This window comes from Passer montanus, unplaced genomic scaffold (assembly GCF_014805655.1).
Source record: "Passer montanus isolate IOZ18808 unplaced genomic scaffold, ASM1480565v1 scaffold1, whole genome shotgun sequence".
Lineage (NCBI taxonomy): Eukaryota > Metazoa > Chordata > Aves > Passeriformes > Passeridae > Passer > Passer montanus.
Window position 1 is genome coordinate 5,666,955 of NW_024356504.1, and position 554,841 is coordinate 6,221,795.

Below are 554,841 nucleotides of genomic sequence, written 5' to 3' on the forward strand. Positions count from 1 at the left end.
AAATAGCAAGAGAAGACAGGAGCTAGCATGGACATTGCCCAGTCGATATCACCTCTTGGACTCTGATGATAATGTTACACTGGGCCCATCTTCTTATAACTAAAAGGCATTTCCTTTAAGAAAGGCTTTTTCATTTAAAATAAGTTGCCTTGTTTTGCTACCTTGCAATCTGATCTTGAGCTATGAATTTTATGGTGAGAATGTTTTGCAAAAGATTTTGTCACATTTCTCTGGGGGGAAAAAAAAGAGCATGGTGCTTTTAAACTCAGCAGGAAGTGTTCCCCTTTCTTTATGGATCTGGCAATAACCCAGTGAGCTTTACTTGTATATCTTTTGAACATGTCACCTTGAATAAGTGAGGTACTTCACTATTTATTCATGCCTGGTTGGACATTAAATCTCCACAGCCATCATCTGCTCACAGTGGTCACAATAATTTTTCTTACTGTGGCTTCTATATTTTTTAAACTATTTTTTGCTTAATGCTCTTGTTTCAAGTGACACCTGAAACATCCTCAAGTATTTCTTGGAGTGACCATCATTTCAGGTAAAACTAAATTTTTTTGGAGTGTCTGGAATTCTTCTATATTACAGTGTTATTATTAAACTAACACTGTTTTAGAAATGTTTATATTTGGTTTTGTGTCATATTCATATTTATTTGTATCAATAGGGTGCTGTGCTGGATGCCAAGAGCCAGGTCCTGCTGAGTACCTGAAGTGGAGGAGGCCAATCTGAGACTGCTGCCTTTGAAAGGCTGCAGCTGAGGGAGGTCTCCTGGGACTGTGGAAAGGACAACTTTATGCCTGTCTTCAAAAACGCCAAGAGTGAGGATCTGGGCACATGGAAGCAAGTAGGTGGGTGGGACTTGCCAGCGTGGGTTGACAAAAAACCACATCCAAAAGGCCTGAGTGCTGCCTGTCTGCACAGCCAAGGGGAAACAAGTGCTCTGAGGCTGCCTTTGGTGAGGCTCCAACACTGGCTCTCCCAGAATGCCAGCAGGCAAATGTGGGCACCAAAGGTAGGGGGAATGGCTGCAGTGAGCTGTAGGACAGCCTGGGCCACCAAGCTCCAGGGGTTGGACAGCTGCTGGCAGCCTGTGACAGCTCTGTCCCTCGGGCCAGGAACACCAAACACACTCTGCAGGGACCTGAGCGGGACAGGGAGCCCCTGGGAATCTGTGCAGTGGGGTGGGGAGTCCTTGGGAAGGACACCCAGAGCAGGAGCCTGCTTTTGCAGTGGAGTGCTGGAGAGCAAGGCTGCCCTCCAGAGGGACCTAGGCAAGCTGGAGACCTGGCTTGATGGCAGCTTGGGGGGGACACAGGGAGATGCCAGGGAAAGGAGCTGGGGAAGGAGCCTGCTGTGCAGTATGGCTGGCTGGCCAGCAGCAGCAGGAGCCCTGTGGGAAAGGGCCTGGGCAGGCAGGGGACAGCCAGGTCTGTGGTGGGCAGAGGGAACTCGGGTCTGCAGTGAGCCCTGGAGGCAGCAGAACCAGGCTGAATACAGTGCTGTGGTACCAGAGCCACAGGCAGCAGCTTAAGGGATGTACAGAGCTCCTCTGCACGGCTGCACCCAGAGGAACGTGTCCAGCCTGGGGCTTCTGGTGTGAGAGAGACCAACAAATGGGAACAAGTCTGGGAGAAGGTCAAAAGGTGGTCAAAAACCGAGCACATCTTGCTTAGGAAAGTGAGGTGGGTCTGTTGAGCCCAGAGAAGGCTTCAGGAATTCTGGGCGGTGTCCTCAAGTGTCTGACCTGGGGTCACAGGGAAGAGATATTGATGTTTCTCAGAGAAGCACCCTGAGAGGATGAGAGAAGGCAGCCAGAAGCTGCAGGAAAGAATATTCATATGAAAAGAATGTATATATGAAAAAAGGTTTTGAAGTAATAGTGGGTAATGCCTGGAGCAGGTTGCACAGGAAGGTTATTGCAATATCCACCCTGGAGTAGGTGACCTCTAGAAGACCTGTCATCCTAAATGAATCAATAATTCTAAAAGATAATAAGGTCTGCTGAAAAACCAAAAGTAATCATTGTATTACAGGGCAATTAACAGCTGACGGAAACTTTACAGCAGTAAATACTGACTGATAATTCACAACACAGTGGGCATCTGCTATGCTTGAAAAAATGAGGACAAACATCCTGCCTGTAACAGGCTGAAGAAGGAAAACTGGAAGGAGGCTATACCTGGAAAGGTGAGGCAGTCAAAGTGGCAGCAAGGGGAAATTATTTGTACTGCAATATTGTTACTGGATTTTGGAAGGGCTGAGGTTGTGTTTTTCAGAACAGAAAAAGGACCTTGCAGTAATTGCAGTGTGATGTGTTTCAGGCCTTTGTGAGTTTTGCTGAAACAAATACATCCATCTTACATGAAAGTATTTGACTGTAGTAGTGCTGAAAAACATATTTGTAACAAGATGTTGGCTACTGTGAACTATTTTGCTAGGCTAGAAGCAGCCACAGCACAAAGGCTTCTTTTTCAAAAACTACAGTTTGCATTTTAGATATGGAGTATATTTTCAGCAGATTTAAATGCCCAACATGTTCAGTAGCCAGTTGGTGCTGTCAGACTATTGAATCTGAGCTACAGCTTTCAGGATACTTCAGGCAATGAGCACCCTCTCTAGGGCTCCAGATCCAGACACAGCTCTCGTCCAGCAAGGGACATTTCCATTTTGTTTCCCCAGGGTTTTTTACTTTCTTCAGGAGGTATCTTGCTCATAAAAGATGTCATTTTTGGTTAAGGTTTCTCCCCAGAGCCATCCACTCAAGTTACTTCTCGATTAAAACACTTTTCTCTCCTCCAGTTGTGAGAGGGGGAACACATATTCTCACTGTTCAAGGACTGATTTCTGCCATCCAATCTCTTGTCATCCCATGTCTGAACCTATTGCTGTATTGTCCTGCCTCACCCTTTGATTATATCAGCTGACTCTCTCTAGCTCCTTCCTTGACCACATCAAACCACACCTTTGTTTTTCCAGCCCTCTATCAGGCTCTTAGGTATGAGTTCTCATAGCTTGTCAAGATGTCAGCTCCCTTCTACATCCCCTGAGTGAACTCTGTTTTCATTAACCAGTAGGTGCTGATAAGATTTTTCCATTCTGCCCTTGAATTTAAAAGTTCAACTCCCTAAACTATAAAGTCACCAAAAGTCCACCTTCAATTTCCTAAAGCTCAGTTGTGGCAGCAAAAATCCAAATCCACCTTCTACCCCTCCCCTAAAATGAACCACCACCACTTCAGGGAGAGTAAACTGTCATGAGATTTTGTGATGTCAGATTTTAGCAAATAAGAAAGCCTAAGAATAGGGGACAGCATAACAGTGACTCTTCTTATTTTATCTGTCTAAACTCTGTCAACCTTGACTACACTGAGCACATTTCCTGGCAGATACGATGCTTGCCTTAGAGGGTCAGTGATGCCTGCAAACTCTTGCTTTTCAGGATATATTATCTCCTCAGAAAGGGAGGTGGTAGCTTGATTCAAAACTAATTTTCACATTGAACTGTGCCAAATCAGGTTTTCGTATGCAATTTGAATTTTAAAATGTTCTCCAATGTTTTCTGCAAAGGCTGAATGAAAAAAGGATCTTCATTGCTTGACTTCACTGGACATGCTCAGGGGCTCTCACAGTTGAACAGAGTGAGTCTACCCCTTAACCACCAGGGCAAATGAAATAGTGGGGGTTTGTTTTATGTGAGAATAAATGCTCTGGCTCACCCCTGCTCTTTCTTGCTGATATAATTCCAGTGGGAGTTATGCTCCTGTTGGGAACACAGTCCAGCCACCCTGGAGAACAGCACCGTTTGCAGCATAGCCATGCTATGGAAAAGTTAATTCTCCAGTGTCTCAAGTCTATGCCCCCTCCTTTCCAGAGGTTTTTCCTGCATCTTGCCTTTCTCATCTGATTGCAGAGGCAATCAGAGTTCATGTAGAAAACCCCATCCAGTATAAGGTTTATCTGTGACTTTCCCAGGTGTGTGTTTGCTGCTGAATTATTCATTCCCCACGGAAAGGGAGATGGGAAGAGGAATGCAATGTCTGACCCCAGCCTGAACTTCATTAGCAAATGCTTTTTACCTCTGATGGAAAAAAACAAAAATCCCAGACTCCAGTTCCTTGCTGATGCTAACTAGACTTTATGTTCTCCCCCTTCTCCAGTATCTGCCTTTGACAACTACATGAGAGCAGGAGACCATGCAAACACAGATACTTTTTACCATGTGTGCCCTTTGTGGTGCCAGACAAGGAACCTGGCTTGTAAATCAGCTTCAGGGGTTGCTTTCTGTAAATTGTTTAGTGTGGGAGATCCTGATTAGTGGTAGCAAAGGCACCAGAATTTTTCAAATGTAGAGGGTCATAAGAATTACATCCTTATTTTCAAATGAAAAAGTTAATTTTAAAATGATGACTTGTTCTCTCCCTGGGACTGAATGCTGAGAATGTTCTGGTGTCTTCTAAATCATCAGAGCTGGCCTGCTCTGCAGTCCTCTGTCATGGGAAAAAAAGCATTAAATAGTTTTAGTCTCCTTCTGAAAATACTCACCTCCTTATATATGTTGCCTGCCATTGCTCTTATCTATTTTTCAAAGGAATTCAAAGGAAATTTGAGGCCCTTTAAATCTGCATTGCAACAGCTTGCTGTGTGCTAGGATGATGCTCCAGCAGTTCAGGGAGGAGGCAGCAAGATGAGAGTGGGCAAGGTAGGCTGCAAGAGAAGAGGGAGCTCTCCCTGCACTGCAGTGATGTGTGAGAGGTGCAGTGCATTCACAGGCATTTAAGGAGGAGAACACATTTACAAACATGACTGTCAGTTTTTGTTTACACTGTGAGTGAGCAAGAATTAAGTTGGGATTTGGAATGCACTTAAAAGTTGTCTTTAAGTGACAACTAAAGTGAAGACTTACACTAAAGAGCAGTTTTACAGATGCTTGATGGATGTTATGAGTGGACCAATCCTCAGTGCCAGGAACTTCACTACTCCAACCCACTCTACTGGCATCTCTTTTTCTGTGTCTTACAAAATATATTGGCATGCTAAAACAGTCAATTTCTTTTCTCATTTTCTTTTGCTAGGGCTACAATTTTAACTGCCAAATCTTACCCTGTGACTTGAAAATGCTCTGATGTGCAGTAAGCTCAGAAACCCTATTCATTTTCCACAAGGCACATTTACATTTACTATCAACACCTCCAGTGCTGGAAAATGTTCCAAGTCAAGGAATTACCAGAAAGCAATGAAGAAACTGGGATAGTGATGGTTATTTCTTTCTATTCATGTGCATGTGTTTACTTTGAAGTAGACATTCTACTCCCTACTTCTATAATACAGAACACTGATATTGAAGATAGAATTTTAATAGAACTTGAACTTTGTATTGACATGGCCGACATCCTTTAAAACATGCCATGTGGAACATTTATTCCTAATTCAACCACATCTTAAAATATCTGATTCCTCCAAAATATACTTGGATGTTTCCAGAGAGTAAGGTGAATGGAAATAGACTCCAGAGAGCAAATAAAGTTTCTTTTAAGAAGGTAGGTACAAAAAACTTACAATCATTCTCTTTCATTTTAGGAATATATTTCACCACATTGTCAAAAGAATTATCATGACAGATAGAGAACATGAAAATCATCAAACTTCTTTTGGTTGGTATTTGGAAGGTTGATAGTGGTGATTGTTCTCACCTTCTCTCAACTCTTGGCTGCATCCTTCCTACAAGCAGTTCACACAATGGTGTGTTCCAACACATCAGCTACTTGCTTTCTAGTTTGATTTAAAATAAGAAAATTTTGGTTCTCTGTGTCTCTTTAAAATGCAGTGGAGACAAAGGGAGTTTTTTATATTGCGTGCTCATGAAAAGAAACACCGGGACTTTAAAACCAGCTAGTGATTTTTGGAAAAAAAGGAAGACACGGGCAGTTCTAGCAGGACTGAATCAAAGCAGACTGTGAAACAGACTGCCAGGGCCCTGTGCTGATGGGAAGTGAGCCTCTTGTCCATCATCTGTTATTAAAGGGAATAGCTGAGAAAGTAAATTGGAGATCACATCACAGTTCTCTTCTTTGTCTTATAACAGCAAAGATGAACAGTGATGCCATTCTCCTTAAATAACTGAGTGTCCTTGCCACAGCTTTTGGAAATCTTGAATGCTTGGCTTCTCTGATCTTTGGCACTTATCCTGCAGCTCATGACTGTGATGCAGTCAGCCCACATGCAGGGCTGCCTTGGTGTGGTACACAGCCTGGAGCCATACATTAGCTGATCTCTATAAAGTATGGACAGGGATTATAAAGAGAAAAAAATCAAACTGTAACAGCAGAACAGTTTGACTGATTTTCTTATTTCTCCGTACTGCTAAGAAGGCATGATGCTTGGTCTGCATATACTGCTGATAGAGGGATTTCCCCCCTATTTCCTGGGATGGATCTTCTTATTTCTAGCAGCATTGAAACAAGTAAGAAAACAAAATGTTTCTGCTGTGTTGAAATTCAATTTTCAGAGTTAAATCTTGGAATAACAAGACTGACTAGACTCCCTTTAGAGGATAAAGAAGCCAAAAAATTAACACCACCACTTCCCAGGAGAAATGCATTTCTTCTTGGCACTGATTGAAAGTGTAGAGGGTAAATGTGAAGCTCCAAAGAAATCTCTCTGTAGGCACTGAGAATTCTCTGTAAGGAATTGAGAGCTGCTGCCAAGCATTTCTGCAGTTCCCACCGAGACTTCATACCAGGAGGACAACAACAGACCAAAGAAAAGCTCAGTAGAGCTTGTCACACCTGGAACAGCTAAATGTAGGTTTATAATAGAAATATTCAGTCTGCTAAGAAACTTTCAGATTGATTTAAAAAAATAAACAAAAGGAAGACCAAATATGATTTACTGTTGCGTGCAAACTTCGCACTGCACTGAGCACCCTTCTTTGGTTTCCTTTTTTTAGATGTATTTTTATGTACGGAAAATAATTTTTAATATTCTCAAGATATGGCTAAGTTGGAAGAACTCTTTGAGCTTTTTAATTAGGTAGAATCTAATTTTGTAGTTAATTGTATTTTAAAAGAGTCCTCCCATACTCTCATTGATCTGCCCAACGCCTTCTCCTGGAGATCCAGCCTTGGCTGTGCCTTGAGACTGAAGTACACAGCTCAGCCCCATGTTCTGACATGGCCTTTGCTTGAGCTCCTGATGAAGGGAAAATACAGTAGACAAAAATGTCATAGAACTTCTGCATAAAGGGATTTCATCTAAGGAATTTCCTTTCCTTCACTAACCCAGGAATGAAGGAAACCAGAAAGAGGGGGACTGGAAAGAATTTCACCCCTAAAATCTGTAAGTCTCTGGTGAGCAGAATCCTTGCAACCTCACTGCAGCTGTCTCACCAGCTGTGCTCCTCCCGTGGTCATGCCTGTTGAAAAGAAAATCAAGAATCTCTATTTTAGAAATTCTGACTTGATGTGAAGATAAAGACTAACAATCTGTGATTCCTTCTAAAGTTCCATGCTACCTTGAAATGCAAAACTAGGAATAAAAGTGTAACTCTGTTGAGTTGCACTAGGGATATTTGATTTATTCTGCATCTCATAGTAAAAGAAGTAATGCAGATAGATGGATTTTCTTGTGGCCAGCTGATGTTATTTTAAGATGAGTGCAGTTAAACTTGCATATAGCTTTTTTTTCCCCTTTAGCACTACAGCTTTAAGTTGTAGTTCTGAATGTCTGCAAAACTGAGTCTACTAAGGCTGTGTTTTAAATATACTGCATGTGCAAGAATTATTTAATTAGGAGAACCAACATTGTTTCACTTAGACTAATGAGAAATATGTCATTAAAAGCAAAAGATACTTTTCTTAAGCACTTTGCTGATTACTATCCTAAAGTAATTAATTACTTCAGAGTTTATTGTTATAAGTCAATAAAATTGTTTTCCACAGAACCTAATGAGATATTTTAAAATTAGTATATGATAAAATCTTACTTGTGAAAAGACATATTAAAAACTTAACCTGAACTGATATTTATCATGATGTAACAAAAATACTAGTGATTCTTTTATATAGGCAAATACTTTTATACTTAATTACAACCCATAAGCTAAATTGGAAAGAAAAAGCCCAAAAGCCAAATGCAAAGTCTTAAATCTGGAATTATTTACTTAATCTGGAACCAAGTTACACTTGGCTAAGATCTGTGAACAATGGAGATGAATATACCATGATGCAGTTAGAAAATATTTATGCCTCATAGTACTACAAAATTCTGTTGAAAGTGTTCTGCTGAATGAAATTATTGCAGTTTGAAAAAATAGGTGGAAATCCAAAGCACCTTAAGCTGGAGAACCAATTAGGTGTAAGATCCAAGAACCTCTCAAACTGGATTATGATTGATTTTCTACAGAAATTCCAAACATAACTCAGAGTTGACAATGGAAAACTAAAGTCCAAAGCAAGTTGAACACGTTGGATTTCACCCTGGACTGGGACTAGGACTTCCCTAGAGCCCTAGAAAGGTGCAGAATGGTGGAAATGGTACCATGTGGATTGCAAAGGACAGTCACCTACAGCAGATGACATCTGGCACAGCAGTTCCTGGATATCAGCAGAAATACCCTTGGGAAGCCACCTGTGATCCCCCTGCTCATGCAGGAACCAAGTCAGTACTTGTCTGCCTCAGCTGTGGCATCCAAAGCCCCTGGTGGCAATTCCTGCCCCTTGTCTTCTTGTCCAACTAATAAGTGAGTCAGAGGGTGTAAATGGATATACACCTCTCAATATGTATGCTGTGTGCCAGTTTAGGCTCATTAGCCAGTATGTAATTATGCCTGATTTCACATCACTCCTGAACTTGATCCATTAAGAAAACTTTTATTCTCTGAGACAGCAATAACTTGACCTTAAATGAACTGAATGTAAAATTGCCTAGTGATTGATTTTTCAATTCAATTATTTTTCCTTCAGAAGTTAAATTTAAATGTGGCACTTTACAGTCGACAGAATCTAGGTCAAATAGATGGGATATTAATAATAACTCATCCTGTGTGAAATCTAGGGTTATACTTAGCAGTAAATTCAGCTTATGGAATTCTCTGAAGACTGGATTTTATGTAAGCAGCCATCTCATGCAAGACAAAGGCAGAGGCCAGAATTTCCCAAACTTTTCAATACTGGCCTGGGACCCTTTCCTGCCTGGTATGCTTCCTTCCTCTCTACCAATACTGGGCACCAAGGGTGTGGGAAGCAGAGGGTTTCTACATCAAGACTCTTCTTTGCCTTGTTTAATCAGCTTTTTTTCTATCCTCATAGAGATTGACTGAAGAAGACACTGCTATTCACCTTGCATAAGAATAACTGCAAATGAAGACATGTTCACCAAATGTTGTCCCCCTCAAATCCCAGAGGGAAGCAGGATCATGTGCTGGCCCAGCCAGAAGCCAGCTGAGTTAAAAGGTGTTGGACAGCATCCAACCCAGCTAAAGCACCTCAAAAGGGAAAAATCCAAAACCTAGACCTATCAGGAATGAGAAATCAATTAAAATGTTGTATGAGCTGAAACAAAATAACAAAAATTTGTTATGTTATTTAATATGTTAAAAATATGTAATTTATTTGTGCATTGGCGCTTGTCTGAAAGATACTAAAGACTTTAGTGGTGCTGGTCTTTCCTTACTGCAATGTACTTTCTGCAGATTGCTAGTAGATGATATCTAAGAATGCAGTGGCCATGCCACCTTGGCACCCTGCTGGCTGGGCTAGTTTTGCCCCCATGCAGACAACAAGGGGGATAGCAAGGTCCCACAGTGCCTGGCTGCCTGGGAAAAGTGAGGGCAAGCTTATTCCTTTGTATCAGGTGTCTAATTAACAGCCCTGGGGAACACTAATTCATCCAAGCTTCTGGTTCAGATAAAAAGAAGGAAATGCCCTATGCAGTAAATTAATGTAGAAATGGAGAACTGGCCAAGTGATGGCCTACAGAAGTGGGCAGGTTGACTGTGACAGGTAGAAACAGCATTGAATATTTTTTGTTGGAAAAAACCCTGAAAATTTGGAGAGGGGGAGATAGAGAACAAAGATGAAGAGCTACATTTGCTTGGGGGAAAATTACTTCACAATCTACCAGGAAGAGAGGAAGGAAGTAAGAACTTTTAAAATGAAACCCTGCAATGAATGAGTGTGTTCTATCTGATGCTTTTCCAATTTGTTTTTTATCCTGTAGATCTCGTGGGAGTTCTAATGGCCAGTTGAAAAGCCTTTAAGGCCAGACACAAGAAGAATGACTTTTTCCAAGCTTGCTAATGAGGACTGTAAATCCAGGCAGACTTTGGAATAACTCCTAGAGAAACCAAAGGTAGGCTGGTGTCACCCACCACGGTGCAAACATCTGGAGCGTGTGGTTTGTATTCTGTTGCTGTAATGCAAAGTCTAGCTCAACAAAGAAAGCCATGAGGAAATCAGAATTGTGGCCCCCTTACTACTGTGTCAGTTTGTTGGCAGCTAATGACAACCCCCATACGCCTCCCCACGCACACCCCCGAGTTCCCAAACCCTTCAGGAAGCGCGAGCCATGGTGCTGGTGAGCCTTCTGATGACACCTGGTGGCAAAATTGGAATAACACACCAGAAATGAAATCGTATATGGGTGTTAGCCCTGTTACTGAAACTAAAGGGAAATTAAATCCATGGGGAACTAATGTGAACGAGAGGCTGGTAGTTAAAAGTGGAAAATAATATGCTAGGAATTAAATGGAGACGATTAATAACATTACTTTAAGAGGCAAACCCAGCTCTGATAAATGTATTACCTATCTGTACAGAGCAGTCCTTAAGGAGGAGCCATAACCGGCTCTACGGGATCAGTTACTGCCTGCTTAAAAAGAACTGTAAACAGCAACAAGAGAAGATTAATTAGTTTAGTTCAGTGAAGTTGTCTCCTTGGATACCAAGTCATTCAAGTGACTTTCACCATTGTTCATGTGAAGTAACCAGGAACATGAGCATCAGGGTAATAAATACCTGCGTTCCAGATAAGCATTTTTCATGTGAATTTGATGTGGAATAATCTCTTTTCATTTTGGGTTTGCCTTGTAGCAGGCAGGGAGAAGGGGGAAAGAAGGGGCCTGTACAGGGCAACCTTCCCCAGCATTGTCTAGAATGTCAAAGTGGCCAGGGAAGAAGCCACAGGCACCTTCCATGAGCTGGGGGCAGGCTGTTTGAGGATGTTACATTTATGTCTTTTATTGCCATGCTGGATCTGTGAGGCTATTAAAGTGAAACACCAGGTACAAGCCTCAAGAAAGCCTTTTCACTGATGAAAGGGTTTAGTGCTTTTACTTTTGTTTTATTTCTCAAACATGCTCCTTCTGCACCTTGCTGATGATTTACTGAGAGCAGACTGTCATTGCTGTCACAGTTCTTCAAAATACTCCAGATGTCTACCCTGTCCAACACAACTATTCCACTCACCCTAAAGGTTTCCATTATGTGGCTTTTAGCTGTTCTGTGTTGTGTATTTATGTGCTATCCTCCCTTGGCTTTATGGAAACAGCCCTGAAATCACCAGAGGAGCTTCAGTTTAGCTTTTAGTTGCCGTGTGATGTCTGCTGATGTATGGTGTGGATTGGGAGATGTGTGCATAGCACAGGAGGCTGTGACAACCCTGCTGTTCATATTTTCCTGCTCCTCTCCTGCTGTCTGACACGCAGTGAAACCACTGGGCTGCATTCAGCCTGCCATAGCTACTGCTGAGGGCTCAACCAAATTGCCAGTTTGGGATTGCTCAGCCAATTGAACACTCATTTTAAAAATGTAGTAACATAGACTTCACAGAGAAGCAGTGAAATTAAATAGTTGGGTTTCTCTCTGTTTTAATTCTCTGAAAATTTCCCGGCTAGTCAATTATCTGGGGGCACCAGCCTTAATGATTTGTACACGATGACACACATAGCTCCATTCTCCTATCAGAATGTCCTCATTTTCACTCTGTAATATCAGTTAAAGGTCAGCAACTATTTCAGTATCAGGACTATAAACTAGAAAAGAAAGCAAGCAGGGAACTTCCAAAAGTTTCCATCCTCCCACAACCTCTCAAAAATTTCTTTATGTTGGGACAACATCCTCAACTTTAAAATCTTGTTTTGCGACTCTTTATCTCATTTTAATATTTTCCCATGGATGAGTAACATATCAGTCCTGCTTATGTGGAGTTTTTAATAATTATATTATTTAAATAGGTCAAACAAAAAAATTGTGAAGAAGAAATAAAATATTAATATCTTCACAATATGCAAGTGAGGTCTGTGTCCAAGCTCTAGCTATAAGCAAGAGTTAGTTATTTTTGCTAACAAGTAAGGAGAGGTAAATGAGAGCCCTTGTCTTGGCTTAGATAGCAGAGGTGGATATGCAGAGATCTGTTTGCCCTTAGGGCTGAACTGGTTCTTTACACCCCCTGAGGTGCTGCAGCCCCCCATTCATCCCTGCTGCTGCTGGGACAGGAGCTGCAAGAGCAGAGATTTGCACAGGATGGGTAAGGAAAGGGTGCAGCACTCATCAGCCCCCATGCAACATCTGCTCTATGCCAAGTCTCCAGCAGAGAATAATGAAATAACCTGTGCTAACTGAGGTTAGCACAAGAGGCAATGAGCTTAAATTCCAGGAAGATTTAAATGAGATGTTAGGGAAAAATTCTCATGGTTTGGGTGACTAAGCATAGGCATAGACTGTCAAGGCTTTGTTCTTAAAACCTACAACAGAGGAGATTTCACAATCCCTCAGCAAACTTTTGCCAAAAAATGACTCACTGCAGTGGAATGTGTTGACTGATACCTTGAGATCCCTCACCACTCTCGATTTTAATAATCTGCATAAACACAGTTCATTGATTTGCTGCTTTGTTCAATCATTTGACATCTAAGCCCCAGTAATTACATCAAACATCCTGTATCAGCTGCTCGATGGCTGCATTGCACAGTACTCGGATGCATTTTTACTAATTGGCTGCTTCTCTTTTATTATTTAATGTGTACTAAGTTTTAGTCTGACTCATAGAGAACACTTCAAGTACGAGAGCCAAGCAATAATTAAAGCTGTTAAAAATACATTACAGCAAAAAGTGGAAACCAAGAATGATGACTGGTGCATTTGCTGTTTTTTTCCCAGAAGCCCCCGGTGTGAAAGATTATATGGTATCAACAGCTCAAATAACAATGGGGGCTTGTGGCCTTCCTGTTAAATAAATGTATTTCCATCAAGAATTCACTATTTTTTTCTGGAAAATATTAGTAATTCAAGAGTTAATAGTAACTGTGAAGACCTTTCCCCAGACTAGCAGTCTGGCAGGACCACCAGCTTCTTACAGCCTTTCTGCTCCTTTTCCTGCCAGATACCTGGCAGCACAGAAATGATATCTACAGACAGTGACCATCAAGGACAGCTCTTGACTTAGAGGGACAGCTTGTTAACTGAAAATTCATATAAAACTGAAGTTGCACTGGTATGAAAAGTCATCTTTATTTTGTCTACAGGAAAGATGAAAACAGTTATCTGGCTCTTGTTGTGAAATGTGTCAGGAAAGCTGCTGGGGCTCAGTTTTAAGGAACTCTGTCTCACTTTCCTGCTACCTCTAAATTAATAAAGACCCCAAGGTGTCCCCATTGCTCATTCTGCAGCTGCTGGAAAATACATTTTTCAGCATCAGTCCCAGGTCTGTCTGATGGATAGGGAAACATAATTTGGGAAATAAATATTTATGATGCATAGTCACTTGGAATTTTTTATTTATACATTGCTCAGTAGAGATGCCCATTAAACAGTAAAACCAAAACTGTGCTAGGTTTCAGCATTTATGATTCATCCACTATGGAAGACTTAAATCATAAGCCCATTAAATGGAATGATTCTGAACTAAATCATGAAGTCTTTTTAATTGTCAGTTGTTCAGAGAAAAGAAGTTTGTTACATTTTTTTGCATTGAGCAAAAAGGTTGTCTTGAACACAGGACTTAGTGTCCTTCAAATACCAACAGCAAAGCTTAGAATACCTGACACTGGAGGAGTAGCTACTGCAGTTGACATGTTTGTAAGTGAACCATGGGTTTCAGCAGTGATTTCTACCCAGCTGTAAGCCAAAGGGTTTCCAAAAGTCACAAGCTCTTTGCAAAAAGCAGTGTCTGTCACACATACTGTGAAAATTGTGCTGGGCATGAGGAGTTGATCGAAAAACATCTTCTGCCTGGCACTTTACTTTTTTGAAACCCCAGGTGCATATTTTTAATGCAATTTAACCTTTAAGAGAAATAGTCATATCTGGCCACCAGAAACTAACGTTATTAATCTCTAGCTTTGCATCTCTCCTCTGAATGGGAAATGATTGCAGGTAAAATAGCTTCAGGTAGGAAGATGACTCTGTGTGACTGCAGCAAAGCATTTCTTCCTCTCCTCCAAGGTCAAAAATCTACTTCAAATCTACTGACAGGAACCAACTTAATAGACAATAAACTGGTCTTAAATACAAAGAATATAAGAAAACGATAGTGAATCGTTTAGACAACTAATCATGCTTTCTTTCTTTTAATGTACAATGTTGGGAAAGCAAACTTTCTGTGTGAGGCTGAAGCATCAGCTTTTCTGGGATAGGCTGAATTACTCCTCGATGTCCCCCACAGCATTTCTTACCAGTACTTTTATTTCAAGTGGTCTGACTCAGCAATCAGGCCTTCACTGTCCTCATTATTGCTTGCACACAGAAAAGATGATCTTGTCCCAGAAAACCTACAGCTGAGGCAAATGACAAATAAATTGATTTAAGGAACTACTTTGGGGGCTCTGGAGGGAAATGAACTGGACAGAAGAATAGAGGATAATAGATAATAATAGAAATGGCACTTCATGTAACTATGCTATCACAATCTCATCTTTCTTCCAGAAAGACCTGCCTGGTTTTGCCTATCCAGCTTTTGGGATTATCATCCTAAACTAGGAAAGTTTAACAGTCTATTGTATCCTTCTCTGAAGTGAAGGTTTGGAATGAGGCATGGAGACATGAAGAAGAGGTAATGAACTCTCTTTAAAGAGCAAGAGGAAATCGAGCTGCAGGTAGTCTTGGCTTTAAACATGACTGGCAGAAAACCAACCCAGAACTCAAACCATTCTCTGTGCTTCAGTAGTCCAGGGAAAGTACCTGTTTCCCACTAGGATACTCATACTTTATTTACCTGCTTATATGGAGGTCTATTTCTGTTTTCTTGGAATTAAATACAGCTGAATTTCAGGTCTTTCAGAATTAATCTAGCTGCAAGTAACAAAAGGGTAATTCAAAATTCTGATTAAAAATGTCACATGACTGTGTTGGAAAGGTAGCAAATGCATTATTTAAACAAAGATGCAGTCATAAGAAAGATCTCTCTCTCAAGTGGCTAGAAGTTTGTGGGACTGACATGACCTCTGAAAGTCAATCTGTCAGCTGCTGGTGCCTCTTGTGAAGGACTCGACCCACCCTGTTCAGTCTGACAGCAAGACTTTCATGTTTGCCATTGCTGTAGACAATACCCAAGTCAGCCTTTCACACCTGTACTACCTCAGTGACAATTCTGGCAGTGTTCAAAGACTGAATGACGAGGTGGTTATACATTGATATTCCTCATCTGAACCTCTTAAAATGCTCATGTTTCCATCTAAGCTTTTGCAGTCCTGTTCCACTCCTTTGCTTATTGTAAGCCACAAGTTTGCACCTCGATGAAACTTTCTATGGCATTCCTTGCTCTCCAGGAGAATCTGGGGAGGAAACTGCCACTTGTGAAGTCCAAAGGTAATGAGAGCTGCTTCTGGCAGGAACAGGCTGGGCTAAGAGCAGCAGGCAGAAATCGATGCTGGGTGCTTGTTAGCTCCAGCAACTTAGGAGAGGTGCCTATTCTTGTTCTGCCAAGTGCAAATGAACACACACTTCCCTTTAAAATGCTTAAATGCTGAAATTTAAGACCAAGAGCAGCCCAGATCACAATCCTTTTTACCTCATTTTTCTCTCTCTTTGATACTTGAAAAAGACCCTTTAATTTCTCTCTTGCATTTGACAAGAAAAAACTTGTTTTATGGAAATGTAGAATATGATAGTGGCAGACCTGCACCACATTAAACACTGTGGATTTTTGTTTCAAAGTTTTTTAAAAAATTAAGTTCATGGAGAGTTTTGAGGGATGTTTTACCCTGAACTGGTTTTACCTGCAAACAAATTTGAAAGCAAAGCCCAGGAAGTATGTGGAGTTTATTGGCAAAAAAGTATTTCAGTGGAAAACATGAAATGAAATACTATTTTTTTCATTTTGATGCATTTGATTCCACAGAAAACTATTAATGAGTTGTAAATGCCAGCACTTTTGCTAAAATGTAACATAGGAAATAATGTAATAATTAATTACAGAAACTAATTTTGGTCTCTGATATTTTATACTTAAGACTCTTCTGGCAGTTGAAGGTGATATATGTATAATATGGCTCCTGATGAAACACTGCTCACTTATAAAGTAAACTGCAGTGCTACATTTTTCAAATTACCATAAACATAATTACCTCCTGCTGAAAATCCAAGTGATAATTCATAACATCATTATTTTCAGTAAAGACTGTAATTTCTTTCAAAATGTGATTAGTTCCTTCCTAAATTATAAAAGTCAAGCCAAAAATGTATGTTAGATTGGCAAACATATAGAAATGTTATTATGTGTGCTCCATGCCAGAATGTACACGAAACCTTCACCTTTTAAAGTAAATCAAAGAAAACTTTAAATCCTGCCTGGGCTGGTAGGGAGCTGTGAAGAAGGAGAGGGATCCAGTCAAGCGAGAAGGGGATGATGTGTTTGTCCATATGAGCAGATTTTAACAGTGTGCATAAAACTCATTGGCCAGCAGAGGTGTCTCTGCTGCCTTCTGCAGCAGCCAAGTTTCCAGTTCTCCAGAAAGCCCATGAATGTTTGTGGTTGTTCTTTCCCAACAGAGGGAGCAGAATTTCACTCCTTGTAAATTAGTCCTGTTGAGGTGCTTTCTCTTCTCCATGACAGGGATGGTACTTACCTCCAAAAGCATTTGGTCAACATACCATTCTTCATTTTCTTGTGTCTTTCTGCCCCAAATATGAAACAGAGAAGAGGATATAGTAATCAGATTATAGATAACACATCGTCAAATCTAAGTTAGACTGAGCTTTGATTTTAAATAGTAGAAGCTGATTTAACGATGTTCAACAGTTGGTGGTGCATGCAGCAAAGACAGCCCTATGTATTTATGCACATTGAATGTCAATACGGTATTTGCCTTTTTTTTATTCAGCTCAATTTGCTTCTAATTTTTCTCTTCCTTTACATAATTTCTTTTTTTAATCCTCACTGGTTGCTAAGTAACTGTAGCAGTATTGCTGCAGATGTGCAATAGGCATATCTGATTACTGTGGTGGTCTTTCTTTTTAGGGAAAAGAAGTCTTTCAGTAAAATAAGAACAATAATGAAAGTAATGATAGCCTGATAAAAGATAAAAGTTTTTTCTTATCCCAAATTTTTACAGCTATTCATACATTGTGTCAGTCAATGGTAGAAAGTATTTGGGAGGAAAGCATTTTTCTTAAAGGGATCAATCACCACAGAACTATCTCTCCTAGACATTTATACTGCATTGAATATGACATAAGGCAGTCTTGTCATAGGCTGCACCTGTGGTGGGACTTTCTTCATAGCACACTCATGCTAAAACAGGGTAGGCCAGAAGCTGCAAGATCATAGGCCCGCATTTTTGGCAGCTTCTGTAAATATTTCTGTGTAGATCATGAGTCTTATCGCTGACCAAGTTCCAATACTTCTGCCCATGGAGGCTGGCAGTTTCTCTTTGCTTTTGTCAGTACAGCACTCCACTTTACCCAAAGTTTTATGGGGATGTAATACAGGTGACTCTCATGACAAAGTGAAATCTCTCAGCTCATTTTCATGGCTCTTCACAGTTACTATTCATGTGTCACAGGTGTCCTTTCTGAATTCATCTCCCTGAGCACTGCAGCCCCCCTTGGGCTCTTGGTATTCAGGAATCTGCACAGCAAGCAAGGCCCTGCCTCTTCCCTGTCACAGGCAGACAGGGGGCCATGATGTTGTTTACTGTCTCTGTCATCTGTTGCTCCTCTGTGTAAGAGAACTGTGTGTGAAGTGCAAGAGTTAAAATCCTAATTGAACACTAGCTTGGGAGGAAAATAGCAGAATGTCTATGTGACAGTGAATGATCGCTCTACTGATAGATTTCATTTTAGCATTTACTAATTTGGGTGTGTTTGACGTTGTATCTGCAGCAGGATGTTAGTGTAGATTTTTAGCAGCAATTATACATGGATATATTGTCCTCTTACTGTAGGAAGAACAGAAGAATTTTAATTGTTGACATTATTCAAAACTAATAAATGGCATTTTGAAGATGCGGATAGCATAGTAATTCTTAACTTTTTGTAGCTGGGTTAGGATGGTTCCATTTCTTGTCTTTTTGTATTCAGTTTAATCAAATGTGTCCATTAAGTGTAGGATGCGGCATTTGAATTCTTTTAGGCAGTGCTTGCAGGAGATTGATTTTTGCCTGTGTTTGCAGAGAGTGAAGGAGTTTGCCCGTGTAATCTCCAAAAAGGTCAAATCTTGACTTAATAAATGTATAATTCAGGAACATAAACCTCATTCTTTAGGACATCACATTAATATTTATTGGGGTCTGAATACTACAAAGACCTGCTAATTAGCTACAGAATCTTTTGTGTGTTGGTTAAACTGGCTCAAGAGGGATTAAAATTGCTTCCATTATGATAAATCTGCTAAGCAGTGGACGCATATTCCCATTAATTCCTATGGTTCAGACTAGTGTGTAGGTACATCTTTCTCATCTTTCTGCCATGACTAATAGTGGTTATGACATTTTTAATAAATTCAGTGAAGAATATTCACTGGAAGAACTAAGAGGAATAATTTGCTATTGCTGATAGTAGAGTAAGAAGCAGGCAGCAGCCAGGAAGCCCAGCAGGAGATACACAGCTGCATCTGGAAGAGACACTGACTGTCCCAATCCATGCAGAGCAGGAAAGGAGCAAAGACCAGAAACCAGGGCTAGGACTTGCTTAAGGGAAATGACCCAGATATGCCAGCAGAGCACTAACAGGCTGAGTTTTAAAAGTATGGAAAAATAAAGATGGCCACTGTATTGAGAGAGTGAGACAAAAGCAACTCTGAAAGTGAAGCAGGGAGAAGAGGGTACTGTCCAAGCAAAGGGCTGCTGTGCACAGCTATAGTTGCAGTACTGCCTAGGTGAGGGAGAATATGTCTGTATTTTGGGTACAAACATCACCAGGCTGAGCTGAGCCTGTAACTCCACAAGACTCAGTCTGGATCTGGCCCAGAATAAGTACAGCTATATTTGTATAGTGCCAGCCCTAATCAAATATGTCTTGCTTCTGGTCTTTGTTCAGCTGTTTTTCAAATACCTTTGATTACAAAGTTGTGGGTTGGAAAAGATAAGATTAGATAAAGCAACTAGTGATTTCAGTATTTTTCTAAAGTGGGAAAGAGAATGTATGCAGTGTAACAGTTGAAAAAATCTTGGTGCCCTGCTAAAAAATTCCTGGAATGAGTAGGCTTAAGAAACACTTGCAACTAAAGGCTCATGCCTTATGTTAAGGGAAGAAGCCACAGAGTCAAAACTGAACTGAAAAAATAAGTGGGCAGGAAGACCTAAAAAAGAATCATATTGCTCAGAGGACACTAAGCAGAATCACAAAAATCACTTTTTTCCCCCTAAGAAATGTGGCAGCTGCTGTTCACAGGCATGTAGAGCCATGCGGGGATAAGACTATGTTCTGTCAGCCCAGGATCCTACAGCTGAAACTGTATCTTAACATTACAAGTGGTGATGCAGACCAAGGTGGGAGGATACTGAGGAGGCAGGCTTATGTCTCATGGGGAGGCTGAAGTGGAGAAAGGGAAGTAAGCACTATATATGTTTGAGGAAATTTAAGAGAATGCACACAAATGTACCTGTAGTTGACCAGTTTAAACCTTGGAGGCCCTTTCTGGATGAGCCAGTAAGAGATAAATATTGATGGAACTTGTCTGACCTTGAATCAACAAAAACTTTGTCTTCACAGAGCACATGGCATCTGGAAACAGAGTGATTCAGCTGAAGAACTTTGCACCTCTGTGCAGCATCATCAACATTGTGTTAACTCTGGAGAGATGATGACATTTAAAAAGATACTTGGATGCAGCTGTGGAAATTTCAACTCCTGTAATTTTTTTGTGGTTTTTTTTTTCCTTCTGACAGGTTTTATTCTAAAGCAGAAAAATATAATTTCATAAAAATACTTGGGAATTTCAACTCCTGTAATTTTGTTTGTTGTTTTTTTGGGTTTTTTTTTTCCTTCTGACAGGTTTTATTCTAAAGCAGAAAAATATAATTTCATAAAACTTCATTTAAGTCCCATGCTCCAAACCTTCATGAATCTCATTTTTCACAGGCAGGGAGAATAATGGGAAGGGAGCTAGCCCATCTGCATAAAGTATTTACCCAGAATCCTGATGGGGTAAAACCACAGAGAAGTGCTCTCTGCTCTTTGTTATTGGCACACAGAGAAAGTCAGCCCTCAGAAAGCTTCAGCTGCATCAACTTTAAGCTCAGCACTTCCCTACTGATGCTTTTGAGCCATCATAACAGGAAGAATCAGAAGGACTCCAAAGTGAAGGTTCTTCCAGAAGCTGAAGAGCATGAGAGAAATTTTGGATTAGCTCCAAGAGAGCTCTTTTGTCACAGAACTAAACAGAGCTGAAAGAGTCATCGCTGGCTGAAGTGAAGGACAGGGTTGGGCAGTGTTCCCAAGAGGCTGAAGCCTCTCTGCAAGCCCTCTTGGATGGTGCTACACAATGAAAACCATGCACCAAGCAGAGAGGTGGTAGCTAAAAGCATACATGCCTCCTGCAGGCTCTTTTTGGTGAGTGAGGAGTCAAAATAATGGATGATTTCTAACACTAGCTTAAGGGAATGTGTTATGTATCATCATAAGCACATTGCTGGGAGCATGGTTGGGTTGAAGCTGTGTTTGAATATTAATGGTAATCTTTCTTCCCAGCCCCAAGAGTACAGTGCTTGGAAGTGGGGAACAATTTAAGAAGGCTCTCAGGGTTTAGTGGTTCCACAAATCCTGGGAGGGGGCATTAACTGATGGTGTATGAGGACACTGAAATGCATTGAACTGGGGGTTTTTTTCTGATTATTTGAATCAACTAGGAGAGAGCCTATAAGATTTGAAACTTTTATTTCTTGCTAACACATGTTCACACACACGATGTCATTCTGTTGAATTGTTTCCAGAAGATTAATTATTCTTTAGAAAGATTTTGGCTTTCTCTGAGGACAGTTGCTACTTTTCTACATTAGAGAAATCTTTTGTCTTTGTTTAGCAAATAGGTGCAGTGGGGAAATACTTGCCTGGGAAATTACTGGAGGGAATAAGATGTACAAAGATCTCGATGCTGCAGTCCAAGATAAACAGGACATTGTAATACACTTAGCAAATGAAAATGCAAATCACAGGAAAGTAAAGCAGGAAAAAATACATTCCCTTGCCTGAACATTCAGAGAAAGGGAGGGGGGAAGGTGTTTGACAAGCACATTATTTTCAGTCTCCTGCTAATTTAGTGTTATCAGAATTGCTTGTGGCTGTCATTCCATGAGCAAATATATTTGTAGAAATGCCAGTAGTTTCAGACAGATGATGCTCTTATCAGAACAAAATGTGAGTACTGTGAGGAGACTTCAAGCAAAAGATAACTGGTAGAAGAGGTGTCCAGGAAGACTTCTTGTGCTTATCAGGAGTCTGTTCTTAAAACCTAATCAGTGTGGTGTTAAATTATTAGCTACAGCTCAAGAATCTAATTGGAGTTTCTTTGTTTGTATGTGTGAGTTTGACTTATGAGTATGCTTGGCTTCTCTACAAGCTAACGATGAATTAACTTCTAAGCAATGAGATATAGTCAAGGCCAATGCAGAGACAGAGCTGGCAAAGGAGGAATTATTTTTAAATTGTAATGGCTCAAGAAGTAGCCATTCAACACTTTGAGACTTAAGAAGCACAAAAAAAGGCAGTGGAAAAAAAGAATAAAACCCACAAGTTAAGGGAAGAAGAAATGTGGAAACTATGAAGGAAGAAATTTGAGAGAATATGTAGAAAGAAAGAGGAATAGAAGTGAAGGAAAGAAAGATTGTGGGGAAGTCTGGAACATAGATGGAGAGAAACAGCTTTGCAGAGGACAGAGAATGGTATCAGTAAAGAGAATAAAGTAAGAGAAAATGGAAAATGAAAAAATAAAAACAAGCACTAGAATTATGGAATGCATAAGCCCCATTCCTAGCACTGCAGTCACTGAGTGTCACACTAAGGATTGTCCAAGGATTTCTGCTGTAACCTGTAACTATGCTAACAAAATCCATGAAGCCTTGATGTGCCATTGATGCACAGTGATGTGTATCTTTGTAGGATGAGGCTGCACGTAACCAGACTGAGAAGTGCCTTGCCTACAAGCAGATATGTTTCCATGGTATGATCCCAAATGCAGCTCAAGGGTTCAAAGCAGGCTTTAGGTCCTCACCAAAGAAAATCCCTCTTCCATCTGTTTTGGGCTACTAAATTACAGATTTATGACAAATATATGAGTCTGAAGGATTCTTACAAAATAACTACATCTCTGGAATTCATATTTTTGCTTACCAGATACAGTTTAACAAGTCTTCTGGTACATATGATTTTACTCCTGTAGGAGTAAAAGGCTGTGTGAAAATCTTATATTTATTTTTAATTCTTTTAATGACATCAAAATTTATATTCATGTTAATTTTCAAGTAGAATTTTTCTTCCAGTTTTACAGAGACAGAGCAATCCAAATTAATGCACCAAACAAGTTCTCCTTCAAATTTCTACTGTGTGGATACCAAATACGTGCTTTGAAAAACAAACCTCCAAATATTCCAAATTTCCAGAGCTGGATTTGCATTAAGGGATCCCTCTGCTAACAATACCACTGTCAGCCCTATGGTATGTTCTATAGATTGTGATGCTTTTGCCATGGATTATTGATTGGGCACTGCAGTCAGCAGAGCTTTAGTGATTCTGCTCCTGCCTTTGCTTACAGCTGTCTGCAGACACGTGGGTATTTGCTCCAGCCATCCCAGGGCAACTGTGCTTTCCAAAGCATTAATCACTGCAGAAGAGCAAGGAGAATAACTGAAGTCCTGTGGGCATTTGAAATAGTTCAGCCCCACTCTATACTGTGAAGGCAGTCAAGCTTTATGTGTTATGAGACAAATAGAAAATGTTTGAATAGAGTGTGTGGGGAGACAAAAGTAGATTAAAAGCACTCACAGCTCATAGCATTTTTTTTCCAGGCACTTTGTGTTTAGACAGTAGTTTGAGGGTGAGAGTATACTTTAGATAGGCTCCAACCCAGCTCTGAGGATTGTGGGGAGGAGGATTTCCTTACTGACTGCATTGATGGCTCTCCTGCTTTCCAGCAGTGCTAATTTCATAGGCTCAGGGACCTTCAGAGACACATGGATACCAAGCTTAAGATAACAGAGGTCTGGGCTTATTTTTCCTTGAAATACAAGTTCATTATTTTCCATGCTCCTACAAATGAGGGTCAGTTTAGGTCTGTTGCCTGACCCTTGAAGCCTCTCAGCAGACACTGATAGTTTGTTGTTTGCAAAATGCCTTCTAACACAGGTTTACACAAACAAATTAAAGAATGTAAAAATCTCACCTGAAACTGCTACTGCACCTGTATGTGCTTTAGATGACCCCAGAACAACAGTGCTACTTACAAGTCACTAATGTCTAACATCTCCCAGCTGCTGCAACCTGCGAGACTGAGGTGTTCCCACAGGATGAGAATAACAGCCACAGTCCCAGTACAAGGGATGAAAGAGGACTGTACATTATATAGTGGTTATGTCTTGAATACCTCCCTTCTGCCTCACTGCTTCTTCCTCCCTGCTTCAGTAAAATATTTTTCTAATATTTAAGTTCATCTGCCATTTGCAAATGGGAATAATTAGTTCACTTAGTTTTCTATTTTCAAGTTCCAGTGTATAAATTTAAGCTGGTGTTTATTAGAGACTTCTGAACTTAGAACTCATATTTTTGCTGTCAGTAAAAACCTGACAGAACGGTTATACTTCCCCATCTTCATAAACATGGTATTTCCTAAAATATGTTGCAGCTAACTTTTGATTCTAAGCTTTAATAAATACTCAGTAATGTTTGAGAAATTCCATACGCTGCCATATCCTTCCTGCAAGGCATCATTGAATCTTCATATTTGTTCTTAGACTATATGTGCTGATACCTCTTCTCTTACTACAGCCTGAACACATGCTCTAGCTGTTTCTAACACATACAAGTTCATCAAGTGCCTCACTCTTGTTTACAGCATGCAGAATTATGTTAAATGCCTCTGCCATACTCAAAAGAGTGGCTTATTTTTCAGTGGAGATTTTATGTCTAAAATGAGGCACCAGAAGTGATTGGCAATTTGAGATCAATTTGTGCGAGCAGGTTACATTCCTCCCCTCTACTTTCCTCTGAGGTCAGGGATGCAATTGGTAAAGGTGCTTATAATGCACCTTCCTCATTCTAAGTGTGGGTGCTTGGCAGGATATTCTTCACAGGGATCTCTGATGGCTTTGAGATGCTTTCTTGCTCTTACTCTGAGATGTTCTGGAGTTATTAATTTTGAGCCATAAGGCTTGGCTCATTTGTTCTGACTTTTCTTTAAAGAGGAGAAGGAATAATGAACTGTAGTCTTTTCTGTGTACCCTGGTTACTAGCTATTGTTTGTGGGAGAAATTAAATAGATTTAATTTTCATTTTTGCAATCTGAAATGGCTGATAGGATGTGGTAGTTAGCATCCCTAAACTATGCTAAATTTCACAAAATAGGAGAAAGAAATCTGCAATTTAACAGAACTAGCTGGTAGTTCAGGCATGGTTTTTAAAAGATACGACACCTACTATTGAATAACTTAATTTTATTTTTAATTTAAATATGCATGACTTGCTGCATTAGTAATGCATGAAAATATACCTTGTTCTTTCTTATAAAGTTTTTCTTAACACTCCTATCTGTAGTCTCTGCCTACTTTATGTTTGAGGCCCAACATATAAACCTCATTGTGGATGGATGGAATGTAGGAGAACAGAGATAGTGATGAAGGTAATCTCACCCCTAAGGAGTTACAGCTGTGCTAATTATCAAGAATTAGGAACAGGCCTGCCCTTAATAGGCCACAGCCATATCCAGTTAGGATGGGTATTGTAAAAGAGTGAGTTGGCTGGTGGAGAAGTGAGATGGAGCCTGTTGGCTGTGCTATGAGGAAGGAGGAGTCAGTGCTGCGAGGAGCTGCCCATGAGAAATCACCAAGAAGGTATGGAGCTTTTGCAATAAGATGACAACACTTCATGTTGTGGTTTTTCAGGGATTATCAAGATATTAATTTGCAAACTGTATTTCTGTAGGCCTCTGCCATGTGTTAATCTCTCAGTGGAAATGTTTGTCTGTTATTTAGATTACCATACTTTTCTAGATCACTTTCCAACGCTGAAGTTTCTAAGTGATCAACTGTTACTTCCAGTAATACAAAAATAGCGTGTCATTACCATTTAGCACCAACTGCAAGGATTTAATTTTAAACCATTTCTCCTTTCCCTGACTGAAGAAATGCCTCTGCAATAATTTTTAACCTTTCATCAGCATAATTGCTAAATAATTAACAATGGTTAAATCATGAGAACCTGAGAGATTTGAAATTTATTACTGAAGTATATATTTCACCAAAGCAATGACCTATAAGCATCTGCTTCAAAATAAAAGCAAACTATAATTACTAGCAGCAGCACTAAATCTTTTTATGTGCTTATTCCTAAGTCAGCTGCCTTCGGTCCTATGTTAGGGCATAAAGCTCTATCTCACTGCAAAGAGCTACTTGAGTGCTGAGGCTGAGCTTTCCTTCTCCAAGGTTATCTCATAATGCTTTGCAATGCCTTAATTTTCATTAATACAAATTAGTTATTCCACAGAATAAGCCATGGAAAACAATGTAAAGGCTCTGCAATACCTTTCTATTTTTATAGCAGATATTAGTTCCTTTTTTATGTTAGCTGAGCTGATTTGAATTTGCATGCTGAGCTTTTCTTCAGTTTCTCCAGTCTTCTCAATGAGCTCCATGTGCTGATTTTGGATCTGCCTTTTATATACCATTTATGAGCTGACAGTCCTCAGTCTCTCCATCCTCTCTGTGTCCCAGCTCTGTGAGTCATCGGGATTTATTCACTCTCCTTTGTCTCCTAACTTGGGTTAAAAACTGCACAGTCTGCTGGCATCCTGATGACCCATTAATCTGGCTTCCAGCAACGTGTGGGCCCTTATGTCCTCTCCTGCCCTTTGTTCCAGGCACTCCCATTCATTCTCTACTCACCACAATCCTAACATTTCTACTGCAGCTCTGTGTAACAAGGGGAGGAACTGGAGCTATTTGCTGGTGGGGGTAGGGGAAACCATGGGAGCATGAATGTACAGCATAAATCTGTCAGAAGCCTGGCTGATCCCTAAATGATTTATTTTTTCAAGTTCCTCCTTTGGGTAAATGTTTGTCTTCCAAGCAGTTTTTGGTAAAATCATGGAAAGTTCACAGTGACTTTCACTCACCATTTTGAGAGTGTGGATATATCTTATATCTATTCACATACCTGCATCTCCCCTGTCCACAACATTCTTTCCACCTTGGTAATGTTTCTGGTGGTGAATGTGACTCGACAGCTATAACTACCCTTTTGAGTTGCAATTCCCAATTTCAGTTTCATCCAAGCATCTCGATAGCCACTTCTTTCTTTCTGCATTCTTTCATATATTATAGTGCCATTCATATTCAGTCAATTTCTTTTATTCCTGAAGTTTTAGGGGAACTAGTGGCAGAGAGCTTGTTTTGTTCTGTTTTTTTTTTTTTTTTTTGTTAGAGGTTCCAAGTACACAGTCTGCTGAACTATCAGTAGTGTCTTTACAATTCTGATGACCCTTCAATCCTGTCACTTTATTTATGCCTTTGAGCTGTTTAAATCAGAGGCACCTGGATGGAAACAAAGTGAAGTGGCCACCTGAGCGTTTTTACAAATAAAAGTAATGTGTCTGGTGCTTCAACTAAATCCCCACCACTTCCTCCCAGAGTATTTAGCACAAGGGTGTTCAGCAGGCTTTGGCTTTGTTGAACACCTGCTCAGAAAATTTGCTGACTGCCAGAGGCCCCAGGAGCACAGCAGCCCCTTCATGCTTGCTTTTGAAAATGTTGGTCTAACAGCAGCACAGCACTGTGATCCTCTCCGACAAAGTCCTCTAAATGCAAATTTTAATCAATGCCATTTCCTCATAAATCAGTCCCTCTAGCTTTGTAATTATCAGCACCAGCTCTGAATTGTCATTACACTTCTCATATTGATGTCCAGATTGAAAGTGATATCTTCCTGTGCTGCACAGGAAAGGATTATCACTTAGCTGCTCTATCAGGGATCTGAGAATAGGATATGAAGCTGATTAGCACACCTTCCTCTCTCCTGTGCACAAGGTTCCACCACTGCAGTTTTCCTGCTATAAAGCTATTTAATTTTTATTCCTCATTTGAAACAACCCAAAGAAATAAAATCTTCATTATGCTTGTGCAGTGCTTTCATTTATAGCTATTTTTAAGGAATGCTAGAATGAAAGTTGAACCAACATCAGCCTTATTTTATTGTGCAGTTCACAAATAATGTGGCCATAACTGCTGTTTCCCTTTCCTCCTGTGCTAACATTTTTGCAGCCTCCTACTTTTTCTGAGCAACTGAAGACCTCTAGATCAATAAAAAGAAAGTGATTTTTTGCTGGAATGACATACAGATGCCTAAGCTTTCAAAACCACTACGAAATAATTCCCCTCTAGAGCAAAAAATATGTGAAATTTGTTGGCAAGAAAGTGCATGTAGGCAAGAAAGTTTCATGTATAGCTAGAATTTTTTTTAAAAGTATGTTTTTTACATTATAATTATATGGAAGATAATTGCGTGCATCCTGTTTTCATTACCAATAAACAGAGCTGCTTTATTGATTTAATTATGTCCAAGTAAAATGCTTCTATTAGGTTGTTTAGTTTCCTTATGATTGGATGTAACTTGGTTATAACTATTATATATATTATTGGTGGTGTTTATTGTTAATATAATAATGAAAATGATAATCTTATTGAAAAGTACAATCCTTTTACTGCAACAAATGGTAAATGCTTTGCATCTTTCATAAAATTTATTTCCAGTTCTTTTGATGGAGAGTCTTAGATTTTTGTCAAGTGGTGAGAAAAATCTATCGTTTTGCATTTAAACCTCAACTTAGACATGGAGATTACATTTTTAAAAGATTGTATAGTGACTCAGTACTCAGGATACTGTAGTTATTATCAATTTTGGGAGCTATGCTCTGCCAGGGAAGCCTAAAATGTAATTGAAAAAATGCATAGTGGCCACTGATAAAAATAAAGATATTAGTTAATATGCAGAAGAAAAATACTTTATATTTATTCAAGGGGGAAAATTTTAAGGCATAATCTGTATTAACCTTAAGTATGTTTCACTTAACAAGTGTGACACAAAAATACTTAGGGTTTTATTTGTTTTCTGTTTTGCTTTGCTGCAGATTAACTGCTGTGAATGTTCCAAACTGCATATCCATGTCCTGCTCCATGTGAGAAGCAGAGAAATGCCACACATTTTCAGTTCTCATCTGAGAGGGGTCCTGCACACTGGCTCTGGGAAGTAAAGTGCCTTTGGTTAGAGGAACTTGGGTCTGGACTCAAATGGACACTTTACAGAACAGAGGGGTCCAAAGACAGGTTTGTTGGTTTGACTCATCTTTCACTCAGCTCATTGTGCTGTTCCAAAAGATTGCTGGTAAATGGAAATCTGCTTTTAAGTCTTTTATATTATGTGCATACTTATATGGTTTAAAGGTGGTCTAAAGTTCAAAACTGCCAGTGGAGCTACAGAGATATTTGAGATGAACAAGGCTCCTTGTCACCAGAGGCAATCTATACAAGATTTGCACTCTGATGCAAAAAAAGTATATCTATTTCTGCAGATATTTTACTGAAACAAGCAACTTCATATACATGAGTAGTCAACTTCGAACAAGAGCACTAATTGTACTGGTGAGGCTCAGCAGGACTGAAACAAGAATTATGAAAAGACTTTTCTTCCTGTTCTATCAAAAATGGTTTAATTTCTTACAATGGGTTTAAAATTAAAAAGAACGAAGGAAGGAGTTATGTATAACTTGCAGGGTAATGTTGTGCAACTGAAAAATTCTGGTTGATGTCAAAACATTTTTTTGTTACTAAATATCACAGCATAGGTGTAACCTGCTGCATTCCAACAGTTTGACACGTTCAAAACCTGGAATATTGAAGGGCCCTTGAACTTTGCTGTCACATCAGGGTGAAGCCATTTGAAAAATGGCACAGAAGGAGCTTAGAAAACCTCGGCTAATCAAATTTGCTTGTCAGCAGGAAAATGTTTGACGAGAAGGACTGATACCAGGAAAGGCACAATGGACCGATTGAGTATTGTGAGGGAAGGGCATTTATGACTTAACAGGAAGGATTTACTTTTTAACTCAGGCTAGAGTTTGATGAATATTTCCTTTGATGAAAGTGCTGGATAAATCAACTTTGTAGGGAGGGAAAGAAGCTGGTTTTGATCATAGTTATTTCTCCAGCCTAGCTCACTGTGTGACAGCACAAATTAAAATGCATGACAAAAGGTAGTTGCAAGAAGGGCAGGTGAAAGTGAAGTTAGGGCTTATCAAAGTCTGTCTGAGTTGGCCTCCCATGGAGGAGAGCCTGTTTGGAGAGACATGTACTGACAGAGGCATGGGTAGGCAGAATGGGTGCATTGAGAGCGCTTTGAGTAAACCCAGAGCGTGCTTGGTAGGAGGGAGAAGCAGGGAGGAAACCTAAGCAGAGAAATGCGTAATGAAGTCTAATGTTAGCAGATGGCAAAGATGAGCAGGCTGCTTGCTTCCCTCGTGGCACAACACTGAAGTGTAGACTCCAGGCACCAAGCAGGTCAGCAAGCCTGAGTTCAGAAAAGGGCTCCACTTCAGCAAGAGAGGGTGCTGAGAAGTTTTATAGAAGAGTGGGCACTAGCACTGGTGACAACAACCAGCAGGCGAAAGGACCTCCTCCTGTGAGGGCTCCCAGGTGGCCAGCCAGTGAAAACATCTGGGGCCTGCTTATCCTGACTGAAGAAGGTTTAAAAACATACTGGTTTTGACTGCATGCACTTAGCATGCTCATGAATTTTAAGAAGGAAGTTCATCAGGACAATTTGCTGCTATGTCAGGATAAAGAAAACTGAGAGTTTAATTCATACTACATTGTGTTTTCAATCTGCTCACTGGTACATGGGAAGAATATGAGGGATTTTAATTATCTTTTCTTTAGAAAGGATCATTTGCTGATATAAAATTTGCTATAAGTCTCTAAGGGAGGAGGTTTTATCTTTTTTTACTTATAGAAATGTAAATTTCCACATTTTGCAAAATTTTATGTAGAGTAACTTAGTATATGATAATATTCTTTAACAATATTTGTTTTTATCAAAGGTTTTCAGTATTACCTTATTAAGTAAAAGTTGTTGCATGATTTTACTAATCTCTGCCCTATTTTCTTCTCTCTCAGTATGAGCTGTTCTGAAATTATGTTCATGTACTAGAAGATGAAGTGCCAAGTACCTAATTTAGTACTCAGCAGTTACATCCAAATTTCAGTTATTGTATAACACCAAATACTCTAAAGATGACATGTTCAAGAAATACTTGCCTCAGACTGGAAAATTATCAGCACTTTGGATTAGACAGTATTACTCAAATTCCATTTAAATTGCACTTTATTCTCAAGGTGGCCTGAATGACTTTAACAACCTGTTTGTAATGTGTGTGACCTCTGTGACTGAGATAAATATTGTAGCCTGACTGCCCACAATTGTGCAGGAAAAAAATTACATATATATATATATATACATACAGGAAGACTTTTACAAACTACTTGTGAACTATGCAAAAAAGCCCAACAAAACAAGGATGATTCGGTGGGATTTTAAAACACTTATGTAGATTAGAAACATGTACTGTGATTAGGCTCCCAGGGCTTTTAGATGCATTTGAAAATCCTTGCCATTCTGACAAAGATTTCAGAAATCATTTATGTTAAGGATAAACATACTTCATTATATTTGAAATTACCCTTTTAAAATGCATTAAAGCTTGTACACAAAGGTTGTGATAAAGCAGTAAGAAATATACTCCATGCATTCTGACATGCTTTATTTTTTAATTACAGCTACAGGCATAATTACTTTCTTTGGAAAAATAGTTGGATTTTTAGCCATGATATTCTCTCTGTCTTGAAGAGAACTTCTGACTCTGCATGAACATTGATTATTGAGTAATTGAGCATCAAATAACACTGAATCACTATAAAATAAGCTCCTTTTGACTCAAAGTGTTACAATTTAAAGCTTATACATGAACATAATAAACTATGAAGTCAGGTTGCTCTAAGGATATCTATGCAGATACAGAGAAGAATTATAACCAGCTCAGCCATTCACTCCTAAAAATTACTTTTCTCTGGAGGTGAAGAGCCCTATCTCTTATTGCCTCTAAAAAATAGCTCATATTATTTATCCTCTTTCAATTCACTTTTGCTAACAATGATTGTGATTAGTATTAGTGTATAACCTAACCTTGAAGGATGCTGTTGTTTGTAATGTAAGAAATTCAAGCCATATGAAGAGGAACCTATGCAGAACCTTTACTTATTCATATAAATGAACAGTTTTTGTCAATGTAGAAAGATTAAATTAGACTTTGAGGAAAGGCTATTATTGGGAAACTCAGTTTATCCTCTTTCCAAATACTCCCCTTATGGCCCTCTAAAGAAACTTATAGAAGAGGTTTTTTTCTCAAGAAGGTGCTTGGTGACATCACCATGTTAGAACTGTGCTAAAATGTAGAAATGCACAATAATGCACACAAAAATTGTAAAGCTGTTTTTTTTCTAAGACTACACAAAGTAACAGTTACAGTACAGGACACCCAATTCTCAATCCCTGACCAACATTGCCATATAACCTCTTTTATGCTGTGAACATTTTGCTAATAGTTAATTTTGAAGCTGGAAGTGAAATGTAAATCTAATGTAAGCAAAAATGGTGGTGGTACTGAGTGTGGCTGCCTCTGCAGTGCTGATACACTCCATGGCTGAAGAGCAAGGCAGCTGCAGGGAGATGGCAATCAAATCTCATTAGAAAAATCCCAATTCTTTCATTTTTTTGTGGTGTAAGCAGAAGAAAGCATCATGGAGCTGCAAATATGGTTCCAGCAGAACATCAGGTGCTTTGTAGAGGAGTCATTCAAAGTGTCATTGGCTATAATCTCTCTCTCTCTCTGTGTTACTTCCACAGTTAGCACTTCGGAGTCATGTCTTCTCACAGCTGCTATGCCTTATGTGATAACTAGTGTGGTAAGTACAGTTCCTCTTCCTCAGCAAACACCAGCGGTAACCCCTGATCAGATTGAGCCATTGGGAGACAGAGTATGCTGCAGACATCCCACCAAACCTGCTCAGTGGTATGGCACAAGCACCTAACAGAACAAGAAAGCTGGTCCTTGTGTCCCTCCCCTGTGGCCACAAACATGATCTGAGACGTGCCCATCTCCATTCTGCTGCTGTGTACCTTCTGACTGAAGCTACAGGATCAAGATCCCTGCCCTTGTATCAGGTCATGTTTGTGGCCACAGGGCAAGGACATGAGAAGCAATTTTCTTGTTATGTTAGGTGCTGTGCAGAAAGGAAGTTGTTCCCCCTTGTATCAAAAATGCTCAGGGTCTACTGCCAGCCATAAACCATTTTCCCTTCACAAGATGAAATAAATTTCTAAGGAATCCATCTTCATATTGAAGAAATCTGAGCAGCAAAATGCTAAGCACAGATAGCTTCCTTTTAAATATTTAGAAATAAAACCTTTAGGCTCCTATTTTTTTTTTTTATACAAGAAAGACCAAGTTATGAAAACTGTATTTCACAGAAAATAAAAAGTAATTAAAGAAAGTAACAAAAGTCACTGCCGAGTTTGCTGCAGGAAGCACAATCCAACAGCCTCTAGTACTTGGAAGGACATGATGAGATATGGGGATACTTTATTGTTTCTACCTGAGCATTAAGAAGCACACAAAAAAAATCCACAAAACACTCTAGATTCTTCAGAGTCTTGCAAAGTTTCATACTGCTCTATCTCATTACAGGCATGTCGTTTATACCTTTAAAAAATGAAGGGTTTATCTTTTTTACATATAATTGAACTGAAGAACTTCAAAATTATGACAAAGCTTTTAAAATATTGTTTTACACACCCTCTGATAAGTACAATAAAACATAGATCCCTCAAAACCTGCTAGTGCTGCCTACATAGAGTGCCAGGCTTTCAGCCTGTGCTAGTCAGTAAACAAAATCTCATGGGTTTGGGCTATCTGGGACTCGAGTTTCAAATTCTATTAAGAACACAATTTAGGGCTTTGTTGTAATTGTTTCAGAAGAAACAATCGCTCTTCAGTTCAGGATTAAAACCTAGTATTTGTGTTTAAAGGGGCATTTCAAATCTCAGTGCTAATAGGTGAATGTGATTTACCTTCAGAAGCCAATGAATGGTAGCTCATGAACTGAATTCTGCAGATCTTTTGTTTGTTTCTGTGATGTTTTGAGTGTGCACTGAATGCTTGTATTTTTCTGTCACTTTCACTTCCCAAACCTCCTGCTACTGTTTATCCTCATGGAAGGGGCTTTTTTCACTGTTTTTCCAACAAGAATCTGGCTCTATGACAAATACATAAGGTTTTAAAGTAGTAGATGTCTCTGCTTCTTACCTGTGAGTATGACGATACCATCTTGTCATGATCAGAAAGCTCCATATGGAAAACATTCCACAGCTTTTATTTACAATTCATTGCTGCCAGCCTATACTTACCCCACTGCATTTAGTTATTTGCTTATTTTCAGTATATACCTTTTATGAACTGGACTGCTCTGTAAGTTACATCTCTTGCCAATACACTGGATGCTGCTGGCTTACATTAACCTAACTGCTCACATCCATTTTTGTGCTACAAGTGAAATCAATTGCTTATCTCTTGCAGGGAGATGTGGAAGCAAATAACAAGCGAGGCAGCAAGGTAAATCATTCCAGGTAGAGAATTTGCAGCCCACCAGGTGCAAGGCTGTGCCTAGCAGAACTTCCCTTGCCCAGGGAAGGTGTATCACAGGCCTGTAGGGTGCTGCACAGGATGGCCAGTGTCACATTTGTGTGACCAGTGCCACCATGAGTTGGTGTCCAGTAGAAGTGTATGGGGGTTTTGTTTGTTTTTCTTTGAAGGCTGATTTTTCCAAAAGTGCAACGATTGAAGCTGGAAGCAGTGACTGTTGTGAGAGCACTGCCCTGCCCTGTAACAAAGGCTCTGTTGTGCTGGCACACAGCACAGTGCCCAAAGCTCAGGATGTTTTCAGCCTATTTGCTTTCATTTGTATTGCAGTTAATCTGGCACAGCTGCTGGAGAATAACACCATATATTAAGGGTCATTTTAATCAAATGGGTCCTTGATACTCTGATTTCTTCCTACTGGCAGTTTGCATGGAAAAGGCAATTAACTACAACTCTAAACTGATGACATGACCTTAAAAAAAAAAATTATGTCAGATTCTGTCCTGGCAACTCATTCAGAAGAGTATGCATGGAAAACAGAAGTCACAAAACCTGTTGCATTATCTTTACATTTAAACTAGCATATCTCCAACCAGAGGACAAATGAGTGGCTTTTGGGTAATTCTCTCTTAGGGAAGGCACTGCAAGAATTCTGTCCCTCCTCTGCAGGAGAAGCCTTTTTCTGTCCTTGAGAAAATACTCCAATTGGGAACAGAAAAATGGAGAAATATGGTCTATGTCCTTTTGGCCTTTCCCATTCCTCCCCCCTCCCAAAAGTAACCATAAGAAAATGTATTAGGATTAATGAGTTAATGTGTACTGAAAATTTGAGATTTACAAGGCAAAGCAAAACCACTCAATTTATAGTGTAGGCTATTTGATAGGAATGGTACACAGAGTGTAATAACTGCACTGTGGAGGATCTTAGAAAAATTCATGGATGACATTCTTATTTCATCTATCAGCTGTAGTTTGTTGATTTTTGTCTTGTTCCTTTTAAAGATACATTTGTCAGTGAGTCCCACTGAGCTTTCCCATGTGCTGGGCATCAGATCATTTACCTAGTGGTGTGAATTACTATTTGTCCTTCAGTCAGAGCTTACAAAGATACAGCCTGAGGGATCTCAAGTAAATATTGATGAATAGTGAAAGCTTCTATTATCTTTTGCCCACAAGTATGCAATAACATAAATGTAGAAAAGTTCTATCTGGCACATTCTTAAATTATTAGTGAAAATGCTTAAAATATTCCTCTTTTAATAAAGTAAAAAATAATGTATTTGGTTCTGTACAGCAATTACTTTTGTTGGGAAGCTGATGAAGATAATTTATCTCTGTTTATCTCTACAGGTTGTGAAGGAAGTAATTTTGCCCTTCCTCTTTGCTGCTGCTGTTTTAAGTATTCTTCCAGGAAAGAAAGGTCCAATAGAGAAGGTATGTTCTCAAGGCTGGCAGGCCTTGGCTGAAAGGCCTCATCTGCAAATCTGAATGACAGCATCTGTAGCTCGTGCATGTCCAGAGGGTGGTGATGCTGAGAGAGGGACAACTTTCTGACTTAGCAGAGTACCACAGGCGTGCCGATGGTGACGGTGAGGGCGATGGCTGCAGCAGATGTTGGCTGGACAGCAACTAGGAAGGGTGGTGAACAGAGGAGGTTCTGCAAACTCCTGTTTTGAGGGAAGAAACAAAGCAGTAGCTGCCTCTGTGAGCAAGTTTTCATACTCAGAATGAGATTTGGTACATTATATTCAACTGCTTTGGAAAAAAAAAGGAGTAAAATTATGGTTAAGATAGAGTTTGCAGAAGACAAGTTTTAAAGAGCCTTTAGGTCACCTAATGATGTATTCAGCTAGGAGATTTAAGATTCCAATCTGTCCTAGAGTGGTTAGGCTGAATGCAAGTCAAGTGTCCCAGCCAGCTTTCTTCACATTTCTTTGTGCATTTTTGCCCCTATTATTTTAATATCGGCATGACAAGAGTTTTAGGGTGTTTGTCCAGGAGCTAAGACAGACAAAGAGTTATTATTTGCCATCGGAGGGGGAACAAAATACATGTCAGTGCTGAATTGGAGTAAACGATCCTCGTGGATCCCTTTTAACTCAGGGTATTCTGTGATACAGTCAGGGTATTCTGCGGTACTGTGAGTGCTGAAAGGTTGGTGTCGAACGGCCCTGGGGGCAGCGACACCTGCCTGAGGCACTCCCGGCGTTCACCTGGGAGTCGCTGTGCTCGCATTCAGTACGCACAGCGCGTCTCTCCAAAGCGCAGAGCCACAGCTCTGTTATCTTAACGCGGCTGCCGCGCTGCAAACTCCGCAGTCGGACAGCCTGCCGCTTGTCCCAGCTGGCTGTTTATCCCGCCGGTCCGTAGCTGCGGGGCCCGGGCCGGGCGGTGCCGCGGCCTGCGGGCGCAGCGCTCGGCACGGCCGCATTGTCTCCGGGCGGGGCGGGGCGGCTCGGGGCGAGCGCGGTGCGGCCCAGGGCAACCCGTGCAACAGGTTCGGGCATTGTTCGTGCCGCCGCGACGGACGTGGCGGCGGGGGGGCTTCTCAGGGGGGCTCCCGAGTGGCCGCCGCCACGGAATTGTTGCCTTTGTGCGGGCGCCGCCGCGGGAGTCGCGGCAGGCCCGGCAGGGAAGGAGCGGGCTGCGGGCGAGGGGAGGCAGGCGGGGGCGGGAGTTGGCTCCCGGCGGGGATTTTGGCGGTGCGTGGCCGCCGGTCCGGCCGGCGGGCTGGGGACGAGTCACGGCCGTGTCACCGCCGCGGCGTCGGGCGCTCCTGGGTTTCTGGAAGCGCTGCCTGGCCGGGAAGCTGATTCACTGCTGAAGACGTGGTTGCTCATGGCTGTGGTTACCCTTTCTTTGATTTTTGACAGGTCTATTGTCCAGCAGTTTTGTCTTCTCCCCCAGAATTGTGGTGTCCCTTGCTACCCCCTCACAGAGCTTTTTAGCCAGGCAATTGTATGAAGGCGATGCGCTAAAGCAACTGTTTTTGTTAAAGAATTTAAACGAGTGTATGGAAGCAAGAGTGGAAACAATTAGGAGAGAGTGGTTCTTTATTTTTTTTTACTTTTTGTAAGTTTTATAATGAGCAAAACTGATGAGGTTTATGTGGATATGTATTAATATATGCTTTTGTCTGTTGCTCTCTCATCTTTCTGCATCCCAAATGAAATACTGTTCCTCTCCATTTTTAGTATTGCAGTGTCTGCAGTAGCTTCACAGCTGGATCCTGACTTTGTTCATGCATTAAAATACACTGTGATGAGGAAGTACTGGGTTTTCCCCCCTTTTCTCCCTTCCATGGCATCACCTGCTAAGATTCAGTGTATAGTAGATAATGAATATTGTTACTACGTTATGGGATTACTAATAGTTATTACTTACTGTGCTAATAAGGGTTCCCCTTTATCTGAATGTGAGCATTTATAGTCCTAATGCCATTCTCTGTACCAAACAGAAATTAAAGAGAGAAAAGGGGGAAGGTGGACTGCAAAATAGAACTGAAGCTTGCTCAGAGAGGCCTACGGCTTCGTGAGGTGCTGGTCACGCCTTGCTCTTTCAGGAGAAAAGCAGCAAGGCAGAGCACTGTAACAGGCTGCTCAAGAGAGATTGTGGAGTCTGGAGCCATCAAACCCCCTGCCTAGGCTGGGTCGCCACCAGCAGTTGCACAGCAATGCGTCCAAATGGGGTTCCATTAGAACCATTCAAATAGATGATCTCCAGAGTCCCTTCCAATCTTGATAATCCTGTGATTCTGTGGAAATCTTCCACCAAAACTAAGAGTAATTACAGTGTGGTTTTAGGGGTGGATTTTCAGATTTTTCACAATTCTTTATGTCATTGATAGCTGCTTGAGGAGTGCTGTAAAATCATCTCAGCTGACTGTTTTTCCTGGAGTAGTTTGCTAATAGATGATATTTTGTTTGAAGCTTAATTGATCGCTGACATCAGTTTTCCTAGAAGTACAGTTTAAATAATGAAATAGATGTGTTTTTAAATTTGTGGGCTGTAATTCTGAATTGGCTATGGATTCAGATTTCTCAGTTAAGCTTATGTAAACAGAGGAAATTCACATGGTTCTGTCATTTTCTGTCAACAAGATAAAGCAGTCAGGTGAATTTCAGCTCAGTTTCAGTTGGCTGTTGCTTGAGAGTGGTAGTAGGAAGGGAAACCAGAGGAATTCTGTAAGACCTTTAATGCAGTGCTACCTAACTGTCAGGAATCTGTAGGAATAGATTACAAAGATGAACACCTTCATTCCCCACTGAAGATGGGTGGGGAAATACAGAACACCTTCAACAGGCAGCTTCTGATAAAGTAGGCAGAGCACACCCTGGAAATGATGTTGTAGAATTTCCAGTGTGTCTATACTTAAGCTGTCTCAAGGACTTGCTGCTTGTATTTTTTTCCCAATCTATAGATGTGTCCTCTTGCCTTCTTTCCCATCTTTTTGAGGCTGACTAGAAAACTTCCATTAATAGAAGGGTGTTTTTAATTTAAAATTTACTGTTAGATTACTGTAATAACTGATCTATCAAAATTAATGTAAAACCAGTGAAGTGTGTTTGTCATCTTGACTTTGGCTTTCACAGAATATATACTAATTTGAACTTTTGGGGTTTTGTTGTTGGGTTTCATTTCATGAGTGGAATTTGATCAGGTTACAAGTCATCATGCAAGTTTTACAACATTTGCTGAGGTTTAACATTTGATGCTTATATGTTAATTCTACATCTAATACAAAGAGGGACTATTTATATTTTCTTACTCAAGTTATACATTTCCTTGTAAAATTTTGTAGTAGTGAGTACTTTTGTAGGAATACCTCCTTCCTCTCCACATAAAAATCTACTAACAATGTTGTATTTTCAATTAAGCTTAGAACTTCATGTAGGTTACCTCTGATTGAAAGCATACTACCGGGATTCTGGTTCTTGTTACTTTCCCACTGCTTCCGGTGCTGCCTCAGGAGCATTCCCTGCTAACTATAAACAATGTTGATGTCTACCATATGTTTTGGTAGAAAGTGCAGGATTCCTGCTGTCCCACTAAACTCAAATGCTTAGCTTACTAGCATTTGTGAATATACAACAGAAATGTTGACTCCCCTATCATATAGCTCTGTAAGAAACTCTTGTTTTCAATCTCCAAGGAAATAAAGTTTTAGATTGAGTAGCAAAATCAAAAAATATGGTCAAATACTTTTTCATTTAAATTTACAGAACCTGGGATCTGGAGCTCAAACTTGTAACCCTAGCAGACAGTTTTGCATTCCAGTACCAATGGTAAGTAAGATAGGTCTCTTCCAAAAAAATCTTTGTAATTTTCATGCATTGTATTTGGTTCTTATGAAGCTCTGATACTGATGAATATACTGCCTAGAACAATATCTTTGCAGCTGGTTTTGTAGAAACTTACTTCGGCTTTCACTCATGCCTTCTTTAACTTCTCTGCTTTACTTTGTTTCCATTTTGTGACTTCTAAAAAGTCTTTAAAAGGCTCTATAACATAAACAAAACTGATATTAAAGTTAAATTAGGTTGTTTGGCCGTGCAGCTCACAGTGCAGCTTGTGTTCCTGTGTCTCACGTAGTGGTAGCGTCTCACAAGGAGAGGAGTGGCTGCAGATGTGTTAGAGGGTGTTTAAGACTGGAGATAAGTGAATTCTACTTCTAAGAGGGTTCTGTCATAGTGGGTGAGAGTAAGGAAAGAAGTTTTAATAGCATCAAGGTAATTGTTGCTGCTCTGATGGTGTTGATAAGCTTCTGCTGGAAGATAAGTGAGAGACATGGGAAGCTTGATTGAGCAAGTAGAAAAATGTGTTGGCAAAGCTTTTTGCTCTTCAGACTAAATAAAAGAGAGATTTTTGAAGTGAGGATAACCTTACAGCAGATGCTAAACTTAACAAGGAAGCAAGTGGAAATCAATCTGGAGTGTTGTTTTCCTGTTTCCAGGTGAGAAGATGAACTGCTGCATTTTGGACAAGCTGAAGTTTGGAATGCTGGGATGTAAAGAACCCATTAAGAAGGAAATTACAGTAGTTAAGAGGAAATGAAGGTATGACTTAGGGCTTTGCAGAAACAATAATTCAAAGGAGATAGATGTAGTGGGTACGTGAGAGTTCAGAGCCAAGATCACTTCCTATGATGTTGGCAGAGTTGTATTTGAGATGTGTTCTGAGTGAGGTATCGTGGAGGATAAGCGTTGACCAGACCAAGTAAGGCCAAAGCAAAAATGTGTTCCAAGAATAAGATAAATGGGTTTGATATTAGCTTGATGTTTTGGTCACTAAATTATATCTATGGCTAAACTTGAGACCTCAGTGCAGGTTGTCTGTTTTCTTTCTGCTGGTGTTATGTTTGCTAATTCTTTCATTTTGTATTCTCACTTATAATAGAATCATTGGAAAATGTATGAGTGTTCATCTATGCATGATGTTCCAGGCAGCAGCTTAGAGAGCTTGATTTTATTTTCTCTGAAGCATGTGACCATTTACGTATTGGTTTATTGATTTATTTGTTGGTAGTGGAAGGCTGCATGTTTTATTTTGAGGGGGTAGGAGAGAGGGAGAGATGTTGTGATTACTGCAGGTGGTTGCTGTGGCTGATTAAATTTGTGATTTGCAGTTGACATGTTCAAAATTTTTAATCTGAGTGCAGAATTTTTAATCTGAGTACAAAAACTGAAGACATCAATGAAAGTTAAGATTCATTTCTCCTGTACCCACTAATTTAAGGACAGCTTAGATAATTATTTTTGCTCTGTACAGCAGTGAATTAATGGATTTCTGAAATATGTGAATAAGGTATTTATTTACCAGATCTGGGATATTTCAGTGTCTTGTACTTTCATGTTTGGTTAACATCAGCAGAGTTTTCAAGTTATTTATTTCTTATTGATGGGATTTTTATTATTACCCTTATCATGGATACTTTGTGTATTGTGCAGTGAGGACACAATGTTAAATTTTTTAATTTTTTTTAAGGTGGTGGAAATTGTTCAGGGTGTTTCAAGGTCTACACAAAATTATACTCTTGAGCTGGTAACTTTTTGATCAGGTAGCAAACCCAGAGCTTTAGGGGTTTGTAAACAGACTTTTTATTAGCCCCTTCTTCTTTGTCATCTTGTTTTGGTCAGTTTCCTCCACTCCAAAGAATGACTGCTTTTGTGTCTGCTGCACAAGATGTCTTTCAGTGTAGGGGGGGCATTTCTTTTTGCTCCACTCAGTGGAGTGTCGCTATGCTGAGCTGGGAATTGAATCCTGGGGCCCTGAGCCACATGCAATTGTAACCAATGCCAAATATGTGTATTGTTATGAAGTGGTAGATTGTTTTCTTATATAAGTGTTGCAAAAAGAACAAGAAGTTCTAATCTTGCACCCCAGAGGAAAGTGTTTTTCATTTGTTCCAGACTGCCAGCAGTTGCACTCATCAGTACAGCTGTTTGTCTTTTGACTTCCCTGCCCATGGCCTGGATTGTCCAACCTCATTCCACCCGCTGTCCTAGTTCACTTTATGAAGTACCGAAGGCATAGGAGCTTTCTGGTCTTTCATCACAAACTGGTTTTGGACAGTTCCTTAAAGAGCTGGTGATAAGGTATTTATTTTTCCATGCACTTGTGACTTGTATGCTAGTCTGGTTTTGTTTGTTGGGGGGTTTTGTGTTTGTTTGGGGTTTTTTTAAGAAGAGAGAGTTAGGAGAAGACTATGTAATTTTATTTTACTATCTGTAGGTTATTTTTCGTCCCCCTAACCTCATGAAGTATTTCTGTGGTAGAAGTTGCAATCCATGTGATTCTGTGCTATTCCCTTGTGACTTCTGACTAAGGAAAATTTTAGGACCTAAAAATTAGAATTTTCTTTTAATGAGTTTTAGGGCAGTGTGATGAGGAAGAGAAAATGTCTTGACTATGCTTTGAACATAGCATTTAATTGACCTATTGCTGTGCAGAAAGTGGTGGAAGAAGCAGCCTCTCAACTTGGATAATTTTCTGTATTCTCTGGTTACTTGATAGTGTTAAGTAGGGTGGGACTGTACCAGATGATTGCAACTTCTGCTGGTTTGGCTGCCTGTTGTAAGGGAAGGAGTGTATGAGGTAGATTGGTATTCTGATGCTGGTGGGCAAGCTGTAGGGTTCTTCAGGGGGATAAATGGTGTCTCACTGGATGAGAGAGAATGGCAAAATGTGGCAGGAATGTTGCACAAAAGGGAGTATGGAGATGCATGCAAAACCTGTGGCTTATTCTTTCTAGCATTCTAGATTAAAGAGGCCTGAACACTGCTATAACTTAGGATAAACCATGTGTGTGGCTCAGACTGGGGCTGGAAAGGGTTGAAAAGTAGCAAGCTGTCAACTTTGATGTCTCGTGTTGCAGCATCGTTATGAATGTGTGCATGTGTTCCTTTGGGTTGGGCAAATTTGCTCTCTGAACATGGCCAGTGAGTCTGAGTCTGTTCGTGGAGAGAAGAGGTGCTCACTGCTGCACAGCACCCATGGCTGGCCCTGTTCTGTGGAAAGACTGAGGTGTTGGTATTGTCTCACAGCTGTACCTGCAGGTGTTATTGTGCATCCTGAGTTACATTGTTTCTGTGCTTGGTACTCTTCCTTTTTTCCCCTCTGGCACTTGCTTGAAGTCTGAGGAAAAGCTCTGGCTTTGTGTGAAATGAATAGTTGACTGTGATCAAAGTTAGAACTCAGACACACAATGACTTTTTCTTCTCAGATGGCATGACCTCTTACTCACCTGTTCTCCATTTGCTGGTTTGCTATTCATTATATTGCTCATCACTTCCTTTTGTTGCTTTTTATTTCACTTTTCACAGAACGTTGAGGGATTGAAAAAGGGTGGGAAATGAATATGGAAGATGGGTTAAATAGAGGAAGTAGTGAACAGACAGTTCTTCTGAATTCTATTATTAACTTTAGTTAGAAGACAAGTTAAGCTTTGAACCTTCAGATGAAAACGGAGTGGAATTGGAATTTTTCCAAGCTTAAATTTGTTGTGGCTGTGACAATGTGCTTTTGAATGATGGTGTAGCATCCTGTTTACCTCAGCTTTAACCCAAGTCAGAGCACATTTTCAGTGTGTTCTTTGAACTGCCATGGCAAGTTGCTGAGCTAGGGTACTAACAGTGCCCGTGTAATGGAAATGGCATTGAGTGATTTCATCTTGCTTTAGAGTTAAAGCAGCTTACATACTCATGAAATTAGTCTGTGTTTTTTATTTTCTGACTTCTTTAGTGTGAATTAACAGGTTAAAGAAGATCAGGAATATTTTTTTTTGCATACAACTTCAGACATAGTATAAAACTTCTGTGGGTTTTTCTGGATAGTTTTTACTGATAGCAAAAAAATAAAAAATGCAGAAGTGGTTGAAAAAAGCAAAAAATTTGATATTTCTTAAATATCTGAGGTTACCTTTTCTCTCCTGTGGGCTCTAATGTTACATATTTATTAGTGCTGCTCATAATATCTGAAAGAATAAAAACCAAACACTGCATTTGCATATGTAAGCCTATGTTCCTCCATCAGGTTTTATTGTTATTTTGAAACTGTCCAGCTGAGTAGCCAAGTTCCAGGTGCTTTTTAATTGAAGACAGCATTAACTAATAAATATTTACAGCCTTTTTCTATTTTTGGGGCAGGTTTATGCTTCTCAAATTACCCTGGGGCATCAGCCTTGGAGACACCTTCGTTTGTGTTCTCTTTGTGCAGCTTTGCTGTGGGAAAGATGACATCCTTTAATGTAGCTTTAAAGGAAGGTGAAATAATAATTTACATCGATAATTGTGATACTCAGCTTTCGTCCTGTCTTTTACATGTGGATTTTATTTCTGTGTGGAACAGATGAACTAGTTTTAGGCTGATTCAGGGAAAAAGAGGGTAATGGTTTGTGGGTTGAAGTTAGCGTCTGAAAAAGCCTGTGTGCTGGCTTCAGAGAATTAAGATGTTAATTTTGAAGGTCTGCAATTCAAAAGTTGATCTAAAAGAAAAAGTGTTTTCATTCTACATGATTTGAGGCTTTTTTTCCTTTGGTACTTCAGAATGTCTATTGTTATTTCTGCTATTGTTTGTGCCTGGACTTGCAAGCTGCTACAGTTTTGAACCTAGCTGCCCATCTGCTCCTTGGTTATTTATAGGCAGATTTGTGGAGCTCCTTCTAATCCCTCAAGTCTTCAAAAACATTAATGAATTAAACATCACAATACTCTTGTAAAAAGAGAATTAAATGGAGAAACTGAATGGAGACTAAAAGAGGATAAATGACTTGCTGAAAGCCATATGTATATTTCATAGCTGAACAGAGAATAGAAACCAGATTCTTTTTTTCTTACTTGTAGTCCTGTGCTTGACAGACCAGCTACATGCTCTTGTGAGATACATGTTCAAAGAATGAAGAAATAACTTGCTCTTTGAATCTTGCAACAGATGCTCATGTGCAGACTCAAGACCTTGCACCACGTATTGAGAGTATTAAAGGTTTCAGGTCTAACAGACATGAATAAACATGTTAATATTAATTCTCATTAAGCCTGAATTTGTTTTGATTGTTAATGTTTTGGAGCAGTGGTTTCTGCTGGGTTGCTTAGAAGGAAAACACCTGTTATTTGCAGGAGAGCTTCTCTCTGGCATCTTAGTTCTACTTGTCCAGTCAACCTGTCCCTCTTCCCCTGTCCCTAATAGACTTTTACAATGGCTTAAAACAGGGTCTGGACATTGGTTCCTATTTAGTTTTCTTAATTCAGTGGCAGTGAAGATGGATAGCACAAAACTCAGGCTAAAGTTTGCATTCATCAGAAATTTTGCGCTTTAGTGAATTACACATAGTATTTATTGTGTGTGAGTTTTTCTGATTTTTGGCTGGGGTTTTTTGTTGTTGTTGTTTGGGGGTTTTTTTGTATTTTTGTTTGTTGTGGAGCATTGTTTGTTTTTGTTTCATTTTTGTTGTTGGAAGAACTTCCAAAATTTTAGGTGTGTGGAGTAACACATTGTAATTTGCAGTTGTTCCAAAGTCTAGAAATGGTGGAGGATGCAGCCTACTAAATTGTGATTTGATTTCACATTGGAGTGTAGCTTGAAATATTGTTTTGCAACTTCTACCTGTTCTGTAATTTTTTTGAACTATTTATTTACTCTTTCCCATTCTCTCCTTAATGTATACATGTTTCATGTTTGTGTGTAAGAGAATTTTCTCCACAAATCATAATAGTTTCTGCTTGTCAAGGGGATTGGAAGAGTTTTCTATTTCACTGAAATGCCTTTCAAAATTTAGGTTTTAAATATAAATATTATGCAAATTTAGTGTTGCCACCTTCTTGTGGAAATCTTCAAAAGAATGAATACACTGTTGGAGACTGACATTGCTCTGTTGATTTAATGACCTGGAAGCCTATGTCATTCTAAACAAGTTCAATGAGGTTCTTGAAAGTGTATTGAATGTGTTCAGGAAACATGTTAAGTAAAAGAACTACAAGTTCTACAGTTTGCTATATGCTATTTGAAGGTATTATGGTAAAGTAGATTCTAGGTGGGCACACAGCACTCATTGTTTCTGAAATTCAGCAAACAAATGTAATCTTTTTGTTTCATATCTGTAACATTTCATCATATAAAAGTTATGTTCTTTTGGTTTGGAAGTGATAAAATGCAGCTTCCTGAAGTATTTCACTTCCTCTCATGAAATCTGCTCTCTTCAGTGCTTTTGCTTTTCTTCAGTAGCTTTCCTGTGTTTAATGAAACCAAATGGGTTTTTTATTGATGAATAGACACTGAATCTGTTTCATTCAGCTAAATAGTGGTTAGATATTGAGCAACAAGTCACTCTTTCCTCATGCTAAATTTAGAGCTTGATGGAAAATTTGAAGAGCGTGTCGTTTTATCTTTCTCCAACAAATTGAAGACTTTGCATATATTTTGTAGGTCTAAATACATTGCAAAGGTACAAAGCAGTGTACCTTTTCAAAACATCTTTAGTAGCTCCTGTTGGAAAGTAGATGCCAGCTTTCTTGAAATGGTTTCAGTTTCCAATATTAAAAAAATACCTTTTTTAAAATTCATCCTGAGACTCTTTGGATGTCAGAAATAGAAAAGGATGCTAAGCCTGTTTTTTAAACGGAGTATTTTCTTTTTTTCTGGTATGTTCTGATAACTCTCACCAGAGCAGGTTTTCTTCTGGACGAAAACCTATCAAAGCTCTCACAGAAGAGAGGTAATTGTACACTTCAGGAGCTTGTGGAACAAAGGCTAGGTGTTTGGAACTACCAGCAGTTGTTCTAACTGGTCTGACTCACCTCCCTCCACTCTGAACAGAATGCTTCCTTTGGTTCCAGGAAGTACTGAATAAAAGAACTATTTTGGTGCATGGACAGTGCCACTACTGTGGCAGAAAGCCAAGCGATGCTTTCATATTAAATAAATAGGTCTTTTCAGAGCAGAAGTGAAACATGTTCCCTAGAGTCAGTAAGCTGATGCAGACTTTTGTTCCTGTGTGAAAGTATGAAGATAATGAAGTGTGTGTAGGTTTGAACTTCCTTCATTGATTATAATAAAGAGGCATTTGTAATAATTTGGAAACGTAACCAGGGGAGGAGGGGGAAAAATAATTCAGGTACGTGTCCCACATCTTGAAAAAAGGAAAATTAAGAGAAGTGCTGAAGTTAAAAAGCTTACACAGGGTGGTTTGAGAGACAAAAATGACTGTCTGAGTAATTGAATATTGTGTTTTATACAATAAATAACTACAAATCTTTGTCTAAAGTATACAGGAAGCTTTAATAGGATGCTTTTTTTGAGTAGTTGTTCAAAGTGCAGGCTGTCATGGGACTCAGTTTCTTGAGAGAACTGAAAGTTGTTTGTTTCCTTCTGTAATATGTGAAGTGTGAAATCTATAAAATTGGCAAAAATTGCATTTCAATATGGAGATAAGAGGTAGGAATGAACATTGTGACACATTACACATTGGAATAGGAAGAGACAGTAAAAAGCTGTTGAAATGTTTTTTCTTTTTTGTAATAATATGATCATTCTTTTTTGTTTGTTATGAAGCTCATTGTTTTAACATGAAAAGGAGTAACTATTTTACTTCAAGTTATTTGGATTTCTCTGGATTTTTTTTTTTTTCCTAAATAATTTATAGTTTTTATTCAATTAACTTCCCCCATGCTAGGAAAAAAAGTTCTGTTTGTGTGCACTCTGAAATATCCAGAGGGAGAATTCCAGGTTGCAGTCTGAAGCCCCGGGTCTGGAATGAAAAAATAAAACAAACAAAAAATCTATTTTGATCTGTTTTTATTTTGACTGATATTGGCAAATGTCTTGAATTGAGTATTTCTGAGCAGAATTAGATTTTCTAATTATAAGGATTGATCTGTGGAAGTAGCACCTCAGAAAGTTAGAAGCAGATGCCAGTTCCTACTTTGTGTTGGCAGGAAGAGGAGGTTGCAGTTCAGGCATCCTGTGCATTTGTCAGCGAGGCAAAAAAGCATCATGGTGAATTGCAGTTCATTCACAGTGCAATAAAAATTGTATGAGGGTAAGGAGGAAGCAAAAGAAGCAGGAGCATTTCTGGGTTTAGATTATAGGTAGGGTGTAGTTATTCAGGCTGTTGGATGTTTTTCTTCACCTGAAGCCCTGCTAATGGCAGGGTAATGGCAGTGTCCTGACAGAAATGTAGCATATCATATTTAGATAATTATTATATTCTTGGTAAGAGCAGACAGACTGTACAAAAGCACAATCTTATTTGCACTTATTTTACATCTGAATGAGCAAACAGATAACCTACCTGAAAATTAATTGTAGTTTATTAGGGTTGGGAAATGGGATTTTATAAGTTATCTTGTCCTTGGTTGAGATGTTGCTTTGGTTTTTGCGATTGGACTGTTTGTCCCCCGCAATGAGGGAAAAGAAATCTTTAATTAACTGTAATGGTGTTTTTTCTTAAGTTTTTACAGTACTTTAGATTTTTGTTACAGTGTTCTGTTCTTCCTTCAGAAGAATACAAAAGTGTAACACTGTGAAACACTGTATCTGATTTCCCATGCTTGACAACTTCAACTTCTTGTGTTTCAGAGCTGTGGAAAGTATCTGAAGTAGAATGGAAGCCTCAGTAATATTACCCATTCTGAAGAAAAAATTGGCATTTCTTTCAGGTACAATTTCAGCTTTCCTCAACTGATTCCACCCTGCATAGTTTGGATGGGATATTTAAGTTGGTTATTTGTATTTGCTGGATGTATTTAACAAAAATGTGTTATTGGTTAGTGCTTTGTCATATTCCAAAAGAATCTCTGGAACCTTTTATCTAGTAGCCAAGGTGACGGTGTTTAGGACTTGCTTTTGCTGTAGCTTGTAGCTCAACCCTCAAAGTTTTAAAGAAGTTTCAGTCTGTATAAAAGACTGATGATTTAATAGACATCCAGAAATAATCCTTGCTGGTTTACCTTTTTAGTTTTTTGGTTTTTCTAAAACAGAGTGAATGTTTTCAGGATTTTCTATAGAAAATTTTTCTTTCCTTTTCACCTGTCTTTTCTCCAGCATAGGAATACATGGGAGCAGAATTAGCCATGCATTGCAACAGTTTGATTATTGCCAAGAAATTAATTCAGGGAAGGTTGTAATTATCACTGTATTTATTAAAACTTCCTGAATCTTATATTGAAGATTCTCCTCCCTCTGCCAGAAAAAAAAAAAAAAAGGAAATGCTACAAATGGTGAATGACAATCCCTTGCTGGTTTCACTGCTGTTGTAGGTAGCTGTGCTAGTTCTCGGTGTTTGATTGTCTGATCTAGTGTCGGTAGGTAACTTACAGAACACTTGTCAACTTCAAAAACTGACAACTGTTGCCATAAATGTTCTTCTGGTTTAGTTTATTTTTGTTTGTTTTTAGCCAGTCTAGTTTAGCCTGCTCCAATCACCTGAGAAGTGAAACCTGCTCTTTTTGTTAATAGAATTTATTTTGCTTTGAATTTGCGCACTGTCTCCAGCAATTGCAAATTTAACAATTCCTTTTTTAAAAACAATCAAACCCCTAAAACTAAGCTCGCATGAAATCCTGGGACAGTTCTTCCACAGTAACAGCAGATGTGTAGTGAGTTGGTTGTTCAGCATTATATTGCAAGGGGATATTCTCATTAACTAGAGTGCATTTTCAAATTGCTATTAAAGCTGCCTGATCCGTTTCAAAATACTGAGATTCTTAGTGGAAAGTAATTTGAGTGGCATTTTAAATACTAGGAACCATTTTGGACCTATGTATTTCTGAGTAGGTTTGATAATTTTGGAATTGGTTAGTATTAATGGGTGCTTTAATTTAATGAATGGCAAAGCTTGATGCAGCAGGATTTTTTAGCATTCTTCAGTGTAAGTAAAATGGCTTGACAGACATAAATCAGTTCATCATGTCTCTTCACATCAATTTTACTGTATAGTTTCATTAATGATTAAAAACATATACTCAGAAAAACAGTATTTTAGGAAAGCCCTGCAGTGTTTATGTGCTGAAGTCTGTTAGAATTTTTGAGTTACATTGGTACCAATAATGTTGATTCTGCCTTTTTCTGGAAGTAAAACGGTGGTTTCTAATGGAAATCCATGGCTGCTGTAGTTTTCATGCTGATAAGTCATTACACATAATACAGAAGAAAAGGCAAGCTCCTAAGTCAACAAAAAGCCTTGAAAAACCACTGATGCAAAATGATCTAAAAAATTTTTCTTTTTTTTTTTTCAATTTTTCTTTTGTAATGCTCTCAGTTGCTTTCCTTAGCAGTGTTTACAAGCTGGGGGAAGAACCTGTCAGTTGTTACACAAGATGACCTGTCATGAAATAATAATTTAGATAATTATTCTGGTCTTTTTGTGAAATGTCAAGAGATTATATTTCTGGGATTTAGGTTGTGCTTTGTTTAGTCAGTTCAGCAAATGCTGTTTAAATCCAAGCATTTTCCCTTTTTCTCTGCTTCCTCACTCCAATTTTTAGGCTTTTTGCCATTTGGAAAACAGAAGGGTGGACAGTCTGTAAATAACTGTTGCTTTAGATTGTTTCTGCTGGAAGCATCTGTCCATTTGTCCTTTCTCATACGGCACCACTCTTCAATTCTTCAGTTTAGAAATACAGTTATTAAAAAGTGTGTTGCTGTTTTCCTGCAACAATTCTCTAACAAAAGAGGAAAGAAAGGGAGCACAACTACTGCAATGGACCACTGAATATAGTAGGTCCTTTACAAAAATGTGGAAAATATCTATGTATCAGTGGATCTTTGAAGCTCCAGAGTCAGAGTGTTTGCACAGCTTTGGAAACAAGGAAAAAAGGCCTGTTGCAATTAAGATTCTAACATATGTTGTGTAACAATATGTTGCATGCACCTCATGGATGGGGAGAATTCTTATCAAATTGTCAGCATATGTGTATGAGTCTGCAAGCATTGCTGTGCTTGTGCCTTTTCTTGTTTCTGCATGGCTGTTGCTATTCTGTAAAGTTGTTCTTACTGATCAGATGGAACTTCAGTTCTACTGAAGAACTTTATGAAGCAAAAGCATAACTTGCCTTAGCCATGTGAAAAACAGTTGGAGAATAAAGATGTTCTTTTTTAGATTATGGGAATTCACTTAGCTTGATTTTTACCCAAATAAACCTGTGATTATTGATGTCTTTGTGCAGTTTTTTTTAAAATATAGAGAAGATTGTTTAGTAATTGACTCCTACGTGTGCTTAAGTATGTTGTGCTTGTGGGGTTTTTTTCCTTAATAAAATAGATAATATATCAAAATTTACTGTTTCTAATATTGTTTGTATAAGTTTTATCAGAAAGGTTTGAAAATGCAGATGAAGATTATGGCAAGCAGTTGGAAACACATATCTAAATTGTAAGGAAAGTTCTAGGAGCTCCAGTTGGAGCTTCTGTGTCATGCTCAGCTTGGGAGTGGACTAGGTTTCTGATGGGCTGGTAGTGTAGAACGTCTAGGAGATGCTTCTTAATAATATAATGTAAAAATGCAAAAAAACCCCAAAATGTTTCTGGAACACTTGATTTGTGTTGTTTATATTGAAAGTATTAGATCAAAAATTGTGGCAGCTGTGGATGTGGGCTATGCTCTGATGTCCTGGTGATGTCTTAAATATCCGTGTGGTGAATGAACCTTCGCAACTGAGAGGTGAAATACCAGTTGAGCTTTTCACAGCAAGTTTAAAGATTCCTTTTGTGATGAAGTTGGGAGACCACTTAACTGCAAACTATTTGTTCTGCTTAAACCTCATCACATTAACTTTGTAATTACTTTTTCTCTCTGAAACAGGAGGGAAGGACAGAAGGAGTGGCCTCATTTTGACGATTCCATTATGCCTTGAACAGACGAGCATGGATGAGCTGAGTGTCACACTAGACTATCTTCTAAGTATACCAAGGTGATTTGGAAGGCATTCAGAGCTGGTTTTTTCCCTCCAGTTTTTTCCCTAGAAGGAATCTTTCTATTGTTGTTACTTTTATTTGCTCTTCTTTAACAAATTAATTTTATGTAAATGTTTGTTTAGAATGTGATACTGTCTGAGCTAGAAACACACATCCCAATAAGCTAAGGGATATGTACTAAGGCTTGTCTGTGTCCTTTTGTGTCCTTATGTTCTCCTTTCTTTTTTCATAATTTCTTTTTAATGACAATGCACTTAAATTGCTAAGTAAATTAATGAGCCATTCCAATCAAGCTCCCAAGCTTGCAAGGGCAGCATTGCCCATTGTCCTTTCTGTGCTACGTGCTTTGTAGCTTTTAGGGCTTTAGTTTAAAAGTGCACTAAGTTAAAAATATAGCTTTTCTGAAGTGAGCAGCTTGTGGTACTGCTTGAATGTGCTGCCTAACAACTGGAGTATGCTGTCATCCATAGCTTGCTGTAAAATCATTGTTGTTCAAGTTCTGTGCATGTGCCACTGACAGCTTATAGTGACAGTTTTTGATCCTGGCTTAGTTACCTGTATTTCTGTTTTCTTAAGATCTAGGGATTGATCTTTATAATAATTTTTTTTTCTGTCATGTGCCACTGCTTTATAAAGAAAAGGAGCCTCTCAGATGAATGTTTGTTTTTTGTATCTTCAAATCTCTCTTCTGGAAACAGAGCAACAGTGACATACTAAAGATATCCAGTGTACTTTGCATGTTTTAATCTATAAATGTTTATAAAACACATTTAAAGGATTCAGTGTTGGGGTTTTTTTGGTAGATTAGAATTTTAAAAATCCTGATTGGTGAGACAGAAGCAAAGAATAAATTCAGGTTATTTAAAAGTAAAACTTCAGGAGGTATATGAATATACTGCACAACGTTTTAGTTGTCTAAGCTTTAGGGTTTTTTAAACAGCTTGTTCTCTTTTGTGAAGTGGTGAAACACCAAATGGTCATCCACACAAGTCATGTCATTGACTTAAGGACTTGGCCATATTTGTGGAACAGATGCAGGCATTCTTGTTCTAGTAAGCATTAATTATTCCACAGTCTCATCCTGATCTATGTCTTTACATACATTAGTGTAACAATAACTGTCTAAAAGCTGAACTAAAGTGCTCTTTGTACTCAGTAGAAACTGGGAAATCTATTTGAAAGTGAAGTCAGTGTTCCCACATGTAATGCTCTGGGTCAGTTGTGGAAAAAATTACCTCCCTTCTATGGTGGCAGTATGGAAAAATCATTGTCATTTTGGTTCACATGTTGTTTTTCAGTGGGAAGTGCAAACTTTGGCCTAAACACGTCTCTTTTTTTGTTCTGGAAAGACTTGCTGAGCAGTGTTTGGGGAAAATAGGGCTGAGGTGAGGGGTATTGTCCCGAACCCAGATAGCTGTCCAGATGCATAGTACTTTTTTCCCCAAGTTCTGTGTGTAAGGTAACATAATATGTTTGACTTTTAATTCAGTTGTGTGTGGTATATGATGTAACTACAACTGAGATCTGCAGTCTAGTGTGGATTGCTGGCTGTGTCCAAAATTTGAGGCATAGCTGCTTCCAGTGTCTTGAGTAGAATTTCTTTAGAATATGTGTGTAAAGCCATTCTAAAATTTCAGACAACTTATTCCTAGTATTGAAGTATACAGTTATGCCTTTCTTTGATGGTATTTAAAATTCTCAGATTCTGAAGAGGTTTGTTCAGAACTGAAGAAGGATAAAAGTGGCAACATTATGATGTTGTCTGTTCATACCTAAGTTTGCTTCCTTTGTTGTATTCTCTCTATTGTGGCTCAAATCACCAAGTTTTTTGCTTTTTATTTTAACTTGCATACAAACACTTGCATTGGCTAACCTTTCTAGAAGTAGTAGGTCACTTCTAGAAAGTAGGTCAACCAATTTGATTGGTTGTCTATTTTGTTGGGTTTGGGGGTTTAAATAGGGTTAATAGTAGAGGAGCAGATGCTCATACTGCTCCATTCCAGTGAGCCTAAGGAAGTTATGTCTCAAGATGCTGTAATGACACTCTTCACCTTATTCTTCAAAGCAATAGCATCTTTTGAGTTGGTTTTGATTGCAAATTGCACTAGTGAAGCCTCAATGTTCAGACTGCTTCCAGAAAAATCATATGTGTGATCTTAGAGGTCCCTTAAAACCAAAAGCTTTCACAGACTGTTTAAACAGCCAAGTTGAATTATTTTTTTCCTAAATAGTAAAGTGCCCTTTTTTCCCTCCTTTTTTTTTTAAACTTCAAAGTGAATTTGTCTTCCACCCATACCTGATGAAGCTCAGCTTAAAAATGAAATAAATAACAGTTAATTTCTTGTTGTGAAACATAATGCTTACTGTTGCATGCCTTGTTTTTTGTCAGCTGAGAAGATCACAGAAGTAGCTTTGTTTTATAATTGCAGATTTGGGAAAGATTACATAATGCTTTCCTACCTCTCGTAAATGTCATGGATTTCATTTGCTTATAACTTTGCCAACACAAGAATTTCAATCTGGCACATGATATCTAGTGTGGTAACTAACTTTAGACCATGGGCTCACTTGCAAATCCTGGATGCTCCTTGTAAAAACTGGCATCCCTTTGTTGTCCTTATGGCACTGCAAATTGATCTCTTTTCTGAGGATTTTGTCAAGTTAACAGTTATGAGGCCTTTTCAAAGTTGCTACAGTTTAAAGAAATTATGAGGTATACTTCAGTGCTACTTAAAAATTGTAATTGTCCTCTTCTGGATGCTCCTTGTAAAAACTGGCATCCCTTTGTTGTCCTTATGGCACTGCAAATTGATCTCTTTTCTGAGGATTTTGTCAAGTTAACAGTTATGAGGCCTTTTCAAAGTTGCTACAGTTTAAAGAAATTATGAGGTATACTTCAGTGCTACTTAAAAATTGTAATTTGTAATATCTAATAACATGCTGGAGCATTAAAATTGGAACGTTTTTTATAAATGAGTAAACTTAAGGTTTATAAGACAGGGTTTCTATAAGGAAAAAAAAGCTATGCAGTTTTTTTTACAGGAGGCTTGAAATCCAAAGTTGTCATGACATGACACTTGTTAGAGTGAATTTTATGTTTTTCTAAGTGTTTTTTTTTTCTTTTAGTGAGAAGTGTAAAGCTCGAGGATTCACTGTGATAGTGGATGGCAGAAAATCTCAGTGGAACGTGGTAAAAACAGTTGTGTTAATGCTCCAGGTAAATAAATATTTCTATATTTATAGTTGACTGATCAGTTTTATGGTTGTGAGGCCAGTGGCTGTGTTATTGTAGAGACACTAATTTCCTTAAAATGTGGTTCTGTGCAGCAGGAAGAAATTCTGAAAAGGAGAATGCTACAGCTACATCTGCTTTCTGAAAAGCAGATGCTACAGCTCACTTAAGAGACAAATTCTTTACATGCTGAGAATACACAATTGTAGACCTTTTTCTGAAATGGAGGTTTAGTTAAAAAAGTACACAAATATACTCCTGGCATCACCAACTCTGAGCAGTAGGAATGTGTGCAGGGCTACAGTTCACACAGATATTGCAGCTGAGCAGGTTTTGATGCAGTATATGCTGTACTGCCTGGTTTCCTTTGCAATAGGGTATAGTTGACTTGGTTGTGGATCATAATTCCAATCACAAATTATGTTCTGCATGCTTCAAAAAGTAGGAGAAGAAGAAAAGTGACAATTTCCAATTAAAAAAATCTAAAAAAAAATATTATTTTAACTCTTCAGATCTGTGGGCTTACAAGTAGTCTTATTTCTGGTGGACAGTATAGATTATTTTCTGGTCTCAGTGATCAAAGAAAATGTAAGATACGGCATTTCTAACACATTAGAACACTTGGACTACTACCTTTCTTACTGCACAGATGGTTCCTCTTTATCAGAGCAGTTTTCCTCTCAGGTTTAGGTGAAGCCTCAGAAAGTGTGTCACATACAAGTAATTTCTTTTTTTTTTTTGGTCCTGCTGGGTCATTGTTGCTTCTGGGTTTTGAAGTCTGTGTCAAGGTGTCTTTCACCTATTCTTGACTAAGATGGTTTTCCTATTAATAGAGTGTTTGAATCCCTTGTGTTCAGATTATGATCTTGACTGGGTTTTGCTTCAGCCACTGAGTGGTTGTGAGGTTCAGTGGGAGCTGCAGCTAGTGGGGAAGGTCAGCTCTTTGCCCAGGCTCTTATTTCCCTGCCTTCCTGGCAGCACTCATCCTGCCTCTGCAAAGCTTAGAGAAACATGGGTTGCACATCTGTCTTGAGTTTGAGAAGGAAGCAATAAAGATTTTCCTATGTGAGTTGATTACTCATCCTGCCTCTGCAAAGCTTACAGAAACATAGGTTGCACATCTTTGTCTTGAGTTTGAGAAGGAAGCAATAAAGATTTTCCTATGTGAGTTGATCACTTGTGCAGATCACATGAGATTTCTGTCTGCTTCATCATTTGTAGTTCTCAAAAACACTTGTGTGTTCAGAATATCGTCTACTTGTAAATAGGTTTTGCATAGTCATTAAAATGGTTACAAAAATGAATTGGGGGTTTTTGTTGCTTATTTCTTTAACTTCTTTTGAATTAATTTTTTATTAATAAAATTAGGTATTTAAAGAGAAATCCCATGGGTTGTGTCACCTTTATATCACTACTCTTAGATCAACTTTTACTTATTGCTATAGCTGATGAGTTTAGAGTAATCAAGAGTCTTTGTTCCTTGATCTACATTCAGTGTGACATCATAAAATCAATATAGTAGATGAAATTATTGGTTTAGTCTGAGAAATGTTTTGCTGATAGTATTTTAATGAATTAATATGTGGAAATATGTATATTCAACCTTTTTATTTTAGTCTAAGTAATATGTACTGAAGAAGTGAAGGATATAATCTTGACATGCAATCTGATAACAAATACACAATTTTTGCCTAACTTTATGATTATTGTTTCATTCTTCATAGAAGAGAACATTGGTGGAAAACTTTGTTTTTGACATTTCTTTTTAATGAAATACCATAAATGAAATAAAGTCTAGCCAATAGTTCATTTTTCTGTATTAACACAACAAAGACTAATGGTTTGTCCTTAGGACTGGGAATAAAGAGTTTATATTTTTTCAGTTTTGACACTGTTTGCTATGAAATCTTGTGGAATGTTACGAAGCAGTATGGAGCAAATATGTGATGTAGATGAAGCAGACTTCAATTTCTGTCTGCAATTTTTACGTTCTTGTATAAATGATGAAATATAAGTGGAATTCAGTTCTATGGTAAATGCAGGTTTAATCTTGAATGTTTTATTTATTTTTCATTTGTTTTACAGAATGTTGTTCCAGCTGAGGTGTCACTTGTTTGTGTAGTAAAGCCAGATGAATTTTGGGATAAGAAGGTTACACATTTCTGCTTTTGGAAAGAGAAAGATAGACTTGGCTTTGAGGTATGTTGAGCTTTTGTCTACTTCAGTCAAAAATACTGTTTCTGAAATACTGATGTAATTGGATGACAACTAGAGTGTCTTTAAAATAGCTGTATTCCTGATGATTTGTGGATAACCTTAACAAACCACTGTGGCTTTTTAGATTTTTCCTTTTATAATGAGACTTTCTTCATTGAATATTCTTACTTATAAATGTGTGGCATTTTATTCTTTGCTTAGCAAGACAATAAATCTCTGTGATAAGTATTGTTTTGAGTCAGAAACAGTTGTACAGGATTTAGTGTGAAATTTTTCATGACTTCTCTAGTAGGCTGTAGAGATCTATGGTGTATGATGTCACTCTGTCAGTTGTAACCATTCTGACAAATATCTTGTTGGTATTGCATGCATCTTCTCTCATTTTGTGAGTTCTTTGACATCAGGAACAGGTTATAGATCCCTTGCCAAATCAAGCTGACACTGTTCTGAGTTGTGAGGCAAAGTGTGTACGAGAGACTATGAGTTAATGTTAGCACTTCCCTTGTTATCTCTGTCTGGGAGGTTAATGGAAACCTCAGTTTTCCCTGTCTTTTTAGAAAATATCTGTGTCATCAAACTTTCCACTCTTTTTTTTTTTTTTTTAAGCCAATCTTGTTTGAATTACAACTGGCATGTAGCATGCAGCTCAGTCACGGTGTCTTTAATCAAAAACATGAGTGTGGTGGTGCCCACTTTTATAAACTAGCATATTGTTTGGAGCCACATCCAAGATGAGAATTTAAAAAGAGTCTGAACTAACCATCTGTACTCAAAAATATTATATAAGAGCTTCTGGTTAGAAGTGACTTAAGTTTGTAGTATTCAGTTTTTTAATTTCAGTTTTGTAGCATTTCAGTTTTATTCAGATCTTTCACAACATAAGGTAAATGTCAGAGTCCAGAGAGCAGCAGTAATAAAGGCAAAGCCCCTCATTAGAAGTCCCTACTGTGTGATATAGGCTCTCTTTTCCCAGCTACACTCCTATAAATAAACTTCTTGGGTAAGTTCAGGAAGCCTTTGAAGTTATGATATGAAAGTATGTGACATAGCAGCAGTTAGTGTATATATGATGGTGTTGCTAGCTTGGAAGTTAGTCTTTCTAGAAGATTCTTTCTGGGTTTTTCTTTAACATGACTCAGCTAGAAAGCAGTTTTAGACAAATAAGCAGAAAGCTTACAGAAAATACATCAGCAAAGCAGGGGTGGTTTTACATGACTAGAGAAGGATTAATAAAAGGATTTTTTGTTTCACTTTAAGGTTTGGCTGTCATTAAATGATAATCCTTTAATTTAGTGATCTTAGTAATTTTGTAAAGCCTGTTCTGTGCTAATAATCACGTTGGCATTGTTGGTGTTGACCACTGAAATTATGTACCCAAACCTTTTGGTTTCTGTTACTTGGTTACAATCAGGAAAGCTATTTCAGTAAAAATGACCCACCTTCTCTGGGCTCCAAATATTTGTGTCACAGACATATATCTTTCCTCTCTTCCAAATATGAGTGCAGAGCACTGATAAGGCTATGGAAGGCTCCAAGTCATGCACAAAGCTACAGCTGCATAATTTTGCATTACTGGCAGTAAAAACAACACCCAACTCATGTTTTGGATCGTGGGTTAGATTTGTGTAACTACTAGGAAAATTCAGGATTGGTTTTGTGCCAGTGAAATAATTATGAACTAAGCATTGTAATTAAAATATGAAATCTTTTTAGTCACTTTGGTGTTAATTTCATTTTATTTGAAGTAAATGCTGTGTAACTGATTTCTAATGGGACATCACATCTACCTCCTGTTTCCTACTACCTGATCCGTTCTTAATACCTTGCTTATTATTCCTATATGAAGCCATTAATCACAGTGTCTTCCTTTCTGTTCAAAGGCAGAGATCCTCTGCTTCAGAGTGAGATGTGGTGATGATGAGTTGCAAAGCACTGAAAGTAAATGTGGGAACTGAGATCAAACAGTACTGGGTGGATAAGTACAAAGAGGTGGGCTGATTCAGCTGAGTAAAAGTTCATATCTTTATTTCTGGTTAGTATTAATGTTGGTTTTGGACCTGCCTCAGGACAATTCCCATTTGTCCTCAAGCAGAACTTTGTTCTGCAGCTTCATTCCTCCCTTAGTAGCAATCAGTTCATGTGTTAATTGAAGCAGTTTTATCTGGTCCTGTGCCATGCTTCATAAGAGGAGAGTTGTCTTAGTTGTTATAAAGCTGTCTTTCAGCTGAATGTTGCATATATGACACTGAAATACTTAATACTGTTAATGCTTTAAGAGATTAAAAGAACAGGATTTGGGTATAAAAATTGCTGAGTTTTAGAGAGTAGGGAGGTGGTGCTTTTTGGTTTTTTGTTAATATATTGTACATAGTAATGTGACACAAATCACTCTTTTAGTAGATGTAGTGTGTTGTATTTGTTGTATTTTCTTATTAGAGCAATGAGTGTAACTGAAAGAAAAAATTTACCATAAAAATAGAAGAAGTGTACAAATTTGTACACAATGCCAAATTTGCTATCGATTGGTGGGGTTATTTTGCACATATCAGTGATTTAAGGAACTTAGTAGAAAAATAATCTCTGAGCCTGATTTAGATACTAGATCAGTACTTTGAAAATCAGTTCATCGGGAGCAGGAAAGAAGAGGATGTGCTTGCAGTTCTTATTCTTGTGGAAATCAGGGAGCAAAATTTTAAAAGTTCACTGAGGATTTGGAGAATCAAAATTAAGTTCATGAAAAAAAACAGATAAGAGAATGGAAAAATCGGGTGGTAAACTGCTATGAATTACTTGAAAAAATTGGAGTGTGTAGCATAAGGATATTGATAATCCTGAAGTCCAAAAAATCGGAGTAGTTGTAAATGCTTCACACTTCTACTGTAGCAGCTGACAGCTCTAACTCTCTAGTAAAGAGTGTCAGAAATTTCTCATGATGATTTATCTGCAGCATCTGCTCTGAAAAATCTCAAGTCTGTAATTTACCTTTTAAGAATTATGCTAATGAGCAGAGTATTGCTCCACAGAATAAAGAATGAATAACACTTTGTAGGAAGTATCTAATTTTTGTCCATTTTCAGTTCAGTGTTTTAAGACCAGAATTTATAGCTTTTGTGGACTTTCCTAAAAAGACATATATGAGTTCCAGTCATTTAATTGCATCTCTTTTCATCTGTATGCGAGTTCCAGTCAAAATTGTTTATTTAATTGCATCTCTTTTCATCTGTATGCATCTCTGTTGCTATTTTAATATGGGAGGCAGTGGGTTCTTGGGTAAATTAGGGAATTGGCTATGTGGAGTTGGGGCATGTAAGCCTTCATTTATGTCACATCCTGAATTCTGTCCAAAGAAAGTGTGTTGAAAAATGCCAGAATCTTTGCCTATTTTCTCTTCTCTGGGATGTAAAAATAAGTGTGCTAATTACTGTGAGCTCAGGAGGGTAAGGTGAGTGGGTGGGTAAACCACAAGTGAAGGAAGCAGTTCCTGGGAGTGGAGTTCATCTTGTGTTTATCTAGGTTCTGCCAACTGCTCTTGGGTTTCTAGTATGACAGATTTCTATGGCACTGGCCAGATAAATATTTACCTAGCATTTCTTGGTGTAATGTGAAATAAAATGATCTTTGTTTAGATTAGTGCTTCATATTAAACAAATAATACCCTATGCTACTCAGCGTTTAATCAAATAGTGTTTCAAAAAATGGATTGAGATAGTATTTGGCATCAAAAAATAGGATTATTCTCCTCAGGAAGAGGTAGTCTTTGCTTTAGTATTCTGTGCCAATGAAGATCATATTTAGATTACTCTTGTTTTAATTTTCTATTCTCAAGGGGCATGTGTATTGTTCGCTTTTGGAAAGTAACTTTTCAGATTCAATAGTGTGGCTGCTCTCACATTACACACTTCAGAAAAAAGCTCCTTGTTACAGAAATTTTACAGCCTTCTGTTCTGTACCTCCTGGGTTTGACTCTGTGACATTTGTATTAAAGAGCTTTTTTATTTCTTAAGAGAGAAATTAAGTTCAGATGGATGTATTTAACATTTTGGGAGCACTTCTACATGTCCTCTTGAATATCTAGAATTTCTCTCTCTCGTCTTGACTTCTGCCTCTGTCTCCTTGTAGATGATCAGTGAAAATTGCAGAAAACAGCAAATGACATTGAGAGGTCAGCTTACTGCAAACAGTATTTCAAGCTTTTTTATTACAAAAGATACATGTTGCATGAGTCAAAATAATCTATTTTCACTGCTGAGAAATAGAATTTTGCACTTAAGGCACGAGACTTTGCAGTCCATGTTTTTAGCTTTGTCTTTCTTTTTTTGCTTGACAATTTTTACAAAGGTTGTTTTGATTTTATTAAAATATACAGCACTTGTACTTTTCCCAAAGCCCTGTTCTGAGCTATATCTTTAAAGGCTTTCACAGGGATTTAGCAGGCCAATATTGTACAGATCAAGTTTGCTGACTAGAGTAGAGCAAGGATGAGAGCTGCTAGCACTCCTCTGGGTTTTAAAAAGAGCTGAGTGCAGATGATGATTCCATGACTGTGGTCAGTAGCAAACAGGACACGTTTGAAACCTACTGCCACTGTGAGCTTATTAGCTGTCCCTGTTGTCAGAAGTGGGTGGATCAAGTGGGAAGGGAAGCAAAGATTAAAGGATTCAATAATTTATACTTTTTTTTCCCTGTTTTACCATCTGTCCAGATCTACTTGTTTCTCCCTTGGGAAATTTAAGCTCTTCATATTAACATCCAGCTATAATCTGCTGTCCAAAGGCTTTTACTTTGGATTATGAAAGCTGCTTTTTTTCCCCCCTCTTTTCTGGAGTCAACATAGTTTGACTTGGGAAATAAAGGAAAACAAAAAATCATTTCATTTGCAGGCAAACAGGGTTGTTTCTGTTTTTATGGCTGTAAATTACCTTATCTCTACCTGTGGTAATACTTTGAAGGGTGACATTCAAAAGCAAGAGTGAAAGACTAACTCATAAGGGACACCGTTTTCTAGGATGTGGTATTTTGACATCTATTTTCACAAAAGGTCAAATATAATTACTCTCTTTGGATTTTGAAACATTCTGGAAACCTGACAGCAGAAGTTTGCTGAGCTTGAAGTAGAATTCTGATCTGTAAAAGTGAAGTGTCTTCTCACTGTCCACATTGCATTTTTCAACATTTTTTTTCTTCTTTGGCTCTTGGTCCATGTACTTATGGGCTATTAATCTATAGTAGCTGATTTATTAATTTAAAGCATATAGAGGATGTTAGGTTAGCATTGCTACTACTTCAGGTTTAGAGCAAGAGCTAAGTTCTGTTCAGGAGCCGTCATTTCTGCCACAACCTAGTCAAAAATTCAAATGTTCGTTTATATTGTGAAAAGTTCACACAGGATTTTAGCAGCTAGCCCAGTGAACAGTCAATAAACAGTTTAAGAAAGAAGTGTTTCTTAAATGAGAAACCTAGAGAATGAATGGGTTTGGGAATAATGCTTTAAGTTACAACAAGGTTTATTAATAAGGTGGAAGTTTTATTTTTCAGAGTTTTTCTAATAAGATGTACAAAATTTGGGGTTCAATCAAATCTCTTTTCTGGGTGTTTATTTTTTGTCAGAAGATTATTTTTCACATGGCTAACTTTTTTTTTTGTGCAGGCTTTGCTCTTTCAGAATTTTTTTATTTTAAACAAACACCTTCCTAGTGGAAGTTTATGAGAGCTATCCCTTGCCCTCTCTCCTTCCTGAAACATCTCAGTTAAAAAAATCTCAAATAAGTGGTCTCAATGCAGTCCATCTATTTTGTCATGCTATTTGGGTCTTTTCAGAACTTTTATTACAGTAATGAGAAGCAGCTGCCCTGTTTGCTTTAGTTCCTATACCAGAATGTCCATACCAAAATTAGTTTTCTTTATTTTAATGAACTCAGAGATGAATGTTAAAAATTACCTAAACTATTACATGTGCCAAAAGAAGGAAGAACAAAGGCTTATTTTTTTCTTCTTTCTTGGATGTAGAATCCTCTGGGGTTTGGGCTGGTTACTGGCATTACCTAAAGAAACTACTAGCCAATTCCATTTACAGCAGCTATGTACCATTAAGAATACAGGACAATAGTTTATATTTGGATGTTGCTGAAAGGTTTTCTTCTGCAATAATAGACCATTTGTTTGGAGCTACTCTGAATTCTGTAGTTTCAGTATCTGCAGGGAAATGGAACTGGAATAGAAGTCTCTTTCTAGTTAGCTCTTTCCACATATTCTTGTGCCCTGCAAGAATATGTGGATGATTTGATGGGTTATGGAAATTTTATTTTCTTTTTTCTTTTATTTCTGGTTATATATTCCCAATATGCCTGCTTCAATAGAGGGGTTGTTTTTGGTTTTTTTCCACAGGAGCTATTCCAGGCTTAGATATCATTCATCAAAGCAAGCTGTGCTGCCAACTTTTGGTTTAGGCTTACATGAATAAGGCTCATTCAGGAGCCTCTAGAATGCAGAAATGAAGGCAAGAATTTAGTTTTCCACCTAGCAGTGGACCTGTGTTTTCCTGTATGCCCTGATGTAGCTGATGAACTAGATTTGTTTCCTGGGTGAACAACTCAGGCTTTTAAGTATACTAAGATTTGAATTTTTGACTACTCATGGAAAGAGTATGATTGATCCAACTTTTGCTGAGCATATTTGCACAGTAAATGCAGGCACTTAACTTTTATGGTACAAACTCACCTCTGGGACTGAAAGTATTGTCAGAGAGAGGTAAAAATACTGAGTGCTTTGCAGTATGATAGCCTTCTACTATATTCACTAGAAATAGATGGTGTGATATATGACTTAATCACAAAGTATCAGCTCCCAGCAGGAAAAGGGATATCCAGGGAGCACATTGGTTTTTCCCACTGTAAATAGACAAGATGTTAGAGATGATGCATTTATAGGATTATGCATGAGGCATCCACTGCATGTCAGAATTGCCTGTCTGGTTGAGACCCACATTAATTGCAAACAGCCAGATTTCATTTAAACATTTAGCACTAAAATATGACTCACAGAAAGATCTGCTCAAGGCACATTTCTCAGATACTTAAGGAAAGTATGAGAATTACCTACAAGTGACCTCTTTTATTGTTGCAGGTTATTTTAGTATCAGCTAACAAGCTGACACGATATATAGAACCGTGCCAACTAACAGAAGATTTTGGAGGAACTCTCACCTATGATCACATGGATTGGTTGAATAAGAGGCTGGTTAGTTATCTGTGTTTTGGGGTTTGGGGGTTTTTAATGTCTCTTTCTTGAGCTCTGAAATTCTTATTTGTGTAGGAACTGCAAAGCACGTAAGAAATGGTCACATGTGTAGTTGAGCAGTTCATTTACATGAATAGTCTTGTGATAAGTAATACTGCCTTTACTCAAGGGATGATGAAGCTAATGCCATCAATTTGTTGAGCAACCATTTCCTTAATGAAGCTCTTTTAGTAACACTAACTCTAGAAGAGCCTGAGTCTATGGTATGGTTGCTATAAAGGGAAATTGGCTGCTGTAGGAGAAGATCAAAACAAGGAGAACACCTGGACTCTGCAGATCCTCCTGGGTTATCTCTTAGTTCTTGGTTCCTGTGGTTTTAACCTGTCCTATACCAAAACCTCTGTCAATGCAGTTCCCCCAGCAGACCAAGAAGCAGTAAATGTCCAGGAGCAACTACACCCTTTAATTATTAATCAGCACAAATGTAATCAGCACAAATTTTTTAAGCAACTGTTGGTGTACATAGCTCTCCAGAACATTCTTAATCTTTTCTTCATCAATACTTGCTTTTCAGTTATTTAAATAGAATTTTCAAAACAATATTAAATCTTCATTGACACAGCATGTTCCCTTCCTGTGTAATCTGTTCTGAAAATGTGTGTCTCCATCTAGGATCTCAGGTTGGGATCTCCAGGTGTGTTGCAACTGCACCTGCTTTCCTCTGAAATTTTAAGTCGTCCTAGATAAGTTAAGGAAAGTTCATTGGCAAGCTATTGATTAATAATTTAATAACAGCAAAAATACCTGAAAGTTACTGTGCATGTCATGTAAGGCACCCAGTCGTTCTCAGCTCTGTTGAAGCAAAACCAACCCTCAGAAGTCATTACAGAGGAATTGTCTGAACACTGCACAGTGTCTTGACTGTACAGGTGTTATCTGAGATCAGAAGCCCCTGAGTTCAATGAAACTGATGAGGGTATTTTATTCTATGTAATCTTTCTATATGATATAATACAATACATTTTTCTTTTATTCATTACAATATGGTCCATTTGAATAGTGAGTAGAATCTGGAATCTTTACAAAATTATTTTAATCATTCAAAGTAAGCTGGCCAGTAGTTGTGCAACATGCCTTGATTCTCTGGCATTATTAAAGGCTTAAATTAAGATGCAGATAAATATGTCCCAAAGATCTTATAGGTTTTGCAAATATCTTGATTTTTTTTTCAGTATTCATTATAGTCAGTGTAATATTTACTGTCTCCCTAAAGAATCTTAATGCTCTTAAGGGTTTTATGAACAAAACTGTTTTCTGTTGTTTCCTCCCTACCATTGCAAGGCTGGGAAATAATTACACCATATAGAGACTGAAGTATACTAATGGAACTACTGAATAAATTTGCAGTGATGCCTTCAGCTAGCTAAAATTATTCCTTAAATTAAAACCCTCCTCTTATTTAGGTATTTGAAAAGTTCACTAAAGAATCAACATCTTTGTTGGATGAGCTTGCTCTAATTAACAATGGAAGTGATAAAGGAACTCAACAAGAGAGAGAGAGGTATGTTATTCACTTTTTGAAATCAGTGCTTTTGGACTATAAAATTTCATTTGAATTTCAGAAAAATACTGGAAAAATGATACTCCTTAAATACCTTGAAATGTGTAAAGAAATTCTAAACCTTTATAATGTAGACTGAAAAGTATGCGAGTGTGTGTATAGATGGATGCTCATTCGACTGATTACATGCACCTCCACTGGTGTTTCAATTTAATGAGTTGAAAAAGTGAGGACTTCACTAACTGAGAAAAAACTCTAGTCTTTTAAGACTCTTAGGTAGTTCCAGCTTTAGCTGAAGTTTTTAGTGCTACTGTAATACAAATTTTAATTTTTTCTTTTTTTTTTCCAAGATCAATAGATTTGAACTTCCTTCCATCAGTTGATCCTGAGACGGTATTGCAGACAGGTATAGTAAGTTTAAAAATTTGAATGTTGATCAGTAAAGTGACATAGTTCATTTTAGGACCCAAGTGGAAGGACAGAGGGCACAGTTGTTATCTTACCTATCTTCACAATGTAACAAGCTTCTTGACTGCTGTAATCTTTGGGTTAAAAAAAGTGATGTTAAGAAATGGAAGAACTCCAAACATGTCTTTCTAAATACTTTTTCTATAATCCCACTAACGTCTTTACAATATTACCATAACTTTGGGAATGCTTTGTTTCTTGCTGATGTCAATATATTTGCCTTATAGAAAGGATTCATCTCAGTAGCCACTAAATGGTTACCATACAGAAAGCATTTTGCTGCACAATTCTGACAATTTGCATCAGTGTAGTTCAGAGATGATCATCTGTCAGAAAAGTGAAGCTTCTTGGACTCTCCATTCAGCATTAAATGATTTGGAATTCTTGAACTTGTTTGGTTTAGGGTTAATTTCCTATTTGCAATAAAGTATAATGGTCTATTGATTTGGACTGGATTTTTTTTTGTGTCTTTATGGAACAAGTAATGCATAGTGTTAGGTGGTGATCAGAGTCTGAGTGCTTAGAATTTTTACCTTGTAGCCTCCTATAAACTAATGTGTGAATCACATGAAATACTTATCACAGTGGCTTTATGTGCCCTTTATGTAAAAATTCAGCTTATCTAGATGTGGGATAATACTGGTTTGAGTAAAAATGTGAAACAATTCTTTCTTACTCTGGTCTTTGAAGTGTCTGTAGACAGTGTCACTAGATTTTAGCCTAATTGTGTATCCTTGTCTAATAGTAAAGATATTTGGACAAAACAACACTTCAATTTTGTGTAAGCAGATGGCTCCTTAGCCCATTAGCTTTATATGCATTCTCTGTATTCTTAATTCTGGTAATGAATTTTTTTTTGGTGGTATGAAGTCTCATAGCTTCCATGGGACTGGATGGTCCTTATGGCTCCTTTCCAATTCAGCATATTCTGTGGCTAAATCATGGGTGTTTTAGGAGTCAGCCTTTCTCTGTTAGAGTCACTGTACTGAAAGGCTGAGAAAAAGCACGAATAAACTCTCCCCAATTAAATTCTTATCTCCTAAGGACAGTTGTGAACAGCGGGTTTAGATAAGACTTCTGTCTTCCATAACTGCAGGTACTGTTCTTTTCACAAGCTCCAAATCCATATATATGGATCTGTGGTTCATAGAATTTGATTAGAACTTAGTTCAAAAAGGTGGTTTTACCTGGAAAAATTATGATCCTTTGCTGCTGAAACAATACAATAACATTTCAAAATTACCCCAATAGAACAAACTTGTAAAAGCCTAAGTCTGTTTGCTCTGCAGCTATCTGTGCCTATCTCTGGAGTGTTATCAAAGATGAAATTCAAGATGTTTGTGCTATAGTACAGCAAAATGTGTTTGAGTTCTTGAGACATTTCCATTTCATAGTAATATATGCCGAGTAATTTAAAGTTGTTTGCTGCAATCTTCAAAGCGCCCTTGGCATTTTGAATGTCTCAATAATAGCAGTTGAATTTAGTCTTTTGTTTCTGCCTTTTCCTTGAAGTATTACTATTACTCAAGTAGTAGGTTTTTTATTCCAGTGAACTATTGTGTTTAAGACCTGCAGAACTAATGATTTCCAACTGCTAGTTTCCCTTTCACACTAACATCTCTTCAGTGACCCAACACTGTGTTATTTTAACTGTTTCACTGAGCTTTTGAGGAACAAATCAATGGTCTGGATTTACTTGTAGTGTTGTGTTTACATACTGAGAACTTTAACACAACAATAACATTCTTCAAACACTTTAAGCAAAAGATTAAATGCTCAAAACATACTATTTTTGTGTATATGAAAGTCATTGTATTCTAGAGAGTGTGTACATTGATGCTTAAGAGCACAAAGGGCAAGACAGGTGAGAACAGAATACTGAAAACATTTATTATAGTTATTATTCAGCTTCACACTCTCTGTGAAGGAGTTGTACTTTCTATAAAAATCCTGAAAGACAACAGAAATTATATAGTCAGATGTTTAGTGCCTCCAGAGCATTCATTCAATATATGAACATGAATTGTTTGAGAGAAATACTTTGGATGCTACTCACCATTTTGAAGTGAATCAGAATACTTGAGAGTTGTTTCAGACTCAGGACTGTACTTTCAATTTTCCTTACATTAATCAATGCTATTGTCAATTTGAATGTTAGTCACAGTATCTCCTTTATATACCACATTTCTTTTCTTCTGTTTTATGACTGATTGATGCAGCCCCACAAACTGCAACCAAAGCTCTGCATGAAATTGTATCATTAAATGTGCCCAATGGATGAAAGATCATTTAGCTGCAGAAATGCACTGCTGATGGTTTAAAAGCAGGCAATCTTACTGCTATTTTTATGGGTTATGTCTTTGAATCTAGAATAACCACATCATTCTGTGTATTCCTGAAGGTCACGAGTTGCTCTCTGAGTTACAGCAGCGGCGGTTCAATGGGTCCGACGGAGGCGTCTCCTGGTCTCCAATGGATGATGAGCTGCTGGCTCAGCCGCAGGTCATGAAGCTGTTGGACTCCCTCAGAGAGCAGTACACCCGCTACCAGGAGGTTTGTAGGCAGCGAAGCAAGCGCACACAGCTAGAGGAGATTCAGCAGAAGGTAATGCAGGTAAGCTTGGAGCTCTCCTTCAGTGCAGTGAGGTGGAGTTTTGAGCTCAAGTCGCAGACTGTGATTTTTGTGAAAGTCAGAGAGGAGACCTTCATGCCTCCTGTCACTTTACAAATGTCAGTGTGCTGGTTTCACACAGCGCTTTACATTGTGGCTGTCACAGTGATTTTCCAAAGGCTATTCTGATATGTAGAGCTTGCTATAAACGTGCTCTCTTGCCTTGGAGCTCTCCCTTTGCTGTGCACTGTGGCAGTGCATGGCTGCATTTTTGGAGGTGCAAATGCCTGCACTGCTTGCAAAGAGAGGAACACCTTGACTGAGCCTCAGCTTTGCTTGAGAGTTGAAAACCTTCCCCATCTCACATCATTTAAAGTTCCTGTTGCTGAAGATAAGCTACTATTTATTCCTTTATTTGTCTGATGCTTGGTGGTTTAACCTAAGCTGAAGTGCTTAAACTGTCTGTATTTCTGGAACACCCTGACAAGAATGAATATAAACTTCCTAATCAATTGCATGTTAAAGGTCATGGTGAACTGGCTTAGTCCTTTGGAAACAGCCATGTAATTAGCACTTTTAACATTTTCACAGCAGAGTCTCAGTAGAGAAAATCAAGGAAATGGAATTAATTTATTCTTCTTGTGTTTATCACTTGAAATTAGATATGTGTATTTTTAAGATTCTGTATAGTTTGAATAAGCAGAAAATTGAATAGATAATTGCTTTTAACCTTTCAACATTGGCATTTCTAAAGCATGAGGGAGTGCATGTCAAGTACTTGCACTTTACAGCATTGTAGATATGGGTAAAATAAAAACTAATCAATTTTGAGATGTCTAGCATTGAAAATATAAATCTACTGAGGAGATAATTTTGATTTCTATACTAACTAGATTACTGTAAAAAAAACCCCTAAAAACCATATGTCATTTGTTGATATATTGAGTTGGAAGTATTAAAAATATGAGAGATTAATATAATCCTATATAGAGCATATCAGCACAGCTGTGGGTATAATCAGGTGAAGGGTTTTTTCTGTGTTTAAGTTCTAGTGGTTGAATAAGATGTGGTTTTTATTGTACTTTGGCAAACTGACATTGTTAATGCATTTAAGTGGAATAGTTTACCATTATTCAGCCTTATTTTGCAATATTTGTAGTAGAAATGGTTACTTGTTTGCTGTGTGTTCACTACAGATGTTACCTGGCAAGTGAACTGAGTTCAGTGCACAGGAAGAATGTGTTACGCTCTTTTGCCAAATGAATCAGCTTTTTTTTCAGTGTGTTTAAAAGCTTTCTAAATGGCATACAAATATTTGAGAAAAACTGACTAAATCTGGGAAATTATTTCATTTCCTTTGGGTTTACAGTAGAAAATTAGGCTAATAGGAAGAGTTAAAGGCTAAAAGTAGGAAGCTAATGATGTACAGAAGGAAGCCAAAAGAGGAAAAATGCCGTGGAATTTATTTTGACAGAATAAACAGAAGTTGCCATATAACAGTACTTGCAGTACTTTAATTAGAGTGGGTGTTTTTCCCCTTATGTTGCTGGGTTGGTTTTTTTTGGTGTGTTTTGATTTTCTGCTAGCTTCCTTTACAGTTATATTCATATTTCCTTATTTGTGTACCATCTTATATTGCTAACCACTCCTGGATTGCTTTTGTGTTCCTGTTTCAATTTCACTATTTGCTACTTCTCCTTACTGTGGTGTGCTTAGTTCTTACTGCTATCTCAAAGCCCCTCTTAATCCAAAACCAATTGTCTCCCTTATGCTTTCAATATCCTGCTCTCTCTTTTGAATTGCCCCTTTTGCTTCTGCTTCATGGTTTTGTTTCCCTCTCTTTTGTCTTTCATTTTGTAATGTAAAGGCTGCAGTGATCATCAGGTGTTTTGTAAGAACCAGTTTTTCTAAATGCTGCTTGTTATTGTAACTCTGTAGGCTAGGATAAACTCTGGCTTTGTCCTTCCTTAGGCAGAGGTGTTAATTACTATTTTTCTAATATTCACAAAAATAATTGTGACCTCTTGCAGTAGTCTTGTCATTAATGATTTTAAAGTTTATTTTATGAAAATTACATTGCGTTTTTCTGCATGTCACCAATAACTCTTCCCTCCTCAGTTTAGGCATCTGTCACAGGAACAGCCATGTGCTGGCCTGAGCAGTTGCAGAGTCAATGCAGTTGTTGCTGGAAACTTGTAATGGTGAGGTGGTCTTGGCCAGACAGGGCAACTGCAAAGCAGTAGCTTTGTCCACTGTTTCAGACTTGCATGAGAACTGTCATTTCCATGTCTAAGTTTTCCAGGCAACTCTGACCTTAGAGGGGGACATCTGGGTCCCTTCACTTCTAGGTCAGTTCCATATTTAACCCATAACAGCTGTGCAGAGGTGCTGAGCACAACAGGAAGTTTCTCTTTAAACAAAAAGAACCTGCAACTGTAGAGTCTTAATTTGTCCTAGAAATGGTAAAAGCAAGGAAGACTGAGAATGCTTTTGGAACAGTGAATATATGCTCAGAAACAGTGCTTTGGCATGGGGCAAAAAAGGGCAGTGGGAAGGCAGATATGCACTGACTCAGAGATGGAGTGAGTTGAGTAGCCTTCTGTAATGATGATTGTTCTTGGTTGCTGTTGCAGGGCAGTCTGGCAGCACTAGGAAAATGGTCCAATTAGTCCCTGTTTCATTTGTCTTCATGGTTGTGGGGTTACATTGTGTATTGTATTATGTTTCCTGAAAATCTGTGTGAAGCTGTTTTGTGATTGATGTTTAAACAAAACTAACATTAAAGACAGGAAACTGCCTTCCTATGCCTTTTTACTAAGGTTCAGAATCTAGAGGTATTCCTGCGTTTCCTTACTTCAGGACTGCAGTAGTAGGTGACTTCTGCACTTGGTTTCATTGCAGCAATCTCTGTTTCCCAGTTATTTAAAAATTTATCAGGAAACTTTCCCTTATATATCATCTGATAATTCAGATTCGTGTAAAGAAACCAAAATTTGAGACATTCTGCTTTGCTTTGTGTAATATTTACATCAAAAAAATAGTTTCAAAATAACAATAAAAGAAATCCAATACTGTAGTCCAAAGTTGTGTTGCTGTGACCCTGTAAAGATAAATTCCATTAGGTGTGGCCTCAAAAACTCAGTAACAGGTTTCTGTTATTTGAATAGAGCAAGTTGGTGTGTAAGTTTAATTTTGAAACAAGTATGTATCCTATACTTGACTGTTTGTTTATTCAGCAAAAAAAGGAGAAAGCTCTCAGGTGTGAGGCTGAATAATTGTAATTGTGCATTGTAATCACTTCGGCAGAAAAAATTTGTGGTTTGAACACAAGAGGTCCATTATCTGTGTTTTGAGCTCTTTTATTGACAAGAAATATGAAATTATAATCGTCTACTTGAAAAATCTTGGCATAGCTGCCACCTGTTTTCGTGGAGCTGACAGGCTAAGGTTAATGAAAAGTAGTTTCTACTTAAAACTTTGGAGGATGTAAATGGATTCAACAACAAGATTTTTACAGAGCTGAAAAGATCTGGTTTTTTCATAAACATGCTTATTTAAATTTCTGCTTGTGTTGCAAAATTCTGCTCATACCAGTTTTTGTATAATTGATTTGCTACTTTGTTTTTATCATCTTTATCTTTCTGACAGGTTGTCAATTGGCTTGAAGGACCTGGATCAGAGCAGCTAAGAACCCAGTGGGGAATAGGAGATTCCATTAGAGCTTCACAAGCTTTGCAACAGAAGCATGAAGAGATTGAGAGTCAGCACAGTGTGAGATTTCCCATACCCTTTTAAAGTATCAAAATAATTCTAAGTACAGTTAGTTATGAGCAATGTATTTTGGTTATGACTGTCTAGGAGTTTTGCATAGTGCATGATGCTCTGAGTTACAGAGGAAATTACCCGAGCAGTTGTAGAACTAATATGGTCATATTATATATATTTGCATATTAATTTTTTCCCATTGTAGAAAAATGCAGATTTCTATCTGTGATTTGTCTCGGGTTTAGTATGTTACAGTAGTTCTTAAATTTTCACGTAGAATAGAAGGAATAAATTTACTTTCTCCTCTCTGCCAAAATATCTGACAAGTCCTGCACTTCTCAGGTGCATAACTTAATGTTTTTATCTCTATTAGACTACACTTAGCAGTAGCTGAAACTGGCTTAAGATTTTCATTGCTCAAGACCTTAGATATACTTTATGTTCATAATGAAATCATGAGGATGCTATTTTGTAACTACACTAACTTGATACCTTTGCTTCTAATTTTGAATACTTCCTAAGCTTCAGTAGAATTTTATCTTTCCATCAGATGATTAACTATAATTACATTATGAATATTCAGTGCTGCCAAAGGGAGTTTTGCTCGCAGTGCTGTTCACCTTTTCTGACTTTCCTTGATATAGACACTGGCAATTCTGTCCACTTTTCCTAACTTGTCATTGCTTCAAGCTCTTCAAGCATTGTGGAAATCAGTACCTTCTGAAGGGTAAAATGTCATGCAGTTGAAATCCTAATTTGAAAGGAAAAAAAAACAAAACACAAACACCCTAGACTACCTACTTCATTGACAAAAATAAATTTTACTGTCTTTTAGTTACATTGGTATTTCTAACCGAAAAAACAAGACTGAACCTACTTAGTTTTCACTTGGATATCTGTAACAGAGAACTGTGTTTTAGCTGGAGCTAAATGCAGTCCTTGAAATCATTGAAATCCCACTCAAGTTTGCAGGCAGCCCTACAGTGTGCTGAAGCACTGACAGCATGGAACACAGCTTGGTTCTCAGGTGCTGGCAGGTGTTTGTAGAAATAAGTCAGAAATATTTTATATCAAAAAGTAATTGGAAGACCACTGTCCTGCCTTACATTTGGATGCCTCTTCAGAGATTAAAACCATCTTTTGTCAACAGCACTAGAAAAATGTGCTTTGACTTTTCCTTTGATTTTTAGTGTATGCTTCCTCTTTCATTGTTTTCCTGGTTCTTCTCTCCTAATAATTGAATTGACAGTTTGTATGCTTGCTTTCTTTCATCACCTTCTGTTTAATGTTGATTGTAGTATTTTGAAGAGTCTTGCAAAAACATTTGATTTGTTTTGAAGATACTTTTTTACTTCAATTTATTCTGAAGTGACAAAAATAATTTCCACAGGATGCATTTTTGTTTGTTTTTTTTTGTGGGGAGAGGGTGGTTGCATTTTGAGGTGGGGGGTAATTTTTTGGTAGTTTTATTCATGAGCAATGCACTGGAACTGGTTTGGTTTTTTTTGCGCAGGTCCTTGCTCCATGGGTTTGAGCTGTCACATAAAACTGTGCCTAAGTCCTCCCATGAAAAATATGAGAAACACACTTTTATACCTGGTTTTGCTGGTATCTTAATTTTACTGAGAGCTTGATCAAAATAAATTGCTGCAACTCTTACTTACTTTAATGCCTAAAATAAAAACTAAAAAAAAAAACCCCACCAAAACACAAAATCCCTAAATTTTTTCTTTTTTTTTACTTCTCATATTATAGTTTATATGTCACATTTAGATGGATTTGTATGTTCAGTGTCGAAGAGCTGTTTTTGGGAACTGATTGTGCTGAATCTGTGTATCCATAGTACACATGTCACAATGCAAGATTTTTTTCACATTGTGTCATCATAGTTGCTCCTTTTGGGACAGATGAGAAATTTATTCTGCTCTTAAATTTTTGGCTGATTGCTAATTTAAGTTTTTCATTGCTTTATCTTTGTTCCCCTCCTTGCTCTTTTCATATTCTTTTTTTTCTGTGAACAGATGGTAGAGGCAGCTCTGGGAAAAAAGAAAAAAAAAATCACAATATGGATATTTATACTCCGTTTTGCATGATTTGTAAATAAATGATGCAAAAGCTGAAGACATAATTTACAAAATTCTAAACATCCCAATAGGAGCAAGACAAGAATACAAATTAAATCAAATATTGTAGGCCAATAGGTGGTGCTGTTCCACAGAAATGCATAGGACACTTCAAGGTCAAAATTGGAGCTGTTGAGCAAACACATTTTACTTTACAGGCATCTCAGTCATGCAAGAGGTGAATGTGATCTGGATGTGTCAAGCTGTTTTTAAATCTCACCAAATTGTTAAATATTTGAACTATTTTCCTCTGCAAATATACTAACAGGACAACATATCTAAATCTTATGTATGTATTCAGTAATCAAGCCATGTGAAAAACAAATCTGTACATTTTGAATTAAATAGTATAAAGCTTTCCTTATTAAGTAACAAGGATCATTTTGAAGTTTTTGTGCCTGGACTCTCTTTTGTTCAGAAGATAGAGATTACTTCCAGTTTGTCAACAGCAGTATTTTTTCTAAATATTTTAAGGAAATTATTGCTAGTTTCAATCACGTCACTGAAAGTAAAACTTGTGAACAGCTTTTTATAATAGCTGATCACTTGGCAAAAATGATTGTTTGTTTCAGTAGAACCAGTACAGACATGTAAGCATTAGGAATTTGTTTTAAGATGGTGAAATTCCTTTTTTTGGTGAAAGTTTGTGCTGGGACTAGGAGCCATGCATTGAATTATTCCCATCTTTCTGCACTAAATTTTTTATTCTACAATGTGTGTATTAACATCTACTAAGCACTTCATTGAGAGTTGATTTGAAATCGGGAATATTTTTTCCTTCTCTGCGAGATAGTGCAATCTGTAATAACGTCCTTTTTCAATCTGATTATTTATTAGCCTGCAGTTGGATGTATACCATTTAAGAGAAATAGAATTGTATTTGGCATTTTTAATTTTTCATCTTCTTGTGTTTCTAGGAGTGGTTTGCTGTTTATGTTGAGCTTAATCAGCAGATAGCAGCCCTTCTAAATGCAGGGGATGAGGAGGACCTTGTGGAATTGAAAGCATTGCAGCAACAGCTGAGTGATGTGTGTTACAGGCAGGCCAGTCAGCTGGAATTCAGGCAGAACCTATTACAAGCAGCACTTGAATTCCACAGTGTTGCCCAGGATGTAAGTGTTTCTTTTTAATTTTTTAAGGCAGTGTCAATAAATTAGTGCCTTAGTATTGTAAATGTTGAATACATTGGAAAAATATTCAGGGTGATGAGGGGAAATATAATGTCATTTGGAAAATGCTGCAAGTTGTCATTTACTGTAATTGAAACACTGAGAAAATTGGCTCCCCCTTGTTTTGGGAGGGAAGTACTTTTTAATATGTCTTACATTTCAGTACTATTTGAAATAAAAAGGTTACTAGTTGAAACTACTTTTCACCCCTCTTTTTTAATTTAGTTAATTGAACTGAAATTTGTTGTACTTTTTGTAGTTTCTTTTTTGTAAAATGTCATGTTTGTATCCTGTATTTTTCTGAAAAACCAAGCAGAATCTTGGCTTCTACTCTCCCACCATTTAGGGATGTGTGCTCTTGGATTTCTATGAGGCAGATGAGTCATTTATCTTTCATCTTGACTTTCATTTCCTGTAGCTGCAAAGAGAAATTTGAAAATGACAAATTTCCAAACATTTAGAAGATTGTAGACCCAACCATCTGAAGCTCAAACTTCTTTTTAAATACCAGCATTTATGTTCTTACATTTTAGTTGTCTCAACAATTGGATGGTTTACTGGGAATGTTGTGTGTGGATGTAGCACCAGCAGATGGAGCATCAATTCAACAAACATTGAAACTACTGGAAGAGAAATTGAAAAGTGTTGGTAAGTAAGATATTTCTTCATTTCAGACACACACATTCTAATGAGTGCGTCACAGAGGGAAGAAAGAGTAATGCCTTTTTAAAAAATCACCAAAATAGCAGGGAGAAAAGATCTTATGACTTCTGATTCCTCACTATTTAATGTTCTGCTGAGCTACTTTGGGATTTAATGTTGTGCTGAGCTACTTTGGGCTGGCTTATGCCATCTGCTGTGTGGTAGTTTTGTCTGGGGAAGTGATCTGGAGCTGTTATCTTTTAAATGTTTTACACCTAATATATATATTTGTTATATGCCGTTATGCATTTCATCTGTAAACAAACTTCTTTCCCCCATTAATCTTCTTTAGTGACTTAGGATTATAGTGTTTAGATGATCTTTTTGTCTCCAGAACTGATGCCTTGATGATTAAGGTTTTATGCACTCAGTTTAGAGTGCTTGTACTGGGTGTTTTGCAGTAACTTTGAATGTATATGTTAATAAATGGCACACAGAAGGTTGTTACACTGTCAAGCATATGGAATTATTTCAGTTTGAAGGGGTCTACAGTGATCAGCTTGTTCATTAAGTTGTGGGAGAAAGACCTGCAAAGAAGAATAATTTATGGTAGAAGTAGGTATGATTGGAATAAAACAGTTTGCATAAATGAGATATTCCTTCAGGAAAACAGATAGCAGAGCTGCCAAATAAGAGATGTAATACCAGATCCCAAGGGTTTACAAATTTCAGTGTAGAAAATTGTATCAGCCATATCAGATCTGTTATAAAGTAGTAACTTCTGCCAGCAGTGGAAGAACACTTAGGCTACAACTGCTTAGCAGTGATAAATATTTTAAGAATTACGTAGCTGTGTGGATGAAAGACACTAATTAGCTATGTAAATGCTGAAAAGCTGACAGGCTGTCAACTTCTATTCCTTTTCTTATTATCTGCTAGGTCATAAAATAGCAAAGCCTTAGTTCTTTGTTAATATAGACAAATGTGAGTTGGAAAGGACAGTGAAGTACATCATAATGTCCTTGTCATTTTCCAGGTTCCAGTCTTCTTTCCTGTATAATTCTGTTGCATTTTCTCTCTCCATTGAGGAAAAAACCCACCAAAATTCTGAGTGATCACTGACCTTTCTTTTTCCTTTCTCTTATTAGACTTAGGCTTGCAAGGCTTGCGTGAGAAAGGTCAAAGTCTTCTTGATCAGATATCTAATCAGGCGTCGTGGGCCTATGGGAAAGATGTGACCATTGAAAACAAAGAAAATGTAGACCATATCCAAGGAGTGATGGAAGATATGCAGCTAAGAAAACAAAGGTAAGAACAACAATTTGAGTAATTAAGATTTTTGTGTGTTAACAAGCCACTTCTTATACAATTTAGTTTGTTGTAAAGAGCCCATTTTGTTTCATGTACAGTTAAGGGAAGTATTACAACTGTAATTTGTATTTGTAGTATATTTGAATGGGACAGAAACTTCCCTGACTCATCTGTTGTAGTGTGTTCCTAAAAACAAGCACCTTTTATATTTTGGTACTGGATGGAGTACTTGAATGCTTTCCTGTGCTTGTAAATGCTCAAAAATTATACATTCCTTTTATATGGAGTTCTGAAAATATGCAAGAGGTGTCTTTTATGTGTTAGCAGTTTGAGATGGGAGTATAACATAATTACAGTAGCAGTGATGGGTGTAAAATGATGTATTAAACAGCCTTGTTTATCCTCTTTATCACAAGTTCTGTCCTTTGAGTGTGATATTTCATTCCTGAAGATAGGAAGACAAATGAGGTGGTGTTGGAGAGGGCAGGGTACAAAATGGAGGCACAGATTACAGATTTCAAATGAGCAGATGATGAGATACAGGACCATGCAGTCACCCTAGGACATGGGATTTGAGTTTTGGAAAATCATACAGAGTAGGGGATGATGAAAAATGTTGGAGGGAGTTGAATTTATAAGAAGGATGGATTTTGCTATCGTCCTCTCCCTCTAAAATTTGATTATTTGTAATTAAAGATGTAGTAGTACTGGATTTTCTGTAGTACTGCCTTTTTTTTTTTCTACTCAACAGTGTGAAAGAATTAGATGCTGTTCCCAGTAATACTGCTGGAAGCCCTGAGACATTGCAGTACTGTCCATGGAAAGGGCCTGGTGTTCAAGGGCATTGGCTGAGCAAAGAGGTGCCTCTAGGCCACAGCAAGGTCTAGTGTGCATCAGATTGCCCATTTTACAAATTAATCCCACTGTCCTTAAATTGTTTTGTTAGAGAGCTTAGTGTAAGGAGCTGTGTGTTTTGGTAGTGCTTAGAGAAAATACTGTTTTACGTCTGCCCTCTGAATCCTATTAATTTAAGCAATACTTTTGTTTAGAGGGCCAGCTGCAAAAATCTACAGAGGACATGTCACTGTGCAGTAAAGTGGCAGTTGGAATTCCATACTGAGGAAAGAGATGTACGTGGGAGAAGGGAAGACTTTGTATACACAGTAATGGATTCTGAATCAGCTGTGAATTCAGAGATAAACATTGGAAAACTTGCAGAAATTGCTTTAGTGTTCAAACACACAGGAAAAAGCAAGTAGAATGCCAAGAATTATTAATAAAGGAATAAAAAACTGAAAGAAGAATGTCATTGTGTCACTGTATAGATTGGTAGTCCATTTCTGTTTGTGTTACACAATTCTGGTCTGTATTCTCAGAAGGGTTACAGAATTGTGGGAAGTCAGAGGACTAAAACATCAATAATATTTCCAAACAAAGGTATGAAGCAGCTTTCAGATTGTGAATGATTAAACAAGGTCATTTAGCCTGGATTAGAGACAAAAAAGGAAAAGGACTAACTATCTCCCAGTAGCATGCAATAGTATTTTTTGTGACATTTTTTTTCCAAGTTCTGTTGAATCTTTCTTGTTATTTACAAGATATGTTGTGTTGTAATGTTTATTTTAGGGGCATTTTGCTGCTTTATTTATGATTTTGGAACCTATAAACTGTTTTCCTGCATTATTAGAGCAGATGATGTCCTTTCTGTAAGCATTGCATGACATGTAACAAAACGCAGCATGCTAACAAACTGTTCTTTGGAAGAGCTTATGTTTGTAACCAGTTTGGGAAAGATCATGCACACAGTCTTTTGCATTTGCTTATAAAGCCAACTGTTGTTGACATTAGTAATTCCATTTGCACTGAACAGGAGCGTGAGTCTTGCTGTCTACTTAGTAGGCTCTGAAATTGAAGTGGAAAGCATTCTGTTAAATGTATTAGCTTAGGTCTCATTGTGGAAAGAAGACTTTCAACACTTTTATTGGAATTCTGGAGAAAGAACTGCAAACTGTGCTTAACTCAGAGCAAGATAATTAGAGTTAGTTTTTACATCAATTAGATTTTGAAATGCTTCCTGACAAGTAAAACAAAGGACATAATAATATAAAGGTTCAGATATTACCATCTGTAGTCAGCTAAAAATGGAAAAATGTATTATCTTTTAAATCTCATTGTATTCACTGAGAAAACTCTGCCCCCAACAAACAATACAGTTCAGAATTATGTCAGGTTGAAGCCCACTTTCATCTGAATTTTAGTAGGATAAAGTCTGTTTTAGCCACATAAGCCTCTGTTTTGCAGAGCTTACCAGTGCAGCAAGGTAAGGAACCTGGGATGCTGCTGCAAGACCTTGTAGTGGTCTTTGGTGTTACTGTCTCCAGCTTAGCCATATCAGGAATCTTGAGGATCATGATTTTGGTGACTTGGAGTGCTCAGTTCTACTTATTGCAAGTTTCTTATTGATGTCTGCAGCATGAGGTATTTTGGCCATGATTAGCAGTTTTGATCACCTTTTCATGAGTGCTGGTATCTTAACGTTTCTGACTTGAAAACATTGCTGTCAATGTCAGAGTATTTTGTGTCTGCTGTACATGTGTTGATGAATCTTTTTGTGGTGCTGTTTAAGGTGTGAGGATATGGTGGATGTGCGGCGACTGAAGATGCTTCAGATGGTGCAGCTATTTAAATGTGAAGAGGATGCTGCTCAGGTATGGAAATACCTCCAGAATTTCATCATTCTGATCTTTGTAGTCCACTGGGTTAATTTATGGGGGCTGGTAGTTTTACAGTACTTTTTTTGCAATGTTCAAATGTAGTTTTATTTAGGGAATATGTTAAGTGAAAATAAAGGCTATAGCAAAGTCTGCAAATAGTATATTTGGGGATTGAATACATGATCTACCAGCTTGTTACCGCTCATTTAATTTTTTCTGTATCAAAAGTATATGCTAGTACTGAAGTAACATCACTCTTCTGGTTTAATTTCTTTTTAATGTATTAGTTTTTATTCCTCTGGCTTGTTTTGAAGGCAGTAGAATGGTTAAGTGAACTGTTGGATGCTCTGCTGAAGACACACATCCGACTGGGAGATGATGCTCAAGAAACAAAAGTTTTACTGGAGAAACATCGAAAATTTGTTGATGTTGCACAGGTGAAATGTGTTTTGTTTTTTTTAGCAATATGGGGTTTGTGCAGTTTCACATCCTGTCCTAAACAGAATCAATATCTGTATGGACAGTCATTGAACAGCTGTCACTGGTCTTACTGGTTTGCCTCAATGCCTGAGTGAAGAAATTGATTGCTGAAGTTGCTGATGGGCCTAATGAGATGTGGCAGTTCCATCAAGAGCAACAATGCTGCAGGTCACTACCTTAGTTAACCTTCACATAAGCAATGCAAACAACCAAACAAAGTTCATTGGCTTTTGAAGATATATCTCAAACAGTCTTTAAAATTGCTTTTGACAAGCTAGGCCAAAGCGCCTGGTCAGATGTTTTGTAAGTTGTTTACTGCTTTTTGGAGTGTCTAATTTGGACTTGTTAATTAACAGATGTGATGTTTTCTAATTCTACCTGTTGCACTGGAATTTCCTCTTTTGATAAATAAGAGTTGATGATGACAGGAGGGTCGTTTGCTGTTGCAGTGATGTGCCGCAGGGCACCTAGATGGTGGCTGACCATAGACATGGTGCCAGTGGAGTCAGGGAGACAGTTTTCTCAGCAGTGGATGTCAAGTATCCCTTGGAAGATCCAAACAGCTGTTCAGAATTCTGGGGAAGCTCTCTTTTGCCAGTATGAATGCTAGGCAGCAGCAGATATTGGATTTTTTTTAAGAGTGAAAGCACTGTTTGGTCATTACAATTTTATTCTTACTTCATCAGCATTTTCTAGTAGACCAGATTAGTTCAATATACTTTGTGAACCTAAATTGTGGAGCTTCCCTAAACTTGCCAGCTCTTGTTGCTTTAAGATGCTATTTCATTGCCAGGCCAAGTGCAGGGTTTTACATGCCCTCACTCTCCCATCCCCTCCAATTTTTAGAGTACTTACGATTATGGGAGACAGCTACTGCAGGCAACAGTGGTCCTGTGCCAGTCCTTGCGATGCACTTCAAGGTCCTCAGGGGACACACTTCCCAGACTGAACAGAGTGTGGAAACAGTTTACAGTGACTTCTGAAGAAAGAGTTCACCGGCTGGAAACAGCTGTTGCATTTCATTCAACTGCTGAAAAGGTGAGTGTGGTGTTTTATTAAGAAAACTCTTACCCGAGTTCAGGCAAACAATATGTAAGAAATATGAAGTTGCCAGTGTGTGCATTTACCCTTTCTAAATATTTTTTTAGAAACAGCAGAAAGAAGTTATGTATATTTTTCCGACCATTTACTTCAGTACTTAATGTAATAATTTTTCATACACCTGTATTGGTGTAGAGCCCACTTAACAAAAAGGAGAACAGCACATTTCAAATGGGAACTCTGATATTGATGGTAAAGCATTTCTTTGTCTTTTAAGACTATAATTCTTAAAAGCCAGGAACGCTTCTTTGTGCAAGGTATGATACAAAGTTATGAGGTGTTTTAAGTTCTTTGGAGAGTTAAAGGTGTGTTGCCCTTTAAGCTCTATGGATTTTGGATGGGATGACCTTCTCACAAACTGTCAATGAGGGCAGCTCTTACCACTTTAGTTTCCACACATGCTGTCTTGTTCCATCTTGTATTTTGCACCTGGCAGGGTTTGTACGTGCTTTCTTCCTGAACACACCTCTGCCTTGGTATGGTTTTCAGACTCCTATAACCAAATGTCTCACTGCTGCACCCAGTCAAGTGATGCAAGAAGCGCAGGGGAGTGTGAGCAGTCAGCAACAAAGCGATGAGGATTGGTTGCTATTCAGTACCAGCTTGCTGAAGGGGGAAAATGTTGAGAGTTTTCAAATGCTTAAATTTGAGACAATGTCCTTTAACGTAGTCATGAGGCCTTTTTTTGTCCACAGCTGCTTTTTTTTGTGAAGTGGTGCTTCAAAAAATCAGTTTAGAGTATGTATCTCAAATATTGATAGTAAAATTGCATATAACTGAAAAAAAACCCCAAATCTTGCACATGGTAAAATAAATTCATTCTGTCATTGAAAGAGAGCATGGATTCAGATTCTTTTGCTCCTTGGTTTTATTCATTTCTTATTTGTATTAGTGGAAGATACTTGGAATTTGCAGGCATTGGGAGTTGGTGGAGGTTCTTGAAAGCAGAAATAGATCATCTATGCTTCCACAGATTTACCTGATACCAAATCAAATTTCAGTGGTTTATAAACTCCTAGAAGAGTAGAATGTGTCAATCCATATTATGAGCATTCTTTCATTATTGCAGTAGTTAATTGCTGGGTTTAGGCAATCTTAATTTTAAAGAAAAGTAAATTAATGTCTGACAAAACAATCCTCTTGTTCAAAAACCTAATTCTCCTTTCATTATTGGACATATATTAATGAGTCTGTGTGGAAAATAGACTGTTAATATCCATGTTGCTTTGGAAAAAAGTGAGAAGTGGCGGAGTGAGAAGTGGAAGAAAGTAGAGTACTGAGCACTAGTATTGGGTTACAATCCCATCTGGAAAGATTTGTGTTCAGATTTTTTTAGTCCTACCTGTTCTATGCCAGATGTGGTTTTTAGTTTTGAAACCTGTTGTAAGGAGTCTTCATTGACCATGATGTTTCCACTTTGCATTACTGTCTTGTATGTTTAATGATGTCAGTCACTATTTTTATGCATTTCATATTTATTACAGGAATATTGTCTAGGAAGACTGCTTTTTATTCCCTCTCAGAAATGATGTAAAACATTCTAATATAAAACACTGGTAGCCTGAACTGTCTTCTAAATCAATATTTTCTTTTCTTGAATTATGTGTCAGTTGATCTCATGTAAATGTGTCAGCAGAAATGCCAAAAGAGCATTGACTCTGACAGTTAATGGCACTTAAAAAACTGGATGCTATCCTGTGTGTACTTTATTCTGCATTTTCTTACTTTTATTAAACAGATTTTGCAGGAATGTCCAGAGCAGCCTGAAGCTTTTTATGAAATGGATCAATTTGATGAAATTGAAGCAGTTGGGAAATCACTGTTGGACAGACTAACAGTGCCTGTAGTTTATCCTGATGGGTATGTAAAATGGTTTCTAATGCCTTTGGAATAATGCTTTGGTAAAGTTGTATAGTAGTCTCATATGCAGAAGAATCCTGAAGGCTTACTGCTGAAATAGAAAAGTGAGCACGTTGATTTTATAAAATTTGAAATAGGACCTGTCTGCTTTCTATGAAAAAATGGGAAATAATTAATATTAATGCACTGCCTTTTTAAAGTAGTGACTTTTTCACACTGAATGATTATTAGCTTTATGCAGTCTTATCACCAGCACAGTATGCAGAAATAACAGAATGACCAGTCCCAGTCTCTTCTCCCTGAAAAAAGATACCAGATGAGAATTACAGGATTTCTGTTTATTTATTTGCAGTTCTATCTATCAAAGCCATTATATTAAAAATAAATTTATATTTGATTTATTCGTTAAACGAAACAGTACTTTTCTCAAGAATTATTCATATTAACTTTAAATTGGTAGTTCTCTTGAGCTACAAAAGCGAGTTGACTTTGGAATCTCAGCCATAATAAAACTCAGTTCTCCGTATTTAATGATATCTATTGTTATGCTGAGCTTGTAATTAATTTCTACCTGAGTTACAGCCAAGCTATGGAGCAAGTCTGTGGTATGTAGGATGCCACACCATAATGAAAAAGGTCTGAAATAAGTATAATGAATTAGAGGCTGAAACCTTATGAAGTAACGTCAGGCAACTGCATTAAGGGTTACCTGAAGACTACCTAAAAAACACAGTTGCAGGAAGCTGGTCATGAAAATTTATTGTTATCCTATTTCCAAAATGCCATATGCGTTCTGCAGTGTAAATCCTTCAATACAGAGTGCTAATCATGAAGATGGGCCCAGGCCTGAATTAGTAGTGCTTTCAATAGTGTGTTTGAAAGTACTGGAGAATTTTATAGCTGTAGGAAAAAACCCAAAACAAACAAAAAACTGACCCAAAACCAGATCAAGAAGTGTTTGTTGAAATATTTTTGTTACTTCTGTAAAGCAGATTCTAGTGACCTGGTAATAGTAACAACTGTTCAATCCTGAACATTATTTTTGACCCCTCTGGCATTTCAGTTGAGTTTTGCATATCTCCCTTCACAAAAATGGTATGGTAGTTGTCCTGTATCTCAGGACCCCCTGCTCATCATCCTGGCATTCTGGTTTTGAAGCGTTTAGCAAATAGTTTGCAAACGGTTTGTTCATTATTAGAAATAGTTTGAGATTTAAGAACATGCAAAATATCATAAATGCTTGGGGGTGTTTTCATCAGCCTGTTCACCTCTGTAGACTTTTGCCAGTACCTTTTTGGAAGTTCAGGTCACTGTTCCCTGTCCTGCTCATGGCTTCTGCTCTGTACGAGGAAATGCTGTGATCCATGTGCAGTTATGCAGTCTGACCAGTTACCTCCTCAAATGAGTCTATCCCAGCACAGAATAACTTCTATCCAGTTTTGCCTGTCTGAAAGTCCTTTGTCCTACTGCCATTTCCAAAGTGTACAGCTTCTCTGCTTTGTAACAAGATTTAATACCTGTTCTTCTGAAACACATATTCTGTTCAAACCCTCTTTGCTGACAGCGTGGTTAGTGCTTTCCCTAATATTTCAGCTGTTCTTTTTTGTATTTGAATTACACAGGCATGTATTCCTTTCAGTTTGAGAGGTAGATGGCATAATTTGACAGCATGTGGTTGACTTAACCTGTGAAGACTCCTTTAATAATGCAGCAATTTTATAAACTCAGAATTCTTGTATAGACAGGTATCATAGATTATGACAGTATGCAAAATTGTCAGATGGACTTGGGAGAGAGCCAGAGAAGGGAGGTAAGAGAGAGCTGGGAAGCATCCAGTTGTGTTTCTAGAATGGTGCCTTGCTGTTCAAATCACAGAATAGTTTGGGTTGGAAGGGACATTAAAAATCATCCAGTTCCAATCCCTCTGCAATGGGCAGGGACACCTTTCACTAGACCAGCAGTGTCTCACCACCCTAAAACTTCTGTTGAGAGTGTCTTTTGGATATGAAAGGCTCCTTGAGTATTTGTAAAAATTTCATAAAAAATTGCTGTTAAGACTTCATCAATAAGTCTCCAAAGCTTTTTAAAGATGTCTTTTAAATGACAAGAGGAAAAAGTGGCTATTTTTCTTATCTGCTTTGTGTTTTCTACTCCAATTAACAGGTGTATTCATGTACTGACTTACTACTGATAATTTATTGTGGTTTTGGTGTTTTCTAGGTCTGAGCAGTACTTTGGGAGCCCAAGTGATATGGCTTCTGCAGCAGAACACATCAGGGAGAAGATGAAGTTAGTTAGCCTGAAAAAGCAGCAGCTGAGACAACCAGAAGCCACTACCCCAGAGAGCTAATACTGACCTTGTCTATGAATTCATAACAGGACTTCAGTTTGTAATCCAGCATGTTGTTTGCATATTACAGAATTTGGTATAATATATTAAAATGCATTTCACATCTGTTACAAATCTCATCTTTTTTTCAAAGTAAATGTTCTCAGCATCTTAATACTGTACATCTATCAAGCCATAATTATTTAACATGCTATGAAACCATAGACTCCAAGTATCTTATGAAAAGGAACTGTAAACTTTGCACTGAAATTTGCTGTAAAGCTTTACCTGACCTGTCAGCTGCTTCTTAGTTAGACAGCTGATGCAAGCTTTGAGTGGTGCTAATTAAAGTGTTAGAAGTTCCATATTATGAAACTCTAGTTCTTTGCTTCCCCTATGCCCAGGTGATGTAGTAATTTTAGACTGTGAGGAAAGTACCTGCAGTGTAGACTGTGGTAACCCTGTAATTTTAATTTGAAAGACTTAAAAAAAAAATCATTTTTATTGTGCCAGTATGCAACCTGCCCATCAGATCTTTGATATATCAAATTCATTAAACAGATGTTTTCCTATTTGTATTGATAATGTATTAAAAGCTGTTTGTGCTTAATAAAAATCATCTTTTTAAAATCTACGATAAATTTGTTCTGGTCTGTATTTCCCGATATTATTTATGTTACATTTTTATCATAAATGGTAGTAAAAATAATTACTCTCCCAATAGGTTTAGAAAGTCTGTATTATTATGAAATTCATTGTAGCTATAAGGGAACTGCTCTTGAATATTATTGATGGGTGTGAAAGTCCTGGCTATTTTTTTCTTTCTTCCTGGTAGCAGTACTTGGACAAAAGTAAGATGGTATTTGCATAAGTCAGTGTTATATTAATCATAGTTTTGTTCCCTTATAAGACTGGCACATCTAAGTCCTTTGTTTCCCTTTGAATGGAGAATCTTGTACAATGTGAATATCCCTGTTGGAACCTTTGCAGTTAAGGGTTTTTGTCTAATGCAAGAGAAATTAACATGAGGTTCATAATTTAAAACCATGAGATTAGTAATAATGAAATTTATTCAGAGAAGGGAATTGGATTGAAACCAAATCAGCTGTGTGCATGGCTTGGTTAAGTTCTTAATCTTCAGGGTGCAATCTGGAGACATTCAATTATTATATTTTTGGAAGATGGTGTGGGATCTGACCATTTTAGAGTACTGTGTGTGGAACAAACAACTGTAAGTCTGAGAACTCTGTTATCTTGCTGTAGTTTGCTCACAGTAAAGATAATCTCTCTTCCTACAGGTATTGCTATTACTCTGCAGATTTTCCTGATGGATGTGCCTTCAAATGCTATATTTACTTATTTTTCTTAGTTTTAAGCATTTTCTCCAGAGGAAAGCGATGTTTCAAATCAAGCCATTTGTTAAGAAACAGTAATTCCAAATGAACGGCTTTCCTGTAAATTCAGTGATAAAGGTATTTTTCCTCTTTGGGTGTTTTGGCAGAGGAAATATAATTTTTTTTTATATTTGCAACTTAATGCAATGTTAAGATATTACATTAATATTAGTTTAAAACTAACTGAAGTTTTACAAACCTTATTTATAAAGAGACTTTTTTGATACAATCTTTTCAAATTTAATTTAGTTGTTTAATTGCATTTGGGAAAGCTGATGTTATTACAGCTAATATTTGGAGGCTATAAATTCATTTAGAAAGAACCAAAACAGGAGAAGTATGCATACATTTAATATAAAGTGCAAACACATAAGTAAATTAATATAGTTATTAATAAGCACTGTGTCTCCAGTTCTGCAGCATTTGTAAATTGAATCTGCTTATGGTAAATAATGGTCTACAGTATAAAATCTCATTAAAATTTTAGAGTAAGCATTACAAACAGTTTAAATTATTTTCAGGGTTTTATTTCATTTTGGGGGTTTTAAAATTTTATTTTTTACTATGTTTAGAGGCACAATACTGTATGCAAACCCAGGGCAGTATCAGAAGCCCTTCAGTCATTCCTGTGACAGCTGCATGCACAACTTGGGACTGATGACTGCTCACCCCAGTAACCCTGATGTTAATTTTGGCTCAGTGTGTGTAGTCCAATCTTGACACTGCTCTTATCTGTCCTTTGACATTCCTAGGGGCCAGTGGATCCTGACTTTCACCCCGTTGACTCTAATTGAGTCTCCAGTACAGCATCTTGGGCTGTGCCAGCTTTTGCTCTGCTTTTCTGCTCTCTTCCTCTGGAACTACTTCCCTTTAGGCAAATCAAGTGTCTGGCAAAGGGCTGTTTACCAGCACTTTGCCATTTGCCCATTTTCTGTGTATCAGGAATGAGGGCAAGTAGTTTTGTAAGTCATGTTGCATGAGGGTCTGCCAGATATTTAAAATCCTATGAACTCTGAGACTTCCTAGCTTACTGAAACAATAGAATAAACATTTTCTGTTAATACTGCTTTTGAATGTAACTGATTGAGAGAGGGATTTTTGTGCTGGTCTTTACTCTTACTCCATCCTCCATGGTTTTATTTGGTACTGAGCCTTTAGAACTAAACAACCTTTAATAGCCCACAAAGTCAATGAGATATAAACTTAATAAAAAGCAAAAAACCCTCTGCTCAAGTAATCCATTGTTACTTGTCTGTGTATTGACTAGTGCAAAAAGAAAGGTAGCTCTACTTGTAGATCTTCCTCTGGGTTTTTTGGTTGCAAAAATAATTTATACAATGGAATTCCAAAATATGCAAATATGTTTCTGATTTTTTAAACAGAGATCACGTGCAGTGGAGGGTACAGTGCTGCAAGGTGTGAGATGGGGAGATGCCCACAGAAAGGGAAGGATTGATTGTAAGGATTGTAATTGTTATACCCCTCAGTACATTACAACTAATGACTTGGAAGTGATGGAGTCAATCCTGTTCCTGGTAGTGAAACAAGCACCAAGATTTTCTGTGTTCCCGTTAGCCAAATTTGGATGTATTTGAAATGTTTTAAAATATGATAACTGTTTTGTTGCTCTTGCTGGTAATGTAATCCTGAGTGTGCAGCTTTGTGACAGTGAATGGAAAGGTGATCAACACGGTAAGTGCCGTCCCTTTTTCCTGGGGTGTAAGTTGCACAGACTGACAATCGTAGAAAATGTTTATATCTGCAAGATCTTTTATGACAAAATGTGTGTGTACTGTTGTATTAGTGTCCATTAAAATGTTTGGTGCTGTTCAGCACTTAACGTTTTCTATTGTGTTTAGTAGGATTAATGGGGTTACATTTTTCTTGGAAAAGAAATAGATTTGGACCATGGGCTTCTGTAGGTTTGTGTGAGTGACTGATTCAGCGTTCAAATAAAGCCACTCTGGAGGTGCAGCAGTGGGTGGAGAAGGGCTGTGTGCAGAGCAGGATCATATAGCACTTCTTGTTCCATCGTGCTGGCCAAGGATATCAGTGCCAGCTGACAAAAAGATGAGGGGAACATTTTTTTTTCTACCACAGTAAAAATACAAAAGTGTCAGTAGGTCACAATCATAAAGGAAGGTTGTCTTGGGCTTTCTGCAACAGTAGTGACATGTAATGGTGTTATAATAGCCTCTAGTTTCTTGAATTCCTTCTACAGGATAACTTCAATTTGTTTAAAGAGATTATTAGGGAGAAGGAAAGCTTTTGGAGGTACAGATGAACTTCTTTAATAGCTCTGAAGCTAAAATGCTGAGAAATGGATGAAAGCAAAGATTTGGTGACTTCTAACTTCTGAAGGATTGACTTAGTATCTCTACAGATTTTTGTATTGGTAAAAAGGGAGTTAGGACTGTAAAATGCTAGGTTTTTAGGTTTCTGTTCTAGTTTTAAAAAATATCTAGTTTAAAAAAAATGATTGAAACATATAAATATCCATACAAATGTAATAGCTGCAAAAGCTTACCTGAATGTGAGCTGCATAGCCACAAAATCTTTGAGTATCTGGAATTTGCATAACATGGTTCCAACTAATTAATGCATTCCTTATCTCTTTGGAGAGGTATTGTCTTTTCCAGATTTGTGGAGAACTGATACACTCTGAAATAAGATAAAAAGGCAAATAGTCAAGCAGTTACTCTGTGTGTGGTTCCTTGCACAGTCACTGTGAGTCTCGGTGGATTGGGTTTTCTGTAGTGTGCCATTTCCACAATTTCCTGGTGTGTAACAGTGCAGGCAATTGCAGAGTTCCTTCTGCAGAATCAAAATCGGATGTTAGGAAATTCTTATGTGATATAATTTTTAAATTATTGATTTCCACAGACATCCCACTTTTGTTTCCTTCAGTTAAATAGTGACTAATGCCTGTCAAGACTGCATCTTCATTGAAAATTCTATTAAAAATCTAATTGCATACCTTCTGCAATGCTATGGACTCAAGGAGTACTTCAAGATATTTTTCATCTAGGTTTACTGTGTGAAAATACAGTTAAGACTAAAAAACCACAGAAAAAGGAGATGGATTTAACACTTTGATTGGGTCCCTTTATACAGATCTCCTAAACACATGGTATTTTAGGCCCATTTTTCTGTGATTCCAACATTAATTTGGAACATGAAAGTGAATCACTGAAGGAACTTGGGAGAATACATCTGTTTCTGTGAAATTGGAAGACAACATATCCTATATCAAAGATGTTCATCAAAATAGATGCTTGTGTGACTGTAAAATTTTAGTTATGTTGATACAAGAATTAATAGAAACAGGATATATTAAACAGCTTTTCGTATTTTTAAAGCACCAATGAAACACTTGAGCTCAAAATAGAAAGGAAAATTAATGTAACAGCCTTCTCTTTTCCTGTCTGTTGATTTTAGTTTACATGGGGCTCTATTACAGCAAAAATTACAGAGACAAGAGGAACTCTGAGTCAGGAGATAAATACCTCGTGTGTAAAAAAATGCTTAAAATTGCATATGTGCTGAGGAAATATATTGGAAAACGTTACAAAGGAAAGTGAAAATCCCCATTTTGAGTTCGAAAAGTTCAGGTAATTTTCCAAATACTGGTGATATTTACAGTTTATAGGCCAAAGAGCGGGGCTAACATTTCTGACTTTTGAATCATGAAGAAAAGCAATATTTGGTATCATTTTGGGATACATTGAAAGGTTGTTAAGTGGAAACAATTGGTTGTGTTAGCAAAAGTTGTGCAGATAATTTACATTCTTTTTAGTGCAGATAAACCACATTTTTTAAATAATAATGCAGTTTCATTGACAGTTTAATGACAACATTGAAACATCAAATATGCTGTGATTACTGAATACCAAGGAGAAACTACCTTTTTGTGCCAGGTAACAGACAAAATGTGCTTGAAAGCTTAATTTAAAATTATTACACATTTTTATTTATCATTCTACAGTGTTAAATAGATATTTTTTTCATATTAGAAGCCAATTAGCTTTTCCACCAGCAGCTAGCTGATAATTGCTATCAGACACCACTGATGCAAGCTCCTGTTGGGAAATCTCTTAATGCACATTGTATTTGTATGTAAAGGGGGAGAATGCTGCAAGCTCTGTAAAATATCCTATTGATTTACCACATCTGTGCTTAAAATGCTTCAGTGGACCTAATGTAACCACCCCTGCTTTCTAATACTCAGAACATAAAACTCTGTGTTTGAGAAGGCAGATTTAGCCCCAGATTGTGTGTCAAACTCCTATAGCATACCATGCCACTGACTTCATGGCCAGGTCACTGACTCCTTTGTACATCCTGCTAAACGTGGTGTCCACTTATGAATACACTTGGCTCTTCTGAGGATCCCAATGGTACAAATCCCTGTCTTGTGCTGTCTGCTCAGCTACAATGCTGGCACTGTCAGAAGGGAACATGCATTATGTGGATTAGAAAACAGTGAAAAAGGTTTCATGGTAGCTGTAGGTCCCAGAGCACACACAGCAAGGTGCTTGGGCAGCTGTGTAGATGTGTATTGTGCTTGGAATAAGGCTGTGACAGCTCATGGCAGAACAGCCTGAGACTCCAGTGAAGTCCTGAGAATTGCTGGCTCCATTTGAATGGATATAAATGTTTATTGGTTGGGCCTTAAAAACTTCTTGAGCCTTTTCCTATACTTTACACCAAATGTTAATTCTAATAATCTGTAAATGAATAAAATTAGGTGGAGAGGAAAGCTTATCTTAGCTCTAAGAACAGACTTTGGAGTAACTGAGAGAAGAATTGTAACTTGAGACATTGTGTGTCTGAATGAAGAATGAACAAATACCTATCAAAATCCTGATTTTAATTTGTTAGTGTTCTCCATTTTGGTAGTTGCAGCCAATGTGTTAATTTCAGAGGTGTAATTTTCAGGCATGGTTCACTATGCTTGGTTTGCAGTGAATGAGTTGCCATCTCAGTTTTGGGTTTTCTGCTTCCCATGTTCATTTTCCTAGCATGAGTTGCAGATGCTGGGTGAAAACATATTCCCACTGTCATTGCTGAATTTCCAGGCATGCCAGGATTGCTCATGATTCCTGTGCCTCACAGGATAAGAGGCTGCAGAGTTCCAGTGGGCTGTTGAGCTCCAGTGGAATGTTTCTCTCAAATACTGTGCCAGGATTTATGTGTGATAAGTGTCTTTTAACATTCCATTCTCCCCTTAAGGTTTTTAGACCACTAGGAAAGAGTAGATTTCATGGTGCCTCAGCCATTTTCACAGGCAAGCCTTACAGCATGGTTACTTGATATTTAATATGATTGTGTGATATGAGTCTGACTTTCAGAGACTTGGGAACAAGCCATATCTAAACTGGTACCAAGAGCAGCCTGTTCTTTTTCTCAACCTTTGTATCCAGCTCTGTGTGCCTCTATTGGATGGTACATAACTGCAAGCTGGGCTCAGCAGGCTGAGGATTGTGCAATGTACTCAACACATTTGAGTGCCACTCCACGTATCAGTGGTGATGATGTGAACGTGATGCCCGCTGTCTGCTTTATATCACTCAGTGCCTCTCAGAGCATGGCCTTCCTCCTCTGCTCCTCCCCAGGACTAATGTATCCAAAGGAACACAGTGATTTGTGACATGTAAGCCAAGGTTAATATTAGTGCTTTGCTTGAAATGGCATCAAAAGGCTGCAGTGAGCCACACGTTCAATGAGCCTTGCTGGATTTTATTTCCACTCATAGCATGTGGCCAATTTGTTAGGTAGCTGCTGTTTGCAGGCATCATTTCATGGTGCATTGCCTCTGCAGAACCAGCCACACATGAAGAAGCCAGGGCATTTGTTCCTGCAGGTGGTAGAAATGTGCACTAATTTAGTGATTTTGTATTTACTGTTAGCTGTTACCTCCTTTCTAGATATTGCTTTGTCATCTGGATTTTATCAGAATATGTCCACATGTCTATACCACTAAACTCTTCTTCAGCAGCAATTTCGTCAAAGATTTTGCAAGTGATCCAACAGACATTTAAAGAGTGTCTTCATTGTTTTCCGAAGAAGAGTTTGCTTCTGGAATGAAATGGTTGGTACTGCCAGTGTGTGTTGGAAGGGGGTGGCAGCTGCATTATTCTCTTCACAGTGTTGCTAGAAAGGAAACCTCATCAATATTAAAGAGTGGCAAGATATTATAGTCATGAAAATTGTGCACACACACGGAGGATATAAAAATGAGTCAAAAAATGGAGGCAGAGATATAGTTAAAAATAATTTTCTCTTGATTTAGCTAAATAAACAGCCCACAGGAATTGTATAATTGTAAAAAATTCTAATATTCCATCATGCAACTTGAGAGGATTACTTAAGAATTTTTTAAAAATCTGAATTATATTGTAAAACTTATTGCATAATTTTAAACAACCAGTGCAAAAACAGACAAATATGAAACAGTGGAGATTTGCAATTACAGTAGCAGACTACAACAATTACAATTGTTATTATTTTAAACTTTATTAATATACACCTCTTTTACCTCATGGCCTCAAAGTAACATGCTGATTATGGTCAGTTGCAGATTAGAGGACAGGAGCACAGTGGAGCAAAAACTCACTGCACAGCAGTGACACCATGATTCTCCTGTAAACTTTCCATAAAAACGTCCATGAATTTTAAATATGGCCAGTCAAAACCTCAATCTGGAAGTTATTTTGCATTATGAGAGTTAAAACTCAGCATCCTAGCAATATTATTATTCTCAGTGAGAGCAGAGGACTGCTTACAGGCCATAACATCAGGCAAATGATGCCTGAGAATGTATGCCACAGGACTTGGCCTCCTGAACTCTAACACTGAAATTCAAAGCAAGAACCTTTGTGCCATTTGAAAGATGCAAAAGTTTACAGTTGTAGTTGGTTTGGTATTTCTTCTCTTCCCCAATACCATTATATATAGTGTGCCTCAAGTGCAGTTTTGTTTCTGACTGCAGATTTCAACTATGTTTGTCTGCCATTTGTCTCCACGATGTGAAATTATCACATCTTGTATCCACTCTACCATTAAATCTCAATTTTTGTCCTTTTTTAAAACAAAGATGGTGATTATTGTCCCAGGCAAGTCTATTTTCAAGTGTGAAATTTCATGTAATTAACCAATGGGGATCCTTAATCAAGGAGCTGACTGCAGAGCTCACTGGAGGACTGGTATTTCAGAAGCAGCTGGTTTGAGAAATCAGACAAAGTGATCAAAAGTAAATTATTCTGCAATTCACAAGAAAATACTTCTGTCCTGACAGAAACATTCAGGACATGTGACAAAGCAAAGGCATACAGCATTACATATACATAACCTGTATAAGGAACCTGAACAGACTCTAGGATGGGAATGCCATGCCAAGATGGGCTTTCAGATGTGGAATCACAGCAAGGGAGATTCCAAAGGAGTGTGCACCTTCTGGAGCTGATCCAAGGTCTTTGTCCCTGGAATCTGCAGACAAATCCAACAAGGACATGCTGGCAGACCACTGCTACAGCCAGGTAAAGATAGTGTTACTCTGTGCCCATCTCTGGGGAAGAGAGGCTTCTGGTGATATTACAGGACTGGGTGCAGTGGTGTGGAAAAGCGACACCTGACTCTGGCCTGGGAGCATGGGCTGCTATGCTTTTGAAATGAGTCCCTTCATTACCCCCAGCTGTGACAGAAATCCTCCTGTAGCAGTCCCCTGTTCAAGTGCACTTGTCCAGGTCTGACTCTGTGTAGGACGCTTAGTCCTGGTGCACAAGTGAGCCAAATGTGCAGAGCACAAGTTAACACAGCTCTCTATTCCTCATGGTCCTAGTTCATAGACTATCGAGTCCTTTCATGGGGAAAGACAGGAGAACACCTTGGAGTCTTGTATATTTGTGAGGAGGGAAGGAATAATTCCAGGAACAGTAGAGGCCCAGCTGTGAGGACACACTGGAGTAGCAAGCATGGGCAAGGATGTCTGATGGCCCATTATGAGTTTGAAGGACATTGCTGCTCACTGAGTAGTGTTTCAAACAAAAGCTGAAGCTTTTATTATATAAATGAAAGCTTTTCATCTCTCATTTTTGCTATTACTTCTTACCCAAGAAGACAGCTGGAGGCTCCCATCTCTGTCTCATCCACCCAAGCTGGCATAGAGCAGTAGGAGATGACAACTTTTCAGTAACCAAGACCTACAGAGAGGGTCAAACCCTCAGAAGAAGGGAGGAGAACACCTCACTTTTCAGGTTCTGGAAGAAGAAATCAAAAGCACCAGCTATGACACAAGGAAGGTAATGCTGTCCTAATGATATGAACATTACATCAGCCTGCATTCATCCCATGCCCAGAGCTTTTTTGCATAGTTGGACCATAAGAAAAAGCCACTCCAGGAGTCAAAAGAAAAAAACAAAAACCACTTTGAGGCTTTATTTTCTTGAAGTTTTCCACTAGGATAAGCATACATTCATTGTAGATGATGTCCCCACAGGAGTACACCATAGTGTCTTGTAGTACACACTGTCATGCAGGCAGCTCTCTCATCATGGTGTCCCTTTGAATAAGCATGAAGAACACTGATCTATGTAAAGTCCCAGTGATGAGTTTTTGTCCCTTGAACCTTTTGCAGCAATGTGTGACCAGAACATACAGAGGAATCCTCAGCAGTGTCAACCTTCAAGTAGCAGTTATACAGGATGGACTTATCTTCTTAAAACAAAATAAAGCACACTATCTATAACCTCACTGATAAATGACTTTTTTGAAAAGGATTCTAAAGCCTCCTGGTTCTCTAATACCTAAAATTCAACTGCCACGCTGATATTTCTTTTCTGGATAAATATCAGAGGTGTGAAGTAATGTTCTATTACAAGTGTGTCTGGGAAATATATTTGTGTAGTGTTCTAAATTTAGCCTTCTGAAAGTTGTGTAACTCAACTTTTCTGAACAATAGCAACAATATAGTTTTTGTTTTGCCGTGGTTTGCATGACTGTATCTATTTAATTAGTCCTCTGTTAACTGAATGGCTTATACTGATCTTTTTGCATCTGCTGCTAATTTCACTCTTAAAAGATGGCCCTAAGAACACAGTTACACTGCTTGAACTCTCTGAACAGTCTGTGTGATTTTTAACTGACGTTTTTATTTCACAACTTTAGTACATACATCTGTATTTATGTATAAACATTGAAAAAGATTAAACTGAAGTAGTCTTTTAATACAGCTGAAATGTAAATGCAAGTTAAACACAGAAAATAGAGGCATGGGGCCAAAGTACCCCAAAGTTACCTTATTAGTGGTAGTTTGTAGCTGCCCTGAGAGTTCAATGTAGATTACTAATCTGTATCTTAATCTTCCTTCTTTACAGAGAGAAAGGGTAGCCTGTCTCACGTCTATATTTGGTGCAGAGTGCATACTCCACTGTGCTAACACACCACATCAGGAAGGAATTTCAAATGCTCCCAAGGAATTCAGTAACAAAAGTCCTGTTGGCTTTCCTTTCATGCATGGGCAAGGGAACATAGTAATCCTGTGTAATAAACTCTTCTCTTGCTGCTGCTGCTGGAGCCTCAACAACGGACTAATGAACCCTCTAATGTCTCTTCACCCTCCTGACAGAGCTGAATACCCTGGGCCACCGTCTTTGCTGACAACCTTTCAGCTAGGCTGACTTGTGCCTGTGCCACCTGTGAGCTGCTAAAGGGCTTCACTTTTGCATCCAGCAGGGTAGAGCTCCACAGGCTGTGCGGCATTTGTTTTGGACAACACCCAGTGAGACAGAAATGTTGAGCTTCTCCAGGGGTGCTGATGGGGTAAGTCTGTTCTCCAGCTGATTCTGTGGAAACTGGAGAGCCTCACTGCCTTTCTGCAGTAAACTTAAGAAGATGTGCTGATGTTTTCACCTGGAACATGAGAGAAAATAAGACATGATCCCTTTTCAATTCACACTTGTGAATTGTTCTCTGTTTTGTTTGACTTTTTACCCCATTCAAAAATTAAAATTTTCACTGTCTATATTTTGCCATTTTATGTAGACTTGAACAGTTCTCAGGTCACTTCTTTCTTGTGTGTCTTTTCTCTAGCTATCACTTTGAGGAAAGGTGTAAATCCAGCTTGTATTTTTTATTGTCTTTGACAGCAAAATCAAATTAAACTTGCTAAAAAATATGATAGCAAGTAACTAACATCTTCCAATTTGAAGAAATCTGTTCAAACAGCTTGACTTTGAGATACAGCTGTTAATCACTCAGAGCTGTCAGTGGCTTCAGAATTATTGCAGGGGCCCGTGTTCCCCTCTCTCTATTCCTTTCCTCAAATTACTCTTTATCCTCTTCCTCTAGTTATTGTTTTATGAAACCACCTCAAGGTTATCTGCAAGTAAAGAATCTGAAGAAATTTTTTTTACCATGGTATTAGTTTTAACAAGGAAAGGAACTTCTTTCTGAAAGCACTAATGTGTTAATCCATTCTCAGAGCAAGAAATTTGTTTTGCTGCAGGGGTTCTTAAGTGGAGAATCCAACACCTTAGTTTTTTATGCTGCCCATCTTGAATCATGTGCTAAGATAACCAGATATGAAGGAAGCAGATTGGATGAGTGCATTACTGCCAAGCTGACTACTATTATTATTATTATTATTATTATTATTTCTAAATCTCTGAAAACAGGACAGTTATACCCTCTTCTAGAATTCAAGCCTAATGAATAAAAATGCAAGCAGTCCCTCTGTGCTGCATACCTCTTTATCTTGTGTATAAGACTAGTAAAGAACTGGAAGACAATTTTTAAAATAACAGATGCTAGAAAGAATGGTGTTTGTTTATATAGCACTTAGAATCTGGAGCTCTAAATGTAAAGGTTATATGAGCTTTCTTAAAATTAATGTGGAGGCTGAAGTGACATTTAACCCTAGTTAAATTTGCTGGATTTTTCTATCATTCAATAAATAGTAGAGATTTAGGTACTATTTCTTATTTACAGGTTCTAGGTACAAATAGCATGTAAACTTTGTGGAAATTCTCTAAGATCCATAAAGAGGGATACAGGGAAGAGAAAGCTTCAGGATGAAAGAGCAGAACATGATAAACTGATGACCAGTGGACTGAAATGTTTCAGCTGTCATTGCTCCCTATGTCTGTTTACTGTATGGGTTTTTTAAATGTTGTTGTCCCTGGAAGCAAACAAACAGTGATTTTTGCTCTTACCATTGCACTGAATTAGCTGTGTTAAGGTGTTTGCTGGTTTCTTAATTTCTGCTGGCTTTAGTTAGCAGTGTTTTATTTTCTTTCACAGAGATGTTCAGTGTGACAGGGATAACTTTCAAACAAGCAGTTTCTCTGCTTTGTGTGATGGTGCTTTTTGGCTAGCTTTTCCTTTTCATGCTGATTTCTTAGTGTGGTATGAAGTGTATTTGGGACAGGTGACGAAGTAAAAAGAGTAGAAAAGTTTTTGTTGGGGGTGATGCACAGGAAGAAGGGGAATATACAAGAGTAGAATTCTTCACTACACTTTGATGTTTTAAAATAAAATTAATCTCGAACTATGTTTCTGGAGCTGAAACAATACCCCAGGCAACACAGACTATAGTTTGTTCTTGGAACTTTTTGCTGGAGAGAAGCAGGTTGTCTCTTTTATGACTTTTTCACTTTTTCACAGCTGTTTCCTAGCCCTTTCCTGGGACTTCTGTGCTTTCTATTTCCATGGCAAGGATAGGACAACCTCCTTTTGGGGCCAGCAGGGTCCTGGGCTGCTTTAGAGTTGCCTTTTCCTAAGTTCCTGAGCTCTCAACTGACACAGAAATGCCTTCTGCCTGTGCTGCAGCTCTGAGGCCAGACAGGGTTAATGACATTTTTCTCTCCCTCTTGCCCTGCTCACAGCTCCTGTCCTACCTGCAGGGCTTGGCAGCAGTGACCCCTCACTGCTGTGGGGGATCCAGGCCCCTGTGGGTGCCCATTGCTTCCCCGTGTCTGGGTTTGTGGGGGGACAGACTTCCCCAACCCCAGGGCCCTGCTGGGGCTGTGGAGCAGCCTGTGCAGGTCCTTGCCCTGTCTCTGGATGCAGGAATTTAGGTTGTGCCCAGCTGCTGTTTGTCCTGTCCCTCTGGCCCTCAGTAAAAGAGGAAGGTGTGCAAGGGCCACGGTTCCCTTCTGTTTTCTGTCAGCCTTCTCTCCAGGGTAGCTCTCTGCAATAAAACTTCTTTCAGTGTTAAGAAAGAGATGATATTCCAAATTACTGTTCCCCACAGGCCATCCATGTACTGTCTGACCTCTGTTTCCTGCCTGTGTCCCTAGACTGTTGCCAGGATGGTTTTTGTCATTCTTGGTTTGGGGTTTTAGGAACAATGGGTAACAATTTCAACCAATTTTTCACCCTAGAAACTTATTCAACCAGTGTAGGGTAAAAAAAAGAGACTTTTTCCAGGAGGAAAATCCACCGTTTGCTCAGTGCTCATCCTTGATGTGACCTCATGACTGTTTTATGAGCCTGGGGAACTTGCAAGGCTGCTTGCTTTCATGCCCTCATTCCTGATGATGCCTGGACATGGTCACTGCTGAAAAGGTAAGAAGGAACATAGGAACAGTAAGAAGCAACAAGCACAGTCTTGGAGAGGACTGATGTCTTTGTCCCTGTTTCAGGTGGGGCTGTGGAAGCAGTATTTATGGAAGCACCTTTTTGCAAGCCTCATCAAGCCCAGAAGTCTGAGGGATGCTTCCTTCCCTTCTTTGCTGTGTATGCCTGTTCCCCCAGGTCTGGGACAGAAGGAAGAGGAGACCTACCATCTACAAACCAGTCCAAGTGAAGCACCTCGTGGTTTTGAAGCAGCAGGGAGTGACCTTTGTGTCTCTGAGGCATTTTCATAGTGCCCCAGCAGCTTAAAAGCTCTCAACAGAAAGAAACTTATTTCCAAGAAAGTCAGACCCTTTTTCAATGCATCTCTATCAAAACTGTGAATAGCACACTTTGCTTGCTGCACATGAGGAAAACCTGTGGATTGCACACCCTATGTGTTAGAAATGAAGTGAATGTTATAATATTTACCTCTCAAATCCTTTTTATGTACAGTTGTTTCAGATAATACATGACATTATTTACACTACAGAGACTCAATCTTTTTTTCTGCTTTCCTGAGATTGTTTCCTTTGTTCAGTTTTGTTGTTTCCTGTGGACAGCTGCTGACTGTTCCTTTCCTCTTGTCATTTTTACTCTCTTCTTTCACACAGCAGTAGCAAAGGGAAAATATTTCTCTCTCCTGACACAAATAGCCTACCTTTTTCTGGCTGCTACCCGGATTTTTTGTTTGTTTCAGACAGAGGAACAGACAGATAAGTAAACAAGACAGAGAAAGGCATGCTTGTTAAATTTTGCTCCCTTGGACACAGCTGAAACTGCTCATTGTGCAATGCCAAAATCCTCTTTTTTTTGCCCCCAGGTTATGTTCTAAGATATGTTTTGATTCCTTGATAACTTTTCTCTGCCTCTACTCTGACGTTTCCCTGTCTCTATCTTCTATGAGTAGCATAAGATGAATAAATACAATATCTGTGCATTTGTTATCAGACATTCTGAATCACTTGTCTCTGTTGTTATCAAATTTGCTTATAGTCAACTTCTTGAGTGTGGCATTTTTCCCTTATTTCCAGCTGTCAGCACTATGAAAAATGATACCTCATTTAACTTGAGTGAAAAACAGCTCTTATGTCTGGCTACCCCTGGGAGTTGATGGATTGGCCCAACTTGTGCCATGAAAAAATACACTTAGAATGCTCTTCTGAGAGAACAAAAACTCAAGGACATAATACCAAAATTGGTTTGTAACTCATTTTGTAAGAGTAAAAAGAGGTTTGCCTGTGTTTTCCTAATTAGTTTTTCCAACAGCCAAGTGCTATTTGTCCTCCAAGTGCAGTCCTGCCTGCAGGGTAAAAAATCCAAAGTTTGTCTTCTGGAATGTTTTTTTTTTAAAGCTGGAGTATTTAGCAGGTTTTGTAGAATGGATCTGTCTTCAATCCAAAATAGGGCTCTCTTATGTTTCTATCCTGAAGTTTTCTGTAGGACTTCTGTCTCCCAGGTTTTGTCTTGGCACTAATTATCAAATTTTTGTTCTGCCATACTTATTGCAGGAAGGCATACAAGTCCCAAGGAGATCTGTCTAATATTTCAGTGGCAGGATCCCTGGGTCTCTTACAGGTGTCAGAAAGAGTTTCAGAAACTGTGTGATATTTGTTCCGTGGTTGGCAGCTTGAGGGTTCATGGTTGTGTTTTGGTGCAAGGGATGGATTTCTGTTTTCCAAGCTCATTTTGTCCTGCACAAACCACAATAAAGGACTTCTTCATATCCTGTTTGAAACTCATGGTTTGAAGGTAGTGCTCAGATTAAGAATATAATCTGCTAATAATTGGAGGGAGGAAGAAATGAACAAACAAAAAGTAAAATCCTACCTTGACACATAAACTGAAATTCCCCGTCACTACCTTAAATTTCTTCTAATCCAAACTATTTTAGAATTTGCTTCCAGATCTTGGTTCCATTGCAGGTGTGCATGTTCTTTTATTTAATTATAAATCTGGTTTATATAAAAATGTATTTAAATGTTACATATTTTTAAACAAACCAAACAAGCAGATGCTTAGAGAATACTTATGTATGCAGTTTCTTGGGTGGAATTGTTTTTCCAAAGTGACCTGCAAGCCTAAACACCAGTGTCACTTTCTCAGCTGTTCTGTGGAAGGAAACTCAGCAGCTGCTGTCCCATAGTGTGGGCTACTTGTGGCATGCTCTGGACTAATGGCAATAAAATTAATATGTCAAACCAATATTGTAATCTAAATGTGTCTAATAATTCCCCACACTGAATAAAAACCTTAAGCAGTGTTTAAGCAGTATTAGAGAGATCTTCCTTATGCTCATTTAGAACAAAATGGAGACTCTAGAAACAATTTAAGATTAAATTGTAAAGCAGGTAAATGATCTTAATCTTAGAAATAAAATATTCCTTAAGAATTCAAAGTGCTTGGTTTCCTTCTGTGATTGTTATGGTCACTAACTTGGATTAAAAATCCCTTGTTTTGATTTAGCATTTGATATATATACACATGCTCATCCTGTTTAAAGACTGATTCAGCAGAAGAATCATGTTGAACATATATATTCAGTAGTTAGTAAGCGAGAAAGTATTTTACTGGTATAAAATGAAAATATAGATTTGATGGTTGCATGTTTGAAACCTCATAACATTGTGTTTGGTAGTATAGAATCAAAGGTAATTTCTTTTCTAGCTGTTGTAATTTGAGAACTTTTTAAAATTTGGTTAACTGATGTCAGGTGATGTCCATGGAAGAAGCCCTTCACACTTCAGATGGTGACAAAGAAGAGCAGGCAGCTTAATGCTACCAAACTAGGGGTGTGTCAAATCTCTCTCAAGAATGATAAACTCAATGGAGCTGTCTATTTTTAACCTCCTGTTCTTTCCTTTTGGCAGACTAATCAGTGTTAGCTGAGCCGTTTCACTGAATGAATCCAAGCGACTCTGGTGCTCTCTGCAATGAGCAGTGGACCCTGCGAGAGCGGCTGGAGCCTGCTTTGATGTATGCAGTCCCATCCTGAAACACGATGTCAGATGAAGCCAGCTCGGAGCAGAAGCCTTCTACAACAACAGTCAGCTCAGTTGCCGTGCAGGCTGGGGATGCCAGTATTGTTATAGCTGTGCTTAAGGTAAGGCAGCAACTGCTGGCATGTCTGCTCTGGTCTTTCTGCTGCTCCATGATTAATGCTTTTAAATATTCTGGGCAAATGAGTAGTTAGCATAAAATGATACATCAAGGCCATTTGGTTAGTCAATATCTAATAGACTTGGAATTCAACACTTGTTTCTGTTCACAATTACTCTTGATAGCTTTTGGGTTACCGGCAGGTTTTTTTTCCAGTAGGATAAATAGTTTGGTCAAAACATGCTGGGCCTTGGAAGGAGTTCCTCTTACTCTGTTTAAAAAGAGTTAAATGAAGAGTGGCATAATGTGTTTAAAGCATGATGATTGCAGTTAAGCCTCCTTGAGTTACTTTAACCTGTACTCAGCAATAATTTTACACAATAGGTGGCTCTACAAACTCCACAGACTATGTATTTTTTGGGAAAAAAATAGTCTAAACTTAATAATGAGTAGTTATTTTTGAAAGCTATGAATCCACAGTCGCATGTGTTTCAGTAAGCCCTTGTGTGCACACAGTTGTGCCTATAAGCACCGAAAGGCCTATTTTGTGAGCTGGAATCCACACCTTCAGTTGGCCTAAAATTCTGCATTGGGAGTAAATCTGGATGTTAGTAATGAATCTCAGCTGAAATTTATTGGCAGTTTGATTTTTCATTCTCCAGGCAACCTGGAAAACGTGCTAGTCTCAGCCATTAGAGTCTGTATGTAATGCAGAATAAGGTGATAATGAGTTGAGTTGTCACCTAATTCAGGTGATTATTCACGATGGCTTACCTCATTTATGGGAAGGTTTTTTTGAGGTCAGTTTTCACCCTTCCTGTGAAGCGGCCTGCTGTTGCAGGGGAGCAATTTCATTGCAAGGAGATTCAAGTTGATGGTGAAGTCATTTATTTTCCCTCTCTGTGCTGTGGAACCATGACAGTGGCATCACAGTGACATCACAGCTTCGGTCCTTATCGGCATCCTTTGGTCCCTGTCCCAAAGGCTATTTGTTAAATGTCCCTGCTGCTGCTCTTGTTCCATATTCACTATAGAGGTACACAGGACGTATGCGGTAGAAATAAGATTGGAGGCCATAGTTTTTTGCATCTCCTGCAATACATTTTTTACTTCTGCCTGCCCCACTCACCCACTAAATTCACTTAACTATCTGTGTCATCTTCAGCTGAAAGAGATGAGTCAGAGAAAAAAATTTGGCTCTTTGTGATAATTTTACTCTTCATAAGCAAAATCAACATTGGAGCACCTTTTGGATAACACTAGTCTGGGCAAATTCACTTAACTATCTGTATCATCTTCAGCTGAAAGGGGAGATGAGTCAGAGAAAAAATTTTGGCTCATTGTGATAATTTTACTCTTCATAGGCAACATCAGCATTGGAGCACCTTTTGGATAACACTAGTCTGGGATTTTGTCACCTGTTTCAAATGAAGTTTGTACTGTATTCTCTGTGACTTCATTGTGTGTATGGTCCCTGTGCTCCTATGACCATGGAAAGTATGTGTGAGCTGAGAATCTGTGTGAGAAAACAAAGGAAGGACACCTTGTGTTTTCTGAAGGCTGTAATTGTTTGCTTATTACAGTGTGGAAAATGGGTGAAGCTTCAGCTAGCTGAGTCAACACCAAATATATTGGAAATTGGCAGCAATCAAGATGAGACTAAAAAACTACTTCAAGATCATGAATTCCTCCTATCCAAGCTGAAGGTAAGATGTGATAAAACCACAAAAAATTCCTCAGTCATTCAAGTACAACAGCTGGTGTAGCTGTCTGTGCCTCCTATTGCCGTATGGTAGTTGGGTTAAACTCACATAGAAAAAAATGTATTCAGCCTTTGTCAGTGTAGCAGATTTTCAATGGTCTTTTTCGGTTCATTCCAATACAGGATATTCTGTAATTCTCTGGAAATTAGGCTTCTTCTCAGGAAAAATATGCTTCTGACAGCAGCAGGAAAGACACCGTTTTTTCTACTTTATACATCAGTGTCAAGTGAAAAAATCCTATAGCCCTCAGTAACTGCTAAATATAAAGGAATGTCAATTCATTTTTTTAATTCTCCAATGTTGTGAAAAGTCTGATTATTTTATAACAGCTGCAAACACAAGCAAGCCTCTTGTAAATCTGAAGCAGATATTCCACAAACATTTAAATTGAACCTTAATTGATGTAAATTGCATTGGGAATAACACTAGGATTAAAACAGTTTGTAGGATTAAAATATCTTGTCTTGGTCTAGGAATATCTTAGTTAAGTAACAGCCCTAAAATCAGATTTTGGCATTCCAAAGAGCAGATTGTAGGAATGGTGGCATTTGGACAATGAGTGACAGGCTTGCATGAAAGAACTGAATAATTTTAAGTGTAGGTGTTTGACACTGAGAGAAGTCTGAAGTCGCCTAAAAAAAATGTTTTAATATTTTTTGTAGGGTCAGTTGACTTTACAAATGTAGACAAATGAATTCCTCTAACATCTTTGAAGCTATGGACAGTAACTTATCTATTTAATTTTGGGGGGATTGCATAAACTGAGATCTGATAGAACAAACATGATTTGGATGGGATCAAGTATTTGATTTAATACCAATGACTATGTGCTTACCCAGTCATTAAAAACATCCAATGAGTGTGAGGGAATTCAGTCCAGTATATAGAGAATTTAGCTAATACACTGCAGTGGATTTTGAAGTGTATGAAGAATAGAATTATGGAAAAACCCACCAAACACCCAAATCCAACCAAAATACCCAAATCCTAGAGAGGTGGTTTTTGCTTTCCTTTTTTTATGCAAAGTGCCTCATCCTTATTGTCACTAATGCAACATTTGGGTGTTCTTGGAACAAACTGCTGTGTCCTGTTTGAGCAATTCAGAATTAGCTGAGTTCCTACACCCTGATGACAGCAAGAGGTTGATTATTTTTCTCCTAATTTTCAAAAATAAATATTAAAGAGTGGGAAAAAACCCACAGTAATTCTTATCTTTGAAAGAAACTCCCCTTTTTGTAAGAAAAAATTTCAAATAACATTTTACTATCAAGTCAAATCAGAGTGGAAAAATTTATTTTGCATAAACTTTTAAAGAATGTTTGTCATCCAAATACATTGGGAAAAAATACTCCTTATTTCATGGTCTATGCCTGTGGTCCTTGGAAAGTTCAGCATTGATTAATGAATATTCTATAAAAGAATTAAGTTCAAAATTGCTACTTTTTCCTCAATAATATGAGCTGTGGTAATAAGGGACTGCAATGTTATAATTCTTCCTGGCTGTGCATTTTTCAGCCATGACCATTTATGACTTATAGTAAGTTGTTAACACTTGTCAGTGATTACATAGTCTTAAGTCACTAAATCCACTCATATAAAATTTTTCTAAGATTGATTCTCAGTTTTGGAAATATTGTTTATAGTAATTCTTTTCCATTTAGCATTTGATAATGAATTATACCCTAGCTGTGTGAAGATTGTCAAGAGGCAGTTTGAATTGTTTCCGCATTTCTTTTTTATTGTTGTATTAAAAAAAGAAAGGAAAATAAATCCTGACAGATACCCATACTTGATATGGGTAATTTTGCTGATTAGACTAACCCAATTAAAAATTTCAGGTAAAAATTCTTGAATGAGTAGTGATTCAATCATGAAACTAGTCCTGCTTAAGGCAAGAGTTAGATGATTCATACCAAGTACATCTTTGGAATCAGTAGAGATGAACCTATCAACTTTTAGAAGATAATTTATGGAATAGTTGTCCATTCTGGTATTATCCCCTGTTCTTCTGTAAAACTCATTCTAGGTTTTGATCACCCCTTTGCTGTTTAACTTCATTGTTTTCATCCCAGTATATTTATTGCAAGTTATAATCAAAATAATCAGGCAAAATTCTTCTGTCAGCTTAATATGTTGAAGATTCACAGGTGTAAGTAAGGACAAAATCTGGCAGAGTGATCAGTTTACATACAGTACTTCTGATGCTAGAGGAAAAGGAATGTAATCCAGCTCAGTATTTCAGGGAATTGGTTTTGACTTAGCAATGCTGTCAGGGTTAAAAAAGCCCAAACAAACAGTTTGACATTTAGCAAGGCAGATGGTACTTTAAACAGCATTTGGAATAGATTTGTTGAAAGAGAAAACAGTAATTTTTAGAAAAATTTTGAAGCTCTTTTAATGTTCAGAATTACAATGATAAAAATTGGTGTGTGGTCTTCAGGGCTGTAGGGAAAAAGACATCCAAAATACTTGGCTTTGATAAAATGTACTCTAGCATATTCATAACTGAATTACATTTGTTCCATTAAATTTAGGAATTGGGAACACCCTACTACTTTAAAAAAACCCAGAATATAAGTTTTAGAAAGGGCCCCATTTCAAATGTTTATGGATTAGGAAACAGATGTGTTATTATTAATAGAGTTGAAAGAATAAATGTTGAACAGGAAAGATTAAAACGGAGACTAAACAGAGAACATGTATGCAATGTTTGCATCCAGTTAAAATTCCCCTCAGTAGTCTCATCTATTAGGTTCTGGTTCTAAGCTATTATATTCTGTTTCTGTTTTGCTAAATCAGAGTACATCAGCAGCACCAGTTTTGTTGAAACCATCAACTTCTGTGATTTCATGGAAGTCTCTTTCCCAATATCTGACTCATCCTTCCTTAGGTAACTTTCAGCAGCTTTATATGTTCTGGAAATATGCATATGTTCATTTGGATGTCTCATTCTTCACAATTTAAAAAGAAAAATGAGAAGAATCAAACCTATAAAACCTGAGACAAAATTTCCAGGAGGCAAGAAGATATAGATTGCACTTTGCATAGACGTTTCTCTGCCATTCTCCTGTTGTTTCCAACATAAGCCCTACTTGGAGATAACATGATTTCCTAGTGCTTGGATCTCTCAAGATTAAAACTCACTGGATCTTCTGGGGAAAAAAAAAAAAGAGAGAGTGTGTGTGTGTGTCCATAAAAATGTTAAAATTCCCAATAAGGCATTCTTGGTTTGCTTCCAAAGTTCTGGTTTTTATCATGAGAGAGACTGTGGCAGAACAGCCACAAAACTGAAGAGAATCTAGCCCATAAACTTAAGATTAAAACCATAATTGTTGTTAATTTTGTTCATGAACCTGAGGATTGCTCCTATTTATTTTATTTTCTTTAATTCACAGAGCTTAAATTGCAAAATATTAATTTATATGCTAATAGCCAGGAGGAAAAAATTAGAAAATTACATTCTTCAAAAAGCACTAATATAATACACTCATTTTTGCACTTGATATATTTTAAATAAGCCTTTCAGTTATTTTAAGCAAAAATATTTTCAAGATGCTTATTTTTCAGTAATTTTGTTATGGAAGAAATTATTTGTTAATATTTTCTGAATTATTGGCAATTAGTTGTTGAGGTGCCCAACAGTACAGCTGGCAGCAAAGTTCAGCTCCATTTTTATCAAACCAGAGCTGACTTTTGGAAGTGGTTAACAAAAAAAAAAAAAAAAGGAAAAGACAAGTGGTTAACAAAAAAAAAAAGGAAAAGGTAATGTAATAAATATCTTTTTTTTTTTTTCCAGTGGTAGTTCAGCTAGCTCATCAAATTCAATATGTGTATGAACAAAATTTTCACCCAAATAATATTTGTCTTGACGTAGCTTTATGACTATTTTCCAGACTTCAAGTTAACAACTGTGTTGTATAATCTCAGCACTGCCTTTTAACACTAACTAAAGGTTAATTTTAGCAGCATCTCGGTGCTAAGAGAATGGGAGGGTAGTTTACACCTCTGAAAATTCCAAGTTATGTAGTCAGTGTACAACAACTCAGGAAAGGCAAAAGATAATTTCCCCCTCTCATTCCTTGCTCTTTTAACAGAAAGAAAAGTGCCCCAACAATGGACAAATTAATACAGAAGTTATACTATCCAACACAACTTACATAAAAGACTTTTCTGTCTTTGCTGCAATATCAGAGGAAAATGTGCCCTGAGAAGGAGTGGGGAGAGAGGTGTGGCTGCACAGCAGCTGCATCGCCAGGCAGGGAGCATTCCTGCTGCAGGCTGGGATTGCACCCACCCAGTATCCCTTCAGTCCATCTGAACCAGAACATTGCTGCCTTTAAGCCACCAGTGCTCTTCTTTTGGTGTGGTAGAATTAGACATATCATAGATATTTAATAGAAAGTGAAATTGGTCTGTGGTTTTCAGAGCAATGCTTTTTTGGCATGGTTTTACTGACAGCAACAGAAGCTGCATGTTTGCATGAGCTCCTTTTTGACTGCATGCTAGGCATTCCTTGTGCTGTCAAGCCTCATTCCAGCTTCTCAGAGTCCAAGGAGAACTCCACTCTTCCGGTTTTTTGTGTTCACAGGGAATGAAACACGAGATTCCAGGACTGTTTGGAATAATTTTAAGTCTTTGCTGGAAAGCTCTGTTAAGTTGACTTAATTGATAAAAACCTCATTAAAATTCAGGTTTCAGTGAAATAGTCTGTTTACCATAAGTCATCTTTTTTTTTTTGATGGAAATACATTTTTCCTCTTGCTAAGTTTGCTTCTAGATCAAGAGATACAAGTTGGAAGAAAGGAAATACCAATTGGATATTAGGGAAAAAAAGTTTGACCATGAAAATGAGTTCATTCTAGAACAAGCTGTGCAAAAAAGTTCTGCAAAACAAAAGTTCCATTGTTAGGAATATTTAAGACTTGAAGGGCAAAGTCCTTGAGTAACTAGACAAAGGGGTTAGACAGATGACCTGAAGAGTCCTGTCCAAATTATTCCTTGGGTCTGTGTTGATAAAAGGGTTATTTTTCAAAGATAAAAAGTAGAAAACCTGTAGTATCAGTCCTCTTTAAAAATAAACTATTCATATATGTAGTATATAGAAACTAACATAGTTGAGGATAATTTTTTTGCAAGTTCACAGTAGCTAGTGGCTTTGACAGTTGTGGGAACCATAATTTTAAACTTAAGGCAATAAAACCATAATATCACTCTGACCATCTTAGGTATTTGAAACGTTTCTCAAACAAAGAGTAGTTTCCTGTAAAATGTTTCTCTCTTTTTTTTTTTTTTAAATTAGTCTGTCTTCTCAAAAAGTAATTTTTTCTGTTGCTGAGAAAACAGACCACATGATAACTCTTGTGATACTATATTAGTTTTTTTGTAGCATTACAGGAGCTATTATTTGAAGGCAATAAAATATACACCCATTTTAAATGAGTGAACCATTTAAACCATGCAATCCAGGCTAAAGAAAAAATTAAGCCTGTATTTGAAAACTTCCATTAATGAATGCTTCATAGGTTTTTTTTGTGTGTTTTTTTTTTTTTTCAGTTCTAAACACAAAAAGACTATTACACATGAACAGCTTCATAGGGTTTTTTTTCTGTTTTTTCTTTTTTTTTTTTTTAACTTTATGCACACTAGTTTCGCATTTCATTAAATGCTGCAGTTTGGTTTGCTTTAACCTTCTAATTTTCTTTGGCTACATTTGAATTAATCTCATAGTAACTGAATTTTAAAAAGTGCAGGGAGCATGACTGATAACCTTTGAAGAATATTCCAGTTTTCTCTGTGTTTTAGGGGTTAGCTATTCCTCACAGCTAATCAATTACTAGAAAACAGCCTACTTGTCAGGGATAAATGGTAATTAACAACCTGTTCAGAAAAAAGGCTTCTAAAAGAAGAAAATCTACTTCTGGGTCCTATACCATTTGTGTAGCATTGATCTTGCATAGTTAGGAAAGATTTAGCATTTGAAATGTCTTTTAAATATGCTGAAGCTGATGTAATATTAGGATAAAAGCATACCTAGTTTTATTTCAAAATATAATATAGTCAGCTCTTTGAAAACTAGTGTTTGCCAAGAAATTCCACATGGAACTACCTCAGATGTCATCTGGTTTTCTACAGCATATTCAGACCAGCTGTGAAAGTGGCCTAATATTTTGGTAAAATTAACCTTGTAGTGACAAGCAGTTTGGGTGTAAGGTTCTGAGAATATTTTACCCCTTTTTTAATATCAGCATTGTCATGACTATAATGCTTCTCATTAACTGATATTAAGATGTTGAGTTAGTAAAGAGACTATCAATATCTCATATACTCATTTAATTCCTGTTATATTCGTTACAGAGCCGTTCTAGAATGTTAATATCTCATGTTGGATGATTAATGAATGCCACTACTTTTACTGAGTTTTTATGCATGTAACAATTTTATGCCTCATCAAGAAGGTAACATCATAAAGGCTTCTCTTAGAGTTGGTTATCAACTTTTTATCCAGTAGTATATGAATGGTCGTTTCAATTGCCTAATAAAAATTTCTTTTCACATTACATATTCATGTGGTAGCACCTCTAATAACAAAAAAAGTGACACTTCATTAATTCATGCTCATGATAAAACCCAGGATGGGGGTTGGGAAGAACAGAGAACAAATGTTAATCAATTTTTCTGACACACTAAAGATTTGTAACATAAGCTGGAAATGGGCCGGCAGTTATCTTTCTTGTGCTGAGGTTAATAAAAGGAATGAAACACAGAAGAATTATTTTGACAATAGTGCATTATTATTTCGTGGCCAGCTTAAGCAATGCAGCAAGCTGAACTTGAAATATTATATAACTTAGGTGTGATTTTTTGGAGAATGTGTTTATGCTTTAATCACTCTTATCTGGATTGCATTGTAGTAATCAGAAACTTATGAGTAAATTACCTCCCAAACTTCTAAAACTCATACTGTCCAGTAGTGTAATATGATGGCATATGAAAGAGGAATCAAAACATCTGCATTGCTACCACTTCCAGGAGGACAGACTTGTGTTTATGGAAATGTAAAAACATTGGAGTGTAAATATTAGAGAAAACATGATACATTCTCTTAAATCTTGTTTGTATGTGAATTTTAGAAAACTATTTCCTCTTAAGTGCAGATGAAATTCAGAAGCTTGTTATAAGAAATAGCAACAGTACTATCACTAGGAACTGGAAATAAAGCAGGAGTAGAAGGTTTGTGGCTCCTATACAGACCCACTGTAAAGATATCCTGACACGGGTATCAGCACAGTGATGTGGATTTTGTGTACAGATTTCTTATGTTTGTTTTGTTTTCGTGTATTTCCTTCTCAGGCTCTGGAAGACAAGGTATGGGACCTGCTGCAGGAAGCAGACAAGGTTGCAGAGGAGAACAAAGAAAAGAGTCAGGTTTATGATGCCATGGCAGAGACCCTTGGGGATGCGTGGGATGCACTCATCATTATGTTGGAGAAACGACAAGCACTTCTGGAACTTACTTCAGTGTTCTTTGAAAACGCTCTGGAGGTTTGTATTTAAATCAAATAACTGTTGATTTGAAGCTGCTCTCATCTTACAGGTACTCTGACCATTGTAATTTTAATGTGTTTTATATTGTTCATTGCATTCCTAAAGGTTGAGGCAAGCAAGAAAATTAAATTCTAAGGATCCTTCCTTTTCAGCCTTTCAGATAGTGCAGGATGAAGCTGAACAAAACGCCATGTAGACTTTAAGAAATATTTTAGTCACAATGTCTCCTGAATTTGTACTTTGCAGAAAATGCCAGTGAAAAGTGGAACTAGACCCAACCATAAAATATGTATTTCAGTGGCTAGGAATATTCTGCAGAATAGCTTTCATTCCTTATGATTAAAATTATTTGGCATTGAATGAACTTATTGTCAGGTGCCTTCACTGATTATTGGTCACTGAAAGTTTTACACCAAAATATCCATAAGTTATTGTAATTACAAAAAGCAAACATTAGTCTAACTTGACAGCGCTTTACCTGAGACTTTGGTGTACAGATGGACACCAAGAAACGAAAAACTGTGTCATCCCTGTTAACCCATTTCTCTCTTATCATAATTCACTGCTACACACAGGGAGCCAAAGAAGAGAGGGATTCCATACCCTGCAGGTTTTTGTCCACTCTGTGTAGCTTCATGATCAATGTCATCACATCCTGGAACTTAGAGTTTAATAATTCTCCCTGATAATTTTGTTTCTGTATTATGCTAATGCCATCTATAAGTTGCAGAAGCAAATACTAACTGCTTTAAGAAGTCTAAGATCAACAATCTACTAATTATTGTGTGCTGATAATGTGTATTATACAAAGAAATTAGATTTGGCATAAGGCTTTGTAGGAAAGATGATTCACAAAGTGGCAAACTGTAATTACAGATTGTGTCAACTAAAATCCTTCAATCCATCAGTACCTGAAAGAAAAAAACAACTCAGAAGGTGCATAGAGGCCACAAAGCATCTGTATCTGGCATTCACTGAAAAAGCCTTTCTCCAAGAATTTACAAATTCTCATGAACTTTCCCAATAATACCAAGATTGATGTAGTTATGCAAAACAAAATTACTGTGTGCTTCTCCCTATCCTTTGTTTCCTTAATGTAGTTTGCTGTTAAAATTGACCAAGTTGAAGATTTCCTGAAAAATACTCAAGAGTTTGACAATATTGACTCTTTGAGAGAACTTCTTCTGCAACAAGAGCATCATACAAAAGGTACAAACAGAATACCACTCCTGACAGCATGTGCTTATGTGCTGACTTCTTGAGGGAATAATTTTATTTTTTCTGTGTGTATTAAAAAAAATTCTATAACAAATACGCAAATGTTCTGTTTGGAAAAATATAACAGTGAGAGAGATTTTATCAGTCTTGCTGAAAGATGTAAAACTCCTGGTTTCAAGCTAGCCCTTGCATCTCACCTTCAACAACTTTCCTGCACATACCTTTGCCCATAAGTTTTCATTCCCACAAATTCTTTTTCTTTATTCAAGCTTTCACGTGAAGTACCTTATGCTATATTGTGGCATGTTCAAATCAAAAAGAGAAAAAAGTTTCTGGAACCAATCTAATTGTGTGGCTGCTTCTGACACCTTTCCAATTCCATATGGTTCTGCATTTTGTATAAGTCTTAAGACTCTGTCCTTGTAATTTTAATAACATTTTAAAATTAAACTTGGCAAAATATCAATCATAATTTATTATTCACTAGTGGAGCACTAGCTAAAACAGTTTTAGCTACCTTGAACACCAGGTATTCTTCCTGGGAGGCTGAACAGAGAATCAAACTTGGATAACATTAATATGGATTTTGGGTCTTCCAAATAGATCTTCATGGGAGCAAATTGTTCACTGCATACCAATTTAAACTTGAAGTATCTGGCAGCAATTTACTGCTGAAAAGACTGTCTGTAACTGTAAGCATCAGATGAAATTATTTGCCAGACAAAGTCTGCTTTGATGGCAATAAGCCTTCCCTCAGATGGAGGAAAGTAGCTGCAATTTATTGACTTCTTATTCTACCCTAAAGTAAAATAAGATTTTTGAAAGCTGATATTGAGTTATTTGATAAAAAATAACCAGTGCTTTCTCCAAGAAGGATACTCTCTACCTGCTCCAAAGAAAGGTGGTTGAAAATACCACCCTGACCAAGTATTGACTATACCAGTATATTATAAGTATTCTATCACAAATGCTGATCACTCCTGAATTAAAAAAAAATAACACAAAGGAACTCTGAAATGGAATTTAAAAAGTGAAAACTTATGAAATATATTTGTTTACCCATTTCTATCTTTGTTCAATTTTGGATGGACCGAAATTAAACATTTCTGATTAATACCACTTTTCTGGAAGGTAAGAAGTAAAATGGACAAGCTTGTGGCAGTGAGCTCGTGGAAACTAATCTCTCTTGTTATCCTTGGGGTCTGAAGAACTAGAGGCCTCCCACTCTGCTTCTTCCCTGAGTGTTTTTTGTGAGAAGAGGAGATTTAGGGTGCTTTGCCTGACTAGTTGCATCACTAGTGAAAAAGTGCAGCGGGTCCTGACCCACATGGGAAGCAGGGTAGAAAATTCCACTTCAGCTTTCCCACAGGTTGGCAAATCAACAAAAAGAGATCAGTTTTGAGAAAACAATGATGCTTCTGGCTTTTGTTTTGGTGACTCTCAGTACACCATCGTACGTGTGTGTATGTATCTTTGTGTATACACTATTGTACCTTCGTAGGTTTACATAAGAGCTGTCCAAATTGAAATATATTAGTGCATATATATCTTCTAAAGTAAGCATTCAAGTTCATGCAATGCATGAAAATACATTGTGGTCATGAATGCAAATAGATAGCTTGAAAGATGCTTGAGTAATATTTGAAATATGGTCCTAGAATCACAAAGCACTCTGGGTTTTCTCCTGATGAAATTCTGTTCTTACAGAACTTTTGGAGAAGTCATTTGCTCTTTTAAACAAAAGCCATGACCTAACTCAATTCATAGAAGAATTCAAATGTGAGGGGCCAAATGCAAATCCAGAGCTGATACAAGGAGCCCACAGCAGCTGCTTGAAGATTGACAATCTCCTTGAGATGCTGCAGGACAGGAGGCGGCAGCTGGACAAATTCCTCAGACATCAGCGCCAAGGACTGGAGCAGGTTCTGCAAATTTGTTTGTGGCACCAGCAGGAGACCCAGGTAACACATGCAACATCAAGGGAAATCACAGTACAGAAAACAACCTAGCAACTGTTAGACAGTACAAACAGAAAAGGAGCTTAAATAGATTTGTTAGACCTATATTTCTTGGCTACATCTCTTTGAGGAAATCCTAACTTTGAATGTTTGATGTTAGTGGAAGTTAAAGGAATACAGAGAAAGCAGAGTACTGGAGACATGCTCTGCTGTATTGACTCTAAGAGTAGCTTTTTGCTCTTTGTGTTGCTTCTGTTTTGCCAGGCACAACTGTGTAGTCTAGAGGGATGCACAATCTGTGTGTTGTTTATCCCTTACTACCAGGTTATGAAACACTGAAAATGCAACATCTCCCTTTGCTCTCTAACTGGAATGTGATGATCTGATAGTCATGATTGTAACACGTCTTTTTCAGAATTTTCAATGTGTGAAAGCATATTTATTTTACATAGTTTCCTTTATGGAAGTGTCAGCATCATATTTTGTGATATCTCTTTCATTAATGAAAATCAAAGGCAGATTGGATTATTTTATGCATAATTAATTATCTTTGGAAGAAGAGGTAATTAATCTAAACAATAATTACTGTAAACAAAAGATAAAATCTAATTCTTGAAAAACAGGAGTGATTTTAGATTTCAACCAATCAAGGAAAACCACCGTATTTTCAAACTGCTGTGTTAACCTTGTCTCCTTTCCCATACCTTCCGCAAAATCACTGAAAGTGAAATTCTGTGTGTTTCTTGCTTATAAAGCAAGTTAAGAATGCTCAGCCATTCCTTCAGAGCCAAGGTAGCATAATGAAATCACTCAGAGGTATTAGCTGCAGTGGAAGCCAACTGATTAAACTCACTGTAATGGAAAGGAATATTGCCAAGTGGTAAAGGGGTGAACACTTTGCTATAACAGGGTTAAAAAATTACTTCTTCCTCTGCCTAACATTACAGAAATACTGGTTTGTTTTGCTAAACAGATCCATGATAAAAACCCGCCAGCCCTAATTTGCAAATGAATTTTTATTTCCCTTTTTGCACAGTTTTTGTTGTCCATTCCATTTATTTGTTTTTTGATGAACCCATAGCAAATATTCTGTGAAAATGTACTTCCAGGAAAAATGTTTCAGTCAGTAAGTACACATCTGGAGGATATACTCAAGAAATGAAGGCTTAGTGTTAAAACAATTCCCTTACTTTCCTAGGTCTCTTGGACTCATAATGTGAGCATTTTTTATGTGTAACTGAAAATACTTCCAATGTATTTTAAAGGGTTTTTCATTTGTTATAATTGCTTAAATTTATTAAAAATAGCATGATTCTACATAAGCAGATAAAACAACAACAACAAAAGATTTCCAGTGGGTTATTAAAATCTGTAGTACCTAGAGTACAGAAATTCTTAGTATGCTGACTGTGATCTAAGTATAGTAGTGATTTTCCAGACTGGAAATATTGGAGGAAGTCTTCCTGATACCAATAACTAATTCTGGATATTATTTTAACATGTGGAGCTTCACTCAGGAATTCTTGCCATGTGTTGTTTACAAAGAAAGCGAGAGGCACCTACTATGAATCAAGCAGATATAAATGCAAGTAATTCTGTGGAATTTAGATGATTTGTATATTGCATTTTTGCTGCACATACTTGCTGAAAAGGTTTGTAAGATGTAATAAATTTGTGAAGCTACATAAGATTATTCTACAAAATAGTATCCCATTATCTTTACTGGGTTTTTCAAGCCAGGGATGGAGAGGTTCTATTAGGTCAGAAATACACAGATTTGTAGTATTTTACTGTATGCAAGTGTTTAAGTCACTCTAAGTCATGTCAAGGGAGAATGTACAATATCTTTATGGTATGAAAAATCATGCCTTTATTTTATGCATGGCTATAACCTTATTCTTCTTCTACTGTGTTTACAATTTGCTCATACTTGATGAATACATTTTTGTCTGTTTTGTCACGTATATCCACTATGTGCTTGCTTTGGTATTAGTCCTTTCTGTCTGCATTTCTTCCAACACAAATGTAAGGGTTTAAATAGAAGCATGAATGAAAGGAATGAAAAGGTGAGGCTTTTCTTTTTTTAATTAAATTGCCTTGTACATATTTTTTTAAATGGACAATAACTTCTCAAACTCCTCATTGAGTTCTTTTTATTATTTAATTAGGTAACATCTTGGTATAAGAAAAATATCAGAGATTACTTTCAGAAGCAAAACTTAGGCTCATCACTATTGGAAAATGAAGAGTTACTTCAGGAACTTGAAGAAATGGAAGTCAAAGTGAAAGTAAGAAATACCATAATTTGTTGGTGAAGCATCTTTAAAAATGAGTAGCAAAACATGAACTTGGGCATTGAACAAGCGTGTATAGGAGTAGACATTTTGTAATGTACATGAGATATATATCTCTATATGTCTAAATTATTTTAGTAATTTTGCTTCTTTTAATGCAAGGCCTCCATGTTTCTCAGATTTTTTTTTTAATTTAAAATTTTAAAAGCTACCCATAAGTTAGAAGAATAATCCTTGATGGTGTTTAGTTGGTTTTTCAATTTAGTGATCAAGTTGCACATTGGTAATTTACATGTAAAATCCTGAGGTGAAAAATAAAGAAAAGGAAATTTGATTAGAATTTTAACAAATGATAGTGTTTACAAAGGATAAAACCCCAACCATTTTTACCATGATTAATTGTCAGTGAACCGAGTACATGATTGGAAGATGTATTTGTCCATGTATTTCTTGTGAATAACAGTAATTGAAAATGCTACTTTCATAGTTAATATCAGTTTTCCAAAAAAATAAATCTGTTACCACCACTCATAAAAGCAAGATGAGATTAAAGAAAATGTTGCTGTAAGAAGAAATAATTTTAGTATGAAATAAATTGCTTATATTGAGAACCTTATTTAGGTAACTGTGTTGTGCTGTAATCAGGTAAGTGCTGTTGCTGGGTCAGGACCATTCCCCAAGATATCTTTTTCATGCAATTGAATTCAGATAACCCAGATGACCAAGGAGGTCTTTTTCATCCAGAAACCATCCCAGTAGAACTAAATGTCTTTTTAAAGGTTATTGTATTGATAGTAAGAGGCTTCTGATTGTTCACAGATCTGTATTGTATTGATTGATAGGAATTGTATTGATAATAAGAGGCTTCTGATTGTTCACAGATCTGTTTCCCTGTAAGCTTTGTCATTAAATGTCACATGTTTGCCTGTTTGCATAATTAACAGGTAACTGCTTCAAGGCTGTCATGAAAACAATACAATAATATTTCTAATGCTTCTCCAAGCAGCATGTCAAAAAATACTTTATTTATTTTTTTTTTTAAGGGAAGATGAGCATGTAAAGATAAATTCTTCTGAACAGACCTTTGACACAAGGACAACAGATAAACCAGTAAATGAGTACACTATGGAGTGTTTTCAGAGAGAGACACAACAATAGGTGTTCTAAAACATTGCTGAATTTTAACCAAATAGTCATTAATCTTCCCCACATTTCATTATCAGAGGCTATTCTTGTAATTTGCTCTCTGAATTAGAAATTAGAGTGCAAGTGCAGAAAACAATAGGCATTTTCATTTTGTATAATAATATTTTTCATGGTTGAGTATCTAGGAAATAACTTTTAATAATAACACTTATTACAATTTCACCTAAAAATTCTTCTCCCGTACATTATGTAATAGATCATTCATATAATTTTTAATTCATTTCCTTTTTTAATGAGGTAATTTTAAAATGTTTAGCATTAAACATTTTTGTTATGCATCCATGTGAATTATTATTTCGAGGATCTTATCTTTTTAAGCCTTATGCATTTCTTCCTACCAGCATGTTCTAGCAGAGGGAAATTAAATTCTCGAAGGGAATATTACTGAGCATGTTGGTTTTGCTTATGATGTGCAGAAGAGTGGCCAGGTTGAAACTGGTTGAAACTGAAATTATAATTGAGAAAGCTGTGAGTTATGGGGCTTTGAGAAAGCTGTGAGTTATAGGCATCAGTTTTTGCAGCACCGAACTGCAGATGTTGAAAACAGAATAAAGGAGGTACCTGTTCCAAAGCAGCATAAATAAATCTTTTCAAGTAACATTTCATATGTGTGCTGTAGCTCAGAGCAAAATGCTTTGTGTAGTAGATATGCAGAGCAAGTTTAATGTTGGAAAAGCAGACATTTTTTTAAGTGGAAATTTCCAATGTCTGAACTGTTTCACACAATGTGTTTACTCACGTGTATTTTTGCATTAAGCTGAACAGGAGAAATGGTTTCTTAAGTTGTTCAGAGGCCAGCCTAAGAGGGATTTACAAGCTTAGCATGTAATTTATGGGACTGGGCTGAGAGGAGAAAAGAGAATGATTCAATGTTGTTATTATTTTCTCAAGCTGGTGTCTTATGTTGAAGTTCACCTTGCTAACATGTAAAACCCATAAAAACATTGTCACTAGTTTGTAAAATTATCAAGAAAAAAAACAAACCCAAGAAATCATAACTGGGGAAAAAAGCCCTCAACCTTCACAGACTTTAAAATAATCCTCCTGCCCCCCATTCCTGCAAGGTTTTCCCAGCTCCCCCCACAAGTTCACCTTGCTAACATGTAAAACCCATAAAAACATTATCACTAGTTTGTAAAATTATAAGACCAAAAAACAAACCCAAGAAATCATAATTGGGGAAAAAGCCCTCAACCTTCACAGACTTTAAAATAATCCTCCTGCCCCCCATTCCTGCAAGGTTTTCCCAGCTCCCCCCACGCCAAGATTTGAGAGAAGAGGCACATTTAGGAGCTGGTGTTTCAATAAGGGTGTGCTGGCACTGGTTACCTGCTTGCTGTCACATTTCTATGTGCCCTGGAGGTGCTGGACATGGTAAAGAAGAGCTGCTAGCACCACTTTGTGGCCAAATAATTTTTAACATATCTCAGCAATTTTCTGACTTTGAATTATTTTTGCTCTTTCTGCTTGTTGATTTTATCAGTTCACTGTTAAATACACTGCTACAGCCATTCACTGAACTTCCCAAAAGGCACATCATATGGTAATGGTCATAGCAGCTCACAACCCCTTGTGGTTTTATTAGTGCCCACTACTTCTTTTGTAATTTGACAATAATAATATAATATGATTGTATTGGTATTTATACTGCAATGTAGTTCCTGAAGGGAAAAGCCTTTTGAATATTCACAAGGACTAAATTATCAATGTGCTGATGTATGCAATGAACCAATGACAGATTTGGGGCTCAGAAAAAGTTCAGTTGTGGACATTTTTGCATACAAGAGAACAAGCTAACTTATCACATATTCTGAAAAAAAATGCATACTTTTATATTTCATTGACTTATATTGTATTTGCTGCTTTATCTAATATATGGATCATGATCTGAAGTCAAATGAATGTGCTTCAAAATTTTCTGAGCTTAAGCCTAGAACGTTACAGTGAAAAAACTTTTATACAGCTTCTCAGGTTTTGATTCAAAGTCCAAAAGTTTTATTGTATGGACAAAAAAAGTCAATTTATCCCACAATAATTGTTTAATAACAAGATAAATTTTGAGATATTTCTGCATTCTGCCCCCCCCCCCCAATTTTTGCTGAATATTTTAGAAGGCAGAAAAATATTCAAGACTTTTAATTAAAGCTACAATATTTTTAATTAATCAATTTTAACACTCTTAAAAATACCTGTTTAATCAGAGAACCTAGAAAGGACTAAATTTCCTTGCCAAATGGAGTAGTGAAAGCAAGTTTTTAAGACTCACTGCAGTGAGGAAAAGAATAGTGACAAAAGCTAAGGAGGCACATTCAACATGTCAGAGCAATTCACAAGCATCTCCTGGTAAATTGAAAAGTCAGTGTAAGAGTAGGCTGTGTGTTCCTTTCAAGGAAAATGAGTAAGAAATATGTTTGTGCTGACTGGCAGATTGTTATGAATTTAGCATGTTGAGGTCTGAAGAACAGAAGAAGCTAACTAAGATTTTTCCACTGATTTTTTATGTCCTGTTGATGGAAAGCCTAGGCTTTTTATGTGTAGAAACATTTCCTTATAAATAGAAAGCTGAAAATGAAGCTGTCGCTAGCTGTTTTATAGAAAATTTATCCAAGTTTGAGGAATGTTTCAACAGGCTAGCAAATGAGTCTAACTAAATTTAATACCCTCAGAGAGTGTGCAATGTTGTAATGTTTGTGGAATGTTTTAAAATATAAATTACTATAATAAATTGGGATTTTGAGCTTGTGTGAAAACTTGAGAAGAGCCTAGCCTCAATATAAACAAGGTAGGGTTTAATATCTGCTTTTAGATCATCTAAAATCTGCTGTTGGGCATCTTGTACCAAACAAATTTATGCATTTTGTTACAATTAAATACTCTTACATGGAATAATTTCACTGTAAGTTGATTCATTTTCTTTTAATTGTAATTCTTATCATTCTCACTGCCACTAGAAAGGTTCATGATCAGATAAGACAGTGATATTTTTTGAGTGGACTTAATATTTTGTGTAGGAAATCAGGAAAACTGTACAATGGAGAGTGGCAAGGATGATGGCACAACCTGCTGTAAGGGAGGGCCATTTGATTGAAGTGATTACCAGACATCTCTTAGCAGAAACTCTCTCACTGCAAGCTGCTATTATCTAGGCAATATTTTGATTTCTTCTTGATTAAATAGGTGGGCTGAAGGGCTGTTTGACATGAGAGTGTGGTCTTACCAGGAGGTTTCTTGTCTTTATCTTGACCATTTTTCACAGTAGACATCTTAGTAACTGCTGGTCCTGCCTGTGAAACGGTGTCAAAGAATGTAGAATGCCACTGCTGGAAACTCTTATCACTAAAACCCTCCTAGTAGAAATACTGCATTAAGTAATGATAGCTTTCATGCCTATAAGAGTACACATTTTCCAATGCTTATATTATTACCGTGCAGTGTATTATTTTTCGATGTGTAATTGACTAAAGTGGATTTTTTCCCGCTAGGAATGGAATTACACTGTGGAACAACTGGAAGATGAAGCATTTAGGATCTTGCTTTCAGAGGACTATACAGAAAAAGAACATCTAAAACTTTCAAATCAGAAAATCTGTCTGTTACAAGAAGAAGTGTGCCTCCATATGGAAGAAAGGAAAGCCCTTCTGCAAGAGGCCAATGACTTTTTTCAGGCTGCTGGCAAGGTAGGTAAGAAGCCAGGTGTGTAGTAATAACCTGACAATTAAACTATTAGTGTGCTCTTGATGGCTGGTGGATGTGGAATTATGCAAACAGTAGGCTAAGCAATTTGAAGTGCAAAATTACAAATCCAATTTCCCTTTCCATATGAATTTTTGCCTCAATGACTTCTATCCAAAATGGCAAATCCATTCAAAAATGTATTCTCTTTTTTATTTCCTTTAAGTATATTGAGTGCTTGGTTTCAAAATAAGGTATCTGGGAAATATTTTTTTCCAAGAATTGGGCTTTGAGATTGTTTTATGGGGACACCAGAAACAATGCCTATTCTTGCAGTGGTTTCTACAGGAGCTAATTATAATCACTATTATTAATAATGCAACGGGGTTTTTTTCCAAAAATCTTTCAGTTAGAAGACTATTTAGAAAAGTTTATATTTTAGGGTGTCCAAAGACCAAACAGTCCTGTATTTTTTTCAGGTATATTTTTTTGAGATTATTTATAGAAGTTTTAAAAACAGGTGATTTCCAAGGATAGTTCCAACAACACAAATATTGATAACATATATTTTTCTTTTTTCTCTTCAGGTACTTGATGGTCTGGAAAGCATTGAGAATTGCCGTAAAATCTCTATTTCAGAAGGCTTACATTTACCTATATTGACACTGAAGTACAAGGAATTGCAGGAAGCAATTAAAGGTTTTACAGCAACGACCATGCAGAAGGGACGAACTTTAGTTAATAAAGCAGATTCCCACAGGTATTAACATAAGTTTCTGGGGAAACTAAAGTAGTGAAAAAACTTATTTAGTACATGTCAGTTTTACAAAAATTCTTATGATGGATATAAAATTAAGTAAGAAATAATTTTATGGGTAGGGAGAGGGGTTAATATCAAAACTTCAGTTCTTAATTGTATGAGGTTACTTCTTTACAATCTAAAGAGGAATGCCTCAAGTGTTCAGGTTCTGAATTGTTCCCTGATATTATGGTTTAAGTTATAATGCAAGCCACTGTTTTGTAAATTTGGGGGGGGGGTTTCTCCCATTAAAACAACACCCTTAAGAAGAGGTTGACTTAGAATGCATATGACATTCTTTTTTCAGCTACTGTAAAAACACTGAAATATTTTAGAGTCCAAAGAAAACATTCTTTTTAAAGTAGAACTGGCATGCCATATATTTTCTCTTTTAAGCTCTTCCATTTGTCATTTTAGTTTTTAGATAGTATAGCTAGAGTGAAAAGGGAAATGAGCTATTTCTCAGTGAATCAGACTATGTGTCTTGTGAGAAGTAATATATCTGTCTTGTGAATCTACCTTAGACACTAGTGACAAGATATTTGTTTGGAAATTTAATTTGTGTTTTACTAATTATCAATTTTATTTGTATTAATTTCAATATTTTTCTTGGTTATTTTTCTTTTAAGGGTAACAGTTTAAAATTCATAAGTTACTCATACAAATCAACAGATTGAGTGTTGGGTTCTTTAAAAATCATAATCATCCTCTATGTTGAGCAAAAAAAGAGAAATGACAGTTCTACTTTTCTATTTTAGCTCTTGGGTGGCAGGAATTCAGAAAATGATGGAATATGTTCAAAAAAAAGTAGATAAATTAAACAGACAGTGTCCAGATTATGAAGAATTTACTTTGAAGAAACAACAATGGATTGCCTCACTTGAAGATCATCTGAGTAAGGTACATCACAGATTCATAGAATGGTTTGGGTTGAAAGGGACCTTAAAGAACATTTCATTCCAACCCCTCTGCCATGGGCATCTTCCACTGCACCATGTGGCTCAAAGCCCCATCCAGCCTGGCCTTGGATGCTTCTAGAGACAGGGCAGCCACAGCTTCTCTGGGCAACCTGTGCCAGGGTCTTACCACCCTCACAGTGAAGAATTTCTTCCATGTATCTAATCTAGACCTACCTTGTTTCAGTTTGAAGCCATTATCTCTTGTTCTGTCACTCCAAGTCACCCTCAGGCTTTCTTATAGGCCACTTTAGGTACTGCAAGTGTCTCCTATAAAGGCTTCCCAAGGTCTCCTGCTCTCCAGGCTGAACAGCAGCAGCTCTCTCAGCCTGTCACCACAGGAGAGGTGCTCCAGCATTCTGATCATCTTTGTGATGGTTGTTATCATCATTGTAGCACATTCATGAGCAGTGCATTCTATTTCCATAATTTAGCTATAGTGAATATTGAAGTTGAATCAAATAATAATAATTTTTTTAGACAGAGCACAGTTGTAGTTAAAATGCTGAATATTCTTATTAACACAAAGGAACCAAAAGCTGTTCTGAAAAATTGAGCCATTTCCACAAGAACATTTTACCAGTGATGTTCAATTAAACATGCATTTGCTTGGATAATGAACTATTATAATTTGTTCTTTTGGAAAAGAAGTGAGCAATCAGTCCTGTGACCCGTAAGCAGGTTTCTTGTGCTGCTTCTGTCTTTGGTTTTATGTGGCTGAAGATAAAAATAAAAGTGTGGCAAAAATTGAGGTTTAATAAGCACGGTGACTGAACCACAGCAAATTTTCAGTAAATCTGAAGGAGACTAGATTCTCTTCACTATAAAAACTCCTTTTGTTAATTAAGGTATTGATGCATCAAGGATATGACAGCCTTCTTTAGATGGTTGAATGTCATATAGTACTATACACCTTTTAAATGACTTGTCAGAGATGGAATAGACATATAGCTCCTGAATAAGTTTCCATGTGTAAATTCAAATTTAAAAAAGTATAGTCTTTTATCAAGGTTCACATGAAGGAAACCAGGAGTGTAGATGAGAAAAGTAAATCAAATTTAATGACTGAATAATTAAGTCTGCAATCTGATATTTTGTATTTGAATGATGTTTATAATGAACCATTATCAAAAGTAAATTTAATTTACTACAAATTGGCCCTTTTCCAGACTATTTATGTGTATAGAAATGATGTCACTATCATGTTGTGGATCTTAACATAAAAGTTAAATTATGAAGGCAACTTTTACTTAAAATATAAATCTTAATTTGAACATAATGTTTCAATGTGTTTGCTCTAATCACTTTGTTCTCAGCCTTGCCTTAGAGAATATTGTGTCATTGCAGTGAAGAGTGCTTATTGCTGTATTGCTACCAAGCAATACACTTTTAATCCCCACTCTCTAAAGCAAAGTATCCCAAGGAATCTGGTGCCAAATTCAATTGCCCCTCAGCCTCATATAATAAAGTTGAAATCTCAATTAGCAGCCAGTTCTTAAGAAAAATGTTAAATGTAAATTCACATGTATAATAATAACCATGTGTGTTGTGTCTGGCATCATCTGCCTGTGTTCTTCATTGTTATTATAGTGCATACATAATATCTTAGTGACAGTGGAAGGGAATTCTGTGCATGTATCTGCACAAAAATAGGTCCCTTGCCTTGTCAGAGAAGCTTTAAATGTACTTTCTGAAAAAATCCTGGAACAGAATCAAAGTATTTTTGCCAGGACTATAATAGCAGGATTATAAGGCAGTTGTGCCATATTGAAATCACAAGTCTCAGATATTTAGGGTAAAGGAAACCACTGTCAATAAAATGAGAGGAAACAAGAAGGGGTTTTGATCACGCCTGTTGAAGAAATAGTAGAGTTTTCTTTTATATTGTAATTTCCTTATTTCTCTGAGTCTACATGATATTAGAGCACAAGATTTACCTTTTCTTAATTTCTTCTCTCCATCCCACCATTTGGGTTTGAGGAATGTATGTGAGGAGCTCTGTGGTACAGTTGTCATTTAAACAACGATGTTATGCCTAGAATCATAATCTACGCACCAACAGAAAAGTGTTACCTCATTTTTTTCCTATAAAAAGGAATATTTTATACTGGTTTATGATGTCTACTTATATAAATTAACCATATAAATAATACTTTCAAATAAAGGTGTCGCAGTCAATTAAAAAGCTCGCCCCGATGCTCGCAGTTGGAATGGAGATTGGCTCGTATTTGTGTGAGTCAGAAAGAGTTTTGAACAAGCATCTTGAACTGGCTAAACAAACAAAGGTAAAAAAACCTTTCAATAATGTTACGTGCTTTTAGAAACAAATGCTTGCTGTATGTAATTCTAAATAAGTAAGCAGTTGAGAGTTTATTGTAATGAAAATAGGTCCATGGTTTTTTTAAAACTGTAGTGAATGAACAAAAAGATAACATTACAGTCATTAAATCACTGGTTTTCTCCACTGTCTCTATCTCACTGTGTGATTTGTTACTGCCTCAGGATCCTCGTACCAACTCTCCATAGGAAGACTCTTCAATGTGGATTGCTACTCCTACGTGAGGCACCAGGTTTAGTAACTGTCTAGACAGCCAGAGTCAGAGAAAAACCTTCTTGTGGTTTATTGTGCCAAATATAAGGGATGAACTGGCAAAAAAGAAAAAAGTAGCTTCCATTTAGGGAAGCTGTGAAGGGGGCTGTAAGGACATCCAATGGTCATGTTGGGAGTGCAGCCATTTGATGGGAGCCCTGCAGCAATCAGCTCTGTCACACGTGAGGCTATTTTTAGGTCACATCCAGGGCCTTTCCCACTCTCTGCACTATCTGGAAGTGGGTTAAAAACACCTGAATCCTTCCACAGCCTTGGCATAAGTGCATATTTCAGCCTAAGCTGAGCAACATGGCAGTGTGTATTTTAGGAGTATCCTATGTATTTTCAGTACTTAAAATTCCATTGCCCCTGCAGAGTTCTTTTTTGTTTCAGGCAACAGCTTACGGAGTCCAAGGGATGGATCTGTACAGTACCTGTGGAAACAAAATTCACTTTAAAACAATTCTGGAGAGCACATAGTAAAAATATTAAAATCTCAGCAGATGAGCAAGAACATCTTTTTGTTCCTCAAGACTTTATTATAGTTTTAAGTGTATTTTCTGCCAATTTTTTTCATGTCAGAGTGTTACTTTTCTTTGCTGCAGTGTCTGCTTTGCCCTGACAGATATATACACTCTTATAACTCTATACCTCTTCTAACTATTCCTTCTGGGGACTGTGATATGCCAGCTTTCAAAATAGCTATTTCAATAACTACACCTATAATTTTTAGGAAAGAAATGGATATTTCTGTGATTTAGTCTACATTGTGAGCTCTTCTTCAAACAAGTAATTAAATTATACATAAAAAAGCAATTCTAATGAAAATTAACAATGTGATATCAATATTCACTGGTCCTTTCCAGCCATTATACATTTTTTTCTATGCTTCTACCTTCAAAGGAAACTTCATGTGAACTGAAAGCAGCTGAGGGAATCATCAAAAACATGGAAGAGTTGGAACCTGAGCAGGTGGCAGCTTTTTCTAGCAGAGCTGACTTTCTGGATAAAGAGCTGAAAAAAATTGAAAAAAATATTAGTTCAAAGCTAGAAATTCTAGAAACTTATGTGGCCTTTTTACAGTCAGCTGTAGAGGTATGAATTATTTATTCTGACTAGACTGTAAAAATCTTACAATTGAAAAATTTGTTTCCACTGTAGGAAGGATTGTAATTGATTTAGATTTTTCTCCTCTGCACATGTGCACTCTCATTATATGCTTCCATATAGGTATTTTAAATGTTAAATTTACTGATTTGCTTCATCTAACTTTTAAAAATGTCCTATGATATATTCATAGGGATCTTTGTTGCTGTCTTACACTACTTACACTGACATGCTAATTCATGTCATTGTATTTAAAAATGAAATAAAAACCAGCTCTAGCTCAAATCATAATCAATTCAATATCAGCATAATTTTGGTAGCTGTGCTAATGGTGTCTAGGACAGTTAATTTTCATTCTGATTTGGATTCCATTTTAAGATTCTATAATATGGCAGCTGTTCTTTAATATTTAGAAAGAAATTGGGGATGGAATGAAATCTGTCAGATAAAATTAGCCATAGTGTTTATTCATTGCATGATAAACTACAAAAAATATTGTGTTACATCTACTTCTGATTATTGCTAACTTTGGTTACTTCATATTAAGCAGATCAATGAAAATTAGTGCATTGATATACTGGTACATAAAATCCATCTAAGAATATGTGACAGAAATTGAGCTAATTGCTGCCACTGCCTGCTTGCCATCTACTGGCTACCAAGTTATTTTAAACTATTTATTATTTGGTGATTCTAAATATTTTGGGGACTCATAGATCTAAAAATTAAGAGGAGATTCAGAGGCGGCTATTCAAATTTATAATATCTCTATAGCTTCTGATTATAGCACCTCAAGTTTTGGTTTGTTTTTTGATATTTATTTAATGTCTTTTTATAGGTGAATGATGATATTAAAAATCTGAAGGAATTCTATAATTCAAAACCCCTGCCAACAAACAGAGAGACTGAAAATAAAATTGCAATAGAGTCAGCTAATATTCAGTGGCAAAATACTATAAAGAAGACTTTTTCCACCGAAAATATGGGTTGCTGTTTTCTTAATTTAGTAAATGTGGTGAGTATGATCTGTTAAACCATTTTGAATATTTTATACTTGTGTGTGATGAGATCCAATCCTAGTCCTATGCCTGATGGATTGTGTACCTAGATTTAGAGGGACTAATGCTGATATATACTTTCAGAAGAAGAAAGCATTTGGGTGCTTGTGGTAAAGTAAAAATTTTTGTGGTTAGCAATGACAGAGCCCTTATTGACTCAGTCCATGCATAAAAAATGTAATACATGCTCTTATCTGTTTGTTTTGTGTTGGAAAGCAGCATATACTCATGCACAATATTAAGTTTATTTTACTTCCACTAAGAGGCAGGGAGTCTTTATTGACTGAGTGTATGGTTTCTTCTAAAGAAATGAATGTTGGAGCTACTTCCTTGCAGACAATCTTTCCCAATGTCTTCACATTGTCCAACAGCTACACTGCCTAGGCATCCCTGTTTAATTTCCCAACAACACTTCATGTGGTGATCATTTGAGATGTGCAATCGTTCCCTAAGCTACACATCCTCAAGAAATCCAAATTAATGAGTACAGCCTGAATACCCAGCTATTCTTTCTGCTTTTATAGGACACACTAGGGAGCAGTTAGACATTAATCTGGGAAGGGGGAGGTGGTGTTAGTAAACTACAGCAGGATGCAAGGTGAATTGGAAAAACCAGCTGAGGCAGGGAAGGTGCTCTGGCTGTTAGTGTGGCTGCAGGGTGTGTCCCTGCTGGATGCTGCCAAGCAAAGGTAAGACAGTCAGAGTAATGGCAAAGTCACTTAAAACCTTGACACATCTTCAGACATTACCTCCATAAATGCCTGGATATGTGTTGTCACCATATTTTCTACTACTCTGTTCCCATGATATTCCCAGAGTTAGCTTTTAAATATCTGGAAGATGTGGATCATACTAATAATTTACAAAAACAACTTCTCTTAGAAAAAAATATTAAATGGGAAAACAGCATTACACAGTTTTCTGATATTTGTCATAGAGGTTCTATTGAAAAGAGGAAACAATACCAAATCTTTAAACACTAAACACTTTAGCCCTCCTGTGCTTCAGTACTACTTTGTTTATCAATGCAAAGGGGTGGTCTTTTCTTCATCTACTTTGTTTTCCCCTTGCTATTTATTCTCCAAAAGGTCATTTTGGGTAGTTCTGTTTAGTCAGAAACTCTTATTCTGTCTGAGTGTGAAACAGACATCAGATGACAAAAATTCAGTCATTACTGACCTGTTCTATGCTTTAAACTCCAGCTTTATATAAGTCCTCAGTTTAAAAATTCTGTCAATCTGTGCCTATTTCTAGACAATATTAACGGAACAGTGTATTTAAAAGCATATTAGAAAAAAGTTACACTAGAATAATTGAGGTTTTATTAAGCTTTGTTTAAAATTATGAGGTTTTAATTGTATGTTATAAAAATATGTTGGGAAAAAATTGTGTCTGCTTATTTGCCAGGTAAATGAGAGGTTAATATTAGAAGTAGAAAAATCAATAAAAGTAACAGAAGATATCATTATTAACCTGAACAAAGAAAGGAAAGAGCTGACTGATCTTTGGGCAATCTGGAATTTTAAAATTACTCAAGTAAAACCCATCAAGCAACAGTGCCAGATATTTAAAGAACAACTGAAAATCGTAAGTAAAATAGCTAAAGAAGAAAGCAACTGTGGCAAATATTTCTAGATTGTTATTAGCTTGTCTGTGGCTCTCTCATCAACTATTATAGGTATTATTTAATAAAGAGTGATGATCAGTAAGATCTGATTCTTGTTCATAGTCTGTTCTCTGTTATTCAGTCGGTCATCAGCAATCATGAAATGTTTTTGATCTTTTTTTCCCTTACTCAAATGCATACAAGTCCAAGTCTCCACTTCAAATGCTAAGTTTTAATGAAGTTTAATCAATGCTTTACCAGCAGTGATGTTTTAAAATTCTTTTTTAAAACGCCATTTTTTTTGAGACTGAACAGTTGCTAAACCAAACTGTGTCTTAACTGTAACTAAACCGAAGTCCAACCAGGTTCGTGCAGAAAGAGGATTAAAACCTTTTTGGCACAGGGAGAGTGTGCAGTGTTCTTTAAAAGAAACACTATTTGGGCTGGTAGCAGAACCAGAAACACCAGCTAGGCTTGTAGCTGCTGTATCTCTAGTGCAGCTCAGCAGCACACCAGCACATCTGTTATCTCAGAAATCTGTGGCTGTGGTCCTGCAGTCCTGGCCTCTGAGTTGCTTTTTCATGCTGCCTTAAAGATATCTTATCGCCCTTGTCACTCAGAAGATTTCTGACAGAGAGGCTTTGCTGACAGCATTTGGGTGCCTGGTTTGAGGAAGATTTTGTTACAAATTTAGCTTTGACTTTAAATTTGGGGTTTTTAAAATTTATTGCAGTTAGAAATGCTGAACTTTTTGATTCTCTTTTAGACTACCCGTGGATTAGAAATTCTTCAAGAGGCCCTCCAGCTTGCAGTACCAGTTGATCTTGGAAGTGACCTTTTAATTGTTTTGGAACTACAGAAAAAGCTGAATCAAATGAAGCCACACTATGAGGTGAGAAACCAAGCTAGTGGAGTGAAGGGTACACCAAAATCTCTTTTTGGTCCCGTGAAGATCCACATCCTCAGTGACACAAGACAGTCCATCTGGGTTTGAAGTGTTTTGTTTTACAACAGTTTTCCAGGAGGAAGTGTTTGTGTGTGTTTATAAGGTAGGGGCAAAGAGATTTTGCATTCAATGTCCAGAGAATGTCCTGTGCTGTGTTAGCTGTGTATCCAAGGGACACACAAGCACTGGGGTAGTGGAAGCACAAGGAGAGCATCAGCTCCATGCTTTTGAATTCAGAGCAGGTCAGAGGCTGAGGTACATCATAGTGGCCTTTCTACCTCCTGTGAATACTGTCTCTGAGTTTGAGCAATTCACTCTGCCATTGCCCTTTAATTATGTTTGACTTGTTTTCATGCTATGCTGGGTGATAGCTGAGATTCGTGCCTACCAAAAAGTACTGAATGTGGTGTTTTAAAGTGCAGGGATTGACTTCTCTCCAAGGTAATTTACCATTGTTAGGTGGTTATTTCATCAAATGTAAAGGAAAAATTGCGATTTTTGTGCAAATTGAGTAACTTCTCTGACTTTTGTTAGCAACTGAATGCTGAGCTTGAGTACCTGATCAAATTGTTGGAATTACCAAGCCAGAAAGGATTTCCTGTGAAAGAGAATTCTGAGAGAATAAGTGAGCTTATTCATTTCCATCAAACTGTAAAGGATGCAATGATAGAATATGATGAGATTTTCAGCAAGACAGTCAGATTCCATCACATTAAAAAAGAAGTGAGTATAACATTTTGAAACATACATTCTTCCCACTGAATTTAAACTAATTTTTGTTTCTGATGCTTTTCTTTTCCTTTCACCAGAGAAATAAAATTAATCAGCCTGGTAATCAGAAGTAAAATGTTGGATCTAAAACTGCATGAATTGTTTGAATTTAAAACTCAGATCTGAAACCAATTTTAATTACTTAAACTCAAGGGTAAGGAAAAAAATTAAGTTATTTTAAACAGACATTGATTTTTGGTTTTTGTATATTTCAGCTGGAATGTCTATCAAGATTAGGAGAACTGGATATTCCTGAAATATATGGGGACCCTGAAAATGTGCACCAGGCTAAAGCCTACCTTGTGAATTCTCAGGAGAAACATGCACATATTAGACAGCTATATACTCTACTTATTACCCAGGGAGTGGATATCTTGTCTGCAGTGCAGCAACCTGTGAGTATAAGTAGAAAGATTTATGAAATCAAGGATAAATATGAAAGATTATTGGACTTATCTGGCTGAATTTTAGATGTGCAAATATGTATTACTACTCTGAGAAAAATAGAACCTTAAGAAAATTAATCTTAAAATATCATTGCTTGGACAAAAACCAGAAGCCATAATTTACTTTAGTATGTTTTGTGAAGTTCAAGGCTCTGATGGCAATTTCTTTATATTGCAATTCTGCTATTTTGTAAAGGTTGCTTTGCAGATTTATTCTTCTATAAAGAAAGATAACATAAGAACAAAAGAGGAAATGTAGTAACCATGTTACCTTATCAGTGGATTCAAGACCAATTTGCATGACAAGATGAATATCATTTTAGAGAGGAATTTTCATTGCCCTGTATTCATTCACTTACTGAGAAAGCAAGGCTTTCCTTATGATTTGGTTAGATCATTCATAGGATGAATATCATTTTAGAGAGGAATTATTTATTCAGGGAAGAATTTTCATTGCCCTGTATTCATTCACTTACTGAGAAAGCAAGGCTTTCCTTATGATTTGGTTAGATCATTCATATTGGCAGTCTGCTTTTCAGACACCATAAATTGATGGATGGCAGAAAGGAGCTATTCTCCCGGTGGCAAAGGACTGGAGGGGGTCACTCCCTCTTTGCTCAGAGAAGACACCACGTTTAGGTTGTGGCTTTGACCCAAAACTACTCCCCAGACTATGAGTGACTGAAACTGCTGTGTCCTTGCTCTCCTTCCAGTGGAGGTTTAATAGTTTACTCTAGCCCATTGTGGCTGGCAGTGCATGTTCTGCCTCAGAGATTTTCATTTTGGATTGGTTAAATCAATACATTTCCTGAGACTGATAAATTTCTTTGTCTCTTTCCTCATTAGAATTGCTTGAATGTTTCTGTAAAGAATCTGAAGCAAGAACTTGCTAGATTTGAGTGTGATAGCATAAACTGGAGCTCCAGAGCTGAAAAGTATGAGGAAGAGCTGTCACAGTATTTCCAACACTGCACCACTCAAGAGGATATAAATGAGGTAAATGAGATGAATCCCAACTCATTGAATGGCTGTTAAAAGAGCTGTTGTGTTCCATAATATACATTACTGTTTACCATTCCCCTAAATGCTTCATATGTACACAGAAAAACAGACTTTCATTTTAGCAGCAACTTTGGATCTATGCAACAGTAATCTGTGGTTCATGCCTCTGCTGTTCAGGATTCTACCAAGCTGTTGGGCTGGCAATAAAATGCTCTCACTGTACCAAGAGGACTGGAAATAGAGCAGCTATATTTTCTTTGGCTTTCAGCTCAATCAGATTCATCTGAAACACGAGGCTTTAATTTTTTTCTTATGAAGCAAAAGTTTAAACAAAAGTAGAATTTGTACTTGTATTGCGATTGTCAGGACATTGGAAAGAACTTTCAGCATTTCAGTGAAAAGTTCAGAATAATCTACTACTAACATTTTTTCAGAAACAAAATATATGCTTCAAAAACTGCCAGGAGGAAAGGAAATGTTCATTGGCACAAGATATTAGAATTAGCATTATGGAACTTAGGAATAATTACTCAGGTAATATGACTATCAACATAACACCTTGGTAGGCCAAATACAAATGAATTTACAAATTAGACAGCTACATTCGTTAGATGTCTCTAAAAAAATTAATTTAGGAAAAGCATTTCAAAGACCTAACTTTCCCAGACTGATACATTAAAATAAGAGGCTGATGGGCTCTATATTTGATGTTCTGTAGATTGTACTCCTCTGCATTTGTGAAGTACAGAAGGTGGATTGTGAGCTGGCAGGATTTTCACATTAATATTTCCTGTAGCATGAAGCATATGTAATAAAAATACAGGACACTAAAAGTTATATATTCTTATTGGTTAAGTTAAAATCCCCAAATCTAATGATATCTTGTACATAAACTAGCTGAAATATACTAATTTGGCATGTGGGTGTCTTTTTCTTTAGGTTCTTTTTGTATTATAGGTTAGCATAGAAGATGAAGGTGTTTCCAAAACAAATATTTGGCTAAGGTGCCTGTATATGCATGAATATACTGCCATTTTCTTTTTTTCTTTTTCTTTCCATTAAATATTTCTAATTCTGTTTAGGGATCAAGAAATCAGACACCAGACTACTTTGAGACTATTATTTATGAGTATTACCTTCACTATATTAAATTCTGTCAATTTTTTCATCAGGAATTGAATATTGCTAGTATGAATATTGCCAGACTTGTTTAAACTAACAATTTATTTACTATCTACTGTGTCTAAGCAAATAAATATTTCATGTGCCAGCAGCAAGCAGCAGCTGTTCACGGCTGTCACATAGTAAACAGCCAACCAGATAATTCAGTTGTGATTTACCAGTTTACAGAGCAAACTTTAAAGCTGATTGAAAGTATTTGGGATTCTGCTGTAAATACTTACATTACTTATGTTCGATGTGATTAATTTAAGTGTGCAAATACAGCATGTGAATTAGGGCTTAGGACTCAGTGGTGTTTGAAGAGATCCTTAGAGGACATAGCAAGTTCCCTGTGTTTGTAAGGTATTGGTGCTTCTATAACAAACAAGGAAACAAATACTGAAATTTATAGACAAGAATACATAGCATGAGTTTTAAACAGCTTTGGAGGAGACAAGAGTAAAATGCATGACTTTTCTGTGCCTTCTCTAATTTAAAGAGAATTTGAAAAGGCAAAAATAAGTGTATATTTCCTCAACATCTTTGAGAAGTATGAGGAAAGCTCATCTTTGGGATCTGTCTTTGCCAGCTGGGGCTTCTTTTTTCACGAGGTAGTTTGGGCAGCAGCCTCTGAAGAGCTGCACCTCCACAGTGTTGCACTGCAGTCATTTGTGAGCTCAGCCTCGGGTACGCTGATACACTGGATGTAGGAATGATGCTCTGGATCTGTTCAGGGGATTCTGTGACACCATTAATCACCCATGATAGCTTTTGCAATGAAAAAGCCTTGCCTTTAGGTGATCACTTTAAAAATGGCATTTATGCATGTCCACATAAAACTTGTCAACAGATCCTGAAGTAGGTTCACAGCTCTTCCCAGTCACCTCATTTCTTTTTCACCGTGTCATTATTTATATGCTTATGGAAAGATATGACTGGAAATATGGGTTTTAACCATAAATGGTAATGAGCTATCTTTATTCACAGGTCAGTAAGAACTGATATGTAGCCACATTTCTCGCCTTGTAATTTATTCTGATTGCTGCCCCAAGAATCAAGTAGTCATTAATGACTTGAACAGATTTTTTTCCTACTTTTTGTTTTCCTGTTTCTTAATCTTTGTGACTGAAAATCTGTTTTCAGCAACCTGCTTTTAGGGGTCTTCTGATTATTGATACTATGAAAACTTTTGTATATGATTAGAAAGGGAAAGGGGAGGGATTAACAGCATTGAAGTTTCTTCTAGAGTGGTGCACACAGCAATCAAAGCATTTACTGGAATGGCACTGTTAACAAAAAAATGTTTAAAGCATTTTATAACTTGATTTTTCCATTTCTTTTATGGTCCTGTGATAAATTGAAGCAATTGGTACTTAAACCCCTCTCCTCCACTATCATTCTCCACCCATGACAGGGCAACTATAGTTAGGAACAGCTGCTTGACTAAAGACTCTGACACAATAGACAAGGTACAAAGTTCCATTAAAGCAGTGGGCTGAAGTCACTGAAGCATATTTGGATGCATAGTCCCTTCAGTATTTCTCATTTAATCTTGCAAAACTGAGAAAAGTTTAGATTTCTAAAAATTGGAACCCCCACACTGCCCTTGGTACAGTTGCTGATGATAACAGGAGCTGTGCAAATGCAGTCTGGTGCACAAGTCAGAGCTGAATCTGGTTTTTCCACTGAGGCTAAAAGAGAAGAGTGACAGCAGCTGCAGACCTTTAACACACAAGCTATCATATCTGAAACAAGGAGATCTAATTTCACATACTGCTATGAGGAGAGCCTCTGGCCTTATAAATTATATGTGTGTGCACAAGTCAGTGAAATAAACTCTTGTTCATCTTTTCTTTCCCACAAAGTTGAAGCAGCAAGTAAGACTCTTGTTTTCTGAATAAAAAAAATATTGTTCTGCAGAAGTGATTATATTGACAGAGGGCTTTTAGATAGACTTTATTATTCTGTGTACTTAGGCAGGATAAAGAGCTTAAACTAATTGGAGATCACAGGGCCAGTGATAGAGTTCCCTTCATTTCCATTACACTGAGAGAGCACCATCTGTTTATTCACTGCTGAAATAATGTGGCAACAACCCACTAGATGAAATGAAAATGAAAAATATATCCCTTGATGGATTAACATTAGTATATAATAATAATAATAATGATTGATTGTTAGTAGTTCCAATAACAGTGGCTGTCAAATAAGCCTTCGTTACTCCCTGGATTCTTTGCAATGAAGGAGGAGGAGGTGCAGGGTGAAGTCTGCAGGATTTTTTAATATTAAAAAAGCCTCAAATACATATTTAGATATCCAGTTGTAGATATGATCTGAACTTGTTAACACTACTTAAGTAAGTTCTTTTTATTTGTGTGTCTGGAGTAACAGATCCTAAAGCATTAGAATTTCTGCATTTCTTCATATCAGTGGCTTTAAATAAATGTAATTTTACATAATTTCTTAATTATTAGTATTATACATTATCCTAAAAGCAAAATATTATCTACCTAAAGAATCTGAAATTCTTAAAATCAATATTTTGGTCATTTTTATAGTATTCTATTTCAAATTTTACAAATTAATTACAAATAATTTGAAAATGTGATCATGGAATTGCAAGGTAATTAAAATAGTACTGATTTTAAGCAGGTTTTATACTTGTCTGATTCTTGTATCTCTTGCTTAAAGAAATTTAAAAGCAACAGTAATATCTGAAAGGGGTTTTTAAAGTTGTAAATAAAATTGGAAGTAGCATAGCTTTCAGAGAAAAAATATTAGGAAAACTATGCTTAAAAAATTTCATAGGCCTTTAACAGTGGTTTGTCTAAACAGTTTTGATATGCTTATTTATATAAAATTGATTATGAAAAAAATGATGTATGGTTTATTAAAGGCCCACTTGTAAGACAATATTAAAGGAAACATAATTGTCACTTGAAAACAAAAGATAAAGAATATAGCAACTCTATATTATAATTAGTTCCCGTGGTAAGTAAACACTGAGTTTAAAATTCTGTTCATCATATATGGCTCTTTTTTTTGGTATGTATTAAACTCTTTCTGGTAAATTGGCAATGTGTCTGAACTGTATGTGTGTAAATGACATTGCAGCTTTCTAGAGCTTATCAGTGTAGTTCCTATCATTCTGGCACTTCATAATATTTTCTGTAGATTAAAGAAAGTGTAGCTATATTCCATCTGATTGAAAAAAGAGTTTTAGAATAAATTTAATATAACTAGATTTAATAGTAGGTAGCTGGTATGAGATCATCTGAAATGTCTTGAAATGCATGGACACTTCATAATTGGACCTACCAGTTCATTTAATTTATATTATTGTAAGAATAATTTTCCCTGATGTTTGGTTTGTTGCACCCAGTCAGTGCTGACTGGCAGAAGTATTCTCACACAGTACATCTAGCAGTAGCTAGGCAAGGCTCTGTATCTGTTAGGCAGGATCTCCCTGCTGCCACACTCAGGGCACAGTTTGAAAGTCAGGTGGTCATACAGCCTGCATCTTGATCCTGCAAAGAGCTGTCCTCCTCTCTGTGTGCTGTGAATATTTGTGCTAGGATGTTTGGACTTGCACAGTGTGTAAAATGAAGCTCATGTATTACTTCTTTTCAGAAGCAGGACTTTTGAAAAAGGGATGAGGAATGGGACTTTTACACGGCTACTATTTCTATTAAATGGACTAAAGTACGTGAAGAGCATCTATCTTTAGTTAAAAGCAGTGGAAGCTCCTGGACAGGAATTTTTCATAGATTGTCCGAGTAATAATCTCATCCCTTGTTCCAATACTTTTTGCCTCAGTTATTCTGGAAACACTTTTCATTCAGAATGCAAAAGCATTGATTTAGCAAGATTATGAGTTTCCATTACTGTAAAGAAATTCTGACAACTTAGGGATGCCTTGAGATGGCATAGTATTACTAACTTCTGCATTAAATATTCAGTGTTTAAATTGTCCATTAAACAGCTCTTAAAAAACCTAAATTGATGTGTGCTGACTTTTTTTTTTACTAACAAATATGTTTACACTGTTGCAGCTCAGAGAATCATTCAAGGATCTCAAAAAGAAATTCAACAATTTGAAGTTTAACTATATGAAGAAAACTGAAAAAGCTCGAAATATGAAAGTACTTAAAGTACAGATTCAGCAAGTTGATACATATGCAGAGAAGCTACAGGTAACAGAAAATCCAGGCTTAGTAAAGGCTTCACCAGTTGAATTACTTGGCTGATGCCAAACACATCATAGGAGATCGGTGCATCACAAAATGTGTTGTGCACTTCCCTCTTACTTTTCTCATTATATCCTCCCTGTCTGTATTGGCTGAGACATTTTTCATTGTTCTATACCTGCTATTCTGCCACTTACTTCAGCGAAATTATGTTAACTCAATTCCTGACTTCACTCCTTTAATCCACCATTATTTTTCTGTTTAATCTTTTATCCTTCTGCCTCTATTGTGTAACCTAGTCTTTCTTCTCCTTAAAGAAACCCAAAATGATCATGTCTTGCATCAAGCTACTCTCTTGTCTTTCTGATTTCATCATGTAAAAAGATGAACTTTTTTCCTCAGACCTTTTGGTTATATTCATTGCCTGGAGTTGATCATGTCCATTTGCACCTTGGAACCCTGTCAGCCTCACCCATTTTTTGCATTCACCAGAAACTTTTCCTTCAATGGCCTTTTTAGTTGCAAGTCATGCATGACCATGTTTTATTACTACAGATATTTGTTGATTTTTAAGCTGAAAAAGTTAGCTCAATTATACCTTTAATAAATATATTTTATATCCATTTTAATCAGCTTTGCAGAGGCCCTCTAGTTTCCTTTGATTTTTGAAAGAGCAGCTTGTAGTTTTTAAAACATAGGACAGGAAATATGTTTGTATGGTTTTCCCCTGCTTTTTTATATTAAATTTCTAAAAATAGAAACATTTTGTTGCAGTTTTTAACATTGTTGTCTGCCTTTTAAACAGATTCTTAAAAAGAAGATGGATAATTTAGAGAAGAAAGTCATTGACCCTTTTGCAAATGAACCTAAGGCTAAAGTTCAAGTTCTCTTGGGCTCAATCAGTGACTTACAGAAACAGCTGAATGATTTTAACACGGTTGTGGAAGATTACAAGCAAAATCTGGACCTCATGGAGCATCTGCAGCAGATGATGAAAGAGGTACTAGTAATCCTGACATCCCCACCGTGGCTGTAATAATGATCCAGGACAGAGACAGATAAAAGTGCTTTAACTGCCTCAAGGTTTATCTGTACTTTCCAAAAGTAATCAATTGGTGAATTTTTTTTTTTGTTTCTTTGTAAGTTTGCTGTGAAAGGGGGAAATAAATGTGCAGTGTGACCAGATTGATGCAACTGGGGCCTCCACCTCCGTATGAGCAGATGACTTTCACAGTCATTCAACATGTCTATGATCATACTTAGAAGCTCATCTTCCCTAAGCTCTGAGGCAACACAGAAACTGCCACAAAGACCTCTTTGGTAGCCTTCAAATTATGAGAGGCAGGTTTATCACAGTACCCACTATGGTTTATGTAATGATGGAACTGAAATGTAAAATACTCAGTTCCTTAATAAAAGAATATTTTTTTGGTAAACTAATTTTTTAGCAAACTAGATTTTAAAATATATCTATTTTTTTTCCTGAACTTCAGTCTTTCTTTTTGGACATTTCCGTAACTTTATTTTAATGTGTCTGAGGACTGTCTCATGTATTGTCCTTTTTAAAGGAAAAAAAGTTTGTGACAGTATTATAACAGTATTTTCCCTCTTGCTGTATTGTATTGGTGCTCTTGCCAAGGAGCAAACTCATCACTGTTTACTTTTAGAAATAACATTGTTCTTATTTCCAAAGGGATCTAAGTGCATGACAAATTCCCTTAATAATGAATCACAATACAAAAGTTTTGTTTGAGATGTTTTCAGTGTCCAATGACCTCATCAGTGTGTTCTTCCACATACCATTAGCAAATAAATTTGTTAATATTTGTTGAATATTTACATTTTCAAATTCCCCACTTATTTAACAGAAATAATTTCCTAAAGCTATTTAAGAATTTAAGACTGCCTTTTTTTTTTTAACTCAGTGTAAAGTATCACCTTTCACTCAAAACTTTTCTTGCAGCAAATAGGCACAGTATTAAATGCTGATTTCTCCTGTAGCTAGAAATGGTGATTTTTTTGCCACTTCCTGCAATGATGCAGTACTGATGGTTCTGAGTGAACACCAGATTGTGTCCTGTTTTGAGTATCGTTAACCAAAGATGTTTATTATGGGTATGTTCTAAAGCCCATTCTTGTCAGTAGAAAGATTCCTAGTGACTTGAGTGATTGCTGAGACCAAAAACCCTGTCTGCTTGAATGTTAAAGAACCCTTCTACCCTTACACAGCTATAACTGAGGCCATCACATGAAGTTTTTGAAATTAGCCAATTGATATACAAAGTAGAAAGAACTCAGAAATAAAACATGTTTTTGCAGAACCATTAAATAATAACCTCACCACGCTTGTAAGATGAGCATGGGCCTAGTATTTACTGAAAATTTAACAGCCATTAATGCTTGAAGCACCATTAGTAATGAACAAATGTTGTTCAGGTTAAATTTAAGTCAGAATATTTAAGACATACTGTATGCCACTGATTATGGAAAGCCTAAGAATAATTCAGTCTATTCTTCAAGAGCTTGAACTGCAGATAGTACTTCATTATAATGCAGTTTTTTTATCCCTCAGTGTCAATTTTGGTTTGACGATGTGAGCGCAACAGTGATTAGAGTTGGCAACTACTCTGCAGAATGCAAAACAAGAGAAGCGATAGAGACTCTCTACAAGCAATTCAATAAGTTTATTGAACCTGCAGTGCCTCAACAAGAAGAAAAACTTCAGCAGATTATGGACCTTGCTAGACAGTTATATGGTGAGGAGATAGCTGGTAATGTGCTGTGGGGACAAAATGCAGTAACTTGGGATGGAAGTAAGCAGACTCCTAGATTTGTCCATTTAAGTTGAAAATCAATGATTTTTTTAAAAAATAAATGTTTTAAAGTATTGATTGGAAAAGGTGAAGGATTTCAGAACAAATATTTAGAAAAAGTAAAGATATGAAAGTACTCTTTCAGTTTGGTATCTACTTGGTTTTCTGCATACAGCCTGAGTTCACCTTGAAATGAAAATGTCCTTGTAATATTCATGAGCTTTGAGTTAAGATTTCATGGCTTAAGCTCTGTCATAACAGACAAGCCTTTAAAGCCAGAGGAAATTATAATGATATACCTCAGTGCTGAATTAATTTTTGACATTATAACTGTAAATAACTGGTAGGATTTGATTGTCAAATTTTTATTAGCAAATAATTTAGACAGCTATTTAGATACTGTATTTGCAATCATATTAATTTGGAACATTGTTGACCAAAAAAATTGGAAGTCAAAGAATTTTGTATTTTGCCTTTTTTTTTCCTATTTGTAATTTTCATATACTTTTTAAAGCTAATTTTTCCAAAGATAAGGTGACAATCCAAACACGCAGGGATTTTGTGTAGCCTATCAATTCAAGTAGTAAAGGTAAAAACATTTCAGCAGTCAAACTAGGCTTTTAAATTCCTCTTAATTTAGTGGAAAGAATTTTTAGAGAGCACAGATAATTTCTTTTTTCTTCTCTCTCCTTTTTTTTTAAGCCTTCTCAATATTTTAAACATTCCTATCTGCAGGAAAGGAGATAACAGATTTTTGACAACAGCTGATTAGGAAGAGTAGGAGAAAGAAGTTGCTTGGTGTCCTTTGAGTCATTACATGGGGAAAAAGCTTCTCCATCCTGCCTTTATTTTGTATTTCTTATAGCAGGGATCTAAGTGCCTCCTAGTTGTATAATATAGCAATGAGTTTAAGGGACACTTTATGAGGTCAGCATCTTTTAAAGCAATATTACTAACCAGGGAGAAGACCTGCAGAAACTAGGAGGATTCATCTCAAGTAAGCCAGTACAAGCTGGGAAAGCACATTACTGTGAATGACAGAATTCCTCCAGCAAAACAAAACACAGAAAAATGTGTTTATTGTAGTACCTCGGGGTAACAAATTACATGGATTGTTGCATGTCTGTTTGAGGCATTCTGTTCTACTTTCATGCTGTTTTGCCTTTGTAGGTATTGAAGAAGGAAAGAAGTATGTAGAAAAAACTGTATTAAAGTATGAAGAAATCATGAATTCTGTTGATGGGCTGTGCAGATCTCTGAGAGAACTTAAGGAGATAAAGGTATGTTTTTTTTAAACTAGAGAATGTATTGGATCTGCATCAATTTATTGTGCTTAGTGTCTTAATCAGTACTTTTAGAGAGGATCATCTATGGTAGCATGAATTACTTCTTAATTGTTCACTTTTCTGTTACTCTAGGTGATTGTAATGAATCAATGTAGTGCTACTTGTTTGGGCACCAAATATTTCTTCTGAGTTTCTTTTTCTTTGCTTCTTTCAGAACTGTTACTCCTTTCAAGAAACCTTTAGGAGAAAATGTCAACTTTTATTTGATAATCTAGAAAAATACTTTTTTTTCATACTTCTTCTTCCTTTGATATTGTAATATAGGCAACTGCAGAGCTACAAAATGCCAACCAGCCTCACTTGGCTCCCTCTTGGAAAAGACATCCTGAAAAACAAGTTGTGTTAAAACCAAAGTAATTTGAGTTAGAAAAACCTTGCTTTTACATAAATATTTATGAGAGCAGCATTTTCAGTTTCATATTCTGATAAACTGCTCTAAAGTGTATTTAAAAGTAACATACTAACTGAGGAGGAATTATGGAAGACTGGTGATGGGGTAGATGATTAAGATTCTGTCTACTCCACCCCCTCCATTCTCAAAGTAATATCTAAAAAATCTCCTGCATGCAGCAGCAGCTGTGAATGTGAAAAAATTAAGATGCTTAAACATCCTGCTTTTGTTGGCACTGAATGTTGTTTCTCGTTTCTTTGATGGAATCATACTATAAAATTGACAAACACTCAAAGTATCCATTAATACTCTTTAAAGGAGTAAGAGATGCCAAAACTATAAATTAATTCCAAAGGTCATTAGGTGAATGGGAAGAAGGCTTTGTCTTGCTCTGTGACCATATAAGAAACCTCAACATAAATGCCCATTCTCCTCCCCATTTTTGTATTTCATAAACACTGTTGTGTGCAGGACAGTAGTCCCAGGTTCTGTCAGAAGGGGGCTTGAACCTTTCATCTTTTCTACAGCAATGTTGCATGATCTTTTCAAGAGAAGTGAAACTAATTTTACTACTTTATTTTGACTAATTTCCACAAAATCATTGAATTTGTTTTACAATATAGTTCCACAACTATTTGAAAGGGAAAGTTTGGGGTTTTTTTACATTATGTGGTATTCTAAGATTTAAAAACTAATATTCTGATTGATCATCAGATTCTTAATTAGCCGCTGGAATTCTTCAGTCTTATATACTGAAGAACTATAGTCTCCTATAGTTTCCCTGACTCAGAAAAGATCCTGTCAGTTTCAAAAAAAATCTTGTCATTGCTTGTCCAAGAGTTAATTAATTGGGTTTTGCTGCATTTTTTTTGCCATAAGCAATTTACACCTGTGCTGATGACAGATTTTCACTTTGGTGTTTTCTGTGTGGTACAGAGCATAAATCAGTGTGAGGCTAACAATTCCTACCTTCTATTGTGTATAAACTTACTTAATTTTCTCTTCTCATGGCAGAAAGTTGACTTTTCTGAAGAGTTGATTACTGTTAAAAAAAAAGAAAGAAATGGCCAAGAAGCATGTGAGACTGTTAAGGAAGTGGAGCCAAAGCAGCAAGTTAGTTCAGTTAATTTTTCTTTTAATAACTATAACTCTTTCTTAAAAGGCTCTATGCATTGCTAGAAATGTTTTTGTTTTTCAGTCTTAAAGCCTCCATTTGGATGGGTGTTATCAGTGTAATCTTGGTCAATTGCTTTTCAGTTACCTCTTTCCCTTCTATCCAGTCCACATATTCTCCCCTATGAATTTTTATTTTTTAGCATTTTTTACATGCCTTGTATATATTTTCTAAAAACTATTCCTTTCGTAATCTTTTACTGATTTTCATTTGGTCCTATAGTGACAGTATTCTTAACGTAGAGGTCCTCTTTGTGACCATTCCTCCTTCTTGAAAAACAGAATTTCTTGAACTTTCTTTTTTAAATAGAAAACCTAAGGGAATATAGAAAGTAGCAGTGGAGACTGCTGGTAGTATTCCCAGAGCCCAAGACTTCCTATGATGCCTAGATACAAGTTAGGAAAATATTTGATTTATAAGTAATATTCTATGAGAGAAACATAGCTCAGAATATGAACTAAATAATGGTGGAAATGATGATTATTTGTTCAATCATTAAAGTCTTAATCAGGAAAAAAGTGGGATTTTAAAACATTTTTCTTTCAGATGGCAGAAGGTGAATTGCTTGCAAATTCAGAAAGCACCTGTGAGAAGAGAAGCAATACTCTGTCTCCTACAGGCACTAAACAAGTATGTGTTGTTCATACCAATTTACATTTAATCAGATTGATGGGCATCCTTGTGTGTTCTCAGGGGGGTTCTACTCCTTAATTTGTTGCGTATCAAAAGTGAGGACTATTGTTATATTAGTAAGTTTTGATTTTATTCTCATTGACAGTGTTACCAAAAACCTGACAAAACAAGCACATAGATTCAGTTTAAAAACTGTGTGAGTAACAGGAAACAGAGAAACAATGATGGAACACAATTGCAGCTGTCAGTAGTTCAGTAGGACATCACGTCAAATATAATTTGCTGTAATATTGGTATGACACTACAGAAGAAATAACAAAACTCACCATCAAATAATCATCTTTATCCTCATCTCAAAACACTTAAGTTGGATTTCAGGTGTCAAGATTCTCTGCATCAGAGATCACAAATAATACTTGTGTCCATGTTGAGGACAATTCACAAAACACAAGACAAGACTGAGTATGCATTTAGAATTAGAAAAATCCAAACAGGCAAACATCTTTTATTCATGGATATACAATAAAAGAATATGAATGTTTCCAAATAATCAATGAATAATGAAATCTCAGAAATACAAGCAAAGCAAAGCCAGAAAACCAGATCTATGAGGTTAATTACTTTAGCTTAAAGAATATTTTGAAGGCTTGGGATCCTGGACGTAAATGTAAATAATTTCCTATGGAAAGTAGTCTGATAAATTGGAGTGGGTTTAAGTCCTTGGAAAGGAAGGATCCATTGGTAACAGATTTAGAGATCTAAAAATTCCATTTTGCAAACTGCTAACGTAGACAAATACTGCAAGATATTAAACAGTGATGTTTTGTAGAAATTCAACTAATATAATTCTCTTCAGTTCAATACAAAATGTCCTGTAATCTGCTGATGAGCCAAAATTAAACCTAATTAATTTTCTTACCTCCATTCCAAGTCAGTGGGAGTTTCAGCATTGACTCAGAGCCCAGATTTCACTCAAAATTTTGTGACTGCTCCAAAGAGCGTCCCTCAGGAGAATCACTTCAGCAGATGTCCATAGCTCTATTTTGCTAAGCCACAGCTTTGTCAGTCCTCATCAGACCAAGTCTCAGCTGCCAAGGGGAGAAATCAAGGGTATGCGAAACAGCAAATATCATATGAGGGTTGTGGCAGCTATGATGCCTCTACCCTTTTCATCACTCCATACTTCACTTAAAGAAGTAGCAGGTTCATCTCACTACAGCCTCGAACAGTGGGCCAGCAATCTCTAATTTTGTCTGTACTGCTGCGAGCTGCTTTCCCAGTATTAATTTGCTTCAAATATAATCTTAAAAGTGTGCTAGGCCTTCTCATGGCACATTGATCCTCCTGCTTTTTTGGTCCCATGCTGCCAAAGCCTGTGTGGCAGCTTGCTCACTCACAGCTCACCTGTCATTCTGTTCCACAGCGTTTTCCCCAGTGTCTTCTAAAATCTCTTCAGGGGTCAGAGTTAGGGGATGCTTGTGGGCATTTTTATAGTAAAACTTGAACTTTGTCTTACAACTGAATTGAATTTTTTAGTAAAATAGGCACAGTAAAAGCCCAACCTGCTTGCAGTCATTTTTTCATAGGTCTGGCATGAATCACATTGCTTTGAAACAACAAAGGTAATAACTTGGGAAAGCATCTATATTATAAAGCTAACAAGTCTAAAGAACCAGGGCACATATGAGGTTCTATAACTTCTGGGTGTTTTAAAAAATTTTTGCACTAATTTTTAGATTGCATTTAGAGCACTAAAGGAAAAAGAAAACAAAAACAAATATACCACCACACTCTTGACTGGATACTGCCAGAGAGACCTGTTTTGGAAAGCAGTGAAATTCAGTGTACCACCCAATTTATTTGAGTGGGCAGTTTATAGATGATAGAAACACTGCTTAGCAGATTATACATTTGTGTACAGAACTCAACAAAGAGAGAGTAGCTTAAGCAAACATTATGCACAACTTTGCTCAAACCCTTTCCACAAATGAAATCAATCTGAATAAGTGATTACATTCACACAAAAAATCAAGAGGCAGAGAAGTAATTAACAAAGCAGATGACTTTGATGCTTTGTGATTAAAATTAATGCACTTATGCCTCACCCAATTCTCTTTGAAACATGATGAGAGGGATTTTTTTTTTGGATCCAAGTTAACATTAAAATAATTTTTACATTTCTTTTCTTTTAATATTTGGGAGGATCTTTTAACTGCTGGCAAAGTAAAGAAAAAAAAAGAAGAAAATATAAAATGCTTGGAAATGTTATAGAGGTGCTGCCTTTATTATTTAACTTTTGAGCATGACTGACAATCCCTTTTCTCAAAGGAACAAATCCAGCAACTTGGCTGTTAATATATTTTTATTGCTATGTAACTGTGTCCCTTTTAAATGCAATTAGGCTACTTACTCCTCCTCCTCCACCACCTTTCCCTTGCAAATGCTCATATAAACAGAAGCTATGGAAAATCCACAGGTTGCCCTTTGTTTATGAAAAGGTACTTCCTGTTTTATTGTTACTGTTACACTAAATGCTTATACATAGTTATAATAGTAATTTCTAGAATCTATTTGAGCAGTTTGAAATTTCAATAAGCTGCTGCAACATTTTCTGATTAATTGTTTTTTCCCCATTTCTTTCTGTCTCTCAGAATACATCAAGCTCAATTAGAATATTGTTGCTAGATTTTGCATGAGAAGGGGATGTATTAAATGATAACTCTTTCTTTGTTTTCCTTTCTCTTCTTTCCTTTCTCTTCTTTCCCCTCCTAGTTGGAGGAGAGGAATATATTGGCTGATATTTCAGTTATCTGTCCAGCTGGTGAGGATCTTGTTTCACAGGATACAGAGCTGTCATCCTCAGCCAAAGAGGATAGTTTACAGACCGAATTCCTGGCAGAAGAAATACCCTCTGGAGATGAATATGAGTGTATATCACCTGATGATATATCTTTGCCACCGCTTTCTGAGACACCAGAATCCAACCTCTTACATTCTGAAACAGAGCTAGAAGAGCAGCTCTGCTGTAGTTCTCATAGTCTGCATGTCAGTTCCTATAGCTTGCAAATGCAGAAAACCACTAGAACAGTAAAACTGATGGAAGCACCTGACCTCTTAACAAATTCTGCTTTTGCTGATGCTACAAATAATAGAATGGAAAGCCCATCAGATCACTTTCAAAAGTTTTGTATCTCTTTAACAGATTCTGATCCAAAAGTCAGAGCAGTATCTCCTTTGACTTGTAGCTCACAAGGAATATCTGAAACTAGCACTGCTTCCTGCCTTATAAAAGCCAAACCAGTAGATAGCATGATGAGTGAAACATGCAAAACACATTTACAACACCTTGAACTTCATAAAAGCATGACAGAAATGCAAGAAAAATTGCATGCCTTGAATAACTGTACTAAACCCCAGGAGAGGCTGCATGCTTTGCCTGATGCATTCTCAGGTTTCGTGTTTCAATCAGACGCCAGCAGAAGCTGTCAGAGGCAGATGGTGACCCGAGAAGAGATTAAAAGTTCTTCAGAAAAGAACAGCATGGCCAGCCTAGCTGGACAGGCGCCTAACTTCTCCCAGCTTCTGTCTAACAAAACCGTCACGGAAGGTTCTCCGGTAACTTTGGAAGTAGAAGTAACGGGATTCCCAGAGCCTACACTGACATGGTGGGTAGCTTGCAATGAGAAATAGTAAATACACCTATAGCGAGCCACCACAAACCCTTCATAACCAAACCAGTTAATCTGTAGGCTAGAATAAACGTCTTGTATCCCTTCTACTCCACACTTCTGCATGATTTCCACCTTCAGAATTGTTTTCAACAATTAACCAACTTGAAATAATCTCTCTGTACTAAATTTTAGTAATGAGAGTATCAAAGTACTGCAAATATGGCCAGTGTTTTCAAGCAAAATCATCATACAGTTTTCGTATACTGGAATATGGCATTCTACTTGTTCAATGCCTTCTTAAAATCATTGCACGCTTCAGATTTACTATAAATAAATTCACCTGCATTTTCTGAGCACCACGTATGGACAGACACATAGATGTGCATGCACACTGAAATATTTATATAGTCACTATGTAGATGGGGACACATTTACACGTATGTGAAAGTCAGGTATTAAAACTAGGGTTACACGTTAAAAAAAACCCACCTAAATATCCACACTAAGAGAATCAGTTTTATATCATATATTGGTGTGCATGATCTATCTCTCTCTTAATTGCTATGTGTCTATTTAGATTACTTTATTATTGGATTTGTGAGAAATACAGATGATGTAATATAAACATCTGAACTCTAAAAATTCCCTGCCAAAGGGAACAGGGACTGAAAGAGGGGAAGGATTTCAAGATTTTTTTCATAGTTCTATATGTTGTGGCATGTATTCCTCCAATTTTACCTCATTTGTCTTTTCTCCACTTATTCCACTAGTCTTTCAAAATGGAGGGCTTTCTTTTAATGTATTAAATTTAAATATGCCTCTTACTGGAAAAAATTGATGATAATATTATTACACACTTAAAGAATTAAACTGTACACTTTTGTTAAACTGAAATTTTTTCAGTGGCACTGAGAAGAATACTGGACACTGCAACCTTGGTGCTATACTCTGTTGGTATTAATAAAGTTACTGTGTTTTAAATACCAGTATTGTACAGACTGAGGAGTATTATTGGTGAAACAAGATGTTAATTTTATTATAAGACAGCATTAATTTAGCCCAAAAATATATACACTGTTGACAGATTGTCTTTCAAAAAGATAGCATTCAGCTGGAATAATTTTGCAAATTATAAATTCATGAAAACAAAAAAAAAAATTATGGTTTTAGTTAAAAACTCACCAATAACATGTATATTGTACTGGTGTAGAAATTTCTTTGGATATACATGTGGAAAAATATTTTCCTGTTTGTGTCAGGTTACATGTAGCCTATGCTAAAACATCATGGGGCAAGGAGAGGCAGAATTTTCTCTATTTTCCATTTTTAAATCAGGAGTCAATACCAATACATGGTGACAGATCCTCAAGTGTTATAATATAACACCAGTTCACTGAAGTAACTCTTGATGCATTGTTCCATCCTGTTTGATGATGTGAGCTAGGTAAATGTTAAGTGTGCTGGGATGGAGAAAGGTTCTTGGCTGTCTTTTATACTAAAGATACAAGTTTAGAAAGTTTGTTTGTTGGTCCTTTAGAGCCTATTCATGAGTTGGATGTGGACTGACTCACGACCTCATTAGGAAAAATGTCTCAGCACAGAACCGAGGGCCCAGGCCCCCATGTTACCTCTCTAATGCTGCAGTGAGAGACTTATAGCTTGTCTGTTGAAAACCATTTTCAGAACCAAATTTTCTACTGTTAAGAATATATCATCCATTAACTTGCATTGTTTAACTGTTCATGCATTTTGACAGAGTAAGTTTAAAACTGAGAAATGAGAGTACAGCAGTTCTCTGTCTCTTGCTGTTGTTGTAGCGTTACAGAGATTGTCTGAATTTGCAAAGTTCTGTGTGGAGTGCAGCAATAAAACTGACTTGCAAACTGACTCTCTGCTTCAGGTACAAGAAGGGCCAGAAACTGACTGCAGATGAGCACTTAAAGCTTTTACAAAAGGAGACAAAGCATACTTTGTTCATTCAGAAGGTGTGTGATAAAGATGCTGGCCTCTATGTTGCTCGGGCTAAAAATTTGAACGGCACTATCTCCTCAAGTGCCATTCTTCACGTGCAAGGTAACAGGCCACCTATTGCAAGAATAGACTGGATAATGCTGTGTTTCATCTATATTAGTGTTTCACTAATGTACTGGCTATTCACAAAATAAGTACAATATTGACTGCACCGGACTTAATTAGCACATGTTAAATTTATTTTCTTACACTGCTTTTTCACAATATATACCAAACCACTTTTTATGGCAAAATGGGCATATTGCTTGTTTCTTTATTGCCAGTATTCTGTGTTTATTCTACTTTCTCATGGTAATGTTGAGAAAAAAACTTTACGAAGATTTTTCTAGAGTCTGAGGTTGAGTTTTGCTTTCTAAAAATGTAGGCATTCCAAAGCATTGGAAACAGTTTTAATGGTTGTAGGTTTTAAATGTCAGTGTAGAGCCAGGTAGAGTGCTCAGATTGCTGTATATTTTGGGATATGTCTTCTCTTGGGATGGGGTGTGAAAGGTGTTGGAATTTTTTGAAACATAGAATGTATTTTTTCCACCGATGTGTTTGCTTGTATGCTTACAAAAAATATTTTTAGGACAAAGCTTTTCAGTAAAGGTATCATACCATTCATGATTGAACTAACAGATCAGATTTAGGTCTGGCTCAGCCCAGCATACAATTTCCACAAAGGAAAGCTGCAGTAGTTCCAGCAGTTTGGATTGTGCTACAGAACTGACCCAGAATCATCAGGATTTATGTAAGTGGCATCTAGCACATAACAGAACAAATGTTTACAGAATGAAACATTCCAACATTCCACTCTGCTTAAATAGATGTCTGTGATACTTTCTCTGCCTTCTTACAAATTTAAAGATAGAAATATTTCTAATAATCCTCTAAATTGTTCATATAAGATAAGAAAGTTAATAATTTATCAAGTGAGCATTTGCACTCGTTTAAAATTTTTAACACACTGATTTCAAACAGAATCAACCAAGTTGGCGAAATATCCAAAAGTGTATTCAAATTTAAAAAATAAACATAAAAAAGAAAATTCAGTCAAACAGAATTATCCTTTAACTTCAAAACAGTAAATCCAAACAAATACTTTGTTCACCTACAGTTTGTATTTCCTTCTTGTCAAGGACAACCACAAATATATTTTTTAATTAAAGTTCTAATTTTTTTACTATTACATAACAATGGTGTAACAATGCCAGTGGAAGACTCAATTTATAAATCCTCAAATATATCTTCATTCTTTAGCCTCAGTATTTGTTGTACTTACAGAGTAAAAAGAGTTGACAAACAGCTACATTATTTTTTCTGCAACTTTTGATTACCAGCTTTTGTGTTACAATTGCATTGCTGTGGAAAATGTTTAAAGAGGAAATATTTACCTTCTCTTGCATAATTTGCTGGAATGAAGTAAACCTTTTACTGTGTAGTATGCTATGAAAAGAACATATATTGTAATTGCTGAGGGTCAGACATTTTGGCCTAGTGACTGCAACATTAAAAAATTCCTGTAACTTTGAAAAAGGAGAAGTTCTCATGATATAACCTCACATCAATGAGAGGGAACAGGAGGAGGAAGTGGTGAACAGATGGGGAAACACAGTAAGTTCTAATAAACTTGGTATTACCCTTAATGAACCACTTTCTAACTTCAGTCATCTTCCAAAAAATGTAGATTCACAAGAATTTCCTCAGGTATAAATTTCACCTGTTTTCCTGCAGTGTATTTTCCATTTCACAATAAAGGTAATTTAGATCTTAATAAATAATTGTAAAGTATAGACTACCTTTGCTTGTTTGTTTGTTAAAAATTTCCTCTGAGAATTTGACCATTTCTGTGAATTTTAGATAAGCAAAAGTTGATTTTATGAGTATGGTATTGCATCTACTTTCAATCAGGAATAGCTTTAAATGCACAGTTTTTAATGGGTGGTTATCAGCCACAATTATAATTGCTGCAAGAAACAAGATTTCAAACAGAGTGATTAGAGATACTGGATTCACAGCAGGACTCCAAAAATCTCATGGTTTTAATGTTCTGCTTTGTAAACAAAGACATAATCAACACTGGTTACTGCTGTGCTGGCAGTCTGGATTTAAATACCCTTTATTTAAGGACTCAAATGAGTCCTTAAAAAAATTACTGGAAAATTCCAGCTGTGTTCTGGTTAGATAATCCAAAAAAGGGGAAAAAAGTGACAGTGATGTAGTCTCATGATGTACTAGTATTTCTTTGAAGGAAAAAAACTCACTCATTCTGTTGTAGCAATAATCTTAACATAATGCTTCCCACTCATTGTTTTTTTTAATAGTTTATACTTTGCATGCTTTACCTCTTCCTTCTTTTAACCATACTCCAGAGCAGGGAATACATCTGGGTGTTTTGTACGGCTCTGGTTCTTGGTTCACAGCTCTGATTTCCCATCATTGCAGTCACAGTTTTGAGCCTATGGTTGCCTCAGGATCCCAAAATGTTTGCATCTTCCTGATGGCTCCCTTATAGAGAGGATTTAAGCCTCAGTCCCACCATCCTTAGAATAAAGACATTAGGCACAGAACTAACCTACACTCCCTTCCTTCTTCCCCATATGAAGACACCCTTTAAGAAAATGGTGAAAGATATTGCCTGAATACAAGACATGGAGTTGTGTGAAGGTGTGTTTACACAAGGTACCTAAATTTGGAGGGGGGAAGGAATTAATTATTTTAATTTTTCAAGAGAAGCAGCCTGTCTGAGGTCACAGGTTTGAGTCAGTAGGCAGAGGGAGGATGAGCCATTTCCCAGATTGGATCCGATGTGGCTGGAGCTGCTATGGAGAAGGTGAGTACCTCTCAAATGACTTGTAAGGTATGCTTACTTCTCCACCTTTCTCTGGAGGCTTTTCTTGGGTAAAGGAGTCATTTTCATGTGTGTATTATCATCTGTGGTCCAGAGGAACTGTGTCTTGAAAAATTACTGCCGAGACTTTAAAGAGGTTACACATGGTATTCAAGGAGACTGGAGCTCTGGGATTATGGATATTTCAGATCAATTGGGACATGAGACCTGCTTAATATTCCTAATAAAGGAATCCTTCTGTTTGTGTTAGGAGCTTGACTGAGACAAAATCTCAAAACAATAAAGTGCACTGTTGATTAAGAGTAATGCTGAGCAAATCCAAAATCTCTAAGCAGCATGGTGGGAATCTGTCTAGCCTAAATTCATGGAGAAGACAGGGGAAGTTGATAAAATTACTAATATCACATTTCAAGACACCAGAGACCAGAAATTACATGCCTAGAGTAAATAAATTGAGAATAACTTTGAAGCAATTTAATTTAAAAACTGGCTGTTAAAACCAATTTGGCTTGACCTGCATACCTGTGTGTGAGAGAGGCTTCAGGCAGGGGTGAAGGCTGTGTAATAGACAGATGAAGGGGGACTTTGCTACTGCAGTTTTTGCATTGCTCCAGGTTGATGATCTTTCTGTGCTTATTCACCAGTTTGCAGCATAACTCTACTGGTTCCTACAGATAACTCATGGAATATTTAATACTTGACAAAATTATTGTCCGAAGCTGTAAGAGTGGTATTTCAGTACCACTGGCTACCTGATTATTTTTTTCCACAGTGGAGGAACAGATCTGTTCTTTCTAACCTTGGTGGATGTGGACATCATGGGTTGTCCAGCCAAGAAATAATTTGCAATTAACAAATTTTCTTCTGAGTTTTTGTTATGATATCATGGGAAAACCATTGGTGAAAAATAACCATCCATTCTATTTTGAAGGTTGCTGTCAAATGATAAAATCTTTACAGCAGATTTTGTTGAGTGTCTGTGCCAGAAAGAGTTATAGGAACTGTCACTTCATGGTTTTATTTGCACATACTTTTCCTTTTGCTTTCTAGAAACTGAACATTTCAGTTATGTTCTGCTGCCTTACTGATATAAAGTCAAGATGTGATCTGATCATTATTACTGTTACCTTTCCACTAAGATTTTTTTTTCTTTTTTTTTCTTTTTTTATGGTAAAAATCATTCTGGTATGAGATTGCAACATGACTACACAGGATAATCCAAACTGCAGAAGTAAAGAAATCCAGCCAAAATTATCCCAAGGAGTGGCTGAAGCCCACTCAAAATTTCTGGGTTTCAGGCGCATGTAATGCAGTGGGGGTGGCAGCTTGCACATGCTAACCTTCAACAGCTAAGAACTGAGTTGTTTGAGCTGCTCTGGCTGGCTAATACTGAGGTCACACAAGGTTAGCACAAATGTGGGAGAGTAAAACTTAAATTCTTCTGCTTTGCCTTGCTGCCTCAGTCCTGCAGTACCTAGGAAGAACAGAAAAGCAGCTAAGCCTGAAAGCTTATTGCAAATAAGAGCTCACCTAAGAAGGGAATTTATTAATACAGTGGTCAAAGTGTCTGCCTCGTGATGCCAGCAGGCCCAAATTTGGCAAAAATAGCCTTTGGCTCAATAGATTTGGGTTTAGAAGTTGGTGGGCACCTGTGTGAGATAAGCTGATTTTGTTTCTTAATAGCGTAAAAAAAAATGTTTGTCCTTAGACAGTACAGTAATGGTGGCATGGCAGTTCCAAACTCTGTCATTTACCACGCGCTTCAGTACCTTTATATTTCAGAGAAGGCCAGTGATAACTTTCGTCAAATATTTTGGAAATGTGGAACAATTTATATTAAAGAGGAAGAAGGATGCATTCTTTGTGATAGAGATGCAAAAAGATAATTTTTATTGTAAGATGTCTTCATGTGTTGTTCTTGCATAAACATTTGCTTTACATTCCCTGTGTCAAGAATACTTAGCTCTGAGTTTGTCTTCTCTTTTTACTGTAACCTTCTAGGTTGAATATAAGTGGAACCTCAGGTGGTAGTACAATGATTCAATAAATCCAGCTTTACAGCTCATTAAGTTAAAAGTCACAGAAAGCAATGATTTTATTCAGTACAAACTGATGCTGATGATCAAAATTTCTTCAATTTTGGTGGGTTAATTTGTATTGATCAGTCCTTGTCGTGGTTCAGGTGTCATCTGTCCTTCCACAGTAGGCATGAGGCTAGCACAAAATCAATCTCATGTGCTTTGGGTATTGCAATAGAAAAGCAATTACATGCCCATCCTTCATCTGAACCAAATTTGTACTGGATAATGTGGTAGCACATGGTTTCAATATTAATGATGGCCAAAATAATGATGTGGTCAAAGCAGCAGAGAGGCATCATTCTGCCCTTCATTAGCTGCAAATATCAATTTTTAAAATCTCTTCAATACCTGTTTTTTTAAAAAAATAAATAATGGGGGGAAAGTGATGAAAGTGTGTTGTACAACAATGCACTAAATTATAAAATTTGCTCTCATGATTTTGTCACTTTAAATTTGTGTGGAATAATTAATCTCCCTCCTTCACTGAAACAATAATTCCCACAGACTTGCCTAATATCCTACCAAACAACAAGATTCTTTAACACTCCCATGGAACTAATACCACTATGCTGATGCATGAAATTCTTGGGTGCTTAATATCCATGTTTTTTAATAAATGTTACGTTAGGGAGATAAACTATATATGGCAACTGTCTTGCAAACAAGTTATTCTCAGTTCCAGACATCAGTAAAGGCTCTCTTTGTCTTTCAATGTGATAAATTTAACCAGAACAGATTATTTTCTTTAGTTGCTTTGATTGTGTCTTTTAAAACACAGTGAATATTGATTTGATTTTTTTTTTTGCAGTACAAGGAGAACAGCCAAACTTCATACAAAAGTTTGGACATAGAACTCTGCAAGAAGGAGAAGATTTAATCCTGCATTGCACTATACATGGAAAACCCAAACCACGTGTCTGCTGGACAAAGGATGACATCCAAGTGGTATCTGGAGATATCAGAGTATGTTTTAATGTTCTTGAAATTTTTCTTGGGAGAAAGGTAATTTATACTGCTTTGTGGTACTAATTATCCCCTATGTGCATTCTCTTGTTTTACAGATTGAGAAATTAGGAGATACCTATTACCTTTTAAAAAGAAATGTAGTCCTTGCTGATACTGGGAAATATATCTGTGTTGCCAGCAATGAAGTTGGAAAGGCACACTGTTCTGCCTTTGTGACAGTGATAGGTGATTTGTCCTGCCAGCTGCATGCTTTTTGGCACCCTCTTGCCTTACTGCATGAGCAACTAACGTACATGTTTTGTTTCAGAGAAAAATACACCTCCCAACACTTCCAGTGTAACTCAGGCTAAACCAGAGTGTGAAGATGGATACTTTTCAGAAGACGTGAGTGTCACCACAACGGAGCTGGTACAAGCCCAGGACTCACCATGTAAGAGAGAAGAAAGGCCAGTGGCTAAATGTACTCCTGTAAGGTAACCTGCGTCTTACACCATGCTGCAACTTGTACTACTGCAACAGCTGTAAGGACCTTAACTCACAAAGCACACATCAAGTACTCTTCCTAAGCTATGAATTTCAGGGCAATGTACATTGTGTGCATAATATGTGACTCCCTTTTTCACTTAGTTCTTCACCAAAAGACATGTAATTTTAGATCAAAGGACTAGTAATACATTAGAAAATGGAGCCTATGCAAGAAATTTATGTTTAGTGAAATATTTTTTTGAAATCTAGTCATCTTAATCTAGATATTAATGTAAGATTGAAGAGCTTAAAACACAAAGTATTACAGAAGTTCAAATTGATGCAGCTATATGAAGTTTCATGTACAGAATATATAAGCGAGATTTTCTACTAGGCAAGTCTTATTCTGAAGCATAAGTAGCAAGGCTAATAAGACAGGAACTTTCATTGTTCATTAATTGATTAAAAATAACAATGCTTCCCACTGGGTAATTTCAGATTAAATAAATGAGTTACATGAAGTCACTAATCCCTGTGACTTTCAGTACGGGATGAAATCTTGCCCTATGAATTTAGGCTCTGGTAAAAAAGAGCATTTTTGTCTTTAAATTTCTGAGGTTTATCCATCTAAATGTAGCACAACTTGTAAACATAAAGGAAAGGTTTTGCATGTTTTGATTCAAAAGCTCTACTCTTTGTGAGCTGCCTGTACACTTTGCTTCATGGCCAGCTGACAAAGCATTGATCCCATGTATTTTGTTCAGGGTTTTTTTATAGCAGGTATTCCTAAGTAAAAAATTACATGCCAGATCATCATAATTTTACATAAGTCACATAGAGAATTCAGTATGATTAAAACATGTAGACTATATAGAAAGGTTAGATTTATCCTAATTTTTTCTCTTATCTTCTGTTGTTTATAGCTAATGTCTTCTGGTCAGTAAGATGAGATTTAGAATATTTTATGTTCTCTCTGTAATCACAGTTTATTTGATTTCTAATCTTTTATTTTCACAAAACCATGAAGAACTGTTGTGTCACCATTAAAAATATGAGCAATATTAACTGACTCTTTTCAAACAGGTTTAAAGAGAAACTCTGGTTTCAAGGAGTGCATCTTGAACTTGAAAGGCCATAAGAGATTAACTTCAATTTGAGACATGATCCCATTCTTCTGCCTGATGCAGTGGAACGGAAGATGGACTGAACTGCAAGATGCCTGATTCCTGAGCATGTTTGTGTTGTTTGCTGTGTCCATTAGTAGGTATTGGCCACGGGTGAGGAGCAGATGAATTTTGGGTGCTATCCAATATATATCTAGATTCACATTTGTATTTTGTTTCTTTACAAATAAATAATTATTAAAATTCACCTGTGCACAGCATTTATTAGACAGTGATTTATGATTTCTTTTGGGTTTGTTCTGGATTGTTGGGCAAATAACAGAAGGTGATGATGGGGAAAAGAAACATTCTCCTTCAAAATTGCAGATCTCCTTGGTGATTCACTAGTACCCACTGTTGTATTCTTCTACAAATTTCATCAGTGATATTAATTCCATCAATAGGTCTTCCCAGTAGCTAATATAGAGAATTAGGATTTAAAAGAAAATTATCTTGTAACTACAAAATTCTTCAGTTTATTAAATACTGTTAGTTGTCATATTTCTAACACCTTTGAGACATTTTTCAGAGGTCACCCACCAGAAGGAGTGGTTACTTATATCAGCAAACCTTGTCTAATGCTTGCTTAGCAGCAGGAATGTCTTCAGAGAAGAGAAAGTCTCTCTAAGTCAGCATAATGGAGAAGTCTTCCACTGCAAGCTTCTGCTTTCAGGACTAGATTAGTGTTACAATACAGTCCATTTCCAGTCCATGCCTGCCATCGCAGTTCAAAGGAGAGGACTAAGAAGTGATACTAGTTCTACCTTCAAAGCACATTTAGCCAAGGACTCTTCAATAACAGAACTCCTTAGGAACCACAGTGTCTATTCAGGGTATTGAAAAAGGCCTAAACTGGAATTGAATCCTTTGGATTGTAGGCCAGTCATTAGCATGACAAAGCATTAGCTTTGTCTCCATCTCTTGCATTCAGAGTTTAGGTGTGTTTTCCAATTTATTGCAAAGCTTCTTGTAGAGAAAGACAAGGACTTTTGTAGTGTCATCCACATGCAGCATTGAAAAAGGTAGTTCAGGAAAAGCTCAGTTTTGGATGGCTGTTTGGGTGCCACAACAGTAAACAAAACAGTCGCCCTTGCAAATAACATTTCTCGAGCTTCATCTGTCTGATTCAGATTTTCAAAGTCCTAGCTTTGAAAAGTTTGTGAAATTATTCACACTCCTGGGACTTTTTCTTCAGTGCTCTCCCAATGGCTTGGCCAACACTACAGACACACACAGATTCCACATGTACTGTGCATTTCCATGTTGTCCAACATTCTGTCACTCTGTACATGCACATTGATTAGACCTACTCTGGTCTTGCATACCACTGCAATGCACTCACACTTCTCAGTGGGAGCAGATAGGGATTTAAGCAGTGCAGCATTTTTGTGATTCATCCAAGTAGATGTCATCTGTACAAAATTGTCACTGAAATAACATATTTAAGAATTGCTTAAATCGTAATATTGAAACATTAGACATTTTTCTCCATCAAGATGCAGTTTGGATAGCAGAAACTTAAATTTATCTCCAAGTTAAAGTACAGTCAGAGAGAGGAAATGAGCTGGAAAAAAAATATCATGTACATGTCTTCACCTGATCACATAAATCACTTGCTTGACGTTATGGAAAAGTCAGTGGCATCCTGCCCACAGGAGAGTCACAAGGCTATGTATACGTGCACATAAATATAGTAGCTGCAGACTGAAGTACTTGCTCTGCATATTTACTTTGTATCTCTCATGGATTTTTCCAAAATGGAATGAAGACAAGTGTCAAACATCTTACAGATCCTATGCAATTACCTTTCCCAAATAAGCCCCTCGTTTGCATGTGTTATTTAAATTTAGAGATGTCATAGAAAATACTGTGTTTCTAACTGTACTCACATTCAGAGGACTGAAAAATTACATACTGGATGTCCATCCCCTTCTTTCCCCCAAACTATAAACCCCTTAAAATTAATGTTCTTTTCTGAGCTGGAACTTTTTATTATGGCATATATGATTTCCTACTCAGAAATTCATTCCATAAAAATGAAAGTGTAGAATTCAATGCTTGCTGATCTTGGATGCTCATCAAATTTAAAGTATTGGGTTCTTTTTGCTTTTCCTTGATGGTTAGACTATGAGAAAAAATTCAATACTTAGGGGTTTTTCCTCTTGATTCACAAAACATAACTCAGGAAAAAAGTTTGAATGTTTCTTTAAATAATACATGGGGCAAACCAGAAATCTGTCTATCTGTTCTTATGGTTTCTACTGTTACAAAACAGTAGAAAGTTGTGGTTACAAATAAATAAAGATCTATCAACTTTCTTTGGCCAATGAATAACACAGCTATTGCTTCAAGTGTTCCCAGAGAATGGATCCATTATGAAAAATGGTAAGTGTATTTGTTTCTTTTCGTTTTACAAATCATTGATGTCCACAGATTTATTAAAAGGTTTCCAAAATTGATGAAATATATGTATCTATTAAATGCTAAGGACTGCCTCCGTGTTAGGTAAAACTTGTTCCCAGTACAATGATGTTAATTGCTGTTTTGTGGTAGGAAATGGAACACCTAATCAGTATGTTCTTTACTCTGGGGGCAGGTTTTGTTAGTAGGGCCTGCTCTCTAAAGTGAAGTGCTGAGAAGGCAAATGTTTCTCTTTCTTCCTTGTTCCATATATGTAAATGTATGAGGATGATGCATAAAGAAATAATATACAAGGAAATCTTGTCAAAAGCCACATCTGTAGATCTCCTTAGGTATTTCAAAGGAGATCATATAAGTGACTGCTATCAAGATGAAGTTAGTGAATAGGAGCCCTGATAATGTGCAGTTTCCAGTAAGTTCTTCCCATATGAAGCAGATAAAGTAATTTCAAAGCTCACTTAGTGCCTTAGTTTTGTTTTCTACTTTGGAAGTAACTGAAAGTGCCTTCTTCAGAAACATTTTTTTGCAAGCAGGTTTCAGTTTGCATTGAAAAAGGTTGAGGTATCTTGCATATTCAATTACAGTGGCTCAGATAAGCACCTGAAAAGGCAGCAGCCTTTCAAAATCCAGTTGCAGCATACAAACGTGGATGTTCTTGTGTATACAAATAAATTAATAGGCTGTGTTTAAGGTTCTAAAATTTTTGCTACAAAGTACTATTTATAGTATTAGCAGGGAAAGAGAACTTGATAAGGGTGGCGGAAGTTTGATTTAAGTCAGGATTTAGTGGCTTGACAGTTTAGAATATTTTAGTTATTTCTAAGCTTAAAGAAAGTGGGCGGGAGAAGGGAAAGTAATTTTTTTCTAAAGTATACTTGGAAAACTGGAAATTAAACATGAATATAATATATTAATATGTTTTGGGTTCTGTTTTGTTGGTTCTATAAGGACGTAGGACAGCATTTTTTCAGTGAGAAGTTTTATGTGAAGTTCTATTTAGTTTCTCTCTTGGTTCACATACTTGATCAGAGGAGGGAGTAAAATGAAAATAGTAATTGAAAAGAGATATAATAGTTATTGTATAGGAAGGAACAGAAGTGAGAAGTGAGGGAGATGGCAAAAATGGAAGGAGAAAAGGGAATGGGAAAGGTACTTGGTTTTCTTACACCATTTGCAAATTGGCATTTGTAGATAGACTAAGAGACCAGGTAAGAAAGCAGGATTTATGTTACATTGGGTGTGCAGCTACTGCAGAGTACACTGGTAGTACAATACTAGTAGTGTTTGACAAATAATGAACAACAGTAAAGATTGTGAATTTTTAAAAAAGTATTAGGAAATTCCTCTCAAAAACACACAGTAAAAACTTGCTTAGGTGGGACTTTGAAATTTTAAGTGTTCAAGAAAGAATGAATTCTGTCTTTGACTAGAGTCTTCAGCTTTCAAGGCATCTTCACGTGGGCCTTATTAAAGCAGCTCCATGGATCAAGTCATTAGGATTATTATAATTAATCGAAGTGATTCACACAGAGACTGCAGGTGTCCATACCACAATGTTTCACTGTGTTAAATATCATCTGCTACTCCTGAAATGTGTTGTGGCCTGCAATGTACTACATGTACTAAAGATTGGCAATATAGAGTTTACACTTCCAGCAGTAGCAGACTGAAGCAGATGTTGAAATTTTCATAACTATCCCAAATTTAAATGTCTTCCTGACAAAAAAATCTTTTTCATTATCCAGATCTGAATTTTGTTTGATGCTGGAGCAAAGAAATAATGTCATTTTATACCAGCAGTGTCTTAGCTACACAATAAGACTGAAGTCATCCTTCTAATTTTTCTTGTGGGTACACTATGTGATACAAAACATGTAGAAATCATGTGATATCAATGTGACAGAAGGCATGAATAAGTAATTCGTATTTCCTTGAAGATGAGATAAATATTCCACTGTTCTGAAATTTCATTTCTGTATTTAAAGCAAAAAATTGAGACGCTATAAACTTTTGTTGAAATGGAAACAGATCATTAAAAGCAAATGTAAAAGTTAAAAATTAAGGAACTTATTTTTTAAAATACAACGTATTTGTATTTGAATGCAGGAAATTTTTTTCCCTTGTATTCCCTTGTAACTATTGTTATCAGTCATTGTTGACTTGATGGAAATAGAAACATATGAAGTTCTGACCATCTCAAAACTTTAAAAGTGATAGGTTTTGTATTTCTGTCATTCAAAAATGATCATATGTTCATAAACTTTTAAATTTTTTATTTATTTAGACATCATCATTAAGCTGGCTGCATTTTTTAAGTTTGCAAATACTAGCCTGTGTTTTTCCTGAAGTTTAATTTTTTACTATTTAAGTGTTTAACTACAGAGAAAAACAACTGTTTGCTAACTTAGCAGGCCTCTGTTTAGAAATCGAAATTTTATACCCTTTACATAAGTTTCTTTGAGCATTTTATGTCTTTTAATACAAGCTAGATTGAGCGCCCCCAACTGCATAGCTGCCATACTAAGTCTTGTACAGAGTGACTAGGCTCTCTGAAATTGATTTGCAACAAGAAATTAAAAATGAGCCGTAGTGCTCTGACTTTCAGCCACTGTGAGAATTCAGGTAGTACCAGGGTAGAGACTGCTCCTCCAGTTTGCGTTGCTGCTGCTACTGCTGCATGCCAAGAGTAGCCATGAGATTGCTACCTTATGGGATAGATGAATTGACTTTCTGATCAAATTTCTGAAGTTATTTTATGAGGTAGCAGCAATATGTCATTTCTTATTTCTTCTAGATCTGCAAACTACCACATTAGGACTCCCTTGCAGGAATCATAGCAGTGAAACCCTTTTTCTCTTCTTGACATTTTCTGCCTCTCTTGCTGGAGGTTTCCTCCAGGTTGTTTTCAAACACAAGTGCAGCTGATAGCACAAAACTCCAATCTGTGTTTACTTATCTGGGTGTTCTCAGGGAGGTCCTTTTTGATGTGGAACTTTGTAACTACAGATTGAAGTCCTCGTTTTACCAAACCAGCTAAGCACATGCTTGATTTTAAGAAAGCAATTTTAAGTAGTCTTATGTGCCAGTTATGTGCTTTAAGAGTTTGCTAGATAGGCAAGAATAGAGCCAGGCAGATGAGACGGTGTGGTAAAACACCTCCCATTCCAGCCACAAACGAGAGTAGTCTAACTCTGATGTCTGTTTCAGAAGCAGCCTCTCTAAAGGCACAATTAGCTGCTTAGCGACAAAGCTGGGCTACTGGAGTTCATAAACCAGTGGAATAAACAATATGGAACAGTATGCTGTTCCATATTGCTCTGAGGTGTGCACAAGGCCGACACAGGTCTAGAAAAAAGCTGTCAGACTTAAAATCTTCTTTCTTAAAAATGACAGAATTTGCCTGTGTTAATTTACTTTCACAAAATTTGTGTTTCTGCACATTGTATGCTACTGTTTGTTATGCTGAACTGCTTGGAACATCCAACAGAAAAATTTTGAAGGAAACAAAAACAACCCTAGAGAACGAAATCTATATATTAACAAACAAAATTTTACAATTCAAAGTTACTGGAAAAATAGTTTAAATGGTGTATTCTAATAGTGCAAGTGCAGCCACTTGTCTGAGCTCAGCTTACTTATTTAGTCTGGTGATTGACATATGCATTTGGTGTGGCTTCTTGCATGTTTTATAATGAAAGAATGTAAGACTGAATCTCACTTGTCCATATGCCCTGCTAAAATGCTTTTTATTGCTTTCTTTGTCATGTGATTATGAATTAGGAAATTTACAATGTAAACTGCACTTGGTAAACGAAATTGAATTATAAATCAAAAGCTTTGGAATGGCTGAGGTTTCCTCAGTGAATCCCTTTTGTGCCTCCAAAATTAGCATTGTCAATCAAAACCAACAGGTGGTGTATGGTTACAGAGAGTGAATCCCCTCTCACAAGAAACTTTCTTTCAGGAAACCAATCAGAACTGGCACTGACATGATGAGGCAGACGTGTCAGCAGGGCTGGGGTATATAAAGCGAAACAACTATGTTAGCACTTCTGAGCAGTCGTGCATTCCCCGCCTCGCCTCGGGTGTAGGGATTGCAAAAAAACAAAACTACACTGTCAAGACTGTGTAGTTTTGTTTTTATGATTAGAGGCTCTTCAATTCTCATGCTGGGATTGTCTAAAAAAATCTTACTCTGGATAAGGACGTCGTTCAAGAAGATTTCGTTGGGCTTAGCCCACTCTTGCAGGCACTTTGAGATATCAGGTTAGTAGCATGTTTCTACTGGTGTAATAAGTGTTTTAGCAGTCATTAATAATTCTGATACAATCTATTATTTATAAATTTTCTCACAGGGTGTTATAGATTTCAGGGTATAGACATGAAACACTTAAATTCTCTGTCAAGGTTATAGCCTTAATTTCTGGAGTAAGCTTTGATAACTCTCAGCAAAAATGTTTTTTTCCAGTGTATTTTATTGATAAAGACCACATAAATTAAGATTTTAAAAGTGCATGGAAACATGTGCTTAACTTAAAAACTCCTTTCTCTTGGGAGTGTTCAAGGTTATGCTGCTGAGAGATAAACTGAGAAGCTCCAAGAATAGCTCTGATAAAATGCACATGGTATCAGCTAAGTGCTGATGACTTTTTAAGGAAAACAACTGCTAAGGTATCAGTTACACGGCAGCTCTGGAACACTTGTCTGCTGTCATTCATGACTGTGAAGGTTATTTCTGGAACATGACATTTTAGATGCATACTTTCAATTCTAATTATACAAGAAGCCTTATAAGATCAGATCTTCATCACCAGAATTTGCTTGGACAATGAAATGTAGACACTTTGTGGGATCTCAGTGGAAATTATCCTCAATTAAATTATTTCTGATCTCTTCTGAAAACTACATATATATATACATGAGCTTTCATAATGTTTAATTGTATTGTAAAATTATTCCCATTTATTTTAGCTGAGCTTCAAAACATGGTCATAACTGAACCTGAAAAATCCCAATTCAATATCCAGTTCTGCACTTATGCTCTTATTGCATGTATGCATCAGGCCCTGATTTCTATGAAGGAGCCCATGTAATTAAGAATTTTCATCCCTGTGAGAGGTAGAATAAATTTGACTCATAGTGAAAGAAACTTTACTTTCTCATTTTTAATTTAAGCTTGGGACTGTCACAAAATCAGGCACAAGAGCAAAGGTAAAAGGAAGTTAAGATGTGAATAAGTTTGCCTTGAAATATTGTGGGATTTTTCTGTTTGTTGATACCAGATATGTTCTGAGAATTTTTTTAATGAGAAAAAATGTAACTTTAATGGATGTATGATAATATTATGAAGATAACAGCTACCTTTTTAAAAAAACTGCACAATTTAATAATTGATACCAGATATGTTCTGAGTGAAATTTTTTAATGAGAAAAAATGTAACTTTAATGGATGTATGATAATATTGAAGATAACAGCTACCTTTTTAAAAAAACTGCACAATTTAATATCAGTTAATAAATAGGTCACGCAAATATAAAATATCAACACACAAGCTTTTCTAGTGGCAGTGTGTTGTTTCAAAGTAGGGTCTTGTGGCATAGCAAAAGAAAGCAAACTTTATTTCAGATTTCATATGGCTTTGCAGTTGTTCAAGCCATCAGTGTCAGTGGCTACTTTATATCCTAGCTCACATTTCGAAGGTGGTTGTCTTTCCATATTCAAAATTCCATTGAGATACTCTCTAAGAAAGAGGAGAATTTTATCTGCATCTTTAATGCCAATATATTTCTGTAAAGTGAAATTATTCACTACTTAGAGTCCTTTTAAAATAGAGTATTTTGGTATTTTTTGCATTATTGCATTATTAATAACACAGCATTTAAGATATTATTATTAATAATTTAATAATAATGCATTATTTGCATTAATAAACTAAATGCATTGTAGACTTCCACATTTCTTGCAATTGCTTTTTAGTGACCTATTTGCCTTGTCATTGCAGAAGTCCAAATATTTTGCACCACCAAAATATTTTTTTAAATTACCCAGGGTAATTTTTCCTGTCAGATAAAACAAGCTAGCAGACAAAGAGAGGCAGCCTGAATGACCTGTGGAAGGTCACACAGTGAGTCAAGCAGAATTTTCTCTCCTGCTGCATACTTGCAATGCCAAAGCACAGCTCCACTAAATATAATGGCTTTCCATCTACTTCAGCCAAGCATGTTCCAAGAGTAATTTTCTATACAAATTTGTCAAAACCCACAATCTTTTCATTTCACTAGGTCGTTCTGATTTAAAACTGAGAAAAGTAAATTCAGGGAATAGTTACATATGCTCTTTAAAATCTTGCAAGAATTGTGTGAGTATAATAACATTATTACCATTGATATCTGATGATGGGGTTTTTTTGCTTGCAGAGTGCCTGTAAAGATGACGACGAAAGCACCAACATTTACACAGCCGCTACAAAGTGTTGTGGCACTGGAGGGTAGTGCCGCAACCTTTGAGGCTCATATTAGTGGTAAGGTTTTGATTCATTCTTCCAAGATTTGTTATTGTTTAGCACTAATTTCTCTTCTAATGTTTATGCTAAGAAAAATGATGACACTTTTCATAGATTCATAATCTGGTATGAATGGGTAAAGATGAGTGCTGAAATACAGATATATATCCATGTCAGAGAGTGCTGAACAGCTCCTTTAAATGTATATGCATAAAAATACATACTGTGCTAATAAGAGAACTTCATGTGGCTGCAGAAAGGATAATCTCATTTGGATGATGACTAGGCAGAGTTAGAAGTCAGGGTACAAATCAAGGTTTATGTTAGCTCTTCCAAGACCTTTTGTTAAGCTTTACTCTATCTAAGCTGTATTTCTGCTTCCTGTGCCCTTAAATTTACTTCATTCCAGAGTTCTAGGATGGGGATTAAAAGCACAAAATCTAGGCCCAACTGGCCACTGAAGAGGGCAGAAAACCCTAGTATGCTAAAAAATAGATGTGTAAGGTGATCATGATGTTAGCACAAGGCTGGATTAATATAAATTGCCTGTGCAATTTTAAGATACCACGCAATTTAAAGGATACTTGATTTCTCCAGGCTACATACTATTCAAATAACCTATCCTGTGCAAAACACCAAGCAAACCCCTGAGATAGCATTACCAGAGACCCAACACCCTGTTCTAAGAGTGTCTCTGACCTCGCCAGTGACTAAGGAGAAATGACATGTGTTCCTGCTGGGGGAATTATATTGTCTTACAGGCATTAGCAATGTGATGATCCACATACCATAAAGCACTGCTCAGATGCTCTGGGACAGGTGCAAACACATGATCTGTGTAACTATAAAGATCTCTGACATCTATGGTCCATGTATTTCATACTTTAGTCCCTTTGCATGACATTGGCTCACACAAGGTGTTTGAACATGTCCTGCAGTCTCCATCTGTGACATTTTTTCATGCCATGTTCTATTCTCCAGTTAGTTGCCCTGATTTTCTCTTCTTGCCTCTGCACTGTAAATTTTCTGGGTTTTTTTCTGTTTTTACAATACTCATTATTATTATTATTATTACGAATACCTAAAAATATAAACAGAAAAAGTTAGGAGGCTAGTATTATTATTCAATGTGATTTTGGCTAATTTCATCTGTGTGATATTATTGAGTACTAGGAGGGGAACTTTATTTCTTACTAAGTGAAGATACAGCAGTATTTCTAATAGCATATGCCATATTTGTATGTTAGTTTCAAATATCTTGTGAGTCAGCCTCTTGTTAGGTTTTTTTCACGTTGTAAGATTCTGGTATATCCTTCCTGCCCTAAAAACATCCTCCTGGTTTGAAAGATCTGACAGTGGCTTGGCATTTCGTTTTCAAGAGCATAAAAAACAGGAAAGGCTTTTACTGTACCTAATTGCATAAATAAAGGACCTCACAGCTTTATCCTGCTTTAATGTCTACTCTTTCTATCTGCAACGAATTATTGTGCGTTTAAAAATCAGATTTTTTTCTCTAATAACACTGTTCTATTATATACAAGTCAAGTATTAATACAGAGCTACAGTTCAAATGTGAAGAGCTCAGTTAATCTAAGAGTATCAAGAAGAGCTTAGCAACCACCTGAGATGTAATTTTGCCGTGTGTAAACTAGAACAAATGAACTGTGCTGCTGTATTAGAATGTGAATTAAGTGTCATATTACAAAGGGATGATATCAGATGAATATACCCAGCATGTAACAGAAAGCACAGAACACACAAACCCTGTTATTAAAAGCAGCAAATGCCAGAGCAGCCAGGACACTGTCACAGGAGGAGTCCTACTGGGTCACCAGTGACTGAGTCATGAGACAAGAAAGTCAGAACTGTTGCTGGCCTTAGAACAGTGCCAAGCTCATGTCTCCACAGTACTGACCAAGTTTGAATTTTGTCATAAAGAATTAACCTGCGCACTGCTTACCTTTCTTGAGCTGGTATTTTCAGGTATTACTCAGCGCAAGACAGCCTTTACATAGAGCTTATTTTTGAAAGCAGCACACAGATCATACACAAGTTGGCAGTCCCTCTCACATTGTTGTCAGGAGAATCTTACTGAATCAAATTACTTAAGTGGTGAATTTGGGGCACTACAGGTCAATTTACTTCTTTTTGGTATTAAAGTTCAAAAAACCTGAAGGACAGTTTAAAAGTGAAATTTGATTGTCCTAATCATTAACAGCCAAATCATAGTATTTGGGACATGTAGAAGTAAAACCCTACTCCATATAGATCAAGCACATATAGGTGTAATCTGAGTTAGATATTACCTAGCTCTGTGACCTGGGACTAGCAGAGTGCTAGTAAATTTGTGGAGTTGAGTTTTAAATATAAACTTGGGCTCAGATTTCTAAAATGGCTTCTAGCTTTGGATCCCTTGTACATAGCAGTATAAGACATCAAAATAGACTCAATTTTAAAAGTGCAGGCCTTTTTCAACCTGCCACAGAAACCTCCATTTTTGCTAATCATCTGCAAGAAAATAGAACTTTTGACAATGTTGCAAGAAATTCACTACTGAAGACATGATTTGGGAGGCTGCCTAGCTTAAAAAAAATTTAAATTAATTTTCACAAATACTGAAGACACATAGTTCTGAATGAAACCACTGGGGTCTGCTGCATACTCTGTTTATGATGATAATGCCCAAGTTGCCCTACACCAATAGCACAAAATTGAATTATACTATCCCATCAGGACTGTTTGATCACTTCCATCTGTGAAATTAACAATGCTTAAATCTACTCTTACCCTTTTGATTTCTAATCCTCCCTAACACTGTCCACATTTGCTTTCTCTGTGTGTGTATCTCCTGTTTTACATTTCTCTAAATATCAGTGCTTTACTGTGAATAAGATTTTAAACTTTCCTAACCAAGTCTGATGGTACTGCAGTGAACCAGTGAAAGCCTCAATCTACGTATCAGCTTCTCTTTCAGTTTAGTCTCACACAGTCATTTTTCTTGCACATCAAATTCCCTAATAATTTATTCAATTTATAGGAAGGATATTCTAGAAAGGAAGCAGAATCCTGTGCCCCTGGGATTTTCCAAACCACAGACATTAGAAAGGATAAAATTAATTCATCTGGAAATGCAGTCTCAGATCTCATTGCTTAGCCCCCATGCAGTGCAACTGCTGATTTGGGTTGAGTGGAGATATACATGAAGTGAATTTGGGAGAATTTTAATTTTGATATAATGATGTTCTAGAGCTACAAAAAAGACTTTAAGTTGGAACCATCTCCTTAAATTACCTGTTCTCCTTATGTGGTTCATATAAGAATTTTACTTGTTCATCGAATGGATTTAAGTTGCTCAATAAATTTGGCCGAGAAGACCACTGAGAGGAGAATTTCCACAGGCAATCTAAAAATTACCATTTAAAACCAAAAATCAACTGTTGTTAAATTGAATTTTTTCTCACCCAAAGACTTGCTCATGACCCTGACAGAAAAGAATAATATATTTGAACAACAGTTGATTCCAGATGACTGCTGTTGATTGAGCTCAAAAAAATCCAGAAAAAGAAGTTAAAACCCTCAAAACATTGCTAGCATTTGATTTTAATGTCTACAGAGTCACTTTTTCTGTCACTTCATTTTCTAAAGCCATAGTAGTGTTAGTACATATGCTTCATTTGGTTGGAAGTACTGATCTTTACATTATCTCCAGACTACTAGACTGGATAAATATACTAGCCATAATCAGTCCTACTGAGATACTAGCAAATACATTTCAAAAATACTTCTCATTAATTATTTCATCCTCCTCGTGAATTTGATGAACTTCTATTTTTTAGTAAGATTGCTAAACACTACATTTTTCTCATTATTCAAGTGATTTACTAAACGCAGGAGCCAGTACAGCTCCCCTATTGCTCTGTGCATTTTAAAGAACTTTCTAAAACCAAATTCCTTTGCCACTGTGCCACTGGACATATATCTGTGCCTATGGCGTTCTGCTCCACCACAACTGTGTATACACGGTAATTTTTTATGTCTGGCGTTTCATAATGTCTTGATCTCCATTTCTCTTCCTTTTTCTGTAGGTTTCCCAGTTCCTGAGGTGAACTGGTTTCGGGATGGCCAGGTTCTCTCTGCTGCAACTCTGCCCGGTGTGCAGATCTCGTTTAGTGATGGCCGCGCTAAACTGGTGATCCCCACCGTGACGGAAGCCAACAGCGGGAGATACACTGTGCAAGCCACCAATGGATCTGGGCAAGCGACTAGTACTGCTGAGCTGCTTGTCACAGGTACATGGCAGCTAGAGAAAAACACCTCTCTCTGCCTGCTAGCAGTCTGATGGAAGAGTAACACATAATGAAATAGTTCAGATTTCAAGTACATGATCAGCAAAACATAGCACAAGCTTCTGGCTCAGCCCTTATACATGCAGCTCCTTATGGTCTCTCATGCTGGCTACATTGAAATTGCCCGTAAGAGAAAGGATGAAGTTCTGCAGGATGGAGCCATTAATGATATCTAATGGTATCAATGATATTTAACAGAATAAGTCACATAAAGTGCCATACCAAAAGACTGCTTAATGCCTATGGTTGCAAGCAATGTATCTGTAATTCTAGAAACATTTGCAATCATAGGTGTAATCAAAAATATTATTTCTAATGTTTCAGAAGGTACTATCATCTGTCAGTAGCATCTGAATAAGAAATAGACCTCACACAATTCTAGTAATGAAAATATCTAGTACTTGCCATTTTTTTTAACAGACACTATTGTTTTTCTATTTACTTCTTCAATAACAATGCAGCTGCAACAGCACCACCAAACTTCTCACAACGACTACAGAGCATGACTGCAAGACAGGGAAGTCAAGTTCGACTTGACGTGAGAGTGACTGGAATCCCTACACCTGTGGTGAAGTTCTATCGGGATGGAGTAGAAATTAAAAGTTCCCCCGATTTTAAAATTTTACAAGAAGGAGACCTTTACAGCTTAATAATTGCAGAAGCATATCCTGAAGACTCCGGCACCTATTCCGTAAATGCCACAAATAGCGTGGGACGTGCTACTTCAACAGCTGAATTGCTAATTCAAGGTAACAGAGCTGAAGCTGCAGGCCATGGAAATCAGAACATTAATGGTAGTGGTGAAATATGCACCACTTCATTGCAGTTATATCAACAAGTTAATTGATAAGTTCTTTCTCAAGAATTATTAACTTGCTGTAAAAACAATGTTTTTGAAATTTGCCAAAGATTTTTGTCTGAGATTTAAAAGGACCTTTTCTCCAGAATGGGTCTTCTTTAAGCAGAGGATGTTGTTGATGGAAAAAGTGTGGGATACCTTGAGTTGTTCTCATTTTGGTCTGTATATCTGTCAAAGTTTTATTTGCAAGTTTGCTTTGATAGAATAGATAAATTAGACTGCATAGCGGTAACTAGTCTTGTGAAGGAGGCTGGTAAGGATGAAGACAGTTCTTAGAGAATTGTGGCAGAGAAACATGCTACCCAGAGCAGCCTTGCTTGGATTTCACCTCAGTCAGGCTTAGATTCTCTGTAATCATTTTAGATCCAGGACTGATATGAAGAATCTACAATGATTGTATTTTGTTTTGCTTTGTTTGAGGTTTTTCTAATGACTTGTTAATGCAGTAACATTGTTTCCACTCTTTTCCCAATTATCTGTCTGTAGATATTGAAGGCAAACCAGATGGTTGTTTAATTATTTTTCTGTTGTATATGTAAATTTCTATATAATTGGAGTTGACCATTCATTTATTTCTCTGTTTATTGATTGTTGCCATATGCAATTCTTCTGACCACGTTTTCTTTCAAAAGGCGAGGAAGAAGCTGTTCCTGCTAAAAAGACAAAGACAATTGTTTCGACTGCTCAGATTTCACAAACAAGACAAGCCAGAATTGAAAAGGTATAATTTTAAAAAACAAAGCAGGTATGGCTAAGATGTGGAGGATTACTTCTACAGTCCCTCACCCTAGTTTTCCTTTTCTTGTTTTTTATTGTAGAAGACTGAAGCCCACTTTGATGCCAGATCACTTACAAGTGTTGAAATGATTATAGAAGGTGCAACCACCCAACAGCTCCCACACAAGGCACCTCCACGAATGCCTCCTAGACCTACATCCAAATCACCAACCCCGACAACTGCTGCAAAAGCACAAATGGCACGACAGCAATCACCATCGCCTGTAAGACAATCACCATCACCTGTAAGACATGTCAGAGCACCAACACCTTCACCAGTAAGGTAAAATTACTATTCTTTTGGGAAATCTTGCTTTTGGAATCACTTTTACATATAGAAGTAATGCTGTAGAATGAGAGCACAGTATGAAATGAAAGAATGCACCTACTTATTAATGACTGGGTTTATTCTATGGTGAGCTGTAACATGCTATAGCATTTGCCACTGCTATAGAAGCGTGGGTTGCCTGTGTAGATTTCTATCCCTGTTGTATAAAATCCCATTTGATTGCTCTACATAGAGCCAAAGTAGCACTCACAGCTCCATTTCATGATGAAACAGAAAAAAACCCAGAGCTCTTGATTACTTTAGATGAACAGAGAAAAGAGCAATGATACTGATGAGTGGCAAACAGAATGAAAGGATATGTGAAAAAAAATTGAGCTCTTGTTCCTTGTATGTGCTGGTAACAACTACAGAAATAATATTTTGAAAGTAGGCAAGCTAAATGTGGTTATGGAAAAATTAAGTTTGTCTCTACTATGTAGAAGGTCTAGAGAGGGAAAGTGAGTGATTTGAAGAGCAAGGCTCGTGGTCTGGAAGACACAATGATGTCTGTGCTGAGGGGCAGGTAAAGCAAAGAACGTTTTGAAAGTCCTGCAGTTTCAGTATCCTGAAGCACCAGCATCATGGAAGGAACGTCCCCAAGCTGAATGCTCAGCAGAGCCCTATTTAAGTAGCCAGAGTTGGGTGTGCTGGTAAATTTTACCCCACTGATAATAACTTGCAAGGACCAAAATAAATGGATCAATAGCAACTAGCAGTAACTAAAAACTGCATAAATGAGAAAGGAATTCAATAGCGACATCTAGAGTACATATAGAAGTAGAAATTTGCCCTCCCATGCTAGTCAGATCCCTTTTAGACATACAATACGTTATAAAAAACTAAATCTAAAAATTAACATGATGCTGCTGCCCCCTACTGCTGCTACTTGTTAACATTCTCTGGGAAATGCAGCACAAAAAGTTCCACTCAAAGAAATTCTAAGTTAGAAGCCTGTTTAAGAATTTTGGAAAATGCTTTAAAACTGTCTGCTAGGATTAGGACTGAATTTTTGGAACATCAGAGTTTAGAAACTAGCACTTTCCAAGTGGATATAAATTATTGTGTCTGAGATCTGTAAATGTAAGTGCAGGGAAAAATATTAGGTACTGAAAAGAAATTTGCCTGGAGTATGGGTACATATATGGGTGACACATGAAAATAAGATGTCATACAGAAGTACAACCAGTTGTTTTGCTAGGTGGTTGCCACATGACATTTTTCTCAAGACTGGTCACAATTATGATTTTGTCTCTCAACAGAGACTGGACCATGAATGTATGGTGAAGCTTGTGAGCCTTTTGTATTATTCCTATTAGAAGAATTAGGGTAGAGCAAATGCAAAATCATTTTTATACTTCAAACATATTTGGCTGACTGAAATTTCTTTTGCCACTTGTTCCTGTTCCTTTTTGGAAACTAAGCTACTAGAAAGACATGTTAAAGTTATGAGAATGACAACAGTTAAGCAGAATGTTAAAAAAACAAGTTAGTGCAATTTACAAGTAGAGCCTCTCAAAAACCTTTCTTAAAAATGAAACTACATGTTACTGGAGATACCCTGTATGGGCAGTGAGTTCAAGTTCAGGCTGAAGTTGTTTATACAATTATCACTCTGTGGCAGTAGAATAATGATATTGTTACTCCTTTTTTTAAAAATAGGTCAGTTTCTCCTGCTGGGAGAATCTCCACCTCACCTATTAGACCAGTGAAATCTCCATCTCCAATCCGTAAACCACACGTAGTGACAACAGCTGGGGCTGATGTCCTTCCTCCTTGGAAGCAGGAAGGATATGCTGGAACCATGGAAGCCCAGATGAAGGAAACAAGAGTATCTACAAGCACTACCCAAGTCACTGAAGAACGATGGGAAGGGAGATACGGGGTCCAAGAACAAGTTACTGTTACTGGCACTGCTGCTGGCGAGGTGGCCACTGGTGCTAGAGAGGTAAAGTCTGTTTCTGGAAAAAATATTGGGTCTGGTTTGTGTGGGGTCTCACCACTGCTGGATAGATCTGCTAAATGGAATCTGAGAGGCTATGTGTAAAACCTTGTGTGCATCTGCTGTTGAGAGAGTTCTGCTGCAGATGTGGAAATGCTTCTTTGCAACATTCTGTCTCTGTACTTGTTTTGTGCTTTTCTGAATGTATGCAAAATATGAAAAAATGTCTTTTGATGTGACTAATATAGGTGAGAAAGGACAGTGAAAAAACAGCAGCTATTGCTACAGTTGTTGCTGCTGTGGATCAAGCCATGGTGAGAGAACCAGCTCCAAGTGTTGCAGAGCAAACTACTAAAAGGACAGCAATGACTGCAGTCCACGTTCAGCCTGTTCATGAGCAGGTAGAAATAGAGCACAGACATTCTATGATTTCCCTTTATCCCTTCATCCAACACACAAACAAGGCATGATTCACTGTGAGGAAATAACAAGATATTACCCAGTGCACTGCAAAAGCATGCATACTCATCTAGAACACCCAGACTGTAAAGGAATGCTCAGGTTCACTTACACCACTGCATTCCATCATAACAGGATTGAACTAATTACTCTTTTTAAGTTTAAGGATGCTTTCTCTGAAAGTGATCCTCTACTCTCTCTTCTCCTTTATTCTCTAACATTATTCTTAGAATGATGAATTTTTTTTCTCTAATATCTTGTTTATAATTTTCCCACTAGAAATAACATATTTCTCCCTTACTATTCTTCCTTTACTTGAATTCCTCTCTTACTTTTCTTTCTTCTCTTATTTTGGTGATCAAATTTTAAAAATGAATTCTAAGGCTTTGGTTTTTTTGTTTGTTGCTACAAAAATCAGATGAAAAAGGAGGCAATGGTAGTAGTTACCAGTGAAAAAGCCACAAAACAAACAGTGATATCGAGAACTAGAGAAGGAATTGTAACTTCACAAGAACAAAGACACATCTCTCCTGAAAAGGTGAATACAGATTGTACCTGAGATTTTTTATGCCCTACCTTGTTCAAAAATCTGATATCTCATACAAAAGACAAGCCTATGAAGAAGAAAAATGAGATACTGTTATTATTTGTCCCTTTTATATATGTTCACTCTTCCACTTTACAGTGTGATCTCTTTTCTGTCTCTTCTCTATGATTACTCTCTTTCACTTTTTATTTCACTTCCATTTTTATTTGTACCTAAGAATGTGATCGATAAAGTTGCAATAACCTCTCTTTTCTCATATATTATATAGTAATTTACTAGATAGCATTCTTGATCATTTAAAGAATTGAGATGTAGAAACAAGCTCTTAAATTTAGTTGGGGGCCGGGTGTGTCTGTGTTCTGATATTGTCTCTAAGGTTGCCATTTGTAGCCTGCTTTGTCTGTTGGCAGCACTGGGGGTCAGAAAAAATGGAGGAAAAACTCATTCTGCATTGAAATAAATTTTGAAAATACAAATGAGTGATTTGAATTCAGATTATTTTAACATGTGTTTTATCAGAAAAATGTGATTTAATGGAAGATGAGCTTTTATAGCCAATGTTACATTTGCATTATAGTAGAAATGTTTGAGGAAGAAAGTGTAACCTCTCTTTAAAGCACTGAGAAACAGAAATCCACCTGGGCATTAATCTGAACTTAGCATTTGAAGTCTTGTCCAATGAAAGTTTCATAAAACTTATTTTTAATATCTTGCAAGTGATTTTTATGCAGGACAGTTTTTCTCTGAGCCAATTTCTTTAGTACTGCTTTCAGCAGCAAACCAAGCATTTGTGCAATGTTTTATTATTGTTATGTTAAATGTTTTGTACAAAGTCTGTTTATGTTTTTATTGTTGTTTCCAGACTAGATGATTTCAAAATACAGAATGTGACATCTTTGCTCACTTTCTATGCTCTTTTCCAAATATAAAATCACATACCTTATATATTAAAATAAAAATAAAATGTTCCTTATCTGTAAATGTCCAGGTGAGAAAAGAACCAGAGAAAACTCCAGTACCGACAGTAATAATTGCCACAGACAAAGCCAAAGAACAAGAAAGAATAACAAGAGCTAGAGAAGAAATATCTACCAGACATGAACAAGTGCACGTTGCTCATGAACAGGTAAATAAATGTTACAATCTTTACTTCATTGAGATACTCTGGTTTATAAAAACTGTTAAATAACTTTCCTGTCCTTCTTTACGAAGAGATTACTACACAAAAACTTTGTGAAACCAGGTATTCCAGGCCACATCTCTGCAGGTTCAGTGCTACTGACCTCATAGCAGTTCTGTCTGCAGAGGAGTGAGCTGCCCTTCTTACAGATCCTTCGAGCATTAGGGCTTTTATTGCCACAGTACACAGAATTTCATCTGATGCTTAATGACAAATTTATCTCTGAAAGTAGAGTTCTGAATATAAATTTTTAAGGTTATTTTTCACAGTATGATATGTAGTGTGGAGCTTGATTTAATGAAGTTCATATTTGTGTGAGGATTGAATACATCTGTTAGACCATATTGTGGAATCACGCAACTGATGGGCTTAGCTATTAAGTCAATAATACTAATTTCTATGCAAACAGTTTCTACAAAACATAATGATATATTAGGAAAATAGGAAGTACAAAGTTTCTTCTCTCATTCAAATAAAAATCAGTGTAATATATTAATAACCTTGCACGAACTTGTCTCAGCATATAAGATGGGCTGTAACTTGAGTACAAAGGTATTGCTCCAATTCTGAAGTCATGTTTCTTTCCTCTTGATATACGTCTAGAAACATTATCCTGCTTTCCAAAAAGGTTGTGAGTTGTGTAATCATGACAACGGGCATAATCAATTACTATTATTTTTCTTTACCATAAAAAATAGATAAGAAGGGAAGAAATGAAACCTTCAGTACCTAAAGTAGTAATTACTACCGATAAACCTAAAGCACCGGTCATAATATCGAAAAGTAAAGAAAGAGTTGCCACCAAACAAGAACAAGTGAGCATAACACGTGAAAAGGTGAATAGCACTGTTTTAGCCACATTTGGGTTTTATCCTTCTTTGCAAAACCCCTGTTTTCCTCAAAAAATACTAACTATACATTTCCAGCTCATTTTTTCTAAGATTATTCCACTTACAAACTTTTAGATCTACTGCTAATTAGACTAAATTATTTCATCTTGATCTTCCTCTCTTGTTTTCATTGCTCATAATTATCTTTTGACTGATGTTTGGAGTGGACTGACTGACTCCTGAGATGCACTTTAACTTTTTTTTTTTAATCATTACTTTTATTTAAATAGGTGCCAGGGTATAACAATACTTATCACTATACACATAACACAGAGATGTGTGCAGTGCACAAGGATCTAACCCTTCAATCTCCTTCCCTGCTACCATTTTAAAATGTTCTCTCATTGTTCAAATATCTTTCAAGACTGAATGTAACTGAAACTTTTGTTTCTGCTATAAAAACTAGATTAAAAAGGAAGCTGAGAAAACTACTGTAGTTCCAAAAACAGTTGCCACTGCTAAAACCAAAGCACCAGTCACAGTGTCCAGAACTGGGGAAGAAATTACAGCCAATCCACTGTTACAATTTGGTTTATCTGAAAACCTTAAATTTTAAGATCTACTTTGGTACAATAGAATGTTGTCAAATTAATTCCTGAAAACATACCCATTCAGTGGAATGGATTTTCAAGTAAAAGAGTCAGTAAGATGAAGTTTCTAGTGCTGAAGAGGTTTATATTCCACCCTGCTAGGAAATTTCTCAGTGACAGTCTCCTCTCTATCACTGGCTTTTAAACAACATTTATTTATTCAAATTTCTGACTCTGCAATCTTTTTTTTCTACTTGATGATTCCTTGTAACTTCATGGTTGTCAGATGAAACAAGTTCTCTTTACTGAGGTATGAATTGTTCTTTGTACAAAACTAACATTAACATCCATTCAGGTCTGTCCAGTCTGTTACTTATGACCATCAGACACTTTTTGGTACTGCTTTGTTCCAGTAGGATTCACACAGTAGGAAAGATCTACAATACAGTCAGAAACTCTTACATGTGGAAAAATAGCATCGTTAACAACAGCTGTTATTTAAAATCTACCTACAGTGTAGTACATTCATAAAATACTCCTATAAAATATAAGTAAATGAGCCAAGTGTATAAAACTCACTCAGAGAAGTCAGACTGCTGGGTGAGTTCAGTCCCTTGTTATATGATGTAAATTTAGGGCCAAATTCAAGCCACTATAACAAAATTATTTGGAAACCGACAGTAGTACTGAAAAAGAGGTTCCTGTTATCTAAACACTGCTTTAATAAGAAAACAAAATCTCTGTAAAGGATCACATTTTGGCCTCATCTAAGTAATTTTAGTTTAAGCTGGTAATGGTTCTAAAATCAGTATGAAATTATCTGTTAGGGTTTTTTTTTTCCCATTTACAAGGCATACATATCATATGCTCTGTTGCTACATCCAGATCAGTTATGACAGCAATAACAACCAGTAGTAGTAGTCACTATTATCTACTGCTGGCTGACTGGGCAGAAGTTTGGACCATAATGACAAAGTTGACAGGATTTCTGAGTTATTAGAAACAAATAGTAGTCCTGATACAAAAGCATTGTTTTCAAATTATCAGACATCTCAGTCTCCCTTCTTTTGTAAAATCCTTTAAAATAGATCAGTACTGAATTAACAGCTATATTTGATGTAAAAATGTTTATGGGTCTGTTTCTTAGTAAATACATTCAAAACAGATGTTAGATGCATTTTTTTATCCACAAGAGTTATATGGAGCTGATGAGCATACTTTAAAACTATGTGCACATTTACCTACCTGCATACTCTTAGAAAAGTGGACACAAATGTGGCTGTAAAGTATTAAAATTAGTCTTGAAGACAAATAGTGATATGCATAAAACACAGAAGTACAGATATATTCTGAATGTGCAGAGATATCCCTTAGAGAATATATTTGCATTTGAATTTACTGATTCTTAAGAGTATTTACAGGTGCATACTTTTGATGTTTTCATCATGACTTTCGCAAAACCATACAACCTCTCTTTGGAATATACTCAACATTGTAACTGTTTGTCATATATACAAGTTTTCAATATAATTATGAATATGTGTGTAAATTCTGCTGATGTTATTTGCAGACTCAAGCTGGAAAAAAGGCTGAAGCTGTAGCTACAGTCGTTGCAGCAGTTGATCAGGCACGTGTTCGATCACCCTGGCAACCAGAACAAGCAGATGAAACTTATGTAAAGGAGAAAACTTTGGAATATGGTTATAAAGAGCACACTGTAACAGACCGTGGTCCTGAGGTCCCAGCAGAACGTCATGTTGTCACCAAAGAAGTCAAAACAGTCTATGTTCCTCCTGAGAAACATATCTCAACTCCTGAAAAGCAGGAAGTTCATATATCAAAAGAGGTTAGACTCTTTTTTTACATTACACTCTTTCCCAGAAACTATGTCCCAGTGAAATCTGTTTCAGTTTAAAGAGCAGCATCACTTTCAACATCTTTTTTTCCTTACTTTGTGTAGATAAAAAGAACAACAGAGCTTGAGAAAACAATTCACGTTGAACCGCCACGGCCTCGCACAGCAAGTCCTCACTTCACGGTCTCCAGAGTTGCTGTTCCTAAACCAGATCATACGTATGAGGTAAGCTGAAGGTATCCAAGAGGAACAGCATGCTCATTTTCAATAGATCATCCATTCCATTTGGAAAAATCCATTTGGATCTTCCCCCACAATCCAGTGTGGTGCTTCCCCAAGAGGAAGAGTTGTATGCTCATTGCAGTTATTTTTGTTGGCTTGTTTGACTTATAAAGAACACTGCTGTAAACAGACAAATGAATTGCTAAAATACAATTTGTTGTTATTATTTCTTATTTAAATAATGTTATAAACTGTTTGGGGATGCAGCTTCAGTACTTAATGACATACAGTGAAATTGTAGATATTTGTAATGCAAGTTATATTTTTAAAGAGCAGAAGTATCCCTCTTTAATCTTATTATGTGCATCAGTACACTCCCACACTGCTTTTTTCTTCCTTGCTAATTAATACATGCTAAGCTAATTTTTTGAATAGAAAAAATCCAGACTGACTGCATAATATGATACCATCAGTTTTTCTTCCATTTTGCTGTTGGACTCCTTTACGTAGTATTAAAATTTTCCAGTTATTAATTTTCTCATTCAAACATACTTTTTTTCTTCATCTGGAATTTAAAAATTATTTCCCCCAAATATGATTAAACACAGATATAAATATTTTTATGTATTTTTAAGAGATTTTCCACCTATAAAAAGATTTTGAAATCTCTTCAGTTTTTTTAAACATTGCAAGTTATAGAATTAGTAGTATTCTTTATTGCAGTATTACACAGATTAAATGGAAATCTAAGACTTCAAGTGAAGAAACAGAGAGAGCATTTATGTGCTGCACTTAAGAGCTTCTTGACCATGTAAAGATCAAATTCTATTTGAAAAAGAAAATATTTAAATGTTAGATCAAAAATAATGCAGGGATATTATATCTCTGGCATTCTACTACTGCAATCTAAAACTACTCTTTTTTTACATATGGCTTTTGCAGTGTCAAAACCAAGTAACTAAGGAAGCAACTGCTGCATATGCAATTAGCTCAAGAAATGCATTCTCTCCTTTGAAAATAAGATGACAACAAAGCTGTAACTCTTTTTCTTCTGTTCCCTAGGTTTCAATAGCTGGAACTGCCATGGCTACTCTGGAGAAAGAGCTATCAGCTACTTCTGCCGTGCAAAAGATCACCAAGCCTGTGAAACCACCCCAGCTAAAGCCTCATGAAGTCAGGACAAAAGCAGAGCCAGTTGCCCCTCCACAGTTTCCCTTTGGAGAGGCTGCAGAGACGTACAAGAGTCACTATGATGTTGAGACTAAAAAGGAGACAAGCATTACAAGTGAAGCAGTGAGGACAGAACACTTGATGCTGCATAAAGAAGGTGAAGCAAAGGTATGTTTTCAAGCATATTTCTGTCACTTTGACTGACTTTCATCTTAAAAATATGGAATAGCCTCACTTTTTTGCTGTCTGCTTATCACAATTTTCCACTTCTAAAGCATTCTGTTGCCTTTTATTTTTTGTTTTATGCAAATGCTTGTTAGGACCTAATATTTACTTATGACATGCAGAGTTCATATTACCTGATTTATTTTCTTATTTAAATTATACTTTGTTCATTATTGTCCTCTAAACAACCTAGGTGACAGAAACTGCCAGAGTTCCTGTACCTGCAGAAATCCCTGCTACGCCACCCACCTTAGTCTCAGTAAGTAATTTATATGTACTGTAGGGGAGTTGCAGTAGATTTTCACTCATTCTGTTTTCTAATTTTTATTGCTTAGTACCTAACCTTTAAAAGCCATTAAAGCCATAAAAAATTTGCCTTATTTAATCTTTTAAAGTTTAGATCTTTTTAACTTTTAATCTTTTTAACACTAGATTTACTCAGCGATACAATTTATCTCTGATCAACGTCTTGATGTTTTTTATGGTAGTGATTCTTCACATTTATATCACATAGTAGGTAGATCTACCTGCATAAATATGAACCTACCTTTTCTTGTTGTTAATAACAGCAATGTTCAGAGACCCTAAAAGCCGGTTTCAAATATTTCCCTTTGGAAAATGCCTTTTTTTCCCTGCATTCATTGCTTCACAGAACAGTGTTTTGAAGTAGATGTTAAATTTTCCATTCAAACAGGTTTTAGATATTTGAGTATCTGCTTAGCATTGAAAAGGTATACTGACTGTGATGTTCAATTTTTGTCACACAGGGCCTCAAAAATAAGACTGTGACTGAAGGTGAATCTGTGACTCTGGAGTGCCAAATATCTGGTCATCCTCAGCCTACAGTGATGTGGTACAGGGAAGACTACAAAATTGAGAGCTCAATGGACTTCCAGATCACTTTCAAAGCAGGACTTGCTCGCCTTGTGATTCGTGAAGCCTTTGCAGAGGACAGTGGAAGATTTACCTGCACTGCCACCAATAAGGCTGGGAGTGTCAGCACTTCCTGCCACTTACATGTGAAAGGTAAGTATATTTATAGAATCATAGAATTGTTAAAGTTGGAAAAGACCTTTGAGACCTTTGAGAGCATTGATTTCAATCAAAACTTCCAAGTCCATTGCTAAACCGTATCTCTAGGTGCCACTTTACAGGTCTTTTAAATACCTCCAGGGTACAAAAGGTATTTAAAAGTCGGCTTCAGATGACTCATGGGCTACTTGTTCCTTGCTTGATAACCCTCAAAAGCCTAAAGAAACCTAAAGAAAGGTTTTATTATATTCAAACTAAACCTCCATTGGTGCAATTCAAGGACAGTCCCTCTTGTAACTGTTAATAATTTTGTTAACTGTATATTGCTTGTAATGTACCTTGGACATTTAAAACATATGGCTTGAGTTGTGTTCTGGGGTTATTAGATAAAAGGGATGTCAGAATATGAGGAAAAGGCTGATAACTACATATTCTTTTAATGTGAACTGAACTCATTGCTTAAGGCCTACTAAGGCATTTTAAAATCCACTTTATCAAATTTGCCTTTTAGTTACTGAAGAAACTGAGACTCGAGAAACCATTTCTGAGAAGGCTGTTACAGAAGAGAAACGGTAAAGTTACTTTTCTAAACAGACTGCTCCTATCGCAATCATTATGTTCTTGCATTCTGTTTTATGAGAGCTTCAGACATCAGCTCACTTACCTGCACTGAAATCTCATTTCAGCTATGTGGAGACAAAGGACATTGTAATGGAAGATGTCTCTGCTGCAGCAGAGGAAGTATCGGGAGAACCCATACCTCCTTTCTTCATAAGAAAACCCATGGTACATAAATTAATTGAAGGTGGGAGCATTATTTTTGAATGCCAAGTAGGGGGCAACCCAAAGCCACATGTCTACTGGAAAAAAGGCGGAGTTCCTCTCACGACTGGCTACAGGTACTGTGAATACATTGCGCAAAATCCATCTTAACATAATTTTTATGCATATTTAATTGGCAATGTCATAATTTGATTTCCTCAGTTATGCTGAGCCAAATAACTTCCTGATTTCTGTGAAATAAATTATTTTTCAATGTAAAAGTTATAGGCTCATGTCTTAATGTGTGACTTCAAAAGGTCATTAAGTTTGAAAATATAAATATTCAAAAGACGATAAAATAAGACATACTCATATGTTATAAACAAATCAGGAAGTTTTGTATTTGTTTTATTCTGTCTGTGCAATATTTGCATTCTCTCTAGGTAAGTCTTGTCTGTAGAAAGCAACATACTTTCTAGCTGAGAAAAAATATTACCTTTGTGACATTCTTGAAATGATATGATGACTCATACTAGGACAAACTGTGTGCACACAGAATATACCATTAAATTGTGTTTGATAACTAGACCTCTGATATTTCACTACTGGTGTTTGGAACCTATTTATTTAGTGACAACAAAAAGACCAGTACTCTACTTTCAGCATGGTTATTTTTCATATGCTACTCTTTATGCTCATTCATTCAGTGAGGATTGCCTGTAAAATTTTCTCTTTTTGTGCCTTGTACAAGTTAAGAGTGTGTCTAACTGTAACTAAAGCAAATTAACTAAAAATTCTGTCCAAAATTATAGAGACCTTTACTTTTATGTCTTCTATAGATACAAAGTGAGTTACAAAAAAGAAACCGGGGAATGCAAACTTGAAATTTCCATGACTTTTGCCGACGATGCCGGAGAATACACTATTGTTGTTCGTAATAATCTTGGAGAAGCTTCTGCAACGGTCTCCTTACTAGAAGAAGGTACATTTTAGATTAAGGAAATGGGAACAATATTTCTTAAAATTAACTTTCAAATGGCAAAAATTATTTTAAATTGTGCTGCAAATTCTTTGCAGTTTAGTTTATTCAGTTCAGAGAACCTAAAGGGAGATCTAGTGGCTCTGTTTCTGCAAGACAAAATATCTGATATCAGGCCCTTGATATCAGATATTTTGTTTTCTCCATTCAGCCCAGTGAAAACCAAAAATTTATCAAAATTAATCTGTTCTCAATTCTTAGCTGATTATGAAGCATACATAAAATCACAACAAGAAATGATGTACCAAACTCAAATGACTGCATACATACCGGAACCTAAAGTGGCTGAGGTAGCCCCACCCATTTCCTATGGCGACTTTGAAAAAGAGTATGAGAAAGAACAAGCTCTAATTAGGAAGAAAATGGCAAAAGATACAGTGATGGTCAGAACTTTTGTGGAAGATGAGGTATGTCTATCCCTCCATACGAATTTTGGGTACCAACATTTTACTGTACAAATAATTTATTTGCAAGGTCATTATTTGACAGAGAAAACTAATTTTATGGTCTTGCTTTTTTTTAATAGGAATTCCATATTTCTTCTTTTGAAGAAAGACTTATCAAGGAAATTGAACTCAGAATTATTAAGACTACCTTACATGAACTTCTCGAAGAAGATGGAGAGGAGATGATGGTTGATATTTCTGAATCTGAAGCTGTAGAACCAGGATTCGATTTAAGATTAAAGAACTACAGAACCTTTGAAGGGACAGGAGTTACCTTCCATTGCAAGACATCTGGATACCCATTGCCAAAGGTACTCCAAATCTGTATAACTTTTTTTTTTTTTTTTGTAAAAAATTTGGTGCTCTACTTGAAAAAAATCTCTCAAGATCTCATTGTCAGACATTCTATATTATGCATAGGAAACAGTGACTTTTAAAAGAAATCCAGTCTTCTGGCTTGATATCAAGTTGAATTTTCCTTTTGTCCCTTAATAGAATAGAGTTAGGTTGGTTAGCCAGTTCAGAGGTAGGTTGGATTTACCAATTAAGTTGGTCTTGATTCTGAGTATCTCTGAGGTAGCCCAGACCAGTGGGGAACACAATAGCAGTCCAGTTGAGATTACTTTGCTCTTCATCAAAATGGGCTTTATATCCATTTCTAGCTCCAAAACTACACTAGTCTTACCTATTTCAAGTAAAAAATGTTAATGTTTAACACACATATTTTGGGCTGTGATGTTTCCAGCTGAAAAACAGCAATTTGTAATATCCTGTATTTACTAGTCATTAGCAGATCTTTGCCTTTAGGAGAGCTCACATAGCAGTCTACTGTTTCTTTCCATGCAGGTGGCATGGTACAAGGATGGCAAACGTATAAGACATGGAGAGCGCTACCACATGGAACTGCTGCAAGATGGCAGCGCCACTCTGCGATTACCTGTTGTTTTACCTGAAGATGAAGGAATTTATACTGTCTTTGCAAGTAATATGAAAGGAAATGCCATTTGCTCAGCAAAACTCTATGTTGAGCCAGTTGCACCTACAGCAACTCCAGGTTATATGCCAGGACCTGAAGTTATGAGAAGATATAGGTAGGTGCACAGTAATATAATTTTATGAGACTTCAATCTGCTGTGATAGTTCAAAAGCTCATTACATAGCAGTTAAATAAGCTGAAGCTATTGGAATTTGCACACCTCTAGAAAAGTTCTAAATGCTGTTTTCATGACTCATATAGATTTATGTGCTAATTTTTTGTCTGGATTTCCCTTTAAATAAGCAATACAGTTCCCAGAGTAATATAATTCATATGCATTTCCAGCCACAGTATCAGATTTACAAGCTAAATAACCATATTTATTTGTTAAAGTACTCACATTTTTGAAAAAATATTTTCTGCGCTTTGGAGTTTGTGTGGTGTGCAAGTATTTTTTCCTGCCTTTGAAATAGCTGTATTTCTATGACAGAAAAATTAAGCATTACCCTGTCCTGCGTTCAGTCTCCATACACATACACCCGTGCACAAACATACACAGGATTGCACTATCCTATTTTGATCTGTGCACTATCCAAAACCCAAAAATTTCCTTGGCCATAGTGTATCCTAAAACTACCCACCTCTAAAACTCCCATCAAAAACTTAAAGAAAATTGACTACAAATAAAAATTAATTTTTTCCTAATTTCTCACAGATAAATTGGCCAAATTCTTTAAAACAAATGATGAGGAAGGCAAAGGTTGAAATCTGTTTGTCATGTCAGTCCACTGCTATATGACATTGCCACACACATCTGTCTTATCTCTTCCTTCCAGGTCTATCTCTCCACGGTCTCCAAGCCGCTCTCCTGCCCGCAGCTCTCCTTCTCGTTCTCCTGCCCGGAGATTAGAAGACACTGATGAAGGACAACTAGAGAGACTATATAAGCCAGTTTTTGTGCTGAAACCAACATCATTTAAATGTTCACAGGGGCAGACAGCAAGATTTGACTTAAAAGTTGTTGGCAGACCTATGCCAGAGACATACTGGTTCCATAATGGTACATCAGCCTCATTTTCATGAAGAAATAATATTTTAAAAAGTTTTTTGTGTCTCATTGAGTCTGTCTTGATTGCAACTGTTTTCTTTTCATCTGTATCTGCAGGCCAACAAGTGATTAACGACTACACCCATAAAATAGTGATTAAAGAAGATGGTACCCAGTCATTGATCATTGTTCCTGCAATGCCTGAAGACTCTGGAGAATGGGCTGTCATTGCTCAGAACAGGGCAGGCAAAGCTTCAGTCTCAATGACACTGACTGTAGAAGGTATCTCCTGTATTTTCTATTATATTCTGTATATCATATTATTTTTAACAGTCTGATAAATGTTTCTTATTTAAAACCATGGCTTTTTCATTTCTTCTTGTGGTAACTTACATTTGCTCTTCCAGCTAAGGAAGACCTAGTCAGACCACACTTTGTGGAAAGGTTGAGAAATGTCAGTGTGAAGGAGGGCTCTAGACTGGAGATGGCAGTGAAAGCTACTGGAAACCCTAATCCTGACATTGTATGGCTCAAGAACAGTGACATCATTGTGCCTCATAAATACCCCAAAATTAAGTAAGGATTTTTATTATATTTAAATCTATTGAAATTTAAATTTTATTTAAATTTTGTTTAATTTTATTTAAAATACTTTATATAAGTTAAATAGTAAATAATCACCATCCTGCAAAATGCTTTCTGCAGTGTCACAGAAGGGATTCACTTGGGGCTTTTGCATTGCAGCAAGGATTACAGATATAAAATATTTTGTAGGATTTACTCAATATTTTTCCAGCCTGTGTTTTCATATAGTTTCTAAAAGCCATCACAGAGATTTACTGAACTTTTCTCTGTATCTGATTTTGAAGACCTCTGCAGACAAAACTACCACAGAATTTAAGACTGGTTTTTATTCATCCTCTTGGTTTGATTCTTAAGCACTTCGCTCCCAAACATAAATAAACATAAACAAAATGTCTATTACCTCCAGAGACTTACCCTTGGAGGCTTTGAACTAATTTGGAAGAAGGGCAAAAATGAATGACAAAGAAGAGAAAAATAGTTAATATTTTTTTATATATTTCAGGATTGAGGGAACCAAAGGGGCAGCTGCCCTTAAAATTGAATCTACTGCCAGGCAAGATGCTGCATGGTATACTGCTACTGCTATCAATAAAGCTGGACGGGACACTACCCGCTGCAAAGTAAATGTTGAAGTTGAACACACAGAACCTGAACCAGAAAGGAAATTAATAATTCCAAAAGGAACTTATAAAGCCAAGGAGATTGCAGCACCAGAGTTAGAACCTCTCCATCTGCGCTATGGTCAAGAGCAATGGGAAGAAGGGGATCTCTATGACAAAGAAAAGCAACAGAAACCATTTTTTAAGAAGAAGCTCACATCTTTAAGGCTCAAACAATTTGGACCAGCACATTTTGAATGCAGGCTTACACCAATTGGTGACCCAACCATGGTGGTGGAGTGGTTGCATGATGGCAAACCCTTGGAAGCAGCTAACAGACTCCGCATGATCAACGAGTTTGGGTACTGTAGCCTGGACTATGGGGTAGCCTATTCCAGAGACAGTGGAGTGATTACCTGCAGAGCGACTAACAAATATGGTACAGACCACACATCTGCTACTCTGATCGTGAAGGATGAGAAGAGTCTTGTGGAAGAATCCCAGCTGCCAGAAGGCAAAAGGGGACTCCAGCGAATTGAAGAGTTAGAAAGAATGGCCCATGAGGGTGCTCTACCTGCTGTTGCACTCGACCAAAAGGAAAAACAAAAACCAGAAATCGTTTTGGTTCCTGAACCTGCAAGAGTCCTTGAAGGTGAAACAGCACGATTCCGCTGCCGTGTGACTGGCTATCCTATGCCCAAAGTCAACTGGTACCTCAATGGACAGCTCATCCGTAAAAGCAAAAGGTTTAGACTCCGTTATGATGGAATCTACTACCTGGATATTGTGGACTGCAAATCATATGACACAGGAGAGGTGAGAGTCACTGCAGAGAATCCAGAAGGCTTTATTGAACATAAGGTGAAACTTGAGATCCAACAGAGGGAAGACTTCAGATCTGTTCTTCGTCGTGCTCCTGAACCCAAACATGAGCCTGTAGTTTCAGAACCTGGGAAACTTCTGTTTGAGGTACAGAAGGTAGACAAACCTGCAGAGGCAACAACCAAAGAAGTGGTGAAGCTGAAAAGGGCTGAAAGAATCACTCATGAAAAGCTTTCAGAGGAATCTGAAGAGCTGCGTAGTAAATTCAAGCGCAGGACAGAAGAGGGCTACTATGAAGCCATTACAGCTGTGGAACTTAAATCTCGCAAAAAAGATGAATCATATGAAGAAATGCTAAAAAAGACAAAAGAAGAACTTCTTCACTGGACCAAAGAGATCCCAGAGGAAGAGAAGAAAGCACTTCCTCCTGAAGGCAAAATCACCATTCCAACAATCAAACCAGAGAAGGTGGAGCTTAGTCCAAGCATGGAGGCTCCCAAGATACTTGAACGAATTCAAAGCCAAACTGTAGCCCAAGGAACAGACGTACACTTCCGTGTGAGAGTGGTGGGAAAACCTGATCCTGAATGCCAGTGGTTCAAAAATGGTGTTCAGATTGAAAGGACTGATCGTGTGTACTGGTACTGGCCTGAAGATAATGTTTGCGAATTAGTTATCAGAGATGTGACTTCTGATGACTCCGCCAGCATCATGGTGAAAGCAGTCAATATAGCTGGTGAAACTTCTAGCCATGCTTTCCTGTTAGTACAAGGTAATTTCAATTCTTTTACTCATCCTACTGCTCGTCATAGTGTGTTAAGTCTGTTTGGTCAGTGCACTGACCAAATTGATTGTTATATATTGTTTTGCAGCCAAGCAGTTAATCAGCTTCACCCAGAAGTTGCAAGATGTTGTTGCTAAAGCAAGAGACTCCATGGCAACATTTGAATGCGAAACATCAGAGCCCTTTGTCAAAGTGAAATGGTTTAAGGATGGAATTGAGATTCATTCTGGAGACAAGTATAGGATGCACTCAGACAGAAAGGCTCACTTTCTTTCCGTATTAACAATTGACATGTCTGATGCAGATGACTACAGCTGTGCACTGGTTGAAGATGAATCTGTAAAAACCACTGCAAAGCTCACTGTTGAAGGTAAGAAGCATACGATTCAGTACCATGCCATACTATTAAAGTGAAAGCAGCTTCAGAAGAAATAAAACTATTTAAGCAGACACCTAATACCCTTAGAGACGTGGAGGTGCTTTCCTACTTTTGGAATCAGTATGAAAATTTAGAGATGTATTTATGTAAAATAGTTACACTATATATCTAGATATATTCCCTTAGGTTCATTTAATGATTTTTTTTTCCAGAAGAATCTAATCAAGCTTATTTACAAATGTAATTATTTGCCTTTAGGTGCTGCAGTTGAGTTTATTAAAGAACTTGAGGATGCTGAAGTGCCAGAATCCTTCTCAGCTGAACTTGAATGTGAGGTTTTCCCAGAAGATGCAGAGGGGAAATGGTATCATGGTGATGTTGAACTCACTTCTAGTCTTAAATATGTGATTGCATCTCGCCGTGGTCGCCAGACCCTCACTATTAAAGATATTAATAAAGATGATCAAGGAGAATATAGTTATGTTGTTGATGGAAAAAGGACTCAATGCAAACTGAAGATGAAGCGTAAGCATTTCTTACATTGTTTATATACTATCCTTTTTCTATTTTATAGCATGTACTGTAGCTGTATCATTGTATCCCAGAATGCATTAATGTTCAATAATGTTCAATGTTCTGCCTTTTGTAAGTGTTAATTAACTTCATTTAATTCCACAGCTCGTCCCATGGCAATTCTTCAAGGACTTACTGATCAAAGAGTCTGTGAGGGAGATATCGTGCAACTTGAAGTCAAAGTCTCCCTAGAAAATGCAGAAGGTGTCTGGATGAAAGATGGCCAAGAAATTCAGTCAAGTGACCGTATTCATATTGTGCTGGATAAACAATCACATATGTTGCTCATAGAAGATGCCACAAAGGAAGATAGTGGAACTTACTCTTTTAGTGTTCCTGATCTTGAGCTGTCAACCACTGGACAGATCACAGTGTACAGTAAGTTACTATGAAGATTTTAAGGATGTGTTTGATTTTTGACTCCTTCAGGATTACTTTTTAAAGACATAGTTTTTCTCACAATTAATATTTTTGTATTCACAGGTGTGGAAATAGTGGTGCCTCTAGAAGATCTTCATGTAATTGAAGGAACAAAAGCCATCCTCGAATGCAAAGTTTCAGCACCTGATGTGTCCTCCTCAAAATGGTACCTAAATGATAATCAAATAAAGCCTGATGAACGTGTGCAAGCTGTATGTAAAGGTGCCAAACAGAGGCTAGTGCTCACCAGAACCCATGCATCAGATGCAGGACGCTATAAGCTAATGGTTGGCAAAGTGGAAACAAGCTGCAATGTCACAGTTGAAGGTTGGTGTCTCTTAAGAAGCACAGTTTTTTGTGAAATTATTTTTTTTAAAACAAAACTAGTGGAAGCAACTAATAATTGTATAATTTATTCTTTTTATAGAAATTGAGATTATTAGAGGTCTTCATGACATCACCTGCACTGAAACACAGAATGTGTCCTTTGAGGTCGAGCTCTCCCATTCAGGGATTGATGTAATTTGGCATTTCAAAGGCCAACCCATAAAGGCTGGTCCTAAATATAAAATTGAAGCACGTGGCAAAATATATAAATTGACAGTGGTGAAGATGATGAAAGACGATGAAGGAGAATACGTCTTCTATGCTGGAGAGAAGAAAACATCTGGGAAGCTTATAGTAGCAGGTTAGTAGGGTTAAAGTCCAAGGTTTTTATTCCACTGTGATTTAGAAAGCACCCAATGGACTTGTAGCAATAGTGCAGCTCCAGTGGGAGTTTCTTTAATTTATCCTTTTTTTTAATGTTCTCCTTGCCTTTCCCCTCATCTTTTGTGATTAGTATAATTCGAATTGTCAAATCTGCTGTGTTAATATATCTTGCTAGATCAGAAGCACAGTATGAAATGCTGTATTATGCTTTTGATGTAATTACTGCTAAAAAGACGTTTTGTCCTGTGTGTTCTCAGTATACCTGTGCTGATGATAAAACAAAAGAGGATAGAAATAAGAAACATATTTTTGTAATGTTCAGGTCATACTCTATTCCTGATCTTTCCCAGAGCTCAGAATGACTATGGGCATGCTACAAATTAGGGCAAAGAATTCCAGCATCTACTTTTCATTTCTGTATGGGGGAAAGCTGAACAGCAACACAACAAAAAACCATTTTCTTCCCAACAGGTGGTGCCATTTCAAAGCCTCTCAGTGACCTGACTGTGGCCGAGTCCCAGACAGCTGTTTTTGAATGTGAGGTGGCAAATCCTGAGTCAGAGGGCCAGTGGCTACAAAATGGTAGACCATTAGCTACGACAGATCAGTACCGTGCTGAATCTGATGGTGTAAAAAGAAGGCTTGTTATCCCTGCGACGAAACTGGAGGATATGGGGGAATACAGCTATGAAATAGCAAGCTCAAAGACATCTGCCAAACTGAAGGTCGAAGGTCAGTATTTTTTATAACTAACTGATGTCTTTGAGACTTATTCCAGCCTCACTCACTATGTCTTGGACTAGGCCTTAAGACACAAGCAAAATAAAATAAGTTATATAAAAAACCCAAACATACAAAACCCTGAGCCTATCCAACAATGGCAAAAACTAAACAAGCAAATCCCCAACCAACAAAACAGACAAATAAAACCCCCAAAACCTCAGAAACCAAACATTTCTCATGGATACTATGAGTAAAGCTTTCATGCTGTGTTCCCAGCACACCACTTTGCTGGAAACCGTATAAATTACTATATGCATAAAATGAAACACCTTCATTCAGTTTTATTAAAATTATTATATTTACTATAGGCTTTAATTTTGATCTATTTTGTCAAGTATTTTTTTTCTATTTTTTCCCTTTTTTCCCTAGCTGTTAAGATAAAGAAAACACTAAAGAACTTGACTGTGACAGAATCACAGGAGGCAGTTTTCAGTGTAGAACTGACCCACCCAGATGTGAAAGGAGCTCTATGGATTAAAAATGGTGTTGAACTTGAATCAAGTGACAAATACGAAATAACAGTGAAAGGAACTGTTCACACACTGAGAATCAAACACTGTGTTGTCACAGATGAGTCTGTTTACAGCTTTAAACTTGGAAAAATAGGAGCAAATGCCAGACTTCATGTGGAAAGTAAGCCATTCTGGTTTGAATATTTGCTGTAATGTGTGTTTTGAAATTCAAATCATACACAGTGCTGAATATTGCTAACTTTTTTCCTCAAGCTGTCAAGATCATCAAAAAGCCAAAGGATGTGACTGCTTTGGAAAATGCCATTGTCTCATTTGAACTGAGTGTTTCCCATGATACTGTACCAGTCCGGTGGTTCCATAAAAATATAGAGCTTAAACAAAGTGATAAATACAAGATGATCTCTCAAAGGAAAGTTCACAAGCTTATGCTGCATAACATATCTCCCGATGACGCTGGGGAATACACAGCTCTTGTTGGGCAAATTGAGTGCAAAGCAAAACTGTTTGTGGAAAGTAAGTATTGTAAGAAAGTAATTATATGAATTGTTACACCAACACTGAGCAACTTGACCTGACACTGCATAGCCTGTTACCCTTGGTTTTTTACAGTCTTCCAAACATACTAACTTTTAGAAAATTCTCTCTTTTTTTCCTATCCTTTTAGGCATACACATCACAAAGACCATGAAAAATATTGAGATCCCTGAGACCAAAACTGCCTCTTTTGAATGTGAAGTTTCTCATTTCAATGTGCCAGCTGTCTGGTTGAAAAATGGTGTGGAGATTGAAATGAGTGAAAAGTTCAAAATAGTTGTCCAAGGGAAACTCCATCAGCTCAATATAATGAACACAAGCAGTGAAGACTCTGCGGAATACACTTTTGTCTGTGGAAATGATAGAGTCAGTGCAACCCTGACTGTAAAACGTATGTAAAAATTAAATTAACCAGACTATTTTACAGTTACCAGTAATAAGTTTGCATTAACACATGGACTTAATGAAACTCTGAGAAAACCAGCAGACTATAGAGGTGGTTTTTAACACTCAATAGCCTCAATAGCATTCTTTAAAGAGATATAGATATGGTGAACTTGAAAGTCAGATCCTGTGTTCTTCTCTTTAGGCCAATATGCCTAAATGCCAGGTCTCCACAAGAGACTGAATTTGGATTCCTATGTCATTCAGTAGTTGTGGGACATTTAATTGGAATACTGATTCTGAACACAAAGTGTACTTTTTAAGATTTCCAAAATCATCTTAAAGAAGTTGAGGCATCTCCAATCTGCTTAACATGCATTTAAAATAAAGTAAAATAGAATGGAAAAAATCAAACCATGTCCATTTCTTTCCTTTTAGCCATCCTAATTACCTCCATGCTAAAAGACATCAACGCGGAAGAGAAAGATACAATAACATTTGAAGTTACTGTTAATTATGAAGGCATCTCATATAAATGGTTAAAGAATGGAGTAGAGATAAAATCGACTGATAAATGCCAGATACGAACAAAGAAGCTTACACACTCCCTCTCCATAAGGAATGTGCATTTTGGTGATGCAGCAGAATATACCTTTGTTGCTGGAAATGCAGCGTCATCAGCCACTCTATATGTGGAAGGTATTTGCTCTCTTGATTTCTGTGTTTAGTGATTTCTTGGGCTTAAATAACATCACAGCACTCATTCTACTTTTTTGTGCCCCAGCTCGTCACATTGAGTTTAGGAAGCATATTAAAGACATCAAAGTGGTGGAGAAGAAGAGGGCTATTTTTGAATGTGAAGTTTCAGAACCTGACATTCAGGTCCAGTGGATGAAGGATGGGCAAGAACTCCAGATTGGTGATAGGTAAATTATTGCTTGTACACCATATTAATTTTTGGTGTGTGTTTTCCCCTGGGAAAACTCTAGCTCACTTTCTTTTCTGATGTGCTCAGGATGAAAATTCAGAGAGAGAAGTATGTCCATCGTCTCATCATTGCTTCCACAAAGATGTCTGATGCTGGTCAGTACACTGTAGTAGCAGGTGGAAACACATCCAGTGCCAATTTGATAGTGGAAGGTCGTGACATTCGTATCAAAAGTGCCCAGAAAGATATTCAGGTAAGGCCTATACAGATGAAAAAATATTTCATAGCTTTTTCACTCAAAGAATAATGCAAGGGAAGAGCAACAATATCTAACCAGAGTCATAGCACAAAAAACTCTAATCATAAGGTTAGAAGCACAAAAATCTATAATCATTAGGTTAGAACCTTCACCTAAGAAACTGGAAAGTGAGACCAGAGGAAAAACCAATATTACTTCTATTATTTATTCTTTTTAAAGGTCATTGAGAGACAAAGAGCTGAAATTGAATTTGAAGTCAATGAAGATGACATTGAACCACAGTGGTACAAGGATGGTATTGAGATCAACTTCCAATATGAGGAAAGATACAAGTATGTGGTGGAAAGGAGAGTCCATCGAATGAGCATCTTTCAAACCACTTACTCTGATGCTGGGGAATATACTTTTGTTGCAGGACGGAACAGGAGTTCTGTTATGCTTTATGTGAATGGTATGTGGTCCCACAACCAATGTTTTGACTGTATTTATTACTCAGTGGTTTTCTGATTTTTAATATGGCTTTTCTGGAATTCTAACTCTTCAAAGAAAAAAAATTTCAGAAAGATCATTTGGAACACTACCGAATTCCTCATGTACATAGATGTTTCTTGCCCTATTGAAGTAGCTGGCTAGTGGATGAAAATACCATAGTGTTTCTTTTCCCATGGTATTTACTTAGGCCAGAAAATTCTTGAGTCTAAATAAAACTACTTTGTTCATATGGACAGATATGCCTTTCCAGAGTGATCAACCTAACAATTATTGGACACATTTTGCCAGAAACCCTTACCCCAACACAGCTAATTATGTTAAGGCACTTGCTGCTAAATCATTCCCCCTGTATCAAGGATGAGGGCAGGTTTTCATAGACACAAAAGACTAGGAATAATAAGGGTTTGTTTTGCTTGTTTAATTCTTTGCAAATAGTTTTCAATCACTAATAATATCAATAATGAGATTTCTCTCTCTTTCCTTCTTTCTCCTATCTCTCTTTGCCCCCTCACTTTCCCCCAATTTTCAGCTCCAGAGCCACCCCAGATTATTCGGGAGCTAGAGCCAACTACTGTGGAGTCTGGCAAACCTGCCCGCTTTTGTGCTATTGTATCAGGCAAACCCCAGCCCAAAATTTCCTGGTACAAAGATGATCAACAGCTTTCTCCAGGTTTCAAGTGCAAATTTCTTCATGATGCACAAGAATATACTCTATTGCTGATTGAAACTTTCCCTGAAGATGAAGCAGTGTACACCTGTGAAGCAAAAAATGACTATGGAGTAGCTACAACTTCAGCTTCACTTTCAGTCGAAAGTGAGTTTCCCGTGATCTTAACAACGTTTGTGAAATTAAATTTTCATTCTTCATCGTTAAAAATCACTTTTTTCTCTTTTTCTTTAGTCCCAGAAGTTGTCTCTCCCGAGCTAGAAATGCCAGTGTATCCACCTGCTGTGGTAATACCACTACGTGATACTGTTACATCTGAGGGACATTCTGCTTGTTTTCAGTGCAGAGTTACTGGAACAGGTGCGTTTAATGACATCCTATACATCTCTCCATCTCTCAAAATTTTTCATCTTGAACTCAGAAAATAATTCAGCAATATATGTGCTCAGATCAGTCTTCCCCTAGAAGTACAGATATTTGATACAAACACGCAGCCAAGTGTTAACAGTTTCAGTCAAAGCGTGGAAGTTTTAAACTGTCATAAACATATTAAGTGTTTCTAAAAAGATCTGTTCATCATAATTTATCATAATTTATCTTTGGAAACTTCTCAGCATTTTAAATGCTAATTGATGTTGGAAAACTGTCAGTGAGTAAGACGCAGAGTTTGATGGGAGAAAAGCAGTACTGCATCAAATGAACATGACAGAATTTCTGAAGATACACACTGCCATGTCCTTAATTACACAAACTGACTGAAACTGTGACTCAGCCTTTCTCCTAATATTTCTAAACATCATTCTGCAAACACTAAACTCTAGTTACTTTCTTTATCCTAGCATAAAAAGTGTTTGCTAATTGTTAAGTGTAGATTTTACTTGAATAAGTTTTTTGATTTAGAGACATAGAATGTCATTCTGCAATTAAAATATCTTTGTCCTTGACACACAGTCAAATAAAGCTAATTTTCTCCACTTAGAAAATGGCCTTGAATATGACTATTAGAAAATATTCACGTAGTAAACTGCAAATTAAGATCCAGTTCACAATCCAAAGAATTTAAAATTATTTCAAGATAAACAAAACTCCAAATTTAAAAATAATCCTATGTGACAGTGCTATAAAAAAATGGTTATACGCATATTCATGCAAATATATATAATTTGCATTACCATCCCTTAAAATAAAACTCCAAGGTTTTTAAAAAAAAAAAAAACAAAACAAAAAAAACTTTACAGGAAATTTGATTCTGCTTCAGAAAATATGTGTTGGAAATATTGGCCCACCCTTTGTGCAATGCATGCTAGTGTAATTTTTTTTAATAGAACTGTGTTTATGTGAATGTGGAAGCTGCACTTAGAGCGCAGGATATAAGCATCCTTTCATCTAGATCAGCCATCGTAGAATCATTTAGGTGGGAAAAGACCTCAAAGATCATCAGGTCCAACTGTTAACCCAGAACTGCCAAGTCCAGAAATAAACCACAACATAAACCATAACATAAAAGCCAAATCTACATGGCTTTTAAATACCTCCAGGGACTGTGACTCTCCCACTTTACTGGGCAGCCTGTTCCAATGCTTGAAAACCCTTGCAATGAAGAAATTTTTCCTATTGAAAATCTCCTTTATTGAATACTGTATCCAAATGCATTTGTATACCTCTCACTAGTGTTATAAAAACCTTTTATATTAGGTTAGGTAACACATGATTGCAAGTACAGTTGTTTAATGGTAGGCATTGTGCAACTGGCAATTGCAAACCCTGCTCTGATAACAGCAATAGCACACTACTTGAGTAGCAACATATGATTCATGATGTAGTACAGAGACATATGAAGAGAAAAAGCTAAAATCTGCTTTAATTCCCTCCTATGTCTACAGGAATCTATACAAGTAATACATTTTATATAGGAATATATAAATCTTTCTTGAGAAATACAACAAGTAATATTTGCAACAAAAAGAGGGAAGGTGCTGTGCTTAGCAGAAGAATGATTTGTTTTAATTTCTTAACCTGACTAACTCAAGCTAAATATGATATAGCCTCTTTACTCATGCAACTGTAGCAAAATCACATTTTTAAAAAAGATACTTTCTCTGACTTTAGCCATACCAAAATATTTTTACATTTTTACACTAGCGGACTCAAGGAAGAATGATTTTCACTCAATAATATATCAGCATAAGAATCAGTTTTCCCATACAAATATTTCCAGTGCACAAATCAAAACCTAAAGCAACAAGTAGATCACTTTCCACTCATCATGCTTTACCAGAATAATACAAGGCACATTTAAATGTAGACATTTGAATGTAATATTTCTGAAATATAAAAATAGCATTTACTTGCTAGTATAATATCATAACTTAGACCTTTCTGTTTTCTGTGTTTTGCCTGAGCAGATCTGAAAGTGTCTTGGTACAGCAAAGAGAAAGAGATCAAGCCATCACGTTTTTTTAGAATGACTCAATTTGAAGACACTTACCAGCTGGAGATTGCTGAGGCTTATCCAGAGGATGAAGGGATCTATACCTTCGTGGCGAGCAATTCTGTAGGCCAAGTGACCAGCACTGCTACCTTGAAGTTAGAAGGTACACTGTGCCATTAAAGAAGTTGTCTTGTTCACGTCATGTTCCAATAATCATCTTAATATACACTGATACTGATATGTGAGTTGTTGTCTGTCATGTTGTCTTTTAACTCAATTAATTGCTGCCATTTACAATGTCCACGGCATACATTTATGTCTCCAAAATATATGTCATGAACAGAAAAATTTTTTTTCATGTTCCATGCCCCCTTTTCATTTACTCCAGTCTTAAAATCTGTCATGCACCAAAGATGGTAGAAATCTTCTTTCTAATGGAACTTTTTTGCTTACACATTCTTTGATTTGCCTTGTGAAGACAATCTAGTAGTTTTTGTATTAAATAAATTACTTTGAAGGTTTTGAAAAACATCTCAAATAGAGGTATGTAACAGCACTCGGACAACTGAAAAGAAATATTTTACATTCATATGAATTAATGAAACATTGATCAAAATTTTAGAGCAGAAATACGGTTTGGAGAATTTGCTGTTCTATATTGTTCTTGATATTATTTAACCATAAATGTTTTGTTTTCTTTTTGCAATAGATTTTATAAATGATGAATGAAAATAATTCATGCTGTTAAGTTGCGAGTTAGAAAAAAAACTTGAATGAGAGAGAAAATTCATTGTAGTGTAGGGTAAGAAATTAAAAGTTGGCATGCTTCTTTTCAGGATTTAAAAATGTTGAAGAAGTTACATCAGAGCCCCCTTGGCATGTTTCTTCATCTGTTTCACTTAAGGAGGAATCTGTTGGCCAAAGGCCCACCTTTATCCAGCCTATTTCAAGCTGCAGGGTATGCAGCGGGGAATCAGTCAGATTTCAAGCTAGAGTCTCTGGCAGGCCCAAACCAAAAATCCAGTGGTTTCATAATCAACAACTCATGTTGCCAAAAAAAGACTTAGTTTTCCACTTTGATGAGTCTACAGGCACAGCTATACTGATAATAGTAGATGCTTTCTTAGAGCATGCTGGCCAATACTCTTGCAAGGCAAGAAATAGTGCTGGAGAAACTACTTGTACAGCTACACTTACAGTGACTGCAGAAGGTAAAGCCCCATTTTTACTTCAAAGGGATTCAATTTGTTGCATACCACACTTTATGCTGTTACTAATTTTTTCATTGTTTTGCACCTTTTCTTTCACACCTAATATTAATAGTACCCTCAGTAACCCAGCCACTCTCATTTCTTGTCTTTAAGCTGTAACATGTAGAAATTTTCAAGTTTGTAACTCAGTATATAGGTAAAAAAATAGAAATGCTTTAATTAAGGCATTTAGGATTTTAAAACAAGTGATTTAGTGATCTTTATAGCAGTGATTGAGGTATTTTGCACTAATCTGTAAGGGATAAAAAAAAAAGATAAAAAAGAAAATACCTCCTTTAAAAGTGCTATATGTTTCCAATACTAAAATGGACCACTTTGGTGAAAGAAGAGAGAAGCACCGAGTATCAACTGCATGACTAGCTTAGGCATCACTTGTCATTCATACATGTGAATGGATAACTTCTGTGTCAACAGAGTAGTACGTCTGGCATGCTGTGTTTTCAAAAGAAGATCATTCATTTTCATCCTCCATGCTGTTTGATTTTGTTCAGAGCACAGCCCAGTAAATTTCTTTAGATACTAATGTTGTTGTTTTTGTTACTTGATTACACAGTGCAAGCCCTAGATAGGCAAAGTTCTGGGAATGATGTAAAAGACTCTATCCGGTCAGAGTCTATATCAGAACTTCATATTTCTCCTCTCACAAAGAAGAACATTGAAACTTATCAAAAAGAATTTAAATCAGTGCAACAGCCATCACAGGAATTGCGTGTACAGGTTTTTGAAAGTGTATCAGAAAGTTTGACCATGAAGGCTACATCAATTGAAGAAATTAAAGCTGTCCACACCTCAGTCCTTTCTCAAACATCTCAGAGCACCAAAATCTCTATGACGACCTCTCAGGAAAAGAAAGATGTCCCTCCAAAGATTCTCTTGCAACTCAGAGACCTAACTGTGAAATGTGGTGACACTGCTCAGTTCATATGTGCCCTAGAAAATGAATTCTATGAGTTTCTTTGGGCCCATGAAGGTAAAAAGATAGCATTGTCTGAAAAACTGAAGATATCACAAAACGGAAATGTTCTTCTGCTTACAATCCTAAATGCCCAGCTGTCAGATCAAGGACTGTACAGTTGTACTGTGTATAATGACTGTGGAGGCACAACAACTTCAGCAATACTAACAGTCAAAGGTGGTTATCTGACTTTTAACATGATCACTTACTTTCTGTAGCTTCATTATAACTGCCTAGAGCTCACTCATATTACCTTTATTATCAGCGTTTAATGGAGAAAGCTCTAGTAACAATGCTCTGGGGTTTTTCCTGCACATTTACAGCTCTATTCCTAAGTGACAGGCGCAGTACTGGGAAACTAGTACTGTAACTTTGTGCCTCTTCCTATAAAGTCACAGATGTCTCAGGCTTTTTATTCCTCATATCCTTCGTGACATGCAGTGAGATGTAAAGAAAAACAGGCTTATAGGAATTTTCATATTTTGTTAATTCCTGAAGCAGGAGTTTAAGGAAGAAAAGAATGCCAGATACAATTTTGAATTAGATACCAGGTCATTTCTAGCTCCTGCATGTTTCCAACAAATCCAAGATTCTAATTCCAAAGTTAGCAATATAGGTTAATGTACTCAAAAGGATTAATGGGTGCAAGTATTGTATTACTACAATACTAAAGTGTCTTCTACCTTTCACTCTTCCTAATATAGAAGTATTTACTTTTCGCTTAAACTCCTTCCACCTCTTCCGGACATCCATATATTAAAATGTTAGTAGAGTTACCACTAGTGAAGACCCAGAATGTATTATCACCACAGGTGATAGTATTTCTAATGAGTTCAAAGGAATCAAGACCAGAAAACTAAGATGAATAATGAAAAAGGCATTGAGTCTGTTGATCTGGCTCTTAATTACTTCTTTCTTCACTACAGAGCTGCCAAAAGCACTTTACATAATCTTCTGTGGCTACTTTCCAAATTAAGGCTCTAAATTAGAAGCAAAGATGTGCTTTTTTTTTAGTCACTGTGGATCAAGACTTGGTCCCATAAGAGACCCACAGGCTTAACTGGTACCTAGAATTAGCCGAACAGGAATAGAGCTCTTAAATATGCCATCACTCATGTTTAATAGCACTGTTTTAGCACTAATATACAGCATATTCATTCAATACTAATTACTGGGGTTTCTCCCCGTAAGTATAAGGATGTTTTTTATTCCTGCAAAACATCTGACCTAATCCTTTTCCTAACTTTATTCTTACCTAGCAAAAGAAGCACAAGCCAAAGCAGTAACAAAAATTACTCTTGAATCAGATTCTAAAAGCTTTAAAGCAGCCAAAGATTGTCAGTTTAAAGCATCTGAAGTTAAGCAAGAGTCTTCAAAGAAAACCTCAAGCTTGTTTATATCTACATCCCAAAGACCACATGAAGCTGAGAAGCAAAGAAACAGAGTATACTATCCTGATGTTGTGCCATGTGAAGAGATCACAGAAACTGACGCCAAAGCACCAGAGTTTCTTGAAACTCTGCCTTCAGAAACCACTGTAAAAGAAGGAGATGATGTGTTTCTCTTTTGCATAATGAAAGGTGTGCCTACACCTTGCGCAGTCTGGCTGTGCAATCAGCTAATAGTTGAGGAGTCTGCACTGTGCTCCATAAAACACGATGGGCCACTGTGCAGTTTAAGATTGTTGAAAGCTGGTCAGGACCACGAGGGTATATACAAGTGCAGAATAGTTAACCCTGCAGGACAAGCCGAGTGCAGCACCCATCTGAAAGTGACAGGTTGGCAACTGCATGTTCCTTCCAAGTATCAATTCGTCATGCATAGCATCATAATTGCATTCCACTATATTCATTCCCTAGGAGATGATAAAGAACGAGAAGTGTCTCATTAGTCTGTGGATTGTTGAATGTTTTCTTCAGGAATTTATGGCATGATAAAGGCATGTTGTTTTAGGAACTTTCCCCCACCCTGCAAAAAGAAAGCAAATCTTACAGAAAAATATATATTGCAAACAAGTTTGAAAATATTTGATTACTTTATTCTCAAAATTTATCAAGTGTTTGAATTGTCTGGCATGCATTTATGTGTGTGTGTGTGTGTGTACATGTGGATTTATGTCTATTTGCAAAAGAGATGGGACATTTCTACTATATAAAGTGTTGATTGGCACCTTTAACAACTATAGCTCAAAAATCTTTGTCTTTTTTATTCTAGCTCCTGAAAAAATTGTTCATGAGAAGCTAGAGGAAGAGGTTGAAATGGAAGTGAAAGGTACAATAACTAATGAGAATAATTATTACCAGTAATTTGTAATGTTGTGAAAAGGTTTTATCAGCTTCCATGAAGTGTCTGATGGGGAAAGATGCAGTATAAAGCATATTGGAACACGTTGCATGTTTGTTTTGATATGCAAAGGGTTACCTGCATTACAAGGTTATTTAAGTTTTAAAATATGTTTAAAACTTCAAATCTATAATTGTGCAACCATATTTTTAACTTTTACTTCATGCTTTGCAGCTGTTCACAGAGCTCATATATGTTCAATTTCCTTTTGAATGCATGGAATAGTTTACTTCAGAAGGAAGTTATACAAATCTTAATTGTATTACTTTTAAACAAGTTAGCAGCCTAACATTAATTGGTTCAGTGGACACTACTGGATGGATAGATGAAGTATACTAGAGAGCATTTGTTATTTAGGTTATGTGAAAGCTACACATTCCCATTGATTCCTCGCACTTCTTTTTATATACGTTAATTCATCATTATACATCTCTTACCCTGGCTTGCAGATAGCATACGTGGTTCATGTTGCTTGCTTTTTCCCCCCGTGCATAACACTGTGAAGTTAGTGGCTGTATTAGTTCGAATAAACGCCTTCTCATTTCATGTTACTTACTTTTTAAAAAATATATTTCAAACTATTTTTTTAAATTGTTTGAACATATCTACAAACACAGGGGTCAGAAAGGGCGTTTATTCTACTGTCTGCAAGTCAGGTAAGATTTTCTTCTTTGCCACCCAAAGACACACAGCTTTTCCAGGCAACAAAAACATATACGCAGAAGAACATGTTATTTTGAAATTCTTTTTTTGCTTGTTCAAGAAGAAATTTCCAGTCTGAAGAAAGAACAGACAACGAACGATTTTCGTGTCAATCTTTAAAACAGAGCAAGGCGTTGCGTTTATTCGAACAAATATGGTGAGTGAATTACTTTTTTTTCCTGGGTGTGTGATGAAATCTGTTGCATGCCCATTTTTTTATTTCAATATATTGCTATTTTTTTACAACCAGGTGGTAGGCAGAGCGTGACATGTTTTAACCCAGTCTCCTCCTCTTGCAGAACAGCACAGCGTGGACTGCGAGGGACGCGGCACAGCGGCGGTGCTGGCTTGCCCCCAGAACCGTAAACCCACCTTCACTCAGGGACTGAAGTGTAGGTCTGTCTTGGAGGGGGACCCGGCGTTTTTCCGCTGCAAGCTGGTGGCATGCCCAGCGCCGCACATGGCCTGGTTCCACAACAACCGGCCCGTCCTCCAGGACTGCCGCAAGGTGATTCGCACCGAGAGCACGGAGCACACGCACTGCGCCAGCCTGGAGCTGCGGGACGTGCGGGAGCACGACGCTGGCAGCTACCGGGTGTTTGCCATCAACAGCGAGGGCTCAGCCGAGTCCACCGCCTCGCTGCTGGTGGCCCGCGGCGGGGAGCGGCGGGGCTGGGGCTGCCTGCTGCAGCAGCGCCGGGAGGAGCGGCTGCGCGTGGTGCTCCGCTGCACCGGCTCCCCCTTTGACAAGGGCCAGGAGGCTGAGCCCGGGGACCTCTCACCGGCCCGGGGCATGGTACGAACCATCCGCTTCCAGAGCCTGCCGCTGGGCGGGCCGTGCCGCCCCGGGCTGGCGCACGGTAGGGAGCACAGGGCTGCAGTGGTTAATGCTGAGGAGCTGCTGGATGAGGAGATCCGCTGGAAGCTGCAGAAGCTGCGGGAAGCAAAGAGGGCGGCACTGAAAAAGAAGCAGGAATGCCTCATGTCCGCGCCCCAGGAGGCACCTGCTGGGAAGTCCAGCCCACTTAAGGTGGCTGCCAAAATGGTTGGCTCCAAGCCCCTCACAGTGCAGGTAGTGAAGCAATACTCTAGGTCCAAGGACCTGGGGGAGAGATGGCAGGTGCAAGGCGGGCTCCTGGAGCCCTGCCCGCCCCTCTTTGTACAGGAGATCAAGCCCCAGGAAGCTGTCGAGGGACAAAGATGCGCTTTCTCTTGCCTCTTCCATGGCCGCCCGCAGCCCACCGTCACTTGGTACAACAACGACAAGCCCGTGGGGCGCATCCAGGGCACTGCTGTTCACACCACGGGGTGCTGCTCCACGCTGACCTTCCCATCTGTGCTCCCACAGCATGGTGGCACTGTCACCTGTGTGATCTTCAACCCACTGGGCACAGTCAGCACCTCAGCTGGTCTCCATGTGAGGCGGCGAATGCCAGCCTATAAGTACACAAAGAAGGAAAAGGAGGAGATGAAAGTGGAGGAAAAGAAAGAGGAGGAGAAGGTGAAGGAGGAAAAATGGGTGAAAGAGAAGAAGGAAGAGGAGAAAATGAAGAAGGAGGAGGAAGAAGTTGGTCTGGCCTTTGTAGCAGAGAAGGGACTGCTAAGTGCAGTTCCAGACTCAGACTTGCTGTCATTGCCTGTGGAAATCAAAATCACTGCTCCCACTCCGACGCCAGAGCAAGACACAGAGATGAGAGAGATCCCACGACTCTCTCCAGAGCAGGCTGCTTCCACCATAAAGCATAAATTTAAGTTTTCATTTGATATGGGAAATGAGCCACCCCAAATTGTGGCAGAAGCCCCAGCACATATTCATTGCTGTGAAGGAGAGGAAGTGGTGTTGGAGTGTGCTGTGTCTGGGCAGCCCCCACCAGTTGTGAGCTGGTCCTTGAATGGCCAGAGCCTCTCTGACAGTGGGAGACTGAGGTTTGAAGAGGGCAGGAATGGCACGTACCGCTTACACCTTCAAGAGGTGTCTGTCACAGATGCTGGGCGATATTGTTGTGTGGCCACAAACGTGGCTGGAACAGCACAGACTGCCTCTGAGCTGACAGTGCAGCCCAGGGCACCCAGGCTGTATACCAAGGGTGAAGGTACTGAGGAACGGCCTGCCATGGACCATGTTCTGCACCTCCAAGGCCTCAGCATAGTTGGTAAGGGTGAAGAGGCACAAATTGCATGCCCCAAGGAGGAGGAAGCCCACCTACCCTGGTCCCTGAGGTTGTCTCCACCTCCTGGTGAGCAGTTGGAAGATTGTGAGGAAACACCTCACATCAAGGAAAGTGAGATGGAGGAACCAATGGTGCTGGATATCAAGGAAGTTTATGCAAGGCAAGAACTGGGCAATACAGAAGAAAGGGTGAGTTATACAGATGGTATTTCTGAGATGAGGCAGAACATAGGAAAAGCTGTCTCTGAGGAACACAGCTTTGGAATTGATACCACTGAATTGCACCCTGCTATATCCAGGGAAGGATGTGAATTGGTGGCCAAGGATTCAGGTCACTTTTCTGAGGAGCTGGAGCCTGAAGGAGGCAAGGTGCTACCACATACAGATACCCTGTCCTGGGACATCTTGAAGTCACCATTTATGGAAGTGCAAGGGCAAATGCATGGACCTGAGCAGTCTGCTGTGATAGGGGAGTGTAAGGATTTATCATTTATGGAAGTGCAAGAGCAAATACATGCCCCTGTGCAGTCTGCTGTGATAGAGGAGTGTAAGGATTTATCATTTGTGGAAGTGCAAGAACAAATACATGCTCCTGAGCAGTCTGCTCTGGCAGGGAAGGGGACGGATTTATCATTTGTGGAAGTGCCAGAACAAATACATGCCCCTGTGCAGTCTGCTCTGGTAGGGGAGTCTAAGGATTTATCATTTATGGGAGTGCCAGAAAAAATACATGCCCCTGTGCAGTCTGCTCTGGTAGGAGAGTCTAAGGATTTATCATTTATGGAAGTGCAAGAACAAACACATGCCTATGAGCAGTCTGCTCTGGCAGGGGAGTGTAAGGATTCATTTGTGGAAGTGCAAGGGCAAGCACGTGCCCCTGAGCAGTCTGCTTTGGCAAGGGAGTGTAAGGTTTCACAATTTTTTGTTCCTATATCACCTGTGGTGCAAGACAGAAGTGATGTCTGCACAGAGTGTGATGCCCCTGCTGGGGAGGCAGTGACCACTCCTGATGTGCCTCTTGTGGAAGAGCCAAGTGTGCCCCACCTGCAGGACCACATTGCAAGCACCCCCACAAAGGAGGAATTTGGCTTTTATGAATTCTATGCAAGACAGCAACAGGAGGAACAGGACAAGGAGCAAGAGAGATCAGTTGGTATTGAACAGGACATTAAAGCTGATGATAATCTTTGTAAAGAAGAAGCGATTGATGGTGGTGGTGCTACACACTGGAAAATACAAAGTGACAGGCAAATGCTGCAAGAAATGGAGTCTGATGTATGCAGCCCTTCTTTGAATCTAATCCCCACTCCTCCTGGCATAGAAAACTCAGGTCAGGTTTTTACTGAGGAAGCTGAAGTTTGTCTGGAAGAAGTGCATTTCAGAGAGCAGCTCTTGCCCTCTGAGCCTGACACTGAGATCATATTTGATCTGAAGAAGTTTGCAGAGCCTTTTCCAGCTGCAGAGACTGTGCAGACAGAACAGACACAAACCCCCACAGCACTGGAAAGTGTGGAGGTCATCACTGGGAGCATCTCCCCAGAGCACCAACATGGTCTGCCTGAAGGAGAGATGTCTCTGAGTGAGGAGCTGCGTGAGAGCTACAGGATGCAGCAGGAGGAGGTTGGTGCCCAGGAAGAGGAAGAGCCAAGAGAAATCACAACAGCTGATTTGCAAACTCCTAATGGGGATCTTGGCAGTGTCATGATACCTGCTGAAGAGGGACATTCTGCTGAAGAAGTTCAGGAGTCAAAGATGAGAGTCTGTGGAGAGGACTCACTTCAGGAAAAAATGAATGAATTTTTAGTGGAGCCCACACCAGGTTTCCAAAGAGGAGTTCAGGAAACACATGTGTGGGAAAGTGGAGAACGACTGGAGACCATAGACTCCCAGAGTGATAGCTTCATTATGGACTTGAAAAAAGCTGCACATGAAAAGAAACCCCAGGCTGGGCATCAGGCTGAGGAGGATGGTGGTTCTGGCACAGAAAAGTTCTTTGAGCCAGGAAGGAGCAGCTTTACCTCTGAGATGGAAAGCACAGATTCCCCTGAGGAGATGCTCAGAGACATCCAGCAGGAGCCAAACACAACCAAGGGATTGTCTTTGGGGAAACTCATACTTGGGTTAGTAATGGATGATCCTGTGGCACAGAAGAAGCAAAGGAAGGAATCTTGGGACAAGAAGAGGATTCCCACTGAGGAAGCCTCTGAGAACAGCCTGGATGGAGAAGAAATGTGGGAGGATACTTCTGCAGGTCCAGAGCCCAGGGCTGTTCAAATCTCAGAGCTGGAGCCTGATTTGTCCCTGGCCAGTTATTTAAGATCCACTGGGATATATGAAACTCCAGCTCTCAAAGGCACAGTTCAGAAGGAGCAGCAAGAAACTATAACTTCACTGGAAGTGGAGGAGGTTACCTTCAGCACGGTTTATGATTATTACAACAACCATCAGGAATTTGCCCGGCCCTTCTCTCCTGAGTCAGAAATGTCTATAGAGCTGGAGGGTGGGAGCAGAGAGGAGTCACCCGATTCAGACCGCTTCTACACACCTCCCTCCTCTGTGGAAATCTTTGAAACTGCTTCATCAGCATCCTATCACACGCCACTCAGCACGCCCGAGCGCTACTCCACACCGTCCGAGGGCTCCGGGTACGGCACGCCGCCTGAGCGCTACTCCACACCGTCCGAGGGCTCGGTGTATAGCATGGCCCCAGAGCACTACTCACCTTTCGAGGGTTCAAAATGCAACACACCCTCAGAGCAGTATTTCACACCCTTTGAGGGACCCTACTCTGCATCAGGGGACAGCACGCCACCAGAACGCTACCGGACACCCACTGGGGAGTATATGGATGCCCTGACCATGCTCCCTTTCTGTGAGAGGAGGGAGAGGAGGCATCAGCCTCCAGACCAGCCCCAGTCAAATGGGTTTATGACCCCCTGTGAAGCCCTGGAGCCATCAGGCAGGGACATGCCACCAGCATTCCTCAAGGCATTGAGCGGGAGGAGGTTGTATGAGGGCAGCACACTGATGTTTCTGGCTGAGGTTGTGGGAGTGCCCAAGCCAGGAGTGAAGTGGTATCATAATAAATCTCTGCTGGAGCTGGATGACAGAGTGCAAATAGAGAAGGATGGGGACAAATACATTCTGGAAATCACTAATGTCCAGAAAGCTGATGAAGGACAGTATCTGTGCCATGCAGTGAACATTGTTGGGGAAGCTAAAAGTATTGCAGAGGTGGAAGTTTTGCCTGAAGATGGACGGTCACTGGCACTGCCACCCCCTGTCACTCACCAGCATGTTATACATTTTGACATGGAGCAAAGCACATCTTCAAGGTCCCCTTCACCACAGGAAATCCTCCTGGAAGTTGAGCTGGATGAAAATGAAGTGAAAGAGTTTGAGAAGCAGGTCAAAATCATAACCAGTCCTGAGTTTAGCCCAGACAAGAAGAGCATGGTGGTTTCCCTAGATGTACTTCCACTTGCGTTGTTAGAACAAGCTGCAGGCTTGGCAGCAGGGGAGAATGAGGATGTAAAAATTGATTTCCAAGTAACTGAAATGCCTCCACGCTTTGCTGTGCCCGTTACAGATATCGAGGTGACAGAAGGCTTGGATGCAGTCTTTGAGTGTGTTGTAACGGGTACTCCTGTCCCAGTAGTTCAGTGGTTCAGAGGTGACACATGTGCGACACCTGGCACAGGGAAGTATGTTGTGAGTCAGAAGGAGGGACTTCACAGTCTGAAGATCAAAGGTGTAGGACCTTCTGATAGTGGCTTGTATCGCTGTCAGGCAGTTAACAGGCTGGGAGAAGCAACGTGCAAAGGCTCCCTTGTGGTCATGGCTCAGCAGGAAGCAAATGCAGTGAGCAGTGAGACAGTCCCAGGCTGTGAACCACACAGGCCCCAGAAGTGTGACTTGCTTTTGAGTACAACTGTGAGTCCGGGTGACCAGTCAGAAATAGAGCTGGAATTTGAGTTTGAGCCACACAGAGATGACTCAGAAAAAGCAATCCAACTGCTCGCAGTGACTCAACAAGAGCAGGAAGTGGAAGGGGAGAAGCGTGTCAATATTAGTTTTGATGTGTTTGCAGAGCCATCCGAAGAGGAACGGGTTGAGTTTAGGGCAGAGGACTCAGAGAGCTGCAGCTTTGAGTTCCAGGTCACAGAAGCTCCTCCCAGATTTGTGAGGCTCATTTCTGACTACAGTACATTTGTAGGTGCCTCAGTGTGCTTCCAGTGTCTTGTAACTGGTTCCCCCCGTCCCAGTGTCCGCTGGTACAAGGATGGGGTGCTGTTGGAAGGGGATAGGTACTGTGCACAGGAAGAGCAGAACGGCTTGCACAGTCTTACCATTGAAAACCTGATGCACAGTGACAGTGGGCAGTACAAATGTATAGCTACTAACAGGGCAGGAACTGCTGAGACCTGTGCTGTGTTAACATTATACTAAATTTCCATAATTTATTTCAGAGTCTGTCTTGAAATACCAAGTGTTTTTATGATGTTGTTCACTGCAGGTAAAAATGCAGCACTCATTTTAGGGGCATTGTTTTCATCTCTTTAAGGATGAAGACCACTCTGTGGGCATATTTGTATTTCACTTAGATTTGCCTTCTTTGGGAATTTAAGTGAGATTTAATCCATGCATAGATTGTGTGCACACTTTCTGCACTGAGGGATATTTCAGACTCCTTCTACGCTCCTTGCTCATTCTTGTAAAGATGTTTTAATTGACACTCCTTTGCGTAGGACTAATTTTTTTGTGTAATGTACATATACCTGTGCGTCTGTAACAGTGCAATCACTATTGTTTTATGTAGGCTAGAAATCACCTGAAAATGTAGACACCATCTTTTTCTGGTGACCTAAAGGTATGGAACACTGACTTATGCTCGCTGTTTAATTTGGGTATAGTTCTGTTAAAGAACTCCTTAAATTGGTATTTCCCCTTCTCACAATGTTGTGTCAGAACATGATTCAAGTCCTGTTTATAGTCTCTATTACTGTAAAATTTTTACATCTATGGGCCTCTTTTATGGAATTAAATGTCTTTTTTAAGTCAATGAATTATGCTGTTGCAAAGAAAAGCAGAGCAATGGGAAGAAAAATGAAAATTTTGCACTAGTAGAGACTGGACAGGATTTTCTTCTCTATTACCAAGTAATAAACATGAAAGCTTATTTTGTACTGTATTTTAGAAGTTAAAGGGAAAGGAGAAAGGGAACATAATAATAACAAATCAATTATGTTACTGTAAATTCATTACAATAATTTTGGTTGTCCCTGTATTCCAGTGTCATTCGTAAAAAATGCATAGTAGTAAAAAAGTAAGATATTTTTATGCAGTATTCTTGTTTCACATTAGAACTGCATCTCTACATATTCCTTTTATCTTTCTCTCTTTTTTTTATTATTAAGAGCAGTTAAGTGTGCTATGTATGGAGATGACCAGAAATAAGGGGAATATATTCAGTTGTTATGTGTGGCATTTTTTCAGCACAGGAGATTTTTTCATAAATGTTCTCAATGTGAATATATATTTTTATATTTAAAGTAATGCTAATATTTAGGAGGAATCAGCAGTAGCTGACATAATTAAATCAGAATTAAATCTGTTTTACATAAACGATGATAAATTGATTAAGAAAAATCTGTTAAATGGAGGAAAGTTATTAATTAACGTTTTTCAGAAACTAAATGACTCTCTAATGCACATACCAGCTTTCCAGTCACCTATATGTCAAGATGAGATCTTGAGTTCAAGATCCCTAAGCAAAAATTGGTTTTACTTTGTTTACCTGTTAATGAGATTCTTCCAGTTATTTACAAATTGCTGTCAGTTGCCTTACAAACAGTTTTAAGCAGAGTGGTGACTTTAAGCATAAAAACTACTCCTATAGTATGTTCAGTTATGTTCATACCATTTCTTATTTCTGAGTTTGATGTGTCCTCACAGTGAGACCACCATGTCTCAAAAAAATTTTGTCTCCTAAGACTATCTCATCACTCACATGGGATACAAATTTTTGTTCAAAAGATTCACCTTGCCCAATCATGTTCCCTGATAAAAAATTAAAATCAGGAGTGGCAAGTTCTAATAACCCAGTACCTGGGTAAAATGACTGTGTTTAGGCTAATGCAAATGTGTCACTTCAGTGTTTTCTCAGTCATGACCCCTTGATAAATATTTAAGATTTGTATATTGAAAGACAGAGTTAATTGTGCTTTCTGTCAGGTAATGATGGCAGGAAAGAGAAGCATGACTGTCTGGCCCAATGTTGTGCTGGGAAAGAATTACTCCATGATGTGTCCTTAATCCATTCCTTGTGTGGATGTGTAGCACTGACTGGTTCATTAGACAGCAGAGGTCCTTAGGGAGGTTGGCATGAATTGTCTGATGTTCTATGTCAGCTGTGATGTGAGGGTCTTTTAGTTCCAAAGTCAAAGAGGTCAGAGGCCCGTTGATTAGGTCCTGCGCAGTTGTGAAGTGTGTTTATTTTGCATGTAAATATGAATATTTTTAGAAGAAAGAGGCCCATAACTTGGTTTTGGAGCCATAAGCCACACAGGTCCAAGTTCATATTCACATCTGAAATATATGGCCAAGCATCTTTATCTCTACCCATGTAGTGGTGTTTGTGGTTTATGTAAATTTATAAGTCTTGGTTTAAGTTTCGTACATTAGCCAGGAGCACCTGGTTCACCTAAGCTACAGTTATTAAATGTGGAGTAATCCTAGGTTTGAATGAACTTATTCTGGGACAACTGGTATAGCTTGACTATCTCTTTTCAAAATTTTGTGGTTTTCATAGGAATCGAAATGCTCACAATTTTATTTTCAGATTTAATATTGTCTTCATTTCTACAAAACAAGTATCTTAAAAAAAGAAATATGTCTATTTGACATCAGTGTATATTGAATGTTAACATGTATCTTTAATTTGTGAAATAAATATGAAATTATTTAACTCCATCGCTTATTGTACTTTATTCATTCTACAAACATATCTAGAATATGAAGAAGTATCTGTATAGTTCTTCTCTCATAAATATCCAGGAACAAACAAAAGTGCATTTGTTTTTGCCACACACCTGTGTATAAAGCATTCTCCTGTGCTAACATGGGTTTTACTCTGCAATTTTTATATATTTTATTTTTTTATTTTTATTTTATTGGCCCAATTCTGCCACCCATTCTCAAATTTATTTGCAAAATTAATTACTTAATTATTTATTTATTATTAATTATTATTAATTATTTGCATAATTAATTACGTAATTAATTATTTTAACAAGGTTGGTAAGTAACGCTGAAGGACTGCTGTAATTTTTTTTAACTTAAGCATTTCTTCTCTGCGGTTAATCATTGCATGCACTGTGCTATGTCATTTATATTATGGCTTTGTGGCAAGACTAATAATTAGTAAAACCAATGAGAAAGAATTGGGTGACAGAGTTTGTTCTTTTTTATATTTGTTGTGGGAGTGCAGCAAAAATTTTTATCTCTTAATAAGTTTTAAAATTGAAGACTGTAATTGAGAAGCTTCTCAATTACAGTGTCTAGAGACATTAATCCATTCATGCTTTTATTCTTTTTAAAAAAATTCGTATCTGTCAAGTACTCTGGGCCTTTACTGATAAAACTTGACTTAGTGAGGACAGCAGTATTTGATTTCCAAAAGTTTCCCTTGCATTGTGCTTTTCATGAATTTTCCCATTAGTGAAATTTCCATATTTCACTGATATTTCTCTTGTTAAATATCTGCAGAGATGTTCTTGCTTCTGTTTCCTCTCATTTTAAGCTACTATTGCAACTAAAGTTGTCTAATGCATATATCTATAAATTCAAAAAGGCAAGAAAACAAAAAATCTTAAACATCTGTTCTCTTTTTCTCTGACATTGTGGGAGTTTTATTATGCCACATCTTGACAGGGAGGAGTTCAAAAGCAGAGATTTAAATCAAGGGTTTAGACTTGTGGTGTTTGTAATAATGATGCTGTAAACTTAAGGATCTAATGACAAAATCAGGACAAAGTTGTTAAGGTAGAGGTAATCTTTTGGTGTGCTAGACAAAAAATAGAGTTTAAAGAGATGAACTATGCATCCGAAGAAAGGTTAGTGTGCTGAAAAGATTGTGGATTTGTTGGTTGGTTTGGTCGAGGGGAGCAGAGGATTCAATTCTAATTGTGGCATTCTGGTTTTTTTGTTTGTGTTTTGAATTATATCAGGGCCTTAGCACTATTCTGCTGTACTTGTTTGCATAGGTGTACATACAAATATGTATGACATATACCACTTTAATTATATCTGTGAAATGCATCAATGTTGCTTGATTGTTACTTGCACGGTGCACCCTGGAGGGATATGCCTAACCCATACTGTGATGTCAGGTTTAAAGACACACCCATCCTGATCAAGATAGGAAATTCTTAAGCAACCTGACAACACAGCATGTCTTACTCATTTTGGCAGGCATGACAGCAAGGAGACAACACAGACCTCCTCTTTATTGCTGGCTGCTGTATAGTATTGAGAAAGCCTCCAGCTATAGAAAAATAGATGGCCTAACACTATGTATTGCTATCTACGAGTGTTCTCATAGATACTCTAGTAAAACTAAACACTTTTTTTCCATACAGACATCACTAGGTCTCTTATTGCCTCTTCTGAGGAAGGAAGAAATGAAGGCTACAGCAGCGGCCTTCAGTTGCCTGATAGAGAGAAAACACTTGAATTTGAGCCTGGAAAACCAGTTTATACCAGCAAAGCAAAGATGGAAATTGAGCAAGAGTGCAAAGCCCCTGTTTTCCTCAAACAGGTCTCAGATGTTGAAGTCTGGCAGGGAGATGTAGCTAGGCTCTCTGTTACTGTTACTGGCAGCCCCACACCCAAAATCCAGTGGTTTTTCAACAGTAGAAAGCTAACCCCATGCATGGACTGTAAGTTAGTATTTGCTGGCAATGACCACAGCCTCATCCTCCCATATGCAGGAGTGCAGGATGCAGGTGAGTATCTGTGCGTGGCCAGCAATGCACACGGTGAGACCAGCTGCAGTGCCCAGCTCCGCGTGCGCCAGAGACAGGCGGGATTGCCCTGCTTTTCCAGGGAGAGGGAGCCGGGATTGCCCTGCTTTTCCAGGGAGCCGGACAATGTGCAGTGTGCACCGGGCTCCACGGCAGTCTTTGAGTACACTGTGCTGGGGAAGCCGTGCCCCGACGTGCTGTGGTCCAAGGACGGTGAGCAGCTCTTCTCTGATGTGCGTCGCTCCATTGCTCAGCACCCTGACGGCTCAGGCTCTCTGACGGTGTGGGACTGCGTGGAGGAGGACACCGGGCTCTACACGTGCAGGGCCGTGAGTGCCCTGGGTGAGGCCACGTGCTCTGCTGAGCTCCTTGTGCTGCGCCAGGAGCTCACTGTGTGCAGGCAGAGCCTGGCCTTGCAGCACTCGGCAGAGGCAGAGGAGAAAAGCCCTCTTTTCTACGAGGAGGCTGGTGAGCTTCCTGCAATGGAAGAAGCATTCAGTCTTGAGTCCATGAGAGAGCCTTCAACCCTCCTTCAGCTCCAGATGAGCCAGGAAGTGTGCATGCTGCCCAGGGAGGGCGTCTTGCCTGGCCTGCCACCAACCTGTCTGGCAGTGCAGAGTGTTGAAGAGATGCTCACCCAGGCGGCCACAATACAAGAGAGCAGTGGGCTTCTGGCAGAGCCTCTGGAAACCCTCCCTGCTGGCCCCCAGGGTGTGGTGCCTGCAGCAGTGATGGAGACACAACTGCCAGGCTGCCTTGGGACTGTAGCTGCACAGATACTTATGCCCAAAGAGGAAATCATCCCCAAGGCAGCAGAGCAATTGGCTGCTCTGAAGACAGAGGCTTCCCAAACTCTTCTACAGGTGTCATGTACCACTGAGAGCCATGTCATAGATGGTGACCATATCCAGATGCTCAAGGGCTTTCAGATAGCACAAGGTGAGCTGAAGGCTGAACCAAGTTTTCTCTCTGAATTGGCCTTCACTGGGGGCCAAGCTGTCCCCCTGGAGAACATTTCTTTCCTGGAATCAGCAAAGGAAGATTTTGCTACAAGAATACACGAGGGACAGGCTGTGAGATTTCCCTTGCTACTGGAAGAAAACCAGTCCATGGAGGAAGAACATGTTGATCTTTCCAAGCCACTTACGCAGTGGCAGAGGACAGAAAGACAATCCCATGAAACAATGTACTCTCCTGAGCTCCAACCAAGCCAAGTCCTCAACAAAGACAGTGAGCTCACTGCTCTGGTTCCCAAGAGCTGCAGCTTAGACATAAAGTCTCAAATCAGAAATGCATTGAAAGCTGCGGTGGTAAGTGGGGAAAACCTCTTGTTTTCAGAATGGTTGGCTGATAAGGAAGATGTTAAAGTACAGGCAATAAACATCACCAAGGAGAATACACGTACCTCGTGCACATATGTTGTGACCACAGGAGGATGCAGTCCCATAGAAATCCAAGTCTCCTTGAGAGAAGTGAACATTCAGACGGCTGACCAGCAAACAGTCTTGAAGGAAGTTTTCTATTCCTTTCTTTGTGAAGATGAATGTTCCCTGACTGGTGAAAAATCCCAAGCATTGCCATTCTCTGCCAGTCCACTTCTCTCAGGAAAATCCTATGATGAAATCTTTGAGCTGGATCCCCAGCAGGCTGAGAGGACTATGGAGGCAGAAATACAAGTGGAACACCCTTTGTCTGCGCAAATAATCAAGGCTGAGCATGGTCTAACCAAGGATGTGGGTGCAGCTGTAGCCACTGCTGATGTAGCCTCTGCAGATGTTCTTACAGAGACAGAAATACTGAAAAGAAAAGAGAAAAGGGAAGAAAAATGTGAGGAAGTAGGCAGAGAGGGTCTGGAAACTAGAGGCCTGGAAAGTAGAGCTGGAAAGCAAGAGGATGAGGGCAAAGAAGGTTGTCCCATCATACACAGCAAACTGGTTGACACTGTTGTGGAGGAAGAGGAGAGTGTCAGGCTGGTGTCTGTCATTACAAATGTCAGAGAGGTGAACTGGTACTTTGAGGGTAAACTGGTTTCTTCAGGGAACAAATTCAAGTGTTTGCAAGATCAGGACACATACACACTAGTAATAAGCAAAGTGTGCGGGGAGATTCACCAAGGAGAGTACACCTGTGAGGCGCTGAATCAAGGTGGAAAAAGAGCAACAGCAGCAAAACTCACAGTTGTTAAAAGAGGTTGGATTATGGGGATGAAATAATCTTTTTAATGCACTGCTCTACTAATGAACCTCCCCTACTATGTGCATCTTTGGACAGAGATACAATATTAATACCATCATTCCACTAATCAGAGGGTCCTCTTTCCCTCTGGATTGATGGTCTCCTTTTACCACATTGCAAGGCCTCTCACTTCCATTACTGCAGTCTTTGGTCAGGAACTTTTTTATTTCATTGCACTAGCATGTTCAGAACAAGGCTGTATCTCAATCCCAACCATTTCTCCTATTATTGCCTGAGAAATGGATCTGCTCTTCCCATTTTACTCACTGCTGCACCTTTTCTCACTCCTTAGAGTGCACTTCTCCTTCACACCACAATTTCTCACAAGTCCAGAATAGATTACTATATATTTATATCCTGTTGCTATTGCACATTGCTGTGTCACTTTGTTTTTCCAGTATCACCACTGTTTCCTGATGTCATTATGCACTGTCAGACTGTCTGTCCACTGAGTCTAGTACTGCTTTCATTTCTTACAGATATTTTTTCTTTTACAGTCACTTTATATGAATTGCAAGTATGTCACTTTTTTTTTTCAGTCAGTCAATCACTTAATTTCAGAATGTCAGCAGACAGTGTTTTGAGTTACTCTCTGCTTCTAATTTCAGTTGCACCAATCCTGAGGAGGAGGCTTGAACCCTTGGAAGTGGCTGTAAATCATGTGGCCAAGTTTACCTGTGAGGTGGAGATGGCTCCCAATGTCAAGTTCCAGTGGTACAAAGCCGGACGAGAGATATATGATGGGGACAAATACTCCATTCGCACCTCCAACTACCTCTCCACACTGGAGATCCCAAGGCCTCAAGTTGTTGACTGTGGGGAATATAGCTGTAAGGCTTCCAACCAGCATGGCAGTGTAAGCTCCACAGCTGTTTTAACAGTAACTGGTAAGTACAGACCTTCAAACACTTCTCCTTTTCCATAAAATACCTTGGTGCATTGTAGTGCTTTCACTGCTGTACTTGCACATGTTTATGGTAGCACTCTTGGTTGTCATCATAATACATAATCCATACCTAATTTTGGCAGGTACAATCATAGAAAAGGAATAACTTTTGAGAATGCTGCTTTTAGGGGCTTTCTGTATGAAGAGAAGGGAATCAATATGAAAAAGCTTCAGAGGAAAAGAAAGAAGGGGGAAAGAGAGAAGGAAGAAACAGCATGGGATTGCTTTGTGAATTCATTCTTGAAGAAGGTTTATTTCACAAGAAACACTTTTAAATCTGATTTCTTGGTGTAAAAGTCATTGTGTGATTATCCTAGCACCCTAAATTTATCTTGCAACTATACTTGCGATGCAGGTTATGCAGATGTGAATTTCACAAGAAACACTTTTAAATCTGATTTCTTGGTGTAATTGTTACTGTGTGATTATTCCAGCACTCTAAATTTATCCTGCAGCTATATTTGCGACGCAGGTTATGCAGATCTGCATACCTGAACATCTTTGTGCCGTGGCCAAAGGGGAGTTCTGTGACTGGGGAAATAGGTCTTCTTAAACAAAAGGAGATTTAAAGGTTTCAGTTTTCAAATTTTTTGTCTATTGAGAGCTATACAGTGGGAAGAAAGAAACAAACAAAAAGCCATAATCTTTTGGGGGTTTCTTTTATGATGGCATTTTTAACTCTGACTTTTCTCTTTCTGGGAGGAGTCCTGGTGTGATCTTTGTTAAGTGCTAGGTGCCAGGGACTAGAAAAAGGTGCATGAACAGTGAAATGTATGCAAACTTGCCCATCTTGAGAGAACAGTAGCAAATATGTCAGTCTTGAGGGAGGAATTTTGGGCTTTTTGTTTATTTTCCTTTAGTTTGTACATTGCTCCAGAGATTCAAAATGCCTTCAAGCTCTGGAGCAATACTAGACTGAAGAAGTACAAAGCCAAAAGCCAAAATTTATAATCTTTAACACCTCTTATCTCCTTCACTGCTGTTTTCTTTTGCTTAAGAGTATTCAGTGATAAGCTGGCCTCTCTTGCTCTTTGTCTCTGGCAAATGTGGCTCAGTTCCTCACCTTTTGATAACATTGAACCCCTTTGTTTTGCAGAGGCATTTCCGCCAACGTTTCTTACCAGACCCGAACCTATTACTACTTTTGTTGGCAAAAGTGCCAAGTTCCTGTGTACTGTTTCGGGCACTCCAGTCATCGACATCACCTGGCAGAAAGATGGAACAACTATTTCACCTTCAGACCACCATAAGATCTCCAAAGTGGAAAATAAACATGTTTTAGAAATTTCCCTTCTTACCACTAGTGACAGAGGGGTTTACACTTGCAAAGCTTCCAACAAGTTTGGGGCTGATATTTGCCAGACTGAAATGGTCATTATAGACAAGCCCCACTTCATTAAAGATTTGCAGTCAGTACAGTCAGCAGTTAATAAAAAAATACGCCTTGAGTGTCAGATAGATGAAGACAGGAAGGTAACTGTAGGGTGGACAAAGGATGGAAACAAAATCCCTCCAGGCAAAGATTATAAGATTTACTTTGAAGACAAAATAGCCTCGCTTGAGATTCCTCTGGCTAAGGTCAAGGACTCAGGCCACTATGTGTGTACTGCTTCAAATGAGGCAGGAAGCAGCTCCTCTTCTGCCACCGTCACAGTCAGAGGTAAGATAGTTCTATGCCCCCTTTGTCTTTTGTCTTCGTGGGTTCCCCATTTCTTCTTTCACAGGCAAAAAACTTCTTTGGGCTGAAATTACACTGTGAATTCTTCTCAGACCTGCCACCTGGTCCATTCCCTGTAAAGTCTTTTCCCGTGCTGCTCTACAGTGCACCATGTGTTACTTCAGTATTTCTTACACCAGAGGAAATCAAGAATTGCTCCTGCCTGCAGGGGAGAGATGAATGAAGAGGGAAAGCAAAACTACAGAAGCTGCAGCTCAGCAAATATTATGCTGATCTCTTGTGAAGCTGTATTTTGTTCTTGCTCTGGGGAGCAATCTTTCAAAGCTTTGTATTACAGCTTTCTTTCCTTTTTCCCTTTTCCTCTTCCCTTTCCCCTTTTTACCATCTCTTCCCCTCTCTTCCCTTTTCTTCCCATTTTCAGAACCACCATCCTTTGTGAAGAAGGTCGATCCATCTTATTTACTGACCCCAGGAGACTCTGCACGCCTTCAATGCAAAATCAAAGGATCTCCTGAAATCCAGGTTACTTGGTTCAAGAACAATAAGGAAATCCATGAAAGTAACACACACAGGATATCCTTTGTCAATTCTGTGGCTGTGTTAGATATTTTGGAAATGAAAGTTGATGACACTGGGACTTACGCATGTGAAGCTGTCAACGAGGTTGGAAGTGACAGTTGCACCACCGAAGTGGTTGTCAAAGGTCTGTCCTTCTTGCTGCTGCCAGTCACATTCTTGAGAAAAACCTTCCTTCCTTTTTTTTTTTTTTTGGCATGGTTGACTAATTCTTTCTTACTGCTTTTATAGAGCCTCCATCTTTCATCCGAACACTTGAACCTGCAGAGCTAGTGAAGGGAACAAACCCCATTCTTCAGTGTGAGGTTGCTGGCACTGGACCCTTTGAGATTAGCTGGTACAAAGACAAGAAGCAGATTCGCAGTAGTAAAAAATACAGGTTGACCTCTCAGAAGGCTGTTATTTCTTTGGAGGTGTCCTCATTTAATAGTGCAGATGTCGGTGAATACGAGTGTGTGATAGCTAATGAAGTCGGGAAGTGCATGTGCAGTGCCACATACATCTTGAAAGGTCAGTGGGAGAGAGAAAACTCCATTTCCTGAAGGGATTGGCAAAAACCTCTTATTTCATAAAATGTCTTTTCTTTGGATTTGTGGGAGGCTGGGGAGACTGGGGACAAGAATATCTTCTCTTAAAATTCTGTGTGTATCTTGAGTCTTATCTGGCATCAAACCTGTGAATTTGAAGAACACTGATATTAATGGGCCATTAGCTCCAAGCTGGAGAAAGCGCTTTGCCAGCTTGCCTGCTCTTTTGCTGAATTTCGACATGTACTGCACATACTGTCTTACAAAACTGTCTTTAAGTAGCAGATTTTATGTGATGATGTAATAGTAGATGAGTATTTTTTTCTTGTCTCTCTTCTTTGAACTAGAACCACCATCTTTTGTTAAGAAAATCGAAAATGTGACAGCTCTGGCTGGAGATAGTGTTACATTACAGGCTGTGGTGAAAGGGTCAGAGCCTATTTCTGTGACATGGATGAAGGGCAAAGACATTATTAAAGATGATAACAATGTGCGAGTGACATTTGATCACGGTCTAGCAACACTGCAAATTACCGGAGTCCAGCTGAGCTCTGGTGGCAAATACACCTGCGTGGCTGAGAATGATGCAGGAAGTCAGTCCTGCTTTGGTGAACTAGCAGTGAAAGGTCAGTGGAGAAGTGCTGTGATCCCTGCAGTCTCCCACCTGAGAGGAGAAGAAATTTCCTTTTGTCCTTAACGCCAGTTGTTTAATTCTGTTGTAGAACCTGCCAAAATAATTGAAAAAGCTGAAATGATCCAAGTTACGGCTGGGGAACCAGCTATTTTGGAGTACACTGTCACAGGCACTCCAGAGCTGAAAACCAAATGGTTCAAAGATGGAAGGCCACTACCTGCCAGCAAAAAATACAGGATCAGCTTCAAAAATAACATTGCCCAGCTCAAGTTTTATGCCACTGAAATGCAGGACAGTGGTGAATACACCTTTGAGATATCCAATGATGTGGGCATCAGCTCTTGTACTACCAGCTTCACTGTGCTAGGTTGGTACTGCCTCTTTGCAGAGAGCCCTGTTGCTCTGCTCTGTGCCTAACAGAGCCAGAAGCAGAACAGTACTCCTGTTTTGCTCATGAATTTCTTTCTGTCATTTTTTTCACTCTCAACAGATCGCACTCTCCCTCCCTTCTTTACTAAACCACTGAAGAATATTGACAGCATCATTAGTGCCTCGTGCCGCCTAGACTGCAAAATTTCAGGCTCTCTCCCAATGACTGTCTCATGGTTTAAGCAGGATACTGAGATCACTTCAAGTGCCAAGTATACAGTACACTTTTCAGAAGGCTCAGCATCTTTGGAAATAAAACACCTAGATGCAAATGATGCTGGGGTCTACATTTGCAGAGCCACAAACTCTGCTGGTAGCAAAGAGAGCAGTAGCACTTTGTTTATAAAAGGTTTGGCAATTTGTTTCACTTTTCTTGGAATTTTGCTTATCTTGTGATAATGCTTTTCTTTCCCAAAATACAAGCCCTCTCTTACTCTGCATTTTTTTTCCTTTCAACGCAATCCAGAGCCGCCCAGCTTCACTGTAGAACCAGAGTCTCAAGATGTATTACCTGCATCAACTGTACATTTCAAAGGAATGTTTAAAGGCACAACACCACTGACAGTGAAGTGGTTTAAAGGTGATACTGAGCTGGTGACAGGAGGAGCCTGCTACATTATGACAGAAGCATTAGCAAGTTACTTGGAGCTTTATGCAGTCAAACCAACTGACTCTGGAAAATACACCTGCAAAGTCTCCAATGTAGCTGGTTCAGTAACATGCAGTGCAAACTTATTTGTGAAAGGTTTGCATTCTTACTCTTATTTAAAAGTCTGGCTGCTGGATTAACACAGCAGCACTCTTTGCTGTGTTCTTTGTCCTGAACACTCTTCTTAAATCCACAGAACCTGCTGCCTTTAAGGAGAAGCTAGAGCCGACTCATCTCATAAAGAAAGGTGGATATGCTGAACTGACCTGTGAAGTCACTGGTACTCCTGAGATTAAAATCACATGGTTCAAGGATGATAGAGAGCTAAAAGAGAGTGACAAATACAGGATATCTTTTACAAAATCTTTGGCAATACTCCATGTTTCGGAAGTTGATACTGAAGACAGTGGGGAATACATTTGCGAAGCCAAAAATGATGCTGGAAAAGATATCTGCAGTAGTGTTGTTACAGTCAAAGGTGTGTGTGACATCCAGCCACACAGTTTGTATCTTTAGACTCAGTACAGTGGTACCGGCTTCAAAAGTATGATTAATGCAAATTGCACTTTCTTTTTCACACTGTAGAGTCACCTTATTTTAGCAAGGAGTTTCAATCCATGGAAGTCTTGAAGGATTCTGATGTGGTTTTGGAGTGTGAGGTGCTTGGCACGCCTCCCTTTGAAGTGTTCTGGGTGAAAGATGATAAACCCGTGCGGGGCAGTAAGAAGCACAGAATAAGCATTGAGAAATCTGTGATTAGCCTTCACGTTTTCAGGTTTGATGCTTCTGATGTTGGGGAGTATCAGTGTAGAGTAACAAACGATGTTGGGAGCTGCCTCTGCCGTTCAGAGGTCACGCTGAAAGGTTAGTGCAAGGTGCAGAACACCACTAGCATGCTCTTATCCCAGTGTGGTTTTCCATGCCACACTGTTTGTTACACACCAGACTTGTACTTACATGCCCACTTTCTTCCTGCCAGAGCCTCCGCAGTTTTTGAAGAAGATAGAAAACATTAGCTCCCTTCGAGGGGGAACAGTTGTGTTTCAGGCTGCTATTAAAGGTTCCTTGCCCATCACTGTGTCCTGGTTGAAAGACAATGATGAAGTGATTGAAGACAACAATATCAAAATGACCTTTGTGAACAATGTTGCCACTCTTATGGTGAGATCTATTGAGCTGAAACATGATGGGAAATATTTCTGTCAGGCTAAAAACGAGGCAGGAATTCAGAGGTGTTCTGCTCTGCTGACTGTCAAAGGTTGGTCTTACCCTGAAGGCTTGCAATGATCTGGGACAGTTCCCTTGCAGTTTTTACAGACGGACTTAACACTCTATCTCCTTGTTTACAACAGAACCTGCTACAATTGTGGACAAGGCTGTGTCAATAGATGTGACTGAGGGAGACCCAGCAACCTTGCAGTGTAAATTTTCAGGAACAAAACCTATTACAGCCAAATGGTTCAAAGACGGCAAGGAACTAACATTGGGCCCAAAATACAAGATCAGTGTTACAGATACTGTCTCAGTCTTAAAGGTGCTTTATGCAGATAAGAAAGATAGTGGAGAATACATTTTTGAGGTTCAAAATGACGTTGGGAGCAGTAGCTGTTCTGCCAGCATTAATGTCCTAGGTGCGTATGGGCTTTCTCTTATTGTTACTTTTAGATACCAAATCTTTTCTCCTGAGCTGACATGTGCCACAGTCACAGTTGAATTTTTATATTTTGTTTTTTTACTCTGTCTTGGATAGATCTCATTATACCACCGAAATTCACCAAAAAACTCAAGAAAATGGACAGCATTAAGGGGTCTTTTGTCCACCTGGAGTGCATAGTGTCTGGTTCGCATCCTATAAGTATTCAGTGGTATAAGGATGGCCAAGAAATAACAGCAAGTGAAAAGCACAAATACTCTTTCCATGATAATACTGCATTTCTGGAAATAAATAAACTGGAAGGCACAGACAGTGGCTCTTACACTTGTGAAGCAACAAATAAAGCAGGAAGCAGCCAGTGCAGCGGGTTCTTAACAGTAAAAGGTTTGAGTTCCTTCTTTGTCTTCTGTTAGGTCTTTCATACATAGTTTTGGATTTCCCCATCTCAGAGTAATCCCCTTTCTTCCTTTTTGCATGTTATAGAGCCGCCATATTTTGTGGAAAAACCCCAGTCTCAAGAGGTTGTGCCCAATGCTAGGGTTCAGTTCAAAGCACTGGTGAAAGGGTCTACTCCTCTGCAGATAAAGTGGTTTAAAGACAGCCAGGAGCTCCTCTCTGGAGCCAGTCGATCTGTCTGGAAGGATGACACTTCTAGTGTTCTGGAGCTCTTCTCAGCCAGGACATCTGATTCTGGGAGCTACACTTGTCAGATAAGCAATGACGTGGGGACTGCAACCTGCAAAGCAACTCTGTTTGTAAAAGGTGTGCAACCCAACCTTCTAATTTTTTTTGTTCTGATTTTTCTGTGCAGTTTTGGTGGGAAGGGGAGGAAGCCTTTTAGCCTTTTTTTTTTCTTTAAATTTTGGTGGTTTTTTTATTTCTACCTTGAATATTATAAAACCTCGACTTCTCTGTCCATCTTCTAGAGCCCCCCAGATTTATTCAGATGCCAACTTCCGTAGTAGCTTTGCGTGAAGGACAGTCCACCACTTTTGAGTGCCAGGTAGTAGGCACGCCAGAGATCCACGTTACATGGTACATGGATGGAATTGAAGTGACAGACCAAGCTAAGTACGGAATCTCCTTCATAGATGGTTTAGCCACTTTGAGAGTCACTCAAGCCAGAGTGGCAGATAGTGGGATTTATGTTTGTGAAGCCCACAATGATGCAGGTAGTGAGAGCTGCAGCGTCGAGCTGAAAGTAAAAGGTTGGTTTTGAACATCTTGTCATCTCTGTCACATATCTGGGGTGAGGAAGTAGGAGATACTTCTTCTCCCCTCAAAACTATTTGAGGTTATTATCTACTTTCCCCTCATTCTTTATAGAGCCTCCAACCTTTGTTCGGGAGTTGCGTCCCACCGAGGTAGTGAAGGGCTCAGAGGCCACACTAGAGTGTGAGGTGACTGGTACTCCTCCATTTGAGGTGAAGTGGCTGAAGAACAACAAGGAGATGTTCAGCAGCAAGAAATACACCATCTCCACCAAAGAATCAGTATTTACTCTTAATGTGACTAACTGTGACGTCTCGGACGTTGGTGAATATCAGTGTATTATATCAAATGAAGGTGGAAGCTGTTCTTGCAGCACAAGACTCAGCTTAAAAGGTCAGTCCTCTAGGAAGCACACCTCAAACATTATATGCCCAAGCTAAAGTGTAGCAAGTGGGATTACTTTATATGATCTCTCTTTCTCCTCTTCCCTTTCCATGACTTCTCTTCCAAACAACAAACAATACTCACACTGCAGAACCACCATCCTTTGTCAAGAAGCTGGAGAACGTCACTAGCATTTTGAAAGGTGATGCATTCTTTCAGTGTGTCGTAGCAGGCGCCCAACCCCTATCTGTGTCATGGATAAAAGATGAGAAAATACTAGAAGATGATGAGCACCACCACATTACCTTCGAGAACAGGGTGGCCACACTGAAGCTTACTAATGTTGACCTCAGCCACAGAGGGAGATACACCTGTCAGGCAAAGAACGAATCTGGCATGGAGAAGTGTTTTGCTCTGCTTTTTGTACAAGGTGTGTACAAGGTGTAACCTTGATGAGTACTTGGAAAGTCAGTTCCCTACCTATGAAGCTAACTGTTGTAATTTTTATACTTTTTATACCTCAGAGCCTGCACAGATAATAGAAAAGGCTAAATCACTTAAAGTCACTGAAAAAGACCCTGTGACTTTGGAGTGTACTGTGGCTGGGACACCAGAGCTCCGAATAAGATGGTACAAAGATGGCAAGCAGCTCCTGCCCAGCAGATACTACACAATGAGCTTTGAAAACAATGTGGCCAGTTTCAGAATTGAACCTGTATCAAAGGAGGATAGTGGCACATACAGTTTTAAGGTTGAAAATGACTTCGGAAGTAGCACCTGTGAAGCTGTTCTGACTGTGCTAGGTTTGTATTGCCAATCCATCAAGGAGGGAATGAAAAATAATCTCCATGAAGGATAAGCAAGGAGTTAACTTGTGTGTTTTTGCTACTTTTTTTTTTGTGTTGGGCAGATCAATCAATTCCTCCTGTATTTATCAAAAAGCTAACCAAAAAGGATACCATTCTGGGATCTTCTATCCAAATGGAGTGTAAAGTCTCTGGGTCACTCCCAATTGTTGCAAAATGGTTTAAGGATGGAAAAGAGATAACGGACAGTGCAAAATATAGAAGCCTGTGCCATGAGAACACTATGTCACTCGAGATTGCTAACCTAGAGCTGGCAGACAGTGCAAATTACACATGCAGTGTCTCTAATGTTGCTGGAAATGATTCTTGCAGTGCTGTCCTGACTGTGAAAGGTTTGAAACTCTTTTACTACTTCTTATTTGTGTTAAACGCTGGGAAAATACCGTAAATCTTATGCTAACACTCTTATACATCTTAATGTTAACACTGGAAACTTGGTCACCATGCTTGCCTCACTGATTTTCTTAATTCTTAGACATTTCTGATGTAACTGTGTCTTTTTCTTAAAAACTGCAGAGCCACCAAGCTTCTTAGTAAAACCTGAAAGCCAGCAAGCCATACCAGATTCCACAGTGGAGTTTAAGGCCACACTGAAAGGAACACCACCCTTTACAGTAAAGTGGTTCAAAGAAGACTTAGAACTTGTATCTGGTCCAACTTGTTTCATTGGGATTGAAGGTTCAACTGGGTTCTTAACCCTCTATTCAGTGGATTCTTCTAGGAGTGGGCACTACACTTGCCATGTTTCAAATGACGTTGGCAGTGACTCTTGCACTACAACACTGTTCGTAACAGGTGTGCACTCTTTCTTGTTGTGTTGTTAACTTTCTGTCTACTTCTTCTCCTTTCTTTTTGCCAAGCCCACCTTGGTGATCTTTGATGCACTTCCAAGTGAATTCCCTACCCTGTGTTTGCAACCCACCATTGTTTGGCTCTTTTCCCACCATTTTCTCTCCGGTATTAGCTCAGACCTTTCTGACCCCACTTTTTTTGGTTTTTTAGAACCCCCCAAGTTTGCTAAGAAGCTAGAGGCAACAAAAGTAGTCAAGCAGGGTGATTCAGCCCGGCTTGAGTGCAAAGTAAGTGGATCTCCAGAGATGAAAGTAGTGTGGTTCAGAAATGACCATGAAATTGTTGCCAGTGAAAAATTCCGGACGTCATTCATTGACTCTGTGGCGGTGCTGGAAATGAACTATCTCAGCACTGATGAGAGCGGTGACTACATCTGTGAAGCTCACAACCCTGCCGGCAAGGCCAGCTGTAGCACCAAAGTCACAGTGAAAGGTTAGCTGTCCTCTTGTTTTCCAACTGCATCCTATTTTTCCCCTGGTGGCTGTATCCCTTAGAAATACACAGGAACATGAGATTAATTTATTTCAGGACTGCCCTGTTCTTCATGTCATGTTTGTTTCTTGATGCCCCCTCATCTTCTCTGCCAGTGTCTAAACAAGAGAGATGTTCTTAATGCAGATGAGTCCTAAGATAGTTTTTCCCCAGTTCTATAATTTTAATATCCAAGACAGTTCATAGTGGGAATTGCTATATTGAGAAGCTTAAATACGAAAGAACAGACACAAACTGACTAGTGTCAGTTTTACACCTTGTATAGGAGATGACTACCAGCTAAACGAGACCTGTACCCTTTCTGGCAAAGGTCACCCCTCTGTTTACCTTTTCTAAAGAGGAGCTAAGGGCTCTTAATGCTCACCTTTGTGCAAGCTCATTTCATACTGTGCCCAGAAAAAGAGGGAAGTCTTGCCCATCCTGTAGATATTCTCAGCAGTCTCATTTTCCAGAAGCTGGTATCTGTAGACTCTTTGTTGACCAAAGAGCTTCAGACTACTTTCTAAATGTTCCTTTCTTCCCTTGTTAGAACCTCCTGTCTTTAGCAGAAAGCCTTCTCCAGTAGACATTGTCAGAGGATCTGAGGTTAGCCTGGAATGTGAGATTTCAGGAACACCTCCATTTGACGTTGCCTGGTACAAAGACAGGAGACAAATCCGCAGCAGTAAGAAGTACAAGGTTACAGCCAAAAACTACCACACAAGCGTTCACATTCTTAATGTCGAAGCTGCAGATGTTGGTGAATATCAGTGCAAAGCACAGAATGATGTAGGAAGTGACACTTGTATTTGCACTGTGAAGCTGAAAGGTAAAGTACTGGTACCTGTGTCTTCTGCAGCACTCCCAGGGGTGCTGCATTGCTCTTCTTTGCGGAAGCACTGTGAGTATTTACTATAACTGCGTATTTCTTCTTCAGAACCACCAAAGTTCTTGACTAAAATAAACAGCATGACAGTTGTGGTTGGTGAACCAGTAGAGTTACAAGCAAGAGTGGAGGGCTCCCAGCCAATTTCTGTGCAGTGGCTTAAAGACAAAGAGGAAATTATCAGAGAAAGTGAGAACACAAAGATCACATTTATGGAAAATATTGCAACTTTGCATTTTGTGCGCACAGAGACCAGCAGTGCTGGAAAATACACCTGTCAGATCAGAAATGATGCTGGAAGTCGTGAGTGTATGGCTACCTTAACTATTCTAGGTAGGTGAAAAGCACCAATTAATGGAAGTTTCTTTTTAAAGTTAGCAACTTGGTTATTTATTATCAGCTGTATACTTATGCCTTTGAGTTCAAAACAAACAAAACAGAATCCTTCTCTCCCCAACAAGCAGAAGTCAGGTTCCATATTTCCAATAGTCTAGCAATACACTTGGAAGGAACCACTCTATATTTCTGTCATGTCTTCTGCTCATGCCTGCTCTAAAAGAGAAATTAAAATATTTTAAATAATTTTAAATTAAAATATACTTTAAAATTATTTAAAATATTGAAAAATATTTTTGCTTAGCTTTGGAAAGCATCTAAAATTTGCAGTTTAGAGTAACAGAAAGGATGGAAAAAACTGCTGTAAAAAAACTCCACATCCCCATGAATCAAAATTTTCTTAGTATAAAATGTGTAAGCCCCATCTCATAGTGCTGTAATACTTACAGCTAATACTTATCAAACCCTGTTTTAACCATATATGTTACCCATCTCTCCTTCCAGAGCCTGCAGTCATTGTAGAGAAAGCAGAGCCAATGAAAGTTACTATAGGAGATGCCTGTACTTTGGAATGCAAAGTAGCAGGCACGCCACAGCTTTCCACTGGGTGGTTCAAGGATGGCAAAGAACTGACCAGCAGCCAAAAATACAGAATCACTTTCCTCAATAACGTATCTACACTTAAAATTATGGATGCAGAAAAGGAAGATGGTGGATTGTACACTTTTGCTGTGCAAAACGACGTGGGGAAAAGCAGTTGTACGGCATCGGTTGATGTTTTAGGTTGGTTGGGTAGCTTGTCTTCTATCTTTTACAAAAGCTTTTTTTTGGCAATTCTCTGTTCTTTATTCCGTTCCTTTACTCATTTTCTCTCTAACTGTGGATTTATTATGTTTTCTTATGCAGACCGAATCATTCCTCCTTCTTTCACAAGAAAACTAAAGGATATCCCTTGTGTTCTGGGTTCCTCAGCACTGCTGGAATGTAAAGTGTCAGGTTCACCTCCTATTTCTGTTGCCTGGTTCCAAAATGGACTTAAGTTAGTCAGTGGAGAAAAACATCAAATGTCCTTTTCAGATAACCTATGTATTTTAGAAGTTAATTCACTCAGCCACTCAGATACTGGCACTTACACCTGCAAAGCTACCAACACAGCTGGCTCAGATGAATGCAGTGCTGTATTGACTGTACAAGGTGGGTATATGATGGTCAGAAAGCTCTCTGAGCTATTCTTTTCTCTTTCTCTCTTGAAATTATCTGCAGTCTTTTGTAAATATTCTTGGGGAAAATTATTGACAGAAAAAATAAAGATTTTGCTCTTTATCTTCAGTAGGTGTGTGGAAATACCAGAGCTATGCTGCAGCAATTTCTCTTATCTATCTTTTTCTTTTGTGTATTTAGAGCCACCTTCTTTTGAGAGGACCCCAGAGCCTCTGGATGTATTGCCAGGCACAAGCATCACTTTCACATGTGTTGTCAGAGGAACCCCTCCTTTTAAGGTTAACTGGTTTAGAGGGGCCAATGAACTTGTGCCAGGGGACAAATGCAATATCTACTTGGAGGAGTCCGTTGTGGAGCTTGAGTTATTTGATGTAACTCCTCCCCAAAGCGGAGAGTACACTTGTCTAGTGACTAATGATGCTGGCAGGGTAAATTGTACAACACACCTCACAGTAAAAGGTTTGTAAAGATGATGTCTCTTCATTTACCTTAAATTATTGTTTCCTTCTCTCCATTTGGCATGTTGTGCTCAACATTTGTGACTTACTTTCATTAGAGCCAGCTGTCTTTGTAAAGAAACTGAGCGATCAGTATGTGGAGCCTGGCAAGCCCATCATCCTAGAGGGCACTTACACAGGCAGCCTGCCCATCTCTGTGACATGGAAGAAGAATGGCCACACCATCACACAATCTCAGAAGTGTAGCATCACCACCACAGAGAAATCCTGCATCCTAGAAATACTTGACAGCACCAAAGAAGATGCAGGAGAATACACTTGCCATGTTGAAAATGAGGCAGGAAGAGATGTTTGTGAGGCTGTAGTCTCTACCCTAGGTGTGTGCTCCCTTTGCTTCTTTTCCTTGCCTTTTTTTCAAGTGTATGCTTTTCAAAACCTGGCACACAAGCCTGTCTAATTGCTTCTCTTTTTTTAGAACCTCCCTACTTTGTTACACACTTGGAACCTCTTGAGGTGTCAGTTGGGTCTTACACAACATTGCAATGCCACGTTGCTGGAACACCAGAAATTACTGTGTCTTGGTACAAAGGTGATACCAAACTCAGGTCTACTCCTGAGTATAAAGTGTTCTTTAAAGACAATGTTGCTACACTTATCTTCAACAAAGTGGGTAGCAGCGACAGTGGAGAATATATCTGCAAGGCAGAAAACAGTGTAGGAACAGCATCTACAAAGACTCTCTTAACAGTTCAAGGTGATGATTTTATATTAGCTTGCTAAAACTCTTTTTGTCTTGCAAAATTATAAAAAAGTTGCTCCCTGGAGTGCATTTATCCTTTACTTGCTTTCTTCCAGAACGCAAACAACCACCTTCCTTTGCAAGAAAATTAAAGGACATCGAGCACCCTGCTGGTTTACCCCTTAAGCTTATGTGTCGGCTCAATGGCTCAGAGCCCATTACTGTCACTTGGCACAAAGATGGAGTGCTGCTAAAGGATGACCACAATGTGCACACATCCTTTGTAGATAATGTTGCAGTGCTGCAACTGGTGCGAACCGAGATGAATCATACTGGGCAATACTCCTGCACAGCCACCAATTCTGTGGGCACTGCCACCTCAAGTGCTAGGCTCACAGTGGCAGGTGTGTTGGCTTATAAAACTTTTACTTGGATCACGGGTTCCTCCCTCTGTTTCATGCATGCAATGGTATCTATGTGTTGGATTAGCTTTTTTCTGAGGTATGAGTATTACATGGCTTTCTTGTGTTTCTAGAACCCAAGCAAGCACCTGTCTTCGACATCAAACCACAATCTATTGATGTGCCTTTTGGAGAAAGTGCTGATTTTGAATGCCATGTTACGGGAGCCCAGCCAATACACATAACATGGTCCAAGGATGGTCGGGAGATCCGAACTGGAGGAAATTTCAATATTACATTCACAGCCAACACAGCTCACCTTCGAGTGCTCAGAGTGGGTAAAGGAGACTCTGGCCAATACACTTGCCAAGCTAGCAATGAAGCTGGGAAAGACTTCTGCTCAGCCCAACTCAGTGTTAAAGGTATTAAGTCACCTTTGTTTGTGCATTTTCTTTTTCTTGGGTAAAGTGATCTCTCTTTGTCTTTGATCTTCTACCATTTCTATAGAAAGTACCATTTCATATATAGAAAACAGCTTTCCAGACTGCAGACATAAATCATGTAATGACCTTCTCCCATCATACTGTGTAACTGCAAAAATCTTATGTGTCTGCAAAATCTCAAAGGAGAAAGGTACCTGTGTAAACCTGTTTGTATGGAGAGTTGAACTCACATTGCTTTTTACTTTAATAACTATAATCACTGTGGTAGTCACTCATAGCAATTGCTATATGGAAAATTATTAGTAAATACAGATTTACCTTGCATTTGATAACAATTTCAGTTGGAGTTCTGAATTGTTGATTTAATCTAGACTATGCATCTTAATCTTAATTAATCTTAATGCAGAAATATACTTTAAAGATGTCTAAGCAAGTGAAACAATCCCTACCGCGTTTCTGTTGCTCCCAGAGATGAAGGGCTTGTCAGATCTTTCATGTTGGCCTGGGAACCCTGTTACTTGTTACCACTCAAAGTTAACAGCAAAATTTCAGTTGGGTGGAGCAACCATTCTTTGTGTATCTTTTACGTCTTCGACTGTCTGATGCAGCAGGGTCCAAAGCTTGCAGAACGCAGTTTTAGTTGTTGTCTTTGCCTTCTTTTCCTCATCTTCTGTATTCCCTTGGAAGGAAACTGTGGTTGGAGATGCAGTCAACTTCTGTAACAATTTTATTTTTGTGCTGTAGTACTCTTGTGCGTCCTGGAACACTTGCTCAGTATTTTAAATTTCACATGGCAAACAGGTAGGTTGTCATTCTCTACATACTTATTCTGTCCTGCAGAACCTCCCAAGTTCATCAAGAAGCCTGAAGCTTTGCGATTCGTGAAGCAGGGAGACACAGTTCAGCTTGAATGTAAAATCAGTGGCACACCAGAGATCAGAATCGTGTGGTACAAAAACGATCAGGCACTCCAGGCAAGCGACAGGCTGCACATGTCCTTTGTGGACTCCGTGGCAACGCTGACCATCTTGGGTGCCACTGCTGAAGATGCCGGGGATTACATCTGTGAAGCCCACAACTCTGCAGGCACAGCCAGCTGCAGCACTTCAGTCACAGTGAAAGGTTAGCACAAGCTGCAAACTGCACCAGAATCCCTGGCTGCCAGACCTGCTCCCAGCTGCATTGCTGCTGCAGCAGCTGGTGCCTGCTGGGCCAGTGTCTCTCCAGCTGCTCTTGCATTTAAGTGCTCGTGTGTTTAAGCAGCAGAGATCAGGCAGGAAATAGTGATGGGTGTTCAGCACTGTGCAGTCATTCCCTCGTCTTCTCATTTAAGTCAGTTGCAGGATGAACAAGGCAAGTTTTTCAGATCACTATGGAAGCATGGACTAGGTGGAGCACCAGCCATGGTGAGGAAGCTGGGAATGCTTTTCAGCCATCCCTCTGCCTCCTTTTTATACACAGTGATACTGACAGAAATGAAATTTAAGAAGGAAGAGGAGACTGTGTAGCTGAGCTTCACTGACTGTAGCTTTCATGACTAGAAAGAGTGGGGGGAAAGATGGAATGTAAGATGGAATGTCACCCTAGAGTGCAGGGAGAGTAGCTTTTGGGGAAGGACACTGAGCACTGATTCCAAACAGGTGCAGAAGTATCACATTTTCTGCCCTTTGGACTCTGAGTGCTGGGATTTTTTTAGAGGAGAGGCTACATATTTAAAAGCTAAATATGTGTTTACAATATAAGCGTAGGCTCCCTTCCTGAATATGTTGCTTCCTGCTACTGTCCAGAAACCCACCCAGCAAAGGAAGCTCACACATTATGATGTGATTCTTTTTTTATAGAACCACCTGTTTTTAGCAAGGTGCCAAGCCCCGTGGACACTCTTAAAGGCTCAGATGTTATCCTTCAGTGCGAGATAGCAGGGACCCCACCCTTTGAGGTGGCTTGGTTCAAGGACCGGAGGCAGGTCAGGAGCAGCAAGAAGTTCAAGGTGACAGCAAAGCACTCCATTGCCAGTCTTCATATTCTCAATTTGGAATCTCAAGATACTGGAGAATATCAATGCAAAGCTATGAATGAGGTGGGAAGCGACACTTGCACCTGCCCAGTGAAATTCAAAGGTTTGTATGCTAGAGGATCAACATCACTGCCCTCTTTTCTTGATCTCCTGGCTGTCATTCTTCCAAGCAAGCATGTATGATTAACTGTCCTCTGCCTCCTTGTTTTTGCTGTCAGAACCTCCACGGTTTGCCAAGAAGCTGAGTGACACGGCAATCTTCATCGGGGAGCCAACTGCCCTGCAGGCAGTAGTGGAAGGATCCCCACCAATTTCTGTTGTCTGGCTCAAGGATAAGGGTGAAGTTATTAGGGAGAGTGAAAATGTTCAAATGTGGTTTATGGACAACATTGCAACTCTTGAGATTGCCAGTGCAGAGGGAACTGACGTTGGAAAGTACATCTGTCAGATCAAAAATGATGCTGGCATGCGGGAGTGCTCTGCCTTTTTACAGGTCCTAGGTGGGTATAGCCTACTCCACTATAGGTGATACTGTGTCTTACAGCTTGCACAGCTGGCTCTACCAGCCTTTGCCTTCTGCTTACACCCTGTGCTTACAGGTTTGTGAGTAGATTTCCCTGTGACACACAGACCCCTCCCTTCCTATTTCAGAACCAGCAGTCATCTTAGAGAAGACCGAGCCGATCACAGTAATGGCCGGCAATCCTTTTACCTTGGAGTGCAAAGTAGGAGGAACGCCTGAGCTTATCACCAAGTGGTACAAAGACGGCAGAGAACTAAAGAGTGACCGCAAATACCAAATTTCCTTTTTCAACAATATATCCACTTTGAAAGTCTTTTCTGCAGACAGGGGAGACAGGGGCTTGTATACTTTTGAGGTGCACAATGAAGTGGGGGACAGCAGCTGCACTTCTTCGGTTGATGTTTCAGGTCAGCTCTATGTCTTTATTGCTCACCCTTGTCTTTAAAGAAAACTTTTATTTTTTCCCCTTTTCCTTCTCTTGAATGAAACCTCAACACTTGTCTTCCTGTTCTTCTGCCCTGTCCTACTTAGATCGCCTCGTTCCCCCTTCATTCTCAAGAAAACTAAAGGAGACAAATGGGGTGCTGGGATCCTCTGTGCTGCTGGAGTGCAAAGTGTCTGGCACAGCTCCCATATCTGTGTCTTGGTTTCAAGATGGGAATGAGATTGTTAGTGGAGAAAAATACGAAATCTCATTCTTAGATAATGTTTGTGCTTTGAAGTTGAATTCCCTGGATGTCACAGATACAGGGTCATATACATGTGTGGCAGCCAACGTGGCTGGATCTGATGAATGCAGTGCCTTCTTGACTGTACAAGGTCAGTGGAAGGATACTGCCATGCCTTCAACAAAATTCTTCTTCCCTCCTCTCTTTCTTTTCTCTGGTTTCCTGTGGTTTCTTTTTCATGGTTTGTTTAGTTTGGGGGATTTTTGCCATGGTTTCTTTTATTTTTTCTTTTTGACTCAATCCTGCTCATTTTCCTCCCCACAGAGACCCTCCTATTAACATCTTTTTCCCTCTTTCACTTCTTTGCATGATCCTTAGAACCACCTTCTTTTGTGAAGACACCTGATCCCCAGGAAGTTTTGCCTGGATCAAATGTGACATTCACCAGCTACATCAAGGGCAGTACTCCCTTCAAAGTGACCTGGTTCCGAGGCATCAGGGAGCTGGTGCCAGACAGCAACTGCGCCATCTCTCTCAATGAGTCTGTGGCACAGCTGCAGCTGTACAATGTGGAGCCAGGCCACAGCGGGGACTATGCCTGCGTGGTCACAAATGATGCTGGCAGTGCCTCATGTACAACACAGCTCTTTGTGAAAGGTGTGTTTGGGTGTGTGCATGAATGCACAGTTATCTTCATTCACTCCCTGCCTGCAGCTCTCCCACATCTGTCCCTCTTACTATTGATTCATACCTCCCCACAGAGCCTGCAGTCTTTGTGAAGAAATTAAGTGATTTCAGTGTGGAGCAAGGGAAGTCCATTGTGCTGGAAAGCAGCTACATTGGCACCCCTCCCATCTCTGTCACCTGGAAAAGAAATGGGATGCCCATTGCTCAGTCTCAACGCTGCACTGTTACAACTACTGAAAAATCTGGCATCCTTGAAATCTTCAACAGCACAAAGAATGATGAAGGCGAATATACCTGTGAGGTGGCAAATGAGGCGGGTGGGGATGTTTGCCACAGCCTTGTCTCCATCTTAGGTATTCATCACCCTGATCCCCCTAACGCACCCCAGTGATGCTCTGCCTCTGCTTACCACTTTCTCTCCTTCCCTAGAACCACCTTATTTTGTCACGCACCTGGACCGTGTGGAGGTGAAGGTTGGCGAGCCTTTGACCCTAAAATGCCAGATTGGCGGTTCACCAGAAATCAAGGTGTCCTGGTACAAAGATGACACCAAACTCAGATCAACACAGGCTTACAAAATGCACTTCAAGAACAATGTGGCAACACTGGCATTCTCTGCTGTAGAGGATAGCAACATTGGAGAATATATCTGCAAAGCAGAAAATAGCATCGGCTTTGCCACCTCCACAGCTTTGCTTGTTGTTAAAGGTGATGGGCCAAGAGCCACTCTTTTATGGGGTAGTTTGTAGGAACTCTTTGTTGTCTACAGAAAGGGGGTTTTATTAATTTCAAAGATAATTAATTCAAGGTTGGCTCTTACTGATAGTAGTGGTTATTATTTTTTTTGCAGAACGTCAACTTCCTCCTACATTCACCAGAAAACTTAAAGATATTCAGGAGGTGGTTGGTGCACCAGTGACATTTGACTGCCGCATAACTGGCTCAGAGCCTATCCAGGTGTCTTGGTACAAGGATGGGGCTCTCTTAAGCGACACTGATAACATGCAATCAGCCTTCTTAAATAATGTTGCAACTTTACAGATCTTAGAAACTAGTATGGATTACTGTGGCCAATATACTTGCTCAGCCCAAAATGCTCTGGGGACTGCCTCTTCCAGTGCCAAACTTCTCCTTACAGGTTTGTAGATGACACTTTAATGAAAATCTTTTGTATGTCTTTGCTCTTTTACTTCTCCACCCTTCTTCCTGCTCTACCCATTGTATGGTGGCCAAGGGACAATGGGCAAGGCATGGTGAGGCAGGCTTGGTGGTGAGCTCTACCATGCTTTCCTCTTTGCAGAGCACCTGCGACCTCCCTTCTTTGATGTCAAGCCAGTATCTATCGATGTGGCACTAGGGGAAAGCGCAACCTTTAAGTGCCACGTGACTGGTTCTGCTCCCATGAGGATTACTTGGACCAGAGACAACAGAGAGATTCGTCCAGGTGGCAACTACAAAATGACACTGGTGGAAAACACAGCCAGCTTGACAGTCCTAAAAGTTGGTAAAGGGGATGCTGGACTCTACACATGTACTGCCAGCAACAGTGTTGGAAAGGACGCGTGTGCAGCTCAGCTGGCTGTACAAGGTACTGCTGTGGGCTCTGGTGTTTATGAGGCTTTCTTTGCAAGGCAGGCACCTGGAAAACACATTCTGACCTGAATGCAGACGTGTGTGTGTCTAACAGTTTTTACAAGAGGTTACTCTGAGATGTCTTATTTCACTTAGATGTTATTGTAACTTAAATACTTACTCATATTTCTTCTGCTCTGGTATTGTACCTGATTTTTCTTCTCAAAGGGATTCTTCCATTGAAACATTAACTCTTATTACTTTGTTGTGCCTTTATGAATGGTTCTGTTGGACAGAAAAATCTGTCTTTCCAAAGTCTTTCTCCAGCAGTGACAGTCACTAGGTTGCCCAGGGGAGGGAAAGGAAACTGAGAGAAATTCAGTTCACTTATGAGGCTTAAAGGTATTTTTACTGTTATGTGCAGCTCCTGCAAATAGCTTTGCTCTTTCACAGACTGAAAACATTGAAAATTGCTCTTCTAAACAGCAAAGCTGGGGGATCTGAGAGCACATTTGGTGACAAATATCCTGTCACCCACCCAACACTTCACCTCTCCTTATAGTGTGTGGATCTAAAAGTAAAATCTAAATTTATGAATGGCTCAGACTGTCTTGGTGCAAGTGACACATGTATATTAGTGCAATTTCCTCAATGTAGGTGGAAACATATTTATAGCTGTTCCGGATAATTCAATTTTACTGATTTTGTAAAAGAAGGAATGTAACATACAAAATGCATTGAAAAAATTGTAGCAAGAAATCAAACCTCTTTAAAAGATCTGAAGTTTCTTTCCACCACAGTAATTCTGTTTATTATAAATTATATTATTGCTAATAGCTTTATTTGAACACCATTACCATTTGTAAAATTATCTCAGCTGACCTTATTTTGTTTTTTACTCTTCAAATCTTTATTTGTAAAATCCTGAGGAGTTTTATTATTTTATTTTTTGATCCTGAATTTACCGACACTTCTTAGTGTCAGTATTCTTCAGAATTTGTGCAGTTTCCCCAAGGCTGTAAAATTAGTGATGTTGATTGTTTTCAACCAATTTCTATATAACTTGAAAGGTCAATCTCTTTGGGTGCACTGATTTGCATGTGTTTCATTTGAGCATATGCTGTCTCACTTCTATGATATGCAGCCTTTTGTTTGTAGAATTAAGAACTTTATTTTAATTGACCTTGAAAACCTCACAGCTTTTAACTTTCTCACTCTAGCATCTAATGTTCCCAATCTGTAGTTTTAATAATTGCTTTGTGTTCTAGAACATCTTTACATTATAAATATATACCTTACTAATGTGTATACCCTCATTTTTTGAAAGGAGTGGAATCAGTGTGTGACTACTCAGCAATTGTTAGTATGCAGATAGATAATCAACTCTTTCTCAAAATGAAATCTGATAGTAAATTGCTAAGGTTCCAAGAGTCCTGGTGTTAACAAATCATCATTTCTATTTTTAGAAACTCAGGAAGTTTTGTTTCTAACAACACAGGATGTTCTGCAACTGTCCCACAGGTTGAAATAATCCAAAATAAATTAGATATTCTTCCTACACTTTACAGTCACACAAAGAGGCACTTTATCCTGTTTTGTAGAGAGATGTTTGTTGTGCCCACATTAGCTCCTGGTTTTACTAGTTACAGCTTTGATCTGTGAGCATTCTGTCTTGTGATTCTAATCATCTAGATGGTACTTTTGATGAAAAGTATCAAACTTCCACTCCTTTCCCTTCCTTATGGAACAAAATGTAGCCATCTGTTTTACTTTTCAATCACAGGACATTTAACACCACTTCTATAAAACCAGTCATCTCATAATTCTCCTCAGCATGATTATTTCTAAGCTTTTTTGTTTGCTACCTAAGCTCCTTAACTTTGATTCCTTATGTTAAACTTTATGTTTTGCATTAAATCTGTTATAATGCAGATACATTCATTGACTACAATAATTATTAATCACAGGATATAAAGCAATTGCTATAATACTCAACATAAATGCTTTTAATAACATTTTTTGGCTGAACAGTTGGTTTCTTGCATTTGCATCAGGCATTTTGATTACACATCTATAACAAGAGCATATTTTGTAAAGAAAACTATGCATATCAACTAATCTCTAGTGAATACATACAAGGAGAGGTAAAGTGGGTCAGCAAACTAAGGAGAAACTCACTGAAATTCATATAGAAAACTTGTTTTCTTCTTAATCTGGATTTTGGGCCAACTTGAAATAATCTAAAAATATTTCATAGCAATTGCAAAATCAGAATTTTTGCTTAAGTCCCTAAACTTTACAGTTTCGGTTACACATCTCCCTGCTTATTCAAACAATTAGTGCAGTTTAAAGCATGATCTCTCCTTTTTGGCTTTCCAGAACCACCAAGGTTTATTAAGAAACTAGACTCTTCAAAACTTGTGAAAGAGCACGATTCCACAACGTATGAATGCAAGATAGGTGGATCTCCAGAAATCAAAGTCACCTGGTACAAAGGTGAAACTGAAATCCATCCCAGTGAAAAATACAGAATGTCCTTTGTGGATTCAGTGGCAGTCATTGAAATGCACAACCTCAGTGTTGAAGACAGTGGTGACTACACTTGTGAAGCTCAGAATGCAGCGGGTAGTGCAAGCACCAGTACTACACTGAGAGTAAAAGGTCAGAATCTCAGCTCTTGCCTTCTCTTTCTAACATTAAGGGTCCTCCTTTAGGAAAAGCTCTTAAATCCCACTTTCTTTTGTCAGAGGCCAAAACCTACCTGAGTAGATGGCAAATCTCTTGTCTGTTTTTGATCTCTGTGGCAGCTCTTTCTTACGTATTGTCTTTGCTATTTAGCATCAGAAGAGTTACTTCAATCTTCTGTCGTCTTTAATCTCTTTTGCTTAAATAATACAAACAATAACTCTTTTTTCTTTTTTCCAGCACCCCCTCTTTTTACCAAGAAGCCCCATCCAGTTGAGACCTTGAAAGGGTCTGATATTCATCTGGAGTGTGAGCTTCAGGGCACTCCTCCATTCCAGATTTCATGGTATAAAGACAAACGAGAAATTCGGAGCAGCAAGAAGTATAAGGTCATGTCTGAGAATTACATAGCTAGTCTTCACATTCTCAGTGTGGATACTGCAGATGTTGGTGAATATCACTGTAAGGCTGTAAATGATGTGGGAAGTGACTCCTGTATTGGCTCTGTAACACTAAGAGGTTTGTACAAAGATTGGCATCTTCTTGGCATTTCTTTGTTCCTGAAATTCTTCTCCTACTTTTCCGCTCCTGGCAGGGTTCTTTACTGTTAAATATCTTCTCTTAAATAGCACCACCAACCTTTGTGAAGAAGCTGAGTGATCTCACTGTCGTAGTTGGGGAGTCGATTGAACTGCAGGCTGCAGTACAAGGATCACAGCCCATTTCTGTTCTGTGGTTAAAAGACAAAGGGGAAATCATCAGAGAAAGTGATAATCTTTGGATCTCCTACTCAGAAAACATTGCAACTCTGCAGATTGGAAATGCAGAACCAACCAATGCTGGGAAATACATTTGTCAGATAAAAAATGATGCTGGAGTTCAGGAGTGTTTTGCCATGCTGAAAGTGCTAGGTTGGTAGCATGAGATAAAAAAACACAATGTGTTTTAAGATGATTTGGAACTTAAATTTTAGTCATAATAATAGCTATTCCGTTGTTCTAAAAGTTTTCTGACTTGCATTTCATTGCAGAACCTGCAGTCATTGTAGAGAAGCCAGGCCCAGTCAAAGTTACAGCTGGAGATTCTTGTACTCTGGAATGCACAGTAGATGGCACACCAGAGCTTACTGCTAGGTGGTTTAAGGATGGTAATGAACTGTCCACTGACCATAAATATAAAATCAGTTTCTTCAACAAAGTATCTGGACTTAAGATCCTCAATGCAACACTAGAAGACAGTGGAGAATATACCTTTGAGGTGAAAAACAGTGTTGGTAAAAGCAGCTGCACAGCTTCAGTGCACGTTTCAGGTTAGTTGACTACTCATTCTGAGTCACCTCTGATCCTTTAGTTCCTCTACAAAGCCTTCAGATAGCAAAGTGGTTGTGGGATTGGCAACCTAAGAGAGTTGTATAATCTTAGAAGTACTTGGCATGCCACTTTGACAGGCATCAAATGCCTACCTAAAATCTGAGGGGCAGGAATTATTGAAAGGACTTGATTTCTTCAGCTTTAATCTACATATTATCTTTGACAGCTGGTGTAACATTTTTGCTTATGAAAAAGAATGGAAAAAACAAAAGTTGTTCCTCGAAGATTATGATTGAAAGTTCCAGCATATCCTTAACTATTGACTATTTTTTAAATACTTAGCTGTTTCAGAGTATATTGCCAAAGCAGATACAGGAAAAGGTCACTAATTTTATTATGCACAGAGAACTTCCTGCATTTAAGAACCCTGAATGGTAATTTCTACTTTTTTTTTATTATTATTATTTTGAAACAAATGCAGATCGTATTATACCTCCTTCTTTCACAAGAAAACTGAAAGAAACTTATGGTCAGCTGGGTTCTTCTGCTGTACTGGAGTGCAAAGTTTATGGGTCACCACCCATTCTGGTTTCCTGGTTTCATGATGGACAAGAGATTACCAGTGGAGAGAAGTATCAGGCTACTCTTACAGACAATACATGTTCTCTGAAAGTGAATGGACTTCAGGAGTCTGATATGGGAACTTATTCCTGCACAGCTACTAATGTAGCTGGGTCTGATGAATGCAGCGCATTTTTGAGTGTTATAGGTCAGTATCAGTAAGAAGCCAGAATCAGAGCCAAATTTATTTTCAGAAAGAGTTAATTTTTTCTTTGTTGAATATTTCTGATCACTGTGATCTTCAAAGGAAGTTCAAATATACTTATTTTCTGTTTGTTTTATTTGTGTACTTAGAACCACCATCTTTTGTGAAGAAGCCTGAACCACTGGATGTTTTATCTGGGGCAAACATAACCTTTACTAGTATCGTAAAAGGTTCCCCTCCATTGGAAGTTAAATGGTTCAGAGGCAGTGTTGAGCTAGTACCAGGACCCAGATGCAATATCACCTTGCAAGATTCAGTTGCAGAGCTGGAGCTGTTTGATGTACATCCACTTGAGAGTGGAGACTACACCTGCCAAGTCTCTAATGAGGCAGGGAAAATTTCTTGCACAACACATCTTTTTGTCAAAGGTTTGTCCAGACTACTGCTTCTTATGCTTCTTAAAGAAGATCTCTTGGCTTTATTTAATTTGTTTTCTTCCTGTTGTTCATTATAGAACCAGCCAAATTTGTGAAGAAGGTGAATGATTTAAGTGTAGAGAAAGGGAAAAACTTAATCTTGGAATGCACATATGTGGGTACACCACCAATTTCAGTGACATGGAAGAAAAATGGAGTGAAAATAATGCACTCTGAAAAGTGTAGCATTACCACTACAGACACATCTGCCATACTGGAAATCCCTAACAGCAAACTAGAAGATCAAGGGCAATATTCTTGTCATATTGAAAATGATTCTGGGAAAGACACTTGTCATGGTACAATCACAATACTAGGTGCGTCAAGCCAACAGCAGTTCAACAAGTGTTATTTGAACTACTAATGGTCATCATGCAGTATCTTTTTATGCTAATGGTGTGTCTTTGTCCTTCAGAACCACCTTACTTCATTACACCCTTGGAGCCAGTGCAGGTGTCTGTTGGGGATTCTGCATCCTTACAGTGCCAGGTTGCTGGAACACCAGAAATGATTGTGTCATGGTACAAAGGTGATACAAAGCTGAGAGGAACTGCTACTGTGAAAATGCACTTTAGGAACCAAATTGCTACTCTGGTTTTCAGCCAGGTAGACAGCAGTGACAGTGGGGAATACATCTGCAAAGTAGAAAACTCTGTTGGGGAGGCTTCTTCATCATCTTTGCTCACAGTTCAAGGTGAATATTTCAATTTTAAATATAAGGAAATGGCCTATTTTTCTTAAGTATGCTTTGCTATTTCAGAAAACAATAATTGCCTCTTTCTCGTAAAACACTTTACTGTTTCTTGATGTGTAAGGTACCCTGTGATGTGGTACTTTCTTCTACTAACAAAAGCCTACCAGTAAAGCTAATTGAAATACAGCACTAACTGGCCACAACTCTTCTGCGGCGTTACAAGCCTCTGTATCTTCCATCCCTGTTGAGGATATTGCTTTAATTGTTTCCAGTATTAGCAGTCCTGAGGCTCATTGGCTCTAAGATAAATAAAAAGAGACTTCTCTTCCTGCAACCGTATGCACAGGGCTCTTTACAACAAGTTCAAAATAAGTGATATGCTAAACAATATTTTTAAGTGGAAGTTATGAGCAAAAATCCACCATACTCTGCAGCATATTAGTGATTATTGCTGAGTACAGCGAGAGGTGCTGGTGTCTTCTGGAAGACTTCACTGTACACTTGTTCTCTTACAGAGCGTAAACTTCCTCCTTCTTTTACACGAAAATTAAGAGACATTCATGAAACTGTTGGCTTACCGGTGGTGTTTGATTGTGGCATTGCTGGCTCAGAACCCATCGAAGTATCTTGGTTTAAAGACGGCGTGCGTGTAAAAGAGGACTACAATGTTCACGCGTCCTTTGTAGATAATGTAGCAACTCTCCAGATTTTGAAGACAGATAGGAGCCTTATGGGGCAATACACCTGCACAGCTGTCAATGCTATTGGGACTGCTTCTTCTAGTGGCAGGCTTGTCCTTACAGGTTGGTGGGCTGTGAAATATTTAATGGAAATGTCTTAAAACTGAGTTTTGCTTTATGTATGGATTTAATATTGTACAAGAGATTCTTCTTTCACACAGTTTTAAAGTAAATTGAGATTTTTAAGTGACGGGGTTTTATTTCTTTCACTCTTCAGAAGGGAAGACTCCTCCATTCTTTGACATCCCACTTGCACCTGTGGATGGCATTATTGGAGAAAGTGCTGATTTTGAGTGTCACGTTTCTGGAACACAGCCTATTAGAGTCACTTGGGCAAAAGATGACCAAGAAATTAGAACAGGAAAGAACTATCAGATCAGTTATGTAGACAACACAGCCCATCTGACCATCTTGAGAGTTGACAGGGGAGATTCTGGAAGATATACATGCTATGCTAGCAATGAAGTTGGAAAGGACTCTTGCACAGCTCAGCTGGCTGTTAAAGGTACTGAATAGATAACATATTGTGTTTATACTTATCTTCCTTCAGTTATAAAGGAAGTTGGGCTATTACTGCAAGATAACCTTGTGAAAACTTTTGGGATGTAGCCTGAGAGTACCTATCTGGAGATACCTATGAATCTTGTATGGGAATTAGGAAGGGTCACACAGCAACAGGAGGAGAAATGAAACATTTTCTTTGGCCTACTTTCTCAACAGGCTCCGGCCTGTTGCTTTCTTAAGATCTTGACAAAACTCTTGTGGTTATTTAAATGGTGTATGACTTAAATCAATGTAAGCAATTTTTTTTTTCAAACAGGAAAACACAGTGACAATGACTGTAAGAGCAAGGCTCGTGCTGTTTATCTTAGCATAATTTCACTTTAAAAATATATCCAGTTTAAATGAGAGAAAATATCAATTCCCCAATGTTCAAATTTTTCTTGAAGCATTGTCTTTAGGATTTTTCATCTCAAGATAGATTCATGGAATTTATGTTCTTTTTACAGAACGAAAAACTCCTCCAACTTTTACTAAGAAACTGTCTGAAGCAGTAGAAGAAACAGAAGGGAATGAACTTAAACTTGAGGGTCGTGTTTCTGGCTCTCAGCCTTTGACTGTTGCTTGGTATAAAAATAATCAGGAAGTCCATTCAAGTGCTCACTGTGAATTATCTTTCAAAAACAATACCTTGCTTTTACATATAAAGGCTGTAGAGCAATCAGACGCTGGTTTATACACCTGTAAAGTGTCCAATGAAGCAGGAAGCGTGTTGAGTACATCTTCTGTCGTTATCAGAGGTTGGTTGAAGTCTTGTTTTCTTTGCTTCCTGCTTAAAAACAATTTATGTGTTTTATTTAGCTGCAAGTATATAGCATCTCTCTTATAAGCTGGCTGTACTTACCTTAACAGCAGTGATGTGTCCAGAGATTCACATAAACCAAAAAGTAAAGAAATTATTTTATTTTTGTGATTTTTTTTTCAAGGAGTAGCTTCTTTTTCACTATTTGCTATGACAGATTTAAAGTGAACATCGAAATCTTTGTGAAATTTTTGTTGAATTTTTAATCATTCTCCTTCAGTGGAGTAACAGGGGGTTTGTGCAATGAAATCTAAGCTCAGGCAGTGTTGACACTGCATTGTGGTAGCATACACTTTGTCATAATAGTCTTGCAGGAAATTGCAGGTTTATTTCTTTAAAGATTTTTATATAGTTTTGCAACCTTATTAGGTTGTTTTTGTTCTCCCACTCTTTTTTGTGCGTAAGGTTCTTGCTGAGAGGATAAAGATATTTCCTGTATGTTTATATAGCAGATATGCTGTCATGCTCTCATGATATTTATTCCATTTTATAACATTATGATTGACATTCTCAGACTTCTGTTTATCATCCTCCATTCCTTGCCATTGCCTCCTTAGTAATCACATGTATCATCTCTCTCTTATATTCTTCATCATACTTTCCTGAGTATTCACTCAAGCGTTTTCATATTCCAGAACCTAAAAAGCCTCCAGTTTTTGACCAGCCTGTTCAGCCAGCAGCAGCAGAGGAAGGTGATACCCTGCAGCTTAGCTGTCATGTCCAGGGATCGGAGCCAATCCGGATCCAGTGGCTGAAGGCAGGAAGAGAAATAAGAGCTTCAGACAGATGCAACTTCAGCTTTGCTAATGGAGTAGCTCTTCTTGAACTTGCTGCAGTTACCAAATCAGATTCAGGAGAATATGTATGCAAAGCTTCAAATGCAGCTGGCACTGATACTTGCAAATCTAAAGTGACAGTCAAAGGTACAGTAACATGGAGAAAATAAGGCATATGACAAAAATGTCAACAAAAACACTATCCCACTTTTTTTTTTCCTGTGGAGCAAAAAAGTTAACAATCTAATAGCAAACACTTATTTACTTTTAGTTTTTTATAAAATCATAGAATCTGGTAAAACAGAATATTTAACAATAATTTATATATCAATAGTGACATAAATGCTGAAAGATCAGTGTCAAATCAATAATACATTCCTACCAAAGAGATTAAAAATTTATTTTCTATCTAAACATGAAATTTATGAAAAATGCAAGCTAAATGGGTGAAATTACTTGGACATGCATGTTTTATGGAAAGGATGCCAAAAGTGGTGTTTATTAAAGGAATATACAGAAGGAATTTGAGCATATGGCCTTAGAGGCTAATTGTTTTAAGACTATTATAGCTCTAGGACATTTTGATCTTTTAGCTGAAAGTAAATAGTGTCTAAACATGAGTCCTTCTGTGTAGTTCTTGCTTCTTGTGTCATAAAGGACGCAAGAGCCCAGCAGTATGCACAAATATTCCTTTTCACTACATGGTTAGCCACTAGGCTAAGGGCTAAGTCAAACCAGGAGAATTCAACAGATCACTGTTATGCAAGTAACTCTTACTATATAATCTCCAGAAATAGAATGAAAAGAGAAAACCTCACTAAAAAAACTTATCTATTTTAGAAAATGAGGCTTTCTATTTGCATATCTATCTATGCATTTGCATCCATGGAGAGTATAAATGGCCTGACTGAACAGTGCAGATATAATATCCAGAAATAGAATGAAAAGAGAGAACCTCACAAAAAAACTTATCCATTTTAGAAAATGAGGCTTTCTATTTGCATATCTATCTATGGATTTGCATCCATGGAGAGCATAAATGGACTGACTGAACAGTGCAGTATAGTCCATTGTGGACAGTTTCATCTGGAAAGTAAACGGAAAGTTGGTTAAAACAATATGAAAATATTTTACATTTTTACCTCTTGCATAGTATTTTGTTCCATCTCGGGAATTAATTTCTTTTTTACAATTCCTTCAGAAACATCATCACCTATGAACATAAACTGTTACATGAAGCCATCTGTTATAACTCTCTGACTCTGTTTTTTTAGAAAAACCGGCAGCTGCTCCAGCAGCTAAGAAAGCAGACGTGGAAGGCAAACTTTATTTTGTGTCAGAGCCTCAGAGTATCAAAGTCATGGAAAGTAAGAACTCTTTTCAAAACAGTACAATGTCTTCTATTTGCCTACACCTTTTTTTTGAGATGATGTCCCTCTGTCATAAAGAACTGGAAAGACTTAGCTTCCTCATTTGCATCTTTCTGCAGAGACCGTTGCAACATTTGTTGCAAAAGTTGGAGGTGATCCAATTCCAAATGTTAAGTGGATGAAGGGAAAATGGAGGCAACTCAACCAGGGAGGCCGCATTATAATCCAGCAGAGAGGAGATGAAGCCAAACTAGAAATAAAGGACACAATAAAAACTGATTCTGGCATGTACAAATGTGTTGCTTTTAACCAACATGGTGAAATTGAGAGGAGTGTAAACCTGCAAGTTGAAGAAAGAAAGAAAGAAGTTGTTGAAGGAGATCTCAGGGCAAAACTGAAAAGGTATATTGAAAGTTTTTATGGATTAATTTGCTAGCAACACAGAAGAAATTTTTTTTTATTATGCATCTCAAAACAAGATATAATTTTTAAAAAATTGTTAAATAGGAATAACTGTACTAAAAATAAAAGTACCTGACTAGACTAAAGGATTCTACTGCAGAGAGCATCTCTGAGGTGATTCAGTATTTCATTAAACAGCTTTCTGGAAATAAAATGCTGCATAGTTAACTTCTGTTATTGATTTGAATAGCACTCCAACAAAAAGAAAAGAAGAAGAAGAGCAACCTATTGATATCTTGGAACTTCTCAAAAATGTAGATCCCAAAGAATATGAGAAATATGCTCGCATGTATGGAATTACAGATTTCCGTGGCCTCCTGCAAGCCTTTGAGTTACTAAAGCAAACCCAAGCGGAAGAAAGCCATAGATTGGTAAGATACAGTGTGACTGCACCATTGGTTCTCTTAGGAGTAATATGTTTCCCTTGAGCAGATGTGGTGTCCACACTCTGGAAGCTCTGAAGTTATGGTGTGTGGAGAAATTTCTAGTTCCTCTTTAGATCTTTTACAGGCAGTTCTCAATGTCTTGCATGCTCAAATCCAAGAAGAAAACATGGGCCTTCTGGCTAAGTAGGTTCTGTCTTCATAACTTGACTGCAATTGTTAGAATAGGAAGATTTCCTGTTTACCATACAGTTACATAAAATTTGATGTAGGAATGAATTCTGTGTTGGATAAACATGACAGCTTGACATTTAGTATCCTTTAATCTTTGAGTATATTCTGCATTCTTATAGGAAATTGAGCTCACAGAGAAAGCTCAAAGGGAAGATCAGGAGTTTGATGAACTTGTAGCTTTTATTCAGCAACGACTCACACAAACAGAGGTAAAACATTTTTGGACTGATTTATGAAACATTCAAGCCTATAACAGGGGAACTTGAAATTAACTTAAACTAATATTTTCCAGCCTATTACTCTGATCAGAGACATTGAAAATCAGACGGTTTTAGCAGATGAGGATGCTATCTTTGAATGTGAGATTAAGATTAACTATCCAGAAATTAAACTGTCATGGTACAAGGGAACACAGAAACTGGACTCCAATGACAAATATGAAATTAGAATTGAAGGTGATCGCCACATACTGAGAATTAGAAACTGCCAGCCTGAAGATCAAGGCAATTTCAGAATAGTGTGTGGACCACATATTGCCAGTGCCAAGCTAACTGTGATTGGTAAGTCTACTTCTGAAGTATATATTTAAATTAGTTTACACTTTATTTATTCCACTCTCTGATCTCTGTTAAAATGTATGTTTTAACATGCTAATAGAACCTGCAGTTGAGCGGCATCTTCATGACACTACTTTCAAGGAAGGAAAAACATGCACACTGACTTGTCAGTTCTCTATCCCAAATGCCAAGTCTCAGTGGTATAGAAATGGGAGACCCATTAAGATAGGAGGGAGATATTCAACACAAGTCTCTGACAAAGTGCACAAACTCATCATCAAGGATGTTAGAACGGAAGACGAGGGACAGTATACCTGCAAGCTTGACAGTCTAGAGACATCGGCAGATCTGGCCATTGAAGGTTTGTAAAGATGTAGAATCTCTTTCTTACAATAGTGACACTTTCTGGAGGTTTCATAAGCAGAACAAATGAAAATAAAAAGAATTTCTGAAAGACAGATTCCAAAACTTGGAAATAAGAAATTTTACTGTCCTTTCTCTTCGAATAACATGTGACATAGTTGTGCAATTCAATTAAGTGTATTCTTCACTGAACCATAGTTAATAATGTCCCATAGCCCACAAGCAATCTGAGTGGTACTAGCTTCTATTTTCTTTGTGACTCTTATATTTTCTTTGGACTTTTTCTTAATTATTCTCTATCTTTAGTTTCCTTAATGGCTTCTCTTACAAAACATATCTGCACAGCAATCTTGTTATAGTTGAACTCTTATGTCTTCTAGTTTTCATTCTTATCTTCATAGAAGGTGGAATCCTTTTTTCTTACTCTACTTTTTTTAAGATCTATTGCTATTATCTCATTAAAATTTAGCTATTTTGATGGCAACAATGAGAAGCATTCAGCTACAGTAAATGCCATGGTGGTGCACAACAATTGACAGCAATATTTTTCTTTCTAAAAACAGCGGAACCAATTCAGTTCACCAAGAGCATACAGAACATCGTTGTGAGTGAACACCAGTCTGCAACCTTCGAGTGTGAGGTGTCTTTTGATGATGCAGTTGTGACGTGGTATAAAGGCCCCACTGAACTGAGAGAGAGTCCCAAGTACAGCTTCAGAAGTGAAGGTCGTTGTCATTATATGACTATTCACAATGTTAATGCAGAAGATGAAGGTAAAAATGCATGAAACAGTTGTGCTAGTGGCATTTTTTATAATTTTTCTGGTCTGGTTTTAAATTATAAACTAATATAAATATGAACATTCTTGGCGGCTGCAGGTGTGTATTCTGTAATTGCTCGTCTTGAACCAAGAGGAGAAGCAAGAAGCACTGCAGAGCTCTATCTTGTAACCAAAGGTTAGCAAATTTTCTAAACAAATTTGTGATCATAACCATGTACAAATTTGTTTGTTTGAAATATGATTCTGGAAAAATCAATAGTCCTAAAAAAAATCTAATATTTCTTTGCAGAAATCAAACTGGAGTTGAAGCCACCAGGTAAAGTCCTCAAGCAAGACTGGCATAAGATCTTGTCAATACTCTGTCATAAAATTAAAGCATTGCTCTGCTTTTTTATTATTTTCAAATCTTTTTTTCCTGGTTAGAGTAAGTATAAACCACATCCTGAAAAAGTATTCCTCATCCACAGACATATGGAACTATTATTCTCATGAGCAGTGGCAATGAATACTGAGACAAATCCATAATCAGTGACATTAATAGGAACCCCATTTTGTACAACGTGGAATTTCCCATTCTCTAAAACACGCAAGTTATTTTTTTTAACTGCTAAGGAATAGAACAATGGAGATGTACCAATTAATAGATAGGATCTCCTCTGTGCAACTGAAAAGAAAAAAAAACAGCCAAGGGGACAAAATAGGTAAAAATCACCTCCTTATGATATGCAGTGATCTTTTTTGAATGCTCTTAAGAGCCTACTCCAAATGTTGCAAGAATTATTTAGAAATAAAACATAACATTGTATGGGCTGGTTGAACTGAAAAGTTAATACAATTGGGTATCTATTGGTTGTCTAGCTTATGCTCAAGGAGCAAGCTACAATCCTTTTATGTTACAAAAAGAAAGATTAAAACACGATCAACTATCATCCTTGAGGAGAGCACATTGAATTTTTTAATTGGTAGTATTTATTAAGTCAATTAAACATTTTGATTTTCTAGATGTTCCTGATGCCAAGGTTGCAGTTCCACCTCAAAAACCAGCTGAAGGTAGGGTAACAAACCATACTTGTTCTGTATCTGCACTAGAAGGCCAGTGGGAAACTCAGAGAAAAATCTTAGCTCAGCAATAAGATCTAGTTCATTGTCCCTGTGAGCAAGGGATAGGCTTGGATAGGCTTCTTTGCTGTGTGGAAGGCAAAAACTCTGCGCAGGTAGTGGTAGGAGTTAATTTAATTCTCTTAAAAAGAGAATTTATAAGAATTTTTCTTTAAAAGAGAATTTCAATTCTCTTTTTAAAAAAAGCATATTTTCCATTATGTTTTTCTATCAGTCTCTTGTTCATTTGATCTTCTTTTTATATCCATCTTCCTCTCTGATAATTTTTTTTTAAATTATAATATTTTCTTTTTGCCACAAGAAATATCTTTTAAACAAATTTCTTTTAAAAATATCTTTTAAAAGAAATATCTTTTAAATTACTGCCTTAAAAATATTCTTTTAAAGCTTTACATTGGATTTTATGTTTATGGCAAGCAGTCTCTACCCAGGCTCTGGTTTTGGACTACAGGCTACAAACAATATTTATACTTCTGTTACATTCTGTTACATTCAGTAGCTTACTATAAACACAAGCGGTTTGAACTTCTTGGATTTTTTCCAAGGATAATTTGGTAAATGCTTTCAGTGGCAGCAGAAAGGGAAAGATTTGATATTTAGATTAATTACAATCAGCAAAGATAGGAGAGTGATGGCAGCAATAAAAATAAAGCTGGGGACATTCAGGATTCAAAAAAGTAAAGTGGGGATTCCCACTCAAATTATATTTATTCAGCTGCTGTAAACTCTCAAAATAAGCACCATGTTTGCTTTTATTCTGCAGCTGTAATAAAATAATATAATCCATTTTACAAACAAGGATTTTTTTTTTCATTTACAAGGAAATATCAAACTTAAATTTTGTTCTAAATATTTCATTTTTCCTACAAGCTGCCCCTATTCCCATTCTTCTGCCTCTTGTTCCACCTCCAGAGGAGAAAAAGCCAGGTAAAAGTCCTTATAGTATTTGAATACTATGCTCATGTTTCATTATGGCAGTTGATTTTTGGATTTTTGTTTGTTTGGCTTTTTAGAGGTTCTTAAGGTTTTTTTAATTTAAATTTTTAAATCCATTATTTTTAAGCAGAGAAAAAGGTTCCATTAAAGAAAGTCCCCCAAAAGGTGGTTAAAAAAGCTCCTGAAGAAGTCCTGCCACCTAAAGGTAACTTTTTTCCTTTGTTTGTAAACTTTTTTAAAAAACTAAAATTACCTTGTGGAAACGGGGTGTTTTGTTTTGAAATAACTTAAATCTATCACAATTGTTTGATTTCTGGCTTTATGTTATAAACATACATTTAAGATCCAAGCTGATTGTGACTGCCTAAAAAATAGTCCCTTCTTTAAACCATCTGTGGGGGTAAAATACTTTCACTAGATGTGAACATCCAATATGCCTTGTGAATTCCACTATGATATGAATAATCAATTTATTTATTTTAAGTTCCTGAGGTGCCGCCAGAGAAGCCCAAAGAGGTCAAAATAACATCCATGACAAGGAGAGAGGAGATACATGAAGAAAAGAAAATACATGAAACACCCAAAGAAATTTATGAAGAATGGGAAGAGGATTATGGTGAGGACCATGACTATTATGTCAAGGAAGAGGGCTATGATGAAGGGGAAGAGGAATGGGAAGAAACTTATGAGAAAAAAGAAGTGTCTTACGAAGAAAAAAGAATAATTCATGAAGAAGGTATTTGAATTATCATGTCATTTTATTTATTCTCTTATCTCATATTTATTATTAAGGCCCAAACATTTTGAACCAGGCAACATTTGTTTTGTTTTGTTTTTGCCAAAATATCTGGAACCATAATATGCTGACAAATTTTAAGTGACACTTGATGATAACACAAGATATCACAAGGTATGGATGCAGATAGGAATGGATATATTAGAAATTCATTGCCAATGAACTTTGCAGGTCTTTGAAACCTAACATGAGTTAGTAGTAAGGATATGTGTCATTTTTAGTTTTTTGGCTATTTCTTCTATAATTTTCCTGTGCTCTTGATATACTTAAACATTTCACACATTTATTGATTGATGTTAATGACTGTATTTTGCAATTTCTTGCATGTTATAACTGTCTTGGGGATTAACAATACGTATGCCTCTAGGAACAAAATTTGGCTCTGATGAGAAAAATGAAACTTGGAAATAAGCAAAACATTTTACTTCAACAATTGGATCTCCAAAACTCTGTGTGTGTTTTTAAAATTCATGAAACTATAATGGCATAATGAGTACCTTTCTGTCTACAGAGCCTTTAGACAACGTATTTTTTATCATTGAGTGATGTTATTTTTTTTAAGTGACCGAAGTTCCTAAGAAACCTGTGCCTGAGCGAAAACCACCAGCCATTATAGCTGAAAAGAAGGAAAAGAAGGAAGTAACTGTTCAAAAAGGTATGACTTTCCCACAAAACTAACAGGAGTTAGATTCAGATATGTAGATTGAGATCTCTTATGTATCTCTTTCAAGCTGAATGGTGCTGGTTATTCATATTTCCTTGGAAAGAAGAAAATTCTCTTTATGTTGGACAGTGAGATGAGCAAGGGTCATGGCAACTCTTCTCCCACCTCATTTCTGAGCTCTCTGCTCAAAGGTGATTGAACCAAAACAAAAATTGATGATGAAATCAAACTGAGCTTCAGTTATCCTTCCTTCTCCCTGTATATTAGCCTTGGGCATGGGTGTAACTTTTAAGAAATTAAATGCTGCCCTTCTGGGAAGCCTTATCATTTAGATCACTGCATATCTCTCAGGGCAGACTGGCCCTCACTGCCATCACCATTCACCACCATTAAACAATGCAGTGAACAGAGCACAGGAGGCACAAGGTTTATGACATCCTAAACCAAAAAACCCGGCCAGTTCTACCTGGTTTTTGTATCCAGAAGAATATTTACAAGATTACTTAAACAATAAATCTGTCTGAATTACTTGCAGTTGTCAAGAAACCTGTCGATGAAAAAGTGGAGGTAACCACTCAGAGGGTTGCAGAAGAAAAAGTCAAAAGGGCTGAGGGTAAATACTGTTTTAATTACTGTCTTAATGTCATCTTTCTGTGAAAGTTGTATCTTTTGTTTTGTTTCTTAGCTGATCTGCATGTGCTTTGTCTTAACATGGTCTGATCAATTTTTCAATCTTTGAAACATCTAATAAAAGCTTCCTAAATTCTTAAAACAGAAGATTAAAAGCTTTTTAGGGAAAAATACTAAATGCCAATATTAACTACCAATGCTTTAAGAAAGGAAGCGTGTATAAAATTTCTGTGGGTGAAATAGTGTGTTTCATTCTAAGCTGAAGATGTGAAATCCCTGTCTTGTTTAGCCATTCCATTTTGACCCATCTATCAAGATGCTTTGGTTACTTCTTTGGTTATAAAATAAATATGCAACCTTATTCTCTTAGCAGCTACTTCCTTTTGTGTAGCATTTCCCATTCTGCAGCAGGATTCTGTCAGCTGCAATTCAATAAGTATCAGGAAATTACCTGTGTACTAAATGCCCTGAGTGCCTTTAGAATATAGCGATAAAAAGAAACAAACACATTTCTTATGTTGCTTTATGTGATTCTAAGAATCCTGACTTAGCTGATGAGTTACATTGTTTGTCATGTTTGTTGTATTTTCATCATTGATAGATTACTGTAGACTTATGTTTATCTCTTTGCTAAATGTTTGACTGAGTAACAAAATTCTAACACCAACAGTTACCAAGAAAGTTCTGCCACCAAAACCTACACCAGTGGTCGTTGAGGAAAAAGTTATGAAAAAGAAAGGTACAGATCAGCATCTTTGAATTGCAGTTTACACTTTTTTCAGCACCCAATGTGTTTCTGTGCTTCTTTGGAATATGTGGGCCTGTGTGTATATGTTTGGATCCATAGGAGTAGTCATGCTGTGACTGCTCTCAGTGTTTAATTCATATGTCTACCATGCTTTTGTTTTTTATAAAGTCTGTTTTTAACACCTTTGTGGTAGCCTTTTGGTTCTTGTTTAAAGAGCCTACAGTCACACTGCAGTGTGACTTAGCTTTTTCTTCATCTATTCTGCTTGCTGGCCTAACCTTACATAATAAGTATAATTGTGTCCCCATGGCCAAAAATATCTTTGAAGAGCCACCTTTAGAATTCTTCTGATGTACTATTTCCAAAAGCCTGTGCATGCATTTTGTTTCACATGTTAGGACTAAAGGTGTCTGTGTCTTTAGTCTTTAACAAATACTAAATATTATACTTGTGTGCTTGTTCTGTGTTCAGTATTTTACAATATGAATACTGACTGTCTAAATATGTCTAAGACTTTAATGTGCAATATCAATAAATACCTGATAAAAACTCACATGCTGACTACCACTAATGTGGATCTAGAATATTAAATACTAAAACAAAATCCTATCTTTAAAGTACCAACAGTAGAAACATGGACTGTTTCAGAAGAAAAGATGTCAGTTTCTGTCCACAGAGAAGAAGAATATTCATATGATGATACAGGTATGTACAAAACCAAAAGTCTGTGTACCCAAATCAAAACAATCTATCAATCCTACTATACTTTCTTTCGATCTATTTTTATGTATGGCAAATTACATATTTAGACATATTGTACATTTGTCTTTCGGTATGCCTTGCTTTTTTTGTCCATTGTGTTATGTAGCTTTAGTATTATTTAGCTTAATAGATGGAAATATTTCAACTATTTTATCTTAATATTGTTTAAATACTTTTCTTTGAAGAGCCAACAGAGCATGAGAAAACAGTTGAAGAAAGATTCTTTGAAGCTGTTTACCCAATTGAAGGTAGTTTGATTATGGATGGGAGTCTAATAAGTATCTGTTTGCTTGTTTGTTTTAATTTGAATCAAAATTCATTGTGAGATTTGCACATGTTGTTCATCTTCTGTATTAAATTTTTTACGTATTAACATATAAGTTTCAGATAATGATATGTGTAGTGTACACACATAACATCTTCTTGAACATTTTTAGATTTACTATGGACATTGGTATTTTCTATCTCAACATTTAATATCTTTAAAATTCCTATTGTAGCACATAGAGAGGTTGAGGAGGAGGAAGAAGTTGTTTCTACGGAACTGGAGATCTCTCACGTTGAAGGTGAATAAGTCTTTGCATCAACATCTGCTCTGTTTTTCTGGACTTTCACATTGTCTATCTGTAACACTGTTTACCAAAGGATAGCATGTCAGAATTGAGATCTTTCAAATTCACTATGGCTCTGCTCTCAAAGCTTCAAGCCTTATTGCATTTCTATCTTATTCTTCTTCATGACTGCTTTCAATAATTCCTTTAATAGCTTTTTGTGAGATGAGTTTGTTGTATCTGTTTGATAAAACATATTAATTTTTGACATTTAATGTTTGTTTATACACCATGTTAAGAGTAGCCGACTGTGGTTTACCAATTATTTTAGCTGTCTCCTAAATGATCACCACCTATCTTTTAAAGTGCCTGAGATACCAAAGAGGCGTGTTCCAGAAGAGAGAAAGCCTGTTCCTGTGCCTAAAACAGAAGCTCCATCAGCTAAAGGTATTTCTACTGCTCTAGTTAAAAAAGAAGAAGCAAAGCCCAAACAAATTTTCTTTCTTTCTTTCAAATTTTTCATGTTTTCTTGCATATATTTAAGAATTTACTCTCTAAGTGTCTTTGTTTTTTGCACTATGTCCATATGCATTATTTGATTTTGCATTGTGTCCATTGCACAGTTTCAGTTTTTCAATTGTTCTATAACTTACAGCTTGAATTTGTCTCAGCTTAGGTCCTTCTCTTTCTTAGCTATCTTGTCCTTATTATTTCTGTTTAAGCTGTGCTGCTTCTTCAAGCAAGTGTAGAGTGTTTTTACTTCAAGAGAGTAAAACGAAAGGTGCTAGTGCAGTGATTTTAACATAGGAGTTTTACACGGTATCAAAATGTCTTTGCTGTACTGTCCACATTTGTCCAAAGGCTAAACATAGTATTGTGTCAGATGCAGTGCTCAGATCCTTGTCCAAGCACTGTCTTCATTGTTTAAAACAATCTTGGATTATTCAAATCTGGATTAGTGTTCCAAAAACTAAAGATCTCTTACTTTAACAATGTTTTCCAAAGTGCCTGAAGCCCCTAAGAAACCTGTTCCAGAAAAGAAAGTTGCTGTTGCTAAAAAGGAGGTGGCTCCCCCAGCAAAAGGTACAGCATCTTTCAAATGTGGACTTTAACTAGTTCTGTGCTATTGTCCCCTTTTCCTAACTTCTCTTATGTTCTCAATTCATATGATAAACGTAATCTTTGTGTGTTATGTGTGAATGTCTGTTTTTATCTAAGGCATTCAAAAGCCTTAGAAATATTACCTAGATTAATTTTAATACCTTTAGAGTTTTTGAAGGGCCTAGAAAAACTGTGCCTGAAGAAAAAGTACATGTTCCTTTGGGAAACAAAGGAGAATATCTGCATGCCAAAGATACACTTACTGATGGAGTGTGCACTACTTGTTGAGTTTTATTTTCCTGTTAGTCTGTATGTAAGCATGTTTGTGTTAGAATTTATATTTTCTGTATAATTCTCTGTACATCCATGAGATTTTTTTAAAACCTGGTAGTATATTTGAGCATCTCATTCTTCAGTTAAGAAATCAGTCTTAAAGTATCTGATAGTCTTCCAGCAACTGGTTTGATTTTGTTTTTAATCAAACATATGTTGCCCTTGTCATAGATCTTTCTGTGTTAAGTGTATGAATGTGTTATGTAGTGTGTCTTGATATTCTTACAAATGGATTAATGAAATCTATAATACTCCAATAAATCTTTGAAAGTTAGAATTCAGTTATCTTATACTTTATGGTTTTTTAAGTGCCAGAGGTTCCTAAGAAAGCTCCCCCAGAGAAAAAGGTTGCTGTTCCAAAAAGAGAGGAAGCTCCAACACCTAAAGGTACACCTTAAAAAATAATGTTCTTTTCTTATTATCTTAAGCATCTTGTTTATGTCAAGTTTTGGGTTTGATTGCTAAGTTAATCTGGTTATACTGGTACTTCATCTATGTTACATGTATCTTTTGTGTCATTTTTGTGTATGGTGTGCTGTAGATTTATTCTTTAAAAACTTGCTAATTTAAGCTGATTATATTATAATTAATATCTTTGAAGTGCCAGAAGTACCTAAAAAACCAGCTCCAGAAGAAAAAATGCCATATGTTCCTAAAGTAGAACCTCCCCCTCCAAAAGGTACAATACAGCTCACTTCAATATAATTTATTGTAATCTTTAGAATATTGCATTTATCTCAATTTGGTCACCTGTCATGTTTGTTAAGCAAAATGTATCCATGTGTAATCTTTCCCAACAACACATTTCTCTTGCGTGATGCATGTGCCAGTTTTTACTTCAAATGTTCTAAAACAAATACTTTTTTAAAGTGCCTGCAGTTCCTAAGAAACCTGTCCCTAAAGAAAAAGTATCACCTGCTGTTCCTAAAAAAATTGAGGCTCCTCCAGCTAAAGGTATGCTTTCCAGTAGAATACAAGAATATGCTTTTTCTGAGCTTCTGTCTAAAACTTCTGTGCTGTTATTAGTCATTGATTTGTGCTTCTCCTGTGAGTTCTGCTGTTCTGATTTACACAACGAATCATTACAAAGTGTTGTATCTTGTGTGCAAAACTTACATGGTATTCTTTCTAAATATTGAATCTCTGCTATATCTTATGTGCTCAGTATTCTTCTTTGGAAACCTAGATTTAGCATTTCAAAACTATGTTTTCACAATGGAATTGGAAAAGCATACATTTAATATCATTATCTTTCAAAGTGCCTGAAGTGCAGAAGAAAGCCACTTTTGAAGAAAGAGTACTTATTACAGAAGAAAGAATATCTGTAGCCATTCCAGAGGAAATCCCATCACCTGAAGGTACACAGACAATAGTGAGAAACTTAAGCTATGTCTGCAAGTCTATTTTAATATCAAAATCAAAATACATCAAATATTTTAATAGTTATTTTGTATAAGTTTTGTGTTGAACTGCAGGCAATTAAAAGCCTCCTAAAGTGCCATTTACAATTTTAGTCTTGAATGTCAGGATCCCACCACATTGATATGGAACTCTACTACTGAATACAATAATCTTCAGATGAGGGCCTCATAGATTTGCAGTAGCAAATATGGATGTATTGTTTATTTTAGACTTCACAAATTAGAGCTGTAACCATCCATTTGCCATACTCACTACAAAACTCTCTGTAGCCCTGAAGATAAAATACTGCTTCCCTCTGCAGTGTTAGCTTCTCACCAGCTTTCAGTTCACATTCTCATGTTCAGGGAAGATTGAGATCAGTTTGTTTTAAGTCAGTATAATTCCATAAAATATCTGCTTCAAGATAACTGAAAATAGCATTTTGTCTGTTTTTATGTCCCATTAATAACTACCCAGTCAAGAAAATTTGCACTTTCTTTTAAAAACCATAAATGAATTTTTAGAAGAAAATTTGAAACATGCCTATCAAAAATATGGACTTGCAAATATACATCCATATGGATACATGCAGTGTTAATTTCTGTTTGTGTCTTGCAAATTAACCTTAACCTGAGGTTTTCCCTTTGTAGATGAGTACATGCCAGGATTTCCTTTCAGTTCTTGACCTATCCATCTCATTTTTTCCTTTCCTCACTTTCATACAGTTGAATCAAGGAGAAATCTCTAATTCTTTGACTCTTGTCCCCCACTTCAGCTATTGTGATGGGGAAATTTGGGTAGCAGAGGCATTCTAATGAACTGACAGTTGACCAGTGAATGGTATTAGAACAACACACAGTAGGGAACCTGGGACACAGACAAACCACATCATTTAGAACCAATCACACATATGCATACAGTGCACAGCACTTTCTGGATTGTATGCATATCTGTCATTGCCATATACAACTTCTAAGAATTGATCTTCATCTTTATCCATCAATCCTTCCCTCTCTCCATTTATCCATCCTGCAAAAGTACTAAAACTATACTTTTCCTTAAAGAACCAACAGTTGAAGAATGGTCTGAAGAAGAAAGAGAGGAAGTATCTATTTCCATCCACAGAGAAGAGATTTCTGAAGGTAGGACAACAATTCAGGAGCACTAGGCAAAAGCAAAAAAGTAATTTTTGGTCTATACCAAATAGGCAGTTTGGATTAATATCTGCTTTACTCATAAGGAAAAAATTACTACTCTATAAATATGTTTTGGAACTTATAAATTTTAATTTTAATTTCTACAACTGCTATTTCTTGCTTTTGAAAAGTGGAGTAGCTAATCCTGTTTCAATACAGTAAAAATAATAAGGTATCTCTTTGATAGTGAGATCTGTCAGGACTTCTTTATGTTTACAAAAATCCTCTGTTGGAAGTTCCTCTTCCACCAGGTTCCTTGGATAAAGTAAATGTTCTTCTGAATACCATGATGCACTCGGGTTCCTCAGATAATTTCACTGTAAAATAACTATATTTTTTGCACCCGTAAGTTTATTGGTGGTCACATAATACTGTGAAGGACAGTAACTGATTGACTCAGTTTCTATGACTAGTGACACCACAGATTTTTCAAGGGACATCGTTAGTCAAGGAATTTTCTCAGTATTTGGGAAAGAAGGTTTCTCAAAATAGAGAAATTTCAACATTAGAGGACAGAGGAATGGAGCATTTTGAAATTCCATGCAAATACAAGATGAGAGCTCCATCTCTTGGGTCCATTTAAGTTGCTTGGAGTGTTTCCATTGGCCTCAGTGGAAGCAGGATGGCTTGAATGTAGATTTTGTCATCCCAGAAGAGTCTGTTAATAAAGCATACTGTTTACTATTGTCTTACAAATATTTTGTTGCTTACCAGGGCCATAAAGACAGTAATATATGTGAAATACTTAAGTGTTTTTATATTTTACTCTTTTAAAAAGTGACTGAAGAAGAGTCTTACTACATAGAGGAGACAGTAACTGTTCCAAAAAGAGAGGAAGCCCCACCTAAAAAAGGTATAAGTTCATTTCACTACAGCATATGAGTTGTTTCATCATTCTTAACATTATGTTGCCACTACATGTTTATGTCCATTTTTGGCATTTTTGTTTGTATTTGTGCTATAGTGTTACTACTCCTCAATGTAAAACTATGTATTGTAATCTTTTAAAGTGCCTGAGAAGCACAGGAGAGTTGTCCCTGAGCCAAAAGTCCCAGCTGCTCCTAAGGAAGCTCCAGGAGTTAAAGGTATAAACCAGTTCCCCAACCAGTTCATGTGTCTTCAAAGGGATTATGTTTGTCTTTATGTCTTGCTTGTACATGTTGACATAGGTGGTGTCTTCTCATAGTGATGATTGCTGTCTCTTGAAAATTCTTGTTTGTGTTAACTCAGTAAAACACATTGTGTAGTAGGCAATTGCAAATATTACACTTTAATATTCTTTCTCATCTTTCTTCTTATCTTGCTCATTTTTCTAAAGTTCCTGAAGTTCATAAGAAAGCAGTTCCTAAAGAGAAAGTACCTGTTCCTGTGTCTAAAAAAATAGTGGCTCCACCAGCAAAAGGTATATGTGTTTTGTTCCTGTTGCAAAAAAAAAAAAAAGCTATTTTGCTGCATTCCATTTTTAACATATATGCCTTGGCTGGGGATTGTATTGTTGATACAACATATATCTCTGGTATCAAATTTCTTCAACATTAAACATGTTTTTATGTCTGTTTGTCTACAATGACACCTGTGATGTGTGCTGTCTTGATGAGATGTATATGTTATTGTATGTTATTTATCTGTTATTTCATCTTCTATCTTATACCTGTTGATGAAATCAAACAAATTTTCTAAAGTTACATAATCTTTTTTAAGAACCTGAGGAAGCACTGGTGCCCACTTTTGAGGCAGAATTTGAAGAACCTCCAACAACCAAAGGTAAACAGATTATTACCATGGAGTTTTTTCAGTTAGGTCTTGCGGTATTTTTGTTTAGGCATTTTAATTAAATACAGTGTTGTTTGTGAGTATCTGTAACCTTTGTAGGGATCTCCCCTTTCTTTTGACTCTACTCATTTTGGTGCTGTGAATGTAGAGGCTGCTCTTCAGCAGTGTATTATTTTTGTTGCTGTTGAAGTTCACTTAGCACTTTTTTTAAACAATCAGAGTAACTAAAAGAAACATATATCTGCATTTCAAATATTGTAATTAAATATCCTTGCACATTATTTTTAAGTGACTGAAGTGCACAGGAAAATTATCACAGAAGAAAAAGTTGCAGTTGCTAAAAAAGAAGTGGCTCCACCAAAGAAAGGTATATAAATTTTCAGTTACACTACAGAAGTCTTGTATCAGAATTGTGGTTTGTATTTATGTCTAGTTATATAACACAGACTCTAATGTTCAGTGTTTTCTGTCTTTTTTTTCTTTTTTTACTTGAAGAAATGTCAAGTCTCTGATTTGTGTTTTGTCATCTGTTTATATTTGTATACTTTGAGTAATTTAACATCTGTTACAATAAACGTTTTTTAAAAACTGCTAGCAGTGCCCAAGAAGCCTGTGCCAGAAGACAAAGTACCTGTTCCAATTTCACAGAAAGTGGCAGCTCCACCAGCTAAAGGTATACAAGTCCTTTTGGAAGTAGAGATGTCTCTTAAATATCAGATATCCATGTGCATCATACTCACAGTCTTCCTAGTTAATAAAATCTGTCTCTCCTGATTTGGTTGTAAATGAAAAGGACCTTCCACTTTTCCCCTTCAAAATACTGCTGAGTGTGACAGAGAATAGTTATGCACCTTCATTCTTACATTTTTTAACTAGTATTTAATTTAATTGATCACTCTATATGCTTAAATGCTTGCAAAGCTGAGTGACAACATTACTCAGTGAAAAAAATTAAACACAAAATTTAAAAATAAAATCAACATTTATAATATTGTCAATATTCAATGACGTGTTTCAAACTTACAAACATGTTCTCTGTTTCTGTGCTTTTCTTGTGTTTGATTTTGTTATGTGCCCTGAGTGTGTGGTGTTCTGTGGTTTAATTGAGTTTTTGAAGAGTTTAGAGACTAAGTGTTTATCTCTTATTTTCATCTTCATTCCATCTTACTTCACAATATGTGAATATTCTGCTCAATTTTGTTTTGTCTATATATCTAATATTAGATCTATTATTTTACTATATATTATCTGTATGTCTCATGTGATTGTTGTGTTTATTATATTTTCTTTTAAAGAGTTTGCTGTTTGCTCCTAATTGTTTGTCTATAATTCTTTCATGCAAGTTTCAGAATGTGTGTGATTTCTTTTAGAAGCTAGTTTTCTTACAATTACTATCTTTAAAGTCTCAGAAGCACAGAGGAAAACTGCCAGAGAAGAAAGAGTATCCATTGCTGTTCAAAAGAGAAAAGTGTCTCCACCACCAGAAGGTAGTCCTGCCCATGGGTTAATCTATGAACAGATAAGACATTTAAAACTACCAGAGCTTCAGGCCTATTGGTCTGGCATGTCTCCTGAGGTTCAAATTTAGAATTATAGAATCATTTAAGCTGGACAAGACAGTAATGTCATTCAGTCCAACCATTAACCTTACACTACCAAGTCCACCGCTATGATCCACTGTAGTCCCAGAGGAACTTTTACAAAATTTTTGAGAAATACTAGAGACATTTTTCCCAATTACTCTGGGTGTGGGTGGTGTCAGGAAACAATAGTTATTTTTCCAAGAAACTCCAAATGGGATATTTATTATTGTACATGGTATTACACCAGAAAAAACAAAGTTAATGTTAGACTCTGTCTTTGAAGTACCAACAGAAGAAGAACATTGGGCTATGTCAGAGGAAGTATCCGTTTCTCTCCACACAGAAAAGGAGATTTCATACACAGGTATGAAGACAAAAGATTCTGTATCCAAAGTTGCATCTTGTCAGCTAGTAAAAAAAACAGAGAGAATAAAACAAAATTTTATGTCCTTTGCTACTGCCCGTTTATCACGAAAGGGAAGCTTGTAGAATGGTGCAGGACAGTATTTCACTCTCGCAATAAAATTCTGTCTCTCATTTAATTCTTTCGTTTAGCTTACTGCTGTTCACATTGTGGAAGCCAAATAATTGCATTAAGTCCTCCTTTTAAAATCTTGCCACCTGTCTGACCTTTGAGGGGAAACAAGAGCCAGTCTTTGCTTTCATTTAGATTAACATGCTTCATTATTCTGAAAAGACAGACAGCCCTTTCCTGTTCTGTAAAAGCAACTCTTCACCTAAATCTAAAGTTTAAAGAAAAAATCATTAGCTCTACTGCTGCCTGCATGGATGAGACACTTAACACAATCCAATGTAATGGATCTGCCTGCTCAACAGTCCATAGCCTTTAAGAAAAATTTATTGCTCTTTTACTTTTGCAGACTATCAATTTATTTGTGAAAAATGAGCCACAAGATGCCTCACACTCACTACTTTTAAATCTGATACTGTTGATAAATGGCATTAGCATATTCATATCATAAAAGATTAATACAGACAAATCAGTGTGAAGTTAAATTATCTATTTAGTTTCCAAAGTTGGGGGACAAGCATATTATGAGTACGAAGAGTATGATGAAAGATGACCTTTGGTTCTCTGTAAGGCAGGTGTAATATGCCATCTGGTCTGGAAAGAAAAGGGTCAAAGCAGAAAGACATTAAAGGCAACAGTTCTCCAATAGGGTACCAGACTTTGGTGTTTTAGCTGGAAAAAAAAGAATCCAAAGGAACCCGAGCTTTCTGAAAAGGGTATTCATGCATAATGCAGTTTTTGTTTTCAAATCCACCAAAGTATCAGTTCCAAGCAGTTTCTGTTTAAGATTTCAAGTGTAGATGCACCTGGCATTTATAATTAAATATCAAGGAGGACTCTGCCAGAAAATACTTAGAGAGTTAACGAATCTTCACATTGCCCCAAAAATAATACCAAGCATCAAGACCTGTGGCAGCCAATCATCTATGCTCACTGTAGCTTGTCATGAATAAAGTTTCTTCAAATCTGTCAGCAACAGAATGGATTCCATCTCTGAAGGTCAAAAAAAATCTCAAATCTGTTAAGAAAACGCCACAGTTATTCTCCGACTTGGCAAGTCTGCCAGATCTTAAAATGCCAGAGTGATTTTCTGTGCAGTTTCCAATTCTATTGGTCAAAAATTTTCCAAGACACCTGCCTCAGAAGACAAGACCCACACACTTCTGTAAAAGAGAATATGATGCTTAAACATAGTATTCTTTCCTGAATAAGTCTGAAAAATTGAACATATCCACATCTTAATCTTTTGGAGATGCTCCTGCTTTTACAAGGAACGGCTCCTTGCCATGTCAAAACAAACAAGTCACATCATAAAGTAATTGACAGAAGAGGAAAAACACCTTCCTCACTGAGCAAGTCATTCTTTTGCTTTTAATTAGACCAGAGCCCTTATCTATTGTTAGTCATTCTCAAAGTTTTTCTCCATGTGTTCCTTCACCTTCATCTAGAGTTTTCTACACAAATCTTTTGTTGTGAATGAGGACTCTTGATCTCTTCCCGAGGTAGTGTAAAGTGTCACTTCTCTGGAGAGGAGCTGCTACAGAGAACAATAAGGTTTATTGATTTTGTAATTGGATGGTTTTGGATTTTGAGTTCTACCCATCAGCAAGCTTAACTTCACGGTTGGCAGCAGTGGATGAAGCAGGAATCATATCAGCTGCTTATATTAGTATCTTGAAAAGACTGTTGTTTCTTAATTGAAAAGAAGCCTAATGGCTTCTCTAGCTACATGTCCAGTGACAATAAGCACACTTGTCTTTTACATGTCAGCTGTGTGTTTGTAAGATATCTTTTTTCTGTTTCTTGCCAAGAATACTTTTGCTTTTAAACAATTTACATATAAAAATTCTTAAATGTAATTGTACTATATCTTTCAAGTGCCTGATGTACCAGAGAGGGCTGTCATTGAAGAAAGAGTACCAATTTATCCTCCTAAAAAAATGGCAAGACCACCAGCCAAAGGTATACTTGATAGAGTATTCAAATACGGTGTAAATGTTTTTTGTGTCTTGTATGTTCCATGTACAGTGAGTACTGATTTGTTTTCTGTGGAATGTTCCTCCTCTGGTTAATTCTTCGTTGACAATGCCTTGTGATCCTTATTATTAGTAAGATCTATGTGCTAAATTTTAAGGTTCTTTTAATTGGTATCTTTTTAAGTGCCTGAAGTACGCAAGACGATTGTCCGAAAAGAAAAAGCGTACGTTGAAGTTCCTCAGTATGAAGAGGAGGAGGTTCCAAGGTATGAGGAGGAAGACACCACCAGATATGAGAGGGAGGTGATCCGTTACAAGGAGGAAGTTCGCCATTACGAAGAAGTTAGTCACTATGAGGAGGAAACTCCTCAGTATGAAGAGGAAGAAGCTCCTCAGTATGAGGAGGAGGAAGAAGTTCCTCAGTATGAAGAGGAAGTCATCCATTATGAAGAAGAAGCCGCTTATTATGGAGAGGAAGTTGCTGAGTATGAGGAGGAAGAGCCACAGGTTCCTCAGTATGAAGAGAAGGCTCCCCCACCAGCTAGAGGTATATTTTAACTTTAGGGTTTGTGTGAGGAAAAGTAGTATCTTTTCATTCTATGAAAGTACCAAATTTTGTTTTAAAATGTTGCAGTGTGCTTTACAGTGTGCATTTTTAAAGATGTTTATTGATTATTATATAGTGCAGAAAACATGTGATGGCTGTATATCTACTCTTTACTACTAACTCCATAAATTAAAATTTTCATGTTCATTCCCCTTTCATATGATCTCTGTATAAACCAATATGAAAATTCAACCAAGCTAAATTTCATCCTCATCTGGGGTCCAATTTTTCTATCAGACTGTGCTTGAAATATTTAAAAATACTTATGTAAATTCTGCAAACATAGACAAAAATATATTTATCTAGAAAACAGGGAGGGTACTTGAAAATAAATGATGTAGGAACACAATTAACACTGATTTTTTTCAGAAATCTTAGAAAGCCCTCTGGTTGATGTCTATTTCCATCTTGAAGAGAATAATATACTTCCATGGAAAAGAAAAATATCTATATTTAAATATTCTAATTTCAGGTGTTTTCCCTAGGAATAATTTTTATGGTATGGGTATGAATTTTCTACATTGTTAGTACAGGATGAGCATAGTATTCACTACTTAGGAGAACTAGGTCATGCCAAGATCTTGGTAATAAAGATCTGCATATAATATATTCTGCATCATAATATAAAGATACAGATAATGTAATTTGATTTTCCAAAATTACATTGTCATCTAAGAGTATAATTTCCAGTCCTGTTCCAAATCATTCCATAGTGTTATTTTCCATCAAAGAAGTTCAGAATTTCGTTTTACTAATTAATAAATATCAAAATTACATCTAACATTGTTTACAGTAGAAATTTTGTTATGAACATGAGAAAAGATGGGGCTGTACACTGCAAAACCCAGGTTAATCCCGAACAGGAAGATTAGTGTGGGCTGAAATTTCCATTTAATCTCTCACAGTAGCTAAGTTTAATTCACATGTGCTCCGAACTTTCTTCAGTCTGCTCAGAGCCAGTGCAATTATTCTCCTGTCATTGTAAAATTTATATGAACATTTCTGGGGTTTGGAGTACAAACAGATGTTTAGATACATTTTAGTTGAAATCTTTGCCTCACTGCAGTTAAAGGAAAAGTCTGTTAATTTCAGAGGAGTAAAGGGAATTTTTAAAAAGCATTTCATTTACCCAACAAATTGTGGTATAAACTGCTGGGTACTTATAATGGACAGTTCTGTACTTGAAGTAAGTCAGTTGATAAACTAGATGTTCTTGGGTTTTTTGCATTTAGAAAGCTCTTGGAAACTTTTCAGGAAGAAGATGCAGTCAGCAATTTATATTTAATGTATATAAAAGAATATGATCAGGTGCAACCTATTACATGCCTGACAACCATTGGGAACATGTTTTTAATAGCTCGTTCAAAAAATCTCTCTGACTTAACCTTCTGAAAAAAGAAAATCGTCTTTTAAAAAAGCCCTTGAAGTTGAAAATATTTTTATTGATGGCGTCCATGGCTAAGCAGGGAGAATGGACATAAAAGCAACTAATATGATGTGTTTGTTATTTTATTTTGTCTTAGTGATAAAACCCTTTTAAATCATAGCTGTTTTTTTGGAGTATGTGATGTTTGTTTGCGTGAATATGTATTTGTTATTTGTGATGTTTGTTTGAACTTTATGTTCCTGTTGTTATGGAAGTAAATACCTAAAACATTAATGGTATCTTTCAAGTGCCTGAGGTTCCCAAGAAGCCTGTTCCAGAGGAAAAAATACCTATTATGAAGAAAAAAGAACCTCCTCCAGCTAAAGGTATATATAATCTCTTTACATTAGAAGACAGCCTCTGAATATGTAATTATTTTTCTGATGCCTTAATTGCTTATTACTTTTTTCTGTTCTTTTTGGAGAGGGGTCTTCATATGAAATATTTGTGTTGCTGTATTTTTTGTTTCATTTCTGTTTTGAGTAGCTTATGGTTTACTTTTTTAACCAAAATCATGTTTTTGAAGTGCCCGAGGTGCCAAAGAAACCTGTACCTGAAAAGAAAGTCCAAGTGCCGAAGAAGGAAGCTCCCCCAGCTAAAGGTATACGTGCTTGTCATTATCTGTGATCAGAAAGACCTTCTAGCATTACCTTATCTTCTCACTTGTGTTAAAAACTAGGCTAGAAAAAGAGTTGTTATTCTTAAAGGACTGTGGTTCTTTTTGTTTGTGTTTAATTGTTTTAGTGTGACTGGTTTGTATGTCATGTTGTCTTAGATTTTCATGCCAAGCTCAATATTTAATATCTTACTAAGTTCCAGAAGTGCCAAAGAAACCTGTGCCAGAAGAGAAGGTTCCTGTTCCTGTACCAAAAAAGAAGGATGTTCCACCAGCCAAAGGTATATGACTTGATATAGCTCTTGACTGAGTGCTTTATACAAAAGAATAATTTAAAAGTCAGTCTTTTTTTTGTACGTGATGTAGAGTGAAGAGTTTTCTATTCTTGTCAGTTCTTCTTTGTCACCCAACTTTATTGATTCATATCAATGTTCTTTACCTTATGACTCAAAAATAAAATTCTTAAGCTACAATAATATTTTTTCAAGTGCCTGAAGTGCCAAAGAAACTTGTGCCAGAAGAGAAGGTACATGTCCCAGTGCCTAAAAAAGTGGAAGAACCTCCACCAGCCAAAGGTACGCCATTTTCTGGTTCAACTGTGTGATTCTGTTTTTGTTTCTTCATCTTTATAAGAAGATTGTTACTGGCAGTAACAATCCCATTCTTCAGCCCAATGTGTTTGAACCACTCCCTGAGCTGTTTGACACTGTTATGTCTGTGTCTGTCGGTCATGGGGTCCATCCTTACTCTTTGCTTTGAAAATGTCTTTGTGTTTTGTATCGTCTCTGTCTTTTGGATCCTACATATCTAATCTTTTAAGGGACTTGCTGCTTCAAAAACAGATGGTCCAAAAGATAAAAAATTTACCTAAACAGCCAGACTTCCCCCTTAAACTTACCACGCCAGTTTTTAGTTCTGTTGTGCCTGTGTATTTGTAAGTTTACATCTGTAGATAAATCAGTGTTAACTTTCATCAAACTACTAGATTTTACCATATTTGTGTAGTTATCTTAATACCAGAGATACAGTTATATTTTTACTAGGTTTTATATTACATTGAAAATTAATTCCCTAAACAAAAATGTCTTTAAAGTGCCTGAAGTGCCCAAGAAGGTTCCAGAAAAGGCAGTACCTGTCCCTGTACATAAAAAGCCAGAACCTCCACCAGCCAAAGGTATCGCTTCCTATAGCTGAACATGTGGATAATGCTTGTTCTTGGTTTTGTGTATTTGTTGTTAGAATTTAACTGCAGTGTTGTAGCAGTGTGTGACAAATGTACTTGCTTTAGCTTCTGTGTAAGTTGTGTCTAAGTTTTCTACAATTAAAAACTATCTTTAAAGTGCCAGAAATACCAAGACGTCCCAGTGAAGAGGTACCTATTTTTGTTCCTGAAGAAGAAGAGGAAAAGGTTCCAGAGATGCCAGCAAGAGGTACAGCATTGATTCTTGAAGATTATGAGAGCTTTGTTCAATTCTTTAATAGATCTTCATCTTCAGTGATTGTTTTAAGCTTGGTATAAACCTCAATTAACCTTTTGAGAGGAGTTTTCTTCTTCTTCTTTCTGGTCTTTGTGACTTTGTTCTGTAGTTTTAGTAGTTTTGATGCTCTAAAAGCAATTACTAATTTCTTATCAAAACAATATCTTTGAAGTGCCAGAGGTGCGCAAGAGAGCTGTCCCAGAAGAAAAAGTACCTGTTGCAGTTCCTAAAGTAAAGAAAATCCCACCAGCTAAAGGTATATCACATTGTGATGTATGCAGATAGCTCCTCTCCCTCCTTTTTTCATATTTCAGTGGAAGCTAATTTTAACATTCAATTTGTACTCATGTGAATCCAGGTCATGCTGTTTCCCTGCAGTGAGCAGTGCTAGGGCTCAGACAGGGCTTGTCTGTTCTGTTATTGACTGCAGCCAGCTGAGAATCAGGCCTTGAATGATCTGCTTTATTCCAATTTAGGTGATTACTGTGAATGAAATAATTCGTTGTGATATTATCATCCAGAAATAATTTTTAAAGTAATTTAAATTTTCTTTAAGCAAAATAGCTGAAATTGAATTTTATGGCCCATTACCTGGAAATTCTTCAGTTGAGGAAGATCACTCCTACATGTATCTTGAGAATAAGCTAGATTCTCAAGGGTTTCAGCTAAACTTATACAAAAATAACATCAATTTACAACTGATCATACTAATGACCAGATCCTATACCCTAAATGTAAAATTTGAAGTGGAGGTACACTATTGCAAAGGCCACTGTTGGATGCCAAGCAGATTCTATCTCAGTAGCTGAGTTTTTTAAAGAGAAAAAAAAAAAAGAAAGGAAAAAAAAAAGGCAGACACTGAAAGGTTTTTATGTAAAAAACCTTAATGCTAATAATCTTCTTTGACTCTGGTTTGTAGCATATCTTGCTAATATTTTCTGTTTGCCAAGACTGTAGAATTAAAAATTGGGCAAAAGTGCTAGTCCTCATATAATCCTTGTAATCCAATTACGTATTGCTGTTTTCAGGGAGTTAAAAATACCCAGTAGTTTCCCCTATTTCTATTTCTATTGTTACTTTAAAGTTGTGTCTTTGTGTTTTATGTTATGGATTTTTCTTTGTGATGTTGTGAAAGTAAAATTCTTAAAACAATATCTTCAAAGTGCCTGAGGTTGCAAAGAAAGTTGTGTCTGAAGAAAAGGTTCCCATTTTTGTTCCTGAGGAAGAAGAGGAATTTATTTCAGAGGAAATTGTACCAGAAAAAGGTACATGATCTTTTCTTGCAAGTCACTGATTCCATCTTTTGTGTTCATTAAAATTCATCTATTTCTTACTCTAAGTTTTATGTAGCTCTTATATATGTTGGGGGGGGGAATTTGTGGTCTTGTTCTATGTTTTTATCTTGTTTCCATGTTCACGCTTTTACTGTTCCAAAAGCAATTTTAACACACGTTTGCAAAATAATATCTTTAAAGAGCCAGAGATTCCTAAGAAACCTGTTCCAAAGGAAAAAATGCCTGTGCCTCCACCTGAGAAACTGGAGCTTCCTCCAGCAAAAGGTGCATAAGTTAACAATGTGTTGTTATACAGTGTCTCTGTTTAGTTTGTTTGTTATTTATGTTAGCTTTGTGTCCCTGCTGCATTTCTGTATTGTTATCTCAGAGTCAAATTCCTAGCACAAAACAAGCTCTAAATCTGTGTGAGTTGCTCAAGAAGTCTGCCCATCGGTGTAAAATGTCTTTTGTTAAAATTTCTGTTTCATCTTTAAAAAATATATTCTGCAGATCAGTCCTTATTATGTCTCTTTGTACATGTTTTCTGTTCTCTTTCTCATACTACTGGTGGATGACATTCTTAAAATAAAATGTCTTTAAAGTGCCTGAGATGCCTAAGAAACCCATTGCTGAAGTGAAAGAACCTGTTCCTAAAAAGGTGCCAGCTCCATCAGCCAAAGGTACTGCAGATTGTAAACGCTGTTGTGATTAACTGGTAATATTCTTGATCCAAGAGTTGAGTTTAGAAAGGGACACTTTAGTATTTCTGTCCTGTATTGTATTTGACACTATAGTATTGTTTGTTTGTACGTTTCTGCTCTGTTATTCATAAACATCTGGATTTCTGTCCATTTAAAAATTCTGCAAAAGTACACTGAAGTTAGGTTTTATCTTTAAAGTACCCAAGGCGCCTAAGAAGGTTGCTCCTGAAGAGAAGGTGCTGGTTGCTCCCGCTGAAAAAGTGGAGGTTCCAGCAGCAAAAGGTATATGTACTCCTTATAATTAATATTTATGCTAGGGATACCCTTGACCTTCTTTTTTCTAACTTTTGTCTCTGTTGTACAAGATCTTTGTTTGTATTTATGTTTAAACTCTTCATTTTCAGTGTTTGTGTTGCTGAACCATAAAGCTCTGTTTCTTGTGCTTTTCTACTTACATTGCTCTAAGGTGATTTGTTGTTTCTAAATTCCTAAACCAAATCTGTATCTTTTAAGTCATGGAGGTGCGTAAAAGAGCTGTGGCAGAAGAGAAAGTGCAAGCTGTTGTGCCCAAACCCAAAGAACCGACACCAACCAAAGGTACAGGTATATTTCCTCTTATTTTTCCCAAAGATTTTTTTCCTCTTCATTCTAAAATCTTTTATAATATATATATTTTTTCAGAAGCATAGTTTTATAATTTAATGTAACTTATGCTTGAGGTTGTCATGCATATTCTCTGTTCTTTGTCAATTGTCTTGGCTAACTGTAAAAAAAAAGTAATATTTGTCAGATAGTAACAATAATGCTGTTTCTAAAGTGCCCGAAGTACCCAAGAAACTTGTACGGAAAGAAAAAGTCCCTGCTCCTGCACCTGTGGTGGAGAAGTATGAGTATGCCTACGAAGAATATGAGAAGTATGAAACATATGAAAGCATTGAAGAGTTTGAGAAGATCCAGGAAGCTGAAGAAATTGAGGCATACGAGGAACCTGAAGAACCTGAGGGATATAAGGAAATTCTGGAACAGGAATATGAAGTGGAAGCTGAGGAGAAAGATGTCTATGAACAGTATGAGTTTAAGGAGAAGGAAGAGATCTATGAGAAATATGAGGAGGTATATGAGGAGGCTTATGAGACCAAACCAGCTATAGGTAAATCAAGTCATGACTTCTTTGTTCTTATAGTGTGGTGAGTTTTCAGTTGCTGCTTAAGCCTCCTATGGGTGTTTATTTCTATTTTGCCTTGTTTGTAGTTTTATGTGTGTCTGTTGCTGGTAATGATAAGTTTGTCCCTATCCAAGTGCTTCCTAAGGAATTCCCTTCCCTGTAAAATGGGAGGGGTCCCTATCTGACTGTCCAAGAGTGAACTAGCAGATATATAACACAAGCAGAGAAAATTTTAATCTTCTGATGTAATTCAGCTTCAGCCTGAATTATTTTTTATGAATTAAAATCTAATTCTTTTGTCCAGTTCAGCTCCTTTGAGTTATAAAGATATTAGGACTCATGTAGAATCTTCTTTCCCATAATTTAATTTATGATCATAGGATCCCTCACATCAAACAGAAAGTGCATCTACAATGTACCAAATAGATGTACATTGATATTTCTTATTTAATAACTCAAGTATTCTGAGATGACTGCTCCCTTTTTTCTGCATGAATTATGAGATGGCTCCTCTACAAATAAGTGATTGCTCTGCTTGCTGTCTTTATGTCTGTTTTTTCATAAATAACTTATAATCCATAATGACATATTTTTAAGTGCCTGAGTTGCCCAAAAGACCTCTGCCAGAAGAAAAAGTACCTGCTCTTAAAAGAGAAGCTCCACCAGCTAAAGGTACATCATCTTCAGATAAATTCTTCTGCACGAGTCTCTGAATCCCCAAATCCAGTACTTTGCCTATTCTGATTTGACTGCTAGACTCTTAGCTTTCTTTCACAGTACTGTTAAAGACAGATTATTTTTTAAAAAAATATTTCTTTAACAAAACAAAAATCAAACAAATTACTTCTGGAGTCAAAGGGAATGAAGTTAGTACTTTAATTTAATTGTTGCCATCACAACGTAAGTGATGTCTTAAAGCTGATGGTTAAAACTCTAGTTTCCTGCAGAATCCTAAAAACCTAGAACTTTTTTTAACCTAATGGTGTACAGGAGTGTGTGCTATCTTAATAGGTATTCTCTGTATCAGGATTTATGAAACATAAGTGTTATGAATAGCAATTGTCAGCACATGCTAGAGAAGTTACTGCACTAGTTCAGAGTTCTGTAATTTTCTGTTCATAGCACTAAATTTGCCAGGAATTCATTTTTTCTAACTTTTATTGTTATTTCTCATATGTATTGTCAGAAGGAAATCAGTGGGAAAAGGTGGATCAGTCTGCTTGCTTGTTTTTATAGAAAAGCTTGGAGTTATTTGATAGGAAATTGCAACCTTACCTAATCCCCAGCTGCCATTAATTAGAGCTGATAGTACATGAAACCTAATTGTTAAGGCTTATCCCTATTCAAAATTTATCCAACAACAGCAATGTTTTTCTTTCACTGAATACTGAAACTCTAGCTGCATTAACCCAAGCAAAACAGATAGGTGGCCTCTTTTCTATAACATGTATTTTTGTATTTGAGGAATATTTTTGTGTTTTGCTATGTTTTCTGACTCTTTGCATTGTTTGCTTTTTGTTGAACTTCTATTCTTACACAATACTCGTATTGCAAATGTTCTTAAAAAAACTACCAATGTCTTTAAAGTGCCAGCAGTGCCAAAGAAACCTGTTCCAAAAGAGAAAGTACCACCTGCAGTTCCTAAAAAGGAAGCACCTCCGCCAGCTAAAGGTATACTTGCTCTTCATTGTCCTTGTGAAACATAAAGTCTAATTTCAGTCTTTTGTCCTCATTATTTGTTGAGAAACACGTGCATGTTTTATGTCCTCACGGTGGGTCTTTTTTCATTTGTTTGTCATTGAGTCTTTTTTGCCTGTTGATTTCACGTCATTTGTTGAAAACATGTTAGAGTCACTTAAAAAATGTGTGTTCTGTCATTAACTTGCACATGAAAAAAGTTCAGAAATAAATAATATCTTTAATTCTTCTGGACAGGAATCTTTCAAGAATGTATTTTTTAATATGTTATTTTTCTATCTAATCTTCAAAACTAACAAAATGTTCTTTCAGGAAGGATTTAATTCTTTGATGTTTCAAGAATCTTCCTTGCTAGACTTGCTCTTCTTCTTCTAAATTCTTTCAAGTAGCTTTGAAAGCCCTAAAAGTAAATTATATCTTAAAGGGCCAGATGATTTCAAAAGACCTGTCCCTGAAGAAAAGAAACCTACACGTACGCCTGAAATAGAAATTCCACCAAAGAAAGGTAAAAGAGCCTTTGATATGAGATTATATGGAAAGGGAATATTTGTGCCATTTTTTTCCCAGCTAACATCACTAAAACTTGTCATGTTCTTTACACCACTGCAGTCTCTAAGTGGAGATTGAAATCTCAGTGATAAATCCCAAACTCTGGGGCAAACATTTCAAATATGTGCTAGACACTAAATCACTGAATTATGAATGAAAACATGCTGAGGAAGTATTGCTGCTTACAACACCAGTATCTAAAGCTTCAGTGCTTTTCTATTTATAATATAGTTGTGAATTTAGTTTGAACTGGGGTTTTGATACCAATACACAGGTCATAATATTGGTGAAGAAGTAATAGGGTAAGAGCCAGTAAGTTAAAGCTATCAAAGCTGTTACACCAACCAGAAGGAAGGGCAGAACAATGCAGTAAGGAAAGCAAATGGCTCACTCTTTGAGAGCTGAAACCATAAATTTCTTCATATAGCTCATTGTTCCAGGATGGCAGTTCTAGAACTGGATCCTACTTAATTCTTGACAAGTTTCCAAGACCTCAAAATGACTTAGTTTTCTGGGCTTATTTCTGTTTGGGATATTAAAAGTTGAAAATTACTTTGAAGTTACTAAAAAACACTAATATCTTTGAAGTTCCTGAGTTTCATAAGAGAGCTGTCCTTGAAGAGAAAGTACCCTCCATTATTCCTAGAGAAGAGGAGTCTCCTTTTTATGAAGGTACATCAATAACTCATCTACCAAATAGTAAATTGAAAAGAATATATCAAGTCATGCTCTATATTATTCTGTAAAATATAAGCTAATTTTAATTCATCTTTAAAACTGCTTAAAATAAGCTTATATCCATATCTTTCAGACCATCTATGTCCACAGATTTAGATATAATTCAACATTTTAAAAACATTAAATTTAAAACCTTACACTAAATGTATAAATTGAGTTTAGCATTTTAAAAATGCTATACTTTTTCTCCTCTAATAATGAGGAAAAGATACATAAATAAGAGACAGACTAAGTTTCTGATTCCAGAAGCACTTGAGTCACACTGGAGAAAAGAAATTAACTTAAGTAGACAGTGGTTTAAGAGTCATCCTGAGCAACTCCTAATTTTTGAGTTGCAATGGAGATAGTCAACTCCAAATGAAGACTTATGAAATTCAGCTACAAATTCTATCTAATACGCAGAACTAAGAAACTAGAAAATAAAATTAAATATTTCTGTAAACATATATTTTACTAATTGGGAATGGTAACTTTTAGCAGTAGTAAGTCAATGATCAGGCTGAAAGATATTTAAATAACTTATGCTCAAACAGCTCTTTGTCCTTATGCATTTCTGCATGTTTTTATTTTGTCTTTCTACTCCTGTCTTGTAAATAATATTAAAATATGTAAAATAAACTAATATCTTTAAAGAAACTGAAAGTTATGGAGAAGTTCCAACAGAAGAAAAGATGCCTTTTATTACTCCTAGTGAACCAGAAGCTCCAGCAGCTAAAGGTAAACCAACTCTTCAACTAATCTGTAAAGCAACACATTCCTACAAATTATTCATCTTCATCATTCCATCTGTGTGCTAATCTGTTATTTAATGTTTTCATTCTATTGTTTCCTTAGATGCTATGTGTCTGTCATTGCTTCTTTGCTACTCACTGTTTGTGTATAATAATGTTCTTTAAAAAATTTAATATCTTTGAAGTATCTGCAGTGACAAAGAAAACTGTTGCACTTAAGAAAATACCTGTTGCTGTACCTACAGAAGAAGCTCCTCCAGCTAAAGGTACATTACCTCCAAATTAACACTCTCTAACCTCTTATCAAAGTCAGATACCAAGTGAGAAACCCAGCTTGCTTGTTTTCCTTAAACAACACAACTAGATGCTAGAGACACTTTACAGTTGGATTTTTTTTCCCTATAAGTAGTTGCTTAAACAGATTGACAATTCTGCATCAACAATTTTAAATTTAGGAAGACTAAATTAGACACAGAAATTTAGTAGGCAGAAGATTCAGGGATTAGTATTAACTTTTTTTGACTTCATGTCTCATGTTCTATTTCTCAAAATACTTTCTCTGACAATATATTGGAAAAAATCTAAAAGGCTGTGAGAGAATATTATTTGCAAAAGGACTCTTTGTAGTCATATCAAGGGCTTAAAGAAAGTTAACATTAAGGTTCAACTTTAAATCAGGACAAAATAGAAAGCCACAAAATTTTTAATAGAAACATAATTTTGTTACATGATTCCAGAATTGAAGAGCTCTATACATGATGGAAGCTTAAAAATTAGTTAATTGAACTAGATTTTTGCCTTGCTTTTATGGGTAATTTTTAAATTTCAAAAAAGAAAACTCTTTTTAGTGCCAAAAGTCCTTAAACACACACACACGCACACAAAATCATCCCACCAATTAACAAACAAAACCAGGAAAAACAAATGAAAACCCAAACATAAAAATCCCCTACTATCTTTTCAGAGAAGAGCATATTCAGAACCATAAATACTAGGAGTTAGAAAAATAACTGACTCCAGAAAGTGAAGTTGTTAAGTTTTATTCACATCTCAATACCACATATTTTTCCTATTGTTTTTGTAGATTTAATTTTTTTCTTTTTTTACAAAACTGTATTACTTATTTCATAATGCAAATTTCTAAATTAAACCAATATTTTTAAGTTCCTGAAGTACGAAAGAAAGCTGTCCACAAAGAAAAAATACCTCCTGCTCTACCTAAAGAAGAACCTTCACACTTTACAGGTATAAGAAATTTTAATAATGATTCGAAGAATAAAAAATGTGTTTTCGTATGTAAATTATTTTGAGAGCATTCTGTTTATCATGAACTAGAATTTACTTAATGGCTTTGGTTACTTTCAACAGTAAAAACTAATTTAAAGAAGTATCACCTGTAGTTGTTCTTAAAGTTAATTGCTACTTAAGATCAGCCCAAAGGGGAAAATAATAAAGAAAAAGTGACAGAACTGAGATAGACAGGGCCTATCTCTGCACTCAGGGTAGTAGCTCAGTTTAGGACACGTCACACATCTTCCTTCTGACAAACTGCAGAGGTCAGGTCAGTGTAGAATGTGAGGGGGTTTTCATCCCTTGTTTGAAAGCATCCTAATTTTGCACATGGATATAAAATAGACCTGTATGTCTTCAGAGGAGCATGAATATTTGCTTATATTTCTTATTTATCTAACATGTCTTGTTTTCTGAAGATGCTCTATGTTAATTTAAGTGTTTAAACTAATATCTTTCAAGTACATGAAGTTTATGAGGAGATTCACATAGAAGAAGAAATTTCTACTGTTCATAGGAAAGAGGAGGCTCCACCATCCAGAGGTATATGACTTCTTCATCACCTCTTCCTACAATTTGCTAAGTCTTGAACTCCAGGAAAATTAAATTATTAGTGTTTGTGTTTTAGTCCTTGTTCAGCATAATTCATATTTGTATTTATTCTTTCAGTACCTTATATGAAAAATTTAAATTTTTTTCATGACATGTCTTTCTCTCATTAAATTGAACTAATATCTTTAAAGTGCCTGCAGCCATTAGGAAAGCTGTTCCAGAAGAAAAAGTACCTATTGCTATGCCTAAAAAACCAGAACCTACTCCTGTGCCTAAAAGACCAGAATCTCCACCATCTAAAGGTACTTTGAGACCCTGGTAGAACTGAGGTCTTTCACTCATAAACATCTTTACTTTTTTCACTGTTTCTTTCATAGTTTCTGATTTAATAGTTCATGGTTCACATGTCAGATTTGTGGCGTTTCTGTTGTATATGTCCCATTTTCTGTTTCTTAAGTTGTGTTTAAGTCATAAAATCAAAATCAGTAAATAGCTTTCAAGTGTCTGAAGTGCCTAAAAAAAGTAGTCCTGAAGAAAAACTCTGCCTAAAAACACAGAAGCTGCCAAAGGTATAGGTCAGCATATCCTTTCATTGCTTTTCTACAAGTTTCTTGTGTCCCTTGTACTGTTGTTGTCAAAGCATTAAAGATTAGTTGAGTTTGTCTATTTAGTCCATCCAAGAATAACCCAGAAATTGTATCAGAAGCCAGTAAAAGGGACTAGAAATAAGGAAAGCTCCAGCCATGTTAACACACAGTGAGATTTACAGAACATTTTCACTTTATGCGTACAGCCTCAGAAATTTGATCACGCAACACTAGCAAGTACATCCTATCCCTCTGTTTCACATTGCTCATGTTAAACTTAGGGGTCAATTGATTTCATTTTGAATGGAAATAGAATTTGCACAGAAACCAGCTGTTACAATTCATTCAGGTGTTTTACAAGTCTGTCTGAACTGGCAGTTTGAGTGGCATTAACAACTGACAAGCAGCACAGCTTATCCCACCCTAGTCATGATCACATAGTACTGCCAAGCATCAGTGAGGAGCTGTCATGTGTGACATTCAAAAGGCATTTCATTGAAGTTCAACTTTGCCATGACTTCTTTTTCATCATTATGGGGAGCACAGCAAATCTAAAACTGCTTAACAACAGCTCCCAAGCAAAGTCACTTCCAACTTATTCTTTGCCAGAGGGCTAGAACCATGATGACTTCTCAGAAGTTGTAACAGTTGTCAAAGTATCGTTATCCATCTACTTGTTTTGTCACATCCTTGTATATCTATGTGTTTTGTCTTATGTCTCTGTATTGAATGTTTAATTTTTGTAATTTTAAAACTACACTAATATCTTTAAAGTGTACAAGGTACCTAAAAAAATCAATAAATATTGTTATACCCAAAAAAACAAGGCTAACACTACCTAAAGCTTATATGTCAATAATAGTGTCTTTCAGAGGAGATTTTTCTCTTGAGTTTATAGCAAAACTAATTTATCAAAAATCCTGTATACAACACTTTTTGCATAATATCGCTCTTTTTATATCTTTCCTTCTGATATGCTTCTTGTGATCCTTTTTCTTCTTTACAGTGTACATATTCTAAATGCTTTAATTTAAATTTAAAATGAATGCTGTTTTCTTTAAAGTGCCAGAGGTGCCCAAGAAAATTCCAGAAGAGAAAGTGCCCACTGCTGTTCCTAAAAAACCAGAACCACCACCAGCCAAAGGTATGTTGCACTACAGAAAACTAAAATTTGGAAGAGGAAAAACACCTCTATCTTGATTGTGCAAATTAGATATCTGATTGCTTGTTTGTGTTTTCCTGTTAATTTTACTTTCTGTGCCCATATAGTTCTATATCTGTTACTATGTTTAAAATTCTTCTCTTTTGAATTATAGTTGTACTCTGTACCAGTGTCTTAGAAATATTGATGTAGCTGAGCAGAAGTGAGATTGACACTTGAGAACAAAAGCAGAAATCTTAAGAGAAGAGGAGAAAAGGTGGCCTCTGTGATGGGAAATAGTCCTGACTGACAATGAAAAACTAGCCCCAAAAGAGAACATAGAATGACTGATAGAGATGTCTAATGTAGAAGAAAACTTGTGTGCGGAGACAAAAAAAATTGAGATCAAGAATTCATCACACACAGAAGAATGTGACAAGGAACACAAAATAGACAGTATCAGTCTCAGTCAAATAGGGATTTGGGAGATGTTTGAATAAATTGGAAAAGTAATCTGATGTCGAAGAAGAAACTCCAGAAGACTGAGGTGTTTCCTGAGGCTTTACCGGGACATAAAATAACCTTAATAAACAAGTAAAATCTGAGGTTTTATTAAGAACCTTGGCAATTCCTACTGAAAATTTTTGAATATAACTGTAAAATTTTATATAATAACTGAAAATAATCTGTTTCCTAAAGGGCCTGAAGGACCCAAGGAAGTAGATGTAGAACAAAAACATCAAAGTTGCTGTGCCTAAAACCTTAGAAGTTATACCAGCTAAAGATACCTGGCATTATGACAAAAGTATAGAATCAAAAAAAATTCTTTTCTTGTTTTAACAATATAGAAGAGAGTATTCAGGAACTCTGTTATCATTTACTTCTGTTATGAAAAGTTTTTCAAGTGAGAAAATATTTTGAGTGAAAAAAAAACGATCTTTGTAGTTGGTGTTTCCACTAAGAGTGATCTGCTGTTATGCTTTAGTGTTTATGAAATTCTGACAGTATAAAGTTATTGCTATTTTTGAGTGTCTGAGGTACTAAAGGAACTGGTCCCAGAAGAGGTTTAAGTTAAAGTATCAAAGAAACCAGAATATCCAGTGACTAAAATTGTATGCGAGGAAAAAAAAACCCTTAATTTTCTATGGTACCATTTTAACATCATCATAATTTACTTTTACTATTGATATCTTATAAAATATTTTTGTTGTTTCAATTATGCTTTTTGCATCTGTAACTCAGTGAGGCAGCACAGAGAGTTTTCTCGAGGGAAAGGAGAAATTACATATTCACATCTAAAACCCCTCATGCTTTCGAAGTCCCTGAGATTTACTTTTTCTTAATGTCTGAACACTGCAGACATACATAAATAAAATTAATTCCTTTTTTTAAAGTACCTGAGGTGCCCAAGAAGGTGATTTCAGAAGAAAAAATACACATTGAAGTTCCTAAAAGGCCAGAACCTCCACCAGCCAAAGGTATATGTTCAACAGTAATAAGACTGCACACAAATATTTCTCTAAATATTATCTTTCTTGCATTTGTGTTAGTAGCTTTTTTGTGTATTTTGTATAATATATTTATAAGTGTTACAGACTGTGTGGTCTTCCTTTGTGAGTAGCTCCCAGTGACAGTGGCTACTAACAGTGTGCGTAAAGCAATATGGAAAAAAAAACCCCAACAACCAAATGGTTTGTAAGGGTGGGCTTTTTTCTGATGCTGTTTGTTTTTTTGTTTTTGGTTTTTTTTACTTTGGAGCTATTATTTTCTTTTTAATTCCTATTCTTCAAATTTCTGAAATTAAACAAATGTCTTTAAAGAACCCGAGGTGCCGAAGAAAGTTGTTCCAGAAAAGAAAATACCTGTGCAAAAAATACCAGAACCTGTGGTTGTCCCAGAACCAGAGCCTGCACCTGAAGAACCAGAACTCCCACCAAAGGAAGGTAAATCTCAACACTAATAAAATAACAGAAGTAATGTTTTTCCTCTTTCTTTAACATTGTAATTATCCAAGCCTTCTGTTTCCTGAAATTCTAAATTCTGCTTTTTCTATTTATCTACATAAATGTGTGAAATAGGCACACATGGTCGTTTTTGAAAAGAAATAGTGGCAAATATTAGCTGTCTGAATTACCTGTATGTTATTCTTACTATTATTCTTCTTCAGTTCTTCTTGCTATTTTTGCATATTCTTGCTATTCTACCTGCTTGGGTTAAAGAAAAACACCACAGCTAATAACTTAAAAGTTATAATAGGAGAAGAAAACAAAGTACCCATTCTAGTACCTAAGAGGAGAAGTTACCAATTGAATTGAAATACCAGAAGTTCCACCAAGAAAAACTAGATGACATCACTGCTGTTTCTTGAAAGAATCTTCAGCTTATTGCCTGCAGTGCAATTAATATCTTTTGTCCTGTCCATTCTGTTGACAATTATCATGGCTTTTACTTATATCTTAAGTTACATTATTAGTGCATGTGTGTACTTCCGTATGGGAGCATGGGTTTTGTGAGGTGGAGTGTGTGTATGTAGTCTTGAGAGAAAAGAGAGAAAAGCCACAATGTCCTATACTCAACATTTAAAAAGCCAGCATAAATTATTGATACATGATACGTTTTTAATATTTTCATTACAACTGTCTTCTTATGTTTTATGGTTGGCTTAATTTTGGTATGATTGTCAGTGCAGCTGTTAAATTTAGAACTAATATCTTTTATGTACAAAAAGCAACCAAGACAACTTTGCCAGGAAAGAAAGTACCTGTTCCAGTTCCTCAAGAACCAAAGTCCATTGCAGGCCACGCAAAACCAAAGCCTCAAGAAGCGGAACTGCAAAAACCAGAAGTGTTTGGCCGAAAACTGAAGTCTGTAAAGGCAGTTCAAAAACTAGAGCATGTTCTGACATCTGAGCAGCCTGAGACTGTTTTGACACTCCAAAAATCAGAATCTGTTGTAACATCCAAAAAAACAGAGCATATTGTGGTGCCTGAGAAATCAGAGTTTGTTGTGGTACCTGAGGAACCCAAACCTGATGTGGTATCCCAAAAACTAAAATATGGTGTGATGCCCCCAGTAGAGAAGCCCATTTTGGAATACCAAAAAGTAGCACATGTGGAAGTGCTTGAGGAACAAGAGTTTGTTCTGGCACCTGAAGAACCCAAGCCTGATGTAGAACCCCAAAAACTAAAATATGGTGTGATGCCCCCAATAGAGAAGCCCATTGTGGAATACCAAAAAGTAGCACATGTGGAAGTGCTTGAGAAACAAGAGTTTGTTCTGGCACCTGAAGAACCCATGCCTGATGTAGAACCCCAAAAACTAAAACATGGTATGATGCCCACAAAACAGAAGCCTGTTGTGGAATCCCAAAAACCAAAGCGTGTTGTAGTGCCTGAGAAATCAGAGTTTGTTGTGGTACCTGAGGAACCCAAACCTGATGTGCCACCCAAAAAACTAAAACATGGTGTGATGCCCCCAAAACGGAAGCCTGTTGTGGAATCCCAAAAACCAAAGCGTGTTGTAGTGCCTGAGAAATCAGAGTTTGTTGTGGTACCTGAGGAACCCAAACCTGATGTGCCACCCAAAAAACTAAAACATGGTGTGACGCCCACAAAGCAGAAGCCCATTGTGGAATCCCAAGAACTAGCACAGGTTGTAGTCCTTGAGGAACAAGAATTTGTTGTGGCACCTGAAGAACCCATGCCTGATGTGCCACCCCAAAAGTTAAAATATGGTGTGATGCCCCAAATACAGAAGCCCATTGTGGAATACCAAAAAGTAGCACAGGTTGTAGTGCTTGAGAAACAAGAATTTGTTGTGGTACCTGAGGAACCCAAGCCTGATGTGCCACCCCAAAAGTTAAAATATGGTGTGATGCCCCCATTACAAAAGCCCATTGTGGAATCCCAGAAACCAGAAACATTTATGGCCCCTGAGGAATATGAGCTCATAGTAGTGTCTGAGGAGTCAGAGACAGTTGAATCAACCCAAAAATCAAAGCGTGTTGTGGTGCCCCCCAAAATGAAACATTTTGTCCAGTCCCAAAAAACAGAGTTTGTAGCAGCTGAAGAAACAGACTTTGCTGCAGATTTCCAGAAGTCAAGGTCTACTACAGTGTCCAGAAAATCAAAGTCTTTTGTGCCAGAACCTGTCATGGTGTCTGAGGAACCAGAAACTGTTTTAGAGCCCCAAAACCTGGAGCCTTCTACACCAGTTCGAAAACCAAAGCCTGAAATGACATCCAAAGAACCAGAGCTCGTTTTGGCACCGGAGGAGCCACTGCCAGCCAAGGTGGCCAAAAAGGAGCAGCAGGTTGCTGCTAAAAAGCAAGCAGCTGCACAGCCTAAAGGTATCTCTTGTGCATAGGATCTCTTTTCCTTTCTTTGAGTATGTTGTTTCACTGATCATTTTAAACTTAATATAGATGACTAATATATACTAATATCTTCAAAAACATGCAATGCCCAAAAAGTTGTCCCAGAAAAGAAAATTTCTCTAGCTATTACTGAAAAACCAAAACCTACATCAGTCAAAGCTATGTCATGAATACATGACAATCACACTGAATCTTCTTTTAAGTATTATTTTAACCTCTTTTGTTCTGTGTGTTGTTGTTTATCTGTTTTAAATGATGCTTGCTAAACAAATCACACTGAGTATGAGTGTGTGTTAAATTATTACTTCAAAACATGTTTGTTGTCCTCTGTGTTTCAGTCTTTGTATTTAATACTGAGTTTTATTGTAACTGTAAAATTAAATGCACTAATATCTTTGAAGTGCCTGAGATGGCTGAGAGGACTGCTCCAAAGAAGAAAGTGCCCCCTGCTCTATCTAAAAAACCAGAAGCTTCAGTTCCTAAAGGTACATGTCACCACTATTATAATCATAAGAAAGGATGTTATTTCCTTTTTAGGGTTTTTTAAAAAAATCTCAGTTTTAATTGATCTTTCACTGTATACTCTGATATCAAAAATGTGGGAGAGATGTGCCAAGTATGAATTGCTGTGCAGGGGTTTGAAATGTTTCCTCAACTTAAATCATCCGAACTTTTGTTACACTGGTTTTATGTCATATCAAGAAGATATGATAGATTCCTCTTTATCCTCCTACCAAAAAAATGCCAAAATCTTAGAGATTCAAGAGAAGGAGTTCATAAACAGTTGTTCACATTATTAAAAGGGATGGCTTCATACATGGTTTACTGGGACTGAGCAGTGTTATATTTACAGCTAGATTTGATGATTCTAAATTTTTTTTCCAACCTAGATGATTCTATGAGGAAAGACAAAACAGCCAGAAAGTAAAGGTTTTAGCAGAGAGTAGCAGTTTTTGTACGTAGAGCAAAATAATCACAAACATGTCTATATATCTGTATCACAGAGCAGAATATTTTCTTTAAACTGTTATTTCTAATTTGTCTGTATTCTGGTCATACATTAACAGTTTCGACTATGGGATTTGCAAAGTTGTTACTTTGTATAAGTAGCATGAAAGAGCTGTAAAGTTACTGTCAGCATGTAAGACAGTGAACATTTAAAAAGGCATTTATAATTGAAAGACAAAAAAAATTACTAAAGACACATTAAACCGAAGACACTATCCATTGATGCAGTGATGCATCATTTAATTTCCTTTAGAACTCCCAAGCTCTGGCCAGAAAAAACATTCCCATTCCCTCTGCCATCAGATTCTCTCCATCCAAAATACAAAGACACTTCTCAAGTAAAGTACCACCTCAAAGTGATGATATAATTATTTAAGTTATTGAAATTAATATAAGAGGAAACAGTTACAAGCAACATCTAGTGACTAGAATGAAAGCCAAAGGATGACAGAGGGAAAATATGAGAAGTAAAAGAAGAGGGGCAATATGCAGAGATATACAAAGAAAGGTGAAATCACCCTGAATGATAAAAATAGTAATAGTAAAGTTGCAAGTAAAAATATGACAATGACTGCCGAAACCAGCATAGAATACAGTGATTTATTCAACATGGCTGGTAGACAAATACATTACGATTCTACAAATAAATCTCTGATCATCTGTTACTAAGAAGCCAGATATATTTTCTACATTTCCACCCTGACCAAGAAACAAAGACCACACACAGAGTTCCCATCTCTTGTGGGATGTCTTGAACACCCTGGTCATTCCACAGGTTAGAAGCAAAGCAGAGCTGATGGCTGACATTTTGTATCTCTGCGTGTCTGCACAGTCCCCACAAGAGAGGGTGGGGTTTTCTAGAAACCCCCATCTCAATAAGCCCATGCTGGGGCTCTTTGTAGCTTGTGCCCCTTAAGCAGGAGTGATTGGCTGAAGAGGACACCCTGGTAGTCAGTCAAGTGTTCTCTTTCCTCCTTTCCTCCTTTGCCATCTGCCTGTTTGCTGACCTTAAGCTCAGTCAAGTAAATGGATCTAATTTCTTTAAAGTGCCTGAGGTGGTTGAGGCGGAAGAGGCAGAAGAAGAGGTGCCAGTGGTCGTTCCCCCAAAACCTGTGCCTGTGCCCAAGAAACCTGTTGCTGTGCCAAAGAAACCAGAACCTCCTCAAGCTAAAGGTACATCTTCTGAAGAGAGATGCTTTTTATTTTACTTTATTCATTAATATTTCATTTCTTATCCCTTCTTTTGTGTAAGATTTGTTGTTTGTCATTCACCATTAACCACTCTTGGACCAATCTTTGTGCATGACTAACCAACCAGTCACTAGAGGAACTTTACAGCACTTAGAAATATCTAAACTCTTTGATTGAGTGTTATGATCTTTCCTACTAATTGAACTGTGAAATTAAGATTAAATAATATCTTTAAAGTGCTCAAGGTGCCCAAGAAGGCTGTCCCACAAGAAAAGATGCCTGTTGCAGTACCCAAACAACCAGAACCACCACCAGCCAAAGGTACAGGTCACTGTTAGTATCATCATTAGAAAAAAAACCACACTCTTCTGGACTTCAACTTAACTAATTTTTTTGATGGTGATCAGAGATAGGTGCCTAAGAAATATGAAGTGCGATGGGGAGTGTCAAAAACATGGCAGAAAAACTAGACTTAATTCCTTGAATAAATGTCCCTAGTTTACTGAACTTTTAGTAAAGTTTAAGAATATTTACCGACTATTTAGTTTAAACAGAGTAGCATGTTTTTCTGAAGAAGAACCTGAAAATAAGTCTTTAAGTTTAAAAAACAAAACCTTCATCCCTGAAGCTTCTAATAGATGACAGCCACAGAATAAGTTCTCTACCTCATTAAAAGTAAGGTAATGCTAATGTCCATGAGGAAATTTTGCTAGCAAAGGACTGGATATGTGTAGTGATTATCTTGTTAACAACTAATAGAACCACTAAGAGAACAGAGAAGTACAAGAAGTATATCTATTTCTACATTAAAATTAAAAGGAAAGGAGCTCTGGAACATAGAAAGTTAAGAGGAAGTGTAAAGAATGGAAATAATTAAAAGGAAAAAGAAAAAAAAAAAAAAAGATGGTGATGATAAATCGAATGCTATTTCCTAAAAAAAAAATGTTACAATGACAAAGTAGTCATGAATTATATTGGCTGATACAAAAATGCAGTAGGATTTTCACAAATAAATCTCTGATCATCTGTTACTAAGAAGCCAGATATATTTTCTACATTTCCACCCTGACCAAGAAACAAAGACCACACACAGAGTTCCAACTCTTGTGTGGTGTCTTGGACACCCTGGTCATTCCACAGGTTAGAAGCAAAGCAGAGCTGATGGCTGAATGTAACCACAGCATTTTCTCAAACAAAACTGCGTGCATTTACTACTGGTTGCTTTATTGTTACATAGCCATCTGCAGTGCCCACAAAACTAAAATGCACTAATATCTTTGAAGTTCCCAAGGTGCCCAAGAAAGGTGCTCTGGAAGAGCCTACACCTGTAACTGTGCCCAAACAGCCAGAACCAGCAGCAGTTCGAGGTACCTGTGGCTTTGTGCATCAGTCCAAATGAGACTGTCCTTGTCTTACGTGTTATTTCTGATGTCTGTTGTTGTTCTGTTCATTGGTGATTTCCTGAAATTTCCATGTTCTGTGCTGTGTATCAGTTAGGAATTTGAAAATGTAGCATTTTTGTATAAACAACTCAAAATATATTTTGATTTCACTATATGAGTACCTTATTCTGAATCAGTAAATATTAAAACTTTGTATTTTGGCAATTAATAATAAGCTTTTCATATGTCTGCCCAAATTTATTATTTTAAATAAGCAAGAGTCTGCATGACTCTTCTGGCAGACTCAGGTAGTGTAGATAATAGACATAAATCTTTTGAAACTAAACTCCAAATTTTATTCAGCAATGCTCTAATGCAATAAGAAGTGACAGTGTAGAAAGTGTTAAAGAAATTGCTGACACTTGTAGGGTTTATAATAAAAAAGAATCATTATAAAATCCATTGCAATGTACAGGCTGTGGAAGTTGCCACAGTGAAATGAAAATTGAAGCAAGATAGGTACTTGGGATAAGAAAACCAGTCCAAAAAAAAAAAAAAGGAGAGAGAAAAGCATAAGCAAAAAATGAATATGCAGAAGGACAAAAATAGGGAAAAATGAGAAAAACGGAGTTCCTCATCCAGTCTGTGGCCAAACTGCTGATTGTAAAGCACCAGCAGATTCATGAGGAATGGTAACAAATAAGACATGGGCTGAGGTAACTCCCAGAGAAAAGATAGATCCCAGCAGGGCTGACAATGAAAGGCTCTCCTCCAAGAGAGGAAAGGCTGCTAAGTATCCTAATTCACACCTCACCCTCTAGCCTATGCATAGCCAGCAGTTCTCTCTCAGAACCTAAATGGCATCACTACTCTGTGCCTCTGCCCTGTGGGGATTTGTGTGTGTTTGAGCCAGTGAGATTGATGCTGTGAGCCCACTTTGGTTCCGTTCATGAGTGCGTGCCCAGTCTCCATGTCACTGTGCATCCTCCTCTTGTACGTACAAAACTGACTGCTACTAATATCTTTGAAGCACCCGAGGTGCCCCGGAAGGCTGCTCGTGAGGAAAAACTACCTGTGCCCTCTGCCAAAGCACCAGAGCTTCCAGCACCCAGAGGTACCTGTCTTCATGGATAACTTAACAAAGAACATAGTGAATCCTCTTCTCCTAAGCCTTGTCCTGTCTGTGTTCCGTGGCTGAGACTGTCAAGGCTGTGTGTGCAGGACAAGGGTGCTGCTGCGTGGTGTGTGAGGGTTTGAGCTGCCTGCTGTGGTGTTGTGTGTCTGTGTCAGCCTGGTTGCTGTTCCTCCTTGCCATGTCTTCTCAAGTATGTAAAATGAAATGCACTAATATCTTTGAAGTGCCTGAGATGCCTGAAGCTGAGGTCCTGGAAGAGGAGGAAGAGGAGGAAGCAGAAGAAGAGGTGGCAGTGGCTGAGCCTGGAGAGCCAGAAGTCTCTCCAGCTGAAGGTATAGGGTGCTGTCCTGCCAGAGCCTGCCATGCCCTGCCATTGCTGCAGTGCTCAGTGTTCTTTGCCCCCTGCACTCTGTGGGGAGGGCATTTTGTCATTTTGTCTGTGTGCATAACATTATGCTCAGTCAAGTAAACAGATCTAATATCTTTAAAGTCCCTGAGGTGATTGAGGAAGAAGAGGCAGAAGAGGAGGCGCCACAGGTTCTTCCTCAAAAGCCTGTGGCTGTGCCCAAGAAACCTGTGGCTGTGCCAGAGAAACCTGTGGCTGTGCCCAAGAAACCTGTGGCTATACGCAAGAAACCAGAGCCTGTTGCTGTGCCAAAAGTACCAGAACCGGTGCCTGTCCTAAGAAAACCTAAAGTTCCTTCAGTTAAAGGTACATACATCAGTGACTGAGGATCTCCTTATCTCTCTTCTCTGAATACCTTTCCCCTTGTCTCACTGATGTATACATTGCCAGATTATTCAATCTGCTGCTTAAATTTATTATTCTTCGTGTTTTTTATGCCCTCCTCTTTTTAGTCATTGCAATTTTCACTGTTATTTGTATACATGTGTCTTAATATTAAAAAAATGAAAATTTACTAATATCTTTAAAGAAACTGAAGTGCAAGAGAGACCTGTCCCAGAAGAGAAAGTGCCTCTTACAACACCTAAAAAGTCACAATTAGAAAAAGCAGAGCTTCCTCCAGCCAAAGGTACATATTGCCAGGAGGCACCTCCTGAGAATGAATATTTTCTATACTCTCTCTTTTCTTTATTCGTGACTGAGTCTATAAAATTTGTCAGTTGGATGTAGTCTACCTTGGGAAAGACTGGAGCACAGTCATTCATGGTTATGACCACTGTTACTGTCATTTTGTGTGTGCTAGATGTCTTTGTCTTTTTATGTTTCATATGGACATTTATGCACAAAAAAATAAAAGAAACTTAATTTTTTTTAAGTGTCTGAGGTACCGAAGAAACCTGTCTCAGAGGAGAAAGTACCTGTTGCTATTCCTAAAATACCTGAATCACTTCCAAGTGAAGGTTTGTGCTACCATAGATTTTACTCTCAGAACAATCCTTTGTCCTGTTCTTCTGAGTATAAGCTTTAAAGTAGACATTTTCTTTTGTCTCCCATTGTGATGATTGTAAGTTGTTCACTTCATATTTTATATTATACTATTCAATAGTTATATTTCATGTATCTGTTAGTATATCTTCATATTTGGAAGTAAAATACATGGTCCTTCACAGGATATGTCTCTTTTTAAGATAATATTAAATTCTCACTAAATTGGAATTTCTCAAAAGTTAGTATTTATGTTGCTGTTATAATCTTGAATTAATTAAAACATTGTCATTTTTATTCTTTTCCTGTCATCCACAAATTTAATGTTTAGTTTATATTGTATACATAAAAAATTCTGTCCTTCACACAATCTTCACTTATGCTTAGAAAGAAAGTGGTTTTCAAAATCTTGCATTAGCTAGCAGAGGTAACAGACACTGAATGATTACTTATCCTAACATGTATTTGTCTGTGTCTGTTGAAGTAGATCTGCTTTTAGTTATATCTGTATAACTGTTCATGTGAAACAATCTTATAATTGAAAACTTACACCAGTTGTCAATATTCTTTAAAGAATATGAAATCATAAAGGAGATTGAGCCCGAAGAAGCAGAAGAAATTCCAGTTGTAGAAGTTGAAGAAGCTTTACCAGTTGAAGGTATACAAAGTACTTCCCTAGAGGCTGCTGCACACCTTTCTTTCATCATCATCATCATCATCATGTGCAGATTACTCTTGCTCTCTCATTTTTCACACATGTGCCTGTGTCTTGTAGGTCACCCCTACATTGTAGGTCTTTCTGTAATTCTTCCATTCTTGTGTTCTGGAAAATATTTCTGATCATTTAACTCCAAGTACAACCTGAAGATTATTTAAAATACTTTCATTTTGTTTCTTGTCCACAAGAGTCTTGTCTTCCCATCATTTGGTTTTCTACTTTTGTTCTCATGTTATTAACATGCTTTTTAAAGTCAACTTGGATATTTGCATTGTGTGCATGCCTTGGAGCAGTAACCTAAGGCTCTTTCATGCTCCCATTTAATTCAATGACATTTTTTCACTGGCTTCACTGGAAATGGAAAATGGTGGTCATTAGGTTTGTACATTACTCTTCTCATAACCACCATCATAGGAAATTTTTTCTAAATCTACCTAATGTTATTTAAAGTGCCGCAACCTGAAAAGAAGATTCCTGAAAAGCGAAAACCACCACCACCACCTGCTCCAACAGAAGATATTAAACTGGCAAAAGATCTACTTAAAGGTATAATCATCTGAAGTCATAAATAATGGTGGAAACACAATCTTTTAAAATTATACTGATGAACCTTGAAAAGCATGCTTTTAGGCTATAATTTTGTGTCTTTTTTATTTCTTTTCTAATAAACTATATTTTAATGGTGCGCCTCACTAATGCTCAGTCCATCATGATTTTTTATCAGAGTTTACATGGGTTCTTTTCAATAATTACAGGAAAAAAATGATTAAAACCATTTTAATCAAGTTAACACATTCTTCTATCCTTAACAATAACTCTTCTCTCTTTAACATATTCTTACAAATGAAAAGAATCCCCAGCAATAATTTGCTGGTGTTATATGATCACGGGTTTCAGATCAATTGTGCTTCCTACAGACCATCTGACTTTTTCTAAGCAGTTAATCAGCAAGGATCTTAGCTTTGCAGCTTTTGTTCTTCTTTTACTATCAATACTATTAATGTGATGCTCAGATTTTTTAGAAAACTCCTTTCTTTTTTGAGACTAATATGTGTTGTAAAATTCAAATAATTTTCTTTAAAGCTCCTGAGGCAAGGAAGAAAGCTGTGGCTGCAAAACCTGGTGAGCCTCCGAAACTGGAACCTCCACCTGCTAAAGGTACCTAGCCGATATAAGAATCTAGCTTAAAGTAAACCTCTCATGATCCCAAAGTTCTCAGTATCAAGTTCTCAGTCCCAAGTAGTTCTCAGTATCTTCTTGTTTAATTTGCTCAAATATGTCAAAAACACTGTCTATGTTAGATTATGCTCAACATGCACCCCTATCTTGGGCATATATGTTTGTGTTGTATTTATGTCCACTTTAATCATACATCATGCAATCCATGAGATGTAAGAGACAGAAACACAGTAAAGTAAAAGTTAGACAATTTTTATGAGTAGATGCTCAGTTTGGTTTTCTGCTTAGCTAGAAATAAAAAATAAAATACTATTGAAATGTATGCACCATTGTTGCAACATACTTAGTTTATTTTTCTGAAATTTAACTTACTTTTGTGACGACACTTTCTAGAGAAGGGAATGAATAATGTATTGAGCAATCCACTTCACAGGTTATGGCTTTATAGTATTCATATGTACTGGAGTTTAAGATAAGCTAAGCAGTGGGCATTCCTTCTTAATGCTGTTCCAATTTGGAGATTAAAGTGAATCCTTATGAATATCACAGGCAGACAGCTCTTATGAATAGATATGTAACAGAAGCCTGCAGAGAAAGAAGACAAGGAAATAAAAATGTTATGATGATGATTGTTCTTGAATACACAACCTTTATAGTTTTCTCAAACCATATTTCTCTTCTGTTGATTTGTATGAAAACTTTGTCTTTATACATAAGCTTAGATGACAGCTGTATGCAAATTATATAGAAAATATATTAAAACTGTTGGCTTCAATAGCAATAGTTTAACCTTTGATTTTAATATTCAATAGTGGACTAGTATTTGATTTGTGTGTTTGGACATGTTAGTTGTTGGTTTACTCTTACTGCTGTTATGAACCTATGATAAAATCTGGAATAATATTCTTTTAAGTGCCTGGACTTGTAAAGAAACCTCGCAAAGTAATTCCTGAGCCTACTCCCCCACCAAAAGAAGAAGTTGTTTTGAAAAGAGGTATAGTAACTTGGCTCTGTTTTTAAAAACCCAGCATTTATGATCAGCATAAATCTATCTAATGTTTGTTTCTTGGGAAAAGCAGTTGTAGTTGCAGGGAGGAAGGGATAGCCTGAAAGTCTCTCAGATGCAAAGGATCTGTAATGAAATCAGAGCAAAACAATGAAAATCTAGTTCCCTGTCTCTCTCTGTCATGTTTTCTTTATCTCTTAATACTAGAATTGAGAGTCTTCCACTGCCCACAGTGTAAAGTTATTAAAGTTACATGTGTAGTCTGTGTTTTCTCTTTTGTGGTTTTCTTAGAAGTACCACACACATCACAGAACCCCATGGAACCATTGGACATCAGTCCCATTCCCTGCAAAGTCTGGGGCATTCTGAATCATTTTGTGCTCAACCGTTGCTTAGAAAAATGAAGCATTCATTCCAATTCTCTTTGAAATACCACAGAGGGATGATTCATGCTTGTGTACCTTGTACCTTCAAATTTCAGACAACATAATAAAATATTCAATTTTTCAGATGAGAGTGTCATTACATACCCAAGACAGAGGACTGAAAGGACAAAATCAAATGAAATCAATAAAATGGAAAACAGACATTATATAAATTTGAGCTATCCAAATACAATACTTGAGGAGTTACATTAAAATTACATTTAAAACAAACTTTAAAATCTTTTCTCACAAATGGACTGCTCTTAATAAAAATATCTTTTTTCCTTGGATGACTTGAATTTTAAATTACTTTCAGAATAATATCTTGAATAGTTGCACAAATCTTCCATTTCTATTGAGCTATATATTTTATTTTCTGGGTTTTTTATGATTGATGTTTTTAATCTTTGTCTTGTTCACTGTCTTATCCTTTTGTTTGCCTGTGCCTTAAAAACTGAGATGTCTTTTCTTTTGAAGTTCTTAAAAAGAAACCTGAAGAGGAAGAACCTAAACCAGAAAAAGAGCCTAAACCAGAAGTTAAACCAGTACCTACACCAATAGAAAAAATTAAGAAACCTGAAGGTACTAGATGACTATCAAATATATTTATTAAAATATATATTATTTTAATCTCACTATTAAATAGTGTTTTCTTAAGTTCAGGAATGAAACTGGTGTCTTGCTGATGTCTGGTGTCTGATAACTTGCATTGGCCTAATTGTGCACTTTAAGTCTTGCCTGGATGCCCAGCCAAGTTTGGCATTCACATTTGGGTCTGAATTCTGTATTTTGGGATTGTTTCTCAATCTTCATTGTGTACAGAAAAGAACTTTACAAATATTTTATATGACACTGATAAAAGCCATATTTTATATGGCACTGATAGAACTACAGCAAAACAAGGATTAATCCAAGCATTCTTTTAGGTAACCTTTTACAAATATGTACCCTTTTAGCCGTTTATAGTTTCTAATTTATTCAAATCTTACTCTGAGTAATATATGTTGCTAAACCTTATGAACATCTGAAACTGTTTATGTGTAAAAATAATGAAAGCTTTTAAATGCACTTGAGGGTATTCTGTTTAGGGATTTAAGATGTTTTAATATATCTTACAAAATAAAAATATTATTTTAAAGTCCCAGAAGTTCCTAAGAAGAAAACTGAGATACCTGCCATAAAAAAAGAGGAGAAACCTGTGCCTGAACTACCAAAAGGTACAGATGTGTGGTGCTCTTTTTCCTTATTGCAGCAACTAAACAATATTCAGTGCTGAATGTCATGCTATATTAACATAATGCATTACTGTCCTTCAGTCTGTCATGACTGCTGTGTCCTCATTAACCATTTGCAGTCTTCTGGATTTCTTGTTGTCTTTATTCTTCAATGCTTGAAAAAGTCATCTTTTTTCCATTGTTTGCAATCTTGCTTAAGAGTTAATCTCAAGGTAATTTCTTGCTTTTTGGCAAAATAAAATAGAAACCAGTAAATTCTGTATTCATTTAGCTCTCTCTGTGTTGTTTATCCTAACTTCTAATGCTCAATGTGTTTGCAAAAAAAATGTAAACTAACCTACTTGTAATTTCTGTGTTTGAAATGGCAGAAACTAAGCAAGCCTCTGTCCCAGTTCCTGGGCCTGAACCTAAACCTGTAGTAGGTAAGAATTCTTTAGTTGTGAATACTGGTGAAGCCTTTCTTGTGTGTCTAGAATTTTCCATTCAGGGATTTCTTGCTAAAAGGACATTCACAGAATCATAGAATACCAGGTTGGAAGGTGACTTCAGGGGTAATCTGGTCCAACCTTTCTTGGCAAAAGCACAGCTTTGACTACATAACTCAGCACCTTGTGCAGCAGAACTTTAAAAGTGTCCACACAAAGGCCTTTAGAATTAAGAAGACTAGAACTTTCCTACCATCTACAAAACATTTTAAGTGATGTCATACTTAAAGTAATGTATTAAAACTTTTTTCTCCCATGCAGCTGTAAAATCTCCAAAACCAGCTGAAGAACCCACTGTTACTGCTCCAGTGACAGCTCCAGTTGTTGGAAAGAAAGCAGGTATTTATATGTATTCTGTGCTATTTAGAAGGTTTTTCTCTGACATACCTAAATAAAAAGTATAAAAAGAGGGAAGAGCTGTACAATAACTCATTCATTACAGGTATATTTGAAGTCCTATTCAAGGATCTTGTTATTGTACATACTGTCACCTAATTTAAAACAAAAACATCTCTGATATTAGTATATATATGGAGACCAGTCTCTGCTCTTTTGTCTGGATGGTAATGTGTGTCTTTATTTGTTGTCATACTATGAAATTTGTGTATTCTGTTGTTTTCTTGATGTTCCTCACGTCCTGATATATGTTATGTGAATGGCATATATGTTATGGCATCTTGTATTTTCTCTGTAGACAAAGAGAAGTTACACATTTCTAAATAATTGTTGTGTTGTTTGGTTTCCTGCTTTTGATTTGTTATTGAAGCCCTGAGAAAAACTGACAGTGATGTTGAAGAATTAGAGTATTGCTACTTCCATCTGCTATGCATGGGACCCTGGAACAAAGCCTGCTGTGAAAAAAAAAAAAAAGAAAAGAGCTGGATGGGATGGTTCCATTTCCTCTGAAACACTCTAAGCCTGTGCTCCACCAGCAGAGCTGATGTCCATTCTGCTCGCCCACTATTCAAAGGGCTTCATGTTGCAGCAGAGCTCAGATCTTGGGTATTTGAGAAACCAGATCATTAAAGTCTCTTGGCCATTGATCTGGTGATGTAGTCTGCAGTGGCACAATTAACCTGTTTTGTGTCAGTGGCCAGATAGGTGTCATTTTCTGCTACTTTTAACCTACACTGGATTTAAACTGGTGGTCTAATGAGACATTACTAAGAGTGGTTTACTTAGGTTTTCTGTTCATGTGTGCTGTTCTTACCTTTCTTTTGTGGTTGTGTTTTAAGTTTCTGTTGTGTAGAGAAAAAGTGTTCTTTGTTCATTTTATTTCAGGTATAGCTGTAAAATTTGTCTTAAATATAGTGTTCCTGATTCTTATTCTTATGGATTTTTACTCTCTAAATTACCTATGAAACCTTTGTAGCTGCAGAAAAGCCTGATGCACCATCTGTACAAAAACAAAGAGATAAAATGCCCTCAGTAGAAGAAGAAATGCCTGAGTCAATTGTGTTGAAGAAGATTTCAGTTGAAAAAAGCTTTCATGTAAAAGAGAAAGTAAGTCCTAAGGAGACAGTTCCGGCCATAGAGCCACTTGAATATAAAATCTCACTGGAAACAGCTGGTGAAATACTGAATTCAGAAACAGATGACCAGGAGAAAGTATCTCTTAAATATTTTGTCCTGGCTTCTGAAGAAGAGGAACCAAAAATGACACCTGTAGTTTCAGGAAAGACTCCCCTTACAGGTGAGAAATTAAAAGTTGAAATGGATCACATTGCTTACACAAAGGAGGAACTACCACCAACTGATGAGGAAGTGGAATTGATTTCTGTAACATCTGAACATGTGGAAAGAGATTCTGGAGAAGAAAAGGAGGATGAAATTAAATTGCTTGGTCGTAGGGAAGATGCCATAGGGAAGGTCTCTGACAAGTTTAGTGTTCTTCATGAAGGAAAGATTCCCAGCCACAAAAAAGAAGAAATTGAATCAACTTGTGTACCTAAACCCAGAAAGCCAGATCAGCCCAGGGACCAGAAAGGATTTATAGGAAAAGAGAAAAAATCACAAAAAAGTTTGCAACCTGAAAAATTTCACATTAAGGATAAAACTTCATTTGTACAGGATATCATAGAGGCAGACATAGGTGAAACTCCTCAGCTTAGAAATGAAAATGAGAGAGGAGGTTTTCCTCCAGAGAAATATGAAGTTCCTCTTGGAGAATCCGTGAAGGGACATGGCATACAAAGTAAAATTGAGAGGCTGAAGCAATCTGATAGCACAGTACCTGAAATTCCTATAGACAAGATTCTTAACAAAGAAGCAAAGGAAATGGAAGATATTAAAGATGATGAGAAAGATAAGAATCTGGATTTTACATCAGCAGAAGTACATTCCTTAGAGGAGGCTCAGCCAGGATTAAGAAAAGATTTTGACCTAGAACACCCCACTGAAGATGAAGAGGTTCCTGGAGAAAAACTTCACACAATCTTTAAACCATCTGTTCTTAAGTCAGAAGTAGTAGAAATGAAAGCAAGAGAAAAATACTCTACAGAGAAAACAGCTCATTATGAGGAGGGTTTAGGACAATTGTTGACTGAGAAAGCACTCCTAAGTGATAAAAAGACAGGCAAGAAGATTTTACCAAAGAAAGAAGAAAAAACTACCTTCATCACCCACTTAAAAAAAGGCAAAATTATGCAGTCAAAAGCCCCTGAAAGTCTGCCTGTGGAAAAAGAATTTGATACAGTGATTACAGGAGGAATGGAAAGTGAAGTTTCCGCAGGAGAACATGAAAAGGGAATGATATCTGAACCAGTAAAGGAAGTTGCTATTCAGCCACAAAGTCAAGATGAAAAAGAAATTCAAGAAGTTCATACCATCCAGGATGAACATAAAGAAACTCTGGCTAACAAAAGCAGAAAAGGTAAAATTGAAGAAAAAAAATCGACAGAAGGTATATCAGATGAAAAAGTATCACCTGAATATGACACTGGAAAAAGCACACCTGGTACCATGAAAAAAGAGAAGGGAAAGCTCATAGACAAAGTGTCATCAAGCAAAGGGATCCTTGCAGATGGAGAAGATACTTATTCCTCAAACATAGGTAAGGTAATAACTTCAAAGAAAGCAGAAGGAGAGAGAGAATACCAGAAATCAGAACCTGCTCACCTGACTGAGCAGGCCACTAGACTGGCAAGTGAAAATAAGAATTTGGGTGCACCTGGAGAATCACGTGAAGTTCTGGATGTTCCAGCAAAGTCTCATGCAAAGCGAGGTGAGGAAGACCGATGCCAAATTCTTCCACGAAGTGCTTGTACCATTTGCTTCAGGAGAGTGCCACCTACCATTGTGTTTTAGTAACACCATTCGCAATTCCATCAAGTCTGTCAGCTGGCTTTATTGGCATTCAACCACTCTTCATATGTTTGTCTTACCTGTCTGTACACTCAGCTGTGTGATCACTGTTCATTGTCTTAGTCTTATACTTTTCTGAGACTTTCATGAATTGTTCTGTGTGCCATTGTCTTCTCAGGAAAACTCACACTTTTTTTCTAGTGTTCATTTTTCCATCCACTACAACAAAATCTGTCCTGCATTTCATTCATATCATCCTCCCATTAAAAGTATCTTTCATATTTCCCTTCACAAAAAGGTAACAAGAGGCCTTGTAGCACAGGTAATATTTTCAAAAGTCTGTGATGATTCATTGCAAATTAGATTACTAACAGGACATCCCTCACTTATAAAAGTGACTTATAGTCCTGAAACATATATTTAATTCACACAGCTTATATTTTTGTGGTGTTCATTAGTAAAAGTGTGTGGGTTTTTAAAAAAAAAAAAGACAATCTCATATAATTTCAATAGGCACTTAAACTATTTTTTCAAGGAATGACAGAATATTATGAATTAATGGGCAGGACACCACAATAAGGAAATAGGAGCTTTTAAGCTGCCTCTTAGGCTCTACTGCTGAATAGGTCATTCCCATACTTCAGGATATTGAATTTACTGTTGAGATGTAGACAGTATATGTTCTATAAAAATAGAGATATGTTTATATCCCTTCCTCCCCTTTTACATGTAGGTAGCTAAAAGAAGAAAAAATCTGATATATAAAATAAATACTTGTCTTAGTTTTAGTAAGTATGTTTATTTAACTACATTTCTAATAATCTTGCTGTTCTACTTCAGAGGCCAAGCCACCAAAAGAAGAATCTCCGAAGGGTATCAGTCCAGTCAAAGGTAGGATATTACAAGCAATACCTTGTCATGGTCTAACTCCAGCTGGCAATCAGGCCCCAAACAGCAACTCATTCACTCACTGCATTATGGTGGGAAGGAGGAAAGAATAAGAAGGGTATAAGTGAGAAAACTCACGGGTTGAGCAAAAGCAGAGCATAAAAACAAAGCAAGATAAGGAACTCACCACTTCCCATGAGCAGGGATGTGTTCACCCATATGCAGGATAGCAGGATGCCCTTCCATCCCTTGAAGGGCAAATGTCATAACTCTGAATGCTCCCCTCCTCCCCCCCCTTCTTCTTTCCCTGCTTTATATACTGAGCATAACACCGTATGGTGTAGGATATCACTCTGGTTAGTTGGGATCAGCTTTCCTGGCTGTATCCCTTACCAATTTCTTGTGAACTCCCAGCCTTCTTAGTGGTCGGGCTGTATGAGAAGCAGAAAAGGCCTTGGCTTTGCAAGAGCCTCTCAACAATCACAAAAATATCTCTGTATTATTAAGACTGCTTTCAACACAAATCCAAAACATAGCCCCATACTAGCTACTTAGAAGACTGTTAAATTTCCCCCAGCCAAAATCAGCACAGCCTACAATCAAAAGCAATTGATCAGGATTTGTTTATTAATTTCTGAATCTGAATTACAGCCAAGAAGACACCTTCACCAGCAGACGCAGAAAGAAGGAAACTCAGGCCAGGCAGCGGTGGTGAAAAACCTCCTGAAGAGCCTCCATTTACTTACCAACTCAAGGCTGTACCACTGAAGTTTGTCAAGGAGATGAAAGATATAGTGCTAAAAGAAGCTGAGTCTGTTGGGTCTTCTGCAATCTTTGAAGTCCTTATTTCACCATCCACTGCAATTACCAGCTGGATGAAGGATGGAAGTAACATCCGAGAGAGCCCAAAACACAAGTTTATTGCTGATGGCAAAGATAGGAAGCTGCATATTATTGATGTCCAGCTGTCTGATGCTGGTGAATATACTTGTGTATTGAAACTGGGGAACAAAGAGAAGACCTCTACAGCCAAACTTATTGTTGAAGGTATTTCCTCTTCAAATTGTTAATAGGCTAGCCACTCCTCAAACTAGAACTGCTGCTTTGTAATTTTACAGTAGTTGGTAGATGCATCCTTTTGTTTCCCTCAATCACTACACATATTATATAAGGTATTTCTGCATCACATGTTCTGTGTATAAAGGAGACAAATCAAAACAATTTGTTCCCCACAGAACTCCCAGTGCGGTTTGTGAAAACCCTTGAAGAAGAAGTGACTGTCATTAAAACCCAGCCACTGTACTTAACGTGTGAGCTTAACAAAGAAAGAAATGTGGTCTGGAGAAAGGATGGTAAAATCATCAAAGCCAAGCCTGGGAAATTTGCTCTGGGTGTTATTGGTTTGTCACATTCCCTCACAATCACTGATTCAGATGATGCTGATGCTGGCACTTACACTGTTACTGTGGAAGACTCTGAACTATCATGCTCATCTTGTGTTAAGGTAGTAGGTAAGTAATAAAAATCATGTTCTTTTTTCTCTCTAGGATATTTGGACTGCTTTAAAATTATGAAAACCTTTTCTCATTGTCTTACAGTACAGATAAGATTTTTACAGATATTAAAACTTGTTGTCCTACAAAATCTCTTCATTCTTCTTCTTCTTTTTTGACACATCTATTTCTAATAGAAGTCTGCTAAGCTGTTTTCTTGTGTAACTTTTTGTCATGCAGAAGTTATAAGGGACTGGTTAGTGAAACCCATAAGAGACCAGCATGTTAAACCAAAAGGAACAGCTACTTTCAGCTGTGACATTGTCAAGGATACACCAAACATTAAATGGTTCAAAGGAGATGAGGAAATCCCTGCTGAACCCACTGACAAGACAGAAATCTTGAAAGAAGGAAATAAAATTTTCCTGAAAATCAAGAATGCTGGTCCTGCTGATATCGGAGAATATGCAGTGGAAGTTGAAGGTCGCAGATACCCAGCCAAACTGACCCTTGGTGGTAAGGAAGCTTTTATTTGGATTATATTGAATCATCTTGTAGGCCAGTGTTGAAAAACATCGAAATAAACAAATTATTATAAAGCTGAATTATTATAAAGCTCTATCAAAACTTGATCTAATCATATATGTGTTTATTTGTGCATTGTAGAACGTGAAGTTGAGCTTCTGAAGCCATTAGAGGATGTTACAGTTTATGAGAAGGAAACAGCAAACTTTGACACAGAAATATCTGAAGATGATATTCCTGGTGAATGGAAGCTGAAAGGAGAAGTCCTGAGACCTTCACCTGTAAGCATCCTTGAATTTTAAAACACAATTTATTTAAATTAAATACTGTGAACAGGTTCCTTGAATTTTTATGTTAAGATGTGTCATTGCTACTCAGTCCAGAATATATTATTAAAAAAACTGATTATCTAAGTAAGGATTATATTTTATAAAAGCTAAGTTTTGAGGGCCTTAATTTTCTTAAAGTATTACAACACATAATTCAAGCAATAATAGAAATATCCTACGTACATTGTGGGAATGATTCTGACATTCTGAAGAATTCTGTGGAATGCTGAAGAAATGTACTCCCTATTTTAATTATTGAGTCAAAGTGTTAACTTTACTTGAAGAGCAATTTCATTCTTTCTACCTGACACTTCACCATGTATACAATGTTTAGGAAAATCCCTTTATTAAAAACTCCTAGCAGCAAGGCATTTGCATTACGTTGGTATTTGTATTTAACAAAGTCTGTCACCTCTCCAGACATGTGAAATCAAAGCCGAGGGAGGAAAACGCTTCCTAACCTTACACAAAGTCAAGTTAGAGCAAGCTGGCGAAGTCCTTTACCAGGCCCTGAACGCTGTCACTACAGCCATCCTGACAGTCAAAGGTACCGTGTCCCACGGGGCGTGACACCAGCTTAGACAGAGTTCACATGGAGCTCGTTACAAATGGTGTGTTATCTTTTGCTTCCAGAAATCGAACTGGACTTTGCTGTGCCCCTGAAAGACGTCACTGTTCCTGAGAAGCGCCAAGCAAGATTTGAATGTGTCCTTACCAGAGAGGCCAATGTTATATGGTCTAAGGGCACTGATATAATCAAGGTTGGAGAAAAATTTGACATCATTGCGGATGGAAAGAAGCACATTCTTGTTATCAATGATTCACAGTTTGATGATGAGGGAGAATACACTGCTGAAGTTGATGGCAAAAAGAGCACAGCAAGACTGTTTGTGGAAGGCAAGTGTTTTCTCATGAACAAAAGAACAAAAAAAAGGATAAAGAAAGTATATTTCAGGACTACATTAGCCTTTTTACTGATTGTATTTATGTGTCTACATTGCAGGTGTGAGGCTGAAGTTCATATCACCTCTACAGGACCAAACAGTGAAAGAGGGGGAAACAGCTCACTTTCAGTTTGAACTTTCTCATGAGGACATGCCTGTGAAATGGTTCAAAAATGACAAGAGACTTCACACAAGCAGAACAGTTTTAATTACTTCAGAAGGCAAAGTTCATAAACTAGAAATGAGAGAAGTAACACTTGATGATATCTCAGAAATTAAGGCCGTAGTCAAGGACTTGAACACACAAGCCAACCTGAAAGTCTTAGGTAATTACATAAATAATTTAAAATCTGCTATAGAATAAATATTAACTATTTTTATAAGTAGAAAGTGACAAAATATTGACATTTTAGTACATTTGTATAACTAATTTATCTTATCCACTATGGCTTTTATAGAGGCCGATCCATATTTCACTGTGAAATTACAAGACTACAGTGCTGTAGAGAAAGATGATATTACTCTGGAGTGTGAACTTAGCAAAGATGTGCCAGTAAAATGGTACAAAGATGGTGAAGAACTAATAGCTTCCAACAGAATTTCCATAAAAACGGAAGGCTTGCGCCGTATCCTGAAGATCAAGAAGGCTGCAGAGAGTGACAAAGGGGTTTATGAGTGTGACTGTGGAACCGACAAGACAAGTGCCAATATCAGTGTGGAGTGTAAGTAATTGTGTCTTCGCTAAGGGAAAGGAGCAAAACCTTTGTAAACCAGTGTAGACAGACAGAAAGACACTCTCCAGAAAGCAAGACCAAAAATGTACCTGTGGAAAAGATGCTGTTATGATGAATGGCTGAAATATCTAGATTTAAAGTTATAAACAGTGAGAGACCATACAAGAGACCATACAAGAGACCATATGTTTGATGATTACTAGAGAGAGTTACTCTCTCTGTCCAATTGCCATCAGGAAATAAAAATAGTTTAGTTCACTGTAACTAAATCTCTGGGTTAATTATTAGGAAATATATTCTCACCAAAAATAACTAAATTTTCAGACATAGAATAAGGCTGTAGACTGCCAACTTGTTGAGTTTTAGGAAGAGGTTAGATAAACACTTACTGGTTGTAGCATTTGAATGCTCAAAAGAAGGAAAAGGGAGAGACTTTAGATGCTTTCCACTATTACATTTTTGTGGTATACAATTTAAGAGTAAACAGATGCAAACTTTAGATTTTTTTATTTTTTTTAGCTCGCTTAATTAAAGTGGAGCGCCCACTGTATGGAGTGGAAGTATTTGTTGGTGAAACAGCACGCTTTGAAATTGAAATATCTGAGCCTGATGTCCATCCTGTATGGAAGCTAAAGGGAGAAACCCTAACACCTTCACCTGTAAGGATTCTTCTTTATTTTTAGACGATCATTTCCAGTAGAAAAACATGATTAATAATTGTGTTTTCTTAGTGGTTTCTTAGAATATTAATATCTGGGTGTGTGTTTCTTTATCACCAGGACTGTGAAATCATTGAAGATGGGAAGAAGCATATTCTTGTCCTTCATAACTGCAAACTTGATATGACTGGAGAAGTGTCTTTCCAAGCTGCCAATGCTAAAAGTGCTGCTAATCTGAAAGTGAAAGGTACAGTCTGCACTTGGACAACATTTCCATGTGTTATTCAGGGCATCAGAACAAATCTAGTGTCAGAAAGCACTGTATGAACTGATCTGAAAGAGCTCTTCTTTGATTTCAGAACTGCCCCTTATCTTTATCACTCCACTAAGTGATGTGAAGGTCTTTGAGAAGGATGAAGCTAAGTTTGAATGTGAGGTATCCAGAGAACCCAAGACTTTCCGCTGGTTGAAAGGAACAGAAGAGATCACTCCTGATGAAAGATTCGAAATCGTTTCAGACGGAACAAAGCATGCTCTGATTATTAAATCTGTTGCCTTTGAGGATGAAGTAAAATACACATTTGAAGCTGAGGATAAAAGAACAAGTGCCAAGCTAATTATTGAAGGTTTGTTAGACTTTGTCTTTTTAAGAAAGTTTTGTATCATATACTTGCATAGTTTCTGTTGATAACAGTATGACATGTTATGTTGTTATAGGTATCCGCCTGAAATTCATCACTCCTCTCAAGGATGTAACAAAGAAGGAGCGAGAAACTGCAGAGTTCACTGTGGAACTCTCCCATGAAAATATCACTGTGGTCTGGTTCAAGAATGACCAACGACTACATACCAGCAAAGTGGTTTCAATGACAGATGATGGCAAATTCCATACACTCACAATCAAAGATCTAACTATTGATGATACTTCTCAGATAAAAGTGGAAGCTATGGGCAAATCCTCAGAAGCTAAACTCACTGTTCTTGGTAAGAATATCCAAAATAATTTATATTAATTTATATTATCAGAAGAGTTTTATTAATAAAAAATAGCAATCAGAAAGTCTTGAGGTTGGCCTAAATCTAAATTACGATTTAAAAAAATCTAACAGTTTTTCTTCCTAGGGGCTCCATTTACCTATTCATAAAGGATGGTTACAGTAACTTTAAAATTTCATGCAAAGTTGCAAAATTAATAAATACATACATGAGACAGTGCTCTAAAACTCCTAGAGCATAAAAATATTTTTTTCAGTAATATTAGTAATGCCTTGAATAGTTTCTTAGGTGTTATTGTTTTCTTTTTTGTAACAGAATTGTGAATATATTTAATCGTTCTTGTGGGATATAAACAAGAAATATATTTTATGGTAGAAACTAGTTCTTTCTGGGAGACTAAAACTTCAGACTGAAATATGTCCTAACTTTTGCTTACAGAGGGAGACCCTTATTTCACTGGGAAGCTGCAGGATTATACTGCTGTAGAGAAAGATGAAGTAATCTTACAATGTGAAATCAGCAAAGCAGATGCCCCGGTGAAATGGATGAAGGATGGCAAGCCAATTACTGCATCAAAGAATGTTGTTATTAAGGCTGATGGCAAAAAGAGAATCCTTATTCTCAAGAAAGCTTTGAAGAAAGATATTGGACAGTACACCTGTGACTGTGGTACTGACCAAACCTCTGCTAAACTTGATATTGAAGGTATGGCTGTTTTAATGGACTGCTCTGTAGAGGTCTTTTGGGATCTGCTGGAGACTGAGGGAGTCAATTGTGTTTTTCTTCTCCAGACCGGGATATTGAGATTGTGCGACCACTCTACAGTGTGGAGGTGATTGAGACAGAGACTGCCCGTTTTGATATTGAAATCTCTGAGGAAGGTGTCCATGGCAATTGGAAGCTAAAAGGAGAACCCCTGACTGAATCAGCTGTAAGCGAATATTTCATATAAATTTTTATGCGTGTCTCAACACTTTGCAGGGAAATGGAGGGTGACTGCAGAAACTAAATCTGATATCCTGCTTTCAGGAAGTGTCACTATATTAAAAATAGTGGGGTTTTTTAATTAATAATGTTTTAAATGTAGTACAAATATAATCCAAAGTATCTAAATAATAAATTATTTTAACATAAAATGGTACATTCTGCATTGCTAACAACACCTAACAATCATGTATCCAAAGTGCAAAGACCTTGTGGAACTCACTTAAACATAATGGCATTTAAAAATGCAAACTTCAGATTTCATGCTTCTTCCTGTGGGTTTTGTGTTATATTTGGTTTAAATAGATGTAGACCACATTTCCATACTCTTTTGCATTTCTGTGACAGCTAAAATTGGAGGTAAATGGTATAGAGCTTCATCAAATATTATAAACTCCTTGCTGGAAAGATGTGGAAATTAATGAAACAATACAATCACAATTGGCAATAATTTTGCTTCTATGTAATAGGACAAAAGTGAATAATAGCAGAAGGATTGGAAGTTACGTGAAAATCACTGTCTGGATAAAAGAAAGAAAGATCTTCTTGAGGAAAGGTCACAGCATAAGCTTAGCAATTTCTAGTTCCCCTGAAGGAACCAGGCCTCTGACTGGTCTACGTATATATTAACATATTGGCTACTCAGTCAGCACAGAAATGTGTTGCCTCTTCCCCTTTCATACCAACTGTATTAGGAAGAGAGTTTGAAAGGAAAGACCTATGAATGAATGTTTATAGGGTATATTTCACATGGGCCCAAGAGTTGTGAATGGAGTAGAAGAAAACAGATTCATGGTATCAGAAGTAGGGGCTCTTTTGGTGAGTAATACAAAAAAGATACTGAAAAAATTATTTCAATTCTGTTTTTGCAGGAATGTGAAATCAAGGAGGAAGGAAAAAAGCACTTCCTTACACTGTACAATGTACGCTTAGATCAAGCTGGTGGAGTAGATTTTCAAGCAGCAAATGCCAAGTCTGGTGCTCACCTTCGAGTGAAACGTAAGTGTCTTTTAAACTGTAATTAATTGATTAATTAAGTGGAAACATGGTACTCACTGCCTCTTTGGAATGGGTGGCAAATCTCTATGCTATATTGAACCCACAGCAATCCTTTCCAAAACAACAGCTTAGGGATTAGTTACTCAGTTTGTCTTTTTTCTTTTTTCACTAAGGAATGTCCTATGTGTTTTTATCCTTATATATAATTTATTCACATAGGAGAGATAAAATCAAGGAGATGGCCTTGAAGGTTGCTTGATGGTCTGGCATCATATATGCTGTTATGAAATCAAATATTGCAAGCAAAGGCTCTGCTGCATCGAAGTGTCACGTTATCTGGAAAGGATAGGATAACAGTGATATCTGGGGATAGGGTTCAGAGCTTGATGGACAGGGACAGACTACACGGCTGAAGACCACTTGTTTCCCACTCCAATCCTAGCCCTCGCTATTTTGGAAACACATGCCTTATCTAGCAACAGGCATGCAAGGCTTGGCAAGGAGACAGATGCGGAGCAACTTTCCTGCTGACCTTGTTCAATTTAAAGAAACACGCGCTGCAAATAGGAAATTGTAGGTGACCAGCCCTCCCCTAAGAACCCAGGGTGGCCTCTTCTATTTAGGGAATTTAAAGAGCAGCATTGCGATGTCTGGCTCTCTTGAGGGAAGCCACCATGGAGATTAGTACGTAAGGGCAGCAGCTCTCTCTTGGGTAGAAGTGACTAATCTAAAAATTATGTCTTCTCCTTACCAAGCTCGAGTAATTGGCCTGCTGAGACCCCTCAAGGATGTAACAGTGACAGCTGGGGAATCAGCAACCTTCGATTGCGAACTGTCTTATGAGGGAATCCCAGTAGAATGGTTCCTGAAAGGAAAGAAACTGGAGCCCAGTGATCAGGTAAAAAAACTAAACTTTTTCTCATGTTTCCTCCTCCTTCTCCTCTTTCAAGTCTCTTCCCCTTCTTTGTTTCTTATTTATTCTCTCTCAGCTGAAATATTAAGCCACAGCAATATTGTAGTACTGCTGTGTCAAATGTTAAATCATCCCTAAATCAGATGCAACAGTTTTTCCCAGAAATTCCATATTCTGGAATGCTACAATTATTTATAATACAAAGGGAAACTGAGGTTCCAAAATATCAGTCATTACAACAGTGATTTTGTACCTGATTCTGCTGGAGACTCAGCCACAAGGATACTGAATAATTTTTGCTCAGGTAACCTATGGTTTCAGTGAGAGGATTTTGAAAGGTGATGTCAGAAAAAGCCTTTTTTTCTCCTGAATACTGAGTTGCAGTCCAATTCAACATATAAGGGGATTAAGAGGATTCAAATTCCATTTCAGGCATTTGTTCTGGCTCTCCAGATAACTCTCTGGGCAGATTTGCTTGTCAAGCACTTCTCACTAGCTATTTTTAACCCTTCATCAAGTGCTGCCTCTTAACTCTGAGATCTGAGCAGCCTGGAATGCAGTCAATTTAATGTTTAAAGTTAATGATAGGGAAAATAAATAAAGAAACCTGAATTAATACATTAAAAAATTGAAATGGATATGACTGGTTGTAAGACTATTTTTTTTTGCATGCTAGGCCTAAAAATAATGCGAATTCAAATAAAAGTTGGAAACTTAGGACATAGTAAACTTTCAAGGCATTGCATAACCTAACAAAGTTTCAGAACCTGTAATAATGCTGTTTAATAATACTTTGGTACAGATTGCTATTTCTTTTAAATACAATTTTTAACTTTTACAACTACATATTTTTTACAATTTTTAAATTTAATTTTTTTCAGGTTTTGTTAGATATTTCTGAGCTTTAAGAAATTTGCATAAATAAAGACTATTTAATAAAAGTAGTAGAATGTAGAAATAGGAAAATCCAAACAGAACATAATAATAAGAGACCCTATTACAGTATTTAAGTACAGATAAACAAAGTTGAAACTCAGCAGATGAGTCATGAAATAAATCAAGATAATTACTTCTGAGTTTCAGAATAAAAATATGAAAAGCTATTAAGCAGTGCAGTGGATAGATAGGGGATTGACTGCCTGGAAAGAAAAATATTATATGTTTGGTATTCTGTATAATGGAACATTATTTTGGTATTTTCTTTCTGAGCTGTCATTTTAATTACATGAAAGAAAAATCAGATTTCATATAGTTTACATATACAGTCAAAAGTGTCATTTGAACAGTTGAAACTTTATCAGGATGAAATTGGGAGTAAACCATATATTTACTCAATGCATCACTTTCTATCCATTCAAAATAGCCTCTTGAAATACATTTATAACTGTCTTTAAGAATCAATCTAATTGTACAAGTGTTTCATTTTGTCTGTTTGCTAATTCAAACTATTTTATTACCTCTGCGGCTGGCATTCAGCTGAACATTTATAACCTTTATTCATTGAAGGGTCTTTTTTGTTAACTGTGATTGCGAAGTAGTTTCTGCAATAGGTCATCACGGAAACTAGTCTTTTAGGCAGAAAGTTTAACCGAATTTTAATAATAGAAAGATAAATTGGCATTTCCAGAGAAGTGTATGTGGGGGGTGCCAAACCTCTTTATAGCTGAAAAAGTTTTTCCTTTACATGTAGCCGGCAGTAATGCCAACTTTTCTCATAAATTTGCTTATTTTTTGTATTTATTAATACCTGTTCAAAATAGACAACATCTCAAGTCAGTCCCAAAATCCTCAAAACTTTGAGGACTGAGCTATATCTAGTATATACAAAAGGAAGCTGTCAAAATGTTACATGAAAGTGGACAACCAAACTCTACACATCACAAATAGCCTGCTATTTCATGAAACATTTTGTAAATACTTGTTGTAGATGTTCATAATGGGGTTTTTATGTATTTTGCAAGGTGGTGACCCGTGCTGAGGGGAGAGTTCACACCCTTATTCTCAGAGATGTCAAGTTAACAGATGCAGGAGAGGTATCACTGACAGCAAAAGATTTCAGAACTCAAGCAAATCTTTTTGTGAAAGGTAAGTCAGTCATTTTAGTTAAACCATAATCAGCATTAATGTTCCATTCATGATTCATCCTGGAATAGGAAGCTGATACACACTATTTATCAAAGAATGGGATCATATATACAATATTTAAACGGTAGGTAACTTTCCATATTAAAAAAGCCACCTACTTAAAATCTCAGCACTTCACAGAAGAGCTGAACTAGGGAAAACACTGGAAATGGGTCAAATCTGGGAGATAAACCAGTTTGTTAGGACTTCCAGGGCTTTGCTGCAGTCCTGAACATTCAGTTGGGCTCAAGAGGACCCACGGATACCAGCCTTTGTGGCTCCCAGTGGCTTTCTCTGTTCTTTTTAATATCCAGAAACCTGTGAGAGTATAACTGCACCATCAGTCAAGGGACAACATAATGTTGTCTGTACACCCACTTGTACTGCTCACAGGCTGTGTTGTGAAGGAAAAGAACTGTACACACTGATCCAGTAATTCAAGGGAAAATTGAAAAAATAAACCTAAGTATTCTCTAAGTTCACTATGTAAGTTTGGAGTCGCTGAGATTACATGGGTATGGTTCAGCTAAAGAAATTGAATTGCAAGGCTTTTTGATGATTTTTAATTAAAATCCCTATGGACAAGGATGTCATTCAGTCTAATCTTACACTAGGCTGAAAATGAGGAAATTAACCTGAATTAACGAAAAATATCTGTGTATTAAAAATAAAAAATGTTTTAAGAAACCTTCAATAGGGACATCTAAGCCTTTTTGGTTATTCAGTCAAGGAAAATTAGTAAACAGCAAGGGATATTTCTATGCAAGCAGAAGACTGGCTGTAATTTAGATATTTTCCATCAAAAATGTTTCTGTTTCTTTTAGAACCCCCAGTTGAATTTACTAAACCACTTGAGGACCAGACTGTTGAAGAGGAAGCCACTGCAGTACTGGAATGTGAAGTTTCCAGGGAAAATGCAAAAGTTAAATGGTTCAAAAATGGAGAAGAAATTCACAAATCGAAGAAGTACGATATCATTTCTGATGGCAGGGTCAGAAAACTCATCATCCGCGGCTGCACACTGGACGATGCGAAAACATATGCCTGTGATGCTAAGGATTTTAAGACATCATGTTTTCTCAATGTGGAGCGTGAGTAATTCGCAGATTTTTCCAAAATGTCTGGGTGCTGTAAAGGCAATGTACTAGTGTCTGTGACTGGCAGTAGTGTCAATGTTGGCAATTTTTTACTTCTCTAGCATAGACTTTACTAACAATTTTCTATTCTCTTACAGCTATTCGTGTTGACTTCCTGAAACCCCTGACTGACCTTGAGGTTAAAGAAAAAGAATCTGCTCGGTTTGAATGTGAAATTTCTCGTCCAAATGTCAAGGTCCGTAGTGACACTTTAATCTCAGTAACTCCTTCAGCTAGAGGGGAAATTTTTGTTATATTGCTGTAAAAGAAATCCATGATGAGAATTTTAAAACCATGTTAATTTGTTCTGGAACAGGTGAAGTGGTTTAAGGATGGCATGGAAATTAGAAAAGGCAAAAAGTATGACATAATTTCTAAAGGTGCAGAACACATTCTTGTGATCAGTAAATGTGTCTTTGATGATGAAGCTGAATATTCCTGTGAAGCAAAAACAGCTCGAACTTCTGGCCTACTTACAGTGATAGGTAAACACAGTGTTTTAGAATCTAATATGTGAACAATAAAAATGTGGGAGAGGGTTTTTTTAATGGCATGCTTTAATCATCTTTTGAAATTCTTTTTGCAGAGGAAGAGGCTGTTTTCACCAAAAATCTTCCTGATCTTGAAGTAAATGAAAACGACACTGTAAAACTGATCTGTGAAGTTTCAAAGCCTAATGCTGAAGTTACTTGGCTTAAAGGAGATGAAGAGGTGCCTGATGGTGGTAGATTTGAACACATTTCTGATGGTAGAAAGAGAATTCTTGTTATACATAATGCTCATCCTGAAGATGCTGCCAAATACACTTGCAAGCTCCCAAGCTCTAGTACAACAGGAAAACTTACTGTACATGGTAAGAGTACTCCTTTGGTGCCCTTGTATTCTGAAAAAAAAATTAAAACATTTGAAAATGAGTAATAATATACAACTTGGTTTATTCCATTCACAAGTAAAAAATAATATATATATATCTACAAAAATGTTTTCTTTCAGAACTTGCAGCAGAATTTCTTACCAGACCACAAAACCTTGAGGTGCTTGAAGGAGAAAAAGCTGAATTTGTCTGTTCAGTATCCAAAGAAGCCATTACAGTACAGTGGCTGAGGGGTGACACAGTCCTGGAGCCTGGTGATAAGTATGACATCATTTCAGATGGCAAAAAGAGAATGCTTGTGGTTAAAGAATCTGTTCTAGGAGATACAGGAATGTATACTGTCATGGTTGGTGAAGCTAAAGCTACAGCACACTTAGCAGTGATTGGTAAGCTTTATTTTATCAATGTGTAGGTGCGTGTTTTGTTGCATTCTTTGTACTACATGATGTTCTATTTCTTCTGTTTTCTCAATTTCAGAAAAACTCAAGATTATAACTCCTCTCAAGGACCAAGAAGTTACTGAGTGCCAAGAAATTATCTTCAACTGTGAAGTCAATAAAGAAGGTGCCAAAGAGAAATGGTACAAAAATGATGAGGCAATATTTGATAGTGCAAAGTACATTATTGTTCAGAAGGGTGTAGTCTACACTCTCAGAATCAGAGATGCGGAGTTGAAAGATCAAGCTACCTACACCATCTCATTGACAAACCAGAGAGGTGAACACGTCAAAAGCTCTGCTACCTTAAAAGTATTAGGTAAATAACTTGCACTACATTAAAATTGTTTCATCATTTACATTCAACTTTTTATGAGGATGTAAAAATGTTTGCTTTTTTGTCATAACAGAGGAGGATCTCAGAATTGTTGAGCCCCTTGAAGACATTGAGACCATGGAAAAGAAAACTGTCACATTCTGGTGCAAAGTCAATCGCCTTAATGCAACTCTCAAATGGACAAAGAATGGAGAAGAGATCACATTTGACAGGCGCATTTTGTACAAAATTGATAAATTCAAGCACTCATTGATCATTAAAGATTGTGGGTTTGTAGATGAAGGTGAATACACTGTTACTGCTGGACAAGACAAATCAGTTGCAGAGCTTCTCATCACAGAAGCACCAGCAGACTTCACTGAACATCTTCAGGACCAGACTGTCACTGAATTTGATGATGCTGTCTTTACGTGCCAGCTTTCCAAAGAGAAAGTCAGTGTAAAATGGTACAGAAATGGAAGAGAAATCAAGGAAGGCAAAAAGTATGCAGATTTTATTATGCTGCTGAATGTGATCAACATGCTTGTTTTACTTTATTGCTTTGTCTAGAAACTAAAATGCTGTCTATTTTTCTCCTCCATAAAGATACCAGTTTGAAAAAGATGGAAATCTGCACAGATTAATCATAAAAGACTGTAGACTAGATGATGAGTGTGAATATTCCTGTGGAGTGGATGACAGAAGATCTAGAGCAAGACTTTTTGTTGAAGGTATGTGTAAAATTGGATGGGATTTATTTCAACATTATTTCATAACAGTATAAACAATAAACAAATAACACTGAATAAATTAACATTTATTTCAGAAATCCCTGTTGAGATTATTCGACCACCACAAGATATTTATGAAGCTCCTGGTGCAGATGTCATCTTCATGGCTGAGTTGAACAAAGATGGTGTGGAGGTCAAGTGGTTAAGAAACAACATGATTATCATCCAAGGTGACAAACATCAGATGATGAGTGAAGGAAAGGTCCACAGGCTGCAGGTGTGTGACATAAAGCCCCGTGACCAAGGGGAATACAGATTTATCGCCAAAGACAAGGAAGCTAGAGCTAAGCTTGAATTAGCTGGTAAGTTGCTTGTTTTGTGCTCCTTTTATAAAATCTTAGATTCATGAACTTAGTTTAACTAGATTGATTTTTGCTCTTTCAAGGAGTTTGAACTAAAATGAATACACAATCAGCCTGAGAAAAATGTTAAACTATTTGAGGATTGTTTAACAAGTCTGTTAAACTATGTGAATATGAATTTACACAACAAACATTTTTTGTTACACCATGCTGATCCAGCTGTTGAGGAAAACCCATCACTTTTCAATGTGTATATGCCAAGGAGCAAGATTTAAGATTAAAGGATCTTTAAGCTTTTAATTAAGTCACTGAAAAAAAATGAAAATTATTTGGCCTGCTCATTTAAGTAATATTAGACATATAATTCCTAATTTTTCTATTTTACAGAATAGTTAAATTAGTTCTCAAAAAGCACCTCCTTCTTTCCTGGATTTTTAGGACACAGTACATACCAACTAGCCTGTATTTCTTTCTCTGGAGTTGTCCTATGAGTAAATGTAGAATTTACACAGCAGCTCCTTTTACTTTTCTGTGTCAGCTTCTTTGCTGACTGCACAAGTATATCAATTTTTGTATACATATATATGCAAGTACTGAACTTTTCACACTCATCTTTCTTAGCTGCACCTAAAATCAAGACTGGTGATCAAAACCTTGTGGTTGATGTTGGGAAACCTTTAACTATGACTGTCCCATATGATGCCTACCCAAGAGCAGAAGCGGAATGGTTTAAAGCAGGGGAAAGTCTGCCCACAACAACTGTTGATACAACAACTGACTGCACTACCTTCAAAATTTATGAAGCAAAGAAATCAGATAAGGGAAGGTACAGGATTGTGCTTCGAAACAAACATGGCCAGGCAGAAGCATTCATCAATGTAGAGGTCATTGGTAAGTACTCATATTATTAAAACCTTGCTTACCATTATTTCACAGAATAAAAAGCCTCTGCTTCCCGTCATGGGAAAGCTGTAGATCACATTGAGGTCTTTCCTCAGACTCCTCTTCTCTAGCCAGAGGGAAGACAATTGATGCAATGCCCTGAAGTATTGTCATATCTTTAATAGATGTTCCAGGTCCAGTTAGAAACTTGGAAGTCACCGAAACTTATGATGGTGAAGTTGGTCTTGCATGGCAAGAACCAGAAAGCGATGGTGGAAGCAAAATCATAGGCTATGTCGTTGAAAGACGTGATATCAAGCGTAAGACCTGGATTGTGGCCACAGATCGTGCTGAAAATTGTGAATACACTGTTACTGGACTTCAGAAAGGAGGAGTTGAGTACCTCTTCCGTGTCAGTGCACGCAACAGAGTGGGCACTGGTGAGCCAGTGGAAACAGACACGCCTGTGGAAGCTAAGAGCAAATTTGGTGAGCAGAAGTTACGAAAAACTCAGTGTTTCACAGTTGTGTAAAAAAAAGCAGTACAAATTCTAACAATAGGAAAAACCTACATGTCTTCTGTTTCCTTTTTCCTCCTAAAATAAAATGCAGATGTTCCTGGTCCTCCTCAAAATGTAGAAGTTACTGATGTGAACAGGTTTGGAGCCACACTTAGCTGGGAACCACCTGAGGATGATGGAGGATCCCCAATTACTGGCTACGTTATTGAACTGCGTAACAGAGCTACCATCAGATGGGAGCCAGCTATGACCACGGGAGCTGATGAACTGACAGCTGTCCTGACTGATGTTGTGGAAAATGAAGAATATTTCTTCAGAGTAAGGGCTCAAAACATGGTTGGAGTTGGCAAACCAAGTCCTGCTACACGCGCAGTAAAAATCATGGACCCAATTGGTGAGTATGCAAAATATGTATAATTATGATTGCATTATGAGACTGGAGCACTTTGGATGCCACATGTGAAGGAAGGTTCAACTGATGAACATGTGTGCTGCGAATACTGTGTAGAGTATATTTTCCCTACTTTTGTCCTTCAAACATAGCAGGAGTACCTTGCCACCTCTTGGTTTAGTAAGAACTGCAAATATTTTTTCTCTGAAGTTAGGATGCAACCTCAATTTAAAAAGTCAGTTTAGAAAAAGCTATGCAAAGGTTTTAAAAATCATACTGTGAGATAGAAACAGTTAATTTGCAGAACCATGCTGCTTTATCAGTAGCATAAATCTATTTCTCTCAAATTTTTTTTTAGAGAGACCAAGTCCTCCCATTAACCTTGAGCACTCAGATCAAACGAAGTCATCAGTCCAGCTCACATGGGAACCCCCTCTCGAAGATGGAGGAAGTCCAATCTTAGGCTATATTATTGAAAGGAGAGAGGAAGGAACAGACAAATGGATTCGTTGTAACCCAAAACTAGTACCTGCTCTTACTTTTAAGGTAAAATATTCTCTTAATCAACAGGTAAAATGTGTAGATCGTCTTTAATATGAGGTAGTAAATGATTGTTTGTGCATTTTAGGTAACTGGATTGAAACAAGGATCCAGTTATTACTACAGAGTCTCAGCAGAAAATGCAGCTGGTGTGTCTGACCCAGCAGAAGCTATTGGGCCATTAACTGCAGATGATACTTTTGGTAAGCCGCAATCCATTTTGAAAAAACAATTAATCGGATAAGACACACAAAGTGCATCTTATGGGTAATATGTGTATTTTTCACCAGATAACTGGGACACTTTAGACATTTGAAATCATGAGCTATTTCTCCTCCATTATGAATTTTGCAGATAATTATCTGTACTATGAGATAGAGCCCTGTTAGGTTGCCTGAGGAGCAAGGCATGACCTTTTGTCTCCTGACCTACCTTTGTGGAAAGTGAGAGGTAAGAGAAGGAAAGAAAGGCAAAGATCCCTAAAAATGTATAAGTAATGCAAAATTTTTGCATTAAAAGGTAAATTAGATGTCATACATGGTAATACTAATCTCGCTTACTATCTCACATATTTTTAAAAAAACCCAGAACATTTAGTCAGGAAAGGTAGGGAGTCATAAGGCAAAGCTAGGTCCATATAGGCTGAGATACAGCAAGCTAGACCTGGAAGCTGACATACAGTCAGAATCAGCCTCTCAACACAATTATCATTGGCTGTGCTCATAACATCTCAAAATAATTTATTGAATCCTCCTTCCATTTTTTCCAGTTGAACCTACAATGGACCTAAGTGCATTTAAGGATGGGCTGGAAGTTATTGTACCAGAGCCAATCAAGATCCATGTTCCCATCACTGGGTACCCCGTGCCAACTGCCACGTGGTATTTTGGTGACCAAGTCTTAGAAGAGGGTGATCGTGTGAAAATGAAGACCACTGCCTCCTTTGCAGAACTTGTAATTACTCCAAGTGAACGCCCAGACAAGGGAATTTATTACTTGACATTAGAAAACCCTGTGTCATCTGTTACAGGAGAAATTAATGTTAATGTCATTGGTAAGTGGACATGTATATATTTTAGCAGTAACATTCCACATTTGTCTTGTTAAAATCTAATTAGGTTAATAATGTATAATCTCACAACATCCAACCAAGTACATTAAAATATAACTAAAAACTAAAAATCCCTCCTCAAAAAAACCTCTTTTCTGGTAGAAACATTACATAGAGATCATCTGTAAACACTAATTACAAAATAATATCATTTCTGTGACTTCTAGCTTGTCCAAGTGCACCAAGAGAGCTCAATGTTTTAGAAGTACTCAAGAGTACAGTTCAGCTTGCATGGGAACCTCCGGAGGATGATGGTGGAAGTCCAGTTACTGGCTATATAATTGAAAAACGTGAAGTAAGCCGGAAAACGTGGAGCAAGGTAAGTTGATTATTTCTCATTTAAATTTCTATATTATTTTCACATGTGCTACTGAGTTTTTTGTCTTATTTTTGTAATCACTCTTTGGAAATAAATTTTAAAAACACATTGGAACCTTTCTTCTCTTTAGGTTGCAGATCATATTGTTGACCAAGAGTTCACTGTACCTGACCTCATCCAAGGGAAAGAATATTTATTTAGAGTTTTTGCATGCAATAAATGTGGCCCTGGAGAACCTGCATATATTGATGAACCTGTAAATATGTCAATACCAGCAAGTAAGCACATTTGAAATTTTGCTGATTTTTTTCAAAGTAAAATATAAAAATAATATATCTTTATTAGACTCGTTTCTAAAACCCCATATGTTTTTAATTTTTAATAGCGGTGCCTGACCCACCAGAAAATGTTAAATGGAGAAATCCAACATCAAAAGGAATTTTCCTAACATGGGAGCCTCCCAAATATGATGGTGGTGCACGCATTAAGGGTTATCTGGTAGAAAAATCCCAACGTGGCACAGACAAGTGGGAGATATGTGGGGAGCCTGTTATTGAAACAAAGTAAGTAAATCAACACAGTAGATAAATCCTCTTAACTAATTGTGCCATCCTCACCACTCTAAATATTTGAATTTTTTTTTCTTTGTTTTGACAGAATGGAAGTAACAAAGCTCAAGGAAGGAGAGTGGTATGCTTATCGGGTTAAGGCTTTGAACAGAATGGGAGCAAGTAGGCCAAGTAAGCCAACTGATGATATTCAGGCCATTGATGCAAAAGGTAAATACTTCACTTGCTAAATTGCCATAGCTGCTTTATTTTTACCAGTCTCTGAAATACTGTTTCACTAACAAAATTTTCATTCTCTCCTAAATCAGAGGCTCCAGAAATCTTCTTAGATGTGAAGCTTCTTGCTGGACTTACTGTGAAAGCCGGAACTAAAATTGAGCTGCCAGCTAAAGTAACTGGAAAGCCTGAGCCCCAGGTTACTTGGACCAAGGCTGACAAAATTTTGAGACCTGACAACAGAATTACCATTGAAAGCCAGCCTAATCATTCTACAGTCACTATTACAGACAGCAAGAGGAGTGACAGTGGAACCTATATCATAGAAGCTGTAAATTCCAGTGGACGTGCTACTGCTGTTGTTGAAGTTAATGTTCTTGGTATGCATGTTCTTTATGTTTTTTATATAAATCATTAGTAATGTACCAAGTATGCAAGCAGAAAACTAACATACATGTCTTGTTCTCTACAGATAAACCTGGTCCACCAGCTGCATTTGATGTAACAGAAATCACAAACGAATCCTGCCTTCTAACCTGGAATCCTCCACGAGATGATGGGGGTTCTAAAATTACCAACTATGTCCTTGAGAAAAGAGCTACAGACAGTGAAATATGGGACAAGTTGTCATCAACTATTAAAGACACAAAATTCAGAGCTACAAATTTAACTCCTCATAAAGAATATGTGTTCCGAGTCAGTGCCGAAAACATGTATGGTGTTGGGGAGCCAGCACAGTGTAGCCCCATCATTGCCAAATATTCATTTGGTTAGTTAATTAAACTAATGATAAATTATTACAGTATTTTAACAGGAAGGAAAAAGACCCCAAAAACTGACTAATGGTTTTGGGTTTTATTTTTTTTTTAATTAATTTATACAGATCCGCCAGGCCCTCCTACAGGTCTCAAGCCCATAGAGGTCACTAAAGATTCAGTCACTTTAACATGGAATGAACCAGATGAAGATGGTGGCAGCCCCATAACTGGCTACTGGGTTGAAAGATATGATCCTGAGCAAGATAAATGGATAAAATGCAACAAAATGCCAGTGAAAGATACAACATTCAAGTAAGACTATAGTCACTTTAGGGTGAAATTGATCACAGAGACATAAAAGTGTAACAGTAGCTTTTAAAATAAGTTTCACTTTGTTTTTATTTTTTCCTAGTTTCCATAAGTTGTGATCCAACTACCCCTGGTTGCTTATTTTTTAATTAGTTTTAATGAGGATTATCTTTACAGAAGAACTATTCATCTTGTTTTTCTTTTAAATGTTATGCTCAATAATTCCTGTGCTTAATAATTCCATATTCTAAAATGGCAGAGACATGGTCACCCCAAGTATTAAATTACCAAAATCCTTAGCTTTTTTTTTCTCCTGATACTCTTATTCACTAAAAACCATGGAACATGCAAAAATCCAAGATGGTTCTCAAAACACTAATTTCTGTCATGGTGCCCCATTTTAATGTTAACAATGTCTTGACATATTACCAGTAATTTGGGTATTTTTAGATTTTCTAAGTTATCTGTGGTATGAAAAGTGGAGAGAATAATGTTTTAGAAATTAATTAATGCCTTGGTTTGGTTTAATCAAACTCAATTTTTATTTCCAGAGTTAAAGGTCTTACAAATAAGAAGAAGTATAAGTTCCGTGTCTTGGCAGAGAATCTTGCAGGACCTGGAAAACCAAGCAGGGAAACAGAGCCAATCTTAGTGAAAGATCCAATCGGTACAATAAACACATTTTTTAATGGTTTAATTTAGCAACAACAATAACAAAAAATTGTTTTCAGTTACATAATTAATATTGGACTCTTGTCTAGATCCACCATGGCCTCCTGGAAAGCCAACTGTGAAAGATATTGGCAAGACCTTCCTTACCCTGAACTGGACAAAGCCAGAACACGATGGAGGGGCAAAAATTGAATCTTACGTCATTGAGCTGTTAAAGACTGGAACAGACGAATGGGTGAGAGTGGCTGAAGGAGTTCCAACAACTGAACACTTCCTCAAAGATCTTATGGAGAAACAAGAATATTCCTTCCGTGTGAGAGCTGTGAACAAGGCTGGCGAGAGTGAGCCCAGTGAGCCCAGTGATCCTGTGCTGTGCAAGGAGAGGCTCTGTGAGTACTGTTTCAGAATGTGCTGCTACTGCAAATACAGTCTCTGACTTTTAAAAAGCCCCATGTCTGCCTGTCTTTGTAGGTACTAAATGAACTCTTAGAAGGCTTTTGAAGTACTAAAATCTGTCCTGCCTCAGTTCAGGGAATACAAAGTTTTAATAGTTTTGGTGTATTCCCTGTCTTCCATGATCTTTCATGGGAATTGCAACATCCTGGTTTACTTTTACTTTTCCCATTTTGCAGATCCTCCTTCACCACCCCGATGGCTTGAAGTTATTAATATTACTAAAAATACAGCAGATCTTAAATGGACAGTACCAGAAAAAGATGGGGGTTCCCCGATTACCAACTACATTGTTGAGAAAAGAGATGTAAGGCGGAAAGGCTGGCAGACAGTTGATACAACAGTGAAAGATACCAAGTACACAGTCAGCCCACTGACTGAAGGCTCACTCTATGTGTTCCGTGTGGCTGCTGAAAATGCCATTGGACAGAGTGACTACTGTGAAATTGAAGACTCAGTGCTTGCTAAAGATACTTTCAGTAAGTTTCAATTTGCTGACTGAGTGGTCGGTAGCTCACATGTCATGAATTCATGATCTTCTAATATGTGCCTTTTTTTTTTTTTACCTTAGCAACCCCTGGGCCTCCATATGCCCTTACAATAGTTGAAGTGAAAAAAGGCCATGTTGATTTGAAATGGGAACCACCTAAGAATGATGGTGGCAGACCAATTCAAAGGTAAGGTCATTTTAAGTTTGTGTAGGCTCCTGTAGATAAACAGCTTTTAACAAGTGAACATGTTTCTCTCAAAATGTTTAAATTTTAAATTGAAACATTTTCTATTAAAAATATGTGGATGGATTTAAGAGAAGGACTTGATTTTAAAATGTAGAAATTATGCAAATAAAATACCTAATATGCCTGAACAGTGAATGCGTGTCAACATCCTCAAAACAGCATATAATAATAAGGAGCTGTGAAATTAAAAAAAAAAAAGTGTCCATAGTCTCCAGTTCCTGCAGCATAATAGCCACTTAAAATAATCTAGCACGTAGTATGCTTGTACTTTCCTTCTGCCTTTGCTTGTCATGCAAACTGTATACACTCATCTAAAATGAGCCTTTGCAGTTCATTTTCTTCTTTATAACACTTTTCAAACAGACTGTTTTACTCCTTCCCAATCACAGAAAGCACATCTTAAACCAACAAACAACTACAGAGATCTGCCTGCAGAAACAGAAGTCACTCAATTTGCATTACTTTACCATAGCCTGTCCTATGCAGAATTTTGACAGCCAAGTAATAGTATCTTCAAATATTCTCAATGGACTGACCACTGACATCCAAACTAGCAAAGATACAAGTATAGCTTGTAGGTTCTTTTGCCTCCCAGCTCTCTAAAACCTGGGAAGACAGCTCAGTTCAGTTTTTAAAAACAGAACAAAGTTCAAGAATCTACACTCAGACCTGGGTCTGTCAGTGATGTCACCCCTATTAGGGGCTGAGACCTACTAGGACTAAGTGGCTAAAGTGTGAAGTTCATTGAATCTATTATCAATTATTCTCTTTACTTTTTCACTGTCTAAACTATTCTAATCTCTTTTAATCTATTTTCTTGAAGAAGTCTGAAGTGTTCCTATTTCAAGTGCCTCATAGTATTTTCCCCAATCTCTTCAGATACGTTATTGAAAAGAAAGAAAAGCTAGCTACTCGCTGGGTAAAAGCTGGGAAGACAGCTGGTCCAGATTGCAATTTCAGAGTGACAGATGTTATTGAAGGTACAGATGTACAGTTCCAGGTCCGTGCAGAAAATGAAGCTGGATGTGGTCATCCCAGTGAACCAACGGACCTTGTTCATATTGAAGATCCAACAAGTAAGCAGAATAATACAGTGTATGAATTTTAGAAGCAGTGTACTGTTCTGGGAGGAAAATCACACAATACTTTTCCTTTTCTGCAGGCCCTCCTTCACCTCCTCAGGATTTACATGTCACAGATGCAGGCCGAAAGCACATTTGCATTGCATGGAAACCTCCTGAGAAAAATGGTGGAAGTCCTATTATTGGATACAATGTTGAGATGTGTGAAGCAGGAACAGAAAAATGGATGCGAATCAATTCTCGTCCAATTAAAGATCTAAAATGTAAAGTAGAGGAGGGAGTTGTTCCAGACAAAGAATATGTACTGAGAGTCAGAGCTGTCAATGCTGTCGGAGCTAGTGAGCCATCAGACATCTCAGAAAAAGTTGTTGCCAAGGACCCAGACTGTAAGAATGGATTCCTTTTTCTTTTTTCAGATCTGCATAACTGAAAAAAAGAATGATGTTGGCAACCTTCTGATAACATTATACTTACCTTTACAGGTAATCCGACCATTGATCTGCAAACTCGTGACATTGTTGTTGTTAAGGGACAGAAGCTGAGTATCCCTGTACCCTTCAGAGCTGTTCCATCGCCAACTATAACATGGCACAAAGATGGCAAGGAGTTGAAAGCTGGTGACAGAACAACAATGAAGAGTGACTACACCTCTGCATTGCTTGAAGTGATAGACAGCGTTCATGCTGATGCTGGTGTTTATACTATCACACTGGAGAACAAGCTGGCATCAACAACTGGCTCAGTCAATGTCAAAGTCATAGGTAACTATGCTCTTCCATTCTGAGAAATATGCTTATCTTCACTTGGGCTCTGCAGCTGACAGAAGACAGGGCTAGAAAGATATGGTTTCTGCCAGGTGGGCAAATCACTTCAACTCAGACACATGTAGATTGATGTTATGAAGTACCATGAAAAAAACACTTTACCTCAAGTTATTCTAACTATTCAGTGACTGCTCAAAGCCCAATTATTTTGAAAAGTTAGCATATCAATATAAAAATTATTTAAGAATTCTGACTATTTTTCATCTTTGGGAACAGAAATTCATATAGATGCTGTGTAGTCCACATTTGTGGTCTTTGCTTTCTGCAAAGCAAAGGAATTAAATATAATTTCATATTTATAAGAATATACTTTCACATCTATTTACTTAACTAATTGTTTCATTCTTATTTAAAACAGGTCCACCTGGACAGTGTAAAGACATTAAGGCAAGCGAAGTAACTAAGAATTCTTGCAAAGTATCCTGGGAGCCTCCAGACTTTGATGGTGGTACTCCTATTTTACATTACGTTCTGGAACGCAGGGAAGCTGGTCGTAAAACATACATCCCAGTCATGTCTGGTGAAAATAAGCTTTCATGGCAAGTCAAAGATCTTATCCCAAACTGTGAATATTACTTCCGTGTTAAAGCTGTCAATAAGATTGGAGGGGGTGATTATATTGAACTAAGAAACCCAATCATTGCAGAAGACCCAAAACGTAAGTTTGTCTTTCTATTACATAATCTAAAAAATTTAATTTTAAAAAAATATTCATACTCTCTTTTCTCATATGATCCCTCTTTTGATCTACTCTTTCACAGAGCCCCCAGATCCGCCTGTCGACCTTGAAGTCCATAATCCAACATCAAAATCAGTTACTCTTACATGGAAGCCACCCCTGTTTGATGGGGGAAGCAAGATTATGGGCTATATAATAGAGAAGCTTGCAAAGGGCAAAGAGAGGTGGGAGAGATGCAATGACTATCTGGTACCCTTATTAACTTACACGGTGAAAGGCCTTGAGGAAGGAAAGGAGTATCAGTTCCGTGCTCGTGCTGAGAACGCTGCTGGCATCAGTGAGCCTTCTCGGATTACTCCTTTTGTGAAAGCTGTGGATCCTATTGGTATGAATTGTTCATTAGATCATTTGTATTAATTGCCATATATCCTCAGACATATTGAAAGATTCTACACTCCATTTCTCATTCTTTGTTATTACAGAGGCTCCAAAAGTCTTCCTTGCTGCAAACCTACAGTCTGGCCTTGAGGTGAAGAGAGGTGATGAGATCATACTTGAGGCACATATTTCAGGGTCACCCTATCCATCTATTACTTGGCTGAGGAATGATGAAGTTGTCAGACCAGAGGATATCAAAAAGAGAGTAACAGCACCTAAGAAGAAGAAGGGTGAAGCTGAAGAAGAGAAACCTTTCCAGCTTTCACTGCCAGAACGTATGAGTGTTGACAACCACAAGGAAGGAGAGTCCATACTATCAGTTCGTGACTCCATTAGAGCTGACCATGGCACATTTACAATTAAAGTAGAAAATGATCATGGAGTTGCAAAAGCCTCATGTGAAGTCAATGTGTTGGGTATGTAAAGAATGTCCTAAAAACACCTAGTTGTTCTGAGTATTAGGTAAAAAGTGCACAAGTTGAGTACTCATAATTTTTCTTTGTTTACTAACAGATACACCTGGGCCACCAGTCAACTTTGTATTTGAAGATTTGAGGAAAAATTCTGTCCTTTGCAAATGGGAGCCTCCCCTTGATGATGGTGGAAGTGAAATCCTAAACTATGTACTGGAAAAGAAAGACAATACAAAAGCTGAAATGGGCTGGGTCACTGTCAGTTCAACACTCAGGCATTGCAAATTCCATGTAACAAAACTGATTGAAGGAAAAGAGTATCTATTCCGTGTATTTGCTGAAAATAGAGTTGGAGCAGGACCACCATGTGTTTCAAAACCAATGACAGCTAAAGATCCTTTCTGTAAGTTTTAATTTTGAAAAACAACATTTACAGAAAAAAAAGTGTGAAACTCTAACAGACTGTTAGAATACTCAGCTTTATCTGTGCATATGTTTTCCAGAAGAAATTTGAGCTATGTGATAATTATTGCACATTTTAAACCATTGACATACAGAGAACTATCAAAAATACTCTAATTTCAATAGTAAACACATAAGAATAACGATCACTGTCATAAAACTTTACCCTTAAAACACTTAATATCTGAATAGTGACATTCTCTGTGCTTCATAAACTAGTATTCTTACCAAAAGAGGGAACCATTGCAGATTTGCTTACTGATCACCATTAGGAATCAGACATTCTAAGAGAGAAGAAAAGCTATTAATTAAAATTAGTAATTTCTTATATCTTAGTTCTCTCTTAGCTTTGTTAATTAAATTAATTAAAGCTATTAGTAATTAAATTAAATTAATTAAAGTATTACTAATTAAAATTAGTAATTTCTTATATCTTAGTTCTCTCTTAGCTTTGAAGAGTAAGCTAAGAGACAGTAGTAAGCTCTGAAGAGACAGCAATAATGGCAAAAACCACCTTTTTGTTTTTCAGCTCCACCAGATGCACCTAACAAGCCTGATGTGGAAGATGTAACCAGCAACAGTATGCTGGTTAAGTGGAATGAACCAAAAGATAATGGCAGCCCTATCATAGGATACTGGATTGAAAAACGTGAAATCAATAGTACTCATTGGGCTCGGGTCAACAGGAACCTTGTGAATGCTCTGGAAGTAAAAGTTGAAGGACTGTTGGAAGGTTTAACTTACATCTTTAGAGTGTGTGCTGAAAATGCAGCTGGCCCTGGTAAATTTAGTCCACCTTCAGATCCAAAAACTGCACAAGACCCAATAAGTAAGTGGCTTAGTAGAAGCTAGTAGCAGACAGTTGACAAGATAGGATTCATAGCATAGCCTTTAACTTTGATTTACACTTATTTGTTTATTTATTTATTCATTTATAGTGCCACCTGGTCCCCCGATTCCAAGGATTGCTGACACAAGTGCAACTTCCATTGAGCTAGAATGGCAACCTCCTGTGTATAATGGTGGTGGAGATATCACTGGTTACCACGTGTACAAACAACTGATGGGTGTAAATGAGTGGTCACGCTGCACAGCAAAACCCATTAAGGTGCTGCAGTTTACTGTTGGAGAAGTGAGGGAAGGTGCAGACTATAAACTCCGTGTTACTGCACTCAATGCAGCTGGTGAAGGACCACCTGGGGAAACTGAACCTGCAACAGTTGCAGAACCTAAAGGTATTGCAATTGCATTATTTTTAAGATATGTCCAGCTGCTTAAAAGGTGGGTTTGAATCCCTCCCTTCAACTAATGGACTGTTTCTCTTTCTTCCACAGAGCCTCCCACTGTTGAGCTGGATGTTTCTGTGAAAGCAGGCATTCAGGTCATGGCTGGACAGACTATTAAAATTCCTGCTACTGTGACAGGGCGTCCTGCTCCCACCATTTCTTGGGCTATAGACGAGGGGGAATTAGACAAAGATCGAGTTGTTATTGAAAATGTTGGCACAAAATCTGAGTTAACCATTAAGAATGCATTGAGAAAAGACCATGGAAGATACGTAATTACTGCTACAAATAGCAGTGGTTCAAAATCAGCAGGAACCAGAGTAGAAGTATTTGGTAAGAAAAATATTTTCTCAAATTAAATAACCTTTTCTTTTGGTCAGTATAGGCTTTACCTTACTTGTTTGATTTTGTTTTTCAGATGTTCCTGGACCAGTCCTTGACCTAAAGCCAGTGGTTACAAACAGAAAGATGTGTTTGCTTAACTGGTCTGATCCTGAAGATGATGGTGGCAGTGATATCATAGGCTTCATTGTTGAAAGGAAGGATGCCAAAATGCATACATGGAGACTAGCTGTAGACACAGATAGATCTAAATGTGATATTACAGGTCTAATTGAAGGGCAGGAGTATAAATTCCGTGTTAGTGCCAAGAACAAATTTGGTACTGGTCCAGCTGTGGAAATAGGACCCATTCTTGCAGTTGATCCATTAGGTAAGATGACTCATTTTACAAAGTTTTTAAAAAGAAAAAAAATATTGTCAGATTAATTAGACAATACTTTTGTTTTTCTTTCTATACAGAAAATGTGTTTATTTTTCAACTACATGAATAAGCATCTACTTTAGCTTCATTACTTCAGTCAGGTTTCTGAATCAGTTCTCTGAAGCTAGTGTGGTTCTTTACATAGCAAAATACTGGTGCCTACGGAGACACTACTTATTACCTTTCTCTCCACATACATGAGAAACTTTATACAAGCCATAATCATACTCAGATCCTTTGTGTGTAAAAACTATGATTTTAAAAGGCCAGAGCTACTGCATTCTTATTATTTAAAATTCTCTGATGTGTTAATTTTTTCTTATTGTAATTTTTCTGTGTTAATAGGCCCTCCAACAGCACCTGAGAGGTTCATGTACACAGAGAGAACAAAGTCATCCATTACACTTGACTGGAAGCCTCCACGCAGTGATGGTGGTAGTCCCATCTTAGGATATATTGTTGAGAAGAGGAGACATGATTCAAAAGATTATGAAAGAGTTAATGCAAGGCTCTGTCCAAAAACGTCTCTTCTCGTTGAAAAACTTGATGAACTTCATATGTATGAATTCCGTGTGAAAGCTGTCAATGAGATTGGAGAAAGCGAGCCATCACTGCCCCTCAATGTAGTTATACAAGATGATGAAGGTATATCAACTTTAAAGAAAACCATATAAATATCTTTAGAACACTTCAAGCACTCTCTCTGTTTCATCTCCATGTTCACTCTGTCACTTTCCTTCTTTTCAGTGCCTCCAACTGTTACATTGCGTTTGGCCGTGAGAGGAGATACTATCAAAGTCAAGGCAGGAGAACCAGTTAACATTCCTGCTGATGTAACTGGCCTGCCAATGCCGAAGATTGAATGGGACAAGAATGAAGTTTTAATCGACCAAACGTCCAATGCACTTAAGATAACCAAGGAAGAAGTATCTAGAACTGAGGCAAAAACCGAACTCATCCTTCCTGCAGCAGTGAGGGATGATAAAGGCACTTACACTGTGAGAGCTACCAATCGTCTTGGCACTGCCTTCCGCAATGTGCATGTCGAAGTGTATGGTAAGGATGCAACATTTTAATAAAATGACAGCTAATAAAATGCCTTTGCCTTCTTTTTAATGTAGTTCCATGCTCTATTGCTTTCATATAGATCGTCCTTCTCCACCAAGAAATCTTGCTGTTTCTGATATTAAAGCAGAATCATGCTATTTAACATGGGATGCACCTCTTGACAATGGTGGTAGTGAAATTACCCATTACATTATTGAAAAACGTGATGCTAGTAAGAAGAAATCTGAGTGGGAAGAAGTCTCCAAAGGCGCTGTTGAGAGAAGATTTGGGGTAATTTATAAAATATCTTTATTACATATTTTAGTATGCATAAAAAATACAATTATTACATATTTAATGGAAACTGCATAGGTATCTGTGCTCATGCTCCATTTAGACTCCAGAATTACTGAATGAATGTTTCCCATCTATGTATCTGTGTTATCCCGCATGTGACAAAAGAAATTGTTCATTTTACTACTTAACCTTAGCTGAACTAGAGAGAAAACATCTTCCTTCCTATTTTTTCAGAATTATCCACTTCTTTACCAACTGCAAGAACAAACGTAATGACGTCTTTATTTATGTTCAGTCCTATGCACATGAAATAAGAGTATGCTTAGGACATCACATAGAACTGTGTAGTATATAAACATAGGTATATCAGTCAGATTGCAAGATAAAATTTAAATTCAAAACTTATGCTTAACTCCAAATAAGTTGATTCTGAAAGTAGCCAAGTATTGATTTAAATCCTCTTTTTCAGGTATGGAATCTTGCAACAAATGAAAAATACCAATTTAGGGTCCGGGCCGTAAACAAATATGGAATAAGTGATGAATGCCTCTCAGAAAAAGTTGTCATTAAGGATCCCTATGGTCTTCCTGGACCTCCTGGAAAGCCAAAAATTTTGGATCGCACCAGATCATCTATGCTGGTGACTTGGGAGCCTCCTTTGGACAATGGTGGCAGCCCAATAACTGGCTATTGGTTGGAAAAGAGAGAGGTGGGAGGTGTCTACTGGGCACGTGTCAACAGGGCTCCAGTAACAAAACCATCAGTAAAAGGTCTAGAGCACAATGTGCTTCGTTTGGCTGAAGGTGTTGAATACCAGTTTAGAGTTATGGCTGAAAATCTTGCTGGAATTGGCCCTCCCAGTGAACCATCAGATCCAGCTTTGGCAGCAGATCCTATATGTAAGTATATTATTTGTATGACTGTGTTAGAGGACTGTATCACAGCAGAACAAAAAATGTGTTACTATTACTTTTTAAAAATTTATTAATGAAAATTATTAATAATGAAGTGTTAATGTACTAACATTAATCAAATGCTTTGTTTGCATTAAACCTAAGAATATATTGACACAAAGTTTCTGATTTAAAAATTTTAAAAATAATTAGCTTTAATTTTAATTTTTTACCTCTTTTATGTACCTAATACTGTAATAACACGGTAGGCATTGCCAAATAAACTTCAGTTCAGATTGATATTTTTATATTAACATTTTACTTTACTGTTAAACAGTTCAATCTTTATACCTCGTACCTTAAGTATCCCTTGCTAACGTAGGGAATCTGTGTAACTAGTATGCACATTCCAGGATTTACACTCTATATACAGGTAAATAAATGAAAATACTTGCATTCTTCTAGAAACCTAACTAGAAAAATATAGGAAGAAACTAACACTCAGGTAATTTTTACTTGCTCTTGTTTTACCAGTTGCGCCTGGTCCACCATCATGCCCAGAGGTCAAAGACAAAACCAAATCATCTGTAGCACTTGCATGGAAGCCTCCTCAAAAGGATGGTGGGAGTCCTATAAAAGGATATATTGTTGAAATGCAAGATGAAGGTAGTACTGATTGGAAGAAGGTGAATGAAGGAGACAAACTCTTTCCTACTTGTGAGTGCGTTATTCCCAACTTGAAAGAGCTCAGAAAATACCGATTTAGGGTGAAAGCTGTAAATGCTGCTGGAGAATCAGAACCAAGTCCTGCAACATCAGAGATACCTGTCCAAGATATTCTAGGTAAGAGTTCTGAGAACTGATTTAGGTAGTTTTATGTAAATGCCACTTACTGTAATGAATGTTCAAAAAGGATGCCAAGCAAGCTAAAGTCAAAACAGAATACACGATTATACAAGAATGTAGCAAAAGACTGACACACAGTTTTGAAGTGTCATTACTATGTCCATTCCCAGGCAATGCTCCATCAGGAAACTGATGAGCACCTACAGACATACTAATGAAATACTGTTTATTTTATAAAAAATTTACAGCAACAAATTTTTCTATTTGTATCCTTCCCAATTTTCTTTTTGTATATCCAACGTTTCTCACATGAACATGCATTCTACATGTTTCTGGGTATTTCAGCTCAGTGATGATGGAATTTTGCTTTCAGTAGTTCTTAAAATTTATATATTTAAATATTTTTGCAGAGGAACCAGAAATCTTCCTTGATCTTGGAGCACAGGATTTGCTCTCTTGTCGTGCTGGCACAACAATTAAAATCCCAGCTGTTATCAAGGGTCGTCCAGTTCCAAAAACATTTTGGGAGTATGAAGGAAAAGCAAAAACAGCAGCAAAGGTTAGTAAAAGTAATATGTTTTTTTCCTACACCTCTTTCTAAACATTTAAGCCTATTCCCTTTTACATTTATATTATTTCTATTTTTTATAGGAGGGAGGTCATAATGTACCTGAAGAAGCTCAGGTAAAGCAAGCAATTTTTTATACCTCAGTATTGTTGCATTTTTGAAACATAAATATTCAAAGTTGCTCTATAACTTCTTTTTGTTCTTATAATATGCAGGTGGAAGCAAGTGATACACGTTCAGAGATTATCATCCCTGACTGCAACAGAAGTCACTCTGGACGATATAGTATTACAGCAAAGAATAAAGCAGGACAAAAGACAGTGCATGTCAGAGTCAATGTGCTTGGTATGGCTTGCATATATTAAAGTATCCAGATGTTAGGATTTAGTATTATTTTTCTACATACTTTTGTAAAATTGTGTCTGTTGTGCTTTTATCTTAATAGATGTCCCTGGCCCACCAAAAGACCTTAAAGTAAGTGATATCACGAGAGGTAGCTGTAAACTCTCATGGAAGATGCCAGATGATGATGGTGGAGATAGAATCAGAGGCTATGTTATAGAGAAGAGAAATATTGATGGGAAGGCCTGGACTAAAGTCAATCCAAATTGTGGCAGTACTTCCTTTGTTGTACCTGATCTCATAACTGGCCAAGAATATTTCTTCCGGGTACGTGCAGAAAACCGTTTTGGAGTTGGCCCTCCTGCAGAAACCATCCAGCGGACCACAGCCAGGGATCCAATCCGTAAGTAAAATTAATGTCAAACAAATCCTTTAAAAGCACATGGTACTGCATGGTGGATTTATTCACTCTTCTGTTTTGGTTGTGAAGATCCTCCTGATCCGCCTATTAAACTGAGGATTGGCCTTGTAACCAAGAACACAGTGAGCCTGACATGGAAACCACCAAAGAATGACGGTGGAGCTCCTGTTACACATTATAATGTTGAATGTCTCCGCTGGGATCGTACTGGAGAAGTGAAAGAGTCTTGGAAGCAATGCAACAGACGTGATGTGGAAGAAACAAAGTTTACTGTTGAGGATCTTGTGGAAGGTGGAGAATACGAATTCAGAGTCAAAGCTGTAAATATAGCAGGTCCTAGCAGACCTTCAGCCACTGTTGGTCCACTTGTTGTCAAAGACCAGACATGTAAGTAGCGATACTAGTAAATACAAATACAATTTTTAAATTGTGAAGTATTTTTTTATGCTATTTTTTCAACATTTTGTTGTAGGTCCACCATCTATTGAGCTCAAGGAATTTATGGAAGTTGAAGAAGGAACAGATGTTAAAATTGTGGCCAAGATAAAGGGTGTACCCTTCCCCACATTAACATGGCTAAAAGCCCCTCCAAAGAAACCAGATGACAAATCACCAGTGGTGTATGATCAACATGTCAACAAGATTGTTGATGAAAACACTTGCACTTTATTGATCCAACAGTCTCGCAGAAATGATACAGGCTTATATACTATAACAGCTGTAAACGACCTGGGAACTGCTTCAAAGGAGATGCGGCTGAATGTTCTGGGTACATATCAAGAACTCTTACAATTATTACATTAATTCATAGCATTCATTTGATACTTGACTAATTCTTCTTTCTTAAAATGTATATTTTAGGTCGTCCTGGACCTCCAGTAGGACCTATTAAATTTGAATCCATTTTGGCTGATAAAATGACAATATCATGGCTTCCTCCATTAGATGATGGTGGTTCTAAGATTACAAACTATGTTATAGAGAAAAGAGAAGCAAATAGGAAGACATGGGTGTCTGTTACTAATGAGCCTAAGGAGTGCATATTCACTGTTCCCAAGCTGATGGAAGGCCATGAATACGTGTTCCGCATTATGGCACAAAACAAATACGGTATTGGAGAACCTTTGGATAGTGAGCCAGAAACAGCACGAAACCTTTTCAGTAAGTAGAAATAAGCTTTCAAGTTATGTCAGTTGTTTCCATATGCTGATATGCATACAGCATCTGTTAAATGCCACTACTCTTTTCTCTCTTTACTAAGTTTTCTAGAATAGCTTGAAGAGTTTTAGCAGTAAGCATGTGTAGTGCTTAAAATATTTTTCTCCCTCTTTGTGTTATATTAAAGTAAATCTCAATATTTTTAATGCTTAAATACACAAGTAAATTTTTATTTGATAAGATTCAATTTATTCTATTGTATTTGAGACATTATTAATGTCTTGGACCATAAAGAATTCATTTCCTACCTTCAGTTTTGAAAGATAAATTATACAGAAAGGCTCATACCTAGGAGGAATGTTAGGCTGGCAAGAGAAAATGGTTCTTAAAACAGGAAATGTTAGGCTGAGCACTAAGATGAGGTAGTGATCCAGAAAGGCTAGAAAAAAAAAATTGACATTTTTTATTTAGAGGAAAGGCATGTCATTTTTCACAGATTATATGTACCTGAATAGGGGTGAGAAATTGAAAGAGGAAAGAGATCTTGTGCAGATGGCTAATTGCCTAGTGCAATGGCAGCCATGTGAGTGCATAGCTCTTCTGCACTCTAGCTATTTTAATGTAATTTTAGCATATTTTTTACAAGCTGTGTGTGAATTTTTTTCCCTCAGCTGTCCCTGGACCTCCTGACAAGCCAACAGTTAGCAGTATAACACGTGACTCAATGACGGTGAACTGGGAAGAACCAGAGCATGATGGTGGTTCTCCTATTACTGGTTACTGGTTGGAGCGCAAAGAGACCACTGGAAAGAGATGGACCAGGGTTAACCGCGATCCTATCAAGCCTATGACCCTGGGGGTTTCCTACAAAGTTACAGGCCTTATTGAAGGCTCTGAGTATCAGTTCCGTGTGTCAGCTATCAATGCAGCTGGTGTTGGCCCACCAAGCATGCCGTCTGATCCAGCACTTGCTAGAGATCCTATTGGTAAATATTTTAAATTAGTTTTTTCTAAATTTTAAAATATTCAAATAAGAGCATATAATACATCTTTATGCTGTATGATGATATTTTTCAGCCCCACCTGGCCCTCCTATACCAAAAGTTACTGATTGGACAAAGTCTTCTGTGGACTTGGAATGGACTCCACCAGTAAAGGATGGTGGCTCTAGAGTCACTGGCTACATTGTTGAGTTTAAAGAGGAAGGAAAGGAAGAATGGGAACGGGTAGGTGGAAAACCACTACAGAATCAGCACTTCTTCTCTCTATGTCTATCAATATGAATTGCTCCAGAAAAATTTTCTTTAAAAATTTTTGCTATTCAAGTTATTTTTTAAAAGTTTGTACCATAATTATCTTTGTACATTTAAAATACAAGACCAAGCTTGTCCTTCCTTAATATGAAGTTAACTGTGCAAATACTGGATACAGAATTTTGCAATTTTTATTTAAAGATGTGGGAAAATATGTAGGTAATACGTGATAAAAAACCACAGAAGACCAAGTTAGAACTGTCAGGAAAGTAACCCTCACTCATATCAGATGATGCCAAAGCATTTACAACTACTATGTTTCTACATTTTCATCGTTTTTTTCAATAGTGAATTACTGAAAATTTAACTGGTGCACACCTTGACTATTTTTTGTGTCTCCATAGATACATGGGTTCATTTTAAGCAAAGCCCACATTTCCAATACTGTTTCCAGTTGAAGAGACTTTATATTGGATTTCAAAAAGAAAATAAATTAATTCCCTTTTTTTGTTGCTCTCTCTTATATGAGTTTATGTGTTCAAAAATACATGTAATTCTTCTGAGACCAGACTATTGTAATTGTTAAAGAAATAATTCTAATAACCTTCTATGTTAGAATATGTTAGAAAAAAAGACAAATCTTCAGAATAGCTTGTAGGTCCATGACATACATTTCTTTTAAAAATTCTGACAAATTCTGTGTGGGTTAGATCCATGTAGGCTTAATACTTTTGTGTGCTTGTATATCTGAAATAATATCTAATGTCACATTTGTTTCAAACTCTGCAAAGAAATTTATGGTATCTTGATGTTTGCTGATGTTACAATGTTTTTTTCCAGGTAAAAGATAGAGAAATTAGAGGAACCAAGTTCGTTGTGGCAGGATTAAAAGAAGGTTGTTTTTACAAATTTAGAGTTAGAGCAGTAAATGCTGCTGGCATCGGAGAGCCTGGAGAAGTTACAGACATTATTGAAATGAAGGACAGAATTGGTATTTATCATTTTGATTTACATTTTTAGTATCTCTAACTCAAAGTAAGACAAGAAAATCATTGACTTTTTTTTTCTCTTCCTTCAGTGGCTCCTGATATTAATTTGGATGCAAGTGTAAGGGACAGAATTGTTGTTCATGCTGGAGGAGTAATTCGGATCATAGCATATGTCTCAGGAAAGCCACCTCCAACAGTGAGTTGGAGCAGGGATGAGCAGGCTTTGCCAGAAGAAGCCAAAGTTGAAGAAACAGCTATTAGTTCTTCTTTAGTCATCAGGAATTGCAAAAGGAGTCACCAGGGTTTATACACCCTTCTTGCTAAAAATGATGGTGGTGAGAGGAAGAAGACAATTATTGTTGATGTGCTAGGTAAATAGCAGCTTCAGTGCTTGTGAATAAGTACAGTTTCCTAAGATTCAGCATGTATATTTCAATACTCCCTTTATTTCTTTGCTTCCAGATGTTCCAGGCCCAGTTGGAATGCCACTCCTTACAGAGAATCTAACTAATGACTCTTGTAAATTGTCATGGTTTACTCCAGAAGATGATGGTGGTTCTCCTATTACGAACTATATAATTGAAAAACGTGAATCTGACCACAGAGCTTGGACTCCAGTGACCTACACAGTTACAAGACAGAATGCTACTGTTCAGGGACTCATTCAAGGGAAAGCATACTTTTTCCGAATTGCAGCTGAGAATATAATTGGCATGGGTCCTTTCACAGAAACAACGAAAGAGATTCTCATTAGAGATCCAATAAGTAAGAATATTTTTGGTTTAGATAACTGTCATATGAGATTAATATACAGGAAGATTCTGAATATGAAGGAAAATGAATCTACTTTTTTTTTACTTTATTCACAGCTGTTCCTGACCGTCCAGAAGACCTGGAAGTAAAAGCAGTTACCAAGAACTCTGTGACACTGACTTGGAACCCTCCAAAATATAATGGAGGCTCAGATATCACCATGTACGTTCTAGAGAGCCGTCTCATTGGAAAAGACAAATTCCACAAAGTTACAAAGGAGAAAATGCTAGATAGGAAATTCACTGTAGAAGGCTTGAAGGAAGGTGACACCTATGAGTTTCGTGTGAGTGCTTGCAATATTGTGGGGCAAGGCAAGCCATCATTTTGCACTAAACCAATCACGTGCAAGGATGAAATTGGTATGTTTCTTTTTCATATTTCTTTTGAAAATAGCAATTACATTTACTAATTCCTTACTTTCTCATATAAATATTGCTGACATTTGTGGGTTTTGTGTATTTTGTCTTTCAGCACCTCCCACACTTGACCTTGACTTTAGAGACAAGCTTATTGTCCGAGTTGGTGAAGCTTTCAGCTTGACTGGACGCTACTCAGGCAAACCTGCACCAAAGGTTACTTGGCTGAAGGATGATATTGTTGTGAAAGAAGACGACAGAATAAAGATTAAGACAACTCCTACAACTCTTTGTTTGGGGATACTAAAATCTGTCCGTGAAGACACAGGCAAATATTGTGTTACTGTTGAGAACAGCACAGGATCAAGAAAAGGATTTTGTCAAGTTCATGTCGTTGGTAGGTTTTACTGAACAACAACATTGTCTGTGACTTTTATTGGTGATTAAAATTCATTGATTTTTATAAAATTTAAGTATTGAAATGTGTTCTTTATTACAATAATTCAATTTACTCCTTTCTCAGTTATACTAAAAAGCTATTTATTTATTTTGAGCACATATTTAACTCTGAATTAGTTTATTCAGCATGAATAATTTGATGTCCCTACATGCATTTAGAGAATCTCAACACTGTAGAAAATGTTAATCCAAATACATTATAAGCATTAAGGAATTATTTCCAGTACATCAAACATATATTACGGAGTAATAGCCCTGAAGTATTGATTCCTTATTATAACTGTGATGTCAAGTTTCTAATTTTATACTATATTTGCTGTATTGACACTGTTTAATTGATTTTGTTTTGTGAAGTTAATAAAAAAGCATGGGTATGCTTTATTTTTTCTTAAACAGATCGCCCATCACCTCCAGTAGGCCCAGTTATATTTGATGAAGTCTTTAAAGATCATATGGTTGTCTCCTGGAAACCTCCATTAGATGATGGAGGCAGTGAAATTACAAATTACATAATTGAGAAGAAGGATACACACAAAGACTTGTGGATGCCAGTTACATCTGCCACAGTGAAGACAACATGCAAAATTCCCAAGCTGCTTGAAGGAAGAGAATATCAAATTCGAATTTATGCTGAAAATCTTTATGGCATAAGCGATCCTCTCATCTCTGATGAGATGAAAGCCAAGGACCGTTTCCGTAAGCTTTTAGTTTTCAATATTATTTAGATACTCCAATCTTTATTCTGTTTGTAATGTTCATACACTCTTTTTTTCTTCTCACCCCAGGTGTTCCTGATGCACCTGAGCAACCAATCATTAAGGATGTAACCAAAGACTCTGCAGTAGTGGTTTGGAACAAACCATATGATGGAGGAAAGCCAATAACAAACTACATAGTAGAAAAGAAGGAAACAATGGCTACAAGATGGGTCAAAGCTACCAAGGATCCAATTTTCCCTGGTACAAAGTTCAAAGTGCCTGATCTCCTCGAAGGCTGTCAGTATGAATTCCGTGTTTCAGCAGAAAATGAAATTGGTGTTGGTGATCCTAGTCCACCATCAAAGCCAATTTTCGCTAGAGATCCAATTGGTAAAGTATCACATTTCATTTCTCATTGAATTTTTAATGCACTCAGTTTCATTTAAAAAATTATTCTAATAGTTTCTTTTTTTTTCTCCCATTTATTTATTGTTTACTTTTTTAACAGCAAAACCAAGTCCACCTGTTAATCCAGAAGCAGTAGATAAAACTAAAAATTCAGTTGATTTATCTTGGCAACCACCACGCCATGACGGAAATGGCAAGATAATTGGCTACCTTATAGAGTTTCAGAAAGTTGGAGATGAGGAATGGAAACAAGCTAATCTTACAGCAGATTCTTGTCCTGAAACAAACTACAAAGTCACTGGTCTTACTGAGGGACTAACCTATAAATTCAGGGTCAAGGCAGTCAATGCAGCAGGTGAATCTGATCCAGCGCATGTTCCTGATCCGGTAGAAGTAAAGGACAGGCTTGGTGAGTTTAATAAAATCGGATAAATTAATTTAAGAACAGACTTCTTTTTCCTCATTTTGTAAAAACTTTTATTTTTTTATTCCAGAACCTCCTGAGTTAATACTTGATGCTAATATGGCCCGAGAACAGCATGTAAAAGCTGGAGATACCTTGAGACTTAGTGCTGTTATTAAAGGTGTTCCATTCCCAAAAGTTACTTGGAAGAAAGAAGATCATGAGGTCTCACCCAAAGCTGATATTGAAGTTACAGGAGTTGGCAGTAAGCTTGAAATCCGTAACACTGTCCATGAAGATGGTGGAATGTACTCCCTGACGGTTGAAAATCCAGCTGGTTCAAAGACTGTTTCAGTAAAAGTTGTGGTCTTAGGTAATCATTTTGTGTTCCCTTTATACAGCATCTTTTTACTCTATAACTAAAGATAAGCAAATTAAGAAATTTCTGGAAAATGTCTGTAAACCAACTTATATTTTTATTTTTATGCAAATATTTAAAAAATAGAAAAAGGATTAAAACCACATAAAATATTATATAGTTTATCTTGAAATTTACAAAGTTGTTTAAGAAATGCTTCCATTACCAATTAAATAACAGATTATATTTTTATCAATGTTAGATAAGCCTGGTCCACCCAGAAATCTGAATGTCAGTGATGTCAGAAGTGACTCTTGCTATCTCACTTGGATGGAACCAGAAGATGATGGCGGCTCTGTGATTACCAACTATGTGGTGGAGAGGAAAGATGTAGCTTCTGCACAGTGGGTAGCCATCTCATCATCCTCCAAGAAACGCAGTCATATGGCTAAATATTTGATGGAAGGCACTCAGTATCTCTTCCGAGTTGCAGCTGAGAATCAGTATGGTAGAGGTCCATATGTGGAAACACTTAAGCCTATCAAAGCTATAGATCCACTACGTAAGTATTTTTCAGTTATATGGTTTGATTTTTTTCATATGGGATTTGGTAATTTTGAGGTTGTCATGTTAGTATGAACATGATACACTGGTACCGTAGATTTTTCATCCTAGTAACCATTTTGCTTTTGTATTTTAAAAGATCCTCCAGGGCCACCAAAGAATCTGCATCATGTAGATGTTGACAAGACTGAAGTTTCCCTTGTTTGGAATCGACCAGATCGTGATGGTGGTGCTGAGATAACTGGGTATTTGGTGGAATATCAAGAAGATGGTGCAGATGAATGGACAAAGTTCCAGACAGTCCCGATGCTAGACTGTGTTGTTACAGGCCTACAGAAAGGAAAAATATACAAATTCCGTGTGAGAGCTCAAAACATTGTTGGTCTTAGCCTTCCAGATACAACTATACCAATAGAGTGTCAAGAAAAACTAGGTAATTTTTTGTTTTTTCTTTTTTTTTCCACTGATTTTTTTTTCTTTTTCTATAAACATTTGCCCTGAAAAAATAATTTCCATTTTTCTCTAATTTCAGTACCTCCATCTGTGGATCTAGATGTGAAGTTAATTGAAGGTCTTGTTGTTAAAGCTGGCACCACAGTGCGCCTTCCAGCGATTATGAGAGGTGTGCCAGTTCCCACAGCAAAATGGGTTACTGATGACACTGAAATTAAACCAGATGGCAAATACAAGATTGAGACTGACAATTACTCAACTGTGCTTACTATCAAAGACTGTGTAAGAAAGGATACAGGAGAATATCTACTCACAGTATCTAATGCAGCTGGCAGCAAAACTGTGGCTCTGCACCTTACAGTTTTGGATGTTCCAGGCCCACCAACTGGTCCTATTAATATTCTTGAAGTAACGCCAGAATACATGGTTATTTCTTGGCGCCCTCCTAAAGATGATGGTGGAAGTCCTATAATAAATTATATTGTTGAGAAGCGTCAATCAAAGAAAGAAACTTGGGGAGTGGTTAGCTCTGGAACAAGTCACACAAAAATTAAGGTTCCACGACTGCAGAAAGGCTGTGAATATATTTTCCGCGTTCGTGCAGAAAATAAGATAGGCATCGGTGCACCCCTGGATTCAGAACCAACAGTTGCTAAATACATGTTTGATCCACCATCCCCACCTGGTAAACCAACTGTTTATGATATTACAGAAAATGCTGCAACAGTGTCTTGGACCCTACCAAAATCTGATGGTGGAACTCCAATAACTGGTTATATACTTGAACGTCGGGAAGCATCTGGTAAATGGGTGCGTGTCAATAAGACGCCTATACTTGATATGAAATACAGAGTCACCGGTCTTTTTGAAGGCAACACATATGAATTCAGAGTTTTTGCAGAAAACATGGTGGGCTTAAGCAAACCATCTCCAAGCTCTGATCCAATAAAAGCATCACGTCCTATCACTCCTCCTGGACCACCTATAAATCCAAAATTAAAAGACAAAACTAAAGAATCAGCTGATCTTGTGTGGACAAAGCCCCTCAAGGATGGTGGCAGCCCAATTCTGGGATACATTGTGGAATGTCAGAAAAGTGGAACTACGCAGTGGAATAGGATTAATAAGGATGAGCTCATTAGACAGTGTGCTTTCAGAGTACCTGGATTAATAGAAGGGAATGAATATAAATTCCGAATAAAAGCTGTCAACATCGTGGGAGAGGGAGAACCAAGAGAACTACCAGAAACTGTGCTTGCAAAAGACATTCTTTCTCCTCCAGAAATAAGCCTAGATGTCACTTGTCGAGACTTAATTACTGTCCGAGTAGGTCAAACAATACGTATTACTGGTAAGGTAAAAGGCAGACCAGATCCTGAAATAACATGGTCTAAAGATGGCAAAGTACTAGTCCAAGAAAAGCATGTTGAAATACTTCATGATCTACCTAATGTTGAACTGCAAGTGAAAGAAGCCAAAAGATCTGATCATGGCAAATATATAATAGCAGCTAAAAACAGCTGTGGACAAGCTCAAGCTTTTGCTATTGTTAATGTACTTGACAGACCTGGACCATGTCAGAACCTGAAAATAAGCTATGTCACAAAAGACTCTTGTATGATCTCTTGGGAGAGTCCAGTGGATAATGGTGGCTCTGAAATTACAAATTACATAGTAGAATACCGTCAACCAAATCAGAGGGGATGGTCAATTGTCTCCTCTGATATTACTAAACGATTAGTAAAGGCAAATCTTGTAGAGAACCGTGAATACTTCTTTAGAGTTTGTGCAGAGAACAAAATAGGTCCAGGTCCTTGCATTGAGACCAAGACTCCAATCCTTGCTATCAATCCTATTGACAAGCCTGGAGAGCCAGAAAATCTTCACATTGCAGAGAAAGGAAAGACATTTGTATACCTGAAATGGAGAAGGCCAGATTATGATGGTGGAAGTCCAAATTTAAGTTACCACGTTGAGAGAAAACTGAAAGATTCAGATGAATGGGAAAGAGTTCACAAAGGCAGCATTAAGGAAACACACTACATGGTAGATAAATGTGTGGAAAATAAAATTTACCAATTCCGAGTTCAAACTAAGAATGAGGCTGGTGAAAGTAACTGGGTAAAAACAGCTGAAGTTGTTGTGAAGGAAGATCTCCAGAAACCAGTGCTAGATTTGAAGTTAAGTGGGGTTCTAACTGTGAAAGCAGGTGACACAATTAGAATTGAGGCTGGAGTCAGAGGAAAACCACAGCCTGAAGTTGTATGGGCAAAAGACAAAGATGCCACAGATCTCACCAGATCTCCAAGAGTCAGTATTGAAAACACTTCTGACACATCTAAGTTTGTTCTCACAAAATCAAGGCGTACTGATGGTGGGAAATATGTGATTACAGCAACTAATGCAGCTGGTAGCTTTGTGGCATATGCTACTGTTATTGTTTTGGATAAACCTGGTCCTGTACGAAACTTGAAGGTCACTGACATTTCAAGTGATAGATGTACTGTTACTTGGGATCCTCCAGAAGATGATGGTGGTTGTGAAATACAGAACTACATCCTGGAAAAATGTGAAAGCAAGCGTATGGTTTGGTCTACATACTCTTCCTCTGTTCTGACAAACTATGCCAAAGTGACACGCCTCATTGAAGGTAATGAATATATATTCAGAGTGCGTGCAGAGAATAAAATGGGCACTGGTCCACCAACAGAAACACATCCAATTATTGCAAAAACAAAATATGATAGACCTGGACGCCCTGACCCTCCGGATGTCACCAGAGTCAGCAAAGAAGAGATGACTGTAGTTTGGAATCCACCAGAATATGATGGTGGCAAATCAATTACAGGATACATTTTAGAGAAGAAAGAGAAACGGTCGCTAAGATGGGTTCCTGTTACTAAAACTCCAATCCCAGAGAGACGCAAGAAGGTTACTAATCTCTTCCCTGGTCATGAATACCAGTTCCGCGTCAGTGCTGAAAATGAAGTGGGACTTGGAGAACCAAGCTTGCCATCAAGACCTGTAATAGCCAAAGACCCAATAGGTAAAATACCACTGAATTTTTCTGTATTATTTCAATGTTAACAGATTGCTAAACTCTACAGCTGTGTTCTAATCTGTATTTTTTACTGTCTTGCAGAACCACCTGGTCCTCCCACAAACTTGAGAGTGGTTGATAGCACGAAGACTTCCTTAACCCTTGGCTGGGGAAAACCAGTTTACGATGGTGGTGCTCCGATTATTGGATATGTTGTGGAAATGAGACCAAAAGTTGAGGGTGCTGATCCTGAAGCAGGATGGAAACGATGTAATGTTGCTGCTCAAGTTATTCATACAGAATTCACAGCTACCAGCCTGGATGAGAAGCAATTATATGAGTTCAGAGTTTCTGCCCAAAACCAGGTTGGCCTTGGCCGACCAGCAGAATTGAAAGAAGCAGTGTCTCCCAAAGAAATACTTGGTGGGTTTTCCCATCTTCTTTTGGGGTGTTTACATGCAACATGTTATTTGCTGTATGCTTATTTTATTTAATGTGCAAAACTTTGCATTTTATTTCTTTGTCTTTCAGAACCTCCTGAGATTGAGCTGGATGCCAGCATGAGAAAGTTAGTCACAGTCAGAGCAGGATGCCCTATTAGACTTTTTGCCATTGTGAGGGGTCGCCCAGCACCAAAAGTCACCTGGAGGAGAATGGGTATTGATAATGTTATCAGAAAAGGACAAGTTGATCTGGTTGACACTATGGCCTTCTGTGTCATTCCCGATTCAACACGTGATGACTCAGGCAAATATTCACTGACACTTGTTAATGCAGCTGGAGAAAAGGCTGTATTTGTGAACGTCAGAGTTCTGGGTAAGTAATGTGAGAAATACCTCAAGACAATTCTAAAACTATTTTGGATGTTCCTTGCCAGAATATTTATTTTCCTCAGGTACAACAGTTTTTGAGTCTAATTCTATCACCTAACACTAACTCCCTCTATATAGACAGTTGTTGGTCCCCCTTAATTTTAACTTATTAAAGAAGAAAATACTAACATAAATTGAAATTTCTTCATAGATACTCCTGGACCTGTGTCAGACTTCAGGGTTTCAGATGTCACCAAGATGTCCTGCCATCTTTCATGGGCACCTCCAGAGAATGATGGGGGTAGCCCAGTGACTCATTACATCCTGCAGAAACGGGAGGCTGACAGGAAGACATGGGCAACAGTCACAGCAGAACTAAAGAAAACTAGCTTCCAAATAGCAAACCTTGTGCCTGGAAATGAATATTACTTCAGAGTAACAGCAGTGAATGAATATGGATCAGGTGTTCCAAGTGACATTCCAAAACCTGTTCTAGCATCAGATCCTCTAAGTGAGTGTGCCTCTATGTATATTTTTTGTTTGCCTCTGTGGACATTTTCTGTTTTCTTCTGTTTTTCTCTTAAAAGAGGTTACATCTTTTATACATTGCTCTTGTTGAATTTGCATAGATAGCATCCAATATCCAAGAGTAAGAAAATCTTTGAAATTCAATGTTTAATGTGTTCCTTTTTTCCCCTGAAAGGTGAGCCTGATCCACCAAGAAAACTTGAAGTTACTGAAATTACAAAGAATAGTGCTACTTTAGGCTGGCTGCCACCACTGCGTGATGGAGGCTCTAAAATTGACGGATACATTGTTAGCTACAAAGAACATGATCAACCAGCAGATCGCTGGATGGAATATTCAGTCGTTAAAGATCTCTCCATTGTTGTGGCTGGTCTGAAAGAGGGAAAGAAGTACAACTTTAGAGTGGCAGCTAGAAATGCTGTAGGAGTGAGTTTGCCAATAGAAGCTACAGGAGAATATGAAATTAAAGAACAACTCAGTAAGTAGCAATTTAAATACTACTTAATATACTGCTTCAATAATTGAGTGAGATATACAGGTTTTTGAGTCATAGAAAGATGTTTGCTTTATGGAGTTATCTGGAGGATTATGGTTGACTGTACTGAGTATTTTGACAGGTCAGGAAAAAAAGGAGAGTTGACCACTAATTCAGAATTATTAAATAACTTTTCAGGTACAGTTTGAGTTAGAACTGGAAGCTAAGAATTAGGAAGAAATAATAAATACTTTCAATGAAGTTTAAATGAAAGAGAAGAAATGTCAGACTGGTAGTTTGAGAGATAAATTGGAAAGCTGGACTTGTTTTAATATAAGAGAAAATAAGTGGTTTATATTGTAAGGTTGGTTGAGAATCTAAAACAAAAATCATGGAGGACAGGTTGGCCTATTTAAGGTGGCAGGGTTCCTGAGGCACAGGAATATGTAGGGTAAGGGCAAGATGAGCAGAATCTCCTTCATCTGGGACATGGGAAGAAAAAGAGAGAGGTACAGACATAGGAGAAAGAAAACTAGCCAGTGGAAGGAAGTATACCCAACATGCTGCCAGGTTTTTTTGGGAAAAATTGCTTTTGTGCAAAAGAAGAAGTAGGAGAAAAATAATTCAAAGATACAGAAAGACTGACTGTGCAAGCAGGTTTATCTCAGTAAGAACTTCAGTTTTCTTCTCCATGTTTCTTGTAGAAGGCCAGCAATAAGTGAGCAACAGATTTCAGACAAAAAGAAAAATTATATTTTGTGCATTAATAGTGTACAAATCTCTACATAAATGTGGTTGATGGCAATCCAAATTAATAAATATTCTCTTAGAAACTGTACAATAATACAAAAGTAAGACTGGAATGGATATTGCCACTTGCAGAAACTGAAGTTGTCCATAAGTGGAACATAAATTAAAGAATTTCTAGTCATTCATACTGGTGATTCTACTTAAGAGAGATGCAGAGACGTTTCACATGAAAAATTAAGAAAAAGTAAATTAATATGTCAAAGAACTTGAATTTATTTTCCTCTGTGTTTTTTTTTTTTTTTCTTACAGTCCCACCTAAGATTCTGATGCCTGATCATGTTCACATTAAAGCTGGAAAGAAACTGAGAATTGAAGCTCATGTATATGGGAAGCCTCAGCCAGTCTGTAAATGGCTGAAGGGAGATCAAGATGTGGTTACATCCAGTCGCCTTGCTGTGCATAAAGCAGAAAAGTCTTCTGTTCTTATCATTAAGGATGTGACTAGAAAAGATACTGATTTTTATACTCTTACTGCAGAAAACAGCTCTGGTACTGATAGTCAGAAAATCAAAGTGACAGTCATGGGTATGTCCCATTTGGTTGTTTTTCAGTCCAGCTTTATATAAAACTGGTTTTACTATATTCTAGTTGTTGCCATATTATTTCATCCATTTTCTTGATATACTTTTTCATGCAGATAAACCAGGTCCGCCACAGCCTCCATTTGATATTTCTGAAATAGATGCTGATGCTTGCACTCTTTCATGGCACATACCTCTTGAAGATGGTGGCAGCAACATTACAAACTATGTAGTTGAGAAATGTGATGTAAGCCGAGGAGACTGGGTAACAGCTTTATCTTCTGTCACAAAGACAAGCTGCAGAATTGGAAAGCTGATTCCTGGAGAGGAGTATATGTTCCGTGTTCGTGCTGAAAATCGTTTTGGGATTTCTGAGCCACTTGCTTCTGACAAGATGATTGCAAGATACCCATTTGGTACGCCAGTTTTTGATAGCAGCATTTCTCTATTTAAACATCCTACTAAGAAAACATACAATTGATGTCTTATCTTTATATTCCTTTCTAGATGTTCCCAGTGAACCAAAGAATGCACGTATTACCAAGGTCAATAAGGACTGCATTTTTGTTGCTTGGGATAAACCAGATAGCGATGGAGGCAGTCCAATCACTGGTTATCTCATTGAGCGCAAAGAAAGGAACAGTTTACTGTGGGTGAAAGCTAATGACACAGCTGTGCGCTCTACCGAATACCCTTGTGTGGGCCTCATTGAAGGTCTTGAGTATACTTTCAGAATTTATGCATTGAACAGAGCTGGAGCAAGTAAACCTAGTAAACCAACTGAGTTTGTCACAGCAAGAGCACCAGTTGGTAAGCCACCCATACCAATACTTTGCAACAGACTGTTTTTATGATAGTTATCAATATATCTGCAACTTATTATGATCTTTAGTTTGCCCTTCTGTTTGTACTTTCATGTTTATTATAACATCTGTTTATTATAACTCTGATTGCACTGTCTAGGTATGCAGTAAATAGGATCCAGTAATATTAAAGCCATTTTCTAATGTGTTAGCTCTTTTTTAAAAAATATACTATAATATGTTTTTATTTGCCATAGATCCCCCTGGAAAACCTGAAGTTATTGATGTCACTAAGAGTACTGCATCACTGGTATGGACAAGACCAAAGCATGATGGTGGTAGCAAACTTATTGGCTACTTTGTGGAGGCTTGCAAATTACCTGGTGATAAGTGGGAGCGGTGCAATACAACTCCATATCAAATACCCCTGGAAGAGTACACTGTGACTGGTTTGGAAGAAAATGCTCAGTACCAATTTAGAGCAATTGCTAAGACAGCAGTTAACATTAGTCGACCTTCAGAACCTTCTGATCCAGTGACCATTCATCCAGAAAATGGTAAGGAGTACAAAAGCGTTTGATAACTCTGGAAGCAGTCTGTGCATGTTGGGAACTAGCACTCATGTAAAGAACGAGGCATTTATCTTCTGCTGAATTGATTAACTCTTGGACTCTTTCCTTTCAGTTCCTCCCAGAATAGAGTTAGATCTGTCTATGCAATCACAGCTTACAGTAAAAGCTGGAACTAATGTGCGCCTGGAGGCAAATGTGTATGGCAAGCCAATGCCAGCAATCACCTGGAAGAAAGAAGGAGAAGTTTTAAAGCCATCTGAAGGTCTTAAGATCACCACAAAGAGAAATCTTGCTACAGTTGAGTTGTTCAGTGTTAACAGGAAGCAAACAGGAGACTACACTATTACTGCTGAAAATGCAAGTGGATCAAAGTCAGCAACCATTAGGCTTAAAGTACTTGGTAAGCTAAATACTGTCTATTAATAAAGACATTTATAATAAAATGATATAGCAAGGGATAGAACTATAATAATGTGATGTTGATTGTTCTAGATAAGCCTGGCCCACCAGCTTCTGTCAAAATCAAACATATGTATGCAGATCGTGCAATGCTTTCTTGGGAGCCTCCTTTGGAAGATGGGGGTTCAGAAATTACTAACTACATTGTAGACAAGCGTGAAACAAGCAGACCTAACTGGGCCCAAGTCAGTGCCAATGTACCCATTACAAGCTGCACTGTGGAGAGACTGATAGAAGGACATGAGTATCAGTTCCGCATTTGTGCTGAAAACAAATACGGTGTTGGAGACCCCATCTTGACTGAACCTGCAGTTGCTAAAAACCCATATGGTAAGTGCTTTGTGGAATAGTTTCATGTCACTGGGTTTTTGTCTATACTTAAGAATGTGAATGTAATTTTCAAATAAATCTCCACAGATGTGCCCGGACCTTGTGATCCGCCAGTAATTAGCAATGTAACAAAAGACTTTATGACTGTGAGCTGGAAGCCACCAGCTAGTGATGGTGGATCCCCAATCACTGGTTATATACTTGAGAAGCGTGAAACAAAGGCTCTTAACTGGACAAAAGTAAACAGGAAGCCTGTCATTGAAAGAACTGTTAAAGCTACTGGACTCCAAGAAGGAACAGAGTATGAGTTCCGGGTGATAGCATTGAATAAGGCTGGACCTGGCAAGCCTAGCGCACCATCTAAAGCAGTGTATGCTCGTGACCCTCAATGTAAGCTAAAAGTCTCAGATATTTTCCGTTATTATTTGCAAATATTATCATGCAGCATTTGGTATGCTAACTTTATGTTGGTTTAATTCCCAGATCCTCCTGGCCCACCTGCTTTCCCGAAAGTGGTTGATACTACTCGTAATTCGATAAGCCTGTCATGGAGCAAACCAGCATATGATGGAGGAAGCCCTATCATTGGTTATCTAGTGGAATCAAAACGAGCTGACACAGACAACTGGGTCAGATGCAATCTACCTAAGAATTTACAGGCTACACAATTTGTGGTAACAGGGCTGATGGAAGGTACAGAGTACCAGTTCCGTGTTTATGCTGTCAATAAGATTGGATACAGCGATCCAAGTGATGTTCCGGATAAACACACTGCCAAAGACATTTTAAGTAAGTTCACTTGAAAACACATTGCCTTGTTGACTTTTGCTTCAATTTATGGGATGTGTTTCAAAGACACACTTTGTCACAGGTCACAGGCACAAATTAATTTGGAACATGTTTTTACTCAAAAAAACAGGCTAACAGTGGCTAATTTGGAAGAAAACAAGGTAGTTAGGAGCAGAATAGAATTTGGTGTCTCCTTTTTTCACTGTAGGCTTTATAGCCTTCTGCCTCCTACTAGATCTTCAAGATTTTTTTCCCTAATCTTAATATTAGAATTGTCAGATCTCTCATCTTTCTTAAAACTTTCAGTCACCTTCATATCTTGTAAATTATTTGAAGCCAAAATTACTATTCTAAGCAGCTGTATGATACTCTTTGATTGTATGACACTTACTCCTTAAGATACATGCTAGCTTTTGTATGCATTTTGCTGTACCTACAAAAGCATTGCTTCACAGTACCATCTTAGCTCAAGAAAAGTATTGGAGTCCAGGGTGCTCTGAAACTCCTTCGAATTCTAGAGAAGCTAAGAGCCTTTCTAACATAAATGGCATAAAGGCATTAAAAAAAAAAGTAGGTCAAATCACTGCAAAAAAAAAAAAGGTATATTTTCAAATTATCTTCAGAAAGGAGTCAGGACACTTACTAACATCATCACAGGCATGAGAAGTTGGGTAGTCCAGTGAAATGCCAGTAAAAAGGAAGTTTTTGTCACAGTAACTTTTGTGATCATCTTAAACATGATGCTTTAATTACATGGGTTTTTTCCTTAAACACACAGTTCCACCTGAAGGAGAACTTGACGCAGAACTAAGGAAAGTCCTTGTGTTGCGTGCTGGAGTCACAATGAGACTTTACGTGCCAGTAAGAGGACGTCCACCTCCTAAGATTTCATGGTCTAAAGTGGGTGCCAACCTGAGAGATAGACAAGGATTAGACATCAAATCAACTGATTTTGATACCTTCCTGCGTTGTGAAAATGTAAATAAATATGATGCTGGAAAATATGTCCTTAGTCTGGAGAACAGCTGTGGCAAAAAGTCATATACCATTGTTGTAAAAGTACTTGGTAAGTCTCAGGGCTTTCCCCATTATAATATATTTGTTACCTTTTTAACTGGTATTCAAAAGTCTGTTACTAAATCAAATGTGGTGGTGTTGTGTTTATCCAGATACTCCAGGCCCACCCATTAACCTGATTGTAAAGGAAGCATCTAAAGATTCTGCCTTCATTACATGGGAACCTCCTCTAGTAGATGGGGGCAGCCCAATCACAAATTATGTTGTTGAAAAACGTGATGCAGAAAGAAAATCATGGTCCACAGTAACAACAGAATGTCCAAAGACAAGCTACAGGATAACTAACTTAGAAGAAGGCAAATCTTACTTCTTCAGAGTTTTTGCTGAAAATGAATATGGTATTGGTGATCCTTGTGAAACTCGTGATGCTGTCAAAGCTTCTGGTAGGAAAAATGAATCCTTTTCACCTATTTTCTTTTGGTTCAAATAATCTTTATTTTTAGCTTGAATGAAAACTTACTATGCTTTTCTTCCTTCTAGAAACACCTGGGCCGGTTGTGGATCTAAAAGCTTCAGCTGTAACAAAATCCTCATGCAATTTGGTATGGAAGAAGCCTATCAGTGATGGTGGAAGCCGTATTTCTGCATATATCGTTGAGGTCCTGATTGGTGAAGATAAATGGCAAGAAGTCATGCGGGGAAAGAACCTCCATTTTTCAATGAGAGATTTGAAAGAAGGACAAGAATACACTTTCAGAGTGAGGGCCCAAAATGATGCTGGATATGGAACTCCATCAGAGATCACAATTGTAGCAAGAGATGATGTTGGTGAGAAGCAAGATCATTAATTCAATGCTTTACTTACCCAGATTATATTTTATGCATACTATCATTACCATGTATACATAGAAATAAGACACCTTTAAAACAGCGTCTTAATTTTACTACACATTTTATGTATGGTGAAATAACTGGATTCCTTCATTTTTTACAGCGGCGCCTGAGCTTGACTTAAGAGATCTGCCTGATTTGTGCTATACTGCTAAAGAGGGTAGCAATTTCCGTCTTAAAATCCCTATGAAAGGCAAGCCTGTCCCAACCATAACCTGGAAGAAGGATGAAGACCAGGCAATTACTGAGAGTGGAAGAGTTGCATTTGAATCTACAGCAGTTAACACCACCCTTGTAGTACATGACTGCCAGAAAGCTGATGCAGGAAAATACACAATAACTCTGAGGAATGTTGCTGGCAGCAAGGAAGGCACTATTTTTGTGAAAGTTGTTGGCAAACCTGGCATACCAACAGGTCCAGTGAAATTTGAAGAAGTCACAGCTGATGCCATAACCTTAAAATGGGGCCCTCCAAAAGATGATGGTGGTTCAGAAATCACTAACTATGTTCTAGAGAAGAGAGATAATGTAAACAATAAGTGGGTGACTTGTGCCTCTGCAGTCCAAAAAACCACATTTAGAGTTACAAGACTTCATGAAGGAAATGAATATACATTCAGGATCAGGGCTGAAAATAAATATGGAGTAGGGGAAGGTCTTAAATCAGAGCCTGTCATTGCAAAACATCCATTTGGTAAGTATCCATTATAATTTTTGAAATCAAAAAATTTATTTTAGAGGTGATAATAATTTTTAACACTGCTGCATTTTTTTCAATGTTGTTCAGATGTCCCAGATGCTCCTCCACCTCCCAATATTGTTGCTGTTCGACATGAGTCTGTAGCTTTAACTTGGACTGATCCCAGAAGAACTGGAGGTTCACCAATCACAGGTACATCCCCCAAAACCTCCCTAGTATTTCAGTAGTTAATACTACTTAATAGTTCTTTCTCTCTGTCAAAAGGTAAGATAAAAGTAGCAGGTGTTTATGCACTAAATTGATTGATTGATTGACTGTCTGATTAATTGACTGATTACACTGGTTTACTTCCTATTTTAAAAAAGTAATGATTCAAATGTTGGGAAAATACTAGCTGAGAAAAAAGTATCTTTGATTGGAGCCAAAATATGTAAAGAAATAAATGCAAATTCACCTGAATGTGACAATGCTTGGGTCTACAAAATTAGCAATTTGCATTTACAAACACCTCCTCATTGCAGTTATGTACATCCATAATGTATGTCCACATCTATTTCTATACCTGAGTTTCAGTGCTCCTCTTGTACGATGCACATGCGATGTGCAATATGGGCAGTATGATGTTTCACAATGCTGTGAGAAATTAGGATTTCTAGAAGCCCCCCATATGTTTATCTCATAATTTATCTTCTAGGCTATCACATTGAAGTTAAAGAAAGAAATAGTCTTCTGTGGAAGAGAGCAAATACAACGCCAATAAGAATGAAAGATTTCAGAGTGACAGGATTAACTGAAGGTCTGGAATATGAGTTCAGAGTAATGGCAATCAATATGGCTGGAGTAGGTAAACCAAGTCTTCCATCTGAACCAGTTGTGGCGCTTGATCCTATTGGTAAGTTATCAGGCAAATAAAAAGGAAAATTCTGAAATTTGAAATAGCTTTTGTTTGACTGCAATTTTTTTTTCTCTAGATCCTCCTGGGAAACCTGAAGTTATCAATGTAACCAGGAACTCAGTAACACTCATTTGGACAGAACCAAAATATGATGGCGGACATAAATTAACTGGCTATATTGTTGAAAAGCGTGATTTACCCAAAAAGACTTGGATGAAAGCTAATCACGTGAATGTTCCAGACTGTGCATTTACTGTAACTGACCTTACTGAAGGCTGCAAATACGAATTCAGAATTAGAGCAAAGAATACCGCTGGGGCTATCAGTCCTCCATCTGAATCCACAGGAACCATAATATGCAAGGATGAGTATGGTATGTAGATGGCATTGGAAAGGCAGAATTTTACTTGAATAATTATAATCAAATTCCTTTTGTTTCCTATCCCTGTGTTCTTGTTGTAACAATCAGTATTTTTTACTTTGTTTTGACAGAGGCACCGAGCATTGTTCTGGATCCTACTTTGAAGGAAGGTTTAACAGTAAAAGCAGGGGAAACCATCACACTATCTGCTATTAGTATCCGTGGCAAACCACCTCCAACTTCAGCATGGTCCAAAGCTGGAAAAGATTTTAGACCCTCAGAGCTTGTGCACATTGAAACCAAACCAACTTCTTCTACTCTAAGTGTCAAATATGCAGCCAGAAAAGATTCTGGAGAATACACCATCACTGCAACCAATCCTTTTGGCACTAAGCAGGAGACTGTACATGTGAAAGTTTTAGATATCCCAGGACCTCCAGGGCCCATTGAGATCAGCAATGTTTCAGCAGAAAAGGCAACTCTTACATGGACACCTCCTGCAGAAGATGGTGGATCACCAGTAAAATCATATGTTCTTGAAAAGAGAGAGACAAGTCGACTGCTCTGGACATTGGTTGCTGAAAACATTGAGAGCTGTAGGCATGTTGTTAGCAAGCTCATTCAAGGAAATGAATATGTTTTCCGTGTCTCAGCAGTAAATCAGTATGGCAAGGGTGAACCAGTACAATCAGAACCAGTTAAAATGGTGGATAGATTTGGTAAGTAGAATAAGCTAAGGAATTCCAGTGTGGTTTTATTAGTTTGTAAAGACTTGATTTTTTGTTTAACTGTACTTTTTTTCTTCCTGAACAGGTCCTCCAGGCCCTCCTGGAAAACCAGAAGTAACAAATGTGACTAAAAATACTGTCACAGTTACCTGGAAAAGGCCAGTCGATGATGGTGGAAGTGAAATCACAGGTTACCATGTGGAGCGAAGAGAAAAGAAAGGTTTAAGATGGGTGAGAGCAACAAAGAAGCCGGTTTCAGATCTTCGATGCAAAGTAACTGGTCTTCTGGAAGGAAACGAATATGAATTCCGTGTCAGCGCAGAAAACAGAGCTGGAGTCGGACCACCAAGTGATACTTCAAACTCAGTCCTTTGCAAAGATGTTGCATGTCAGTATCATGCTTTTTCTTTTTGGGGGTGGGTGGGATGGGTAGGGAGCACATTCAGAAAGAATATAAATGACTTCTGCTGTAATGTAATGTTTTATCTTTTATTTGCTTTTCAGACCCACCAGGTCCACCTGCAAATCCAAGAGTGACTGATACCACAAAGACAAGTGCATCTTTAGCCTGGGGCAAGCCTCACTATGATGGTGGTCTTGAAATCACTGGCTATATAGTAGAGCATCAAAAAGAAGGAGAAGATGAATGGGTGAAAGACACAATAGGGACTGCTTTAAGAATCACTCAGTTTGTTGTAGCTCCTCTGCAGACCGGGGCCAAGTATAATTTCAGAATCTCTGCCATGAATGCTGCAGGTGTCGGTGAAGCGGCAATAATTCCAAGTGTGGAAATCACTGACCGAGAAGAGATTCCTGACTTTGAACTGGATGCTGAGCTAAGAAGAACACTTGTTGTTAGAGCTGGATGCACTATTCGGATTTTTGTACCAATTAAAGGACGTCCAACTCCAGAAGTTACATGGACAAAAGATGATGTTTCACTCAAAGGACGTGCCAGTATTGAAAATACCGACTCTTTTACACTCTTGATTGTCACAGAGTGCACCAGATATGATGCAGGAAAATATATAATGACTCTTGAAAATGCTGCTGGTAAGAAGACTGGCTTTGTAAATGTAAAAGTCTTGGATACACCAGGTCCACCAATAAACCTTAAGCCTAGAGAAATAACCAAAGACAGCATCACCCTCCAATGGGATATGCCTCTGGTAGATGGAGGTTCACGTATAACCAACTATATTGTTGAGAAACGCGAATCAACGCGGAAGGCATATTCAACAGTCACAACCAACTGCCAGAAGTGTTCCTTCAAGGTTCCTAATTTGGCTGAGGGGTGTGAATACTATTTCAGAGTACTGGCTGAAAATGAGTATGGTATTGGTGAACCAGCTGAAACTGCAGAACCAGTAAAAGCTTCTGAGGCCCCATCCCCACCTGAGAGCCTTAACATTATGGATGTAACACGGAATTCAGTTAGCCTAGCTTGGCCAAAACCAGAACATGATGGTGGCAGCAAGATCACTGGGTATGTAATTGAAGCACAGAGAAAAGGAACCAACCAGTGGGCACACATCACCACTGTAAAAACACTGGACTGTGTAGTAAAGAATCTAACTGAAAATGAAGAGTATACTTTCCAGGTTATGGCAGTTAACAGTGCTGGAAGAAGTGCCCCAAGGGAAAGCAGACCAGTTATTATCAAGGAGCAAACAATGCTACCAGAGTTTGACCTCCGTGCTATTTACCAGAAAACAGTGATTGCCAAAGCTGGTGACAATATCAAGATTGAAATCCCTGTACTTGGTCGTCCAAGGCCTACTGTGACTTGGAAGAAAGAAGACCAAATACTTAAGCAAACACAAAGGGTAAATTATGAAAATACAGCGACTGCAACCATACTGACCATCAATGAATGTATTCGAAGTGATAGTGGTCAATATCCACTGTCAGCTAAAAATATTGTTGGAGAAGTTAGTGAAGTAATCACAGTTCAGGTTCATGACATACCTGGACCACCTACTGGACCAATCAAATTTGAAGAAATTTCGTGTGATTTCTTAACATTCTCATGGGAGCCTCCTTTGAATGATGGTGGTGTACCAATTAGTAACTATGTTGTAGAAATGCGTCAGACTGACAGTACCACGTGGACTGAATTGGCAACTACAGTGATACGCACTACATTTAAAGCCACTCGTCTTACTACTGGAGTTGAGTATCAGTTCCGTGTTAAAGCTCAAAACAGATATGGAGTTGGTCCAGCCATTACTTCAGAGTCTGTAGTTGCCAACTATCCATTTAAGGTACCTGGGCCTCCTGGCACTCCTCAGGTGATTGCAGTCACCAAAGAAACCATGACCATTAGCTGGAATGAGCCAGTTACTGATGGTGGAAGCCCAATACTGGGATATCACATTGAAAGAAAAGAGCGAAACAGCATTGTTTGGCAGACTGTAAGTAAAATGTTGGTGTCAGGAAATATCTTCAAATCATCTGGACTTACCGATGGCATTGCATATGAATTCCGTGTTATAGCAGAAAACCTGGCTGGGAAGAGTAAGCCAAGCAAGCCATCTGAGCCTGTGTTTGCCCTGGACCCAATAGATCCACCTGGTAAGCCGATACCTCTGAACATTACAAGACATGCAGTTACACTGAAGTGGACTAAACCAGAATATAATGGAGGTTTTAAGATAACTGGCTACACTGTTGAAAAAAGAGACCTTCCTAATGGCCGTTGGCTGAAGGCTAATTTCAGCAATATACTAGAGACTGAATTCACTGTAAGTGGTTTGACAGAAGATGCTGCCTATGAATTCCGTGTCATTGCTAGGAATGCTGGTGGAGCTGTTAGCCAGCCCTCAGAGCCATCAGATGCAATCACTTGTAGAGATGACATTGAAGCACCAAGGATAAAGGTGGATGCTAAATACAAGGACACTATAGTGCTGAAAGCAGGCGAAGTTTTCAGACTTGAGGCTGATGTTTCAGGTCGCCCTCCACCAACTATGACATGGACAAAGGGAGAAAAAGAACTTGAAGACACAGCAAAATTAGAAATAAAAATAGCAGATTTCTCTACCATTCTCACCAACAAAGATTCCTCAAGAAGAGATGGTGGTGCTTACACACTTACTGCAACAAACCCTGGTGGCTTTGCCAAGCATATCTTCAATGTTAAAGTTCTTGATAGACCTGGCCCCCCAGAAGGACCTTTGGCTGTGTCTGAAGTCACTGCAGAAAAATGTGTGCTGTCATGGCTACCCCCACTGGATGATGGAGGAGCAAAGATTGACCATTATGTGGTTGAAAAACGTGAAACAAGTAGATTGGCATGGACATCTGTAGGCACAGAAGTTCCAGTGACTAAACTCAAGGTTACTAAACTGTTGAAGGGCAATGAGTATGTATTCAGAGTTATGGCTGTTAACAAATACGGAGTTGGTGAGCCTCTGGAATCAGAGCCCATTCTTGCAGTAAATCCATATGTTCCTCCTGATCCACCTAAAACTCCTGAAGTTACAGCAATTACAAAGGATTCTATGGTTGTCTGCTGGGGCCATCCTGATTCTGATGGTGGGAGCCCAATAACTAATTATATTGTGGAACGTCGAGACAAGACTGGTCTACGGTGGGTGAAGTGTAACAAAAGGGTTGTTACTGACTTACGTTTTAAAGTGTCTGGACTGACAGAAGGCCATGAATATGAATACAGAGTCATGGCGGAAAATGCTGCTGGTGTCAGTGAGCCAAGCCCAACCAGTCCATTCTATAAAGCCTGTGATACTGTATTCAAGCCTGGTCCCCCAGGTAATCCTCGTGTTTTGGATAGCAGCAAGTCCTCTATTACAATAGCATGGAACAAACCAATATATGATGGTGGTTCAGAGATCACAGGTTACATGGTTGAGATTGCACTACCTGAAGAAGATGAGTGGAAGATTGTAACTCCACCAGTGGGTCTAAAGGCCACTTCTTTTACCATCACTGACTTGAAAGAAAACCAAGAGTATAAAATACGGATATATGCTATGAACTCCGAAGGTCTTGGGGAACCTGCTCTTGTTCCTGGCACTCCAAAAGCTGAAGAAAGAATGCTACCTCCAGAGATTGAACTTGATGCAGAGCTACGTAAAGTTGTAACTATTAGAGCTTGCTGTACTCTGAGACTCTTTGTCCCAATTAAAGGAAGACCAGCACCTGAAGTTAAATGGACAAGAGAACATGGGGAATCTTTGGATAGAGCGAGCATTGAATCAACAAGCTCTTATACTTTACTTATTGTTGAAAATGTAAATAGATTTGATAGTGGCAAATACATACTGACACTTGAAAACAGCTCAGGTAGTAAGACAGCATTTGTGAATGTCAGAGTTCTTGATACTCCAGGGGCACCTCAAGATTTGAAAATAAAGGAAGTTACAAAATCTTCAGTTACACTCACATGGGAGCCTCCTCTCATAGATGGTGGCTCTAAAATAAAAAATTACATTGTTGAAAAGCGTGAATCAACAAGAAAAGCTTATTCAACTGTTAATGCCAATTGCCACAAGACCAGCTGGAAAGTTGATTCACTGCAAGAAGGCTGCAACTACTACTTCAGAGTCCTAGCTGAAAATGAGTATGGAATAGGCCTTCCAGTTGAAACTTCAGAATCCATAAAAGTATCAGAAAGACCACTTCCACCAGGGAAAATAACTTTGTTGGATGTGACAAGAAATAGTGTAACCTTGTCTTGGGAAAAACCCGAACATGATGGTGGTAGCAGAATTCTGGGCTATATTGTAGAAATGCAAAGCAAAGGCAGTGAAAAGTGGTCAACCTGTGCTACCGTAAAAGTTACTGAAGCCACCATCACAGGATTGATCCAAGGTGAAGAATACACCTTCCGTGTTTCAGCTCAGAATGAGAAAGGTATCAGTGATCCTCGCCAGCTGGCTGTACCAGTTGTTGCAAAAGATCTTGTGATCCCACCAGCTTTCAAACTGCTGTTTACCACTTTCAGTGTTCTAGCAGGAGAGGACTTAAAGGTTGATGTTCCTTTTGTTGGTCGACCCAAACCGGCAGTGTCTTGGCATAAAGACAATGTGGCATTGAAGCAGACTACAAGAGTAAATGCAGAAAGCTCGGAAAACAACACAGTGTTAACAATAAAAGAAGCATGCAAAGAAGATGTGGGAGCATATGTGGTTAAACTTACAAACTCTGCTGGTGAAGCAACTGAGACACTAAATATTGTTGTCCTTGACAAACCAGGACCTCCAACTGGACCAGTAAAAGTAGATGAAGTAACAGCAGATAGTATTACCATTTCCTGGGAACCACCCAAGTATGATGGTGGTAGCTCTATCAATAATTACATTGTAGAAAGAAGAGACACTTCCACCACAACTTGGCACATTGTGTCAGCCACTGTTGCAAGAACAACTATAAAAGCCTGTCGTTTAAAAACTGGCTGTGAATATCAGTTCAGAATTGCAGCTGAGAACAGGTATGGGAAGAGTACGTATCTCACCTCAGAGTCAATAATAGCCCAATACCCATTTAAAGTTCCTGGTCCACCTGGAACTCCTTTTGTAACAAATGTCTCAAAAGACAGCATGGTGGTACAATGGCATGAACCAGTCAATGATGGCGGTAGCAGGATCATTGGTTATCACTTGGAGCGCAAAGAAAGAAACAGCATTCTGTGGGCTAAACTGAATAAAACACCTCTTCCGGACACCAAATTTAAGACAACTGGCCTTGAGGAAGGTCTTGAATATGAATTCAGAGTCTATGCAGAAAATATAGTGGGAATTGGAAAGGCAAGTAGAGCATCTGAATGCTATACTGCACGTGACCCATGTGACCCTCCAGGTCGTCCAGAACCTGTAATTGTCACAAGAAGCTCAGTAACACTCCAGTGGAAGAAACCTATATACGATGGTGGAAGTAAAATCACAGGCTATGTTGTTGAAAAGAAGGAATTACCTGATGGCCGTTGGATGAAAGCAAGCTTTACAAATGTCATTGATACTCAGTTTGAAGTAACTGGTCTAGTTGAAAACCAGAGATACGAGTTTCGTGTTATAGCACGAAATGCTGCAGGTGTTTTCAGTGAACCATCTGAAAGCTCAGGGGCAATTACAGCAAGAGATGAAGTAGAACCACCTCAAATAAGTATGGATCCAAAATACAGAGACACTATTGTAGTGAATGCTGGTGAGTCATTCAAGCTTGATGCTGATGTTCATGGAAAACCAATACCTTCCATTCAGTGGTTAAAAGGTGATCGTGAGCTGACAAGCACCGCTCATATGGAAATAAAAACTACTGATTTTGCAACAAGCCTCAGTGTGAAGGAAGCCACAAGAGTTGATAGTGGGCAGTATGTACTGCTGGCAAAGAATGTTGCAGGTGAAAAGAAGGTTCCTGTTAACGTGAAAGTTCTTGATAGACCTGGACCTCCAGAAGGACCTGTTGAATTTACAGGTGTTACAGCTGAAAAATGCACGCTGTCATGGAAACCTCCACTACAAGATGGTGGTAGCGATATTTCACACTACGTTGTAGAAAAAAGGGAAACCAGTCGCTTGGTGTGGACTGTCGTTGACTCAAATGTGCAAACCCTGAACTGCAAAGTTACAAAACTTCTAGAAGGAAATGAGTATGTTTTCCGCATCATGGCAGTAAATAAATATGGTGTTGGTGAACCTCTTGAGTCTGACCCAGTAGTCGCAAAGAACCCGTTTGTTGTGCCACTTCCTCCAAAGGCTCCAGAAGTCACAGCAGTTACCAAGGATTCTATGATAGTTGTATGGGAAAGACCAGCCTCAGATGGCGGCAGTGAAATCCTAGGCTACGTCCTTGAAAAACGAGATAAGGATGGCATTCGCTGGACAAGATGTAACAAGCGCCTGATAAGTGAACTGCGATACAGGGTGACTGGTCTTATAGAAAATCATGATTATGAGTACAGAGTTTCAGCTGAAAATGCTGCTGGTCTTAGTGAACCAAGTCCACCTTCTACTTACTACAAAGCATGTGATCCTATTTACAAGCCAGGTCCACCCAATAATCCCAAAGTTACAGATGTTACAAGATCTTCAGTTTTTCTTTCATGGGGTAAACCAATATACGATGGTGGCTCTGAAATTCAGGGATACATTGTGGAAAAATGTGATGTAAGTGATGGTGAATGGTCAATTTGTACCCCTCCAACTGGAATTAAGAATACTCACATGGAAGTAGAAAAATTAGTGGAAAAGCACGAATACAAATTCCGCATATGTGCAGTTAATAAAGCAGGAGTTGGAGAGCATGCAGATGTTCCTGGTTCTGTTATTGTAGAAGAGAAGATGGAGGCACCAGACCTTGACCTTGACATGGAATTAAGAAAGATTGTAAATGTGAGAGCGGGAGGTTCCTTAAGACTGTTCGTTCCCATCAGAGGTCGTCCAACACCTGAAGTAAAATGGGGTAAAGTGGATGGTGACATCAGAGAAGCAGCTATTATTGATACCACTAGTAGCTTTACTTCCCTTGTTCTAGATAATGTTAACAGATTTGATAGCGGAAAATATACTCTGACCTTGGAAAACAGCAGTGGAACAAAGTCTGCATTTGTCAGTGTAAGAGTACTGGATACCCCAAGTGCACCTGTTAACTTAAAAATCAGAGAGATCACTAAGGACTCTGTTTCACTTTCATGGGAGCCTCCTCTCTTGGATGGTGGAGCAAAAATAAAGAATTTCATTATTGAAAAGCGTGAAGCAACAAGAAAGGCATATGCAGCTGTTGTAACAAACTGCCACAAGACTTCATGGAAAGTAGATCAACTTCAGGAGGGCTGCTATTACTTCTTCAGGGTCTCTGCTGAGAATGAATATGGAATTGGCCTCCCTGCAGAAACCAGTGACCCAATTAAAGTTGCTGAAGTTCCACAGCCTCCTGGGAAAATAACAGTGGATGATGTCACAAGAAACAGTGTCTCACTAAGCTGGGCAAAACCTGAACATGACGGTGGTAGCAAAATCATACAATATATTGTTGAAATGCAAGCAAAGGGTAGTGAGAAGTGGTCAGAATGTGCTCGTGTTAAAACACTTGAAGCAGTTGTTACTAATCTAACTCAAGGGGAAGAATATCTTTTTAGAGTAATGGCTGTAAATGAAAAGGGTAAGAGTGATCCTAGAGCACTTGCAGTTCCAATAGTTGCCAAAGACCTGGTGATTGAACCTGATGTAAGACCTGCTTTCCACAGTTACAGCGTTCAGGTGGGACAGGACCTAAAAGTAGAAATACCAATTGCAGGTCGACCTAAACCAACTGTTACCTGGGTTAAAGATGGCCAGCCATTAAGGCAGACAACAAGAGTCAATATTAGCGATTCAGCTGATCTCACTATACTGAATCTTAAGGAAACTAGCAAAGAAGACAGTGGCACTTATGAAATCACTGTGTCTAATGTTGTTGGGCAAAAGTCTGCCTCTGTTGAAATTATTACTCTAGACAAACCTGACCCTCCAGTTGGACCTGTGAAGTTTGATGAAATAAGTGCAGAAAGTATTACCCTGTCATGGAATCCCCCAGTGTACACAGGTGGCTGCCAAATCACCAACTATATTGTGCACAAGAGAGATACAACGACCACTGTGTGGGAAACAGTTTCGGCTACTGTTGCAAGAACTACACTGAAGGTGACTAAACTGAAAACTGGTTCAGAATACCAGTTCAGAATCTTTGCTGAGAACAGGTATGGGCAGAGTTTTGCATTGGAATCTGCACCAGTTGTAGCACAGTATCCCTACAAGGAACCAGGACCTCCTGGCACACCATTTGTGACAACAGTCACAAAAGATTCCATGGTTGTACAGTGGCATGAACCAGTAAATGATGGTGGCAGTAAAGTGTTGGGTTACCATCTTGAGAGAAAGGAGAAAAACAGCATTCTGTGGACTAAAGTAAACAAGACTATTATACAGGACACAAGTTTTAAGACAAATAACCTTGAAGAAGGAATTGAGTATGAGTTTCGAGTTTCTGCAGAAAATATTGTTGGTGTAGGCAGAACAAGTAAAGTTTCTGAGTGCTACGTAGCTCGTGATCCATGTGATCCTCCAGGTCGCCCAGAAGCTATAATAATAAAAAGAAGCTCTATTACTCTACAGTGGACTAAACCAGAATATGATGGTGGAAGTAAAGTTACTGGTTATATTGTAGAGAAACGTGACTTACCAGATGGTCGCTGGATGAAAGCGAGCTTCACAAATATAATTGAAACTCAGTTCACAGTAACAGGACTTACTGAAGACCAAAGATATGAATTTAGAGTAATTGCAAAGAATGCCGCAGGTGCAGTAAGCAAACCTTCTGACAGTACAGGACCAATAACAGCAAGGGATGAAGTTGAACTTCCACGAATCTCAATGGATCCGAAGTACAAAGACACTATTGTTGTAAATGCTGGTGAAACATTCAGACTTGAGGCTGATGTTCATGGAAAGCCACTACCAACCATTAAGTGGTACAAAGGAGATAAAGAGCTTGAGGACACTGCTAGATATGAAATAAAGAACACAGATTTCAGTGCATTAATAATTGTAAAAGATGCTATTAGAGTTGATGGTGGACAGTACATTCTAGAAGCCTCTAATGTTGCAGGAACAAAGACAGTAACAGTAAATGTAAAAGTCTTGGACAGGCCGGGACCTCCAGAGGGCCCAGTCCAGGTGACAGGAGTTACAGCTGAAAAATGTGCACTGGCATGGGGTCCTCCTCTTCATGATGGTGGCAGTGATATTTCTCATTACATTGTAGAGAAGAGAGAAACTAGCCGCCTGGCATGGACTGTGGTTGCTTCAGAAGTTTTACCTACAATGCTGAAAGTAACAAAACTCTTGGAAGGAAATGAATACGTCTTCCGTATCATGGCAGTTAACAAATATGGGGTTGGCGAGCCATTAGAATCTGTGCCAGTAATGATGAGAAATCCATTTGTGGTTCCTGGACCACCAAAGGCCTTGGAAATTACCAACATCACGAAGGATTCTATGACTGTCTGCTGGACCCGGCCAGACAGTGATGGAGGTAGTGAAATCATAGGTTACATTGTAGAAAAGAGAGACCGAGCAGGCATCAGATGGATAAAGTGCAATAAACGCCGCATTACAGATTTGCGATTAAGAGTTACAGGTTTAACAGAGGATCATGAATATGAATTCAGAGTTTCTGCTGAAAATGCTGCTGGAGTTGGTGAACCAAGCCAAGTTTCTCCCTACTTCAAAGCTTGTGACCCAATGTTCAAGCCTGGCCCGCCTACAAATGCCCATGTTGTGGATACCACCAAAAGTTCAGTTACACTCGGTTGGAGCAAACCTATTTATGATGGTGGTTGTGAAATCCAGGGATACCTTGTAGAAATCTGTAAAGCAGATGAAGATGAATGGTCACTTGTTACTCCACAGACAGGCATACGTGCCACTCGATTTGAGATCAAAAAGCTTACTGAACATCAAGAATACAAATTACGAGTGTGTGCTCTCAACAAGATCGGTGTGGGAGAGGCTGCATCTGTTCCTGGCACTGTTAAACCAGAAGACAAACTTGAAGCTCCAGAACTTGATATTGATTCAGAGCTAAGGAAAGGGATAGTGGTTAGAGCTGGTGGGTCTGCTAGGATTCACATACCATTCAGGGGACGACCAACACCTGACATCACATGGTCCCGAGAAGAAGGTGAATTCTCAGAAAAAGTTCAGATTGATAAAGGCATAAACTATACACAACTTTCAATTGACAACTGTGATAGAAATGATGCTGGAAAGTATATTCTTAAGCTGGAGAACAGTAGTGGTTCTAAATCTGCATTTGTTACAGTGAAAGTTTTGGACACGCCAGGACCCCCACAGAACTTAGTGGTAAAGGATATAAAGAAGGATTCTGCTGTATTATCTTGGGAGCCACCAATTATTGATGGTGGTGCAAAGGTAAAGAACTATGTAATAGACAAGCGTGAGTCAACCAGGAAGGCATTTGCAAATGTAAGTGCTAAGTGTGCCAAGACAAGTTTTAAAGTTGAAAATCTTACAGAAGGAGCAATTTATTACTTCAGAGTAATGGCTGAAAATGAATATGGAATTGGTGTCCCAGTTGAAACCAGGGATGCTATCAAAGCCTCAGAGCCACCTCTGCCTCCTGGGAAAGTAACACTCACTGATGTCACTCAGAGAAGTGCATCACTTACATGGGAAAAACCTGAACATGATGGAGGTAGCAGAATTTTGGGATATCTTGTTGAAATGTTGCCTAAAGGAACAGAAAAATGGAGTGTTGTTAGTGAGACCAAAACATGTAATGCAGAGGTGTCTGGTTTGAGTCCAGGACAGGAATATCAATTCCGTGTGATTGCCTACAATGAAAAAGGCAAAAGCGATCCCAGAGCACTTGGAATTCCTGTGATAGCTAAAGATCTGACTATTGAGCCAAGTTTCAAACTGATGTTTAATACATACAGTGTACAAGCTGGAGAAGATCTGAAGGTAGAAGTACCATTTATAGGTAGACCCAAACCTACTATTGCTTGGACAAAAGATGAGCAGCCACTGAAACAGACAACCAGATTAAATATTGAGAATACGACAACATCAACTATTTTACATATTAAAGAAAGCAACAGGGAAGACTTTGGTAAATATACAGTAACAGCCACAAATGCAGCAGGTACAGCAACAGAGCACCTGAGCATAATTGTACTAGAAAAGCCTGGCCCACCACGAGGACCTGTCCGCTTTGACGAAATTAGTGCAGACTTTGTTGTTTTATCATGGGATCCCCCTGATTATACTGGTGGCTGCCAGATAAGCAACTATATAGTAGAAAAGCGTGACACAAGCACTACCACATGGAACATTGTCTCAGCAACTGTTGCAAGAACAACCATCAAAGCAACAAAGCTTAAAACAGGTTCTGAATACCAGTTCAGGATTTCTGCTGAAAATAGATATGGAAAGAGCTCTCCTTTGGCTTCTAAATCAGTTGTTGTGCAATACCCCTACAAGGTGCCTGGACCACCTGGAACCCCATTTGTTACAGCATCTTCCAAGGACCATATGATCGTACAATGGCATGAACCAGTTAATGATGGAGGAAGCAAAATTCTTGGCTACCATCTTGAGCGTAAAGATAAGAACAGCATTCTTTGGACAAAACAGAACAAGTCACTTATTGTGGACACCAAATATAAAACAGATGGCCTTGAAGAAGGTCTTGAATATGAGTTCAGAGTTTCTGCTGAAAACATTGTTGGCATTGGCAAAGTCAGCAAAGTATCAGAACTGTATGTTGCCCGAGATCCTTGTGACCCACCTGGTCGCCCAGAGGCCATTCTTGTTACAAGAAGTAATATCACACTGAAGTGGAAAAAGCCTGAATATGATGGTGGAAGCAAAATAACTGGTTATATTGTAGAAAAGAAAGAACTACCAGATGGTCGCTGGATGAAAGCCAGCTTTACAAATGTGTTGGAAACAGAATTTACAGTAAGTGGTCTTGTTGAAAACCAACGATATGAATTTAGAGTAATTGCAAGAAATGCAGCAGGTTGCTTGAGTGAACCATCTGAAAGTACAGGGCCTATTACTGCCAGAGATGAAATTGAAGCACCAGGTGCTTCATTGGATCCTAAATACAGAGATGTCATTGTTGTTCATGCTGGTGAAACCTTTGTTCTTGAAGCTGATATCCATGGCAAACCTATTCCTGACGTTACATGGTCAAAAGATGGTAAAGACCTTGAAGAAACAACTGCAAGAATGGAAATTAAATCTACCATTGAGAAAACAATTCTCACTGTCAAAGACTGTATAAGAGTAGATGGAGGTCACTATACTCTTAATCTCAAAAACGTTGGTGGCACCAAATCTATACCAATAACGGTGAAAGTGCTTGACAGACCAGGACCTCCTGAAGGGCCTTTGAACGTTACAGGTGTCACTGCAGAAAAATGCTACTTGTCATGGTCTCCACCTTCACATGATGGTGGTTCTAGTATCTCACATTATATCATTGAGAAGAGAGAGACAAGTAGGCTTTCATGGACACAAGTAGCAACAGATGTGCAGGCTCTAAATCACAAGGTAACCAAACTCCTTCCCGGCAATGAATACATTTTCCGTGTAATGGCAGTGAATAAATATGGAGTTGGAGAGCCCTTGGAATCTGAACCAGTTGTGGCTCGTAATCCGTACAAACCCCCTGGTCCTCCTTCAACACCTGAAGTTTCAGCAATCACAAAAGATTCTATGGTGGTAACATGGAGTCGCCCAGAAGACAATGGAGGAGCTGAAATTGAAGGTTACATACTTGAAAAACGAGACAAGGATGGTATCCGGTGGACCAAATGCAATAAGAAAAGGCTGACAGACTTGCGATTCAGAGTAACAGGTCTAACTGATGGGCATTTCTATGAGTTTAGAGTGTCTGCTGAAAATGCTGCAGGGGTAGGGGAACCCAGTGAGCCATCCATTTTCTATCGTGCTTGTGATGTATTATATCCACCAGGTCCACCTAGCAATCCAAAGGTTACAGATACTTCCAGGTCATCAGTTTCCCTTGCCTGGAGTAAGCCCATTTATGATGGTGGCGCTCCTGTTAAAGGGTATGTAGTGGAAGTAAAAGAAGCTGCTGCTGATGAATGGACTACCTGCACCCCACCAACAGGCCTACAAGGAAAACAGTTCACCGTGACAAAACTGAAGGAGAACCAGGAGTATAACTTCCGCATCTGTGCCATCAACTCAGAAGGAGTAGGAGAACCTGCAACTATACCTGGCGCAGTCGTAGCAGAGGACAAGACTGAACCTCCTGAAATTGAACTTGATGCAGATCTCAGAAAAGTAGTTACTGTACGTGCTAGTGGTACTTTACGCCTGTTTGTCACCATCAAAGGAAGACCAGAACCTGAAGTTAAATGGGAGAAAGCAGAAGGAACAATTAGTGAGCGAGCTCAGATTGAAGTCACCAGTTCCTATACAATGCTGGTCATTGACAATGTCAATAGATTTGATAGTGGCAGATATAATCTTACTTTAGAGAACAACAGTGGCAAAAAATCTGCTTTTGTTAATGTCAGAGTGCTTGATACACCTAGTGCACCTCTAAACCTGACAGTCAGAGAAGTGAAAAAAGATTTTGTAACTTTAGCCTGGGAAGCACCACTTATTGACGGCGGAGCTAAAATTACCAACTACGTGGTTGAAAAGCGAGAATCCACAAGAAAGGCGTATGCCACAGTTACAAGCAACTGTACTAAGAATTCCTTCAAGATTACTCAGCTACAAGAAGGATGTAGTTATTACTTCCGTGTTCTAGCTGTAAATGAATATGGGGCTGGTTTACCAGCAGAAATTGCTGATCCAGTTAAGGTGTCTGAACCACCTTCTCCACCTTCAAAGGTCATTCTTGTTGACGTGACTCGCAATTCTGCATCAATTAAATGGGAAAAGCCAGAGAGTGATGGTGGTAGTAAAATTACTGGTTATATAGTAGAAATGCAGACTAAAGGAAGTGTAAAATGGAGTGCATGTACACAGGTGAAAACATTGGAAGCAACAGTAACAGGCTTAAGTATGGGAGAAGAGTACAGTTTCAGGGTGATTGCCATTAATGAAAAAGGAAAAAGTGATCCAAGAGAACTTGGTGTCCCAGTCATTGCAAAAGATATTGAAATCCAGCCATCTGTTGAGCTTCTTTTTAACACATTCACAGTGAAAGCTGGAGATGATCTTAAGATTGACATTCCAATCAGAGGGCGACCTCTTCCCACTGTTAGCTGGAAGAAGGATGGGAATCCCTTAAAACAGACAACCAGGGTAAATGTTCAAACATCAAAGACTTTAACTTCACTGTCCATCAAGGAAGCTACAAATGAAGATCTGGGACATTATGAATTGCATCTTTCAAATACTGCTGGAACAACAACAGCTTCTCTAACCGTAGTTGTCCTTGACAGACCAGGACCACCAACTGATGTTAAAATTGATGAAGTTAGTGCTGATAGTGTAACTCTGTCTTGGAAACCTCCAGCATATGATGGTGGATGTCACATTAGCAATTACATTGTGGAGAAGAGAGATACTACCACAACAACATGGGAGGTCGTATCTGCAGCAGTTGCAAGAACATCAATTAAAGTAACTCGACTCGTCACTGGATCTGAGTATCAGTTCCGTGTTTGTGCAGAAAACCGCTATGGGAAGAGCACTTACACTAATTCTCCTTCTGTTGTGGCAGAATATCCATTTAAGCCTCCAGGTCCACCAGGAACACCTCGTGTGGCACATGCAACTAAATCTTTCATGATTGTAACTTGGCAGGTACCAGTTAATGATGGAGGTAGCGTAGTACTAGGATACCATTTGGAGCATAAAGAAAGAAGCAGCATTCTTTGGACAAAAGTCAACAAGAGCCTCATAACTGATACACAAATGAAAGTTACAGGTCTTGATGAAGGACTGATGTATGAATATCGTGTGTATGCAGAAAACATTGCTGGAATAGGCAAATGCAGCAAAGCATGTGAACCAGTTGCTGCAAGAGATCCATGTGATCCTCCTGGTCAACCAGAAGTTACTAATATTACAAGAACATCTGTCTCATTGAAGTGGACTAAACCAGAATACGATGGTGGAGCTAAAGTAACAGGATATATTATTGAACGCCGAGAACTACCAGATGGTCGTTGGCTAAAATGTAATTTTACTAATGTACAAGAAACATACTTTGATGTAGGTGGACTTACAGAAGACCAGCGTTATGAATTCCATGTGATTGCAAAGAATGCTGCCGGACTCTTCAGTCAGCCATCTGAATCAACTGGACCTGTGACCGTGAAAGATGATGTAGAGGCTCCAAGAATTATGATGGATGCCAAATTCAGGGATGTTGTAGTTGTGAAAGCTGGAGAAGTGTTTAAAGTCAATGCTGATGTTGCAGGACGGCCGATACCAGTAATTTCATGGACAAAGGATGGCAAGGAGCTCGAAGGAAAACCTAGAGTTGAAATAGTGTCAACAGATTACACTACTGCAATAACCATAAAGGACTGTATCCGAGGTGATTCAGGACAGTATCTACTAACATTACAGAATGTTGCAGGAACAAAATCTTTGGCAATTAATTGCAAAGTACTTGATAGACCTGGCCCACCTGCAGGTCCATTAGAAATAAATGGCCTTACTGCTGAAAAGTGCCATTTATCATGGGGACCCCCTCAAGAAAATGGTGGTGCAGATATTGACCATTATATTGTGGAAAAACGTGAGACCAGCAGAATTGCATGGACACTTTGTGAAGGAGAGCTTAAAACAACATCTTGTAAAGTGACAAAATTACTGAAGGGTAATGAATATATTTTCAGAGTAATGGGAGTTAACAAATACGGTGTTGGTGAGCCTCTAGAAAGTGTTGCTGTCAAAGCCCTAGACCCATTTACAGTGCCAAGCCCACCTACATCTTTAGAGATCACCAGTGTGAGCAAAGATTCAATAACTCTCTGCTGGGCAAGACCTGAGTCTGATGGAGGCAATGAGATCTCGGGCTATGTAATTGAAAGGCGTGAGAAAACCAGCCTAAGATGGATTCGCGTAAACAAAAAGCCAGTTTATGATTTAAGAGTGAAATCATCGGGTCTCCGTGAGGGATGTGAATATGAATTCCGGGTTTATGCAGAAAATGCTGCTGGCCTCAGTCTTCCAAGTGAAACCACACCATTGATTAAGGCAGAAGATCCAATCTTCTTGCCATCGCCCCCATCTAAACCTAAGATTATGGATTCTACAAGGTCAAATATCACAATTAGTTGGACAAAGCCACTGTTTGATGGAGGTGCTCCAGTGACAGGATACACAGTTGAATACAAGAAAACCGATGAAACTGACTGGACAACAGCTATTCAGAATTTAAGAGGCACAGAATATACCATAACTGGATTAACATCAGGCTCTGAGTACGTTTTTAGAGTGAAATCCATTAACAAAATGGGTGTCAGTGAAGCAAGTGATGTCTCAGAACCTCAGGTGGCAAAAGAAAGAGAGGAAGAGCCTGCCTTTGAAATTGACAGTGAAATGCGGAAGACTTTAATTGTAAAGGCTGGTGGATCATTCACAATGACTGTTCCTTTCAGAGGCAAACCAGTCCCAAATGTAACATGGAACAAACCAGACACTGATCTCCGTACACGTGCAAGCATTGACACTTCAAGTAATTGTACATCTCTTACTATTGAAAAAGCAACAAGAAATGATTCTGGAAAATATACATTAACGTTGCAAAACATCCTGAACACTACCACCTTGACTTTAATGGTCAAAGTTCTTGATACGCCTGGCCCACCATCTAATATTGCAACAAAAGATGTAACTAAAGAATCTGCTGTGTTATCTTGGGACGTTCCTGAAAATGATGGTGGAGCACCTGTAAAGAACTATGTAATTGAAAAACGAGAAGCTAGCAAAAAGGCGTGGGTCACTGTGACAAACAACTGCCATCGCCTGTCCTACAAAGTGACTGGTTTGCAAGAAGGTGCCATTTACTACTTCCGTGTCTCCGGAGAAAATGAATATGGTGTTGGAGTGCCTTCTGAGACAAAGGAGGGAACAAAAATAACAGGTATGTTTTACTACGAAAAAATTTGTTAATACTTAAAATAATATGTGTTTTAAAGTATTTACTTCAAAATAATGCCAAAAGCTTTAAATCTGCATACAGTAAAATGGATCATTTTTGTAGGCATGTCTGTGGTTTTACAAAAAAAAAGAGCTAATAGATTGAATTTTAAATTTTGCTTGGATTTTACTTAAAATATTTCTAATATACAAATTGGTTTAAAACCACATTTTCTTGATCCAGATTGTGTTCCTTTGTAATTGCTAATATAAAAAGTCAATATCTTTTATATTGTTTAATCTGTTGCACTTTTTTTCCTCAGAAAAACCCAGCCCACCAGAAAAGCTAGGAGTAACAAACGTCACAAAGGACAGTGTTTCTCTTTCATGGCTAAAACCAGAACATGATGGTGGAAGCAGAATTGTTAGCTACCTCCTTGAAGCTCTTGAGAAAGGACAGCAAAAATGGGTTAAGTGTGCAGTTGTAAAGACAACTCATCATGTTGTCCATGGTCTTAAGGAAAACGTTGACTATTTCTTCAGAGTGTCTGCAGAAAACCAAGCTGGTTTAAGTGATCCTAAGGAACTACTGCTCCCTGTTACAGTTAAAGAACAATTAGGTATGCTTCCTGGCATGAGACAAAAGTCACATTCAATTGCATTTTTATTTTAAAAGCTGGAACATTATTTTAATGGTTTGGAAATGTTTTATTTTTCAGAATCTCCTGAGATTGACATGAAGGGCTTCCCTCATAACACTGTATATGTTCGAGCAGGATCCAATCTAAAAGTTGAAATTCCAGTTTCTGGAAAACCAGTGCCAAAGGTGACACTGTCTAGAGATGGTGTTGCACTGAAACCTACCATGAGATTTCACACAGAAACCACTGCAGAAAGTCTCATTATCAACCTTAAAGAAAGTGTGGCTGCTGATGCTGGCAGATACGACATTACTGCTGCAAACTCAAGTGGCACCACAAAATCATTTGTTAATATTGTTGTGCTGGATAGACCCGGTCCTCCTGTTGGTCCTGTTGTCCTTAGCGATGTCACTGAAGAGAGTGTAACACTCAGATGGCAACCACCAGCTTATGATGGTGGAAGTCAGGTTACCAACTATATTGTACTGAAAAGAGAAACAAGTACTGCTGCTTGGTCTGAAGTGTCTGCCACTGTTGCTAGAACTGTTATCAAAGTTATGAAGCTCACAACAGGAGAAGAGTACCAATTCCGCATCAAAGCTGAGAACCGCTTTGGCATCAGCGATCACATAGACTCGCAGTGTGTGGTTGTCAAGCTTCCTTACAGTGAGTAACATGCTTCTCATGGTTTACAGTGATGTTTTAGTGCTCTGATGTTGAAAATATAATTTTGTTAACAATCAATTCTTTTGCTATCATTAGCTACCCCGGGTCCTCCTTCTACACCATGGGTCACTAATGTTACCCGAGAGAGTATTACTGTTGGATGGCACGAACCAGTCACTAATGGTGGCAATGCTATCATTGGATATCACCTGGAAATGAAAGACAGAAATAGCATATTATGGCAGAAGGCTAACAAGACCCTTATTCGCACCACTCATTTCAAAGTCACCACAATCAGCGCTGGCCTTATCTATGAATTTAGAGTTTATGCAGAAAATGCAGCTGGCATTGGAAAAGCAAGTCGTCCTTCTGATCCAGTCCTAGCAATTGATGCTTGTGGTATGTACTCTCTATAGAATAATGAAGCCCAGTCATTTTGTTCCCCTGTGATAATTTGTTCAGTAAGATAATATTCAAAATAGCTGTTAATTATTGGCAATATTCTTGTTTCCTTCTGCAGAACCACCAAGAAACGTTCGTGCTTCAGATATTTCCAAGACCTCTATCACTCTCTCCTGGCAGAAGCCAGCATTTGATGGTGGTAGCAAAATCACTGGATACATCGTAGAAAAACGTGATCTTCCGGATGGCAGATGGACAAAAGCTAGCTTCACCAATGTTATTGAGACTCAGTTCACAGTATCTGGCCTGACACAGAATTCCAAGTATGAATTCCGGGTCTTTGCAAAGAATGCTGTCGGTTCCATCAGTAATCCCTCAGATGTTGTGGGTCCTATCACATGTGTTGATACATACGGTAAGTGTTTTGCAATGATATCATTTTGCTGTATTAGGGCAATGGCTGTGCTGTTTTGTAGATTCGTGATCTCTTAAATATATAGAAGGCTTGTTCACAGTGATTGATTCAAAAAGCATGACTAACTGTGAGCGTTTGGGCATGATTGTAAGGAGCATCTTTACCTGTATCTCCATTTTTAAAGTCATCTAGTATCTTTATTCTCTGAGCAAAAGAAGTCTTTCCATGGTTCAAGTGGTTATATTTATACATGTAATTGTCTTTTCTTCATAAGATTAGTTCTAACTTATTCTAGGTTTATGATTTAAGTTATATATGCTCTCTTAATTTGATCTGTATTTTTCAAATACCTTTAACTATTAGATTAAATAAGGTAATGTTATTTGGGGATTTTTATTAAATACAGGGCTACAACAAACACGTTTTAAACTTTTTCTTATTTTTTCTTAAGGTGCACCTGAAATCGATGTGCCACCAGAATATACAGAAGTGGTGAAATACAAAGCAGGAACTTCAGTTAAGCTAAAACTAGGCATCTCAGGCAAGCCTATACCCACAATTGAATGGTTCAAAAATGGCAATGAGGTACTAACCAGTGCACTAGTGTCTTTTGAAAGCACAACAGAATTTGCTTCTATACTCATCAAGGATGCAAATAGACTCGACAGTGGCACCTATGAATTGAAATTGAAGAATGCAATGGGTTCAGCATCAGCCCATATTAGAGTACAGATACTTGGTAAGTTCTGAGATGCAATTGTATTTTACTGTTAAACAATAATTCAGTAGTGAAGACTTAACAACTTCTTTCTTCTGCCTTCCACAGACAAGCCAGGACCCCCAGGTGGACCTATACAGTTTAAGACAGTCACTGCTGAAAAGATTACAATAATGTGGGACCCACCAGCAGATGATGGTGGTGCACCTATAACACACTATGTTGTTGAGAAGCGGGAAACAAGTCGGGTTGTATGGTCTTTAATTTCTGAAAAACTGGAGGGATGTATCATAACTACAACAAAACTCATCAAAGGAAATGAGTATGTGTTCCGTGTCCGTGGTGTGAACAAGTTTGGAATTGGTGATCCACTGGAATCTGAGCCTGTTATAGCCAAAAATTCATTTGGTAAGAAATAAGTTCTATAAAATAACTTATGCAACTGAATTGTCTTGTGTACTGTTTGTAAGTAGCATTGATTAACTTACATATGATTTTTTATTCAGTTACACCTGGACCACCTAGTACACCAGAAGTCACAAAGATAACCAAGAATTCTATGACTGTTGTCTGGAGTAGGCCCACTGTTGATGGAGGCAGTGAAATATCAGGATATTTTCTAGAAAAACGTGACAAGAAGAGTCTGAGTTGGTTCAAGGTCTCTAAAGAAACCATTCGGGACACCAGACAGAAAGTAACAGGTCTGACTGAAAACAGCGAATATCATTTCCGAGTTTGTGCCGTCAACGCAGCTGGACCTGGTCCGTACTCTGAGGCTTCTGACTTCTACAAAGCTGCAGATCCTGTTGGTAAGAATCAATGTGCATTTCTTCCAATAGGTTAGAAAGCAAAGGAAAATGAATAGTTAGGATGGGATTGTACCAAGGTAATTGAGGGCAGCTTTTCTTCCTCTTGCAATTAATGGGATTCTGATTGGTGTTTTTTCCCCCCATAAACTGTCATTTGCAGATAAGCCAGGCACACCAACAAAGCTGAAAGTTGTGGATACAACCAAGACATCTGTTACCCTTGGCTGGATTAAACCTGCTTACGATGGAGGAAGCCCAATTACCCACTATGTGGTGGAAAAGAGGGAAGGTGAAGAGCAAGAATGGACTGTAGTCAGTACCAAGGGAGAAGTGAGAACAACTGAATATGTTGTATCCCACCTTCAGCCAAGTGTTAATTACTATTTCCGTGTATCTGCTATGAATTGTGCTGGACAAGGAGAGCCTATTGAAATGATGGAACCCGTTCAAGCTAAAGATATTCTTGGTACTGTATTTCTTTGTGATTTTTCCTGTGTATTTTTTTAACTCTTTCTTATTTTACATTCCAAGTATGCATTATTAATTTTTTATTTATTTCCACAGTGGCACCAGAGATTGATCTGGATGTTGCTCTTCGGACATCTATTGTCGCTAAAGCAGGTGAAGATGTGGAAATAATGATTCCATTCAAGGGAAGACCTCCTCCAACAGTCACATGGAGAAAAGGGGACAAGAATCTTGGGACTGATGAAAGATATATCATCCAAAACACAGAATCATCTACACTACTTATCATTCCTCAAGTTACACGAAATGATACAGGAAAATATGTTCTTACAATTGAAAATGGAGTTGGAGAAGCAAAATCATCATTTGTGAATGTAAAAGTACTTGACACACCTTCTGCATGCCAGAAGCTGCAGCTCAAGCATGTTTCTCGTGGCACAGTTACGCTGGTATGGGAGCCACCTCTCATCAATGGTGGTTCTGAAATAACAAATTATGTTGTTGAAAAAAGAGATGCTACAAAGAGGGCCTGGTCAACTGTTACAACAAAGTGTTCTCATACCACCTTTAAACTGACTAACCTGTCAGAAAAGACTGCATTCTTTTTCCGTGTTCTCGCTGAAAATGAAATTGGACTAGGTGAACCTTGTGAGACAACTGAACCAGTGAAAGCTGCAGACATACCTGGACCTGTAAAAGACCTAGCCATGAAAGATTCTACAAAGAGTTCTGTTAAATTGCAGTGGAGCAAACCTGACTATGATGGTGGTAGCATTATATCAGACTATGTTATTGAAAAGAAACTTCAGGAAGAGAAAGAGTGGACGTATGCAGGCACAAGCAAGAGCTGTGAATTTGTAGCTGACAAACTTAAAGAACTTTCTGTGATGGAATTCAGAGTCTTTGCTAAAAATGAAAAAGGCATGAGTGACTCTGTTACTGTTGGACCCATTACTGTGAAAGAACTTATAATAACACCTGAGGCTGACCTTTCTGATATTCCTGGAGGTCAGATTGCAGTAAGAATTGGACATAATCTGCACGCTGAATTGCCCTATAAAGGTAAACCTAATCCATCAATGAGCTGGCTCAAGGATAACCTCCCTCTTAAAGAAACAGAACATCTTCGTTTCAAGAAAACTGAAAACAAGATAAGTTTAAGTATCAAGAATGTGAAAAAGGAGCATGGTGGCAAATATACATTAATTCTTGATAACGTAGTCTGCAGAAAGTCATTCACAATCACTGTTATCACTCTTGGTCCTCCATCTAGGCCAAAAGCACCTTTAAGAATAGATGAAATCAAAGCAGATAGTGTAGTTTTGTCATGGGAGGCTCCTGATGATGATGGGGGAGGAGAAATTACCGGCTACAGCATCGAGAAGAGAGAAACATCACAAATGAACTGGAAGCTGGTGTGTTCAAGTGCTGCAAGAACAACCTTCAAAGTACCAAACCTTGTTAAAGATACTGAATATCAGTTTAGAGTTCGTGCAGAAAACAGATACGGAGTGAGCCCACCTCTTGTCTCAGCAGATGTTGTGGCAAAGCACCAGTTTAAACCACCAGGTGCCCCTGGCAAGCCTGTTGTATACAACGTAACTGCTGATGGAATGAGCATTTCTTGGGATGCTCCTGTTTATGATGGTGGTTCGGAGATTATGGGATACCATGTTGAAAAGAAGGAAAGAAACAGTATTTTGTGGCAGAAGGTTAACGTTGCATTAATATCTAACAGAGAATACAGAATTACTGGACTGCTTGAGGGCCTGGATTACCAATTCCAAGTATATGCTGAAAACGCTGCAGGTTTAAGCCGAGCTAGTGAGCCAAGCAAATTTACTTTGGCAGTCTCTCCAGTAGGTAAGTGAATGACTAATCACTCACCCAAGAAAGTTCTGTTCTTGTAGATTATTGTGAGCGGTAATAAAAATAAATCTTCATTATTTTCCTTTCAGATCCACCTGGTACTCCTGATTATATTGATGTCACTAGGGAAACAATCACCCTGAAATGGAACCCCCCTCTGCGTGATGGAGGCAGTAAGATTGTGGCTTACAGCATTGAGAAGCGGCAAGGAAGTGCAGACCGTTGGCTCAGGTGTAACTTTACTGATGTCAGTGAGTGCCAGTATACAGTTACAGGGCTCAGTCCAGGTGACCGATATGAATTCAGAGTGCTTGCAAGAAATGCTGTTGGTACCATCAGCCCACCTTCACAGTCTTCAGGCTATATCATGACCAGAGATGAAAACGGTAAGAATTTTTTTAAAATATGCTTGGTATTGAAGCCAGATAAAATTTCTGGCTGTACTGATGGGAAGTGGGAAGTCAAGGGGCAAAGAACTTGTGACTGAGGTCCTCCCGGTCAATTCAGAACATTTATGTTCATACTCCAGGGTGGGAAGGTCTAAATTAAAGACCCAAATCTGGAAGACATACGTAATCAATTACTGAAAAGCATGGCACTCTACATTGCTCTTGGATAAGCAGCAGCAGCAAAATTGGAAAGAAGGCGTGGACTGTAATATTCCGATGCACTGAATAATCTCAAAATTAAGACGTGCCTCAGGTTGCTTGGCATACTATTAACACCACATATTAACCATACCTTTCACGTTTATATATGTGCAAATATATATATTATGCACTTACAGGAAAAATAATTTTATCATTCATATAATAACTGCTATTTAGAGAATGCTATTTTGTAAGTGAAATAATTTTATATTTCATATACTTTTATAATTAGTAAATTTAGAAGAGTACCAGAAAAATATTTAGCTTTATGGAAATTGATTTATATTTTCCTTTTTTAGTTGCTCCAACAATTGAATTTGGTGCTGAACACTTTGAAGGCCTTACTGTTAAAGCTGGAGAGAGCATTAGACTTAAAGCTCTAATCAAAGGACGGCCAGTACCTAAAGTGACATGGTTTAAGGATGGTAAAGAGATTGATAAAATGATGAACATAGAAATAACTACAGCTATTGGATATAGTACAATCTTCATTAGAGATGCTGTCCGGGAACATCGTGGAGTGTACACAGTAGAAGCCAAAAATGCATCAGGCACTAAACGAGAAGATATTACCATCAGAGTACAAGGTACTGTACTGCACCAAGCACTTTCAGCATGCTTTTTTAAAAATAGTATTTTATTATAAGTTATAACTCTGAACCTTTGAAATTGCAGACACACCAGGAAAAGTTGGTGGACCAATACGATTCACAAACATCACTGGAGAAAAAGTCACGTTATGGTGGGAGCCTCCAGCTAATGATGGCTGTGCTTCTATTTCTCACTACATAATTGAAAAACGTGAAACCAGCAGGATTGCTTGGGCATTAGTTGAAGATAAATGTGAAGCTTGCAGCTATACGGCACTTAAATTGATTAAGGGCAATGAGTATCAGTTCCGTGTCTCTGCAGTGAACAAATTTGGAGTTGGCAGACCATTGGAGTCTGATCCAGTTATCGCACAAATACCTTACAGTAAGTTTCCACCTCATTCTGCACAAATGCCCATGGAGTTACCATCTTGTCCTTCTAATGACATTTTTCTTTGTTTTTAGCTCTCCCTGATGCACCAGGAACTCCAGAGCCTACCAATGTAACAGGAGACAGTATCACACTCACATGGGCAAGACCAGAGTCAGACGGTGGAAGTGAGATAAATGAGTACATTCTTGAAAGGAGAGAAAAGAAGAGCATGCGCTGGGTTAAAGTATCCAGTAAGAGGCCCATTACTGAGAACAGATACAGAGTAACTGGCCTTATTGAAGGCAATGAGTATGAGTTCCATGTCATGGCTGAAAACGCTGCAGGGGTTGGACCTCCAAGTGATGTTTCAAAGCTGATTAAATGCAGAGAACCAGTCAGCCCACCAAGTGCTCCTAATGTTGTCAAGGTGACAGACACATCAAAGACTAGTGTAAGCTTAGAGTGGACAAAGCCAGTTTTTGATGGAGGCATGGAAATAATCGGGTACATCATTGAGATGTGCAAAGCTGATCTTGAAGCATGGCAGAAAGTCAATGCAGAGACTGTTATTGCTACTAAATATACTGTTGTTGATTTGGAGGCAGGAGAACACTATAAATTCAGAGTTAGTGCTGTCAATGGTGCTGGCAGAGGAGAAAGTTGTGAAGTTCCTGCTTCAGTCCAAACCGTGGACAGGCTTTCTGCACCTGAAATTGATATTGATGCAAACTTCAAGCAGACTCATATTGTAAGAGCAGGCGCAAGCATTCGTCTATTTATTGCCTTCTCTGGAAGGCCAGTTCCTACTGCAGTGTGGTCCAAAGCAGATGCTAATCTTAGTTTGCGTGCTGACATTCAAACAACTGATTCATTCAGCACATTGACTGTAGAGGAATGCAATAGAAATGACGCTGGAAAGTATGTCTTTACTGTGGAAAACAACAGTGGAAGTAAGTCTATTACATTTACTGTGAAGGTTTTGGACACACCTGGTCCACCAGGTCCTATTACCTTTAAAGATGTGACTCGAACATCTATTACTTTAATGTGGGATGCTCCGGTTCTGGATGGAGGTTCTCGTATCCACCACTATGTTGTGGAAAAACGTGAAGCAAGTCGTCGTAGCTGGCAAGTGGTGAGTTCAAAATGCACTCGACAAATCTTTAAGGTCACAGATCTAGCAGAAGGCATGCCATATTATTACCGAGTATCAGCAGAAAATGAATATGGTGTAGGTGAACCCTGTGAATTAACAGAACCAGTTGTGGCCACAGAAGAACCTGCTCCACCTAAGAGACTAGATATTGTTGATACAACCAAATCTTCTGTAGTTTTAGCTTGGCTTAAACCTGATCATGATGGTGGTAGCCGTATTACTGGATACCTTCTTGAAATGAAACAAAAAGGATCTGACACCTGGACTGGAGCTGGACAAACCAAGCAACTTACTTTCACCGTTGAAGGCCTTGTGGAGAACACAGAATATGAGTTCCGCGTCAAGGCGAAGAATGATGCTGGCTACAGTGAGCCAAGAGAAGCTTTCTCTTCTGTTATTGTTAAAGAGCCACAGATTGAACCAACAGCAGATCTCAGTGACATAAGCAGACAGCTTATAACATGCAAGGCTGGAAGCACCTTTACTATTGATATACCAATCAGTGGGCGCCCAGCTCCAAAAGTGACATGGAAACTTGAAGAGATGAGGCTGAAGGAAACTGAAAGAGTGACCATCAAGACAACAAAAGACCGAACCACGCTGACTGTAAAAGACAGTATGAGAGGTGACTCTGGTAAATACTACCTTACACTTGAGAACACTGCTGGTGTGAAAACATTTACTGTCACAGTGGTAGTCATAGGAAGGCCAGGTCCTGTCACTGGCCCAATTGAAATATCATCTGTATCCGCTGAGTCCTGTGTGTTGACCTGGAAAGAACCTGAAGATGATGGCGGCAGTGACATTACAAACTACATTGTAGAGAAACGTGAATCTGGCACAACAGCATGGCAGCTGGTGAATTCCAGTGTGAAACGCACACAGATCAAAGTCGGTCATCTCACAAAATACCAAGAGTACAGTTTCCGAGTAAGCTCAGAAAACAGATTTGGTGTCAGCAAGCCAGTTGAATCAAAAACAGTAGTTGCTGAGCATCCATTTGGTAAGTTAAGCACTTCTCAAAATTTGTTCTTTTCTTCTGACTGAGGTATTTATAATTACTAACATTTTCCTCCCCGCCTTTTTTGTGTTTAGTCCCACCAAGCCCACCCTCAAGGCCAGAAGTCTATTCTGTGTCTGCAAGTGCCATGGCCATTCGCTGGGAGGAACCCTATCATGATGGTGGCAGCAAAATCATTGGATATTGGGTGGAAAAGAAGGAGCGCAACACCATCCTTTGGGTGAAGGAGAACAAAGTACCATGCTGTGACTGCAACTATAAAGTCACAGGGTTGGTGGAAGGCCTAGAATATCAATTCAGAACCTATGCTCTAAATGCTGCAGGTGTTAGCAAAGCTAGTGAAGCTTCCAGACCTGTAGTGGCTCAAAATCCAGTTGGTAAGTATTACTTTTAGAGTTACATTGTTACTTAGAGCTAAAATAGGATTGCATTTCTCATTTTTTCTGCTTTATTCCTCCAGATCCACCGGGAAGACCAGAAGTAACAGATGTCACCAGATCTACAGTGTCGCTGAGCTGGTCACCTCCACTTTATGATGGTGGAAGCAAAATAATCGGATATATTGTTGAGCGCAAACCATATAACGAATCTGGTGATGGACGTTGGCTGAAATGCAATTATACCATTGTCTCAGAAAACTTTTTTACTGTGACAGCTCTTAGTGAAGATGAAGCCTATGAATTCCGTGTACTAGCAAAGAATGCTGCTGGTGTGATTAGCAAAGGATCTGAATCAACTGGTGCTGTCATTTGCAAAGATGAATACAGTAAGGAATATTTACTTGGAACAATTAAAAACATATTGTTCTATTTTTGGTACTGTCATGTAATTTTTTTTCCAAATCTCTTTTTCCAGCACCACCAAAGGCTGAACTTGATGCCAGGCTGCAGGGAGAAGTTTTGAGCATTAGGGCTGGATCAGATCTTGTTCTTGATGCAGCCGTTGGTGGAAAACCAGAACCAAAAGTCTTCTGGTCCAAAGGTGACAGGGAACTGGAGCTATGTGAAAAGATATCTCTGCAATATACCAGCAAACGAGCTATTGCAATTATCAAGTTCTGTGACAGAAGTGATAGTGGAAAATATACCCTAACAGTTAAAAATGCCAGTGGGATGAAACAAATTTCTGTTCTTGTCAAAGTGCTTGGTATGTATCTTATGATTAGTATTAATACTTAGTATACTGGAAAAAATTAACATTCTTTTAAATAAGAATGAAAAGCTTTTCCTTAGTCACTAATGACAGTATTTATTTTGATTCCTACACAGATTCACCAGGTCCATGTGCAGGCAAAATCACAGTTAGCAGAGTAACAGAAGAGAAATGTACTCTGGCATGGAACATGCCTGAGGAAGATGGAGGTGCAGAAATCACTCACTACATCATAGAAAGGCGTGAAACCAGCAGACTTCACTGGGTTATTGTTGAGGCTGAATGCCAGACTTTATCTACTGTGGTAACAAAACTCATTAAAAATAATGAATACATTTTCCGTGTGAGAGCTGTCAACAAATATGGACCAGGTGTTCCACTTGAATCAGAAACTGTGATTGCCAGGAATGCTTTCAGTGAGTGTTACCCTTCCATTCTGCATCAGAATTTGTGGAATAATTCTCATGGATAAACAATGTGTTGAACACTCTTTTTTTTTTTTTCCTCACTTATAAAAAACTAGCTATTCCAACCCAGCCTGGTGCTCCTGAAGAAGTGGGTGTTGGCAAGGAGCATATCATTATTCAGTGGTCGAAACCAGAATCGGATGGTGGCAGTGAGATTAAGGACTATCTTGTGGACAAACGTGAAAGGAAGAGTCTGCGCTGGACACGAGTGAATAGAGATTATACCATTTATGACACCAGACTGAAAGTCACTGGTCTCATGGAAGGGGGCCAGTACCAATTCCGTGTCACTGCAGTGAATGCTGCTGGAAACAGTGAACCTAGTGAAGCTTCACAATACATGTTATGTAAAGAACCATCATGTAAGTTTCTATATTTAAAGCATGTTTTAATATTTATTTATAATAATGGAGCATTAATTCACATTGACACTTTAACTAAGAAACCCATAACCACACATAAACTCACTGAACTAGTGAATAGTATTGGAATAACTTAAAAACAGTTATAGTTCATATTAAATGCATTTTCTGGAATTAGCTGTCTGGAAATTGATTTTGACTGTAAAAGATTTTCTGTACCAATATAAAATGCATTTTCTTCTTTTTCAAAGACACTCCTGCATCACCTTCAGTTCCAAGAGTTGTGGATACTACAATGCACAGCATCAGTTTAGCATGGTCAAAGCCCACATATGATGGTGGTGCTGACCTCCTAGGCTATGTTCTTGAAATGAAAGAAGAAGGTAGTGAACAGTGGTATCGAGCACATACAGCTGCCACTCTGAGGAATGCTGAGTTCACCGTGACAGGTCTTAAAACAAACCAGAAATACCAATTCCGAGTTGCTGCAACAAACGTGAATGGTATGAGTGAGTTTAGTGAATCATCAGCAGAAATAGAACCTGTGGAAAGAATAGGTAATTAAAAAACCTAATATATATTTTAAGGAAACTATATTTTCCTTTAGGACTTCTGGAAGATTAACTAATTCCATATTTCTTATACCCTCCATCAGAAACACCTGAACTTGAGCTTGCTGATGATCTGAAGAAGACAGTTACCGTCAGAGCTGGTGGCTCCCTGCGCCTAATGGTCTCTGTATCTGGCAGACCTGCTCCTGTAATCACATGGAGCAAGCAGGGTGTTGACCTTGTAAGTCGAGGTATTATTGATACTACAGACAGCTACACTCTGCTTATTGTGGATAAAGTTAATCGGTATGATGCTGGAAAATACATCATTGAGGCTGAAAATCAATCAGGGAAAAAATCTGCAACTATTTCTGTGAAAGTGTATGGTAAGTATTGCTACAATTGTATGTGAGCATTACAGTACTCTGCATGCTCATTGCTCAGAAATGTGTCATTCATTTCCAAAGGAAGTTTGCATTTTAAATAACATGAGAATGAGAAGTCAGAGAAACTATCTAATCCAAAGGAAAATACATCATTTCTGGAGCAGTGCTAGTTTATAAATCAAATCCCAGCATTTTTGTTTTATGCAGAAGTAGTCATTGACTGTAAAATGAAAGGATCCAAAAATGGAAAAAAAAAAATGTTTGTTTGTTTGTTTTAGACACACCTGGTCCACCACCTGCAGTGAGAGTTAAAGAAGTATCAAAAGATTCTGTGACACTTACTTGGGACATTCCAGTCATTGATGGTGGAGCCCCAGTCAACAATTATATAATTGAAAAACGTGAAGCTTCCATGAGAGCTTACAAGACTGTCACTACCAAATGCAGCAAGACATTTTACAGAGTTACTGGACTTCTGGAAGGAGCTTTGTATTATTTCAGAGTACTACCAGAAAATATTTATGGCATTGGTGAAGGCTGTGAAACATCTGATGCAGTACTGGTATCTGATGTCCCCATGGTACCACAAAAACTCGAAGTGATTGACACCACTAAATCAACTGTTACACTTGCTTGGGAGAAACCACTGCATGATGGTGGCAGCAGATTGACTGGCTATGTCATTGAGGCCAGCAAAGCTGGAACAGAAAGATGGTTGAAGGTAGTGACGTTGAAGCCTACTGTCTACGAGCATACCATTATCTCTCTCAATGAAGGTGAACAGTACTTGTTCCGGGTCAGAGCACAGAATCAGAAGGGCGTGTCAGAACCACGCGAGATTGTCACAGCAGTGACAGTTCAGGACCGAAAAGGTAGGTGTCTACTGTTGAAAACAAGAAGGTCAAGCTTACACCAAATGAATGTTATGGTTACAAAACAGGTATTTAAAATATCAATTATTTTCTTTCCTTAGTTCTACCAACAATTGACTTCACTGGAATACCTCAGAAGACCATCCATGTACCTGCTGGCAAGCCCATTGAATTATCCATTCCAATTGAAGGACGACCACCTCCAACTGCATCTTGGTTCTTTGCTGGTTCTAAACTAAAAGAATCAGAACGCATCAAAATGGAGACTTCTGCCAAAATGGCCAAATTAACTGTGCGTGAGACCACCATACATGACACAGGGGAGTATACACTTGAACTGAAGAACACAAGTGGAACAGTTACTGATACAGTAAAGGTTATAATCCTTGGTAAGAGTTCATCAAAATAGTTGTTCATGATTTTCCTCCATTTAAACACTTACATGAGAAATATGATTCTTTTTTGCACCTGTTTTGTAAGCTTCTTTTCTTTTTTTTCTTTGTTTTTCTTTTCATAGACAAGCCTGGACCACCTGTTGGACCTATCAGAATTGATGAAATTGATGCAAATTATGTAACCATCTCCTGGGAGCCTCCTGAGCTGGATGGTGGAGCTGCCCTTAGTGGGTATGTGGTAGAACAGCGTGACGCTCACCGTCCTGGATGGCTGCCAGTTTCAGAGTCAGTAACCAGGACAACATTTAAGTTCACCAGACTTGTTGAAGGTGCAGAATATGTGTTCCGTGTAGCTGCTACAAACCGCTTTGGAATTGGATCTTACCTGCAGTCTGAAATTATAGAATGCAAGAGCAGAATCCGTAAGTCTTAATTTTTGTTCAGTCTCTATTTTTAAAATTAGAAATATATGTTTAAATGGGCCTATATATCCACACATATACTAGAATTGTCTATGTTTTGCTACTTCCTTTTGCTAGATAAAATTGTACATCATGATGCACAGTAATCATGTTATTTTCCAGAGGAAAAATGCCATCCATAAATTGGCATAGGTATTAAAAATGTGTTGCACAGAACATGGATGGTAAACTTGGATTTTCTGCTCAGGTCTACCATCAGTCTTGAAAAATTGCTCTACCCCATTACAAAACAAGTTTTAACTGATTTGTAAATTACTTAGGTACCTGCTAATAAAAGTGTTTGATGAGACGTTGATGTTACTTTGTTATTCATAATATGTCACATCCTACTAGTGTGTAAAGTCATCCGACCCTTTATTCACTAATTCTATGTCATGTTTTTACAGGTATTCCTGGTCCTCCTGGCACTCCAGAAGTGTTTGATATCTCTCGAGATGGCATGACATTGACTTGGTATCCTCCAGAAGATGATGGTGACTCACAGATTACTGGTTATATTGTGGAACGCAAAGAAGTTAGAGCAGATAGATGGATCCGTGCAAATAAAGTTCCAGTCACCATGACTCGTTACCGTTCCACTGGGTTGGTTGAAGGATTAGAATATGAACACCGGGTCACGGCAATCAATGCCAGAGGCACTGGGAAACCCAGCCGTCCTTCCAAATCTGCTGTTGCCAGAGATCCAATTGGTAAGTAATTTCCTACAAAGATTAAACACATGATGGTAGAAGGGAATGACATTATGGAAGAGTTAATTCTAATTTGGAAACTTTTCTATGTGTATTAACAAATGAGATTCTGACTGGAGAAAAAAAAAAGAAAATATTAGTGAAAATCCTTCATTCAAAGTTTTCCTTTTTAAATTCACTATAGTCTTATTACAGATTGTAAATTGCAAGTTAGCATTTACTTCATCTTTCAAATATTCATAGAAACAAATTCCACCTGCCTATCTGATCTGCTCTTCCAGCTCCTCCAGGTAAACCTCAGAATCCAAGAGTCACTGATACTACACGAACATCTGTCTCCCTGGCTTGGAGTCCACCAGAAGATGAAGGTGGCTCTAAAGTTACTGGCTACTTAATTGAGATGCAGAAAGTTGATCAATTTGAGTGGACCAAGTGCAACACTACGCCAACCAAGATTCGGGAATACACCTTGACACATCTTCCCCAAGGTGCAGAGTACAGATTCCGAGTGCTGGCTTGTAATGCTGGTGGGCCAGGAGAACCTGCAGAAGTGCCAGGAACAGTCAAAATTACAGAAATGCTTGGTAAGACATTTCAAGCCTTAGCTCTTGTTGAAAGCTGTCCTAAAAAAATTTTTGCCTAAAGCAGGTATGATATCACCTGTAGAATGACATAGCATGACATGTTGTTTTTGTTTGCAGAATATCCTGACTATGAACTTGATGAAAAATACCAAGAAGGTCTCATGGTGAGACAAGGAGGAGTCATCAGGCTTACAATACCCATTAAGGGTAAGCCCATGCCAGTGTGCAAATGGACAAAAGAAGGACAGGACATCAGCAAGAGGGCCATGATTGCAACTTCAGAAACTCACACAGAACTTGTGATCAAAGATGCAGAAAGAGAAGATTCAGGCACCTATGATTTGGTACTTGAAAACAAGTGTGGCAAGAAAGCCGTGTACATTAAAGTCAGAGTGATTGGCATTCCAAATCCACCAGAAGGACCACTTGAGTATGATGATATACAAGCTCGTTCTGTCAGAGTAAGCTGGAGACCTCCAACAGATGATGGTGGTGCAGATATCCTGGGTTATATTGTTGAGAGAAGAGAAGTACCGAAGACTGCCTGGTACACTGTTGACTCTAGAGTGAAAGGGACATCACTAGTGGTGAAAGGACTCAAAGAAAATGTGGAATATCACTTCCGTGTTTCTGCTGAAAACCATTTTGGTATTAGCAAATCTCTCAAATCTGAAGAACCAGCAGTACCAAAGACACCTCTAAGTAAGCTTTCTTTTAGATTAAAAAAAAAACCCCAAATTAATAACTACATTATGATCTAAAAGTGCAACAATATATGCAGAAATATTAATGCTATGTCACTGTTATATTTTTATTATTACCATTATTAACAGATCCACCAGAGCCTCCAAACAACCCACCTGAAGTCCTTGATGTTACAAAGAGTTCTGTCAACTTGTCCTGGTCCAGACCTAAAGATGATGGTGGTTCTCGTGTAACTGGCTACTATATTGAACGTAAAGAGACATCTACAGAAAAATGGGTCCGGCATAATAAGACTCAGATTACCACTACAATGTACACAGTCACAGGACTTGTTCCAGATGCTGAATATCAATTCCGTGTCATTGCTCAAAATGACATTGGTGAAAGTGAAGCAAGTCCTGCTTCTGAACCAGTTGTATGCAAGGATCCATTTGGTAAGATAATGTCCACATTAACGTATCTTTTGAAGGACAGTTTAATGACATTTAGAGAAAAACTGATTTTCTGTTATAATTTATTTTAATTTTCAGAAAAACCTAGCCAACCTGGAGAAATTGAGATCACTTCTATCTTTAAGGACAGCATTACATTAGAATGGGAACGACCTGAAAGTGATGGTGGCAAAGAGATCCTTGGCTATTGGGTTGAATATCGCCAGTCTGGAGAAAGCACCTGGAAGAAATGCAATAAGGAACGCATCAAGGACAGGCAGTTTACAGTAGGAGGTTTACTAGAGGCCACAGAATATGAGTTCCGTGTTTTTGCAGAAAATCAGACTGGCCTCAGCAGACCTCGAAGGACTGCTATGGCAGTGAAAACTAAATTAACATGTAAGCAAAAATACGTTGTCATTTTTCTGTGATATTGTTGTAATTTGCTATGTCATAAACCATGGTGCTGCATTTAACATGCTGTGTATTCATTTTATGTGATATTTGCTAACATGACTATCCCAAATGACAATCTCTCAAGAGGATCAAGTATAAATGAGAACTAATTTCCAGTAATATTGTAATAGAGGAAAATTTCATAGTAATCATCGTTATTTTTTTCTTATTTTCTTTGTCACAGCTGGAGAAGCACCTGCCATAAAGAAAGAAATGCAGGATGTTACAACTAAACTGGGTGAGGCAGCTCAGCTGACGTGCCAGATTGTTGGGAGACCTTTGCCTGATATTAAATGGTACCGCTTTGGCAAAGAGCTGGTACAAAGCAGAAAATACAAAATGTCATCTGATGGACGCAATCATACACTGACAGTAATGACAGATGAACAGGAGGATGAAGGTCTCTACACTTGTATGGCTACCAATGATGTTGGAGAAATTGAAACTAGTGGCAAGCTATTATTGCAGGCTCCTCCTCAGTTCCACCCTGGCTTCCCATTGAAAGAGAAATACTACGCAGGTGCAGGTGGCACCCTCCGCCTTCATGTTGTGTATATTGGCCGGCCAGTACCAGCAATAACTTGGTTCCATGGCAACAAACCTTTGAGAGGATCAGAAACAGTTACTATTGAGAACACAGAACAGTATACTCATCTTGCTATTAAGAATGTCCAGCACAAGACTCATGCTGGGAAGTACAAAGTACAACTCAGTAATACATTTGGAACAGTTGACACTGTACTTAATGTGGAAATACAAGGTAATTAATTTTCTTTTCAGTATTTTGTGGAATATTTTTTCAAATATTGACTGGAAAAACAAATAAAAATTTTGTGCTTTTTCTTGTACAGATAAACCAGATAAACCAGTAGGACCAATTGTTATAGAGTCTATATTGAAGAATTCTGTGGTGATAAGCTGGAAACCACCAGAGGATGATGGAGGTGTTATGATAACCAATTACATCATAGAGAAACGTGAAGCCAAGGAAGGAGCAGAATGGCAACTTGTATCTTCAAGTATTTCAGGCACAACCTGTAGAATTGTTAACCTAACTGAAAATGCAGGCTATTATTTCCGTGTTTCTGCTCAGAATATGTACGGCATTAGTGAAGCACTGGAGGTTTCATCAGTAGTTTTTATAAAGCCTCCATTTGGTAAGTAGAGCCTAAAATATCGATGTCTGAATGCCCCTGTGTTTTCATTTAAGCCTAGCTCCATGCAGCTGTTTGATCACTGCCCCACCTGTGGGATCAGGGGAGAAGGGTAAAAGAAGGGTAAAAGCTGAAAAACTCTTGGATTGAGACAAAGACAGTTTAATAGGAAAAGGGAAAGCTGCATCCACCAGCAATGCAAAACAAAGAATTCATTCCCTGCTTCCCATGGGCAGACACGTGTTCAGCCATCTCCAGGTGAGCAGGGCCCCCATCACACGTAACAGTGGCTTGGGAAGATATATGCCATCACTTCAAGTGTCCCACCCTTCCCCTATTTTATATACTGAGCATGGTGTCATATGGTCTGGAATATCCCTCTGGTCAGCTGGGCTCACCTGTCCTGGCTGTGTCTCCTCCCACCTTCCCAGGCATCCCCCAATTTCCTCACCAGCATGGCAGTACAAAGAGGAAATGGCCTTGTCTCCGTGTAAGCTCTGCTCAGCAACAACAAAAACATCTCTGTGTTATCAACGCTGTGTTCAGCACAAATCCAAAACACAGCCCCATATTAGCCATTGTGAAGAAAGTTAACTCTACCCCAGCCAAAACCAGCATGACCTGTTATTAATTACTAAGGCAAGCTCATTTCAGTTTTTGAACTTTGTTATTCTTTACAGAAAAACCAGGACAACCCGGCCAGCCAGTAGCAAGTGCTATCACAAAGGATTCTTGTGTTGTCTCATGGAAACCACCTGCAAGTGATGGCGGTGCAAAGATTAGAACTTACTATCTTGAGAAGCGTGAGAAAAAACAAAACAAGTGGATTTCTGTAACAACAGATGAAATTCGTGAAACAGTCTACTCTGTGAAAGATCTTATTGAAGGTCTTGAATATGAGTTCCGTGTAAAATGTGAAAATCTTGGTGGTGAAAGTGAGTGGAGTGAGGTATCCGAACCAGTCATTCCAAAATCTGATGTACCAATTAAAGCTCCACATTTCAAGGAAGAACTAAGGAATCTGAATGTGAAATTTCAAGCTAATGCCACATTTGTCTGCAAAGTCACTGGTCATCCTAAGCCAATTGTCAAGTGGTACAGACAGGGCAAAGAAATCATGCCAGATGGGGAAAAGATCAAGATACAGGAATTCAAGGGAGGATATTACCAGCTGGTCATCACAAATGTAACAGATGATGATGCCACGGTATATCAAGTTAGAGCTACCAACCAAGGAGGATCTGTGTCTGGCACTGCCTCTCTGGATGTTGAAGGTGAATACAGGGTCTTTATAATCAAGACAAATTCATTTTAATTTTGAATATTTAGACTGTTGATGCTCTTCTCGTGTTCTTTTGGTTATATGTTTTTTTTCTTCCTCTTTCTATTCCAGTTCCTGCAAAGATTCATTTGCCCAAAAACTTGGAAGGCATGGGAGCTGTTCATGCCCTCCGAGGGGAAGTGGTGAGCATCAAGATTCCATTCAGTGGCAAGCCACCCCCTGTGATCACGTGGCAGAAGGGACAAGATCTTATCGATACTAATGGACACTACCAAGTCATTGTTACACGGTCATTCACATCTCTTGTTTTCCCAAATGGTGTTGACAGAAAAGATGCAGGCTTTTACATTGTCTGTGCCAAAAACAGATTTGGAATTGATCAAAAAACAGTTGAATTAGATGTGGCTGATGTGCCTGATCCACCAAGAGGTTTGAAGGTAACTGACATTTCAAGGGATTCAGTCAACTTAACTTGGAATGAACCAGCTACTGATGGTGGAAGCAGGATCATAAACTACATTATTGAGAAACGTGCTACGACAGCAGAGCGATGGATTCGTGTTGCACAAGCTCGTGATACACGATACACAGTGGTGAACCTGTTTGGCAAGACCACCTACCAGTTCCGTGTAATTGCAGAGAACAAATTTGGCCAAAGTCAGCCTTCTGAACCTACTGATCCAATTGTAACAAAGGAAGACAAGACCAGAGTAATGAACTATGATGAAGAGGTTGATGAAACCAGAGAAATCACGGCAGCCAAAGCAGGTCACTATTCTACAAAGGAACTCTATGACAAATACATGATTGCAGAAGAGCTTGGACGCGGGCAGTTTGGCATTGCACACCGCTGTGTTGAGGCAGTTTCAAAAAAGACTTACCTGGCCAAATTTGTCAAAGTAAAGGGTGCGGACCAAGTTTTGGTAAAGAAAGAAATTTCCATCCTAAACATTGCTAGGCACCGAAATATCCTGTATCTTCATGAGTCGTTTGAGAGCCTAGAAGAGTTGGTCATGATCTTTGAATTCATTTCCGGTGTTGACATCTTTGAAAGAATCAGCACAGCTTCATTTGAACTTAATGAAAGAGAAATAGTGAGTTACGTACGCCAGGTCTGTGATGCACTAGAATTTTTACATCGTCATAGCATTGGACATTTTGATATTAAACCAGACAATATTATTTACTTCACAAGAAGAAGCTCTGTAATTAAAATTGTTGAATTTGGTCAAGCCAGACAGTTGAGGCCTGGAGACAGCTTTAGACTCCAGTTCACTTCTCCTGAATATTATGCGCCTGAAGTACATCACCATGACTTGGTCAGCACAGCTACAGACATGTGGTCAGTTGGTGCTCTAACATACATACTTCTCAGTGGCCTTAACCCTTTCATTGCTGAAACAAACCAACAAGTTATTGAAAATATTCTAAATGCTGAATACAGCTTTGAGGATGAAGCATTCAAGGACATAAGCGTCGAAGCCATGGACTTCATTGATCGCCTACTAGTAAAAGAAAGAAAATCTCGGATGACAGCTGCCGAAGCGCTTAATCACGTGTGGCTAAAACAGCAGACAGAAAAGACCAGCACCAAAACCATTAAGACCTTAAGGCACAGACGTTACTATCAAACTCTAGTAAAGAAGGAGTGGAACACAGTTGTGTCAGTAGCCCGCATTTCCTGTGGAGGCGCAATTAGATCCCAGAAAGGCATAACAGTGGCTAAAGTTAAAGTTGCCCCAATAGACATTGGGCCTATTGCTGGGCAGATAAAGCATAATGTTGCAGAAGAAGGAGGCCATGCCAAATATGTATGTACGATTGAAAACTACGATGAGTCCACACAAGTCACATGGTACTTCGGTATGAGGCAATTAGAAAGCAATGAGAAATACGAAATCAAATATGAAGATGGTGTAGCAACCATGTATGTCAAAGATGTTTCTAAATCAGATGATGGTACCTACAGATGCAAAGTGGTGAATGATTATGGTGAGGACAGCTCTTATGCAGAACTTTTTGTTAAAGGCGTGAGAGAAATTTCTGAGCACTACAGATGCAGAACTGTTAGAAAAGTGAAACGACGCGTTGATACTATGAGACTGTTAGAGCATCCTCCAGAATTTACTCTGCCTTTGTTTAACCGCACTGCATATGTTGGAGAAAATGTCAGGTTTGGAGTAACTATAACAGTTCACCCAGAACCTCGCTTAACATGGTACAAATCAGGCCAGAAAATCAAACCTGGGGATGATGATAAGAAGTATACTTTTGAGTCAGACAAGGGACTTTATCAGCTTGTCATCAATAATGTCACTGAAGAGGATGATGCTGAATACAGTATTGTGGCACGCAATAAATATGGAGAAGACAGCTGCAAAGCTAAGCTGACTGTGATTCCACATCCCCCTCCAGCAGATGCCACACTCAGGCCAATGTTTAAAAGACTGCTGGCAAATGCTGAATGTCAAGAAGGCCAAAATGTCAGTTTTGAGATCAGGGTATCTGGTGTACCAAAACCAACGTTGACATGGGAGAAAGATGGTCAACCTCTATCCTTTGGTCCCAACTTTGATATAATTCATGAAGGTTTGGATTACTATGCTTTGCACATCAGAGATACTTTACCAGAAGACAGTGGCTACTACAGAGTTACTGCTACAAACAGTGCTGGATCTACAAGCTGTCAGGCTTATCTAAAAGTCGAACGCCTGAAATACGTCAAGCGTGAGTACAAGACAGAAGAAGAGCGGGAGAAACATGTACAGAGGCAAATTGACAAGACCTTACGAATGGCAGAAATCCTTTCTGGGGTTGAAGCTGTTCCACTGACACAAACTGCACAAGAGGCTCTCAGAGAAGCTGCTATCTTATATAAACCAGCTGTTAGCTCCAAGACCGTTAAAGGTGAATATGAAATTCAGAAAGAAGAAAAGAAGGAGAAGGAAGAAAGGAGACTTCGTATGCCATATGAGATCCCAGAACCTCGCAAACATGTGCGTGCTGCTCTTGAGGAAGATCAGCATATTAAACACTATGTGCCTCTCTCAGACATGAAGTGGTACAAGCGGCTGCGAGACCAGTATGAAATGCCAGGAAAACTTGAGAGGACTGTTCAGAAACGCCAGAAACGGATACGTCTTTCCAGGTGGGAGCAATTCTATGTGATGCCGCTGCCTCGCATTTCTGATCAGTACAAGCCTAAATGGCGCATACCAAAACTGACACAAGATGATCTTGAAATTGTGAGACCAGCACGCCGGCGTATCCCATCTCCAGAGTATGAATATCACTATAGACCAAGAAGGCGGTCTCTTGGTGACTTATCTGATGAGGAATTGCTCATGCCCATAGATGACTACTTAGCCATGAAGAGAACTGAAGAGGAAAGACTGCGCCTTGAAGAGGAGCTGGAGTTAGGCTTTTCTGCTTCCCCACCAAGTAGAAGCCCCCCACGCTTTGAACTGTCTGCCCTTCGATATTCTACTGCAGGAGCACAGGTCAGTTCAGAGGAAGAAAGAAAAAGAGAGCTGAGGTATTCAAGCTATCACATTCCAACTAAAGCTGAGACAAGTGCAAGCTATGCAGAGCTTCGTCAACGTCATGACAGGGCTGCCTATAGACCACCTAAACAAAAGCAAAGAATAATGGATGAGCGGGAGGATGAAGAATTGCTACGGCCTGTTGGCACTGATCAGCGACTTTCTGAATACAGGAGTGAGCTCAAATATATGGCAGAGGAAGAAAAGAGTAGACTCAGGAGAAGGAGAGAAAGAGAAATAACTGAGATCACATCAGAAGAAGAAGAAGAAATAGAAATGGTGCAATATGCTCACAGGGAATTTTCACCTCCCTCTAGATTACTAAGGAGAAGAAGATCTCTTTCTCCAACTTACATTGAGTTGATGCGTCCTGTATCTGAATTAATTCGACCTCGCTCACGGCCTCCTGAAGAAAGTGAGAGAAGATCCCCAACACCAGAGAGAACTCGACCACGATCACCTAGCCCTGTTTCTAGTGAAAGATCTCTCTCCCGGTTTGAGAGGATGGCAAGATTTGATATATTTTCTAGATACGAATCCATGAAATCTGCTCTGAAAACTCAAAAGACTATGGAAAGGAAATACGAAGTTCTGACTCAGCAGCCTTTCACCCTTGACCATGCTCCTCGCATTACCCTGAGAATGCGTTCACACCGGGTACCGTGTGGCCATAATACTAGGTTCATTCTAAATGTCCAGTCAAAACCAACCGCTGAAGTGAAGTGGTACCACAATGGTATTGAGCTCCAAGAGAGCAGTAAGATTCACTTTACCAATACGAGTGGTGTATTAACTCTGGAGATTCTCGACTGCCACATTGATGACAGTGGAACATACCGAGCTGTATGCACAAACTACAAAGGGGAATGCTCTGATTATGCAACACTAGATGTTACCGGAGGAGATTACACTACATACTCTTCCCAGAGGAGAGATGAAGAAGTACCAAGGTCAATTTTGCCTGACTTGACAAAAACAGAGGCATATGCAATCTCCTCATTTAAGAAAGCATCTGAAACAGAAGCAAGTTCCTCAGTAAGAGAGGTCAAATCAGAAGTGTCATCAACAAGAGAATCACTTTTGTCCTATGAACACTATGCTGCTTCTGAAGAAAAAGTCACTGCAGCTGAAAGAAAATCACTGGAAGAAAGGACTTCACACAAAGCATTTAAAAGCACTCTGCCAGCAACAATCCTTACAAAGCCACGGTCAATCACAGTTTCTGAAGGGGAGACTGCAAGATTTTCCTGTGATGTTGATGGTGAACCAGCACCAACAATAACATGGCTTCATGCAGGTCAACCTATTGTTTCTTCAAGGCGCTTCCAAGTAACACGAACACAGTACAAGTCTACCTTTGAAATTTCTTCCGTCCAGACATCAGATGAAGGAAGTTACACTGTTGTGGTGGAAAACTCTGAAGGAAGACAGGAAGCCCATTTTACTTTGACCATTCAAAGAACAAAAATTCCTGAAAAAACAATTACATCACCTCCAAGGATCAAATCTCCTGAGCCTCGTGTAAAGTCACCAGAGCCAGTTAAGTCCCCTAAACGAGTGAAATCTCCTGAACCCATCAGCAGTCCCCCAAAAGCTAAGTCACCACCTGGAGACAAAATGGTATCAACAGAGAAAGTACAATTACCAACTGCTTCACCACCAAAGATTAAACAGCATCTGAAAGCAGAAACTCTTGGAGATAAGGTAAAGTTATCCTGTGCAGTTGAAAGCAACGTTTTAAGTGTCAGAGAAGTGGCTTGGTATAAGGATGGTAAAAAACTGAAAGAAGACCATCATTTCAAGTTTCATTATGCAGCAGATGGCACTTATGAGCTCAAAATACATGAGCTCATGGAATCTGATAAAGGAGAATACACCTGTGAAATTATTGGTGAAGGAGGTGTTTCAAAAACTAACTTCCAGTTTACCGGCCAAGTATTTAAAAATATCTATTCCCAGGTAAGAGGTGTAACTGAATCTCATAAAACAGTTCAGAAAGAAGATGAGTTACTTATGGTTTCTAGCCAGAAGAAATCAGTAGTGGCAACTGAAGAGAAATCTGCAGTTCAAGAAGTCATTAAAAAGTCAGTTGTTACAGAAGATGTCAAACAAATGAAAGCAGAAATTACAGCTTCTTCAACTAAAATGACAATGTCTGAAGGGCAAAAAGTGACACTGAAGGCCAACATTCCTGGTGCCTCTGAAGTAAAATGGGTGCTGAATGGAATGGAGCTGAGAAATTCAGATGATTACAGATATGGTGTTTCTGGAAGTGATCACACGCTAACTATCAAAAAGGCCAGTAATAAGGATGAAGGTATACTCACCTGTGAGGGTAAAACTGATGAAGGCATTATTAAATGCCAGTATGTTGTGACCCTTTCTAAAGAGCGCTCCAGTGAACCAGCATTCATCATGCAGCCTAAGTCTCAAAATGTCAATGAAGGACAAGACGTGTTGTTCACCTGTGAAGTTTCTGGGGAGCCTTCTCCTGAAGTTGAGTGGTTAAAGAATAATCAGCCTGTAAGTAATAATTTAATATGTTTACTTGAAAAAATAGAATTATTCATAAAATTTATCTTAATGAAACCATTTTTGTTCCTCTCCTTAGATTGCAGTTTCATCGCACCTCAGAGTATCCCGCTCTAAAAATATATATTCTCTTGAGATTCGAAATGCTGCAGTAAGTGACACTGGAAAATACACAGTCAAGGCAAAAAATTACCATGGGCAGTGTTCTGCTACAGCATCTTTGACTGTACTCCGTAAGTTGGTTCTTCAGATCTTGTGTTCAGAATAGTCACAACTTTTTGCTGTGGTGCATCTACTAAAATGACTTACAATAAAATCCACTGGCAGTGTTGACTTCAGTATTTTAAGACATTCATCTTTCTTTTGTATATTACATATGCAGCCCTAAAACAGCATTAGAAATCTTTTTAACACCAAGAGTAGCACAGATGTGCTCTATTACATCAACAGGTGCATGGTAAGAGAGAGCTATGAGCATTTGTTCTAGGATGAGTATGTTAAGACCTTGGTGCTGGTAATTATTCTTTCCTCATTTACTAAAAATTCTTTCCTCATTTACTAAAAAAATCTGTTACAATAAAACAAAGTCATTCCACAGTTAAAGATTTTATGGCAACTTAACTGAACTGGGTTTACCATTTTATTGGCTATACCATATCCCAGTTCCTAGCATCAAGGTGTGTTTGTGATTTGCTTGCATGACTGTGTTTGGGTCTCAAGCAAAGCTGCAGTGACTGAGCTTTCCTGTTGCCCTTTATAGCTACAAAACAATGCAGTGAAATACAGATTTTACTATTCTGTGTTTTTAAGAACAGAAAATGTTTCACAGCTTCTACAAATATGAACTGAGCACACACAATTCATTTCTCAGTGTCTAATTCTGATAATGGTTCTAATAAGAAACACTGTGTGATAACCTGTTTTTTCTTAAGTATGTATGGTTTTCCTTGAAGCTCATACATACTTTAAGTTTCATTGCCTATTTTTTAATTTCTAAATTTCTGCTTGTGATTTGGATATCTTGACTCAAATGATTATAAACAAGTGTATACTCCACTGCAGTTTTCCATTGAAAGTAAAGTATGCCATCTTCATTTCTGTAAAATTAACCATACAGAACTGCATGACTTTGTTAGTTAATGTGATGTTGTTGCTTTTTCCTTCTATGTTTGCAATGCTCCTCAGCTCTAGTTGAAGAACCTCCGAAAGAGGTAGTATTGAAGACCAGTGGCGACGCAAGCATGCACGAAAGTTTTTCTTCTCAGTCCTTTCAAATGGCTTCTTCTAAACAAGAGGCTTCATTCAGCAGTTTCAGCAGTAGCAGCATGACTGAAATGAAATTTGAAAGCATGTCTGCCAAAAGCATGTCCTCCATGAAAGAATCCTTTGTAGAGATGAGCTCCAGCAGTATTATGGGGAAATCTAGCATGGCTCAACTGGAGAGTTCAACTAGTAAAATGCTTAAATCAGGTCTGAGAGGTGAGCATTACAATTCCTGGTAGAGTTAGTGCTTCGGCTATCCTGAAGTAGTAGTCCTCCATAAAGCTGCTTCATGGCTTAGCAAAAACAGACTAACTTGGTATTTCTTCTCCTATTTTTTAAAGGAGTACCACCCAAAATCGAAGCTCTCCCATCTGATATCAGCATTGAGGAAGGAAAAGTTCTCACACTATCCTGTGCCTTTTCGGGTGAACCTGCTCCTGAAATTACATGGTACTGCAGAGGGAGAAAAATTACCAGTCAGGACCAGCAAGGCAGATTCCACATTGAAACCAGTGAAGATCTAACCACCCTGATCATCATGGATGTCCAGAAGAACGACGGTGGACTTTATACTCTGAATTTAGGGAATGAATTTGGTACCGATTCTGCCACTGTGAATATAAATATCCGATCACCTTAGAGAGCTTAATCTGTATTATTTACACTTGTATTTTTACAAGTGATTCATATTTGGACTGAAATATCTGATATGTAAATATAAAAGAAAAATATTTTTTTACCTACCTGAACGAGACAAAGTCCAGATCTATACATTATGACTTATAGTCATTATTGACCTAAGAATTTAAAACACTTTTTTCACTGACATGTACATACTGTATATAGCCGAAGTTAACGGTTATGAAGTTTTGTACCGTTTATTTTATGACATTTTGAAACGTAACTTTTGGAACTAACAGTTGGCAGGGGAAAGTTTCCTAGCAAATGATTACCCTGCTCAACATTTAACTAATTTTTGCGCCTCAACTCATTGTTGATGTCTAAGAATGCCTCAACAGGTAGAGAAGCTCCCTGTTGAAGATTACCTACACCTAAGACATGATACTGTGCACAGTATTTCATACGTGCACAAATATTTATGTTGAATCAGAAATGTAAGGCATTGGTGATGTTTGCAATTACCCTCCTGTAAGCATTGCTTTAATGTTTTACATTGGATCTGATTATGTCATAATTTTCATACCTGACTGACAATTTCTGGACAAAGTGCAAGCGGCCAGCACTTTGTTCACCCACTGTGTACTGCTTCTGACATATTGACTGCCTGAATAGCTTTTAAAAAAGTAACATCACCTGGCCATCCCCTTAATGAACAAAGCTATTTAGGTATTCAAGTGCAGCAGCAGTACCCCATCTCGGAGGTTCTTAGGGTGCAGTGATTGAGTTTGTGTGGTAGTATTAGACACCCAGTAGTCACTTCCGGGCAACTAAGCAATGAACCACAGTTTGAAAACAAACTGTTGCTACAACATCAAATACCAGCTTGCACTTCAATTTGCTTTAGTTCTCCTAATGTAGTAATAGAGCTTGGTAGCTGTTGAACCTCCTTGAGATAGAATTGTTCATTTGAAATAAAGCATGCTTTCTGCACCATAAAAGTCTGTGACTCCTTTATTTATTAAGCTACTTTTACAGTTCCTGTACTACACTACAGAAAAAGAGTTGCTGAAAAAAAAATAAGATAGAAATGCAGTTCTCCAATGTAAACCAGGTAGTTAACTGTTGACAATCCAGCCATCTGTCAAAAACAGCCTATCCACCAGCCAGCCTTGGAAAGCTACTTTTAAAAAAATGTTCTTCACACGTTTCTTATTGATAAAGGATAAATTCTAGCACATGCCTAACCATTGTGCTGTTCTTACCCTTCTGTTATTTCCAGGCTTTCCTCTACACCGTCTTGGTTTTTTGGCAGCTTCAAACTGCACAGACTAGTTGACCCTAACTGCCTGGACCAGCAGAAAGAGATAAGTAATAGACAGCATCTGCATGGCCTCTTCTACACAAAGGCTACAGGAAAGTTAGTCTCACATGGCCTCTACTGAGTCTCAAAACAGTTTTGAAGAGGAAACACACTGGTGTGACAGTGTAAGCAAGTTCATCAGGCCAGTACCTCTCTGGCCCAACTCTGCACAGCACTTAAGCAAGTACTTTCAGCAGATGAGTCACTCATGTCTAAAAATAGGATTTAAAATACTTAGGGACTTTGCTGAAACACAGCTTGAATAGATAATGTTGCAGGCCGACCAGCTGAGCCAGTGTTTTTCCACAAGACTGCTAAGCAAATGCTAACCTAGAGTGACATTGCTGAAGTCACAACCGAAAGCTTTGATATTCCATTTCACAGAACACATCTCTATGAATAACATTTTTCAAGACAATAGATCAAGCGGTCTCTGGATGAAAAGAAATAAACATTTTGAATTATTGACTTACTATATCCAGGTCAAATACTGGGATTTCTAACTATATAAGCTGACATTTGCTCTCTTAGATAGACAGATAGATCAGATCTATTGTGCTATAGAACCAAGGTTATAAAAATATCCCACCACTGATATAGTGTTTGAAAGCATTTGGCACTCACTGATGCATAAGGAAAAGCTTTTTAACAAAGCTCTGTGAGCTGCTAAAAAGCTATGTATTTTTACGAACATTTTATATACGGCAGCCTGAGAAAAATAACTGTAATGGTGAAGAGCCATAATAACACTGAGAGATTAATTTTATTGGATTTTAGCTGGTTTTCAGACATAGACATTTCCTTTATTCAAGTATCACACCCCTTTTAAAAGTTTCTAATTTGTGCCAACAGGAAAAACAGCTACACTAGAATACTTAGGGGTGGAGCAAAACTCAAGTTTATAATTTGTGAAAATAACCTTAACAGAAACAAATAGGTGTAATTTCAATTCTTAAGTATGGAATAACAATTTTTGCAGAAGCAATCACTGAAGTATTCCTATCCCAAAGATTTCTTTCTCTGAAGAAAAATAAAGTCAAAAAAGTAAAACTGAACTACTAAGTTGAAAGACATAGTAACATTAATTTACAATACTTTAAAGCCCCTGAATATTGTAATCTCAGTGTTCACAGTTCTCCAAATCACTGAGTGCCTTACCATTAATTCTTTATAATTTAAGCTGGTAATTTCTAAGCATTCTATTTCTAATTATTTGATGTTAGGAACTTCAGAGCTATAACTGAAGTTACCACTTTTCATCTAAATTTTTATCCCATGCTTATATTAAGTGATGAAATTTGAGCTATTTTCAGATTGATCTCTTCAGAAGCACATGAGATCAAAACTAGAAGTACCAACTACCCATGCTGTTGAGGTTCTGCACTAGCAAGAATGATACAATCAAGCATTCCTGATAAGCTGTCCCATAAATTTGGAAATTAAATATTAAGAGCAGACAGGTATTTTTTTAGTCTTACTTTGCATGGATCATTGTGATTCAGACAGATATTTTTCAGAAATTATTTTTTAACTCATTACCAAAAGTATGACAGCATATTATCTTCACTAATTCCACTGAAATATATTTTTGGATGTTTGCACAGTTATCTATAAAAAGGCTGATGTAATAGAAACATATCACGCATATACACATAAAGCTGAAATGATGGCCTTGTGGACCTAGAAAACCCCAAAACAGCATTGAAGCAATTACACGCAAACTTTATTCTTGAATGTGATCACAACAACTTTTGTCTTGTGGCAGTATTTAAAATTATTACTTACTACTACTTTCACTGATCAGTCTCACTTTGTTTTTGCACACCAGCCTCTCTTCTTCGTAGTAGGTGGAAGCAGAAAAAGGTATCTGTCATTGTGATAAGTAATTAACACTGCAGAAGCTGGCAGAAACCTCAGTGAAGTTTCAAAAAGCACTTCTGACAGCATATTATTCAAGACAACACTCTCATTGCAGTATGTAGTTTACTTCTCTGAACATCTTCTTTAATACTTATTTTTACAATTGTCATGTCATACAGAATACATTAAAGCAAACATTCAGAAAAAAAAAAGTACAAGCATATGTGTGGCTGATATGCATATGCCAGTTTGCATGAAAACTGACAGAACTGAGCACAAATGACAGCTCTGAGCTGGTATCCACAAACCACTTTTACAAACCATTCCACTCCACTTCAACCTGATATAATGGTTTACAAACTGGCATTTTATATAAGGCAAACAGCTCACATGTTTTTCCTCAACAGTTGGACCTATTTTGATTTAGATAAATCAACATTCCAAAAATTTAGAAGGAAAGCTCCCATTCCCATCTCTTCTTTCTAGCCGGCTTCAAATCATTTATATACACAAAAGGAAGACTAGTTAAACCAAATTAAAGATCTGATTATAAAAACAGATTTTGGTATGTGCTTGAGTACAAAAAACCCTGTACATTTATTTAGCAATTGTGTAAATCAAGAACAGTAAATGGCTTGCTTCAAGTGCTCTACAGCTAAGACTTCATAGACCAAGTTCATTCCTAAACAAACACCCAAAAAATCCCCAAAAGCTTACAATGCTAACATTAACAACCTTCTTGACCAAGGTGCTAGTAGGCACTATTGTACTATATTACTCATTAATTATTAAGAGAGTCAGACTCTGACGTCACTTACAATTAATGTAAATTTACACTGATGTAACTGAGAGCAGAATCCATCTTCTGGTATATACCATCCTCAAATGATATAAAGGAGTTGCAAAAAGAGATTCTCCCTTTTGTATAAATATGTGATAAATAAAACATATAGATACAAATATTCATTACTACAGCAGCTTAGAACAGTCTAACATTTCAGCTCTTGTTTTTATCACACTTTGCTAAAAACACATCTTAAGTAAGCAGAGTAAATCTTAACAGCACTGTATTAATTATTTGTGATGCTACACACCCCAGAAACAATTTATGCACATTTTGAAGCTTTCAGTAGATCTTTAGAACTTTAGTAGTGAAAGTAGGTAGAAATTTTTGATGCAAAAAAGAATAAATAAATAAAAACTATTAAATATCCCATGTTTGGTACAAATACTTCATATTAAGTTATTTTTATACATTTGTTTAGAAAAATACACTAAATATTTCTACTTTCATTGCCTAAAAATAAGGACTGGATTGTGTATATCCTTGTGTTTTTAAAGGCGGCAATGTCAATTACCGTCAAGCTGCTGGAGCAGAGCCATTACTGCCCATTCCCACAGCCCTCACACTGGCAAAAAAAGCCATTGTGGGGCTAATCACAGCTCTAGGTGGATGACCCAGTACAAATGACCAAGAGGCCCATGGCACAAGTTGCATTTTCTCACAAAAAATGAAAACTTTTTGCTGAATTTTATAATGCTTGTTTACGAACATATCAGTCAAACCTCCACACTTTTTTAAAAAGAGCTGCATTTACAAATGTGGATGCTTATCTGTTAAAGCCATTATTTGTTCCAAAAATGCACATTCAAACTGTGAAATATTAGGAAAATACTCTTGCAAATAAACTATATAAAGATAAAATACACTTCAAAGATAGTATTTACTTTATTCTATAAAGTGCAGAGAAATCCTTCTAAAAAGGGAAATAACTACTTCCTATAACAACAGTATAATTACAGCAGCTTTTGCATAGCATTATTTATAGAAAATTTAATACTTTCAGTTGCTTCAGGAGGAAAAGGATGAAATAGTCTCTTCCAGTTCAGATCTTCCCTTTGACACTGATTTACTTTCTTCAGGAATGGTTGATGATACCAGATCTCCATTGACAGCACCTCTAGAACAAAGGGCAGATCCTATAAAGAGATCAATTATTTCATTTTCAATCCCCGAAAGTATCATCCAATCTGTCAATTATTGTATTTGTAAAGTATTTCCTATATATAAGCAATCAGAAAAACTAGCCAAGTTAAAGTCTGCTTGAGAAGAATTATAATGGAGTCAAAATGCCAGCAAGATTCAGAAGGAAAAACCACTGAAAAATTGACTAATTCAGCCCATCTAATCAGGAGGGACTAAATTCTGATCATGATCTTTATTACTGGCAAGGATGTGTGCCTTCGGAGCTGTGCTGTTCTCTACAAAAGGCAAGGAAGCCACTGAAATGAACGACCTTCCCACAATGCAGCGAGTGAACCATCCCTGCAACTCACAGAAGTCAAAAAAAGGTAATTTCTTCTGTGACAATAAGGAGGTGGCAAACAGCAATACTCCACATCACTTACCACATAATCATTCATGTGAACAACCATCCCCTTTCTGGATAGGTCTTAATTTTATCTTGCCAGTAATCCCACTGATTTCAATATAACTACTCCAGCTGCAAGATCATTTGTAATATGGATGGAAGCCAGCACAAGTCACCCAGGTAACAAACTATACAAGTGCTCTGACTTATAATATATAATCTTACCAATAAAACATTTTTCCTCATGCCAATATCAGTGCTGCTCTAAACAGGGAAATAAATTGTACTGAAAGATAGAAAAACTCCCTCCCTTTCAAACTTACTCTGAGAATCTTCAGAAAGTGTATCACTGTAAGATTCTGTATCCGAGTATGTTCTTCTGCGCCGCTGAGAAAATTGGTGAAGAGATGAACCTGGTTCTTTTACAGAGTGATTAATCCTACAAAGGAAATGAAATCTATTAGTAAGCAGAATCTGCAACAACCCACACAAATTTTATACACTTTAAATTTGAACTAATTTTGGTTATTTCCAACCCAACCCATTTTATATACTTTAAATTGGAAATAACTTTGGTGCTTAGATTCAATTGTGAGTATCAGTGCTTTTTACTATAGTAGTCTACTATAGCAGACTAAAAATAGCACAGTCAACAATCTTAATTTCACAACTGCAAAACCTGAAAGTGGAAATAAAAATTAAGGAAACAATCTGAGAAACCTAAACACTGACTGAAAAAGAATGTTAGCATTTCAAGCTCTAATTTCATGAACTTGTCAAAACAAGCCATTTGCATAAAGCTTCTAGCATGACAAAATTTTGATACTGTATTACAAATAGCAGCTGCCAGCAATAGCTGGTAATCTGCACCTTTTGTTTTTAAAATTAGATCAATTTATGATTTTTAATTTTTTTTCCAAGCAAACAATTCTTTTCACATTTTGATTTTAATGCTAGCAAGTTCAGGGAGGTCTTTTGAGACACAAGAAAAAAACTTAAGGAAACAGAAAATTACCTTTCTGAATAGCAAGGACCAGGGTGGCTAATGGAACGCTTCATCTAGGGGAAAAAAAATCCAAAGAACAAACAACATCGAAAATGTCACAAGCTACTCAGAAGAATGATATGGATATCTACATTACTCCTTACTTTATTTACAGTCTTTACAAAGAGAGATAGCAATGTTTTTTTAAAAAAAAGGCAACCACTCTCAGTTAAAATTCTGATTAAACTATATGGAAATAGATTGATTGCCATCAATATTAAAAGTTTTAGAACATTCACACAGGAAATATTTTATTACAAAAAGATGCTACCTCCTATCTATGGAATTCATTTCCTCTTGCACTGAAGCTCCTCAAGGAGCCATTGTTAATTGCTATGATATACAGAAGTATCAAGACATTTTTCCTTTACCAAATGGAAGTTCAAATTCCTCATTACACAATAAAGCCAAATTATGCCTCTTGATTCCTTGTAGTTTCTCTGCTATTACTGTCCAATCGCTAAGCATATCAAAGGAAGTTACTATTTTAAATCATAATGATCAGCTTTGTAAGTAAAGTGATTGAAGACAAAGAGATGAAAGATCCATATGGAAAGAAAGGCATTCCCACAACAGAATTGCACAAAACAGCTCATCTTGGAATACATACACAGAACTGAGATAGCATACGATTCCCCAGACACTGTCCTTCTAAGGGAACTAATTAATAGTGAATAGTTATGCAAGTAATATCTTTATCATTATATATCTTTTTGAAATATTAATACAAACATCTTGAATTACATACATTGAAATATATGCTATCTTGCTGAAGTGCTTCAAGTCACAAAGCACTTAAACAGGAGGTAAAGTTATGTAATTTTTACGATCAGCGTATAGTTAGCACTCTAAAAAAACCAAACAGTTGAACTGAGGAAAAGTTAAACCTCATTCATTTATGAGATATCTCATTATAGGGCCTTGACACGTATGATAAACTACTCTGATGATGTAAAGGCTAGCAAACTGCAAAGCAAAAGACTGAGAATGAAAAACTGATTTATATTTGGGCCCAGTACTGATTTATAACTCAGTCAAGATTTCAGCTGTGGACATCACAGCACATAACAACAGCATAGCGTTCTGCCACTCCTCCCCCCAGTCTAACCACCAGTATGACACTTAGAAAAGATAATATTTCAAAATGTCTAAACCATTTGAATAGGTGATGGTGACACAGGAGAAACCAAGGGATCAGGGTGAGGCAGCTGGAACATTTCTGGCTTAAACTTGGCATTAGCAATCTTCACACATTCTTCAAGTGTTGTGATAAATGTATTACACGTGGCACTAAGCAAGGAAGAGGCTTCATTCATGTTCTGAAAGTAAATGAAAGTACAGGCATAAGCAAAAAAAAAAATTAAAATATGCAAATACAACTTTCCTCCACCACCTCTCCCAGACACACTAATTGCCATCATTACCACTAAGAATTTGTATTTCCCACTTTTTTAATCAAATGTACACCTTACCATAAGGCAAATTTAAGAAAAGACGTGACAGCTTTGGAATTTCTTTCTGACATCTGAATTTCTTTAGGGTACCAGCCAACAATGCCTTACTGCAAAGCTTGTCTCAGAGTGACTAACTGGTATCAGAAGATCATTCAGTGAAACAAATGAATTGCAGAAGAAGGTGTGAACAGTTTTATCACTCTAGAGCAAGGAGCTGCAGGTCCATTTCACCTCCCTAAACCAAAAACTTGCTCTGTTGTGACTGTCAACCCCTGGCTTGGCACTAAATGACCAACAACACAGTTCACATGCTGCTCAAGAGTGCAAAGAATGAAGTCATAATTCCCAGTCCTTTCATTCAAAGCAGGAATACATTCTAGATTGTACTTGTGCACATTGAGAGATAAATATCTAATCTACATTGCATGTTTCCAATGCCTGGAACACTAGCTTTCACTGATAAGAAAATGGAATACCATCCCACATAAGAAAGTAAGAATGGACAAACTAAGATTGTTTTAACTACTTGAACACAGATGCAAAACAAGACAAAATATTGTATTGCTCATATGATAGCTCTACTGGCCTTTCAACCAAATGGCTCAGGAGCACAACTGTTCCTAACACCTGGCACAACTGCAGTTAAACCATCCAGGTACTTTACACACAGAAACTCATTATTAGTACATCTACACACAAGCATTCAAAAATTGACATTAGGTTGTCTCCCAACACTGGGGAGATGAATAAAGTTTAAGACAACAACAGTAACTTGAAGTGTATTATATAATGGACTGAAAATAAATTCCAGAATTGTGCACCTCAATGCTGGGAGGAGAGCGAGTCTCATCATGGTGAACAAATTCTTGTATGGTATGAACTTGCTGCATTAAAAGATCACAGTAGAGACGAAGTTCAGACATTTTGGTTTTAAGAGATTCATTGGTCTCACTTATTTCTATGGGAAAAATGGAAATGTAAATTTATTGCATACAATGTACATACACATTGCAATTTTTAAGCACTTTTCATTTAAAGATCAATTTAAAAATCCACTTAAACTTCCACTTGATTTTGAGGAAAACTGGATTCTGCGATGAATCAAGAATTATACTTAAAGCAAACAATACTTTTGGATAACTGGTGCTAATTTAATTACTATTATGAAAAAGGCACATTATCATGAAAAATAACATAGAAATCTTTCTTGGCTTCCATGTAATGTTGAAAAAAATACTGGATAAAACTTATGCCACCCACCAGAGTGGCTGGAAATAGTTACATTAAGCCATTCAAGAAAAATTATGGAAAAAATAATAGTTACTATAACATCAGAAATGAAATCTCTTCACAATAACTACAAACAATATGCTTATTCCAGTAACAACACCTTGTAGTATTTCAGCTTCTTAAGATACAAGAGGTCAATGCAGGTGACCTTTAACTCTACCATAGAGATGACTATAAATAATTACAATTTATATTAAAAGACAATAATACTGACTTTGTACCACAATATTTGCACTATGATTATTTGAAGAAGTGTTACTTAGTAACTAGTTACTCTAGGTAACACACATACCTTTTTCTTTTTTTGTTCTGGTATCTGCTAAACAGGCTTTTGCACTCCCCAGTGCTACCAGCCATCTTTGCCTTTCAGCTGCATTAACAGCTTTCATATAGAAATGCTGCTCCCCTGGGATGATTAGCTCCATTCTTGTGTTGTCTGTTGCATGAACTTGTGATAGAAGAGAAAAAATAATGGAAATAATAACCTCAAGTGAGTTACAATCATTTATTAAATACTGCTCAAAGTGTTTAAAAATGCTTATGATAATCCCACAGTAATACAATAAATCACAAAGCACCACTATTAAGTAAAGAAAAGCCCAAAGCTACTCAGCCTTTCTCCCTCTTTCCTAAGAACAAAATAACAAGCAAAATCAACTGGAATAGCAAAAATAAAATAAAAAAATTAAAAAAGTTATTCTCCCCTCTTTACATCACTGATTTCATCTACACTAAAGAAACACTAACAAAAAGGAGCTACCACATGAAAAATACTTGGTGGCCCATGTAAAGTAAGTTCCACTCTAATATGACAGTACCCACATCACAAGCTGAGTCACCTGTGAGGGTCTGGAAAAAAGTCATAGTCAACGGCAATGGGAAGCTAGAAAACACCTTGCTATTAGCCAAGGAGGCTGACCTACAGTTAGGAATACACTAAAGATTAAACTCTTTGGAACAAAACATTCACTTACTGTCTCAAATACACCCATCACCTGTGCATGTGCGCAGCTGCTAGCAGTGCAAAAGAAAAAATTACTCAGGAAACCAAAAGACTAAACACTTCTGGTTTATAAGAATCTCCACTTTTGGATCACTGCTGCTGCTCTTCTGGAAAACTGGCTTTCATGATTCAGTCTCTATCCCTAATCATAAGAGGAAAAAGCAGTAGAACTAAGCAGCTGGCTGACATAACTTCAAGCATGAACCATGTGCACATAACTATTAAAAACAAAAAGTAATAAATGGTGTGTTCTAAATCCCAACACTGAACTCTATTAATTATTATCATTCGTTAATAATTCATTATTATATGTGATATTAATAATTAATATCATCAATATTAATAATATTTATTATCTGTGATAATTAATTATTATCTGTGAACTATGAAGCTAACACACTGAACTATAGGTAAACAAAAATAGAGGATGAAAACCATGTGATGCAAAAATGTATGGTTGGTGATCTTTTCTATTTCCATGGCAGCTAAAATCTTCTCAAGCAGGAGCCTATTCATTCTTACCTTTTATTTCACACACAGCCATCTTTATACTTCCTTTGCTGCCTTTGCAAACATCATCCTGGGAATCATAGTATGACAATATCCCATTGTCTAAAACAAACCACCGAGGCTGCCAACCTAAAGAGACCAAAAATGTGAAAGAGAAAAGTTTAGTCTAATTCCTAAATTGAAAATAAAATTAATCTCTTTGGCTGTTAAAACTTTAATAAAAGAGGCAAACATTAAATTATTCATGTAACACACCAGGAAGTAATCAATCTGTGCAGTCTGAAGACCAAAGCCACTCTATAACCAAACTAGTGTTATATGGATATTCCACTCCCATTCTTTTTGGGTGCAAGACTATTCTTCTGTTTCCACTGTATTCCATTCTAGAGAAAAATTAAATTTTAATTTAGCCACCACAGAATCCTGTTTTGAAGGCTGTTAAATTACACACCTCTGAAAACCCATTCTCATTCAAATATATTTTTCAGGCAGATTTTTCTAAGATTGTAGGACCTTATTTGTAAGATTCAAATAAATGACTGACACAATCAACTTCTATGCTATGTTCTCCTTTAGCTACTGTATTTCAGTGAAAATTTTGTATTTCACACTTATGTATTGACACTTTCTCCATTTCTACAAATAACACAGCACTAAAATATTCCAGTAGAGCATAACAATTACACTGGCCCATTATACTCTGGGTCAGCCGTACAATAGGAGCAGATTATCCCTCTGTTTTACAGCTTGACACCAAACTTTAACTTCCTGCTTGGTTTAGGGTTTGGAATGGCAAAAACTGTGCGGCCAAGCCCTGTGGGTATTTGACAACATGACAGTGGCCCAGGATGCTTTCCAGCTGCCATCCCAACAGAGTGAGCTGAGGCCATCCAGCAGCAGCCTATTTTAACACAGGAGGCTGAATCAGGTACCAGACTCAGAAATCAGCTACAGGATTACTATTCACAGCATTATAGAATCATTAGAGGTTGGAAAAGATCTCCAAGATCAACTAGTCCAACCTTTAACCAACCACCATCTTGTCAACAGGACCAGAGCACTAAGGATCACATCCACTTGTTTCTTGGACACCTCCAGTGATAACCACCTCCCTGGGCTGTCTGCTCCAACACAACCCTTTCCATAAAGAATGTTCTCCTGATGGCCAGCCTGAACCTCCCATGGTGCAGCTTGAAGCCGTTTCCTCTCATTCTGTCACTTGTTATCTTTAAGATAACAAGTTAGAGCCTGACCTGGCTCTAACCTCCTGTCAGGGAGTTGTAGAGAGATAAGGTCACCCCTGAGCCTCCTTTTCTCCAGGCTGAGCCCCCTCAGCTGGCACAGCTGGCCCTGGTGTGACTCGCTCTCTAGATCCTTGGCCAGCTCCACTGCCCTTCTGTGGATGCTCCAGCAGCAGCTTCACTACAAGTTGTAACACTAATTCAAGAAGAGTAAGACCAGGCTGCATTAAATCACATTAGCATTCCAAGATAAAGAAAGAATAACATGTAACTGCATACTGTTTCTTTTTTGTTCTTTTCTAGCTGCAAGAGTAAGCATACATGTCTTCTTCAATGCAGAGTGATAACTAAAAAGCAGATCCACGCTCAAATTTAAAAGCAGAATGTTAAGAACTACAAACTCTAAAGGATAAGAACTCAGGAATTATTTCAAATGGTGCATGTATTTCCACACTAATACTCAAAGAATATGCAATTCAGAAGACTGTCCTGTAAAATGCAACTCAAAAATGCATGGTTCTTTTCTTCTGTTACATTCTGTTGCAAGACGTGGACTCTGTACTGTCCTTATCTCCTGTCAATGCCTGTCAAAACAGTCTTATTCTGCTAAAAAGGGAACTTATATGAATGACTATTCCATCCTCATGTTGTTCTAGTATTGGAAAAAAACAGAAGCAAAGGACTTAAAAGGCCAAGTGCCTCACAGAAGCAAGCCAAAGAACAAAAACACCCCTTGTAATTTGAAACTGGGCAGTATCCTACATTTGAGAAAATATTTAACAGATTTGTACTTCACAAATTCTTATTTGAGGAGGAAAAAAAAAAGCAGCTGTATTTCTGGTTTGCTTTTAATGAAGGAAGAAACTACAGCCTATTTTCAGGCACAAAACCAGATACTATACAGATAACGGAGTAACAAGGCAGATGGTAATAAAATTTAAACATTTCGCTAATATCATTAGATCACTTTTTACAAAAATGCTGCCCTCCTCATTCTGAAGATTGTAGGTAATCCCTGACACACTAATTTGAAATGCGGGAGCAGATGCTCTCTGCTAGCCAGCACAAGCCTAAGGAAGGGTTCTGAAGTTCACTGGTTTAGAGGACTGCTGGCTTTCAGCAGAAGTTAGCTGCATGCTGACAGTCCATTGTACGTATAGCATTCACAGCAACTGTTGAGTGTTTGCTTATTAAATAACAGACTTAGAAGAGGAGCAAACACCACAAGAGTTCATTGCCTTTATCTATTTATCTTTTCCTACGGCAACGTTTTCAGTTATATAAGTGAAAGTGACAACTTTCATTGTTTTGAAAATAACCTTGTTCTCTCTCTCGTAACCACAACTTCTCCTCTATGTGTTTTCTCTATAGTTACTGTGAAGTGGCAAAGACATCAAATATCTATTTAATTACAGCACAACTGCTCCCTTTTACCACAAGGCCTATATCTGTGAACACACAATTGCTCTGAAAAATCCATGATTATGCTCTGTACACTTCATTTCACAGCACACCCATACAATCCTCACAACGTGGTCCACATTTTATTATTCCTCAGAACCAAGTTTCACATGACTTAACACACATCCTGCATATGCTGAAGCAGAATTCCCCATAAGAAGTGCTGAAGAACCAGAGGGCAAAGAAGATACTGCCAAAGCAGTGTAATAAGAGGCACGATTAAGCATGGCATGGGATCCAACACTGATCTGCTTGTGAGAGACAATTAGTCCTATCACACTGTCAGAGGAGAAATGTTTCACCTTGACACCAGTGCCTGCCCGCTGCCTGCTCCAGAGGGAGACAGCGTCTCTATAACAGCAGAGGGTCAGCCAAACAAAACAAGGCAAATGCTGATATTTGGTGCACTTTTTGTCTGCAGCGCCTCCAAAAACACATTTAATGAAACTGATGCTCATCATGTGTTTTCCAGGTTGGGATACAGGAGCTCCCTGTCCTGTGCCAGGGCCGGGCACGGCTCCGTGCGGCTGCCGGGGCAGCGGCTCCGGCCCGGCCCGGCCCGCACCGGGCGGGAGTGGGGAGCGCTGGCGCTGCCCCGCCAGGCGCGTCCCCGGCCCGGCCCGGAGCCGGCTCCAGGCCACCGCCGCCCCAGGGCCGCCTCCGCCGAGATGCTCAGCCGCTCGTCGGGGCTTGGCTCCGAGCACGAATGTCTCAGCCGACGCGTTACCGACAGCTCCGGCCGCCCGCAGGACGCCGGTAACCCCCGAGGCGGCGGCAGAGCATCAAGGCCGGGCCGAGCCGAGCCCCAACCGCCGCCCCCGGGCCCGGCCCCCGCGCCTACCCGCTAGATAGTTGGTCCACTTGTACAGGACCCCCTCCATCGCTCAGAGCCCAGCGCCGGGCCGCATCCTCCTGCTCCGCCGCGGGGAACGGGCGGCCGCGGCCGCCGCGGGGATGGCGCTCCCCTCCCGGCCCCACCGCCGCCGCCTCCCCCGCGCGGAGGCGGAGCCGCTCAGCTCAGGGCTCCCGGCCCCGCCACCCCGCGGCCGCTGCCGACGTCCCTTCCACTTCCTGAGCGGAGAGGGCGGCCCAAAGAACCGCCCGCCCCGCGGCCGCTGCCTGGGCCGGGCTCGTCCCCACGTCCGGCGCGGCTGAGGCGGAGCGGCGGCGCTGGCTCGGCCCCCGCCCCTCGGGGACAGTGCCACGCCGGCGGCCGCCTCGGAGCGACATGGGCCGAGGGCTGAGCCTGCTGCTGCTGCCGCTGGCGCTGCTGGCGGCCCCGGCGCGGGCCGAGGGCGGCACGGCGGCAGCAGAGGAGGTTCAGATAGAGGTGCTGCACCTCCCCGAGACCTGCAGCCCCAAGAGCAAGAAGGGCGACCTGCTGAACGCGCACTATGACGGATTCCTGGCCAGCGACGGATCCAAGTTTTACTGCAGGTGAGCCCCGGGTCGGGGGGCGGGCGGCGGGCGCTCCGCGGGGCACAGCCGCTCCGCGCACCCGCAGCCGGATTAGCGGCACTGGGGGCGCTCCCGGAGTGCCCGCAGCTCGGGGCCCGTGCTGACTACATCAGCATGGGGATTTCGCCCGTCTCAGCCTTTACTTTTCCTCAGCTGAGTGTTGAAGTTTCCCTAGGGTCAAACTAGAGTCCCTAGAAATCCTAGGGTCCCTAGGGAGAAACTTCGAGAGCTTATAGCCCACACTTCACATGGAGCCCCCCTTTGTCAGACTGGAAAAAAAGACCCATTATGTTGATACTTGCCATGTTCTGTACTGTAACCTGTGCAGAAAAGCTCGGGTTGGGAGGAGGAGCTCCTGGTAGGAATGCAAGCTGACAATTTTAGGCAGAAACTTTTATATAGCATCCCCTTCCACATAGTTGGCACTGTGCAGTGCAACCACATTATTATACTAGTGGTTTGCAGCCTTTTTGCCTCGTGCCTGTTTTCCTTCTTGATTCGTTGTGCCGTCCATTTTACCGCAAAGTTATCATTTTGTCTTTTACTTTTTCACTTTGCCCCATCCATCTATCCTCAGACAATAGCTTAACTCATTACAAAATCTTGATCCGTTCCCCCACTTGTATAATTTAAGAAAAACTTCAATATATAGGATAATTCCACATTTAACAGTACCATTTAACTTGCATTTCTTTACCTGTTGAAGTGTCTGGCTGGTACATAGAGCGTTGTTCTCTGGATGTTTTGCTCAGTTGCTCTTCGGTGCAGTGCCCATCCTGGGGAGGCCTCATGACCAGAAGCTGTCTCACGCTTTGGCTGTCTGAGCTGGCCAGAGTGGTAGGTGAGCGCACAGAACTGCAGCTGACATTGCCAGGTTCCACCAGCACACACCTGTACTCTCAGTCCCATCCCATCCCACAGTGTTCTGAAGACATTTTCACTTCCTAGTGCTCCCCACATTCCCCTTCTTGGAGACTTCCAGCAGTGGCACCTTGTTTCTGGCATGCAGCATGCGTGATCAGGAAGATCTGATATTTTTATAAGAAGCTCAAAAACAAGTGGGTTTTTTTTCCTTTTTTTTTTAAAGGAGGTCTCCCCTTGCATATATGACAATTTGACCTTAAATTATAAATGTAGCAGAAAAAGTGTTGATATTTTGTATTCTTGCACTCTAAACATTCTTGTGTGCTAATAATCTATGTTCTTACTAGCTGCAACTAAAAGTTATATTTTTGTTAAAAAACATTATATTAATGTTACTCATGCACAATTTTTTTTTAATAGTCGGACGCAAAATGAAGGTCATCCAAAATGGTTTGTTCTGGGTGTTGGACAAGTCATAAAAGGCTTAGATATTGCCATGATGAATATGTGTCCTGGAGAAAAACGGAAAGTGACAATTCCTCCATCATTAGCATACGGACAGCAAGGATATGGTAAAAAAGAAGTTCTAACTCTAAGCTTTGTCTTTCCTGTGTTTTTTACCCTTTGAAACATACAGTGCTGTAAATGTCTGTGGGAACTGATGCTCCCATTTGGAGGCAGTGCAGCTGTGCAGCCCCAGCCCCAGCTGCTCTTTGCTACACAGTTTAGGTAGTCCTGACCACAGACCCACACCCAGGCCTTGCAGTTCCCATTAGAACTCATGCCACCCAAAGTGTTTTCCCAAGTATTGCCATAGTGTGAAAAACGGGCAGCAAAAGGAAGATCTCCATGAGCCATGTCAGCATTGTTGTGTTAATATATTAAATTCCAGTCAAATTTGGGGTTTATTATTTGACTGCTACCTGTTTAGCCTTTTAATGAAAATCTGGATCTTCTGGGTAAAATGGACTATAATGCAGTGCAATTAATCTAAGTAGAAATAATTTGCTTAAAATACTGCTTACATTCTGAATAGTTAATGGCTCTCATTATCACATTACACAGTAATTGCAGCAGTGCAGTGCATGAAATCTGATTTGAATAGAAGATAATTCAGTGTGCAGATTACTAAAAAAAGTTCCAGTACAAGTTTTATGCAGTGTATCAGCACTCAAATACAGATAAATTCAGCTCTGACCTGGGTGTAGTAGTTCTGTGAAAAGGTAGCTCCTGCTCTATAATAATATTTTGGTATTGATATGTAAGAATTCAATGCATCAATTTTGTCTTTAATACAATTTCATACAAAAAGGAAAAACACTGATGCAAATAAAAAATGTTCTTTAACACTAGTGTTAACTGTTTGTTCCAGGTAGCACTTGAAGGAAGTAGTATTTTCCTACAGCACACCTGTCCTCTGTCTCAGTATTCCTGCATGCTGGGGAAGATACCTGCCTAATCTTGAATTAGAAAAGAATGCATGTGGCTTTCTAAACCTTTACATGTCTTTCCTTTGTTGGTATGTATATTTATAAACTGCTAGCACTGAATTCTAGTATTGTATCTTTCTTTTGTAAGGTGTATTTAAATCATGATTTATATTCAGATGTATTTAAAACTTCTACTTTTCTAAAGCATGGAAAGTTAAAACCTTTTGAACTCTGTTATTTTTACTATGGCTACTTCAGATGAGTAGTGTAATAGTTTTGTTTATCTTCTGTTTACAAACAGTGTAGATTCTTTAGCTTGTCTTCAGTTTATGAAGGATGTACATGAGCTCAAAATTCTGAGGTTACAGTGTCATGCTCACTGGCTTTGGCAGCTTGCATGTTTACATTTTAATTTTACACTGCATGATTTCTTTATGCTCTTTTGGCACTGTTTTTAGACCTCATTGGTTTGTTGCTGTGTCTTTTCAGTTCCTTTTTTTTTGCCAGATGCATGATACATGGACCTGTGTTTGTAGACAGAGCTGGTTTTACATCAGGTGGCAGAAACTGCTTTGATCCAGGAACAAAGAATTCTAACAGTTGTTTTCTTAATTCAGAGGCCAGACAAAGTATTCCAGTAGTGTGAAGTTTCTGTGGGGATTTTTAGCAAGTCAGATGACTTACATTCTGTTGCTGCTTTTTGAGATGTACATTTTAAACATTATTTTACAGTGTATGTAAAATACCTTTTTACCATAGGTATAATTCCTACAAGTAGGTAAAACATGTCTGTTTCTTCACACAGACAATGCATAGGAGCATTGATCCACTTCTGTTATATTTTAAATCAGATTGTAGCTGCTTAATAAAGAACCAATCTCTAAATAAGCCCTATGACAGGATGTGAAAGAGTGAGAACTTTAGAAGTGATAACCATTCATCGAATTTCTGAAAGTACCTGAATTGGTATGCAATAAAGTTTTGTTTCAGGCAAGTACATAATTAGCAAGTTTCTTCCAAAATCATTTATCTAGCACAATCTTTCTGTCTAGATGTACAACATTTGAATTCAGAGTTTAATCTGAAGATTAACACAGCCTTTTTTTGATTAAAAAATGCTTTACCTGTGAATTTATCATACATGTGATCTCTGCCCCTAGTGTCTGATTCCTTAAATGCATTTTTTTCTTTTATTCATAGCACAGGGCAAGATTCCACCCAATGCAACACTGATCTTTGAGATTGAACTTTATGCAGTAAATAAAGGACCTCGTAGTGTTGAAGCATTTAATCAAATAGACAAAGACGGAGACAAGAAACTCTCTGAACTTGAGGTAATATGATGCAAATAATTTGAAACAAATAATTTATAAAACTGTAAGTGTGGCTGCATCAGTTTTATCTTTACATGAGCTGCCTCTGCTGCAGCTGATCATTAAGGTTTCTGTGTGTTAACACAAACTGCGCTGTACTTGGTTTGCTGAAATTTGCTTTAATACATTAATCAGTCTCACACTTCCTGTAGACAAACTGTGGATGTGTCTGCACTGGAATCACAGTACATTACTTGTATACCCCAGTGTCCTTGAAGTTAGCTAGATTGAGTACTGACATAAAAGTCACAATGATTTGACTTTTTTCTTTTCTTCTAGATAAGCCAGTATTTGAAGGAAGAATTTGCAAGAGATGGCAAAAAACGTCACCCTTCTGCCCATGATGAAATCTTAGCTGATATATTTAAGAAGAATGATCATGATGGAGATGGCTTCATATCAGCAAAGGAGTACAATGTCTACCAGCATGATGAACTCTAAGTACTTTAAAAAATCTTTGGCTGTTTTCTGCACACTGAATTCTAAATAATAATACTTCGTCACAGAATTTTTGTATTTTTTTTATAGTGGAATCTTTTTATATCTCTTAAGGTGACTGTAAAAATCTTATTTTTAACATTCAGCTAATGAAATGTGTCAGATGTTTCTAAAGAAAGAAATAAAAATTGAAGTACACCATGATCTAATATTTGTGCTTCTTACAATCTACAGTATTGCTCACTAATCTCTCATTTGGTGAAATACCAATGAAAATAATTATTTCTGTTCTATTGAGCACACAGATGTTACAGTAACCTATGACATTGCTGGAATGTAACTGCTGAACACTTCTAAGTCCCCTGTGAAATAAAAAGAGAATCCCAGGAATATAACTCTTAGACCCCTGCAGGCTCCTAGCCTATCTTCTTGAGGAAAGGCCATTTGTAGCAATTAACTATAAAGGGTCTTAAAATGGGCCAACTCTCTCTATGGAATGTTAAGATAAAAACAAAAAATGTTTGTAAAACAACTTAAAATAACCTTTTTGATGTAATATAAACAAGAAGAATTTGGTATTGAAGAGAAAGTAGTATTTTAAGTGAGTGTTTAAACTTTGGCTTAGTAAAATCATGAAGTTACTCAGTTTTTTTCAGCAGCATCAAGCATCAAAAATCTACACTATCATAATTTAATTGATTAAGGTTGAAGATGATGGGAGATGCTATATAAACCTAAGTAATTAATTATTTGGCCATCATTCTGGTTTTCCTCATTGGAAAAATGCAAAGAAGTAGCAGTAGTTAATAGTACTTGTTTCTGTTAACTGTTCTGCTTGTGTAGAACACAACACTTGAGTACCATCACTCTTCTCACATGAAGAGCAATTGCTGTATTCATTTCAACGTAATAATCAGATGTACACAGTAAAAGTCGCAGTGCAAAGGAAAAAAACTTCCATACCTAGGTTATCCTTGAAATAATTTTAAAAGGTATAAAAAGGTTTTTTGCTCTGCCAGTGTAAAACAGTGTGGTGAGAGGTTTAACAGCACCCTGCCCCACAGCCCAATCCCAGCCCTGGACACAGCTCTGTGGTGTTCCAGTCCTCAACAGACTCCATTTCCTGAGGCTGGGATGCATCTGTTAAAGACCTTCACCCCTGAAGTCTTGTTGAGTGAGCAGTTACATTATTTTCATAAGCTTCCAAAACATTTGCTGCTAAGCAGTTTTTTCCTGAGCACATAAAAGAAAGTCAAAAGCAGCTGTGACACAGAATCCAACTGCAGCAGGTAGACTGGCTGGTACTTTTTCATAATTAAACAAACTTGATATTCAGCAACAGTGCCCTAATATGAAGCTCCCATCCATAGTTCCAGTTGTTCCCTTTTGTAACTGAAACATTAGACTGAGCTAAGTTTTAGCATGTTTTTTAATCTGATACTTCAATTAAACATTCATGAGAACACTAAATTATTAACAAATATTCTCATTTAACCGTCATATGCCAGTGTAGAGAAAGGCAACATTTTGCGGTTTAACAACAAGTTTGTGTAAACAACTTTTAAGTTCTAGCATATATTTTGACATTATGAAAATACTATTTAAAAGTATGTTTTTCATTATGATAATGAGAAGGTTCTAGGAAAAACAAGAATGTCAGGAAATTCATGTGCATTTTAAAGCAGAGGTCGTTGACTGTGAAGCACAGAATTTGAACATAACAGCGTAATAAAATGTTTTGCACTTTCACTGTTTTGCATTTCACAATTGGAGATATATTTACTAACTCTGAAAAGTTTGTGGCACAGTTATGCCCATGTCTGTGATAACAGGCACTTACCCAGTTCAGTTACTTCATTCTCTTATGCCAGAGGTCAAAACAGGGCACAGCATGCAGTCGTACATACTTCTGTCCATTAAAAGAACACTCCAGGCATCCATAGACTGTCTCCCTTTTTGAACTTCCCATTCCACAAAGGACACAGGGGCCTTTCGGGATGTTGTTGTTGAGTAAATTAATTCGGATATGAGAACCGTCTCTGAGATAGCTTGTAGAGAGATCAGTCATGCTTGCAGCTTTTTCATAATAATCTGCAAAAAGGTCCTCCAAGTAAGGATCAGAGTTAGCAACGATTTCCACTACTCCTTTATCTGAAAAAGACCACACAAGGAAAAGAAGCAGTATTTTGTTATTACATTATGATCTGTTTAAAAAATATCAGTTTAATTATAGAAATAACAACTGATGGACAAAACTGTTCTAAGCATGCCATATAGATTGCTTGCCATCAAAAACCCTTTGTGATGAAAATTTTTCTTCAACTTCACTTAAGACACTGACAAAAGCCAGAATTTTTTGTTTATGACCAATGTAATTCTATTTTTAGAAATATACCTAAAGGATAGGCATACAGCAGGCTTCTGAGAAACTGGTGCAAAGTCAAACCAGAGCTGTGTACTTCCTTGTATCTACTTTTGCATTTATAATTTTATGTTGTAAACATTGTAAATTCACTTTTATTTCCTATTATTTACAAAAAAATCTCACTGATACTTAATATGTTTAGAAAACTCAGAGGACTCCTTGTTAACCTCCTAGCAGATTTCTTAGCATCCAGGTGTGCCAGGTAGGAACTACCTACCTTTCCCTCTCTCTTCAGGGACTGACTGACTAGACTGAGTGAAGAATGTTTAGGCAGCTACAGCTCCTGAGATGTGTCATACCCACTGAAGGTTTATTCCCCTTGTGTGGACTGGAGCAGCACTGAAGGCTTGGTGCATAAAAGTCCTTTGAGCAAGAATGGGATACAGTGGAGGAAGAACACCTATACACAGCAGCTTCTGGGACATGTTTACTGCTCAGCATTTGTCTTCACACTCAGATCTGCAGATTTCCAAAGTACTTGCACCAAGGAGTGTTATAAGTTTAAGATCCTGGTCTAAAGCTGCATACAGGGATCCACATTTCTGTTGGATGCTATGTTCGTATTAGAATGAAGAAAAGGACTATGATGGTATCCTGCCACAGGAACATAGTGCTTAATTCAATTATTGAAGTTAATATTGTTTGATATTTAAACTTACAGCTTTTGCCTTCAATAATTACTATAATTATAACTTGCATAATACGAGCTGTGACTGGCAAACACATGAAATGGGCTCAATATTAAGTTAGCTGTGTAATTACTCACTACCAGTTTATCAACAGCCATACGTTTCTAGATCTTTAGAGTTTAATGAACAGATTTGTTATTTCTGAGAGACAGGTTCTCAAATGTAAATTTTAATAACTCTAAAATCATTTCAATACACTAGAAATTGAGAGGTTCATTTTGCATCAATTTTTTTTTCTTTAAACATTCATCTTGGGCAGAAATTAAAGAAACAAAGATACAGTTTTGTAGATAAATATCAAAAGACATACTTCGATGAAACAGATTATTCTTTAATCTCCTGAATTTGGTCAGTGAAGATGATCCAGATTTCTCTCTTTCAAATCCTCCTTTTGCAATTGGAGTCACACAGAGTTCTATAAAAATTAAAAAGTTTTTAAAAGGACTAAATATAAAAGCCATAATTACACAACAATTTAATACGCTTTCTAATCAATAAAGTTAACAGTTATTAAATTTAGCTTTGCTAATGTTTTTAATGGCTAGTATCACTTTTTAATACAAGTCTGCACACAGTAATAGCCCACAGAATCAAGAAACACGGATTTGATGGGAATTTTTAACTGTTGGTGGATTTCAATTAACATCCTCAGAGCCTGTTTTGGTTCACACACAAATTTTGGTCATGTTAAGGGGTCAAGACAGCTAGTAGCATAACAGTGGAAGCCCTGATTCTGAAGGACAAACATTTCTGTAGTCTTACTTGAAAGTAGAAATGAAACAGTAAGCAAGGTTGTAAGTTCTGTACTTATCACTTCCAATATTGAATTTTATCTATAACTTGGAAGAAACACTTTAAGGTAAAATCTATGCAGTGCAATTTTTTTATTTGTTTCCAATTGCAGCAATTAATTCCTCCTAAATGGCTTCAGATGTTTATATGTGCAAATGATGTATCACACTGAAATTAGAGCCCCAACAGAAAAAAATGTTACTAGTTTAGAAATTCTGTACACTTTTTTCTTTGCTTGTATCTTTGTACTTGCCTATTTTATGCAAAACTGATGAGATAGTCTCAGAAACTTGTTCCTCACCATCTAGAAATATAGCTAAGTGGGGCTTTTTGTTCCATGCAACCACAGTTTTAAAATACCAAGAGTAATTTTTAAGAAAAGTTCCCACAGCAAACTATTTTCTAGCACCTGCCTTGTTTATCTTTGCAAGCACTGTTTCTGTCAGAATGTCAGAATACTTATGTGCATAAAATTAAAGCATCCCATTGTATGGGATCAGGGCTTATGTATATCAAGAGCAATAAAACAGATTTTAAAACGTAGATCATTATAAATAATAGCAGTAATGACAGTAATTCACATCACTTACCGAAATTACCATCCAAATGGATGTAGAGTTCAAATACACTAAAAGCAATAGTTGTATGTGCAGGAAAAACAATGGCTTTGTCCCGCCCTTTATAATTCTGATCTTCAATTATGTGAAACTGTAAGTTAGAGAAGGATCAAAAGAAAAAACATTACAAATTAAAATGAATAAATAAACAAAATACTAATCTTAACTTCATATATTGAGAATTATAACGCCAGGGGGAACTTTGAAATTGAAGATCAAATTTCACAACCGAAGAATTTTCTATTAACTACTTTGCATTTTAATAAATTTTGATACAGAGAGAGTAATTTGCATCACTGACTGAAAATTATGTGAACGATTTATTAATACTAGAAAGAGCAAAGTTAGAAGACTTGTAAGTTTCATTATTATTACACATCGAGGGGGAAGGGGGAGAAAGAGCATAAGACAGGGAGTAAGATGTCAACCCTTTAAATAATAACCTGAAATTCCAATGTGTTACAGAAGATGACCATAATAATGAAAGAAAGGTTACATATTATTAGAAAGTCAAACTAAGAAGTAGTAAATTCCACATTTTTGCCGAGGCTTTACCCCAAGCAATGGCTCATTGTCTAGCCATCCTTTCATGCATTTCCCATCCCTCTGTCATAACAGCACTGCTAACAAAAGCCCAACTTTTAAACCACTTTACAGTAGTACAATAATATTGATTTACTTTAGATTTTTTCTGAGCTTACATTATGAAAACACAATTAAATCAAACCATAAAATTTATAATAATGAGCTTTTTATGTGTGATCATTTGAGTTACAGAACTTTGTCAAACATATTTACCCTCATTGTCTCTCCACGCATTCCAGTATGGACAGTTAATGAGCACTGCCTTGTAGTTCGAATACTTTCCACGACCACACACAAAATTTCCATCCTACTTTTCCTTGATTGATGGACTAGACAATGATCAAAGTTTATTTTTCTAAAATCAAGAGGGAGGCAGGAAGGAAATTCAGATGTAATTAGCAGTTTACAAAGCAGCTAAGTAACTTTAAATCAGTAAATAAATCACCATAATGTCTGTTTCATAGCAGTAAAAGAACTGACCAAGGAGATGTTGGGAAACTTAATACTGGTTTTCAGTGTTTGGGAATAGAAGTAAAAAATTCAAGGAAAGCCAGTATTCTACAGATATTTGAGAGGATATCTGGGACACCCTGGAAAATTCAAAGCTTGTCCATTTGACTCTGGTTTTAGTGCCACTAACCAAAAAAAGCCCTATGTCAATATATATGTCAAAGCCCTTATAAACAATACTGAACAATCATGAAACAAGTGATTGTAGAAGAATTTCTACAAACAGTGGCAGTTAGTTCTATAACAGTGAGTCTTTTTTCAGGAGACTAGATCCTCTTCACTCACCCCCAGTTATTAATGATAATGTTTGGATGTTACAAATAAACTAGGAAAATAGGGAAGGAGAGGTTACAGATACAAAATGGCATGCACTTCTTGGTAAATACCAACAAGATAACAATATATATTTGCAAATTCCAAATGTTGCATCATGTATAGTAAATAATTTACTGGGATGCACTGCTGGGATTCAGTGGGATTACATTGTTACCAAGGGACAATCTTTGAAATATAAAAAAGGAACTACACCTAGAATTAGTCACATCATATTTGTACACATTTGACATCTGTGCTAGCACCACAGGAAGAAGAATTAATTTTCAGGGTCCACAATTCAACAAGACTGTTTGTAGAAGAGCCTTCATTTAAAGAAAAGTCACAGAAGGTTATGAAAATTTAACTAGATAAAACTATTTTGCTTTTTGCAGAAAAGGCTGTGTAATAGCTTCATAAAACCTCTAAGTACCTACAATAGCAACAACACATATGGCTCTATAGTTCATCAAAGGCAAAGAAATCCTATTTCTGAAACCTGAATTTAGCTAATGTCATTCAAAGTAGATTTCAAATTTTCAATACCATGGTATAACACGATAGGAGTTTGGATGGACTCTTCCTTTCTGAATTTGTTTTTTTCTTTTTCCCTGAGACATGCACTGTAATTCAAAGAATTCAGAAAAGTTTTACAGCCTTTATTATACAACTCATGTGTCTAATCCCAGTGATCCAACCTGATACCCTTGAAAATATCAGATGGTGACTCTACTGATTGGCTAAAAATAATCGAAACCTAACAACTTCAGACTTTCAGCCTAACTGTATGAAATAGAATTATGGAAACAGAAATCAAAACACAGAATACAACCTTGTAGTAAGTTCTTTCAGTAATGTTGGTACTTCAACTTCGTGTTTGGTCACTATGCCAAATGAAGCTTTAAAGGCAATAGAATCTGATCCAGCAACATCAAAACCAACATCATTCATTATCTGATTGCCTTTTCTGCCATTAAGAGAAACATCTGATTTGTCTTCATAGTTGAGCAACTGGTAAGACGAGACACCTGAGTAAAAGAAGATAACCTTTGTGTGATAAAATTATGAGCACAGTATTTTTTCATATAGCAAGAATAAATGGTGCTACCTACCATTCCTACCATGCTTAATCATTTTGATATGAAATTGTTTATTGGTTTACTACTTGGTTATTGTTTACTACTGATAATTGATGGAAAGAATACATAGGAGTCCTGGGTTTGATTAGAGCTATTTTCAAATTTCTGTGTTCATCATTATTCTCAAGTGCTTCCACCTGTAACTATGATGCTGATACAAATAAACTAGACATGTAGTGTGTTTTGTCTTTAATGGCAGAGGCTCCAAAACCCAAATGACTCAGTGGAGTCCACACAAAATGTTAAAAATAGGAATAAAATTAAAGCCACTGTATAAAAAGTATTAGGGAATTCTGAATTTTGTATAGATGCCTTACAAAGACCCAAATTTTTCTTCATTTTTGCAATACATGAATGAGATATAGGTCTGCCAGTAACGTTAACTCTGCCCAGGGACTACGTCAGCTAATTTTGGAGGAAAACAACAGATTAATTCTGACTTAATTTTGCATTCAATTATTGTACAACCAAAACACAGGTACCAAAGCACCTCTACAAAAATGTCTTTATAATATCAAATACATTTCCATTACACTAACAGAAAAAACACATTGGTTACCAAATTAAAATGAACACAGGGATTAGATTTCCAAATACATCTAAGAATCTGTGGTTTACTCCTTTTTTTTGTTTTTAATCCTTGAAGATATTATGATAAGATGACGTTATTAAGTCATCTACTATGAATCCTGTTTGTGTTTATTTTTAACCAAAAAGAAGGTTAATATATGTTTCATAATTCTAAAAGGATTGGAAATGCTAATCTTTGTCACATAAAAAAGGAAATTCAATTACAAACCTCCTTGCTTATGTTAAAGGACTTTCTTAATACTTTCTGCACATGACATTTAACCTTTACAGAAAAGACTAGAAAGGTTTTGTAAGAATTTTAATGAGATTTTGCAACCTTTTTCTCAGACTTTTTAATGAGATGATTTTTTTTTTTTTTTTTTTAATTCAGGACACGCCAGCTGACTTCTCCTGACTGTAAGACATAGGATTAAAGTTTTTCTTATCATGTTTGTGTCCTGAAATCCCCTCTTGTGGGATCAAGTGGTATTTCCTGTGCTTATATTAATTTCTCTTAGTAGAGTTTTTAATGGATGCGTTTGTTGTGCGAGTAATATCACCAATAATTTTGCCAAAATTGACATTTAAAAAAAATGAAACTGTTGTGAGAAAACACACATACATTAATTGCACACTTTTCAATGGAATGTACAGCAAGATACAGGCAGTATAGTTCAATTTTGCACCTCATAATTCTGTTATAATCTCCTCAAAATTTACGCTATGGCACAGAAACAGGAATTTAAAGACAGTTAAGCTCTTTAAATACACCACAAAGATTGGAAACATGGAAAAAGTCTTATGAAAATCCAATTACACCAGTCAGATGTAATAGCTGCTTTCAAATGGTTTTGCCCGTGCAGAGGTCAGTTCAGCACCAGGCACTGCCAGCATGGAAGAGCTGTGGAACTGAAGCCATTCTTACATACTTAAAAGTGAGTATACAGCCAAAGGGTACATTTCTAAACAAATTTTTTTGTAGCAATTAATCAACATACATCAGAACACCTATCAGGAATTTGAGGTTTGTGAAAAAAAAAAAACAAAAAACCGCTTAACTGAATTTGTTTAATACTAGTTCAGAAAATATCAAAGCCCAGGAATTTGAGGTTTGTGGAAAAAAAAAAAAATGCTTAACTGAATTTGTTTAATACTAGTTCAGAAAATATCAAAGCTTTTTAATATAAATGACTTTCTTTTTTTACTCTTTTCCCAGAAAGTCCTTTTTTCCCTTTTTCCTTACCATTTTGATTTTTACTTTTTTTTTTTCTTAAATATTTATTACATTACAAAGCTAGAAAAATGTTATTACCCATTTACTAAGGAAACATCATACTACCTGCACAGTTTAAACTATGTTTACTATGTCTACTAGGAAACAGTCATTTTTCCACTTTGAATAAAAATAAAAATCTTACCTGCAGAAATTTCTTTCTCCCCTTGAAGAATGTCTTTTAATGTGAAAGGTGTTGAAGCAAATTTAGATTTTTTTGAAAGCGAACATTTTCTTTTTTTAATCACAAGGCTCAGAGGTTGGTATCTGTCAGCTTCACTGAGGCTGGGCACTGGAACTAATCTTCCTCCATCACCAACCTGTTTAACGAAGTTTTTGGTTGCAGCAGCAAACATATTATGACATTTGTAATGATAATAATAAAAAGCTCTGTATCAAGTGTAGCTTCCAGACATCGAGCCCATGTTCAATTCTTCTTATATTGTTCTTGCAAACAAATTACCATGCTTTGGGGAAAAAAAAAATCTGTCAAACTGCTTTTTTTTAGGCTGAGTTATACCTCAATTTTAAAGAATCAACAGCATCTTAGCTACTGAACTTCTATGGTGTACTGCTTGAAACTTCTCTCAGAGACCTTCAGTTAAGCTCTCTAATTCTGTATGATGAATAATGAATTAACAGTGTAAAGTGAGAGGGAAATGGTGCCCTTTTCTTGGCAGTTTATTGCCACTCTTTAAAAGACAAAATTTACTGCCATAGAAACAGAAAACTAACTTCCATAACCCTCAGCTTCCCACTAGGAGCTATTGGGTTCTGCTGTTTGTTGGGTCCTTGCTGCAGCAAATTCTGGTGTTTCAGCAACAGCAACAAAGCAGCCCGGACATGCTCTGGGAGGACGCTGGAATTACACCTGGATGAGCACGGGCAGCTCTGTGAGATGGTGTTGCCTTTCACAGCACTGGCACAGCCTGCCTGGGAGAGCTCAGCTGGGATGGAGCACTGTGCTGGCCTGAAGTGTAAGATCAGAGCAGGCTGGGGCAGGGGGAAACACCAGGGGGCTCTCATCATTTGTTATTAATCTCCTCTGGACTGAGCTGTCTGTGACCCAAGGGCTAGGCTTGAGTTGCATGCATTTAGCTCAGACTACTGAAAACCTCATTAAATTGTGAGAACTATGCAAAATAATAAAAGTAAAATTGCAGAAAGAAGTGACAGTATTGATAGAGGAATGAGCAGCAACTCAAGAATCCAAGATATAAAGCACCAGTGTAAAAAGACAGAAAATTGTAAAGAGAAGAAAGACAGACAATAGAGAGCACTGTGGAGGATCTGTGAGAGAGGCAGAGGAGCTGACCCACCCTCATGTAAACAATTACTAAACAAGATTACTAAAGTACAAAATTGCTAAACAAGAACTGGCTAAACTTTGCAGCTCTTCTTCCAGAGACTCCCTTTGCAATTACAGTAGGTAAAGCATCAGCCCCAGGCTTGTTAAATTACACTTCCGTAGGAATATTGTCCCTGGTTGCCAGGTAACAATTGGTTCTGAAGTAAGGTTTTATGTGAAAGTACCTTAAGGAATGTTTTTATAATATGAACACTTTTTTAATAATTTATCATGTGTCAATACTTCCATAATATTTTTAAAGGTTCAGAGTATCAGAAAATCCAACAATATGGCAAAAAGAGGAGAGCATTACTTTAGCTAGAATGAAAGGACAGGCTGCTGGATCCTTCTGCTTACTCTAGAGGGTGCTGAACAATCAAGTCAGGTTATATATAGACTTTGAATTGAAAGCATGGGAAAGGCTGCAATTAATTCTGGCTGTAATTCATACTACATTATCTGAAAAACCCTGTACATATTTACTCAATCAAAACACATTAACAGAACTGAAAAGCTTTCAAAGGAAAGAAATGTCTAAGGGAACTCAAAAATGTAAACTGCCTGTTGATCCTTGGTTTAGATTAATCCTGTATATATATATTTGACAGAATACTATTTTTCTACAAATTATTAAGACCAGCTGGCACTGTTTATTCAACATGCATTTGTATTTTTCTTACTCAGTATGTGGTCATAGATCATACTCAGTCTGATCTAGCCCTAATGTTGATAATGAATATTTTCATTTGATATGTTTTCGTGCTATTCCTGTTACTCTAACACCCTATAATCCATCATAAATGCTTCAGCAGATGTTTGTGCTGTCCTCATGCCACAGATCAGAGAACAGGAGTCCAAGTACAGTAACATTGCCATGATCTGAAAACATTCACTTATTTTGCACATGCAAGTGAAAAAACATAAGGTATTTCCCTGCTCCTCCAGCACCAGGCACTTTGTACTTGGCACACCAGCGTACTTATGAACTTCCAGCATTTCTGCAGCCCTGGCGTGCTCTCATTTTGGGCAACCAATAAATAAAAAACATTCAATTTCCAAGTGCATAAGTTAGGCCTGAGTCACCACTGCAATAAAAAAATCTTGCCTTGCCTTGCCAAGTTGTGCAGATGAAAATGCTGGCTCACATTTGCTCCCTGGGCTGGAACGTTCCATTCCCCTCAGCACAGAGCCACCTAAGGGCACTGACAAGGCTCCCCTCTGCACAGCCCTCCACAGAAGGGGACTTTTCTAGCCTGGTTACCTTCCCCTGGAGAAAAAAGCAAGAGAGGTTATTTCCTATGCAAGATGAGTTCTGTTTTTCCAGAGTGGTCTTAGCCATGGAGTAGTAACATAGCAAGTATTAGCTATATATAGTAGAGGATATTTTATGCCTAAATACTGTAAATTTTTTCCTCACATCATATTGATAAAAACATGGAGATTTTTTAAGAGTAAAACCTAGAGGACCATCCTGCTCTCTGCATGGTGTTGGAAGATGCAGAAGGTTTTGTGTAGTTAAAAGATAATGCCATAATGATTTTTGGTTTAATATTAGATAGCTATCCTACGCTATCCCTTGCAGGAATGTCAGTCACCTGGAATTATAGAGTGTCTAAAGAGGCATCTATAAGGTGATCTAAGGTAGTGCAAACTAGAGATTTGTCCAAGGAACTGAAAATGTGGATTTATTTCATTATTTTTCAATCCAGAAATGTTAAACCATCTGTAATTCACTTGAACTTATCTGACCTTAATTTATTTATTGTCAAGTCAACCATATCATAAGATTAGCATGATTAAGCAGTCAGTTGAAGAGAGAAAAGAAATCTTAAGTGTTAACTGACTGGATAAACTTAGTTGATGTTTCACTTGAAAGGATTAAACCCACAATCTACACCAAATTATGCTGGTAATTTGTTTAATATCTTCTTAGTGTACAAAAGGATGCCATCAGTTGTCAGATCTTCTGGCAACTGAACAGGAGTGTATCATGTACACTTCAAGTGCTTTTGAACTGTATTATGTTTACCTGCAGACCTCCCCAGAAGAACAAGTACAAGAATTTAACATATGAAAAACAGCAAACAAAAATGCTACTGAAAAAATTACTCACAAAATTCAGTAACTTTCCAGCATATGGCATGAGTATTTCCCTAGAAACACAGGATCTGAGTGATATTGACACTGGTATATTTCAGGAGGTAACAAAAATAAGATTTTATGGGGCAAAACATGGTTCTAATTACATACACACTTTTTGGGTTTTTCCAACAACATGAGTGGGTTTAACAGCACTTGGCTTCTTTTTTGGTTTTTTGGGGTTTTTTTGAGGTGGCATTTGTATAGAAGTTCTCATGTCTGAGCAAAACCAGGCAGTTTAATACCATGACTTATACAACTTCAGAGCTCCTGGAATACAAATTCTGGTGCCTGTTTTATATGCTCTTCCACAGGCTTACCTTTCAGGTTCCAGACCTTTGTTCACAGACACAGAGATTACTTAACCTATGTTTCCTGTGTCCCTCTCTAGACCGCAAGAAATAGTCCAGCTTTTTCTTCTTTGTAATTGCCCCAGTATGAATGGCAATATTTCCACTGGAGAGATGGATGTGTTAACGGTGAAGCCTTTACTAAAAAGGAATGCAAAGTACTCCTCCAGGGACAGATATGCTGAGATAGTGTGTTTGCATTTACACTCACCACCTGTGAGATGCGGGCACATCTTTCAGCTCTCAGTCTGGCAACTGACAGCATCTTTTTGCACATTAAGAAGATATTAAACAAATTACCAGCATAATATGGTGCAAATTTTGGGTTTAATCTTTTCAATACCAGCTCAGTTTATCCAGTCAGTTAACACTTAAGATTTCTTTTCTCCTTCCAGCTTCCAGTTGTTACATAAACATTACTGCATACAACAAAGCTACTTTCGTCATGCAGCATTATTAGCGCGTGAAGGCAAATCTGGAAAAAAAAAAGCCAGTGTCACCTAAAATAAACTGTTTAATGCTTCCTTTCCTCTGAAGGATGCTGCCCAAATGGCAAAATCTTTTTTTAACCAGCATCTGTCAGTAGGTGTGCCCGTGTGAGAGGACAGCTTTGTGGGCTTGTCCATCCACCTGTACAAGGATGTGGAACTGTAGATGCTGCTGTGCCACTATATCTGAAGAAAAGTTACAAAACAAAGGATTTGTCTGCTATATTATATTGTCATGCTATGTTGTCTGATGGGTGCTGGTACAGCTACATCTATATAAGATTTCCTTCAGTCATAGACATCTTGTTCCTTGCTGCTTCTCCTTATGTTTTAAACTGAGCAGCAGGACTGCTTTTATTTTTGGCATTGACACTAGCTGTTCTATGATACTGGGCAATTAACCTCTGTCTATGAAACTATGAAACCTACTGCATGTGGCTGTGCTAATGTGTCACTTCTCAGAGAAGAATACTGCAAGAGCTGATTATTACTATTACAAAGCACTCTCAGATCTTTGGATATAGAGTATTTATAAACAGACAAGATTAAATCAGTGTTTGTAGGGCACACAAGAATTCAACATCCTCTCTCATAATCACCTCTATGTTTATTCAGCCTGTTCCTTTTCATGCTTTCAAGACAAGAATATATCTCCTTCTAGTTTCCTAATTCATTTTTTTCATACCTGTAGGCATAAAGTAATAGACTTGAGCAGTTTCCAGATACTACATTTTGACAGGCAGACGACATAAAAAATTCTTATCAGCAAACATGAAAAGTAGCCTGATACTGTTATTCTAGGTCAGCTGATCAGCATTTAAGTGAAGTCAGCTCTTGAACTAGAACTGAAGAATGGATGTGCTCTTGAATTTCTTTGACTGCTAATTGTAATGCAAGGCTCTCAGAAACAACTTACTTAAATAGCAACTTAAAAGACAATTCACACCTTAAATTTTATCAGTTGAAAGAAATAACCCAATATCCTTACCAGAATTTATAGTCCACCTGCAGTCCAACAAGTAACCTTTTGAGAATGTTTATAATTTTTTCCTCCACTGACTTGCCAAAAAACCTGCTGAAGAAGCCTAGGGTGGTTGTGAAATTTGAGCTAGTAATTAGTTTCTTTTCTTTACCGAAGGAAATGTAGCCAGACACTCATCAGTGAGAAAAGCAACTTCATATTTTGTTTTGCTTTGGAACTTTTCCTTGTAATTACAAACACAATCTAATGTAGTCTCATCACAGGCAAAAAGCATCTTCACAAAAGATTCATGTCTGTAACATGCATTTATGCATACTTTTTTAAATTAATTTTTTAATGTACTATTAATATGCACTTGGGATATAGATATGGGATATACAACCCAGCCTGTCTTATCTATTCTAACTTAAATCTTAGCCATAGCTCTCAGAAATAACAATGACAGTCTAAATAGAAGACATTTTGTTTGCTGCCCTTGATAAAATTAGACTCACTACTCAATCAAAATAGAGTACTTCCACAGTTAGCCCCTGGTACTCTGGGCTTGAATGATATGTTAGCTTACTTTCTTTTAACCTGACTTAGTAATAATTACTTACCTGAAAAATAATTTTCCATATTAAAGTACAGGATTTTTTTAACATTCAGACCAACTTAAATATTTAGTAAGATCATGAGGACTTGAAGAGCCACGTGGCTTGATATGTTGCTGTGCACAAACGCTATGTATCATCATATCAGAACAGATTTTTGTACCAGCAGTGAAACTTGGAACAGCTTTCTGTGGGCAACTCCTTCAGCTGAGTCAGGATGAAATCCTGTCAATAGCTTCCCACACTGTCTCACTTCCCCACACCACAGCGCCCACGTGTTTGTGGTTATGAAGAACATCACCTGTCTCCTGTTTAGATTAAATCTAAACATGTAATTTACTTTCATACCTAAAGGAATAGTTTTGATGTTAAATTTGGTGTCAGGTTGCTTGTGCTGCCTCTCAGGCTTCTTGCACTCTATTCCCAAAGGTTTGCTATGTTGATTTTTTTATCAATTAAGTAATGACATAAAACCTTTCACACTTCACTCATGCTCAGTAATTCTGCTGAGTCACAGCCATCCAAAGCATTCAGAGCTAAAGGACAGATCCCAACTGGACAAAGGTGAAAGCATAGCTGAGTTTCCCTTGTGGAATGGTTTAACAGGGAAAAAGCTCCTAGTGTGCCCCTTCCCACAGAGCACAGGATTGGACAAGAAGTGTACTCTGACACAAGACAGAAAGCAATGCCATTCATGAAAAAAAGCCCTTTGCAATTGCTTCCACTCAGGCAGCATTCCAGACTGTTTGAACACTTGTTCTTTTTGCAATGCCAAGAAATAACAAAAACCTCAATTTCTCCTCCCAACCAAATTCTTATTTTTTATTATGCTTTCATTTTAAGGGCTGAACAGCTGACAAGAACACATAATGGAAAAACCTCAAAATCCCACATACTGTTATTTTTCCAAGAGGCCAGACAGGGTGGGTGTCAAGTAATTACTTTTTTTCTTTCATTTCCATTTTTTTAAAATCTATTAGAGAACATCAGGAACAAGTTTTTCTACACCCTCTCTCAAAACTTGAGAAGCATGCTGCAAGCTCCCTTTAATCACAAAGAACAAGGAGAAGTGGAAAAAAGAAAAAAAAAAAAAGCTCTTATCAGCTGCACTATGAAGATATAACTAGGAACTGCCAAAAAGAAAATTATGTTCTTTGAGACTGCAGTTGGTAGTTCCTGACAGATGTAAAGAAACTGCACAGAGAATCACATGGGAAAAACTTTAAAAAATATTTCTCCAGTGAAAAAAAGTTAGAAAAGAAAAGCCACCATTTCAGTGCTTTTGCAACCACTTTCACCCACCTCTTCAAAATCTATCTGTAAAATATATATTAAGAATTTTATGATTAATAATCAATTGATCTAACTGGCTACAAATAGTTCATTCAAGAACTATTGCCTCAAGTGTTTCTTATATTAATAAATCAGAACACAGAAGACAGCAGTTTAAACAGTGTACATTGAGATTTATTAGAACAAGCACTAATAGCAGCAGTGTACAGAGTGATGGAGACAATGTACTGTATGCACTGAATAATAGTAATTATACAATTGCACTTCTTCAGAGATCTATTAGAAAATGCTTTTCAGTAAACAGTTTCCCAAATCTAGCATTGTTTGGATTTGCCTCTGAGAAAAAAAAATACAAAAAATATGCTTTATCTTCTTTTTTTTTTTTTTGGTAAGGCATTAGCAACATTCATTGGCAGGCTACACAAGTCATTTGTACATGCATTATCCAATTACATTGCAACAGGTAAAAGAGCATCATGTTTCCTCAAAAATTAGAATTGCGTGTATGTTTTGGACACAGTATCCTGGAAAATCTGACTTAGCCTGAAGGAAACAGGTGACATCTTTTGTTACATTTTAGAGCACAACAAAAACTATAGCATAGCCAAATTCCCTTTTTTTTTCCTACCAGAAGCTGTAGGACCTCCTTCAGTTGGAGTTGGTATTATGGGTATCATGTATACCACATACATCACTGGAATAAAATCTTTGTTATTATTTCTTGTTTACTCTTCCCCCCACTACCACCTCCCTGAATGATGTGGCTGAAGGATGCTCAGCTGTAATCAATATTAACTACTGAATGAGCCTGGGTTTTATTGCATGAGAGGTAGTCAGTGTGAGGCCTCATCTGCTCTCTGCATTACTACAACAGTACGTTCAAAACCAACTTACGAGTGCAAAGACACAGAGTAAGTGTTGCAGCTGCACTACATGGAACTTAAAACTGTTTTAACTGTTAAAACTATTTTATTACTGCTCTTTTCTGGCTAGGTTTAATCTCAGAAGTAGCCAGAGAACGCAAAAATACCAAAAGAAAGCAATTCTATATATGTGCTAAAGCCTAGATGGAGAGAGGCACTTTCTCACATTCATCCTTTTCCCAGCTGAGATTAAGAGCATGCTCTTTGTCTGCCACCCTCTGCTCCACAAATCAGAAGGATTAGACTCCTTTTTTTGACTGGCATACAGTACTAGCAACTCTCAGCTCTGGGCTGGAACTATCCTGGGGAAAGTATAGGGAAACAGGAACAGGGATTGAAAATATTCTTACAATTAAGCTTGCCAGAATGAGACCTAATATGATTAATTGTTATTGTTTTAATGTACTGTTCTTTATTCCAAAGGTCATATCTAATTGAGCTTTGCAGAGACATGAAGTTAACTTGTTTTCAAAATTACAAGCTCCAGAATAAGGTACCAAAATGCAAGAGAGTCAAAGAAAAGTCAAATATATTGCTCAGAGTGGCAAGCAGTCAAACCAACTGTATTTCACACATTTTATCTTCCACAACACAGTGCACATGTTCAAAATTAAGCTTAAGGGCAACTAGCTGAATACCTAGGCTTGACTGCACATTAGGCCTACAGGTGAAGTAGATTTGGGCAGCTGGATCATCCACTCACCTGGAAGCTCAGGGGGTTCAAGGGGAACGGAGTACTGCAGCTCAGGCTCTGCGTGGGTGCTCATTTGGTTAAGCATGTAGGAATTAGAAATCAAGTGCTACAGAACCTGGGCTAACCGGGTGAGCCAGTGCATTGTTTTCTTAGGAATGTCGCTGTAATGTGTTTTTATTTGAACTTAAGCATCTACATCTATTAAACTGATTTAAATGAGAACTGTTTGCAATGTTCATGCTAAGTACACATTGCCTGTGTAAAGTCAGAGTCCAAGCAGATGGAGCAGGAAAAAAATCTAATGTGCATCGCTGATTAACTCCTGCAGTGAAATAAAAACCTATAGATTCGGAATACGCAAATGACATCCTTTCTGTATTGCTCCTCAGCTCCCGATGTTTACTAATCATAAGCAATAAAATTGCTTTTACATGCATAATCAGCTCATATTTGGAATCAGAATTAATAAGATGTAAAGAATCACCATGAAGACATCTCAAACTTGTGAATAGTGTAGAGCAGATGAATACATTTGCAGGAAATCAATCAAGAACAATTAACAATTTTTTTAATGTTAAATTACTGAATTTACTACAAAGGACCAAACTTATGCTTTTTAAAATTGCTATAATATAAGTAGCTTATATAATTTTCACTACAAATATCTGCAAATTAATTTTCTATTACTTAGAGTTATTTTGAAATTATGGTACTGATTTTTTTCCCAGTATCCTATTCTTTGTCATCTCATTATGGAAGTCCATGGCAAACTTTTGAGTATAAAATTGGGAGTGCTGCATGTGAGGTTTAATACTGAAGTACTAAAAAAACAATGCATTCTGCAACATTTGGGTAGCTACGTACATAAATGCTTCTCACTGCCTTTCTTTCCCTTAAGTAAATTTCTTCTGTTGCTTTCAAGTAACAGAAAAAAAAATTACCTGGTGCATCTAAGAACTCAGACCCTTTCTCACTACAGTCTGTTGTTTCCCTTTAAAACAGACACTATCTACCCACTACTCCAACGTAGCACTGGCTCTGTATGTTATACTTAAAAGCAATTTTTGCCTTTAAATTCATCTTAAAAACCACAAAGCAATTTTCTGCTTACGTTTGTACCTGACAAAATAGCATAATCACAGTAGAAAGACTCTGAGGATCTCCTTTTACAGGTAAGCTACCCAAAGAGGTATACAAGGAATCAACCAGATATGGTTTGTTTTGCTTGTTTTTTGTTTTCGGTTTGTTTTTTTTTTTCCAGAATGAGCACATAGATATGGGCAATCAGCAAAAAAATGCTCTCTCAGCTTTTTAGGTTCTGACATTGTGGCCCACTAAAGAGTTGGCACAGGGCAATCTACCACCTGAAAGGTTGTTACAAGCAAAGAAGCTCAGTAAGGCAGTATAAAAATAACAATTGATCTAAACCTTACCCTTCTAATGGCATTCTCAGAATATGAGCAAGGTAAAAATACTAACATTACAACATTTCATACATGTGCACATGGGATCTAATCACACCAAGAAAAGTGTGACATTATTCCCTATTTATATTAGCTTTGTGCAAAAGTGAGAGAAAATTCGGAATTCTTTGCTGTTGAAATACTGAGAAATTATAAATCACCAGTTAATTATACGAAGAAAAGTAGACAGAGACCCAGAGAACAGTCGTGCTACTGATTGCAATACATAAAATATACATAACAGAACTATCATAGTAGTACAGAACTATTATAATGATCTTTCTTGATACGACAGTAGTTTCATTTTTATGGTGGCATTTCATGTGCTAAATAAAAGTATCCCATCAGACAATCTAGCAGTAACAGATAAGAACAGGTAATTTGCTATGCAATTCTGGGGAAGAAAAATATTTCAGACATCATATATTGGCAGCTTGACTTTTTACTTATTTTACAGTAAATAACATAGACACAAATCCATATACAAAGAAGAATCCCACTGGAAAAGCCCACTGATAAATATTTTTGGCCTGAGGGTGAAATTTTAGTGGTCTACCATAAGAAGTGGACATTTAGCATGACATGAACACCAACCCTCATGTCTGCAAAATTTCAAACACAGTTTACTTGGTAAAAATCAAACTCCATTGGATTAATTCTTAGTGTGGAAAAAAATGTTTGCAAGTAAGTAGTCTAGAAATTATTAAAAAGGAACAAGAACAGTGCCTTTGCTAATTAGAGATAAAGCTTACTAGAGTAGAAGTTTGCATTTTTGCCTGCATACCAAAATACACTCATCAGCGTTTATTTTTCTGCTCAGTCAGGTCTTCTGTGAGACTCAGCAGAAAAGAAAATTTACTGTGATCTGAATTTGTTATACTTAACTCAAATACTAAAGAATACAAGTAGCACTTATTTCAAAAATTAAACAGACTTATTTTCTAACCTCAAATAGAAATGACAATTTTCAATGTCAACTTCAAAATTTGGAATAAAGTAATTTTAATATATTTATTGTGATCCAATCTCAAAAAATTTTATAAAATATTAAGCAAACACAAGGATAACAGAAGATATAATCTGTATTTCTTCCACATAGTTAAAGAAGCTATGCTGAATTTTCCTTTCCCTGGAAAATACTGAGAATTAGCCTTGTATTCACTATGATAATGTTACTATAACATTCCTTGTTCAGATGACTTTAACAAAGAAAGAGAGAGTGGTCAGCACATGACTACTAGACAAGAAATCTGATTTTGCAGTCCTGGTTCAACCACTGATTCTTCTTGGTGGACATGACAAAGCAACCCTTGGGACACAAGCACAATCCCAAAAAGAGATGCAATTTCAAAATGGAAGTTGCATGTGTAGCTACACTGCCTGGCACCAGAAGCAAGTAGCTCAGTGAAGAACAGCTCTGGTCGAATATTTGCCATTGTGTTCTGCTCTTGTAGAGCACATCATTTTGATTCTCAGAGAATTTACCCATTCTGAGTTTCTGAAGGAATTTCCTCACCTCTTCCCATTTTGCATGCCTAATGTTCTGGGCAAGCAACATTATAGACTAGCATAAGATATCTTCTTTTACTAATGCAGACCACTAAAAGTAGCAGTCAATATGAAAATACATTTTAGTGTTCAACAGGAGACATCTGAGTCATTGCTCCAGGAGTACCAATAAGTAGCTTTACCATACTTCAATGAATTATTTACAGGTCAGAGAGAACATATTGCACACTGCTGATTATGTATTCAGACTATGTAACTCTCTTTCTTGTCCAAGTTACCAAGACATCTTCAGCCAAATGCTGGCTACAGTAATTTTTTATTTATGAGAGGAGTAAAAACTTCCCTTTACCTTCAGCATTAATTCTGAGCAAATGTCTCCAATGTTCCCTTTTTTCATGCTGCCATGGATCAGTGGAAAGAAAAATGGTATTAAGATAACCAGCCAAAAATGAATTCAGCAGCTCTGCTGACAGTTTAATTCCTGCAAGTTAGAAAACTTTCTCTTTTGTTACTTCTCACACTGACAGAGCTTCTGTGACAAGTTTCACCACTCTGCATTGTTGTCTCTCCCTTGCCTTTCTTTTCTGAGGTTTGACAAAGATTGCAAGGAAAGTTAAAAAAAAATTTAAAAAATTAGAGATGGTGAGTTTATAATACCACAAAATTTGACAAAGTAGGAGGCTGGTATATAAAACACAAGTACACCAATATTACTTTTTAAACTTGCAAGAAACTGTATAAAAATCCTTTTATAAAGATACTTTTCAGTTTAATGAAAGAAACTTATTGTTTCTACTAAAGCAAATAAATACAGGTTTTACATACCCTAGTTTAAGAGTAAATAATGTATTCGCTTTTGTAACTGGATTCCTTACAATATATAATACAAAAATAAGATAAATTGCTGTAAATGTGCAATTTCTCTGACCTTGCTCAGATTTGCAGCACTCTCTTGGGTGCCAGTCACTGTTGTAATGGAGCTTATGGAGATACTCTCACCAGGAATAATTATACCTTTATTAACACAGTCTAGATTCTTCCATTAAAAAAACCCCCCCAAAAAAAAAAAAAAAAAAAAACCCCAAAAAACCCCCAAAAAACAAAAAAAAAAAAAAAAAAAAAAAAACAAAACACCAAAAACCAGAAAAGAACAAGAAAAAAAATAAACTAAAAAACCCATGCTTTCTTCATGAAAATACTGACTGGTACCCAATTACCATAAAAGTAATCAGGAAGTAGGAAATTATACTACTTTTTATACTAAATATACCTTGAAAATATCAATATGTGCACTGAAGAGTAAATTTAAGTTTTATACAGTTTTGATGACTGTTACTTAATGACAGACAGAAAGAAAAACAATGAAGTGTTTTTCACCCCCAGTATCTGCCAAGGTAAATGGTTATGACATAGCAAATTTCCTGAGCTTTCTCATGGTTACCAGTGAGGCCATTCCAGTGTTTCTGATACACTTTTGTCAATATTAATCTTATTCCCCCAGGTGGGCAAAACTCTCTAGCTTAACCCCTCCTAACGTTTTAGCATATTAATACAAATACACTTTCAGATAGATTTAATCTGAAAACCTCTCCTTTGCTTTAATTATGCAGCTCCACTATTATTAATGGCATCTAAAAACTACATCTACAACTGCTGCCAACACGTGTAAAATAGCTGTTGTTTATTGTTGCACCGACAATGTCTAAAATCCAGTAAAACAAGGAGAGCGCACAAACGTTCCCTTTACTAGTAAGTTTTGCAATACAGAGAATGGATATATTCAGCCCTCTTGGTTATTGTGCAATTGCAAGTGAACTTCTCCTCCCCTCCAGGGCATCTCTAAAAATTCTGATTTTTTGAGGAGAAGCTCAGTGTAAGACTGCAATTGTGCTGGGCTCCACTGCTGAAAGGTTTTTTTTCTCACCTCAAAAAAACCTCAAATCATCTTTTCCTGTGAGACAAAAAACTTATAATATGCCAAACTCTGCCATCTTAATAATACTAATCTAAAATATGAATGAAGCTGTTCAAATGTTTGTAAGACATTGTATTTGATGAAAATAGCTACTATTACCTTATAATATCCAAAGTACCAGAACAAGGAAAAAATTAAGGTACACTTTCAAAATATTAGTAGAAAGTACAGCTCATTATTGTGAAACTAAAACTAAGTATTGTGTATTTTTATACAGAAATAAGTGTTTTGAGAAAACACAGGAGAAAAGCATATGTCTTTGAAGTGAAAGAACTTCTTAAATTGCATTAAAAGTTTTATGTGTCAAATGATTTACACTAAATTTCAACACTTACCGAGCATACAGCAATTAAATCTACTGAGTTGGATAGGGTTTTTTCATGCCTTCCAAAAGGAAATATTGCCTGGATGAATGGAGTGAGTGGGCTGAAAACTGCTTGAATCCCAGGCTGGAAGGGCACGCAGTGATCAATGGTGCCCTGCTGGCAGCCAGCAATGAGGACAGCCCTGCAGGGATCACTTCTGTGGCCATGTCAATCAACATCTCACCAGTGACCTGGACAAGGACACAAGACTGCAAGATAACTAGCTCACAGATGACATCAAATTAGGAGGATGAGATGGCATGCCAGATGGCAAAGCTTCAACTAGAAGGACACTGCTCAACTTGAGGACTGGGCCAAGAAACACTTCACAAAATTCAACAGAAGTGAAAGGTCTGCTCCTGGAGCAGAAAAATCCCACCTGCTGGGAAGAGATGTCTGAGCAGCAGCCCTGCCAAAAACCAGACAGCATTTACAAGAAGTGCCAGGCTGCAGAACAGCCAGTGGTGCACTCTCTTTGCAGCGTGGGATACTCAATTCTGCACTACACGGGCAGGGCATGGGGAAAACTCACCATGCCCTCTCACTCAATGCTGGGAAGCGTCACAGGTTGATTAAAAATTATAATTTGGATAGAAGCCCTCACACCTATCCACAACAGAAACAGCACAAAATATTCCATGATGTCTGCCAATGTTACAGGAAAAATGCAATAACAGATTTTGCAAAGAATGCAGAGAACTCTGCATTATGAGAAACTGCTTCATGGTACATCTGCTCCAACTTTTAAATTTCTAATATAGACTGTAAATATCTTGTGTTGCATCATTTTGTGTCTTTTCTACTTACTAAGTAACTAATTTAACATCCTTCTCGCTTAGAAATAGCATATCACAGATGTTTTAGATTTTAGAAGTGTTAGTGTTATTTTTCTTTCAATGAGTGTCAAATGAACAATTGTGAGAAACAATTCAGCCGTAGCATTTTTAATGTCCACCAAGTTTCAGTTTGCATTGCAAATAATGGCATTCACAGAGCACTGCCAGAATGTTGTAAATCTAAAGACCTTCTTTCTGTATTTAAATTAAAGATGTGAGGACATTCAGTTCTGTCCCTCAAATGTGCTTCAGTCGTACACAAATAATACTTCCTCATATCACGGTGAACTGCGCACAAGGACTGGAGCAAAAGATGGGCAAACATTTAATAGAGTTTGCTTTAAAGAAAATTACCTACAATAATTAATTGCTATTTTACACACAATATGCCAATTTGATTCCTAGTGTAATATTGTTAAAGCAAGCAGGATGACCTTAACCAAATATTATTTAAAAACCAACTTTGATATATTTTCATTTTCTTATAATAACAATTGCAGAACTAAAATAAAAATTAATCAGACTAGGTTCAACTAGGAAAGAGAAAGATAACATTCTTTGAATAACTTAAAATTTTCTTTGGAAGAAATCCCAACTATCTACACAGGGATTTTTATACCAAATTTTTATTAAAAATTCATGCGCATTCTCAATTCATAAAAAGTCTACTTAGTATTTTCTGTAGGTTTTCATAGTTCTTTCTGGTAACAGAAGTGTGTGAAGAAATGGGAACTGATTAGCAGCTAGTTACTTTGCTATATGACCAATAGGGAGGTCTAAATTAATATTAAATGACCAAAGTAATCTCAGTTGAATGGGGACCTGACTTGGAAAAAGGAAGAAGCAGGCTGAGAGCTGGGGAGGTGTGGTAATGCACAATGACAACTGTTCAAGCAGCTCTGCTGGCAGATCACATACCTATTTAGTAATTTTATTTTTGGTCTCAGGACTGGAATCAATCTTAAATAGCAAAATCATATGCCATGTATAGGCAGAAAGGAATACAGAGTCTGTGCATGAAATCTAACCTATCACCAGTGGTGGGATGTGTAACACATGCACAAATGGAAGACTAGATCATACCATATGGAATGTAGCTCTTATCTAATAAATTACTGGTTTTTTATTTTATTAAGATCTGCCCTCCTACAGTTTAATGTTTCAGATATCTTCAAAAAGAAAGTGCCAAGTCTTCTCTCACTTATATTATATTGAGGCTTAGCAACACATAAGAGACTTTGTTTTTAACCAAAAAATATAGAACCACTTTATGAAAAAATGTAAAGCATATTTTACACAAAAGCTGTTTTGGCAACACAAGTAGAAGTTGTTAGCTATAACATGGGAGCCTGTGCCATACTCTCAAACATAATTTTAGACAAGAAAACTGGATAGGGAAAAAACAGAGCCAGGAAAATAAACAGTGTGTGTGGCAGAAAACATTGCATTTACAGTACTATCCAGCTTTTGGAGAGAAGCCAGAGACCTTCACATAAAATCTTTCTGTGCTTTTAACACTGTTGCAAAGCTTCAGGGATCTCTAATTGTATAAACAGTTAGGGGAAAATGAGATTCACTGAGAGATCTATGTCCAGCAAGTACTAAATGTGATGACTGCATCTCAGCATCAGTCATTTAGAATATGAACTTTCTGACTAGCAACTCATATGCATTTACCAAAATTGAAACTCAACCAGCTAGCAGTTTCTTTTCAGTCTGATTACACAGTCAGCATCCCAAAGCTAAAGCATGTACAGTAGGTCTCATACCTCTGAAATACAGTTAGATGTTTGGTTATCTTTTGACTTCAAATAATGCAGGTCTTCCAGTATTTATATTGTGATAAAATTCTAGAGCTTTAAAAATCTGCCCTTCACACAAGCTTAAGCATAGATATTTTAAAATTACTTAATGTACATCTTCATATTTTGTTAAGGCATGAACAATGGCATATGAATGGGAACAGCTTCCAGAAAAGCATCTTTTTGACAAAGGCCAGTCCAAGCACATCACACCAAAGGACTAACCTGAAGCCAGAAATGACAGTGTTGTGACCCAAGAGTTTTTAACAAAAATAGTTGAAACAAAATGGATTTTTTTTTCTCTTTTTCTTTTTTTTTTTTTTTAATTTAAATTGTATTACTCTTAATGTCCGTTTAAAGCACCGGTTGCAGTTTTGCGCTTACCACCTCTTCCGAGTGACTTTGGATATCTCATCTGCTTCTTTATTTCTGAATTTTCAGTGTATGAAACTTCAAAAGGTTTCTGTTTCCTTTTTTTTTCTTTTTTTTTCTTTTTTTTTTCTTTTCAGTTCTGATGGCTGCTGCAAAATTAGAAAGATCCAGAAGTGGTCAGGGGCCTGGTCTAATGCACTTCCGAAAGTCCATTACAAAGATGAATATAAATGCATGTGATATGGTTTTTCTGCAGACCCACAAACCACACTTAGCTATAAGAAACATATTGTGCATAGTTATTTTTTTCTTCAGAGTGATATGTTTACTAGGTCTACATTCTCAGTTTACCAGAGTACAGGAATGTCTACTTTACTAAAGCCAGGATCCTTTCGCAGTTCCCAGTAGGTTTCATTGGTAACCCAGGCTTCTCTTTGATTAGCATCAATAACTTTTCTGTAGAAAGGGGAAAAAAAGAGGTATAAAGAGACAAAAAGAGTTTTTACCTTATATTACAGATATTGCTTTTATGCAATAGAAAATCAAATTCCACACTTCTCTGATCTAACCCAATATTAAATCAAATTTTGTATTTCTAAAGAACACAAGAACAGTCAGAAATTTAAAAACAAAAGTCAACCTCTACCTATATCAAGAGCAGAAGACAGAGAAGACAGACAAGACTGAAAATCTGTTGTTTGATCTGTGAGAGCAGGTCTTAGAGCCACCTAACGCCCCATTGTTTACTACAGATTCTGATTACGTGAAGGCGGTTATCCAACAGATATAGCTTACAGAATGTAAGCCTTTAACCATTTCATTTTTTGTCTTTGCATTTTGCTTATTAAGCAAATTGCTGGATCAATAACATTCAGTCTTTTCACTTTTGATTCCCCACGTTAGACATGAGGCTACTTGGCATGACTATTCCTTGTTTCAGAAGAATGCTTAATTAAAAAACAGCCAACAAAAAACACCTTCATTCAAAAATGAATGCATTTTAAGTGTATACATATACATTTATATATATATATGTTGTAGATATAGAGATAGATAGATAGATGGATGATGTTGCTGTTCAGGTCAGACAGTATTACTTGTCTATACAATGACTTTAAAATGTCCCTAGTTAAATCTTAGATCCTAATATTATACTTCTAATTCCACTTCAGTAGGAAGGCGTATATAGCTGAGGCCCATTATGAGAAAATGATCATTCAGTTATGAAGCTTAACTGTGTAAAAAGTGCTTCAGAGAAGCAGGTGTCAGATATCGTATTATATTTCTTAAAACTGCAACTTTCCAAGCTTTCATGATTATCAGTCTGTTGGTAGTATTCTTGTAGTACTTCATCCAGTTACACGCTGGAAAACAGAGACTTACTACCCAAATGAAAAGACTCACTTAAAAAACTTGGGTACATATTCAATGCCGTTTTCTTCCATGTACCGCCTCCGAGCTCTCTGGAGTTCCTCTATTCTTTGTTTCTCAGATGCTGCTGCTTCTATATTTCCTTCCTCCAGAAGCCTGTAGGAATAACAGCAGGCTGTATAGCAATCACACAGTGTCTAGTCCAAGGGATTTTCCAGCACCCATCATCACAAAGGACAAGCAGAAGGCAAGTGTGTTGTCAGTGTTGTACTTTCAGATCCTGCCTGAGATGCGACTCCCACAGCTACGTGTACCTGACCTACAGCCTAAGGCACACGCTTTGTTCAGCAACTTCAGCACATCACAAACACTGAAGGACTATCAGCTGAGGATATGGAGGGAATTAGTGTTGCTTCCATCCATAGCAGAAGTGCATGGCATTTCAGAGCCTGTTTTTCAGTTTGTCATGAGGAATCTGCCCCAAGGTTCCACTACAGCTCTGTGGCTTCAACAAGAAGCATTCTAATTTCCCTCAGCTGGGTTAAGCAGAAATTTGAGTGCAATACTGACTATCTTCTCTACTAGCAGAATCCTCCACAGCTTAATTCAGACTGTAGTGAAGATACAAACAGAATTCAAGACTCAGTCAAACTCAGCCTTGAGCCCACTAAATATTAAATGTATAAATAAGCATTCTTGCCTTTGATCTGGCCTGAATCGTGCATCTGTTGCAGGAAGAAGATCTTTCAGTAAAGGATCTAATTCATTGAGCTCAATAGCAAACCTTGTGAAGCCGTAATAACGCTCATAATTGGTTGGCATGGAGCCTGAACACATAAGACAAAGGAAAAAGCTTTTAAGCTATTACTCTAAATATGCAAGATATTCCTTTATTTATAAACTTTTAACAGAAGTTATTTTACACTTACAATTAAAAATCATCAAAAGCTATTCTCTAAGTGAAAAAAATTCACTAAATATTAACATCAACTGCTTTTCCTGCAGAGATTGTAATTACATGTTAATAGACTCAAAGCTTTCATGATCTTCCATTTTAAACAAAAACTAATGTTTTCAAGCTTTTCAAATTAAAAACAGTTTCCCGTTCCCCAGAAAGTGGGTCTATCAAATGTCTGTCTAAAACCTAACCTTAACTGATCTTCAGAGTTCATTTTGGAACTTAGCACACACTCACAGACTGATTTGCAACTACAAGGATTCAGAACAAACATTGCAGAGAGCAGGGTGCAAAGTACAATTCAAAATACGAAAAACAGAAAGTAGAATTCAAAATTCTAAGAACAGTAATTCCTGGATAATGCATTTATGAAAGATACAGGTGCAAAGGATGACTAATTCAACCTCAGGCCTCTAAGCAAGCAGGAAGTTGAAATCAAATCCTGAAAGCCCCAGGTGTTCACCACCAATCCTTTAGGCTAATAAAGCATTAGGACAACAAACTCAATAAACCCCTATTTGGTGAATCCAAAAAAGTTACCCTGCTCTCTGTCAGAAGGCAGACAGGCCTGTCCAGATGCCCAATTTTTATCTTAATTTTATTCTTCTGTTGACCCCAAGGTCCCAGCACATCTGACCAGGAGACAGACTGAGATGTAAAAGATTATGCCCTGTAAGACCATTTCCATTTACCATTATTATAAACCCACGTAAATTGTTGTTTGCGTAAACAGGGATTTATATTTCTCTAGTATTATTCTGTGCATTTAAAATGAAATCTAAAACAGCTTCACACCTTCCAGAACTTTTTACAAGCCTCTTACCTGGTCTCCATATGCATTTGGCTGAAGGTGCAACCCCACAATAGAGGCCTTCATGCCACTTTCCAAAAAGGCGGTGAACCACCTTCCCTTCTTGATCTATCACAACGCCCTGGACCTCATTTACATTTGAATTCCAGTAGTTCACCTGCAAGTTTAACCAAGAATTACTAGCTCATACTGTTTTTCCAACTACCCATTGTATCAAAACACATAATGAATGTCTCTTGGCACGTGGTGCCAAATGTCCAAATTCTGTGTTGGAACAGCTCACCTGGAACTAATACCAAAATTCAAAAATCATATGGTCCTAACACTAACTGATTTATTATAGGATAAACACTGCATAATTTGCCATGTGGTTTTATAAAAGCATTTAAATTAACTGCACATCTGGGAACTACATTCTCATTCATTAAGACAAATCCCACACAATTCTGCAAAAATCACCCTTTGCCTGTCAGAGCCAGCTAACACTCCTCTTCCTACATGAGGAGGCATTGAATATACATGTAATTTTATGGGAATCCTTTCATGGTGTTGAACACTATATGCAGCAGGAAGACATTCAGCCAGTATTACATTTCTGTTTCTCTTCTCTGTTTTGCTTTCCTTAGACACATTTAGCTCTTACACCTTCATCCAAGAGCCAGCTGCCCTTTCTCAGATGATCCAACAAAACACAAATTTCAGATTTATGTTAACACTCCATTGCTAACACTAAAATGATATCAATGTCTTTTGTTGTAATGTGAAGAGAAATTTATTTTTAGGGAAAATACTTGATAGTAAGATAGCTATGTAAACTTCTATTTTTATATATGGTCCTTGCCTGGATATTAAAATACTATGAACCAAAGCAGCAATACATAATATAAAGAGATAAAATATTGACTGACAAATTCTAGTAGAAGGAGAAGAAAAATGGCATGGTAGTGTACAGTGACTCTGTGTTTTCATTGTGTTAATATTAAAAAAAATTGGCATTTCATTTCTGATAAAAGGAATAAAAGATGAAGTGTGGAATATGGACTTCAGGAATAGTGAAGAAACAGCTTGATGTACCCTTAAATTACACAGTTATATGAATACAAGATATATATTAACATCCATATGTTACCTTAACAAAAGTGAGTTTACAAATACAAACACTGCTTTTTGTGTTTCTGATGGTTATCTCTCCGTAGTGCTCTATCCATCTCCTTCCACTAAGAATATTATGTATGCAAGTAGTGACTTTGTTCCAGACATAGTAATCTCCATACCTAAGAACAGATTAAGAAGTAGTTGGTAACATCTATTCATCATGATCATTACTGACAAAAAAGTAAAACATTGCTCCTTTATTGTAAAAACAAACCACATTGTCCAAAAACACCCACAGAGATGACAAAGTCCTGTATCTGGTTACATCACTAATCCTCCTTAGAGAAGCTCACCTAAACTCCAGGGCACAGAAAGGTGCTATAAGCCACAAATAAACACATTATGAGCCACTGAAGCCCTGCATGGCCTATTCACTGTCCTCAGAGCATGATGTGCTTTGGCCACAATTCCTATAGGGGCAGGATAGTGACCCCAGGATCAACATAATGCTGAATTGAGACTACAAGCAGAAAACGCAATTAAATCACAAATAAAACAAAATAAATATGAAAACCATACTAAGAGTGTGGGAAATTTGGACAGGAATCAAGGAAAGTAAGTAGGAAGCCAGGAGCACACTGGCACATCATCCCTTTGCTTTTGTAACAACTATCCAGTCAGAGCATCTCTAACATCAAACAGGAGAATAAAACCAGAGAATTACATTATGCAAAGCACATTGTCCTTCAGAGTTTAGGGGAAGGCATGAAGACAGAAGACAAGGGTGCTCCAGACTGTATTTACTTCCATTTTATAAGATGGATAAAGAGGTGAAGTGACGCTATACTGGTAGTTGCAGAAAGAAAGGCTGCCTGCAATGTACAGGAGCAAGAACACCACTACAAAACCAGAAGACATGTTTAAAGTATCCACTCCTTGCATATTCTTAGGATTTACAAGCTGCAACTAGTCTCACTGGTGGTGAAACGACTGCTTGTCACTACTCTGCCAACATCTCCATACAAATTATGGAGAATATACTTTGGTTTATCCACATTTTGAAAGAAGACCTTTCATGATCTGGTTGTTCTGAGGGAAGACTCAGTGGCATTAGGACAGCACCAGCAGCTGACAGTCCTGCACTGCAGCCTTGCTCTGAACAGCTCATCACTGCTGTACACATAAAACATGGGTTCTCTCTGCCTCTCTCTCCATCACTTTCTAGAGTGTATATTTTTCCTCCAAAACCAAAAATAGATCTTCAGGTTCAAAAATGTTCCACTAGTCCCACCTGAAAACTAAGGAGAGATTAGAGGTGGGCATCAACCCTCACCAGTACAATCCACATCATGTCTGCTTACCCCAACCCATTCACAAGGCAGCACAGACTGAAGTGCACCAAAGGGTGAAAACAAGAGGAGAGTAGCTTACTTTGGAAGAGTCACATTCAAGGTTCCAACAGGCAGAATTTCCATTGATTTTCCCCAGAATTTGTTTTTCCACCTGATATCTGAATATAACAGTGAAATACTTAAAAAACTGAAACTACCAAGGTCTCCCCCTTGCACTGATCTGTGTGGCACCAGATCATCTGTACTGGACTACCCAATTCAAAACAGGGTAGTAGATAGTACAAATTTGCCATGAAAATACTAAAGAAAAAAATACTAGAAAATTACATTAGGTCAGAAAAACTAAATGTAAGTTTAATTAAGAATCATGTCTGTGCTGCATGATTGTCAAATGTCTTGTGCAAACATTCAATACAAATTACAGGCATACATCAGCAGGCACAAGGAAAGAAAGAGTAATTTTTCCAACTGTAAAAAGAACTGCTTGTGTTTGTAAGAAATAGTAATTTTATTGGTAAAAAATTTTAAGTGGGAGAGTATAAACAGGCTGCAAGTGCAGGGGAACATGTTTGCTCACTGTTAATGAGAATTTGGAGTAAAATAGATCATCAGTTTATAATATGTCACTTCAAAATAATAAGTATAGAAATTCTCAGTAAGTTCCAAATGAAAAGCTCAGCTTTCACAAATGTTTTGCTTCATAATAAAAAAGGAATTATGCTTTTGAATTAAAAAGTATACCTTGCCAAAACACAAAGTTTTTCGATTCACAGTGACATGCCGAAATGGGAGGATGGTGGCTAACCTGAAACACAGTTTGGTTGAGTCAAAAACATTTAATTTTCATTCCTAAGACAGTACAATTTTTATTGCAATATGAAAATACGAAATAGCTCATGTTGCTATGGAAACAGATACAACTTAAGTGATTGTACTTAAAACAATTAGCAATTACTATAAAGATATATTCCTTCTAGCATTTAATGAAGTCCACTCATATTAACAATATTTATTTACTTCTAAGAAAGCAAACCATTCTAAGTAGAAAGAAAAATGGGATTATTCTATAAAATGAAGAACAAAATATATAAATCTAAATAGGAATGTCTATCTAGACACAAGGTTTACCTGCTCTGAGAAAAATCGAAATCCTTTGTCTTCTCTAATACATTCATAAGTTTCACCAAGCACTGGGTTAAATGGCTTGCTTCCTGCTCTGAAGTATGTAGAGGCGTAGCCTGATGCTGCAAAGGCAGCTATGAGAACCTGCAAAAATACAGACCAGACCATGAGAATAGGCAGGCACTCTTGTGTATGTGCCATCACCTTGAGGTACCACACAACTCATTTTGCTCAGAGTGACAACTGGAACAATGAAGCATGCCTGACAGTGAAACCATGCATCCCAGTCAGAACCAGTGTAAACTTTATTTCTTATGTTGATATAATTTCTTTTTCTTCATGGCTTCATTCAGTCTTTCAACAGTCCCTTAAAATGACAATCTGCACACAATACAGGTTTTTCTGCCTTTGACCAGGCTTATCATTAGTGACCTGAAACAGACACAGCTCTAGTCCTACTTCCCATAAATATTATTTAATAACTTCTAATTACAAGATCACATACCATTTTCCTATAGGAACTATTTTATTTGCTGCCAAATATAAACAGTTCCCACTTAGGATGTTCTTAGCCCAGAGTTATCTCCAAATCTTCCACACATATGCAGCCTTAACAGCCAGCCCCCTTGTCTGTATGTACAACCACACTTTAATCATCTCTAAGCCAGGCCTGACTGGGATTAATACGTGAAGTGGCATGCCATGGTTATTTAGTTTACAGGTCACATTTGCAGAGTTTTGAAAAAAAAAATCACATCAGCCAGTCAGAAGACCAAACAAAACTTCAGAAAAACAATGCAGGGATAAAAATTAGTCAGCTATTGGCAATATATATTTGCCCAGTAGGGCAAATCTTTAACCAGCTTCCCCTCTCCTCCTGCTAGTGAGGACACAACCCTCAAATGAGGTTTTACGTGCTTTGTTTTCTTCCCACTGTGTAATTGGTGCTCCATTCTCTATTCATTTTGTATTGTTCAGAAATGCAGTACTAACAAAATTTACATTCTTTTCACAGGCTTTTCTTCAACAGTAAAAACCTTCATTCCTCTAAAACTGTTTAAAACAGATTAATTAATCTAAAAACAGATTAATTTCAACTTGCTTTTAAATTTAACTCTAGGACACTGCAGGAAAATGAAGGGGTCTACTATCCTTGCGATACAGAGAGCAATGGAAAAAAAAAAAAGGTTTTCCACTATTTTTGCTATCTTCAGTAAGCATCCAAAAGTCCTGCTCTTTCAAAGAACAGTGAACAAGCAGTAACACATTCACAGCATTGCTGCCATAAGCTTTGGGTATTCAGCTCTTTTCCAATTAGTCCCATATGCCTCAGCTCAGGTGTGCAGTTTGCTTTTTTAGGGATGCTGTTTGGTTGTATTCCCAAATACTGCAGCAGACATCTGTAGCAGAGAAGGGGATTGAATCCACATTTCCAAGGAAGCTTTAAGTTGCCCCATGGCTTTTCCTTCTTGAATTCTCCCTACTACTTCAATATTGACCTTCCAAACTTTTCAATAAAGGCAGCAATCAGTCTGCTTTATTCATTACAATCCTGCCCACTCCTTACAGAATCTCCCACCTTTTGTGAGGGACAGAATCACAGAATACTCTGAGCTGGAAGAACCCACTATGATCACCTCATGAGTCTTGTAAGAAAACAGAATGTGATGATTAATAATTCAACTCCCTTTCTCAAGGCAGGTTCAACTTCTTCAGTGTTTAGGACTCCTCACTCTCCTGCAGGCCCTGTGAACATGGCAGTTCAGGGACTTGAGTGTGCGACTGTGTGACAGCCAAAGGTAACCTCTCTTCTCCTAGCTATCCACAGTGCTGCAAACCCATACCAGGGAACAGCAGATACCCTCAGCAACAACGCTCCAACTTTCCCTTACAGCCTTTCCCTGAGTCTTCTGAGGAAAAGGAGACATGACAGAACAAAGCACCCTGAGAGCTGAGCACAGGCTGCTGGCTGTCAGTAAAAAAAAACAAAATGGACTTACAGGGGAAGGCAAACTTTGTTCTGGTGTTTTGAAACTTCTCTCTTAGAAATTACCTGGGAGGACACCTTATTCACACCTATATTGATCATAATGCAGCCACAGACTTGATTAACTCTTGAAGGCTGCTGGATTTGATCACTGAGAGCTAGGAAAGGATGCTGCAGGGTTAGAAACTGCCAATGCCTACATCTACAATCATACAGCATGAGATCAATTTCATATAAATGAGTTACAACTGCAGGAGTTGGTTTGAGGTCAAGAAAAATCCCACAGCCTTGCTCAGATCAAACCTAACACCTGTAACTGTTCACAACACATTTGTGATCCAGCAGGGAGGTCTGTTGTGTGACCAGGAGGAGAAAGAGATGACCCTGCACAGACCCCACTCAACAGCTCCCTTTCTAACAGAGACAGAAGAAGACCCTCCAAATGCATTACCATGCGCTCATAAGGATCATCTGTTTCAGCAGCCTTGTCCAAGAGTTCACTGTATTCCAGCTCTTCACAAAGATGTTGCAAGGTATTCAGAGGTTCATTTAGCTCAACTGGCATGGATACTTTGGAAAGATCTTTGCCAATGTTATTTCTCAAAATATTCCAGAGATTGATGTTACTGGTGTCAGGGCTGGGAGCTGGGAGACAAGTCCTCCGTCCATTTCTGAATGCGCCTCCTGTCAGCTCACCATTAAGAACTGGGAAGGGAAGAAAAACATTGTCATAAGAAAGCACCAGACTAAGAAAAACAGAGCTCTCCATTCAACCAAATCACTGCCAGAACAAGCAAGCCCAACTTCATTGTTTTCAGCTGAGTTTGGACTTGTATTGACATGCAGTAATTCTGGTACATGAACACAACCAATGTAATTTCTCAAAGTTTGAAACACAGTATACTTTGCCGAGAAATGTTGTCTGCAACACTGGTGTTGTCCTCAGATATATTGTCACTCACATCACTGATATAAGATTCATCATCAGAAGCCTAAAACATAAATTAAAACATCCATTAACTCAAATACATATAAAACAAAACAGGCAAAAATAGTTAACTGAGACACAAATATTAAAAAAAATCTCTATCCAATTAAAACTATTAACTAAATGAACTGAATGTTTCAATCTCTCCATAGTGCAAATGCACTAAAAATGTCAAAACAAATGCTACATTGTGCTCACGTTTCTGAATTCCTTATTATCCAAATACAGACATGAGATCTGCAAAAGGTGACTTCAAGTAAGATCAGGGCTTCAAGATTGATAACATAATGTGCTAGGGATGGGAGGTGAGAATAGATAATCAGATTTGTGCTGTTTATAAAGAACCAAACAATAAAATGTGACTTATGTTTCAGCAAACAAATTATGTAAACATCAATCTATCACTTTGCAAAACAAGAATCTCATCAGCATTAAGAATATTTTTTAAAAAATTTTACACCACTTTTTTCATGAAATATTATTTTTTTGTCTATTTCACTCATTACAGAGAATAATTTTGTATACATATGTAGTAGAAGATTTTTTTAAAGAATATTTGAAAATCTAAATTTAATCGACTGCACAGCCAGCTGTAACTGTCTATGTTATCCTTAGGTGGAACTGCCATAGCCTGGAAAGGACATGTACTGAACAGAAGTAACTGACACAACCAACTTTCAACTCAGTTTTACTCTTCAGGGAACTCCTGCACTTCTTCATGTGATCTCAGGTTTGTTTATCTACACTTTACACATTCTGATACCTTTTTATTCTAAGTAGCATTACTAAAAAGAATAAAAAAATCACTAGTGGTAGCACTACCTAACTGCGTCCTGCAGCACAGCTGCCACATGCTGTCACACACAGCCTACCTCGTTTTCTGACGAGCTGGCAGACAGAAGCACTTCCTGTGCATCAAAGAACTCTGAAACAGATTCAGACATAGAGAGCCTGCTTTCATTAGAAACTTGCTGAGACAGTGGCAAACTGACATGAATTTGTTCACCCGTCTGTAAGTAAAGCACAGAAATGTAAAAGTATTATTTCTAATATTAAAGAAATACACATAGAAGGGTTAAATCACCTGAGTAAGATTTTTATGCCACATAGAAGCACAGTGTAAAGACAGCATTTTAGTAGCACTGTGTGCGTACCTAAGAGAAGAGACTGAGAATGACAAAATAAAGTGCATTTTGAACTGTGGGATACATGTCATCATTTGAGGCCTACCCAGCATCTACTGCCAAGTTTTAGCAGCATGAAATTGCAGATCTAGTTCTCTATGCAGAGAATTGATTTTGTGGACAATAGCTAGATTGTGTCAGACAAGTTCAACCATGACTTTCAGATTAAATGTCCTCTGGTAATAACAAATTACATCACTGGGAACTAGTTTTGATACAACTAAATTTAATTATAAAGATTTATAAGGTCTGGGAGTTATAAATTACTTTCCAAAGAAATGACCTTGTGAATCAGTTTAGTAACAATGTTTGAAATGTTTGAATATTTAGGAGGATAGCTATAATATGTATTTTTATGGGCTTTTATTCTATGCTTACACTCCAGATCTCATTTGCATTATGCCATTAACACTGACCCTACGAAAAGAAATGAACTCTTTATGTTTTGTTATAAAGAAAAGTAACAGCAAAGGCAAGGATTCAAAACTGTGTTATGTTGATGTCAGTAGTGCAGCAAACTAAAACAGAGAATACCCTCCTCTTCTTGCTAGTGGGATACCAGATTTCAATGTTACCCTGCAGACTATCACATTAAGAAAAAATTAAGACGCTCTCCCTGTACCATTTTACCACAGGATCTGTTGCTGTGGAGGGAAACAGATCTTGGACTTAATCCCTTAATTCATACAGCACATTGTTGCTGGGAGATAACGCAGATGAAACTACTGAAGCCCTTTTAAACACAGTCAACTCTTCAGATTGCAACACAATCCCCATTAATCTTATTCCAGAACTCCTGCATATGGTTTTGTTGACATCTTAATGCTGTAGAATTATTCTATACAGTTACCTCAAAAAGCACTAACAAAACATCCCAAAAACATAAACAAGTCAGGAGGTCAAAACCCTTTTTTTTTCAATAGGACTTATAAGATTGTAGATAGATTGTGATGCTTGATGACTTGTAATGAAAACAGAGGCTCATTTTATCGTAATCATTACAGGAAGTGACCAAAATTTTGAGGTTTCACATAAACTAGAGGGACTTGGAAAAATACACAAGCTCCTACCTGAAAAAGACCCTCACAGAAGCATTATCTACGTGCTGCAAGATTATAGAGATGTATATAAAACAAGCAAGATAAGTGAATGAGAGTTCTGGAAACTTCTTTGAAAAACTTCTTCAGTCAGGCTTACTTCTACTGAGACAATGATGAACAAATGAAAAACGAACAGCTAACCAACAAAAAATACAGAACAGAAGAGAAGTTCCTTGCCCAGAACTTCACTGCAGATTGCTGTGCTGTGGCACCACTTCACTTCTATGTTCTGTTGCTAGCCTCCAACATGCTAGATTCTTGGAAAAATTGTTTAGACAGTTTCAGAAAGCAAATAAACAAAAACAATTTTACCTTTCATGCTTGTTGGAAGAAATAACTAGGAGACAAGACTATGATAATTGAAATGGCATATGCACAGAAAAAAATAGCGGAAATGACAAATAAAAAACATTTTTGTAAAATGCAAGGAGAATGGTTGCCAAAGTGACCATACTAATTGTAATATATTATTGTCCACAAATTCAGATTGTCACGAGGGAAGCTCACTGTTATTAACACAAATGTTTGTTAATCTGTTGACTAAGGAAAGCAAAACAAGAAAAACTAGATGTTGCAAAAAATATTAGTGCAGTGCTTGGTTCATGGACTGAACCTTTTGATTTTAACAGTACCACTCAAGATTCTAAATGTGATACCCTTTAGACACTTGCAAGATCAGGTCATTAAATAATTAATTGTTCTGTTGATTTGGCAAGAAACTAAGGTGCAGAATTGGTGTGATACATTCAAATACAGTAAAACCTCACTAATTCCCACAGCCAACAATTAATTTTCCAAAACTGGAGTCCTTCTCTGTTCCTCTAAAGAGACCAGGCCCGGTTCTTTCATGTCTGACATATGGAAAACAAAAAACTCAAGTTTTATTGTAGGTAAGGAAATATAACCTGACTTTTTCTATGACTGAACATTTGGCAATCTGAAAAATTCAATAATTTTTCAGGTGTGTTTCAGCTATTTAGTGAGAATTAGCAAGGTTTGTTCGTACTCTAAATCCATTAAAGGCCAAAGTCTTACCTCATCAGGACTAGGGATAATATTTACACTGACAACCTGATCACAAATAACAGATTCTGAATGTATTCTGTTCAAGCGACTCCTTAGTTCAGCATTCTGGTTGAGAGCCTTAAAATAAAAATTGCACATTTCATTTAAAATTAAAATGTAAACATTAAAGAAAAAGAAAAATTAAAAAAAATTAAAACACAAAAGAAGAAGGAAAAAACCTTCTTTCCAGCAATTTCCTAAAAAAATCACAGAACCTCCTTTCTTTCATTTATAGGGAGATACCTGTTTTGAGATCCTCTCTAACATGATTTCATCTTTGGTTACTTTGCCTTCACTGTTTTTCAGGAGAGAGGGGGGACAGATGTTCTCCCACACTGTAACACTGGCACTCTCCCTTAGTTCTTCAGAGAGCTCTTTGGCAGGTGTACTGGTGGGTTATGCACATTATGGAAATGGGGAGTGGATGCAGCAACAAAGAGTGAAACTGCAGAACAATACATAGGAACTACCCACAAAATGCCCAGAGAGGCAATTGTTGGTTTACATCTATACAGCCTCTTCTGAGTCAAGGTTATTAGCACTCAGAGGCTGCAAACAGAAATTGCTTCCTTTCCAGTAAAACCAACATATTCGCTAGTATCATTGTCTACCCACCCAGATCAATTTTACAGGTTTGTAAAACTGTACTTATTTCAAACTACTGATCCACTACAGTATCACAAATACCAACAGAATTCAACTGATGTCTAGTATCTTCTGATTTTTCTCCTATTCTAAAGTCCAACCTAGATTATAAATTTGGGTCCATAAACATGTATTATCTGTTGGTTGGAAAGACTAGTGTGTGAGATTCTGAAATCCAGAAGTATAATATGCTACATATCTAGAACACGGCTGACTTAACCTTAATATATCCCCAGCACCGAAGATTATAGAAAAGAACAGAAAGACATTTTGTTTCAGTAGAAAAGGACTGTTGCAATGAAGTAAGAACCTTCTTCTGTCTCCCCCTAGTGCAGATTGAGGAATAGATTGCATGAATGTACTAAAACAAAGAAAGACCAAAGGAAAATAGGTAAGCTTAAACTGTCACTGAACAGTTTAAATTACCCAATTTTGCTTTGTTCTGAAATGGTCTGGGTATGTTCCTGGTTGGCATCCCTCAGAGAGGGAAGGTAATGACTAACAGCAGCCTGACAGTCGCTTCCTCAACAGCTCAACCCTGGTCACGAGAGTGAACAAATCCAGTCACAGTCCATTTTCCACTTCCTCTCCACTGAAGCTGTGAACTAATGTGTGACAGTGACTTTCAAACTAATCTTGGAAGCCGGGACCAAGAAGAAAACATGATCCCCTATTTCACGCAAGTTGCTAATAAAAATGCACAGGTCTTAGATAAATTTGTGTCCATAACCAGAAATGGATACCCTTATCTCTTGTCCCTAACCCTTTTTTATCACAATGCACAGCAATCAATCTGCATAGCAAGATATACATCTGCATCTATAGAAAGGTTTGTCTTTAAGCATCTGCTCATACTTCTTGCAGAGGCAGTCCTCCACACCAATCCAGCAAACACTTTTATGCTTCCTTGACAATGAATTTTGAAAAATTGAGTTATTTTGCAACCTGAGGATTTATTGTTGCTAATTTCTTCTCCCCCACTAAAGCAAATTACAATTTTTTCTTTAGCTTAAGTGGGAGAGACACTGGAGAGTTAACAGGTCTGCATCTGGAAATCAAATTTACCCATGACTATGTTGCAACCCAGGACTCCTTTCGCATTTAGAGACACGGACATATAAAACAAATCCAACAATATATGGTCAAAATTTAAAACTTAATTACAGAAACAAGAATATTTCATTGGCTGTGCTGGAACAGCTCCAAGAAAGACATCTAGCATTTGTATAAAAACTTTTGATCCTTTTTCTTTACTTTGGAAAACCATAACAGATACATGCTTACACAAATTATATCCTTCACCTCCACATGCAGTGAGGTTAGATCTACATCATAACAGAATATGCCATAGTTCTGGCTGAGAACTTGGCTTCTTCTTGTCTTCTTTGAGGTGAAAGGAAATGGCCAAAATACAAAAGGAATAATGCACCAGGCAAGACAGATGTGCTTGAAATCAAATCAAGAACATACCTGAGAGAGGGACTGTCTGAGGTGAGCTATTTGAGCATTGTGGCCTGTAAGATCCTGCTCTGAAACAATCTGTTTAAGCTTCTCCTTCTCTATAGCTATGCTGTTAAAGGCAGACTTCAAAAGAGAATGCACTAAACAAAAAGAAAAAAATAAAACAGGTGTTTTCTTGGCTACAGAAATCACATTGACATCTCACAATATTTCAGCAATAAAGACAGAGAGTGAGACTTCCATCCCACAGCAATGGACATTAGAAACAAGGGCCTGAACTCAAGTAATCCATGCCAAATTAAGTACAAACCCTTACAGCTTGCGACTGCAATGTGCGTACTGTATGCTCACACACATCTCATCTGAGCATATCCTTGGTACTCAGCATATGGAAAGGTGCATATTTGGAAAAACTGTGTCCAATGTATGTTATTTTCTTTACGGTTTTTATTTGTACTTTTCAGAGTAACAGAAATATCAGTTCTGCTAGACTTAATATCATACTAATAAAGAGAATTACTTGGTCTTTAAACAGGTTTTGAATTTTTTAAGATGTCAGTCTCACTTTTTTTTCTATGCTTGTTATAAAACAGCAAACTGATAAGAAAACCTTTGTAAAATGGTATTCTCCAGTTTGTAGGACCATTCACTCACTGGCAATAAAACTGCAATTCAAAAGTACATTCCTGTAATAAGCTCTTTTTCCAATGATTCCATTAACATAGAAAATATTGCACAAGAATGATTTCACAGGATTATGTTCAGCAGTTACATTCTGAATCATCATTTGGGGAGAAATACTGCATTTTGTTGAGGAAAAAAATGTTTGCAAATTCAGTCACTTATTTACAGAATGGAGAAAGCAGTTTAGAAGACTTGGAAAGCAATTTCAGAGTTTACCTATCTGTACATTTATGACATGCATGGAAAATATAAGAAGGATAATATATGTAGCCTTTGTGTAAGCCACCCGAACAGCTAAAAACTCTTATACAGTATCACCCAATGCAGATGAAAGCCCTGGCTAAGAGAGGGCAATAAATAAACACGACAGAGAAGCACATTACAGGGAAGACTTGGCATCTCCAGCTACCTTTTTGTGCCATCAAGCAGAATTCTTCTTGAAGCTTCATGTACTCAGTAGAGCACTCCAGAGGGTCTGCCACATGGCTTGGGGGAGCCTGAAACTCAATGTCTGCACAGAGGTTGGGGTTGGATGAATGCAAGCGGACAGGTGACATGGTAGCACTGAAAGGGACCTACAGTGGGAAACAGAGAAGAAATGTTCTGTAAGTGCAACCAAACTTGTGACTCCGTTGAAGCAAAACAAAGATTTCTTCTGAAAAGACTTAGTTCACAATGTGAAGAATATGACAAGAGTGAACATGTAACTTCTTACTCTCCTAAATCTCAACACAGCTGATGCAGACTTCTCTTGAATTTTTTCACTGAAATAGAAAAAGAAGGCCTAAATACACAGCTAACACCTAATGATGGAGTATTTAAATTCTAACATTTATAAAACATGGATTATTTCCTAATTAGAAGATTACTGGAAAATTGAACCATGAGACATGTTCCTTTATATTTGGACATTTGAGAGTAATTGTAGATGAATCTGTTGTTGCAATACCAACATCTGAAGTATGAAAGTTCCCCCACAGATCTAGAAATAGGATATAATATCAGATATATCATTAAAGTTTTTCAAAACTAGTAAATCTTCAGTTGAAACTCACTGTACTGGCAATTATGAAGAGGGAAGAAGCATACAGTCTTTCTATTTTCTTTTTAACTAAACAAACAAACAATAACATCAAAATAAAATCAATACTCTGCCTGATTTGCATTTAAAATACATGGACCATAAATACATGCAGAGAGATATAGTATAGTAAGACAAAGCAAAGAATTTAGTTTATTATCTTTCCACTTCACTTTCTCCTCTACTTTTCAGGTACAGTGATTAAAAAAAAAAAAAAAGTAATGCAAAACTTTCTAAGTTATATATACATGTATCATGTACTGAGCAGATACCTGTATGCTACATATGCACTGTATGGCTACCACTGCCATATAAGTGAGGTGTGTGCATTTTGTATTTTACTTTAATATTACCATTTACATGCATTTATATGAAAATCAGGCCAATAACACAATTTTCAACTGTAAATGCAACAGAAAGACATGCAGAACTACATTTGGTCACTTAAATATTAACCACTGTTTAATGTATGAAACACTGTTTAGTACATTAAATCTAATTAATTTCATTAGATTGATCAAATGTATAAAGCAAGGATTTTCACACTGCAGCCCAATGTAATTATTCAATTATGAAAAATGGGACCAAAATATAAAATGTCTCTTCCAAGGCATGATAAAGAGCAGAAGATAATATAAAAAGTCATATTACTAAGAATTATTATCAACAGATGAGTTCTAGAACCACTGTCATCAGTGGCTGAACTTGATACTTTGTTATTTGATTAGATCAGGGAACAGTTTTATCAATTCCTTCCTGTAAAAACTGACATCAATACACATTTTAGGTTTAGGTTCTGATTCTCCAATGAAACCCTCAAAATCCTGTTGGATCTATTAATCATTCCACTCATGAGCATACTCTGTGAAATAGAACAGCATGGAAAATGTTTCTCAGTTTCCAGGTACGTATAGTACATTAAATAATAACTCTATGGCACCTATCTAATATAAGTTTATTCCTGCTGTCATGTATTTTGATGTCCACCTATATCAACAAAGTACATATTTTTTTACTGGAATTTATTTTATCCTCATATCAAGAAGAATTTGTTAACAGAAGATGTAAAATAAAGTCCTTCTATTCATACTGGATATTTAACCCTTTATCTTCTTCACAATTACCAGATTGCCTGTCTCAAGAGCCCAGCCTAACATTAGGTTAATGGACTACTGTGGCTAAACGTAGGTTTATTTCAAATTTGTTTTCCAAAAATTTTCCCCTCCTTCAATGGGAGAGCATGTTTCCAGAACTTTGTGACTGGGAGCATCACAAAGCTTCCACTGCTCTGGGTGGCTCCAGGAGGGCAGAATGGGTATCTACACTGTACTTGTGCGTATGGAGAACATACCCAACCCTCCAGAAGGCAGGAAAGAAGCTGACACCAGCAACAATGCCAGAGCTTGAGGGAGAGAGGGAGAATCCCCCCAGCCCCACAAGCCTGTGGTGATGGGGGAGGTTCCCCAGACCCACAGGGACTGGCAGAGCTGCAGGCAGGCTGCCCACACACGCAGGGGGCTCTTTAGTCACTCTCTGATGAATCAAGCTGAAGAGATCTGCTTTAGAGCCACCATTTGTGCCTCAAACCTCAGCTGGCCAGGCTGAAAAGAAAGGTTTCTGCAATGATATTTATTGAAAAAAATACTATTTTCAATTAAACCCTAGAAAGAGAATTTCCATGTTCTACAAATATGTCACACTACTTGCAAGAAATACACATTCATATGACAGAGACAAGTAGCCTTGCTGACTGCTTTAAATTCAAGAACCAAAAATACTGAACTGTTGATTAACATGAACTTTCCTCATAAGCATTTTTTAGAAAAGTTTCCAAGCTACTTTCCATAACAGATTAAAAAACACCACATTAAACAGCCATTTTCATTCTCTTGAATAGGCGACAGTCCAGGAAACACTGCCAATATACTTCTCTTCCCCTTTTTTCCTTTCATGGCTATGCTTTCTCTCTGTATTAACGGTCACTTGATCCTGACTTTACCACCCATTCTCTTTCTGGTTGTTTTTAATTGATGTTGTTTTGAAGGTTTTTGAAAAAATATTTTTATCTTCTTGATCCATCACTCTAGTTTTCTCCATACAGACACTTCTAGACATAACCTCACATGAACCTTGTCCCAGCTTCCTGCTTTACACCAGAGGCATTGCACCCACTCATCCATCACCTTCTTCAGAATTACATGCTCACATAGGAACAGACTGCTCCTGGCCAAGTGGCTTGTAAGGAAAACCTCTTTCTGCTGTGCATTTAGCTGATATAATTCTGTAACCCTCAGTCTATGCACACAGCTTCACTGTCTGGGAGAAACAACCATTTTGTACATCAGCCAGGAAGAACAGGAACACTGCAACAGCCACAGAGTCATTTTGGTGCCTCTAGCTTTCCTTCCTCTTGCATTTTTTCCAGCTCCTCCAAAACCTCCCTCAACGGGTCCTCACTTGAGCTGCAGGTAAAAACTCAGCCACTCCCTGTTCTCTTAGTGTCTTCCAAACCAAGTCCAGCTGCATTTGTCTACTGAAGCACTCCCTAGGTGAGGAGTACAGCCCCTGCCAAAGCTGTTTAACTGCTGCTGAGCCTTCTGGTTAGAGCCTCCCACCATACTGCTCAGCCCTGCAAACTGGGAATCAGGCAGATTTCTGTGCTAGGCAGGCAGACCAACACAGTCAAAACAGCAATCAATTACAGAGCACACATTCAGCATCAACTGATTACAGAGGAATAAATTTAGATGAGTTAATTTCGAAGCTGGAGAAACAGTGATATGTCTCATATGTTTTAAAAGAGCATAGCAATAACTGAGTTTGTGGTTCAGCTAGGAGAAGCTCAAGATAGTTGGGCTTAAGCAGAAAATATGTCAGATCTAGGGAATTTTAGCTTCTGCTTGGAACAGCTGGAATACTTCAGCCTGGTGAAGTCATGCACTGCTTGGGCTAGATAAGGAGTTTGCATTTAAAGCTCACTTCAGTCTTTGGCTGAACAGTGCTCCCTATTTAACTGCTGTACTTATCTGCTGATGGATTAGTACAAATGTCTATACTGGGCCTAATGAGTACTTTCTTGATAAAGCAGCAGCTGAAGATATCTTCTTGATGGCAATTCAATTTCACAAACAGGACTTCCCACAACTAATCCGCAGCCCTGGTGTTGATTTCATAGCTCCCTATTTTCTGACAAAGACTTAGAGAATTAGCAAAACTGCTACAGACACTGAGGTAGTAATATGACTTTTTGGGATTATGGAACGTAAACAAAGTGCCTCAAATGAAAAGGCTAACTGTATACTACATATAAAAATATCAGGAAATTTTATAATTCCATGGTTATTTGTAACAAATCTCCTTAGTTCTATTGTCTTGTTATAACTGTCATGACATCTTTTAACAGAATTTGATCTTTTTTTCTCTATTTTGTATAGTCTGTCAAAGACTTATTGCGTGCAGGGCCTGAGTCTGTCACTTGCACTTACATAAAGGAGGAGGAGGGTTATGTACCATGTAAACAAGCTCAGACCCACATTTATGGAACACATTTGTGTTGGGCCTGACTACTCCTAAGAATCTTAGCTGAAAGCAGGTAGCATGGACACCTCCAAAAAGTGCAAGAAACATTATTCATAAGCTTATTACACAACCAAGTTACACAGCTTCCCATCCTTAGAGCTATCCCTTGATTTTTAAATCCACTCACTGTTGTAGCCACTGCAGCTGCCAGTCTCTGCCGGCGTCGTGTTGTGCTGAACTGGCCCTTCGGTGCCGGCCCTTCCTGACAGTGAATGCAAGAAAAAAAGGAAGTAGAAAAAGAGAAGGGAAGGGGTGATGGGACACAGGAAGATGAAAGGTGATCAGAAAAGGGAGAGGGAGAGTCTTTAAGTGGGTTTCCATTTTGTTAACTCTTATGGCCTACACATGTTGAGGACATATCATGTGTTTTCAGCTGTGCATGCCAGAGTCATAAAAAGCTGGATACTTCACTAAAGTTATCTCCAGATGAGTTGGACTGCAGTGCACTCACTAAGGCTACAAAAAAAAAAAAATCAACTAGCATTGCCATTCAGTTATAAGGCAATAATGGAATAAGAGAACAAAAAGGATGCTACAGCATGCCAGAAAATAAAACAAAAATCAAACTCCTTCTGGAGCCACTTGACCATTTAGAAGATGAATTCTGAAAGAGATCACTTTGCAATAGTGGAAGTGCATAAACTGTGGTCACTGAAGATGCATGTGGCACAATGGTAAAATTTTTCAATGTGTATGTTATCTAGTGAGTTTTCTTAAGTAAACATTCTTGTACATAGCTCTGGCATTTCCAAATCCATCCTTGAGATTACTGAATCATTTTCTCCATACATCACTTTTTTGAGTTCCACCTACTTTTCCTATACATTATTGAAGGCTCGACTTTCAAACCAAGGCAAAAACTAAGACAAAGGAGCACAATAAAAACTAAGTATTTTGACAACTGCTTCCTTTTCTGCATGTCTAACTTGTGGCCTCATCCTGCTTAATTTTACATTTATTTTACTTGCAAGAAAATTTTTCACGGTACATTAAAGTCAGGCAAGTAACTGTCTAATGCAGAGGAGTTCCATACCTGTCATAAAGTCATTCTATTTAATCTTTAATAAAAATGCCATTATTTTGAAGCCATTTTAAGATTTTGGAAGACTAGGAAATACACCTTTCTGCCTTTAGAAAATGATTCTCAGTTCCTTTAATTTTTTCTTCTCCTGCATCCTATAGCCACTACAGTATTTTTAGATCTATCTACATTTTTAATTTTTTTTGCAAGAAGCCTGATCATCATGCAAATAACAAAGCATAGACTGGATACATGGACACCATGCTGTAGAACAGGATATTGTACTTCAATTATTAGCTGAATTGTCTTTCTTCTATAAAATTCCCAGTAGGGTTGCTACAGTGGAGAATGGCCAAACACTTCACTCTCTGGCTGATATTAGTGGCAACGCCACTGACAGTTGGAAGGGTTGTCTAATGATCACAGTAAAAGACTTGTGGTGCAATATTTTATACAATTCTCACATTAAAAAGAGGTGTGCATAACCTCTGAAACACTGAGAACAAACTCTGTTAAAGCAGAGAACAGGTCATATGCATAATGTAAAGCTCTTTGTACTCCACAAAAATATGTCCATCCTGTGAATAAGAGTATGGAAGAATTTTCTTATTTAACTAGTAGGGACAAACCTATGTAGAGAGAGAGATATGCACAAGTTTATAAGTATATAAGATTATGAATGCAGGTATGCATTCGTAGGAATAGTCAGCTTTGCAGAACCACACACTCTCCTCAACACAATAGAAAGTGAGATCATAATCTGAGTTACCATAAAAGGAAATACTTATTTAAGGGAAAAAGTAATAACTAGTCTGGGTCTGGTTTCATTTTTGAACTGAAGGCCTCAGTAAAGCAAGATGATTTTTCAGATTACTCCATAATATACAGCTCTCTATTAAACTATTTCCCCGTGAAGTCTTGAGCTTTTGTGAGAAACCAAAATATCACTGGTTCTTTACTGTTTTGCAGTAACTTTTTTTTTTCTTCCTTTGAAACTGTCATGAGAAAGATAACTTAGCCTTTTACCCAAAGGGAAATAAATTATAATTTTAAAAGCCCCACAAAAAAGTATAAAAAACACCCAAGACAAAACCCACAACTCAATTCTTGTACAAAAGTATAATTTGTAAAATTAATTAACACAGGTCAACTAATCTGTTTTTGCCATTTTCACAAGATTTTAAATAGGCTTTTAGAAAACAGAATGAACCTCCTTCATATTAGTAATCTTTCTTAAGAGAAGCAATTAATGTATTACTCTCAAGTAAAGGCTGGTTAATTCAGCTGTTAATTCTAAACAACTTAACAGTAGTAAACACCCAAACCTGTAAAGGTACAGACAGTGCTGTGCTCAGTTTTACTTCAGGGAGTAACCCCACCCGAGTTACAGGGATCAGCTGTGTGGGCAAAGTCAACTGCACACAAAACTGGCATATTTAAGTGGTAAATATTAATCTCTGGGAAACAAATCAAGCAGCTTTACTTGCAAGAAAAGTATGCTTTAAATACATTACACACCTAGCATTCATACTGCAATGATGTGTTAGCAGGAATCCAACAAAAGCTATCTCATTAACAAAAGAATGTTTGCAAGTACAATGCAAAATGTGGATGGGAGAATTCCCTCCTTGCCTCATATGCAGAGGATACTGAGCCAGCAGTAATCACACCCTCGTTCCCCACACTCACAAAGCACACACCTCTATATAAAGCTCCCTAATTTTATGCTCTCCAGAAGGATGCCCTCAACATTGTACTATCAGAACATCTTTGATGTAGTTGAAAACTGCTCCTTCTGAAAAAAAATAGGTGCAAGTACTCCTTAATGGATTTAAGTGAAACTAGCTTAAAGTTAGTTTGTTAATACTAGCGTTATTCCCTAAAACTAGCAAGATGTATGGAGGTATGAAGAAAGTAATAGCACATAGAAATTTTACTGGCACTAAATGTCAGTAATTTAATAGCAAATTATGTGTAAGCACAATGAAAACAATGTTCACAAATCAGCCAAAATGATTCTCAGTAGGGGATGTCCTGATAAACAGTTCAGAAAGACTTGAAGCAATCTTGAAAAAAATGAGCAATAAGGAAGACCAATGAAGTAGAAGGAATGTCTAACAGAAGAACAAAATGGGAATTAGCTTAAAGGGCTTGTAGGCATCAGAAGAAATTCACATTTTAGTGGCAACCTAAGCAAATTAGGAATAACACAATGAGTCAGTAAGGCCATCTTCCTACAGACCACAGCTCCAGCACACAGGAGATAGCACAGCCCTTGGAAGAATAAACTGAGTCTAGCAAACTAGGCAAGATAATGGAGTAGCCATCAAGTATTCTTTGTCTTTCATACAATTAAGAACAATTTATTGTTTCTGTTTCACTGCAAATTAATTTATAGGTCAGACAACAATAACTTAATTCTTTGCTATAACAAAATAAGCTTTATAATTGCAGCATGAAGCTTGGTAGGAATTAATGCTAACCTAAGTTAGGCAGAATTCATTATAAATTCAGAAGTAACAGACCCATGTAGAGCAGTGCCATGCACGCAAACTCTCTCAGGGGAACCTGCAACCCTATTTGAAATTTTCAGGAGCTGAGGCACACCCCAGCCAAACCACGAACAGCAGTTTGATGGAAGCCCAGGCCAGTGCTACTTCAGCAAAGTGTAGGTAACACGGGAACAGCTCATCATTCACTATGACCAACCATAAATCATAATACATTGACTGCTTTCATCACTTTTGTGGATACGACTTCTCTGAGGTTACTGTGGCATGAAAGAAGAACATGCAATAGTGACTGACTCTTCACAGGCACGAAGTACTTGCATGCATTTTACTGATATTTTAATTTCCCTGTGTTATTCAGCACCAGGGAAAAACTATGATCCTTCAATTGCATGACATGACAGCAATCACAAAAATTCCTTTGTTAATAAACCTTTTTAATACTAACAGATGCCTCATTGTTCTACCTATTGTGATTATGAAAGTATAACATGTAAAAAGAAAAATAAACTATAAGAGCTGCAATTAGAAAGCTGATGCGACTATCACCTCTTCCTTCCTTAGGATTATTGATCTTAAATGATAATTCTTTAATGTGCACATTGGGGACATATTAAAAGCTTTCAAAGTTTGTACTAATTTCAAGATACTTGAATGGATTGGAAGTTGCTGACATTTATTTACTCAGTAGCAGATATCACAGTGGTGATTGTTGGCTCCCAAAGCCAATTGAATAGTCTTCATTATCAGTTGCTTAATTATAAAAAAGATCAGCTTTTGGATGAAACCTCAGAATACACAAGTGCTTCCAACAAAACACAAGGCAGCAATGCATGCACATTATGCTTATTTCTGTGCTTTCAGTGCTAGGGAAGGACGGAGTAAATTATTCCTTCACATAATTTATTTCTTGGTTATTTTATTTGTTCCCATATTAGCCTTTTCCATAACAGAAGGCTTGTGAAAATACTTATAACTGGTAATATTCCAAGTATAGGTCTTGACAAAGACTACTGCTGTGTTTAGTATTTCATTCTGCTTTTAACTTGACTTGAAGGCAGCTGCCCTTCTTTGCAACTTTGGTATGGAATAGCATTAGTCCCAAATGGTGTTTTGGGATTTGAATACCTTAATTGCCTAATATTCAGATCCCCCTCCTTTCCCTAGATGGCAATGTTTTCATATGAATGAAAATAAAATCAGTACTTTTCTCACTATCTTCTCTAGTGAGAAGAACAGAGATTTAATTTACTTCATGAGAAACATGAAAGACAGCCCACTGCCTTCCTACTTTCACCTAATGTATCATTTCATGCTTAGAATTAAATCTTAAAGTACAGTGAAAAGTAAAACATCGTGCATTCAGTACCTGAAGTTGAATTTTTGCATCTTTGCTGACACTTTTTGTTCTCCATCGTCTCGTGACCCGCTTGTCTTTCTTTGAAATATCTACACAGTTAGCCTACATTGCACAAATAGTTAAAAGCAACAAAGTGCTATTAAGTTGACACAAGCAACACAGACAATACAGCAAGTTAGTAAAGAACTGTAGCATTAGACAGGAACAAATTAGAAAGTAAGGAGAAGAACACTGCTGCTGGGGCCCGAAATTGGAGCAGTGATCAGCTGTAGCTGTCTATACACTTCCATGAACATGTGGTACAGTTAGCTCCTTTAGCAAAACTACTGCTGCCCTCTCTTTTCATGGGAACATAATATTTAGGATATGATCTTGAAATCCTCATGGATTTCTGTTGTGGTACTATTCAGACATTTGTACAGACAAGAAGATTCAGCGAAAATGGAAGAAAGTGTTTGAGATTTAGGATCTGCTGTTGCTGTCTGGTAAAAGGAAAACTCACCCTGAACTGGGAAACAGTCCAAAACTTGGGACCTTTGTACTATGCCCCCTTTTCTAGAGCATGCAACTTCATCTTTGAGGGTCTTTGGGTCTCCAATCCTTAAAAAACTTAAAATGTTATCTTAACACAACAAAAACTCCTTTAATATAACTTCAATTTATACATGAGTTCTATTGCAACAGTCCTCGGTTTTGTTTGGCAAATTACTTAATAATTACTTGTTTACACATGAAAAAGAAACACTATTACACAAGATTAAAACTGACATATAAGATAAGCATTTAATCCAAGATTCACTATTACTTCAGAAAAACATTCTGAGTTAGCAGACAACACCTCTATATTTCCCTTAACAGAAGGAACAAATATTTCAGTGTAATGGTTTATGTTCAATCATATTTACCTGCATGTCTGTGAAATTTGGTGCTGACTGAGTCCTCTGTAGTATTTCTAAATTTTGAAGAAGTTTACTGAGTTCCACAAGGTTAGACTGACAATGAGCAAGATCTAAGAGATATAAAATAAAAGTACAGTAGGTGCTTCAATTTAGACTTTTTATTGCCATGGTGTCCATTGTTTGCACTCAATTGCATTATAGAAATTAAGTGTCCAAACCCCTTGTAGTAAGGCATCCAAGTAAAAATTTTATTTTGTTGGGCACTTGTTATTTCTATAGGAGTCAGCAACAACTCTGGGCCTCAAGAAGTGATCGTATTTGAACAATGACATCCACCAAAACAGCATAATAGATTATTATGATACATTTTAAAAGCAACATCCCAAAACATATAGAGAGCAAAGTTTCCACCACGAGGTGAAAGTTTCCAATTACCCGAAGAGCTGTAACTTAACCGCTTTACTTACGGGACCCTTTCTTATATCAAAAAGAGGTTTTGCTGAAAGAACAAGGCTTGAAAAGATAAAGTCTAACCTTCTGCACATCTGTCCATCTCTTCAGAGTCCTGCAACCAGGCTGCTACTTTACTCTGACCAGTAGTGCAGGTGACAGGAAGGCTGTTACTGCAAGGTATAGGAGGCTGCCAGGGGAAGTTATTTTGTTGCACCTAAAGCATAATAAAATGCTTACATTTACTGCGGCTGTGTTGCCTTGTCAGTGTAATTACTATATTACTTCAGAATAGAAACCAAATTACGCATTGCATTTTCAGTGAAATCTGTGATTTGTCTCCATAGCTCCCAAAGACACAGATTTTTTCAGAATATCATGTTGGAGAATCAAACGAGGAACCGCACAAGTGGATTGTGCTAGGTACCAGTTAGGAAAGCTGTTGTTTAAAGGAAGAACGTAATCAGCAGGGAGACAGATTTATACCTGATGACAAACGCTCGTGCAAATTGTACGGGTGGTGAATACTTTGCAAGATCTCTACAGCAGCCCATTCTAATGAAGTAAGGCTAAATTAGACAGTATTTCAGCTGATTTCAGCTGCACACCCTCACAGCTTTCCTCTGGCCAATGGTTCCCACCATGGAAGCTCCTGTCCTGTTGGCATGAGAAGAAAAGCCCACTGAAACTGCCCACAAGCAAGCCATGAGTTTTCAACCACAGAAAGCTGCACACCTTTCCATCTGACACATTGGCAGCTGGTGAAGACTCTGTAGTAGATGCTGAGGGGAATATGTGGAAGCTGGCATCCCTGGGAGATCTCACAATCTCATTCTGACGGTACAACCGGTGGTGCCGCAACTTTGAAACCCACGCATCAAATGAATCCTGTGATTTCACCTGCAGAAAAACTTACTATCAAGAAAGCATCCAAGATACTACTTTTCTGCACAATCTTTTACAATTTTATTAGCTTCTGCTGAGCATGAAAAAACAGTATGTAGTTTTATTTTTTACCTTTAGGTGATAGATATGTTCTTCTGTGTCAAGATCTATTCTACGAGCCTTTTTTTTTATAGACATGACTGACAAACCAACATCAATGCTCCCATGGACCTTTCCTTTCTGTATCTAAAATAAAAACATCAGGGCAAAAATTTAGAAATATCATGCACTTTTTCTATATATTTAACAGAAAAATATCTAGTACTTAAATGGTTTCCCATTTTATAACATTTTAGTATAAAGCCATATTAAAAAATAAAGCTGCATTCAGACTAACCATTTAACCACTTGTTGTATTTGTAGTCAGAGAAAAGTATCTCACAAGAAATGCTGCTACAAAGCCAACTCCAAAGTTTGGGTGTGTTAAATTGTTCACACCAGTGCACAGGTACAGGTAAGTGAGAAGCAGAGAAAATTACACAGTATTAAATTAGAAAGTACTTGATACCTTACTGCTACAACTTGGTAGTTATTGGTATCAAATATAAATAATTGGTATTAATTCTTTGTCCTATCCACATGTCTCAGAATAACCAGCTCTGGCTGACATAAAAATTAGAAATGAAAAATACATGGTCAGGTTAATCTCTCAAGCAGCTTTATTCAAGAAACTACCTTTAGTAATTTAACTTATATTTCCATAGAATTAAAAAAGGTAGAATTCTTGGAAGACAAAACCAAAATCTTACATTATTTATCTTTAAATCTATCAACAACTTTGATGTGTGTACTTTCATAAATATGCCTAGAGTGAGTATGAGCAGGCTGCACTTCATTAGCAGTTTTAAAGTCTTCAGCTCTACTTACATCAATCGGTGACTTTGAATATTTCAACATTCCATTATCCAGGACAAAAAATCTCTGAAATAATAAGAAAAAAATCCAACAACATTCTTTCTTAATGAGCAGGTGCAATTTAAATTGTGTACAACAATTCATCTGGAGAAGGATCACCCTGTAACAATTAAGGAATGTTTGGGGGTTGAAAGGAGAGGATAAATACAATATTAAATAATTTTCTTGCCTGTTTTTTTGACAACAATTATCTTCTAAATTTAAAAAAAAAAAAAAAACAAACCACAACAAACTAGATTCTCTTTTTTCAACAGTATGTTCCAGGTTTATCTTAACGAACTTTGATAATGAAGGGTATTTTTTTCCAGTTTTCCAGGAAATGTAATAAACTTTTTAAGAAAGAGACTGTAGGACAAGAGAATTACATCTGTTTCTTCATTTTCTACCTGTTTCCTTCCCACAAAAGCTGGTCACATTTCACATTAGCAACCTACCTTCCCTATCCAGAAACTGAGGGAAGTTTTTCTTAGTGCAAGATCTACATCTCAAAAGGAAACCCATATGAGAGACCCTGGTCTACCATGCAAAACTTTGTGCCTTATGGCAGACCTGTACTCAGTGAAGTACAGATGAGATTGTAACTCGTGCTGAGGACACCTTGTCTAGTGTTAATCCAGGTATTAGTACCAGAACAAATATTGCAGTGTTCCCAGCAACATCCTCAGGTCATGGGAGGGCTGATGTCCCAGGTGTTGGTGATACAGGGTGAGCCACTGCACCTTCACTGACATGGTTACCAGGACTGTCCTAACCTGATGATGTCTGCGTTATTGCACCTTTATTGTTCTGAGCAGAATCCCCTATTCAAGCTGTACTTCTCCCTCAATTAAAGCTGCCCTAGCTTGTCTGTAACAGATCACTCAAGCTGCTTTGCAGTCAAGTTAATGCAGACTTTGGCACACAGCATAGAGCCTAGCAGGAAACTGGACTTGAAATGACATTTGCTCATGTTTATCATCACTAACTTTAAAAACATGTAAAGTAATAGCAAATAACTCATATTTTTAGATTGCAACCTGAAGCATTAATCTATTTTAAAATCCCAGAACACAGCTTGATTCTCAAAGCTGTCATGACATGGGAAGGAAGGGCAATGGTTTCCATAGGTAAACCTGCTAATTTAACACTACGAGCAGGGTCAGTAGTTAGCAGAAAATCCCCCTCAAAGATTTGTTCTAGAAATTCTGTCAGTCACACAACAGATGGTACCAATATCTCACACAGGGCGGGAAAACAGTGCTTTTCTCTACAGCAGCTGAAACCAGCACATTTGGAGATATAACTTCTTGAATAAGATGTCAAAACAACAGGAACATCTTGAGGGGTTTTTTTTTCATAGTTACGGTCACTAACAACCTCCACAAGAACATGATATTCATGTCATATTGCTCTGTCTCTCTAAGCTGCATACACAAAAGACAATTACCTTTCATCATCATTTCATTCCAACACACGCTGCACTTCACAGGATAAGTTCACCAAGCTGTGCACATTATAGCTGGTATGCTACCAAAGCACATTCAGGACTGTCAGAATATGGCATGCAATGTTCAATAGATGCTGTATATGGCTTTGCTAGCAGAACCCTAACACAGCACATGCTGCAATTATTGTCTCTGAAGTTCCTCACTGATTCTCAGCACAAATAACTGTTATAGAAACTCCAAGATACCAAGGCCAGCATTGCAAAAGAAAAAAACTTATTAACACTCCCAAAGTTTCAAAACCAGCACAGTTTGCATGGTAAAATGTAAGGCAGAGTAGAGGGGAATGCTAAAATGTGAATTTCTTAATCACATTAAAAATTATCTACACAGTTAACTGCTCTAAATTCATCTAAATCATCAGTAGTGATTACCTTTACAGAACTGTGAAAGTTGGACTTCTCTTGCTCTCCTATAAATTAGTTCCTTACCAAAACAGACATTTGCCAAATAGCAACACATTAATATAATGTATTCTAAAAGTGTGGGAGCAGTGGTTTATTCCATAAATTCTAATATACCACATTAATTGATTTTTTGGAGGGTCAGATCAATTTTATTCACAAATTCCCTCTGGATTTTGAATACAACCTTGAGCAGCAGGGATTGTGATTTGAGATCCATGAACTGTGTCTGAAAATTAATTCCATACACAGGTGGAAGAAAAAGTCATACACCAAAATTGTGGGTATTTATTTGACATCCTAATTTTGTCTAGACAAAAAAAATCCCGGCTTATAAAATAAGGTAATAATGTTCTGACTGGTTTATGAGACATTTACCTTGTGCCAACCTTTTAATGGCCATTTTCTCTTCTTCAGCATGAAACCTTCATGTTTGTCTGGCTTCTGGACATTGGTCTGGCCTATTTTCAGACCTTCTATGATTTCCCAGCTGTCAGGTTCCTGATGAAAAAGCATGAACACACATTGATTAATTAATTTTGCACACAAGCGGCAAAAAATTGCACTTAAGAGTGGCAAAAAATTCTTCAATGCAAGACAAAGAGAAGGAGCCAGGCTTTTAAATCAACCTGTTTAGGTACCAAACTACATGGTCACTATATTATGTCTAGCTGTACCTCATTTAAACCCACTAAATACAAACCATTTTCAGATATCTAACCCTTACCAGGTAAGATGAATAGTAAGACTGCACTTTGTTATATTTCTTAATTATAAAGAAATTTAAATTTTCTGATCTTTAAAGTACAAGCTACATTGGTTCTGGATGCCCCAGTTTTTCCTCCAAATCAGAAAAACTAGCAGATGATGTTGCTTTATTGTTGATTTTGAGTGCAGCTAGTGATAATCTTCAAAGGCAATTTATGACAGTTTCACTTGCTAATTGAGCCTTCAGAAATCTGCAAAAAGATTTTTTTCCTGCATTCTCTTTCACTGTATTATGAGAAATTTATAGGAAAGCTAACTAATTTTCTCTCTAGAGAAAAACAGATTTAATTTGAGATACAACCAGTTGTATGCCTTTCATGGAGCCAATTAAAGCATATTTCTGGTACATACCACTTGTTTTGCATGGTGACTGGTGCAGCTCAAGACACATTTACAATGTAACACAGTGAACAGGTAAAGAACAATATTTTGAAAGAGAAAAAGACAGAGTCATATTTTCTCTTAGAGTGTATTTCTACCCTCTTGCTACCACTGTAATTAAAAAAGTTCTGCACCAGTTTAAAAATCTCTTACTGCCAGATTCCTCAGACTGTGTTTTATTAATTATACCTTACAAAGCTGTAAACTTGCATTTTCTCAGCTGATCTGTCATAACTCCTAGCAATGTTATGAAAAGTTAACAAGAGAGGAAGGAAGTCATATAGCATCAAACATTTAAAGAGAAAAAAATTGTCTCCACATTTCCAACAAAACTGTTCAGAGCCAAGTGCTATCAGTCTTTCACAACACCTCCAAATAAATTACACAGCCCTCACAACATCAACATTACTGCTTTCATTATTATGAAAATATAGTTGCAAAAGTAACAGCAAATTTCAAAACTACAATTTTGAATGAGGTCTTGGTATTTTGAGAAGGGTGAAAAGCTCTATCCCAAATAATAAATACTGCCGTAAATTTTAATAGAAATCTTTGTTCAGCTTAGTTTCCCCTGAATAACCATGAACTAATTATCTCATTGTCTGTAAATCCCCTACTCAAAATGCAGCTTTGTTTTACTTCCCCATGTTTTGCTTCAGTGTTCTATTTCCATTCTATAGAGGAAAGCACATATGTATTATTTTTTCCCTACATGGAAGTACTTGGCACTCGAGGGGGACAAATTAAACTCTAAGTTATACACTAGCAGAGTCTCTGCATCTCTGCCAACTGATTCTTCACCATATTGATTTCTCCTTTAGATGATCAGCTGCAGGCATAAGTCTTTTATCTACTAGATAACATCAGTATTGATTAATTCTCAACTAGAAACCACACAATCTCATATAGCTATTCATTTAAACAAAAGACCAGATACAGAGGAACAAAATGAGCAATTATTCAGTGCAGTGAGGATACTTATCTCCTGCTGCATCAGTGCTACAAGCTGTTCTTAAAACCCTCCTAATAATCCTAACCGTGCCTCATCCCACAGTTTTGGTGTGTTGAGATATGCCCAATACAAAGGCCATTATGAAGGAGAGACAAAAATGGGGAAAAAACAGAGTGAAAGTGATACACTTGAAGAGTCCTCACCCAAGTTCCCAAGCACAGCAGCAGTATTTTAGGACTTTGGTGATTCCATAAGTATTCCATGAGAAACAGCCCTGTGCAAAGCAGCATGACTGGGAGAACACAATCACAGCTTTCAGTGCCTGGCTTTGTGCATGCCCCTTGTTTGGGAATTAAGAGAGTCACTACCAACTGCTTTCTCAAGTTTTGACTGCAAAATATTTATTTTCCAATAAAAATGAATAAACAATTTCATTTTCCCTGGATGAACAGAATACTTCTTTTTGAAATTGTTTTACCAGGTCTGTTTCAAAACACACAGATATTTAGTTTAGATTTTTATTTTCCACCAAATATTCCATCACAGCACCCTCACCTTTTCAGAAACAATCTGAAGCACCTTAAAATGAGGCTTTCTTTACATGGAATTAGACTTGTTTGGAATCACTTATTCCAAAACTGAGCAATTTACCCAAAAAGAACTTGACTTCAAAACAACACACTAAAGGCTTCACTTTTTATGAGGGTGATGTCACGCCTGCAGTTGCATCTTTTACTCTGCCTCAGGAAAGAAAATCTCAGCAAGAGCTTTTAAATTTCAAACTACACACAAGGGCTGTTATTAGGACATAATTTTTAAACTAATATTTATTGGCAGCAATTTTAGATTTGGATATGATTTCCTCTACCTTAGTAAGAGGATTGAACTGGAAAACTTCTCAAAGACATAAAGTCAAATAATATCCTGAGTTGGAGGGGACCCACAAGGATCACCAAAGTCCCTTCTAGCCCCATTTTCTGAGAAAGTAAAATTTGTTCCTGGGGCCATCCACATGAAAAAAAACCAAACAAAAAACAAACAAACGAACAAAAAACCCAAAAACCAAACCAATCCTTAATTTTGTTAATGTTACACCTACTAAAAGATTACTGGCTCTTCTTACACCTCAGTAATAGAACAATAAACTCGAGGGCAGACTCACAATATACTCAATGGTAGAATCATACAAAACACTGAACACAAAACACCTCAAGTGTAAGTCAAACTACTTTGTAACTCTAGAGGGAAACTCACTGCCCAGACTCCATCCCAGGCTTTTGCTTACCTTGGATAGAGAGAGATGGTCACTTTCAAGGAACTGCTTGCTTAAAGAAGGGTCTGTGCTTCCTGAAGAAGCCTTTCGCTCCAAAATATGAACACTCTAAAAAGATAATTAAAGACAACATCATGGCTCAAAACATCCAAAACACCATCCACGACTTACATGCACAAATGGTTTGCCTGCAGAGGCAGTATAACTCTCTTTCTTTATTACTGAGTTTTTAATTAGTTACTCTGTTTAACCTAGAAATGATGGTGAACTAAAAAAAGCTAGGAAAGATGAGTAATGCAGTTCTTACCTCTACAGAGATTCAAAGTGCTCCTAACCAGACCTATCATGTTTTCTGTTAATATACAAGACACTGAGTGCACATACTCTGCAGTCAGCACTGCCCTACATTCACTTCACATAACATATTACTGCCTTTAAAATATTCATTATCACACCTTAGCATTTTGTTATTGGCTTCTCAGCTGAGAGAAAGTAACACACTACACAAATGCTTTTATATGGATTACAGGTATTAACAAGATCAGTGACTGTGTCTCAGCTGATGGCCTTGCTGGTGAACATTCATGGAACACACTGATCTTAAACCATTGCAGCTGTTTTTACATATGACAATCCTAGAAAATTTTCTATCTTCAAAGCATTGTAATAAAAATGAAATACACACTGTCACAACTGTCCTGATAAGACTGCTATTCTTAAAATACATCTAAACACGTCTTTCCATTTTCAAGAAAAAGGAAACATAGCTTTCCATTTTCCAAAACCACCTACTTTATAAGAGAAAAAGCATTTGTGATAAAAGAGAAAATTACCACAATCCACAGGCATGGATCTGAATTTCATTCTCTGATGAAATTTTGCTACATCTCACCCTACTATGCAGTAAGAATTCTACCACAACATGTCATTAGTATCTCTTTGGCATAAAATAAAACTACTTCGTTTCCAGGACATACAGCACAATGACAAACTTGCAATTGCAATTACCCTCTGAAAAGCATATGTTTTTCTCAGCTGAAAATGCCAATTAAGTTTTGTTCACAATTAAGCTTCTTTACATTGACTGAAGAAGAGATTACCCAGGTACCAGCAGCAGCAGAAACAATCAGGAAATATAAAAGTACATACAAATGGCAGTGTAAATATTATTGTTTACATAAATTATTAAGTACATAAAGGAGCATAACCAAACAGCTATTCATTTAAATGCATGTATATAACACAGACTCAATCTTGCTGCAGAGCAACACACAGACCTTCATTGTTCTCTTTCAAGTTGCAAATGTGAATAAGAATAGGAAAACATGGGGAGTGTCTCTGTTTTCACTGGAGATTAATAAGCATCCCTACCACCATGCTACAATAATCAGCATTTATTTTCAGTTATTTTAATTAAATTTTACAGTGAAGAATGTAAAAAAAAAGCAGCAGTATTATGTTACTGCAGGGCCAACCAGCAAAAAGCTTTGTCCTTTATGCTTTAAAAACTTTTGTTTTATCAAAGGAAGTCCAACCTACTTATTTAGTCCAGTGTATTTTACCAGTCAGATGACCAAAAAAAATGTGCATATATGTAGCACAAGTGTCTATGTTACATATAAAATAATTTCATAAATTCATTTGAGCTGAGAATCACTAAGTTCCTAATGATAATGATAAACTTTCTTACCAAATAAAGGAAATGCTACTTATGTACACAGTATGATATTTTAACAATATACAAAAGAACCTAAATCTGTTCCTTCAAGGAAGATTAAAATGTCTCTTGATTAGCATAATCAGGATGATTCCCAACATTCTTGCCAGTTTTGTCTGGCAGGCAGGAGTCCCTCCATCCTGAGATGGAGCAGTGCCCAACACAGATGTTCTGAAGGTCTCATGTTCTCTCAGCTGGTGCAGTTTGTTGTTACATAACTGCAATTTCGTTTTGTACAATATTTAGAGAGGAGTAGCCCAACAGCCCTTAGCTTGCCAGATTTCCAGTGACATTTTAAATTACATTATTTTAAGTCAGGAAGGTTTTGTGCCTTTTTTTTAATTAGCCTTCAGTCATTACAGTTCCACTTCAGTTGAGAAATACATTATTAGCCAGCAGCATTAATGAATGCTGACTTATTCAACTACTATTTGTTTGAAAATTAGAAAATGAACACCTTTTAAGTAAAATTGCCTTCTTTACATTCTTTAATTCCAGGAGTGTTGGTTTGTTGTCTATAGATGTTTGCTTTTCAATTCTCTTTACTCATGACCACAATTACACTGATACAAGATCATTTCTTTAGATTTGTGACATGTCTCTAGCTTAATTCTAAGACACCTTACTTGGTGCAAAGTGTTTTCCATTAACACATATTATTTTTCTGCAAAATTACAGCTAGAAATCACACAATTGCTTGACATTTTGAAAAGCAGCTAATTTTACAGTGTAAGAGTTTAGTTATTTAGAATCAAAGAAACAAAAATTATTTAAATCTTGACATTATTGTCAAGGGTTTTTTGTATTTTAACATGAAAAACAGAGTTGGGAAAGAAGCAGTAAAAAAAAAAAGCTGATGAGAAGGAATAAAGTGGTAGGTGAACACTGTTTCTGGGATTTATTTATAATCAAACCAAGAAATTAATAATAATCCATTAAACTAGGCACATCAATCAACATGGTACTCTTATTCCTCTCCTAAAAGTACAGACAGGCAAAATCAATGTCAGCATTGCTACATTCCAGATTCCCCTTATATTTCAGGATTACCACACTACAACTGGTTTCTCTTGGAGGAAAACACCAGCACTAGCATACTCTCTGTGCTCTTGAAAACTAATTCAACATAATTACAAGTTTAACGCAAATTACTATGTAATTACATTGCAAAATCTTCATCCTAACTACAATCCTTCATCTTCATGATTATCCACACATACATCATATAGGTGGCACACATTTGCCTCAAAATACCCCTAGCAAGCCAACATATGGGGAACACAAATGCTTGTTCCACCCTGCATTTTTTTTCTTTTTTCCCCAAAGGAGGGAGAAGGAAATTGATGGAGAAAATAAAATAGCATTATGATGTTGCATCATATTCTCATCTTCTCTGGAAGACAAGAATGGAAAACATATTTTACAATACCCTTCCATGTATCTTGCCAGTTTCTTTTCTCACTTTGGACTTTAATGACTCATACAGCTCATTATCCTGGTTTTGGCTGGGACAGAGTTCATTTTCTTCCAAGTAGCTGGTATAGTGCTGCATTTTGGATTCAGTATGAGAACAGCGTTGAAGGCACAGTGATGTTTTGGCTATTGATGAGCAGCTCTTGCCCTAAATCAAGGACTTACCAGTACCCCATACTCTGCCAATGAGGAGGAGCTGGCAGGGGCATGGCCAGGACAGGTGACCTGGAGTGGTCCAAGGGACATTCCATAGCACAGAATGCCAAGGACAGTGTAAAACTGGGGCAGTTGGGTGTGAGAGGGCAATCACTGCTGGGGGAAGGGCTGGGCCTGGGCCAGCAGGTGATGAGCCATTGTACTGGGCATCACATGCCTTTCTTGGGGTTTATTTCTTTCTCTCTTTCTTGTTCTTTCTTTCCCTTACAATCATTATTTCATTGTTCTTATTTCAACTCTCAGGTTTTCCCTTTTCTTTCTTCTGGTTCTCCTCCCCATTCCACCAGTAGGGTTGGTCTCCATCAGACCAGAGGATGAAGGCCCTAATTTAACTTTACTGGATCTGACTTCCCTTTAAAACAAAAGACAATCAACTGTTTTAACAGGAAAGGGAAGGGAAAAGGAAAAGGAAAAGGATCATTGTTCTTATTTCAACTCTCAGGTTTTCCCTTTTCTTCTGGTTCTCCTCCCTGTTCCACCAGTAGGGTTGGTCTCCACACCCATAACCATGGGGCCTAGGTACACACTGTCCCACAACAGCTATTCGAAATAGAGCTTTTCTGTCTGGGTTTGATTTTGGATATGTAGAGACAGAAAATCCAGCAAATGACAAGTCAGACACTCATGCCTCTCCCTTCTGCTTCACTGCTTATTTACTTAATGGAATGAATTATATTTAATGCAAAGACATCTCCATAATTTATTAACTTCCAAGAAAAATACAAACTTGTGAGGATGTCATCACTCACATTGGACACAGACTCCATAATTCAGAAATCTGCACAACATGTGGTTAACAGTTAATTCATGAAAAAGATCTGGTGGATCATTTTGCTTGTTCACAACATTCTAGCAGTCTCCAACACCCATAACCAGTAGGTATACACTGTCCCACAACAGCCATTCGAAATAGAGCTTTTCTGTCTGGGTTTTTTGTCCCGTTTTTTTCAAATCAAAGTACTAACTGGTGCATCTTTTCTTATTTGCTAATCACTGGAATTGTTTTTGCAACCTAACAAAACTGTACTCTTACTTGAATTCCATTTAGTATGAAGTGCAATGCTTAATCACTTTCAATTAGAACCACACTATTTTCTGGTCATCTGAAACACAGCAGAAGTAGTAAGGTAGACACAGATTTGACTGCATACATGCCAATTTTAACTACCTTCTAAACAAGCTGTGATACATGCTGAGTTAATCTGCAGTATTATTTGCAAAGGGAATAACTTTGAAATTTGCTTTTCTCTTAGGCTGCTTCTTAGCCAGCTCTGGCTTTCCTCCTGTTAATGCTGGAAGAAAGACAGATTCTTCAATATAACTGTGAGAGAAGAGTGAGTGCAAAGCAAAACAACCATATCTCATCAATATATATCTCCTTTCTATCTTCTAGTGCAGTTTTTAAATTTTTGTAAAGCAGTCATGGTCCTATTCTTATCCTCAGTCTCTTCTATTGGCACTGTTCCATAGCTGTTTTCAGCAATCTCAACATCAACTAACTGACAAAGGAGCTTAGCAATACTTTGTGAATAGCACACACAGTTAACTTTTTTTTTCTTCTTGTAAGACATGTTCATCTTGTACAGAAATGTACTTAAGAGCAACATTTTCTCTTTGTAACCTTTTTACTGAAAGACAAGTATATATAAGATGCAGCTCTGTAGCGTATGAATAATATCCAGGTATGTATGCATACTTCTTTCCTGGGATATGCAAAGTAAACCCCTCTTGTGGAACAGAAATGTCAAGGATTTGTTAGTCAGGAGCTCTCTGTCAGCCCTTTCCAGCTTTGGATTGTACTTCATGTCAATGCTTTTAGGCTCTAGCTGCAAGGAAGCCTTTGCTTTTCAAGGTACTTTTTGACAAATCCTGAAGACAAATAAGCTCTTGCTCTCACGAAGAGCTTCTTGGAGGGAATCATTAGCACAACTGGATAAAGCAGGCAAGAGCTATCTATCATTGTACCAGCAACCTTTCTTTTGCCAGAACGATGGTTGGGAACAACTGCCAAGTCACAGCCTGAGTGTTAATGACAACCTTCCCCCTCTGCACTTATCTTAAGATAGCATAAACAGATAAATTTACCGTGTCTGACTGAGAGAATTCAAATTTTAGCTAATGATACAAAGCTTTTAGCATGATTATTGGATGATCACAATTAAAAGGCTTGATATTTTGTTAAATAGCCTTGGCTAGGAATTCATTTTAATGATGCTGATAGGGTTTAAAAGAAAAAAAGGAGGAAATAAAATTACATATACAAAAGGAAATAATTCCTTGATGAGTTAAGTTTTTTTTTATGAATGAAAACTTTATAGACATGAAAGAGAGTCAATGTTAACCCAAATGATAAATTAAGAAGCTGGACCTCACTCTAAAAAGTGCATAGGTTCAGAAGAACAAAGACCTTTCTTCCTGTGACTCTCTCACTTTTTCTGTAAGCTACCTACTTATCCTTTCTCAATAGCCTTTAAACTTCAATTTACACAGTACAAAAATATAGGAGATATGAAAAAGAGAGGCTGAACAAATTTTAATCTGATTTTTTTTAACGTGAAATATTATTCTACTAGGGGAAAAACTTTTTATGTAATCACTCCATTTTCAATTTCAGGATAAAGTATTTAATAAAAACAGGAACAGAGAATGTCAAAACAGCAAATAGCATTACTAAGGCACACAGTTATCTGTCTAATACATTTGTATATTTTGCATGTGGATAATCCCAATCACACATGACTGTCTGGAAAACAGAAGCCTCCATATCATACCTGCCATCACTCTCCCTCTTCACCCTTGTGCATTTCCTCTCCTCTGAAGAAGTGAAAATACAATCATGCTTCTCTTTCTTCTCCCCCATTTGTTTCCCAGATTCCCAAATGACACTTCAGAAGAGGATTTTTAGCACTTTGTCCTTCCAGATTCATATGTGTGTGTATGTGTGTTGCACTTTGAGGTTTTGTATTCTGAAGGAAAGTGAGACATCCTTATGTAGGACATGTATGCATGAGGGAAAAAAAAATGAGACAAGAGGAATGCAAAAGTGACCATGTTCTGCAAACACCACCTTAAATTATCTGTCATAATTTGCATGGGTAATTAAGCTTTTATGAGAGCAATTTCCCTGGCTTTGTAATAGAAGATAGCTACAGGCACCATTTCTAATCAAAGTGACATATTTTTAAAAAATAAATCTTTCTTCATAGCCCACATCTGAACTTCAGCATTCTCCATGCAACCTGTAAAGCACTCCTAGAGGTAAGATAACTGAGGGAGCAATGTTTATGAAGCTCAGAGGATGTGTACACACAGCCCCCTGGGACAGCCTGGTATGAATGCTATCACTGCCTCTCCTAGACTGCTCCAGACCATTTTATTTCTTCAAAGCTTTAAGGCCAAGTCTTTCTTATGAAGAGGCAGCATCTCCATCTATTAATGCCCAGGTCTGTGCTGTGGATCTTGTCTCTACACCACTACAGTATCACCAAGGGCAGGAGCAGTCATGATCCAAGCACCTCCAAACAGGACTGCAGAGGCCCATCCCACGCACATGGACAGATGTACTTCTTCTGTTTGCTGTCTATCTCTCAGGTAAATTCTAGGCAGAAAGACAGGCACAACATGAAGGACATCTGCTGTGTGCCTGCAGACTGCCTTTAGCTGGCTTTACACACACACACACACAGGGCCAGCCTGATGCACCCAGGTGTACTGGGATCCTGGGCACGTGCTGCTGCCACTGTATGCCAGCAGCCTTCCCACAAGGATTCGCACTCTGCAGAATGTCTCATACTTTAAATGCACCATCAGCATCAGTACCTGGGGTTCTGCCTCACCCCTGGGATCAACCTGTACCTACTCCCTCCCATTCTCACTTGCAGGGGCTCCTATCCCATCTCCAGACAAATCTGTAGTCCAGAGAGCTTCACTTTGTAAGTTTAGCCAGCTTCTGACTGTGTCTAGTGTAGATGTTCACTCACCAATCTTATCATTTAAATGATAAAAATCTTACCAGTCTGAAATTTATTATTTCATTTTTTAGAAGTGCTATGGCACTGAACCTAACATGAGTGTTCTACAGCTTGAAAAGTTATACTGCTTCAGATATTTTGTCAGACACTGAAGTAAGACCCACTGCCTTCCAAACCTAAGGGAAATTTTCACAGTCTGTCAAGGGAACAGGAAAAAAATGTTGTAGAGTAGCAGCAACTAATCAATTTAAAGAATAATTGTTTTTGTTAACAATTTTGCCATTTCGTTCTTTGGCTCCCTCAAAACATTTGCTTGCTCCAGTGAGTTGTTGCCTTTAAAGTACTCAACACTTCCTGCTCTAATCCTGCTTCAATAGTTTTATGCAAAGAGAGTTAATTAGGAAAGCAAGCAAAAGAGAATTACATCACTGTAACAACACTACTTGGCATTTAGTAGCTTCTTTAGTTTGAAACTCTCAGAAAGATTAATAATTATTATTGAAATAATTCTCACTAACTACTGCAAAATAAAAAGGCTTCTCAAAGTCTGTGCTTTGCTACAGAGCAAAGCTAGGAGTACAGCTGCATGTTCTCAGTTCTGTACTATGTCTACCAGACTGTCCATCCTTGCCTTTCTTTTTCTGAAGTCACAGAGAGACAGGAGCAAGTGGAATTTACAGGTAACCAACAGGAATATTTTTCCCAGATGTCACATCAGGCTGACAGCCATGAGCAAGCATGTAGGCTGCTACCCACTTTCAGAATAAAAAGATACATAAATGTGCTCAGACGTCTCTTCCACCTGGAATACATTAGGTTATGTCACATTGCAATCTTGTATGAGCAGCACTGTCTAAGCATCTCCAAAATGGTGATACCCACCTTAGGAAATACCTTTAGGAAATACTTTCAGGAGACCACTTTGATAATTAAAATACAGTGGTTGCAAAAAGCTAAGTAGGCATTTTCCAGTGCAGACATTTAGGCGAGACCAGAGCCTTGGAATCATGCTCTGCTTTCAAATTTCATGGCCAGGTAAACATTTTCAGTCCAAACTCAGTCCTTTGTGAATCCCTTGTGCACACCCCTTCTATTAGTCAATACTGCTTGTGCAGAAGGGAGGGAAAAAAATCTCAATCCAAAACAAACAACAAGTCTTATTAAAACCTGAAAAGCAGATCTCTGCTCTGGAAAATCTTTTTTCCTCTTCCTTCAAAGCCCCCACCTTTCACTCTTTACATATGGCTAAAAGACAACAGTCGTTTGAAATATGAAAGCTCTCCAGGTACAGAGGTGACAACACAAGGCCAAATGCAATAGGACTAAAAGCTTTTCTTCTTTTGAGATTGCTGCGTAGGAAAAGAACCAAAGATTTGTTGAAAAAGCAAACTGGTAAAAAACACAAAACAAAACCAAAAAAAAGAGTGAGAGAATGCTGATCTCCCCCATAAAAGACCAAAAGGAAAATTAAGACATTAGAAGAGAACTCACACTTAAAACAGAAAACATTGCTATATCAATTTTTACACCATGTATTAGCTAGCCTTTAGCTGATGGTCAGAAGAGTCAAAATCTCCCCTTTGTTCACAGTTTCAGTATTATTGCTCTCCTTCTGTATCCCTCCCTCAGTTTAGTAGCCTAAGGTCAGGTTCCAATTTACCAAACTGCACATTATTAACCCTATGATGTATTTACTTCTTTCTTCTCAGCACAATATTACAACCCACACATTGCAGAGAATATGTACTGTACTACAGTCTGCCTTATGAGCGGCATACTTAGTCAATAAATAAAATAGAGAATATTCATAAAGAACTTACAGCCGTAAAACTGACTATACAACATGTGATTTTATCCTATTCATCTGTACTTCTAAGACTTTGTTAGTTTTCCTCCATTTTGCTGTGTAGCAATATATATCCAGAGTTTTCAGTGTTTCCTCAGGGATGAAACACAAGAATCTACCTTGTCAGTATGGCCCACAAAAAAAGGCTATCAGAATTTAACTTTTTACCCTACCTTTAGTACAAAGACTCTTATTGAGAGTGGAAGTGACAGGTTTCATGCTCTGCAACAGTTCCACAGTAGGAAAAACTGTTGCTTCTCCCTTCTGAAGTATTCCTTACCAAGGGTATCACAACTGCCTTGCCACCCTGTCCAACTCTGGTGTTAAACAAAACAGGTTCTTTCAGGGTCTTCTACCATCTAATCATCCAAATTAAACACACTTTAATGAAAATTAGTAAGAAAAATCTGAAGTCAGTTTTTTGGTTATTGTTGGCTTCATTAGTCTATTCATTTATCTATTAGTCACAGAGCCTGCAAATTGGCAATATCAAAGCTTTTGCTGACTGCTAATTCTCGTAGGTGATGTAAATTGTACACATTAAAATGCCAGCATTATATACAGCACATTTTCCACTCTCCCCAAAATGATTTATCATAGTCATGTTCACACTCATTCAGCCTCCTGTACCATAATTTATTGGGAAACTGTTCTGTAATTGCTGGTACGACTTTGACAAGAATTATATTATGAGAAGGTTTCAATCATTAACCATCTAGAAATATCCAGTGTTATCCTCACATATGACAATAAAAGCTACGTTGGCACTTCATCCAGTCACATCACTTTCCATATTCATTTATATTATCAATTTAGGAAGGGTGCTTTTCCGCTAGCTGCTCTGAAGAGTCCAAGGAGGCAGGAAGACAGTTTTAAAGCCTTTTCAAAGTAAGATCCAACAGACCCTGAACCAAAATTCCCTACCCCCTAGCTATCACTGTGTTTGAGCAAAAGCCAATGAAAACCAAAACATATCAAAATAATACCACAAGCAAGGAAAGAAATTAAAAATACAGTTGTTACAGTGAATGGTGGGATGAAATGGATGTTTCACTGTGTCTGCATGCAGAGAGGAAGTGTGCATGCTCCTTTTCCTGAGTACAGCACCACTGCAGTCCATGCTGCGTTGCATGCTGCAGCTCCGTTTCTTTCTGCAGAAGAAATTGCTCAGCCATTCATCCTCCTGCTTTAACACTGAAAGAACTAAGGCAAAAAACCAAACGCCTCGGAGTAGCGTTCCAGTCCACATTTACATGCCTAAGTACTCATTAAGCATCATCACGCTTTATGGGATCCCCTGGATGCACCACACCATCAACCTTTATAGCATTATTTTAAAATCATGCTTCACGTTTCTGTGATCAAATATGGACTTAAAGTTAAGCATCCATTTCATTGTGATGACAGGTATACCTTGCTCTGTACTGTTGCTATGGTAACAGATGTGGTAGCCATTAAATTTAGAGGTAAAATGTATTCCCAAGAGGTTTTTGGTTTGCTTTTTTTCATTCCTAGTTGTGTGGTTGTGTCAAACTAATTACAAAGAAAACTCAGAGAATATGCTCTTAGCTGAGACCAGCAGCTCCTACGAGTCTTGCATTTACCTTCTTTGGGCTTAAATGTGGGAGATAAAATACACAGATGCTTTAGACAAATAATATCAAAATTCTTGCTCCAGATGGAACTAAAGAAAAATTAAAAGGTTATATCCTAACCAAGATTTAATTAACTAACTACAGCTATCCAAAGTCCTGTACACTGCAGAAGGGAAAATATTTATCACCTCTGAGAAAATACTTTTTGGACCTACTTAAGCAATGGAAATTATTAAAAAATTCCACACACATTTCCTGCCTGTTATTGAGCATATATGAGAATTCTTCTGATTTAACATTTAAAAAGTACCTTGTGGTGAGACTATTTACATTCAAACCCGTAAATCTTACAGTTTTTATTAAAAACTCTTGGGTTTCAAAATTTTCTTAAGAGATAAGGGAAGAAACTTCCTCAGCAGCAGCTGAGAAAATAACATCAGAGCTGCCATACAAGTACTGGGAAAATATTCCTAAGCCAATGATTTTTATTTGAATTTTTAAAAATTATTTGCCTCTTTCAGTTTTAAACTGTTTCTGTTCTAAACCAATTTTTCTGTATCAACCAGTGCATTTGTAAAATATATGTGTAAGAACTTATCTGAAATCTAGTAAGTAGCTCTGATATTTTCTGAAGTGCTCCCACCAATCATGTGGCCACACTGTACACCCAGCCCTCAAAACAATCCCACAGGAAAGCTCAAGTTGTCACAAGGGGAATTAATGCAGTCTTCATCTCAAAGAGATCCTGGAGAATTGCATCCACACAAACAAGAGTCCCTTAAAAATGGAAGTGTGATGTAACTCATTAGAACTCTATGAGGTAGTACAATCAGTGTTAATTTGTAGTGAAACTATTAAAATGTTAGGTGCTTACAGAAAGGATGAACAATATGGTATTTAAACTGAATTAACACTTTCTAAAACAATAATGTATCTCTGTTGTTGGGTTTACAAAAAGAGATATTCACAGACAGCACAGAACAACTTTAAGCAGCTGTAGGCTCATGCTGCCAAAGAAACCACTTCCCAAAAGACTCCAGGGTATGTTTCCTACTTGTCCATGAGATTATATACTTCCTGTTCCAGTACTGTACATAGTGCCCATGCTGCTTCTAAATCTTTTCCAAGCCACTTTAGGAAATGGAAAAAGTAAATTCAAAACATCAACAATTTTTGCCTATAGTGCTATCATCCAGTGCTATGAGCAAGCAAATCTAGTGCTAACAAGAACAGCCACATTACAGGAATAAATCTGTCATCCCACCAGATGGTACCAACAACTAGAGTATTTCCTTACCTGCCTCCTGTCTCTCTGAGATGATGATGAGGAGGAGGCACTTCTATGTGATGGAGTGGATGTTTTGTGAGCTGGAGATATACTCTTCTCCTCTGAACTCATCTTTGCAGCAAACTTGTATTAATGATCTTGTGCTCTTATCACTCATGGACAAAAATGCAGGGGATAGTCTTCTGCATCCTGCTGTTTCACAGTTTATGGACAGCCACAGACGAAGTCAGTCTCAGCTGAACTCCACCTTAATAAAGAAAAATGAGAGAGAAACAGTGGATGAACAGAACAGAGCTCCAAAGTAGCTCTGCAGCAAAGAAATCTGTTGATTATTCAATCCAACACATCCCAGTCTTTTACTCCCCTTCCCAACAACTACCCAGCACAAATACAAATGCATTGTTCTGCATTCTCACAGAAGATTAAAGAAGATTTAAAAAGACCCTAAGGAAAGACTTAAGTAATTTACAGCAATTCTCAGGCAAAGTTTACAAACCCTTGATAAGGGGGTATTAATCTGCATAATATCATGACATTATCAAGTAATTCCTCAAGACTTCCCTTCCCTATAGCACTGAACACCCCATTATAAACAGTAATCAAAAATCCTGCAGCTAGATCAAGAACTCTGCAAGTATTTTAAAAAGCAGGGGCCTCTCTCAAAGGTGGTGCCCTCACCTGCAGTATGAAAGGCTTCACTGAGGCAGGGAGTGTGTGGCTGGGGGGTCATTTGGCTGCTAGCCAGGGCTCACCCACCCCAGTGCAGGGGGTGTTCCCTTTTTCGTTTACTCAGCAACTGAGTACATCATCTCTTTACAAATAGCAGGAAATTTCTCTCACTACTCCCCATCCAAACCTTTAATTTTCATCCACAAACAGAAAAACAGATATTTAAAGCAGGACAGAGGATATTTATGTCAATAAATACTCAAACACTACCTGTCAAACGCTATCAAAATGCTTCAAGTACACCATGACAGCTCAGGAATGGAGCTACACTTCTCCACATTTAACAGATCACTGTGATCTTGCTTCAGCTGACTGATACAGAGTCTGATCTTCCATTAACCTTGGATAAAATTGTTCCCTGAATGAGATGTTAGCTTCAGGCAGATGACATATCTTCTCCACTGCCCTCCTAATTTTGAAATAGTGCCCTTCCACATTCACTGTGCTGACAGCACACCAAGGGTCAGCACAGCACAGCTAGCTGCAGATGGGTGTGGAGAAAGGTGCTGCCCTGCACCATGTTAAATCACATCAGGACAAACATACATTAACACTCAGACATGACTGCATATTCAAGAAATTATATCATATTGAAGACAAAGCTCTAGCTTCTCCAGACATGACAGATAACCATGGAAGAATATAGTCCTGACCCCAGATACTCACCCAGAGGCAGCTAAATAATTATTTACATAGTGCCACCAGCTTCTGAATACTGCACCCTAACAAAAATGCTCCTGCTGGAGCCAAGATCTGTGATTACTCAAAACCTTTTCTGCTTGCTGTACTAAGGGAGAGTTGAATGACTTCATTTTTATTAGTTAACACTACTTTTGCACTATGAATATCATCCATATCTTATGAATGAGCTTCAATCTCCATCAAGGAGACTCCCATACAATTACAAACCCACATATTACCCACGGAGGCCACACAGCACCCCAGTGACATGAGTGGGAGGACACACGAGTGGGAGTTGGCTGTTCCAACAGCAAAAAGCTGACCACATTCCCTGAACATCTTGGTGAATTCTGTGTTCTTTTCAGGATGATAAGTTCCTGCTAGAAGAAGCCTAAGAAGATTGGTTATGCTGGAGCTGCCAAAGCCAGCTTCAAGACTCAAGGTTGCAGGAAGAAAAAAACAAGCTGCACAGCACATTTGTTTCAGAACTTCAGAGAGAAAACCTAATGAAGATGAACCCAAAGAAAGGCTATTCCTTTTATCCTAGCATACCAGGGGACTGCTGGTCTAGTTTAACAGCATTTTCATATCCTACAAATGCATCAGGGAAATTTTAGTCAAAGAGGTGTACCAACAGGGAGATTTCAAGGTCTATGCAATTTTCATTTAAATCAAAAATGAAATTACAAAAATCAGAACAAAAATATAATCCTAGTTCACAGAGCTGTGCAGAACTCTTGAGTTATTTAATAGGAAATCTGCAGTCACTTTCAGCTATGAGGTCACTGCATTTTTTTAGCGGAGTAGCCTTCGGCAAATAAAAATCAAACCCTTTTTAAAACATCTGATCTTCACTCAGTTGACTCAAGTGGAAAAATTTATATTTAGTAATAGCACAGAAGGACAGTGGCCTGGCACTTCTAGTGTGTTCTGAAAGCTCTTGAAGCAGTAAATGCTGTTGTAAGAAGCAACCACAATGCTAGCGAGCAGTACACAATAAAAACTGTTCTGCAAATAGCTGCCAAGTTTGGGATTCTGTCAAGTATGGACTTTTTCTTTTGTAAGGTATTAAATAAAAGTAGAAAAGTAGTGGCTTACACCTGAGCCAAGCTCCACAATGGTTCTGTTGTGCTCTCCAAGCACTAAGAGCTGAACCTAACCAACTTGTTCAAACCACAATGACTTGTGACCACAACAAAACAAAAACCACCAAAAATATTAAACCACCCCCCCTTCACAAAGAAAAGAAGCAAACATTTCTTTTTGCCCTATTTCACAGCAAAAATAGCTTCAATACCAAACCACTATTACTTATACATAGAAATTTCTGATTAAGAAACAGTGCAATTGAGGGTTAAAAGTAAAAAAAAAGACAACTGGAATATTTCAGAAAACATGACTTGTAAGCACAGCAAAAAAAAATATTATGCAAATTCGCAAGAGTTAGAACAGAGCTCTTTCTTATTGTTCTTGAACACTGAATTTGGATTCTTTCTATATTGCTAAGGGTCTCTCTTCCAATTTTTGCTTAAAATTTGAGCAATAGATCTTTTTTAGAGCATGTTAGAAGGAATAATTCTAGTGGAACTGACATAAAGAGATGCCAGTCTCTCTGTAACTATGATTGAAGCAAACAATTAGAAATCTAATTTTTGACCAACAAATTGAATCTACTAAAATGAAAACGATGCTTTGAAACATTTTTAACAGGGTTTTTCCATCAGTCACTGGCAATTTTGCTGTTGATTTCAATGGCAACAGAAGCAAGTCATATCCCATGGTAGTATGCTTCTAGGGAGTAGCAGAAAATCTAAAAACACATTCAAAAACTACGATGATGGCTTTTGGGTGAGTGGGGATGACCTCCTGGTAATCATGCATTTGTTCTCATACTGTTTCCTGACAAGTATAAGGCAAATTTTATTATCCCTTAACTTCACAGAAAATATATCATCTCCATGGAAGTACTTTAATCAATTTCATTGGAAATCAATCAGAAAAAAAAAAAAAATTACATAAGCAAGGGTAACAGCATTGGCAGTTGGTTATTAATTGCTGCATATTCAAGTAACTTATAGACTGCATTTTGCACACACCAATTAAATCACCCATGAGATGCTCAGAACCACCTGTCAGCTCAGGACCACGAGTGGATTCAGCCCAGAAAATGTGACAGGGCATTGGCCTGATTGAAAGTTGCTTTGCCATGAGTTCCCAAAGCAGGGATCATCCATTGCTTCCAGCACACAAGAAGAGACAGACGGCCCAGAAAGCAAAAAGCAGACACTGCACAGAGATTTGGGCCATTCAGAAGTTTCAGTGGCCCGGCTGGGAGTTTTGCCCTCAACTTCTTTTTGTTGGCATCTCAACTATTTTGAATTTAAGACACGATAATTATCTACTGGTTCTGCAGTACATTGTTTTTTAAAGTTCTTTACTTATTTTTTACGTAAGGAGATATATAGAGAAAAAGTAATATGCCCAAGGTCATGGAGAAAGCAAGTCTCATGAGTAAAACATGCAGTGAGACCTTTTAATTCTGATAAAGGATAAGGAAAAATATGGAAAAATAAGGAACGATAATATTAATTATTAAGGAAAGATAATATGCTTAATTACTTAAGCATAAGGAAAAATACCCTGTGCCACGATTTTAACGTATTCCAGATGGGACAAACACCTATACCTAATTCTATTCATGAAGGAATGCAAAATTACCATACAGGAATGACAAAAATAAATTATTTAATAATTTCTTATTTAATAAATAAAATAAATTATTTAACTAAAGATTCTTTTTTGTAGAGTTTAGAAATCATCAATACTTTCTTAAATATCTGGAATTTAATATCTCATCTATAACTATAAGAGCTATTCCAGCACTTTCTTGCACTTTATCCCTACTATATTTATATTTTAAGCTAGAATTGAAGTCAAGGTATAGTTTTTTCAACATTTTTGTACTGGATCTCAATTGTTACAACTTGTATGGGCCTGGGGGACAAAAAACTACAGACTCCCCATTCTTCATCCTTTTTCTACTTCAACTAAGATTTGAATATTTTTTCCTATACAGTTTTTTTTTTTTATCTCATTTATTTTCAGTTCATTAGTGGTGTGGTTTGAGACTTACCCTCTGGTGTCCTAAATCAAGCACTAAACAGATCTAAAAAAACCTTCATTCCTTTTCTGTCCTCAAAGGGTTACTGTCTTTTTCTGTTTAAATCAACAAAGGAAAATAACACTTTATTTTTCATATTGGAAACCACTAATTTTTACACTAGAGATATTTTGCTCACCCAGAAGTCCTGCTGTCTATCATATGAAACAAAATAATTTCAAATGCTTTAAATTAAATGACCAATCCCCTACCGAGCTGTGCAGTGTGATTATTTTTATAGTAATATTACTAAATAGCTTGAAAGACAAGGAAGCACTGAGACCTACTTAGTGACGTTTGTCTTGGGTTACAATGCCTGATTTACATATTTTAAAAGTATTTCCTGGAATTTTGTATAATGAACTGCTCAGTAATGTTGAATATAAACAAATTAAAGTTAGGAATATTTGGCTATCATGCTTTACAAGCCACCACTGTATGGCAAGGCCTCTGACACCAAACAGGCAGTCTCTGTCCTGTCCCATAATCTAAAAACGTTCCACCAAGCCTGGGCAACTGCATCAGCTGCAGCATGGTCTGTGAAAAAGCTATTAGCAGAAATGATGAAAAAGTACAGATACATAAATTGTATAAACCCAGAGTGCTGAATAAATGCATGTCATATAAAAGATAAATTAAAGTTTTCAATCAGTGACTCAAAATGAAGTCTGGACTCAAATAACAGACTTCTGTGATTAATGTCATGTTGTTTCTCATTCTGATGGAGTCTTTTCTGCAAGAGAGCCCAGAATACTTCAGTGTTTAATATCTCTTGTGGTATTGGAGTAATTTGAGAAGACAATTTAAAGCGCAGAGATGAATCTTTAGACATAAATGAAACAAAAGTATGCAACTGTCATTGGCATTCACTCAAGGCAAACATTCAAACTGATATGGGGCTGCTTTTCACTTGGGAAGGAAGAGGTTTTCTGTGGTGCTGTGTAACACAGTCATTCAACATTCGAGCACCCACTGAAGGCCAACCTTTGTTCTCATATAATGAGCAATATGCAACTGCCTCTCTCCCTCTTCATTGCTGACCTTCCATGCAGGAAAATCATAACCAGCTTTTGTTACAGTACATGAATGTTGCAAACACAAAAACATAATGGAAATAAAACTTCTCAATGCAGTAGCAATGATGTGATGATTTAATAGACCACTTGTGGGAAATAAGCAGTTTGTTGTTTTTCTTTTTTAATAAACAAAAGAAACAAGCCCTTTAAAGACACTATTTGAGAATCAGCCACATTCCTTTGGCAAAGTATTAACTTCTTAAGAAAAGATTTTCATCAATTCATTTTAAGTTTTGTTTGCAGACATCTGAGCAGGGAATTTCAAATCACTGATTAAAAGATAGCAAAACAATACTCAATCTAAGGGAGACATTCATGATTTATTTTGAGCTCCAATATTTATAAGGAGGAATAAATGAGGTGCTACAGGAAAAATGGGAAATCTAGATAGTACTAAATAATTTTTAAGGTAGAAGATATTAGAATTCATATGACTGTATTACCATTGCTCTTTTCAGGTATTCTTAAGAACTGCCTACTGAAGATTTGGATAATAAATGTACATGTCTGTACTCAGGCATTCATAACAACATTGGCATATGCAAACTCTCAATCTGGTATTATATACAGCAATGCATACAGTGCCTAAATACTGCCATAAATCATTCTCTATTCCTTATTCAAGGGGCTCTAGGTCCTGCCTGTTAGCTAGGAAATGAGTCACATCCAGCATTACCCTGGAAAGGAGCTCTGATACAGACCAAACTGCTGCACTTAGCACAATTTGCAATTTCCATGATCACAGAATCATTTAGGTTGGAAAATATCTTTAAGATCATGTCTAAAGACCTTTAACCCCATGCAATGCTACAGGCTTGGAAACAAGCATCTGGAAAGCCCAGAGGAAAAGGACCTGGGCGTGCTGGTCAACAGCCAGCTGAACATAAGGCAGTGTGTGCCCACGTGGCCAAGAAGGCCAAAGGCATCCTGGAGTAGAGTGGCCAGCAGGACCAGGGCAGGGATTGTCCCCCTGCATGCAGCACTGGTGAGGCCATACCTTGAATCCTGTGCCCAGTTTTGGATCCCTCACTAAAAGGAGGACATTGAGGCTGTCCAGAGAAGCAGCAGAGTCACCATCCCTGAAGGTATTTAAAAGACACGTAGCTGCAGTACTTGGTGACATGGTTTAGTGGTGAGCTTGGCAGTATTAAGTTGTGTTTTCATTCTATGATCTTAAAGGTCTTTTCCAAATGTAATGATGGAAATGGCGAATGATGGTGACCAAAGAGTCGCCAGCATCAGCAGGGCTGATGCTCTGGATCAGCAGTGCCTCTGCTGCAGGGGGATCAAGGCACATGCTCAGCCTTTCTCCTGCAGTCACTTCACTGCTGGGCTTCAGCAGAGCTCTGCTCTCTCGTGCTTGCTTACAAGGCTTGCTGTGTGTTTGGATGTGGGCATTCATCTCCTTCACCTCATTGAACACTCTGTTTGCTAATTTAGCTAAGCACACAACTAGATGTACACAGTAGCAATGCAACCACTAAACTCAACTGATAAAAAACCCAGGGGTTTTTATGTCTTATTTCATATGATGACAGACAAGAATAGCACTTACCTATTTTACATATGCAGTTTTCTGCAAACTCTTTCAAGACTAAATCGTTAATTGGCTAAGACACAATGTTTGTGTCAATAAGAACAAAGTCTAAAGTATCACTGCTCTTAATCAGGATACCACTTCTTGACTGATTGATATTCAGTAATGCAGTGAAAGTAATGGAATAAAGAAAGCTTTTCACAGATGTCATCTTTTACAGCCCTACATTTCACAACCTCCCATGACAAGCCTTTGTTGCAAGAATTAGCAAGGAAATTAAAATAAATTAACATGGTGTTTCCCAAACGAGCAACCAAGTTTATTAAATGCAGTGTTTTTTAAAAGTCTTTTAAAAAGTCCTTAACCTTTTTTTGGTGCTCAGATTAACGGGTGGTTTTGATTTGTTTTTTGAGGGAGGCAGTGTGCAGGTGAGAAAATCTTGTAGGTTTTTAGCTTTTAAGGTCTACTTCTGTATGTAAACCTACATCATACAGAGCATATTCCACAGGAGACTGCTGTACCAGCAGACATTGAGAAACTCTTATTTCATGTCATCCTTAACAGAATGTGTGTTATCTGTGTTTTGTGTCATCCACACAGAACAGTGTGCCCCAACACTTGGTATAATTTCTTTAACTCTGAGTTATAATTTTTTTCCCTGAGTGGCTAGTCCAAGCATGTCTCAATAATATAAAGACTATAATAATACCTAAGAAAATTACTTGCATGGGCATGTATCTCTGTAAAAGACACAATTGTGACAGACTTCATCAAATAGACGGATGAGGTCAAAAAACAGATAATGAGATTCAGACAAGAAGAGGACAGCACAACATTTGTCTTTTCTATTTTCTGCTTGCCTACACGATTAAGCAGGGTTTCCTGCCCTTCCAGGGGCCCTGAAGCATTCCTGGCAATTACTGGAGTCCCAGTATGTCCAAACCTCCAGTTTAGATGACAATTTCAAAACAAACCCTCAACCCATTTGCAGCCTCTGATGAGTGCCTCAGCAGCTAATGTGATCCCAGGATTTTCATGAGGAAATCTTTGCTGTTCCATGTTCCTCAGGCTGTTGCAGTAAGGGAATACTATTGATCTGCACGGCACGGAAATGTTTTGCATAGCACAGAGTCAGCATTATCAGCCTCTGCCACATGCATTCGGAACAGACTGCTGAGAGCAGAGAGTTCAGTGGTGCACAGATTCACAAATATATAAACAAAAATGTGTAATCTATGCCAGTTAAACATTAAACAGGAAAAAATTAACTGGTGGACGTTATCATCCTTTCTAGACTAACCTTCATCCAGGACATATTAAAAAAAAAAAAAAAAAAAAAAAAAAGAATGCAGTACATGCTATGATATCCCTTTTTCAAAACTGAAAATATAGATGGGGAATTTTTCATTTCCATCCAGAATTTTTCAGAGAACGACATTTTTTTTTTTAAAAAAAGCCAAAAATTTTAATCAAACACATAAACATTTCTAAAAAATATTTTCATGCATCCTGCTTCTTTTCATTGGAAAAACCCTCACAATTTTCAACAAACTCTTAAAAAATAAAAATCACAAACCCTTTTTTTCCTTATTTTACTAATTACTTCTTTCTTTACCACTCAGCAACTTGGACAAAAGAAAAATAGATTAGAACCCTCAAGACACTTTAGCAGCTTTTTAATAAAATCTCAACTGAACAGCAATCTAAGCAGAGAAACTAATTTCCCTTATGAAAGAGCTATAAAATATTTTCACAAAAATTGTACTAATCTTTCAGAGCAAAGGAGGCTAAAAGTTTCTTGTGACCCTTGAAATCCATATTGTCTGGCTGCATTTTTCTGCCCTTCATTTATTAAGTTATCTCTTATTTCTCTGCATGTTTTATTTCTACTACCACAAAAACATTAAATTTTTGCTATATGTTTCAAAACCACCAAGTAAAACTTCGATTCATAGTAAATTAAGAGCTTCCTATTTTACTGATTTTTGAACATTGTCATCAAATGTTTGTAGGAAGGATGTAAAAAAAAAAAAATCAGTCCTGTCTCAATATAAACACAATGTTTTTATGGGAACAAATAAAAGACTAGAATTAATGGATTTTGATCAGGTCATAGAGAACAGAGAGATGAGACAGAAAAGCAGCAGATTAGTCAGAGCTTCACCAACCAAGGTTTTTGGGGTGCTACGTGGAAGGTCACATCCAGGATCAAAAATCAGAATGCAGTTTTATTCCTAGAAGTAATTAGCTTGACAAATAATGAGGAGATCACAGCTGCACAGGATAATGTAGTTAATGGCTTATAGGTAATCTGGGAAATACTGAAAGGAATAGGGAGGCTGTATTGCCTCTCTGACTGCTACTAAATCACTGCATCCAGTTCTGCTGCCAGCATTTCAAAGACATTCACAAATGGGTTCAAGAGACAACCATAAGCATGACCACAAGATTGAAAAACACCACTACTAATAAAAGATTTATAGAGGTCAATCTATTTAGTTTGTCAAATAGAAGATTGAAGTGTCACTGGATGACAATCTATAGCCCACTATATGGGGGGAAGGAATTTATTGTTAGAATTCCTCTCAAAGGTATAGCAAAATCTTAGAGGGGGAAAAAGGGGAGATAAATATATGCAGGTTAGAAAGAAAGCACAGATTTATAATGGTGAAGATAATGAATACTAATAAAATAGACTGAAGATTACAATGGGTATTTGTGTAGAGGTATGAGAAGATATTTGCAGATTCAGACCAGAATTTTCAAGGTCTAGGGGTTTTTTTTAATATATTCCAAAGCTCAGTCATCACTGCTGATTTGGAAGAAGAAATTCATTCTGGGCAGCCTAATGACCCATTCCATGGCAAGAGTTCAGGTTAGAGAGTAATGCAGCCTCTCCCTTTCCACAACTGAAAACAACCAACCACGAAAAAAATCCAAAGCAACAAAGAAAAAAGAGAGATAAAATAAAAGGAATAATTTTTCTTTTCTTAATTGTACCTCTGGTGCAGCCCAATTATCTTTCCACTTAAGGTTTTCCAATTTTATCACTCATCTGTCACTAGGCATTTATTAAGTCTGATCTTTTGTCTGGAACAATGTTAAATGTTCTTGAAGTGTAGAGAAAGATAGATTCTGAAAAATTAATATTTGTTTTTCTTACTGACACATATGTTTAAAACCTAACTTTCCATGGAAGAGCAGGAGCATGTCATAAAGTAATTCTTCTTATCTCATTACGACACAATTTTTTTATGCCTCACTTAGAGATCTTTTAATTAGAAAGTCAGAAAAGAAAAATAGACAATTCTTGCTCATGGCAAAAAAAATACCAAAAATGTCTTCAGCACTTGACAAATCCATTAGGAATCACAGACATGGCTGAAAAGAGCCTGAAATGAAATAATCACTTTTGAAGTTCCTGTAAAGTCTAAGACATGTTGACTGAAATTAAATGGAAAATAAAACCAGGCAGTTGCTCAAAAGTAGTTTCCTGACAGAGTGAATCAGTGACAAAAAAAAACCCCAAACAACCCATAACAACAAAAAATCCCTTTTCTGCTAATTCCCAGCTGGTCATCTCTTGACTCTCTTCCATGAGGGAAACTCATTTCCTATCCTCATACTAAGTCCTGCACACATGAATTGCTAGATATGCTTAATTCTTCCTACCTTTGGAATACTAATGAATCAACATTCAGCTTCACTGACCAAAACCACTGTGTGCCCAAAAGGAACATTTATCTGTCATAGAAGAAACTCTCTACTTCCAACACTGCTAATAATTTCAGCTGAAATTACACCACACTGAATTGCCTTTGCCTGTGCACAAAGCATGATCTAATATGAGGACAGCAATGCCCTGAGGCACCTGGCACAGAAGGAAAAATCTGAATAGTTCTAGAATATTCTCATCATTGAAAAGCTGTATGTTTCCCATCAGTCATGGACTTACCAAACATATTAAAGACAGAAAATGACTGCTAATATGTATTGATTTTCATACATACACAGATTATAAAACCAGAATAGAATACTGGAGTCGTATACCATAAAAAGGACCAAAGCAATTTTCCAGCTTAGTTCCTGTTTGAAATAAACCATATAACATAGCAAATCATCCAGCTCCAATGCAAAAGCTTTCAGTGCTGTAAACTGACCACAAATCCAAAAAATTCTTGCAAAAATTAATTTTCCTGCATTACTAAGAATGAGCAAATTATTTCTCCTTTAAAGATATCTAAACTCAAGTCTTAGTTAAGAGTCTTTGTCAAAATTTTGCCTACTAGACAGAAGAGCTCTCCAGTGCACAAATTTGCTAGTGCACAAATGGACTGTTTTTACAACACTTTAGTCACCTAACTTCAAATTTCTCAGGTGTCTAAATGACTTTTAATAAGCTCAATTAAGTTTAAAGAAAAACTGGCTAATATTTTATAGTCAGATGTGCAGAAAGGCTTGTATTTAGTAGATTAAGAGAAGGGCTGAAAGCTTGCTTGAGCTCAGTGGTACCTCCTCTAGTTCCCAGAACAGTCCTTGTTTGTACAACCTAGACATCAACATGATGATTAATCATATTGGACACAGCAGCAAACATGGTGTGCTTCAAGAGGATATTGGACAAAAAGTACAAAAATCTTTGGCCACAATTAACAGTTACACATCCATAAATTAGCAAACTGCCAACTGGCAACCAACCATCCTTCCCTCCTAACACCAAATACTGCTATTCTCTTTGAGCATTACTCTACTTGCACTTCCCCAGAATTTGGGACAGGGCACATACATTTTGGTGGCTTATAAAAAGCACCAAGGTTAGTAATGCCCAGCTGAAAACCCTGTTTCACCTGCCTAAAAACAATTTGCCTTTTAACACTTCAGTAAGTGATTGATGATCATTATTGCATGACCTGCTGGATTAGCATCACTTGCAAGACATGAAGTTAGTTTTCCTCTATTGGACACAAAACAAATCACAGCATGGACAACAGCAACCAAGAGTAAGACTGAGACACTCAGATGGAGATACACAGTCTGAAATAGGGTGTATAAAGAGCAGTTAACCAATTGTGAAACAGGTTAATTTTACACAGTCTAGAGAAGAGGACTGTTCTGTGCTAATGATCAACGTTCACACCTGCCAGCCTCAATGGGTGCTTGTGAGATGCTTGAGAAACTTTCCATCTCCCAAGTGCCATATAAATAACCTGTGATAACCAGAACAAAAGATTTGTAGGGATAACAGAGCAGTAGAAACACATATCCCTAACATGCCACTACATATTATTAACATATTAACTTTTTACTGCAAATTCTTTTTTCCACCACTGTTCTTATCTTGCATCAGCCCAGATTGTCACAATTACTCTGTGTTCTGCAAATCCATCCCCATCAAGGATCAGCCTCCCTGCCCCCCCTCCAGTATTTTACATTCTTCCTCTCCCTCATCCTGCAACCATGAAGCACAGATTACCTCCCTACGACCCAGATATTCCTTTATATCTCATGACCGTGTCAGGTCCCCTTTCCTCTTTCTTTGTTCATGTCCTCTCATAAATTGCACACAATCATGATCCTTTGAATTTATCTTTCCATTTCTAACCCAAGCTCTATAGATGCCCCACTTTTTAATGTCACAGAGCACTGCCTAGAAGTTCATCTAACAGCAAAAAATTCTTTAGAAAAAATTTAAACATATTCTGCATTTGCAAAAACCTGCTCTTCATGGGAGAGGCCATGACTGCAGATTCGAATCATAAAGAAAAAAAGGAATAAACAAAGAGAATCTAAAATTAGGATTTAAAGACTAAATGGCTGTACCCTGTCACTTTGTAATAGCTGATCTTTCTCTCTCCAGGGCTGAGATATGAGGAAGTTTTTATTCAGCTTCATCTAAACAAAAAAGGAATGGTATAACAGCAAGCAAAAGATGTCTTATTTTGACACAACTAAACCTGTTGTGTTTATCACTTTATCACAAAATATCTGTAATTTTCTTTGCAAAATAGTTTGTATTGAGAGGCTTAAAGTTATGTCAGCCACATCAGCACTTACTCTGGGTCAGCTGTACTTCACAAAACATTTTAAGGAGTATAATTTTAGCATGAAGTCAGAAGATACAGAGTTTGCAGGTTGCAATGAATTCTCTCAAAGTCCTCATTAATACTCCAACATAACAGTTCCATTCAAGCCCTAAATTACAAGTGTCTGCCAATACAGAATTGACACTTTGACATTGTGCTTTACCAGAATATTTACTAGGAACTAATACATTTTCTTTTGTGTCCAAGTGCAAAATTCCCAAACTGATCTCAAGAAAAAATTCCAAAATGTCTAATTTCACTAGGACTTTAAAGAGACTCAGAATAATTCTTCAGTTTCACCAGTAAAAAGCAAACTCAACTTTTGAAAAATTATGTTTCAGGTTTGCCTCTAATTTGCTAATTTTGTCAGCCAATAACTATTGCCTAATGTTATCAACATACCAAACATATCAACATATCAAAATTTTGCACACATTGTTAAATTAAAACACCGCTCACATACAATATCTTATATCCAGCTCCAAATGTTTGCAACTTTCATTTAGATACATAAGAACTTTTCAAATCAGGCCATATTTACCAGGTACTTACATATTTTTCATTCTACCTACATTGGTATGAATAAAATAGTTTTTTAAAGCCCTTTGATTTAATTATTTTGAAAAATGTTACCACACATAAAATAATAAATTGTTCTTCTATCTGTAAATGTCAGAGTTTCACATTGTACATTTATAGAAGTGTATATCACTGGAGAGGTGCCTTTTGGAGAACTTCACAGAGTATCAGTGAGGTAGACTGAATGCAGAACCTGCAGCAAGCTCTCACACACACCACAGAACTTGGAGGGTGAAAAACCAAAGTTTATTTTAAGGTGAGAGAGAAAGCAAATTAATAGTACTGGGGAAAATAAAAAGAATTGCTTCCTCTTTTTCTGAGCAAGCACTCAGAGTGCCCAGAGTTGGTCAAGTATGAGCAGCCAGAAGTGAGGCTCAGTGGTGACAGCAGCACTCAGCGTTCTGCTGGCTGATGTGCATTAACGTCACAGCAAACGCCGCAGCTGAAAGGAACAGCCAAGAGGCAAACCCAGCATCTGGCCAAAGGCAGTGACTCAGCTGCACTCAGGGTACAGCAAGAGAGGCATGCAAAACCTAGCAGCCAACAGAATTGCTGCTCTGGAGCAGAAAACTGATGATGCTAACCAGGACTGCTGAGAGGGCTCACCTGCAGGCCTGACCATCTCCACGCTGGTCAGAGGGACAGGGTGAATCACAAGAACCAGGGAACAGCAACCTTTCTTAATTCATACAGGAAATGTAAGGTTTCTTTCTCTAATACATTCAGTTAAAAGTAAGGTCTATCAGGGATGAATTTAGATTTAAGGTCTGTCTGAATTAAAAATAACTGAAAACCTCAGGTCATCTAAAATAACATCTTGTCCTCTGATGCTTGTGAACATCAATGACACAACAGAAAGTCTTGACTGTCCCACTGTTCTGTGCTTCCTGTTTTAGAAGGCAGCTGATGTTCATATGAATGGGGAGGTCTAAAAAGTCACAAAATAAGTCAGTGAACTCCATGGGGTTTTTACTGACTCAGAAAATGTCATCTTCAGAGCAGATGAGCTAACATGACATTGACCAAGAGTGACTAAACTACAATGCAGGTGACCTAAATCTGTTGCCTTTCCAGCTCATGGAAAGATGAACTGCGCAGGAATAAATTTAGGGAAGGGAAGGAAAAAAAAATGAAAAATAAAAATCGGAAACTTTTTTGCCTTCTGGTATGCTTTTTTTGGACTGGTTGCAATGAAAGCACTATCATCTCTTAATCAACAAAATGGTAATAGCAGTGGATAATTAGTTATAATTATATATAATAATTTATAGAAATTGTGACTGTTGGAACATGGATTATGGTTAATTTTTCATAATGCAATTTTTATATACACACTTCTTAGAGAAAATTTTTTAAAAAAGGCAGAAAAGCACTAAAATACTTCATAAACCTTAGCATCTTCTTTTAAAGCCAAAACATGAAGCTAGCTTATTTACTTATCTTCAGTTTGTCTTCTCTGTATGGTAACTACCCAGAAGACCACATAAGAAAATGAGCATTTCAGTGAAAGTGGTTTCTTCAAACAACCACACTGCCCTGAACAGAGAGGACTCTCCCCTCTCCTCATGTTCTGGGTGACACCGTCAGTCCCAGATATGGCAGAAGTGTTGGGATTGTTTTACCTCTGTGTGTAAATTCCCAGATGTTCTTCTCCTATATATAGTCCATAAAACAATTTTTAATCAATCTGTTAATTAGGGTATCATTTTATCATACCTGAAATAGAAATCAGAATAGCAAAATGATTCCTATGTACTTTTAACTCAATTAAATTCAACCAAAGCACAATTGTCTTCCACCTAGGAAAGCAGAGACTGAGTTCACTGCACTCAAAGAGTCTCCAAATCCCAGAGGGACTGGAGGATTAAGCACCAGCACCAGATGTCAGCAGGGACTGTCACATCCTCACTTGCTCACGGTATCCCTGCATCAGATGGCCATGCTGCACCTCTGTTTTCTGCACAGTATCATGTAAGCTATAATGAGGGTATGAAATATTCATCTCCTGAACAGACCAGTAACACTAAATTCTTACTTTGCCCAATCTACAAAGCAAATAACTATAAACTGGACCTCTGCACTTAGAACAGTGAGCAACTGCAAACAAACTGCAACTGCAGATGAAGTCAGTATGACTCTGCAGTATTTCAACCTTCCTTAGTGATTCCTCACATTCGGGGCAGCCTGCTCAAGAGGAGGATGGTTGCTTCTTTTGTGATGGGTTTGTAATGAAAAGATACACTGAAAAGTATTTCAGAGGTATAACATTTTTAAGTAGTGGATAAAGCATCAAAGAAAATCATTGAATTAGCATGCACCAGCTGCCTCAAACTATGGAGATGAAATGTTTGCTGCACTGTACACACAGGATAGTTTGTACAACAACATCCAGACCCACGGCTGTATAAGTGCCACGCACTCCCAGCACAGAGCCAGGCAGGTTGCAGCATTCTGTCTTTAAAAAAAAAAAATTAAATTAATACAACTGTAACAGTTCTCAAGTTTGCCATCAGAAGCTTTTACAATCTGAAAGTATTAATGGGACCACGTAAGGCAGTGGCTTCATAGAAACAATGTGAAGCATTTTCAGCTTGTGTTAATAGAGAAATGAAAAAAAAAAAAAACAAAAAACAAACAACCAAACATAAGCATATAATTTTCTATTATTGTACAGCAACTGCTGAAAATATTCCGTACTCACACAAACCTGGTTTCAAAATGACATAAATCACTGGTAGTTGTGCTTCCACTGCTGCAATAAAATCCCACTAGCAAGTTCACAGATGCTCTGCATTGCACATATCTCACTTTTCCTCTGGTACCTCTGCCTCAATCTTCCCCTAAAGTTTCACAGCTGATGATGCAGAAGCATTGCAACCCAAATTCATCCCTTGCTTTCTGGAATACTGCCTGGTACAGCTGCTCCATTTACTCTCCACTACCTATCTAGTTTGTACTGAAAAGCTACACACACAATAACTAAACCAACACAGATATATGTGTTGTGCTACAGCAGCTATTACTAATAATTCAATAGTTACATTAATATACATCACAGGCCTCAATGGGAAAAAAAAGATCACTTCAGTATGACCAATTAAAGATTAAAAATCTGTTCAGCTAGTACATTCCAAAAATAAAATGGATCAATAACTCCAACCATCTCTAAGATTATTTATCCTTGACTGGAAAGGCTTTTGTAGGAACCTTCTACGTCAAAACTGGCATCTACAAATTCCCAGTTTCACTTTGAAGAAGCAGGGAGAAGACTTGTGGAATATTAACTGTATATAGATCCCTCACATCTGCATGTTTTCTAGAATAACAGTATCAAATGTCAGATGGGTAATTCCCTGACATAATATATTCCATAAATTAGAGATGATAGAGCTAATTGACTGTTTATAAATAAAGTCTGCCTGCTGCAGCACAGAGATGTAAAAACAGAATGTACAACAGAGTTCTCCACATGGCAATGCTGAAGCAAAAAAAAGATTTTGTCAATGTTTGGTAAATTATAGCTGGATATACTCTACTGTGGCCTATTTAGGTCTTTTTAGAACTATTTTTGCCTGCTTTTTAAGTGTTGTTCTTCACACAAGCAAACCACTAACAGATTGTGTTTGTCAATGTGATCTGCAAAAAACTTGTTTCTTCTCACACTCCACAATAAAATGCTGCCCCATTTAAAATGCTGTTTGTGGCACAAGGTGTTAAGTCAAGGTCTGCCTCCAGAGAACAGCACAGCAGGAGCTAACTCCCAAGCCCATATTTATAAAGAAGATAAGTCTGCTTTTCCAGACCATATTTTCATGCAGAGGTTTAAATAAGAATCTTGCTCCATTATTTATAATGATGATTTCTAACTTGTTATAATGAATCCATAACGGAAGTCATATAAAACTAAAGAGCTTTTATATTAATTAACAAAGTGAATGTTGTTGGTTTTTGCTTAAACAAGCTATTTCAGTCTGCAGTGGAACCTATAATAGCCAAGTGCCAATATTTGCCATACACTGTATTAATTCACATGCCAAAAAAATCACAGGCTAAGGATATCACAGAAATCACAGCAATATTCATTTTACCTGCTAATGGTATCAGCTTCATTAATCACATCCATTAGACAAAGAAAACTTAAAAGTACAAAGAAGTGGCACGGCAAGAAGGTAAAGAGCTACTGCAACTATGCAAGAGCATCTGCATGGTAATGAACTGCTGTAGGAAAAGGAACCTGAGGTAAGTTTTCAGTGGTCATAAACATTTTGGGAGAGACAGCTTTCCAACATATACAGAAATCTGAATCCAGCACTATCAAGGATGGTAAACACTTGAGGAAAGGCAATTTATGACTAAAGCCAGAAGTACCTATAGGATCAACATTGTGTTGAGGCCTCCTTTAGCTTTAGCACAGCAAAACTGAATGCTGAAGTGCTGACAGGACAGACCATGTTCTTGAGATGCTACTTCTAACTCAGTCATCTCCTTCCTACATTGAGGAGGAAGCAGCAAAAACATAAAGCAGCAGCAAACAGAAATAAAAACTCCTAGATGGAATGATTGATGGTTCTTTTTTTCTGGTCCTTCTAAGATGAGGTAATGATGTCCTCAGCTGGAAGGGAGACAAAAATCCAATAAAAGGATTATCCAGCAACTTTAATGTAAGATTAAGACTGCAATATTCACAGCTGCAGCACTATATAGCACAGAAGATAGTAAGAGAATGATGCATTATAAACTATTTACACATTTTCTTTCAAATTTGATTCAGACAAATAAAATTATTAACCCAGCCTGTCCTCTAAATGGGGAAGATGCATAAGAAAGCACAAGTGAAAGAAACATCAAGCAAAATATTCCCAGTTTTCATTTTTCTGTGTGTATACAGCAAATATTCAGCTACCTCCCTAGACTTTAAAACATTAAGCAAAAGCAAGTACCCAGTATATACGTAAAAGTCTAATATTGTTCCATTTTATTAAAATATTTGCACATTTTCTCAAGTCCTTCAGGAAACTACATACATTTGTCCATCACAAATATCTTACTTTCTCCTCTTCCATCTCCTGTTCTTCTGAGGACTTCACCAAACTGGAGCTGGTACTTCATTAAGTCACTTTTCAAAGGAAAAAAATCACTGATTTTTGAATGGCTTGTGACTGCTGGCAAGGCCAATAACAGGGAATGTAGATTGTAACTCTACCTTGCACAAAAAGGACAATGGCACTGATGTTGATGAGCTGCTCTGTAAATCCTCACAACAGGATAAAGGACAAGTAATAAAGCCTTTTTCTGTGACTTTTACATCAAAGAAACCAAAAGGGCTTCCCATTTGTATGGTCTATGCATCAGAGCAAAAGGGCTGTCACTCCATTTCTGCTGCCTTCTTCTTCTAATGCTGCTGCTACTTCCACCCCTATATATTTGTGTGGCAACCACCACCTCACAATCCCACGGGAAGTAAACTGAAAGTTAACAGTTCAAAGAAACTAGCAGAAAGAAGCCTATCATATATTGTACTGCATTAAGTGAACTACTGCTGGTTATACAAGAAGAACTAATTTAAGAATAGTTCATTAAAGCATTCATTCTATACCATATTGACAGTAGCTTTCATTAATTGGAGATAGATGTTCAAGGGTTTTCTTTATTACTTCATTCAGTAGATAAATAAAAGCATACTAAATAGAGATGCTACAGAATTACATATCCAGCTTTACAACATTTCCCTATTTTGGTCTGTTGTGACTGTCATTCTCATTTCAAATCTTGGGTTTCTTTAAAGATTGATTCTTTCCTCTTTGTCTAATCAGAAATGACTCATCATTTAAATTATGATGAAAAATTCCAATAATGGTACGTTCAATTAAAGGGAATACAGCCAAAGACTTGAGGTACCACTTTCTTGAAGAATCTTCCAAATATAAATATATTATCTGTTCCAGAGAGGCATAAGTTACTACTGTTGCCTTTAAAAGCTCTAATTGTGATTTTACTACATAAAATAAAGGGGCAAAAACCAACCTGCTGACACTGAATGTTCTAAGTTCACATCATCAGCTAAAATACTCCTACTTTTTGTTACACAACATTGGGTTAAGACTTTTATTTACAAATCAAAAGGAAAATGTCACCTCAACTAATGCAACGTGAAAATCTGCCACAAAAAGTAGCTCCAGTATAGGATCAGTTAGCTGGATGTCTCTCTCGCTCTACAATTTTGAGGCTGAAAATTATGCAAGACAAAAAGAAGTGTAGAAAAAGCTCCAATTCCTTATGCTGTCCTGAATGCAATACACAATGATAAACAGTAATCACAAATTTGAAAAAAAAAATCCATTATTTTTTACTATGAAGAAGCTGTAAATAGAATTTTCTAGGTAGTCCACAACTAGTTCAATCATCGTTGATCTAAGTGCTGTGTACATTACACATTGTACAGCTCCATCTCTATTTAGCCATCATATGGACCTGCTGGAACATCCTGACAAGAGGAGTGGTAAGTGAAGTGCCTGTCACTGACCATCAGGGACACTGGTCTCCTTTTCTTTCCTTGGAAATGATATCTTGCAATGGCCACTTCCAGTAGAATAGCTTTAGTGAAACTGGGGAGCTCAAAGCATCACATTAGAAAGTGAAGAACAGAGGAATTTGTCATCAGGTCCATACTTGTCCTCTTCATTTAGTTCACTGCAATTGAGTAATTAACTCACAGTTCCCCTAAAAGAAAAAGCCACCACCAAACCCACATCCAAAATATTAACTACCACTCCAAGAGAAACAGAAATTGCATGCAATTACATTTCTCTCTGTGGATTACTAAGCATGGGAACGTATTAAGATGTAAAACCAAAGTGACATTCTACAACTAAAAACCAGGACAGAAACAACACCTACATTTTGCAGTATTGTCCCTACAGGCCTGTATCTATTTAATGGTATTTTAATTGTGTAAGAAGGTTGAAGTAGCTCTCTTTGAGCTGTTTTTTCAATATAATAAGGGTAGAGGCTGGTGGATCTGCAAATATCCAACCAGCCCTTATCTAGCATTTGGAAAAAAATAATATAATATCATGCCAGGAAAAAAAGGAAAAAAAAAACCCTTTTAATTTTATTATGCTTGGAAAGAGAAAATAATAAGAGGCAGAAATTAGAGGAATGTGAGATGTTTTTTAAAAGTTCCTACCTTTGTTTGGTTTAGCATGTTTCCATATCAGCATAAACCCAGGAATCAACATTTCATTACTAAAAAGAATCTTAGTAATTCCTACCTGGCAAACTGGCACACCCATGTCAAATACAAGAGCAGTAATTCAAAACTTGGGAATGGTCAGAGCCCACTGAGTCACATATTAAAAGAAAACTGACAGCAACCAAATCTCACTCTTCACTAGCACCAGTTAGTGCTCTTCCATCCCAGGAAAGATGCTGGTGTGACCCATGCAGTCAGTAAAAGCTTTCCCAACACAAAAGCCACTGTGACTACTGCCACCCTGCTTGCCTGAAAGCGCCTGGAAAGAAGGCAGGACTCAGGAACACCACACTTCCATTATCTTCCCTCCTGGAGAATGTTTAGGTAGAAGAGCATTTATGACTCACTGCAGATACCAGGGATATACATACTGCACTGTCCTAAACTCTACAGGCACACAGAAAAATTAAGAGTTTTAGTCACAGTGCCACACACTATTCTAATTTGAAATATTTATCCTGGAATGCTTTAGACTTTTACATTTGCCCATCTGGTGGGCTGAAAGGCCACAAAAGCCAATTATTACAGAAATACTTTTGCTCTAATATACAGATTTTAATCCTGTAATATGAAAAAATGCATCCTAACTGAGATGATTTAATAAATGCTTTAGAACTGAAGTGTTGACAAAGCTTCCCAATACCACACCTGTATTGGGACACACTGTCCTTCTGAACTACAAATGAAGGTTGAAATATGCAGGGAGCTACAGGAGCAAGATTTTTTTCCAGGAATTAACTAGCTCCACCAGAAATGCCAGCACTTCCTGACCACCTGCAAGCATCACCAGACAATTACTACATAAATACTATTTCTACACATGACAGCTGTCATCACAGAAGTCTAGATTAATTATCTAAGCAGCATATTCACACATGAGACAAAGAAGCAGAGATGAATCCTAGATGCCTTCTTCAGAGAAAGACAACTCTAGTATATCTTCATGCACAAGTTCACCTTGGAAAATAGCAACTAAAACAAAAGGTCTACATATTAGTACAGCCAGCTCAAGGATATTACACATATTTGTATTTGTTACCAGTGAGGCTCATTGAAATCAACACTTTTGACCAACATTTCCTCGGTCTCATTTCTTACTCCAAAAGATACATGGAAAAGACACAAATCCTCACTGTGATCTATCACACAAAAGAAACAGACTGGTTCCTAAGGAACACATCACATACAAAGCAAACCCACCAAGGAGAAAACAGTGCTGTTTCATTGTACTTATTCATTGGAAGAATCTGACACACTTATGAAGATTGAAGCTGCTGCAAAACTCCTACAAAGCCACAGATGCTGCTTGCATTGCCTTTCTTGAACCAGAAAGGCCGCTATAAGAGCCAGGACAAATGGAGCACATAATGACCAAATACATCATCTTTACATCTGCAATGCTACAAACCAAGTTTTTGAAGCCACAAGGGAGATAGGGGTGCAGCAGCTCCAGGCTAAGGCAAAATACAAATCACTTAAAGAACACCTTCACACTTGCCATACAAAAATCATCAAAGAAAAAAACCCCTCCAAATTATGAGCCAATTGCTGTATTGTTACTTTTTCAGGAAAGTGTTTTAGTCACAACTATTCAAGTACCAGCATAGAAAAGTGAGTATTGTAAATATCATAAAAAATTGTTGTCTCTTAGTACAGATAATCAAATTACTATTTCTCAAAAGCTCTCAGCATGCTCATATTCACCGACCACCTGCATAGCATTATTCAGTCATTGTTGTTCAGAATTCAGAAAGAAAGAAAAGAGAAAGGCATGTGATAAGTGAGTATGAGCTCCTTACTGGGGCATATCCCTCCAAGGCACTGGGGTACCTCAAGACAATGGTGATAGGCTTGCTTTCTTGGTAGCACAATTCATGCTTTTATCTCTGGGATTTTTATTCAATAGGATTTATGACATTGAGTGTATTTCTGACTTCTGACCAGAGCAGGTATTTTTACAGATGCCCAGGAATCATTGCCCACTGCAGAATTGCATGTGATGTGGTTCAATAACATGGGTGGATTTGTCCTCAAAATTCAGTCTCATTACCAGTGTGCAACTGGCCAATAATGACACACTTGAGAGAGACAGAGCTGGCAAGCCTGGGTGCTCAGTGGTATTCCCCAAATCAAGCACACCAACGAGCAAAATTTTCTGCAATTTGTACATTTGAGCAAACAAAGGAATTAGTACTTATTGACTACAAGTTGCATAGCTGTCTTATTAATCAGCATTCTATCTTCTATTGGCTAATGATTCTCTCATTTCATGTGCTAAACAGTGCATGGTTTCTCTCTCACTTCTTTTGAGTCAGTGGTTTCCTTGGTTGGTGATCCGTGACTCTGGTCCTGACCTCCCCTGCTGGAAACATCTCTTACCCAGCCAGAGCTGACCCAGCACAGTTGCTGAGTTTGTTTTATTAGTTTCTTCCTCATCTTGAGAGTTCTGCCAAATGTCCTCCTGTCTTGTAAACTCTGCATTCTTTGTTTCCACTACCCTTCTTCCCAAGCTTTGGTAACCCACTGAGATCACTGATGCATGTCAAGCCTTAAACCTTAACAAGGCAATTCTACCAACAAGTAATTTGTCTTTCTTACACCTAGGCATCACTTGGAGCTTGTTGGCTGCTCTCTGTTTCACGCATCAAATCTCCCTTCCTGCTATTTAGGCTTGAAAATATAAAAAGATAGGATGTTCTTTGATGCTTTTTCTTAAGAAAATCTTACATATTCCATATTTGCAACAGTTACTTCTGTTTCTGTCTTATGTTTCTAAATGGAACTGGTGTAAGCAGAGAATAGAATTATTGCAGACGATACAGTGCAGATCAGTTAGATGGTGGCAGGAACTATAAGTGGAGGTTTTTCTGTTGTCTCATGTAGCACACCAAGTAAGACATCCATCATCTCTTCCTTAAAGTCTTAAAAATTCCCTAATGCCTTCAAAAGTGCAGATCTGTTCTGAGAGTTGCCTGAAAAAAGTTACTTGACTAATTTCAAGTACAAAAACTTATTATGTAGTGATTAAAAGAAGTTTTAAGTGTCAGTCCTAGAAGCATCTTTTGAACTGCACCTCACACAAAAGTGCTGTAGCCAGTGCTGAGCTAGCGGCTCTCAGTTATGGCATGCATCCCAGCAAATATTCCATCCCAATTTGTTCTGTGCCTGCCACATAACAAACTTTTCCGAAATAACAGGAATTCATCAGGGAAGTTGAGAGAGATGACTCATTAGCAGTGACCACACACCACCAAAGCATTGAGAAAGAAGGGAGAGGCTGACTGGAATCTGCCTTGAACACCACAGTGACTCACCCAGCCACTTGACTTGCATATGACAAGGCACTCCAGCATAGGAACACACACAAATAAATAAATTTTAAAAGCCCATAGAGTCCCTTCCCAATCACATTTACAGCAGACATACAGAAAATGTATCCAGAATTCTATTTTAATCTAATAAAAATAATAATACATCTTCTGAGAAATATGGGGTCAGAAGAATGGAAAGTAAGATCACGCAGGCTGCACGTAGAGGAGATAATGGAAGAGGAAAAAATATTTCTACAATTACGGAATCATAATTTTATTTTTCAAAAGGAGACCATCATAAATGTTTTGTTTAAACACCAGAAATTCTAGGTGTAGGACTTAGAATTTACTGAAAAACTCATAAAATATACAGCTTTACAGAGTGTAAAGTAACCAATTTTTGTAGTAAAGACTAAATAAACTCTTTTCTTATTTTTATATATATTTATATTTTTAGGCAAGCGGCAAAAATTATAAATCTTTATGTGCACATATCATAAAAGAGACTCCAAGGTAAAAAAAAAAAAAAAGTTCAGTAAAATTTATTCTATTCCCTCAATATTAGGGAAAATACCCTAGGTCTCTCTGCTTATTATTTATAATATTTACACATATCTTCATTTAAAGATATGAAGAATTATCTGCAACTACACTTCAAAAATGCACTGTTCTTCATTCAAATAAATAAATAAATATCCCTATTTATATAAACAGAGATGCTTTATCTTGAGGACAATGTAACCCAACACAATATTTTCATTTTATTTAGTTTTACCTTAAACATAAGAATAATTTATTTTTTTTTAGCTAGATGGACCCTAAAATTGACTTCCTAAATCAAGCATTTAGCCTTGATTTAGACTTGAAATTTAAATAAGCAGCAATTCTCAATGACAGACTCAAAGTTCTCACAAGAAACCCGCTCCCATTCCTACAGTAGGGTGATTATTTCATGTGCCTAATGGGGCAGCTACATTAAAAGCATCTGCTAGAGCAGAGTACTACAGTGACCACCAAAATGAGATTTTAATATATTAGAACACACCTCAGTGTAACAGATTTTGTTGATGCCATTAAACCACGCTACCACACTAATGGGAAAAATAAAAGCTTTAGAGATTACATCATTCATAATGAAATTACATAGCAGAAAAGCTGTTAAAGTAGAACACAAACACTTCTGGACAAGGAATATCTTTATGTAAAAATTGAAAAACTAGCACCTAAGTGGCAGAATAAACTGACTCTTAAGGAGACCTCAGATAGTTCAAACACATACACCCTGCTCAGGAAAAACACTGAAAGAAAATATTTCATAGAATGGTTTGAGATGGAAGGGACCTTAAAATCATCTAGTTTCAATATTCCTTATTTCCTATTTAGTTTATTGTGTTATTCTCTTCTCACAGCTTAGCTTATATTTGGAAAGTCTTCCACATAATTCTTTACTGGCTGAAAAAATAGTCAAGCTCTAAACCTATGAATTGCTCTGAATTTCTTATAAAGCTCAAATGGTCTGAACAGATGGAACAAATATTTCATACAGTACATGAGCTATCCAAAAATTCACAGGCTATATGTGTATAAAACAAGGAAAATTAGGTGGGTTAACAGCAGGAAAGCGGCTACAGCATCTCTGTGTGATGTAGAGACGTGACTGTGAGCCCTTTGTCTGGCCAGGTGCCAAGGCCTCCCCACAGTTATCCTAGCTGTAAATAGGTAGTTCTTCATTCAAGCTGAGAGGAAAAAAGGCAGACAGATGTGATACCAGCCATATTGCTCCCTTGTGAGCTGTTGGCTGCAAAATACAAGTGGGCCTTAACCACACAAGATCGATAAGCAACCTGCATCCAGAAGAGATCCTCGGTAGGTTCTGTTTTAGGGAAATGTACCCAAGTATCAAAGCACCAATAATTCTGTTGGTTTCTTTATAATTAACAAAAACTAAAACAAATAACCCCAAAACCTGAAATACAGATTTTACAGCTAAACAAATTTAACAAATCTCATTAGTTAATACAGCTTTAATGTAAGAGCTATTACATGCTTGAAAAAAAAAAAGATATTTCCCATTTACACTGCTCCTCCAGAATTGCCCATGTTTTCTTGAAAAAAAAAGATATTTCCCATTTTTACCCATTTACACTGCTCCTCCAGAATTGCCCATGTTTTCTTTCTCCCTCATTCCTTTTCTAAATGATTTTATTCAGTTTAAGTGCTTCTTCCACATTGACAATCTTTTCTGCCAGATATTTTCCACTGCTTTGTTCCTATATCCAAAACACAGAGCATCCCCACCTCTCTTTCCCAGAGGATTCCTTTTTTGTTCATGTTGCCTTTTTTTTTCCTCTACTCCCGTATTTACTCTGTGCCTTTGCTTATTTTCTACCACTTCAGCAGAAGAGAGTCCAAGCAAAGATGAAAAACAAATGGGAAGCGAAAACATTCCTTCGCTAGTTCACTGTTTTGTGCATGGAAGCGTGCCATTTCTGGGAGAACAGTCCAACTGGCATCACAGCCATCCCTGTGGCACTGGACAACGATGTTATGTTGCTCAGGCAACCATTCCTAATTGTCCTTTGGGATGCTGAGAAAACAGGATGGATTTTTTTTTTTTTTTGCTGGTCTGTCTGAAGGTCACAGTAGCATGGTGGCACTGAACACAGGTGACTGCCACAGCAAGTGAGGCACTGAAAAAAACACACCAGGCAGCCCTACAAGCACAAACATGTCAGTCACACAGAAAACCCCATCCATTCTGCAGCCTGTCATGTAAAACAATGTGTACAACAGTTGTCATGCAAGACTACAACAACCACTATGCCAGAGACAATGTTATTCTAGACTCATTCTGAAAGCAAATCTGAATGTTTCTCCTGGCTTGAAAAATTGGACATAAAAAAGGCGCTATTTATATATAACAGTATCCTACAAGAAACAGATTGTCAACAACAGTTTGGCAGGGCACCATTAACATCTCTGAGAAATCAGGAAGAAAAATCTTCAGAATGTAAATGTCTGCTGAAACAAATGAAGACAGAAGCTTTAAGAGCAAGAGCTACTGCCTCAAAGTTCCTCCAGAGGGTTCATCTCAGTATGTGTATATTTTGCATCTTAAAAGAAACACACCATATGCTAGGACGACTTTTCTTAACTAGAAAAGTCTGCCTTATATTTTTGGAACAAGCAAGTTTTTCCTTGGGCTTGTTTATTGACATGTTTCATAAACCTCAAATCCTTAACTGAAAAAAAGAACCTATTTTGGCTGCATGAGAAGCAGATTCTTTTTTAGTTCAGAGACCGAGAGGAGGAAGAAAAGACAAATTTCAAGTTTAAAAAAAACACTTAAACATCAAGACACACCAAAATGAACATTTCATTGAAAATGTATTCAGATGAAATTTCAGTTTTTCAAAGTTTTCTCCATTTTTCCTTTCATGAAAAATAATTGTTAAATGATCCAAATTCAGTAACAAAGGCACAAAACGGAAACATTTTTCTGAGTACAACAAACCAATAAATTGCACTTCCTAAACCAAGAGAGTCACAAATCCTCTTCTGTAGATCCTTGTACTGTCTCTCTACTTTCTGCAGGGCCCACAGGAGGCACAGATCCACCTGAACCTCTCTGGTTTCCCTTGGCCCCAGAGCCATGCAGAAACTTACAGCCTAACCTCTAAGGCTAGCAGAAGGATGGAAAATTACCCAAATTTTTCTTTCTATTGTGTTTACTCTGTTTTCACTTTGGTGTCTGCCCTGTGCCACAAGGTTTCTCCAGCCCCCACTACTGGATGCAAAGTCTCTGGGTTTTTCAAGCCCACACACACTCTAGCACTCCATAACAAGCACACACACGTGTCAAATTTAATGTCTAGGAAGAGACTGGACCAACTGGCTGGGGGAAATAGGTATTTTGAGTTCCCTGTCACACTTCCCAGTCCAACAGCACAGGGAAAGGCTTGGTAAGGGCAGGATGTTGTGCTCCCTGCTCTGAGTTACTGCCATGGGCAGGACACCAGGCTCAGCAGACCTAATGCACCACGTCCAGCCTGTGCTCATCTTTCATGTCCAGGGGAGACAAAAAATATCTTCAAACTCATTAGCTATATTTTTCAAAGATGCTGTCTTAACTATTTTCCCCCACAGATAATCCCAGTTCCCAAGGCCTGGGAATAGCTCCCACTATACAGAATAAGAGATGTAACTGCAGAAATCTTGTACATATTTATCCACAACTGGTCAGAGAGATCTCATATAGTGTTTGTTTAGCTAGACTTGCATGTACTTGCAACTATTTTTGGAAAAATAACTTTCTTAGCCTCCTTTATTTCTACAGTGGGTGGCTCCTTTCATGTGTTTCACCTTTTCAGAAATATTCCCCTATCTGAGGAAAGCACTCCCGTTCTCCAACATAAGCAAGCAGATTTTACCACTGAGAACACTTGAACAGGACCATCTGAGTGGCCCACATCACAGAAAACTGACTATCAAGTTGTTCTGCATCCCAAAACACAGCCTCTAGTACTTGAAATACCAACAAGGTCAACAATGTCCTGCCATTATCACTCGGGGGCTTTCAACTTCCACAAAACATACTCAGAGGCATTTTCAGGTTCATAATGACACTTTCACATACACAATATAAATAGATATGACAAAACATTGTTATTTAAGCCTGGAGGAAGAGACAAGGGCAGTCACATTTCTCTATTATAAATTATTATGCACTCTGAAACATTAATGAAACAAATGACATTGGTGGACTGTACTCAGAAGATAAAGAACAGGAAAATTAAAGACTGTCCTTACAACTACTTCTATTGGAAGCATGTTAATTTTCTCAAGAACTGTGTGAGCAAATGATGAGTTACAACTTTACTTGCACAAACTTGGTGTTACAAAGAAAAAAGGTAACTCATGTGGGTTTTTTCTATTTGCATTCCATTTTCAGTTATGAGCTGATTTTCCTTGTACAGTATTTATGGGCAGACCTGGAAGTTTACTGCACACATAGCTCCTCATCTGTCTCAGGAGGGACACTGCTTGCACCCTTCAAGCTGCAGGACAGAGATATTAGAGACTCACAGGCTCTTGCTGCACTTGTGCATCCCTGATGATTGCTAATAAAACAAGCATTTTTTAAGGACTTTGTACTATACATAAAAGCAGGAATACAGGAAGATGTCCAAAATAAAGAAATGCATACTGTAAGCTATCAAATTATTTTAAGAGCCCTTTCATTCCCATATCAAACAGACATTTCATAAAATACACTAGCACCAAAATGAACAGCATCCTCTGGATACTCTGTACAGACAGAGTCAAGAGAAAAAGCATTTGTGGTCTCTTTTACTTAGACTGAAGGGTGACCTAAATTAACACTGAGTTAAAGATAACAAAAAGACCTCCAGCAGTAGCAGCTGAACATAAATCTGATTGTTTCAATTACTGTCATCACGATTTCTCAGAGGGAGGCAGCTCAGCCTTCACCTGCAATTCTGTTAGGACTGATTCTCAGCCTGAAAAGGGGGCATTTATCACTGCTGGATGCATACTCATGCTCAAGACAGGATACTAAAAATTTTCTTTCATGACGACATCTGACTCCACTCACGTAACACAAATGCCTCAGTTGCCAGGAATCCATCCACACCTCCAACTTTGCTGTTAACAACCACCACAAGATTTTATCTGTGATCTTGGCTGAGCCCAGAAGATGTGCTGGCTGACACAAACTCCAGTCAAACTGAGTTCATTAAGTATTCCTCCTCCCTCCGCTCACTGACTTTGACAAATCAGGGAGCACTGTTCCCACTCAGAGTTTCTTATTCCCATGTAAGATGGTGACAAATTCGGATTTTCCAGAACAGGCTCAACAAAATATGGGCAGAATTCTAGTGAAACTTGCATGAATAAAACTGGTGACCAACCCAACTACAAGCATCCCCTTTTCTCTTTTCAGGAATCACACATTTATGAACCAGAAGATTTAGGCACTACCACCAAAGCAGAAAAAATCACAGAATCACAGAATGGTTTGAGTAAAGAGGGACTTTAAAGATCATCAAGTTCCAACCCTCTGCCATGGGCTGGGACACCTTTCACTAGACCTGACAGAGCTGCTCAGAGCCCTGTCCAAACTGGCCTTGAACACTGCCAAGGATGGGCATCGACAGCTTCCCTGGGCAACCTTGCCACAGTCTCACCACCCTCATGTGAAGGATTTCTTCCTTACATCTGACCTTAACCCACCTTTATCAGTTTAAAGCCATTGCTCCTTGTCCTGCCAACACAGGAACCCTGCAAAAAGGCTCCCTTTAGGTAAGGACAGGTGCTATAAAGTCTCCCTGGAGCCTTCTCTTCTCCAGGATGAACAAACCCAACTCTCCCAGCCTGTCTTCACAGGAGATGTGCTCCAGCCCTCACAATTTGTGTCAGAGGTTCCAACTCAAGTCCTCAGGTTTTTCTGAACTTCTAACACCATACAACTCATGGTTAGAAGTTCAACATCTCCTTTTTAAGCTTTTTAAGCTTCCTGTTGCCTACTGATTTCTTAGTTACTGAACAATCTCCTACCATTATCTGGCAACAACATCTACGCATAAGAATAGTCCTGAAAACAATATTTTATGCAAGATTAATTCCACAAATATAAACAATAAAATGCTAATAAAATATTAAAAGCCATAAAAGATACCATAAATATACAAATAGAGACTAAATTTCTCTCTCTGCTCCTTGTAACCATTCACAAATTATAAACTCAGGTAAGGACAACTCAGTATTTGTAAATTCATTAGAATAAAAAGCATTGATTCTGAGTCATCTAGGCAGTGAAAATCTATTGTGATATACATAAATGTTATCTAAAAAATATTTTTATCACCATCCATAATACTTTCATTATCATAAATAAATATATCTTGAGAAAGTTGTACCAGAAAACTGAATTACAGCATCCATGTTCTACTCAAAAGTGAGACTCATTGTTTTTCCATTAAAACTTTTCATTAATGTGCACATTGCCACAGAATGAACAAAGATACTGAACTCAGACACTTTTTTTAAGGCACTTTAGGACAATTTCATATCTCAACATAGTATAGTATTTTGTTACCCTTGACATTTGTTTTATCTCAAAACTGACTTTCAATTTCTGTTGCAATTTCTTTTTCTTCCTTGAGAGGAGAAATCACTCCAGCTGTAAGGACAACAGTAATTTTCTTAAGTAACCTGGTTAATTTTTTCAATGTTCTTCAGTCCTCCACAATATCTGGTAAATCAGCATTTAGCCAAATATGTGTCAGTAACCTCAGCCAAGATGCCCATAGCCATTTACACAGAAGAGAAACTCCCCTGCTGTATGCAATACCTGTTCCAAAATTAATCAACACCAGAAAACAGCAGTAAAATAATTCTTGAAAGACTACCAAGCAAATACACTAAGGAAGTAAAAAGGACTTGTAAGGTTAATTGCCTTACTGCTACATAGTGACACCTGATAAATATGTTTTGGGATAGCTTCCCAATTATAAAAATTATAAAAAGGCAGCTTAAAAAGGAGGGGAGAAAAGCACTGCAGATATTCAGTCGGAAATTGCAGTGTTCTGGAAAGAAAATTTCAAATCCATCCTTATTTTCTCTGATTTTTAACAAGCACCCTGAAACAGGAAAACTACATCTATTTTAAAAAGCAGGCCTTTGCCCATGCATTTGGAAAACTTAGGAAGGTCATTTTCCTTTTCTTTTTCACTCTCTACAGATCCAGGCAGTGGTCTCCACTTCCCCATCTCTCCAGTCAGACCCTCAGAAGACAAAAGGCTACGTAGAGTAGAAGGCTACAGTAGAAGTCTGAAACCTACAGTCCATTGATTCCCTTCAAATATTCATGGTTTAGCCTTTGAAATTATTTGTAAAATGCCTAATCTGTCTCATAATATTTTTGTTTATAAAAATTAAATGTGAGACCAGACCCTCCAAAGCACCAGTACTTAAACACTGATAAATTTCAGTGATTACAAAGACAACGTGAGCCAGCACATTCCCAAGTAAGTAAAAATCTAACCCACAACAGGGATCATTTTCAGTTTCCTACAAAGTTTAATTTCCTCAAAAAAAATTGAACAAAGGCTTTTAAAACATACCACAGCTGCATCATTATTTATTTTATATACATAAAATTTGATTATTTTATATACGATAAAACATTCATCCTCTTAGTTGAACAAAGCCTTTTAAAACATACCACAGTTGCATCATTATTTGATTATTTTATATACATAAAATTTGATTATTTTATATACATAAGTTCAAGCAATGGCTGGCCATGAGAATGGCAAGCACTAAGTACACACTATACAAAATATAAATTAAAACCAGCTGTCTGGGAAGCATACAGAAGTCTGAGAAGACTGGAAGCTTCACACTTCCTCATTTATCTTTTAATGGAAAAAATTGACATTAGCTGAAAAAGTATTGATTTTCTGTGCTGTTACCTGTGGGTAACTAAAGATTTTAAATTCATTTCTGCAGCATACCAAGATTGCTTAAAAAGAAAAATTTCAGAGTGGTCTCCTTGAATTACTTTCTGGGTCCCACAACACATACAGACATTTATTTCTGTTCAGACTTGTCCTCCTAAATGAGAAACCTGCATTTGGAAGATGCACCATTATGTTTAAATCTGCTTCAGCACGGCTGAGATGTATAACCCACCTTGACAGAAACACCAACCCAAAGTGCAAAAATATTTCACTTGCTGCTATTAAGAAATGGCACCTCACACTGCTTGTAGGCATAAGAAATGGTAGGAAAATCACCCATTTTCCTTGGTTTGCTTACACTGTGACTATCCAGGCCTTTTGTTCTCCAAGGTTTTTTTCCTGTTATACCCCCAGCCCTGGCACTACCCCCCAAGGATCTCCTGTGACCCCAAGGACCTCAGGAGAAGCACACAGGCATGGAGCACCACCAGCCTGGCCAAGAGGACAAGCCTGTGTCACCAGGAGGAGCAGTGAGCCTGGGCACAGCTCTGGAATTCCAAGGGCAGTGAATTAATAGGTGGGCAGTGACCTGTGCAGGACACACAGAATGATAAAGAGGACAAGAGCTGTGGAAGATGTCTCAGTGCAGGAAAGCCAGAAGTGATGAACACACCCCTGGTGCATTTGGATTTAAAAAATTTAGTTTCATAATAAGTTTGTACTCATTACATTTCCTTGTAAAAAACTAGATTTCACATACAGATTTAGCAATGTTGGTGGTTTTCTCAGTGTTATATCACACAGCTATGACACATTTTTCATGGCAAACTACCCAAGATTCAGCCAAGGAAGCAGAACTATGTGTTCCTCAAGATATCTGCAGCCTTAAGAGCAGTTTGTTTCCACTAGTTTCCAAAATGGGAAGGCTGCCATAGATGTTGAAGAATAAAATCTCTGAAGCTGCCATACCCCCCACAAGCACATTCAGTGTTTCTCAGCACTGAGCACAGTGCCCACAACCAGACAAAGCAGAACACAAAACAAAAACATAGTTTTTAAACTATGCTCATTACCTTTGAACTTATGCAATGGCATCAAAAAAAACCCAAAACTTCTTTGTTATGAGATACTGCCTTTTGTCTATAGATCATAGAGATCTATGAGCCTAATATACATCAATCACAGGCTCAGTAGTTCTGGTTTACTGTACATAAAGCCCCTTCACCTGATGTGAGCTAGCTGTTCCCCTTAGGGGAAATTCACCATGTTTATCAAGTTATTGTTATTATCTACCTGCATTTTACACAGCATTATTTCTTATTCCATCATTGAAATTATTTTTACTGATTTACTACAAAAAGACACGTGAAAAAGAATGAAGAAAATGTAGAATATTCTAAAGTCAATGGATTTATAATTTACAAAAGAATTCTGTGTAACTTTAAAATAATTCAAATAGTCAATAATATATAGAATAGTAAAGAGATAAAGCACAGGTTTATGACTGGTATTTGACAGCTTCATGCAAAATGATTGAGCTAAAGTGCTCACAAAGTTAAGAAGAAAGCATAAAAACCTGAAAACACTGAATAAATCTTTTAAAATGCTGAAGAACATTGAGGGGGAAATCAAATAATGAATATATCAGAAGGTAATTTCACCAGACATACTGTAAGGTGGCAGGGAATAATAGTATCTCCATGCCTTTGCCAGGAGCCAGCAGCCAAGGGCCAGTACAGCTCTGGGCTGGGCAGGCAGCAGGAATCAGAGCTGGAGGCAACAATCCCTCCCTCCTTCCTTCCTCCCCTGCCCCATGCCCTGCCCTGATACAGAGGAACATTCCAGCTATTAGAATGTGCTCGTGTCAGACAGGACAAGTGGGTGTCTGGATCTAAAAAGGTCACACAGCTGGGAGAAAAATGAGGCACTCAGCAAGGCACAAAACATCAGGAGAACTACAAGCAGTGATCTGTTACACAGCCTCTGCAGAACTGGTCTGGGCATCTCAGCTGGAAACCTAAAACACAAGGGTATGAAAAAAATATCACAGCTTTAGGAAAGCCCACATGATTACAGCTGTTTTAGCCAAACCTGCTCTTTCTAGGTTGATGCTACATTGTTTTGGGCAAAACACTATGAAAACCCAAAGAAATAGATGAATAGGAATTCATTTATTTTAAAGGCAAAAAATCCAACACTCTCTCCTCTTCCTAAAGTAGCTCAGAAAATTTAGGCAGGCAGACACACATGGCAGCTGCTATGGAAAGGGTAGGAGCTATGAACCCAAGCTGCCATGTCATTGCTACATTTCAAAGCATCTGCAGATCCAACCTTTGCATCACCAGAAATGGCAATCAAAAAGCATATAATAGATTACTCCTGAAGCTGTTTCTTTCCCTTAAACTCACAGATACTGCACAAGCATGTGGAGCTACTGGAGAGACTTGTAAGGGTCTCAGGGTTGGCCAGCTGGGCTAATTCTAACCCTCATTTCTGACTATGTTTGAGGCCTTCCCCAATAATCCTCAATACACATCAAAAGAAAGAACAACCATTATTGTATTAATTAGAGACAGAAGCCACTCTTTTTATTAATTGTAAGCTCTGTCACAAAACAGTATTTATGGTGACTGGGCAAGAGGCAGAGCATGCAGCTACTAGAGAAAATACCTTGTCTGGGTTTTTTAAAGATTATTTTGCATTGCAAATAATAATTGCATTGTCTTGCATGTCACTGAACTGCATACTGCAAACTGACCATGGGTTTTCTATGTAGGCTACACTACCAATTATTAGGAGAACCAAGAAAAGCCTGCTTAGTGGAACAGCAAGTAATTTACATTTAGCTTTCCACAGCATATTTGCACACCCACACAATATAGGTCACAGTTAAGGAGAGTTAGAGAACTCTTTTTTTTTTCCCCCTTCAGTCAGAAAATGCATTATTTTTTGCCCATGATTATGTCATCCAAGAATATGACACCAGGTAGCAACTGTGACCTGCCTATACTTCCTAGAAGTTACACACAGAGCAGAGTTGTCAGGCACAAGTGAATATAGAAAGACAACTTGTATTTAACTTAGAGGAAGAGGGGGAGAAAGGAGATGGGTTTTAGCATTCTTCAATCATTACACAGAAAGAAAAATAATTTGTCTGGCTACAGAGAGACTCATCCTCTGACTGCTCTATTTCATATCATTCCTATCCTTCTGTTTTTGGCAAACATCTTATGAAGCTTGCTCTCCAGAAACAGAATAAATTCCAGAAGCATGGACTTAAACAGAAAAGCAACACAATTACTTACCAGAGGGATGTACACACCATGTTCACATTGGGGTCAGAGGGATTTCACCATGACTCAACACCAACTGCTGCTGTTTCAGATCCCCACGCTGTTTTATGTTGAAGCTCCTTCCTTTTAACTAAGTATCATTTCCAACATTAGCCACCACTTTGTCACCCAGCTGACCCACTCTACTCTGAAAGAAACATTTGTCACTAAACTAACCACTCCAGCTTGCCATTTTCAAGATGAAAGTCCCTTTATCTAGTCCATTTCTTGCCATTTCTGTAGCTCTCCATCAGTGATTCTGCCTTTCCCCTAGATTTATCTTTACCAGGTGACAACACAGCTAACTGGCTCCCTAAATACCAGCTTATAAAAGAAAATAAGTTGCTTCCTATCATTTTTCCTGAAAATAAATTAAAGAAACTTTTATCTTGTGCTAAAATCTCAAAAAATTGTAATCTAAGAAGATGAGCCACAGCCTCTCTGGGTTAATTTCACTCCCACTTCTCCTATAACACTGCCATTTCTTTGCAAACAAGGTTGAATTTGATTTTCAAAGGCAGAAGGGAAGAAACAGTTAAATGCTGTTTTCCTGAAAAAAAGATCAAAAGGGTGCCAGACATCCCTGAGAAGGTCAGCTACAAAAATCCTAACAAAGTAGAAGTGAGAGCAAGAGTGCACTTGCAGTCCCACTGCAGATGCAGGTTGACTACACACAGGACAGACACAGTAAAGGCAGAGGTGAAACAGGAAGAAGAATCATCATCTGGAACCATTCCTGTAGAATGTTAATAAAAACTTCTCTTGACCCAAATTCCATTTAACATCACCTCATCCATACTGGGTTTGTCACAGGCAAAGAGGCTGGGGTGGCAACAAGAATTGAGACACCACTGCATCACATAATCTGAATAAAGTTGTGTTATATTAATCAGAATGAGTGTGAAATACCTATCCCAGCTTGTCAATCTCATGATACACAAAAATCAAGATCAGGTGACCCTGAGGAACAGAATGTCCAGCTGCTCAGTGTGTCCAAGTCCTGAGCAGTGGCCTGGACCTCAACCCAAGCTCTTCCCTTCCAAGTGGCATGGCCCTTGTCACACTCCCCCACACCTGGGGCTACTGCTTTATTTCCTTTCTCATTTATTTAGCCCTTTCTCATTTAAACTGTCAGCACGAGCCATGAAAGTCTCACCAATTCCACCGCCTGTATCTATGGTCAATTAGCAGTCACCACAAAGGTTTCTGTAACTCTTTAGGCTCCCACCTCAAATATTTTACAGGAGGCAGGAGCTGCTACAGAGCAAAGTCCTTCTATTGTTTTTGATTTTCCAGGGTTGATCAGGTCAGCTGCTGCTGGGCAGATGTAGCCAAGGCCTCCTCTGAGCAGGTAGGCTTCACTCCATGGCACAGGTTTCATACAGACTCTTCTTTGGGCAACCTGAGCTCGTTAGATTTTCTGTTGAGAAATGTTTCAGTTCATCATCTGAAAAAGTGTATCACATTCCAAGATAAGGTTTCTTGAAATCAATCTTTAGATCATTCTTAGACAAATGTTACCTACTTTGGGTTGACTTGTTTTTGTAACAAAGCAATCCCAGAGCTATGCTCTACTGTACTGATGTAAAGGATCCAATGCATCATTTTAACACCTCTGCATCCTTCACAATCATACTGTACCTTTTGTTTGCTTCCTTCAACAACTACATTGATATGGCAAATTCAACACACAAACATACACCCCCCCTCAAAAAAAAAGTAAGCATTTACTTTAGTATTCCACTGTGAAGAATTTTTTTTAAAATCTCATTAAACTTAGCTGACGAAAGAAACACAAGCCTGAAGGAAATTCTTGGAGAAATTCCTTTTTGAAGTCTAATTACCCAGAGTAACATTTCCCATGAAAATTATCTACAGAAACCGCTGCCTTTTCCTTTACCAGCATAGTCAAAAGCTTCAAAACCAGAAAACATTTAGTACAAGGAAAAAAAAAACAAAAAAACCACCAAAAACTAACTCCCAGAAATCTCTAGGAACTGTTTGAATTGTTCAGTATTTAAAAAAAAGTATTAGAAAATACAGGAGTAATGTACAAGTGTTTGCTGCCCTATACATGAGGCAGAGGGGCTAATTAAACCATTAGGACAGGCTCATTTTATACATACACCCACATTAAAAATATAAACACACACATCTTTAGCAGGAAGGGGCTGGTCGTTCCTTCCCATCTCCCACTGCAGACAGCACGTTCTCCAGCAAGGCCAGGCACAGAAGACTGAGACAAAGACACTTGGTAAAGAAGCATACATTTCCAGGGAAAAACCCCTGCTGATATCCCAAGTACTTGGAAGAACAAGAGCAAAATCATTCACTTCCATCACACCTAGAAATCCATCAGTAGACTGTGGCTCAGCTGAACTGTACAGCACCCAGGGGCACACACAGTCACAGTCACACCTGTGCCAGAGGACTAAAGGAAGAAGTAGCATGAACACTCTCTGCTCATCTGCAGAGTGGACTGGAGAAAGAAGTGGCAAAAGAAAGCAGTCTCATGTCTGCCACCATTTGGAAAAGAGCAGGAGGCCAGGGACTGCCCTATCACACAAGTCATGGAGCTTTAACTTTCCACAGCCATGGCAGCTTTGTAATAATGCTATATTTGAGGTAATGATGTCCAAATTGCTTCTCAGATGCAGAGCAACTCTGACATCTGTGAGTAAAGTGAGTAAAGTTGTGCTTTTGACGGCTGTATAAAAACCACATCTGAGCATATAAATATACAGAGTACAGCCCTTGAACACCAGCACGTGGAAAACACCCCACACATGTTCCTACAAGTATATGCAAACCAGTGCTCACATCACAGACATTTATGAATGAGCTCCCAGAATGGGCTAAGAGCAAAAATACTCCAGCAATAAGCAAGGCTGCAGACAAGGCCCCCAAGAGTAGAGCTCTAAGCGCTCTGGAGGATCTGAGAGCACAACAGCAAATTAATGGGAAGTGGAAGAAGCAGGCTTGATGAGCTACAGTACAACAAAGGGTTCCTCTTTCAGCCTTCAGCAGCAAGGGGAAATGTTTGGGGAATCTTCAGTAACAAACCCTCCAACCCTGATTTCCAGATATACACCCTGCCATGTACTTGGAAAGAAAAGGTTGTTTAAATATAAACCTGTTACAGTTTTCAAATAATCAGTGTTACAGACAGCTCTGTTAATTTAATTAAGGCGGAGAGAAAAGATAGTCTCCTTGTGTAGTTTTTTTTAAAATAAAAGAAAACAGTATTTATTATATATACACAAAAATGCTTCACTAAACATATAAGATCCATAACAACGACATCTGTTTAACCCCAAAAGGTCAAGGTCATGTCACTTACACCAAGCTAAAAAATCTAATTATAGTATCTACAGCTCTATGGGCAAAGTCTGGTTATTAGAAAAGAACTATTATAAACCAAACACAATTACACTGTAGAGAAACCATTAGATACTTGATGAGATTTTAATCTTTGAGCTGGTATCATTCTGTAAGTTAATCATCTAGAGAACAGAAAATCTGTTAGGAATACAATTAAATGTACTAGTTCCATTAAAATTGAGCTGACATAGTTAATTGTAGTCCTAAAATAGCAATTTCCTCACACCTTCACTAAGCAATTTTTTTTGCATCTACTGAGTAATAGTCTATTTAAGGAACACTTTTCACTTAAACCCTCAAATAAGATTTGTGAATACTTTTGTTCTCTCACGCTACCCCATACAAGTTGCACTGATGTTTGCTATTTGACCTTGGCTTCCTAATTTGCTCTGAGAAGTCCAGCAAGGTCTTTTGTTTCAGTTACTGTTAGTCCACGGTACCTGCATTGCTGAAGCTTTCGAGAAGAAAATCACCAATGCATCCTCCCAGCACACGGCAGCAATTAGAAACTGACATGAAATGACGAGCCAATGGCAAAGCTCACGTCATACAGTCATTTTAAGCATCAGCACTTCTGGCAAACACATGATTTCCAAACATCAGTTTTAATGACACCATATCTCTTCAAAGTGCTTGGAAGGGATTTGGAGCCTTACTAGCAAATTGGGAATAGAGGCCATCCTGCCTTTTTTGGAGAGAAACAGGATGAAAACAAAAAGGTATCCTAAGAGTGCACCAACTTGGCAATAGCTAATCTGCGACTGAACCTCACAGACCACACAGTTTTATTGGAGCATTTTAAATTGCTCTGCAGGGAAGGCAGAAAAAAATCACGACTTCGGGGAGCGCCGGGGAAGCCGGGGCTGACACCGGCGCATCCCTGCGCGGATGCCGTTACGTACCCCCGGCCCGGCCCCGCCGCTCCGGATGCTCGGCTGCGCCCCGGGGCCTCAGAGCCCCGGCCGGGCCGGGCCGCAGCCCGAACCCCGGCCCCGGCCTCGGCACGGCTCGGCACCTCGCCGTCCCTCCCGCAGCCGGCCCGGTGCGGCGAGCAAAGCCCCGAGAAAGCGGGCAGCGGCGGGGACCGCGCAACGGGCTTCGGTCATGACATCAGGTCTGGAATGGCACGGGAAAGCACGTGCTGTGCGGGAGCAGAGCGAGCTCCGGGCCGGGCCGGGAGGACGGTGTCAGACAAAGGGGTGCCGCCGAGGCACAGGGCTGGCAGCAGCAGCCCTTCCCCACCCAGGCTTGGTGACACAAGCACGACACCCAGCCGTGCACCGTCACCCTCCCGCAGTGGTCACTGCCTTAGCTGATCAATCTTTGTCCTCTGATAATGGGAGGTTGTAAAAAACCACATTACATGCGCCAGAAAGCTGCCGTAGGAATAACTCCTCTGATTTAATTTGTATTAGGTTGTTGTGCTTTGGTAGGTTGTTTTGCTTTGGTAGGTTGTTTTTGGGGGATGGGGGGTTGCCTTTTTTTTTACCTGTAGATTCTCCATCACAGTTTTTTCAACATCCTTCATAGCTTAAACACACCTTTGGAAAGGGGAAGCTGGACCGTCTTGTTTAGACAACCCATGGAGTGGAGCAAGTCACCCTGCTGTGGAGCAGGCAGGTTGTAGGCTCATCTGTCTGGCTGATGACATGCTGGTCCTTCTGCTTGGCATGGTCACCCCCTGTCCCCAGGGCTGGTGCACCTCCTGCCCTCCAGAGATGCCTCTGAGGCCTTTCTTAGCAAACTGTACTCGGACTATTTACATCCCCACCTCAGCCCTGCTCTCTGGTTCACAGTAACAAGATTGGAAATAGATGTTGTCATCCAAGAAAATCAATTGAAATCCCTGGAGAATTAGATGCCACCGCCAGCAAATTTCAATAAGAGAATGGGGGGAAAGGGCAAATACTACAGAAAAAAAATAGATTTACAGAATTCTGTAAATTATTGAACCTACACTACTCATTAGGCAAAGACAGGCTGTGTGATGCTGATTTATGTTTTTCCTATTTCTCAAACTAGCAGTTGCAGATTTGGCAGTATCATTGTGCAACAAAGGGCATCCTGGCATACAAGAGCCGTAGTCATTTTCCTATTAAAGGAGAGACCTCCATAGAAGGATCTCCTGACATAGTATTTTTTGTCTAACTTCTCAGATAAGCTTCTTGGGAAAAAAGGTTTATTCGTTCAGCTAAACCTGCAAGTTCATTTTCAATGTGAATGAATAAAGCTAGGAAATCCATTAAGTAACACCTTTTTTTTTTTTCCTTTTTTGTGTTCAGTTTCCAAAAGCTGGAGCAGGAAAAACATTAAGCGGGACTTTGGTGGGTGTCAGAGTAAGTTTTCATGTAAAATCCACAGAAAGATTAAGTATGAAGCCACACACATTAGAGAACACATTTAAGATTGGATTATTAGAGTGCAATGCCTCTCCCTCAGTTAAGGTGCAAATGAGGCAATGTGCCAATGTCAATAGTACATTGGATATTATTTACCAGTAAATGGGGAGGAGAGAGAAAAATAGGAAAAAAGAAGCAGGGGGCATTGGGAGGGAAGAGAATGACAGAGAGACATCACTGTGTCAGAAAGATATCATCACCTGTGGATCCAGACTCCAGAGGGCATCCTGTTACTCCTTCTGGTCTTCCCATTGGGGGCGTGCCATGACATGTAGAGTTCAATGGGTTAATACCTTTAGGTGTCCATGGGAACGCCCAAGCACCTCCCCTCCATGGGAAGGGATGTTTTACACTGTCCTTTGCTACACTTGATCTGTTGCAACATTGTGGATGCTGTGCAGTCCCTTGGTGGAAGGCCTCAGAAATGAGTCTGGGTGTGCTTTGGGGGTCTTTAATGGCTCACACATGACAGTGCCTCTGACATCAGCAAAGTCAAGCCAGTTATGCCCCATCACAAGGGATGCATGTGTGTGAATGTTGATGTCCCTTGTAGATGTGACCTGCCCTGAGGAGGGGCAGTGGGAATGTCACAACTGGGCCAGTTGCATGCTGGACGACTGCTGGCATGATAAAACCACCATCCCTTCTCTGGAGAGTCTGCCTCTTACCTGGCTCAAAGCTCAGCTTGCAGCCTCCAAGTGTGGGTGTTCATTCCCTCTGTCTCATGGGGAGCAGAAGCTTCACCAGCACATCCCCAAAACCTTTCCCCATCCACCCTGGCTGCGGGGGGAAGAGTGCAAACCTCGCCTCAGCAAACGAGTCTGTGGCTACGGCTCCCCCTGCCAGACCCAGCCAGAGCTGGTGTTCCAGCACAGCTGCTGAGCTGGCTTTCCTTGTGGATGCACTCTTTTTTCCCCAGCCTCGTTTACTTTTCCTTAGGCCTGAGATAATTGGACAAGAGTACCACCTTTATCTTACAGGAATGTAGTCACGTATTTTTCTTCTAAAAGAAATAAATAACAGGGTAGGGAGGTCACTTGTTTCTGAACCATTTATTCTTTAATATTCTCTAATGATCTTGATACCAAATTCTTAAGTGCCTGTTCTACAGAGGGGTTTGGGTTTTTTTACTGATTTGCCTATACTTACACCAAAGAGAAACAAACATGTAGAAGGGCAGCTTAAATATTGTTTTAAAATAACACAGTTATATTACATAGATGGTGGATGACAAAGTGCCATATATACACACAGGTACCTTCATCTTCTAAGGTCTTAACTGGTAGAACTTACATAGAACTTATAGTTCTTAATAGAACTGATTCTTAGATAACTGTAATCATTCCCATTCTTTACATCAGGCAGCAGGGAAGTTTACTAAATATGAAATGAAATGTTTGCTTACCAGCCCAGTGCTGAGGATAAGCAGATCTATGGACATTGAAAATATTTACTTACAGAACTTTAAGAAAATACTTTTATTTTCTCCTGTAATAAGAAATATTGTTGTTTCAGTGCTGTCATTTATTGTTAGGTGTGTGTGTGTTTGGTATCCTTAGGCAAGGCATAGGTAAGAGACATGTTTTTAATAAAGATTTTTGTAAATTACATCTTGCATTTTTGCAAATTCATTGAATTATGAAAAGAGTACAGTAGTAATAACAAGTGAGCTGAAGTGATTTGAAGGAGAAGTATGAAGTAGAACACCAAAGAGCATTTAGGAGTGCCTAAACAAATTAGGCAGAGGGAGACCTTGGGAGGCAGGCTCACAGCAGGCAGAAGCTGTGAAAAGGAAAGGCAGGCACCAGCTGATGGAAACTGGACGTGTCCTAGATTAGGGGAGGGCCACAGGAGTGAAGAGCCATCTCCAGGAATCAGAAAGCACAGCTGCCATTAGGATCCAGTAACCAGCTCAACATGCCCTGAATCTCTGAAGACAAACATGATAAATCAGCTGGAGTGGCTCAATCTCCCATAAAGAAACTCTGTATGGTTGATAGTATAGTTAACTATATCCACTCAAAGATAACACAAAGTTTGTTTCATGCTTGATTTTGGCATTGGGTAGTAGTCCCATGGCCTCATTTTCTGCACAATGCATGGTTTCTTTAGTGCACAGAGTGCAAAACCAAAGCAGTTTAAAAACTTTGAGCTATACATTTTAAACAACAGAGAAAAAAATCTCTGGTTGGAAGTGTAACTACAATCCTTATAACCCTGCTGGCTATTACCAGCCTTCCACTTTCTATTCTAGACTCAGTTCTTTCCAGCTTCAGTATTTAAAGGATTTTTTCTTAGTAACTCTACTAGAATAGCTTTAAAAGGGTCACAGTGGTACAGTTTCCTCTGCACTCCCTGAGAACTACCTAAAAGATTTATTTTTCTGAAGCAACAGAGATTACCCAGCTTCAAAGAGTTTCAGAGGGTCTCCAGGATAAAATTCCAAGACTGCTGTTATATATGGGCATCGAGGTCATTTTTGTATCCTTGGCCTTTAAACAGGAAAAGAGTAAAACTTAGCTGTTTATGGATAAATTCATAATTTCAAGTAGCTTAGCTGGTATATTACCACATAGAAGAAAGGCAGCAAATTTTAATGTCCCCCAGCATTATTGTAAGAAGTGAATTCAGAATAGAAGTGAATTTTGTGGACTTGATTCAAATTTTAAAATATCAGTGGGTCAAAACATGCACTGCATGTATTCACGTCATTGCCTTTGACTTTGTTTTGCTGATTAAACATAACTTCACCCCTGCTATCCTTAGCTATAACAGGCACATAAGAAAGGAGATTTAGTGTGCCCAGCATGAGGATAGTCAGCATTCCAATACTTAAATAGCTTTCAGCCATCTTGCAATTTTGTGAAACTGCTTATAATTTCAAGTTTAGAAAATATTTTCAGCATATATTTGCATTTTCAATGGTTCTGATGCCCACATACTCTGCTCTGTTAACATTGCCCTGTATCTTTAAAAATGGCATCTAAAAAATTTACTTACTAGCACTTTCCAAAGACAGAAACTTGGCCAGAAGAGCTGGAAGAATTCCCAGTGAAACTTACGTACTCCCAAGCTCAGGATTTGTAAACACTTTCTCTAAATATAGAGTAAGGTCTGATCAGCAGTTAACTCTTCAGCCTTAATAAAGTCCTGCAGATATTATGTATTAGATATCGCATGTTAACATTGGATTTGGATATCCTATATTTTGTGTTGGATGAAGCTCCACCTTCCCAAGGTCTTTGGGATTTCAGGAAAAATTCCTAATAAAAGAATTCAGGCATGGGGGCAGGCAAATGTATACTGTTAAAGTAAATTAAATCAAAGTCTTATATCAGTATATATTTCTTAATTTTTTATAATCATAAAATGGACATAATAAAATGTTTCTACTGGACATAATTTAGTGTGATTTGTGAAATATCTATTATCTCATTTTCAAAGATACTAAAGTCTTGTTAAACACTAACAGAAACTGTGGCTGATGAATACAACTGAAGTCTAAGTCACTTACAGGTAAGCATGCTAGCTAACTTCTACTTGTCAACATTAAAGCACTGATACTGCAAAATAACACACCAGAAACCTAAGACAGTTTTGGTCAATTCACTCACCAGCCCCAAAGGGAATTATGAGTGACACAGGTTTTATTTCCAGTACAGGAACCTAAAGCTCATTCTCACAACAGACTGAGTTCTTACTCACCAGTGCAAGGACCTAGAAAAGCAGCCTGTCACTTATCAGCAGTGCTATGTAACAAAGAAACAGGGAGTGATGACATCATATCCAATCAAAAGTGTACTTGCACAAAGTGTTACTTAGCCAAAGAATAGAACATTAATGTTTTCAGGAAATACACTGAACTCTGAGAGCAATAATGATTTTATTCTAAGTATATTCTAAAAACCTTTACCCGAATACTAAAAATGACTCCAATGCGAGTCATTTGCTAGCCTGATTCAGCAGTGACTGAAAGGGAGACATCTGAAAACCAAACTCTACAGTGTCTTGAGCCCTTAGAAATGGAAGTGGGAAAAAGGTTTTTTTGAGCTCCAGGCCAATTCTCTTCTGCTGCCGACCTGACTGAACAAGCTGGCAAGGGAGTCCCATAGCCCAAAGCAAGTCTGCATGCAGAGCACTGATCTTCCATGCCCATGGAGTGCCATAGCCCACTGTTCCCAAAGACATGTAGTGATAAAAACAAGATTAACTAGAAAATGGCACTGTTCTAATTTTTACATCACTTCAAGCTGTAAAGGGTATCTCCCAACCCTCTGTGTGTGTTGAATACTCCCTCAAGCAACCGTTAGTACCATTCCAACATGATTCTTCCTTCCCATCTTGGATGGCCAAACATCACCACCAGTTACTCAGTTTTTGAGTGTCTACCCTCCTAGGGGTGTTTATAGCCCCTAAAGACACAGGCACCCACCCCACTAAGCTGGGGATCTTGGCACAGGAGACTCATCAAGAGGCCAGTTCTACCACACAAATGGGAAGTTGGGCTTTTTTCAGCAGCCTATACAGGGATTCTCAGCATTTCACCTGGTACTGTGCAGATCCACCACAGCATCCAGGTTCTGCAGCATGTGTCAGACCCTCTGGAAGAGTGTGCTGTCTCTCCATGTCCACAGAACAGGACTGATGCTTTTTGAAAATATTGGACTCACTGCACACATTGACAGCACCTTTGCATCCTGTACAGTTAAGGATGCAAAGGTGCTGCCCAACAGTTCTGGAGTTTGGGATTCATGGCAACCTGGTTAAAATTATTTTCCCTGTGCAAATATGGAAAATTCCCAAATGCTACTTGAAATTTATCATGAAGGATGGGAAAACAAACCAAAACCAACCAAATAAACAGAAAATCCAAACTGGAACTTTTTCAGGGGAACACAAGAGAAATGGCAACCCTCCTTAGAACCAAACTTTGGGCTACAGTCAGAGAGAGGATCCAGTTCTCCAGGCTCAACCATAAATCTGTTTTTTTTTCCACTGATTTCTAACAGCTACACCAAATAAAGCAGAAATTTTACAGCCTGGTTAACCCATACAGCCCTTATTCAATTCTGTTCTTTGTGTTGAATGAAACAACTGCACTTAGGGAAAAGAGCTGTGGGTGAGTCATTGAGAACTGCTTTTTAACAGGTATTGGAATGGAGGGAAGGAAAAGGTTTCTCAAGCAACTTTTACTCTGCAACTTGCTCCCATTTGAACATCTGAAATCTAATATTCTTTTAAATAAAGAAAAAATTAGTTCTTTTTAAATACATGGTTCATTACTTTGCATTTAAACTTCTGAACCAATGGATGAAGGGACCATATGGGAGATGCTGGGAAGCAGGAAGCAGCCAAGGGCATGCTTCTCTAGAGTGCATACAATTAGAATTCCTCAATTTTATCTCTATATTATATTTTAATAACTAGGATATTTTCAATTCAACAAGTAGTATACAGGAATACACAGAAAAGTAATGGCATTTGAAAATTATCTGTACACATTTACTCTCCATCAGTGCTAAAATCGTCTTCATCCTGCTGAAAACTTGACTTGTCCAACTCTTACTTGAACATATGCATTGAAAGCTTCTGGGGAAAAAACAAACAAACAAACAAAACACCCCAATCCCACAAAACTAACAGAAATAAAGAAATAAACCCACAGCCCTAGACTTCACCGTTTCCCTGCAGTTATAGCCAAAAGACCTCAGGATAAGAAAGCATAAATATAAGTTTTGATAGTCTGACAGAGTCAAATGTTCCTTTCACTAAACAGCAGAACTAATAATTGTGGCCCAAAGAAACAAAATATTTAAGAATGTACTTTGAATTATTTTCTTGTTTACAGAAATTTTCTTAAATCTAGATTAATACTGTCATGTCTGCTGGCATTGTTAAAGTTACTTCATTTTCTTTGAATTAACTGCTGTACTTCACTTTCCAATGCAATTTGGATCATGAGAGATGTCTTATATTTTAACAGAATCTTAATCATTATCAATTAACCACTCAAGTCAGAAAATGCTGGCTCCTTTATTTCCTCCATCATTGTAATTTCCATCTTATAAGAAGGATTCAGGTAAAAACAAGAGCTATTTCTGTAATACAAGGTTATATACTATTACAAGAACAACCACCAGTTTACAGTTTTTAATGCCTACATAATTTTCAAAACTGCATGTCTGCATATTCAGAAAGAGAAAGGATCATAGAGAGATCAACTAAGTAACAATTAACAAAAAAAAAAAGTTGTCACTGAAAAAAGCTGTCACTGTCCACAGGAACCATGTCTAGTCACGTTTTCAGTCAGTCAGTCAGCTAGCTGAGGGTCATGTCATTACTTAGTTTCTGTAGAAAAAACACAAGCACAAAAATAGTATCAAAAGCAACATACCTATTTTTATTTCAAAGTACATATTATAAAATATAATCATTACAACAGCATATAAATAAGGTATTCATCTTTAGAAGAATAATACTAAAGTTTTAAGCATGCCTGTCTAACTTTTAAAGAAGCATCTATTTCTCTAAGCTGTGTATAAAAGCCAGTATTTTTTCTGCAGTATACAAAAGACAGCTATTTTTTTAATGTCTATCACAACTATGATACAACTACCTTTTAAAAACATTTTTGTAGAGCAGTAAATCCTTAAAATATATACATACTAATATCAGGATTTCAAGAAAGGTTTAAGTCAAAAAATGAATGCAAATGAAATCAGTGATGCAGCACTTCTTCCAGACAAGAATAACCAAAGACAAAAATAAGCAAGTATTTTATGACAGAATAAATTATTTTTTTCAACTTAGTAACTAAATAATTATTAAAAACACCCAAGTTTTTTCAGCAGGGGAAAAATGCAATGAATCCATTTGCTGTCAATCACAATGAGTATCAAAAGCCACAGAAATTAGCTCCACATAGCTGTGTCTGGCATTTCTAACACAAAGCTGGTTAGAAACTCTGCTTTCAAGGACTATTTGAAAGCTTTATGACAGACATTTTGGGTGGGTTTGGGGTTTTTGTTTGCTTGTGGGTCTCTTGCTTAGTAGTTTTGGGGGGTTTCCAAGAGTGGGGATGGTATTTGAATAGAACTACTAGGTAGCAATTAAGAGATTAATTGGAATGCCACAATGACGACTTCTGACAGCAAATTCTTCCCTTCCTCTTCTATTTTCGAATTACACACTGTGTGTAACTGGCATCAGACACTGCAGTGAGCTTTCCACAAAATACTCCAACTAACACAAAGCTCTGAGCTGAGAGCACAACCTGGTCAACAGCAAGATTTTTAAGTCAGGTCTGCCTTTAGCAACTGCCTAGAAGTAGACACTGCAGTTGCGTTCTCAAGCCTACACTGATTTAAAGCAAGATAAGTTTGAAGTGATTATTTCAGGCATAAATACTTGTTTAGCATAAAAGAAACCCCTAAGAAACTTACATTAGAACGTAAAAGTGGTGAAGAGAACCCTACTGATCTGTATTTCCATCTTTTCTCTGCTACTTTTAACTATTCACATAAACAAATTAATTTTCATTGACTTGTGGGAGAACCAGAGACTGTAAAATTCATTAGTGGATTAGTTCAGAATATTAATAGATGCGTATTCAAACTTGCCTGATAAACAAAGTTTATTGCAAGGTAACAGAAAGTTCTTATAGTCAGAAGTTTGCATTGCATAAGCACTATGAGTAGCATACTGTTACCATATAACCTTCTTTAAAAAACAGTTTTGCAAACTGTATTTTAAAAACGGCTGTTTGCATAAGAAGGTGTTGGGGCAAAACTTCAAATGTGTTAAAAAAATAAATATGTTACTTAATTATGAAATTGAATGACATTTATTTTCATAGAGTCTAGAATTCACAGATCTTATAATGAATTTTCATCAGAAAACCTTGTATAGAAAAGATTATTTTAGAAATCCAGTCACTTTGTTAGAGATGAAAGGCAAGCAGTACAACAGGACTTTAGAAAGGATTTTTTTTTAAGAAGCAATTATTTCCTTAAGTGAAAACTCACAGAAGTTTTAGCTAGGAAGGTTATTTCCTATAATTCAAAATGAAAAAAGTAAGTATTCTCACATCTTAAAAAAAACCCTCAACTATTTCAGAGGTAGGGAGAATTGCATCTCTTTACACATGCACAATTTATCACGTTCATTAAAAGCAAAATATAAGCCTCCAAATTACTGCAAAGCTTGTCAGTCAGTCCAGCACAAAGGCAGACAGGGGAAAATCACTTATATGGTCAAGCCCTTTTGAAAGGCAATCTTGCCTTTTAGGTACCACTTCATTTGAATTTGAGAAACCAGCTAAAGGACAAATGAACAAGTGATTCTGTCTGTCTGTCTATCCTAAAAAGAGAGAGATGCCAAGACAACCTGCTAGGAAACTTGGAATCAAGAACCTGGTGTATGAAAAAATGGGGATAAATAATTTTTCTAATTTTGGATGCATGTTGTATTTACACTTTTCCAGTAAAAAGTACACAAGGCAGACCTGTATTATATTACCCTTCACATCATAGTTATTCCTGTAGGGAATAACTGTAGGGACAGAGAGGCTGGGCTTTTATTGCTGAAAGCAAAAGTCACATTAAAAACAAAATGCTGTACAAAGGTAAGAGCATGGGCACAAGTTACTTAAAATTGCATTCACCACAGTTGATGATTAAAAAAGTTTCAATTTAGTTTTAGCTATAATTCCACGCAGAAAAAGAATGCGCAGAAATCCAACTTATCAAAACAAAAGTTGTGTATAAAAACTAAGGCCACGTTTAGTCTCTGCTGCTTATCAAAACAGCAACATGGAGGTTCTTAGAAGAAAAGGAGAAAAAGAACACTTTGGGCAAAAGCTTTTTTTGGTCTTTGCAACTCTGGGGTCATAACATCTATACAAAGAAAGGTACTTAAAGGGAAAATACTGATGCAAAGACAGTAGTGATATTTTCTGAATTAGTTAAATTAAAACTTCATATTCCCTAGGAAGACAGTATGGTACTGGAAATATCTGAAAGCTATAGTAATATTTGAGAGTTATTTTGTAGAAAAAAGGGCTTAGGCTTTTCTCCCCCAACTGTATTCTCCTATGGCAATAGTCCTAATGCATAAAAAATAAAAATAATTCAAAAATGTGATGAAAGTCAATATAATTTGAAGCAAAGCATTGTTTAAAAGAACAATTGAATTTTGGTCCCTGAAGGCATTTAGATATAAAACATCTCTAGGAGTTCAGCCAGCTTTCACAGGCCATAAACATAAAATAATAAAGTTCTCAAACTAATTATCTCAAACACCTATCGCAATTCCTTCACCACAGGCTCTGCTTCATTTTCTCCTCTACCACATTTTTCAGCTACACCTGATTTCTGAGAACAGAGATGACCCAAATATCCCAAACCTTTGGTTCCACCTGACAATCTTACCTGTACCCCCCCATCCTTTTTTTATTTACCTTGTCACTCCTCTGCCCTTCAAGGGCTCAACTTTTTATCTTTACCCAATGCCACTGAGGGCATATGACAGTAACGAAAAAAAGACACACACAAGCTTACATCTGTTTCATTGTTTATTTTTGCATAGTCTTTTCAATGTCAACTGATTCTCCCAAGTACAAAAGTGATACTTCTATGAACATCCAGATTGATTTTTATCAACTGGTTCATTTTTTTTTCAAGGATTATCAAAATTGCTTTTTATAAAATAAAGTGCACGTGCGTATATATATAAGTGCACACACACCCATAGATGTATGTATGTATGTATGTGTGTAGCCATGACATTTTCTGAAAAATCCTTTTGCCAGGATTTTCTCCTGAGAAGCTAAGGAGCCTCAGGAAAGAAATGTAAACAATAACTACCTGCTGTTGTGGAATGCAACGGGTGCATCTGTGATTGGTGCATGTTGGCTGTTTCTAATTAATGGCCAATCACAGATGCAGCTGGCTCAGACTCTGAGAGTCATGAGCTGTTTGTTATCACTCCTGTCCTTTTAGCCTCCTGATAAATCTTTTCTTTGTATTCTTTTTTGTAAAGTTTTAGTATAGCATTTTAATATAATATATATCATAATATAATAAACCAGCCTTCTGATGCATGGAGTCAAGATTCTTCTCTCCTCTCGCATCCTGGCACCCTCGAACACAACCTTATATGTGTATACACACGCAGACATATCAAAAATTCTATTTCAGTTTGCTAGTTAAGAATAGGTTTACAGTTTATCATTCTACGTTTGTATTATCTAACTTCAAATCTTTACCTGTCACTATTTCAGGTAGCTGACTCCAGGGTAAGTAAGGGCTCAGGCTGGGTACTCACCTGCTCAGTAAGTTCTCTGGCGCTTGTTGGGCTCCTCTGAGGGTGAGTCTGCCAACCTCACTTTCAGCCTCACACCATTCACAATCTTGCCATGCAATGCAGTTATGGCCTCGCTGGCACTTGCTCTGTCTGCAAATTTTGCATAGGCCACATTTTTTCCAGTCACAAGATAAACACTTATCAACTGTCCAAAACGACTGGGGCGGGGGAAAAAAAGAAAAGGTAATTTACAGATTTTCCTAAAAATAAAATTTCCAGTCTAAAGCACGTATGATTCGTTAACTGCAAAACCAGTATTTTTATATCTATGCTCCAAATTTGCATATTCCCTTCTCTTGAATCAGGGGTAGAAGAACAAATGAACACCTAAAGTTCACAGATGTCTTCTATGAAATATTACAACAGAACCTCAAATATCAGTGATCTCTCTCTTATTTACAAGAATATGTAAAGCTGATCAATACTACAGTCCCCAAACACTAAATGGCACTCAAAACACCCCACAAAAACAAAACAAGAAAAAACCCCAAACCAACCAAAAGTAAGATGTACACACCCAATCCAACAGATAATTTAGAAGCTAAATCTGCATCTCACTTAAATGAACTTGCTCAGTTGTGATTTATCTTTGAAAAGGTCTCACTGAAATGACACAGAAAGCAAGCACTGCAGCTTCAGGGAAAAATACAGGGTTTTTTTTCTCTATTTTTTAGGAAAAATGAGAGTACTCAGGAGATTCTTAGACAGATCCTGAAATATTTTTAAAAATTGTCTGCTTGCTTCTTACTGAAGTGTCAAGACTCAGGTCCATAACCTTTTCCTCCTCCAGTAACTGATTAACAAAATCCACTCTATCATATAGGTTTAATTTTGACTTCCACACAAAATGTTTTCCTCTCCCGATGCTTTTAAAATATTTTGCCTTTCCAAAGATTTATTGCAAATTCAAGCTATTAGAAAAAGGAAATGTCTCTTTTTTCAAGAGTATACTACAAATTAATAATATAAAATACTGGAGAACTGCTAATTACAGATTTTTTAAAAGACGGTTAAAATTAGCTAAAGTCTTTGCACCACATAGGGAGATACAAAGAACAGTTGATATAGTGTAGGTAAGATGCAAACCATGACAGTGTATCAGGAAAAAACCAACACCCTACACTTGGTCCCCCTAGGTTACTGTGGAAATTTATCAAAATAGTTAAATGCGTTACAAAAATAAGTAAAAGAAAATGTAAAATTAATTAGGAAATAGTAACTGGAAGTACTAATTTTTTTTTGTTAAAAAATCTACATTAGAAGACTAGACATTTTACTTCAGATTAAGTAAAGGGATAATAAAGCTGCTATACTGATGATACTGCAGATATGCTTCAACATGAACCCCATTACACACTTCTTTCAAAAAGTAACTGTTACCTACTGTTCACTTACAACTTCATAGTTACTGTGCACTGCCTTTTCTGGAAAGAGTTTTCAGGCCCTGTTTTTTATTTTCAATATATTTCATAGTTTGTTTCCTTTTTGTTAGGAAACACTTATTTGACCCTGTTTTTTATTTTCAATATTTACTTTCTATATTTCATCGTTTGTTTCCTTTTTGTTAGGAAACACTTATTTGTAAACAAAGTCTTACCAGAACACATCCTCCAGTACATTTACAGGTAAAGGATGGGGATGAAAAAGTATGAAAAGCCTTTCTTTCACAGCAGTGTCAGATGGAACTTTTTTTTTGGGTGGTGGAAGTATGGCATCTGTTTGGGGCTGCAGCAACTGTGGGGCAGAAGCTCCTCCAAATGCTTGCTGAAACAAGGGAAAAAAAATGCAAGTATAAGTTAACTGGTGGTGGGGGGCAGGGAAGTAACTTTACCTTTCTTACCATTTTTGTTCCATTACAAGACATAAATAGACTCTGTGAGTTCTAATCTTCATTACTTTATTTACTTTAGTTATTTCATTAAATTGGACAATAAATTCAAGCGAGGTCAGCCACGTTTCCAGAGAATAAAGATGCAGCACGTAGAACAGTTTGCAGAAGCAAGTGAGCAGTGCTCTTTATTGGCATACGTGAGGCTTCTTACAACAAGTCAGCAGAATACCACCGCCGGCCGTGCTCGGAACTTACAGGAGGCGTCCTGTACTGCTGAACCATGGCGCTGCTGCCGCGCAGCGCCGACGACACCTGCGCCGTCACCAGCTGCGCTGCCATCTTCCTGATAAGGCTGCAAGCAGAAGTGGTAACAAACTACTTTAAAGAAAGAGCTAAGGTGCAGCAATCTTAAATTTAGCAAGTTTTAATACACATCAGAGTATCTCTAGAAATCTGTAATGTCGTGTAGATAATAAAAATCAAGACAGGCTTTCATGACAGCCTACAGGGAGATCTGAAAGCCTGCATGCTAGCTGCAACTCACTGAAAACATTCATTCATTCATTACCACTTAAGAGATACATAAAACTACTCTTTGGGGTTTTTAACACTCTAGGGGGGAAAAAAAAGATTAAAATATCTCTACAAGAGCCCACTACATTTTGTGAGACATGCCTAAAAAAATGTCCACCTGTTTTCATAAAGGAACACTGATTCAGTTCAGAGATCAAAATATTACCACAGAAAGTTTACTTCCAGCTCTCATTTTCCAGTGATTTTTCTTTATTCTGTTGCAGAGTATGAAAAAGCAATTGCTCTTTTTGCATAGATACACAGCCTGTGTTGCAAGACCACATAGCAATTATTGAAGAATGAGGGTTGCAATGAACATTGGCTTTAGTTCAGATCAGCCACACACTTCTGAAGTGAATCTCTCCACTGCCCCTCCTTACTGTCTTCATCTCCCAGAACAGGTTTGACATGAACTGGATTCCTTCAGGATGAAACTAAGGCAAAACACTCACTGCAGGAGAGTGCTTAAGCTGCTCCACCTCATACTGGGCATTTAAAACACAGGAAGAAGTCAGAGATGCTCAAACACCTGAGAATTCCCCATACTGTGCCAATATCAGATCCTCAGTACCCAAAAGTCTTACTCTACATATGTGCTTCACAAAACTACTACTTACACTACTGCAAACACAACCAAGAGATGAAATACATAAATCTAGCTCTAATTCATAAAATTCATCAAAAATACATTCCAGCCTTGTTACATGTTACAGATATACTGACAGATTCTTGCCAAATCCTAGATTTTTAGATAATATCTTAAGAATGTTCATTTTAATATCTTCTTAATCTACCAAGACTACTAAGTTTCAAAAGGCTTATTCTAAACCATTTAAGAAGAAAATCCCAAACCAAACAGTTTCAGAAAATACTATTGGCAAGTACGGCACAAGCTCACAGTGACACTGATGTTACATCTTATGTTAAAAAATGTATTTATTTTCTACTTTGCTCTCCAGAATGTAACTTCCAACTTTTAAGTTGTACTTACTCTGAGCTGTCATTCCCATCTTCTAGGAAAATGACAGTTAGTCGATTTCCAGGAGGATACTCAAACCCGTGGAGTTTGTACTTGGCATATATAGCTGAGGCAGCAGTGCTGTACTGAATCACAGCGTACCCTGCAAGCACCGTGCACACAGCGTCAGCAGGAAACAGGTAACTCCTCACAACACACTGCACTCACACAAGCAATATGTTTAAACTGCACATCAGTCATGGATGACACAAAATTCTTTTTAGCACACATCATTATTACCTCATCACTTTTATTTGTGAAGGAAGCTTCAGTGAAATTTACTAGTGACAGGTGAGCTGTGTTTATGCTAGCTTGAAAAGCTGACAGTAAAACCACACAAGTGAAAACACATCTTCCTCACTACTCCACAACTAGTAACAAAAGGATACATAATTGCATTTTTGAATAAAATTATCCCATCTACAGTGAATTTCAAGAACTGTAAAGTTAAAATGTAACTTTCTGAATCATTTACATTTCAAGTTTCTTGGAGAAGAGAACACTTCCACATTTGTCTCAGCAGCAGTAAAACAAGACTGAAACCAAGCAATCTTTCAGTAGAAAACATGATCCATTTTGGAATTACTTAATCCTCATTTACCCATGTGAACTTTTACACATGCACATATTTCAGAATGAAAAATTCCAAAGATCTGTTTAGAAAACATTTTACTTTAATGTCTAACAATTTCTGAAACTTCATTTATTCTGCCTCAAACTATTAATTTGACTAAAACCCACTTATCATGACTTTGATTCCATCCTTCTTGAGTTTTTATTATCTGAAAGTGAAGGTATAAGCCCTGTGTAAATATGAGTTTAAACAAAACTGAATTTTGGGGCGTATGCAGTGATACCAGCAACCATTGATTGTTTCCAGCAAGTGTACTGTATTTTGCAGTGCAAATGAATTAAGTACAATTACAAGGGATTCCCTTCAGAGGAAAAAGACAAAAACCTTTTGCACATTTACTTACCACTATTGGTATGAGGGTCTCTCTGAACATCACAATATTCCAGACCTGGAACTAAATCGAAGAGGGCGAAGAGCTGCTCTTGGATAAAGGGGAGCCGAGACACCACCGACAGGCGCTTGGAGACCGGCTCTTGAATTCGGGTCTCAGCTTTTTCAAAGCCACAAAATTCTGGCTGCATACCTTGGGAATCCACAAATAATAATCTGAGTCATCATACTTGCATGCCTTCATTTCGTGCATATGTTCCATTCAACTTTTAAAAGTAATCCAAGTCAATTATATGCTAAAGGTCACATGTTGATTTCACCACTGCAGGTCACAAAATAATTGGGCAACCAGAGCAAAGCAAGCCATAAAAGTAGAGAGATTAAATGCCTGGCCAGTTTCTAACTTCAATATCCAATCTGCTAATTAAGTGTTGACCTAAGACTCCATCAGCTTCCCTTCCTCCAAACCACATTATTACTTAGTAACCATACTGCAGACTACAAATAATTTTTAGTGTAAAAAGCTGTGACTTACAAAATGGAAGCGTATTTCCTCTTAGTTCTGGTCTCATGACATTACTGTAATAATCGTGTTCAAAAGACTCAGATGACTTATTTTTGGGTTCAGCCAAAATGGCCCTGTAGCCTGAAAGAAACAACCACACACATAACAACACCTCGGCACATCTCAGTTATCTGAGCAGGCACACATTCTTCAAGTTCCCTATTTAGAAACATATTATTCAGAAAACTCAGTAAGTGCTAGCTTTAGAGAATAACTACATTATAAGTCTTGAAGTCTTCCCAAATAATTTTGTGAAAGTTAACAGCTTTCAAATGGAATTACTCCTACTCACAAGTTAAGCATGACAGAGGCTAATTGCCATGAGAGTGACTGAGCACTGGCACAGGTTGCCCAGAAAGGTGATGGAGTCTCTGTACATGGGGATATTCAAAAGTCACCTGGACATGGTCCTGGGCCACCAGTACCCAGGTGACCCTGCTTGAGCCAAGGGGTTGAACAAGATGACCAGAGATCCCTCCCAACTTCAACCATCATTCTGTGATACTTAGCAGGATTCTGAGATGCTCCAGAAACCATCACCTGAACTTCTGTGCTAAAACAGTAGTTTATGGATGTTTTACACTCATCTAGGTTCTGCTTTTATGAAAGAAAGAGGTATTACACTGAAGCTATCCAACTAATTTCATTTTAACCTCACAGCAAAAAAGAAATACAATTTGACTGCGAAGTAATCTCAGGTTCATACTCCTATGCACAAATATAATTTCTGTAGAACCACTTAAGATAGAGACAATGCAGAACCACCACACACATTACTGAGGAAAAAAGAACCAAAGAAAGCATAAAAAAAATCAGAACAAATAACCACACCCCAAGTTGTTTTGTATTTATGATTAAGCAACACTGAACAGGAGGTAGGACTGGAAGACAGCTGTTAGGTTTTCCCAAAAGCCTTTCTTCTCCTGGATGAGCAAACCCAATTCCCTCTGCCTCTACTCCAAAGTCTTGTGCTTCCAGCCCCTGACATCCTTCCACCAGCCTCACTCAAATTCATTAACTTTTGGTACTGAAGCATAAGTGACAACTTATAGAATCACGGAATGGTTTGGGTTGGAAGGAAACTTTCAGATCACCAAGTTCCAACCCCCTGCCTTGGGCAGGGACAGCTTCCACTACACCAGGCTGCTCAGAGCCCTATCCAACTGGCCTGTGACACTTCCAGGGATGGGACATCCACAACTTCTGTGGACAACCTGTTCCAGTGCCTCACCAAGTGACTGGTAATACATAAAGCATACAAAGTTTTTCACTCTGTAGCAGATAAATCATGACACTAAACAAAAACAAGCACTCTTCCCCCAATTTCAGTTAGCATTAATTTGTTCTTAAATAAATGTGATCACAACAGATTCCCTGTGTATCATGCAATGTATTTTATATAATAATTAATTTTATATCAAATACATTTGATTAAAACTGCCTATTTGCAAGAATGAATTAAAATATTTTCCTGTATACAAAGCCTACACTACAGATCAATAATAATGCACAAAAGAAAACTCTGTGTTCATTTCCAAACCCTTCTCACTGATCCTACTTGCAGTTTGGTCCTGAAAAAACATAATCAGGTGATTGTTCTCAATGGATGCTAACAATGCTATTTATATTTGCAAGAAAACTTTGTCTTAACATGTTTCTGCACCATGAATAATTTAGCTGCAAACAAAACTAAAAATTAAAGGTATATTATGGTGATACCCATTTATTGGAAAAAAACCCTGAAAGAATTCACTTGGATTCTTACTTCGATCACACTCCTCAATTGCTAGGGCAGCTTGTGATGGTTTCAGGTACCTGACATAGCCCAAACCTTTACTTTCTCCAGTAGTCTTGTTTTTAATAATGCTGCAATATTCAATGTCTCCATACATCTAGAAAAATGAAAAAACATATTCATTTTCAATATCTGAAAACCATGAAAAGTTCCATGTGTTATGCCATTCTAATAAATTTAGAAAAAGGCATTTTAAAATAACAACAAAGAGTGAACCAGAACCTTAAACTTCTCCCGCAGATCCTCCTCTGTGTAGGTTTTTGGTATCATAACAAAGATTCGTGTAAGCTCCTCATCTTCAAGATCTCGGTGGCTTCCAGAAGCTCTTGACTGCGCAATAAATACCTAATGAAATAATTACACAGTTAGCAATTACTGGCAAAAGCATCTAAGACACATATCGACAAACAAGTGAAATAGTTTAACATTGTATTTATTGTCACATAAGCTGCCTTAGCATGGAGAGAAAAGAACACCTGTGACCACCCGTGATTAAAAGACCTACAAATACAATAAATCCCAAACAGGACAGGGGCCAGAGAAGTTCCTTACTGGGCATAATGAGGAGTGGTGAGAAATACCACTGCTGGTTCAGCAGCACTGTCAACATCACTGGGGACATGTCAGGTAGCAAAGAATGCGTTATTGCAACAGGCCTAGTACAGCAGTAGTAGAAACAGAGAGGCAAGCCAGGAAACAATAAAGCCTAGTAACTTCATAAAACTGGGCTACTGCAGTTCACTGCTCAGCTGGGCCAAAGTTTACAGGTCTGCTGCTCTGTGTAGGATCACAGCTTCTTATATCTGTTACTCTTAACATCTTTTTTAGTTATTGAAATAAATTTCATCTCAGAAGTGCACACCGGAAGACAACCAAGATAAAAAGTCCCAGTTCACAAACAAAAGCAACAACAACAACAACAAAAGTAACAAACCCAAAACAACCAAGTAAGAAAGACTTTCAAAGCAAGCCTGCTATGCAAAACTAGCAACTGATGTCACAGAGCTCTTAATTTATTTTTCTAACAGCCATGCAAGGGCATGAGGAATACAACTCAGATCTTTTGGCTTCTGACGGCAGGCTCTTCAGAAAAGATTTTACTGGCTCAGTACAAACTCATTCATACCTTCTTAGCACTTGGTGAATAGGAAAGCAAATTAGGAAGCTGAAAGCTGACAGAACAGTTCCATACATTTAAAAAAAAAAAAATGTTTTCAAAAGCGTTCAGAAGTTACAAAACTAATATAAAACACACCGGCAAAACCACCTCCACGTATTCGCAATTATTTTGCTTACAACACTTAAAATATACGAAAGAATCTTAGTCACAAACGCCCCCTCCCTTCCGGGCGCACGCCCCGCAGGCCAGCTCGGGCGCAGGCCGCCCGCGGGACGGTCCCGGGCGCGGCGGGGCCTCCCGGGC

The 554,841-nt window shown here is 37.7% G+C and overlaps 8 protein-coding genes and 1 long non-coding RNA gene across 17 annotated transcripts in view; 4 read left to right on the forward strand and 5 right to left on the reverse strand.

The window, feature by feature from the left end:
* The first annotated feature begins 36,862 nt into the window (after positions 1 to 36,862).
* Positions 36,863 to 87,246, forward strand: SESTD1 (SEC14 and spectrin domain containing 1). Of its 4 annotated transcripts, none has more exons than XM_039696738.1 (21): positions 36,863 to 36,885; positions 39,611 to 39,673; positions 40,342 to 40,444; positions 41,798 to 41,983; positions 48,459 to 48,538; positions 51,682 to 51,790; positions 54,921 to 55,011; positions 57,112 to 57,225; positions 64,366 to 64,479; positions 65,943 to 66,040; positions 66,391 to 66,446; positions 68,910 to 69,121; positions 72,767 to 72,889; positions 75,924 to 76,118; positions 76,709 to 76,823; positions 77,966 to 78,125; positions 80,755 to 80,836; positions 81,157 to 81,279; positions 82,169 to 82,360; positions 84,162 to 84,283; positions 86,504 to 87,246. In XM_039696738.1, exons 5-21 carry the CDS (start codon positions 48,484 to 48,486, stop codon positions 86,631 to 86,633), a joined length of 2,091 nt encoding a protein of 696 aa, XP_039552672.1. In that variant the 5' UTR covers positions 36,863 to 36,885; positions 39,611 to 39,673; positions 40,342 to 40,444; positions 41,798 to 41,983; positions 48,459 to 48,483; the 3' UTR covers positions 86,634 to 87,246. The 4 variants fall into 4 exon arrangements, with proteins under 4 accessions (XP_039552672.1, XP_039552699.1, XP_039552679.1 ...); XM_039696765.1 differs by having other exon boundaries at positions 68,910 to 69,112; XM_039696745.1 differs by lacking the exon at positions 41,798 to 41,983.
* Positions 87,247 to 97,482: 10,236 nt separating this feature from the next.
* On the forward strand, positions 97,483 to 159,787 carry CCDC141 (coiled-coil domain containing 141). Of its 4 annotated transcripts, none has more exons than XM_039700716.1 (31): positions 97,493 to 97,825; positions 103,489 to 103,721; positions 105,301 to 105,423; positions 112,831 to 113,022; positions 114,126 to 114,234; positions 115,951 to 116,204; positions 118,370 to 118,489; positions 123,184 to 123,378; positions 123,961 to 124,133; positions 124,931 to 125,072; positions 127,294 to 127,413; positions 128,622 to 128,813; positions 129,664 to 129,840; positions 131,291 to 131,470; positions 132,256 to 132,381; positions 132,970 to 133,158; positions 133,422 to 133,601; positions 134,499 to 134,648; positions 139,868 to 140,008; positions 140,808 to 141,002; positions 142,575 to 142,758; positions 143,986 to 144,095; positions 145,567 to 145,665; positions 146,273 to 146,356; positions 149,132 to 149,288; positions 149,811 to 150,024; positions 151,931 to 152,103; positions 157,781 to 157,935; positions 158,034 to 158,163; positions 158,246 to 158,411; positions 159,487 to 159,787. In XM_039700716.1, exons 2-31 carry the CDS (start codon positions 103,620 to 103,622, stop codon positions 159,539 to 159,541), a joined length of 4,587 nt encoding a protein of 1,528 aa, XP_039556650.1. In that variant the 5' UTR covers positions 97,493 to 97,825; positions 103,489 to 103,619; the 3' UTR covers positions 159,542 to 159,787. The 4 variants fall into 4 exon arrangements, with proteins under 4 accessions (XP_039556640.1, XP_039556632.1, XP_039556650.1 ...); XM_039700725.1 differs by having other exon boundaries at positions 97,494 to 97,825; positions 149,829 to 150,024; XM_039700706.1 differs by having other exon boundaries at positions 97,483 to 97,825; positions 149,132 to 150,024; positions 158,246 to 158,368.
* Positions 159,788 to 166,041: 6,254 nt separating this feature from the next.
* TTN (titin) lies at positions 166,042 to 404,151 on the forward strand. Its single transcript, XM_039702997.1, has 282 exons — positions 166,042 to 166,253; positions 168,405 to 168,508; positions 172,576 to 172,779; positions 173,298 to 173,585; positions 174,328 to 174,416; positions 174,514 to 174,755; positions 176,460 to 176,745; positions 176,988 to 177,140; positions 177,617 to 177,736; positions 178,734 to 178,871; positions 179,624 to 179,761; positions 181,916 to 182,191; positions 182,306 to 182,425; positions 183,485 to 183,760; positions 184,011 to 184,076; positions 184,585 to 184,843; positions 185,361 to 185,421; positions 185,536 to 185,748; positions 186,451 to 186,593; positions 186,852 to 187,057; positions 187,177 to 187,407; positions 187,943 to 188,187; positions 188,909 to 189,132; positions 189,238 to 189,402; positions 189,528 to 189,696; positions 190,208 to 191,898; positions 191,999 to 192,280; positions 192,548 to 192,814; positions 192,968 to 193,240; positions 193,346 to 193,609; positions 193,710 to 193,970; positions 194,465 to 194,725; positions 195,146 to 195,409; positions 195,502 to 195,762; positions 195,914 to 196,174; positions 196,606 to 196,866; positions 196,952 to 197,093; positions 197,183 to 197,348; positions 197,574 to 197,805; positions 198,376 to 198,660; positions 198,748 to 198,873; positions 200,919 to 201,107; positions 205,385 to 205,441; positions 220,252 to 220,530; positions 221,686 to 222,249; positions 230,201 to 230,482; positions 231,072 to 231,350; positions 231,459 to 231,740; positions 232,248 to 232,526; positions 232,650 to 232,937; positions 233,145 to 233,423; positions 233,521 to 233,799; positions 233,898 to 234,176; positions 234,278 to 234,565; positions 234,697 to 234,984; positions 235,846 to 236,127; positions 236,847 to 237,125; positions 237,241 to 237,522; positions 237,674 to 237,952; positions 238,077 to 238,364; positions 238,592 to 238,870; positions 238,975 to 239,253; positions 239,330 to 239,608; positions 239,751 to 240,038; positions 240,201 to 240,488; positions 242,852 to 243,133; positions 243,398 to 243,676; positions 243,787 to 244,068; positions 244,188 to 244,466; positions 244,949 to 245,236; positions 245,383 to 245,661; positions 245,748 to 246,026; positions 246,125 to 246,403; positions 246,919 to 247,206; positions 247,361 to 247,648; positions 248,154 to 248,444; positions 249,142 to 249,429; positions 250,557 to 250,649; positions 250,772 to 251,054; positions 251,305 to 251,485; positions 251,851 to 251,940; positions 252,024 to 252,291; positions 252,389 to 252,649; positions 253,215 to 253,424; positions 253,530 to 253,607; positions 253,722 to 253,748; positions 254,435 to 254,482; positions 255,422 to 255,478; positions 255,615 to 255,692; positions 255,972 to 256,223; positions 256,846 to 256,938; positions 257,483 to 257,560; positions 258,248 to 258,316; positions 258,944 to 259,030; positions 259,273 to 259,335; positions 259,588 to 259,653; positions 260,005 to 260,085; positions 260,644 to 260,721; positions 261,382 to 261,459; positions 261,943 to 262,026; positions 262,332 to 262,430; positions 263,538 to 263,615; positions 264,448 to 264,522; positions 264,680 to 264,754; positions 264,988 to 265,071; positions 265,371 to 265,433; positions 265,732 to 265,809; positions 266,038 to 266,115; positions 266,846 to 266,929; positions 267,309 to 267,389; positions 269,436 to 269,519; positions 269,718 to 270,080; positions 271,815 to 271,892; positions 272,093 to 272,167; positions 272,380 to 272,463; positions 272,671 to 272,757; positions 273,276 to 273,356; positions 273,523 to 273,612; positions 273,833 to 273,916; positions 274,824 to 274,925; positions 275,136 to 275,219; positions 275,537 to 275,614; positions 275,834 to 275,917; positions 276,149 to 276,232; positions 276,453 to 276,785; positions 277,398 to 277,472; positions 278,388 to 278,471; positions 278,923 to 279,003; positions 279,636 to 279,719; positions 280,419 to 280,502; positions 280,702 to 280,782; positions 281,681 to 281,761; positions 282,269 to 282,349; positions 282,550 to 282,660; positions 284,009 to 284,089; positions 285,481 to 285,564; positions 285,907 to 286,029; positions 295,736 to 295,831; positions 296,369 to 296,443; positions 297,378 to 297,458; positions 298,373 to 298,477; positions 299,035 to 299,112; positions 299,499 to 299,552; positions 299,877 to 299,954; positions 303,759 to 303,809; positions 304,458 to 304,853; positions 305,042 to 305,317; positions 305,540 to 305,815; positions 305,966 to 306,105; positions 306,574 to 306,700; positions 306,787 to 307,050; positions 307,157 to 307,423; positions 307,556 to 307,819; positions 308,351 to 308,490; positions 308,611 to 308,737; positions 308,850 to 309,116; positions 309,208 to 309,474; positions 309,925 to 310,191; positions 310,278 to 310,417; positions 311,343 to 311,469; positions 312,225 to 312,367; positions 314,344 to 314,467; positions 315,331 to 315,597; positions 315,741 to 315,838; positions 315,959 to 316,127; positions 316,229 to 316,495; positions 316,636 to 316,902; positions 316,994 to 317,272; positions 317,364 to 317,772; positions 317,876 to 318,000; positions 318,096 to 318,362; positions 318,984 to 319,253; positions 319,430 to 319,732; positions 319,856 to 320,158; positions 320,514 to 320,701; positions 320,784 to 320,898; positions 321,465 to 321,749; positions 321,974 to 322,125; positions 322,256 to 322,403; positions 322,511 to 322,688; positions 322,783 to 322,904; positions 323,003 to 323,290; positions 323,383 to 323,679; positions 323,794 to 323,980; positions 324,529 to 324,644; positions 324,739 to 325,038; positions 325,282 to 325,581; positions 325,674 to 325,779; positions 326,719 to 326,915; positions 327,002 to 327,307; positions 327,404 to 327,682; positions 328,104 to 328,403; positions 328,507 to 328,809; positions 328,907 to 329,278; positions 329,376 to 329,678; positions 330,267 to 330,566; positions 330,676 to 330,972; positions 331,072 to 331,356; positions 331,442 to 331,735; positions 332,132 to 332,431; positions 332,534 to 332,842; positions 332,934 to 333,124; positions 333,600 to 334,029; positions 334,558 to 334,866; positions 335,280 to 335,428; positions 335,521 to 335,553; positions 335,653 to 335,782; positions 335,883 to 336,182; positions 336,270 to 336,587; positions 336,673 to 336,969; positions 337,062 to 337,361; positions 338,030 to 338,344; positions 338,436 to 338,584; positions 339,452 to 339,602; positions 339,690 to 339,971; positions 340,063 to 340,365; positions 340,470 to 340,772; positions 340,885 to 341,166; positions 341,625 to 341,924; positions 342,014 to 342,316; positions 342,435 to 342,743; positions 342,829 to 343,110; positions 343,358 to 343,657; positions 343,799 to 344,092; positions 344,192 to 347,158; positions 347,255 to 347,575; positions 347,684 to 347,968; positions 348,176 to 348,475; positions 348,668 to 348,970; positions 350,027 to 350,302; positions 350,415 to 350,714; positions 350,806 to 351,108; positions 351,359 to 351,658; positions 351,786 to 352,073; positions 352,166 to 352,462; positions 352,550 to 352,852; positions 352,946 to 353,251; positions 354,030 to 354,317; positions 354,421 to 354,711; positions 354,809 to 355,096; positions 355,263 to 355,853; positions 355,947 to 356,051; positions 356,554 to 356,751; positions 356,831 to 357,127; positions 357,247 to 357,834; positions 357,929 to 358,231; positions 358,348 to 375,453; positions 375,773 to 376,069; positions 376,169 to 376,756; positions 376,853 to 377,155; positions 377,277 to 377,573; positions 378,025 to 378,312; positions 378,400 to 378,699; positions 378,798 to 379,100; positions 379,261 to 379,566; positions 379,665 to 381,431; positions 381,527 to 381,823; positions 382,387 to 382,674; positions 382,763 to 383,062; positions 383,143 to 385,209; positions 385,302 to 385,604; positions 385,688 to 385,993; positions 386,083 to 386,373; positions 386,496 to 386,795; positions 386,903 to 387,208; positions 387,460 to 387,765; positions 387,864 to 388,145; positions 388,424 to 389,017; positions 389,119 to 389,406; positions 389,535 to 389,834; positions 390,281 to 390,583; positions 390,865 to 391,167; positions 391,285 to 391,869; positions 392,001 to 392,306; positions 392,403 to 392,702; positions 392,944 to 393,519; positions 393,611 to 393,916; positions 394,594 to 395,187; positions 395,307 to 401,260; positions 401,349 to 401,502; positions 402,455 to 402,748; positions 402,874 to 404,151. The coding sequence occupies exons 2-282, from the start codon at positions 168,418 to 168,420 to the stop codon at positions 403,170 to 403,172; spliced, it is 93,342 nt and encodes a 31,113-aa protein (XP_039558931.1). The 5' UTR covers positions 166,042 to 166,253; positions 168,405 to 168,417; the 3' UTR covers positions 403,173 to 404,151.
* Positions 296,720 to 304,068, reverse strand: LOC120499331. Its single transcript, XR_005626849.1, has 3 exons — positions 303,994 to 304,068; positions 303,831 to 303,888; positions 296,720 to 297,049 (listed from the first exon to the last, which is right to left on the reverse strand). It is a non-coding gene; the product is annotated as an uncharacterized LOC120499331 (long non-coding RNA).
* A 2,068-nt stretch (positions 404,152 to 406,219) lies between the features above and the next one.
* Positions 406,220 to 417,774, reverse strand: PLEKHA3 (pleckstrin homology domain containing A3). 2 transcript variants are annotated; one of them, XM_039703006.1, is made up of 8 exons: positions 417,591 to 417,774; positions 414,060 to 414,176; positions 412,827 to 412,982; positions 412,066 to 412,202; positions 410,945 to 411,109; positions 409,761 to 409,804; positions 409,069 to 409,184; positions 406,220 to 408,334 (listed from the first exon to the last, which is right to left on the reverse strand). In XM_039703006.1, exons 1-8 carry the CDS (start codon positions 417,628 to 417,630, stop codon positions 408,171 to 408,173), a joined length of 939 nt encoding a protein of 312 aa, XP_039558940.1. In that variant the 5' UTR covers positions 417,631 to 417,774; the 3' UTR covers positions 406,220 to 408,170. The 2 variants fall into 2 exon arrangements, with proteins under 2 accessions (XP_039558940.1, XP_039558951.1); XM_039703017.1 differs by having other exon boundaries at positions 406,220 to 408,353.
* An 86-nt stretch (positions 417,775 to 417,860) lies between these two features.
* Positions 417,861 to 422,468, forward strand: FKBP7 (FKBP prolyl isomerase 7). Its single transcript, XM_039703033.1, has 4 exons — positions 417,861 to 418,186; positions 419,492 to 419,643; positions 421,702 to 421,835; positions 422,154 to 422,468. Exons 1-4 carry the CDS (start codon positions 417,978 to 417,980, stop codon positions 422,313 to 422,315), a joined length of 657 nt encoding a protein of 218 aa, XP_039558967.1. The 5' UTR covers positions 417,861 to 417,977; the 3' UTR covers positions 422,316 to 422,468.
* Positions 422,469 to 423,619: 1,151 nt separating this feature from the next.
* PJVK (pejvakin) lies at positions 423,620 to 431,580 on the reverse strand. The gene is made up of 6 exons (XM_039699200.1): positions 431,370 to 431,580; positions 429,075 to 429,270; positions 427,634 to 427,775; positions 426,809 to 426,926; positions 425,737 to 425,841; positions 423,620 to 424,463 (listed from the first exon to the last, which is right to left on the reverse strand). The coding sequence occupies exons 1-6, from the start codon at positions 431,578 to 431,580 to the stop codon at positions 424,162 to 424,164; spliced, it is 1,074 nt and encodes a 357-aa protein (XP_039555134.1). The 3' UTR covers positions 423,620 to 424,161.
* A 16,736-nt stretch (positions 431,581 to 448,316) lies between these two features.
* Positions 448,317 to 531,805, reverse strand: OSBPL6 (oxysterol binding protein like 6). The gene is made up of 25 exons (XM_039724584.1): positions 531,759 to 531,805; positions 494,317 to 494,554; positions 482,214 to 482,309; positions 479,206 to 479,328; positions 476,892 to 476,945; positions 476,097 to 476,210; positions 475,815 to 475,979; positions 475,164 to 475,296; positions 474,636 to 474,739; positions 473,740 to 473,832; positions 468,967 to 469,041; positions 464,589 to 464,754; positions 463,505 to 463,635; positions 461,360 to 461,467; positions 458,913 to 459,050; positions 457,957 to 458,044; positions 457,504 to 457,757; positions 455,072 to 455,209; positions 454,685 to 454,748; positions 454,023 to 454,101; positions 452,626 to 452,770; positions 451,509 to 451,653; positions 450,428 to 450,554; positions 449,761 to 449,883; positions 448,317 to 448,812 (listed from the first exon to the last, which is right to left on the reverse strand). The coding sequence occupies exons 2-25, from the start codon at positions 494,416 to 494,418 to the stop codon at positions 448,704 to 448,706; spliced, it is 2,874 nt and encodes a 957-aa protein (XP_039580518.1). The 5' UTR covers positions 494,419 to 494,554; positions 531,759 to 531,805; the 3' UTR covers positions 448,317 to 448,703.
* Positions 531,806 to 541,702: 9,897 nt separating this feature from the next.
* RBM45 (RNA binding motif protein 45) overlaps positions 541,703 to 554,841 on the reverse strand; it is a 13,603-nt gene continuing 464 nt past the window's right edge. The window contains exons 2-10 of one of the 2 annotated variants that reach the window (XM_039734093.1): positions 553,641 to 553,763; positions 553,389 to 553,515; positions 551,594 to 551,704; positions 551,072 to 551,251; positions 550,068 to 550,197; positions 548,759 to 548,855; positions 548,270 to 548,436; positions 546,634 to 546,830; positions 541,703 to 542,658 (exon numbers count right to left, since the gene is read on the reverse strand). In XM_039734093.1, the coding sequence (XP_039590027.1) occupies positions 546,638 to 546,830; positions 548,270 to 548,436; positions 548,759 to 548,855; positions 550,068 to 550,197; positions 551,072 to 551,251; positions 551,594 to 551,704; positions 553,389 to 553,515; positions 553,641 to 553,763 (1,128 nt within the window). In that variant the 3' untranslated portion in view covers positions 541,703 to 542,658; positions 546,634 to 546,637. The other variant, XR_005630409.1, reaches the window with a different exon arrangement.

Coding starts and splice junctions, on each gene's coding strand:
- SESTD1 (XM_039696738.1), top strand. CDS start 48,484: ATGGAAGCCTCAGTAATATTACCCATTCTGAAGAAAAAATTGGCATTT. Junction 55,012..57,111: donor CAGTTGTGTTAATGCTCCAG/GTAAATAAATAT, acceptor TTTGTTTTACAG/AATGTTGTTCCAGCTGAGGT. Junction 64,480..65,942: donor ATTGGTTGAATAAGAGGCTG/GTTAGTTATCTG, acceptor CCTCTTATTTAG/GTATTTGAAAAGTTCACTAA.
- CCDC141 (XM_039700698.1), top strand. CDS start 103,620: ATGTCAGATGAAGCCAGCTCGGAGCAGAAGCCTTCTACAACAACAGTC. Junction 116,205..118,369: donor GGCACCAGCAGGAGACCCAG/GTAACACATGCA, acceptor TTATTTAATTAG/GTAACATCTTGGTATAAGAA. Junction 128,814..129,663: donor TTTTACAGTCAGCTGTAGAG/GTATGAATTATT, acceptor GTCTTTTTATAG/GTGAATGATGATATTAAAAA.
- TTN (XM_039702997.1), top strand. CDS start 168,418: ATGACGACGAAAGCACCAACATTTACACAGCCGCTACAAAGTGTTGTG. Junction 307,051..307,156: donor AGCAAGACTGTTTGTGGAAG/GCAAGTGTTTTC, acceptor TCTACATTGCAG/GTGTGAGGCTGAAGTTCATA. Junction 356,052..356,553: donor TGGAGGTTCACCAATCACAG/GTACATCCCCCA, acceptor TTTATCTTCTAG/GCTATCACATTGAAGTTAAA.
- PLEKHA3 (XM_039703006.1), bottom strand. CDS start 417,630: ATGGAGGGGGTCCTGTACAAGTGGACCAACTATCTAGCGG. Junction 409,805..410,944: donor CACCATCACCTATTCAAATG/GTTTAGACATTT, acceptor TTTTTCCCCTAG/ATGAAGCGTTCCATTAGCCA. Junction 408,335..409,068: donor ACTTTCTGAAGATTCTCAGA/GTAAGTTTGAAA, acceptor CCTTTGTTCTAG/AGGTGCTGTCAATGGAGATC.
- FKBP7 (XM_039703033.1), top strand. CDS start 417,978: ATGGGCCGAGGGCTGAGCCTGCTGCTGCTGCCGCTGGCGCTGCTGGCG. Junction 418,187..419,491: donor GGATCCAAGTTTTACTGCAG/GTGAGCCCCGGG, acceptor TTTTTTTAATAG/TCGGACGCAAAATGAAGGTC. Junction 421,836..422,153: donor AGAAACTCTCTGAACTTGAG/GTAATATGATGC, acceptor CTTTTCTTCTAG/ATAAGCCAGTATTTGAAGGA.
- PJVK (XM_039699200.1), bottom strand. CDS start 431,580: ATGTTTGCTGCTGCAACCAAAAACTTCGTTAAACAGGTTGGTGATGGA. Junction 429,271..431,369: donor GGAGAAAGAAATTTCTGCAG/GTAAGATTTTTA, acceptor TCTTTTACTCAG/GTGTCTCGTCTTACCAGTTG. Junction 426,927..427,633: donor TGCGTGGAGAGACAATGAGG/GTAAATATGTTT, acceptor TCTAACTTACAG/TTTCACATAATTGAAGATCA.
- OSBPL6 (XM_039724584.1), bottom strand. CDS start 494,418: ATGAGTTCAGAGGAGAAGAGTATATCTCCAGCTCACAAAACATCCACT. Junction 474,740..475,163: donor GATGGACAGATGTGCAGAAG/GTTAGACTTTAT, acceptor TATATCTCTTAG/ATCTTGCTCATTGTCAGTCT. Junction 463,636..464,588: donor CTGCTTGATGGCACAAAAAG/GTAGCTGGAGAT, acceptor CTTTTTGTTTAG/TGCATTCTCTTTTGAAGTCT.